General features: G+C 46.2%; 2 protein-coding genes, 1 long non-coding RNA gene and 1 pseudogene across 10 annotated transcripts; all 4 read left to right on the forward strand.

Annotated features, from left to right (window-relative positions):
• The first annotated feature begins 30,203 nt into the window (after positions 1-30,203).
• Positions 30,204-32,243, forward strand: LOC147991249 (uncharacterized; annotated as a pseudogene).
• Positions 32,244-32,449: 206 nt separating this feature from the next.
• Positions 32,450-36,245, forward strand: LOC147991250 (uncharacterized). The gene is made up of 4 exons (XR_015612425.1): positions 32,450-33,891; positions 33,985-34,066; positions 34,174-35,056; positions 35,875-36,245. It is a non-coding gene; the product is annotated as an uncharacterized LOC147991250 (long non-coding RNA).
• Positions 36,246-71,704: 35,459 nt separating this feature from the next.
• On the forward strand, positions 71,705-74,622 carry LOC125533473 (uncharacterized). 7 transcript variants are annotated; one of them, XM_087521474.1, is made up of 5 exons: positions 71,705-71,968; positions 72,196-72,294; positions 72,406-72,483; positions 73,376-73,675; positions 73,765-74,622. In XM_087521474.1, the coding sequence occupies exons 4-5, from the start codon at positions 73,568-73,570 to the stop codon at positions 74,287-74,289; spliced, it is 633 nt and encodes a 210-aa protein (XP_087377600.1). In that variant the 5' UTR covers positions 71,705-71,968; positions 72,196-72,294; positions 72,406-72,483; positions 73,376-73,567; the 3' UTR covers positions 74,290-74,622. The 7 variants fall into 7 exon arrangements, with proteins under 7 accessions (XP_087377600.1, XP_048552937.2, XP_087377605.1 ...); XM_048696980.2 differs by having other exon boundaries at positions 73,530-73,675; XM_087521479.1 differs by lacking the exon at positions 72,196-72,294.
• A 268,634-nt stretch (positions 74,623-343,256) lies between these two features.
• On the forward strand, positions 343,257-359,542 carry LOC125531489 (MADS-box transcription factor 56). 2 transcript variants are annotated; one of them, XM_087521500.1, is made up of 8 exons: positions 343,257-343,358; positions 343,462-343,709; positions 357,404-357,485; positions 358,170-358,231; positions 358,310-358,409; positions 358,513-358,554; positions 358,701-358,742; positions 358,897-359,542. In XM_087521500.1, exons 2-8 carry the CDS (start codon positions 343,525-343,527, stop codon positions 359,077-359,079), a joined length of 696 nt encoding a protein of 231 aa, XP_087377626.1. In that variant the 5' UTR covers positions 343,257-343,358; positions 343,462-343,524; the 3' UTR covers positions 359,080-359,542. The 2 variants fall into 2 exon arrangements, with proteins under 2 accessions (XP_087377626.1, XP_087377631.1); XM_087521505.1 differs by having other exon boundaries at positions 358,900-359,542.
• The last annotated feature ends 217,174 nt before the right edge of the window (positions 359,543-576,716 follow it).

Raw genomic sequence — 576,716 nt, forward strand, 5'->3', positions numbered from 1 at the left:
GCATAAGCGCAGCTAGTGATCGAGCGCTGAATCTGGGCCGGCTCGTTAACATCTAACAACACTTCCGGTTTTAGAACCTTTCAGAGATTCCCAGCCGGTTTTTATCGGTTTTGGAAACCTTCTAGAAGGTTCCTGAAACAATTTTTTTCCTTTTCTTTTTCTGTTTACATTTCTTTTTTCTGTTTTTTTTTCCTTTTTTGCAATTTCCTTTTTCCTGTATTTTCTGTTTGGAAATTTCACATATTTGTTGAAAGTTTTAAAAAAAAATCCGACTTAAATTTTTGTTCACAATTTTAAAAAAATGTTCATGTTTGAAAAAATCTTGAGGAATTTCAAATGAAATTCTCGTTTTCAAAATTTGTACGAAATTCAAAAAATGTTCTTGTTTTTAAATTTTGTTCATAATGTCAAAAATTGTACGTGTTTCGAAAAAGTTCAAGAATTTCAAAAAATGTTTATATTTTCAAATGTGTTCACATTTTTAAAATAATGTTAAATTTCAAAATATGTTCAGGACTTTTAAAAAGTGTTTTGTTTTCAAATTATTTTCACCATTTTAGAAAAATGTTCATGTTTAAAAAAATGTTCGCGGTTTCAACATTTTATTCGCAATTTCAATAAATGTTCCCATGTTTCAAATTTTTTTTGCATTTCCAAAAAAGCATACAGTACAAATTTTGTTTGCATTAAAAAAGTTCTGGTTTAACTCTTTTGTTCTGAATTTCAAAAATGTTCATGTTTTCCATTTTTTAGAACTTAAAATCTGTTCGTGATCTCAGAAAATATTTGGAAATTACAAAAAGGTTTCTGTTTTGAATAATTTGTCCGTTATTCCAAAAATGGTTACATTTTTTAAAAATTGTTCGGGATTTGCACCGGATTACCAAAAATCTTCACTTCTTAAAAAGAGGAATATAAAGAAATTGTGGCATTTCAAAACTGCTCGCAATTTTTAAGAAATGTTTTTCAAAATGTTTTCCAAATCTCAATGCTTTCTGTATGGTCTTATAATATTTTGCACCTTCATATTCGGCTGCTGCTGTCTAGTGTAGTGGCTAAGGGGTCGTTGACAGTTTACTACGGTGCGTGAGGTCGTGGGATCAAATCGCGTCACATTATTGTTGTTCAGCCTTTTTTGTGTTGCGCGATAGGAAACAGATTGGGTCGGCCCAGTCGTGCGTCACCTCTGTGCATCGAGCTCCTGTATGACGCAAAAATGCGTCGTATAGGAGGTCCCAACACTCGCTATAACCGAGATATAGCCTTCGCGCAAGTTACATACTATCTAGACATTCCGGCTGATGAGGGAAGCCCGACCAGGTAGGCCCATGATGATGTACGGCTCATCAAAAAGCCCGAGGGTCAGAAATGCGGGACCTCCTATACCACGCTTTCAGCGCCGCGGAAGAGAACTGGTGCCTGCAGCGGTGGCTGGATGGGCCGGCCCACGATCGCGCAAATGACCGGCAAAAGTACGTCTCGACTAGGAATCGAACTCGCTCACTCTCCGTTCCCGACGGACAGGCTAGCCACCGCACTGGTAAAAAGATACTGAATACTAACAGCGTGAAATCATTAAAGTATAGAAATCTAGACGCGCTATTTATTGGGCATTGCACTGTAGCATTATATTTTCCAATTATTTGAAAATATGTTCACATACTACAAATGGAGTTCATGAGCGTGCAAAAAAGTTCACGTATTCAAAAAGTAGTTCACCAAATTGAAAAAGTTCATGTATTCAAAAAACAGTTCACGAATTCAAAAGAAGTTCATAGATTTTCAAAAAAAAGTTCATAGATTTTGAAAAAAAGTTAGTCGATTTGAAAATAAGTTCATCCATTTTGAGAAATAGTTCATCGATTTTGAAAATAAGTTCATCGATTTTAAGAAAAAGTTCAGAAAATTGTAAAAAGTTCATCAAATTTGAAAAATAAGTTCCTCTATTTTGAAAAAGGTTCATCAATTTGAAAAAATTCATGAGTTTTGAAAAATCCAGTTCACGGATTTAGAGAAATAAGTTCATCTATTTAAAGAAAACAATTACGAATTTGTAAAAAAGGAAAGTTAAAAAGGATAGAGCAAAAATAAAAAGAAAAAGGAAAAGGAGGAATGAATAAATGGACGAAAACATGTATGCTTTCACATGTGATTAAGTGGACGAGTTGGTCCTACTCAAAAAAAAAAAGTGGACGAGTTGGTAATGCGTCGATAACTGATTATCCGCGTCTCAGGTTCGAATCATAGCTAGGGCGCCGTTTTTGCAGTTTATTATCTAGATTTAAGAAAACACATTTCCTATTTGGCGCTGCAGGCGCCCGTCAGCCACGTTTACTGGGCTCGGCCCATTTTCCGTTTTCAGACACGTAAAAAATGCAGGGGTAGAAGGAATCGAACCAGCGAGCCTTCCCTTCCGAGAGCTCCTATCTGCCGCTCTTTGCGGCAGAATGTCGACCGGACGCACAGGCGGGTCTCTCGACTGGGCCGGCCCATAGCGACCAGCACGGAACGAAAAAATGCAGCACTCGAGAAGAAATATGCTCTAAGCAGGGTTCGAACCTGAGACCAGACGCTTCAAAGATATACAGCTAGCCAGTTCAGCTAGAGAGATTACTGGTTTTAACGCAGCACAACATATTAAGAATAAAACCGAGTGCATATCCGAACGTCTTTTAAATTTTGTACGCAAAACGTTATTTTTGAGAAAAAGACGTGAAGGTTGTATGAAACAGCGAACACTTCTAGAAATTCTGAATAGAATTTGAAAAACTCATAAATTCAAAAAATCCAAACATTTTTTGAAAACAGGAACATTTTTGTAAAATCTCCCAAAAAGAGAAAACATGAAAGTTTTCTTTGAAAACCCGAACATTTTTCAAATTTTAAAATAGTTTTTGGATACTCGAACAATTTTTAAAATTGGGAACATTTTTCGAAACTCCTGAACAAAACTTCAACACATGAAAAGTTTTTAAAACTTGCCTACATTTTTTGAAACTTCCGAACAAAAATTGAAACATGAACATTTTTTCGAATTTGGGAACAATTCTCTAAACAGAAACATTTATGGAAACTCCCAACAAAATTTGAAAACATGAACATTTTTTGAAATTGTTGAACAAGTTTTGAAATTGGAAGATTGTTTGAAGCTCCCAAACATAATTTGAAAACATGAACATATTTTGAACTTACAGACATTTTTTGAAAAGCGAACATTTTATATAAGATGGGAACATTTTTTAGAAAATGAAGAACATTTTTTGAATTTGTAAACAAAAAATAATAACAAGTACATTTTTGAACTTCGGAGCATTCTTAGAATTTTGGAAAAGAATTTGAAATTCTTGAGAACAAAAAGAAATAAATAGAGAAGAAAAAGGAATTGAAAAATGAAATAAAGAAAAAGAAAAACAAATAAAGAAAAAGAAAAAGAAGAAAACAAACAGAAAAACCAGTGAAAACCCGGTTCAAGAACCTTCTAGAATGTTCCCAAAACCGTTAGGGAACCCACCAGAAGGTCCCAAAACCGGAAGCTGTAGCGCGTGCACTATTTCGTAATTGGGCTGGCCCGTCTTGATCGCTAGTTCGGTTACCTCTGTGCGAAGCTTCGACAATTTGACGCAGCGAGCGTCCGTTAGGAAATTCCTTCTCTTCCTTTAGTTATTTAGTTTTTAAGTTCCTTTTGTTCTTTTATCCTTTTCTGCTCATTTTTTGTTTTCTTTAATGCACGAATTTTTCTCAGATTTTGTGAACCTTTTTTTTCTAAATTGATGAACTTTTTAAATTAGATTGTTTTGAAAAAAGTTGATGAACTCTTTTTTACAAACTCGATGATTTTTTTCCAAATATGATGAATTTTCTTTAAATTTGATTAACTTGTTTCAAAATCGATGAACTATTTTTCAAATTTGATGAACTTTTTTCCAAATTTGATGATTTTTTTTTGAAATCAATGAACTACTTTAAAATTTGATGAACTTTTTTTCTAAGCGATGAACTTTTTTTCATTAAAAAATCGCCTGTTCCAAAAAATGAATAGTTTAAAAATACGTAATAAATAGCGTGGCTTTTATGGTTCTTTTTAATTTGCGTTTGCTATAAAGCACTAGTGTTCCGGTGGTGTAGTGGCTAACTGAGTAATGCTTTAGTTTACAGGCGTGTGTTGGAGTCCTCGGTCCGACGTGTTTTTGTCGTGAGACTTTTTCTGCTTTCTTTCGTTCGTGAGCCGGCCCACTAGCATTGCCAAAAGGCGCCGGTTTGCTTCCACGGTGCTGAACGCGTACGGAGCTCCCCTGTTGATCAGACATGATTCAACTGTCACACGGGATTCATCGGTCAGACGGGGCTCTTTGGTCGGCAGCCTCGCATCAGTCAAATCCAACGGCAGAAGAACATACAGGCATTAGGAGAGGCATCGCCCACAACCCCCACGGCACATTAAGTACACATGTTACCTATTGTGTTAATCACAACTAAGTAACATCCGGCCATCAATGAGCCATTACACGCAACAATTTTATCAGCCGTTGTAGCTATCCTTCATGGCACACTCTGCATAAGCCATGAAGGAGCATCAGGCTAAGTGTTCGCATTCTTTGTAATCATCTATATACAAGAGAGAGAAAGACCAACAGAAAGTAGGGTGTTACAACCATCTTAGAGGGCCTGAACCAGTATAAACCTTGTGTGTATATCCATTATCTTATGGACACTTCTATGACGATAATTGTGACAAAAATATGTATCATCATAGATGTGGTGGGCTCCTACTTATATGACAAAAGATTATTGGTGTGGTGGGCCGTAAACGCACCTGCATGACATTCTTTGGGCCGTCCATGACATAAAAAATCGTGGTAGAAGTGAGGGCAGGAAAAATTTCGAGGAATTCCCGGTTACAGTGGGTGGTCGGGGCCGAGTGATGCAGTGTGGTTGAGCGTTTCTCTTGTACGCGCGTGTGTGTGAGGCGTTCGCTAAGTGAACCTGAGCGAGGCGTTCACTTACTGAACCCGAGTGATCGCACTCGTACACACTGAAACCGATCAATCGATCCTTTCGCTGCTAACTGAACACGACCGATTCCTTCGTTATTGCTGCTGCTAAATGAACACGAGCGATCGATCGCTGCTGCTTCTTACTGAAGCCGATCGATCGAGTCTCCGTGCGAGACGTAGCTGATTGGGTTGCCTTTGGATGAACAGTGCATGTTGCTGCCGCACGTGCGATACGTAGAACGAGTCGAGATGTGTGGTGAATCCAGCCGGTTGGTTGGCTGTGAATGAACAGTTCCCGGTGGGGGTTGGATGAACAGGACCCTATGGTAGTTGTCAGTTGCCGCTGGATGAGTAGGACCCCGAGGAGGCCATGCTACGGTACGCCACACCCAGTTGGTTGCGCACGCACGAGCGCGCGGGGGGGGGGGGGGTGGGCAGGACCCCGTGGAGGCTGGAGAAAGTTGACGGTGGATGAACAATAGCTGATGCAGGCTGACAAAGTCGACGGTGGATGAGAAGTAGCCTGCGGAGTCCTATTTTACGGTACGCCACACCATCTGGATGAACAGAACCCCGTTTAGATTGTAGGCGCTCGAAGAGAAGTCCGTTTCCTACATTTTACAGTACCGTAGATCCCTTCCGATCAACAAGACTCCGTTTTGACTGTAGGAGGTTGAGTTTGTTTCCTCCGTTCTGCGGTACACCACACCAGACCTCGAGCTTGTGGGGGTCGATGAATAGGACCCCTTTTTGGTTGTTTCGTCCAGACCGGTTGGCTCCCGATGAACATGATGCATTCCGACCCAGTCGATTGCTTGCCGATGAACACGACGTTGTTTCTCTATTTCGACCCAACCGGTTGGATGCCGATGAACACAACGCTGTTGTTGCCGTCTGTTGCCTCTCCATGTACACGAGCCCCATCCGTACATTTGCGCGAGTATGCATTCAAGACCCCGCCGTATGTACGTACGTGGCCGTATGTTTTGAAGCATGGTTTAACTGCTACCGCTCCTTACTCGACCACGGTTTATCGTGGCAGAGAAACCGATTGACCAGTATGTACGTACACGTTCACGACCAGACATACAACGGTACGTACGCTTTGATCGAGTGGGTCCCAGCTGTCTGGGAGGATAAGGAGGCACTTCCTTGCGTGCAAAGATATCGCATGTCGGTCCTAGCTGTTAGGAGGACGAATCATTTTTTTGCCCGTAATAAGGAGGCACTTCCTTGCGTGCAAAGATGTAGCTGGTGGATCCTAGCTATCGGCCTTTCCATGTACTAGCTTGCTCTGATGGCCGTCGTTCGTTGTTCGCGTTGACGACATCGTATCGAGAGCATCAAGGCAGTTGATGACGATGAGGCTTAGGAAGGGAACGACCAAGAGCAGGGGAAGACACGACAGTGTTTGCCCACGCGGAGGGGAGTACAAGGGTTTAATGGTTCCACTGCGGCGTGAGGCTGCTATCGGTGAAGAATAACAAGATGTGTGCGTGAGTAGAGGGATGACATGGCCAAAGGTGGGAGTAGGGTGGGGTGGTGAGGCCTACATGGCAGCACAACCGACCACGGGAGGCAGGAGCAGGCGATCTCCCCGGCGTTGGTTTTGGCAGGTGGAGCAAGAAGATCAGAGATTGAAGAAGCAGCACGGTCGTTGGATTAACATCCAACAGTCACTGCTTCTAGAATCGTGAGTTGACTAAGATGACAAAGCCCTCCGTACGCGTCAAATTAGTAGGCCCACAAGTCAGCCTCCAAATCTGGTGACCCAATTGTCATTAGAAGAATCGTTATTTTTTCTTAATATGGAGGCACTTCATTTCGTGCGAAGATATAGCTGGTGGGTCCCAGCTGTCAGGGGGGAATCATTTTTTTCGCGTAATAAGGAGGCACTTACTCGCGTTCGGCCATGGACCATGTGGGTCCCTACTGTCAGCCTCTCCACGTACGTCCCTCTTCCGGTAGTTGTTGTTTGTTGACCATGTTGACCATTGATACGTCTCCATCGTATCTACTTTTCCTAATGCTTTTGCTCTTGTTCTGGACTCAAATTTGCATGATTTGAATGAAGGTAACCCGGACTGACGTTGTTTTCAGCAGAACTACCATGATGTTGTTTTTGTGCAGAAATAAAAGTTCTCGGATTTGAACAGAACTTTTTGGAGAATTATTTTGGAATAAATAAAAAATACAGGAATCAAGGCCCACTTGAGGGGGGCCCTAGTTGCCCATAAGACACCAGGGCGTGCCACCCCCTCTGGAGCGCCATAGTGGGTGGTGGGCCCACGAGGCCCCTTTGACCCTAATTCCCATGCTATAAAATCCTATTTTTCTAGAAAAAACAGGAGAGAAAGTTTCATCACATTTTACGATACAGAGCCGTCGACACCTCTTGTTCTTCATCGGGAGGCCAGATTTGGAGCCCGTTCGAGGCTCCGAAGAGGGGGATCTTTGGTCTTCGTCATCACCAACCATCCTTCATCACCAATTCCATGATGCTCCCCAAAGCGAGTGAGTAATTCCTTTGTAGGCTCGCTGGTCGGTGAGGAGTTGGGTGAGATTCATGATGTAATCGAGTTATTTTTGTTAGGGCTTGATCCCTAGTATCCACTATGTTCTGATATTGATGTCGCTATGACTTTGCTATGCTTAATGCTTGTCATTAGGGCCCGAGTGCCATGATTTCAAATCTGAACCGTTTATATTTTAACCATTATATCTATGTTCTTGATCCGATCTTACAAGTCATAGGCACCTATTATGTGTTATGATCCGTAAAACCCAAGGTGGGAACAATTGGGATACTTTCCGGTGATGACCGTAGTTTGAGGAGTTCATGTATTGCTACCTCTTGAGCACTGCGTTGGTTTTCCCTTGAAGAGGAAAGGGTGATGTAGCAAAGTAGCATAAGTATTTCCCTCAGTTTTTGAGAACCAAGGTATCAATCCAGTAGGAGGCCACGCACGAGTCCCTCGCACCTACACAAACAAATAAAATCCTCGCAACCAACGCAATAAAGGGGTTGTCAATCCCTTCACGGTCACTGACGAAAGTGAGATCTGATAGATATGATAAGATAATATTTTTGGAATTTTTATGATAAAGATGCAAAGTAAAGAAAGCAAAATAAACGAAAAAGGAAACAGCTTGTTTGACGGAAGATTAATATGATGGAAAATAGACCCGGGGGCCATAGGTTTCACTAGTGGCTTCTCTCGAGAGCATACGTATTACGGTGGGTAAACAAATTACCGTTGAGCAATTGATAGAATTGAGCATAGTTATGAGAATATCTAGGTATGATCATGTATATAGGCATCACGTCCGAGGGTGGAGAGCGCGCCTAGGGGGGGAGTAGGCGCGCCCCCTACCTCGTGCCTTCCTAGTTGATGTCTTGACATAGGGTCCAAGTCCTCTGGATCATGTTCGTTCCGAAAATCACGTTCCCAAAGGTTGCATTCAGTTTGGACTCCGTTTGATATTCTTTTTCTGCGAAACCCTAAAATAGACAAAAAACAGCAATTCTGGGCTGGGCCTCCGGTTAATAGGTTAGTCCCAAAAATAATATAAAAGTGTATAATAAAGCCCAATAATGTCCAAAACAGGATATAATATAGCATGGAACAATCAAAAATTATAGATACGTTGAAGACGTATCAAGTATCCCCAAGCTTAATTCCTGCTCGTCCTCGAGTAGGTAAATGATAAAAACAGAATTTTTGATGTGGAATGCTTCTTGGCATAATTTCAATGTAATTCTCTTAATTGTGGTATGAATATTCAGATCCGAAAGATTCAAGACAAAAGTTCAATATTGATATAGAAATAATAATACTTCAAGCATACTAACTAAGCAATTATGTCTTCTCAAAATAACATGGCCAAAGAAAGTTATCCCTACAAAATCATATAGTCTGGCTATGCTCTATCTTCACCACACAAAGTATTTAAATCATGCACAACCCCGATGACAAGCCAAGCAATTGTTTCATACTTTTGGTGTTCTCAAAAAATTTTAATCTTCACGCAATACATGAGCGTGAGCCATGGACATAGAACTATATGTGGAATAGGATGGTGGTTGTGGAGAAGACAAAAAGGGAGAAGATAGTCTCACATCAACTAGGCATATCAATGGGTTATGGAGATGCCCATTAATAGATATCAATGTGAGTGAGTAGGGATTGCCATGCAACGGATGCACTAGAGCTATAAGTATATGAAAGCTCAAACTAAAACTAAGTGGGTGTGCATCCAACTCGCTTGCTCACGAAGACCTAGGGCATTTTGAGGAAGCCCATCATTGGAATATACAAGCCAAGTTCTATAATGAAAAATTCCCACTAGTATATGAAAGTGATATCATAGGAGACTCTCTATCATGAAGATCATGGTGCTACTTTGAAGCACAAGTGTGGCAAAAGGATAATAGCATTGTCCCTTCTCTCTTTTCTCTCATTTTTTATTTATTTGGGCCTTTTCTCTTTTTATGGCCTTTTTTATGTATAGTCCGGAGTCTCATCCCGACTTGTGGGGGAATCATAGTCTCCATCATCCTTTCCTCACTTGGGACAATGCTCTAAAAATGATGATCATCACACTTTTATTTACTTACAACTCAACAATTACAACTCAATACTTAGAACAAAATATGACTCTATGTGAATGCCTCCGGCGGTGTACTGGGATATGCAATGAATCAAGAGTGACATGTATGAAAGAATTATGAATGGTGGCTTTGCCACAAATACAATATCAATTACATGATCATGCAAGCAATATGACAATGATGAAGCGTGTCATAGTAGATGGAACGGTGAAAAGTTGCATGGCAATATATCTCGGAATGGCTATGGAAATGCCATGATAGGTAGGTATTGTGGCTGTTTTGAGGAAGGTATATGGTGGGTGTATGATACCGGCGAAAAGTGTGTGGTATTAGAGAGGCTAGCAATGGTGGAAGGGTAAGAGTGCGTATAATCCATGGACTCAACATTAGTCATAAAGAACTCACATACTTATTGCAAAAATCTATTAGTTATCAAAACAAAGTATTACGCGCATGCTCCTAGGGGATAGATTGGTAGGAAAAGACCATCGCTCATCCCCGACCGCCACTCATAAGGAAGATAATCAGTAAATAAATCATGCTTCAATTTCATCACATAACGGTTCACCATACGTGCATGCTACGGGAATCACAAACTTCAACACAAGTATTTCTCAAATTCACAACTACTCAACTAGCATGACTCTAATATCACACACTCATAAGATTTTTTTTATTAATCTTGAATGCCTAACATAATTAAAGCAAATTACCACGCTGTTTTGTAGGACTCTCAAAATAATCTAAGTGAAGCATGAGATAACAATAGTTTCTATAAAACAAATCCACCATCCTGCTCTAAAAGATATAAGTGAAGCACTAGAGCAAAAACTATATAACTCAAAAGATATAAGTGAAGCACATAAAGTATTCTAAAAATTTCCGAATCATGTGTGTCTCTCTCAAAATGTGTGTAAAGCAAGGATGATTGTGTAAAACTAACAAATAAAGACTCAAATAATACAAGACGCTCCAAGAAAAACACATATAGCTCCAAGTAAAGTTACCGATGGAATTAGACGAAAGAGGGGATGCCTTCCGGGGCATCCCCAAGCTTGGCCTTTTAGGTGTCCTTATATTATCTTGGGGTGCCATGGGCATCCCCAAGATTAGGCTCTTGCCACTCCTTGTTCCATAATCCATCAAATCTTTCACCCAAAACTTGAAAACTTCACAACACAAAACTTAAAGTAGAAAATCACGTGAGCTCCGTTAGCGAAAGAAAAACAAAACACCACTTAAAGGTACTGTAATGAACTCATTATTTATTTATATTGGTTTTAAACCTACTGCATTCCAACTTCTCTATGGTTTATAAACTATTTTACTAGCCATAGATTCATCAAAATAAGCAAACAACACACGAAAAACAGAATCTGTCAAAAACAGAACAGTCTGTAGTAATCTGTAGCTAACGCAAGTTCTTGAACCCCAAAAATTCTAAAATAAATTTCTGGACGTGAGGAATTTATCTATTAATCATATTCAAAAATAATTAACTAAATATCACTTTCCAAATAAAAATGGCAGCAATTCTATTGAGCGCTAAAGTTTCTGTTTTTTACAGCAAGATTAAAAAGACTTTCCCTAAGCCTTCCCAACGGTTCTACTTGGCACAAACACTAATTAAACACAAAAAACACAACCAAAACAGAGGCTAGATAAATTATTTATTAATAAACAGGAGCAAAAAGCAACGAATAAAAATAAAATTGGGTTGCCTCCCAACAAGCTCTATCGTTTAACGCCCCTAGCTAGGCATAAAAGCAAGGATAGATCTAGGCATTGCCATCTTTGGTAGGCAATCCATAAGTGGCTCTCATGATAGATTCATATGGTAATTTAATTTTTTTTCTAGGGAAGTGTTCCATGCCTTTCCTTAATGTAAATTGGAATCTAATATTCCCTTCCTTCATATCAATAATTGCACCAATCGTTCTAAGGAAAGGTCTACCAAGAATAATAGGACATGAAGGATTGCAATCTATGTCAAGAACAATAAAATCTACGGGCACATAACTCCTATTTGCAACAATAAGAACATAATTAATTCTTCCCATAGGTTTCTTAATAGTTGAATCCGCAAGGTGCAAGTTTAAAGAGCAATCATCAAAATCACGGAAACCTAGCAAATCACACAAAGTTTTTGGAATCGTGAAAACACTAGCACCCAAATCACACAAAGCATAGCATTCATGATCTTTAATTTTAATTTTAATAGTAGGTTCCCACTCATCATAAAGTTTTCTACGGATAGAAACTTCCAACTCAAGTTTTTCTTCATAAGATTGCATCAAAGCATCAACGATATGTTTGTTAAAGGCTTTATTTTGACTATAAGCATGAGGAGAATTTAGCACAGATTGTAACAAGGAAATACAATCTATCTAAGAACAATTATCATAATTAAATTCCTTGAAATCCAAAATAGTGGGTTCATTGATATTTAAAGTTTTGACTTCTTCAATCCCACTTTTAACAATTTTAGCATCAAGATCTAAAGACTCCAAATTTTTGGAACGCCTTCTAGCTAGGTAAAGGTGGATCATATTCAGTCCCATCATTATCAAGATTCATATTTCAAAACAAATATTTAATAGGGGACACATCAATAACTTTTAGATCTTCATCTTTATTTTCATGGAAACTAGGAGAACACGTTTTAACAAAACAATCTTTCTTAGCACGCATCCTAGCGATTCTTTCTTTGCACTCATCAATGGAAATTCTCATGGTTTTGAGAGACTCATTGATATCATGCTTAGGTGGGATAGATCTAAGTTTCAAAGAATCAACATCAAGAGAAATTCTAGCAACGTTCCTAGCCAACTCATCAATCTTAAGCAATTTTTCTTCAATCAAAGCATTGAAATTCTTTTGCGAAGTAATAAATTCTTTAATATTAGATTCAAAATCAGAGGGTATCTTATTAAAATTTCCATAAGAATTGTTTTAGGAATTACCATAATTATTAGAGGAATTACTAGGATACGACATAGGATTAAAGTTACCTCTATACGCGTTGTTACCAAAATTATTCCTACCAACAAAATTCACATCCATAGATTCATTATTATTCTCAATCAAAGAAGACAAAGGCATATCATTAGGATCATAAGAAACACTTTTATTAGCAAATAATTTCATAAGTTCATCCATCTTTCCACTCAAAACATTAATTTCTTCTATCGCATGCACTTTCTTATTAGTAGATCTTTTAGTGTGCCATTGAGAATAATTAACCATAATATTATCTAGGAGTTTAGTAGCTTCTCCTAAAGTGATTTCCTTAAAAGTGCCTCCCACGGCCGAATCTAAAAGATTTCTAGAAGCAAAATTCAATCCGGCATAATTTTTTTGTATAATCATCCATAAATTCAGACCATGTGTAGGGCAATTACGTATCATTAATTTCATCCTCTCCCAAGCTTGTGCAACATGTTCATGATCAAGTTGCTTAAAATTCATGATATCGTTTCTAAGAGAGATGATCTTAGCAAGAGGAAAATACTTAGAGGTAAAAGCGTCTTCGCACTTATTCCACGAATCAATACTATTTTTAGGCAAAGATGAAAACCAAGCTTTAGCATGATCTCTAAGCGAAAAAAGAAATAGCTTCAATTTAACAATATCATTGTCCACATCTTTCTTCTTTTGCATATCACACAAATCAACAAAGTTGTTTAGATGGGTAGCGGCATCTTCACTAGAAAGGCCGGAAAACGGATCTTTCATGACAAGATTCAACAAAGCAGCATTAATTTCACAAGATTCAGCATCGGTAAGAGGAGCAATCGGAGTGCTAATAAAATCATTGTTATTGGTATTAGTAAAGTCACATGATTTGGTATTATCTTGGGCCATCATGACAAGCAAGCAATCCAACACACAAGTAAACAAGAGACGAGCAAAAAGAGGCAAATAGAGAAAGAGAAGGAGGACGGAGAGAGAGGGCGAATAAAACGGCAAGGGTGAAGTGGGGGAGAGGAAAACGAGAGGCAAATGGCAAATAATGTAATGCGGGAGATAAGGGTTTGTGATGGGTACTTGGTATTTTGACTTTTGCGTAGACTCCCCAGCAACGGCGCCAGAAATCCTTCTTGATACCTCTTGAGCACTGCGTTGGTTTTCCCTTGAAGAGGAAAGGGTGATGCAGCAAAGTAGCGTAAGTATTTCCCTCAGTTTTTTGAGAACCAAGGTATCAATCCAGTAGGAGGCCACGCACGAGTCCCTCGCACCTACACAAACAAATAAAATCCTCACAACCAACGCAATAAAGGGGTTGTCAATCCCTTCACGGTCACTTACAAAAGTGAGATCTGATAGATATGATAAGCTAATATTTTTGGTATTTTTGTGATAAAGATGCAAAGTAAAGAAAGCAAAATAAACGGAAAAGGAAATAGCTTGTTTGACGGAAGATTAATATGATGGAAAATAGACCCGAGGGCCATACGTTTCACTAGTGGCTTCTCTCGAGAGCATAAGTATTACGGTGGGTAAACAAATTACTGTTGAGCAATTGACAGAATTGAGCATGGTTATGAGAATATCTAGGTATGATCATGTATATAGGCATCACGTCCGAGACAAGTAGACCGACTCCTGCCTGCATCTACTACTATTACTCCACACATCGACCGCTATCCAGCATGCATCTAGAGTATTAAGTTCAGAAGAACAGAGTAACGCTTTAAGCAAGATGACATGATGTAGAGGGATAAACTCATGCAATATGATATAAACCCCATCTTGTTATCCTCGATGGCAACAATACAATACGTGCCTTGCTGCCCCTACTGTCACTGGGAAAGGACACCGCAAGATTGAACCCAAAGCTAAGCACTTCTCCCATTGCAAGAAAGATCAATCTAGTAGGCCAAACCAAACTGATAATTCGAAGAGACTTGCAAAGATAACCAATCATACATAAAAGAATTCAGAGAAGATTCAAATATTGTTCATAGATAAACTTGATCATAAACCCACAATTCATCGGTCTCAACAAACACACCGCAAAAGAAGATTACATCGAATAGATCTCCACAAGAGAGGGGGAGAACTTTGTATTGAGATCCAAAAAGAGAGAAGAAGCCATCTAGCTAAAACTATGGACACGAAGGTCTGAAGTAAACTACTCACACTTCATCGGAGAGGCTATGGTGTTGATGTAGAAGCCCTCCGTGATCGATGCCCCCTCCGGCGGAGCTCCGAAAAAGGCCCCAAGATGGGATCTCACGGATATAGAAAGTTACGGCGGTGGAATTAGGGTTTTGGCTCCGTATCTGGTAGTTTGGGGGTACGTAGGTATATATAGGAGGAAGAAGTACATCGGTGGAGCAACGTGGGCCCCACGAGGGTGGAGGGCGTGCCTGGGGGGGGGGGGGGGGTAGGCGCGCCCCCTACCTCGTGCCTTCCTGGTTGATGTCTTGACGTAGGGTCCAAGTCCTCTGGATTATGTTCGTTCCGAAAATCATGTTCCTGAAGGTTTCATTCCGTTTGGACTCCGTTTGATATTCTTTTTCTGCGAAACCCTAAAATAGGCAAAAAAACAGCAATTCTGGGCTGGGCCTCCGGTTAATAGGTTAGTCCCAAAAATAATATAAAAGTGTATAATAAAGCCCAATAATGTCCAAAACAGGATATAATATAGCATGGAACAATCAAAAATTATAGATACGTTGGAGACGTATCAGTATTCACTATGTGTTAATGCTTTGTTCGAGTTTTCTATTAAAAGGAGGCCTTAATATCCCTTAGTTTCCTTATGGACCCCGCTGCCATGGGAGAGTACGTAGGACAGAAGATGTCATGCAAGTTCTTTTTCATCAGCACGTATGACTATTTATGGAATACATGCATATGCCTACATTATATTTATGAACTGGAGCTAGTTCTGTGTCGCCCTAGGTTATAAATGATATATGATGAATATCATCCAAAGAATTCACCGATCCAATGCCTACGAGATTTTCAAATATTGTTCTTGCTAAGTTACTATTGTTATTGCTATTGTCGCAACTGCTACAAAACCGTTACTGCTGCTACTATTGCTATCACTATCAAACTATCATATTACTGTGCTACTCATCACTTTGCTGCAGATATTAAATCTCCAGGTGTGGTTAAATTGACAAATCAACCACTAATACCAGCAAATATTCTTTGGCTCCCCTTGTGTCGAATCAATAAATTTGGGTTGAGTACTCTACCCTCGAAAAGTGTTGTGATCACCAATACTTGTGGGTTATCAAGACCTTTTTCTGGCGTCGTTGCCAGGGAGCATAGCTATATTTTTTGAGTCACTTGGATTTATATTTATTGATCACTATGAAGAATCTTAAAGATACTAGAACCAAGAGTTTTCCCTCTAAGACGAGGAGAGGTAAGGAACTGCCATCTACTCTGTACTTGATTCACCTTCTGTTTTGAGTAAGCTTGCAACCCCACCACATGCTACTGATCCTGATATGTCACAAGTTATCGATGATGCTACTTCTGCTATGAATCATGCTTATGATGATGCTAGTACCTTGCTTGATGATAATGTGCCACTAGGTGAATTTCTTGATGAACAAATTGCTAGAGCTAAAGATATTGAGAATGCTGAAACTGATCAAATTACTAAAGCTGATGAAGTCCTTGAAACTGAAAGCTATGAAACACCTATTAGACCTAGCTCTACTAGATCTGAATTTCCTAAGATACTTGAGGGTTATGTTATGGATGGAGAGGTAGCTAGGGACTTTCTTGCTTGTAAGGATAACGAAGATCTTAATAAATTATTATGCAAGTTGAAAAAAATTGAATGCTAGAATGAAGTATGATCCTAAGTTTGCTATTTCACCTATCTTTATTACTGATAAGAATTATAAATTCTCTGTTGACCCAGAGTTAATTACTTTGACTGAATCTGATCCTTTCCATGGTTATCAAAGTGAAACTGTTGTGGCACATCTTACTAAATTAAATGATATAGCCACCCTATTTACTCATGATGAAAAAATTTGCTACTAGTATATTCTGAAGTTATTTCCGTTCTCATTAAAGTGTGATGCTAAGATATGGTACAATACTCTTGCTCCTATTTGTGTGCGTAGTCCCCAAGATATGATATATTACTTCTCTGAAAAATATTTCCCTACTCATAAGAAACAAGCTGCCTTACAGGAAATGTTTAACTTTGTGCAAATTGAAGAAGAGAATCTCCCACAAGCTTGGGTGAGGCTTCTACAATTACTTAATGCTTTGCCTGATCATCCTCTTAAGAAAAATGAAATACTTGATACCTTCTATAATGGACTAATCGATGCTTCTATGGACTTCCTAGATAGTTGTGCTAGTTGTGTTTTCAGGGAATGAATTGTTGAACAAGCCGAGGAATTATTGAATAATATATTGAAGAATTATGATGATTGGACACTTCCTTAACCTCCGCCTAAACCCAACTCCGAAGAAGATGGTTTTTCTATTTCTCAGTCCTGAAGATATGCAAGAGGCAAAGAAATATATGAAGGAAAAATGTATTAAAGCTAAAGATGTTAAGAGTTTACCACCTACTGAGGAAATACATGGACTTGACACACCACCACCACCGGTGGTAGAGGTAAATTCTTTATTAAAGTTTGATGAAGGTGACATCCCTTATAATAAACATCCTAGTCAATGCTTATATGAATTTGACAATTTTGTTATGAAGCAAAATCACTTCAATGCGAATGTTACGAAACAATTGAAACAAAACTCTGATATGATTGCTCGCTTGAGTGAATTGTTATTCAGAATCACTAATGATGTTAGCGGTGTAGGAAAACATGCCTCTATGGTTCAAACTCAGTTAGAATGAGTTGCTAAATATCAAATAGAATTGCTTAGTGAAATGAACAATAATATGAATGATCATGTTGTTAGAGTAATAACTAGAGGAGGTATAATGACTCAGGAACCTCTTTATCCTGAGGGATCGATGTTTGCTTGAACTACGTTGGTATTTCCTCAAAGAGGAAGGGATGATGCAGCACATCAATGGTAGGTATATCCCTCGGTGATGAGACCAAGGTTATCGAACCAGTAGGAGAACCATGCAACACTACATGAACGACACCTGCGCACAAATAACAAATACTAGCAACCCGACATATTAAAGGGGTTGTCAATCCCTTTAGGGTAACGACGCCAGAAATTGGCAAAAAGACGGGATACAAATATGATAGATTGGATAAATAGATCTCGCGGGAACGCGAGATAAAACAAATGAGAATAAATTGCAGCAAGGTATTTTTGTATTTTTGGTTTAATAGATCTGAAAATAAAAGCAAATAAAAATAGATCGCAAAGGCAAATATAATAAAGAAGAGACCCGGGGGCCGTAGATTTCACTAGTGGCTTCTCTCGAGAAAAATAGCAAACGATGGGTAAACGGATTACTGTTGGGCAATTGATAGAACTTCAAATAATCATGACGATATCCAGGCAATGATCATTATATAGGCATCATGTCCAAGATTAGTAGACCGACTCCTGCCTGCATCTACTACTATTACTCCACACATCGACCGCTATCCAGCATGCATCTAGTGTATTAAGTTCATGGAAAATGGAGTAATGCAATAAGAACGATGACATGATGTAGACAAGATCTATTTATGTAGAAATAGACCCCATCTTGTTATCCTTAATGGCAACGATACATACGTGTCGGTTCCCCTTCTGTCACTGGGATCAAACACTGTAAGATCGAACCCATCACAAAGCACCTCTTCCCATTTCAAGATAAACAGATCAATTTTGCCAAACGAAACCCAAATATCGGAGAAGAAATACGAGGCCATAAGCAATCATGCATATAAGAGATCAAAGAAGACTCAAATAACTTTCATAGATAAAAAGATAGATCTAATCATAAACTCAAAGTTTATCGTATCCCAACAAACACACCACAAAAAGAGTTATGTCATATGGATCTCTAAGAGACCATTGTATTGAGAATCAAAAGAGAGAGAGGAAGCCATCTAGCTACTAACTACGGACCCGTAGGTCTACAAAGAACTACTCACACATCATCGGAGAGTCACCAATGGACATGATGAACCCCTCTGTGATGGTGTCTAGATTGGATCTGGTGGTTCTGGAACTTGCGGCAGCTGGAATTGATTTTCGTCGACTCCCCTAGGGTTTCTGGAATATTGCGGTATTTGTAGAGCAAAGAGGTGGTTCGGGAGGCCACCGAGGTGGGCACAACCCACCAGGGCGCGCTTGGGCCTCCAGGCACGCCCTGGTGTCTTGTGCTCACCTTGAGCTCCCTCTTCGGTACTTCTTTGGCCCACTGGATGTCTTCTAGTCCAAAAAATCCACAAAAAGTTTCACTGCATTTGGACTCCGTTTGGTATTGATTTCCTACGATGTAAAAAACATGCAGAAAACAACAACTGGCACTTGGCACTATGTCAATAGGTTAGTACCAAACAATGATATAAAAATGACTATAAAATGATTGTAAAACATCCAAGAATGATAATATAACAGCATGAAACAATCAAAAATTATAGATACGTTGGAGACGTATCAGCATCCCTAAGCTTAATTCCTGCTCGTCCTTGAGTAGGTAAATGATAAAAACAGAATTTTTGATGTGGAATGCTGCCTAACATGCTCATCTCACATTCTTTTCTTTGTAGCATGGACATTTGGACTTTTATATGGTTCAAAGCAATAGTCTAGTTGTGACATGAGGACTTAAATACTCAGGCATATCAACAAGCAACCATGTCTTTCAAAATATCAACGCTAAAATAAGTTATCCCTAGACCATTATGCTCAATCATTGATCCATTCATGAAACACACTCGCATATTAGCTACACCCATGCTCAAGTACAATCATAGTGCCCCTCAGTTGGTGCTTTATAAGAGAAGATGGAGACTCAAATTAAAAAAATTCATAAAGTAAAAGAAAGGCCCTTCGTGGAGGGAAGTAGGGATTTGTAGAGGTGTCAGAGCTCAAAGCGAAAAAATAGAGATAAAAACATTTTGGGAGGCATGCTTTTCCTGTCAAAGAAAATGATCGAGTAGTTCCCAATACTTTCCATGCTAGATATATCATAGGTGGTTCCTAAATAGAAATTAAAAGTTTATTCCTTTTTCAACCATACTTCCACTTTCCATGGCTAGCTGTATCGACAGGTGCCTTCCATACCAACACTTTCCAAGGAATTTATTATTTGACAACATAAAGTAAATTCATTTTTCATTTCAGGACTAGGCATCCCTAATACCTTTTCCTTACTCTTGTGCAATGACAAGTGAATAAACACTCATCGTGATAATAACATATCTAGCATGGAAATATATTAGCCACCCCTACCATTTCATGAGCGGTACGAGCACACAAAAGAGAAATTTATTTTGAAAATTAGAGATGGCACATAAAAATTTGCTTTGAATGGCAAAAGAACGCATATAGGTAGCAGGTATGGTGGACTCATGTGGCAAAAGTGGTTTAAATGATTTTGGATGCACAAGTAGTGATCATACTTAGTGCAAAATGAAGGCTAGCAAAAGATTGAGAACCGACCAACCAAGAAACAAAAAATCTCATAAGCGAGCATTAAACATAATTAACACCGAATAATGCACCACAAGTAGGATGTAATTTCATTGCATAACTATTGACTTTAGTGCTTGCATAGGGAATCACAAACCTTAACACCAATATTCTTACTAAAGCATAATTACTCATCAATATGACTCACATATCACATCACCATATCTCAAAACTATTACAAAGAATCAAGTTTATTTTGTCCAATGATCTTCATGAAAGTTTTTATTATATCCTTCTTGTAAATCTATCACTTTGGAACTAATTTTCATGTGTTGCTTTTGATAAGCTCAAACAAATATAAGTGAAGAGCATGAGCATAATATTTATTTCTCTCAAATTAATTTAAGTGAAGCAAGAGAGAGTTTCTTAAAAAAATTACTAACTCTCAAATAAATCTAAGTGAAGCATGAGAGCATTTCTTCAAAAAATAACAAAGCACACCGTGCTCAAAAAGATATAAGTGAAGCACTAGAGAAATTCCATGGCTCATAAAGATTTAAGTGAAGCATAGAGAGCAATTCTAACAAGTCATGGCATAATTTTGGCTCTCTCAAGTAGGTGTGTCCAGCAAGGATTCAAGACTTAAAACAAAAATCAAAACAAGCAAAGACTCATATTATACAAGACGCTCCAAGCAGAACTCATAGTATGTGACAAATAAAAATATAGTTCCGAGTAAAATAACAATGGTCGTTAGAAGAAAGAGGGGATGCCACTCGGGCATCCCCAAGCTTAGTTGCATGATTCTCTTTGGATAATAGCTTGGGATGCCATGGGCATCCCCAAGCTTAGGCTCTTACTCTTTATTCTTTCATCTATCGTAATATCACTCAAAACTTGAAAACTTCAATCACACTAAACTCAACAAAACCTTCGTGAGATCCGTTAGTATAAGAAAACAAATCACTACTATAAGTGCTATTGCAAACCCATTCATATTTTATTATTGCATTATATCTACTATATTACAACTTTTCTATGGCAAAAGCTCTTCAAAGGAAACCATAGAATCATCAAAACAAGCACACAACACAAAGAAAACATAATTTGTCTAAAACAGAACAGTCTGTAGCAATCTGGATATTTAGAATACTTATGTAACTCCAAAAATTCTGAAAAATTAGGACCACGTGAGAAATTTGTATATTAATCTTCTGCAAAAAGAGTTGGTATCTTATCAAGCTTCTGTTAAAACTGATAATTATTTTCATGAGCGCAAAAGTTTCTATTTTTCAGCAATTCAAAACAACTATCACCCAACAAGATCCTAAAAGCTTTACTTGGCACAAACACTAATTAAAAGACAAAAACCACAATCATAACAGTAGCATAATTGTGCAAACACTAAAAACCATAAAGAAAATGGCAAAAATAAATTTTATTCATTGGGTTGCCTCCCAACAAGCGCTGTCGTTTTATGCCCTTAGCTAGGCATAAAGCAAGGATCTAAGTATTGTCATCTTTGTTTCTTGATCCATAAGATGCCCTCATGATAGATTCATATGGTGGCATAATTCTTGTTCTAGGTAAGTTTTCCATACCCTTCCTTAGTGGAAATTGAAATTTAATATTGCCTTCTTTCATATCAATCACGGCACCAATAATGCGTAAAAAGGTCTACCAAGAATAATTGCACAAGACGGATTGCAATCAATATCAAGAACAATAAAATCTATGGGCACATAATTCCTATTTGCAAGAATAAGAACATCATTAATTTTTCCCATGGTCTTTTTAATAGTAGAATCCACCAAGAGGAAATTCAAAGAACACTCGTCAATATCGGTAAGACTAAGCACATCACATAAAGATTTCGGAATTGTAGAAACACTAGCACCCAAGTCACATAAAGCATAGCACTCATAATTTTTAATCTTGACTTTTATAGTAGTTTCCCATTCATCATGTAATTTTCTAGGAATTTAAACTTCTAATTCCAATTTTTCTTCCAAAGCTTTTATCAAAGCATCAACAATATGTTTAGTAAATGCTTTATTTTGTTCATAGGCATGGGGTGAATTTATCATGGATTGCAACAAAGAAATACAATAAATCAAAGAGCAACTATCATAATTAAAGTCTTTGTAATCCAAAAGAGTGGGAACATCACTAGTTAAAGTTTTAACCTCTTCAAACCCACATTTATCAATTATCTCAACAAGATTTTCACCCTCCGAATTATCGGGATGCCTTATAGCTAAAGTTGACTCTTCTCCAGTCCCCTTTTAATCAATCTTAATTTTACTAAACAAGGAATCAATGGAAGAAACACCAATCATTTTAAGATCTTCATCATTTTTATGAAAGCAATCACTAGAAAACGCTTTTTCTGAAAAATCTCTTCTAGCTCTAAGCATAGCGGTTCTTTTCTTACTTTCATCCATCGAAACATAAAGAGCTTTAATTGATTCCTCAACTTTAGGCACAAAAATTTTCATCTTGAGATTTTCTACATCATGAGAAATTCTATCAACACTTCTAGACAAATCATCAATCTTATTCAACTTTTCTTCCATTGTAGCATTCAAAACCTTTTGAGTGTTGATAAATTCTTTAATATTATTCTCAATATCAGAAGTGTTCTATTGTTATTATAAGAAGGATTACCATAATTATTAGAGGAATTACTAGGGAAATGCCTAGGATTAAAATTACCTCTATAAGCATTGTTATTGAAATTGTTTCGTGAGATAAAATTCACATATATAGCATCACTATTTTGCTCAATCAAAGTAGAGAAAGGCACATCATTAAAATCAATAGAAGCACTTTTATGAGCAACCAATTTCATAAGAGCATCAACTTTTTCACTCAAAGAAGAAATTTCTTCAACCGAATTAGCTTTTTTTACTAGTAGGAGCTCTTTCGGTATGCCATTGTGAATAATGCCATGATATTATCAAGCAATTTGGTGGCTTCACCCAAAGTAATTTCCATAAAAGTACCACCCTTGGTGGAATCTAAAAGATTACGAGAAACAAAATTCAATCCCACATAAAAATTTTGTATGATCATCCAAAGATTTAACCCATGAGTTGGGCAATTCCTTAGCATCATTTTCACGCTTTCCCAAGATTGTGCAACATGCTCATGTTCAGGTTGCTTGAAATTCATGATCTGGGTTCTAAGGGAAATAATTTTCGTAGGTAGAAAATATTTAGTAATAAAAGCATCTTTGCACTTATTCCAAGAATTGATACTATTGCGAGGCAACGAAGAAAACCAAATTTTTGCATGATCTCGCAAAGAAAACGGAAATAATTTCAACTTCACAACATCATTATCCACATCTTTTTTATTTTGCATATCACACAATTCCACGAATGTGTTAATATGGGACACACATCCGCATTAGGAGTATCAAAAACTTGATCTTTCATAACAAGTTCCACAAAGCGGTATTAATATCACAAGACTCCGCACTAGTGGCGGGAGGAGCAATCGGAGTGCAAATAAAATCATTGTTATTGGTATTGGAGAAATCACACAACTTGGTGTTCTCTTGAGTCAGTGTGACTACGCAACAAGATTGCACTCAAAAACAGATCCGGCAAGAAAATGGCGAACGAAAAAGAGGGTGAATAAAATGGCAAATTTTTGTGAAGTGGGGGAGAGGAAAATGGCAAATAATGTAAATTGAGAGGAGACGAGATTTGTGCTTAGGAACCTGGTAGATGTTGATGATGTCCCCCGAGCAACGGTGCCAGAAATTCCTTTTGATGCTTGCTTGAACTATGTTGGTATTTTCCCAAAGAGGAAGGGATGATGCAGCACAGCAACGGTAGGTATTTCCCTCAGTGATGAGATCAAGGTTATCGAACTAGTAGGAGAACCACGCAACACTACGTGAACGACACCTGCACACAAATAACAAATACTCGCAACCCGACGTATTAAAGGGGTTGTCAATCCCTTTCGGGTAACGGCAGAAGAAATTGGCAAAAAGACGGGATAAAAATATGATAAATTGGATACATAGATCTCGCGGGAATGCGAGATAAAATAAATGAGAATAAATTACAGCAAGGTATTTTTGGTTTAATAGATCTGAAAATAAAAGCAAATAAAAATAGATCACAAAGGCAAATATAATAAAGAAGAGACCCAGGGGCCGTAGATTCCACTAGTGGCTTCTCTCGAGAAAAATAGCAAACAGTGGGTAAATGAATTACTGTTAGGCAATTGATAGAACTTCAAATAATCATGACGATATCCAGGGAATGATCATTATATAGGCATCATGTCCAAGATTAGTAGACCGACTGCTGCCTGCATATACTACTATTACTCTACACATCGACTGCTATCCAGCATGCATCTAGTGTATTAAGTTCATGGAAAACGGAGTAATGCAATAAGAACGATGACATGATGTAGACAAGATCTATTTATGTAGAAATATACCCCATATTGTTATCCTTAATGGCAACGGTACGTACGTGTCGGTTCCCCTTCTTTCACTGGGATCAAGCACCGTAAGATCGAACCCATCACAAAGCACCTCTTCCCATTGCAAGATAAATAGATCAAGTTGGCCAAAAAAACCCAAATATCAGAGAAGAAATACGAGGCTATAAGCAATCATGCATATAAGAGATCAAAGAAGACTCAACTAACTTTCATGGATAAAAAGATAGATCTGATCATAAACTCAAAGTTCATCAGATCCCAACAAACACACCGCAAAAAGAGTTACATCATATGGATCTCCAAGAGACCATTGTATCGAGAATCAAAAGAGAGAGAGAGGAAGCCATCTAGCTACTAACTATGGACCCATAGGTCTACAAAGAACTACTCACGCATCATCGGAGAGGCACCAATGGACACGATGAACCCCTTTGTGATGGTTTCTAGATTGGATCTAGTGGTTCTGGAACTTGCGGCGGTTAGAATTGATTTTCGTCGACTCCCCTAGGGTTTCTGGAATATTAGGGTATTTATAGAGCAAAGAGGCGGTTTGGGAGGCCACCGAGGTGGGCACAACCCACCAGGGTGCGCCTTGGTGTCTTGTGCTCATATTAGGTTCCCTCTTCGGTACTTCTTTGGCTCACTGGATGTCTTCTGGTCCAAGAAAATCCACAAAAAGTTTGCTGTGTTTGGACTCCGTTTGGTATTGATTTCCTGCAATGTAAAAAACATGCAGAAAACAACAACTGACACTTGGCACTATGTCAATAGGTTAGTACCAAAAATGATATAAAAATGACTATAAAATGATTGTAAAACATCCAAGAATGATAATATAACAGCATGAAACAAAAAAATTATAGATATGTTGGAGACGTATCAGGGACCCCCTAAAAGAATTGAACAAGACTCTCAAAGAATTAACACTGATGCACCTAGTCCTTCTAAAAAATAAGAAGAAAAAGAAAAATGATAGGACTTTGCATACCTCTAGTGAACCTAAAATAGAAAAACCTCCTGAAAATAACAATGATGTCTCTATCTCAGATGCCGAAACTCAATCTGGTAATGAACATTCACCTAGTGATAATGAAAACCACAATGATGATGTTCATGAACATGCTCAACCAGATAATGACAAAGAACCAGATAATGATGTTGACATTGAACCTGCTATTGATCTTGATAACCCACAACCTAAAAATAAGCGATATGCCAAAAGAGACTTTGTTGATAGAAAACATGGTAAAGAAAGAGAATCATGGGTTCAGAAACCCATGCCCTTTCCACCTCAATCATCCAAGAAAAAAGATGATGAAGAATTTGAACGCTTTGCTAAAATGCTTAGGCAAGTCTTTTTGCGTACCTGTTTGACTGATATTTTAAAGATGGCCCCTTATGCTAAATATATGAAAGAATTTGTCACTAATAAAAGAAAAATACCTGAAGCTGAAATCTCCACCATGCTTGCTAATTATTATTTTAAGGATGGAGTATCTAAAAAACTTGGAGATCCAGGAATACCAACTATACCTTGTTCCATTAAAAGAAATTAGGTCAAAACTGCTTTATGTGATCTAGGAGCTGGTGTTAGTGTTATACCTTTCTCTTTATATAAAAGACTTGATTTGAATAAACTCACACCTACTGAGATATCATTGCAAATGGCTGACAAATCAACTGCCATACCTATCGGTATCTGTGAGGATGTGCCCGTTGTTGTTGTTGCAAATGTTACTATCTTAATAGACTTTGTTATACTTGAGATGCCCGAGGACAACATGCCGATTATCCTTGGTAGACCCTATTTGAATACTGCATGGGCTGTTATTGATTACAATAAAAGAAAAGTAACTTTTCATATCAATGGTAATGAGCATATGGTGCATTTTCCGAAGAAACAATTTCAAGTGAATGGTATTAATGTTATTAAAAAATCTCTGACAATCACTATTGGAAGTTTTCAACTCCCCTTACCTACTACCAAAAAGGAATATGAAATACTTATTGTAGGGGGATATGCCTATTCCCGTTGAGGTAACTTAGTGTTCTATGAAAGTTCTTCGGGTTGATGTTAATCGAAAGTGATTGTTAATAAAGCTTGATCAACCTTATAAATGAATTGTTTTCGAAAGACATGTGGTCAAGGAATTTACTAAGCACAACCTTCTGTCCCCACTTTTTGTTTTATGTTTTTCTTAGTTAAATAAATTAAAATGCCATGTCTATCCTATTTTCTTAGTTTTCCGTGCAATAAAAAGTGGTGAAAAATAAAAGTGTTCAAAATGACCTGAAAAATTAACATGATTTTTTCTGAATATTTAAGAATTTTTGGTGCAAATACCATCATTGGGGGGTGCCCCTGGTGCCCAGAAGACACCAGGGTGCGCCAGCCACCCCAGGCGCGTCCTGGTGGGTGGTGGGCCCCATGTGGCCCCCTCACTTATCCCTTTAGCCCAAGTCATCTCCTACCTCCAGAAAAATCACTCTTGCTCTCTCTCTCTCTCTCTCTCTCTCGTGTTCTTGCTCTCAAACCTGCAGATTTCGATCTCTTGGCCCGAAGCTCCATTTCCGAAACTGTTTTGGGGATTGCTACTTGGTATGTGATGGAAATATGCCCTAGAGGCAATAATAAAGTTGTTATTTATATTTCCTTATATCATTATAAATGTTTATTATTCATTCTAGAATTGTATTAACCGGAAACTTAGTACATGTGTGAATACATAGACAAACAGAGTGTCACTAGTATGCCTCTACTTGACTAGCTCGTTGAATCAAAGATGGTTAAGTTTCCTAGCCATAGACATGAGTTGTCAGTTGATTAACGGGATCACATCATTAGAGAATGATGTGATTGACTTGACCCATCTATTAGCTTAGCACGATGATCATTTAGTTTGTTGCTATTGCTTTCTCCATAACTTATACATGTTCCTATGACTATGAGATCATGCAACTCCCGAATACCGGAGGAACACTTTGTGTGCTACCAAATGTCACAACGTAACTGGGTGATTATAAAGGTGCTCTACAAGTGTCTCCGATGGTGTTTGTTGAGTTGGCATAGATCGAGATTAGGATTTGTCACTCCGATTGTCAGAGAGGTATCTCTGGGCCCTCTCGGTAATGTACATCACTATAAGCCTTGCAAGCAATGTAGCCAATGAGTTAATTACGGGATGTAGCATTACAGAACAAATAAAGAGACTTGCCGGTAACGAGATTGAAATAGGTATTGAGATACCGACGATCGAATCTCGGGCAAGTAACATACCGATGACAAAGGGAATAATGTATATCGTTATGCGGTTTGACCGATAAAGATCTTCGTAGAATATGTAGAGGACAATATGAACATCTAGGTTCCGCTATTGGTTATTGACTGGAGACGTGTCTTGGTCATGTCTACATAGTTCTCGAACCCGTAGGGTCCTCACGCTTAACGTTCGGTGACGGTCGGTATTATGAGTTTATGTGTTTTGATGTACCGAAGGTAGTTCGGAGTCCCAGATTTGATCACGGACATGACAAGGAGTCTCGAAATGGTCGAGATGTAAAGATCAATATATTGGAAGCCTATGTTTGGACATTGGAATGGTTCCGGATGAGTTCGAGCATTTTCCGAAGTACTGGGACGTTACCGGAACCCCCTGGGGAGTATATGGGCCTTATTGGGCTTTAGGGGAAAGAAAGAGGGGATACCTAGGGTAGGCCGCGCCCCCCAAGGCCTAGTCCGAATTGGACTAGAGGGAGGGGCGGCGCCCCCTCCTTCCTTCTCTTTTCTCTTTCCCTTCCTTCTCTCCTACTCCTACATGGAAACAGGGGAATCCTACTCCCAGTGGGAGTAGGACTCCCTAGGGCACGCCATAGTAGAGGGCCGGCCCTCCCCCTCCTTCACTCCTTTATATACAGGGGAGGGGGGCACCCCATAGACACACAAGTTGATCATTGATCTCTTAGTCGTGTGCGGTGCCCCCCTCCACCACAATCCACCTCGGTCATATCATAGCGGTGCTTAGGCGAAGCCCTGTTCCGGTAGCATCATCATCACCGTCATCACGCCGTCGTGCTGACGAAGCTCTCCATCGACACTCTGCTGGATCGTGAGTTCATGGGACGTCACCGAGCTGAACGTGTGCAGATCGCGGAGGTGCCGTACTTTCGGTACTAGGATCGGTCGATCGTGAAGACGTACGACTACATCAACCGCGTTCTCATAACGCTTCCGCTTACGGTCTACGAGGGTACGTGGACAACACTCTTCCCCTATCGTTTCTATGCATCACCATGATCTTGCGTGTGCGTAGGATTTTTTTTGAAATTACTGCGTTCCCCAACAGTGGCATCCGAGCCAGGTTTATGCATAGATGTTATATGCACGAGTAGAACACAATGGAGTTGTGGGCGTGGGTATATACATATTGCTTGCCGTCACTAGTTGATTCTTGATTCGCCGGTATTGTTGGATGAAGCGGACCAGACCGACATTACGCGTACGCTTACGCGAGACTGGTTCTACCGACGTGCTTCGCACACAGGTGGCCGGTGGGTGTCAGTTTCTCCAACTTTAGTTGAATCGGATTCAATGAACAAGGTTCTTTCTGAAGATCAAAAAGCAATCACTATACCGCGTTGTGGTTTTTGATGCGTAGGTAAGAACGGTTCTTTCTCAGCCTGTAGCAGCCACATAAAACTTGCAACAACAAAGTAGAGGACGTCTAACTTGTTTTTGTAGGGCATGTTGTCATGTGATATGGTCAAGACATGATGCTAAATTTTATTGTATGAGATGATCATGTTTTGTAACACAGTTATCGGCAACTGGCAGGAGCCATATGGTTGTCGCTTTATTGTATGAAATGCAATCGCATGTAATTGCTTTACTTTATCACTAAGCGATAGCGATAGTCGTAGAAGCAATAGTTGGTGAGACGACAATGATGCTTTAATGGAGATCAAGGTGTAAAGCCGGTGACGATGGTGATCATGACGGTGCTTTGGAGATGGAGATCAAAGGCACAAGATGATGATGGCCATATCATATCACTTATATTGATTGCATGTTATGTTTATCCTTTATGCATCTTATTTTTCTTAGTTCGGCGGTAGCATTATAAGATGATTATAAGATGATCTCTCACTAAATTTCAAGGTATAAGTGTTCTCCCTGAGTATGCACTGTTGCTACAGTTCGTCGTGCCGATACACCACCTGATGATTGGGTGTGATAAGCTCTACGTTCACATACAACGGGTGCAAGCCAGTTTTGCACACGCAGAATACTCGGGTTAAACTTGAAGAGCCTAGCATATGCAGATATGGCCTCGGAACAATGAGACCGAAAGGTCAAGTGTGAATGATATAGTAGATATGATCAACATAGTGATGTTCACCATTGAAAACTACTCCATCTCACGTGATGATCGGACATGGTTTAGTTGATATGGATCACGTGATCACTTAGATGATTAGAGAGATGTCTATCTAAGTGGGAGTTCTTAACTAATTTGATTAATTTAACTTTAATTTATCATGAACTTAGTACCTGATAGTATTTTGCATGCCTATGTTGTTGTAGATAGATGGCCCGTGCTGTTGTTCCGTTGAATTTTAATGCGTTCCTAGAGAAAGCTAAGTTGAAAGATGATGGTAGCAACTACACAGATTGGGTCCATAACTTGAGGATTATCCTCATTGCTGCATAGAAGAATTACGTCCTGGAAGCACCGCTAGGTGACAAACCCGCTGCAGGAGCAACGCCAAATGTTGTGAACTCCTGGCAGAGCAAAGCCGATGACTGCTCGATAGTTCAGTGTGCCATGCTTTATGGCTTAGAACCGGGACTTAAACGATGTTTTGAACATCATGGAGCATATGAGATGTTCCAGGAGTTGAAGTTAATATTTCAAGCAAATGCCTGGATTGAGAGATATGAAGTCTCCAATAAGTTCTACAGCTGCAAGATGGAGGAGAATAGTTCTGTCAGTGAACATATACTCGGAATGTCTGGGTACCACAACCACTTGACTCAACTAGGAGTTAGTCTTCCTGATGATAGTGTCATTGACAGAGTTCTTCAATCACTACCACCAAGCTACAAGAGCTTCGTGATGAACTATAATATGCAAGGGATGGATAAGACGATTCCTGAGCTCTTCGCAATGCTAAAGGCTGCGGAGGTAGAAATCAAGAAGGAGCATCAAGTGTTGATGGTCAACAAGACCACCAGTTTCAAGAAAAAGGGTAAAGGGAAGAAAGGGAACTTCAAGAAGAACAACAAGCCAGTAGCTGCTCAAGTGAAGAAACCCAAGTCTGGACCTAAGCCTGAGACTGAGTGCTTCGACTGCAAAGGGACTGGTCACTTGAAGCGGAACTGCCCCAAGAATTTGGCGGAGAAGAAGGATGGCAAAGTGAAAGGTATATTTGATATACATGTTATTGATGTGTACCTTACTAATGGTCGTAGTAGTACCTGGGTATTTGATACTGATTCAGTTGCTAACATTTGCAACTCGAAACAGGGGCTATGGATTAAGAGAAGATTGGCTAAGGACGAGGTGACGATGCACGTGGGAAATGGTTCCAAAGTCGATGGGATCGCCGTCGGCACGCTACCTCTACATCTACCTTTGGGATTAGTTTTAGACCAAAATAATTTTTATTTGGTGCTAGCGTTGAGCATGAACATTATATCTGGATCTTGTTTGATGCGAGACGGTTATTCATTTAAATTAGAGAATAATGGTTGTTCTATTTATATGAGTAATATCTTTTATGGTCATGCACCCTTGATGAGTGGTCTATTGTTACTAAATCTTGATAGTAGTGATACACATGTTCATAGCATTGAAGCCAAAAGATGCAGAGTTGATAATGTGTAACAGCCTGGATTTTGGCCCTTTTCTTTTTCTTCTGATTTAATTGGTTTTTGCTCTGTTTTTCTTTTTGGAGTGGTTATGTGGCCTTGTCACCTGGGAAATCATCTTAATTTCCTCTACCAAGTGTCTCATCATCCTAAAAACCTTGCCAAGACCATGTCACTCCATTTCTTGACCAAACCCTAATTTCTTTTTCTAGGAAATATATCTTTTTCTATTAAGGAATAACCCTGTCTGCCCTAGGTTGTGAAGCAACCCATATTTTTTCCCATCCAATAATCCCCAAATAATTCTTATAAATTTTTTGGGTCATATATTCCTCAAATATGGCCAAATATTTCATTGGCCATATTTCTCATCATGCTCAATAAATTCATTTCCTATTCTGTCCTAAATGGCACATTGTGAAGCAAGTGCTATTTATATTTTTCCCATTTGCCCCCAAACTTTTTGGGCATGATATATCATCCAAATAATTGACCTGTGCCAAAATGCAACTTTATTTGACTAGCAAAACTTCCTCAGTGATTTTTTAAAGTTCCTGTCTGAGGGAAGCCTTTGTGAAGGAAGTGCTAGCTAGAGTTATCCAAATGAGTTGAAATTTTGCATGCCTCTTCTTGTGCTCATATTATCTCACTCCTACAAATTTCAGCTCCATCCCTTGATCTATGTGAGCAAAACATCAAATCTTTGATTCTGTCAATATTTTCAGGTTGTGAAGCAAGTATATTTTATGTTGATTAATTTTGCCTGAAAATTTACTAGAGAATTCTCCTACCCAAATAAATTCTCTCCACCAAATTTGGCATCAATTATTAAAGACTATATTTCTCTAGAAGTTTTGCAAGTTTTTGGACAGAGGGAATAGCTGTGAAGGAAGTACCATTTTGGTAAAACCAATTGGTATGAAATTTTGACAGCAACTTTATCTGGCCAAATCACTAAGCCTTGCAAAATTTCATCTCCAGTGGTTACTCTATATGAGTGAACCATGATGATTTTGATTCTGGACCAATAATGGTAGTTACAAAGCAACCATATTAATTAATGGTCCATTTCCCCTCAAACTCTTCAGAATCATAGTCCTTAAGCTAATCATCTCAGACAAATCCATTTGGTCTAAGCACTTCCCTCTTGATCATCAGTGCACGGTCAAATTTACTGCAGTAAACTTCAGGCGGTGGTTACCATTTAACCATAGCAGTTTTAACCAAACTACCACCTCAGTTGCAACCTCCCCAGGAAGGACTAACTCCCAGACATCTCTTGGCATGGCTTGTGGCACTGTGTGCACCAGTGCACACGATAACCACCATTTTGGCACGCACCGGCCGCGTCCAGAGTGTCTTCTTGCTCGGGCTCCTTCTCTGCTCGGCGTCTCAGCGAGCACGGGCCTGTCCAGCGGGTTCCCCACGTTGTCGCTGTCCTCCTGGAGCCACTTCCCCCTCCGTAAGCCCTCCGCCAGCGCTTGTCGCTGCGCGCCCACGGGAGCACTGTGGCCGACCGAGCATTTATGGTGCCGCAACATCTTCCTCCTCTGCGCCCTCGGCCCCTCTTGCCCTGTGCACCGCTGTAGCTCGTCCGGTTCCTTCTCGTCGTGATCCCGCACCTCCCCGTGATCGCTGGCCGTTGCCAGAGCGTGGCCGGACGCGAGCGGCGACACCCAAGCCACGGCTACGCGTCCGTGGCCTCCCCTCGTCGCCCCGGCTATATATAGCCAGCCCCGAGACCTCCTGAGCACCTCACCAGCCTCCCCTCGCTCCACTAGCTCTCCCCAACCACTTGCCTGAGCTCCGGAGTCCCTCTCTGCCCTCCATGGCCGTCGTGCCCATCGTCGGCCTTGGCCTAAATTGGCTCAACCATGCCCTCCCTCTCCTTCTTTCCACCTCCAAGAGCCCCACCAAACTCCTGTGGACCTTCCCAGTTCCTCGTTTCGTCGCCGGAGCCACTGTGGCCGCGACCCCAAGACTTGGCCGCCGCCTCTGTCCTCGGACGCCGCGAACCCCGTCGCCCCGCTGCTCCTTCCCGGCCGCCATGCGTGGTCTGAACGGGAGCGGAGCATCTTCCCGCGGCCGCCGGTGGCCTTCCCCTGGCCTGAGACGGCCGGAGCTAGCCAGGCCCCGCCGGCGTCGCGCCCTCCCCTGGCTTCCTCTGCTTCTGGTCGGTGGGAAGCGAGGAAGAGGACGATGACCTGGTCAGCCCGCCCCCTGACCCCACCTGGCAGCGACCTAGGCGTCCGGTCCCGCCGCTGCGCGTTGACCCGGTCTGCCCAAGTGGATAAGTGACGGGCCCCACCCCGTGGGACCCGCACGTCAGCGACCCCACGCCCGGCCCCGCCACTGCCCACGTGGTTAAGAGGAAGCGTACTTCAGAAAGTACGTTTTCCCGCGAAGTAAGCGTATTTCGCCTCTGCTTTATTCCGGAATGCGCTTTCTCAGTTCTGAAGACGTATTTCCTAAAATGTGTTTTCTGTTTTCTCACTCAGGGGCCTGTTTGTAGGAATCTTTTCAGAGATAGGTCCATGGCAGAAAACACCTTATATCTTTTCAACCGTAGCTCCAAATCAGGTGATTCCAAAGCCCAGTTCTTCGTTTCGTCGAGTCCGTTCCGATGGAATCATTTCACCATGTTTTGACATTCTGAAAATGACCATTTTGCCCCTGCCCTTATTCAGCCCCCTCCGAGAGAGTACATTTTCCGGTGATTCTTTCCGCGAGCTTCTCGCAGTTCTTCTCGGTGATTTCTTCCACCCCAGGCAAGCCACACCCTCCATTTGCATGATTGCAATGCAGTGACATGGTTTATTTACTTGAACTTGTTTAAAATATTGCATTAGCTATGTATGATTTGTTCATGGCATTTCCCGGAGTATGGTTTTGATCTTGATATTGCCAGGCTATTGCTTGGAGTTTTAGGACTTATGATTATGTGGATGACATGTGCCTTTGGATTCTTAGTGGCTATTATGATTATTTTCATGATGGTATCTGGTATTATCTTGGAGTATTACTTTGGATATCATGTGCCTTTGGATTCTTAGTGGCTATTATGATGATGGTATCTGGTATTATTTTGCAGTATTACTTTGATATCATGTTGCCTTTGGATTATTAGTGGCTAGTGTTAGTTTCACCATGATGCTAGTTGATATTATGTTTTGGAGTATGATGATGGAGATGATGCTTGCATGTGGATCATAGCTGGATAGTTAGTTCTTGATAGTTGAGTAGTAGTCTTATCATTCTTGGATTCATCATGATAGTAGTGTTATGCTGCCCTCAGAGTATTTTGGAGATACGGTATTCAGCTTTGGATTATCTGTTGGATATTGGTATGACTTGGATTATAGGTAGATAGATGATATCGGAGCATCAGGCATTACTATTTTATTATGGGGATAAATTCCGTCATTAAGTTGGTCAGGTGCCACCGAACCGTGCTTTCTCCAGTGCAACCACATTTGCCTTTTAAGGGAAGGCCCTAATGCGGTCTATTGTCGTGCCTCTCGCCGGTGCCTCCAACGAGGGAAGGTTATGGGCGTGCGGTACCCTGGCCCGGTAAGCAGACATAACCTTGTGTGCCCATTATTGTTGTTATGTGCACGTGTCCCCGTTTGGGATGGTTTATTGTTTTGGCCACGACGGTGTCGTTGTGTTTTTGGTAGACACGGGGCCACCCATGACTTAGCCCAAAGGGGAGTGAGTCGGAGTGGCCGAGAAAGTGTCATGGCAGTAGATCGGTTTTGTCGGAATGCCGTTGGTCCACCCGAATGGGAGTGCGAGGCCATGGGTTCTGTGGTGTGGGTAAAGTGCGCTACCTCTACAGAGTGTATTTAAATCTATCGATAGCCGCGTCCTCGGTCATGGGCATGGGTTCGTGCTAGGTCACACCGTTCAATCAACACTCACATGACGGAATGACTTATAGGTGATATATATGTTTATATGTTGAGCAGTGCAGATTGGCAGGATGATGATGTTGGAGACCAAGTGTTAGTCATGGTAGTGATCGCTGGAAGGATCACCGTTTGAGACCAAGTGATGGTCATGGTAGTGATCGCCGGAAAGGTCACCATTTGAGACCAAGTGTTGGTCATGGTTGTGATCGCCGGAAAGATCACCGTTTGGTTTTGATCACGAGGTGATCGATATGGTATATTGCTTGGCCGGTTAGCCAAGAGAGATATGGTTATGGAGCTCTGAGATGGTGATTTATCAGTATTGTATTAGTTTCATACCATGCTTAGTAGTTGCTTCATCATGGTAGTTGTTAATTAATTAACCTGTTAATGCTATGCTATTGTCTTGCCTTGATGTTTATGGTTGTTGTGAGCTTGCAAGTACATTCAATGTACTGACCTGGTGTGTCATGCCAGATTGCAGGTGATGCCATGATTGCTTGATTGCTTGTCGATGGTTGCCGTGCGTGCGAGCTAGATCATGTCCCAGCCAGAGTCCCTACGGAGTGAAGTTCACCACCTTCGTCATTGTTCCGCTGCTAGAAGTATTCCGCTGCTTCGAGTTGTTCCGCTGCTAGCATAGAGCAAGTGTTGTATCGCAGGCGTAGTGTCGCCGTGCTGATGTGCTTCTTTGTAACATCAGACCCTTGTATTATTATTCTTGTAATAAGAGCTGATTTGTTCTATGTCAAGCAGTGTCGTATTCCAGAGACTTCTCCTCGATCTCTGGGCTGGAATACGGGGCGTTCCGGTTTTTTTGAGCCGGGGTGCCACATAATGATAGTGCAACAAATTTGTGGCACTACCGTTTGGGTCATAAAGGTGTAAAGCGCATGAAGAAACTCCATTCTGATGGACTTCTGGAATCACTTGGTACTTGCGAACCATGCCTCATGGGCAAGATGACTAAAACTCCGTTCTCCGGAACAATGGAGCGAGCAACAGAGTTATTGGAAATCATACATACTGATGGATGTGGTCCAATGAACATTGAAGCTCGCAGCGGATATCATTATTTTCTCACCTTCACAGATGATTTGAGCAGATATGGGTTTATCTACTTAATGAAAGATAAGTCTGAAACATTTGAAAAGTTCAAAGAATTTCAGAGTGAAGTGGAAAATCATCATAACAAGAAAATCAAGTTTTTGTGATCTGATCGTGGAGGAGAATATTTGAGTTATGAGTTTGGACTTCGTTTAAAACAATGCGGAATAGTTTCGCAACTCACGCCACCTGGAACACCACAACGTAATGGTGTGTCCGAACGTCGTAACCGCACTTTATTAGATATGGTGCGATCTATGATGTCTCTCACTGATTTACTGCTATCGTTTTGGGGTTATGCTTTAGAGATGGCTGCATTCATGTTAAATAGGGCACCATCTAAATCCGTTGAGATGACACCTTATGAACTGTGGTTTGGCAAGAAACCCAAGTTGTCGTTTCTTAAAGTTTGGGGCTGCGATGCTTATGTGAAAAAGCTTCAACCTGATAAGCTCGAACCCAAATCGAAGAAATGTGTCTTCATAGGATACCCAATGGAGACTGTTGGGTACACCTTCTATCACAGATCCGAAGGCAAGATATTCGTTGCTAAGAATGGATCCTTTCTAGAGAAGGAGTTTCTCTCGAAAGAAGTGAGTGCGGCGAAAGTAGAACTTGACGAGGTAATTGTACCTTCTCCCTTATTGGAAAGTAGTTCATCACTGAAATCAGTTCCAGTGATCCCTACACCAGTAAGTGAGGAAGCTAATGATTATGATCATGAAACTTCCGATCAAGTTACTACCGAACCTCGTAGGTCAACCAGAGTAATATCCGCACCAGAGTGGTACGGTAATCCTGGTCTGGAAGTCATGTTACTTGACCATGATGAACGTACAAACTATGAGGAAGCGATGATGAGCCCAGATTCCGCAAAATGGCTTGAGGCCAAGAAATCTGAGATGGGATCCATGTATGAGAACAAAGTGTGGACTTTGATTGACTTGCCCAATGATCGGCAGGCCATAGAGAATAAATGGATCTTCAAGAAGAAGACTGACGCTGACGGTAATGTTACTGTCTACAAAGTGCAAAAGGTTTTCGTCCAGTTCAAGGAGTTGACTATGATGAGACCTTCTCACCCGTAGTGATGCTTAAGTCTGTCCGAATCATGTTAGCAATTGCCGCATATTATGATTATGAAATTTGGCAAATGGATGTCAAAACTGCATTCCTTAATGGATATCTTAAAGAAGAGTTGTATATGATGCAACCAAAAGGTTTTGTCGATCCAAAAAGTGCTAAAAAGTGTGCAACCTCCAACGCTCCATTTATGGACTGGTGCAAGCCTCTCGGAGTTGGAATATACGCTTTGATAGTGTGATCAAAGCATATGGTTTTATACAGACTTTTGGAGAAGCCTGTATTTACAAGAAAGTGAGTGGGAGCTCTATAGCATTTCTGATATTATATGTAGATGACATATTGTTGATCGGAAATGATACTAAATTTCTAAATAGCATAAAAGAATACTTGAATAAGAATTTTTCAATGAAAGACCTCGGTGAAGCTGCTTATATATTGGGCATCAAGATCTAAAGAGATAGATCAAGACGCTTAATTGGACTTTCACAAAGCACATACCTTGATAAAGTTTTGAAGAAGTTCAAAATGGATCACGCAAAGAAAGGGTTCTTGCCTGTATTACAAGGTGTGAAGTTGATTCAGACTCAATGCCCGACCACTGCAGAAGATAGAGAGAAAATGAAAGGTGTTCGCTATGCTGCAGCCATAGGCTCTATCATGTATGCAATGATGTGTACCATACCTGATGTGTGCCTTGCTATCAGTTTAGCAGGGAGGTACCAAAGTAATCCAGGAGTGGATCACTGGACAGCGGTCAAGAACATCCTGAAATACCTGAAAAGGACTAAGGATATGTTTCTCATATATGGAGGTGACACAGAGCTCGTCAAAACGGTTACGTCAATGCAAGCTTTGACACTGATCCGGATGACTCTAAGTCACAAACCGGATACATATTTTTTATTAAATGGTGGAGCTGTCAGTTGGTGCAGTTCCATGCAGAGCGTTGTGGTGGGATCTACATGTGAAGCGGAGTACACAGCTGCTTCGGAAGCAGCAAATGAAGGAGTCTGGATGAAGGAGTTCATATCCGATCTAGGTGTCATACCTAGTGCATCAGGTCCAATGAAAATCTTTTGTGACAACACTGGTGCAATTGCCTTGGCAAAGGAATCCAGATTTCACAAGAGAACGAAGCACATCAAGAGACGCTTCAATTCCATCCGTGATCAAGTCAAGGAAGGAGACATAGAGATTTGCAAGATACATACGGATCTGAATGTTGCAGACCTGTTGACTAAGCCTCTCTCACGAGCAAAACATGATCAGCACCAAGACTCCATGGGTGTTAGAATCATTACCGTGTAATCTAGATTATTGACTCTAGTGCAAGTGGGAGACTGAAGGAAATATGCCCTAGAGGCAATAATAAAGTTGTTATTTGCATTTCCTTATATCATGATAAATGTTTATTATTCATGCTAGAATTGTATTAACCGGAAACTTAGTACATGTGTGAATACATAGAAAAACAAAGTGTCACTAGTATGCCTCTACTTAACTAGCTCGTTGAATCAAAGATGGTTAACTTTCCTAGCCATAGACATGAGTTGTCATTTGATTAACGGGATCACATCATTGGAGAATGATGTAATTGACTTGACCCATCCATTAGCTTAGCACGATGATCATTTAGTTTGTTGCTATTGCTTTCTCCATAACTTATACATGTTCCTATGACTATGAGATCATGCAACTCCCGAATACTGGAGGAACACTTAGTGTGCTACCAAACGTCACAACAGAACTTGGTGATTATAAAGGTGCTCTACAGGTGTCTCCGATGGTGTTTGTTGAGTTGGCATAGATCGAGATTAGGATTTGTCACTCCGATTGCAGAGAGGTATCTTTGGGCCCTCTCGGTAATGTACATCACTATAAGCCTTGCAAGCAATGTAGCTAATGAGTTAGTTACGTGATGTAGAATTACGGAACGAGTAAAGGGACTTGCCAGTAAAGAGATTGAACTAGGTATTGATATACTGACAATCGAATCTCGAGCAAGTAATATACCAATGACAAAGGGAATAACGTATATCGTTATGCGGTTTGACTAATAAAGATCTTCATAGAATATGTAGGATCCAATATGAAAATCCAGATTCCGCTATTGGTTATTGACCGGAGATGTGTCTTGGTCATGTCTATAGAGTTCTCAAACCCGTAGGGTCCACACGCTTAACGTTCGGTGACGATCGGTATTATGAGTTTATGTGTTTTGATGTACCGAAGGTAGTTTAGAGTCCCAGATTTGATCATGGAGATGAAGAGGAGTCTCTAAATGGTCGAGACGTAAAGATTGATATATTGGAAGCCTATGTTTGGACATAGGAACGGTTCCGGATGAGTTCGGGCATTTTTCGGAGTACCGGGAGGTTACCGGAACCCCTCGGGGAGTATATGGGCCTTATTGGGCTTCAGGGAAAAGAAAGAGGGGCTACCTATGGCAGGCCACGCCCCCAAGGCCTAGTCCGAATTGGACTAGGGGGAGGGGCGGCGCCCCCTCCTTCCTTCTCTTCTCTCTTTCCCTTCCTTCTCTCCTACTCCTACATGGAAAGGGGGGAATCCTACTCTCGGTGGGAGTAGGACTCCCTAGGGTGCGCCATAGTAGAGGGCCGGACCTCCCCCTCCTCCACTCCTTTATATACGGGGGAGGGGGCACCCCATAGACACACAAGTTGATCATTGATCTCTTAGCCGTGTGCGATGCCCCCCTCCACCGTAATCCACCTCGGTCATATCATAGTGGTGCTTAGGCGAAGCCCTATTCCGGTAGCATTATCATCACCGTCATCACGCCGTCGTGCTGACGAAGCTCTCCCTCGACACTCTGCTAGATCATGAGTTCGTGGGACATCACCGAGCTGAACGTGTGCAGATCACGGAGGTGTCGTACTTTCGGTACTAGGATCGGTCGATCGTGAAGACGTACGACTACACAACCGCGTTGTCATAACGCTTCTGCTTACGGTCTACGAGGGTACGTGGACAACACTCTTCCCCTATCGTTGCTATGCATCACCATGATCTTGCGTGCGCATAGGATTTTTTTTGAAACTACTGCGTTCCCCAACAGTATGTCACTCCATTGCTCCAATTAGTTTTTGTTCTAGTGATTTAATTTTTGAGTATTTAGCTACTCTTGGTGCTGCTGTAGATGAGCTTGCATGTTGAATTCTTAGAGTTCTAAGTAGTTTGAATGCTTAATATAGCCTCTAGGCACCCATGTGAGTAGTTGCTATCAATCTTATGAAGTTTTGTTGACAAAAAAATTTGTGGCCCAAATTTTTTCGAATTTTATTCATAAGAAAAGATGAGTATCTTCAGGAAGTTTTCCTCCAAAAAGAATGCCAAGGGAGTCATTGGGGAATCGCCGGAAAATGACCTCAACATTCTGAGAATGGTGGAACTGTGGCCATGCGAATGGCCACATAATGCCTTCATGGATGAGGCCGTGTTCCATCAAGAGTTTGCCCAACTCATTGCCAATGCTGGGCTAACTGACTTCCTCGTAGAGGGTCATGCCAGAGGACATCGTTGCCTACCGTTACACCCGGGTAGTGGCAGAGCAGGAGCCCTGGGAGTGGGACGCTCAGGTGCCACCACCACAACACTTTCACGTGGGACCAAATGGCTACTTCAGGTGGTGATTACCATGCTAGGACAAAAGCCTAAGCTTGGGGGAGTACGTATTTCCAACGACATTATATTCATGTTCGCACATTTCATTCAAGTTGTCGGTGTCCATAGTTTTTCATTTTATTATCCATGTTAGATTTATTTTCTCGCTTTCTTCTTGTGTGTTTGAAAACTTCGATAAAATCCAAAAAAAACTCTTGCTTCTTTTCGGTTTTTCTTTCTAGTTTAATTTAGTTGTAGTATTAAAAGAAAACCCAAAATATTTCTTGTTCCTTCTTTGGCTTGTTGGGAGCTTTCCCGTGTAAATAGTTTTTCTCGTCTTTCATTTTTTTTCTTTTGCTTTCTTTGAGAAAAATCAAAAACACAAAAAAACATTTCAGTGTGTTTCTCTGAAATCCTTTTATTTTCTTTTGTTGAGTCATACTGAGGAGAAGACCATGCCGAAAATGTTGAGTGGATCTCATATGCATTATTGTTGGTCTAACAAAGAGCCCATATTATTTTGTCTTCTCCTTTGAATAAAATGTTGCAGATTCTAGCTTAGTCCACGACACTCTTGCACTATTGTAATTTTCATATCGTTCGGTCGTGCAAGTGAAAGTCAATAATGACGATATTCGATGAAGTGAATGTGGCAGGGAAAAGCGGGTATGAACTCAACTTGTTTTTGTTTTTGTAAATATGTTTAACTTCGTATCCATGATTCAGCATATTATTATTAAGCATGTTTGCAATGACAATTAGAGATTATAGTTGCTCATGCCATGCTTAAGTAGCTAGGAGTGGATAATGATTTATCTTGGGTGTCAACATGCATTAAAATGATTGTGATGTAGTATGATGATATGGTATCCTCCTCTGAATGTTTCAAGTGGCTTGACTTGGCACATGTTCACACATGTAATTGAATCAAAACCAACATAGCCTCCACGATATTTATGTTCATGGTGTTTATATCCTACTCATGCTAGTATTCACTGTTGATTATTCATAATGCAGGTTTATGACCGTTTTCGCTCTCTAGCTGGTCGCTTCCCAACCTATTTGCTAGCCTTCACCTGCACTAAGCGGGAATACTGCTTGTGCATCAAAATCCTTAAACCAAAGTTATTCCAGATTGATACGTCCATTTTGCATCATGTTTTCTTACTGTTATTTATGATGTTTTTATGCATAATAATGATTTTTTGGAGTAATTCTAATGCCTTTTCTCTCATAATATGCAAGGTACACACAAAGAGGGTGGATTCCGGCAGCAGGAAATCTGGACCTGGAAAAGCTACGTCAGGCCACCTATTCTGCACAACTCCAAACAAGCTAAAATATTATGGAGATTTTTTTGGAATATATGAGAATATTGGATCCAATAAGTACCAGAGGGGTCCCACCAGGTGGGCACAACCCACCTGGGCGCGCCGGGGAGCCCAGGCGCGCCCTGGTGGGTTGCGCTCCCCTCAGCCCACCTCCGGTGCCCATCATCTAGTATATAAGTAATTTTGACCTACAAAACATAAAGAGAGGACTTCTGGAATGGAGCGCCGCAGTCTCGAGGCGGAACTTGGGCAGGATCACTTTTGCCCTCCGGTGGAGCGATTCCGCCGGGGGAACTTCCCTCCCGGAGGGGGAAACCATCGTCATCATCATCACCAACAACTCCCCCATCTTGGGGAGCGCAATCTCCATCAACATCTTCAACAACACCATCTCCTCTCAAACCCTAGTTCATCTCTTGTGTTCAATCTTTGTACCGGAACTATATATTGGTTCTTATGGGTGACTAGTAGTGTTGATTACATCTTGTAGTTGATTACTATATGGTTTATTTGGTGGAAGATTATATGTTCAAATCCATTATGCTATTTAATACCCCTCTGATCTTGAGCATGTTTATCACTTGTGAGTAGTTACTTTTGTTCTTGAGGTCACGGGAGAAATCATGTTGCAAGTAATCATGTGAACTTGATATGTGTTCGATATTTTGATAGTATGTATGTTGTGATTCCCTTAGTGGTGTCATGTGAACGTCGAGTACATGACACTTCACCATATTTGGGCCTAAGGGAATGCATTGTGGAGTAGTTATTAGATGATGGGTTGCGAGAGTGACAGAAGCTTAAACCCTAGTTTATGCGCTATTCCGTAAGGGACCGATTGGATCCAAAAGTTTATTGCTATGGTTAGAATTTATTCTTAAAACTTTTCTCGCAGTTGTGGATGCTTGCGAGGGGGTTAATAATAAGTAGGAGGTTTTTTCAAGTAATAACAACACCTAAGCACCGGTCCACCCACATATCAAATCATCAAAGTAGCGAACACGAATCGAATCAACATGATGAAAGTGACTAGATGAAATTCCCGTGTACCCTTAAGAACGCTTTGCTTATTATAAGAGACCGTTATGGACTGTCCTTTGCTTCCAAAGTATTGGGCTACCTTGCTGCACTTTTTTTATTATTATCATTACTTGCTCATTAAAAAATATCTTGCTATCAAACTACTCTGTTACTTACAATTTTAGCACTTGCACACGATATCTTGCTGAAAACCACTTGTCATTTCTTTCTGCTCCTTGTTGGGTTCGATACTCTTACTTATTGAAAAGGCTACAATTGATCCTCTATACTTGTGGGTCATCAAGGATATTTTCTGACGCCGTTGTCGGGGAGTGAAGCGCCTTTGGTAAGTGGAATTTGGTAAGGAAACATTTATATGGTGTGCTGAAATTTACTGTCACTTGTTACTATGGAAAACAATCCTTTGAGGGGTTTTTTCGGGGTATCTTCACCTCGACCGGAACCACAATTAGCTACCCCTCAACCTACTACACCTACTGAAAATATTGAATATGAAATTCGTTCGGGTATGATAGAACAACCGCTAGGTAATCCTTATGCAGGAGATGGAACTAAACATCCTGATATGCACTTGATATATGTGGAACAAATTTGTGGATTGTTTAAGCTTGCAGGTTTGCCTGGAGATGAGGTTAATAAGAAGGTTTTTCCTTTATATTTGAAGGGAAAACCATTGCATGGTATAGGCTATGCGATGATATTGGATCTTGGAATTGGAATCGATTGAAATTGGAGTTTCACCAAAAAAATTATCCTATGGATCTAGTTCATCGCGATTAGAATTATATATATAATTCTTGGCCTCGTGAAGGAGAAAGTATCGCTCTAGCTTGGGGGAGGCTTAAGTCAATGTTATATTCATGCCCCAATCATGAGCTCTCAAGAGAAATTATTATCCAAAAAATTTATGCTCAGTTTTCTCATAATGACCAGTCCATGCTTGATACTTCTTGTGATGGTTCTTTTATGAAGAAGACTATTGAATTTCGGTGGGATCTTTTAGAAAGAATTAAACACAACTCTGAATATTGGGAACTCGACGATGGTAAAGAGTCAGGTATTAACCTTAAGTATGATTGTGTTAAATCTTTCATGAATACCGATGCTTTTCAAAAGTTTAGCACTAAATATGGACTTGACTCTGAGATAGTAGCCTCCTTTTGTGAATCATTTGCTACTCATGTTGATCTCCCTAAGGAGAAGTGGTTTAAATATCACCCACCTATTAAAGAAGAAATTAAAGAACGGGTACTAGCTAAAAAGGAAACCATAATTTATAATGTTGACCCAGTTGTTCCTACTGCTTATATTGAGAAACCACCTTTTCCTATTAGGATAAAGGAACATGCTAAAGTTTCAACTGTGGTTAACAAAAGTTATATTAGAACACCTAAACCTGATGAAAAAATCAAAGTAGAACCTAGTGTTTCCATGGTTAAGGATCTCCTGGAAGAAAATATAGATGAGCATGTTATTTACTTCTGTAATGAAGCTACTAGAATTGCCAAACCTGATCAAAAGGATACACATGGACCCGTTGTTGGCATGCCTATGGTCTCAGTTAAAATAGGAGATCACTGTTATCATGGTTTATGTGACATAAGTGCTAGCGTGGGTGCTATTCCCTTTACCTTATATCAAGAAATTATGAATGACATAGCACATGCCGATATAGAAGAAATAGATGCTACTATTAAACTTGCTAATAGAGACACCATCACACCACTTGGGATTGTTAGAGATGTTGAAGTCTTGTGTGGGAAAATAAAATATCCTACTGATTTTTTTGTTCTTGGTTCCCCACAAGATGATTTTCTCCCATTATCTTTCGAGTACCTTTCTTGAACACTGTTAATGCTAAAATAGATTGTGAGAAACAAATTGTCGGTGTTAGCTTTGGTGACGAGTCTCATGAGTTTAATTTTTACAAGTTTAGTAGAAAGCTTCATGAAAAAGAATTTCCTAGTAAGGATGAAATAATTGGTCTTTCTTCTATTGTTGTGCCTCCTACTGATCCTCTAGAAAAATATCTGCTAGACCATGAAAATGATTTACATATGCATGAAAGAAATAAAATAGATAAGATTTTCTTTCAATAACATCCTCTGCTTAAACACAATTTGCCTATTGAAACTGGAGGTCCTCCTCCACCTAAAGGTGATCCCGTGTTTGAATTAAAACAATTGCCGGATACTTTGAAATATGCTTATCTTGATGAGAAGAAGCTATATCCTATTATTATTAGTGCTAACCTTTCAGAACATGAAGAAGAAAGATTATTGAAAGTGCTAAGGAAGCACCGAGATGCTATTGGATATACTCACTACAGGAATCATACACTTTGCCATCTGCCATGGCTGACGGCAACAGGTCCGGCTGAACAAGCTACGACAAAGGCCTCTTTGCCGTTTGCTGGCAGGCGGCAAAGATGAAACGGTCTTTGTCGTCCGCCAGCGGACGGCACATGTGGAAATTTAGGTCCGTTAGGGGGTTAACAGTGTGCTTTGTCGTCTGCTGGCAGACGACAAAGACCTTTACATCTTTGCCGTCTGCCAGCGGACGGCAAAGAGCCCATGTAGGCCAGCCCAGGTAGCTGACACGAGGCATGCTATGCCGTCAGCTGGCTGACGGCAAAGATGCAAAGGTCTTTGCCATCCGCCAGCGGATGGCAAAGCAACCATATAGGCCAGCCTAGTGCCCCCAGGTTGCACAGGTAGCTGACACGTGGCAGCTCTGCCATCCGCTGGCTAATGGCAAAGCTCTTTGCCGTCCGCTAGCAGATGGCAAAGAGCCTGTACAACCCATGTTTTTCTATTTTTTCTTAAATTCATTCAATTTGACAGAATTTCATATATATATATATATATAGACACACACACACATGAAGATACTTCCAACAAGCATAACAACACATATACATACCAAATCATATCCCTTCCATATGGATATGATCATCCAACACATATACATACCAATGAAAATTCCATATGCAACAGATCCAACAACAAGCATATAATGGTTTCATCCATACACACGTATATAGGTAGCAAGTTTCACACTGTTCATCCTACAAAATGAAAACAAAAAGGCAGAACAAAGAGAAGAGTACACTCCATCAACACAAGCTTCCTCATCGAAAGCAAATCTGCAAATCGGGAAAGAAGAAAGTTAGAAGAAGAAGAAGAAGAAGAAGAAGAAATTTTCTTCTCTTTATTTTTCTCCTCTCATCTTCTTTATCTTCTTCTTCTTATAAAAAAATTCCATTTTTATCCAACTTAGGTAATTATGCCATTAGGAGGAAAATAAGCTAAGTATGCATTTGTTAAGCGAAACACTAGAGAAAACTTACCCTCATCACAACAAATGCGATGAAGATCGCAACAAAGGTAACAATGGATCCAACAGCATAATGATATGAAGCCTCATTATCAATGGCATATTTCCTAATCTTCTTAAGCTTCAGGCGCATTGCATCCATCTTCAAGTGCATTGCATCCATCTTCATCTTGTGGTCATCGATGACATCAGAAACATAAAACTCCAATGTCATCTTCTATTCTTCAATTCTTTTAATTTTTTATTTCAAATACTCATTTTCTTTTTCAACAAAATTTAACTTCTCGACAAGAGGGTCGGTTTCAAATTCCGCTTCACATACCTCCTAGATTAGAATATCTCTATGTCAACTTGATGGCCATAATTGTCATAAATGCGAAATGCAACAAATAGTTATAAAAGAGAATTTACCACATCCGAATCATAAGGCGGGCGAGGGCCGACGGGGACGGAAATCAAGACCATGGCACTATGTATAAGAAACAATCATACAATGTAAGAAAATTATACAATTAACTATATAAATTATACAATCATACAAGTAACTATATAAATCAAGTACAACATAAAATATTGAATACCTAATAATAATCTGGATCATCGGGTTCAATAAATGCTCCGGGATAAATAAATGCATCATCATTATCATCACTATCAGTAATGATGTGCTCATCATCATCATCATTAATAAATGCATCATCATGTGGAATGCCACCTTTACGTAATTGGTCAAGCATTGCCAGGTCATCTGCAGCAGTAACCTCTTCTAGTTCAGGCTCTTCTTGTTCCGGCTCAGGGGTGATGTCAGGTTCACTGTTGATGTCTACTTCAATGTTTTGGGGTGAAGTAGAGCGGTTCTTGAAACGTTTTTTTGGAAAGACATGTTTCTTGGAAGAATTCTCCTTCATATGTGCATGGGTTAATGTGAGGTTCATAATCCTCTTCATTGGGGGAAGGTGGTCTAACATGTGGCGGCACTTCATAAACGACATCCCAACCATTGAGATTTGGATCACTTTGACAGGCCCACGGTAGATAGAAAACTTGGCTTGCCTGTTGAGCCATAATATAGACATCGGGAACATCCAAATGGGTGCTTTGTTTGATTTCCACTAGACCTCAGTGTTCATGAGTCCTTCTAGTCTCCTTCGGCTGGAACCAATAACATTTGAAGAGTATGACGTTTGGTGGGTTTGCACCATAGAATTTAAGTTCATAGATTGCTTCAACTCTTCCATAATACTCGTTATGTCCTTCGCTGATAGCAGAGACACAACAATTTGTAGACTTTCGGTCGGCAATAGATAGCTCTTTGCCATAGGTATGAAAGTGATACCCGTTGATGTCGTATTTGTCAAATGAACGGACCGTAAATTCAAAACCATTAGCGACTTCTCTCAATTCGGCGTCCATTAACTCTGAATTAGCCTACAAGTTTAATACGAAAGGGGTTGTTGCGTCAGCCACAAATTAGACGATGAAATGAAATGGTCTAATGGAAATTACCGTTTGTTTGAACCAAGAGATGGAACCGGGATAGCCGCCTCCATGCTTTGCAAGAAGCTCATACTCTTCGATGGAATCCTTTTGGATCACCGCTCCATACGAGAATTTGGCGACGTATCGACTGTATCAAATTTATCCAGGAATAAGAGCAGTTCAAAGGAATTAGAAGTTGCGAAACAATGTACTGAGAACTTACTCGATGTACGGCCGCACTTCTGTTAGGTCGGTGAAGATATACAATGAAATGATCTACCATTCTTTGAAATCCAACGTTAAGGAATTAGAAGCACCGGCTGGTGCGACACCCCCTTTGAATAGGCTGAGGTTGGATCCACCCTTTTTAGGGTCGTCAGCATTGTACCGAGGCTTTGGATTATGAAAATGACGATTTTTTGCTTCGTAGTGTGCTGTCAGGAAGTTTGCCGCCTCCTCAGTAATGAATGCCTCAGCCATCGATGCTTCAATTCTACGTTTTTTTTCATTTTGCTCATAGCGTCTTCTGCATCCTCTTAGTTGCGTAGCACCAACGGTTTGCACAGCCCCCCAATCTTGCCTCAGTTGGGAGATGCAAAATCAAGTGCTGCATTGGATTAAAGAACCCCGACGGAAAGATCTTCTCTAACTTGCAGATCAACTCCGGCGCCAACTCTTCCATTTCTTCTAGCAGGCCAGGTGATAGTTCTTTCACACAAAGAACACGGATGCCATTCATCCTCATGGATGAAGCCACGCAACATCACTGGCATTACCCAGTCATTCCATATGTGCCAATCATGACTCTTGAGACCAAATATCTTCAATTTATCAAGACTCGCTCCCCTCTTTAGATTCGCTGCATACCCATCGGGGAACATCAGCTGATGTTGAATGCACACGATAATTTCCCTCATAGCTGGCCTTCCAAGATTGAACCATGAAGGAAATATGCCCTAGAGGCAATAATAAAGTTATTATTTATTTCCTTATATCATGATAAATGTTTATTATTCATGCTAGAATTGTATTAACTGGAAACATAATACTTGTGTGAATACATAGACAAACAAAGTGTCACTAGTATGCCTCTACTTGACTAGCTCGTTAATCAAAGATGGTTATGTTTCCTAACCATAAACAAAAGAGTTGTTATTTGATTAACGGGATCACATCATTAGGAGAATGATGTGATTGACATGACCCATTCCATTAGCTTAGCACCCGATCGTTTAGTATGTTGCTATTGCTTTCTTCATGACTTATACATGTTCCTATGACTATGAGATTATGCAACTCCCGTTTGCCGGAGGAACACTTTATGTGCTACCAAACGTCACAACGTAACTGGGTGATTATAAAGGAGCTCTACAGGTGTCTCCAAAGGTACATGTTGGGTTGGCGTATTTCAAGATTAGGATTTGTCACTCCGATTGTCGGAGAGGTATCTCTGGGCCCTCTCGGTAATGCACATCACATAAGCCTTGCAAGCATTGCAACTAATGAGTTAGTTGCGATATGATGTATTACGGAACGAGTAAAGAGACTTGCCGGTAACGAGATTGAACTAGGTATTGAGATACCGATGATCGAATCTCGGACAAGTAACATACCGATGACAAAGGGAACAACGTATGTTGTTATGCGGTCTGACCGATAAAGATCTTCGTAGAATATGTAGGAGCCAATATGAGCATCCAGGTTCCGCTATTGGTTATTGACCGGAGACGTGTCTCGGTCATGTCTACATTGTTCTCGAACCCGTAGGGTCCGCACGCTTAAGGTTTCGATGACAGTTATATTATGAGTTTATGAGTTTTGATGTACCGAAGTTAGTTAGGAGTCTCGGATGTGATCACGGACAGACGAGGAGTCTCGAAATTGTCGAGACATAAAGATTGATATATTGGACGGCTATATTCGGACACCGGAAGTGTTCCGGGTGATTTCGGAGAAAACCGGAGTACCGGAGGGTTACCGGAACCCCCCCGGGAGAAGTAATGGGCCATATGGGCCTTAGTGGAGAAAGAGAAGGGCAGCCAGGGTGGGCCGCGCGCCTCCTCCCCCCTGGTCCGAATTGGACTAGGAGAGGGCGGTCGGCGCCCCCTTTCCTTCTCCTTCCCCACTTCCTTCCCCCTCCTAGTAGGAGTCCTACTCCTACTAGGAGGAGGACTCCTCCTTGGCGCGCCTATAGGGCCGGCCGGCCTCCTCCCCTTGCTCCTTTATATACGGGGGCAGGGGGCACCTCTAGGCACAAGTTGATCCACGTGATCATATTCTTAGCCGTGTGCGGTGCCCCCCTCCACCATAGTCCTCGATAATATTGTAGCGGTGCTTAGGCGAAGCCCTGCGACGGTAGTACATCAAGATCGTCACCACGCCGTCGTGCTGACGGAACTCTTCCCCGACACTTTGCTGGATCGGAGTCCAGGGATCGTCATCGAGCTGAACGTGTGCTAGAACTCGGAGGTGCCGTAGTTTCGGTGCTTGATCGGTCGGGCCGTGGAGACGTACGACTACATCAACCAAACGCTTCCGTTGTCGATCTACAAGGGTACGTAGATCACACTCTCCCCCTCTCGTTGCTATGCATCACCATGATCTTGCGTGTGCGTAGGAAAAATTTGAAATTACTACGTTCCCCAACAGTGGCATCCGAGCCTAGGTTTTATGTGTTGATGTTATATGCACGAGTAGAACACAAGTGAGTTGTGGGCGATATAAGTCATACTGCTTACCAGCATGTCATACTTTGGTTCGGCGGTATTGTTGGACGAAGCGGCCCGGACCGACATTACGCGTACGCTTACGCGAGACCGGTTCTCCCGACGTGCTTTGCACAAAGGTGGCTAGCGGGTGACAGTTTCTCCAACTTTAGTTGAACCGAGTGTGGCTACGCCTGGTCCTTGTGAAGGTTAAAACAGCACCAACTTGACAAACTATCGTTGTGGTTTTGATGCGTAGGTAAGATTGGTTCTTGCTTAAGCCCGTAGCAGCCACGTAAAACTTGCAACAACAAAGTAGAGGACGTCTAACTTGTTTTTGCAGGGCATGTTGTGATGTGATATGGTCAAGACATGATGCTAAATTTTATTGTATGAGATGATCATGTTTTGTAACCGAGTTATCGGCAACTGGCAGGAGCCATATGGTTGTCGCTTTATTGTATGCAATGCAATCGCGCTGTAATGCTTTACTTTATCACTAAGCGGTAGCGATAGTCGTGGAAGCATAAGATTGGCAAGACGACAACGATGCTACGATGGAGATCAAGGTGTCACGCCGATGACGATGGTGATCACGATGGTGCTTCGAAGATGGAGATCACAAGCACAAGATGATGATGTCCATATCATATCACTTATATTGATTGCATGTGATGTTTATCTTTTATGCATCTTATCTTGCTTAGATTGACGGTAGCATTATAAGATGATCTCTCACTAATTATCAAGAAGTGTTCTCCCTGAGTATGCACCGTTGCGAAAGTTCTTCGTGCTGAGACACCACGTGATGATTGGGTGTGATAAGCTCTACGTTCACATACAACGGGTGCAAGCCAGTTTTGCACACGCAGAATACTCGGGTTAAACTTGAAGAGCCTAGCATATGCAGATATGGCCTCGGAACACGGAGACCGAAAGGTCGAGCGTGAATCATATAGTAGATATGATCAACATAGTGATGTTCACCAATGAAACTACTCCATCTCACGTGATGATCGGACATGGTTTAGTTGATTTGGATCACGTAATCATTTAGAGGATTAGAGGGATGTCTATCGAAGTGGGAGTTCTTAAGTAATATGATTAATTTAACTTAAATTTATCATGAACTTAGTCCTGGTAGTATTTTGCAAATTATGTTGTAGATCAATAGCTCGTGTTGTTGCTTCCCTGTGTTTATTTTGATATGTTCCTAGAGAAAATTGTGTTGAAAGATGTTAGTAGCAATGATGCGGATTGGATCCGTGATCTGAGGTTTATCCTCATTGCTGCACAGAAGAATTATGTCCTTGATGCACCGCTAGGTGACGGACCTATTGCAGGAGCAGATGCAGACGTTATGAACGTTTGGCTAGCTCAATATGATGACTACTTGATAGTTTAGTGCACCATGCTTAATGGCTTAGAATCGGGACTTCAAAGATGTTTTGAACGTCATGGAGCATATGAGATGTTCCAGGAGTTGAAGTTAATATTTCAAGAAAATACCCGAGTTGAGAGATATGAAGTCTCCAACAAGTTCTATAGCTAAAAGATGGAGGAGAATCGCTCAACTAGTGAGCATGCGCTCAGATTGTCTGAGTACTACAATCGCTTGAATCAAGTGGGAGTTAATCTTCCAGATAAGATAGTGATTGACAGAATTCTCTAGTCACCATCACCAAGTTAGTAGAACTTCGTGATGAACTATGATATGCAAGGGATAACGGAAACGATTCCCAAGCTCTTTGTAATGCGGAAATTGATGAAGGTAGAAATCGAGAAAAACATCAAGTGTTGATGGTAGACAAGACCACTAGTTTCAAGAAAAGGGCAGAGGGAAGAAGGGGAACTTCAAGAAGAACAGCAAGCAAGTTGCTGCTCAAGTGAAGAAGCCCAAGTCTGGTCCTAAGCCTGATACTAAGTGTTTCTACTACAAAGGGACTGGTCACTGGAAGCGGAACTACCCCAAGTGATTGGCAGATAAGAAGGATGGCAAAGTGAACATAAGTATATTTGATATACATGTTATTGATGTGTACTTTACTAGTGTTTATAGCAACCCCTCAGTATTTGATACTAGTTCAGTTGCTAAGATTAGTAACTCGAAACGGGAGTTGCAGAATAAACAGAGACTAGTTAAGGGTGAAGTGACGATGTGTGTTGGAAGTGGTTCCAAGATTGATATGATCATCATCGCACACTCCCTGTACTTTCGGGATTAGTGTTGAACCTGAATAAGTGTTATTTGGTGTTTGCATTAAGCATGAATATGATTTGATCATGTTTATTGTAATACGGTTATTTATTTAAGTAAGAGAATAAATTGTTGTTCTGTTTACATGAATAAAACCTTATATGGTTACACACCCAATGAAAATAGTTCGTTGGATCTCGATCGTAGTGATACACATAATCATAATATTGAAACCAAAAGATGCAAAGTTAATAATGATAGTGCAACTTATTTGTAGCACTGTCGTTTAGGTCATATTGGTGTAAAGCGCATGAAGAAACTCCATGCTGATGGGATTTTGGAATCACTTGATTATGAATCACTTGATGCTTGCGAACCATGCCTCATGGGCAAGATGACTAAGACTCCGTTCTCCGGAGCGAGCAACTGACTTATTGGAAATAATACATACTGATGTATGCGGTCCGATGAGTGTTAAGGCTCACGTCAAGTATCGTTATTTTCTGAACTTCACAGATGATTTGAGCAGATATGGGTATATCTACTTGATGAAACATAAGTCTGAAACATTTGAAAAGTTCAAAGAATTTCAGAGTGAAGCGGAAAATCATCGTGACAAGAAAATAAAGTTTCTACGATCTGATCGCTGAGACAAATATTTGAGTTACGAGTTTGGTCTTCAATTAAAACAATGTGGAATAGTTTCACAAACTCATGCCACATGGAACACCACAGCATAATGGTGTGTCCGAATGTCATAACCGTACTTTATTGGATATAGTGCAATCTATGATGTCTCTTACCGATCTACCACTATCGTTTTGGGTTTATGCATTAGAGACAGCCGCATTCACGTTAAAAGGGCACCATCTAAATCTGTTGAGACGACACCGTATGAACTGTGGTTTGGCAAGAAACCAAAGTTGTCGTTTCTTAAAGTTTGGAGTTGCAATGCTTATGTGAAAAAGTTTCATCCTGATAAGCTCAAACCCAAATCGGAAAAGTGTGTCTTCATAGGATACCCAAAAAGTTACTGTTGGGTACACCTTCTATCACAGATCCAAAGGCAAGACATTCGTTGCTAAGAATGGATCCTTTCTAGAGAAGGAGGTTCTCTCGAAAGAAGTGAGTGGGAGGAAAGTAGAACTTGATAAGGTAATTGTACCTTCTCCCTTATTGGAAAGTAGTTCATCACAGAAATCTGTTCCTGTGACTACTACACCAATTAGTGAGGAAGCTAATGATGATGATCATGTAACTTCAGATCAAGTAACTACCGAATCTCGTAGGTAAACCAGAGTGAGATCCTCACCAGAGTGGTACAGTAATCCTGTTCTAGAAGTCATGTTACTAGACCATGACGAACTTGCGAACTATGAGGAAGCGATGATGAGCCCAGATTCCGCGAAATGGTTTGAGGCCATAAAATCTGAGATATGATCCATGTATGAGAACAAAGTATGGACTTTGATGGATTTGCCCGATGATCGGCAAGCCATAGAAAATAAATGGATCTTCAAGAGGAAGACAGACGCTGATCGTAGTGTTACTATCTACAAAGCTAGAATTGTCGCAAAAGGTTTTCGACAAGTTCAAGGTGTTGACTACGATGAGATTTTCTCACTCGTATATATGCTTAAGTCTGTCTGAATCATGTTAGCAATTGCCACATTTTATGAAATCTGGCAAATGGATAAACAAAACTGCATTCCTTAATGGATTTCTTAAAGAAGAGTTGTATATGATGCAACCAGAAGGTTTTGTCAATCCTAAAGGTGTTAACAAAATATGCAAGCTCCAAAGATCCATCTATGGACTGGTGCAAGCATCTCGGAGTTGGAATATACGCTTTGATAAGTTGATCAAAGCATATAGTTTTATACAGACTTACGGTGAAGCCTGTATTTACAAGAAAGTGAGTGGGAGCACTACAACATTTCTGATAAGTATATGTGAACAACATATTGTTGATCGGAAATAATGTATAATTTTCTGGAAAGCATAAAGGAATATTTGAAAGGAGTTTTTCAAAGAAAGACCTCGGTAAAACTGCTTACATATTGAGCATCAAGATCTATAGAGATAGATCAAGACGCTTGATAATTTTTTTCAATGAGTACATACCTTGACAAGATTTTGAAGTAGTTCAAAATGGAATAGTCAAAGAAAGGGTTCTTGCCTGTGTTGCAAGGTGTGAAATTGAGTAAGACTCAAAGCCCGACCACGACAGAAGATAGAAATAGAATGAAAGCCATTCCCTATGCCTCAGCCATAGGTTCTATAAAGTATGCCATGCGGTGTACCAGATCTATTGTATACCCTACACTGTGTTAAGCAAGGGAGTACAATAGTGATCTAAGAGTAGATCACTGGACAGCGGTCAAAATTATCCTTAGTGGAATAAGGAAATATTTCTCAATTATGGAGGTGACAAAAAGGTTCGTCGTAAAAAGTTACGTCGATGCAAGTTTTGACACAGATCTGGATGACTCTAAGTCTCGATCTAGATACATATTGAAAGTGGGAGCAATAAGCTAGAGTAGCTCCGTGCAGAGCATTGTTGACATAGAAATTCGCAAAATACTTACGGATCTGAATGTGACAAACCCGTTGACTAAAATTATCTCACAAGCAAAACATGATCACACCTTAGTACTCTTTGGGTGTTAATCACATAGCGATGTGAACTAGATTACTGACTCTAGTAAACCCTTTGGGTGTTGATCACATATCGATGTGAACTATGGGTGTTAATCACATGGTGATGTGAACTATTGCTGTTAAATCACATGGCGATGTGAACTAGATTATTGACTCTAGTGCAAGTGGGAGACTGGAGGAAATATGCCCTAGAGGCAATAATAAAGTTATTATTTATTTCCTTATATCATGATAAATGTTTATTATTCATGCTAGAATTGTATTAACCGGAAACATAATACTTGTGTGAATACATAGACAAACAAAGTGTCACTAGTATGCCTCTACTTGACTAGCTCGTTAATCGAAGATGGTTATGTTTCCTAACCATAAACAAAAGAGTTGTTATTTGATTAACGGGATCACATCATTAGGAGAATGATGTGATTGACATGACCCATTCCATTAGCTTAGCACCCGATCGTTTAGTATGTTGCTATTGCTTTCTTCATGACTTATACATGTTCCTATGACTATGAGATTATGCAACTCCCGTTTGCCGGAGGAACACTTTGTGTGCTACCAAACGTCACAATGTAACTGGGTGATTATAAAGGAGCTCTACAGGTGTCTCCAAAGGTACATGTTGGGTTGGCGTATTTCGAGATTAGGATTTGTCACTTCGATTGTCGGAGAGGTATCTCTGGGCCCTCTCGATAATGCACATCACATAAGCCTTGCAAGCATTGCAACTAATGAGTTAGTTGCGAGGTGATGTATTACGGAACGAGTAAAGAGACTTGCCGGTAACGAGATTGAACTAGGTATTGAGATACCAACAATCGAATCTCGGACAAGTAACATACCGATGACAAAGGGAACAACGTATGTTGTTATGCGGTCTGACCGATAAAGATCTTCGTAGAATATGTAGGAGCCAATATGAGCATCCAGGTTCCGCTATTGGTTATTGACCGGAGACGTGTCTCAGTCATGTCTACATTGTTCTCGAACCCGTAGGGTCCGCACACTTAAGGTTTCGATGACAGTTATATTATGAGTTTATGAGTTTTGATGTACTGAAGTTAGTTTGGAGTCCCGGATGTGATCACGGACATGACGAGGAGTCTCGAAATGGTCGAGACATAAAGATTGATATATTGGACGGCTATATTCGGACACCGGAAGTGTTCCGGGTGATTTCGGAGAAAACCGGAGTACCGGAGGGTTACCGGAACCCCTCCGAGAGAAGTAATGGGCCATATGGGCCTTAGTGGAGAAAGAGAAGGGAAGCCAGGGTGGGCCGCGCGCCTCCTCCCCCCTGGTCCGAATTGGACTAGGAGAGGGCGGGCGGCGCCCCCTTTCCTTCTCCTTCCCCACTTCCTCCCCCGTCCTAGTAGGAGTCCTACTCCTACTAGGAGGAGGACTCCTCCTTGGCGCGCCTATAGGGCCGGCCGGCCTCCTCCCCTTGCTCCTTTATATACGGGGGCAGGGGGCACCTCTAGACACAAGTTGATCCACGTGATCATATTCTTAGCCGTGTGCGGTGCCCCCCTCCACCATAGTCCTCGATAATATTGTAGCGGTGCTTAGGCGAAGCCCTGCGACGGTAGTACATCAAGATCGTCACCACGCCGTCGTGCTGACGGAACTCTTCCCCGACACTTTGCTGGATCGGAGTCCGGGGATCGTCATCGAGCTGAACGTGTGCTAGAACTCGGAGGTGCCGTAGTTTCGGTGCTTGATCGGTCGGGCCGTGGAGACGTACGACTACATCAACCAAACGCTTCCGTTGTCGATCTACAAGGGTACGTAGATCACACTCTCCCCCTCTCGTTGCTATGCATCACCATGATCTTGCGTGTGCGTAGGAAAATTTTGAAATTACTACGTTCCCCAACAAACCATGCCTTTGGCTTCATCCAATTCTGCTTTCCTTTCGGTTCTTTCGTGTTTTGTAACGGCCTATCACATAGCGCCTCCAGATCGACTCTAGTTGGCCTTAGTATTATCCTTTGACTTCCCATCTATGCTGAACAATGTACCAAAAAGTGCCTCGGCAATATTCTTCTCAGTGTGCATCATGTCGATGTTGTGTGGACAAAGGAGGTCTTTGAAGTAAGGCAGATCCCACAAGCATGTCTTGTGAGTCCAGGCATGTTTCGAATTATACCCCTTGAAATACACTGGACACTCTGGATCTGGCTCAAGAGCGTTAAACTGAGCCAGGGTCTCTTGGCCTGTAAACACAGGTGGTGCAGAGTTTTTGACAACTCTACCTCTGATGAAGTTCTTCTTGTCTTTCCTGAAGTTATGGCGAGGATCCAGGAACTGTGTATGCATGTCGAAGCAAGAAATCTTGCGACCGGACTGAAGCCAACGAAACTCAAGAGCTCCCTTGCATGTGGGGCACGGGAACCTTCCATGCACACACCAGCCAATGAATAGCGCATACATCGGCAAGTCATGCATCGAGTACATGTACCAAACACGCATTATGAAGTTCCGTTTGCTAAAGGTGTCGTATATCTTGAACCCATTATCCTAGGCTTCTTGCAATTCGTCCTTCAGCGGCTGCATGTACACATTCATATTCTTCCTCGGATAGTTGGGCCCTGGAATTATCAATGTCAGGAAAATGTTCTTTCTTTGCATAATATGTCTGGGGGGTGGGGGAGATTGAGTGGAAAGACAAATACGGGCCAACAAATCTATTGGGCTGCCATCAGACCAAACACACTGAACCCATCCGTGCTGATGCCGACTCGAGGATGCCTCGGATCTGCCGCTTTGTCATCATGTAATGCATCGAAGCTCTTCCATGCTTCACCGCCCGATGTGTGCACCATCATCAGCTTCCCATCTGCATCTAGTTGGGTTCTTTTGCCCATTTTGTGCCATGTCATCTGTCTGGCCGTCTCTTCGACCATGAAAAGACATTGAAGTCTTGGTACAATTGGCATATACCGAATAACATTAACGGGGATTTTGGTTTGTGTCTTCTCATCCATACCGTTGTCTACCACAACATACCTGGATGACTTGCAAATGGGACAATTGTTCAAGTCCGCATACTGCAGCCTAAATAAGGCACATCCTTTGTCACAGGCATGTATCTTCTCATAGGGCATCTTAAGAGCACGGAGGATTTAGTCTGATTGGTACAGGTTTGCAGGTAGTACATGGCCTTTGGGTAGAAAACGTCCAAATACTGTCATCATTGCGTTGTATAATTCTCTTCCCAAGTTGAATTGAGCCTTCAGAGCCATTATTTGTGAGATGGCATCCAGCTGACAAAGCTTAGTGTGCTTGTGGAGAGGATGTTTTGAAGTCTCCAACATTTCATTGAAGGTCTTTGCAGATTCCTCCATCTCATCGTCCGAGTCCCGAGCATCATCAAAGTCTTGCACAATGTCTTGCATCCCGGTACCACGCTCGTCGGTGCGACGACGAAGCACATCAGCTCTGGCACATTGGGAAGACTCGCCATGAAATGTCCACACTGTATAATCTGGCGTAAAACCCCTCTTCTGCATGTGTTTGCCCATTTCATCCTCTATCCTCTTGTGCCAATTGTTGCACCCGACACAGGGGCACCATGTTGTCCTCTAGCCATTTGCAAATGCAGCTTCCAGAAACCCCTTGGTTTTTGTTAACCATTCAATGGCCATGTCTTTTTGAGTAGTGTGACCGGTGTACATCCACACACGATCAATCATCTTGCCTAGCTACTGGACACATAATAAATATATATATATATATAAATCATCATGTATATATTCATTAGTTAATGGAGTTTGTCACTTTTATTACGTCCATGCAACCTAGATGCTAATAGGTAAAGATAGGTCCTAATCCCACCTGAGGATGTGTAGGTTGGGTTCGTTTTCCCATGCTCTGCTTCGGATCCGATGCAAAATATTGGTAGCACCTCCCCGCTATTCTCCTGATACACGTCTCGGCAATAAGCAGAGAGGATGTGTACCCGGAGAACAACAGGGAGGCACTCACGAAATTCTGCATCGGATCCGGAGTAGAGCATATGGGAAAACGAACCCAATCTACACATACTCGGGTTGTCCATGGGTAACATTGGACAATTCGAAACAATCACGGCTATAAATATGCAAATGAATGCATATTTATAGATGTAACCCTTTCGAACGGGAGACGCATAGTGGTCACGCATACTGATGATTGAAGACACCTATAGCTACCAAGTTTCATCGGCACGAAGACCGGAACAGAGCAAATGAAGGGGGGAGGAGAAGATGTCATTTGTGCTCACCCACGAACATAGGGGCGGAGCTCGTCGAACACTAGACCCACGCAACGATGAAAAAACTGCGCATTTAAATCGAAATATGAGTAACATAGCAGTTTTGTTTTTCCGTCAACCTAACTAAATATTTACAATAGGACGAGCGGGTTAGGGGGTTCCTCGGCGTCGATGGAACCCTAAATAGCAAGTATCATCGGTGTGAGATACATGTGGCGCTCGGCGTTGAACACTAGATCCACATCCCACAAGTGAAGCCGGCGCCCGGCATCCCGCAACAATAGTTCTGGTGGCCGATGACGGTAGAACAGCTTGGCGAATTTGTGTGGCAGCCTTTGCGATGAGGATTAAAGCCAATTTTTGAAATTTCAAACAACCAAACCAACTTGAGTCAGTTTGGGTGTTTCAAGTTTCAACACTTGGCTTTTAATCGTCATCACAGAGGCTGGAAGACAAATTCGCAATGGTGTTCAACCGCCATCGACGCTGAGAACTGTTGCTGTGGGACGCCGGACGCTGGCGTCACTTGTGGGATGTGGATGTAGAGTTCGACACCGACGGCCACATGTATCTCGCACCGACGATACTAGCTATTTAGGGTTCCATCGACACCGAGGAACCCCCTAACCCGCTCGACCCGGTTTCGTCATTGATGCGCCCCTTCTTCTTCTTCTTCTTCTTAAACCTAATAAACTTAACCTAAACTAAATCTAAACCTAAAAGACAAAAACAAAACCTAAACTAAACCAAGCCTAAATTAAACTAAACCTAATTAAACTAAATCTAAAAAAATAGAAGAAGAGGGATGTCTCACCTTCAGGCGCGGCAGGGGGTGCGTGGGATGGAGGAGGGGGCGCCGGAGCGGCGGGGCGGCCAGGGCAGCCTGGGCGGCGGTGTGGGGCGGCGAGGCGGCCAGGGAGGCTCTGGTCGGCGGGGTGGGGCACCAGGGCGGCTCGGGGTGGCGGGGTAGGGAGCCGGGGCGGTCGCTAGGCCGGGTCAGCGGGGCGGAGGGGCGGCGCGCCAGGTCAGGGCGGGGCGGCAAGGCGGGGCGGCTCGGGCACAGGGCGGCGGCGCGGGTGTGATGAGGGAGGGAGAGAGAGATGGACATCGGGTTGGCCGCTTTTAAGTTTAGGTCACAGCTCTTTGCCGTCTGCTAGCGGACGGCAAAGAGCCTAGCTAACAGACGTTAGCTGGCCACTTTCTTTGTCGTCTGCTAGCAGACGGCAAAGAAAGTGGCCGTTAGGCGGCCCTTGCTAGTACGCCACCCTCCCTCTTTGCCGTCTGCTAGAAGACGATAGAGATTCTATGCCATCAGCTAGCGGACGACAACGAGGTAGCTGACGGCAAACATTACCTTTGCCGTCAGCTTTTTCTTTGCCGCCAGTTTTCCTTAACCTGATGGCAAAGACCTTCTTTGCCATGAGCTAGTGGACGGCAAAGAGCTAGCTGACGGCAAAGATCCTAATTCTAGTATTGACTCTTGATGATTTAAAGGGCATTAGTTCCACTCTATGTCAGCACAAGATTAATATGAAACCTGATGCTAAACCCATTGTTCATCACTAACGTCGGTTAAATCCGAAGATGAAGGAAGTGGTAAGAATGGAAATATTAAAACTTATGGAAGCAGGTATAATCTATCCTATAGCTAATAGTAGATGGGTAAGTCTTGTTCATTGTGTCCCTAAGAAAGGAGGTATTACTGTTGTTCCTAATGATAAGAATGAACTTATTCCACAAAGAATTGTTATAGGATATAGAATGGTAACTGATTTTAGAAAATTAAACAAAGTAACTAGAAAAGATCATTACCCTCTGCCTTTTATTAATAAAATGCTAGAAAGATTATCTAAGCACACACATTTTTGCTTCCTTGATGGATACTCTGGTTTTTCACAAATACCCACTGGTACAATGACGTGCTAAACAAACGGTTTGTATCCCCTTTCCACGACGGCATTTGGAACCATCGCCAAGTGAGTGTGTGCGATAGGGTGTCCTTCCCACACGACCCAGAAATCATCGGGGATAGGTCCTCCTGGGACCCAGGCTGGGGCCGTGTGCGATCGGGCGAGTAATCGAAACCCAATCATTTCCGTAGGTATGTACATCCCACATGGTGAATCCCAGAAAAACATTTCCGTAGGTATGTATATCACACACAGTCAATACAAGGAATTTGTTTCTGTTCTTATGTACGTCCCACACAGTCAATCCAGGGAAAACATTTCCGTTCATATGTATATCACACACAGTTCTTTGTGTGGAAACATTTGTGCAAGGTGGCCTAACGCAAACAGTTCGCTGCCGGAAGCCGTGTGTGATTGTTAGTTTATCGAACACGCCTACTTTCTAGAAACCGTGCGGGTTGTTTGAGTTCATCGCCCACGATGTTGTCTGAGTAACCGTCTGCAATAGAAAACCCCAATAAACAGGGTAATTAGCCTATTATTGATAATCCATGTACTAATCAAACTGATATTTCTTATAAAACACGCCAGATATTTCATATTCGTATAAAAGCAACCAGGATTTCATAATCGAGTTACATCAGATAGCTTCGGCACTCAGTTACGCCATTACACAACAGCACCAAGTTTCACATGCACAATCAAAAACCTTTGGAAAGTAGCATCATACACGGTAAATAGACAAATGAATCTCATCTGGGAAACTGCAGAAGCGGAAGGCAAATATTGAGCCTTCATTGATGTTGAATGTCCTTGCAATTTAGGCCAGTGGCTATGGATAATTGCCCGCCCAACCTTCGTCCTCTTCAGCAAGACTTCAATATTGTACTGTGGGTGTTGAATGAATACCTTCCTCGCCTCTTGACCATGCAGGTGGTTTGAGAGGTAATCATCGGTGAACTACTTTGAAATGTACTTATGCATAAATCGCTGTTGTAAATTTTGAAATGGCGCAAGGGGTAGAAACAAGGTAAAAGAGTTGGTACCATCCTATAGTTGACTGATGTCTTCTTCATTGTGCAAAGAAAGATCTTGCTGTTATTCGTCGCAAGTTTCTTCATCCTAACAATCTTCCTGAGTTTCTCGACTTGACTGATATTCATGGACATCTCATTTCCCCATATGCAAAATGGGTCGAACAGTGGGTCTAAGCCTATGACAGCAGGACTTTTATGTGCAAGACCAAATTGTAAGAAACCTAAATATTAGAATGATTCCTGCAACTGTACAATAATGTGCTATTAGCCAAAGGACCGTGCTTGAACAAACGTCGATGGTAAACCGCAGTGTCTCCCATTGTTTCCCTACAACACACATAAGGAAGATCTTGATCAAGTTAACTGAGAGTTGCCATACTATTAGTAGAATATGTATTGAGTACAACCAAATTTGATTGGTGTCACATGCATAACAATAAAAAGTTGTACCCACAGCAAATGGAAATGAAATTGCAGAACTGAACCAAACAGTTAAATGGACAGCAGACCAAATGAACCAAAATAGTTAACTGAGCACGACATTGCAGAATAGAAACATCTACTAGAAGATAAGAAAGTTAACAAAACAAAGAATGCTTGAGAACAGTACTACGAAATGTAGCAATTGTTGGACCAAATTTTTAACTGAACATTGCATTTCAGAGGACCAAACTGTTAACTGCACATCAGATTGTATATTAACATTACAGAGGACAAATCGCTAGAAGGAACTGGTGGTCGCCTCGAGAAAACATCACGAACTGTATTTTAAAGTAGACAACCACGTGGTGGTGTCCACGGTGGCTCGAAGACGAGGTGCTCCTCCAAGATCTGGCGGTCAACATGCATGGCAGCCATAGTGACCTCGTTCGCGCATGCGGCCGCATGCTACTCAGCTCCACGTTATACTGTGTGTAAAATGGCTGTGGGCGGCGCTTAATTGGAGGAGGGGGCAATAATTTCGGCGGATGTTGTCGCTCCGTCGGTCGGGGCATGTGGGATGGGAAAGGAGGAGGATGGTGTGGGTGGGCTGTGGATTACCTAACCATATCGACGAGGCCGCGCAACAAGAAGAAGGGTCGGCGACAAGGAGGCCGCGTAGCAATAAGAAGGGTCGCCGACGAGGAGGCGGCGCTTCAAGAAGAAGGGTCACCGGCGAGGAGGCGGCGCTGCAAGAAGAAGGGTAGCCGGCGAGAAGGCGGCTCTGCAAGAAGAAGGGTCGCCGGCAAGGAGGCTGAGCTGCCAGTAAGCAGCAATGAAGGTTTGAACTTGGAAAGCAAGGAGGAATAGTGGAAATGTGGCTTTTGATAGGAGGGAGGGGGCGGCCCTGCCCATCGACCCTGGGACGACATGATGCAAAGTGAGAGCAGGATTTGTGCATCTCTTCAATGCAAATGGTTCTTTTGGATGACTCGTGTGCAAGCACTTACAAACAATTTGGTGCAATTTGCATCTGTCATAGGGTATGTTATCATTTGTCAAACTGGAAAGATTGACATTTGTTGATCTAGTAACATTCCCATTTGTCAACCTTGTAACACAGCTATTTGTCAAATATGAAGCTAAAAATCACTAGCAGTATCTAATTTTTGCAACTAAAATTCAGTAATTAAGCATAGATTTCATTCATAGATTAAGCAGACGTTCTTAATTTATACAAAAAATTCAACTCGACAGCTGAACTTACCAAACTTTTCCCCAATTGTTGCCAACCACATACTGAAATAGCTAGTTCAACTATATATACTTACTAATTTTAAGTATGTTGTACAGTTTCACCACATCTATAGTCAGATGAACTGAACAAAATAGCCCCTAAATACTACTAGTACTGCGGAGGGGCTTTGTACTACTTCTGGCTGCCTCTCCTCTGCCGAGCACGCTCAGTAAAAGGCGGAGGAGGAGGAGCCTACCAACGAGCTGGGCAACCGCAATACGGTTCCTGCTGCTGTTGCAGCTCCAGCGACGCTCACCTCGAACACCCTCTGCCGCTCCACATAGCCCCTCTCGAAGCGGTGGTTCTCCTCATAGATCTCCTGATTCCTCGCCTCTGAGGCGGCGTGTGCCGTGGCCACGGTGCGGTAAGGCTCTTTGCGAGGTGCTCCTCCTCCTCCTCCCGCGGGAACTCGGTGTAGCGCGCTAGGTCGCTGACGCACGTGCGGGCATCCACCTCCGTCTGCCACCTTCGGACGGCGGTGGCGGAGCGGGTGATGACCCCGGGGGTCGACGGTGGGCTGGCGGCCACGACCACCACCTCCCGCCTTTTGGCCGTGGTGGCGGAGCGGGTGATGGCCAAGGTGGCCGACAGTGGGGTGGCGGCCACGATGACCATGTCCCGCCTTCGGGCTACGGCGACGGAGCGGGCGATGGCCCTGGCTTTCGACGGTGGTGTGGCGGCAACGGCGGCCGGGAACAGCTGCCGACGGGCACCGGCGGCGGAGCATGTGGTGGGTGTTCCACGCACACCCAATAGGGACACCACGCGCACTACACTATGCCAGGGACTGCGCCGCCGCCGCGGTATAGCCTCCCAGCTGGAGCTGTCCTCTGATGATGGCGGAGTGGCTGAGCGACGACGACGTACCGGTGCCATTGGCGATTGTGAGAGAAGCAGGTAAGATAAGCTACAGGGAGGGAGGGGAAAATGCGAGGTAGGCTGTGAGGGTTTTTACAGCAGGCCGGTAAGCATTGGGATTTTGGGGGATTTCACCGAGTCGGGCGGGAAGCTTGTGCGGGAACCTGCGAGGTTGCGCGGGAACGGGCTCATCAATGATTCATTGGCGCCACCGTTTTGCCAAAAGAACACCCCCGCGCGCTGCACAAGCTTGCGCTGTAAGCCGTCTGCGGCAGCGGGGTGACAAGACGTGCGAGAGAAGGACGAAAGGCCACGTACACATACGGTTAATAAAAAAATGTTTGCGATTTATTTACCTACTATACCCCCATCCTACTTTATAAGTATGATTTAACTAATAAAATACGAATGCATGTCGCCAAAGATTATGTAGTTGGATTCGTGTTTGAACATAGTTTCCAATTCTATAATTTTTATAACATGCATTAACATTTTGTTGGTTAAATTTGAGGGCAAAGTATGGCACAGAATATAAAGGGGACTATAGACTAGACAGAGGTGGTAGCACACGGGCGCTCTCCACGCAGCGACACAACTGTCGTCTGGCTTGTAGGCGACCATTTCCTGCGTGTTCAACTGCTCTATGCGCGTGGTTGCTTGTGGTTCAGGCGGCCGCGGCGCGCTCTGATCGCGTCCCGCCGCGCGCGCTCTGCTCTCGCGTCCCTCCAGGTCCTCTGCCCTCGTCCCTCCATGCGCGTTGCCAGTGTTTGGGGCCGGTGCACGATCACGCATGTTCGTGTGCATGCGGTTGCGCCGGGCGCGGCGCGACGATGCAGTTACCTGCTGCAAAAACTGCCATGCGGACATGCCGAGAATCCATGCCGCCCGGCCCCCTTTTATTCCTGCGGCAATTTACCTTTATCTCTTGTCTCACACGACATAATAAGCACACCCACGAGGACACATACAGAGAGGACATCCAGCGGTTCCAATGGCGCTCCCCGTGCCTCCAATGGCGCTCCCAGTGGCCGCCGACGATAACGGCGGGCAGTTCACCACGCAACACGTCATGGACACCCACGTGAGGGGGAATGCTCTCTCGATGGTGTACACGAACGATCCGGTCTCGGTGGAGAGCTCCATCCAAACTATGGAGCAGTTCCTTGCCGAGGACAAGTACCAAGTGGTCGGCTTCGACCTCGAGTACACCATGGGTCGTGCCGAGCACGATCAGAAGGTTGCCATCGCCCAGTTGTGCATACGACATGACGTCCTCGTCTACCACTACCACCTGGCCACAACGCCTTGCGAGCGTTTCTCCAGGTTTATCAACAGCTCTGACTACAGTTTCGCTGCGGTGGACACCACCAAACGATCTAAAAACGCAAGGTTTCGGGCTTGAAATGCCCGAATCTTGTCAACATCCAGCGCCACTATAAGGTATGGGGCAGCGAAAAAAACAAACTGAACTCCTTGGTTGACCTCGCCCTAGCCATCATCGACCCCTACTACATGAAGATGAAGAATGAGAGCAATAAGGACAGGCACAGTGTGTGGCATGAGAGACTAGATGAACAACATGTCAAGTATGCAGCCATGGACGCGTACACAATCTACGAGATGTACAGGCAGATCGTTGACATCAGGGACTGTCTTCTTCCTGACCCAGACAAGGGATCGAGCCACATAGAAGTGGCGGGAGTGTCACAAGAAGTAGATGACTAGACGATCGTTTCTCCTACTTTAGAATGCATGCAATTGTTTATTAAGGTGTGTGCAAATGATCTGTATAGTCACTTATGTAATTGGATGTTTATTTCAGTGATATATATATACATGTTATTCTACTGTAGACAGAGCAAATCACACGGCTTAGTAGCAGCGATCGTCTATGTTATTATTGGACTTCGCACACATTTCTGATTACGAACCTGTTTGCCGCGTATCACACACATCTTGTTTAATTGAACTGTTTCCATTGTGTTGCCTAATCACACACAGTTCATCCTAGTGAACCGCATGATGTATATCGCACACACCTTCATCTGGCTGCCCATTTCTTTTGTTCCTCCTCATCCCAAACAGTTAATTGAACTGAACAGTATGCCCTTCATCTTACACGCAACTAAAGTCTGAACCGTGTTTGATGCATCCGTCATCGTGAATGTTTTGCACCTTTTTTGACGGTTTTTACTCCACCATTTGCGATTATGGCATCACACACAGTTTCGTCGAAGGGTCTCTGATCGTAGTGTCACGTTTGGACCATCCTGCAGTAGTGAGGGTGTTCTTTACCCCGGAGTGGGAGGCGCTATTCCCTCTCTGTTCCCTGGTGGCGGAGACGCGAATAAGCTCTGACCACCTCCCCCTCATCTTCTCATCCGGAGATGATTCAGTTTGGCAGAATAGTCGTTTCTACTTCGAAACGGCTTGGTTCAAAGTAGAGGGCTTCGAACCCATGGTGCAGGAGCATTGGGCGAGTATCACTTCGCAGATTGGGCCCCTATGGGGACCGGACGAATTCTGGACGGTGGCAGCCGTGGCCTTGTGCTCTTTCCTCAGGGGATGGGGTGCCAACCAGGGTAGTGAGGCCAAGAAAGAGAGGGCTAGATTGGTAGAGGAGATAGCGACTTTGGATGCACAAGCTGACACGAGGCCGATGGCAGAAAGCAAATGGGCACTTCGCTATGCCCTTGAAAACCAAGTACTAGCCATTTTAAGAGCCGAAGAATAGTATTGGCGTCGTAGGGGCAGCGTCAAATGGGTGACCAAGGGAGATGCGAACACTGGATACTTCCATGTGTTTGCTAACGGCGGGAAAAGAAAAAGTTTAATCCTTCGCCTCAACTCAGAGGATGGGTTGCTCCTCAATTAGGCGGACATTGCTAGGCATATTTATGAATTTTTCATTGGCTTGCTTGGGATGGCCGAGGAGAAAGTTGTGGGCCTCCAGGACGATTTTTGGGAGCCGGCCAGCAGGGTCTCCCAGGTGGAAAATGACAGGCTAGCCCTAGCCTCCCTAGCCTTCCTACATGTAGAGATTGATAAGGCTTTGGCCGGCATGAAAACTGACACGGCACCAGGGCCCGATGGATGGCCTGTGGCCTTCTTTAAAAGGTTTTGGCCGTGCTTTAAACATGTCTTCTAAGACTTAGTTAACGGGTTTGCTCTTGGATCGGTTGACTTGGCACGTATCAACTATGGTGCCATAAGTCTTATTCCTAAGCTGAAAGGAGCGGATAATATTAGACAGTTTAGGCCGATCACCTTGATTAATGTCCCGTTTAAGTTATGCGCAAAAGCTTACGCCACGCGCCTCACACCAGTGGCCCAACGCGTTATCCTCAAGAGCCAAACTACTTTTCTCAAAGGTCGCAACATTCTCGACGGCCCGATTGCGCTTGTAGAGATAGTGCACGAGCTTAAACGCACTAAGGGGAAAGGGGTCCTGCTTAAGTTAGCCTTTGAAAAAGCTTACGACCGAGTAAACTGGGAGTTTATTCGGGAGGTCTTCCTCAAGAAGGGTTTTGAGGCGGGTTTTGTTCACCGGATCATGCACCTCATTAGTTGTGGGCAAACGGCGATCACAATAAACGGAGAAATGGGGAAATTTTTCCGCAACAAAAGGGGACTCCGACAGAGGGACCCCGGTTCGCCACTGATTTTCAATTTTGTGGCGGACGCATTCTCGACAATGATTGACAAAGCCAGGGCAGCGGGTCACATCAAAGGTGTAGTGGCACACCTCATTCCCGATAGGGTTACAGACCTGCAATATGGCGACGACACGATGCTCCTTTTTGAGCCTGACTTACATAGTATCACGTCAATCAAGCTGTTGCTAATAACTTTCGAACTCCTCTTCGGGCTGAAAATAAATATCCTCAAGAGCGAGGTTATTACCATTGGGATGAGTCAACAGGAAAGTAGGCATGCGGCCAATCTTCTTAATTGTAAGCTTGGGGGCTTCCCAATTAAATATCTTGGCCTCCCGATTTCCCACCGGAAATTGTCGATTATGGAATGGGAGCCATTTTATGGTAAGGTGGCAAATCGGGTGAGCCCGTGGAGAGGGAGGTTCATGTCCTCGGCGGCTAGACTAATCCTGACAAATACTAGCCTATCCTCCCTGCCCCTCTTTACCATGGGTATGTTTCTCTTAGCGGATGGGGTTCACACGAAGATTGACACGCCTCGTTCCAAATTCTTTTGGGAATGGACTAGAATCAAAAAGAAATATCACCTAGTTAGGTGGGCGGCTATGTGTAGACCTAAAAAGTTTGGCGGCTTGGGGAACATCAACTCAAAGCTGATGAACGTGGCCCTCCTAACGAAGTGGTGGTGGCGTCCATTATTAAGTTTCCAACTCACATTTTATTAAAGTATCCATGGTAAAGTATCATCTGTCACCTAAGAGAAACATACCGATGGTATCCATGGTAAAGTATCATCTGTTTCCAACTCACATTTCCAACTCACCTACGAAGCTAGACCATTATTTAGCCCTAAGGATATCAGCCCAGAGCCCGGACTCTTTTTATTAAGTTTCCAACTCACATTTTATTAAAGTATCATCTCTCAAGATTATCCAACAACTGTAATGGTCTAGCTGCTCAAATTTGTCCATAACCGGGGACACGACTAATCATGATCAGTTTTAACACTCTGCAGAGGTTTGCACACTTTACCCACTAGACTCAACCCAAAGATTGAGATAAAGTCTTTCAGAAGTAGTCACCTCCACCCACCGGCAGCCGGTACACCTACACACATCTACATCTGCTAGCTTACCTGGGCGAGGATCCCACAACCTACTCAACTAAGCCAGAGCCCATTTAGCTAGTGGTTGCGCATGAAAGCTACTAGTCAGTAAGTCTGTCTGATCTTTTTGAGCCTGGGCGGCCGTCCACTTACATTCAGAGGGTATAAACCATGATGTTCTTGAAACCACCCATCAATACCAATTCCGCCCAAAGGTGAACTAAGTCCTTAATTACTAGTCAATTTGTTATATATATATATAGGAAAATGGTTGTGTACTCCTGGGAGTACGTACTCCCGCTTCTCATATACCATATAGATGAATCTTTTATACCACATTATTATTTTTAATATACTTCATTAGTAATTATTAGATACCCCAAAATGAGTTCCATGAAAAAATTCATGTGAGTCTACATATTTTTAAATGTTTACGTATATATTAATGTGTTTGTACGTGAAAAAGGTATATTACAAAAAGTACATCGCAGATGATATTTTTTCAACAAAACTCGTATTGGGGTATCTTAGAATATTTAATGAAGTATATTGAGAATAATAAAGAGGTATAATTAATGCGTATATGAGGTATATTGAGAATGAGAGTACATACTCCCAGGAGTACACGGCTGTGATATATTCTAAATATATTCTAAATATACTTCATATAGCAATGTGATATATTCTAAATATACTAAACCTGGCCAGGTTTAGTTTACCAGGTTTTTTTGAATTTTTCTTATCATACAAATTTGGACCAATGGGTGGGCGACAAGTGATTTAGTGGGGGATGTAGACAGGTACACGGCTGGGTGCGCATACCAACTGCTGGTGGAAACTATAAAAAATTGATGACCCACCCGTCCATTGGTTGCATGCTCTGGATTCATCTCAGTTTTGTATTGGTTGCATGCGGTGCGGACCGAATTGGCTGTGTCTTCTATTCTTTGTTTTTGTCTGAATCTGCATGGCCGTTGGCTCATTGCTTCGGATGCTTTTCTTTCCCACCACGTCGGCTGCACTGAAGTCGGTTTGCCACCCGCGTTTTCTGGAACCTCCAATTTGTCGGTTGCCGCTTTTGCACACACTTCCGATAGTCTCCGCAGCATGTGCAGTGGCCGGTTCCGATTTGTGCTTTTCCACTTCGCTGGCTGCTATAAATAGGGGTTGTGCGCTGCGGCCCTTTTCCATTCCAGCTGCGTCCTTCTTCGCTCCTTCTCTTCCAACTTCTGCTGCCATTTCTTCACTTGGCGATGGTTACTCCTGCTCGTTCTGGGCGCCGTCGTCGGGGTCGCCCTCCTGGGATTCGGGCCGCCGTTATTGCGCGTGTGCGCCGTGTCGGCATGCGTCTTCCTCCTGCCGACTCTTCGTCTGGGGTGGCAGCCGCTGGGCTGCGTGATCAGCTGGCTGAGGTCGACTCAGGGCGGATTCTCCACCCCGCCGGCCGCTCCGTTCCCGCCGGGCTGGTGGGTTTATTTTCTCTTCTCAACTTGCGTTTCTGTTTGGATTCTTCTTTTATTTGTTAGCTTGCTTTGTGGTCAGTTTATTTGGTTTCTTGGATCGTTGTTCTACTTGTTTGCTTCCTCTGTAGTCCTCTGTGGTCCTCTGTAGTCAGCTTATTTGGTCTCTTGGATTGTTCTTCTATTTGTTTGGTTTCTCTGTGGTCAGCTTATTTGGTTACTTCATTTTGTAGCCCGTCAGCGTTCTGACTTGGAGTAGTTTCGTTATGGAGAGCTTGATGCTCGCCGTCGGGAGATTTCGTTGGGGAAGCGAGTCGTTGACTGTACTGTTGGTGAGTGCGTTGAGTACTTGCTGCACGTATGGGAGTGTTTCTAATTGTTTTTGTGTGTTTCTTTTTGCTGTTTTGGATGATATGGGTAACTTACTGTTTTTTTCCCTGCAGGTTCGACCACTACTGTTGGTTCTTCTTCCGCGTCTGACGGCTTCGTGTCTGCTGGTCGGCCCTCTGCTCTGCGAACTGGTCAGTTCTTGTTTATTTTCTCTGCTTAATTTCTGTCCATGTTGTTGTCCTTTTTGGCTAGCGCTTCTGCGACCTTTTACTTGTTCTACGTGCCACTGTTGGCCTAATCGTTGTGCAGAAGACACTAGCATGTAGGCCTTAGGGCACGAGATGCCCGCATGTGCGATCAAACGATGAAGGTTAAGTCGAATGGAAACACATGGGGCATGCAGTGCATGCATGCACTGGAACGGCAATTCATCGATGCATGCAGTGTATGCCTGCAATCCGATGAATATACACCGCTGCATGCAGCGCACGCGTGCAACCCGATGAATATGCTCGACGCATGCAGCACACGCCTGCAGCCCGATGAATATGCTCGACGCATGCAGCACACGCCTGCAGCCCGATGAATATGCTTGCTGGCGTTCAATTGTGTGCCTCCTGTTTGGGTATACGACCACGTCCCAAGGACGGCCCGCTGGAGGATCATCTGAACATCAAGACTACTAGGCAGACGGCATCACCAGTTTAGCCTAATTCCATGTCTCTTTATTTTCTATTAAGTTTAGTACCCACTTTCAGAGAAGTGTTCTTCTTGTTTGTCTCCTAGAAAATAAAGCTTCTAAGCCCTTTATTTATCTGTTTCGCAGCAATATGTACCCCTTTTTTACTTAATACCAATAATATTTCCATTCCCGTATGTGCGCACTCTATGTCGTACGCTATGACATCCTTACAATTATTTTCATCATTTGCATGCATAGTACCGGAAAAAAATGAGTCATACGAGACCACCGCTTTGAACTAGCAGGGTTACAGTCTGACCCGGCTGCCTCCTGTAGTCATACGAGACCACCGCTTTGAACTAGCAGGGTTACAGTCTGACTCGGCTGCTTTCTGTACACAGCCTGGGCATGCAACCGTCCATCTTTCCCTCTATCTCCACGTAGAACCGAGTGTGCCACCTACTGGAATGGAGTGCAGAAAATGCTTGCCATTTGGCAACCTCAACGAAACATAACGATGACTCATTCATCTATACATGCTCTATATATTACCAGTTGGACACTCTTGACCAACATCAACTGAGTACACCACAATGGACGAAGCTTATCATTCCCAGAGAGCATCCTCCATGGCAAAGCAAGTTAGGAAGAAGGGTAAACATCCAGCACTGAATTTTAATCATGGAAGCGGAAGTACCTCGGTAAGCTCTTGGCCTCACCTAGCTTTTTCTCTCTCTTTGCTCCTTGCAAGTAAGCAACTTATTATATTATTACGAACTCTTTCATGCAGGATGAGAATTTTATAGTGTATATTCCAAGACGACCAATGCTTGAAACAGTGAGTGAGACAATTGGCTTAAAAGTACAAGGGTACACCTGTTGGTACGTTCATGAAGGTATGATACAAGCGTCCGTACTAATTGCTATTGGCTTAAAAGTACAAGGGTACACCTGTTGGTACGTTCATGAAGGTATGATACAAGTGTCTGTACTAATTGCTCTACCACGTCAAAAAGATAGCTTCAGAGAATCCTCCATTACATATGAAGGAGAAGCAGCTAATACAGAAGATGAAGCAATGGAAAAATCAGCTCAGGTGCCCTTAGAATGCATCTGTGCAGACTATAATATTTCTATCAATGATCATAATTACTATGCTCTTGAAGTCACAAAGGAAAGGTTGTTTACAGCAAGAGAGAAGGCTCAAACAAAGCAATGGCAATTCAATATGGCCCACCAGCAAGTAAACACACAGCAAAACGAGTTTGCAAGACAGACAATGATTTTGGCAAAGATATGCAATGGCTTCTTTTGATATATTACCAATTCGTATGTATCCCCAGCGCCCAGACAACGATAATCCCATTATCACATATATAGGCGCGCATCCTCCCGTCGGACATATGAAAGAACTTGCAAAGTCACTTTATCATTACATCACAGGCACCAATCCCGCAGGAGGATATACTAGGATGATCTAACCCACTAGCAGCTACTTCTAGCTTATCTATACAATGTGTTTGTGTCTTTGTATACAGTTCTCTGTCCGCAGCGAACTGTATGTAGTTTGAATAATTTGTTTGTCTCAAGAATGTGCCACTTTTAATTTGTATCTTTGTATCCCTGCATTTGCAAGATTTCAATATATTCGTATGCTCGATTTGTTTATTATCTCTATACGTCATTTTGACATCAAATGAGCATGCACTGTTCCACTTTTAGATCAATAGAGTGCACATCTGCGAGAGATCATTGAGCGCAGCGTGCCGCCGCGCGGGTTAGGCTAGTATAACTACATGCATAGAAAAAAATAGGTTGAATGATGATCAAGGTGTAACTTGCCTGGTACGTTTGGTGAAGATCGTCGCACTCACAATTCCTGGTAATTCTACTCGTCACGCTTGGAGCAATCTATCACAACCGAAAGAAAATAAACAACCATGGCATACGGAAGAATCAAAAGAACAACCAAGCAAATATGACAAGGTTGAACAAAATCAATATATATAGGCTTAAAGTATAATATAGGTTCTGACGGTAATATAAGCTGACAGGTAATGGAATGAACTCAAAAGAGTTAATTGATATAGAAAGATTGCTATATAAGATTACATTTTAGATAATATGGAATATGCTCAAAATTACATGGAAAACAACAGACATGTTGTTGAACAGAAAGCATATGACATAGGTGTTCATTTGTAGAAACAAATAATTGAATAGGAGCAATACAACTCTCGTTATAGTGAATTGAAATTTAAATTGAATTTGAATTCAAAATGGGTCAAAGAATACTTGAATTTGGCATCGATAGAATATAATCAGTAAGTCTATGACACATGTTTTCATGGGAAAAAGGAATCAATTGAAACTACGGTCTGGAAGATATCACCATATGAAAGTTTGAATTCAAATTCGACTCGCTCAAATTTGAAAAGTTTGAACAATTGAAATATTTACTCTACTGGATAGTAAAGGTCATTGTGAACATGTAGGAAAAAGAATCACTCGATTTGGATATACGGATCACCAGATATAGCTAAACGAAATTGGGTTAAAAATCTGTCAAAAATAGAGTTTGAGCTGCTGCGGCTACTGTAGATGTGGCCACGTATCAGGCTAGGATTGGCTGAAGGGGGTTTGCGCGCGCATGCTCACCGGAAGCAGGGGAACACGGCGGCGGGTTCTGGCGTGGGTGACGGCGCTCCTCCGGTGGTCCTCCAGAAGGAGAGGTGGCGGAAGGATGCGGTGTACGTCGGGGTGACAGTGGTGGCTTAAACGGCGATGAGACCGTCCTCTGTAGGCGGAAGACTGGCAGTGATGGCGTGAACTCTGGCGTCGTCGTGTTTGCTCGGGCTCCTCACTACACTGTGTTTCCAACCACGAAAATAAGTAAAGACGGTGCAGCGTTGAGAGGAGGATCGAAAGGAGCAAAGGGGAAGCTAGGTGTGCTCTTACGGCAACAAAACGAACCGACGGAAGCTTCAGGCAGTGGCGGGTTCCGGCGAGACCCAAGCTTGAGGCAACGGTGAGCTAGGGCACGGAAGAACTCCGTTTTTGCGAGAATCAAAAGAGGAGGCGGAGGGGATGCTCACAACGGGGTGGGGGTAGATCCAAGTTTCGAGCGGATTCGACCGGGGTTCGATTTGGTTTCGATCTGCAGAAATCGTGAGGAAGAAGGAGACTCGGGTGGGTCCCGTGAGTCAGAGACACAGGGGAGGGAGGGAGAGGCTGACGCGTGGGCCTCTGCTAGCGTCGGCGACAGTGAAGGAAGAGAAAAAAAAACGAAGCCAGCGGGTGGGCTGCTCGCTACGGAAATGGGCCGGCCTGCGCAGTTGCTACCTCGGCGCGTGGGCGGAGATAGGTAATGGGCCGACCGCTGTTGGGTTAGAATAGGTTAGAGCATCTCCAGCCGTTTGGCCCCTCACGGCACCGAAAAAGAGCAGCCTGGGGGTGCGTCGGTGATAAACTCGGCGCTGGGGCGGTTCGGCACCCAGCCGTCGCCCCCCAGGTTGCCCCGAGGTGCCGAATTCAGCCCACTTTCGGCCCAAAAACGGTCCAATATCTGCGTGAATTAACCCATATTCGGCGTGTTTCGGCATGAATTTTCACATACAAATAGAAATCAATTAGTTTGTCACATAGTTCGACGTGTTTCATCACATAGTTCGGCGTGTTTCGACGTGTTCAATAAATAGTTCACTACAAATTATATAGTTTAACAAATAAAAACTTAAGTTTCATCACACGTCATTTCCGGCCTCGCCCTTGAGCCTCCATAGGTGCTCCACCAGATCCTGCTGCAGCTGATGATGCACCTGTGGGTCTCGGATCTCCTGACGCATACTGAGGTAGTCAATCCAGGTTGCCGGTAGCTGGTGATCAACTTCGGCTAGAGGGCCCTGCCTATAGTATGGTTCAGTGTCAAACACTGGCTCTTCCTGCTCTCTCTCAATGATCATGTTGTGCAAGATGACATAGCAAGTCATGATCTCCCACATTTGATCTTTCGACCAGGTCTGAACGGGATACCGGACAACAGCAAATCAAGATTGGAGCATACCAAATGCCCGCTCGACATCCTTCCTGCAAGCCTCCTGAATCTTCGCAAACCAGGCGTTCTTGCCTCCTGGCACAGGGTTTGAGATGGTCTTCACAAATGTCGACCATCTCGGATAGATGCCATTAGCTAGATAGTACCCCTTGTTGTATTGCTGTCCATTGACCTCGAAATTCACCGGAGGAGAATGACCTTCAACAAGCTTGGCAAAAACCGGGGAGCACTGCAGGACGTTGATGTCATTGTGAGTTCCTGGCATCACAAAGAAAGAGTGCCAAATCTAGAGGTCATGTGTGGCCACTGCCTCAAGCACCACACTACAACCGCCTTTGTACAACCCCTGCCAAGAAAATGGGCAATTCTTTCATTTCCAATGCATGCAGTCGATGCTTCCGAGCATCCCAGGAAATCCTCTTGCTGCATTCTGTGCTAGGATCCGAGCAGTGTCTTCCGCATTGGGTGTTCTCAAGTATTGCGGTCCAAACACTACCACCACTGCCCGACAGAATTTGTGAAACACCCTATGCTGGTGGACTCGGCCATGCGCCCATAGTCGTCGAGTGAATCACCGGGAGCTCCGTATGCAAGCATCCTCATAGTTGTCGTGCACTTCTGGATGGAGGTGAATCCAAGTGTGCCGGTGCAATCCTTCTTGCACTTGAAGTAGCTGTCGAACTCCAGGATGGAATTCACAATCCGGAGGAAAAGCTTTCGGCTCATCTGATAACGACGCCGAAATGTTTTCTCACCATGCAATGGAGCGTCGGCGAAGTAGTCCGATTAGAGCATGCAGTAGCCTTCCAGATGATGCCGGTTCTTTGCTTTCACCCGCCCAAGCGTCGAGCCACCTCGCCGCGGCTTCTCACTGCTCGCGAGCAGGGTGGCGAGCACCATGAGATGCTCCTGCTCCTGGGTGTCGGCTTCGGCTTCCTCATCCAGCAACACCGTGAGCGCCTCCTCATCTTCGGAGTCCATCGTCGGGCCGAGCAATTCACCGAACACCTTGTGGGCAAGGTGGGTGCAAGCCCGCCGGTGTATAGGCCCTGCACGACCGGAGCGCCGGAAAAGGTGCCGGGGCGGTGGCGGAGAGGCTGCCTCGGCGAAACCCCTTCTTTTTCTCGGCGGGAGATAGTCTACCTAGCTGCGGCGGGCGGTGGTCGGCTCCGGGATCGGCAGGGTGGCGCAGGGTGGCGGCCGAGCGCGGGGGGTAGGAGGCGAATCTGGGCGGGTGGCTTGACTTTTCTCCTGTCAACGTGGCCCCAGGAACGCTTTTCCCTTGCGTCGGAGCCCTCGAGCGCCCCCTAGTGCATCGGGTATGGCCTGCGAGCGCCGGGCGCAAAAACGGGCCGAGCCGGCGGAATTCGGCATCCTGGGGCGCGATTGGGCGATTTTTTCGTCGCCGGCGCAAATAAACCGCCTGGGGAGGCCGTTCTGGGGGCACGGCTGGAGATGCTCTTAGGAATAGGTTTTCTTATATTTATAAAATTACAGAAATGACTTTGGCTCCATAAATGATCCAAATCATTTTATAAAAAATACCGGAACATCCACAAAAGCAAATATAGCTATATGGAGCCAAGTGAACATTTTTCCATCCCTAATATTTATATAATATACATATAATATTTTCATAAACTTTACTTTGACACTCATAAAATGTTCCACGAAATAATTTTGAACTCCTGAGAAAATGCAAATAAATTTAAAACATATCCAACTTATTAATATTGAAGGAGTCCTATTACCTTCTCTCTTATGATTTTTTTGTTGGAATTGTTTTAAATTCAAAAAATCCAACTTGAAGACTGTTTCATCACTTTCTAATTTAATTATTGAGTCATGTCATCCTCTCTCATATTTTAATTGGAAATATTCTGAATATTCTCAAACCCAAAATAATATCCAAATGAATTATTGGGAAAGTCCTTTTATTCCCTCTCGGTTAATATTCATTTAAACTCCAAAAGTTTCAAATTCCTAGTCAAAATTTACTAACAACAAGCATCACAAGCAAGTTTTAAATTAATTCTATTTAAATAATTAACATTCCAAAATTTAGAATTCTAGGATGTTACACAAATGCAAGGGATCGACGTTCTGGAATGGGATCCAGGCGGTTCGACCTGCCTTTGCGGTGGGAGCCCAGTTCGAGGTCCACAATGGACTGTCCACGAGGTTCTGGCTTGACTGCTGGATTGACTCGAGGCCACTTTGGCAGGTTTCCCCACCCTCTTTTAACTAGTGACGGATACTAATGTAATGGTTGGGGAGGCCCTTAGAGCGTCGCCACCAGCAATCTATTTTAAACGTCCCTTGACAGCGAGCGAAACGGGAAGTTGGAATGAGTTGCTATCTAAAATTGGGTCAGAGACGCTTAGCTTGGGAGCTGACGCGGTCTCGTGGGGCCTGATGGCCTCAAGAAAATTCTCGGTTAAGTCCTTGTATGCCAAGATGGCGGAAGGCAATACTTTGGACATTGCCAGAGGGCTTTGGAAGGCAGGAGTCCCACTCAAGATTAAAATTTTCCTATGGCAAATGTTCAAAAATCGCCTCCCAACTGCGGACAATGTAGCCAAGAGGAACAACCCTTCGAATGGCTCGTGTATCGTGTGTGCGAATCACAGGGACGTGAACCATGTCTTTTTCCAATGTGCGTTAGCAAGGTTTGCGTGGAGCGCGGTGAGGGAAGCGTTCATCAAAATTGGAGCCCTGCGTTGGGCTCTAATTTGCTTCAGATAGTGCAAAACCCAGAAGGGAACTAGTGGTCGGATTGTTTGGAGATGCGTAGGGGCACTATTGTGGGGTTTGTGGACTATTAGGAACAAAATGACAATGGAAAAAGCTCCCTTCTCACTCCGCTGATGTCATCTTCAAATGCCATGTCTTTTTATAGATGTGGACACCGTTGGGGAAGCACCGCGATGCCGAGCAGATGACCGAGGCCATGGAGAAGATCAGAAGCACTTTGACGATGGCGCGTCAACCTCCGTAGATGGTCTCTCATTTTGGTGGAGAGGTAGATGTAGGAAGCAGGGTGTGGGCTATGATGTTATTCGTGATGTACCCCATGCTCCTTTATGACTCTCCATACTTTCATGTTTGAGTACTTTTCGGTTTGTAAGACTATTGAACCTTGTGACGGTTACCTGGTGGCTTTATTAATTTAAAGTCGGACGCTTCTAGCGTCTTCGTTCCAAAACCCTGTAGCTGATAACTTGTCTAGGCTTGAAAATGTGCTTGATGACCCACTACCTATTGATGATAGTTTTCCTGATGAGCAGTTAGCTGCAGTAAATCATTGGTATGCGTCGGTGCTATAAGAACGGTTTTTAAACCCTTTTCGTGATGGCATTTGGAACCGTCGCCTAGTGAGTGACGGCGATAGGGGGTCCTTCCCACACGCCCCATAAACCATTGGGGATATGCCCTCCTAGCACACATGCTCGGCAAAATGAGGTCGTGTGCGACCGGCGAGCGCTCAAATACGAAAATATGTACAGTAGAGCTAAAAAAATACAATTATACAGGTGAAATTGTTTCCGGTCGCAAGTACATCCCACAGAGTCAGTCCCCGCTAAACGTTTTTGTTCGTATGTACATCCCACACAGTCGCTCCAAGGAAAACGTTTCGGTTCACAGGTACATCGCACAAAATTTTCCCCGTTAAATCGTTTGTGATAGCGTTCCCCATTGCATACGATATTAACAATTTTATCGTTTGCGTTATTGAATGCATCACACACGGTGCATAGAAGAAACTATGTGACAAAGGCTATTGATACGTCTCCAACGTATCTATAATTTTTGATTGTTCCATTCTATATTATATTCTGTTTTGGACATTATTGGGCTTTATTATACACTTTTATATTATTTTTTGGGACTAACCTATTAACCGGAGGCCCATCCCAGAATTGCTATTTTTTTTGCCTATTTTAGGGTTTTGCAGAAAAAGAATATCAAACGGAGTCCAAACGGAATAAAACCTTGGGGAACGTGATTTTCAGAACGAACATGATCCAGAGGACTTGGACCCTACGTCAAGCAATGAACGAGGAGGCCACGGGGTAGGGGGCGCGCCTACCCCCCCAGGCGCGCCCTCCACCCTCGTGGGCTCCCTGTTACTCCACCGACATACTCCTTCCTCCTATATATACCTACGTACCCCCAAACTACCAGACACGGAGCCAAAACCCTAATTCCACCACCGTAACTTTCTGTATCCACAAGATCCCATCTTGGGGCCTTTTCCGGAGCTCCGCCAGAGGGGGCATCGATCATGGAGGGCTTCTACATCAACACCATAGCCCTTCCGATGAAGTGTGAGTAGTTTACCTCAGACCTACGGGTCCATAGTTATTAGCTAGATGGCTTCTTCTCTCTTTTTGGATCTCAATACAAAGTTCTCGCCCTCTCTTGTGGAGATCTATTCAATGTAATCTTCTTTTGCGGTGTGTTTGTTGAGACCGATGAATTGTATTCATCGGTTTATGATCAAGTTTATCTATGAACAACATTTGAATCTTCTCTGAATTCTTTAATGTATGATTGGTTATCTTTGCAAGTCTCTTCGAATTATCAGTTTGGTTTGGCCTACTAGATTGATCTTTCTTGCAATGGGAGAAGTGCTTAGCTTTGGGTTCAATCTTGCGGTGTCCTTTCCAAGTGACAGTGCGGGCAGCAAGGCACGTATTGTATTGTTGCCATCGAGGATAACAAGATGGGGTTTCTATCATATTGCATGAGTTTATCCCTCTACATCATGTCATCTTGCTTAAAGCGTTACTTTGTTCTCTTGAACTTAATACTCTAGATGCATGCTGGATAGCGTTCGATGTGTGGAGTAATAGTAGTAGATGCAGGCAGGAGTCGGTCTACTTGTCTTGGACGTGATGCCTATATGCATGATCATACCTAGATATTCTCATAACTATGCTCAATTCTGTCAATTGCTCAACAATAATTTGTTTACCCACTGTGAATACTTATGCTCTTGAGAGAAGCCACTAGTGAAACCTATGGCCCCCAGGTCTATCTTCCATCATATTAATCTTCCAATACTTAGTTATTTCCTTTGCCTTTTATTTTACTTTGCATCTTTATCATAAAAATACCAAAAATATTATCTTATCATATCTATCAGATCTCACTCTCGTAAGTGACCGTGTAGGGATTGACAACCCCTTATCGCATTGCTTGCGAGGATTTATTTGTTTGTGTAGGTGCGAGGGACTCGTGCGTGGCCTCCTATTGGATTGATACCTTGGTTCTCAAAAACTGAGGGAAATACTTACGCTACTTTGCTGCATCACCCTTTCCTCTTCAAGGGAAAACCAACGCAAGTGCTCAAGAGGTAGCAGCTATCCATCACACACAGTTTTTATGTTGTAAATGTTTGTGCAAGGTGGCCTAACGCAAACAGTTTTCAAGAGAAGGTCGTGTGTGATTGTTCATTGATCCAACATGGTTTATTCCTAGAAACTGTGTGCATTGCCTGAGGTCATCGCCCATGGTATTTTCTGACTAACCGTTTGCAATAGCAAAACCCAATTAGCAGGCTAATTCACCATTATCAAGCTAATTGCCCTATTATTAATAATCCATTTATTAATCTAATTGACATTCATATTAAGCACATAATATATTTCATTTCCATATTAAGGAAGCAGGATTTCATTATTGAAATACATTAGAGTACAACATGAAATAGCTTCAGCACTCAACTACCCCATTACACAACTGCACCAGCACCAAGTTTCACATGCAACATGTAGAACCTTTCAAAATTAGCATCATGGACGGTATATAGACAGATGCGTCTCATTTGTAAAACTGCTGAAGCGGAAGGCAAATATTGAGCCTTCATTCATGTTGAAGTTCTTTGCAACTTTAGGCCAGTGCATGTGGATGATTGACTGCCCGTCCTTCGTTCTCTTCAGGACCACTTCAATATTGAACCATGGGTGTTGTATGAAAACCTTCCTCACCTCCTGACCATATAGGTGGTTTGAGAGGTAATCATCAGTGAACTGCTTTGGAAAGGCCTGAAAACAAGGATGTGCATATATATCTTCTCTATATTGGAAATGGGCAAAGGAATAAAGAAAGGCAAGGTATAATAGTTAGTACCATCTTGTAGTGAACTGATGTCTTCTTCATTGTGCAGACAAAGATCTTGTTGTTTTTTGTCGCTAATTTCTTTATCCTAACAATCTTTCTGAGTTTCTTGACTTGATTGATATTCATGGACAACTCATTTCCCCATATGCAAAAGGGTCGAACATTGGGTCAAAACCTATGACAGCAGGACCTACATGTGCAAGACCAAATTGTTAAAAACCTAAATATTAGAATGGTTCCTGCAGTTGCACAATAATGTGCTATTAGACAACGGACCATGCAGGTGCTATCCTCGATTGTAAACCTCAGTGCTTCCCATTGTTTCCCTGCAACACATATAAGGTAGTTAGTCATCATGTTAAGTAAGGGTTCGCATGCTATCAGTAAAATATGTTGATAAAAAATAAGCACATTGCAGACTCATCAGATTAATTCAAGCCACATGGAAAACCCATTTATCCAAACCAAGCATGATTAAGAACTAGGAAATATAGCACTTGTATATGTTTCTCATGTATTAAGTGTTGCGAAATTCGATTTATTCCTCACATGCACAACAATACAAAATTCTACCAACGACAATTGGACATTGCATTGCAGAATTGAACCAAGTATTTAACTAAACACCACAACAAACACTACAAAAAAAAGACACATCCGTGACATTTTGGGCCGAACGAATTTTTTTTCTGTCATACATATGACACTTCTATGACGATAATTGTGACAAAACCCGGTATCATCATAGATGTGGTGGGCTCCTACTGCTATGACAAAAAATCATGATAGAAACTGGGCTTTTCGTCCTGGACGGGCCGAAGACGCAGCTGCATGACATTCTTTGGGCCGTCCATGACAGAAAAAACCATGGTAGAAGCGAGGGCGAGGAAAATTTCGGGGAGTTCCCGGTTGCGGTGGGAGGTCAGGGGCCGAGCGATGCGCGTTTCTCTCGTACACGTACGCGCGTGTGTGCGAGCGTTGGCTCTAACTGAACCCGAGCGAGGCATTGGGCTATAACTGAACCCAAGCGATTGCACTGCAGGCTATGCTTTACTGAACCCGAGCGATCGATCGATGGCTGTTAACTGAACCCGATCGAGCGATTCCTTTGCTACTGCTGCTAACTGAAGCCGATCGATGGGATGAACAGTGAGCGTTGTGGGGGAGGGGGGGGGGTTGGATAAACAGTGAGCGGTGGCGTTGCCTCTGGATGAACAGTAGACGGTGGAGGGGTGCCCGTGGAGGGGTGGATGAACAGGACCCCGTGGTGTGGAGGGCTCGATGAACAGTAGACGGTGGAGGGGTGGTTGAATAGGACCCCATGGTGTGGAGGGCTGGATGAACAGTAGACGGTGGAGGGTTGCCCGTGGAGGGGTGGTTGAACAGGACCCTGTGGTGTGGAGGGCTGGATGAACAGTAGATGGTGGAGGGGTCGTTGAATAGTAGCCGGTGGAGTAGCGCGCGGTGGAGGCTGGATGAACAGGAGCCCGTGGAGGCTGGAGGAGGTCGACGGTGGAGATGAACAGTATCGCGTGGAGTCCCCTTTTGCGGTACGCCACACCCCTCCCGATGAATAGGACCCCCGTTTCGACCGTAGCGCTCCAACACAAGTCCGTTTCCTCCGTTTTGTGGTACGCCACACCCCTCCCGGTCAACAGGACCCCCGTTTCGACCGTAGGAGGTCCGTTTACTCCGTTTTGCGGTACGCCAGACCCCTCCCGATGAACAGGATCCCGTTTCGAACGTGGCCGGTCGAACACAAGGCCGTTTCCTCCGTTTTGCGGTACGCCAGGCCTCGTTTCCATCGCCTGTTCTGTCCAAGCCCTCCTGATGAACACGACGCATTCTGTTGCCTCCCCATGAACACGACGCATTCCGTTGCCTCCCCATGAACACAACGACGACGCTGTTTCTCCATTTCGACCCAGCCATGTACACGAGCCCTGGCCGTACGTATGCGTGAGTAGGCGTTCGAGACCCCCCCGTATGTACACATACATGGCCGTATTTTCTTTCTTGCACCCTGGCCGTTGTACGTATGTGTACATGCTACGTGTGCGCCTCTACTACGACATGTGCACGCCTCTACTATGACACGTGCGCGCCTCTACTACGACACGTGCGCGCCTCTACATCGACCAGTATGTACGTACACGTTCGTGACCAGAATGACAACGCTACGTACACTTCGACCAGGTGGGTCCCGACTGTCAGGCACTTCCTTGCCTGCGAAGATGTAGCTGGTCGGTCCCAGGAGTCAGGGGGCGAATCGTTTTGTTTTTTTTGCCCGGACACACTTCCTTGCATGAGAAGATGTAGCTGGTGGGTCCCAGCAGTCAGGGGGAAACGTTTTTTTCACGAAATACGGTGGCCCGTCCGGTGGGTCCCGCTGTCAGGTGGAGGAATAATTATTTTGCACGTAATAAGGAGGCACTTCCTTGCTGCGGCTGTGGACCCAGCTGTCAGCCTCTCCATGTACAGTCCACATCCGATGGAAGCCGTTCCTTGACCATGTTGACCACGCCGCGCTAAGAGCACCAGGGCGGTGGATGACGGTGAGGCCTAGGAAGGGGACGACGCGGAGCCAGGGAAGATGCGGCAGTGGATGCCCACGAGTAGAGGAGTACGAGGGTTCACTGGTTTGCTGCGGTGTGAGGCTGCCGTCGCCACAGAATAACAGGGGGTGTGGGTGAGTAGAGGGATGGCCTGGTCAGCGGTCAGAGTAGTAAGGGGCGGTGAGGCCTCCGCCGCATCGCAACCGACCACGGGAGGCAGGAGCACGAGGCACGACCGACGCTGGTTTGGGCGGCTGGAGCAAGAAGACCAGAGGTTGAAGAAGCACTACGGCCATTGGATGGACATCGTACGGTCACTAGAGCTAGAACCGTGCATATTGATTAAGTTGACAAAGCCCTCCATCCCCCTCAACTTACTAGGCCCACAAGTCAGCCTCCCACCAAGGTGGGTCCCAGCTAGCAGGGGGTATTCATTTTTTGAGCGTAATAAGGAGGCACTTTCTTGCGTGCGAAGATATAGCTGGTGGGTCTGAGCTGTCAGCGGTGGTAACATTTTTTTTGCAAAATACAGAGGCCCTTTTGGTGGGTCCCTGATGTCAGGTGAAGGAATCATTATTTTGCGCGTAATAAGGAGGCATTTCCTTGTGTGCGGCCATGGACCCAGCTGTCGGCCTCTCCACGTACAGTCCACTTCAGATGCATGTCGGTCGTTGACCACGTTGACCAGGCCGCGCCAAGAGCACCAGGGCGGTGGACGACGGCGAGGCCTAGGAAGGGAACAACACGGAGGCAGGGAAGACTCGGCAGTTGTTTCCCACGCGGAGGGGAGTATGACTGTACGAGGGTTTACTGGTTCGTCTGCCGTCGTCGGAGAATAACAGCAGGTGTGGGTGAGTTGAGGGATGGCTAGGCCAGCGATGGGAGTACGGTGGGGCGGTGAGGCTGCGCGGCAGCACAGCCGGCCGCGGGGAGGAGGGAGCAGGCAGTCCCGCCGGTGCTTATTTGAGCGGCTGGAGCAGGAAGAGCAGAGATTGAAGAAGCACGACGACCGTTCGATGGACATCCAACAGTCACTGCTTGTGCGTCAACCTTTTTTTTATGAAAACCTCAAATATGTGGAAAACAGCATACAACCCATCTGCCATTATTTCTAATAATTTACAGCGCATTTGCTAATTCTTAAGGTTTTTTTTGGAGCCCATATTCTTTTTGTTAGCATTACAACCCATATTGTGGCCACGGTTAAAAAATTAACGAAATTTTGCATATTTTGGTGCGGTCCGAACTGTTTTTAATCCCGAAATTTCGACTCACATTCAAACTGATTTTAAAAATAAATGTATATCAATATAAAATCCAACAAATTCTCCACGGATAAAAATTAATGTAATTTAAAATCTTGAAATAAAAAAAGATATTTTAAATTAATTGCCGGTTTGATGTGTTTTAAAAATGTACAGCCCATTTCTCATTACTGATGGGCCATTTTCTCGACCAGCCGAATGAAGCTCTCCTCGTCTTTAAAGATTTGCAGCCCAACAGCCCTGACAAAGCGACTTACTTGGCAAATCACAAAAAAACTGGGCTGTGGCCATGGACCCAGCTGTCAGCCTCTCCACGTACAGTACTCTTCCGATGGAAGTCGGTCGTTGACCACATTGACCACGCCGCGCCGAGAGCACCAAGGCGGTGGACGACGGCGAGGCCTAGGAAGGGGACGACGCGGAGCCGGGGAAGACACGATAGTGGGTGCCCACGCGGAGAGGAGTATGAGGGTTCATTGGTTCGGCTGCGGCGTGAGGCTGCCGTCGCCGCAAAATAACAGGGGGTGTGGGTGAGTAGAGGGATAGCATGGGCCAGCGATGGGAGTAGTAGGGGGCGGTGAGGCCTCCGCGGCATCACAGCCGGCCACGAGAGGCAGGAGCACGCGGCATGACCGGCGCAACTTTGGGAAACTGGAGCAAGAAGACCAGAGGTTGAAGAAGCACTACGGCCGTTGGATGGACATCGTACGGTCACTGGAGCTAGAATCGTTCATATTGACTAAGTTGACAAAGCCCTCCATCCTCGTCAACTTAGTAGGCCCACAAGTCAGCCTCCCACCAGGTTGGGTCCCAGCTAGCAGGGGGAGTATTCATTTTTCTGTGCGTAATAAGGAGGCACTTCTGGTGGGTCCAAGCTGACAGCGGGGGGGGGGAACGTTTTTTTCACGAAATATGGTGGTCCGTCTGGTGGGTCCCAGCAGTCAGGGGCAAACGTTTTTTTTGCGAAATACGGTGGCCCGTCCGGTGGGTCCCAGCAGTTAGGGGGGAAACGTTTTTTCCACGAAATAGTGGTGGCCCGTCCGGTGGGTCCCTGCTGTCAGGTGGAGGAATAATTATTTTGCACGTAATAAGGAGGCACTTCCTTGCGGCTGCCGTGGACCCAGCTGTCAGCCTCTCCACGTACAGTACTCTTCCGATGGAAGTCGGTCGTTGACCACATTGACCATGCCGCGCCGAGAGCACCACGGTGGTGGACGACGGCGAGGCCTAGGAAGGGGACGACGCGGAGCCGGGGAAGACGCGGCAGTGGATGCCTACGCGGAGAGGAGTACGAGGGTTCACTGGTTCGGCTGCGGTGTGAGGCTGCCGTCGCCGCAGAATAACAGGGGGAGTGGGTGAGTGGAGGGATGGCCTGGCCAGCGGTGGGAGTAGTATGGGGACGGTGAGGCCTCCGCGGCAGCACAACCAGCCACGGGAGTCAGGAGCATGTGGCACGACTGGCGCTGCTTTGAGCGGATGGGGCAAGAAGACCAGAGGTTGAAGAAGCACTACGGCCGTTGGATGGACATCGTTGACCACGCCGCGCCGAGAGCACCAGGGCGGTGGACGACGGCGAGGCCTACGAAGGGAATGACACGGAGCCGGGGAAAACATGGCAGTGGCTGCCCACACGGTGGAGGGTACGAGGGTTGACTGGTTCAGCTGCCGTCGCCAGAAAATGACAAGAGGTGTGGGTGAGTAGAGGGATAGACAGGCCAGGGATGCGAGTATGATGGGGCCGTGAGGCCTTCCCGGCAGCACTGCCGGTCATGGGAGGCGGGAGCAGGTGGTTCCGACGGCGCTGGTTTGGGCGGCTGGGGCAGGAAGATTAGAGACTGGAGAAGCACAATTGCTGTTAGATTGACATCTAATGATCTGATGCTGGTAGAGTCGATTGTTGACTAAGTTTCTTTTTTGAGAAAGCTTGTGTACGCATGAACTTAGTAGGCCCACAAGTCAGCCTCCAAATCTGTGGCAGACAACATAAAGCCCATTTGCTATTTTTTATAATTTGCAGCCCATTTGCTAATTCTTAAGTAATTTATTACAGCCCATTTTCTGCCCAGGACCACGGTCAAAAATTCCAACCTTATTTTGCATATTTCGGTGGAGTCCGGACTGTTGTAATCCCGAAATGATAAAATTTTTAAAGAACTTATTAATTTGCCAAAAAAATCATTTTGTTTTTGTAAGCAAATAAGATGTGGGACCAGCGCTGGGTGGGAAAAAACAACAAAAATAAGGATGTAAATATGAAAAGGGAATTTTATGTGTTTTCAATATAATGATACGTGTACATGAACTAGTAAAACTATAGGTAGAGATTAGAAAACGGATGTAGGACATGTGTTTCAAGAGGAAAATAGAACTGGGCTGTGTGTTTGATTTAGTAAAAAAACTGCCTGCGGATGTTGTAAGACAAAATATAACTAACGCCGGCGGGCTAGAGGCCAGTAGATACCTGTTGGATCTTTGTGCCCCGTTGTCGTCATGGGCTGGGCCTGTTAAAAACAAAACAACCCTGGGCAATCTACAACCTAGTTGAAACTTGCTCGACCTGAAAAAACAATATCATGCTCAATAAATGAGAGAATTCTGCAAGTACAGACTGATAACTGGGATGCAGCACAGATATTGTTTTTTTATCGTGATAATAAGTGCATGCACTTGTTTCAAAAAAATTGGAGAACTGGGAATTCGAACGGCGGGTGCTTATGCTACCCATCAAATAAAAATCAGGTGCCTGAAAATTCGTTTTGAAACAAATGATTCAGCTTTATATCCACGTCGACCCTCAGCATGATGGTTGGAAGCAAATGCAAGTTCATACCAAAAGATCGTTAACAACAATACCAACTTGCGGACGACAAGGTAGTACAACTACCAATACCAAACTAACTTATAATCTTTTTACTCCTGGCCCTAGTGTTCGTCTGGTAGAAAATCTTGCAGAGGACCAGCTCCCGCTCCTTATCTTGCTCCAGGTACCCGAGGTGGTACTGGTGCATCACCCAGTTGGTCATCTGCTGGTCGAAGTTCTTGTTGGTGTGCAGCACCAGAACCTTTTTTGCTGCCCGTCTGCCGGCCGTTGACCATCACCGGCAAGCTATTACCGGTCTTGTGCCACATCGCGTGCATGCCGCACTCCGACTGTATCTTGCAACGCGTCCACGCGCCCCTTTTGAACGCCCTGGAATTGCGCTGGAAGAAATACTTCCTTAGGCCACTCAGTGTGATACCTGCAGTATTGTGGAATACAGGTTTTAGTGTACCTAGTTGGCATTTTCATAACATCTTTGGCATGTTGCAGTCACTTGTTTCACTTTTTATTAACTGTCAAATTGTAATTGCTTCACCAAGTCTGTGTCTAAAAAGAAAAATAGAGCTATAAACAAAGGAATAAGTTTGTCCAAGTAGACGGCCGATTGGTGTCTTACCTGGAAGTTTCTCAGGTTGGGTGTAACATATGACGTGCTCGCTGTCGGTGGTTGGTATGAACAAATCGATGAGAGACTGAAATCTCGCGCTATCAGCACTCACTTTGGCCTCAAGGTGCTCGATCAGCTCCTGATCCGTGGGATCGAACTTGACGCCAGCCGGCAGCACAGGCTAATCCTTCTTCGACTTGCATCGGTAACTCCAGTTATATGGTACTCAATGTATGATCAATCGACTATTTTAAGTGAATGATGAAAGATTACGACAGATAAGTGGTACTCCAAATCTGAAGTCCAGAATACCCGAACACGCCGCCGGGATTCTTGTGTCACCTCATGCGCAGCGTGTTGTCACGTCAATTCAATGTGTGGACATGATGAATAATTTGACTGACGTATACTAGTACTGCTACTGTACTACTTACTAGTCGTATTTAGTGTCATGATTTATATATAGGTTTAACTAACAAGTACGCACTTGAAGCCTAACTGATATATATGGCTTCTGCACAGCATCTCCATCATCATTATCAGTACATCCTACGCAGGTGAGTTAGGATGCACTTGATCCCAGGAAGGTATCTATCCTTCAAACCAGAGGAGTGCTTCAAACTAACAACAATACATAATATCCAACAAAAGAGGGTCGTGCTACAGCAGCAGAATACATGGCTCAGTCTAGATATCATCACGAATCAAGTTGTGCATATTTGCTGTTGGCATGAACCACATCGCCGCATGTTGGGTTTGCAAAAGCCATCCATCGCATGGAAGCTTGATGCCTTTCACACACTGAAGATTATCTGGCAACAAGCTGTGTCGACGAATCTTTGGATATGGTGATTCATGAAACCCATGGTATGATGTGTAAACACAGGCCCCCTCACGAATGGAAGTTGCATAGCACAGTAATCATCGCCGATGATATGATCGATGATTGGTTGGATGATCGGATAATTGAGCCTGAGGAACAAGGAGTGGTTGCCGAGGCTGTAAACCCGCCTCCAGTTGAATACGCCTAGCCCAACGGAGCTGGGATCTTTCTCGAACATGAAGCAGCCATAGCCATCAATGTCATGAACGCCCCACGCATTGTACTGCATGTGGTTTGATGTAATTGTTTGGTCAATTTGGTATGTGCGAATGAGCATCAAATGACCGCCGTCAGCTGAACGAGCGATAAACCACCACCCATCGGCTGGTATGATTCCAGGTCCTGGAATCATGAAGGCCAGCGCATTTGCGTCTGCTGCAACAATTCAAATTGGAGACCAAAAGGACAAAAATAAACAATCATGTTCAGAGTATGTGTGGAATTAAGATTATTATAACAGTGACACATATCATAGACAGAGAATTGCAATGCCGTGGTCATAATCATACCCCAAGTTAAAAAATAAATAAGCCAATGGATTTCATATTCTAGCAATATGTCATGGTTCAAACATCATATAACAATGAGAGGAAAACAGCTATGACATCGCCTACTCATATTCTATCATAGCACTTACTACTACTGTTCTCATATCAACTCTAAGCAATAACATGCGTTGTAAGTGCTAGTGATCGACTAGGGGGGGGGGGTAAATAGGCGATTTTCATGGAAGTCTTCAAAACATGGAAGTTTCGAAGACAAATGATAGAAATAAACCTATTACCATGCAGCGGAAGGTAGACTACACTAAGCAAGCCATAGTCAAGTATTCAATGAAGTGAAAGCACAATGACTAATAGCAACTAGGCAGTATAGATCAGATAGGAAGATAGTGTGAAGCCAATCAGAACAAGCAGTCACTCAGTGAAGACAAAAGATAATGCAATCATACAATGACTTCATCAGGATCAACAGTAAGTAAAGGGATGGGAAGGATGAAACCAGTGACTTGTTGAAGACAATGATTTGTTGGAACAGTTCCAGTTGCTGTGGCAATTGTACGTCTGGTTAGGGAGGCTGAGATTTAACTCAGAAGACCGTGTCTTCACCTTATTCCCCTTGAGCTAAGGACACCTAGTCCTCGCCCAATCACTCTGGTAAGTCTTCAAGGTAGACTTCCAAACCTTCACAGACTTCGTTCACCGGCGATCCACAATGACTATTGGATGCTCAGAACGCGACGCCTAACCGGCTGGAGGATTCACAGTCCTCAAGTGTAATAAGTCTTCAGATCACACAGACAGGAAGACTTTAGTGATGCCTAACACTCTTTGGCTCTGGGTGTTTAGGGCTTTGTCCTCACAAGGAATTCTCTCTCAAAGGATTCGAGGTGGGTTGCTCTCAAACGACAAAAGCCGTACAGTAACTCTGAGCAGCCAACCGTTTATGGTTGTAGGGGGTGGGCTATTTATAGCCACTAGGCAACCCGACCTGATTTGTCCGAAATGACCCTGGGTCACTAAGGAACTGACACGTGTTCCAATGGTCAGATTTCAAACACACACGACAACTTTACTTGAGCTTCAAGCAAAGCTGACTCACCCAGCTCTGGATAAGATTTGCTCTCATTGTCTTTGCTCGAAGACATAGGATTTTGGTTAAGCATCACTTCTGTCATTCTGACTGGTTCACTTGGACCCCACTTAATAGTACGGTGGTTCCTATGACTCAACAAAGAAGAAAAAGAACGACGAAACAACTAAGTCTTCGCGCTCCATAGTCTTCACATGTTGTCTTCTCTTGTCATAGTCTTCAATGTGAATGTCTTCACATCCCACCTTTGACTTCAATGTCTTCATACTTTTTTAGGGGTCATCTCTGGTAGGAAAACCGAATCAATGAGGGACTTCTACCTGTGTTATCCTACAATTCCCACAAACACATTAGTCCCTCAACCAGGTTTGTCGTCAATACTCCAAAACCAACTAGGGGTGGCACTAGATGCACTTACAATCTCCCCCTTTTTGGTGATTGATGACAAACTGGTTGAAGTTTTCAACGGGGAATAAAATATGTGAAATTGTAAAGGATAGGGTATTGTCTTCATAAGTTGCAAAGGCTCCCCCTGAAGATGTGCATATAAGTAATTTGATCTTAGAATGCAAATGCACATGGCAAATTGTACTTGTGGAGATCCTCTTCAACCTATGATGACAATTCATCATGCATGATATGATGTAAAGAACATAATGACATGCATAATGAAAAATGGGCGTCTGCAAAATGATCTAAGTGCGGAATTTATCATCGCACACGCGGAATTTATCATCGCATCACAGAATAGAAAATAAGTAGCAGACGACCATCGAGTTTAAGTGTTACAACTCAAAGAACCAAATGAATCGAAAACGAGAGTTGTAAGAACTTGGAAAAAGTAGCAAAAAGTAAAGCAACCAAGCATATGGACCCGCTTGAAGACTATCAACTCATATGCTTCTCCACCTTTTGTCAGTAAGGACCAAAAAGGTTTGAAGATATAGAGCGCCTACTCGTTCCCATGAGGTGCAGGTGAGGCAGCAGGGTCGTCGTTGAGGTCCGGTGGTGCAGAAGAACTTGGTGCAGTGTCGACACGCGCTGAATTTGGAGGAAGTGAAGTTGCATCATCTTGGTCATCGATGACTCTGGCATTCACTGTCGCAGCTGAGGACGAGTAGTCAGAGTCTTCAAGGGAGGGAGTCTGACGCAAGTGAGCATTTCTGGGAGGAGTTGAGTCAAACTTGAACCGCTCGGTGAAGCCATCGTGTTGCAGATCAGCTTCAGCACTAAGTATGGTCAAACTCTTCCATGACCTCCGACAGGTTTCATGAGTGACAAAGGCATTCTTGGTGGCAAGATTGCGAATGTGGTTGACATCCACCAAGAGGCTTTGCATCTGACGCTTAAGCTAGTCGTGATGTTTGTCCTGTTTCTGATGCAGCGCGACGAGAAGCTCTCAGTCATTTAGGACACGAGACCGTCTTCGAGGCCTTTGCGCAATGGTGCTACCAGTGGCGTCAGTCTGAGCATGAGGGGAACGTGTGTTACCAGCAAGAGGGTAAACACGAGAAACTGCTAGAACTCCTTCAATAGGCTGGGTGAAGCATTGGTGATCAACATTGTGAATATAAATGGGATCCTTAGCCGGCTCTGGGTAAATAGCTTCAACTGACAGATTAACCTCTGGCAAGAATATGAGATGATTGTGCGCAGACGGCTGATAGTTGAAGGCGGAGTGACACTTGATAAGACGCATGACCCATGGAGCATAGAATTTCAACCCAAAAATGTCGGAGCCAGATGCAGCCAACTGCCTGATGAAGAAGTCTTGAGCATTGAAGCTGATGCCATTGAAGATATAGAAAACCAAAGGCTTCATTGCTCCTTCAAGCTTTCCTGCAGATGAATGTCCTTTGACAGGCCATAGAGTCTTCCTGATGATATGGTACATGGTGTGAGGCAGGTACTCTAGGTCTTCAACAAAGAACTCAGATGGGTGTTCAGCGTCGTGAGGCAGAGGCTTCATCATGCTCAACATTTGACTCATGTTGGGTTCTGGCTTCTGAAAGATGCTTTCCAAGGCATTTTGGTGTTGTTGACAACCTGGTTCATAGTATTCACCAGGAGTGGGCAGGCCTGTGAGCTCAATGATATCAAGAGCTTTAGCTTCATGATGGACATTGCCTGTCATCCACTCAAGGACCCAAGTCTTTGGATCCCTGTTGTAGCCTCGAATGTGGAGAGTTGCATAGAACTGTAGCAGAAGCTCTTCATTCCAGTGCTCCTTATCTGTGACAAACTGCAAAAGACCAGCATCTCTGAAGCAATCCAACGCTTCTTCAAAACAAGGCAGGCCATCTATAGCTTCAGAGTCGAGGCGCATATGTGGAAATATGCGCTCTTGATTGTATAGGACGCAGGAATAGTAGCTGCGCTGCTGATAGCTCCAGAACCGATCTGATGAAATGCGAGGTCTGGTATAAGGGTTCTTGGAGCTGTTGAAGAAGGTGTTATGTGCCACGAAGCCATTAACATTGAAGACCCCAGGTGAAGTGGCAGTGCCTGGGAATCGTGGAAGTCTTGGCTTGGGCTTTTGGACTTGAGGTCTGTGCTCGACATGATACTCAAATTGGGGACCTGCAGCAGGTGGAGGAACCGGAACGGGCCAGTGGACCATAACAGGCTGACCACGATCAAATGCCAGCTCAATTGTATGAGGTCTTGGAGGGGGAACAGGAGCATTGGCATTGTCTTCATGGGCTTCAGGGGCCACATTGGGTTTAGTTGCTTGTACGTCAGGTGCTTCAGTATTGACTTCGGGTGCAGCAGTGGCTTCAGATGCTTGGACTTCTGGCACCGCAGTAGCTTCAGGCACCGTATTAGCTTCAACCATGACGACGTCATTGGCTTCAGCAGTGATGTTGGTGGCCGCCTCAGGGTTGTTAACCTCCACTTCAGGAGCTGGAGGGTCGGACACGTTCTCCTTGAGAACAACATCTTGGTGGGACGGGGGTGTAGCAACTCTTTCAACTCTTGTTGCTTCTTCTTCATCGGCTGATGCAGCCGGAATATCTTCAGCCATTTTGGCTTCGGACTCAGACACGTGCATAGTGGGAGTGACTTGGGGCGTTGGTCCTTTGCGAAGCCTGCGTAATGCTGGCGACGCTTGTGGAGATGGAGTGCGCTGGGCCTCAAAGTCATCGTCCTCTTGCACTGGTGGGGTAGCTTGCGGTTGGGGAGAGCTTGGAGTGTCTTGTTGTTGTGGGTGATCAGCCCACGATGCATCCTGAGCAGTTGGCGTCAGAGGACGACCAATGCTGATGAGTTCGCTGTGCGTGAGCACAGGCGATGATACCAATTGGTGCTCGATCTGAGGAAGGACTTCATCATCTTCAACATTGTCGTGAGGACCAATGTCATCAGCTGCGGTGGGGTCAACAGCTGGATTGTCTTCAGCGTCAGGAGCCTCTGGAGAAGCAGGCTCATGAATTACCACTTGGCGTTCTTGATTTTCAGACGCAGGACGAGCCACTGAGAGTGGCTCGACCTCAAGGGGCTCTGTGGGAGCAGCCCAATCTCTCTTCTTGGTTTTGCGTTTCTTGGTTGGAGGAGCATCATCAGTAGTGCCCTTGGTTTTGCGTTTTCTGGCTTCAGCAGCCCTTGTTTTCTTCAGTTCAGAAGCCACTGTGGGGAGCTTAGGCTTCGAGCCTGTCATACTAGCTGGGAAGACAATTGGATGTACTTCCTGCCTTGGTGCTTCAGTTTCTGCCACAGCTGGCTTCTTCTTCTTCTTGGCCGCCATTCGGGGGTCGATCCCTGGTCACCCCAAGGCCTTGCACTTTTTAGCCTCATTGTATCCTTGGACACATTTAGCGGCAAGATCCTTCATGCGCTCACGAGAACCCTTGGCTTCTTCGCGTTTGGTTCGGAAAGCTTCCTTAAGCTCATGCATCATGGTCTGGAAGTTCTGAATGTCTTCAACGTTGAGCTTGGCCATGTGCTTCTTGAACTGAGCCTTTTCATAATCGATCTTATGCTTCAGTTCAACAATCTTCTGAGCTAGAGCCAGCTCAGCAGAAATGGCTCCGTGGAAGGCGACGCTTAGGCCAATCGGAAGCTGAAGATCATCAAAGCTGACATTTGGGCTGTCAAACCACTCATCAATGAATGTGTTGATGATTTCAACATCAAAGAGAGGAAGGTCATTGAAGATTTCTGCCTCTTGCTTGCTCTTTTATCAGCTGCTCAAGAGCATCATCTCCAAGATCGTCGTCGCTGGACAGATCAATGGCGTCATTGCATAGAATAGCAGCAGCGGTCAGTTCTTGGCTAGTGGGTTGCAAGGGCATCTTCACTCTGGAGGGCTTGGAGATGCGTGACAAATCTTCAGACTGCACACTGTGTTCAGGAGGTGCAGTGGCCAGAGGCTTCGCTCGTGAGGCCTTTGGTGCTGGGGAAGGCTTCGAAGCTTGAGGTTTCTTCAGCTTCTTTGGCTTCGGTGGTGCAGGCGCTTCATCAGTATCAGTGTCATCTACAGGCTCATCAACGGCTGTCCCTTGAACCATGATATGAGTGATGAGACCTTCTAGGTTGTAGAAGGGCCCAACAAGATTGGGTTCAGCTTCACGTGTGCCATCGACACGAGGAGCAGAGGGCCTGGATTGAAGTCTAGTCCCCGTGACTTCTTGTTTTCTTTGGCCGAATTCTTGGCAAATTGGAAGTTGTGCTTGAACAGATTATCGTCACGACACCACAATAATGAAGATGGGTCTGCATCTGCAGGCTGTGGTCCACGAACCATGCAATGATAGAAGCCTTGTTCAATGGCTTCAGCTCTGGACCTGGGTTGAAGATTTCTGTATAGAATGTCTCCCCATGGTCGTTTGATGGCATTCTTCTCAGCATACTCCTGGGTCACGAACCTGTACTTGAACCACTTTCTGCCCAATATCTTCGAATCCATTGGATTCGGTTTTTTCACTGATTGTAGTCCTCCTCTGGATCTGTCTTGTACAGCTCATAGAGGTCAGGAGGCAAATCTCTTGAGGTGTTACCACGACGCTGTCTGCCACCCTTCCTTGCATATTTCTCTGGTGCCATGAAGTTTAAACTGAAAGGCTTCAAAGCTGTCAAAGTCTTCCGTCTACTGGTTAGACAAGAACTGACTTCAGGAGAATTTATATGATGCTATAAGAATTCTGCAAATGAATGCAGACTATGAGAACCAAGGGATTCTCCCACGGACATGTACCTGTGACAACATTAAGGTGCGAGGGAAGGGGAAGAGGTCATATGCATTCTCAGAAGATTTTGAAGATAAATCAGTTTAGAAGACATTGACCTCATAGTGCAAAGACATTCACTCATAGATAGAGAGTTGGTTCCAGATTTGTACGAATCCATGAATAAGTACAAGTGAGGAATCTAACTACTTTGTGAAGCATAAGTGAACATACTAGGCATATTATGAGATGCAGTATGAAATAGATTCAACTTGTGTGAATAGAAACTGCTTGTGGTAGAAAATGATGAATCTATAGGATCAAAGGGGCCGTAAAAAGAAGGTTTTATTTACCACACGAAGAACTGCTAGACGGAGTGGAAGAGGAGGCCGAGCAGTTTGAATCTTCCATGCCCTAACTTGGCGACGGAGGACATCTACAGCGACGACGGAGAAGACGATGTCCGCGGCCGGCGTGAAGACGGCGTCGATGAGGTCGCGGCAGCGAAGCGCTTCGTCGCCGGCGTCGTCGAGGGCTAGCGGTGGCGCTAGGGTTTGTGCGAGAGTGGAAGAAAGGATAATGACTATGGTGAGGCGTGTATATATAGGGATAGGGACGACACAGTGTTATTACACAGGTGCCCCTGTCGATTCACATCTGAAAGACACATGGCTATCATGCAACCCATCGGAGGTTGTTCCACATTCCCACACACACCTGGATTGTCGGGTGGTCGTTCCCACTTCTCCGGGTTTCAGGTGAAAGGATTTAGCATTGAAAACGGATTAATGTTTGTCTCTGTGTCTTCTGCTGACAAGGATGCAGAGAAGACATTTTGACAGTGTCAATAGAATGCATATGATTTGGATAGATATACTTAGGAAAGAAGCATAGAGGGGTTAGGGTCTGATCACATGCACTTATTTCAAAAGATTCAGTAAGAAGCCATAGCTATAAGTGAATGCTGTAGAGGACGGAAACCAAATCAGTATGTTGAAGATAATCATGAGGACATTTTAACATTGAAGACAAACAAAATGAGAAGACTTTGCAAATGTAACGCCATTGAGAAAAACACTTCAAAGGGAAATTTTTTGGTGGTGGCATTACCCACCGTATAGGAAATATTAGACCCAGACACGGCGCACAATTATCGTGGCGCTCCGAAGTCAAATTCCACGTTAATATATTCACACTCAGAATGTAAGTCTTCATTGATTGAAGATATACTTTTCTTCATGTGTTGCACATCTAAGTCATCAACATGCTTAAGTGTTAGGATGTGTGCCTGATCATAGGACATTTGAGGATTCCAAGATATTTAGCTCACACCGTAACTTGCAAAACCTCTTCTCATCCAAGGGATTGGTGAAGATATCTGCCAATTGCTCTTCAATGTTGACGTGTATGATATCAATATCTTCCTTCATAACATGATCTCTGAGAAAGTGATGATGAATTTCAATGTGCTTTGTCTTCGAGTGCTGAACTGGGTTGTTGGCAATCTTGATGGCACTTTCGTTGCCGCAGTAGAGTGGCACTTGCTTCAGATGAATGCCATAGTATTTGAGTGTTTGCTTCATCCAGAGAAGCTGAGCGCAGCAAGATCCAGCAGCAATGTATTCAGATTCAGCAGTGGAGACAGATACACAGTTCTGCTTCTTTGAAGACCAACATACAAGTGATCGTCCCAGAAAATGACATGTGCCTGATGTATACTTGCGATCCACCTTGTCACCAGCATAATCAGCATCCGAGAATCCAACTAGATCAAATTCTGAGCCCTTTGGATACCATAATCCTAGTGTTGGGTTGTGAGCCAAATATCTGACAATTTGCTTCACAGCTAAGTGATGCGATTCCTTTGGTGCCGCTTGGAACCGGGCACACATGCAAACACTAAGCATGATATCTGGCCTAGATGCACATAAATAAAGCAAGGAACCAATCATGGAGCGGTATACCTTCTGATCGAACTCTTTACCATTGTCGTCGGGACCCAGATGGTGTTTGGCTGGCATTGGCGTCGTGTAGCCTTTGCAGTCTTGCATTCCAAATTTCTTCAGGCAATCTTTGAGGTATTTCTCTTGAGATATGAAGATGCCATTGCGTTGCTGTCTTATTTGAAGACCAAGGAAGAACTTCAACTCTCCCATCATAGACATCTGATATTGCTCTTGCATCATGTATCCAAACTCATCACTGTATTTCTGATTCATGCAGCCGAAGATAATGTCATCCACATATATTTGGCACACAAACAGTTCACCATCATAGGTCTTCGTGAAGAGTGTGGGATCTAGGGAACCAAGTTTGAAGCCTTTGCTCTTCAGGAAGTCTTTGAGTGTGTCATACCAAGCACGAGGGGCTTGTTTGAGACCATACAGTGCCTTGTTGAGCTTATACACCATGTCAGGATGTTTTGGATCTTCAAAGCCAGGCGGTTGTGCAACATACACTTCTTCTTCAATCTTGCCATTGAGAAAAGCACTCTTCACATCCATTTGATACAGAAGAATGTTATGATGACTTGCATAGGCCAGCAGTATGCGTATGGCTTCAAGCCTAGCCACAGGAGCAAATGTTTCATCGAAGTCAATCCCTTCAACTTGAGTGTATCCTTGAGCAACGAGACGAGCTTTGTTTTTGACAACTTGACCATGCTCATCTTGCTTGTTGCGATATATCCATTTAGTGCCTATTATATTGTGCTTACGAGGATCAGGACGCTTAACCAGTTCCCAAACATTATTCAGCTCAAACTGCTAGAGCTCTTCTTGCATGGCTTGAATCCATTCAGGTTCCATGAAGGCTTCATCAACTTTCTTGGGTTCAGATATTGAGACGAATGCGAAGTGCCCACAGAAGTTAGCTAGCTGTGTTGCCCTTGAACGAGTGAGTGGACCTGGTGCATTGATGCTATCAATTATCCTTTCAATCTGTACTTCATTTGCAACACGAGGATGGACATGACGAAGATTTTGCTCTTGCTGATCATTGTCATCGTTAGAAGGATTGTCTTCAGGCTGAGCACTGTCTTCAGGTTGATTAGGTGCAGAGATGATAAGTTCCTCTTCAGGCTGAGCTTCAGATGGTATGATTTCTCTAGTTCCCATAAGTTTGATTGATTCACTGGATGGAACTTCATCTAGCACATTTGGCAGGTTCTCTCTTTGCGAGCCTTTAGTCTCATCGAGCCGCACATCCACAGTTTCAACCACTTTATAGTGAAAGAGGTTGAAGACTCTATAGGAGTGCGAATCCTTTCCATATCCAAGAATAAAACCTTCATGTGCTTTCAGTGCAAATTTTGAAGTGTGATGTGGATCCTTGATCCAGAACCTGGCGCCAAATACTCTGAAGTAACTGACATTTGGCTTCTGGCCAGTAAGGAGCTCATAGGATGTCTTGTTCAAAATCTTGTGAAGATAAACACGGTTGATGATATGGCATGCAGTATCAATGGCTTCAGGCCAGAACTTTCTTGGAGTCTTGTATTCATCAAGCATCGTCCAGGCCATCTCAATAAGTGTTTTGTTCTTGCGTTCCACGACGGCATTCTGCTGCAGCATGTACGGAGCTGAGAATTCATGTGTGATGCCCAAAGTATCAAGATAAGTATCTAGGCCAGTGTTCTTGAATTCAGTGCCATTGTCACTTCTGATGTGCTTGATCTTGACACCATAGTTGTTCATGGCTCGATTGGCGAAGTGTCTGAAGACATCCTGCACTTCAGTCTTGTTGAAAGTGCGTTATATCGACTAGAGGGGGGGGTGAATAGGCGATTTTTATGAAATTCTTCACTAAGGAATTTGCTGGTGAGGAAATTCCTTAGCGAAGAACTACCAGCAGCGGAATGAGTACTCAAAAGTAAACATAACAGAATACAAGCATAGTCATCTTGATGAAATGAAGACAGGCACAGAGTACAGAAGCGTAAACACAGGATAACACAGGATGAAGACAAACAGACTGAAGAAATTGAACTGAGGAAATTGAGAAAGTCTTCAAACACAGATATGAACAAGCACACAACACAGTTATGAGGAAATGGAAGAGTTGAGGAAATAGAACCAGTAAGCTTGGTGAAGACAATGATTTGGTAGACCAGTTCCAACTGCTGTCTTAGTTGTACGTCTGGTTGGAGCGGCTGAGTATTTAAACTCGAGGACACACAGTCTCGGACACCCAGTCCTGAACACGTAGCTCAGGACACCCAGTCCTCACCGTATTCTCCTTGAACTAAGGTCACACAGACCTCGTCCAATCACTCGTGGTAAGTCTTCAGGTGACTTCCAAACCTTCACAAACTTGGTCACTCGGCGATCCACAATTCCTCTTGGATGCTCTAGACCATGACGCCTAACCATCTGGAAGAAGCACAGTCTTCAAAGGTAACAAGCGTCGGATCCATGCAGGATCAATCTCTTCAGTGATGCTCAATCACTTGGGGTTTGTAGGTGTTTGGGTTTTGGGTTTTTCCTCACTTGATGATTTTCGCTCAAAGTCCTTGGAGGATGGGTTGCTCTCAAATGACAAGTGTCAGTTTCTCTCGGAGCAGCCAACCAGCTAGTGGTTGTAGGGGGCAGCTATTTATAGCCTAGGGAGCAGCCCGACATGATAAGACATAAATGCCCTTCAATGATATGACCGTTAGGTGGATAGATATTTTGGGACAGCTGGCACATAGCACAGCAACGGTCGGAATTTTGAGTAGCAAAATCCTCAGGGCTATCATGTTCCTCACTGTGTAGGAAATCCGCACTGGCGAATATCTAACTCCTCAGTCAGAACAAATTCCTCAGAGACCAGAAGAACTTCGTCTCTGTCACTGAAGAATATGACTGGACTGTATGAGATTTCCAATGGCTTCACACGAAGGGATTGGTAGGTGTAGGATTTTGAGTTGAGCATCACATGGAAATTTTTCCTTAGTATTTCCTCGACCCCCTTTAACAGTACGGTGTTTCCTATGACTCAAGAAAGAGAAAATGAAACTATGAAAACAAAAGTCTTCACGCTTTATGTTCCTCGAATGAATACCAAGTCTTCAAGGTCACACCATTTTCTTCACTTTCAAAGTCTTCAGAAAGTGTTCAGAATACCAAAGTCTTCAGACGAACAACTTCATTTTTAGGGGTCGACTTTCTCTGTAAATATCAAACTCCTCATAGACTTATAGACCTGTGTACACTCATAAACACATTAGTCCCTTAACCTATAAGTCTTCAATACACCAAAATCACTAAGGGGCACTAGATGCACTTACAATCTCCCCCTTTTTGGTGATTGATGACAATATAGGTTAAGTTTTCAATGGGGATAAACATATGAAGTGTAACTACTAATATTGAGGAATTTGATTGCAAGATATAGAATAACTCCCCCTGAAGATGTGCATAGTGAGGAATTTGGTTTTGAAGCAATGCACACTTGAAGAGTTGAATCATGGAGATCTCCCCCTATATCTTGTAATTCATACACGCATTTGATATATAGCAGTGAAGAATTTGAAATGCATGATGCAATATGGTGATTGATGTAATTCAGCATGCGTGCAATAATATTAACGAGGAATAAGCATGCAAAAAAACGTATCAAGAGTATCAGAGCACCATCGGGTTTAAGTTTACAAATCGATCCAATAAAGCCGCAGAAGAACGAGAGTTGTAACTTAACAAAAAATGCCCATATAGAAAGACCCGCTTGAAGACTAACTCAAAATTCTCCCCCTTTGTCATCCAATGACCAAAAGGAACGAATATGAGGACTAACACCCCTGAAGAATATCAAGTTGATGAAGGAGCGCCAGCATTGTTGGGGTTGTTTGTTGTAGTAGGGCCTGCCGCAGTGTCGTCCAAGTCTTCATTTTCATCAGTGTCGCGTGATGAAGAATATGAGCTGGCCACCAGAGAAGGAACCTTGACCTTCTTGAATTTCTTCGGTGGAGGTGCAGACCAGTCAAAATCTTCTTTGAGACCCATGTTCTTCAGATCTTCTTCACCATACAGATGTGACAGGATTGCCCAGGTGCGAACGAAGACTTGATGGAGGTAGTAGTGGTTTTTCTTCACTGCATTATGTGTGGCAGTCATGTTGTGAAGAAGTGAACCAAACTGTCGCTTAACCTATTTGTGATTTCAACCCACCTTCTGGTGAAGACTAAGCAGAAGTTCACGGTTAGTCATCACGCGCGGAGCAGTGGCTTGAGGAGTGGACTTGGGTGCATTGGCAGAGTCATGTGTGGCAGAGTCATCATTGGTGGAATAAGATGCAGCTTTGCGAAACTGACCATCCAATGGACGAATGCCTTCATCTATTACGGCTGGTTCCTTTCCCTTTCCATCAACTGAGGAATATGTCTGCTTAAGGAGTTCAATTGGGGGCAAGTAGCTGAGGTGATTCTGGAAATCAGCTTTGTAGTTGAGTGAAGACCTTGTCCTGAGGAATCTCATAATCTAAGGTGCATAAGGCTTCAGCTCAAACGGAGACAGTGCAACATTGGCCATAGTCCTCATGAAGAAATCGTGATAATTGACAGGAATGCCATGAATGATGTTGAATACCAGATTCTTCATGATGCCAACAATTTCCTCATCAGATGAGTCGTGGCCTTTGATAGGACTGATTGTCCTCGTAAGAATACGATAGACAGCTCTGGGCACATACATCAATTCTTCACGAGGAATTTGGTTCTTGGTGCCTGACCTGGCTTCAAAGGTTTCATCAGCACCTGCATGTAATGATGTGTGAGCTTAGGTTCACTGTAGATGCAACGAGCTTCTTCAAGGGGAGGACTGAGTGGTAGAGCACAAAGCAATTCAGAGGCTGGTGCAGTGTAGTGAGTGTTTTCAGACATCCAGTCCAACACCCAGGAATTCACATCTTCAGCATCTCCAGTGATGTGCAGCGTTGCATAGAATTGAAGAATCAGTTCTTCATTCCAATCGCAGATGTCAGAGCAAAAGTTTAGCAGTCCAGCGCCGTGAAGAACACTGAGGACTGGTGCGAAGCACGGCAGAGATTCCGTATCCACGTGAGGAATATGCTCATGGTAGAAGATCTTCTCCTTGTTGAACAACACTGAAGAATAGAAATTGGCTTGACTAGCAGTCCAGAAACGCCTCTTCCTAATGCGAGCAGAGTTATATGGGTTGTAATCTTCGAAGAATACGTGCTCGCTGAAGAAATCATCAGCCTTGAACTTTTTCTTACGTGAGAATGGGTCCTTTGGCTTCGACAGAGGAGTGTCAGTGAGTTGCATCACGACCTCAGGAATCTCAATCGCAGGTTCTTCAGGCTGAGGAATTTCTGGTGCCTCCTCATGACAGTCTGCGTCGTTGGTTGTTCAGCAGCAGCAGTTTCTTCAGCGCTAGTGGCTGGAATTTCCTCATGCACAAATGCAGTGGGATGAGTTTCTTCAGAGCCCATATGTACAGTTTGTGTGGGGGACTGAGGAATTTGCTATAGAGGGGTGAACATTGTTGAGTTTGGATGCTGACTTTCCCATAATTCATCACTAATTACGGGTCTGGAGTAGCCAATGTCCACATCTTCATCTTCCATTTCTTCAACTCCAGCCTCTTCAGCTGTGAACTGAGGCATAGGCGAGGAGGTGATAGGTGTTGAAGGGATCGCATCCACTTCAATTTCTTCATCCAACGGTTCAAACGAAGCAGCAGAAGGAGTTTCTTCATCAGATCCGCTGGGGATCACATATTCTTCATCAAAAGGAACAAGGTCCTTTGATGGCCTGGTTGAGATGGGAACATCATCAATCGGATTTGCAAATGAACTTGTCATAGGCTTCATTTTCTTCGGAGCTGAAGAATCTGAAGTAGCTGATGCTTTCCTTTTCTTCGCTGCAGCACGCTCTACAGTCTTGGTCTTCTTCACATCCGATGCAGATGGAAGGATTGGAGTTGAAGTTGGTGCAGGAGCAGCTGAGGAATCTGGTTGATTTTCTTCAGGCACAACTGATGCAGTTGCCCTGAGTTCTTCAGTTTCTTCAGGCGGACCACTAGTGGGTGCCCTGGCAATTTCTTCAGTGGCCTGATTGTCATCAGCGGTGCTGGCAGTTTCTTTAGTAGGCTGAGCAGATGCTTCAGCCTGATGAATTTCTTGTTGCGTTGGGGCTGCAACATTGGAAGTGAAGTTATCCGCAAGTTTCACAAAATGAACCTTGGCTCCAAGCCAATCAGCACGATATGCGTCAAAGTCATCACTGAGTTTCTTAATCTCAGTCTGAATAGTGACAAGTTCTTCAGTTGTCATAGAGACAACGTTTTTCTTCAGATAGCGCTCTTTCTTGTTCTGCGCTTTCTTGATCTGCCTGGCCTTCTCAAATTTCCACTTTTCTTCTTGAATGAAGTGGGTCAGCATGTGACTCTGGCCAAGAGTCAGCTTGAAGTCAGGCAAGGGAGTGTTGGGGTCCTTGTGCCAGACATCAATGTAGTCGAGGATCAACTTGGGATCCAAAAGCGGTGGCACCTCTGATCCTTTGGCTCTAGCGGCTCTGACTTGCCTGTCTCTGATGATTTCTTCAAGTTCATCATCATCAGCTTCGTCTTCTTCAGACGGTACTTGGAAAGTGACTTGTTTCTTTTGAGGACTTGGGCGAGGACCTCGTCCAGCAGTGGCCTTTGTCTTCAGCAGTGAGGGGCCATCTGAGGAACTTGGTGCAGCTGAGGAACTAGCTGAGACACCTGAGGCAATGGAGATGCCTGCAGTCCTTTGGCACGAGGCGAGATGCACAGGTGCTGAGGATTTAGTCGGAATAGCTGAGGGCTTTGGCGGAGGAGCTGAGGACTTTGGAGGAACAGGAGCAGCATGAGGAATTGGCCATGAGGGCTTTGAGGATTCTGGCCGTGAGGGCATTGCTGAGGAACTTGGCCTTGAGGGCATTGTTGGTGAAGCACTTGGCTTGCGCACAGGCTTCTTTGACATAGCCTTCTTTGGCTTGACAGCAGAGGCCTCAGCAGAGGCAGCAGCAGCAGAGTCTTCATTGAATTTCCTCACTGCTTCTCTGGCTTGCTTAGCCAACTTGGCTTGGCACTTGGCCCATTCATCAGGATAGTCCTCACCACGCTTGAGGCTGGTGGGATCAGCGATTTTCCCAGGTGCCAATGGAGGTCTTGGGCATGGAGGATTGAGTGCGAATTTCTTCATGTACTTAGGAGTTACATATCTGTATTCCCTCCACTCTCTTGCCCATCTCCTCTCTATCTTCTGAATGCGCACTTTGCGCTCATTCTTGGTTTCCTCAGTAGGTGTGCAGTACCCAGCATATATTTCATCAGGGATCTCAAACGCTGTATTTACCTCAGGCCTCTTTCCTCCCTTCTGTGGCTTCTTACCATCATCCATTTTCTTCAGTTGAGGAATTTGAACAATTGAATTCTCTGAAGAAGTATGCAACTTTTCTTCGAGGAACACTGCAAATGAGTTAAGTTGATGAGAACCTAGTGATTCAGCAGCTGACATGTGTACCTGTGAACAGAGTATAGTTGCGAGGAATTTGGAGAGGTCATATGCGTTCTCAGAAGGTTTTGTAAAAAGAACAAGTTAGAGGAATTTGACCAGATGAGTCTTGAAGAATTTCACTAAGCGTTCTTTGTCTTAGGTTCCAGAGATGTGTAGATTAAAAGTCCACACATTTGAGGAATCTTGAAGAAAAACATGGCTTAGAGAAACGAATCAAGAACAGATGACCTGTCTGGTGTTTAGTGTGTGAATCTATGAAGAAAAAACACCTTTCAAGATTTTGAAGATAATCATTCAAATCAACGAGGGTAGTAAAAGTAACTTTTAATTACCCTGGACGAAGAACACGACGAACTGGAGTGAGGAGATGTGAAGTTCGTCTGTGTAGATCTTCCACGCCCTAACTTGGCGGAGGAAGACGGCTACGGCGGCGGCGGAGTGAAGATTTTCGCGGTCGGCGCGAGTACGTCGGCGACGAGGTCGAGGCAGTGAAGCTCTTCCTCACCGGCGGCGATGAAGTAGCGGCGGCGCTAGGGTTTGAGAAGCTCGAGCTGGAGAGAGATCGAGTGGAGTAAAAGAAGTGAGGAAGGGAAGGAGGGGTATTTATAGCCATGGTGAAAAACTGCTCGCCCGAAGAAATTTGACAAACGTGCCCCTGACCCTTCTCATTCGCATGACATGTGTCACCCACGTAGTGAGAGGTGGAGATCATGTTAGATCATGGGTGAGTGGATAAGTGTATCGTGGGATGCGGAACGGTTTGAGCGGCAAAGCCGAAAATTTTGATAAGATAGGTTTTAAAGTTCCGTTCGCAATTTCTTCAGCTGACAAGGACACAGTAAAGATTTTGAACGAGTTTCAAATAGAACGCACATGAAGAATTTGTGAACAGATTGGGTTGAGTATAGCATAGAGGGGAAGGGTCCGATCACATTCACTTAGCAGAAAACCAACTTGAAGAAATAGCAATAAGTGAATGATGTAGAGGACATAAACTCATATATATATATATATATATGTATATATATATATATATATAGCCAATGAAGAAAAACGACAGAACCAGTGAAGACTATGCAAAGTTGAAGAATATGAATAATTTGAGGAATTTCAACTTTTGGTGGTGGCGTGATCCACCGTATAAGAATGATGATTTCAGACACCGCGTACAATTACCGTAGGGTTCTGAGAATCAAATTCTTCATTAATTTCTTCACACTAAGAGTGTTATTCTTCATTGATTGAAGAAAAACGTTTCTTCATGTGTTGCACATCTAAGTCATCAATTTTGCATAAGTGTTAGGATGAGTGTCCTTTTCAAAGAACATTCGAAGACTCTAGGATATTTAGCTCACACCGCAACTTGCTAAATCTCTTCTCATCCAAGGGCTTTGTGAAGATATCGGCTAGCTGTTCTTCAGTCTTCACAAGCTCAATAGAAATGTCGCCCTTCAACACATGATCACGAAGAAAATGATGACGAATCTGAATGTGCTTTGTCTTCCAGTGCTGAACTGGGTTGTGAGCAATCTTGATGGCACTCTCATTGTCACAGAAGAGAGGCACATTCTTCATGTTGACGCCGTAGTCCTTGAGAGTTTGCTTCATCCATAGCAATTGGGCACAACAAGAACCGGCGGCAATGTACTCAGCTTCAGCAGTAGATAGTGATACGCAGTTCTGTTTCTTCGAGGACCAACAGACCAAAGATCGTCCGAGGAAATGACATGTACCAGATGTTGACTTGCGGTCCACACGATCACCAGCATAGTCAGAGTCAGAATATCCAATGAGATCAAAAGCAGAGCCCTTGGGGTACCATAATCCAAGTGTTGATGTGTGAGCTAGATATCGAAGAATATGCTTCACAGCCTTATGGTGTGATTCCTTCGGTGTAGCTTGAAATCGGGCACACATGCAAACACTAAGCATTATATCTGGCCTAGATGCACATAAGTACAATAAAGAACCTATCATGGAGCGGTATACCTTATGATCGAAGTCAATACCATTTTCATCAGTGCACAGATGGCCATTTGTGGGCATAGGAATTTTGACGCCTTTGCAATCTTGCATGCAGAATTTCCTCAGTACATCCTTGAGGTATTTCTCCTGAGATATGAATATGCCATTGCGTTGTTGACGAATTTGAAGACCTAAGAAGAATTTCAACTCTCCCATCATAGACATTTGATATTCTTCACTCATCATATAGGCAAATTCATCACTATAACGTTGGTCAGTATAACCAAAGATAAGATTCACCATCATAAGATTTAGTGAAAAGGGTAGGGTCGAGTGAACCAAGTTTGAAGCCTTTCGTCATGAGGAATTCTTTCAAAGTATCATACCAAACCCGTGGGGCCTGCTTGAGGCCATAGAGGGCCTTGTTGAGTCTGAAGACTTTGTCAGGATTCTTTGGATCTTCAAAATCTGGGGGTTGAGCAACAAATACTTCTTCCTCAAGCTTACCATTGAGGAATTCACTTTTCACATCCATTTGATATAAAGTGATATCATGATGGTTAGCATAAGCAAGTAATATGCGAATAGCCTCAAGTCTAGCAACAGGTGCAAAAGTTTCATCGAAATCAATTCCTTCAACCTGTGTGTAGCCTTGAGCTACAAGCCGTGCCTTATTCCTCACCACAAGGCCATTTTCATCTTGCTTGTTGCGGTAGATCCACTTTGTGCGGATGATATTGTGCTTGCGAGGATCTGGACGTTTGACCAGTTCCCAGACATTGTTGAGCTCGAACTGATGTAACTCTTCTTGCATGGCCTGAATCCACTCGGGCTCCAGATGTGATGCCCGGATAGTTACGCTACAGTAATTCCCTGCTAATGATGCCACGTCACCACAATACCGTTAATTAAACCCGTGTTGATTCAAACGGAATTCAAATTCAAATTTAAACTAAAGCCAAACACCGAAAGTTCTCAATCATTAAAACTAAAATGTTCTAAGTGTGAAAATAAATGCAAAGGCTTATTGGAAAAGGAATCAACTTATTATAAAATATTTAAATGCCCTTACTTAAATAAAACTACAGCTTAGAGAACTAAATAAATGCCCTTTTCAATTAATAAAATATTAACTAAGTTATTTAATTTCCCAAAACTATTGGGGTAGTGGCATGTTTATTAAAATTAAATTAGGTACAACTAAGGTATTTTACAAAACTATTATAAAATAAAAGAAACTACAAATAAAAACAGAAAAGAAAATATAAAATAGAACACCCACCCCCCTCGTTGGGCCACGGCCCAGATGGCCTCGGGGCCAATCGGGCCGGCCCAGCTGCACCTCTCCTGGCCTATATGGCCCCTCCCTCGTGACCTAACCCCCCACGACCGCACCCACCACCCACTCCCCCCCACTCTCTCTCTCGTTTCCCTCCCCCTCTCTTGCTAGATTGGATCGGGGAGGGCCCGATCTTGCCCCGAGCAGTTGCTCCCCCAAAGATCGCTGCCGGCGTCGAGCTTCGCCGCCCCCGGCCTCCTCCTCGCGGCTCCCTTCCTCCTGTGCCTCCCTCGTCAGCTCCCCCTGCGACTCCTCGTCCTACGCACGAAGGCCTCCCGCAACCCGCGCCTTGGCATCGCCCTCGCGCCTGCCGGCCCGTCCGGCTAGGCGACGCCTCGCCGTCCCAGCGGCATTCGCCGCTCCTCCCCTGCGTCACCATCGATCTGCCCCACCGTCGTCGTCGCCTCCCCGACTCCTCCTCGACCCCGCTGCCATTGAACCTGCCCCCTATGGTGAGGCCTCGGCAGCTCCTCCTCCTCCCCTGCTTGCAACGGCACCCTGCGCCCGACGCCGCCTCTGTCGGCGTGCTCGTCGCGCCCGCTCACGCCCGCCCGCTCCTCGACGCGCCCGGGGAGCGCCCCGCAACCGCCGCCCGCACGTCCAGCGGCCCCTGTTCGCTGATGTGCGGCCCTCCTCCCGCCTGCGCTACTGCCGCCATTCGCCGGCCGCGCCCAGCGCATGGCCTCGCTCCCCGGTCCCTGCAGCCACACGCGCCACTGCCTCCTCCCCTGGCTGCCGGCGAACCGCCGTGCCGGCCGCTTCCGCCGCTACCTCCCGCGACCCCAGCCCAGCGCACCTCGCCGCAGCCCCGGCGCCCCAGCGCCTCGTTTGGCTCGGGCAGGCGCCCAAACGAGCTGACGCCCGCAGCGCCCCTGCGCCCGAATCGCCCAGCGCTCATTTGGCCCTATGGGCCACTAAATAGGGGGTCCCACCCCCCCAAAACGTTTAAAAAAATAATATATAAAAAAATAAAAGAAATAAAAAATATATTATTTAATCAATTAATTAACTAAATAATTAACTTAATTAATTCTATTTAAATTAACTAATTAAGGTTAATTAACCTAATAACTAATTAACCTAACTAACTATTGTTAATTAACTAAACAGTCCCTGACAGGTGGGACCCACCTGTCAGGTTGACCAGGTCAACGGTCAATGTTGACTGCTGACGTCATGCTGACGTCAGCAAGCACTATTCTGGATAATGTTAATTTAATTAATAATTAATAAATTAGAAAATGATTTAAAACTTCAAAATTTAATATAAATTAAATCGTAGCTCAGATGAAAATACTTTCTACATGAAAGTTGCTTAGAACGACAAGACGAATCCGGATACGCAGCCCGTTCATCCGCCACGCATCCCTAGCATAGCAAACACGCAAATTTCCCCCTCCGGCTCCTCTGCCCGAAAACGTGAAACACCGGGGATACTTCCCGGATGTTTCCCCCCTTCACCGGTACCACCTCGTACCGCCTTAGGGCACACCTAGCATCACGCTTTGTCATGTCATGCATCGTCATGCATTTGTTTGCATTATATTTATTGTTTCTCCCCCCTCTTCTCTCGCTAGACACCGAGACCGACGCCGCTGCTACCCAGTACGACTACGGTGTTGACGACCCCTCTCTCTTGCCAGGGCAACCAGGCAAGCCCCCCCCTTGATCACCAGATATCGCCTACTCTCCTCTATACTGCTTGCATTAGAGTAGTGTGGCATGTTACTGCTTTCCGTTAATCCTATTCTGATGCGTAGCCTGTCATTGTTGCTCCAGCTGTTGATACCTTACCTGCAATCCTAAATGCTTAGTATAGGATGCTAGTTTACCATCAGTGGCCCTACATTCTTGTCTGTCTGCCATGCTATACTATCGGGCCGTGATCACTTGCGAGGTGGTCACGGGTATATACTTATACATAATATATGATACTTGTGGTGATTAAAGTCGGGTCGGCTCGTAGGAGTACCCGCGAGTGATTCCGATGTTGGGGGCTGAAGGGGCAAATGGCTCCATCCCGGTAGAGGTGGGTCTGAGTTCCCGAAGGCCCCCGACGGTTACTTTGTGGCGGAGCGATAGGGCAGGTTGAGACCACCTAGGAGAGAGGTGGGCCTGGCCCTGGTCGGCGTCCGTGGTTATTTCAGAATAACACACTTAACGAGATCTTGGTATTTGATCTGAGTCTGGCTACTGGCCTATACGCACTAACCATCTACGCGGGGACAGTTATGGGCACTCGACGTCGTGGTATCAGCCGAAGCCTTCGTGACGTCAACGACTGAGCGGCGCGCGCCGGGTTGGACTGGAACGCCTACTCTTGTATAAGGGAGGCTAGGCCTGCTCACCGGCCACGTACGCAACGTGCAAGTGTGCAATGGGCGATGGGCCCAGACCCCTGCGCCATAGGATTTAGACCGGCGTGCTGACCTCTCTGTTGTGCCTAGGTAGGGCTGCGATGTGTTGATCTTCTGAGGCCGGGCATGACCCAGGAAAGTGTGTCCGGCCAAATGGGATCGAGCGTGTTGGGTTATGTGGTGCACCCCTGCAGGGAAGTTAATCTATTCGAATAGCCGCGTCCCTCGGTAAAAGGACGACCCGGAGTTGTACCTTGACCTTATGACAACTAGAATCGGATACTTAATAAAACACACTCTTCCAAGTGCCAGATACAACCGGTGATCGCTCTCTCATAGGGCGACGAGGGGAGGATCATCGGTTAGGATTATGCTACACGATGCTACTTGGTGAACTTACCATCTACTCTCTTCTACTGCTGCAAGATGGAGGTTACCAGAAGCGTAGTATTCGATAGGACTAGCTATCCCCCTCTTATTCCGGCTTTCTGCAGTTCAGTCCACATATGATAGCCTTATTCCATTTGATACCAATGCATACATATGTAGTGTAGCTCCTTGCTTGCGAGTACTTTGGATGAGTACTCACAGTTGCTTGCTCCCCCTTTTTCCGCTTTGCTATACTCAATTGCTGCGACCAGATGTTGAATCCCAGGAGCCAGACACCACCGTTGACGACGACTACTACTACTCGGGAGGTGCCTACTACTACGTGCAGCCCGCTGACGACGGCCAGGAGTGGTTTAGGAGGATCCCAGGCAGGAGGCCTGCGCCTCTTTCGATTTGTATCCCAGTTTGTGCTAGCCTTCTTATGGCAACTTGTTTAACTTATGTCTGTACTCAGATTTTGTTGCTTCCGCTGACTCGTCTATGATCGAGCTCTTGTATTCGAGCCCTCGAGGCCCCTGGCTTGTAATATGATGCTTGTATGACTTATTTTATTTGTAGAGTTGTGTTGTGATATCTTCCCGTGAGTCCTTGATCTTGATCGTACACGTTTGTGTGTATGATTAGTGTACGGTCAAATCGGGGGCGTCACAAGTTGGTATCAGAGCCGACTGCCTGTAGGAATCCCCCTGCCACACTCCTTGGTTGAAGTCGAGTCTAGACATTGCAAAACTTTTACTAACATGGCTGTGTGTCTTACGGGCACACGTCGCCATTGGGTGATATTAGGATCTTTTACTTCTTTTCTATACTCTGGGACTCTGATATCTCTTCTATTCGGGTTAAATGATTTTGCTAAAATCTAACTTTAGGTTCTCGAAAATACTTCCTCCTGGAGAGCCTTTCAGGCCAGATGATCGCTTGCTGCACCAGAAGATTCGGAAGACACTCACGGATGCTTTCCCGAGACCCTTGTGCCCATCGCCGTTGCGATCCCTACCAATGATAAATCTTTATGGATGACTATATACTTTTGTCGTTCATACCTTCCTCCCCAGTTGCCCTTGTTATTACAAGGTGCCCTCAAATACTCTCCGATGTTCCAAGCATCCTTTATGCTTACTACCCCGCAGTTCCTTGCCGCATGAATATCCCTATGAACAATTCTTCACCCTTATCGAGGAACTGTTCATTACTAGTTGATCATATGATCCACAAGGTACATTGATATACTATCCGGTCTTTCGGTAATTCTCTGCCAACTGTTGATGTGCAAATACTTGTCTGCTTGCATTATGGTTGCGTTCCATATGTCTAGCAATATTCATTAGTATCCCTTGTCACTATCATTCTTGAGTCCATTGATTCAATAAGTTGTGAATGTACACAATCATCAGTCGAATCCTAGGATTATCCTTTCGACTCAGACGTCATTTGGATAGGAGCTGGTTCTCGACCAATCAATGCCTTGATCGGTTGTGCTTTTAAGTTTATTGAACTTATTCATTTTCGATCAGAACGATTGCTTCTGATCCCTTGATTTGGAAATCAAAAAGATATGTGCATTAAGTTTTGAATTAGTCAGTTGTTTCTATAATCTGATGCCTTGGCATTCCTTCTTCCTCTGATTGAGTTCCGGTACTCACATCAGCCCCGTTGTGGACCGCCATACCCACTGCCGGGTTATTATCCAACAGTGTCCTTGACGACCTAAATTCTTGTGATTCTTTACCTGATACATAATGTCTTTGGTAAATTGTATCCTCTATTTTTGACAACCATGCTCTACTTTTGAGTTTGTGTTATTTACTCCTGAAGTTCATTGTATATGTTCTAAGAAGCCCCGATGGGTTGAACCTATGCCTTCCTTAATATGTGTGAACTCGAAAGTTTTCATGAGTCATACTCTTTTGGTATTTTGCCAGATAAAATTTCAACACTACTACTTCATCGAATGCGAGAAGTGAATGAAAGGTTATGAATTGGAGAAGTGGGAGTCGACCTTGAACTTTGTGTTCATGCCCATGGACACAATGTAGATCCTATCATGGTAGCTTCTTGTAATAATAACTAATTCCTTGATATAATATCCTTTGGTATCGGTGAATTGATCCTTTGCAATCGTGGTTCCGACCATATGTTCTTCTTGGATCCCATTTCTCGGACAAGTTGAAGTACTTGTCTTCTGCAAAGCAATACCCCAGTCCAACCTCTACTTTGATCTGTCTTCGAGTATTACCCTCTGGTATCTCGAGATTATCTTGGAACTGCATAACTTCCTATGAGTTCTTCATCAAGTACTACATTCTCATTGATTACAATTTTTCATGGGCTCTGAGTTATTAAACACTCAAGGACACCGATAACTGAACTGAGTCCACACTTCGATTCAATAACTCTAAGCAATTTTCGTTGCTTACGAATTTAATAATCCTTCAAGTCATTCCTAACCTGACCGGCTATATCATTATTGTGCTAAAATTTTAACTGTGCTACCTGGTCCTTTTTCCCGGAGCACAAATTTCGACGGTGAGCTAATCTTATGTCGGTCTTCCTCGTCATATCATTTCTCCCTGAACAGCAAACTTGATTTCGAGTTTGTGTCATACCCATGGTTCCAATAACCTTTCGCTTCATCATTCCTTTGACTTGATGTCATCGCCGATTGATTACATCTTCATGGAGCCTCTCGACAAAATTTGCCGTGGTCGTCAAACAACATTTTGATTCCTTCCAGAATATCAACCAAATGGATGATGACAAGTAACCATCCTTGTCCCTTAATGATTTGTGTTTGATCGACAACATTATTGCTTTCCCTCCAACAAAAACTTGTTCGTGTTTGGTGTTATACCTGGAGACCCGTGCTATCCAGCAATTATTCTTCGATACCTTGGAGTATTACCATCTTTTATGTCAAGAATGTCGTGAGAATTTCACCACCTCCTAAGAATTCTTGATACAGGTAATACTTATCACCATCACCTTTCTTTCTTGGTCCCCGTGTTGGATCTAACCGGGATACCAACAGGTGAACGGTGATGATTGGATTCTGCCCTTCTAGCAACCCTATTACTTTGAAGTTAATGGTCGAACGTTCATTCTTAGACTATTGATCACTGAATCACCATTCTAACATTTGATCATGCTACCTAAGGCCCTACTTTGGGCACCCTTTTCCACTAATGTTTAATTGTTTATGTTTTTCCTTGAGCATACATCATTATATCATTTGATCCGACAAATCTTATCTCCTTGTTCACATAACTGTGGAAATCCATCTTTTTGGATACCTCGTTGTATTAGCGCTGAGTCCATCAGCCACCTCCTCATCCTCTCCTTGGCTTAATGATGAATCCCTTCGTGTATCCAGAGTCTGACCTTGCCTGAAGACCATGTCAATGCTATCTCGAAGCATATATATGTTACTCCAATTTTCAACAAGAACATTTAAAGCCTAATGTTAAATGTTTCCTGCTCAATGAACCAAACACCGCTATATGGGGAATGTCCTGAAATTTCTCTCCCCTTACCTAAAGAGTTTTCTACATTATATCCTGTCATGGATATCGTGCTCTGCTTGTCCTTGGGAAGGATATACCCTTGAAATATGTGTTTAAACACATTTTCCTTTCCATTGTTCTGTTTAATCGGATAATCATATTTTTCTCTCCATTGTTTGTTTTAACCTTTCTTGTGATCTATATGATCTAAGCAGTAATATTCTCCTGCTTATGTAAACACCTCATTGTACAATTATGTCAGCAAGACCCTGTTACTATTGTTGATGACATTTCGGTTGCCACCGATGGACGAGAACTTTGCCTATAGGTCCGCCTCGTTCAACAAGCAGGAAAATGGTTCTCTTCGTCCATCACCCTTGGTATTGATGTTGTTGCTGACATAAATGATAGGCTATCCTCTGACATACCTTGCTTACAAGATCATGCAAGACGTCATCGCTCTTCCTACTTTTAACCCAAATGGTGGGCCCATAACCCACAGGTCCCATGATCGAAACCTGACCCTCCTGTACACCCTGTTGTCGAGGTTATTCCTTGAGCCTGGCTACGTATGTAATTGACGGGTCACCTTTCTAGTGATTTAATCTGGTATCAGACGCAATACTTATTCTCGTGCCTTGAAACACTTTCACCTTCTAATTGGGCATCGAACGATTGCCTATCCGCTTGATACTTCTTACTGTACCTTCTTGCTTAGCTCTCGATGTGTTTCATTTGACCAACTCGAGAGATACCCTTGTGTTCATTCATGGGATAACCCCCGATGGTTAACCCTTATAGCATTCTATCATTGTCAAGCTGCCCCTTACCTATTCGTAAGTACGATGGAGTTCCCGAAGAAAGGATGCCGACTTCATCACGATGACCTGAAGAAGAGAAACAAAGACATCAACGAAGAGGACTGACTACTTCGGGAAGAGCAACCAAGGCCGAGCAGATTCATTAGAATTTCGTAACCAGACATTTCCCCCCTTAAAAAAAACCTCTTAAATCTCGGGACGAGATTTCTTGTAGTGGAGGAGAATTGTGACGCCCGGATAGTTACGCTACAGTAATTCCCTACTAATGATGCCATGTCACCACAATACCGTTAATTAAACCCGTGTTGATTCAAACGGAATTCAAATTCAAATTTAAACTAAAGCCAAACACCGAAAGTTCTCAATCATTAAAACTAAAATGTTCTAAGTGTGAAAATAAATGCAAAGGCTTATTGGCAAAGGAATCAACTTATTATAAAATATTTAAATGCCCTTACTTAAATAAAACTACAGCTTAGAGAACTAAATAAATGCCTTTTTCAATTAATAAAATATTAACTAAGTTATTTCATTTCCCAAAACTATTGGGGCAGTGGCATGTTTATTAAAATTAAATTAGGTACAACTAAGGTATTTTACAAAACTATAATAAAATAAAAGAAACTACAAATAAAAACAGAAAAGAAAATATAAAAGAGAACACCCCCCTCGTTGGGCCACGGCCCAGATGGCCTCGGGGCCAATCGGGTCGGCCCAGCCGCACCTCTCCTGGCCTATATGGCCCCTCCCTCGTGACCTAACCCCCCACGACCGCACCCACCACCCACTCCCCCCACTCTCTCTCTCTCTCTCTCGTTTCCCTCCCCCTCTCTTGCTAGATTGGATCGGGGAGGGCCCGATCTCCCCCCGAGCAGTTGCTCCCCCAAAGATCGCCGCCGGCGCCGAGCTTCGCCGCCCCCCGCCTCCTCCTCGCGGCTCCCTTCCTCCTGCGCCTCCCTCGTCAGCTCCCCCTGCGACTTCTCTTCCTCCGCATGAAGGCCTCCGGCAACCCGCGCCTCGGCATCGCCCTCGCGCCTGCCGGCCCGTTCGGCTAGCCGACGCCTCGCTGTCCCAGCGGCGTTTGCCGCTCCTCCCCTGCATCGCCATCGATCCGCCCCACCGTCGTCGTCGCCTCCCCGACTCCTCCTCGACCCCGCTGCCATTGACCCTGCCCCCCGTGGAGAGGCCCCGGCAGCTCCTCCTCCTCCCCTGCTCACAATGGCACCCGCGCCCGCCGCCGCCTCTGTCGGCGTGCTCGCCGCGCCCGCTCACGCCCGCCCGCTCCTCGACGCGCCCGGGGCGCGCCCCGCAACCGCCGCCCGCACGTCCCGCGGCCCCTGCTCGCTGCTGTGCGCCCCTCCTCCCGCCTGTGCTGCTGCCGCCGTTCGCCGGCCGCGCCCAGCGCATGGCCTCGCTCCCCGGTCCCTGCAGCCACACGCGCCGCTGCCTCCTCCCCTGGCTACCGGCGAACCGCCGTGCCGGCCGCTTCCGCCGCTACCTCCCACGACCCCAGCCCAGCGCACCTCGCGCAGACCCCGGCGCCCCAGCGCCTCCTTTGGCTCGGGCAGGCGCCCAAACAGGCTGACGCCTGCAGTGCCCCTGCGCCCGAATCGCCCAGCGCCCATTTGGCCCTATGGGCCACTAAATAGGGGGTCCCACCCCCCAAAACGTTTTAAAAAATAATATATAAAAAATTAAAAAATTATTTAATCAATTAATTAACTAAATAATTAACTTAATTAATTCTATTTAAATTAACTAATTAAGGTTAATTAATCTAATAACTAATTAACCTAACTAACTATTGTTAATTAACTAAACAGTCCCTGACAGGTGGGACCCACCTGTCAGGTTGACCAGGTCAACGGTCAATGTTGACTGCTGACGTCATGCTGACGTCAGCGAGCACTATTCTGGATAATGTTAATTTAATTAATAATTAATAAATTAGAGAATGATTTAAAACTTTAAAAATTAATATAAATTAAACCGTAGCTCAGATGAAAATACTTTCTACATGAAAGTTGCTCAGAACGACGAGACGAATCCGGATACGCAGCCCGTTCGTCCGCCACACATCCCTAGCATAGCAAACACGCAACTTTCCCCCTCCGGCTCCTCTGCCCGAAAACGCAAAACACCGGGGATACTTCCCGGATGTTTCCCCCCTTCACCGGTACCACCTCGTACCGCGATAGGGCACACCTAGCATCACGCTTTGTCATGTCATGCATCGTCATGCATTTGTTTGCATTATATTTATTGTTTCTCCCCCCTCTTCTCTCGCTAGACACCGAGACCGACGCCGCTGCTACCCAGTACGACTATGGTGTTGATGACCTCTCTCTCTTGCCAGAGCAACCAGGCAAGCCCCCCCCTTGATCACCAGATATCGCCTACTCTCCTCTATACTGCTTGCATTAGAGTAGTGTAGCATGTTACCGCTTTCTGTTAATCCTATTCTGATGAATAGCCTGTCATTGTTGCTCCAGCTGTTGATACCTTACCTGGAATCCTAAATGCTTAGTATAGGATGCTAGTTTACCATCAGTGGCCCTACATTCTTGCATGTCTTACATGCTATACTATCGGGCCGTGATCACTTGGGAGGTGGTCACGGGTATATACTTATACATAATATATGATACTTGTGGTGATTAAAGTCGGGTCGGCTCGTAGGAGTACCCGCGAGTGATTCCGATGTTGGGGGCTGAAGGGGCAGGTGGCTCCATCCCGGTAGAGGTGGGTCTGAGTTCCCGAAGGCTCCCGACGGTTACTTTGTGTCGGAGCAACAGGGCAGGTTGAGACCACCTAGGAGAGAGGTGGGCCTGGCCCTGGTCGGCGTCCGTGGTTATTTCAGAATAACACGCTTAACGAGATCTTGTTATTTGATCTGAGTCTGGCTACTGGCCTATACGCACTAACCATCTACGTGGGGACAGTTATGGGCAGTCGACGTCGTGGTATCAGCCGAAGCCTTCGTGACATCAGCGACTGAGCGGCGCGCGCCGGGTTGGACTGGAACGCCTACTCTTGTATAAGGGAGGCTAGGCCTGCTCACCGGCCACGTACGCAACGTGCAAGTGTGCAATGGGCGATGGGCCCAGACCCCTGCGCCATAGGATTTAGACCGGTGTGCTGACCTCTCTATTGTGCCTAGGTAGGGCTGCGACGTGTTGATCTTCCGAGGCCGGGCATGACCCAGGAAAGTGTGTCCGGCCAAATGGGATCGAGCGTGTTGGGTTATGTGGTGCACCCCTGCAGGGAAGTTAATCTATTCGAATAGTCGTGTCCCTCGGTAAAAGGACGACCCGGAGTTGTACCTTGACCTTATGACAACTAGAACTGGATACTTAATAAAACACACTCTTCCAAGTGCCAGATACAACCGTTGATCGCTCTCTCACAGGGCGACGAGGGGAGGATCATCGGTTAGGATTATGCTACACGATGCTACTTGGTGAACTTACCATCTTCTCTCTTCTACTGCTGCAAGATGGAGGTTACCAGAAGCGTAGTATTCGATAGGACTAGCTATCCCCCTCTTATTCCGGCTTTCTGCAGTTCAGTCCACATATGATAGCCTTATTCCAATTGATACCAATGCATACATATGTAGTGTAGCTCCTTGCTTGCGAGTACTTTGGATGAGTACACACGGTTGCTTGCTCCCCCTTTTTCCGCTTTGCTATACTCGATTGCTGCGACCAGACGTTGGAGCCCAGGAGCCAGACGCCACCGTCGACGACGACTACTACTACTCGGGAGGTGCCTACTACTACGTGCAGCCCACTGACGATGACCAGGAGTGGTTTAGGAGGATCCCAGGCAGGAGGCCTGCGCCTCTTTCGATCGGTATCCCAGTTTGTGCTAGTCATCTTATGGCAACTTGTTTAACTTATGTCTTTACTCAGATTTTGTTGCTTCCGCTGACTCGTCTATGATCGAGCTCTTGTATTCGAGCCCTCGAGGCCCCTGGCTTGTAATATGATGCTTGTATGACTTATTTTATTTGTAGAGTTGTGTTGTGATATCTTCCCGTGAGTCCTTGATCTTGATCGTACACGTTTGCGTGTATGATTAGTGTACGGTCAAATTGGGGGCGTCACACCAGAAATGCTTCATCTACCTTAGTGGGCTCTGTAATAGAGACAAAATCATAGTGCCCACAAAAGTTAGACAAATGTGAAGCTTTTGAGCGTGTGAGAGGACCTGGAGCTTTGATGTCATTGATGATCTTTTCAACTTGCACTTCTTTTGCAATGCGAGGATGAGCTGGTTGTCGTTGAAGAATTTGATCAGCGTTTTCTTCAACACCATTTTCTTCAGCATTTTCTTCAGGTGCATTAGCTCGACGTTCTTCATGTTCTGGAATGAATTCTTTAGCAGATTCTTCAGTAGGAATGACATCCTCAGTAGCCTTGAACTTGATAGTTTCCTCAGGTGCTGGTTCATCTATCACAGTAGGTAGGTGCTCTCTTTGCGAGCCATTAGTTTCATCGAACCGCACATCTATAGTTTCAACAACTTTGTGAAGAATGTTGTTGAAGACTCTGTAGGTGTGCGAGTCCTTTCCGTAACCAAGCATAAAACCTTCATGTGCTTTCAGTGCAAATTTTGAGTTGTGATGAGGATCTCTAATCCAACATTTAGCACCGAAGACTTTGAAATAACTTACATTGGGTTTCTTATCAGTGAGGAGTTTGTAGGCAGTCTTTTTGAAGAATTTGTGAAGATATACTCTGTTGATGATGTGGCACGCAGTATCAATTGCCTCAGTCCAGAAACGACGGGGCGTTTTGTATTCATCAAGCATATTGCGAGCCATCTCAGCAAGAGTCATGTTCTTGCGCTCCACGACGCCGTTCTGCTGAGGAGTATAAGGAGCAGATAACTCATGAGTAATACCAAATTCATCAAGATAGTCATCGAGACCATAATTCTTGAACTCAGTGCCATTGTCACTTCTGATGTGCTTGATCTTCACACCAAAGTTGGTTGAATCCCTCGAGGAAAATCGTTTGAAGACTTCCCGCACTTCATGTTTGTAAGTAACAAGGTGTACCCATGTGTAGCGAGAATAATCATCAACAATAACAAAGCCATATTGAGATGCTTCATTTGAAATAGCAGAATAATGATTAGGACCAAAGAGATCCATGTGAAGCAATTCAAATGGGCGAGTGGTGGTCATGATAGTATTCACTGGATGCTTGGCCTTGGTCATCTTCCCAGCTTCATAGGCTCCACATAGGTGATCCTTGAGGAATTTGACATTCTCGATGCCAATGAAATGCTTCTTCTTCGCAAGTGTGTGCAAATTCCTCATGCCTGCATGACCAAGTCGTCGATGCCAGAGCCAGCCTTCTGAAGCTTTTGCAAGTAAGCACACGGCTGGTTGTGGTCCTGTAGAGAAATCAACAATATACAGGTCTCCTCTCCTAAAGCCCTCGAAGAATTTGTTATTGTCAGCTTCCATAACCACAACAGAATGGTACTTTCCAAAGACAACAACCATATCAAGATCACAAAGCATTGAGACAGACATAAGGTTGTATCCTAAGGACTCAACAAGCATGACTTCATCCATGTGTCGATCCTTTGTAATCGCAACCTTACCTAGACCCAATACCTGACTTTTGCCTTTGTCAGCAAAGATGATATGCTTCAGATGCGACGGAGATAATGGAGCATCCATCAATAGATTCTTGTCACCAGTCATGTGGTTTGTACATCCACTATCGAGGACCCACTCAGTGGCTTTGGGTTGATCATCCTGTAGATGAATTAGTGCAGCTTACAAACTCATATACTTCATCAGTGAAGAATATGACATCAATTCATCAGATCAATTTCATCAAGTAAAAGAACTGATAAAGCAATATGAGGACGTGAGAAATGAAAGTTCATTTCTTCATGATTAGCCTGCGTCCTATCAGGCATACTTAGGTCTCCAGCAAATTCTTCAGACGATTACGTATGTCTGGAGACCTGACCCTACAGAGGAGATTAGTTCTTTTTCTTCACTACCCACATCTAAAGGGGTGGCAAAGAGTTCATCATTCTGGGAGCTCCATATGAGAAGGATGGCATAGAAGCCAGTCCATTTTGTTTCACATAAGAGGGGTTAGAGTAAGCATAAGAGTATGCAGAGAAATTCTTCGAGGAATTATGGACATAATGATTTGAAGAATAATGCACATATCCATAATCCTTAGATCTTCCCTGCGAAACAGACGGGTTAGCACGATGATGTTCATATGAGGACTTTGATCCATATGAGGAATTTGGTCCGTATGAGGACTTGAATCCATATGAAGAATTTGATCTGGGGTTCCTATTCTTCACAGGTGGCGTCATGATGACATTCACCTGAAGATTTTCAAGGCATCTTTTGGGAACCCAGATTTTCTTCATAGGGGAGCCGTTCCTGCAGTTAGTGCCAACATATCTAGCAAATACTTCACCATTCTGATTTTTGAACAGTTTATAGTTGGAGTCAATTGACTCATCATCAGAATGAGGAGATTCACATGCAAATCCAGATAAGTTAGATGGATCAACTGGAGGTCCCTTTGCAGCAACCCATGTAGTTTTGGGGTACTGCTCAGGCTTCCAATATGTACCATCAGCGTTGAGTTTCCTCTCAAAGGCGATACCCTCTTTCCTAGGGTTCCTGTTGAGGATCTGTTTTTTAAGCACATCACAAAGAGCCTGATGCCCTTTGAGGCTTTTGTACATGCCTGTCGTGTACAATTCCTTCAGCCCTGCATCGTCAGTGATACTAGCAATGTCCTCAGATGAGGAATTAGTGATAGCAGAGGCATGTGAAGAATTTGAAATATTAGCAGCATTTGAACATTCAGGTGAAGAATTAGCAGATTCACGTTCAATGCACTTCAAGCATGGAGGAACAAATTCTTCCTGAGAAGCGCTGATTTGTTTAGCAAGTAATGAATCGCACTCCTTCTGAAGATCTTCATAACTCACTCTTAGCTTCTCAAGGTCTTGCTTCTTTGAAGAAATTCATAAGAAAGCTTCTCATGATCGGATAAGAGAGTGTTATGATGACTTTGAAGATTGTCAAACCTAGTCTGAAATCTCTGAAGATTTTTAGTCAGGGCTTTAGTGCGATCCAATTCTTCACCCAACATATCATCACTTTTGTCTAGCATGTTTTGAACCTTTTCTAAAGCCCTTTGTTGTTTTACAGCAATCTTAGCAAGTTTAGAATAGCTGGGCTTAAGATTTTCATTAGATTCATTCTCACTTGATTCAGATGAGGTATATTTGAGTACCTTGGCACCCTTTGCCATGAAGCAGTAGGTGGGAGCGTAGTCATCATCCCCTTCATCAGCTTTGTTGGTGAGGTTATTTTCTTGAGTGTTGAAGATAGACTTGCTGACGAATGCAGTAGCGAGAGCTAGGCTCGCCACTCCGGATTCGGACTCCTTAGATGACTCCTCTTCCTCATTTTCTTAAGATTCATCCTCAGAGTCCATTTCCTTGCCAATGAATGCACTGGACTTCTTGGAGCTGCTCTTCTTGTGATATGAAGGCTTTGAGGATTTTGATGATGAGGATTTTGTGGATTTCTTCTTTTTCTTCGCATCATCAGAACTGTAATCCTTGTATTTCTTCTTCTTTGATTCCTTTTCCCATTGAGGACAATCTTGAATGTAATGTCTAGGCTTCTTGCATTTTTGGCAGAGCCTCCTCTTGTAGTCACTTGATGAGGAATCACTGCTCCTTGAGGGTCTCCCAAAGCGACCACGTCTTGAGAACTTTTGGAACTTCTTCACAAGCAGAGCCGGATCATGGCGTAGTTCTTCAGGATCACCAAGGCTGCTACCAGAGTCTTCATCTTCGGACTCAGATACGGCCTTGGCCTTCAATGCACGTGTTCTGCCATAGCTTGAACCATAGAGATCTCTCTTTTTAGCAAGTTGGAACTCATGAGTATTTAGCCTTTCGAGAATACCAGCGAGATCAAGTGACTTGTAATCAACACGTTCTTGTATCATCAATGTCAGAGTGTCAAATGAGGAATTAAGCGATCTTAGCAATTTCTTCACCACCTCATGGTCGGTGATGTCAGTGGCACCAAGTGCTTGAAGCTCATTTGAGATGTCAGTGAGGCGATCGAAGGTTTGTTGAACATTTTCATTCTTGAGTGTTTTGAAGCGGTTGAAGAGATTGCGAAGAACATCAACTCGAGAGTCACGCTGAGTTGAGACTCCTTCATTCACTTTGGACAACCTGTCCCAGATAAGCTTTGCTGTCTCCAAAGCACTCACTCTGCCATACTATCATTTGCTCAGATGGCCACATATGATATTCTTCGCTTGAGAGTCGAGTTGCTTGAATCTCTTCACATCAGTAGCATTCAAAGAAGGTGTGACTGAGAGAACACCATTTTCCACAACATACCAGAGATCGTTATCAATTGCTTCAAGATGCATTCGCATCTTATTATTCCAGTAGGGGTAGTCCGTCCCATCGAAGGTAGGACACCCAGCAGAGACCTTGATCATACCCGTGGTCAACATAACTAAAACTCTAGGCGGGTAAACCAAAATCACACAGAACAAGGGAGTACCTTGCTCTGATACCAATTGAAAGTGCGTTATATCGACTAGAGGGGGGGTGAATAGGCGATTTTTATGAAATTCTTCACTGAGGAATTTGCTGGTGAGGAAATTCCTTAGCGAAGAACTACCAGCAGCGGAATGAGTACTCAAAAGTAAACATAACAGAATACAAGCATAGTCATCATGATGAAATGAAGACAGGCACAGAGTACAGAAGCGTAAACACAGGATAACACAGGATGAAGACAAACAGACTGAAGAAATTGAACTGAGGAAATTGAGAAAGTCTACAGTCAAAGTCTCCAAACACAGATATGAACAAGCACACAACACAGTTATGAGGAAATGAAAGAGTTGACGAAATAGAACCAGTAAGCTTGGTGAAGAAAATGATTTGGTAGACCAGTTCCAACTGCTGTCTTAGTTGTACGTCTGGTAGGAGCGGCTGAGTATTTAAACTTGAGGACACACAGTCCCGGACACCCAGTCCTGAACACGCAGCTCAGGACACCCAGTCCTCACCGTATTCTCCTTGAACTAAGGTCACACAGACCTCGTCCAATCACTCGTGGTAAGTCTTCAGGTGACTTCCAAACCTTCACAAACTTGGTCACTCGGCGATCCACAATTCCTCTTGGATGCTCTAGACCATGACGCCTAACCGTCTGGAAGAAGCACAGTCTTCAAAGGTAACAAGCGTCGGATCCTTGCAGGATCAATCTCTTTAGTGATGCTCCATCACTTGGGGTTTGTAGGTGTTTGGGTTTTGGGTTTTTGGTTTTTCCTCACTTGATGATTTTCGCTCAAAGTCCTTGGAGGATGGGTTGCTCTCAAATGACAAGTATCAGTTTCTCTCGGAGCATCCAACTAGCTAGTGGTTGTAGGGGGCGGCTATTTATAGCCTAGGGAGCAGCCCGGCATGATAAGACATAAATGCCCTTCAATGATATGACCGTTAGGTGGATAGATATTTTGGGACAGCTGGCACATAGCACAGCAACGGTCGGAATTTTGAGTAGCAAAATCCTCAGGGCTATCATGTTCCTCACTGTGTAGGAAATCCGCACTGGCGAATATCTAACTCCTCAGTCAGAACAAATTCCTCAGAGACCAGAAGAACTTCGTCTCTGTCACTGAAGAATATGACTGGACTGTATGAGATTTCCAATGGCTTCACTCGAAGGGATTGGTAGGTGTAGGATTTTGAGTTGAGCATCACATGGAAATTTTTCCTTAGTATTTCCTCAACCCCCTTTAACAATACGGTGTTTCCTATGACTCAAGAAAGAGAAAATGAAACTATGAAAACAAAAGTCTTCACGCTTTATGTTCCTCGAATGAATACCAAGTCTTCAAGGTCACACCATTTTCTTCACTTTCAAAGTCTTCAGAAAGTCTTCAGACGAACAACTTCATTTTTAGGGGTCGACTTTCTCTGTAAATATCAAACTCCTCATAGACTCATAGACCTGTGTACACTCATAAAAACATTAGTCCCTTAACCTATAAGTCCTCAATACACCAAAATCACTAAGGGGCACTAGATGCACTTAGACTTGTAGAGGATTATATGCACCCAAGTATATCTTGAATAATCATCAACAATGACAAAGCCATGGAGACAAGCAGTAGTAGTAAGAGTTGATTAATGAGTGGGACCGAAAAGGTCCATGTGGAGCAGTTCGAAGGGTTGAGTCGTTGTCATGATTGTCTTCGAGGGATGCTTAGCCCTCGTCATCTTTCCTGCTTCACAGGCACCACATAAGTGATCCTTCTTGAACTTGACGCCCTCGATGCCTATGACATGCTTCTTCTTTGCAAGGGTGTGCAGGTTCCTCATGCCAGCATGCCCTAGCCTCCGATGCCAGAGCCAGCATTCAGAAGCTTTTGCTAGAAGACATACGGCAAGTTGTGGTCCTACTGAGAAGTCTACCACGTACAAATCATCTTTCCGATACCCTTCAAAGACTAGAGACTTGTCAGATTCCATTAGAACAAGGCAACGATATTTTCCAAACATCACAATCATGTTCAAATCGCAAAGCATTGAGACAGACATTAAGTTGAAACCAAGGGATTCAACAAGCATGACTTTATCCATGTGTTGATCCCTTGAGATTGCAACTCTACCTAGACCCAATACCTTGCTTTTACCAGTGTCAGCAAATGTGATGTGACTTTTGTCAGATGGACGTAAGGTTGAGTCCATGAGAAGACTTTGCTTGCCAGTCATGTGATTAGTACACCCACTATCAATAATCCATTCTGAAGCAGCTAGTGTCTTACCCTACAGTGCAGTTAGGGGGATAGGCTTCACGAAGAGAATTGTGAAGCATAAACATTTGACGAGCAAGTGGATTATGAAAGCTTAGATCGAGGTTAGGGTTGATAGGGCAAGCAGCAAGCAACTCAGGAACAAAATACATAATAATACCATTTGTGCATTTGATCTTGCGCCCTACAAGATGTTTAAGGTCCCCAGCAATAGCTTCAGATGAATTTGATTGTCGGCTGGAGACCTTTCCCTGCAAAAGAGAGTTAAGTTTTCTTAGCCACCCACATCTTCAAGGGTGGCTTTGAAGCAATGAGTCTAAGTGCAGCATTTGAGAATTTTGGCTTTGGAGCCCTAGCAAAAAGTCTTGCAGGTGGACAATAGTACTCATAAGAATAAGCAGAGTAGTTCTTGGTCTTATGAACAAGGCGGTTTGATGAAACGCGCTCATATTCATAGGCCTGAGTATTGCTTCCCTGCAAAACATTTGCATTAGTGCGACTCAGGTGAGTCCTTTGTCTGTATGAAGCCTTTGGACCATATGAAGCCTGTGGTCTAGGGTTTGTCTTCTTCACTTGTGGTGTCATGATGACATTCACAGGAAAATTCTCCAGCAACCTTTTCGACACCCAGACTTTCTTCACAGGTGGCCCATTCCTGCAGTTAGTACCAATATACCTGGCAAACACTTCACCATTCTGACTTTTAAACAGTTTATAGTTTGCATCAAAGGATTCATCAATAACAATGGGATTAGCACAATTGAAGCCTGACAGGGTGGATGGATCCACTTAGGGTTCCTTTGCAGCAACCCATGTGGTTTTGGGGTACTGCTCAGGTTTCCAGTAAGAGCCATCAGCATTCATTTTCCTTTTGAACCCAAGACCCTCTTTCCTAAGGTTTTGGTTCAAGATCTGCCTTTTGAGAACATCACATAGTGTCTGATGCCCTTTGAGACTTTTGTACATCCCTGTTTCAAGCAATGTCTTCAACCTTGAATTTTCATCAGCAATAGCAGTGGTATCCTCAGCAGAGGGGTTAGTTACCACATCAACAGTTGAAGATATTGCAATAGTAGCCGCAGTAGAACATCCAGCAATAGAAGTAGCGTTGTCACGCTGAATGCATTTAAGACATGGTGGTTCAAATCCTTCCTGAGCGGGACTGATCTGTTTGGCGCGAAGTGACTCGTTTTCCTTTTGAAGATCTTCATGAGCCGCTCTCAATTTCTCAAGATCTTGCTTCCTTTGAAGATAATCATAGGAAAGCTTTTCATGAGTTGTTGAGAGCGTTTCATGACGACTTTCAAGTTCCTCATACTTAACATGAAGATTTTTTATGTCTTCAATTAAGGACTGAGATCGAGTCATTTCAGCGTCTAACAAGTCATCGCTTTTGTCTAATAGTTTTTGAATATGTTCCATAGCTTTCTGTTGTTCAATTGCAATTTTAGCAAGTGTTTTGTAGCTGGGTTTGGAACCACAGTCAGAGTCATCTTCACTGGATGTTTGATAGTGAGTAGTGCGTGTGTTTACCTTGGCACCGCGTGCCATGAAGCAGTAGGTGGGAGCGGAGTAGTCCTTGTCATTTGCATCGGTGTCGGTGATGAAGTCATTGTCTTCAGTGTTGAAGATGGACTTGGCAACGTATGCTGTAGCCAGACTCGCAACGCCAGAATCGGACTCCTCCTCAGACTCCACCTCCGCCTCCTCAGAAGCGGACTCCTCCTCTGAATCCATTTCCTTGCCAACAAACGCACGAGCCTTGCCAGATGAGCTCTTCTTGTGTGATGAAGACTTTGAGGAAGACTTGGAAGAAGACTTTGAGTATTTCTTCTTCTTCTTCTTCTTGTCGTCAGAATCATACTCCTTGCTCTTCTTTTTCTTCTTGTTCTCATTGTCCCAATGCGGACACTCAGAGATGTAGTGGCCAGGTTTCTTGCACTTGTGGCATGTTCTCTTCCTGTAGTCATGAGAAGAAGCTTCATCATTCCTTGAGCTTCATCGTGAAGACTTTTTGAAGCCTTTCTTCTTGGTGAATTTTTGGAACTTCTTCACAAGCATAGCAAGCTCCTTTGCAATGTCTTCAGGATCATCAGAACTGCTGTCAGATTCTTCTTCAGATGAGGAGACAACTTTTGCCTTCAAGGCACGAGTTCGCCCATAGTTGGGACCGTAGATGTCTCTTTTCTCAGAAAGCTGAAACTCATGTGTGTTGAGCCTCTCAAGTATGTCAGACGGATCGAGTGTCTTGAAGTCAGGACATTCTTGAATCATCAGGGCTAGGGTGTCAAACGAGCTGTCAAGTGATCTCAGGAGTGTCTTGACGACTTCATGCTTGGTGATCTCAGTAGCGCCGAGGGCTTGAAGCTCATTTGTGATGTCAGTGAGTCGATCAAACGTGAGCTGGGCATTCTCATTGTCATTTCTCTTGAAGTGGTTGAAGAGGTTGCGAAGGACACTGATTCTCTGATCTCTCTGGGTTGAGACGCCTTCGTTGACCTTGGAGAGCCAGTCCCAGACTAGCTTAGATGTTTCCAAAGCACTCACATGGCCATACTGTCCTTTGGTCAGATGACCACAGATGATGTTCTTGGCAGTGGAGTCCAGTTGAACGAACTTCTTGACATCAGCAGCGGTGACACCTTCACCAGCCTTGGGAACGCCATTCTTGACGACATACCGTAGGTCGACATCAATGGCTTCAAGATGCATGTGCATCTTATTCTTCTAGTAGGGATATTCAGTTCCATCAAAGACTGGGCACGCAGCAGAGACTTTGATTATCCCTGTAGTCAACATAGCTAAAACTCCAGGTGGTTAGACCGAATCACACAGAACAAGAGAGTACCTTGCTCTGATACCAATTTAAAGTGCTAGTGATCGACTAGAGGGGGGGTGAATAGGCGATTTTTATGAAAGTCTTCAAAACATGGAAGTTTCGAAGACAAACGATAGAAATAAACCTATTACCATGCAGCGGAAGGTAGACTACACTAAGCAAGCCATAGTCAAGTATTCAATGAAGGGAAAGCACAATGACTAATAGCAACTAGGCAGTATAAATCAGATAGGAAGATAGTGTGAAGCCAATCAGAACAAGCAGTCACTCAGTGAAGACAAAAGATAATGCAATCATACAATGAGTTCATCAGGATCAACAGTAAGTAAAGGGATGGGAAGGATGAAACCAGTGACTTGTTGAAGACAATGATTTGTTGGACCAGTTCCAGTTGCTGTGACAACTATACGTCTGGTTAGGGAGGCTGAGATTTAACTCAGAAGACCGCGTCTTCACCTTATTCCCCTTGAGCTAAGGACAACCAGTCCTCGCCCAATCACTCTGGTAAGTCTTCAAGGCAGACTTCCAAACCTTCACAGACTTCGTTCACCGGCACAATGACTCTTGGATGCTCAGAACGCGACGCCTAACCGGCTGGAGGATTCACAGTCCTCAAGTGTAATAAGTCTTCAGATCACACAGACAGGAAGACTTCAGTCATGCCTAACACTCTTTGGCTCTGGGTGTTTAGGGCTTTGTCCTCGCAAGGAATTCTCTCTCAAAGGCTTCGAGGTGGGTTGCTCTCAAACGACAAAAGCCGTACACTAACTCTGAGCAGCCAACCGTTTATGGTTGTAGGGGGTGGGCTATTTATAGCCACTAGGCAACCCGACCTAAGTACTATTTGTCCGAAATGACCCTGGGTCACTAAGGAACTGACACGTGTTCCAACGGTTAGATTTCAAACACACACGGAAACTTTACTTAAGCTTCAAGCAAAGCTGACTCACCCAGCTCTGGATAAGATTTGCTCTCATTGTCTTCGCTCGAAGACATAGGATTTTGGTTAAGCATCACTTCTGTCATTCTGACTGGTTCACTTGGACCCCACTTAATAGTACGGTGGTTCCTATGACTCAACAAAGAAGAAAAAGAACGACGAAACAACTAAGTCTTCGCGCTCCATAGTCTTCACACTTGTCTTCTCTTGTCATAGTCTTCAATGTGAATGTCTTCACATCCCACCTTTGACTTCAATGTCTTCATACATTTTTAGGGGTCATCTCTGGTAGGAAAACCGAATCAATGAGGGACTTCTACCTGTGTTATCATGCAATTCCCACAAACACATTAGTCCCTCAACCAGGTTTGTCATCAATACTCCAAAACCAACTAGGGGTGGCACTAGATGCACTTACAGTTGTTATAAAAATCTTGTAAAAGAGAGTAACATATAGAAATCATGATGTTATGCTCATAATATGTATTCTAACAATCATTAGATGCCAATTGTTCTCATATCAACTCTAACAATAACATGTGTGGTCATAAAAATCTAGGAAATGGGAGGAACATATAGCAATGATGTGGTTATAGACATGCTATGCATTCTAAATTTGTAACAAATGAACAGGCAGTCGTATTCATAAGGTAAAGATGAGATGAGATAGAACAATTACACGACGATAGATTCCACCAATATAGGTAGCCAATCTTGTCGGATTTCAGGTTTCGGCATACCCTTAAGGTTTGAACTCTGGGGTGCGCGCGAAGATTACGTCTTCTACCTCTCCGTCTTGTAAGGATCTAGACTACTGAAAGAACTGCACAAGAGACACAAGGTTTATACTGGTTCGGGCCACCATTGTGGTGTAATACCCTACTCCAGTGTGTGGTGGGTGGATTGCCTCTTGGGGCTGATGAAGATGAACAATACAAGGAAGAACAGCCTCGCGAGGGTCTGCTCTTGGCTGGGGCTATGAACTGCTGGGAGGAGTTCAACCACCTTTCTCTCTCTCTATGCTTCCAACCTCTCTATCGAGCCTCCCCTTCCTTTGTTCCAACCCCTTGCTATGTGGGCGGCTGGTCCTATTTATAGAGGCCCTGGTCCTCTTCCCAAATATTGAGCGGGAAGGGAGCCAACAATGGCGGGCTAATTTGAAGGGGGACAACAAGTATCAGCTATCTTGACAAAAGTAGTCTTCGCCTGCACAAAGCTCTGGTGATGACGCCGTCTTGGGCTCCACGGTGACCTCCATCTCGTAGTCCTCCTGGTCTTGGTCTCGTTGCACCGAAATGGCAACCTTTGCCTGATGCCTCGGTACTCCGCGGCTGCGCTTGCTCCCTTTGCACCAAAGAGGAAAGGAGGACGCTGCGCGGGCTGGCACCCGCCTGGCGCCCTGAGTCATCATGGATTGCGTCACGGGCACCTCGCGAGGTACCCCGCCTTGATTTCTCCGCCTCCTCGTGAGCCAGCCTGACGAGGCCGCGCCTGAGGAAGCTCCACGTTGTCTGCCCCACGAGGCTTGGCCCCTCGCGAGGGTCTTGAGTCTTGTGTTGGTGAAGATGGGCCGTGCCGGGCCCCCTTTGAGCCACGCCGCAGGCCGCAGGCAGGCAAGTCTGGGGACCCCCATTCCCAGAATGCCGACAGTAGCCCCCGGGCCCAAGGCGCGCCCGGAGTTGGCCGTGCTGAGAGGCGAAAGGGCAAGGGCGAAGCGCCACGGGCCCTAACAGCCTGCGGCCTTGGGCGCCGCGTGGCGGTTGATTGGACGCAAGTGCTTCAGCAACCGCGCAGGTTGATAAAGGAGCGGCATCTGCCCAGACTTTGCCTTTTGCTTTCTCCGGTTGCTGCTCAGATCCCCTTTCTTGCGCCTCCCCTTTCTTCCTCCAAATTTCCAGATCTACTCCGGCCGCGTGACCTAGGAAGCCATGGCGCCTCGTCAGCCTCCGGCCGAAGCTTGGTACTCTCCTGCTCTGGACTTGCCGAGCGTGTCCGAGACGGGCCTCGCACGGCTGCGCCGGATGACGGCGGCGTAGGGCATCGACGGGGTGCAGGTGTTCAAGGCCGGCTCCGCCACTCCTGAGGGCCGAGGGAGCACCTTTTACCCTCTCTTTGTAAGCTCCATTGCTGCGGGCCTGGTGCCTCCCTTCTCCGAGTTTTTCTTCTCTGTCCTCCGCCATTACAACTTACAGGCTCTGCATCTCCACCCCAACTCCGTCCTTCTCCTGGCGATCTTCGCTTATTACTGCGAGGCTCACGTAGGGGTGCAGCCCTCAGTGGCCTTGCTGCGCCACTACTTCTCCCTCCGGGTCTCTCGCGGTTCTCCTTCAGCGTGCGCGAGCTTCGTTGCGTATGGCGGCACCATTGCCATCTCGAATCCCGGGAAGAGGATTGAGGGCTTCAGGAGCAAGTGGGTCTTGGTAGATGCCGGGCGCATCCACCCTCGGTTGATCTTGCCCGCGGAGCAGCCCGCGAGCTCCAGCGACTAGTGCCGAGCGGAGCTCACGGACCCCCGCGCGAAACTGGTGTTGGAGAAGATGGACGCGGACCTGAGGCCGGTCAGCACGGCAGCGGCAAAGTTGTCCGGTGCGTTGCTGCTGAGGGAGTTCCTGGAGCACCAGCTGGCTCCACTCCGGCAGTACTCACCTCCGATGTGGAGGCCTCATCTGAGCCCCGCGGCCTTGGGCGACGAAGATTTGGCTGCGGTCCTCCAATCTCTGGTCGGGGGCGAGCTGGCAAGGTTGGAGGGCGCTCCCAAGCCCTTGTTCCTTCGCGACGACTGGGAGCAGGTGGTGGAGTCCATGCCCGTTTTCAACGGGGACGGGCCCGTGCCCATGGCGGCTTCCGAGGGACTGGTGAACGTGTCCTCCGGCGACTCCAGCAAAGAGGAGGACGAGGAGGAGCGGGAAAAGGGGCCTGACTCCGAGGCGACCGACGGAGAGTCGAGGGCTCCCCTCCCCCGGCGCAGGCCCCGCGATCTCCGCCTTTCTTTGATCGACGATGACGAGGACGGAGACGAGCAGGTTGGCAGGAGCTTGCCCCTGATCCCGAAGAAGGACAGGACCGAGCTGATCTCCCGCGGGTCCGCCCCTGCCCCGAGGCAGTCTGCAGACGCGCCTTCTGCTTCCGAGGTTGACCCTTCCAGCCGGCTGTCAGGCTTCAAGTTTGGCCGGAGGCTGCCCGAGCTCACCGGCGATGACCCGTAAGTTCTTGACCCTTGTCTTTATTTCTTGTTCCGCTGCCGAGGCTTGACATTCGCATCTCTTGAATAGGCTGGCGCCCGCGGCGAAGAAGCCGAAGGGGGCTCTTGAGGCTCCATTCGCGGCAGCGCCTCCACCTATGGAGGGAGGTGACCGTGGCGTGCGGGCTTCTCCTGCCCGGTCGTCCTCGCGAGGCCTGGCCGAGCTGGCTGGGGCGAGCTCAGCCCCCATGGCCTAAGTGACTCCTGTGGTGCCTTTGCCCACTGCCGCCACCACAGCCGCTGGGGCGCAGCAGGATCCACCTCAGGACGCTGTGGTCTTGTCGTCGCCGCCTTCTTCCCCCGTTCCACCGACTGTTGTTTCTCCAACTCCTCCAGCCGTCCTGGAGCGTGCTATTGCTGGACTGGACTGGCTGCGGCAGGATCTTCTTGCCGACCCTCGCCTGGTGGCCGGGCGCTTGGAGCTAGCTTCAGGATGGATTCGCTCCGATGCCTCGATCCGGGCGGCGCTGGTTCAAGCCTTGACGGCCTGCGACGAGGAGAGGCAGGCCATCCTTGAGACGAAGGCTGCTCATGACGCAGCCCTGGGGGAGGTGGTTGGAGTCCGCGATCGTTGCAAGGCGCTGGAGGACGAGCTGCAAGGCCTGCGGGACCAGCTCGTGAAAGAGGTTCATCTTCGCCAGGAGCAAGAAGAAGGCATGAAGGCTCGCGAGGTGGCCATCGAGGGCCGGGAGGCCAAGCTCAAGAAGCGCTGCGACCGCCTGGGTGCGCTGGGGAAAGAGTTGGAGGCGACGAAGGTCGAGCTGGACAGCAAGGCCCAGGTTCTTGCCGAGGATCGCGTGGCCTTCGCAGACATGGAGAAGAAGGCTCGTGCTTCGCTGAAGATGCTCTACGCTAGTGGCCTGGAGAGCCCGCTGGCCGGCGCCGAGGACGGCCCTGCCAAGCTGCTTCCCTTCCTGGTTCGTGCTCTTGAGGATGTCACCCTTGGCCTTGGCCCCACGGCCGAGGCCGAGGCGCGTGTCCTGTCTTCTGCTGCGCTGACGCGGGTCTTCACCCACATCTACCTTCGTGACCCCAGCGCCGACCTCGATAGCCTGTTGGAGCCAGTAAGCGGCGAGGGTGCTGCCGCCGCTGCCGAGGCCGTGAAGGGTCGCACGGAGGCTCTGCTGGGGAAGTTCTGGGCCTTCAGTACCAAGTCGAAGCAGGATGCTGCCGGTCCTGCTGCTCCATGAGGCGGGGCCACCCGCGCTGCTCTACCGCCGCCGAGTGACTCCACTACTGCTCCTGTCCTGCTTTTAATTCCTGCACATGCATCATGCCTCGAGGAGGCGTTTAAACTCGCATTTGGTATTGAGACGACAGTATGGACTGTAATATTTTCTTTTAAATTCCTTGAATTTTATGCTTTTCTTCCCTACTTGCTTGTGTTCTACGCCGGCAGAGCCCGGCCCCGCACGTACCTCACCCAGCATTAGCCCCGACCGGAAACCAGGATGGGACCAAAGGAGTGAGGGGCTACGGAGACAGTTAGGCTCCTGAGTCGCGATGCTCAGGAGTCCCCCTTGGCGCACGAACAACAAGTAGGGAGGTGTGACATAGGTGGATCTTCCGTTTTACGTCTGCAGAGCCCGACTCCGCACGTACCTCACCCAGCATTAGCCCCGACCGAAAACCAGGACGGGACCAAAGGAGTGAGGGGCTACGAAGCCAGTTAGGCTCCTAAGTCGCGATGCTCAGGAGTCCCCCTTGACGCGCAAACAGCAAGTGATGAGGTGAGATGCAAGTGGGACCACCGTTCTACGTCTGCAGAGCCCGGCCCCGCGCGTGCCTCACCCAGCACTAGCCTTTTGGAACTAAGGAGTGAGGGGCTACGGGACCAGTTAGGCCCCTGAGTCGTGATGCTCAGGGGTCCCCCTTGATGCTCAAATGGCCTTCATACCTTGGCTCCGCTCGGGGAGAGACGCGCGGCGAACCAGGCCCGAGGGGCCTGGCTGGGTGGCGTACGTCTGGGTGTGACCCAGGTGCAGCTCCCGTGCCCAGCCCCCTCGCGCGGCGCTCCCGAGGGGAGGCGTTGCGATGAGGCTAGACACTGAGCTCTGGGCTCGCTGAGGTTGATACGGCCCGGGGGCCACCCTCAGTTGTTTATCACCAGCGCGGAGCATAGCGCTTCCGCATGTGTACGGGCATAGCCGCTCCTCGGCAGTGTCGTCAGCCAGCGCGGAGCATGGTGCTTCCACTGGTACGTGGGAGGGGGCTCCCCTCCGGGAGGAGCCCCCGGGGCGTGTACAGCCCCGCCCTGACACGTGGCCGGCATGGTAGGGCTAGGTGAGGTGTATCTGGGCACCCGTGAGCCAGCGCGGGACTCACGGGGCCCTACCTCTAGGCGGGTTGCGCCTGGCACTGGGCCTTATCTTGTGCTGTGTTCCTGCAAATTTGGTTAGATGCCGGCACTCTACATCCTCTGGTCCCGGCCCTCGAGCTTGTCTCAGCCGTCGCTGGTATGCCAGGTCGCGATGCCGTGGACATGGCCAGAGGGTGAGGGCTGGAGAGCCAGTAAGAGCCCTGAGTCGCGATGCTCAGGTACCCCCCCTTTAACGTGCAAGTGGTCGACATGGAGAAGAAGAGGTGCCGTGGATAGGCATCAAGTAATCAAGCATGACGGGAGAATGCATAGCCAGAAATAAACGCAAGGGAGATACATGCCGCTAGGCCTGGCCCGTGCGACTTGGGGATGATGCAGCCCGAGGGGCGCCCCCAACAAAGCAAGCTAACGACATGAAATAAAAGGGATACATACCGCAGGGACGGACCCACGCGGCCTGGGAACGATGCAGCCCTGGGAGGGCGCTCCCAGCTGGAAATGAAACTTGTAAGATGTCACCTGAAGGTGTCGAGGGCGAAGGGGTGTTGGTGCAGCAGACTCGGCGGGCTGCAGAAGCCGATCCTCATGAGCCCCCAGGCCCAGGGGCCTCGGGAGGCTCCGGAGGCACTGGTAGCTCTTCGCGAATCATCTCCATCTCCGCCAAGGCTGCGGAACGCCTGTCTTCTTGAGCCTCCATGATGCCCCTCATGAGGCGCTGGCACGTTGTAACCGCGCTCGGCAAGCCGTAAGGCATGCGAACGTAGCTGTGGGGCGGACCCCCGCAGCGCCCCACTCGCGAGGGCCAGAGGCGCTCCATCGTAGCGACTTGGTTGAGCCCTGGTACGTCGATGCAGACGCGCAGCCTACCATCCTCGCCTGGATGGGGAGCCACAGCCGGTAGACAGCGGCAAACCCTCATGATTTTTGATTCCTGTAGTTCTTGAATGGCCTTGTCGACGAACTCCTGCGGGTCTGACCTTCCTTGCCCTGCTCCTTCTTGAGGGAAACGTGCTTCGTAACATGCCTCCATGTGGTGCCCAAGCGCCTCCCTCGTGACCTTGGCCAGGTCGGTGGCCCTCCAGGGGAGAGCCCCCGAGCCCTGCCTGAGGAGGGCGCCGGGCGCGCTTTCCTATGCGATGGAAGGAGGTTCCCCCTGGGCAGATGCGGGCCCTGAGGGGCCCACCTCCCGAGGGGCTGGTCCGGACGATGTCTTCTTCTTCTTGGGGGTGGTCTCGGGAAGCATCATGCTTCCGCGATCCGGGTCTTCCAGTGATGCGGCCTGAAAGGCTCGCTCCAGGGAACACACTACATCCTTCTCTTCACAGGGCACCATGATGACTCCGCCACATCCTGGCATCTTGAGGACGTTGTAGCCATGGTGAGTTACGGCCATGAACTTGGCCAGCGCTGGGTACCCGAGGATGGCGTTGTACGGCAGGCGGATGTGGGCGACATCGAAGTCGATGAGCTCGGTGCGGTAGTTGTTGCGTGCCCCGAAGGTGACAGGGAGGCGGACCTACCCAATCGGGACCGTGGAGCCATCGGTGACTCCGGAGAAGGGCTTGGTTGGCTGAAGCTAGTCGTAGGGCACTTGGAGATTGTTGAACGTTTCCACGGAAAGGACGTTGAGCCCTGCCCCACCGTCGATGAGGGTCCTGGTGACCAGTACATTGCTGATAACTGGGGAGAAAAGCATCGGGAGGACCCCGGCTGTGGCCGCACACTTGAGTTGATCCGCTGAGCTGAATGTGATGGAGCAGGCCGACCACCTGAGAGGGCGCGTTGCTTCAAGCCTGGGGAGGACTGCATTCACTTCGCGGGCAAACTGCTTGAAGATGCGTTGTGAGGCTGGGGCTTGAGCTCCGCCCAGGATGCAGGCGATTGCGCGTGGCTCCTGGAAGCCCCCAGCCCCTTCGTCTCGATGGCGGTCCTCGTTTCTCCTTGGCTAAGGTGGCAGCGGAGGGAGGCCTGCGTTGCCCTGTGGGCGATCCTCACGAGGCTGATCCCTCCAGTCCCCCTCGTGAGGCAGGTCTCGCCAGCGATCCTCGCGAGGCTGATCGCGCCACCCTTGGCGCGGGCCGCGGTCTTCCCAGCATCCTGCGTTTCTTCCTCCTCCTCGGCCGTAGCCCCGATCGGCGCGTTCGGGATGACGGCCGATCCTTCCTTCTGGCACGGTGCGGAGTTCTTGGCATTCGTTGGTGCTGTGGGTGTGGAGGTCGTGGTACACACAGTACCAGCCGCCCCTGGAGGACTCAGGCAGATCTTTGCCTCGCTTGGTGTCTGGTTCTGCCGCGAGCACGGCAGCCCCCTTGCGCTTCACGTCCTTGGCCTTGGGCTTCTTCTCTTCAGGGTCTGCAGCAGGCAGCTCGAGGAGGGAGAGGCGTCCCTCCTCAGCCCTGGCGCACTTGGTTGCCAAGTTGAACAGCCCCAGGGAGGTGCACAGGTCTTCATGCATCGCCAGCTCCTCCTTCATCTTGACATCGCGCACACCATCAGAGAAGGCCGAGATGATGGCCTCCTCAGACACCTTGGGGATCTTGAGGCGCGCGCCGTTGAAGCGCTGGATGTACTTTTGCAGGGTCTCTCCGGGTTGTTGCTTGATGCGGCGCATGTCGCTCACGGCGGGTGGCCGGTCGCGAGTACCTTGGAAGTTGGCGATGAAGCGGGTGCGCATCTGGTCCCAGGAAGAGATCGTGCCTGGAGCCAGATTCAGGAGCCAGGTGAGAGCTCCTTCCTTGAGCGACATGGGGAACCAGTTCGCCATGACCTTCTCGTCCCCGCTGGCAGCTTCGATGCCCAGCTCATAGAGCAGGAGGAACTCTGCAGGGTCAGTCGTGCCGTCGTAACGAGGAGGCAGGTCTGGCTTGAACTTGCCGGGCCACGTGACGCTATGCAGCTCGGTGGTGTAGGCACGGCAGCCTGCGGTGGCCACGAAAGGCTTCGGCTGGTGGAGAGCTCGGTCTTGAGGGTCCCCACACGCTGCAGATAGGAGCAGCGCGGGGTGTTGGCGTGCCGGAGCTGGAGCAGGGTCACGGCATGCCGGAGCAGGGAGCGCCCGGGCAGCTCCTTGCGGGCGAGGGACTTCTTGGCAGCTCCGTTCTTGCTACGCTGGCACCTGACGGAGCGGGTTCCGCCCAGGGGCCACGCGCCTTGGAGCCATGGCGTCTTCTTGGAGAGGAGGCGGCTGGTACGCCCCCGGAGCTTCGTCGCCCGCGCGGGGCGGGGTGCGGCGCAGCGGAACGGACGACGTGGGAGAGCCCCCCGCGGCGCGGACGAGCTCGGCGACGCGGTCGAGCCACTCTTCGTAGACGTCGTCGATGGGACGGTTGCGCAGGAGCTCGTTTGCCGCGATGAGCGCAGCTTGAGCCTCCAAGGGTGCACGGAGCGCACGGGACGAAGAACCAGCTGGTGTGAGCGATGGAGTAGCGGTGCGGCCGTCTTGCCGCATGGATGGATGCTGAGACGACGCTTGCTGCTCGCCCCCCGCCGGGCCGGTGGCGGCGTTGATGGCAGGTGACGGGGAATGATGAGGACGTCCACCGACGGGCGCCGTCTGGGCGACGCGGGAAGCGATGGCGGCCCGGCGCTCGGCGCGGGCCCGACGAGCGTCGGACATGGACGCGACGGTCGGAGGAGAGCGGTGCGGTGGAAGACGAACTCCGGCGCACCCCTACCTGGCGCGCCAAATGTCGGATTTCGGGTTCCGGCAGACCCTTAAGGTTTGAACTCTGGGGTGCGTGCGAAGATTACGTCTTCTACCTCTCCGTCTCGCAAGGATCTAGACTACTGAAAGAACTGCACAAGAGACACAAGGTTTATACTGGTTCGGGCCACCATTGTGGTGTAATACCCTACTCCAGTGTGTGGTGGGTGGATTGCCTCTTGGGGCTGATGATGATGAACAATACAAGGAAGAACAGCCTCGCGAGGGTCTGCTCTTGGCTGGGGCTATGAACTGCTGGGAGGAGTTCAGCCACCTTTCTCTCTCTCTCTCTCTATGCTTCCAACCTCTCTATCGAGCCTCCCCTTCCTTTTTTCCAACCCCTTGCTCTGTGGGCGGCTGGTCCTATTTATAGAGGCCCTGGTCCTCTTCCCAAATATTGAGCGGGAAGGGAGCCAACAATGGCGGGCTAATTTGAAGGGGGACAGCAAGTATCAGCTATCCTGACAAAAGTAGTCTTCGCCTGCACAAAGCTCTGGTGATGACGCCGTCTTGGGCTCCACGATGACCTCCATCTCGTAGTCCTCCTGGTCTTGGTCTCGTTGCACCGAAATGGCAACCTTTGCCTGATGCCTCGGTACTCTGCGGCTGCGCTTGCTCCCTTTGCACCAAAGAGGAAAGGAGGACGCTGCGCGGGCTGGCACCCGCCTGGCGCCCTGAGTTGTCATGGCTTGCGTCACGGGCACCTCGCGAGGTACCCCGCCTTGATTTATCCGCCTCCTCGTGAGCCAGCCTAACGAGGCCGCGCCTGAGAAGCTCCACGTCGTCCGCCCCGCGAGGCTTGGCCCCTCGCGAGGGTCTTGAGTCTTGTGTTGGTGAAGATGGGCCGTGCCGGGCCCCCTTTGAGCCACGCCGCAGGCCGCAGGCAGGCAAGTCTGGGGACCCCCGTTCCCAGAACGCCGACAAATCTGTGCGTCGACCGCGTAAACGATGCCATCATGCACTATAGCATCAGACAGAAATGTTTCCTCAATAGGATTGATGACGAGCCATAACCATGTATGGCGACTGGATTCCAGATAGACTAATCCCTTGTTGAACAAGGCAATGAGCTTGTAATCCATGTAGTCTTCTGATGTTGTGGGCACTTTGCATATTACAACTTTCTGCAAACAGAGGTCGAGCCAAAAGCTTGACGCGTCTCGTGCGTAGTAGGCAGGAGTGTCCGGCGGGCTGCGAGGCTCGATGGCGGCGGTATCCAACGATGGAAGGGTGATCTCTCGCTGGGTGTAGATATCCACAAGATGCCACGGACTACCGGTGTGGTGGATGAGGATGATCCAGTTGGCCTTCATGCCGCCCAGTAGTGGCCGCGCATGAAGGACAGGTGGACGGGTAGTGGTAGCATGTCAAGGGGCACCACAGCAACCTCCGTAGGATCGTCAAATCGGTGTCTGGGCTACCTGCGAGGATCGGGCATCACCAAGCAGGGTGTCTTGAAAAGAGCCGGCCAGTTGCAGACGAGTAGACGGTACAAAGACACCGAGCATGCGGCCAGACGGACGGTGCTGAGTAGGTCCATACGACTACAGATCTGCTCCAGGAGAACATCGGGGAGGGAATTCCATTCGCGGCTCTGCGTGTCAGTCGGTTCTGCTATTGGGGTTTTTGGTGCCTGCGAGCCAACGGGTGATAACCCACAAGTATAGGGGATCACAACAACTTTCGAGGGTAGAGTATTCAACCCAAATTTATTGATTCGACACAAGGGGAGCCAAAGAATATTCTCAAGTATTAGCAGCTGAGTTGTCAATTCAACCACACCTGGAAACTTAGTATCTCCAGCAAAGTGTTTAGTAGCAAAGTAATATGATAGTGGTGGTAGCAGCAACAAAAGTAAAGACAGCAAAAGTAATGTTTTTGGTATTTTGTAGTGATTGTAACAGTAGCAGCGGGAAAGTAAATAAGCGTAAACCAGTATGTGGAAAACTCGTAGGCACCGGATCAGTGATGGATAATTATGCCGGATGCGGTTCATCATGTAACAGTCATAACATAGGGTGACACAGAACTAGCTCCAATTCATCAATGTAATCTAGGCATGTATTTCGTATATAGTCATACGTGCTTATGGAAAAGAACTTGCATGGCATCTTTTGTCCTACCCTCCCGTGGCAGCAGGGTCCATTTGGAAACTAAGGGATATTAAGGCCTCCTTTTAATAGAGAACCGGAACAAAGCATTAGCACATAGTGAATACATGAACTCCTCAAACTATGGTAATCACCGGGAGTGGTCCCGATTATTGTCACTTCGGGGTTGCCGGATCATAACACATAGTAGGTGACTATAGACTTGCAAGATAGGATCAAGAACTCACATATATTCATGAAAACATAATAGGTTCAGATCTGAAATCATGGCACTCAGGTCCTTGTGACGAGCATTAAGCATACCAAAGTCATAGCAACATCAATCTCAGAACATAATGGATACTAGGGATCAAACCCTAACAAAACTAACTTGATTACATGATAAATCTCATCCAACCCATCACCGTCCAGCAAGCCTATGATGCAATTACTCACGCACGGCGATGAGCATCATGAAATTGGTGAGGGAGGATGGTTGATGAAGACGACGGCGACAAATCGCCCTCTCCGGAGCCCCGAACGGACTCCAGATCCGCAATCCCGAGAGGTTTTAGGGCTTGGCGGCGGCTCCGTATTGTAAAACGCGATGATTTCTTCTCTCTGATTTTTTTCTCTCCGAAAGCAAGTATATAGAGTTGGAGGTGGCGTCGCAGGGTTTCCAGGGGCCCACGAGGTAGGGGGCGCGCCCTAGGGGGGGTCGCCCCTCACCCTCGTGAGAAGGGTGTGGGCCCCTGGTCTTCATCTTTGGCGAGGATTTTTTATTGTTTTTTCTAAGATGTTCCGTGGAGTTTCAGGTCATTCCGAGAATATTTGTTTTCTGCACATAAAACAACACCATGGTAATTCTGTTGAAAACAACGCCAGTCTGGGTTAGTTCCATTCAAATCATACAAATTAGAGTCCAAAACAAGGGAAAAAGTGTTTGGAAAAGTAGATACGACAGAGACATATCAACTCCCCCAAGCTTAAACCCTTGCTTGTCCTCAAGCAATTCAGTTGACAAACTGAAAGAAAGAAAGAAAAACTTTTACAAACTTTGTTTGCTCTTATTATTGTAACTATGTGAAGCCAGCATTCAAGTTTTCAGCATAGATCATAACTAACCACATTTGCAATAATTCTCAGGTCTCACAATTACTCATATCAATAGCATAATCAACTAGCAAGCCATAATAATAATAAATCTCAGATGACAACACTTTCTCAAAACAATCATAATATGATATAACAAGATGGTATCTCGCTAGCCCTCTCTGAGACCGCAAAACATAAATGCAGAGCACCTTTAAAGATCAAGGACTGACTAGACATTGTAATTCATGGTAAAAGAGATCCAATCATAGTCATACCCAATATAAATTAATAGTGATGAATGCAAATGACGGCTGTGCTCTCCAGCTAGTGCTTTTTAATAAGAGGGTGATGACTCAACATAAAAGTAAATGGATAGGCCCTTCATAGAGGGAAGCAGGGATTTGTAGAGGTGCCAGAGCTCGGTTTTGAAATAGAGATAAATTGTATTTTGAGCGGTATACTTTCATTGTCAACGTAACAACTAAGAGATGGCGATATCTTCCATGCTAAACACATTATAGGCGGTTCCCAAACAGAATGGTAAAATTTATACTCCCCCTCCACCAACAAACATCAATCCATGGCTTGCTCGAAACAACGAGTGCCTCCAACATACATCAGGTCCCAGGGGGAGTTTTGTTTGCAATTAATTTTGATTTAGTTTGCATAAAGCATGGGACTGAGCATCCCGGTGACCAGCCATTTTCTCGTGAGTGAGGAGCGGAGTCCACTCCTCTTGAGAATAACCCGCCTAACACGGAAGATAAGGACAGCCTTTGTTGATACATGAGCTATTCGAGCATACAAAACAGAATGTTTATTTGCAGGTTTAGAGTTTGGCACATACAAATTTACTTGGAACGGCAGGTAGATACAACATATAGGAAGGTATAGTGGACTCATCTGGAATAACTTTGGGGTTTAAGGGATTGGATGCACAAGCAGTGTTCCCGCTTAGTACAAGTGAAGGCTAGCAAAAGACTGGGAAGTGACCAACTAGAGAGCGACAACAACCATGTACATGCATTAAAATTAATAAACATTGGATGCAAGCATGAGTAGGATATAATCCACCATGAACATAAATATCGTGAAGGCTATGTTGATTTTGTTTCAACTACATGCGTGAACATGTGCCAAGTCAAGTCACTTAAATCATTCAGAAGAGGATACCACCCCATCATACCACATCATAATCATCTCAATAGCATGTTGGCACACAAGGTAAACAATTATAACTCATAGCTAATCAAGCATGGCACAAGCAACTATGATCTCTAATTGTCATTGCAAACATATTTATTCATAATAAGCTGAATCAAGAACGGGGGACTCATCATATTTACAAAAACAAAAGAGGTCGAGTTCATACCAGCTTTTCTCATCTCAGTCAGTCCATCATATATCATCATAATTGCCTTTCACTTGCACGACCGAACGGTGTGAATAATAATAAGAGTGTACGTGCATTGGACTAAGCTGGAATCTACGAGCATTCAATAAACAGGAGAAGACAAGGCAATATGGGCTCTTGGTTAAATCAACAATAATGCATATAAGAGCCACTTCAACAATTTAATTATGGTCTTCTCCTATTGGCCCCCAAATTAAAGAAAAGAAATAAAACTATTTACACAGGAAAGCTCCCAACAAGCAAAAGAACAATGGGAAATATTTTTGGGTTTTCTTTTTAATTATTACTACTACAGCAGAGAAATAAACTACTACTAATTTTTTTGTTTTTTCTTAAGGTTTAACAGACACACAAGAAGAAAGCAGGAAAAAGAAAATAAACTAGCATGGATATTACAGTGAAAAAGTATGAGCACCGACATCTAGCAATGAGTGTGTGTGAACATAAATGTAATGTCGGTGAGAAATACGTACTCCCCCAAGCTTAGGCTTTTGGCCTAAGTTGGTCTATGGCCACGGCTGGCCTGGCGGATATCCATAATAATAGTTGTTGGGGTCGTACTGTGATGAGGAAGAATAGTTGGGATCATACTGTGATGAAGAAGACTCTGACTACCACTGGCTGACAGTCATCTCTGGATCCCAAGAATAAACAGATTGTTGTGGAGGCTCATCTTGTGGCTCCTGTTCCAGGGCTGGTGCAGGATTCTTGTAAGCTTGGACGGCAACCCACGTAACGAGGTAGGGTCCTACAAAATTAAACAAAGAAGGAGCAGGCAGGGTAATAGTCTCAGGATGATGTTTGTTAAAGAACAATTGATATTTAAGCTCTCCTGCCCTATTCTTAACAATAAAATCATGTGCCACCATACTTTTATGATCTAGATAAACACGGGGAAGCACCTTTTCTTCCTTCTCAGCATGCCTAATAGGTATGTTAAAATGTGCAGCTAGGCGTGTGGCATAGACGCCTCCAAAGATGGGACCCTTAGTACGCTTCATACTTAACCGTGTAGCAATAATACCGCCGATACTAAAAGTGTTATCACTGTATAAACCGTGGTACAGAATAATTATATCAGGGATACTAAGGTTTCCAGTGTTTCCATGCCCAATTAAACAATGACTAGCAAATAATGCAAAATAACGTAAAACAGGAAAATGTATGCTAGTGATTCATGCATCGGAAACCTTTCTAGTTTCTCCTACAGTGATAGTATCAATAAACCCAGCCACATCATCATGATGTGGTTCTTCTGTCTTGCCCTCAAAAGGGATTAAACAAATCCGACAGAAATCATAAAGTGACATCTCCTTATGCTCATCATATAAATGAAACTCCACCGTAGGTGGTGAGTTCCTAGAATAAAAATGAAAGTTTTGCACAAAAGTATTTGTGAGTAAGAGATACTGATCGCATTGGTCGTGGAGGAAAGCGGTGAGGCCTGCATTGTGAGCCAATTCATGAAAATCTTTGTAGATACCGGCTGCTCTCAAGAAATCTTCAGAAGGCCATTCACACGCCCGAATCTCCGCGGTGCGCGGCAAATTATACTTAGGCTTCGGGGCCTTTTCCTTCGAGCTTTTGCTCGACGAGCCCCTCAAAAATCTCCTCATTATTTTTCTGAAACAATCTGAATTTTTTTAGTAACTTCAAACAAAAGTGAACCAACTTCAATAATATTGATAGTAACTACTCCTACAAGTGCCTAGAGCCTATATCAAGCATTAGAACTACTTGGAACCATATAAATTTGACATGCAAGCTCAAGAACATGGTCACCTATGCAGCACAAATTTGCAAAGAATAAAGCACTAGAACAAAAACTAATTGGACCAATGGAGGAGTCACATACCAAGGAACAATATCCCCAAGCAGTTTTGCGAGAGGTGCTTTGAGCAAGGAGATCGAAAATCACAGCAAAAGTGGCTGGAACTCGTGCTTGAGTTGGTTTTTTGGGTTTGTGTGAGATAGAGGAAGAAGATGGGTGCTGGGATAAGTGGAGGAGGGCCACCATGGGCCCACGAGGCAGGGGGCGCGCCCTATAGGGCGGGGGGGCGCCCACCACCCTCGTGGCCAGGTGGCAGCTCCTCCCGCGGTAATTTTTGCACAGTAAATCCTCAAATATTCCCGAAAAAATCATATTAAATTGGCATGTCATTCTAAGGACTTTTATTTTTGGGATATTTTTATATTGCACGGATAAGTCAAAAAACAGACAGAAAAATACTATTTTTACTTTATTTAATATAAATAACAGAAAGTATAGAGAGGGTACAGAAGTTTGTGCTTCTAGTTTCATCCATCTCATGCTCATAAAAAAGAATCCACTAACAAGGTTGATCAAGTCTTGTTAACAAACTCATTCCGATAATCATGAAACCGGAGAAATTTCGAATAGCACTAAGTTACCTCAACGGGGATATGCACATCCCCAATAATAAGTATATCATATTTCTTTTTGACAGTAGGAAGAGGAAATTCAAAACCTCCAAATATAATCGATGGAATTTTTCCAATAGAGTTGATACTATGAAGTTGAGGTTGTTTCCTCGGAAAGTGTACCGTATGCTCATTACCATTAACATGAAAAGTGACATTGCCTTTGTTGCAATCAATAACAGCCCCTGTAGTATTAAGAAAAGGTCTTCCAAGAATAATAGACATACTATCATCCTCGGGAATATCAAGTATAACAAAGTCTATTAAAATAGTAACGTTTGCAACCACAACATGCACATCCTCACAAATACCGACAGGTATAGCAGTTGATTTATCAGCCATTTGCAAAGATATTTCAGTAGGTGTCAGCTTATTCAAGTCAAGTCTACGATATAAAGAGAGAGGCATAACACTAACACCAGCTCCAAGATCACATAAAGCAATTTTAATATAATTTCTTTTAATGGAACAAGGTATAGTAGGTACTCCGGGGTCTCCAAGTTTCTTTGGTATTCCACCCTTAAAAGTATAATTAGCAAGCATAGTGGAAATTTCAGCTTTCGGTATCTTTCTTTTATTAGTAATGATATCCTTCATATATTTAGCATAAGGATTTGTTTTGAGCACATCAGTTAATCTCATACGCAAAAAGATAGGCCTAATCATTTCAGCAAAGCACTCAAAATCCTCATCATCCTTTTTCTTGGATGGTTTAGGAGGAAAAGGCATGGGTTTTTGAACCCAAGGTTCCCTTTCTTTACCATGTTTCCTAGCAACAAAGTCTCTTTTATCATAACGTTGATTCTTTGATTGTGGGTTATCAAGATCAACAACAGGTTCGATTTCTACATCATTGTCATTACTAGGTTGAGCATCATCATGAACATCATTATTGATATTTTTACTAGGTTCATGTTCATTACCAGATTGTGTTTCAGCATCAGACATAGAAATATAATTTGGATTATCAGGTGGTTCATCAATAGGTTCACTAGAAGTTTGCACAGTTCTATCATTTTTCTTCTTCTTCTTTTTAGAAGAACTAGGAACATCAATATTATTTCTTTGAGAATCTTGCTCGATTCTCTTAGGGTGGCCTTCAGGATACAAAGGTTCCTAAGTCATTCTACCAGTTCTAGTAGCCACTCTAACAGCATAATCATTTTTCTTACTATTCATTTCATCAAGCACTTCTTTTTGAGCCTTAAGTACTTGTTCTACTTGAGTGGTAACCATAGAAGCATGTTTGCTAACAAGTTTAAGTTCACCTTTAATATCAGCCATATAATCACCCAAGCGTCTAATCATATAAGCATTTTCTTTTAATTGTCTACCAAAATAAGCATTGAAGTCGTCTTGCTTAAACATAAAGTTATCAAACTCATCCAAGCACTGACTAGCAATTTTAGTAGGAGGAACTTCAGCTTTATCATATCTATAGAGAGAATTTACCTTTACTACCTGTGTTGGGATATCGTGATCAGGAGGTTCTTCAGTAAATAAAGAATTGAGATCATATGTTTCTTCAACAGGCGGTGAATTAAGACCATGTATTTCTTCAATAGGAGGTAAATTCTTAACGTCTTCAGCTTTAATACCTTTCTCTTTCATAGATTTTTTGCCTCTTGCATATCTTCAGGACTGAGGAATATAACACCTCTCTTCTTCGGAGTTGGTTTAAGAATAGACTCAGTAATTGGAGCAGGAGATGGCTCAGGAGGTGCCCAATTATTTTCATTTGTCAACATATTATTCAATAGAATTTCAGCTTCATCCGGTGTTCTTTCCCTGAAAAGAGAACCAACACAACTATCCAGGTAATCTCTGGAAGCATCGGTTAGTCCATTATAAAAGATATCAAGTATTTCAGGTTTCTTAAGAGGATGATCAGGCAAAGCTTTAAGTAACTTGAGAAGCCTCCCCAAGATTGTGGGAGACTCTCTTCTTTAATTTGCACGAAGTTGTATATTTCCCTCAAAGCAGCTTGTTTCTTATGAGCAGGGAAATATTTAGCAGAGAAGTAATAAATCATATCCTGGGGACTACGCACACAACCAGGATCAAGAGAATTAAACCATATCTTAGCATCACCCTTTAATGAGAACGGAAATATTTTGAGTATATAAAAGTAACGCGATCTCTCATCATTAGTGAACAGGGCAGCTATATCATTTAACTTAGTAAGATGTGCCACAACAGTTTCAGATTCATAGCCATAAAACGGATGAGATTCAACTAAAGTAATTATATCAGGATCAACAGAGAATTCATAATCCTTATTAGGAACGCATATAGGTGAAGTAGCAAAAGCAGGGTCAGGTCTCATTTTATCTCTAAGTGATTCTTTGTTCCATTTAATTAATAACCTCTTAAGCTCATATCTATCTTTGCAAGCAAAAATAGCGGCAGAAGATTCCATATCAAAAAGATAACCCTCAGGAATAACAGGCATATTTTCATCATCACTATCATCATCATATTCAGATTCAATAATTTCTTTTTCTCTAGACCTAGCAATTTGTTCATCAAGAAATTCACTAAGGGGAACAGTAGTATTAGGCATAGAAGCAGTTTCATCATAAGTATCATGCATAGCAGAAGTGGCATCATCAATAACATGCGACATATCAGAACGAATAGCAGAAGAAGGGGTAGGTGTCGCAAACTTACTCATAACAGAAGGTGAATCAAGTGCAGAGCTAGATGGCAGTTCCTTACCTCCCCTCGTACTTGAGGGATAGATCTTGGTTTTTGGATCTCTCAAGTTCTTCATAGTGTCCAGCAGATATAAATCCCAAGTGACTCAAAGAATAGAGCTATGCTCCCCGGTAACGGCGCTAGAAATTAGTCTTGATAACCCACAAGTATAGGGGATCGCAACAGCTTTCGAGGGTAGAGTATTCAACCCAAATTTATTGTTTCGACACAAGGGGATCCAAAGAATATTCTCAAGTATTAGCAGCTGAGTTGTCAATTCAACCACACCTGGAAACTTAGTATCTGCAGCAAAGTGTTTAGTAGCAAAGTAATATGATAGTGGTGGTAGCAGCAACAAAAGTAAAGACAGCAAAAGTAATGTTTTTGGTATTTTGTAGTGATTGTAACAGTAGCAGCGGGAAAGTAAATAAGCGTAAACCAGTATATGGAAAACTCGTAGGCACCGGATCAGTGATGGATAATTATGCCGGATGCGTTCATCATGTAACAGTCATAACATAGGGTGACACAGAACTAGCTCCAATTCATCAATGTAATGTAGGCATGTATTCCGTATATAGTCATACGTGCTTATGGAAAAGAACTTGCATGGCATCTTTTGTCCTACCCTCCCGTGGCAGCGGGGTCCATTTGGAAACTAAGGGATATTAAGGCCTCCTTTTAATAGAGAACCGGAACAAAGCATTAGCACATAGTGAATACATGAACTCCTCAAACTATGGTCATCACCAGGAATGGTCCCGATTATTGTCACTTCGGGGGTGCCGGATCATAACACATAGTAGGTGACTATAGACTTGCAAGATAGGATCAAGAACTCACATATGTTCATGAAAACATAATAGGTTCAGATCTGAAATCATGGCACTCGGGCCCTACTGACAAGCATTAAGCATAGCAAAGTCATAGCAACATCAATCTCAGAACATAATGGATACTAGGGATCAAACCCTAACAAAACTAACTCGATTACATGATAAATCTCAACCAACCCATCACCGTCCAGCAAGCCTACGATGCAATTACTCACGCACGGCGGTGAGCATCATGAAATTGGTGAGGGAGGATGGTTGATGATGACGACGGCGACGAATCCCCCTCTCCGGAGCCCCGAAAGGACTCTAGATCAGCCCTCCTGAGAGGTTTTAGGGCTTGGAGGTGGCTCCGTATCGTAAAACGCGATGATTTCTTCTCTCTGAATTTTTTCTCTCCGAAATCAAATATATAGAGTTGGAGTTGGCGTCGGAGGGTTTCCAGGGGGCCCACGAGGTAGGGGGCGCGCCCTAGGGGGGGTACCCTCGTGAGAAGGGTGTGGGCCCCCTGGTCTTCATCTTTGGCGTTTTTTCTAAGATGTTCCGTGGAGTTTCAGGTCATTCCGAGAATATTTGTTTTCTGCACATAAAACAACACCATGGTAATTCTGCTAAAAACAGCGTCAGTCTGGGTTAGTTCCATTCGAATCATACAAATTAGAGTCCAAAACAAGGGCAAAAGTGTTTGGAAAAGTAGGTACGACGGAGACGTATCAGCGGGGAAGTGGATTCGGGCGGGCGAGCGAAGAAGCTTCTCCTCGTGTGGCCGAGCAGTGAGTGGGGGGATATGGTAGGCGCGAGCTACCAAGGAACATGGCACGGGCGGGCGAGCAGTGAGCGGGGGTAAATGGTGTGCGGCCAACGATGGGGAAGAGAGGAGGAGGAAGAAGAGTGGAGGAAGAAGAGTGGAAGACGGGGAAGAAAGTGCATTCAATCTCAATTCTACTACTCCCTCCATCTAGGTGTGTAAGTCACCTTACGAAAACCAAATAATCCCAAAACACTTAGGCACCGTACATTAACTCCCTTCTTGTTTTTTGTTTTGTGGCATATCAACCAATAAGATATGTGGGATGTGCATGCTTTCAATGACTTGAGACTACCAAACATAACCGACTGATTTAGTAACACCAACACGCTGGTTCAGCTTATTAATTATGTGTCCCATCTGCTGCAGTGTGTATTGTCACTTCACTGCGAAGACTAGTTGAATAGTTCTCTCTGACCGAGATGGGGAATAAATGGATCGCGAGGACTTCCTTTCTACAGTATCCCTATGCCTCTACACTCACTTCACTCATTTTGCTCCGTACCTAGTCACTTGTTGATATCTATAGCCAAATGGACATGTCAATGGGAGGGAGTAAGCCCCATGCATGCATGCATGCAACATGCAACACTCACACGTACACATGGACGCAAGCAACACTCACGCACCCATGCGGCACACAGCACACGACGCAACACACACGCTCACACTCAAGTGCTCAACCTACTCCCTACGTCCGTGAAAGACTGTACATTTAGAGATTTACACATTGACCATGGCATAATTAACGCCCAAAAGTAGCAGACTTATGTGTGCATGCGACCATTGAGATAAGAAGATTAAATGAAGGCCGTTGCATGCTGTAATTAAGGATAGACATGTAGCCTATACCTACAACACAAGTTGGTGCATTAGTCAATCAATATCGATTTAGATTAAAGGCTAAACACATTGGAAGTGTAGATGTACATCATGTATTGCACTCTTTGTTGGAAGACCGAGGGAGGACACGTGCATGCACTCACATACACAGCCAGGGCGGTTCGCGCGCAAGGGTTGGACTCGTGTCGCGCTTGCGTAAAGTTTTGTTTAACTGATTTCTTTGCTCTGCCAACTGACAGGTGGGACCCAGAAACTAGGTGACAATTTAACCAGTCAACAAAGTGCCACGTCGACTATGTCGCCGGTCAGTAGGGTGCAATACGGTGCTCTACGATGAGCTAGTGATCGCATAATCGCCGCAAAACTATATATAGTGACCGTAAAGAGCGTACTGTTACATACGTTGACCGCCAGTGTATTTTTCTCGTTTCAAATTAAGCCATATTAATCGGAAAGGACGCATTATGGACTACTAATACTAGTACTAGTACTGCTTTGATGTGTCCTGTCAACTCGCCGAACGAGGAGAAGCTTGCTTACTACGCCTCTCCCTCGCCCACGCGCGCGGTGGTTCGCAGGACGAGGAGAGGGTTTTGACTACAGCGCCCTCTCCCTCTCCCTCTCCCTCTCCCTCTCCCTCGCCCTCGCCCTCGCGGTGGACGTGCAGCAGTTCAATCGGTGTCAGATTGCCAGAAGCATATTGTACTGTAGTATCATCATTGTTGGACCTTCCGAAGAGGCGAAGAGCCAAGTGCAAGGTTCACACGAGTACGAACTGTTGAACCTCCCAAAGAGGCAAAGTGCCAAGCGCAAGGTTTTATAGGGGTTGTCATCCTAGTAGGAGTGTACTAGTACAACTATAGCGAACGATGCTACTGTATGATGCCGCCACGTCACGTATATCCAAAGCTGTGCCACCTTTTTTCCTCAAAGAGCGTGTTGGAGCCCGTGCAACAACCACACAAGTTGCACGTACACATAACACATTTACTAGTAATAAATTCTAAAGGACAAATGCCAGTATGCCACACAAGTTCATCTCGAACTCATGTGATAAATTTGTGCACGACTAGTCTACATATATTCATAGCGCTACCGTTCACAATTATCGTACTCCACTTACACGCTATAGATGGGCTACATGTCCTCCTCCAGGTTCCAGTCCCAGGTGTTCTTCATGGATGGCACGATCCATAGCGGTGGGCAACGGGAATCATTGTCATAGCTTTCTAGTCCGGTTCCACACAATGGAGACTCATCCAAGCTGAAGCGGCATAAATCAGGGATAGCATGTCCTAGCATGTCGTTCATCCGGCGGTGCACACTGAGGACACAACCATGCTTCATGAATGGCAGGCCTTCCGTGTCGTGCACGGAAGGTGGCATCCGCTTCACAATGGGGTAACTATCCCCGATGAAAAGCTAGTACTCTCCAAGAGTGTTCCTCGGCACCCACGTAGCATCACGGGGGTCGAACTCGGCGCCGTTCATCTGGTACACGCGGCATCCCAGATCTGGACACATGGTGACGTACATAGTCAAGGTCCATGCATAATAATGTTGTGCTGAAATGTGGCGGTCAGTAATACTATGCAGCAAATAGTACTACTCCGGTATAGAGGAAGTAATATAACCGGCTTATTATATATAGCCACTCTTGGCTACATGGATGAGATAGTAAGACATGGAAAAACAAAAATGGTGGCAGCTAGTGGGTTCAAGTCTTCAAGGGCCTAGCTAGCTATACGCGTCCTCCAAGGTAAAAAGTACTCCTACTAGTACTACAAAGTATACTACTAGTACAACAATGAAAGAGAAGGCGAGAGGGTTAAAAAATGGAATACCTGGGTAGATGGTGACGGTCCGATCATGGTAGATTATGTGACCATGTTGCACATCAGTGGTACCATGGGTAACGACTGCTAAGATAGTTGATCCCAATATGCCAAAGTCAGCTACAAGGTTCCAGGTTAGACCGAATCGCGGATGCAAATGCACATCCAGGATCGGCGATCTTATTTTGATCAGGGGATGACTGGTCCCTGCAAAATAATGGAGTACCGTTAGGGATGCAAATGATGGTTTGTGCATTCCGTTTGTAATCTCCCGTACCGTAGGATGTCAACCAGATGAAACAAGTCCCCTGGCTTGTCACCGCGAAGATGCGGCCTAGATGGCGCACGTCGTCTTCGAACGTGTAGGGGTACAAATCTTCCGCCGCCAACATGCGCCAGCCTCTGACGTTACTGCCTCCTACATTGATGGAAATCCTTATGTCGAACACCGCGATGAGATAGTAATCTCCGAAGCCGCGTCGCTTTGTCGGCGGGTCCGCAATTGATATCTTCTTCTATCTCATGTAGGCATCATCATAGGTATTCTTGCCCAGCCAGTCCGGAAGGCCGATCCCCATGGTGGAGAAGGGGTCTACCGGAACGGCCGCACTGCTGTGGATGTTGTGCAAAATGATGGTGGTATCCGGCCGGAGGTATGCAAACCAATCTTCGTTGGCACCAACCCAGGCCTATATATAAGATGGTGGGCAGCGGAGAAATTATGGGATGGAAATGGAATAACTATGTACTACATGATCAAACTCCATTACTGACCTGCTCATCGGACAAAATCCGACTACCTCTCAACATCGGCAACTCTAGCAGAGTCAACGTGCAACCATGGCCAGGGAGCGGTGGACTGTTCGAAGTATTGTCCCATAGAAGAACCTTCTCCTCGAGGATGCATGGAAAACCAACAAGCATGGCCTGTTTAAGCAGCGTCTTGAAAAAGTTGGTGCAGGAAGCACCGAGTCTTGCGGCGGTGAGGACGTCGGAGCGGCGTGCGATTTCTCCCACAGGATCGTCGTCCAAGGTCTCCCAGCCCTGACGAGGAGGAGAACCGCCTGGCGAATCCATGGGAGCAGCGACGAACTGCCTTCTCTTCGGGGGGAGGGGAACTAGCGAGGAGGAGATAAGAGCGTAGTAACCGCAGGGCCTCGTCCCTTCCAATTGTAGATCGTTCCTCAGCGAAGGGGTCAGGCTATTATTTACTACTAGTACTCCCTCCGAATTTTTTTTACTCTGCGCATAAGAGCAGACCCGGATACCAAGGCAGGGGCTCGCTGCATGCTTTCTGGATGGAAATACCCCTGGCGCATGGATGGGAGGAGTTAGCAGCTATAAATGCCCCATGCAGCCCATTGGCTGTCCGCCCGCATTCTCCTCTCTCTGCATGCTGCATGGATGTCTTCCTGTCTCTCACATGACTGCATGCGGTGGCGCTGGCCTATGAGAAGCTCGCGTGGAGATAGCAATCTTCTCTCCAGAAGTGATTTTTTTGAAAGAAAGGGATTATGGAACGTTATGGGATTGCATTATACTGTAAATAATAGCACTAGTAAGAAATTTTTGGCACTAGGTAGTAGTTTTTGGCGTGGATTAAGAAATTTTGGGTATGTTTTTGCCATTTTTTGTACACGCCAACTAGTGTCAAAAAATGTCTTACATTATGTGACGGAGGAGTACGTACTTGTACTGTAGCAGTACTAGTATTACTTTTCTCAACTAGTAGTGTGATGTACTGTACTTCTAGTCTAGTCTAGTATAGTGCACCAGTTTTGAACTCTTGAATCTCAGGGCCAAGGAGCTACAGTTGGAAGTGGAGGGTACTACTGTTCTCTAGAACCATCATTGTACTATCAATGCAGGGGAAGTACACCTGCGTAGTGGCCTAGTGGGTACTCTCGGTGCTCTATTCAGCCGCTCCTCTCACGTAGCTGGCCTACTCAGCCACTCCTCTCACGCACACACTAGCAGCCTGTTTATCAGCGACGGTTACTGCGGGGGCAGAACATTTGAGTTATTTGATACAGCGAGACTAGGCTTTTCGCTTCCATTTGTGGAGGTGTAATGGATCTCGTCGAACTTTGTTAGTAGTTCCTTCTTTATGAATGAGATGAAGCAAAGCTTTTGCCTCTGTTTTAAAAAAAAACACGGCAAGAGGAATTTTTTTATAGTAGAGCCGATAGTGAAGTGAAGTCCATGCATGCAACGCCACAAGCTACAGAGTAGTAGTAGAGCACTTTACGTATAGAGCCATATTGCACAGTTCCCAATGCCCCGCCAGGCTTTTCCGGCTCTTCGGGCTTAATTGGGAGGTGCTAGTTTAAATATGCTACTAGCTGGAAGCTGCAAGCGTGGTGCGGCTAGGGCGAGCCAGCGAGCCACGGGATGCTGGGAAGGAAAACCCGTTCACGTGGCTAGGCTGTCTAGTGCACCTAGATTGTGGGGCCGCACGTCTGTTTGACTTCAAAACTCAAACTACCCATGTAAAATATTGGCTCGCAGCGAAGTGTAGTAGTACTATTTTTAAAAAAAGGCCGCCATGCATTCGGCCGGGATCGAACCCACAAAACGAGGTATACACTCCCGCGACCACTAGTAGTACTTGTTGGAGTACAACGCAACCTAGAATCGCCTTTTATCGCTAGTAGTACGTACATTGTTCCTTACAAGAAACCCCTAAGAGCATGGTTAATAGTATAGCCAGCTGCTGGCTATAAGCCAGTGCCATGTCATCTACAGCCCATCTTATAGCCAACATGTAGTAGTAGTTTATTTCTTATAGCACGCTGACTCAGCTCTATTGTACTTGCTCTAATAATGCAAGAAACCACTAGCCAAGAAACTACTACCACTTGCATACGTGGCAGACTTAAGATAAGACTACCTTATCAACCATTCTATATGCTCTTACCAACAAAAATCCTCGAGTGACCTCCTACCTCCAGCCCGTCCACCTAGTCATCCTCGGACATGGGACGCAGCTACCGCCGCCGGCAGAAAGCGAGGTAAAAACCGCCGGCGGTGCGGAGCCCATGTTGCGGCAGCCCGGATGCCAGCTCCGTCCGGTGCTTGCGGCCGCTAGCTAGCCAAGATAGCTCCGTCCAGCTGCTTGTCTGCAAGGTTTGCTAGCTAGATTGGCAAGGCAGCGCTGCGGCTTGCTCGCGCGCGCCGCACTAAGGCCAGCCATCTGGCTCGAGCGAAGGCCAGCGCGGTGGCTTGCTTGCTCGTGAGTCACGCTCGGGCCAGCCTGCCAACCCGTGTGGAGGCCAGTGCGGCGTCCGGCCCGTCCGGCGGAGTGGCGGCCAACTCGCTCATCACCGGCGCCACCGACGAACACGCATCAGTACTATTTGAAGTAATGTTCAGGAAAAATAATGATTTGAGGGGGAATAACAGGATAGAAGGTTAGATGTGGGTCCCTCGTGTCAACGATCAAACAAAATGTGTTGGTTTAAGCTGCCTCGTCAGCACGGACATGTGGGCCAACCCTGTCATAAATGGGTTTAAACGAACCTAATCGGTAGGAGTACTAGGTAGTTTTTGGCGTGGATTAAGAAATTTTGGGTATGTTTTTGCTATTTTTTGTACAATAGATTCCTCCTAGGGCTGGTTGAAAGTGGTAGTTTTTTGTTAAATACTCTACATATTGTAAGTAGGAGTGAATGTTAAGCTTTGGAAGCCAATAAGCAAGACTAGTTACATAGTGCATATGTGTACATGATTGAAAGTAAATATCAACCATGAGTGACTAATATCTTGATGGAAAACTCGAAACTATGGAATACTAGGAAAATAAATGCATGGTTGGAAATACTAGCAATGTTCATGTCCGTTGCAACGAATCATAATTAGAATAATACTTATTCACAAACTTGGTACAAAACACTCTAATTTTGATATACATATGTCACTAGAGATATATTATGTTTCAATTAGAATATATTCCTTGGGCTGTTTTGGTGAGGTCAGGGAGGGATGTGGTTGGTTTTAAGATACTAATTATGGGTTTTTCTGCAAATTGGTAGACAAGTGGGATGTTGGTGAGAAAAGGCAACAACTTACCTCACAATCGTTAGATGTAGATCTAATGGTCAGAAACGACGGATGGCAGACACACCAGCATCACCAACTTAGTCTTGTGTAGGAGTACTAGCAAGATCCGTGCATTGCACGGAACATCAAGATGCATTTTTTTATAAAACACTTGTTGTGATTGACCCTTGCGGGAGTAATTCCATGTGTAAAAACTAATGATATCTCGAGAAATATGAGATAAGGTGAAGAGGAGTGGGGTGTGGTGGTGGTTGGTGGTCGAACTGAGCGGAGGCATGGGGATTGACGACGCCGGCAGCGGCCACCAGGCCAGTTTGTTCAAGAGGCTTCCTTTCTTAATTGCTCAACAATGAGGTTTGTTGGAGATAAGGATGAACGAGGGAAGGCCTTGTCTGCAAATGTGGAGAGGGGTGCGGGTATCTTTTAGTTTAATTTCCATCCGTCAGATATAGATCGGACGGTCTATATTGCAAGATGGCACACGTACCATCATCACCAACTCAGTTTTTTATAAGAGAAGAAATATAAGTATGGAGATACAAATGTATTATCGATACTTGCTTCCGTAAACTAGCATCTACATTCTATTCAATGCCTCGGCATGTGGGCCCTTAGCACAATGACTTCTCGACTGTGTAAAACAAAGATTTTCCTGTCGCCGACAAGGAGGGGGTGACGGCGGCGCGCTTTTTGGCTTGCTCTAGTCCTAGTAGTCATACTAGGTGGTCTAAGCATGTGTAGATTTATTCTTTTTCACGTCTCGTGTTCGCCGTACTGCCACGACTATTCATGAATAGAAGGTAAGTTATTCACGGGGAAACCCTTGTTGAGTGTGTTTGCGAGAGAGAGAGACAGAGAGAGAGTGTGCCTGTGTGATATGTTAGAGACTGAGGCAATGATAACAGATTCTTTGTGTCTATGTGTGTGGAGGATAGAGAGACATGTACATGGGGCTTTGTGTTGTGTAACATGGAGACACATATACATAATTAGAGAGTGAGTGTGTGAGATACACATGCAGACATGAGGAGAGATGAGGATCCAGGTAAATGGATGTTTGTGCGTGTCTGTGTGTGTTTGTGCACGCGTTTGTGTGTGAGAGGGAGAGAGTGTATGTGGAGTAGAGAGACCAATGATGATGTAAACCTAGTATAAGGGAAGGGGGAATGGTGTGACATGTGTAGTAGCGAGATAGCACGGGTGCGGGCGGGGGGAGCAGACTATTTGGAAGAGACATCGAGTGTGTGGGGGGAGAGGGGTGTGAGAGCGAGAGAAAGAGAGAGCTAGCGCCGGAGAGAGAGAGAGAGAGAGGAAGAGAGGGGGTGAGAGGGGTCGTTTGTGTCCATAAATGGCATATAGATAGGGAGACAATGTTGATGTTGTCCGAAATTGGCCTATGAACGGAGACGCAAGGGAAGCGAGTCATCGTGTGTGTGATAGGGACTTCATGAGAGAGCTAGAATAGATGGTGTAGAGAACAATGTGCGAAATCGAGAACGATTATACATTAGGGAGCTATGCAAAGAGTCACGACATATATGTATACAGGGAAGAAGCTGGGGTGGGTCCGCATGTGGGAGAGATAGAAAGAGGAGAGTGGTCCACAAGGAGACAAAGTGTGCTTGTTTGCAGTGGGGGTGGTGTGTGAGGTGAGTGCGCGAGAACAACATAACTAGGGAGATAGACATTTGGGGGCGACGTTTTGTGTGTATACGAAATATACACTCTACATAGTGCGTGTGCTTGGGTAAGAGAGATAGCGGGAGACCTAGAGAGTGAGGGAAGAGATGTGTGCATGCCCGAGAGACAAAGTGATAGAGACCTATGTTGGGGTCTGGACTTTACAAGAGAGAGGGGTGTTAATGTGCTCGTGTGTTGGTGTTTGGGGGAGAGAACAACTTCTGTGTGTGTGTGGTGGGGGGGGGGGTGACTTCAGATAAAGAGTGAGGTGTCTATATTTGAGGGACTTTAGCGTAATTGAGATATTGTGCACTCATGGTTGATCAATTTGTTTCACAGTTTGTACTATGAGATAACGATATTTTTGAACATGCGTGATATACCTTGATGTACCAGAATTACAAACCTAAGATTGGAATTTTGGAATTCGACTCCATCATTAGCTTTTGCAATTCATTTAAACAGAGGTACATTTTTTAAGCCGGGATTTCGTGATTTCAAATTCATATATCAAACCTAGAGATATACACATACGGGCATGTTCAAACTTTATAATCATCCACTTTATTCATACACATACACATTTTTGCTTTTGTCATCATATTTAGGATAAACACATTTGGAATTTCATTTGAATTGGACCGTATGATGGTATTTGCTTGTAGTAGCTCAATGATCCATATTTGAATTGAATGGACAATCTAAGTTTCGAGTTGGAGACATTGATTTTCAGAACTTGCACATTTTTTGCGTGCAAAACAAACAAATTGTCGGCCATGATATCATAGTCGGTCGTACGAGAGCAGAATACTTATAATTTTAGGCGCCAAAAGCTTTCAAACTTCCCGCTCACATCGAAATATCACGCGCCCGAAAGTTTAGCCCTGCGATATTCCTGTTTTACCCCTGCGACATGAACGGAAAAGGGCTGCTTTGGTAACTCCATTGTTTTCCCCTCTTTGCCCCCAACATTCTTCCCCAGAGCCCCTCCCCGACCCCCCCAACCACGGCAAGCTGCCGAATCTAGTCCTCCGCCGCAGCGGTGGACCTCACACCCAGCCGGATCTACCTTCCGCACCTTGGAACCCCCGACTGCCAACTCACTACTTCACCGGAGCCGCTTCAGCGACTGGCTTGTCCACCACTCCAGATCTCCTTGACCGCCATCATGGTCCACCGCACCGGATCTGCTTAACCGGCGCCCTCATCCACCATAGCGTAGGCCCTTCACTGACTCCCTCGTCCGCCCCTCCGCTGGCCCTTCATACAAGCCCTCGTGCGCCGCAACAGATCCGCCTCACCGAAAGCATTGTACAACGTGCCCGCCGAAGCCTTTGTCCACTACACCGGACCCTCTCCACGGACGCCATATTCAACTCCACCGGCCCTGCTTTACCGACGCCGCAGCCTCATCAGGTTATTTCAATTTGTACTCCTTCAGTTTTTCTCTTTATCGTGCAACTGTTCACTTACCACAGATGAGCTTTCTTGTATGTCGACAGGCGCCGCAACCGTAGCACCGGAGTCGCTTCAGCGACGGCGACAGCCGGCCCAAACTCAACCGCAACACGAGCACCATCGACGATCCTTAGCTATCAAGTATGACAACGATACCCATACGCCGCCGAGAATCAGGTACTATTATCCAACGGTCGGCGCCTACGTTCACTTTCCTAGCATAAGCACCGCACCTTTGAATTTCTTCAGGGCATCACTCAGTTTTTCATGAGACGCGTTATTCTGCTTGCACCTGTAGGGCCATACTTCTGGCAGTGAACATGTTACATGTGCTAAATTACATACCAGTGCACATATAATTAATATGCTTTAGTTTTGTTCTGATGCCACCTGTTGGTTCCATCAGACTGCTTAATGTTCTCTATGCTTAATTACACATCAGCAAACTAGCATGTGGTTCCGCTGCTTTTTGTTCGTTTTACCCTACATTTTCTGATGCTAGCTATTACATCACTGCTCCGAGCCTCTGTTCATTACTTGTTTGTGTGTTCTTGATCTTCCCAAGTTGCATGACTAATTTGATGCTTCTATTAATTATGGAGCTGCCAACCCCATCAAGCAAAATATTTGTTCTTTTGGGGCTGGCACGTCGAACAAGCATAAAAATAGAGGGAAGCAGATATACTCCCTCCGATTCTATTTACTCTACCCATAACTCTTGACCCGCATACCAAGGAGGGCACTGGTTTAATTTTTCTAGACTAATTCGCCAATTAATTAGGGTAGAGGCGGATGGGGCGGGGCACAAAAGGAAACCAGCGCTAGGAATCGGCAACGCGTAGACTAATACGAGAAAACTGAGAAAAAGTTATACGCAAAGTAAAAAGAATCGGAGGGAGTATTGTCGTGTATGCACACACCCTTCTTTCATTAGTTTAGATGAACCATTGATGATCAATTCGGACCAGTGCATGCGATTAAAATTAATTTTACCTAAATAGATGGTGCAGAATAAACTACAACAACTAGATTTGCAACCACGGGATGCTGACGATATCATCAAAGAACATTGCAACAACAGCTAGGCTTCACAACAACATATGGTAAGCCAGTGTGTTTTAGTACATGTGAAATGTAATGCGGGTGGGATGCTTTCTTGGCTTGTGCCCTCAACGTGTAATCCTACCGAATTACAAATAGTTCAGTTGTCTGCTTTACTGTATTGCTTGATTCGAATGCTTATTTGTTGTTACGCCAATATGTCAGCAGTGCCTGTTGTACTATCGTAAAGAAATTCATGCCTATTTCATTTGAGTCCTTAAATTTTCCTCTCAACTTCATCACAAGACTGTCTTCGTAGTTTATATGAGGCCACAATGTTAAGTGCTTTCTCAGATTATTTCAACTGCTTAGATGCCTTGGCAACTTAAATATAATGGTTGTACACTCCCTTTCAACTAGGGATGTCAACTGGGTCCGGTTTAATCCCGATTAAAGTCCACTAGTGGTATGATAGTTCAAAAGAGTTTTTGTTTTTTTGAGGAAAATGAACTAGGGAGGTAGCAAAAACTAACTAGATGGGACTGGCGGATTTCGTTTATTTGCCACTTACATCCCTAGTTTCATCTTACCATTTTAATTTCTTTTCGGCTGATGCTGCTTCGAACCATTTAAATATAGTTTGCCATGCTTGGCAATAATTCGTCCGTCGTTTACCATATAAGCTTACTGCCTGGATCATACAATAACTATCTCTTACTGATGTCCAGCGGAAACCTTTCAGGATGCCGTTCACACTAGGACACAATGTACAACCCCAGAATCTATTTGTGGAAGCAGTGCACCATCCATGTTACCATATGGTAGCAGTTCAGAGGCAACACCGCCGGAGAGCAGTCTAAGCACAGATATTATAGTGCTTGAGGCTCTACTAGAGGCAGAAAGAGATGGTGTGGCTGCCATGAATGAGGTAATATTTATCTTGAGGCTGGAAATTACGGAATTAGCAGCACGCATTATGCAAGCAACCCAAGAATTGGAGGAAGTAAGAATGTTGCATTTGAAGACGGAGGAGGACCTGCTGTTTCTGCTATCTGAAGCCCAAGATAATCCCGGTTCTTCTTTAGATACCAGTTCAAATTTTCATTAGATTATTGTACTTGCATGTTGTGTCATGTCTCTGAATGGATTATGTTGCAAGACCCCCTATGTTGTCCATGTGTTGTAATGATCCGAATTTTTTAGGCGAGGTAATCCTCAGAAATTGTATGATTGACATAAGGTGATCTGTTTGTCGTGTGAGCATATTGTATTGGATGAAATAACTGTTTGACTCAGAGTGTATCCAACCTACTGAATGCGAAGATCACGACATTTCTAAATCATAATCATATATAAAGTTGGAATACATCTTTGTTGTGGTTGTGAAGAAATAAATAACAAAATGTATAATTATCTGTGGATATTCGTAATCGAATACAAATTGGATTTGAATTTAGTTTGCCAGGTCCCAGGGCAAACGTGAATGCTAATTCTCCCAAGTTTTAAACGAAGCGGCTAAACACCCACTATAATTTATGGGCTGCTCGAAGCAAGTGTTTGCAAGATGGAAATTACTATCTACCCCTGACACTTGACATCCTTATCGCAGGATTTACACTGCTGTCGATAGGGGTAGACAAGTAACTTCAATCAGACGTGACACGATGGCCTCTGAGCCCATTCAGACACAGTGGGCGCCAAACGTGGGTGGCAAAACACATTTGATTCAAGCTCTTCCGAAAGACATGTGTCTCTTCCTCCATTTCCCCATTCATACACGGTGGGCGGCAAAACAAACTCTCCTCGTCCGAAATCGACGTAGGCTTATATTTTAAATAGGGGCAGATGTGTAACTTCCATCAGACGTGACACAACCGCCCTACCTGTCAGCCCTGTTCATACACCATGGGCACCAACCGTGGGCAGCAAAACACCCTCTCCTCGCCCGAAATAGTTACCGGCAAATATTTGGGAGATGCGAGATTACCGTCCTATCCCTAACCGATGCGATGTCCGAAATTTTAAACGGGGGATAAGTTCGTAACTTTCCCCCATTTCAGAGAAGCGCGTCCCAAAGTTTGAGATCCCCCCTCCCCTCCATTTCCCCATTCATACATCGTCGGCGGCACGACAACCTCCGCACTGCGGCCAGCCTCCTCCGTCCGCCACCCCATCCTCCACCTTGCCGGAGCCGCTACCCCTACCCCGTCGTCCACTGCAAGAGATGGACGTCTCTCATCCACGGCGCTGGACCAACATCCTTTCATCGCCTCCTCTCACTTAATCGGTGCCGTCGTCCACCTTGTCGTTGCCGCTCCTACGACCACCTCGTCCACGGCAACATGATATATCCCCCGACCCGGCCGTCTGCCATATAGTCTTCTTCCCCGCCGCCGACAGCCATCGCACCCGCAGCACCCTCAATGTATCAGCATAGGCCTACACGGCGTCGCAAGAGAGGTGGTACTCTTCCATATGTGCTTAAGTTATTGATCTCACCCGGAAAATAGATCGTAATTTGTTTACTGTACTTTTCTTGTCCATACCAAATCGTAGTGGCTAGTTGAAAGCAAACATTGGTTGCGAAGTAGCTTTGTCCGGTTTGCACCTTCAGATCCGCCATGGCACGGGCACTATACAAGTAAAGCTTATGGTTTCCCCCCTTTATATTCACTACCATCATCGTAGGTGCTTCGTGTCGTGCTAGCACTCCTCCTCAAGACCTCAACCAAAAGCTTACGTGTTGAAATACGAATCTGATATGATGCTCATATCACTAAAACAGAGAACATTTAATTGGTCACCTAATGTTCCTATATTCGTTTTGAAAAGCATGTGCGCCACCCACTGGTCCAGCTAGTTCCACTTTCCTGATTTTTCTCTTGATGCTTAGGGTTTCCCCCTTTTATCTACTCTACTATGATCTGCGTAGGTGCTTTCTGTCGTACTAGCATTACTCCACCCTTCAAGCTAAACAACACAACACTCAGTATTCGAAAGCTTAGTTGTTCAAATATGATTGTGATATGATACTGATATTAGTTAACCGACACATTTAATTGGTTAGCTAAAGGTCCCACTTGAGTTTCCAAATGCATGTTGCGACATATAGAGAGACAGCATAATTGCATTTCTTTGTCACTTGTTGACCGTACTTTCTTGTCCATACCAAATCTTAGTTGTTATTTCAAAGCAAACATCGGTTGCTAACTACCCTTTACGTGGTTTGCAGCTTTAGATCTGCCATCCCACTGCCACGGTCAACATTGTACTCATCATGCTTATGTTTTCCCCATTTTATGATGACCACAATCAGCCTACAAGGTTCGTGTCGTAATAGCACTGCTCCACCCATCGAGCTAAACAAGCTTAGTTGTACAAATTCATATATGATATTATTGCTGATATTAGTAAAACTAAGAGATGTTTAATTGGTTAGCTAAATGTTCCTACTTTAGTTTCGAAATGCATGTGAGCCACATATGGAGAGACCGGAAAGAATAGTATTTCTCTGTGCTCTCTGGTTCATCATGGGTGGCCAACCGACATTGTATTAAAAGACTTGTAATATCTTCAATCTGCTTTCTCTTCTGCTCTTCTTTAAGATGATACTCTTCTCTTGCGGTCGACTGGTTAGGTCGAGTTGTTCTCCCTTAGTATATTTTGAATCTGTCAGGTCAGGTCGACTTGTTCTTCTTTACTATATGTTGAAGCTATCATCTGCGAAGTGTCATCACTTCTGGAGCTATCATATTTTGAGTAGTAGGCCACATTATATTAATGCACACAACAAATTACAGCATGCATGGCATCTTTTAAAAGAATTGCAGAGATAGCACAAAGGGATTTACAAGGAGGCAGTATTGGATTAGAATCACTTCTGCATTACAATGAAAATCTCATTTGTTTTTATGTTTTCATGCATGTCAGATATTGAACATTATCGAAATGAATATGAGAATGGGCGCACGAGAGGAATATTGTGGAATGATCCACTGCCTAACAAACTTGGCATGGTGGAGGATGGCCTATCTTATTCACCCATCAAGGTGCTTGCTCTAACTTTGCAAAGTTGTATTGGTCTCACATATTTTGCTTCTGACCTCTTGCATTACTTCTACTTTGTTACACCATCTGCTTAGTTTAAGCATCATATATGAGTATATGCCATACCTATCCATTTTCTATACCTATTCCATGTGTCGTCACACTATGTTTTTCCAGTCAAATGTTGTTCTTTCGTAATAGGTGTCCAAAAGGAAGAGGGTGAGTGCAGGTCGTCAAGGAGTACAAACTAGGTATTTGGAAAAGGTAGTGATACTTGTTAAATCGGATAGATCAGCAGCCACAGAAAACACAGGCCCAACTGTACCACACTTTACCCCTACTCCAGTGGCCAAACCCCTATTAGAACTGCTGGGAGCCCAGCGTCAGGTACTGTCTATGATATCAATTCAAAATTTGAACTCCTAAATTTCTGCTTGTGCCTTACCTACTCTCTTGTATGAAAACTAATTTCAGATGAATCTCCTTGCTCAAAGGATCATACGATCTCAAAACAATAATGGGCTCTGCATTGCTCTTGTCAGTACCTCTCTCCCTTTTGCCTTGTAACGCTGTACTTCATTAATTGCTATTTGATTATGTATCATCAGTCTGCACCTGAGCTTCATTATCCTCTGTTTCTTCCAATATTATTTGATCTATATTTACCGTTTGCAAAATGTAGAATAATGGCAATGCTTATAAATATTTTTCTTTGGGGAATTTATTGAATTATCCTTCCATCAACATGGAGAAGGGCTTTGTCCAGCCCATGTTAACATGTAATGTAAGTTCATCCTTCTCAAGCCTTCAAACTTTGTTCTAGTATAGATTTGGATAGGCATCATTTCCTCCACTGTTGTTTGCTTTGCTGTTTACATCTGATTGGATGTTTGCAACAACTACCAGTTTCAAATTGTAGTTGTAAAAACATGTTCCTTATGCAGAACAGGTCCATTTATTTGCTTATATAATTGTGAAACCTGTTACGTGTCTCCTTGTTTCTCTTTCAGACTCGTATCTCTTACGCCAGGCAGAACTTTAGGGAAGATAGTGAGCCAAACCATCTTGAGGACAGTGAGATGACCCCAAGGTCCTGTCTTGATGAAGACAGTGAGTTGAAGCTACTCACCAGCAGGTGTGAGACAACCTCTGTGCAGTCGCTGCCTCAATCAGTTCGACTTCTTCAGTCTCAACTTAAAGCGGAAAGGCTTGCTTCAGCTCAGCTCCGACTTGAAGTCAAAGATGCAATGAAGATGTCAGAGGACTGTCGTGCGCACCATCATGCCTTAAATCTAGTGTTGAGGCATCTATCATCGTTGACACAACTGAGGTCTACTCAGCTTCTTCAGCTGTTTGGGGGGGGGCCGACCTGGCCAGGCCTAGTGCCTTCTGAAGTGCTCTCAGTTTTGTATATTCTTTTGTCGGCGCGTTTATTTGCACTGGTGGCGAACTTTGATGCCCAGTGGATGTAATATGTGTGATAGCCGTGATAGCCTAGCGTAAGTTGCTTGCTTATTTATTTCCTTGTTGTCTTGTTTATTTGTTTGCTTCTAGTCATTCCAGTTCTTTTTTCGCGGTTTGCTAGTGGCTGCAATAACCTATTTTTTAAAACTAGGCCACAATAACCATGGGCTAATATTTACTGTAGTGACACTGGGCCTCCTACAGGTCGTAGAAACAGTGGGCCTTCTACGGGCTGTAGAAACAATGGGCCTTCTACGGGCCGTATCATCAATGGGCCTTATACGGGCAGTATGATCGATGGCCAAACATGGGCCAATAACAGGCCGCATTACGGCCGTAAACGTACTAGAGTTGGAATCGTCCGTTCATGGGCCGACCATAACGGGCCATCGTTAATAGGCCATATTTGATGACGCTATGAAAATGGCCCAACGCATTAACGGACCACAAACGGGCCGACTGTAACCACGGGCTGAATTTGGCCCACAAGCAGAACATGACAGTAATGGGCCGTAAGTAAACGAATGCTGGAAATGAGCCCAAGAATAAATGGGCTCTGAGAAGGCCGAAAGATAACAAGGGCTGGAAACGGCTGACGGTGTCCTGGACTAGGGGGTACTCACCATGTCGTCTCCCGATCTATTAGATTGGGCCGAGGACCCCCGTGGCCGTATACTCATGGGCCAGTTCGGACGGCTACCGCATACAAGGAAGAATCCACAAGACTTGGCGATCAAGACAAGGACTTCTCCCCACCGGCGTATTCGGCTAGGACTCTTGTTATCCTAGGCCTCCGGTGCATTATATAAACCGAGGCCAGGCTAGTCGATAGAATCAACTCCATACAATATGTACACAATCATACCATAGGCTAGCTTCTAGGGTTTAGCCTCCTTGATCTCGTGGTAGATCTACTCTTGTACTACCCATATCATCAATATTAATCAAGCAGGAGTAGGGTTTTACCTCCATCAAGAGGGCCCGAACCTGGGTAAAACAAAGTGTCCCCTGTCTCCTGTTACCATCCGGCCTAGACGCACAGTTCGGGACCCCCTACCCGAGATCCGCCGGTTTTGACACCGACATTGGTGCTTTCATTGAGAGTTCCGCTGTGTGATCGACAAAAGGATCGATGGCTCGCCTGCACATCAACTGCGACTTCGGCATCTTCGTCACCAGCTCGACTGGTCACCTTGGTTCGACCAAGAATTTCGCCCCATGTTCAGATCACCATGTCCGGACGCAGGCCTTCATCAAACATAAACTCCGATCTCTATCAAGATCACGGAGGAATCATCTATGGAGCTCGGGGGCTCAACGTCAACATTGCCCTCAAGCGACCGTGCTATTTTTCTGGACAGCGAACTCGTATCTGCCACCACCACCTCCTCGAGTATCGCTTTGACGATTGCTTTGGTGGAATTGTGCGGAATTGAGTCTACAACAACCCTGGAAAATTTCGTCGAGTTCCGATGGAGGAATCTCTGGCAATCCACGATATACTGGAGCCCTTTCAAATCTGGACGGGAATTTGGATGAGTTTAGGGCGTGGTGTCCAGCTTCTAGCTCGGACGTCCTTTGGAAGATCCAACCGTTGATCGGCTGCGAAATTCCTATATCTACAACCTCTCAAAATTTCGGCTCGATCCAACCGTCCAAACTCCGGAAACCTTCCGATTAGTGCATCACTTTTCGGATCTGTTTTTCTGCGTGAAAACGAATCCGACCCGAGTTCATCTTTTTTATGAACAGGATTTCAGACATCCCTTTTGAAGGAAGTTTTGTATGGGGTATTGTGTTTTGTTCCCGAACACATCCCACTAACTGTAAGATCTTTTGAACATGATCTTCAACATCATGCTTGTGTCAAACCAGTCCGGCAATATTACTCCACGGCTGCCAACCTGCGCTAGACACGGCGTCACTTTGTTGAGGCGAACTCAACTTCTCCGGATCATCATCTCGGCAAGGCGAACAAGAGTCCGGCATCGCGAAGGATAAATCATCACCAACATCGCCGCCCCACGGATTACACGGAGCGGGCATACCGGCATCACTGCACGGTCGCTTCATCAAGCTGGCATCGACCACGTCACGACCTGCATTGATAGGGCCGCACTATTGCTTCTTCAAGATGGTGTCCATCACGCCGACCTACTTCGACTCATCGGCTGACATCGAGGCTTCGACATCTCGGCTGGACCAGGGGCTTCGCCATCTCTTCATCAACCTACTCTGAACACTTTGGCGTCACTAGCCGACCAGCTCCGTCACGTTAGCTGGGCCGAGGGCTTTGCCTCGGCGAGCCAACCTTCGCCAGCATTGCCATGTCGTCGTTTTATCGCCCATCAGGCAATGGGTGTGCGGATCGAGTCCCAATTTTGGGAATCACCTTCCTTCGGATGGCTACAACAAATAAACCAGGTGCTATTAACCTGAATATGTTTTGCTTGTTTGGGTTCATTTTTTCCCAAGGAATTATTAGTCTGGTTCGTCCGTCATATGTACACAGGTCTATCAAACGGTGGCCGCATTAACGACGGTCACGTGGTGGTTCGATCAGTTTCCGTACATAGTCCGGCGAACGCCGCATCCGGAGCTCGGACCGACCTGTGAATTCAGGCTTTGCCACGCCTTTACTACATCACGCCGACGCCCTGCATCGACATTGACTTCGGCGCCAGGCCATATTTCTTCTATTCCTCACTTTGCATAAATTATTTATTATGCAACATTTTTTTAATTATCATTATTACTATTATCTCCAGTTTGCACTATTTTTTGTGCACAGGAAAATGATCTGGGGACTTCGGTGTCACTCTGCCGGTCTGCATTGACCGTGCTATGTCACCACTTCGGCGTGTCGAGCTCTCCGCTCCGCCACCTCGGGAACAGCTTGGGGGATGGAACCTTGCCCTGCATCAAGCTCGGACCGCGTCATCAATACCGAACACATTAACCAGCTAAGTCGCTTTCATGCTCAAAGCTTTAATTTCTAACTTGTGTCCGGTTCGACCAAGCATTATACTTTTTTGGAAAAAAGTTGCTTGTAAAACACTTTCTTGTCCAAACTTTATTTGTGACGCATAAATTCAAATACCCAATTCATTCGGGGGCTTCCTTCATGAAGCTTTTCCACTTGCATATGATTATACTTGTACGGCTTCGTTCCTTGTTCGTGTATTATGCCACAATATGCACCACATTGACTTAAGCGATTTGCAAGCTGGGTTGCCTCGCTCCTGTGTTTACCCCTACGTTCCCGATTGTTTGGCTAGGGAGTAAAGGGAGCACCTCTGCGATTGTCACGATCGGGTCACCCGAGCCGGACCTCAGACTGGGTGAAGCCGAAAGCTAGTGTTCTTATAGTTATTCAATGATGGTCGGCACACAACGGAACTCATGAGTACAAAAAATCTATTGCACAAGTCTCATAATAACAATGAGCACCGAAGAAAGGTATCGGTGGGGGTACTATTTTCTTCGAAGATGCTTTTTACACTTTGCAGTAATATAGCATAAGTTCCCTGAGCGCGCTTTGTCTGTTACAGCCTTATGGCCTGATTGCCTGGTTATTGGAAACACCGTCGATGTTCTCGACAGATGGAGTACATAACACTTTTCGGTCCTTGACTGAAGAGGGAGAAGCCGACGGTCGGTTAAGACGCGTTTAAAGTTCGGTTGAACATAGATATGATATAAGTACTTCGGTACATGGAACATTCTTTTACCCAAGTCACTTGGGGGCTCTTAAATTTATATGAGCCATTTTATAATAAGTGTTCTTGTTGTTAGTCGTTGCAAAGTTTTATTATTATTATTTATCACTCCTTTTTTCGACACGAGTGTGCGGTCACTAGCCGGGGAGCCTAATTTCTCTCTCAAAGCCGCTAGAGTTTAGTTTGCTAAACTGGCCTAATGAGAAGTACTCCGCCCTCGGGATAGGAGGTTGAAGCTGTAGGATGACCCGCTCGAAGTCTTGAGATAGGATGTGTCATGTTAAAGGACGACAGAAGCACTTCTTTTTTCTAAGACCAATTTTCGAATTGGCACCGAACACTTGATCTTGTTCGGACGTCATGTTTTTACTGACGTTTCTTGGTTTTCCAAGCTTTTTGGCACTTTTAAACTATTTGTGCTTTTCCAGCAATAGTCTCGCAGTGCAACGCCGGACACCTTTAGGGATTCGGCAAAAACATTCTCAGATATTGCTATATATGCATCGGTTTCGAATTGTGTCTTCGGTCAATAGTTGGGTTGCCCGGCTCCTGCACTTGCTTCCTACGTTCCGTTTTGTTCGGCTAGGCGTGCAAAGGGAGAACCACTGCGATTGTGCTTCCAGATCACATGGTTAAGCACCTTAGTGGAGAAAGCCGAAAACTGACTGTCACAATAAGAGTAAACTGGTCAGCGATCCAATGACTATGACGGGCCATTCATAACATTGGCCGAAGTGTTTACGGCTTGACCTCGACTGTCACCGAACACTACCGGGGGCTATTAACTGGCCTCCCAAACTAAATCCTTGATATTTTGCTCTTACATTCGAGCTGAGGTTTCATGATCATGCTTAGCATGACAACCCAAAGAAAGGAACCGATAGCGGGACTATTTTCTTTGGAATACATTTCTTCTCTTAAACAGTAATATAACATTTCTTCCTTTGTTTATAAAACCGTGTGGCCAGATTGCCTTGTTTTTCGTAAATCTTTGCCCTCATAAAGGCTTTATAAAGTAGGACAAACACTCCTCAGCTACTGGCCAAGGAGGTGGAAGCCGATGGTCGGTCAACAAAGTTTTTTACAATGCGGATCCGAGCATTAATGACGTAAAGTACTTGGATACATAGAGTCATTACACATAATTTGTGATTTTACTATGGATATTGATCCTTAATTCGGCCACCCGTGCCCGCATTAAGGCTTGGGGGCTACTGGGCTTCGGGCTTATTATTTACAAATATTAAAGGGGCACATCGATCCCCTGATCTGGTGTTGCCACCCGACCAGTGTCTCGGGGGCTACTGCATTGCTTGTCCAATGCAGAAAATTTTATGTGCAATATAGTTTCCGAGGAGATTTTGATCCTCAGGTTGGTCGGCCGCACCCAACCTGAGTCTTGAGGACTGAGCATGCCGCTTTTGTGTCTCGAAGTATTCTGCCGAGCTAGGACTTGATCCTCAGGCCGATTTTGCAAATCAACCTGAGTCTCAGCGGCTACTGGGATCAGCGGTCTTATGTCATCCTTCATGTGCATCTCGGGTTTTAGACCGATACACACCTTGAGGGATACTGGCTATATATCTCGGCAGAGAATAAATTGCACCAATAAAAAATATTGACAAAAAATCGGCCCATAGTCGGGGTGGTGCACCACCTCGGAAGCAGTCCGGCATAAAGCTCGGGCACTAGTGGCTGGCTCCATAGAGGGCATTTCCGGCATTAAGCTCGGCTAAACTCCTTCAACTTTTTTGAACCAAGGTGATATGACACCTCGGATATAGTCTGGCGTTGGAGCTGGGACACTGTCCGGCGTTGGAGCTCGGATATAGTCCGGCATTGGAGCTCGGATACAGTCCGGCGTTGGAGGTTGGACATAGTCCGGCGTTGGAGCTCGGATACATTCCGGCATTGGAGCTCGGAAGCGGTCCGGCATTGGTGCTTGGCCGCAAAAGATACCTCGAATGCAGTCCAGCGTTAGAGCTCGGACGCAAGAGGACACTGCCTCCCGGGAACAACTTCAAACCCGAGGTGTGGCATGAAAATAAACAAGGCATTGATAAAGGCCAGAAACTTAAAGGGGCTCCTCGGATACCCGACGTGTAAACTCGTCGAATACATTTCGGCGATCCTCAAGATCGAAGATAAAGAAGATTTGTTGAACCAGTTTTCATGACCGGCAACCGAAGATGAAGAACAGTTCGGAAGAATCGAGGAGCATCCCTAACTTGAAGACCGGTTCAGGGGGCTACTGACGGTGTCCTGGACTAGGGGGTACTCACCACGTCGTCTCCCGATCTATTAGATTGGGCCGAGGACCCCCGTGGCCGTATAATCATGGGCCAGTTTGGACGGCTACCGCATACAAGGAAGATTCCACAAGACTTGGCGATCAAGACAAGGACTTCTCCCCACCGGCGTATTCGGCTAGGACTCTTGTTATCCTAGGCCTCCGGTGCATTATATAAACCGAGGCCAGGCTAGTCGATAGAATCAACTCCATACAATATATACACAATCATACCATAGGCTAGCTTCTAGGGTTTAGCCTCCTTGATCTTGTGGTAGATCTACTCTTGTACTACCCATATCATCAATATTAATCAAGCAGGAGTAGGGTTTTACCTCCATCGAGAGGGCCCGAACCTGGGTAAAACAAAGTGTCCCCTGTCTCCTATTACCATCCGGCCTAGACGCACAGTTCGGGACCCCCTACCCGAGATCCACCGGTTTTGACACCGACAACGGCCCAACGGAATAACGGGCCATTAATGGGTATAAAGTGATACACTGTTCATTACGGGCCAGTTTCACCACGGGCCGTTAATGGGTGTAAAGTGATACACTGTTCATTACGGGCCAGTTTCACCACGGGCCGTTAGTAGGCCAAGAGTTACATAGGGCCTCATATGGGCCGAAAGACGTCATGGGCCATACGTGGGCCTGAAGTGAAAACGGGCTGGAATCATATTGGATGGCCCAGATGACGCTACTGGGCCTAATTCGGATAGGGCGTAACGGGCCTTGGGTTAGCGGGCTGTAAATGGGCTATATTCGAACAGGCCGTTAACAGGCTTTCCATGGGCCGGCCTGCCGGCTTTTGACCAAGTCAAACGGGCCGGCCTTTTCACAAGAATGGGCCTCTGTTGGGCCGTGCCACGTGTCGACGTATAATAGGCGCCTTCCGTCCAATGAGTGGTTTACATCTGTCCCAATGATGAGCCGACACGTGTTTCCTCCAGCCAATGATGATTTTACACGTGGAAAATCCCCATTGGTCTGGGCTGTTAACGGGTTATCGGATCCAAAACCTGACCCGATAGCTTAACAGCATTCCGTTATGGTGGATGCCACGTGTCGGTCACCCTTGACGAAAGCACTTCTGTGACGCGTGATTTATCGTCATGGAAGTGGACACTTCCGTGATGATAATTTTGGTAATGTCATGGAACACTTCTATGACAGCACAGGTATGACTATCTTGATTCTGTCATAAATTTGTCATGGATGTACATGCATGACAAAAAAGCGACCTACTGTGACAAACATGTATCATCACGGAAGTGTATTTTTTTGTAGTGAAATGAACCAAACATTGCACAATATAACATACTCCTAATAGAAGATCAAACAGTTAACCAAACCAATCATGCTTAACAACTTGGAAATATAACAATTGTATTTGTTTCTCATGTATTTACTTCAGCCAAATTCAATTTATTCCTCACGTGGTATACAATAACAGAATGCACCCACAACTATTGAACATCGCATTGCAGAATCGAACCAAACAGTTAAATAAACACCACAACTCAAATAAACCAAACGTTAACTGAGCACCACATTGCACAATGTATAACCAAACCAAGCATGCTTGACAACTTGGAAATATAGCAATTGTATTTGTTTCTCATGTATTTTGTAAAGATAAAATTGATTTATTTCTCACATGGAAGATAATACAAGATTGCAGCCTAAAGAATTGAACATCACATTTGCAGAATTGAACCAAATAGTTAATTGAAGACTATAATTAAAAAACAGTTCATAAGTGAGCACCACACTGCACGACATATAGAACATATACACTAGAGCAACAAATTGCATGGTAAAATTAGATAGCACAATTCACTAGAATTTGTGAAGAAAAGGTAGGAGCAGCACACGTAATGGGTAAACCGAGCATGCTTAACCGGCGTAGCTAGCAAATGGCAAGGTGCTCCTCCAAGATCTGGGGGTCGGCACGAATGGTAGCCATTGTGACCTCATCCGCGCGTGCGGCTGCGATTTGCTTCTCCGCTGCCAAATGCTCCTTGAGATCCTGGCTATACTACATGCACCATGGCTTAGGGCGGCACTTATTTGGTGCGGGGGTCAGTGATTTGGGCGGAAGGTGTCGTGCTGGCGGTCGGGGCATGTGGGATGTGGAACGAGGAGAAGGATGGGGGTCGGGTGTTGATTACCTGCTTGGATAGACGAGCCTGAGCAGCGTGAATGAGGGTTGTCGGCGAGGAGGCGGAGCTGCAAGCAAGGAGTGAAGGTTTCAACTTGGAAAGGAAGGCGGAAACAGGGGAAATGTGACTTTTGGTAAGGGGGAGGGGGCGGGGAGGTAGTTATTTCCGCGGAACCCGAAAATTTGGAATCGCTTCAGCGAAAAAACTGGCGCGCAAAGTGTCATCAAACACAGTCCCTTATTCGGAACTGTGTACGATATGTGAACATCACAAATGATTCATGTAGCTTAACCCATGTGTGATGAGTTTCAACATCAAAAATTTGAACACCACGCCACCGTGGCTCTCCGGCAAACGTCGATGTACTTGCTTTGTTAATTCCAGTAAATCCAAAATCCATCAATAATTCATGAACCTTGGCATGCTATCATGGAGCGGCATCAACATGTCATGATAAATTTTTTGTCCCATTTGGGGCAGGTTTGGGGATATGCTTCTCACAAACTAGAGCTTCTCACAACAAGCCTGATGCTTTCGGTAGGGAACGTTTCACCTTTCTGGACGAGACAATATCCATTGCCTCTTCTTGATTTCAATTCTTTTCCTAGTGTCAACATAGAACAACAGGAGTGTTGTGTCAATTTTTGGGATTTTTCGGGGTTCGTTTGGACATTTTTATGCATTAATTGAGTTTTCAATGCATTTATGTGCATAATTCAAATTTGAACTACATGCACATGCTCTAATGCATATAAATTGGTTGAAAATTCAAATCTGTATCCTTGGTTGCATGCTTAGGTTCCATGCAAGAAATGGGAAGGAATGTCAAACACCCTGCCACTGTCAATCGGCCGCAAACATTGAGATACCTTGTTTTTAAATTCTAGTAAATCCAAAACTCGTCTGAAATTCATGAAGCTTGGCATGCTACCATGGAGCGGCATCAACATGCTGTGGTAAAAGTTGTGTCCCATTTGGGACAGGTTAGGGTATATGCTTCTCACAAACCAGAGCTTTTCACAACAAGCATGATGGTTTCGGTAGGGAACGTCCCACCTTTGGGGACGAGACGATATCCATTGCCTCCTATTGCTTTCAAAAAATTTCTCGTGTCAATGTAAAACAATATTAGTGTTGTGTCAATTTTTGTGATTTTCCGGGGTTCGTTTGGATATTTTTATGCATCAATTGAGTTTTCAATGCACTCATGTGCATAATTCAAATTTGAACTACATGCACATGCTCTAATGCATATATATTGGTTGAAAATTCAAATTTGTGTCCTTGGTTGCATGCTTAGGTCCCATGCAAGAAATGGGAATGAGTGTCAAACACCTTGCCACCATCTCTCGGTCACAAACATTGAGATACCTGGTTTTTAAATTCTAGTAAATCCAAAACTTGTCTGAAATTCATGAAACTTGGCATGCTATCATGGAGCGGCATCAACACGCCGTGGTAACTTTTTTGTCCCATTTGGGGCAGGTTTGGGTATATGCTTCTCACAAACCAGAGCTTCTCACAACAAGAAAGATGGTTTCGGTAGGGAATGTCCCACCTTTGGGGACGAAACGATATCAATTGACTCTTATTGCTTTCAAAAATTTTCTCTTGTCAACATAGAACAACAGGAGCGTTGTGTCAGATTTTGTGATTTTCGGGGTTCGTTTGGACATTTTTATGCATTAACTGAGTTTTCAATGCATTTATGTGCATAATTCAAATTTGAACTACATGCACATGCTACAATGCATATAAATTGGTTGAAAAATCAAATCTTTGTCCTTGGGTGCATGCTTAGGTCCAATGCAAGAAATGGGAGTGAATTTCAAACACCAGGGCACCGTTGATTGTTGGCAAAATGTTGAGATACTTTGTTTTTAAATTCTAGTGAATCTAAAACTCGTCTGAAATTCATGAAACTTGGCATGCTATCATGGAATGGCACCCAACATGCTATGGTAGTTTTCGTGTCCATTTTGAGAGAAGGCGCACTCGAATAATAGCCAACAAAGGCATTTTGAAAAAATAACTGCCACTTCAATATCTCAAACGTTTGTATAATTCAAACCCTGTGCGTTCTGTTAACCATTCACGTGACGCCACGTGTCTTGGTTTTAATGGCTATAGGAGGTGCTGTGCGGACAACTGCTTGACCTTGACTGAACGGGAGGCGTGTGAGCGCAGTCCGGTGCACAGGCTGACCGAGAGGCGTGCAAGCTGTCCTCCAATGCGCAGGCTCATCGAGAAGCGTGCGAGCTGTATGCTTCGCAGGCTCACTAGGAAGCGAGCCCTTTGACTTCCGGCTGCCCACCTTCCTTTCCATTAATGGCGCTCGAGCCGCTGCTCAATACGGATGGACTTACTGTTCGCCTCCCATTCCCCTCCCTCCCGCAGACCTCCACCAACGCCATGGCGTAGAAGGATCATCTGCCACTAGTCTTCAAGTTTGGTGAAGTCGACTCTGAGCCGGAGGTGACAGAAAATAAGGAGGAATGAGGCCTCATGGACATGGCCCAGAACGAGCTGGCTGCAGCGGTTTCTACCCCCGCTCTCGTCCCAGCTGCCATCCCCGCGCTCGCGCCAGCGACCATCCCCCGTAGCATTGATGGGCTGGTCACCGAGCACTATCACAGAGCTAGAAGCCGCGGGCGTCAGCGAGGTCTCCACGGACCCGCGCGAGCTCGTGTACATGCCAGTGCTAACGCCCGTGCCCGTGCCTGCCCCTCCACCCACCGTAGCGCCGGTCCCCGTGCGTTTGGCTGCACCTGCCGCGCCCGTGCCCGTGCGCCCCCCCTCAGCGGCATGGGACGCCGCCGTCGACTGCTACCTCTCAGCGCCGCCAGCTACCGTCCTCCCGCGCCCCGCCCGTCGATCGCGCGATGACATGATGTTTGATTTACAAGTGAAGAACATTCTGTGCTGCATTGAAGACTTCAACAACGGCGTCCCGGAGGACAATAACGACAACGATGGCACGGCACGCCGCCTCTGCCGCCGCCGGAAATGGTTTTTTCTTGGGTTTAAAACTGTATCTCGATCATATGAATATAAATTCGCGGTATGACTAAATGAAAGATATGCTTTGAGCGAACTTGCCTTTTTCTCTCTTAATGTGCAGACTTATCAAACGATTTTCTTTTTAAAAAAATGTCAATGGTTTTTAAATATAAAACACTCATCGCAAACATTTTTGTTAGAACACTCGTATGCAAACCGACAACTTCCCTAGGAAGCCAAGGGAAAATGTGCCGAGCAGGATTTGTGCAGCACTTGATCGCAAATGTTTTAGATAGAACACCCATATGCAAAGTGAGAGCAGGATTTGTGCATTTCTTCAACGCAAATGGTTCTTTTGGATGACCCGTGTGCAACCACTTACAAACAATTCGGTAAGATTTGCATCTGTCATATTGGGTATGTTGCCATTTGCCAAACTGGAAAGATTGACATTTGTTGATCTAGTAACATTGCCATTTGTCAACCTTGTAACACTGCGGTTTGTCAAAATATGAAGCTAAAAATCAATAGTAGTATCTAATTTTTTTGCAACTAAAATTCGGTAATTAAGCATAGATTTCATTCATAGATTAAGTAGTCGTTCTTAATTTATGCAAACAGTTCAACTCAACAGCAGAACCGACAAACTTTTTGCCAATTGTTGTCAACCACATACTGAAATAGCTAGTTCAACTATATAAAGCTAGTTTTTTAGTACGCTGTACAGTTTCACCACATCTATAGTTAGATGAACTAAACAAAATAGCCCTTAAATACTACTATGGAGGGGCTTTGTACTACTTCCAGCTGCCTCTCCTTTGCCGAGCGCGCTCAGTAAGAAGCAGAGGAGGAGGAGCCTACCAACAAGCTGGGCAAACCACAATACGGGCCTACTGCTGCTACAGCTTCAATGACACTCACCTCGAACGCCCTCTGCTGCTCCAGACGACCCCTCTCAAAGCGGTGGTTCTCCTCGTAGATCTCTTGATTCCTCGCCTCTGAGGCGGCGTGTGTTGCGGCCACGACGACGGTAAGGCTCTTTGCGTGCTCGACGAGGCACTCCTCCTCCTCCCACAGGAACTCGGTGTAGAGTGCAAGGTTGTTGACGCACGTGCAGGCATGCACCTCCACCTCCTGCCTTCAGGCAGCGGTGGCGGAGTGGGTGAAGACCTCGGCGGTCGATAGTGGGCTGGCGGCCACTGCGGCCGATGATGGGGTGGTGGCCACGACCACCACCTCCCGCCTTCGGGCTGTGGTGGCGGAGCGGGTGATGGCCACGGTGGCCGACGGTGGGGTGGCGGCCTGATACGTCTCCAACGTATCTATAATTTTTAATTGTTCCATGCTATTATATTATCTGTTTTGGATGTTTAATGGGCTTTAATATGCACTTTTATATTATTTTTGGGACTAACCTATTAACCGAAGGCCCAGTGCAAATTGTTGTTTTCTTGCCTATTTTAGTGTTTCGCAGAAAAGGAATATCAAACGGAATCCAAAAGGAACGAAACCTTCGCGAGGATGTTTTTTTGGAATAAACGCAATCCAGGAGACTTGGAGTGGAGGTCAAGGAAGCAATGAGGTGGCCACGAGGTAGAGCGGCACGCCGAGGGGGGTAGGCGCGCCCCCACCATCATGGGCCCCTCGTAGCTCCACCGACCTACTTCTTTCACCTATATATACTCTTATACCCTGAAAACATCCAGGGGAGCCACGAAACCACTTTTCCACCGCTGCAACCTTCCGTACCCGTGAGATCCCATCTGGGGACCTTTTTCGGCGATCTGCCCGAGGGGGATTCGATCACGGAGTGCTTCTACATTAACACCATAGCCTCTCCGATGATGTGTGAGTAGTTTACCACAGACCTTTGGGTCCATAGTTATTAGCTAGATGGCTTCTTCTCTCTCTTTGGTTCTCAATACAAAGTTCTCCTCGATGTTCTTGTAGATCTATTCGATGTAATACTTTTTGCGGTGTGTTTGCCGAGATCCGATGAATTGTGGGTTTATGATCAAGATTATCTATGAACAATATTTGATTCTTCTCTGAATTCTTATATGCATGATTTGATATCTTTGCAAGTCCCTTCGAATTATCAGTTTGGTTTGGCCTACTAGATTGATCTTTCTTGCAATGGGAGAAGTGCTTAGCTTTGGGTTCAATCTTGCGGTGCTCGATCCAGTGACAGAAAGGGAACCGGCATGTATTGTATTGTTTCCATCGAGGATAAAAAGATGGGGTTTATATCATATTGCTTGAGTTTATCCCTCTACATCATGTCATCTTGCCTAATGCGTTACTCTGTTCTTATGAACTTAATACTCTAGATGCATGCTGGATAGCGGTCGATGTGTGGAGTAATAGTAGTAGATGCAGAATCGTTTCGGTCTACTTGACACGGACGTGATGCCTATGTTCATGATCATGCCTAGATATTCTCATAACTATGCACTTTTCTCTCAATTGCTCAGCAGTAATTTGTTCACCCATAGTAATATTTGCTATCTTAAGAGAAGCCACTAGTGAAACCTATTGCCCCCAGGTCTATTTTACATCATATTAGTTTCCCGTCAACTTGCCAATTTCTGTCGCCGTTTATTTTGCAATCTTTACTTTCCAATCTATACAACAAAAATACCAAAAATATTTATCTTATTATCTTTATCAGATCTCACTTTTGCAAGTGGCCATGAAGGGATTGACAACCCCTTTATCGCATTGGTTGCAAGGTTCTTATTTGTTTGTGCAGGTACTAGGCGACTTGCGTTTAGTCTCCTACTGGATTGATACCTTGGTTCTCAAATACTGAGGGAAATACTTACACTACTTTGTTGCATCATCCTTTTCTCTTCAAGGGAAAACCAACGCATGCTCAAAAGGTAAAAACAAGGATTTCTGGCGCCGTTGCCGGGGAGATCTACGCTCAAGTCAAGACATACCAAGTACCCATCACAAACTCTTACCCTCACATTACATTATTTGCCATTTGCCTCTCGTTTTCCTCTCCCCCACTTCACCTTTGCTGTTTTATTTGCCCTTTTTCCGTTCATCTCCTTTAGCTTGCCTCTTGTTTGCTTGTGTGTTGGATTGATTGTTTGTCACGGTGGCTCAAGATAATACTAAATTATGTGACTTTTCCGGTACCAACAATAATGATTTTATTAGCACTCCGATTGCTCCTACTACCGATGCTGAATCTTGTGAAATCAATACCGCTTTGTTGAATCTTGTTACGAAAGATCAATTTTCTGGCCTTCCTAGTGAAGATGCCGCTACCCATCTAAATAGCTTTGTTGATTTGTGTGATATGCGAAGGAAGACATGTGTGGATAATGATATTGTTAAATTGAAGCTATTTCCCTTTTCACTTCGAGATCGTGCTAAAACTTGGTTCTGTTCTTTGCCTAAAAGTAGTATTGATTCATGGAATATGTGCAAAGATGCTTTTATCTCTAAGTACTTTCCTCCCGCTATGATCATCTCTCTTAGAAACGATATTATGAATTTTAAGCAACTTGAGCATGAGCATGTTGCACAAGCTTGGGAGAGGATGAAATTAATGATACATAATTGCCCTACAGATGGTTTGAATTTATGGATGATTATACAAAAAAATTATGCTGGATTGAATTTTGCTTCTAGAAATCTTTTAGATTCGGCCACAAGAGGAACTTTTATGGAAATCACTTTAGGAGAAGCTACTAAACTCCTAGATAATATTATGGTTAATTATTCTCAATGGCATACCGAAAGATCCACTAGTAAAAAGGTTCATGCAATAGAAGAGATTAATGTTTTGAGTGGAAAGATGGATGAACTTATGAAATTGTTTGCTAATAAGAGTGTTTCTTCTGATCCTAATGATATGTCTTTGTTCACTTTGATTGAGAATAATAATGAATGTATGGATGTGATTTTTGTTGGTAGGAACAATTTTGGTAACAACGCTTATAGCGAGGAAACTTTAATTCTAGGCCGTTTCCTAGTAATCCCTCTAATAATTATGGTAATTCTTAAAAAAACTCTTATGCAAATTTTAATTATATGCCCTCTGATTTTGATACTAGTGTTAAAGATTTTATGAATTCGCAAAAGAATTTCAATGCTTTGCTTGAAGAAAATTGCTTAAGATTGATGAGTTGGCTAGGAACATGGATAGAATTTCTTTTGATGTTGATTCTTTGAAACTTAGATCTATTTCACCTAATCATGATACCAATGCGTCTCTCAAAGCCATGATAATATCCATTGATGAGTGCAAATAAAGAACCGCTAGGATGCGTGCTAAAACAGATTGCTTTGTGAAAGCGTGTTCTTCTACTTTTCATGATAATAATGAAGATCTAAAAGTGATTGGCGTGTCTCCTATTAAGTCTTTGTTTGCCAATATGAATCTTGATAAAGATGGGATTGGAGATTATTCAACTTTAGTTAGAAGGCGTCCCAATGATTCAGAGTTTTTAGATCTTGATGAAACAATTGGTAAAAGTGGGATTGAAGAGGTCAAAACTTTACATAGCAATGAACCCACTATTCTGGATTTCAAGGAATTTAATTATGATAACTGCTCTTTGATAAATTGTATTTCCTTGTTGCAATCCATGTTAAATTCTCCTCATGCTTATGACCAAAACAATGCTTTTACTAAACATATCTTGATGCTTTAATGCAATCCTATGAAGAAAAGCTTGAATTAGAAGTTTCTATCCCTAGAAAACTTTATGATGAGTGGGAACCTACTATTAAAATTAAGATTAAAGATCATGAATGCTATGCTTTATGTGATTTGGGTGCTCGTGTTTCCACGATTCCAAAAACTTTGTTTGATGTGTTAGGTTTCCGTGAAGTAGATGATTGTTCTTTAAATTTGCATCTTGCGGATTCCACCATTAAGAAACCTATGGGAAGGATTAATGATGTTATTATTGTTGCCAATAGGAATTATGTGCTTGTAGATTTCATTGTTCTTGATATAGATTGCAATCCTACTTGTCCTATTATTCTTGGTAGATCTTTCCTTAGAACGATTGGTGCAATTATTGACATGAAAGAAGGAAATATTAGATTCCAATTTCCATTAAGGAAAGGCATGAAACACTTTCCTAGAAAGAAAATTAAATTACCTTATGAATCTATTATGAGAGCCACTTATGGATTTCGTACCAAAGATGACAATACCTAGATCTATTGCTACCTTTATGCCTAGCTAGGGGTGTTAAACGATATCGCTTGTTGGGAGGCAACCCAATTTTATTTTGGTTCCTTGCCTTTTGTTCTGTTTAGTAATAAATAAATCATCTATCCCCTGTTATGATTGTGTTTTTTATGTTTTAATTAGTGTTTGTGCCAAGTAAGGCCTTTAGGATCTTCTTGGATGATTGTTATTTGATCTTGCTGAAAAAACAGAAAGTATGCGCTCATGAGAATAATTTTAATTTTTACCAGAGTGACAAAATACCAATTCAAACTGAAGTAGATCAATATAAAAATTATTTAGGACATCCTAATTTATCAGGATTTTTGGAGTTACAGAAGTATTTGAAACCTACAGATTACTACAGACTGTTCTGTTTTTGACAGATTCTGCTTTTCGTGTGTTGTTTGCTTATTTTGATGAATCTATGGCTAGTATCGGGGGGTATGAACCATATAGAAGTTGGAATACAGTAGGTTTAACACCAATATAAATAAATAATGAGTTCATTACAATATCTTAAAGTGGTGGTTTGTTTTCTTATACTAACGGAGCTCATGAGATTTTCTGTTGAGTTTTGTGTTGTGAAGTTTTCAAGTTTTTGGTTAAAGATTTGATGGATTTGGGAACAAGGAGTGGCAAGAGCCCAAGCTTGGGGATGCCCAAGGCACCCCAAGGTAAAATTCAAGGACAACCAAAAGCCTAAGCTTCGGGATGCCCCGGAAGGCATCCCCTCTTTTGTCTTCGTCTATCAGTAACTTTACTTGAGGCTATATTTTTATTCACCACATGATATGTGTTTTGCTTGGAGCGTCTTGTATGATTTAAGTCTTTGCTTTTTAGTTTACCACAATCATCCTTGCTGTACACACCTTTTGGGAGAGACACACATGAATCGGAATTTATTAGAATACTCTATGTGCTTCACTTATATCTTTTGAGCTAGATAAATTTTGCTCTAGTGCTTCACTTATATCTTTTTAGAGCATGGTGGTGGTTTTATTTTATAGAAATTATTGATATCTCATGCTTCACTTATATTATTTTGAGAGTCCTTTAGAACAGAATGGTAATTTGCTTTGGCTATAAAATTAGTCTTAATATGATAGGCATCCAAGATGGGTATAATAAAAAACTTTCATATAAAGTGCATTGAATACTATGAGAAGTTTGATTCTTAATGTTTGTTTTGAGATATGAGATGGTGATATTAGAGTCATGCTAGTTGAGTAGTTGTGAATTTGAGAGATACTTGTGTTAAAGTATGTGATTCCCGTACCATGCACGTATGGCGAACCATTATGTGATGAAGTTAGAGCATGATTTATTTTTTGATTGTCTTCCTTATGAGTGGCGGTCGGGGACGAGCGATGGTATTTTCCTACCAATATGTTGTAACACCCCGGATGTAACTTTCCCAATTTGTACTCCAACTCTTGCCGTTTCCGGCGTTAAGTTATTTTATTTTCTCGGGTCGAGGACGAGCGATGGTCTTTGTCTCCGTGTGTTGTTGTCGTTGTCATGCATCTCATATCATGTCATCATATTGCATTTGCATACGTGTTCGTCTCATGCATTCGAGCATTTTCCCCGTTGTCCGTTTTGCATTCCGGCGCTTCGTTCTCCTCCGGTGGTCATTTCTAGCTTTCTTTCGTGTGTGGGGATTAAACATTTTCGGATTGGACAGAGACTTGGCAAGCGGCCTTGGTCTACTACCGGTAGACCGCCTGTCAAGTTTCGTATCATTTGGGCTTCGTTTGATACTCCAACGGTTAACCGAGGGACCGAAAAGGCCTCGTGTGTTTTGCAGCCCAACACCCCTCCAATTTTACCCAAAACCCACCTAACTCTGCTCCATCATCTAGAGCGTTCGATCACGATCACGTGGCCGAAAACCGCACCTCATTTGGACTCTCCTAGCTCCCTCTATGGCTATAAATAGACCCCTCTCGAAAAAATCCGGATCCTCCTCCGTCCTAACCCTAAAATCCACCGCGCCGCACCGGACTTTGTCCACCCTGCGTCGGACACCGCCGCCGTCCTCTCCGCCGCCGCCACGTGTCCCGCGGGACCACTTCCCTGCCGCCTCACCCGCGTGGCCCGGGAGGCCCAGGAAGGGCCCCCGCGGCCCGTTCGCCGCCCGCGCCGCCTGGGAGCCCCGCTGCCCGAGCGCCGCCTCCCTCCTCGCAGCCGGCCACCTGGGGCCATTGGTGCCGCCACCCGCCATCGTCGCCGGCCGGCGCCTCGCGCCGCGACCCCGCCGTCCGCCGGCGCGCCCGCCGCCGCCCGACCCCGCCGCGGCCACCGCCGAGCGCCGCCACTGTCGTCCGACCACTCTGGCGACCGGATTCGGTCGGCCCCGGCGTCCTCCAACCTCCCCGGCGCCGCCCCGCGTCCCCCTCCGGCGAACTCCGGCCAGATCCCGGCGATCCTCGACTTCCGTGCCAAAGTCAACCCTAGATCCAGTGGTAAATTTCGTAACTTTGCATCCATAGCTCCGATTCATGCATATAGCATATCAAAATGTTCATCTCAGAGAGTACATCATTTCATTCCATTGCATCATTTTCATTTGAGATCATCTTGGTGCCCGAAATGCTGTTAGAAGAGGGCTACTTGAGATTATTGTCAGATCTGCTGCTCCATTTAGGTTTTTGTCATTTTTACTATGATTAATGTGTGCATGATATGCCCTGATGCTCTACATGTGTCTTGTTAATAGTTTTGTCATCTTTCCAGAGGTGCAACCTATATATTTTTGTGATGTGTGTGGTGACTAGTGCAAGCTTGCAAAGTGGTGCACTTGTTAATTCTGTTTTCAGGGATTAAGCAATTCCACTAAGTCGTTGACCTGTTTATCTCATATTGCCATATGTTCATGTTGTTTCCTAGTGATCCTTGCCGCTTTTGAGGATGATCAATAAGGATGTTTTGTTAATCTTGTAGTGCTATATCCATCCATGTCTTTGTTTTCAATTATGGAGCACCCGAGCTTGAGTCAATCGAGCTCTACTTTTGCTACTTCGTGAATCTGGGAAGATTGTCAACTTGCTTGGAATTTTGCCAATGATGTTGTAGTTGATCCGTGCATGCTATGCTATTGTTCTTGCCATGTCTAGCTTGAATTTTGTGCCTTCTTCATGGATGTATGCTTGTCTTGCCATGACATGCACCGTAGTGAGTGCATCGAGCTCATAAACATGCCTACTTGAGTTACATTTCAGCATGTGTCAGTTTTCACTAAGTCTGTGATCTCATTATGTTTTTGCTATGTTCACATGCTTGCAATTGTATTTTCTGATCCCTTTAGGCTCAAGGTCACTAAGGGACTTTTGTTAATATCTTTGAGTAGCTCCATGCCATGCTTTACTTTGCCATGTTCAGGTCATGTAGCATGTAGTTTTGTTGCTCCGAAGAGGGTTACCTAATCTGAAATTCCAGACAAGTGTTAATTTCACCGAGTCTGCGATATGTTTGTCATATGCATTTTTGCCATGCTTGTTTGAACCTGTTAGTGGATGAATTGGCCGTAGCTCAGTGCTAGACTTTTGTTCAGCATCTTGAATGCATCCCTGCCATGTATTTTTTTGTCATGTTTGGGTGCTGTAGTATGTTCATCTCATTGCATTTAGGTGGCTACTTGCTGTAAATCGCAGAACGGTGTCATTTTTGAATCGCTTGCCATTTCCAAACCGTAACTCCGATTCTGGCGTTCTTTATATCATTTTCAAGCGATTTCATCTCATCTTTCCAGTGGTACACTTGGAATTCCAAGTTGAGGCCAGGTTCATGCATTTCCTGTCATATCTTGCGTTTTGCATCCCGCATTGCATCATATTGCTTGATCCTTGCACGTGGTTGATTGTATCCTTGTTTCTTGTTTGTCTTGTTTGGGTAGGGCTGGGAGACGAGTTCGCTAACGAGGAGCCCGTTGATTTTGCTTTCGAGGATCCAGTCAACTCTGACACCTGTGCAGGCAAGATGATCATACCCTCGAAATCACTACTATCTTTGCTATGCTAGTTTGCTCACTCTTTTGCCATGCCATTGATACGATGCCTACCACTTGCTTGAAAGCCTCCCAAATTTCCATGTCAAACCTCTAACCCACCTTGTCCTAGCAAACCGTTGATTGGCTATGTTACCGCTTTGCTCAGCCCCTCTTATAGCGTTGCTAGTTGCAGGTGAAGATTGAAGGCCGTTCCTTGTTGGAACATTTATTTACTTGTTGGGATATCATTATATTGCTATGTTATCTTAATGCATCTATATACTTGGTAAAGGGTGGAAGGCTCGGCCTCTCGCCTAGTGTTTTGTTCCACTCTTGCCACCCTAGTTTCCGTCATATCGGTGTTATGTTCTGGGATTTTGCGTTCCTTACGCGGTTGGGTTATAATGGGAACCCCTTGATAGTTCGCCTTGTTTAAAGCTTTTCCAGCAATGCCCAACCTTGGTTTTACCATTTGCCACCTAGCCTTTTCTTTCCCTTGGGTTATGCAGACTCAAGGGTCATCATTATTTTAACCCCCCCGGGCCAGTGCTCCTCTGAGTGTTGGTCCAAACCGTCAGCCGCCGGTGGCTACCAGGGGCAACTCTGGGCTGGCCTACCGGAAGTTTGGACAATCTGAGTGTGCCCTGAGAAAGAGATATGTGCAGCTCCTATCGGGATTTGTCGGCACATTTGGGCGGTGTTGCTGGTCTTGTTTTAACCTGTCGAAGTGTCTTGAATTACCGAGATACCGAGTCTGATCGGAACGTCTTGGGAGGAGGTCTATTCCTTCATTGACCGTGAGAGCTTGTCATGGGCTAAGTTGGGAATTTTCGAAAGCCGTGCCCGCGGTTATGGGCAGATGGGAATTTGTTAATGTCCGGTTGTAGATAACTTTAACCTTAACTTAATTAAAATGAATCAACTGAGTGTGTTACCGTGATGGCCTCTTCTCGGCGGAGTCCGGGAAGTGGACATGGTGTTGGAGTAATGTTTGCGCAGGTTTCTCTCTAGTTTCTCGCTCGCGCTTTGCCTCCTCTTCTCGCTCTCTTTTGCGAATAAGTTAGCCACCATATCTTGCTAGTCGCTTGCTGCAGCTCCACTCATATTTACCTTGCCTTACCTATAAGCTTAAATAGTCTTGATCGCGAGGGTGCGAGATTGCTGAGTCCCTGTGGCTCACAGATTACTATTACACCAGATGCAGGGCCTGATGATTCCGCTCCAGGAGACGCGTTTGAGCTCAAGTGGGAGTTCGACGAGGACTCTCAACGTTACTATGTTTCCTTTCCCGATGATCAGTAGTGGTGCCCAGTTGGGGGTGAACGGGACCGTTGTCGCATGTTGGGTTCACTTTTATTTTGGCGCCGTAGTCGGGCCATGAGTGTTTGGATGATGTAATTTTATTTATGTACTTGATTGACGTGGCGAGTGTAAGCCAACTATGTTATCCCCCCTTTATGATTTATTTTACATGGGATGTTGTGAAGATTGCCTAACTTGCGACATATGCCGTCAATGCGATTATGCCTCTAAGTCGTGCCTCGACACATGGGAGATATAGTCGCATCGAGGGTGTTACAAGTTGGTAATCAGAGCCATCCCCGACCTTAGGAGCCCCATTGCTTGATCGTTTTTAGCGTCCGAGTTGTGTCTAGAAAAATGTTTTGAGTCTTTTAGGAATTATATATCAGAGAGTTTAGGAATTCTTTTTACTTCCCAGTCTCCTCATCGCTCTGGTAAGACATCCTAACGTAGAGTTTTGATTCTTCTCTTCTCAAATTTCACTAATTTTTTTTAGGATCACGCGGGTATCTTGGAATCGTTCCGATGGTTTTATGATGAGAACATTGTCTTGGTGCCTCCTGTCAGGGGTTTAGTGGAAGTGTCCCGGGGAGTTGAGCTCTGAGGTGTTGTCATCATAATTTTATCGTTGCAATTCTGGAATACCTGAGTTTAGTACGCCGACATCGAAAATCTCTTTTATGCAGTTCGTTGGTGAGATAACCTCGACGCCACCCAGTACTCGGGCGGGAGTTCAGGAGTATCGCCATAACTTGTATAACGGATACTTTTCGAAGGTTGAGGTAGATGGTTTCCGAAGGTTTCTTGGTTATGTGTTGAAGGATGGATACAGCTGGATGTAGGATTTGCTAGTTTGGGTGAGATATTATGCTTCCCCTGTATCCCCAACACCTGATTGCATAACCGGAAAGGTTCGGGAGTTTCATAGGTGGGAATTCTAGTAGCTCTAGTTCTTCTTCCACGGATATTGGTTTGAGATTGGGATTTCTTACCGATTATTTGTTCTTGATCCGTACCTTGTTGATTTATTTCTCTACCTTAATTCTACATGGCTTCTCAATTTATGGATATGTGACCATTTCAAGAGGAATGCATTCGTTCGTTCTGTTCGGATGTGAAGACTATATGTTGCAGTTTTCATTCCGTTGGATTCAGCTTCAATATTTGTCTATCATTGTGCTAATCGTGGTCAACCTCTTCAGGATGGCTCCTCCAACGCGCACGACTCCGAATCCTGATCCGCCACCACCTCCACCTCCTCCGGAGGCATGGCAAGTTATGATGGCCGCAACCAATGCAAACACACATTTGATCATGCAAATTCTTCAAGAGCGCAATCAAGGCAGCCAAGGGAATCAAGGCAGCAATCAGAATCACTTTGCTTCACTCAACCAGTTCCTTGCTAACGGGCCAAAGACTTTCAGCAATTGTGTTGAGGCAACCGATGCTGACGATTGGTAGTGGATCTGTGCAAGCATTTCGAGTGCAGTAATGTCAGGCCTGAGGACTTTGTCAAGTTCACTTCCTTCCAACTCAAAGATCAAGCTGCAGAATGGTTCCAGCAGTACAAGGATTCCCGAGGTGGATGTGTTATCACTTGGGATGATTTCCGTCGAGATTTCTGAGCTCATCATATTCCTCAAAGCGTGGTTGAAAGCAAGCGTGAGGAATTCCGCAATCTGAAGCAAGGCTCCTTGTCTGTCTATGACTACAACAAGTTGTTCCAGAAGCTCGCCCGCTTTGCCAAGCAGGACGTCCCTGATGAGAAGAGCATGATATACCAGTTCAGGGGTGGTCTCAGAGAAGAAATTCAGCTAACTCTTGTTCTCTTTGAGCCTTTGAGATACGATGAGTTCTACAACATGGCACTGAAGCAAGAGGCTGCTCAGTTGAGGTGTGCTGCTTCCAAGAAGCGAGTCAGAGACGTTACTCCTTCTTCCTCTACTCAAGTGGCCAAGCAGCAGAAGTATTGGCTTCCTCCTCCGTTCCGTCAGCCGTATCAGTAGAAGAGCAAAAGTGGCAGTGGTTCTTCCCACCCACCCAACCCTGGCTTTCAGAACAAGACTTCGTCTCAAGCTCCAAGATCGAGTGCTCCGTATCACCGTCCGCTTTCAGAGGTCACGTGCAACAAGTGCCAACAGAAGGGTCACTATGCCAACAAGTGTTTCAACCAGAGGCGTCTTCCTCCTCCTCCTCCTATCAGATCGGCAAGTACAGCTGTGGTCAAGCATAACCCCAAGCACGCCAAGATCAACTTGATGAATGCAGCCCAGGCAGAGGACTCGTCAGATGTGATTATGGGTAACCTTCCTGTTAACGACGTTCCTGCAAAAGTTCTTTTTGACACTGGTGCATCGCATTGCTTCATCTCGAAACCTTTTGCATCTAAGCATGAGTTAACTTCCCAAGTTATGCATAAACCGTTAGCAGTTGTCTCTCCGGGTAAATGTTTGCTCGCTAATCACGAGATTCCAGATGTTTCTATCATGATGGGTGATTTCAAGTTTTTGGCTTCTCCGATGGTTCTTGGTAACTCGGATATTGATCTTATACTCGGGATGGATTGGCTTTCTAAGCACAAGGCTCAGCTTGACTGTGCAGCCAGGCAGATTCAATTGACTCATTCGTCTGAAGATGTAATTGCCTTTGCCGCTCGGGATAATACCATCCGTCTGTTTTCTCTCAATGAGAAGAGTGAACTCGATGCCATCTCGCAAATTCCAGTCGTTTGCGAATATCAAGACGTCTTTCCAGAAGAGCTTCCAGGAATGCCTCTGCACCGGCCAGTTGAATTCGTTATTGATCTTGAGCCTGGCACGGAACCTGTGTGCAAACGTCCTTACAAGATCGGACCTGAAGAGTTGAAGGAGTTGAAGAAGCAACTCGATATTCAAGAGAAAATGGGTCTCATCCGGCCTAGTTCTTCTCCGTGGGGTTGTGGTGTTCTTTTTGTGAAGAAGAAGGATGGAACTGACCGACTTTGTGTTGACTACCGTCCAGTGAACGAGAAGACCATCAAGAACAAATACCCACGTCCCAACATCAATGAGCTGTTCGAACAACTCAAAGGTGCCCAAGTATTCTCCAAGCTTGATCTCCGTATGGGTTATCATCAGATTCGAATCCGTGAGCAAGATATTCCCAAGACGGCTTTCAGGACAAGTTTTGGTTCATATGAATACACTATCATGTCTTTTGGCCTCGTCAACGCTCCTCCGACGTTCTCTCGCATGATGAACTTCATCTTCAACGCCTACACCAATGACTTCGTTTTGGTCTATCTCGACGACATTCTGGTTTTCTCGAAGAACAAGGAAGATCATGCCAAGCACTTGCGTTTGGTTCTTGATAAGCTCAGGGAACATCAGTTCTACGCCAAGTTCTCCAAGTGTGAATTTCGGCTCGATGAGGTTCTCTATCTTGGTCATATCATCTCTGCCAAGGGCATTGCCGTGAATCCTGAGAAGGTGTCTGCAATTGTGAATTGGGAACCTCCTCAGAACGTGAAGCAACTCCGCAGCTTCGTCGGTCTCGCAAGCCATTGCCGAAGATTCGTTGAAAACTTTTCTAAGATCGCGAAGCCTCTCTCTAATCTTCTCTAGAAGCACGTCAAGTACGTTTGGTCTCCGGAGTGTGACATTGCTTTCAACACTTTGAAAGAGAAATTGATCACTGCTCCAGTTCTGACTCCACCTGATGAATCCAAGCCGTACGAGGTCTTTTGTGATGCCTCTCTCCTAGGTCTTGGCGCAGTATTGATGCAAGAGAAGAAAGTTGTTGCTTATACTTCTCGCCAGTTGAAGCCTAATGAGAAGAACTACCCCACTCATGATATCGAGTTGGCGGCAGTTGTGCATGCTCTTTTGACTTGGAGACATCTTCTATTGGGAAGAAAAGTGGACATTTTCACTGATCACAAGAGTCTCAAGTACATCTTCACTTAGCCTAATCTCAACCTCAGGCAAACTCGATGTGTCAAAATGATTCAAGAGTATAATCTGAGTATTGAGTATACTCCAGGAAAGGCTAATGTGATTGCTGAAGCTTTGAGCAGGAAAGCTTACTGCAACAGTCTGATTCTTAAGCCTTATCAACCCGAGCTTTGTGAAGCTTTCTGCAAACTTAATCTGCAAGTTGTTCCTCAAGGTTTCCTCGCTAACCTTCTAGTCTCTCCTACCTTGGAAGACCAGATTCGCCAAGCCCAGCTTCTTGATGCTATGGTGAAAAAGGTGAAGATTGGGATTGCCAAGAGTCAGTCCAAGTACAAGTGCTACCACCTTGATGACAAAGACACTCTCTTCTTCAAGGATCGTATTGTTGTACCCAAAGGTGACCTCCGTAAAGTGATCATGAACGAGGCTCAAAATTCTCTCCTCTCCATCCACCCTGGGAGCACGAAGATGTATCAGGACCTTAAGCAAGCTTATTGGTGGACTCGAATGAAGCGCGAGATTGCTCAATTCGTGAATGAATGTGATGTCTGCAGAAGAGTGAAGGCAGAACACAAAAGGCCAGCAGGTCTCCTCCAACCTCTTGCCATTCCAGAATGGAAGTTTGACCACATTGAAATGGACTTCGTGACTGGGTTTCCAAAGTCCAAGCGTGGCAATGATGCTATATTCGTTGTCATCAACAAACTCACCAAAGTGGCTCACTTTCTGCCTATCAAAGAGTCGATCACTGCAGCTCAATTGGCGGAACTCTATACCTCTCGTATTGTCTCTCTGCACGGTATTCCTCAAGTGATCTCTTCAGACTGTGGCAGCATCTTTACCTCGAAGTTTTGGGATTCTTTTCAGAAGGCCATGGGTACCAACATCCGCTTCAGCACAGCTTTCCATCCTCAAACTAGCGGTCAAGTCGAGCGTGTCAACCAGATTCTTGAAGATATGCTCAGGGCTTGTGTGATCTCCTTCGGCATGAAGTGGGAGGATTGTCTTCCTTATGCTGAATTCTCCTACAACAACAGTTTTCAGGCAAGTTCGGGCAAAGCCCCATTTGAAATTCTGTATGGCAGGAAGTGCCGTACCCCTCTCAACTGGTCTGAAACCGGTGAACGTCAGCTTTTGGGTAATGACTTAATCATAGAGGCAGAGGAAATGTGCAAAGTCATTCGTGATAACCTCAAAGCAGCCCAATCCCGCCAGAAGAGCTACTATGATAGTAAGCACCGTGATTTGGCTTTCGAGATCGGAGATCATGTTTACCTTCGAGTCTCTCCTATGAAAGGTACTCGTCGCTTCGGTATCAAAGGGATGCTTGCCCCCAGATACGTGGGACCTTTCAAGATTGTCAGCAAGAGAGGCGACCTCGCCTATCAACTCGAGCTTCCTTCAAACTTTGCAAATGTTCTTGACGTGTTCCATGTCTCTCAGCTTCGAAAGTGCTTCAAGACTCCTGACCGCACCGTCAACTTGGAGGACATTGAGCTCCAAGAAGATCTCTCTTATCGTGAGCACCCAGTTGGTATTCTTGAAGAGACTGAACGCAAGACTCGCAACAAGTCAATCAAATTTCTCAAAGTCAAGTGGTCACACCATTCCGACCGTGAAGCTACCCGGGAACGCGAGGATCACCTCCGTTCTGAGTACCCGGCGTTCTTTCAGTCCTAGATCTCGGGACGAGATCTTTTCGTAGTGGTGGAGTGTTGTAACACCCCGGATGTAACTTCCCCAATTTGTACTCCAACTCTTGCCGTTTCCGGCGTTAAGTTATTTTATTTTCTCAGGTTCGGGTCTTTGTCTCCGTGTGTTGTTGTCGTTGTCATGCATCTCATATCATGTCATCATGTGCATTGCATTTGCATATGTGTTCGTCTCATGCATTCGAGCATTTTCCCCGTTGTCCGTTTTGCATTCCGGCGCTTCGTTCTCCTCCGGTGGTCATTTCTAGCTTTATTTCGTGTGTGGGGATTAAAAATTTCCGGATTGGACCGAGACTTGCCTAGCGGCCTTGGTTTACTACCGGTAGACCGCCTGTCAAGTTTCGTATCATTTGGGCTTCGTTTGATACTCCAACGGTTAACCGAGGGACCAAAAAGGCCTCGTGTGTGTTGCAGCACAACACCCCTCCAATTTGACCCAAAACCCACCTAACTCTGCTCCATCATCTAGAGCGTTGTATCACGATCGCGTGGCCGAAAACCGCACCTCATTTGGACTCTCCTAGCTCCCTCTATGGCTATAAATAGACCCCTCTCGAAAAAAATCCGGATCCTCCTCCATCCTAACCCTAAAATCCACCGCGCCGCACCGGACTTTGTCCGCCCTGCGCCGGACACCGCCGCCGTCCTCTCCGCCGCCGCCACGTGTCCCGCGGGACCACTTCCCCGCCGCCTCGCCCGCGTGGCCCGGGAGGCGCAGGGAGGGCCCCCGCGGCCCGTTCGCCGCCCCGCGCCGCCTGGGCGCCCCGCTGCCCGAGCGCCGCCTCCCTCCTCGCGGCCGGCCACCTGGGGCCATCAGCGCCGCCACCCGCCATCGTCGCCGGCCGGCGCCTCGCGCCGCGACCCCGCCGTCCGCCGGCGCGCCCGCCGCCGCCCGACCCCGCCGCGGCCACCGCCGAGCGCCGCTACCGTCGTCCGGCCACTCCGGCGACCGGATTCGGTCGGCCCCGGCCTCCTCCGACCTCCCCGGCGCCGCCCCGCGTCCCCCTCCGGCGAACTCAGGCCAGATCCCGGCGATCCTCGACTTCCGTGCCAAAGTCAACCCTAGATCCGGTGGTAAATTTTGTCTAAGTCCCTAAGATTCCAGATCCATGTGCCCTTCTTCCTGGCCCCGTAACTTTGCATCCGTAGATCCGATTCATGCATATAGCATATCAAAATGTTCATCTCAGAGAGTACATCATTTCATTGCATTGCATCATTTTCATTTGAGTTCATCTTGATGCCCGAAATGCTGTTAGAAGAGGGCTACTTGAGATTATTGTCAGATCTGCTGCTCCATTTAGGTTTTTGTCATTTTTGCCATGATTAATGTGTGCATGATATGCCCTGATGCTCTACATGTGTTTTGTTAAGAGTTTTGTCATATTTCCAGAGGTGCAACCCATATATTTTTGTGATGTGTGTGGTGACTAGTGCAAGCTTGCAAAGTGGTGCACTTGTTAATTCTGTTTTCAGGGACTTAGCAATTCCACTAAGTCGTTGACCTGTTTATCTCATATTGCCATATGTTCATGTTGTTTCCTAGTGATCCGTGCCTCTGTTGAGGATGATCATTAAGGATGTTTTGTTAATATTGTAGTGCTATATCCATCCATGTCTTTTTTTGCAATTATGGAGCACACGAGCTTGAGTCAATCGAGCTCTACTTTTGCTACTTCGTGAATCTGGGCAGATTGTCAACTTGTTTGCAATTTTGCCGATGATGTTGTAGTTGATCCGTGCAGGCTATGCTATTGTTCTTGCAATGTCTAGCTTGAATTTTGTGCCTTCTTCATGTATGTATGCTTGTCTTGCCATGACTTGCACCGTAGTGAGTGCATCGAGCTCATAAACATGCCTACTTGAGTTACATTTCAGCATGTGTCAGTTTTCACTAAGTCTGTGATCTGATTATGTTTTTCCTATGTTCACATGCTTGCAATTGTATTTTATGATCCCTTTAGGCTCAAGGTCATTAAGGGACTTTTGTTAAGCTCTTTGAGTAGCTCCATGCCATGCTTTACTTTGCCATGTTCATGTCCTGTAGCATGTAGTTTTGTTGCTCCGAAGAGGGCTACCTGATCTGAAATTACAGACAAATGTTAATTTCACTAAGTCTGCGATATGTTTGTCATATGCATTTTTGCCATGCTTGTTTGAACCTGTTAATGGATGAATTGGCCGTAGCTCAGTGCTAGACTTTTGTTAAGCATCTTGAATGCATCCCTGCCATGTATTTTTTTGTCAAGTTTGGGTGCTGTAGCGTGTTGATCTCATTGCATTTAGGTAGCTACTTGCTGTAAATCGCAGACCGGTGTCATTTTTGAATCGCTTGCCATTTCCAAACCGTAACTCCGATTCCGGCATTCTTTATATCGTTTTCAAGCGATTTCATCTCATCTTTCCAGTGGCACACTTGGAATTCCAAGTTGAGGCCATGTTCATGCATTTCCTGTCATATCTTGCATTTTGCTTCCCGCATCGCATCCCGCATAGCATATCATCATCGCATCATATTGCTTGATCCTTGCACGTGGTTGATTGTATCCTTGTTGCTTGTTTGTCTTGTTTTGGTAGGTATGGGAGACGAGTTCGCTAACGAGGAGCCCGTTGAGTTTGCTTTCGAGGATCCAGTCAACTCTGACACCTGTGCAGGCAAGATGATCATACCCTCGAAATCACTACTATCTTTGCTATGCTAGTTTGCTCGCTCTTTTGCCATGCCATTGCTACGATGCCTACCACTTTCTTGCAAGCCTCCCAAATTGCCATGTCAAACCTCTAACCCACCTTGTCCTAGCAAACCGTTGATTGGCTATGTTACCGCTTTGCTCAGCCCCTCTTATAGCATTGCTAGTTGCAGGTGAAGATTGAAGGCCGTTCCTTGTTGGAACATTTATTTACTTGTTTGGATATCATTATATTGCTATGTTATCTTAATGCATCTATATACTTGGTAAAGGGTGGAAGGCTCGGCCTCTCGCCTAGTGTTTTGTTCCACTCTTGCCACCCTAGTTTCCGTCATATCGGGGTTATGTTCCCGGATTTTGCGTTCCTTGCGCGGTTGGGTTATAATGGGAACCCCTTGATAGTTCGCCTTGTTTAAAGCTTTTCCAGCAATGTCCAACCTTGGTTTTACCATTTGCCACCTAGCCTTTTCTTTCCCTTGGGTTCTGCAGACTCAAGGGTCATCATTATTTTAACCCCCCCGGGCCAGTGCTCCTCTGAGTGTTGGTCCAAACCGTCAGCTGCCGGTGGCTACCAGGGGCAACTCTGGGCTGGCCTATCGGAAGTTTGGACAATCTGAGTGTGCCTTGAGAAAGAGATATGTGCAGCTCCTATCGGGATTTGTCGGCACATTCGGGCGGTGTTGCTGGTCTTGTTTTAACCTGTCGAAGTGTCTTGAATTACCGAGATACCGAGTCTGATCGGAACGTCTTGGGAGGAGGTCTATTCCTTCATTGACCGTGAGAGCTTGTCATGGGCTAAGTTGGGACTCCCCTGCAGGGATTGAACTTTCGAAAGCCGTTCCTGCAGTTATGGGCAGATGGGAATTTGTTAATGTCCGGTTGTAGATAACTTTAACCTTAACTTAATTAAAATGAATCAACTGAGTGCGTTACCGTGATGGCCTCTTCTCGGCGGAGTCCGGGAAGTGGACACGGTGTTGGAGTAATGTTTGCGCAGGTTGCTCTCTAGTTTCTCGCTCGCGCTTTGCCTCCTCTTCTCTCTCTCTTTTGCGAATAAGTTAGCCACCATATCTTGCTAGTCGCTTGCTGCAGCTCCACTCATATTTACCTTGCCTTACCTATAAGCTTAAATAGTCTTGATCGCGAGGGTGCGAGATTGCTGAGTCCCTGTGGCTCACAGATTACTATTACACCAGATGCAGGGCCTGATGATTCCGCTCCAGGAGACGCATTTGAGCTCAAGTGGGAGTTCGACGAGGACTCTCAACGTTACTGTGTTTCCTTTCCCGATGATCAGTAGTGGTGCCCAGTTGGGGGTGAACGGGACCGTTGTCGCATGTTGGGTTCCCTTTTATTTTGGCGCCGTAGTCGGGCCATGAGTGTTTGGATGATGTAATGTTATTTATGTACTTTATTGACGTGGCGAGTGTAAGCCAACTATGTTATCCCCCCTTTATGATTTATTCTACATGGGATGTTGTGAAGATTGCCTAACTTGCGACATATGCCGTCAATGCGATTATGCCTCTAAGTCGTGCCTCGACACGTGGGAGATATAGTCGCATCGAGGGTGTTACATATATCCCCCTAGAAGCATGTGCCTAATACTTCGTTTTGATAACTAATATATTTTTGCAATAAGTATGTGAGTTCTTCATGACTAATGCTGAGTCCATGGATTATACGCACTCCCACCCTTCCACCTTTGCTAGCCTCTCTAGTACCACGCAACTTTTGCCGGTACCATGAACCCACCATTTACATTCCTCAAAACAGCCACCATACCTACCTATTATGGCATTTCCATAGCCATTCCGAGATATATTGCCATGCAACTTTCCACCATTTCGTTTATTATGACACTCCCCATCATTGTCATATTGCTTTGCATGATCATGTAGTTGACATCGTATTTGTGGCAAAGCCACCATTCATATTTTTCATACATGTCACTCTTGATTCATTGCACATCCCGGTACACCGCCGGAGGCATTCACATAGAGTCATATTTTGTTCTAAGTATCAAGTTGTAATTCTTGAGTTGTAAGTAAATAAAAGTGTGATGATCATCATTATTAGAGCATTTTCCCAGTGAGGAAAGGATGATGGAGACTATGATTCCCCCACAAGTCGGGATGAGACTCCGGACGAAAAATAAAGAAAGAAAAAAAGGAAAAGGCCCAAATAAAAAAATGAGAGAAAGGGCAATGCTACTATCCTTTTTCCACACTTGTGCTTCAAAGTAGCACCATGATCTTCAAGATAGAGAGTCTCTTATGTTGTCACTTTCTTATACTAGTGGGAATTTTTCATTATAGAACTTGGCTTGTATATTCCAATGATGGGCTTCCCCAAAATGCCCTAGGTCTTTGTGAGCAAGCAAGTTGGATGCACACCCACTTAGTTTCTTTTGTTGAGCTTTCACACACTTATAGCTCTAGCGCATCCGTTGCATGGTAATCCCTACTCACTCACATTAATATCTATTGATGGATATCTCCATAGCCCGTTGATATGCCTAGTTGATGTGAGACTATCTTCTCCATTTTGTCTTCTCCACAACCACCATTCTATTCCACCTACAGTGCTATATCCATGGCTCACGCTCATGTATTGTGTGAAGATTGAAAAAGTTTGAGAACATCAAAAGTATGAAACAATTTCTTGGCTTGTCATCGGGGTTGTGCATGATTTAAATATTTTGTGTGATGAAGATAGAGCGTAGACAGACTATATGATTTTGTAGGGATTGCTTTATTTGGCCATGTTATTTTGAGAAGACATAATTTCTTGTTTAGTATGCTTAAAGTATCATTGTTTTTATGTCAATATTAAACTTTTGTCTTGAATCTTTTGGATCTGAATATTCATGCCACAATAAGGAAAAATACATTGAAAATTATGTTAGGAAGCATTCCACATCAAAAATTCTGTTTTTATCATTTACCTACTCGAGGGAGCAAGAATTAAGCTTGGGGATGCTTGATACGTCTCCAATGTATCTATAATTTTTTATTGTTCCATGCTATTATATTACCTGTTTTGGATGTTTAATGGGCTTTAATATGCACTTTTATTTATTTTCTGGGACTAACCTATTAACCGAAGGCCCAGTGCAAATTGCTTTTTTCTTGCCTATTCCAGTGTTTCATACAAAAGGAATATCAAACGGAATCCAAACGGAATGAATCCTTCGCGAGGATCTTTTTTGGAATAAACGCAATCTAGGAGACTTGGAGTGGAGGCCAAGGAAGCAATGAGGCGGCCACGAGGTAGGGCGGCGCGCCCAGGGGGTAGGCGCGCCCCCCACCCTCATGGGCCCCTCGTAGCTCCACCGACCTACTTCTTTCACCTATATATACTCTTATACCCTGAAAACATCCAGGGGAGCCACGAAACCACTTTTCCACCGCCGCAACCTTCCGTACCCGTGAGATCCCATCTGGGGACCTTTTCCGGCGATCTGCCCGAGGGGGATTCGATCACGGAGTGCTTCTACATTAACACCATAGCCTCTTCGATGATGTGTGAGTAGTTTACCACAGACCTTTGGGTCCATAGTTATTAGCTAGATGGCTTCTTCTCTCTCTTTGGTTCTCAATACAAAGTTCTCCTCGATGTTCTTGGAGATCTATTCGATGTAATACTTTTTGCGGTGTGTTTGCCGAGATCCGATGAATTGTGGGTTTATGATCAAGATTATCTATGAACAATATTTGATTCTTCTCTGAATTCTTATATGCATGATTTGATATCTTTGCAAGTCTCTTCGAATTATCAGTTTGTTTTGGCCTACTAGATTGATCTTTCTTGCAATGGGAGAAGTGCTTAGCTTTGGGTTCAATCTTGCGGTGCTCGATCCAGTGACAGAAAGGGAACCGGCATGTATTGTATTGTTTCCATCGAGGATAAAAAGATGGGGTTTATATCATATTGCTTGAGTTTATCCCTCTACATCATGTTATCTTGCCTAATGCGTTACTCTGTTCTTATGAACTTAATACTCTAGATGCATGCTGGATAGCGGTCGATGTGTGGAGTAATAGTAGTAGATGCAGAATCATTTTGGTCTACTTGACATGGACGTGATGCCTATTTTCATGATCATGCCTAGATATTCTCATAACTATGCGCTTTTCTATCAGTTGCTCGGCAGTAATTTGTTCACCCACCGTAATATTTGCTATCTTGAGAGAAGCCACTAGTGAAACCTATGGCCCCCAGGTCTATTTTACATCATATTAGTTTCGCGTCAACTTGCCAATTTCTGTATCTTTACTTTCCAATCTATACAACAAAAATACCAAAAATATTTATCTTATTATCTTTATCAGATCTCACTTTTGCAAGTGGCCGTGAAGGGATTGACAACCCCTTTATCACGTTGGTTGCAAGGTTCTTATTTGTTTGTGCAGGTACTAGGCGACTTGCGTGTAGTATCCTACTAGATTGATACCTTGGTTCTCAAAAACTGAGGGAAATACTTATGCTACTTTGCTGCATCACCCTTTCCTCTTCAAGGCAGAACCAACGCAAGCTCAAGAGGTAGCACGGCCACGACGGTCACGTCCCGCCTATGGGCCACGGCGGTGGAGTGGGTGATGGCCCTGGCTTTCGATGGTGGTGTGGCGGCAATGGCGGTCGGCAATAGCTGCTGACGGACGACGGCGGCGAAGCGCGTGGTGGGTGTTCTGCGCACACCCAACAGGGACTCCACGCGCACTACACTACGCCGGGGATTGTGCCGCCGCCATAGTGTAGCCTCCCAGCTGGAGCTGTCCTTTGATGACGGCAGAGTGGCTGAGCGACAACGACGGACCGGTGCCATTGGCAATTATGGGAGAAGAAGATGAGATAAGCTACAGGGAGGGAGGGGGAAAATGCGACACAGGACTCGCCGGCCATGAGGGTTTATATAGCAGGCCGTAAGCATTGGGTTTTGGGGGATTTCACTGATTCAGGCGGGAAGCTTGCGTGGGAACCTACGAGGTTGTGCGGGAACGGGCTCAACGACGATTCGTTGGCACCACTGTTTGGCCAAAAGAACGCCCCCGCGCGCTGTGCAAGCTTTCACTGTAAGCCGTCTGTGGCAGCGGGGTGACAAGACGTGTGAGAGGAGGACGAAAGGCCACGTACACATACGGTTAATACAAAAAAATGTTTGCGGTTTAATTACCTACTATACCCCCATCCTTTTTATAAGTAGGATTTAACTAATAAAGTACAAATGCATGTCACCAAAGATTATATAGTTGGATTCGTATTTGAACATAGTTTTGAATTATATAATTTTTACAATATGCATTAACATTTTGTTGGTTAAATTTAAGGGCAAAGTATGGCACAAAATATAAAGGGGACTATAGACCAAGATGGAGGTAGTGACGGAAATATGCCCTAGAGGCAATAATAAAGTAGTTATTTATATTCCTTATATCATGATAAATGTTTATTATTAGTGCTAGAATTGTTTTAACCGGAAACTTAGTACATGTGTGAATACATAGACAAAACAGAGTGTCACTAGTAAGCCTCTACTTGACTAGCTCGTTAATAAAAGATGGTTAAAGTTTCCTAACCATAGACATGAGTTGTCATTTGATAAATGGGATCACATCATTAGAGAATGATGTGATGGACAAGACCCATCCGTTAGCTTAGCATAATGATCATTTAATTTTATTGCTATAGCTTTCTTCATGACTTATACATATTCCTCTGACTATGATATTATGCAACTCCCGAATACCGGAGGAACACCTTGTGTTCTATCAAACGTCACAACGTAATTGGGTGATTATAAAGATGCTCTACAGGTGTCTCCTAAGGTGTTTGTTGAGTTGGCATAGACCGAGATTAGGATTTGTCACTCAAAGTATCGAAGAGGTATCTCTGGGCCCTCTCGGTAATGCACATCACTATAAGCCTTGCAAGCAATGTGACTAATGAGTTAGTTGCGGGATGATGCATTACGGAACGAGTAAAGAGACTTTCCGGTAACAATATTGAACTAGGTATGATGATACCGACGATCGGATCTCGGGCAAGTAACACACCGATGACAAAGGGAATGACGTATGTTGTTATGCGGTTTGACCGATAAAGATCTTCAAAGAATATGTAGGAGCCAATATGAGCATCTAGGTTCCGCTATTGGTTATTGACCGGAGATGTGTCTCGGTCATGTCCACATATTTCTCGAACCCGTAGGGTACACACGCTTAACGTTTGATGACAATTAGTATTATGAGTTATGTGTTTTGGTGACTGAAGTTTGTTCGGAGTCCCGGGTGAGATCACGGACATGGAGAGGAGTCTCGAAATGGTCGAGAGGTATTCATATATTGGAAGGTTATTGACGGTGTCATGGACTAGGGGGTACTCACCACGTCGTCTCTCGATCTGTTAGATTGGGCCGAGGACCCCCATGGTCGTATACTCATGGGCCAGTTCGGACAGTTGCCGCATACATGGAAGATTCCACAAGACTTGGTGATCAAGACAAGGATTCCTCCCCACTGGCGTATTCGACTAGGACTTTTGTTATCCTAGGCCTCCGGTGCATTATATAAACCGAGGCCAGGCTAGTCGATAGAACATATACGACAATCATACCATAGGCTAGCTTCTAGGGTTTTAGCCTCTACGATCTCGTGGTAGATCAACTCTTGTAATACTCATATCATTAATATCAATCAAGCAGGACATAGGATATTACCTCCAACAAGAGGGCCCGAACCTGGGTAAGCATCGTGTCCCCTGCCTCCTGTTACCATCGATCCTAGACGCACAATTCGAGACCCCCTACCCGAGATCCGCCGGTTTTGACACCGACATTCGTGCTTTCATTGAGAGTTCCGCTGTGTGACCGGCAAAAGGATCGATGGCTCGTCTGCAGGTCAACTGCGATGCCGGCATCTTCGTCGCCGACTCGACTGGTCACCTTGGCTCGACCGAGGACCGTGCTCCATCTCCGATCGTCATGTTCAGACGAGGGCCTTCATCAACATCAACTCCGTTCTCTATCAAGATCATGGAGGAATCATCCATGGAGCTCGCGGGCTCAACGTCAACATTGCCCTCGGGCGACCGTGCTGTTTTTCCAAACAGCAAACTTGTATCCGCGGCCACCACCTCTTAGAGCATCACTTTGACGATCCATTTGGTGGAATTGTGTGGAATTGAGTCTACAACAACCATGCAAAATTTCATCGAGTTCCGATGGAGGAATCTCCGCCAATCTACGATATACCGGAGCCCTGTCAAATCTGAACGGGAATCTGTACGAGTTTAGGGCGTGGTCTCAAGAGCCCAGCTCGGAGGTCCTTTGGAAGATCCAACCGCCCATCCACTGTGGAATTCCCATATCTACCACCCCTCCAAATTTCAGCTCAATCCGACGGTTCAAACTCCGGGAACCTTCCGATGAGTGGACCAATTTTTTGATCTGTTTTCTGCGCGAATACGGATCCGACCCGAATTCATGTTTTTTTATGAACGTGATATTGGACAACATTTTTAGAGAAATTCTCTTCTAGAGTATTGTGCGTTGTTTTTAAACACGTGCCCGTAAATTTTTAAGCCTCCCCCGAGGTCATCTTCATCATCATGCTAGTGTCAAACCAGTCCGACAATATTGCTCCAAGGCTGCCGACCTGCGCTAGACACGGCGTCACTTTGTTGAGCCGAGCTCAACTTCTTCGGATCATCATCTCGGCAAGCCGAACAAGAGTTCGACATCACGAAGGATAAATCATCATCAATATCGCCACCCCACAGATTACACGGAGCGGGCATACCGGCATCGCCGCACGGTCACTTTATCAAGCCGGCATCAACCATGTCACGACCTGCATCGGCAGGGCCGCACTATTGCTTCTTCAAGCTGGTGTCCATCACGCCGACCTACTTCGAATCATCGGCTGACATCGAGGCTTCGACATCTCGGCTGGACCGGGGCTTCGCCATCTCTTTATCAACCTACTCCAGAGACTTCGGCGTCACTAGCCGACCAGCTCTGTCACATTAGCTGGGCTGAGGGCTTTGCCTCGGCAAGCCAACCTTTGCCAGCATCGCCATGCCATCGCTTTATCGCCCATCAGGCAATGGGTGTGCGGATCGAGTCCCAATTTTGGAATCACCTTTCTTCGGAGTGCTACAACAAATAAACCATGTGCTATTAATCCTAGTATTTTTTGCTTGTTTGGGCATATTTTTTCCAATGAATTATTACTCTGGTTTATCCATCATATGTACGCAGGTCTATCAAATGGTGGCTGCATTAACGAGGTCGCATGATGGTTCAGTCAGTTTCCGTATATAGTCCGGGGAACGCCGCATTCGGAACTCGAACCGACCTGTGAATTCAGGCTTTGCCACACCTTTACCGCATCACGCCGACGCCCGGCATCGACATTGACTTCGACGCCAGGCCATATTTCTTTTATTACTCACTTTGCATAAATTATTTATTATGCTACGATTTTTTTAATTATTATTATTACTATTATCTCCGGTTTGCACTATTTTTGTGCATAGGAAAATGATCTGGGGGCTTCGGCGTCACTCTGTCGTTCTGCATTGACAGTGCTATGTCACCACTTCGGCGTGTCGAGCTCTCCGCTCCGCCACCTCGGGACCGGCTTGGGGGATGGTACCTTGTCCCGCATCAATCTCGGACCGCGTCATCAATGCCGAACACATTAACCAGCTAAGTCGCTTTCATGCTCAAAGTTTTAATTTTTAACTTGTGTTGGGTTTGACCAAGCATTATACCTTTTTTGGGAAAAAGTTGCTTGTAAAAAATCTCCTTGTCAAAACTTTGTTTGTGGCATGCAAATTCAAATACCCCGTTTACTTGGGGGCTTCCTTCAGGTAGCTTTTTCCTCTTGCATATGATTATACTTGTACGGCTTCCTTCCTTGTTTGTGTATTACGCCACAATATGCACCATATTGACTTAAGCGATTTGCAAGCTGGGTGGCCTGGCTCCTGTGCTTACCCCTACGTTCCCGATTGTTCGGCTAGGGAGTAAAGGGAGCACCTCTGCGATTGTCACGACCGGGTCCTCTGAGCTCTGACCTCAGACTGGGTGAAGCCGAAAACTAGCACTCTTATTGTTTTCAATCATGGTCGGCACACAACGGAACTCATGAGTACAAAAAATCTATTGCACAAGTCTCATAGTAATAATGAGCACCGAAGAAAGGTATCAATGGGGGTACTATTTTCTTTGAAGATGCTTCTTACACTTCGTTAGTAATATAGCATAAGTTCCTTGAGCGCGCTTTGTCTGTTATAGCCTTATGGCCTGATTGCCTGGTCATCGGAAACACCGTCGATACTCTCAACAGGCGGAGTACATGACACTTTTCGGCCCTTGGCCGAAGAGGGAGAAGCCGACGGTCAGTTAAGACGCGCTTAAAGTTTGGGTGAACAGAAATATGATATAAGTACTTCGGTACATACACTCATTATACATAAAATTCTTACCCAAGTCATTTGGGGGCTTTTAAATTTATATATGGGCTGTAAATGTGTTTTCTTCTTGGTCGTTGTCAAAACACGACAGAAGCACAATCTTTTCTTTCTCTTCCAATTTTCGGATTGGCACCGAACACTTGATCTTGTTCGGACGTCATGTTTTTACTGACATTTTTTGGCTTTCCAAGCTTTTTGGCACTTTTAAACTATTTGTGTGTTTCCATCACAAGTCTCACAGTGCAATGCCGGACACCTTTAGAGATTCGGCAAAAAACATTCTCAGATATTGTTATATATGCATTGGTTTCGAATTGTGTCTTCGGTCAATAGTTGGGTTGCCCGGCTCCAGCACTTGCTTCCTACGTTCCGCTTTGTTCGGCTAGGCGTGCAAAGGGAGAACCACTGCGATTGTGCTTCCATCTCACATGGTTAAGCACCTCAGTGGAGAAAGCCGAAAACTGTCTGTCACAAATCCCGGTAAACTGATCAGCGATCCGATGACTGTGTTAAATGACGGGCCATTCATAAAAAATGGCCGAAGTGTTTACGGCTTGACCTCGACTGTCGCCGAACACTACCGGGGGCTATTAACTGGCCTCCCAAACTAAATCCTCGATATTTTGCTGTTACATTGGAGCTGAGGTTTCATGATCATGCTTAGCATGACAACCCAAAGAAAGGAACCGATAGCGGGACTATTTTCTTTGGAAGACATTTCTTATGTTAAACAGCAATATAACATATCTCTCTGCGTACCTTTGTTTATAAAACCGTATGGCCAGATTGCCTTGTTTGTCGTAAATCTTTGCCCTCATAAAGGCTTTATAAAGTAGGACAACCACTCCCCGGCTACTGACCGAGGAGGTGGAAGCCGATGGTCGGTCGACAAAGTTTTGTACAATGCGGATCCGAGCATTAATGATGTAAAGTACTTGGATACATAGAGTCATTACACATAATTTGTGATTTTACTATGGATATCGATCCTTAATTCAGCCACCCGTGCCTGCATTAAGGCTCGGGGGCTACTGGGCTGCGGGATTATTATTTACAAATATTAAAGGGGCACATCGATCCCCTGATCTGGTGTTTCCACCCGACCAGTGTCTCGGGGGCTACTGCATTGCCTGTTCAATGCAAAAAATTTGAAGTGCAATACAGTTTCCGACGAGATTTTGATCCTCAGGCTGGTCGGCCGCACCCAACCTGAGTCTCGAGGACTGAGCACGCCGCTCTTTGTGTCCCGAAGTATTCTGCCGAGCTAGGACCTGATCCTTAGGCCAATTTTGCAAATCAACCCGAGCCTCAGCGGCTACTGGGATCAGCGGTCTTACGTCATCCTTCAGGTGCATCTCGGGTTTTAGACCGATACACACCTTGAGGGCTACTGACTATATACCTCGGCAGAGAATAAATTGCACCAATCAAAAATATTGACAAAAAATCGGCCCACAGTCGGGGTGGTGCACCACCTCGGAAGCAGACCGGCATAAAGCTCGGGTGCTAGTAGCTGGCTCGATAGAGGGCATTTCCGGCATTAAGCTCGGCTAAACTCCTTCAACTCTTTTGGACCAAGATGATCTATGACATCTTGGATATAGTCCGACGTTGGAGCTTGGACATAGTCCGGCGTTGGAGCTCGGATATAGTCCGGCGTTGGAGCTCGGATACATTCCGGCATTGGACCTCAGAAGCGGTCCGGCGTTGGTGCTCATCTGCAAAAGATACCTCGAATGCAGTCCAGCGTTGGAGCTCGGACGCAGGAGGACACTGCCTCCTCGGAACAACTTCAAACCCGGGGTGTGGCATTAAAATAACAAGGCATTGATAAAGGCCGGAAACTTAAAGGGGCTCCTCGGATACCCGATGTGTAAACTCGTCGAATGCATTTCGGCAATCCTCAAGATCGAAGATGAGAAGATTTGTTGAACCAGTTTTCAAGACCGACAACCAAAGATGAAGAACAGTTTGGAAGAATGGAGGAGCGTCCCTAACTTGAAGACCGGTTCAGGGGGCTACTGACGGTGCCCTGGACTAGGGGGTACTCACCACGTCGTCTCCCGATCTGTTAGGTTGGGCCGTGGACCCCCATGGCCGTATACTCATGGGCCAGTTCGGACAGTTGCCGTATACATGGAAGATTCCACAAGACTTGGTGATCAAGACAAGGACTCCTCCCCACTGGGGTATTCGGCTAGGACTTTTGTTATCCTAGGCCTCCGGTGCATTATATAAACCGAGGCCAGGCTAGTCGATAGAACATATATGACAATCATACCATAGGCTAGCTTCTAGGGTTTTAGCCTCTATGATCTCGTGGTAGATCAACTCTTGTAATACTCATATCATCAATATCAATCAAGCAGGACGTAGGGTATTACCTCCATCAAGAGGGCCCGAACCTGGGTAAACATCGTGTCCCCTGCCTCCTGTTACCATCGATCCTAGACGCACAGTTCGGGATCCCCTACCCGAGATCCGCCGGTTTTGACACCGACAGTTATATTCGGACATCGGAATGGTTCCGAGTGATTCAGGTATTTTTTTCGGAGTAGTGAGGGGTTACCGGAAGCACCCGGGGAAGTGTTGGGCCAACATGGGCCTATGGGAGAGAGTGGAATACCCACGGGGGGTGGCCGGGCGCCCCCTCCTAGGGAGTCCGAATAGGACAAGGAGGAGGGGATGGCGCCCCCTTCCCTTTCCCTCTTCCTCTCCTTCCTATTCCCTCCAATTGAAAAAGGAAAAGGGGGTGCGAATCCTACTTGGACTGGGAGTTCAAGTAGGAATCCCCCCATGGCGCGCCCCTCCTGGCCGCCGGCCTCTCCCCCCCCCACTTTATATACATGAGCAGGGGGCACCCCAAAGGCACACTAATAGTTCTCTTAGCCGTGTGCAGTCCCCCCTCCACAGTTTATTCCCCCAGTCATACGTCATAGTGCTTTGGCGAAGCCCTGCGCGGATCACATCACCATCGCCGTCACCATGCCGTCGTGCTGATGAAACTCTCCCTCGACCCTCTACTGGATCAAGAGTTCAAGGGACGTCATCGAGATGAACATGTGCTGAACACGCAGGTGCCGTACGTTCGGTACTTTGATTGGTTGGATAGTGAAGACGTTCGAATACATTAACTGCGTTAACTTAATGCTTCCGCTTTCGGTCTACGAGGGTACGTGGACAGACTCTCCCCCTCTCGTTGCTATGCATCTTCTAGATAGATCTTGTGTGATCGTAGGATTTTTTTTTGAAATTGCATGCTATGTTCCCCAACAGTGGCATCCGAGCCAGGTCTATGCGTAGATGATATGCACGAGTAGAACACAAAGAGTTGTGGGCGATAATAGTCATACTGCTTACCACCAACATCTTACTTTGATTCGGCGGTATTGTTGGATGAAGCGGCCCGGACCACATTACATGACCGCGTTCATGAGACTGGTTCTACCGACGTGCTTTGCACACGGGTGGCTGGCGGGTGCTTGTTTCTCCAACTTTAGTTGAATCAAGTTTGACTACGGCCGGTCCTTGTTGAAGGTTAAAACAGCACACTTGATGAAAAATCGTTGTGGTTTTGATGCGTAGGTAAGAACGGTTCTTGCTAGAAGCCCGTAGCGGCCACGTAAACTTGCAACAACAAAGTAGAGGACGTCTAACTTATTTTTTGCAGGGCATGTTGTGATGTGATATGGTCAAGACGTGATGAGATATAAATTGTTGTATGAGATGATCATGTTTTGTAGAAGTTATCGGCAACTAGCAGGAGCCTTATGGTTGTCCCTTTATTGTATGAAATGCAATTGCCATGTAATTGATTTACTTTATCACTATGCGGTAGTGATAGTTGTAGAAGCAATAGTTGGTGAGACGACAATGACTCTACAATGGAGATCAAGGTGTCAAGCTGGTGACGATAGAGATCATGACGGTGCTTTGGAGATGGAGATCAAAGGTACAAGATGATGATGGCCATATCATGTCACATATTTTGATTGCATGTGATGTTTATCCTTTATGCATCTTATTTTGCTTTGTACGGCGGTAGCATTATAAGATGATCCCTCACTACATTTCAAGGTATAAGTGTTTTCCTTGTGTATGCACCGTTGCTACAAATCGTCATGCCGAGACACCACGTGATGATCGGGTGTGATAATCTCTACGTTCACATACAATGGGTGCAAGCCAGTTTTGCACATGCAAAATACTCGGGTTAAACTTGACGAGCCTAGCATATGAAGATATGGCCTCGGAACACTGAGACCGAAAGGTCGAACGTGAATAGTATAGTAGATATGATCAACATAGTGATGTTCACCATTGAAAACTAGTCCATCTCACGTGATGATCAGACATGGTTTAGTTGATATGGATCACGTGATCATTTAGATGACTAGAGGGGTGTCTATCTAAGTGGGAGTTCTTTAGTAATATGATTAATTGAACTTTAATTTATCGTGAACTTGGTACCTGATAGTTTTAGCATATCAATGTCATTGTAGATCAGTGGCCCGTGCTACCGTTCCCTTGAATTTTAATGCGTTCCTAGCGAAAGCTAAGTTGAAATATGATGGTAGCAACTACATGGATTGGGTCCGTAACTTGAGGATTATCCTCATTGCTGCACAGAAGAATTACATCCTAGATGCACCGCTAGGTGCAAGACCCGCTGCAGGAGCAACTCCCGATGTTATGAACGTCTGGCAGAGCAAAGCTGATGACTACTCGATAGTTCAGTGTGCCATGCTTTACGACTTAGAATCGGTACTTCAAAGACGTTTTGAACGTCATGGAGCTTACGAGATGTTCCAGGAGTTGAAGTTAATATTTCAAGCAAATGCCCGAGTTGAGAGATATGAAGTCTCCAACAAGTTCTACAGCTGCAAAATGGAGGAGAATAGTTCTGTTAGTGAACACATAATCAGAATGTCTGGGTACCATAACCACTTGACTCAGCTGGGAGTTAATCTTCTTGATGATAGTGTCATTGACAGAGTTCTTCAATCACTGCCACCAAGCTATAAAGCCTTCATGATGAACTATAATATGCAAGGGATGGAAAAAACAATTCCCGAGCTCTTCGCGATGCTAAAGGCTGTGGAGGTAGAAATCAAGAAGGAGCATCAAGTGTTGATGGTTAACAAGGCCACTGGTTTCAAGAAAAGGGCAAAGGCAAGAAGGGGAACTTCAAGAAGAACAACAAGAAAGTTGCTGCTCAAGGGAAGAAGCCCAGGTGTGGACCTAAGTCTGAGACTGAGTGCTTCTACTGTAAAGGGACTGGTCACTGGAAGGATGGCAAAGTGAAAGGTATATTTGATATACATGTTATTGATGTGTACCTTACTAATTCTCGTAGTAGCGCCTGGGTATTTGATACTGGTTCTGTTGCTCATATTTCCAACTCGAAACAAGGGCTACGGATTAAACAATGATTGGCTAAGGACGAGGTGACGACATGCGTCAAAAATGGTTCCAAGGTCGATGAGATCGCCGTTGGCACGCTACCTTTACATCTACCTTCGGGATTAGTTTTAGACCTGAATAATTGTTATTTGGTGCCAGCGTTGAGCATGAACATTATATCTGGATCTTGTTTGATGTGAGATGGTTATTCATTTAAATAAGAGAATAATGGTTGTTCTATTTATATGAGTAATACCTTTTATGGTCATGCACCTATGATGAGTGGTCTATTTTTCTTGAATCTCGATCATAGTGATACAGATATTCATAATATTGAAGCCAAAAGATGCAAAGTTAATAATGATAGTGCAACTTATTTGTGGCACTGCCGTTTAGGTCATATTGGTGTAAAGCGCATGAAGAAACTCCATGCTAATGGGCTTTTGGAATAACTTGATGCTTGCGAACCATGCCTCATGGGCAAGATGAATAAGACTTCGTTCTCCGGAACAATGGAGCGAGCCACTGACTTATTGGAAATAATACATACTGATGTATGCGGTCCGATGAGTGTTGAGGCTCGCGGCAGGTATCGTTATTTTCTGACCTTCACAGATGATTTGAGAAGATATGGGTATATCTACTTAATGAAACATAAGTCTGAAACATTTGAAAAGTTCAAAGAATTTCAGAGTGAAGTGGAAAATCATCGTAACAAGAAAATAAAGTTACTACGATATGATCCTGGAGGTGAATATTTGAGTTATGAGTCTGGTCTTCATTTGAAACAATGTGGAATAGTTTCGCAACTCACGCCACTTGGAACACCACTGCATAATGGTGTGTCTGAATGTCGTAACCGTACTTTATTAGATATGGTGTGATCTATGATGTCTCTTACCGATTTACCGCTATCATTTTGGGGTTATGCTTTAGAGACGGTTGCATTTACGTTAAATAGGGCACCATCTAAATCCGTCGAGATGACACCATATGAACTGTGGTTTAGCAAGAAACCTAAGCTGTCGTTTCTTAAAGTTTGGGGCTGCGGTGCTTATGTGAAAAAGCTTCAACCTGATAAGCTCGAACTCAAATCGGAGAAATGTGTCTTCATAAGATACCGAAAGGAGACTGTTGGGTACACCTTCTATCATAGATCCGAAGGCAAGATATTCGTTGCTAAGAATGGATCCTTTCTTGAGAAGGATTTTCCCTCGAAACAAGTGAGTGGGAGGAAAGTAGAACTTGATGAGGTAATTGTACCTTCTCCCGAATTGGAAAGTAGTTCATCACAGAAATCAGTTCCAGTGATTCCTACACCAATTAGTGAGGAAGCTCATGATGATGATCATGAAACTTCAGATCAAGTTACTACCGAACCTCGTAGGTCAACCAGAGTACAGTCCGCACCAGAGTGGTACTGTAATCCTGTTCTGGTGGTCATGTTACTTGACCATGACAAACCTACGAACTATGAGGAAGCGATGATGAGCCCAGATTCCATGAAATGGCTTGAAGCCATGAAATCTGAGATGGGATCCATGTATGAGAACAAAGTGTGGGCTTTGGTTGACTTGCCCGATGGTTGGCAAGCCATAGAGAATAAATGGATCTTCAAGAAGAAAACTGGCGTTAACGTTAATGTTACTGTCTACAAAGCTCGAATTATGGCGAAACGTTTTTGACAAGTTCAAGGAGTTGACTACGATGAGACCTTCTCACCCGTAGCGATGCTTAAGTTTGTCCGAATCATGCTAGCAATTGCCGCATTTTATGATTATGAAATTTGGCAAATGGATGTAAAAACTGCATTCCTTAATGGATATCTTAAAGAAGAATTGTATATTATGCAACCAGAAGGTTTTGTCGATCCTAAAGGTACTAACCAAGTGTGCAAGCTCCAGCGATCCATTTATGGACTGGTGGAAGCCTCTCGGAGTTGGAATATACGCTTTGATAGTGTGATCAAAGCATATCGTTTTATACATACTTTTGGAGAAGCCTGTATTTGCAAGAAAGTGAGTGGGAGCTCTGTAGCATTTCTAATATTATATGTGGATGACATATTGTTTATTGGAAATAATACAGAATTTCTGGATAGCATAAAAGGATACTTGAATAAGAATTTTTCAATGAAAGACCTTGGTGAAGCTGCTTATATATTGGGCATCAAGATTTATAGAGATAGATCAATGTCAGATTTCGGATTCTGGAAGACCCTTGAGGTTCGAACACTGGGGTGCGCGCGGAGATTTCGCCTCCTACCTACCTGAGTCCCTCCGCCTTGCTAGGATCTAAACTAAGGAAAGAACGACACAAGAGACACAGGGTTTATACTGGTTTGGGCCACCGTTGTGGTGTAATACCCTACTCCAGTGTGTGGTGTGGTGGATTGCCTCTTGGGCTGATGATGATGAACAATACAAGGAAGAACAACCTCGCGAGGGTCTGTTCTTGGCTGGGGCGATGAACTGCTGGGAGGAGCTCAGTCACCTTTCTCTCTCTCTCTCTTCCTGATCTTCTCTATCCTTCCAAAAACCCGTCCCCCTTGCTCTGTGGGTGGCTGGTCCTATTTATAGAGGCCCTGGTCCTCTTCCCAAATATCGAGCGGGAAGGGAGCCAACAATGGCAGGCTAATTTGAAGGGGGACAGCTAGTACTAGCTATCCTGACAAAAGTAGTCTTCGCCTGCACAAAGCTCTGGTGATGACGCCGTCTTAGGCTCCACGGTGACCTCCGTCTCGTAGTCCTCCTGGTCTTGGTCTCGTTGCACCGAAATGGCAACCTTTGCCTGATGCCTCGGTACTCCGCGGCTGAGCTTGCCCCTTTTGCACCAAAGAGGGAGGACACTGCGCGGGCTGGCACCCGCCTGGCGCCCTCGGTCGTCATGGCTTGCGTCACGGGCACCTCGTGAGGTACCCCGCCTTGATCTCTCTGCCTCCTCGTGAGCCAGCCTGACGAGGCCGTGCCTGAGGAAGCTCCACGTTGTCCGCCCCGCAAGGCTTGGCCCCTCGCGAGGGTCTTGGGTTTGTGTTGGTGAAGATGGGCCGCGCTGGGCCCCCTTTTGAGCCACGCCACAGGCTGCAGGCAGGCAAGTCTGGGGACCCCCGTTCCCAGAACGCCGACAGCAGCCCCCGGGCCCAAGGCGCGCCCGGACTTGGCCGTGCAGGGAGGCGGAAGGGCAAGAGCGAAGCGTCGTGGGCCCTAACAGTCTGCGGCCTTGGGTGCCGTGTGGCGGTTGATTGGACGTGGGCGCCTCCACTTCCCCATGGCGCCTTGGCAACTGCACGGATTGGACAAGTCCCTGCATGCAAAGTGGGTCATGATTACCTGCGATCGTGGAGGTAGGCGGTTGGGGGTGAGGAAGGCCATGCTGGACGACGAGGCCCTGGTTCTTGCCGAGGACCGCGTGGCCTTCACGGAGATGGAGGCGAAGGCTCGCTCCTCACTGAGGACGCTTTACGACAGCGGCCTGGAGAGCCCACTGGCTGGCGCCGAGAACGGCCCCGCCAAGCTGCTTCCCTTCCTGGTTCATGGTCTTGAAGATGTCGCCCTTGGCCTTGGCCCCACGGCCGAGGCCGAGGCGCGTGTCCTATCTTCTGCAGCACTGACGTGGGTCCTCACCCACATCTACCTTCGCGATCCCGGTGTCAACCTCGACAGCCTGCTAGAGCCAGTGAGCGGCGAGCATGCTGCTGCCGCTGCCGAGGCCGTGAAGGGTCACGCAGAGGCCCTGCTGGGGAAGTTCCGGGCCTTCAGCACCAAGCCGAAGCAAGGCGCTACCGACTCCACCACCCTGTGAGGCGTGCCCGACCTGCGCTGCTCCACCGCCGACAAGTGACTCTGTCGCGGCTCCTGTCCTGCTTTTAATTCCTGCACATGTATCATGCCTCGGGGAGGCGTTTAAACTTGCGTTTGGCATTGAGATAACAGTGTGGACTGTAATATTTGCTTTTGAATTCCTTGAAGTTTGCACCTTTCCTTCCTACTTGCTTATGTTCTACGTTGGCAGGGCCCGGCCCCGCGCATGCCTCACCCAGCGTTGGTGCCGACCGGAAACCAGGACGGGGCCAAGGAGTGAGGGGTCACGTGACAAGTTAGGCTCCTGAGTCGCGATGCTCAGGAGTCCCCCTTGGTGCACGAACAGCAAGTAGGGAGGTGTGATGCGGGTGGATCTACCGTTCTACGTCTGCAGAGCCCGGCCGCGCGCGTACCTCACCCAGCGCTGGTCCCGACCGGAAACCAGGACGGGGCCACGGAGTGAGGGGCTACGTGACCAGTTAGGCTCCTGAGTCGCGATGCTCAGGAGTCCCCCTTGACGCTCAAACAGCAAGTAGGGAAGTGTGATGCGGGTGGATCTACCGTTCTACGTCTGCAGAGCCCAGCCGCGCGCGTAGCTCACCCAGCGCTAGTCCCGACCAGAAACCAGGACGGGGCCACGGAGTGAGGGGCTACATGACCAGTTAGGCTCCTGAGTCGCGATGCTCAGGAGTCCCCTTGATGCTCAAACAGCAAGTAGGGTGGTGTGATGCGGGTGGATCTACCGTTCTACGTCTGCAGAGCCCGGCCGCGCGCGTACCTCACCCAGCGCTGGTCCCGACCGGAAACCAGGACGGGGCCACGGAGTGAGGGGCTACGTGACCAGTTAGGCTCCTGAGTTGCGATGCTCAGGAGTCCCCCTTGACGCTCAAACGGCCTTCGTACCTTGGCTCCGCTCGGGGAGAGACGCGCGACGAACCAGGCCCGGGGGGACCTGGCTGGGCGGCGTGCGTCTGGGTGTGACCCAGGCGCAGCCCCCATGCCCAGCCCCTCGCGCGGCACTCCCGAGGGGAGGCGTTGCAATGAGGCTAGACACTGAGCTCTGGGCTCCCTGAGGTTGATGCGGCCCGGGGGCCACCCTCAGTTGTTTATCACCAGCGCGGAGCATAGTGCTACCGTATGTGTACGGGCATAGCCACTCCTCGGCAGTGTCGTCAGCCAGCGCGGAGCATGGTGCTTCCACTGGTACGTGGGAGGGGGGCCCCTCCGGGAGGAGCCCCCGAGGCGTGTACAGCCCCGCCCTGACACGTGGCTGGCACGGTAGGGCCTGGCGAGGTGTATCTGGGCACCCGTGAGCCAGCGCGGGACTCACGGGGCCCTACCTCTAGGCGGGTTGCGCCCGGCACTGGGCCTTATCTTGTGATGCGTTCCTGCAAATTTGGTTAGATGTCGGCACTCTACGTCCTCGGGTCCCGGCCCTCGAGCTGGTCTTAGCCGTCGCTGGTATGCCAGGTCGCGATGCCATGGACAAGGCCAAAGGGTGAGGGATGGAGAGCCAGTAAGAGCCCTGAGTCGCGATGCTCAGGTACCCCCCCTTTAACGTGCAAGTGGTCGGCATGGAGAAGAAGAGGTGCCATGGACCGGCATCAAATAATCAAGCATGGTGGGTTTAACGCATAGTCGGAAATAAATGCAAATGGGATACATGCCACTGGGCCTGGCCCGAGCGGCTTGGGGATCATGCAGCCCGAGGGGCGCCCCCAACAAGGTAAGCTAACAACATGGAATAAAAAAGGGATACACGCCACAGGGACGGACCCACGCGGCCTGGGAATAATGCAGCCCTGGGGGGCGCTCCCAGCTGGAAGTAGAACTAGAAAGGTGTCACCTGATGATGTTGAGGACGAAGGAGCGTTGATGTAGCAGGCTCGGTGGGCTGCGGGAGCCGATCCTCACGAGCCCCCAGGCCCAAGGGCCTCGGGAGGCTCCGGAGGTGCTGGCGGCTCCTCACGGGGCATCTCCATCCCTGCAAGGGCAGCGGAACGCCTGACCTCTCGTGCCTCCGTGATGCTCCTCATGAGGCGCTGGTACGCGTCAGCCGCGCTCGGCAGGCCGTAAGGCATGCGAACGTAGCTGTGGGGTGGGCCTCCGCAGCGCCCCACCCACGAGGGCCAGAGGCGCTCCAGAGAGGCGACTCGGTTGAGCCCTGGTATGTCGATGCAGACGCGCAGCCCACCATCCTCGCCTGGATGGGGAGCCACTGCTAGTAGGCGGCGGCCGCCTTTCACGACTCTTGACTCCTGTAGCTCCTGAATGGTCTTGCTGATGAACTCCTGAGGGTCTGGATCTCCTTGCCTTGCTCCTTCTTGAGGGAAACGTGCTTCGAAACACGCCTCCATGTGGTGCCCAAGCGCCTCCCTCGTGACCCTAGCTAGGTCGGTGGCCCTCCAGGGGAGAGCCCCCGAGCCCTGCCTGAGGAGGGCGCCGGACGCGCTTTCCTATGCGATGGAAGGAGGCTCCCCCTGGGCAGGCGCGGGCCCAGAGGGGCCTGTCTCCTAAGTGGTCGGGCCGGACGATGTCTTCTTCTTCTTAGGGGCGGTCTCGGGAGGCCTCCTGCTTCCACGATCCGGGTCTTCCAGCGACGCGGCCTGAAAGGCTCGTTCCAGGGAACACACCGCGTCCTTCTCTTCACAGGGCACCGTGATGACTCCGCCACTTCCTGGCATCTTGACGACATTGTAGCCGTGGTGAGTTACGGCCATGAACTTGGCCAGCGCTGGGTACCCAAGGATGGCGTTGTACGGCAGGCGAATGTGAGCGACGTCGAAGTCGATGAGCTCGGTGCGGTAGTTGTCACGTGCCCCGAGGGTGACAGGGAGGCGGACCTGCCCAATTGGGACCGTGGAACCGTCGGTGATACCGGAGAAAGGCTTGGTTGGCTGAAGCTGGCTGTAGGGCACTTGGAGGTTGTTGAATGTTTCCACGGACAGGACGTTGAGCCCTGCCCCGCCGTCGATGAGGGTCTTGGTGACCACCACGTTGCTGATGATTGGGGAACAAAGCATCGGGAGAACTCCGGCTGTAGCTGCACACTTGAGCTGCTCTGCTGAGCTGAACGTGATGGCGCGTGCCGACCACCTAAGAGGGCGCGTGGCTTCGAGCCTGGGGAGGACTGCGTTCACTTCGCGGGCGAACTACTTGAAGATGCGCTGAGAGGCTGGGGCTTGCGCCCCGCCCAAGATGCAGGCGATCGCGCGTGGCTCCTGGAAGCCCCCAGCCCCCTCGTCCTGGTGGCAGTCTTCGTTTCTCCATGGCTGCGGCAGCAGCGGTGGGAGGCCTGCGTTGCCTTGCGGGCGATCCTCGCGGGGCTGATCCCTCCAGTCCCCCTCGCGAGGCTGGTCGCGCTAGCCTCCTTCACGAGGCGGGTCTTGCCAGCGATCCTCGCGAGGTTGGTCGCGCCACGCTTGGCGTGGGCCACGGTCTTTCCCAGGGTCCTGTGTTCCTTCCTCCTCCTCGGCCGTAGCCCCGGTCACTGCGGTCAGGGCGGCGGCCGATCCTTCCTTTTCGCACGGCTCGGAGCTCTTGACATTCGTTGGTGTTGTGGGTGTGGAGGTCGTGGTACACACAGTACCGGCCGCCCTTGGAAGATTCTGGCTGATCTCTGCCTCGCTTGGTGTCTGGTTCTGCCGCGAGCACGACAGCCCCCTTGCGCTTGACATCCTTGGCCTTGGGCTTCTTCTCTTCTGGGTCTGTGGCAGGCAGCTCGAGGAGGGAGAGATGCCCTTCCTCGGCCCTGGCGCACTTGGTCGCCAGGTTGAACAGCTCCAAGGAAGTGCACAGGTCCTCATGCATCGCCAGCTCCTCCTTCATCTTGACGTCGCGCATGCCATCGGAGAAGGCCGAGATGATGGCCTCCTCGGTCACCTTGGGAATCTTGAGGCGCGCGTTGTTGAAGCGCTAGATGTACTTCTGCAGGGTCTCCCCGGGCTGCTGCTTGATGCGGCACATGTCGCTCACGGCGGGTGGCCGGTCGCGAGTGCCTTGGAAGTTGGCGATGAAGCGGGTGCGCATCTCGTCCCAGGAGGAGATTGTGCCTGGAGCTAGGTTCAGGAGCCAGGTGCGGGCCCCGTCGTTGAGTGCCATGGGGAACCAATTCGGCATGACCTTCTCGTCTCCGTTGGCAGCTTCGATGCCCAGCTCGTAGAGCTGGAGGAACTCCGCAGGGTCAGCCGTGCCGTCGTAGCGAGGAGGCAAGTCCGGCTTGAACTTGCCGGGCCACGCGACGCTGCGTAGCTCGGCGGTGAAGGCGCGGCAGCCTGCTGTGGCCACGGGAGGTCTTGGATGCCGGGGAGCTTGGTCTTGGATATCCCCACGCGCTGCAGCTAGGAGCAACGCGGGGTCTTGACGCGCGGGAGCAGGAGCATGGTCGCGACGTGCTGGAGCAGGGAGCGCCCGGGCAGCTTCTTGCGGGCGAGGGACTTCTTGACAGCTCTGCTCTTGCAGCGCTGGCGCCTGACGGAGCGGGTTCCGCCCAGGGGCCACGCGCCTTGGATCCATGGCGCCTTCCTGAGGAGGAGGCGGTCGGGGCGCCGTCGGAGCTTCATTGCCTGCGCGGGGCGGGGTGCGGTGCAGCGGAATGGACGGCCCTGGAGAGCCCCCTGCGGCGCGGACGAGCTCGGCGACGCGGTCGAGCCATTCTTCATAGACGTCGTCGACGGGGCAGTAGCGTAGGAGCTCGTTCGCCGCGATGAGTGCAGCTCGAGCCTCCATGGGCGCGCGGAGCACGCGGGACGAAGAACCGGCTGGGGTGAGCGAGGGAGTTGCGGTGTGGCCGTCTTGCCGCACGGACGGATGCTGGGACGATGCTTGCCGCTCGTCCCCCGCCGGGCCGGTGGCGGCGTTGACGGCAGGTGACGGGGAACGGCGAGGACGCCCATCGACAGGGGCCGTCTGGGCGACGCAGGAAGCGAGCGCGGCCCGGCACTCGGCGCGGGCCCGACGAGCGTCAGACATGGGCGTGATGGTCGGAGGAGAACGGGTGGTTGAAGACGAATCCCGGCGCACCCCTACCTGGCGCGCCAAATGTCGGATTTCGGGTTCCGGCAGACCCTTGAGGTTCGAACACTGGGGTGCGCGCGGAGATTTCGCCTCCTACCTACCTGCACCCCTCCGCCATGCTAGGATCTAAAACTACGGAAAGAACAACACAAGAGACACAGGGTTTATACTGGTTCGGGCCACCGTTGTGGTGTAATACCCTACTCCAGTGTGTGGTGTGGTGGATTGCCTCTTGGGCTGATGATGATGAACTGCTCGGAGGGGTTCAGTCACCTCTCTCTCTCTCTCTCTCTCTGCTTCCTCCAACCGACTGAACCCCCTCTCTCCCGGGAGCCTTGATTTGTGGGTGGCTGGTCCTATTTATAGAGGCCCTGGTCCTCTTCCCAAATATCGAGCGGGAAGGGAGCCAACAATGGAGGGCTAATTTGAAGGGGGACAACAAGTATCAGCTATCCTGACAAAAGTGGTCTTCGCCTGCGCAAAGCTCTGGTGATGACGCCGTCTTGGGCTCCACGGTGACCTCCATCTCGTAGTCCTCCTGGTCTTGGTCTCGTTGCACCTAAATGGCAACCTTTGCCCGATGCCTCGGTACTCCGCGGCTGTGCTTGCCCCCTTTGCACCAAAGAGGAAAGGAGGACGCTGCAAGGGCTGGCACCCGCCTGGCGCCCTGAGTCGTCATGGCTTGCGTCACGGGTACCTCGTGAGGTACCCCGCCTTGATCTCTCCGCCTCCTCGTGAGCCAGCCTGACGAGGCCGTGCCTGAGAAAGCTCCGTGTCATCCGCCCCGCGAGGCTTGGCCCCTCGCGAGGGTCTTGGGTTTGTGTTGGTGAAGACAGGCCGTGCTGGGCCCCCCTTTGAGCCACGCCGCAGGCCGCAGGCAGGCAAGTCTGGGGACCCCCATTCCCAGAACGCTGACAGTAGCCCCTGGGCCCAAGGCACGCCCGGACTTGGCCGTGCAGGGAGGCGGAAGGGCAAGAGCGAAGCGCCGCGGGCCCAACAGCCTGCGGCCTTGGGCGCCGCGTGGCGGTTGATTGGACGTGGGCGTCTCCACTTCCTCATGACGCCTCGGCAACTGCACGGATTGGACAAGTCCCTGCATGCAAGGCAGGTCATGATTACCTGCGATCGTGGGGGTCGTCGGTTGGCCCTCGCCAACTATAAGTACTGATCGACGCACGCCCTTCCAGTTCATCTCCCCTTGCTTCTTCTTCTTCCCCATGGCCCCGTCGAGGAGGTTCTCAGCCGCGGAGAAGGGGAAGGCCTGCCAGGGTGAGCATGCCTCTCCTCCGCCCAAGCGCGGCCGAGGGCGCCCCCGCAAACATCCTGTGGCCACCACGGCAGCTCCCCGCGGCCGCGGGGATGCTTTTCAGCACGGCAGCGGGCGGACTACTGCGACCAGGGGGTGCGCTCCGGCTGCGCGTCCCCCCATGCCGCGCTTCCGCACTACCGAGGTGCTGTCAGAGTTTGTCGTGTGGTTGGCGGAGCCGACTAGCACCCGGCTTCCTCTTCCTCGCTTCCTCCTTGGCGAGATCCCGGCCGGCGCCCCGGGCGGCCTCTGGCTTCAGGCCGACGACTGCTGCAGCCGGGCCTCATGGGTTTCACTGGAGGTCTCCGCGGCCGGGAGCCTGGCCCTGGCCCGCGGTTGGCAGTCGTTTGCCCGCGCGCGCGGCCTGGGCCGTCGGTGTACCCTACACTTCAAGTTCGACGGTGATGCCACCCGCTACGTGAGGCTGTTTGGGGAAGATGGTCGCCGCGCAGGGTGTTGCCCCGAGGGTGACGACCGCGGCTGGGAACCCGGGTCCGGCGATGACAGAGAGGGCAGCGCTCAGGGTTCTTCAAGCTTCTCCGGCTCTTCTTTAGGCGGCGGCTCTTCTAGCAGCGACCGTGGTCAGCCCCCATGCCGTTGTATCTGCTTGGGAGGTGGCAGCGTGTCCGCCCACTGTCGCGCCCTGGTGAAGCGCGAGAGGGATTTCACCTGAGCTCCGGAGGCAGCTCAGGCTTCCCTGCGGGCCGGTGTGAGGCGAGCTGCACCAGATTTGTTCTTCCTTTTCCTTTTTCCTGCGTAAAAAGGACAGTAGCGTGGGGCCCCACGGGGGCGTGTATGGGTTATTGCTATTAATCATCGTTTTGCTTTCTTTATCGTACCTTCCGGCTACGTGCCCGCGCGTGGATGGTTCCCGGCCCCAGCCGCGGGGGCGACCGACCCAGGCCCTGTGTTTGTGTCACGGTGCCCGAGGGGCACGGACTGGAGGGCTGCTCCTGCAAGGGGCCCAGGTCGCGAACCCTTTGAATGACTAGGATAGGAACATTCGCGAGGGCGCTCGGCTGCCTCCCTCGCGAGGCCTTGCTCAAGGGAAATCGAGGCATGAGAATGAAAAGCCGAAGAACCACGAGCCAAAGACGGCAACCACTTCAATAAAACTTCGAATGAGAAGGAACAAGCCAACTGCGGAAAGCAAATGAAAAGCCGCGTCCGGCACCTAGTCTAGTCTTCGACGTCTTCTCACCAGTGCGGAGCTAAGTGCTGCCACTGGGCGTGGGAGGGAGCCCCAGGGCCTGAGGCCGGCGCTCCTGAGACTCCGGGGCGTGTACAGCCCCAACTCATTATTACGTGAGAGTGTCACGGGCGGCGAGCTTCACAGGCGTTGGCCTTCTTCACAGGCTCCGGGCCTTTTCCAAAACGCGATAGCTTCACAGGCACTCGCCTTGCTTCACAGGCTCCGGGCCTTTTCCAAAACGCGATAGCTTCACAGGCACTCGCCTTGCTTCACAGGCTCTGGGCCTTTTCCAAAACGCGATAGCTTCACAGGCTCTGGGCCTTTTCCAAAACGCGATAGCTTCACAGGCACTCGCTTTGCTTCACAGGCTCTGGGACTTTTCCAAAACGTGATAGCTTCATAGGCACTCGCCTTGCTTCATAGGCTCTGGGCCTTTTTAGGGGTAGAACCTCCGGAGGTGCTGGATGTTCCATGCATTCTAGACCGGCACTCCCTCCTGAGTCTCCAAGTGTGCGGAGCCGGGCCTGGAAACATGAACAACCTTGAACGGGCCCTCCCACATGGGAGAGAGCTTGTGCAGTCCCTCCCTGGAGAGAACCCACCTGAGCACGAGGTCTCCTACCTCAAGAGTCCTGGGGCGGATGTTGTGGCAGTGATATCGCCGCAGCGCTTGTTGGTACCTCGCCGGTCGCAGCGCGGCTTCTCGGCGACGTTCCTCCCCCAGCACGAGGTCCATCCCCTGCATGGCGTCCTGTTGCACCTCGTCGAACGCCAGGACCCGCACAGAGCGACGTCTCACCTCGTGAGGGAGGACCGCTTCCGCTCCGTAGACCAGGAAGAACGGGGTCTCTCCAGTCAGCTTGGTCGTGGTGGTGCGGATGGACCACAGCACGGACTGAAGCTCGTCGTACCAACCTCTGCCGCAGGCCTCCAGCTTCTTCTTGAACGTCCTGGTCTTGAGGCCCCTCAGGACCTCCGCGTTTGCCCGCTCGGCCTGGCCGTTGCTTCGGGGGTGCGCCACTGAAGCGTAGCATATCTGCGTTCCAAGGTTAGCACAGTATGTTTTGAACAGGTTACTGGTGAACTGCGAACCATTGTCCGTGATGATGCGATTCGGCACCCCGAACCGGCTCACGATGCCCTTGATGAACTTGACCGCGGAACCCGCGGGAATGGTGCGAACAGCCTCTACTTCAGCCCACTTGGTCAACTTGTCCACGGCAACGTAAAGGTAGCGGTAGCCCCCTGGCGCCCGAGGAAACGGGCCCAAGATGTCCAGCCCCCAGACTGCAAATGGCCACGAAAGGGGGATAGTCTGCAAGCCTCCTACTGGCTGATGGATCTGCTTGGCATGGAACTGGCAGGCTTCACAAGCTTTCACTAGTTCCACGGCGTCATTGAGCATGGTGGGCCAATAAAACCCACTGCGGAACACCTTGCCGACGAGGGTCCGTGATGATGAATGATGTCCGCAGTCTCTGCCGTTTATATCTTGTAGTAGTTCCTTCCCTTGCTCCCTGGAGATGCAGCACAGGGATACATTGTTTGGTCGCTTCCGGTAGAGCTCTCCATCTTTGGTGCAGTATGCCGTGGCCTGGCGTGCCACTCGCTCTGCTTCCTCCTCCTTCTCCGGCAGGGTCCCTTGCGTTAAGTAGCTCCGGAGCTCCGCGATCCAACATCCCTCCTGAGGTTCCATCGTCAGGAGCAGGCGTGCTCCCGAGGCTGGGCCACAGGTCGGAGCTCCTGAGGCAGGTGGCTGGGGGAGCTCCTCCCGGGGCTGAGCCGTGTTTGATAATGACGGCAGGGCTGAAGGCTTGAAGAGTCGCTCCTCGAAAACGCCAGGCTCCTGAGGTAACCGCCTGGATGCGCGTTTGGCGATGTCATCGGCTTCCTGATTGGTGCCACGGGGCACATGCTGCAACTCCAACCCCCAGAACTGCTTCTCCATCCTGCGGACCTCCACAAGGTAGGCTTCCATGTGCTCATCCTTCGGCTCATACACCTTGTTGGAGAAGTTGACAAGGAGCTGCGAATCACCCTTGATGGTGAGGCGTTTCACCCCCGGGGCAACCGCGGCCTTCAAGCCCGCTATTAAACCTTCATACTCCGGTATGTTGTTGGAGACCTTTTCACCTTGCTGGAAACAGAGCTGCACGGCGTAATAGAGCTTGTCCTGAGTGGGCGATATAAGCACCGCCCCAGCCCCAGCGCCGTGCCTGGAGAACGCCCCATCGAAGTACATGACCCAGCCTTCTGGCGCCTCGCTTTCCGGGGACAGGGACCGATCCTCGTCGGCCTTGAGGCCTGGCGCCTTCGTCCATTCTGCCACGAAATCCGCCAACGCTGCTCCCTTGATGACTCTGGTCGTGCTGAATTCGAGCTGAAATGCTTGCAGCTCTATGTTCCACTCAGCGACCCTCCTAGCTGAATTGGGGCTCCTGAGCACTCTCTCCAGGGGGTATGACGAGACGACCTTGATGGGGTGACCCTAAAAATAGTGCCGCAGCTTGCGCGAGGCCACCAGTAGCGCGAGGAGGAGTTTCTGAGGCATGGGGTACCGTGCCCTTGCATCCCGCAACACCGTGCTGACGAAGTACACTGGGTGCTCAACGAGGTGGAGTGCCTCAGTGCTGGTGGCTCCCTTTGGAGACCTTGGCGCCTCTTGAGGCAATGAGGACTCCTGAGACTGGCCATCTGGGAGTGGGGCCTCTTCCACTTCCGGTGCGCCCCTCTGCGACGGCTGATCCTCCTCAGCCGCTGTAGCGGTTTCTGTGGGCCTTCCCCGTTCCTGTTCCGCCTCGTCCCGGGCCGTTGCTGCGGTTTTGATTCGACGCTCCTCTCTGACTGCCACCAAGGCTGCGCTGGCGGAGTAGGGAGTGGCGGCGAGGTAAAGCACCAGGGCCTCTTGAGGGCGCGGAGCCACCATGACCGGTGGACTGGTCAGGTATCTCTTGAGATCCTGGAACGCCTTGTCGGCATCTTCAGTCCACTCGAAGGGCCCCTTTTTCTTCATTAGCTGGAAGAAAGGTAGCGCTCGCTCCCCCAACTTGGGAGATGAAGCGCCCTAGCGCGGTCACGCGCCCCGTGTGCTTCTGCATTTCTCTGAGGGTCTTTGGTGGGCTCATGTCTTCCACTGCCTTGACCTTCTCCGGGTTAGCCTCGATGCCTCGGTGGGACACGAGGAAACCCAAGAGCTTGCCCGAGGGGACTCCGAACACACACTTCTCTGGGTTGAGCCATAGGTTCACTGCGTTGAGGCTCGCGAAGGTTTCCTCCAGGTCTTGTATCAAGGTCCTGGCCTCCCGAGATTTTACCACGATGTCATCGACGTAAGCTTCAACATTCTTCCCAAGCTGCGGGCCCAAGGCGATGTGCATCAGCCGCTGAAAGGTCACCCCTACGTTACGCAGCCCGAATGGCATGCATGTGTAGCAGTACACCCCACACGGGGTTAGGAAGGCTGTCTTCTCGACGTCTTCTACCGCCATCTTGATATGGTGATACCCAGAGAAGGCATCCAGGAAGCATAACAGGTCGCACTCCGCAGTGGAATCGACGATTTGGTCGATGCGGGGGAGCGGAAACGGATCTTGCGGGCACGCTTTGTTGAGGTTGGTGAAGTCGACACACATGCGTTCCTTCCCTCCCTTCTTTGGCACAAGGACAGGGTTGGCCAACCAATCTGGGTATCGGACCTCGCGAATGACCCCAGCGGCCTCTAATTTGCGGGTCTCTTGGACGATGAAGTCCTGCTTTTCTATGGACTGCCGCCTGGCCTTCTGCTTCACAGGGCGCACGTTGGGGCACGCGTTGAGGTGATGCTCGATTACACTCCTGGGGATCCCTGCCAACTGGTCTGGCTCCCAAGCGAATACCTTCTTGTTTGCGCGCAGGAACCCCACCAGGGCCTCCTCCTGCTTGGGTTTGAGGTGGGCGCCTATGGTGAAAGTGGTGTTGGTGGACCTATCCTCATCGACGGGTATCTGCTTGGTTTCTGCCTTGTCTTGGGTGAACAACTATTTTTTCTTGACGGGGCAGCTCCCTTGGGCTCGGGGGCCTCCAAGTCGGCGGGCTGTGCCAACGCCGCCGTCTTGAAGGCGAGCTTGAGCACCCGCAGAGCGTCCGCGGTGTCCCCGTGCACGGTGAGGACACCGCTGCTCCCGGGCATCTTCATGAGGTTGTACGCCGGGTGCGTCGCTGCCATGAACTGGGCCAGCGCTGGGTAGCCGAGGATGGCGTTGTAGGGGAGGCCGATGGGGGCGATGTCAAAGTCGACCAGCTCCGTGCGGAAGTTGTCGTGGGTGCCGAAGGTTACTGGGAGCTGGATCTGTCCCAAGGAGCTGGACGATCCGCCCCCAACGCCTGAGAAGGGCCGGCTGGGTCGCAGCCGCTCCTGGGGTATGTAGAGGAGATTGAAGGCCTCGACCGAGAGCATGCTGAGGCCCGCGCCGCCATCAATGAGGGTTCTGGTGACGGCCACCTGGCAGATGGTGGGGGTGCAAAGCATGGGGAGCGCACCCGAGCAGGCCGAGTTGGAGGGGTGGTCCTCCGAGCTGAAGGTCAGGCCGGTCTCGGGCGCCGCCCGATCCAGGGGAGCCCCCTGCCGCGTGGAAGCGGCGCTGACCCGACGGATGAACGGTTTGACGTGGTGACTTGTGGGCGGCGCCTGCGAGCCGCCCAAGAGGGCCGCGACGACCAGGGGCGTTGATGCAGCGTGATAGACGGGGGAGAGGTTGCGGGGCTCCATGGGTGCGCGGAGTGCGCGGGGCGAAGAACCAGTTCGGGTGAGCGTGGGAGTTGCGGTGCGGCCGTCTTGCCGCACAGACAGATGCTGGGACGACTCTTGCTGCCCGTCCCCCGCCGGGCCGGTGGCGGCGTTGATGGCAGGTGACGGGGAACGGCGTGGATGCCCGCCGACAGGGGCCGTCTGGGTGACGCGGGAAGCGAGTGCGGCCCGGCGCTCGGCGCGGGCCCGACGAGCGTCAGACATGGGCGTGATGGTCGGAGGAGAACGGGGTGGTGGTAGACGAATTCCGGTGCACCCCTACCTGGCGCGCCAAATGTCGGATTTTGGGTTTCGGCAGACCCTTGAGGTTCGAACAATGGGGTGCGCACGGAGATTTCGCCTCCTACCTACCTGCACCTCTCCGCCATGCTAGGATCTAAAACTACGGAAAGAACAACACAAGAGACACAGGGTTTATACTGGTTCGTGCCACCATTGTGGTGTAATACCCTACTCCAGTGTGTGGTGTGGTGGATTGCCTCTTGGGCTGATGATGATGAACAATACAAGGAAGAACAGCCTCGCGAGGGTCTGTTCTTGGCTGGGGCGATGAAATGCTCGGAGGGGTTCAGTCACCTTTCTCTCTCTCTCTCTCTCTCTCTCTCTCTGCTTCCTCCAACCGACTGAACCCCCTCTCTCCCGGGAGCCTTGCTTTGTGGGTGGCTGGTCCTATTTATAGAGGCCCTGGTCCTCTTCCCAAATATCGAGCAGGAAGGGAGCCAACAATGGCGGGCTAATTTGAAGGGGGTAGCAATTATCAGCTATCCTAACAAAAGTGGTCTTCGCCTGCACAAAGCTCTAGTGATGACGCCGTCTTGGGCTCCATGGTGACCTCCGTCTCATAGTCCTCCTGGTCTTGGTCTCGTTGTACCGAAATGGCAACCTTTGCCTGATGCCTCGGTACTCCGCAGCTGCGCTTGCCCCCTTTGCAGCAAAGAGGAAAGGAGGACGCTGCGTGGGCTGGCACCCGCCTGGTGCCCTGAGTCGTCATGGCTTGCGTCACGGGCACCTCGTGAGGTACCCCGCCTTGATCTCTCCGCCTCCTCGTGAGCCAGCCTGATGAGGCCGTGCCTGAGGAAGCTCTGCGTCGTCCGCCCCGCGAGGCTTGGCCCCTCGCGAGGGTCTTGGGTTTGTGTTGGTGAAGACGGGCTGTGCTGGGCCCCCCTTTGAGCCACGCCGCAGGCCGCAGGCAGGCAAGTCTGGGGACCCCGTTCCCAGAACGCCGACAGCGGCCACCTTTTGAGGCTTTCTCTCCTTTCCCGTATGGCCCATTAAGGCCCAATATGAATTCCCGTAAATCTCTGGTACTCTGAAAAATACCTGAATCAGTCGGAACCTTTCCGATGTCCAAATATAGTCGTCCAATATATCGATCTTTACGTCTCGACCATTTCAAGACTCCTCGTCATGTCCGCGATCTCATCCGGGACTCCGAACTACCTTCGGTACATCAAATCACATAACTCATAATACAAATTGTCACCGAACCTAAAGTGTGCGGACCCTACGGGTTCGAGAACTATGTAGACATGACCGAGACACATCTCCAGTCAATAACCAATAGCGGAACCTGTATGCTCATATTGGCTCCCACATATTCTACGAAGATCTTTATCGGTCAAAGCGCATAACAACATATGTTGTTCCCTTTGTCATCAGTATGTTACTGATACGTCTCCGTCGTATCTACTTTTCCAAACACTTTTGCCCTTGTTTTGGACTCTAACTTGCATGATTTGAATGGAACTAACCCGGACTGACGCTATTTTCAGCAGAATTACCATGGTGTTATTTATGTGTACAAATAATAGTTCTCGGAATGACCTGAAACTTCACGGAACATCTTTTCAAAAATAAAAAAATCCTTGCAAAATATGAAGACCAGGGGGCCCACACCCTATCCACGAGGGTGGGGGCGCACCTGCCCCCTAGGGCGCGCTCCCTACCTCGTGGGCCCCCTGGAGCTCCTCCGACCTCGACTCCAACTCTATATATTTGCTTTCAGGGAGAAAAAAATAAGAGAGAAGGATTCATCGCGTTTTACGATACGGAGCCGCCGCCAAGCCCTAAAACCTCTCGGGAGGGCTGATCTGGAGTCCGTTCGGGGCTGCGGAGAGGGGAATCGTCATCATCAACCATCCTCCATCACCAATTTCATGATGCTCACCGCCGTGCGTGAGTAATTCCATCGTAGGCTTGCTGGACGGTGATGGGCTGGATGAGATTTATCATGTAATCGAGTTAGTTTTGTTAGGGTTTGATCCCTAGTATCCATTATGTTCTGAGATTGATGTTGCTATGACTTTGCTATGCTTAATGCTTGTCACTAGGGCCTGAGTGCCATGATTTCAGATCTGAACCTATTATGTTTTCATCAATATATGAGAGTTCTTGATCCTATCTTGCAAGTCTATAATCACCTATTATGTGTTATGATCCGTTGACCCCGAAGTGACAATAATCGGGATACTTACCGATGATGGCCGTAGTTTGAGGAGTTCATGTATTCACTATGTGTTAATGCTTTGGTCCGGTATTCTATTAAAAGGAGGCCTTAATATCCCTTAGTTTCCGCTAGGACCCCACTGCCACGGGAGGGCAGGACAAAATATGTCATGCAAGTTCTTTTCCATAAGCACGTATGACTATATTTGGAATACATGCCTACATTACATTGATGAATTGGATCTAGTTCTGTGTCACCCTAGGTTATGACTGTTACATGATGAACCACATCCGGCATAATTCTCCATCACTGATCCATTGCCTACGAGCTTTCCATATATTGTTCTTCGCTTATTTACTTTTCCGTTGCTATTGCTATCATCACTACAAAATACCAAAAACACTACTTTTGTTACTGTTACCTTTTGCTACGTTACCACTACTATCATATTACTTTGCTACTAAATACTTTGTTGTAGATATTAAGTTTCCAGGTGTGGTTGAATTGACAACTCAGCTGCCAATACTTGAGAATATTCTTTGGGTCCCCTTGAGTCGAATCAATAAATTTGGGTTGAATAATCTACCCTCAAAAACTGTTGCGATCCCCTATACTTGTGGGTTATCAAGACTATTTTCTGGCGCCGTTGCCGGGGAGCATAGCTCTATTCTTTGAGTCGCATGGGATTTATATCTACTTATCATTATGAAGAACTTGAGATATCCAAAAACCAAGATTTATCCCTCAACTACGAGGGGCGGTAAGGAACTGCCATCTAGCTCTGCACTTGATTCACCTTCTGTTTGAGTAAGCTTGCGACACCTAAACCTGCTTCTGCTATTCGTTCTGATATGCCGCATGTTATTGATGATGCCACTTATGCTATGCATGATACTTACGATGAAACTACTTCTATGCTTGATACTACTGTGCCACTTGGTGAATTTCTTGATGAACAACTTGCTAGGGTTAGAGAGAATGAAAATATTGAATCTGATAATATTGATGAAAGTGATGATGAAGACTCTCCCTCTAATGAATATGAATCACCTGTTATTCCTGAGGGTTATGTTTTTGAAAAAGAGGCTGCTCTAGCTATTTTAGCTTGCAAAGATAGATACAAACTCAAGAGGTTATTAGCTAAATGGAAGGTGCAATCTCTTAATGCTAGAATGAAACCTGACCCTGCTTTTGCTACTTCACCTATCTGTGTTACTCATAAGGATTATGAATTCTCTGTGGATCCTGATATAATTAATTTGGTTGAATCTGATCCTTTTCATGGCTATGAATCTGAAACTGTTGTGGCACATCTTACTAAATTAAATGATATAGCCACCCTATTCTCTAATGACGAGAGAACTCGCTACTTTTATATCCTTAAAATATTCCCGTTCTCATTAAAGGGTGATGCTAAGATATGGTTTAATTCTCTTGATCCTGGTTGTGTGCGTAGTCCCCAGGATATGATTTATTATCTCTCTACTAAATATTTCCCTGCTCATAAGAAACAAGCTGCTTTAAGGGATATATACAACTTTGTGCAAATTGAAGAAGAGAGTCTCCCACAAGCTTGGGGGGGGGGGCTTCTCCAATTACTTAATGCATTGCCTGATCATCCTCTCAAGAAAAATGAAATACTTCATATCTTTTATAATGGACTAACCGATGCTTCCAGAGATTACCTGGATAGTTGTGCTGGTTCTGTTTTCAGGGAAAGAACACCGGATGAAGCTGAAATTCTATTGAATAATATGTTGACAAATGAAAATAATTGGACACTTCCTGAGCCTATTCATAAACCAACTCCGAAGAAGAGAGGTGTTCTATTTGTCAGTCCTGAAGATATGCAAGAGGCAAAGAAATCTATGAAAGAAAAAGGTATCAAAGCCAAAGATGTTAAGAATTTTCCTCCTATTGAAGAAATACACAGTCTTAATTTACTGCCTCTTGAAGAAATATATGGTCTTAATCCATTACCTATTGAAGAAACTCATGGTCTTCATAACCCGACATAGGTAGTAAAGGTAAATTCTCTCTATAGATATGATAAAGCTGAAATCCCATTTAACAAGTTTGCTAGCCCATGCTTGGATGAGTTTGATAAATTTATGGTTAAGCAAGAAGACTTCAATGCTTATTTTGGTAGGCAATTGAAATACAATTCAAATATGCTTGAACACTTGGGTGATTATATGGCTAATGTCAAAGGTGAACTTAAACTTATTAGTAAACTTGCTTCTATGGTTACCACTCAAGTAGAACAAGTACTTAAGGCTCAAAATGATTTGCTCAACGAATTGAATAGTAAGGATAATGATAATGTTGTTAGAGTTATGACTAGAGGTGGTAAAATGACTCAGGAACCTTTGTATCCTGAAGGCCATCCTAAGAGAATTGAGCAAGATTCTCAGAGAAATAATATAGATGCACCTAGTCCTTCTAAAAGGAAGAAAAAGAAAAATGATAGGACATTGGATGCTTCTAGTGAACCTGTTATTGATAGACCTGAGAATCCAAATGATATTTCTATTTCTGATGTTGAAACACAATCTGGTAATGAACCTGAAACTAGTGATAATGTTAATGATAATGTTCATAATGATGCTCAACCTAGTAATGATAATGATATAGAAATTGAACCTGCTGTTGATCTTGATAACCCACAATCAAAGAAAGAGAACCAAGGGTTCAGAAACCCATGCCTTTCCCTCCCAAACCATGCAAGAAAAAGGATGATGAGGATTTTGAGCGCTTTGCTGAAATGATTAGACCTATCTTTTTGCGTATGTGTTTGACTGATATGCTTAAAATGAATCCCTATGCTAAGTACATGAAAGATATTGTTACTAATAAAAGAAAGATACCAGAAGCTGAAATTTCCACCATGCTTGCTAATTACACTTTTAAGGGTGGAATACCAAAGAAACTTGGAGATCCAGGAGTACCCACTATACCATGCTCCATTAAAAGAAACTATGTTAAAACTGCTTTTTGTGATCTTGGAGCCGGTGTTAGTGCTATGCCTCTCTCTTTATATATTAGACTTGATTTGAATAAGTTGACACCTACTGAAATATCTTTGCAAATGGCTGATAAATCAACTGCTATACCTGTCGGTATTTGTGAGGATGTGCCTGTTGTAGTTGCAAACGTGACTATTTTAACGGACTTTGTTATTCTTGATATTCCCGAGGACGATAATATGTCTATTATCCTCGGAAGACCCTTTTTGAATACTGCAGGGGTTGTTATTGATTGCACTAAAGGCAATGTCACTTTTCATGTTAATGGTAATGAGCATACTGTACACTTTCCGAGGAAACAACCTCAAGTTCATAGTATCAACTCTATTGGAAAAATTACATCGATTATATTTGGAGGTTTTGAATTTCCTCTTCCTACTGTCAAGAAGAAATATGATATTCTTATTATTGGTGATGTGCACATCCCCGTTGAGGTAACATAGTGTTATTCGAAATTTCTCTGGTTCCATGTTATTCGGAATGAGTTCGTTAACAAGACTTGATCAACCTTGTTAGTGGATTCCTTTTGATAAGCATGAGATGGATGAAACTAGAAGGCACAACCTTTTGTACCCTCCTTTTACTTTCTGTTATTTATATTAAATAAAATAGAAATAGTATTTCTCTGTCTGTTATTTGAATTATCCGTGCAATATAAAAATATCCCGAAAATAAAAGTTCTCCAAATGCCCTGAAATTTAAATATGATTTTTTTTCTGGAATATTTGAGAATATTTGGCACTGAGAACACAGCAGGAGGGGCATCCACCTGGACACGAGGTTGGAGGGCGCGCCCTACCCCCCTGGGCGCGCCCCCTACCTCATGGTCCCATGGTGGCCCTCCTCCACTTATTCCTGCACCCGCACACTTCTTCTTTCTCCCAAAAACATGAATATCCAGCTCAAGCACGAGTTCTATCTCATTTTGCTGCGATTTTCGATCTCCTTGCTCAAAGCACCTCTCACAAAACTGCTTGGGGAGATTGTTCCTTGGTATGTGACTCCTCCATTGGTCCAATTAGTTTTCGTTCTAGTGCTTTATTCATTGCAAATTTGTGCTGCCTAGGTCACCATCTTCTTGAGCTTGCATGTCAAATTTATATGGTCAAAAGTAGTTCTAATGCATGATATAGGCTCTAGGCACTTGTAGGAGTAGTTGCTATTAATATTGTTGAGTTTGGTTTACTTTTATTTTGAAGTTACTAAAAATTTCAGAAATTTTTCAAAGGAAGAAATATACTTAGGAAAATGTACCAAGGTGGTTCTTCAAGGAAGCAAGGTCCCAGGCTTGCAATGCGTGATGCTGATGAAGAACCACCAAGAGACGCTCTAGTGCGTCCTTGTGAATGGCCTTCGGAAAACTTTATGGATCGAGCGGGAATTAAGGAAGAATTTAACGCATATTTGCGTAACACTGATCTTATGAGCTTCGAGGAAGAAAAGTGCAGCCAGTATCACTATCTCACTAGTTCCTTTGTGAGGAGGTTTGAATTTTCATCTTCACGTAATTCTCCAACTGTCATGTTCGATCTTTATGAAAATTCTTACACTATGGACTGTGACGCCCCTGATTCAACTGTACACTAATCATACACGCAAACGTGTACGATCATGATCAGGGACTCACGGGAAGATATCACAACACAACTCTACAAATAAAATAAGTCATACAAGCATCATATTACAAGCCAGGGGCCTCAAGGGCTCGAATACAAGAACTCGATCATAGACGAGTCAGCGGAAGCAACAATATCTGAGTAGAAACATAAGTTAAACAAGTTTGCCTTAAGAAGGCTAGCACAAACTGCGATACAGATTGAAAGAGGCGCAGGCCTCCTGCCTGGGATCCTCCTAAACTACTCCTGGTCATCGTCAGCGGGTTGCACGTAGTAGTAGGCACCTCCCGAGTAGTAGTCATCGTCGACGGTGGCGTCTGGCTTCTGGGCTCCAACGTCTGGTCGCAGCAATCAGGTATAGAAAAGGGGAAAAGAGGGAGCAAAGCAACCATGAGTACTCATCCAAAGTACTCGCAAGCAAGGAGCTACACTACATATGTATGCATTGGTATCAAAAGGAATAAGGGTATCTTATGTGGGCTGAACTGCAGAATACCGGAATAAGAGGGGGATAGCTAGTCCTTTTGAAGACTACGCTTCTGGTAACCTCCATCTTGCAGCAGGAGAAGAGAGTAGATGGTAAGTTCACCAAGTAGCATCGTGTAGCATAAACCTAACCGGCGGTCCTCTCCTCGTCGCCCTATGAGAGAGAGACCACCGGTTGTATCTGGCACTTGGAAGGGTGTGTTTTATTATGTATCCGGTTCTAGTTGTCATAAGGTCAAGGTACAACTCCAAGTCGTCCTGTTACCGAACATCACGGCTATTCGAATAGATTAACTTCCTTGCAGGGGTGCACCACATTTCCCAACACGCTCGATCCCCTTTGTCCGTACACACTTTTCGGGGTCATGCCCGGCCTTGGAAGATCAACACGTCGCAGCCCTACCTAGGCACAACAGAGAGGTCAGCACGCCGGTCTAAATCCTATGGCGCAGGGGTCTGGGCCCATCGCCCATTGCACACCTGCACGTTGTGTACGTGGCCAGAGAGCAGACCTAGCAACCTCCATTACAAAGGAAGTTGCGTTACGCGGTCCAACCCGGCGTGCACCGCTCAGTCGCTGACATCACGAAGGCTTCGGCTGATACCACGACGTCGAGTGCCCATAACTGTCCCCGCGTAGATGGTTAGTGCGTATAGGCCAGTAGCTAGACTCAGATCAAATACCAAGATCTCGTTAAGCGTGTTATTTTGATATAACCACGGACGCCGACTAGGGCCAGGCCAACCTCTCTCCTAGGTGGTCTCAACCTGCCCTGTCGCCCACAAAGTAACAGTCGGGGGCCGTCGGGAACCCAGGCCCACCACTACCTGGGTGGAACCACCTGCCCCTTCAGCCCCCATCTCCGAACAGTATCACAGGTAATGTAACAGTGTAAAGTATATAGTATATGCCCGTGATCACCTCCCGAAGTGATCACGGCCCAGTAGTATAGCATGGCAGACGGACAAGAGTGTAGGGCCACTGATGGAACACTAGCATCCTATACTAAGCAGTAGGATAGTAGGTAAAGGTAACAACAGTAGTAGCAAGGATAGGCTATGCAGCAATATAGGATTAACTGAAAGCAGTAACATGCTACACTACTCTAATGCAAGCATTATAGAGAAGAATAGGCGATGTCTGGTGATCAAGGGGGGGAGGGGGGGCTTGCCTGGTTGCTCTGGCAAGGAGGGGCCATCAACACCATAGTCGTACTGGGGGTCTCCGGCAGTCTCGAGGTCTACCGGAAAGAAATAACGGAGGGGAACACAATAAATAACAGAGCAATCAATGTAACAAAAAGCAAGATGCGGCATTATGTTGTGCTAGGGGTGGCCTGACGCGGTACGAGGTGATACCGGTGAAGGGGGGAAACATCCGGGAAAATATCCCCGGTGTTTCGCATTTTCAGACAGATGAACCGGAGGGGAAAGTTGCATATTCGCTATGCTAGGGATGCGTGGAAGACGAACGGGCTGCGTATCCGAATTCGTCTCGGCGTTCTGAGCAACTTTCATGTAGAAAGTTTTCCCATCCGAGCTACGGTTTATTTTATATTTATTTTAAAAGGATTTTATCATTTTCTAGAATTAACAGAATTAATTTAATCCTAAAATGCATTTATGACGTCAGCATGATGTCAGCGGTCAAACGTGGACTTTGACTAGTCAACAGACCTCTGGGTCCCACATGTCATTTACACAGGTTAACTAAACCGGGTTAATTAGACTAACTAAGTGATTAGGCTAATTTATTTTAATTAGATTAGTTAAACATGATTAATCAACTTAATTAAATCATTAGTTAATTAATTAATAACTAATTAATTTTATTAATTCATTTTTATTATTTTTATTTAAAATCATTCTGGGGATGGGCCTTGTTTGTCATTGGCCCTGGGGGCCAGCCGGGGCGGGTGCGGTTTAGCGGGCGCGTGCGGGGCGAAGCCCGCCCGGGCGCAGGGGATGGCCGCGGGGTGAGGGCGGTCGCCAGCGGGGCGCAGGACGGCGGTGAGCCAGGTGCGGGGCGCGGCACCGCGGGGCAGAGGCCGAGCCCCGAGGAGCCGGTAGCGAAGCGGCGGAGGTGAAGCAGGGGCGGCCACGGCAGCTCGGCAATGGAGGCCGGGCGGTTGGGGGTGACGGCGGCGGAGAACGCCGGCAGGCGAGCAGCGGTAGGCGGCGGGGGAGGCGCGGTGGCGCGAGGGGCAACGGAACGGCGCGGGCGCGCGCTCTAGCAGCAGGGAGGCGGCGACGCGAGGCGCAGGGCCTCGGGGCAGGCACGCGCGGCCATGGCAGCCGGCACGAGCGGGAGAAGGCCGCGGCGGCGCGCTTGTGCGTGCGCAGCCGAGAGGCAGGCGGAGGAGCAGCATGGGGACCGGGCGCGGTGAGCGCGACGAGGCGCGCAGGCGCGAGGCGGGAGGCCGCGCATGGACGAGGCACGCAGGGGCCGATGTGGTGCCGGCCAGAGCGCGTGGGCATCGGCGGGCGGCCGTGGACGCGCAGCGACGGGCGTGGCGAGTGCGGGCGAAGGCGGCGAACGACAAAGAGGGGGGAACGGGGATCGAGAGGCGCGCTCACCCCCGTTGCGGGGGGACACCGGCGAGGCGCGAGGGAGTCCGTTGGGGAAGGAGCGAAGAGGCGGCGTCAAGGTGGTTCCAAGGACGGTGACCGGCGCCGGTGTTGGTGCGGATCCGACGAAGGTTAGTTGGCGGGGCGGCGCCGGTGATGCGTCGAGGAGGGGGAGGAGGACGAGCGGCGGAGTTGGGGAGACGGCGCCGACGACGGCAGGTAGCGGGGTAGCTCCGACGGGGGTTCCGGGCGGCGACGTAGCTACGGTGGCGACGAGTGGCGGTGTCTGGGTTGGTTACCCCCGATCCAGATCGGGGGGAAGGGAGGAGTGGACCGTGGGGGGGGGTGGGGATCGTGGGTTGGGGCTAGGTCACGGCGCGGGGGGGGGGGGGGGGATTAAGTAGGGGGGAGCCAGCTGGGCCGGCCTGGTCGATGGGGCCGACTGGGCCAAGAGGCCCAGTGGGGAAAGAAGGGTCGGCCTTGCCTTTCTATTTGTTTTTCTTCACTTCACTTTCTGTTTTCTAATTTTATTCCTTTTAGTTATTTCTATTTTATTTTAGTTCTTTAATAGTTATAGTTTTATATAATAAGTTAAAGCCCACACCTAAATTGGAATTGGAAAAAGTTCTTAGTGACTAAATAAACTAGTTTAATATTTGTTTAGTATTTAAAAGCATTTAAATAATTGTTTTGCCGTTGTTTTACCAACTATAGTGCATTTAAATATTTTACTTAATTATGGGTTCTTCACTGTAATTACCTATGCAATATTTGTCACAACCCGACCATTTTGGTTTTAACATTTGAAAACTTTTGTTCTGTCCTTTAATTAAATTTTGAATTTGTTTCGGTTTTGAACTATCGCTAGTTTATTATTAGTAAACAAGGTGACGTGGCAGCATTAGCGGGGGATCACTGTAGCTTGATTACCCGGGCGTCACAATTCTCCTCCACTACAAGAAATCTCGTCCCAAGATTTAAGAGGGGAGTAAGAGAAAGATGTGGCTAAGAAATTCTATCGAGTCTTCTCGGTCTTGGTTGCTCTTCTCGGAGAGGTCGATCCATTACATCGATGCCTTCATTCCTCTGCTTCAGGTCATCACGAGGAAGTCGTCATATTTTTCTTCGGGAACTCCAACGTACTTACGAATACACTACTAGGAAAAGGGCTACTAATGGCGCACCAGTTTTGCCTACTAATGGCGCATCACTGGTGCGCCATTAGTATCACGCCACTAGTATTTTTTACTAATGGCGCACCACTGGTGCGCCATTAGTATCTGGTATACTAATGGCGCACCACTGGTGCGCCATTAGTATAGGCCACGGTGCGCCATTAGTATAGGCCACTGGTGCGCCATTAGTATAGGCCACGGTGCGCCATTAGTATTTTTGAATTTTGAAGGCGGGAAAATAGTAGTGGCGCACCGTCTAACCCCCACCGTGCGCCATTGCTATTTTTGAATTTTGAATTTGGATCTGGATCGTGATTTTTTTGCCCATTTTTTGCTCGTTTTTTGCTCGTTTTTTGGCACGATATTATTTCAAATTTTGTTCCTGTTTTTGGATCTTGTACGTTCTTTTGCCGTGTTCTTTTGCCGGAGAGGAGTTCGCCGGAGAGGAGGAGGAGGAGGTCACTGGAGAGGCGCTCGCCTACATCGCCGGAGAGGAGGAGGAGGAGTTCGCCGGAGAGGAGGAGGAGGAGGTCGCCGGAGAGGAGTTCACCGGAGCATCGGAGAGGAGGAAGGAGAAACCATGAGGGGATGGGAGGAGAGGAGGGAGGAGGAGCTCACCGGAGAGGAGGGAGGAGGAGCTCACCGGAGAGGAGGGAGGAGAAACCGTGAGGGGAGGGGAGGGGAGGAGAGGAGGGAGGAGGAGGTCGCCGGAGAGGAGGAGGAGGAGGCCGCCGGAGAGGAGTAGGAGGAGGAGGAAGTCGCCGGAGAGGAGGAGGAGGAGGTCGCCGGAGAGGAGGAGGGTAGTATGATGGAGGAGAGAAGGGAGGATGGAGTGGAGGAGAGGAGGAGATGGAGTGGAGGGGAGGTGGAGTGGAGGAGAAGAATGAAGAGGTAAGGAGTGGAGGAGAGGAGGAGATGGAGTGGAGGAGGTGCGCCCAGCCATATATACGACATAGTAATGGCGCATCATGGGAAGGTGCGCCATTACTATCTTTTTTTTATTTTTTTTATTTTTTTGAATTTTGAAGGCGGGAAGATACTAATGGCGCACCATGGGCAGGTGCGCCATTAGTAACTTTTTATTTTTATTTTTTTGACTTATTTTGAATTTTGATGGCGGGAAGATACTAATGGCGCACCATGGGCAGGTGCACCATTAGTAAGTTTGAATTATTTTTTAATTTTTTTTGCCTCTCCAGATCTTAAAAGCCCCGTATCTTTTTTTCTGTTAGGTTTTTGAGGATTTTGAAAATGTTTAACGGGGTTCCCACAGTTAAATTCAGACGTAACTTTTCGAGTAGATGATTTTTCATATAAAAAACTTTTTCATCCGAGTTCGTACGCAAAAGTTATGCCCATTTTTACAAATTCTCGAGAGATTTTGCAAAAAAGTGAAAAATTCATGTTTGTAAATTTTGCTAACAACTAGACCACATATCACATGGGAATCTTATTTTCTTTTATTGTTTTGACATTTCTATCATTTTCTTTTATTTTTTTTGAAACTGAAAATGTAGTCCGGGGGGGGGGGGGGGAGGGGGGTGCATTCGGGCGAATGTTTGGGCCAAGTTGCTAATGGCGCACCATGGCATGGTGCGCCATTACTAGTTCAACTAGTAATGGCGTACCACTCCCACTGTGCGCCATTAGTAGTTTTGAAAAAAATTTAAATTTTTTTTACTAATGGCGCACCGTGGATGTGGTGAGCCATTACTAGTTCAACTAGTAATGGCGCACCACTCCCACGGTGCGCCATTAGTAGTTTTGAAAAAAAAAATTTACTAATGGCGCACCAACACATGGTGCGCCATTAGTATATAGTAATGGCGCATCACATGTCTGGTGCGCCATTAGTGTCAATTCCATCTATAGCCCTTTTCCTAGTAGTGATAGGTAGGGGCAGCTCGGCTACGACAGCATGCTTACGAGGGAAACAATCTGGGGTTAACCATGAATGAGCATAAGATTATCTCTCAAGTTGAACATATAATATACATCGAGAGTATGATACAAAGGTACAATGAGAGGGTCCAAGCGGATAGATAGCTGCTCAAAGTCGAAACCAAAGTGAGAAAGGGGTTCAGAGCGGCGAGAGTAAGCATTGCGTCTGATACCAGAATAGAGCAGTAGGAAGGTGGCTCGCGAATTACCTACGAAGCCAAGCATAAGGGATAACTTTGAAGCAGGGAAGTACAGGAGAGTCAGGTTTCGATCCTGTGGAACTGTGGGTTATGGGCCCACCATGTGGGTAAAGTAGGAGGGCACTGACATCTTGCACGGTCATGATAGAAAGGCATCATGATAGCCAGGCATGTCAGAGAAGAGACTATCGGTTATGTTGGCAACAACGTTGGTACCAACGGCGAGGGACGAAGAGAACCATTTTCCTGCTCGTTGTATGAGGCGGACCAATAGGCAAGGTCCTCGTCCATCGGTGGCTACCGAAATGTCATCAACAATACTAACAGGGTCTTGCTGACAGAATTGTACAACGAGGTGTTTACATAAGCAGGAGAATATTACTGCTTAGATCATATAGATCACAAGAAAGGTTAAACCAAACAATGGAAAGGGAAATATGATTATCAGATTAAACAGAACAATGGAAAGGAAAATGTTTTAAAACACATATTCCAGTGGTATATCATTCCCAAAGACAAACAGAGCATGATATCCATGACAGGATATAATGTAGAAACTCGTTAGGTAGGGGGGGAATTCTCATGACATTACCCATACAGCGGTGTTTGGATAATTGAGCAGGAAACATTTAGCATTGAGCTTCAAATGTTCCTGTTGAAAATCGGCGTACCATAGACATGCTTCGAGATAGCATTGACATGGTCAACAGGTGAAGATCAGACTTTGGAAACAAAAAGGATCCATCAGGAACAACATATAGAATAAGTCTTACAATTTCCTCTTGGAAGAATGGTTGACATTTCTGAAAGGAAGAACTATAACAATAGGCCCTCCAACCAGGTGTGCTAGGCATGACCTCACCTTACCGATATATAAGGACCAATGTAATAACTCTTGGAAATATGTTCCAACCATCATATCTGACCGAGATTCAGATCTTATTGGTGCCAGGATGCCTCAGACTCGGGATGCCTGAGAAGAAAAGGTTCAACACAATTGACGAGACGACATTGTAAGATTCTCGGGAAATGTACTATGGAAGCGAGTTCCAAAACAAGAGTTCATCATTAAAACCAAGGGGAGGATGAAGAGGTGGCTGATGAGCTCACCGACAATTCATTGAGATTTTCAAAAGATGGATTTCCACACTTATGTGAACAAGGAGATAACATTTGTCGGATCAAATGATATAAGGATGTATGCTCGAGGAAAACATACACAATTAAGCATTGGTTGAAAAGTGCCCCCAAAATATGGTTTTAGGTAGCATGATCAATGTTAGAAAGGTGATTCAACAACCCATAGTCTAAGAATGAAATATCGACCATTTACTTGAAAGCAATAGGATGCTAGAGACACGAACAAGTTTGTGTTGAACGGAAGGCAATAAAGTGGTCGATGATAACACAAATCATCGTGGTCAAGGAGGGTACTTCTCTTCATGAATTCAATTGATATCTTGGAAGGGGTCAAAATGTTGATGATGATCATGACACATTCGTCGAGAGGTTTCAATAAGATGTAACCGATCGGCGATGACATCAAGGCAACGGAATGATGAAGAAAAAGGTTACTGAAACCATGGGTACGACACAAACTTGAAATCAAGCTTGTCATTCAAGGACAATTGTTATGACGAGGAAGATCGACGTAAGATTAGCTCACCTCGAAATTTTTGCTCTAGAAAGAAGGACCAGATAGCACAGTTAAAATTGGCATGGCAAGGATATAGCCAAGCAGGCTAGGAATGACGTGATCGAGTTCAAACTCGTAAGTCACGAAGGTTACCAAGATTTGCTTAATCGCGATGCGTACTTCAGTCAGTTATCAGTGTCTTTGAGTGTTTAATAACTTAGAGCACGTGAAAAATTGGAATCAGTGAGAATGTAGCACTTGATGAAGAACTCATAAGAAGTAGTCAGTTCCATGATAATCTCGAGATACCAGGGGGTAATACTCAACGACAGATCATATTAGAGGTTGGACTAGGGTAATGCTCTGCAGAAGTCAAGTGCTCAAATTTGCGCGAGAAATGGAATCAAGGAGAAACATGGTCGGAACCATGTCCACAGATATAAGATGATCTTATAACAAGGGGATAATTATTTTAAGAGAAGCTTCCATGATAAGGTATACATCGTTTCCATGGGCATGAACACATGGTTCAAGGTTGACTCCCACTTCTCCAATGCATAACCTTTCATTCACTTCTCATTTTCGAAGGAGTTGCATTGTTGAAATTTTATCTGGCGAAGCACCAGAAGAGTATGACTCGTGAAAACTTTTGGGTTCACATGGTTTTAGAGAAGGTATAGGTTCAACCCATCGGGGCATGTTAGAAACATATACCACAAGCTTCAAGAGTAAATATCACCAGCTTGAAAGTAAAGCATGGTTGACAAAGTAGAGGATACAATTTACCAAAAGCATTATGTATACGAGGAAAGGCTCACAAGGTTATTGAATAAGGAGGACACTGTCGAATAATAATCCAATAAAGGATCTGACGGTCCATAGCGGAGCTGATGTGAGCATCGGCACACAATCAGTTCAAGAAAGGATGCAAGGGCATCAGATTATAGAACACCTGAATGATTTGATGCTTAGATATCAAAGGAATTATGATTTCCAAATAGAAGGATCAGAAGCAGACGCTCTGATCAAGGGTGGATAAGTTCAATAGAACTAAGGGTACAATTGACGGCAGACAGATTGGTCGAGAACAAGCTCATGTTCAAAAATGACGTCTGAGTTAGAAAGATAATTTGAAAGTATCAACTGATGATTGAGTGCATCCGCACTCATGCCAAATCAATAGGATCAAAATAATGGTGTCTAAGGATACTTACGAATATTGCCAGACATATGGAAAGCATCCATAATGCAAGCAGACAAGTATTGCAGAGCAATAAGCTACTAAGGATTTTTGGAGGATCGAATACTATTTCAAGACCATTGTGAAACACATGAACAACTGGGGGATAAGCGGATACTCGATAAGTGTGAGGATTATCCCTAGGGGTATTCAGGTGACAAAGAATAGCAAGGCAGTAAGCTTAAAGCATTATCGAAACAACGATGAGTATTTCGGGGTATCTTGGAATAACAAGACCAACTGGGATGAATGTAAGAATAACAACTGCAAGTAGTTACCCATAAGGGTTGACGGTGGAAGGGGAATTGCAAACACGATGAACACAAGTTCTCGGGTTTACAGCGGAGAGTATCTTCAGGGTCTTCACGTGCAGCAGACGATCATCAATAATAAGGGGATCTTTGGGTGAAAGTGATAACGAGATCCTAATGTTAGATTTAGCAAAATTCATTTAACCCGAATAGAAGAGAGTTCAGAGTCCCAGAGTAAGGATCGAGGAGTAAAAGACCCTAATACCACCCAGATGGCGACATGGGCCCGTAAGGCACACCGCCATGTTAGTATAAGTTTTTGAAATGTCTAGACTCAACTTCGGCCAAGGAGTATGGAAGGGGGATTCCTACAGGCACTCGGCTCTGATACCAACTTGTGACGCCCCTGATTCAACCATACACTAATCATACACGGAAACGTGTACGATCAAGATCAGGAACTCACGGGAAGATATCACAACACAACTCTACAAATAAAATAAGTCATACAAGCATCATATTAAAAGCCAGGGGCCTCGAGGGCTCGAATACAAGAACTCGATCATAGACGAGTCGGCGGAAGCAACAATATCTGAGTACAGACATAAGTTAAACAAGTTTGCCTTAAGAAGGCTAGCACAAACTGGGATACAGATCGAAAGAGGCGCAGGCCTCCTGCCTGGGATCATCCTAAACTACTCCTGGTCGTCGTCAGCGGGCTGCACGTAGTAGTAGGCACCTCCCGAGTAGTAGTAGTCGTCATCGACGGTGGCGTCTGGCTCCTGGTCTCCAACATCTGGTCACAGCAATCAGGTATAGAAAAGGGGAAAAGAGGGAGCAAAGCAACCGTGAGTACTCATCCAAAGTACTCGCAAGCAAGGAGCTACACTACATATGTATGCATTGGTATCAAAAGGAATAAGTGTATCTTATGTGGGCTGAACTGCAGAATGCTGGAATAAGAGGGGATAGCTAGTCCTTTCGAAGACTAGGCTTCTGGTAACCTCCATCTTTCAGCAGGAGAAGAGAGTAGATGGTAAGTTCACCAAGTAGCATCATGTAGCATAAACCTAACCGGCGGTCCTCTCCTCGTCGCCCTGTGAGAGAGTGACCACCGGTTGTATCTGGCACTTGGAAGGGTGTGTTTTATTAAGTATCCGGTTCTACTTGTCATTAGGTCAAGGTACAACTCCAAGTCGTCCTGTTACCGAAGATCACGGCTATTCGAATAGATTAACTTCCCTGCAGGGGTGCACCACATTTCCCAACACGCTCGATCCCCTTTGTCCGTACACACTTTTCGGGGTCATGCCCGGCCTCGGAAGATCAACACGTCGCAGCCCTACCTAGGCACAACAGAGAGGTCAGCACGCCGGTCTAAATCCTATGGCGCAGGGGTCTGTGCCCATCGCCCATTGCACACCTGCACGTTGCATACGCGGCCGGAGAGCAGACCTAGCAACCTCCATTACAAAGGAAGTTGCGTTACGCGGTCCAACCCGGCGCGCACCGCTCAGTCGCTGACATCACGAAGGCTTCGGCTGATACCACGACGTCGAGTGCCCATAACTGTCCCCGCGTAGATGGTTAGTGCGTATAGGCCAGTAGCCAGACTCAGATCAAATACCAAGATCTCGTTAAGCGTGTTATTTTGATATAACCATGGACACCGACGAGGGCCAGGCCCACCTCTCTCCTAGGTGGTCTCAACCTGCCCTGTCGCTCTGCCACAAAGTAACATTCGGGGGCCGTCGGGAACCCAGGCCCACCACTACCTGGGTGGAACCACCTGCCCCTTCAACCCCCATCTCCGAACAATATCATAGGTAATGTAACAGTGTAAAGTATATAGTATATGCCCGTGATCACCTCCCGAAGTGATCATGACCCAGTTGTATAGCATGGCAGACGGTCAAGAGTGTAGGGCCACTGATGGAACACTAGCATCCTATACTAAGCGGTAGGATAGTAGGTAAAGGTAACAACAGTAGTAGCAAGGATAGGCTATGCAGCAGTATAGGATTAACTGAAAGCAGTGACATGCTACACTACTCTAATGCAAGTAGTATAGAGAAGAATAGGCGATCTCTGGTGATCAAGGGGGGGGGCTTGCCTGGTTGCTCTGGCAAGGAGGGGCCATCAACACCGTAGTCGTACTGGGGGTCTCCGGCAGTCTCGAGGTCTACCGGAAAGAAGTAACGGAGGGGGAACACAATAAATAACAGAGCAATCAATGTAACAAAAAGCAAGATGCGGGATTACGTTGTGCTAGGGGTGGCCTGACGCGGTACGAGGTGATACCGGTGAAGGTGGAAACATCCGGGAAAATATCCCCGGTGTTTCGCATTTTCGGACAGATGAATCGGAGGGGGAAAGTTGCGTGTTCGCTATGCTAGGGATGCGTGGTGGACGAACGGGCTGCGTATCCGGATTCGTCTCGTCGTTCTGAGCAACTTTCATGTTGAAAGTTTTCCCATCCGAGCTACGGTTTATTTTATATTTATTTTAAAAGGATTTTATCATTTTCTAGAATTAACAGAATTAATTTAATCCTAAAATGCATTTATGACGTCAGCATGATGTCAGCATGACGTCAGCGGTCAAACGTGGACTTTGACTAGTCAACAGACCTCTGGGTCCCACATGTCATTTACACAGGTTAACTAAACCGAGTTAATTAGACTAACTAAGTGATTATGCTAATTTATTTTAATTACATTAGTTAAACATGATTAATTAACTTAATTAAATCATTAGTTAATTAATTAATAACTAATTAATTTTATTAATTCATTATTGTTATTTTTTATATAAACTCGTTCTGGGGTGGGCTCTGTTTGTCATTGGCCCTGGGGGCCAGCCGAGGCGGGTGCGGTTTAGCGGGCGTGTGCGGGGCGAAGCCCGCCCGGGCGCAGTGGATGGCCGCGGGGCGAGGGCGGTCGCCGGCGGGGCGCAGGACGGCGGCGAGCCAGGTGCGGGGCGCGGCACTGCGGGGCAGAGGCCGAGCCCTTGGGGAGCCGGTCGCGGAGCGGCGGAGGCGAAGCAGGGGCGGCCGCGGCAGCTCGGTAATGGAGGCGGGGTGGTTGGGGGTGACGGCGGCGGAGAACGTCGGCAGGCGAGCAGCGGTAGGCGGCGGGGGAGGCACGGTGGCACGGGGGGGCAACGGAACGGCGCGGGCGCGCACTCTAGCAGCAGGGAGGCAGCGACGTGAGCCGCAGGGCGTCGGGGCAGGCACGCGCGGCCATGGCAGCCGGCACGAGCGGGAGAAGGCCGCGGTGGCGCGCTTGTGCGTGCGCAGCCGAGAGGCAGGTGGAGGAGCAGCATGGGGACTGGGCGCGGTGAGCGCGACGAGGCGCGCAGGCGCGAGGCGGGAGGCCGTGCATGGACGAGGCACGCAGGGGCCGATGTGGTGCCGGCCAGAGTGCGTGCGCATCGGCGGGTGGCCGTGGACGCGCAGCGACGGGCGTGGCGAGTGCGGGCGAAGGCGATGAATGACAAAGAGGGGGGAACGGGGATCGAGAGGCGCGCTCACCCCCGTTGCAGGGGAACACCGGCGAGGCGCGAGGGATTCCGTCGGGGAAGGAGCGAAGAGGCGGCGTCAAGGTGGTTCCAAGGACGGCGAGCGGCGGCGGTGTTGGTGCGGATCCGACGAAGGTGCATCGGTGGGGCGGCGCCGGTGATGCGTCGAGGAGGGGGAGGAGGACGAGCGACGGAGTCGGGGAGACGGCGCCGACGACGGCAAGTAGCGGGGCGGCTCCGGCGGGGGTTCCGGGCGGCGACGTAGCTACGGGGGCGACGAGTGGCGGCGTCTGGGTTGGTTACCCCCGATCCAGATCGGGGGGAAGGGAGGAGTGGACCGTGGGGGGAGTGGGGATCGTGGGTTTGGGCTAGGTCACGGTGTGGGGGGGGGATTAAGCAGGGGGAGCCAGCTGGGCCGGCCTGGTCGATGGGGCCAACTAGGCCACGAGGCCCAGTGGGGAAAGAAGGGTCGGCCTTGCCTTTCTATTTGTTTTTCTTAACTTTACTTTCTGTTTTCTAATTTTATTCCTTTTAGTTATTTCTGTTTTATTTTAGTTCTTTAATAGTTATAGTTTTATATAATAAGTTAAAGCCCACACCTAAATTGGGATTGTAAAAAGTTCTTAGTGACTAAATAAACTAGTTTAATATTTGTTTAGTATTAAAAAGCATTTAAATAATTGTTTTGCCGTTGTTTTACCAACTACAGTGCATTTAAATATTTTACTTAATTATGGGTTCTTCACTGTAATTACCTACGAAATATTTGTCACAACCCGAACATTTTGGTTTTAACATTTGAAAACTTTTGTTCTGTCCTTTAATTAAATTTTGAATTTGTTTCGGTTTTGAACTATCGCTAGTTTATTATCACTAACAGAGGTGACGTGGCAGCATTAGCGGGGGATCACTGTAGCTTGATTACCCGGGCGTCACATGGACTTAGAGGATTTTACCACTGCTTGCAAACTTCCACAATGGGTAGTGTTAGGGAACCTCGCAAATCTGAATTTAGAGATTTTCTTGCTAGTATAACTGTGGGGGAATCTAGAGATATAACACAAGCTGCCATAGGGAGCATTCACTTTCCTGCTATACATTATTTTGCTCTCTGATACGTCTCCAACGTATCTATAATTTTTGATTGCTCCATGCTATATAATCTACTATTTTAGACATTATTGGGCTTTATTATCCACTTTTATTTTATTTTTGGGACTAACCTATTAACCGGAGGCCCAGCCCAGAATTGTTGTTTTTTGCCTGTTTTAGGGTTTCGAAGAAAAGGAATATCAAACGGAGTCCAAACGGAATGAAACCTTCGGGAACGTGATTTTCTCATCGAATACAACTCAGGAGACTTGGACCCTACGTCAAGACACGTAACAGGAGGCCACGACGGAGGGGGGCGAGCCTACCCCCCAGGCACGCCCTCCACCCTCGTGGGCCCCCTGTTGCTCCACCGACATACTTCTTCCTCCTATATATACCCACGTACCCCCAAACGATCAGATACGGAGCCAAAACCCTAATTCCACCGCCGCAACTTTCTGTATCCACGAGATCCCATCTTAGGGCCTATTCCGAAGCTCCATCGGAGGGGGCATCGATCACGGAGGGCTTCTACATCAACACCATAGCCTCTCCGATGAAGTGTGAGTAGTTTACCTCACACCTACGGGTCCATAGTTAGTAGCTAGATGGCTTCTTCTCTCTTCTTGGATCTCACTACAATGTTCTCCCCCTCTCTTGTGGAGATCTATTCGATGTAATCTTCTTTTTGCGGTGTGTTTGTTGAGATCGATGAATTGTGGGTTTATGATCAAGTCTATCTATGAATAATATTTGAATCTTCTCTGAATTCTTTTATGTATAATTGTTTATCTTTGCAAGTCTCTTCGAATTATCAGTTTGGTTTGGCCTACTAGATTGATCTTTCTTGAAATGGGAGAAGTGCTTAGCTTTGGGTTCAATCTTGCGGTGTCCTTTCCCGGTGACAGTAAGGGCAGCAAGGCACGTATTGTATTGTTGCCATCGAGGATAAAAAGATGGGGTTTTCTTCATATTGCATGAGTCTATCCCTCTACATCATGTCATCTTGCTTAAGGCGTTACTCTGTTTTTTACTTAATACTCTAGATGCATGCTGGATAGCGGTCGATGAGTGGAGTAATAGTAGTAGATGCAGTCAGGAGTCGGTCTACTTGTCTCGGACGTGATCCCTATATACATGATCATACCTAGATATTCTCATAACTATGATCAATTCTGTCAATTGCTCAACAGTAATTTGTTCACCCACCGTACAATACTTATGCTCTCGAGAGAAGCCACTAGTGAAACCTATGGCCCCCGGGTCTATCTTTATCATATCAATCTCCTACTACTTAGTTATTTACTTTGCCTTTACTTTACTTTGCATCTTTATCATAAAAATACCAAAAATATTATCTTATCATATCTATCAGATCTCACTCTCGTAAGTGGCCCTATAGGGATTGACAACCCCTATTTGCATTGGTTGTGAGGATTTATTTGTTTTGTGCAGGTGTGAGGGACTCGCGCGTAGCCTCCTACTGGATTGATACCTTGATTCTCAAAAATTGAGGGAAATACTTACGCTACTTTGCTGCATCATCCCTTCCTCTTTAGGGAAAACCAACACAATGCTAAAAGAGGTAGCAAGAAGGATTTCTGGCACCGTTGCTGGGGAGGTCTATGCAAAAGTCAACATACCAAGTACCCATCACATACCCTTATCTCCCGAATTACATTATTTTCCATTTGCCTCTCGTTTTCCTCTCCCCCCCACTTCACACTTGCCGTTTTATTTGCCCTCTCTCTCTATCCTCCCTCTCTTTCTCTATTTGCCTCTTTTTGCCCGCTTGCTTTTTGTTTGCTTGTGTGTTAGTTTGCTTGCTTGTCACGATGGCTCAATATAATACTAAATTGTGTGACTTCACCAATACCAACAACAATGATTTTATTAGCACTCCGATTGCTCCTCTTACCGATGCTGAATCTTGTGAAATTAATGCTGCTTTGCTGAATCTTGTCATGAAAGATCCATTCTCCGGCCTTCCTAGTGAAGATGCCGCTACCCATCTTAATAGCTTCGTTGATTTATGCGACATGCAAAAGAAGAAAGATGTGGATAATGATATTGTTAAATTGAAGCTATTTCCTTTTTCGCTTAGAGATCGTGCTAAAGCTTGGTTTTCGTCTTTTCCTAAAAATAGTATTAATTCATGGAACAAGTGCAAAGATGCTTTTATCTCTAAGTATTTTCCTCCCGCTAAGATCATCTCTCTTAGAAACGATATTATAAATTTTAAGCAACTTGATCATGAACATGTTGCACAAGCTTGGGAGAGAATCAAATTAATGATACGTAATTGCCCTACTCATGGTTTAAATTTATGGATGATTATACAAAAAATTTATGCCGGATTGAATTTTGCTTCTAGAAATCCTTTAGATTCGGCCGCGGGAGGCACTTTTATGGAAATCACTTTAGGAGAAGCTACTAAACTCCTAGATAATATTATGGTTAATTATTCTCAATGGCATACTGAAAGATCTACTAATAAAAAGGTGCATGCGATAGAACAAATTAATGTTTTGAGTGGGAAGATGGATGAACTTATGAAATTATTTGCTAATAAGAGTGTTTCTTCTGATCCTAAGGGTATGCCCTTGTCTACTTTGGTTGAGAATAATAATGATTCTATGGATGTGAATTTTGTTGGTAGGAACAATTTTGGTAATAACGCGTATAGAGGAAATTTCAATCCTAGGTCTTATCCTAGTAATCCCTATAATAATTATGGTAATTCCTACAACAATTCTTATGGAAATTATAATAAGATGCCCTTTGATTTTTATTCTAATATTAAAGAATTTATTACTTCGCAAAAGAATTTTAATGCTATGATTGAAGAAAAATTGCTTAAGATTGATGATTTGGCTAGGAACGTTGATAGAATTGCTCCTGATATTGATTCTTTGAAACTTAGATCTATTCCACATAAGCATGATATCAATGAGTCTCTCAAAGCCATGAGAATTTCTATTGATGAGTGCAAAGAAAGAACTGCTAGGATGCGTGCTAAGAAAGATGCCTTTATAAAAGCGTGTTCTTCTAGTTCCTATGAAAATAATGATGAAGATCTAAAAGTTATTGATGTGTCCCCTATTAAATCTTTGTTTTGCAATATGAATCTTGATAATGATGGGACTGAATATGATCCACCTTTACCTAGAAGGCGTTCCAAGAATTCTGAATCTTTTGATCTTGATGCTAAATTTTACAAAAGTGGGAGTGAAGAAATTAAAACCCTAGATGTTGCTAAACCCACTATTATGGATTTCAAGGAATTTAACTATGAAAATTTCTCTTTTATCGATTGTATTTGCTTGTTGCAATCCATGCTAAATTCTCCTCAAGCTTATAGTCAAAATAAAGTGTTTACTAAACATATCGTTGATGCCTTGATGCAATCTTATGAAGAAAAACTTGAATTGGAAGTTTCTATCCCTAGAAAACTTTATGATGAGTGGGAACCAACTATTAAAATAAAAATTAAAAATCATGAATGTTATGCTTTATGTGATTTGGGTGCTAGTGTTTCCACGATTCCAAAGACTTTGTGTGATTTGTTAGGTTTCTGTGATTCTGATGATTGCTCTCTAAACTTGCACCTTGCGGATTCCACCATTAAGAAACCTATGGGAAGAATTAATGATTTTCTTATTGTTGCAAATAGGAATTATGTGCCCGTAGATTTTATTGTTCTTGACATAGATTGCAATCCTTCATGTCCTATTATTCTTGGTAGACCTTTCCTTAGAACGATTGGTGCAATTATTGATATGAAGGAAGGAAATATTAGATTCCAATTTCCATTAAGGAAAGGCATGGAACACTTTCCTAGAAAGAAAATTAAATTACCATATGAATCTATTATGAGAGCCACTTATGGATTGCCTACCAAAGATGGCAATACCTAGATCTATTCTTGCTTGTTATGCCTATCTAGGGGCGTTAAACGATAACGCTTGTTGGGAGGCAACCCAATTTTATTTTTATTCCTTGATTTTTGCTCCTGTTTAGTAATAAATAAATTATCTAGCTTCTGATTTGGTTGTGTTTTTGTGTTTAATTAGTGTTTGTGCCAAGTAGAACCGTTGGGAAGACTTGGGGAAAGTCTTGTTGAACTTGCTGTAAAAAACAGAAACTTTAGCGCTCACGAGGACTGCTGTAATTTTTATTTGGGAAGTTCTATTTAGTTAATTCTTTTTGCAGATGATTAATAGATAAATTACTCACGGCCAGCAGTTTATTTTAGAATTTTTGGGGGTCCAGATCTTGCGCTAGCTACAGATTACTACAGAGTGTTCTGTTTTTGACAGATTCTGTTTTTCGTGTGTTGTTTGCTTATTTTGATGAATCTATGGCTAGTAAAATAGTTTATAAACCATAGAGAAGTTGGAATACAGTAGGTATAACACCCATATAAATAAAGAATGAGTTCATTACAGTACCTTGAAGTGGTCTTTTGTTTTCTTTCGCTAACGGAGCTCACGAGATTTTCTACTTTAAGTTTTGTGTTGTGAAGTTTTCAAGTTTTGGGTAAAGATTTGATGGATTATGGAACAAGGAGTGGAAAGAGCCTAAGCTTGGGGATGCCCATGGAACCCCCAAGATAATCTAAGGACACCTAAAAGCCAAAGCTTGGGGATGCCCCGGAAGGCATCCCCTCTTTCGCCTACTTCTATCGGTAACTTTACTTGGAGCTATATTTTTATTTACCACATGATATGTGTTTTGCTTGGAGCATCTTGTATGATTTGAGTCTTTGCTTTAAAGTTTACCACAATCATCCTTGCTGTAAACACCTTTTGAGAGATCCATACATGATTTGGAATTTGTTAGAATACTCTATGTGCTTCGCTTATATCTTTTGAGTTATATAATTTTGCTCTAGTGCTTCACTTATATCTTTTAGAGCACGGTGGTGGATTTGTTTTATAGAAACTATTGATCTCTCATGCTTCACTTAGATTATTTTGAGAGTCTTTATAGCATGGTAATTTGCTTAAAATCCTAATATGCTTGGTATGCAAGATTAATAATAAAACTTTCTTATGAGTGTGTTGAATACTATGATAAGTTTGATGCTTGAGATATGAAGATGGTGATATTAAAGTCATGCTAGTTGAGTAGTTGTGAATTTGAGAAATACTTGTGTTGAAGCTTGTGATTCCTGTAGCATGTACGTATGATGAACCGTTATGTGATGAAGTCGGAGCATGATTTAGTTTTTGATTGCCTTCCTTATGAGTGGCGGTCAGGCATGAGCAATGGCCTTTTCCTACCAGTCTACCCCCCTAGGAGCATGCGCGTAATACTTTGCTTTGATAACATGTAGATTTTTGCAATAAGTATATGAGTTCTTTATGACTAGTGTTGAGTCCATGGATTATACGCACTCTCACCCTTCCACCTTTGCTAGCCTCTCTAATACCGTGCACCTTTCACCGGTATCATACACCCACCATATACCTTCCTCAAAACAGCCACCATACCTACCTATTATGGCATTTCCATAGCCATTCCGAGATATATTGCCATGCAACTTTCCACCATTCCATTTATGACACACTCCATCATTGTCATATTGATTAGCATGATCATGTAGTTGACATAGTATTTGTGGCAAAGCCACCATTCATAATTCTTTCATACATGTCACTCATGAATCATTGCATATCGCGGTACACCACCGGAGGCATTCACATAGAGTCATATTTTGTTCTAAGTATCGAGTTGTAACTCTTGAGTTGTAAGAAAAATAAAAGTGTGATGATCATCATTATTAGAGCATTGCCCCAGTGAGGAAAGGATGATGGAGACTATGATTCCCCCACAAGTCGGGATGAGACTCCGGACGAAAAATAAAAAAGGAGAGAAAGAAAAGAGGCCATAAAAAAGTGAAACGGCCCAAATAAAAAATAAAAAAATTAGAGAAAAATAGAGAAGGGACAATGTTACTATCCTTTTACCACACTTGTGCTTCAAAGTAGCACCATGATCTTCATAGTAGAGAGTCTCTCATGTTATCACTTTCATATACTAGTGGGAATTTTTCATTATAGAACTTGGCTTGTATATTCCAATGATGGGCTTCCTCAAATTGCCCTAGGTCTTCATGAGCAAGCAAGTTGGATGCACACCCACTTAGTTTCTTTTTGAGCTTTCATATACTTATAGCTCTAGTGCATCCGTTGCATGGCAATCCCTGCTCACTCACATTGATATCTATTGATGGGCATCTCCATAGCCCGTTGATACGCCTAGTTGATGTGAGACTATCTTCTCCTTTTTATCTTCTCCACAACCACCACTCTATTCCACCTATAGTGCTATATCCATGGCTCACGCTCATGTATTGTGTGAAGATTGAAAAAGTTTTAAGAATGTCAAAAGTATGAAACAATTGCTTGGCTTGTCATCTGGGTTGTGCATGATTTAAATATTTTGTGTGGTGAAGATAGAGCATAGCCAGACTATATGATTTTGTAGGGATAACTTTCTTTAGCCATGTTATTTTGAGAAGACATAATTGCTTTGTTAGTATGCTTGAAGTATTATTATTTTTATGTCAATATGAACTTTTGTCTTGAATCTTTCGAATCTGAATATTCATACCACAATTAAGAAGAATTACATTAAAATTATGCCAAGTAGCACTCCACATCAAAAAATCTGTTTTATCATTTATGTACGCGAGGACGAGCAGGAATTAACCTTGGGGATGCTTGATACGTCTCCAACGTATCTATAATTTTTGATTGCTCCATGCTATATTATCTACTGTTTTAGACATTATTGGGCTTTATTATCCACTTTAATATTATTTTTGGGACTAACCTATTAACCAGAGGCCCAGCCCAGAATTGCTGTTTTTTCCTGTTTTAGGGTTTCGAAGAAAAGGAATATCAAACAGAGTTCAAACGGAATGAAACCTTCGGGAACGTGATTTTCTCATCGAATACAACCCAGGAGACTTAGACCCTACGTCAAGACACGTAACAGGAGGCCACGAGGTAGGGGGCGCGTCTACCCCCCCCCCCTAGGCGTGCCCTCCACCCTCGTGGGGCCCCTATTGCTCCACTGACATACTTCTTCCTCCTATATATACCCATGTACCCCCAAACGATCAGATACGAAGCCAAAACCCTAATTCCATCGCCGCAACTTTCTGTATCCACGAGATCCCATCTTGGGGCCTGTTCTGGAGCTCCGCCGGAGGGGGCATCGATCACGGGGGTCTTCTACATCAACACCATAGCCTCTCCGATGAAGTGTGAGTAGTTTACCTCAGACCTACGGGTCCATAGTTAGTAGCTAGATGGATTCTTCTCTCTTTTTGGATCTAAATACAATGTTCTCCCTGTCGGTGTAAAAACCGGCGGATCTCGGGTAGGGGGTCCCGAACTGTGTGTCTAAGGCGGATGGTAAGGGGAGGCAGGGGACACGATGTTTTACCCAGGTTCGGGCCCTCTTGATGGAGGTAATACCCTATGTCCTGCTTGATTTATTCTTGATGATATGAGTATTACAAGAGTTGATCTACCACGAGATCGGAGAGGCTAAACCCTAGAAGCTAGCCTATGGTATGATTGTATGTTGTCCTATGGACTAAAACCCTCCGGTTTATATAGACACCGGAGGGGGCTAGGGTTACACAAGGTCGGTTACAAAGGAGGAGATATACATATCCGTATTGCCTAGCTTGCCTTCCACGCCAAGTAGAGTCCCATCCGGACACGAGATGTAGTCTTCAATCTTGTATCTTCATAGTCCAACATTCCAGCCAAAGGATATAGTCCGGCTGCCCGGAGACCCCCTAATCCAGGACTCCCTCAGTAGCCTCTAAACCAGGCTTCAATGACGATGAGTCCGGCGCGCAGTATTGTCTTCGGCATTGCAAGGCGGGTTCCTCCTCCGAATACACCACGGAAGAATTTGAATACAAGGATAGTGTCCGACCCTGCAAAATAAGTTCCACATACCACCGTAGAGAGAATAATATTTCCACAAATCTAATCTGCTGACACGTTTTGGCAACATGACATTATGCCATGGCCCGGTGATTATTCGAACTATTTCCTTTAACTAGCCCCGCACATAACGCGAGGCAGTTTCTTGACACGTCTTGTCAAAGCAGAGATTGTGTCCACCTTATCACGGGATTCTCATCAATACGGGCTTGGGTAACCCAACCGCGCCATCGATTACGGCGCTTGGGGGATAAGCGAGTTTTACCAGGCTAGTGGGGGCGCATAGTTTCGGCCACCCTTATAAAGGGACAAGGTTTAACCTTTTTCTACCCACGCCTTCTTCCTCCTTGCTCATCCATACTTGCGCACTCGAGCTCCAACGCCCAAGTCCACATCCTTCCCCTCAACCTTCTCCAATCATGTCCGGAGCGGGAGGCAAATGGATGGCTTGCTCCGTTACGGAGGGACATATCAAGAAGCTGCGCGGAGCCGCATACTTAGCCGCGAATATCGCGCATCGGCTGCCCGCTGTGGGGCAGATCATTCCTACCCCTGAACCTCACAAGAGGGTAGTTTTCCTCCACCACTTCCTCCGCGGACTGGGGTTTCCCCTCCATCCATTCGTCTGTGGTCTCATGTTCTACTACGGGCTGGACTTCCATGATTTGGCCCCGAACTTCATCCTCAACATTTCGGCGTTCATCATCGTGTGTGAGGCTTACCTCCGCATCTGGCCCCACTTCGGCCTGTGGTTAAAGACCTTCAATATCAAGCTGAAGGTGGTGGGAGGCCAACAAGCAGAATGCGGCAGAGCCATGGTGGGCAAGATGCCCAATGTTATATGGCTTGAAGGCTCCTTCGTGGAGACCATAAAGGGGTGGCAATCGGCGTGGTTCTACATCACCGAGCCGCGCGACACCAACTGGGTGGCTGCCCCCGAGTTTCGATCCGGAATCCCCACGCGGCTCACCTCCTGGAAAGAGAAGGGCCTGTCCTGGGGTTCATCGGTGGAGCTGGACGGACTCCTGAAATGTATCCAGAATATGGCAGGCAAGAAGCTCAAGCTTGTCAACATAGTCCAGGTCGTGCTCATCCGCCGGATCCTCCCATGTCAACAACGGGATTTCAACTTGTGGGAGTTCGACCTGGCCCAGCACTAGACTCCGAGCGAGCTCTTCGACACGACGCACAAGGACGTCTGGAGGGTGTTGTTCAAGGGCGCTGAGGTCCCTCCCTCTCTCACCGAGGACCGCAGGCTAAGCGCGAAGCGCCTAGCGCATTCGGTGAGTTCTATACATCTGGTAGGATATTTATTTCCCCTAGCTTAACCATGTGCGGGGTCTGAGCTCCATGCCTTCGGCAGGACTGGGTGGAGACCTCGGGGCAGATTAACTGTCCGGCCCCTCTGCCCCAAGACACTTCGGACGTTCTCCTGACGGAGATGCTGACTCTGGCTCCTTACAAGGTGCCGGAGAAGACCAAGAAGGCCAAGGGAACCCGAAAGAGTTCCCGATGCCAGGTGTTATCGGACTCATCGTCCGATAACTCCGCGACGCACTCCTCCCCCGAAGACGAGGAGGAAGATGAAGATGCTCCCCCTCCAGTTGGGGGAGACAAGAAAAGGAAGGCCGCCCCAACTGGGGGGGGGGGGGCGAAGGGTACAAGAAGGGAAGGACTCTCCTTTCGGACTACTCCACCACCGCCACCGAAGGCGAAGACAAGTGGCTGCTCAGGGCCAAGCCCCTGGCGAAGTCGTAAGTATTAGGATGCCAGAGTAACTCATAGCATACCTTTGTCGCACTGCTTCTCCTAACGCCGAATTATGATTATGCAGACCGCCACGAGCCCGTATCGACGTATCTTCGTCGGACGGCTCCCTGGGCTCGTCGGATATGGATAGCGATCCACTTCCGACCGCCACCTCCCCTTGCCCTACGGACAACGCCGAGGTATTGTCTCAGGAGGCACCGGGTCGAGGGGAGACAGTCCCGGAGGCGCCTCAAGGCGGCCTTCCGGATTCCGGGAGCAGAGGGAGCAAGGCTCCCGAGGGCTTCGAGTTCGGCCCTCAGCCGAACACCGTGCCGGAACCTCCAGTGGTTCCGGACTCAGGCAGGCGGCCTCCTTCCAGAAGGGGCAAGACGCATGTGCCGGTGACCTCTGTCCATCCAGTGGCACCGGACAGTCTGCTGGGAGCGCTTTGCAGCGCTTCCATCGACGAAGAGCACCGCACTATTATGAGTGCGGTGATCCAGAAGGTTCAGTCCGCCAAGAGCGGACTGACTGAAGCCTGTGCCAGCCTTCTAACAGGCTTTGAGGTAAGTATTTGAAATATAGGAAAACTATTACCGCATAGACAGTAGCCCCTGATGCTTTGTTCGGTGTTCACAAAGAAAAGCCGAACAGAGGATCAAACAATATCGCAGGAGTTTAATATAAGTATGTCTATATGTGTATGCAGGCTTCGCTGCTGGCCTCTGCCGCACTGACTGCGAAGGTCGCCGCACTAAAGCAGGACCTCGAAGGGTCCAAGGAAGAGCTCGGCCTTGCCAAGAGGCAGCTCGAGGAGAACAAAGGTAAGTAATACCTAGTCAATGGATATATAAAAAAGAATGCGATTGCGAAATGACAGGATCAACGTAAATTTGCCAGGGGCCACGACCGAGGTGGCGACCCTGAAGCAAGCGCTATCCGAGGCCAAAAACAAAGCAGCCAAGGAGCGCACCGAGCGGGAAAGGCAGGAGGCACGGGTGGGCGAGGTGCAGCAAGAGCTCCACGCTCTCGTGACGAAGCACGAGGCGTTGGAGCTTGACTTGAAGACGCGAGAGTCCAAGCTTGCCGTGGCCCTCGAGAGCGCAAAGAATGCCAAGGCCGAAGCCCAAAAGGCCCTCCAGGAGATTGATGCAATGAAGAAAATAGCGGCGGGAAAGCATTCTATATGCAAAGCAAGCATGTGAAAGTAAATTACTTGTTACTTACCCGAATCCGGAGCTCTCCAGGAGCGTTCGCAGATTTGCCCCGCAGCGTGTCGTATGTCGCACATTTTTACCAGGCCGAGGAGGGAAGCGCAATGGAGAAGTTGTTCTGGTCTCAGTATACTGGGACCGAACACCCGATGCCTCTGAGCGACCAGCTGAAGCAACTGGTCGAGCTGCACAAGGCGGTCGAACAGGCCATGAAGGGCTTTATAGTATGGATGTGGCCTGGTGACGCCCTTCCCAACAGCTACTTCGGCCTGGTGAGGCGGCTTGTGGATGCCTTCCCATGGCCGGAAGTCATCAAGCGATCCGTCTGCATTGAAGGTGCACGCCAGGCTTTCGCTCGTGCGAAGGTGCACTGGGCCAAGATGGACGCCGTGAAGCTGGTGAAGGAAGGGCCGCCGCAGGGCAAGGAGCATCGCCACCCTGAGATGTATTATGAGGGTGTCCTGAAGGGTGCCCGTCTCGTAGCGGACGAGTGTACGAAAGATGTAATATTCGAGTAAACTAGCTCGTGTGATCCTGTATTATGAAAACTTGTTCATATGCGCTATGCAACGCTTGTCTGAATTTAAAATATTACCTTCTGTTCGGCTGTTTATCAAATCTGAGAGATGGCTAGTCGACGGCTTCTGCCCCCACGCCACGAGTGCTGGGGTGTTCGGGATAAACCTGAGCACTCTTGTTCCCATTGTTGGGTCCTTCGAGGGAGGTTCTCAGCACAACGAACAAGGCAATCGGACCATAATGCGTTATCACTCTCACTTAGCCATAGAATTCTATAATTTTAAATTTTGGCGAAGCCCCTAGTATTCGGAAGGCCGAATTTGGGGCGCGATACACGCCTTAAGCTGGACAGGGCTGACTCCTCGCTCTAAGCGGCATAAGTCTTTAGGGACTTGAAACCTCTCGAACAGCGATCAGTCTCTCGCCTTATCATGACAGTCAGTTTTAGCTTTCTCTACTGAGGTGCTTAGCCCAGCAGAACCGGGGCACAATCGCAGTAGTTCTCCCAGTGCTACCTTAGCCGATATAGCGGAACGTAAGGTACCAAAACATGGGAGCCGGGCAAACCCAACTATTGACCCAAGACATGATTCGGAGCTGATGCATATAATGTTATAAGTTCAGGGTGCCGCACTGTCGAAAGTGTTTGGACTTCTCACGTCGTATTATGGGGTATGCTTAAGCCCCTGGCGTATTGGCCGTACCAGAGTGTACGGGTGCTAGATGTCATGCATGAACATTTATATAAAAAGGAAGAATGCAATAATAGTCTTAATGCTATGCATTGTTTATTTAAAAAGGTGCATTAAAGCAGAATGATACAAGTAGTGCGATAAGCAAAAAGTAGGACTGTTTGACATGTCCCTTCCAAGGGCAAGCTGAGGGATAGTATTAAAGCAAATATTTCACTCATTATCGTAATCCACCTCGGAGTTCCGTGGTGTGATGTAGCTTTCGGCCTCCTTGGTTGCTGCATCATGTGTTCGGCAATCATGTTGCGGGACAGGGTTTCTAGAGATTAAAGTCCTGAAAGAGAAAAATAACAAAGCGGGAAGCCCCTAGTGCGGTTTAAGCCGCAACTTGGGGCATGCCGCAGTCGTGCCCCCCTCCCCGCCTATGCCCATGGTATTTTTAATGCGTAATTATGTACGCGTGGCACGGGTTTCGCTGTTTGGCTGGGACCGGGGTGGGGGCCACATTGCTATGCGAGCTCGGAACGTGCCAGGCGGTCCTGTTGCCGATTACTCTGGGCGCGCTTGAAGGTGTCCGGGTCCTTAATCGCCGAACTAGTGGATTGCCTTAAGAGGCTGCTTTGTGCTTCTGCTGCGAGGGCCGCAGTGTGCTCCTCCGTGCGGAGAGAGTGCTCTGTGTTTCCATTGACTGTGATGACCCCCCGAGGTCCTGGCATTTTGAGCTTGAGATATGCATAATGCGGTATCGCATTGAATCTTGCGAATGCGGTTCACCCGAGCAGTGCATGGTAGCCACTACGGAACGGGACTATGTCGAAGATTAACTCTTCGCTTCGGAAGTTATCCAGGGATCCGAAGACCACTTCCAGTCTGACTGAGCCTGTGCAATGGGCCTCTACACCTGGTATGATGCCTTTAAAGGTCGTTTTTGTGGGTTTGATCCTTGAGGGGTCGATACCCATTTTGCGCACTGTGTCCTGATAAAGCAGGTTCAGGCAGCTGCCACCATCCATAAGGACTCGAGTGAGGTGAAATCCGTCAATGATTGGGTCCAGGACCAATGCGGCAAATCCGCCATGACGGATACTAGTGGGGTGGTCCCTGCGGTCGAAGGTGATCGGACAGGAAGACCATGGGTTGAATTTTGGGGCGACTGGCTCCAACGCATATACGTCCCTAAGCGCACGCTTCCGTTCCCTCTTGGGGATGTGGGTTGCGTATATCATGCTCACCGTCCGCACTTGAGGGGGGAACCTCTTCTGTCCTCCGATGTTCGGCTGCCGGGGCTCCTCCTCGTCATCGCTATGTGACCCCTTGTCTTTATTTTCGGCATTTAACTTGCCGTCCTGCTTGAACACCCAACAATCCCTGTTGGTGTGGTTGGCTGGCTTGTCGGGGGTGCCGTGTATTTGACACGAGCGATCGAGTATACGGTCCAAACTGGACGGGCCCGGAGTGCTTCTTTTGAATGGCTTTTTCCGCTGACCGGGTTTAGAGGCTTTGAATCCAGCATTGACTGCCGTATCCTCGGTATTGTCGCTGTTAATGCGGCGCTTATGTTTGTTGCGACGTGACCTGCCATTGCCGTCCTTGGTATCCAAAGTACCATGGTTCTTTGATATGTTATTACTGCACGCTAGCCAGCTGTCTTCTCCCACACAAAAGCGGGTCATGAGTGTTGTGAGGGCTGCCATAGATTTCGGCTTTTCCTGACCAAGGTGCCGGGCTAGCCACTCGTCGTGGATGTTGTGCTTGAAAGCTGCTAGGGCCTCTACATCCAGACAGTCAGCGATTTGATTTTTCTTTGTTAGGAACCATGTCCAGAATTGCCTGCCCGATTCCTCTAGATGCTGAATTATGTGGCTCAAGTCATCGGTATCTGGTGGTTGCACGTAAGTGCCCTGAAAGTTGTCGAGGAATGCGGCTTCCAGATCTTCCCAACAGCCAATGGACTCTGCTAGCAAGTTGTTGAGCCAATGCCGAGCTGGTCCTTTGATTTTGAGTGGGAGGTATTTGATGGCGTGTAGGTCATCACCGCAGGCCATGTGGATGTGCAGGAGGAAATCCTTGATCCATAACGCAGGATCTGTTGTGCCGTCGTATGATTCTATATTTACGGGTTTGAAACCCTCTGGGATTTGATGATCCATTACTTCGTCTATGAAGCATAAGGGGTGTGCGGTGCCTCTGTACTGGGCTATATCGCGACGCAGCTCGAATGAGTCTTGCCCGCTGTGTTCGGCCTGGCCGGACTTACTTTTACTGTATCCGGCGTGACGATTATCGTCTCGCATAGTGGCGCGCCCTCGTGATCCGTAGATCGATCTTGCATGTTTTTCTTTCTCCTCCAATACGTCTCGCAGGTCTGGCGTATTTCCCCATGCCTTTTTATTTGAATGACGTCGGGGTGCGGGCTGAGCTTTTGGCTGGAATGTCTCTCTGTCGTGGCCACGAGGTGGCCGATCAGCCGCGTCATATGCCGGGGATGTAGGTTTCGGTGCTTCCTCCTCCAGTCGGGGTAGCAACCTGCACTTTGGGTAACTCTTGGAGGGGCGTTCGAGTTTATATTCCTCGGCCACTAGGACTTCAGTCCATCTATCAGCTAGCAAATCTTGATCAGCTTGAAGCTGCTACTGCTTTTTCTTGAGGCTATTTGTCATGGCTATAAGCCGGCACTTGAAGCGCTCTTGTTCGACGGGATCCTCTGGCATGACGAATTCGTCCTCATCGAGGCTTGCCTCGTCTTAGGAGGGAGGCATGTAATTATCATCCTCCGCCTCTCCATCTGCCGCTCTCCCAGGCAGGCTGGCTCCTTCATCCTCCTACTCTAAATCTTGCTGGAGGGGATTGTTGTTGTCTTCGGCACTATCCGGAGTGCTATTATCTCCGGTGCCGGTATCACCACTTTTGCCTTGGCGGAACTTAGAGTGGCGCCGCTGACGCCGGCGCTTGGGTTGCTTTTTGGAGGGGTCATCCTCCATTGTCTCGTCGCCATTGCCTTCTTTGGGTGTATCCACCATGTATATATCGTATGATGAGGTGGCTGTCTAGTGCCCTATGGGCAGTGGTTCCTCTTTGTTTCCCGCATCGTCATCCATGCCGTCTATGTCTTTGGAGTCGATGTCGAGCATGTCGGTTAAGTCGTCGACAGTGGCTACTAAGTGGGTGGTGGGTGGGCGGCAAATTTCTTCGTCATCCGCATCCCAATCCTGCCGGACGTAGTTCGGCCAGGCCTCTCCTGACAAGGAGAGAGACCTTAATGAGTTCAGTATGTCGCCAAAGGGCGAGTGCTGAAAAATATCTGCGGAGGTAAACTCCATGATCGGCGCCCAATCGGATTCGACAGGAACGAGCGCAGGCAGTTCGGAGTCCGTGGCCGGAGAAGGATCCGGCAGTTTGGCAACACGGCTCTCGTGAAGGGTAAGGTCGATATTCGGCTCGATCGCCGCTGAGGATACGACCTCTGTGACGGGGTCCATCCACCCGTCCATGCATGGCGCAACTAGCTCCGAATTGAGGCTCGGAGCGGCTGCCAGTGCGATCTCCTGAATACGGTCCGATGGTAGAGCTAAATCCTACTCATCATGACCGCGCGACGCACAAGGCAGGGGCTCGAATCCGTCAAAATCAAGTCTCCGCGGATACCGACCGTGTAGTTTAAGCTTCCAAACCTGACCTGGTGGCCAGGGGCGTAACTTTTGATCTGCTCCAGATGGCCAAGCGAGTTGGCCCGCAGTGCGAAGCCGCCGAACACAAAGACCTGTCCGGGGAGAAAAGTCTCACCCTGGACTACATCGCTATCTATGATAGTAGGAGCCATCAAGCCTAACGGTGACGACACAGAGGAACTCTCAATGAAAGCACCAATGTCGGTGTCAAAACCGGCTGATCTCGGGAAGGGGGTCCCGAACTGTGCGTCTACGGCGGATGGTAATAGGAGGTAGGGGACACGATGTTTTAACCAGGTTCGGGCCCTCTTGATGGAGGTAAAACCCTACGTCCTGCTTGATTTATTCTTGATGATATGAGTATTACAAGAGTTGATCTACCACGAGATCGGAGAGGCTAAACCCTAGAAGCTAGCCTATGGTACGATTGTATGTTGTACTACGGACTAAAACCCTCCGGTTTATATAGACACCAGAGGGGGCTAGGGTTACACAAGGTCGGTTACAAAGGAGGAGATATACATATCCGTATTGCCTAGCTTGCCTACCACGCCAAGTAGAGTCCCATCCGGACACGATACGAAGTCTTCAATCTTGTATCTTCATAGTCCAACTGTCCGGCCAAAGGATATAGTCCGGCTGTCCGGAGACCCCCTAATCCAGGACTCCCTCACCCCCCCTCTCTCGTGGACATCTATTCGATGTAATCTTATTTTTGCGGTGTGTTTGTTGAGACTGATGAATTGTGGGTTTATGATCAAGTCTATCTGTGAATAATATTTGAATCTTCTCTGAATTCTTTTATGTATGATTGGTTATCTTTGCAAGTCTCTTCGAATTATCAGTTTGGTTTGGCCTACTAGATTGATCTTTCTTGCAATAGGAGAAGTGCTTAGCTTTGGGTTCAATCTTGTGGTGTCCTTTCCCGGTGACAGTAAGGGCAGCAAGGCACGTATTGTATTGTTGCCATCGAGGATAACAAGATGGGGTTTTCTTCATATTGATGAGTCTATCCCTCTACATCATGTCATCTTGCTTAAGGCGTTACTCTGCTTTTACTTAATACTCTAGATGCATGATGGATAGTGGTCGATGAGTGGAGTAATAGTAGTAGATGCAGTCAGGAGTCGGTCTACTTGTATCGGACGTGATGCCTATATACATGATCATACCTAGATATTCTCATAACTATGCTCAATTCTATCAATTGCTCAACAGTAATTTCTTCACCCACCGTAGAATACTTATGCGCTCGAGAGAAGCCACTAGTGAAACCTATGGCCCCCGGGTCTATCTTTATCATATCAATCTCCTACTACTTAGTTATTTACTTTGCTATTTACTTTGCCTTTACTTTACTTTGCATCTTTATCATAAAAATACCAAAAATATTATCTTATCATATCTATCAGATCTCACTCTCGTAAGTGGCCCTATAGGGATTGACAACCCCTATTTGCATTGGTTGCGAGGATTTATTTGTTTTGTGCAGGTGCGAGGGACTCGCGCATAGCCTCCTACTAGATTGATACCTTGGTTCTCAAAAACTGAGGGAAATACTTACGCTACTTTGCTGCATCATCCCTTCCTCTTCGGGGAAACCAACGCAGTGCTAAAAGAGGTAGCACGCTCTTCTAGGTATATGCATTAATGGTAAAGATGAGGCATGTCACATGTGTGTGCCTGACCTCAGTATTCTTAGGAGTGCTGTGTTAGGAGATAAATATTATAATTTGGGAGCCATTGTTGCACGTAGGTTGCATCTTAATAGATTTAATGGATATTGCTTTGGTGGAATTTATGCAACCCGCATAGCTAATTCTCTTGGTATAGCCATACGTGAAGATGATATTGAGTTGCCCCCTGCTTATTTGGATTATGATGCTATGGTTCACCACCAGTTTGTTGAGAGGAATGAATCACCTCTCCAGTATCGCTTAATCTTTGACAGACGCCGTGCTGTCCGTATTACTCTCCCTGCTCCTGCCTTCTTTGATTATCGGGCAAAAGGAAGATATGTTATTACCAGAGAGGAGGCAGATGAGTACGAGAGGAGGGCGGAGGCCGCTCGTTGTCATGCTGCAGCTCAGGAGGCGATAGCCGCTGCATCTCAGTACGACCCCAACTATTATTATGGATATCCGCCAGGCCAGCCGTGGCCATAGACCAACTTAGGCCAAAAGCCTAAGCTTGGGGGAGTATGTATTTCCCACCGACATTACATTCATGTTCACACACTCATTGCTAGATGTCGGTGCTCATACTTTTTCATTGTATCATCCATGCTAGTTTATTTTCCTTTTTATGCTTTCTTCTTGTGTGTTTAATAAAACCTTAAGAAAAAAAAATTAGTTGTAGCTTTTAATTAGTTTACTTTCCATGCTTGTAGTAGTAAGTAAAAAGAAAACCCAAAACGATTTCCTGTTCTTCTTTTGCTTGTTGGGAGCTTTCCCGTGTAAATAGTTTTATTTCTTTTCTTTTCTTTGGGGGACGATAGGAGAAGACCATAATTAAATTGTTGAAGTAGCTCTTATATGCATTATTGTTGATCTGACAAAAGAGCCCATATTGCCTTGTCTTCTCCTGTTTATTGAATGCTTGCAGATTCCAGCTTAGTCCAATGCACGTGCACTATTATTATTATTACCCACATCGTTCGGTCGTGCAAGTGAAAGGCAATTATGACGATATATGATGGACTGACTGAGATGAGAAAAGCTGGTATGAACTCGACCTCTCTTGTTTTTGTAAATATGATTAGTTCAACGTTCCTGATTCAGCCTATTATGAATAAACATGTCTGCAATGACAACTAGAGATCATAGTTTCTTGTGCCATGCTTGATTAGCTAGGAGCTTATAATGGTTTACCTTGCATGCCAACATGCTATTAAAATGGTTGTGATGTGGTATGATAGGGTGGTATCCTCCTCTGAATGATTTAAGTGACTTGACTTGGCGCATGTTCACGCATGTAGTTGAAACAAAATAAACATAGCCTTCACGATATTTATGTTCATGGTGGATTATATCCTATTCATGCTTGCATTCGGTGTTGATTAATTTTAATGTATGCTCATGACTGTTGTCTCTCTCTAGTTGGTCGCTTCCCAGTCTTTTGCTAGCCTTCACCTGTACTAAGCGGGAATACTGCTTGTGCATCCAACTCCATAAACCCCAAAGTTGTTCCATATGAATCCACCATACCTACCTATATACGGTATCTACCTGCCGTTCCAAGTAAATGTGTATGTGCCAAACTCTAAACCTTCAAATAAATATCATGTTTTGTATGCTCGAATAGCTCATGTATCAACTAGGGTTATCCGTATCTTCCATGTTAGGCGGGTTATTCTCAAGAGGAGTGGACTCCGCTCCTCACTCATGAGAAAGTGGCTGGTCACTGGGATGCCCAGTCCCATGCTTTATGCAAACTAAATCAAAATAATTGCAAACAAAACTCCCCCTGGGACTCTTCTTAGTTGGAGGCACTTGTTGTTTCGAGCAAGCCATGGATTGATGCTTGTTGGTGGAGGGGAGTATGAACTTTACCATTCTGTTTGGGAACCGCCTATAATGTGTGTAGCATGGAAGATATCACCATCTCTTGGTTGTTATGTTGACAATGAAAGTATACGGCTCAAAATATTATTCACCTCTATTTGAAAACCGAGCTCTGGCACCTCTACAAATCCCTGCTTCCCTCTGCGAAGGGCCTATCTATTTACTTTCATGTTGAGTCATCATCCTCTTATTAAAAAGCACCAGTTGGAGAGCACCGCTGTCATTTGCATTCATTACTGTTAGTTTACATTGAGTATGACTTGACTGCATCTCTTTTACCATGAATTACAATGTCTAGTCAGTCCTTGATCTTTAAAGGTGCTCTGCATTTATGTTTTGCGGTCTTAGAAAGGGCTAGCGAGATACCATCTTGTTATATCATATTATGATTGTTTTAAGAAAGTGTTGTCATCCGAGATTTATTATTATTGCTCGCTAGCTGATTATGCCATTGATATGTGTAAACACGAGACCTATGCATTATTGTGAATATGGTTAGTTTATAATCTTTGCTGAAAACTTGAATGCTGGCTTTACATATTTACAACAACAAGAGCAAACAGAGTTTGTAAAAGTTTTTCTCTATCACTTTTAGTTTATCAACTGAATTGCTTGAGGACAAGCAAAGGTTTAAGCTTGGGGGAGTTGATAAGTCTCCGTCGTATCTACTTTTCCAAACACTTTTGCCCTTGTTTTGGACTCTAACTTGCATGATTTGAATGGAACTAACCCGGACTGACGTTGTTTTCAGCAGAATTACCATGGTGTTATTTATGTGCAGAAACAGAAGTTCTCGGAATGACCTGAAACTTCACGGAACATCTTTTCAGAAATAATAAAAACCTTGCAAAAGATGAAGAACAGGGGGCCCACACCCTAGCCACGAGGGTGGGGGCGTGCCTGCCCCCTTAGGGCGCACCCCCCTACCTCATGGGCCCCCTGGAGCTCCTCCGACCTCGACTCCAACTCTATATATTTGCTTTCAGGGAGAAAAAAATAAGAGAGAAGGATTCATCGTGTTTTACGATACGGAGCCGCCGCCAAGCCCTAAAACCTCTCGGGAGGGCTGATCTGGAGTCCGTTCGGGGCTCCGGAGAGGGGAATCCGTCGCCATCGTCATCATCAACCATCCTCCATCACCAATTTCATGATGCTCACCGCTGTGCGTGAGTAATTCCATCGTAGGCTTGCTGGACGGTGATGGGTTGGATGAGATTTATCATGTAATCGAGTTAGTTTTGTTAGGTTTTGATCCCTAGTGTCCACTATGTTCTAAGATTGATGTTTCTATGACTTTGTTATGTTTAATGCTTGTCACTAGGGCCCGAGTGCCATGATTTCAGATCTGACCCTATTATGTTTTCATCAATATATGAGAGTTCTTGATCCTATCTTGCAAGTCTATAGTCACCTACTATGTGTTATGATCCATTGACCCCGAAGTGACAATAATCGGGATACTTACTGGTGATGGCCGTAGTTTGAAGAGTTCATGTATTCACTATGTGTTAATGCTTTGGTCCGGTACTCTATTAAAAGGAGGTCTTAATATCCCTTAGTTTCCGCTAGGACCCCGCTGCCATGGGAAGGTAGGACAAAAGATGTGATGCAAGTTCTTTTCCATAAGCATGTATGACTATATTTGGAATACATGCCTACATTATATTGATGAATTGGAGCTAGTTCTGTGTCACCCTAGGTTATGAATGTTACATGATGAACCGCATCCGGCATAATTCTCCATCACTGATCCATTGCCTACGAGCTTTCCATATATTGTTCTTCGCTTATTTACTTTTCCGTTGCTATTACTATCATCGCTACAAAATACCAAAAACACTACTTTTGTTACTGTTACCTTTTGCTACCTTACCACTACTATCATATTACTTTGCTACTAAATACTTTGCTGCAGATATTAAGTTTCCAGGTGTGGTTGAATTGACAACTCAGCTGCTAATACTTGAGAATATACTTTGGTTCCCCTTTTGTCGAATCAATAAATTTGTGTTGAATACTCTACCCTCAAAAACGGTTGCGATCCCCTATACTTGTGGGTTATCAGTTACTTTCCCGAGATTCGATCGTCGGTATCTCAATACCTAGTTCAATCTCGTTACCGGCAAGTCTCTTTACTTGTTCCGTAATGCATCATCTCGCAACTAACTCATTAGTCACAATGCTTGCAAGGCTTATAGTGATGTGCATTACCGAGTGGGCCCAGAGATACGTCTTCGACAAAAGGAGTGACAAATCGTAATATCGAAATACGCCAACTCAACTAGTACCTTTGGAGACACCTGTAGAGCACCTTTACAATCACCCAGTTATGTTGTGACATTTTGTAGCACACAAGTGTTCCTCCGGTAAACGGGAGTTGCAAAATCTCATAGTCATAGGAACATGTATAAGTCATGAAGAAAGCAATAGCAACATACTAAACGATCAAGTGTTAAGCTAATGGAATGGGTCATGTCAAGCACATCATTCTCCTAATGATGTGATCCCGTTTATCAAATGACAACTCATGTCTATGGTTAGGAAACATAACCATCTTTGATCAATGAGCTAGTCAAGTAGAGGCATACTAGTGACACTCTGTTTGTCTATGTATTCACACATGTATCATGTTTCCGGTTAATACAATTCTAGCATGAATAATAAACATTTATCATGAAATAAGGAAATAAATAATAACTTTATTAATGCCTCTAGGGCATATTTCCTTCAGTCTCCCACTTGCACTAGAGTCGATAATCTAGTTCACATCGCCATGTGATTTAACACCAATAGTTCACATCACCATGTCATTAACACCCATAGTTCACATCATCATGTGACCAACACCCAAAGGGTTTACTAGAGTCAATAATCTAGTTCACATCGCTATGTGATTAACACCCAAAGAGTACTAAGGTGTGATCATGTTTTGCTTGTGAGAGAAGTTCAGTCTACAGGTCTGCCACATTCAGATCCATATGTATTTCGAAAATTTCTATGTCAACAATGCTTTGCACAGAGCTACTCTAGCTAATTGCTCCCACTTTCAAAATGTATCCAGATTGAGACTTAGAGTCATCTAGATCAGTGTCAAAATTTGCATCGACGTAACCCTTTACGATGAACCTTTTGCCACCTCCATAATCGAGAAACATATCCTTATTCCACTAAGGATAATTTTGACTACTGTCCAGTGATCTACTCTTAGATCACTAATGTACTCCCTTGCCTAAATCGGTGTAGGGTGTACAATAGATCTGGTACACAACATGGCATACTTTATAGAAACTATGGCTGAGGCATAGGGAATGACTTTCATTCTCTTTCTATCTTCTGCCGTGGTCGGGATTTGAGTCTTACTCAATTTCACACCTTGTAAACACAGGTAAGAACTCTTTCTTGACTGTTCCATTTCGAACTACTTCAAAATCTTGTCAAGGTATGTACTCATTGAAAATACTTATCAAGCGTCTTGATCTATCTCTATAGATCTTGATGCTCAATATGTAAGTAGCTTCACCGAGGTCTTATTTGAAAAATTCCTTTCAAATACTCCTTTATGCTTTCCAGAATTCTACATTATTTCCGATCAACAATATGTCATTCACATATATTTATCAGAAATGTTGTAGTGCTCCCACTCACTTTCTTGTAAATACAGGCTTCACCACCAGTTTGTATAAAACTATATGCTTTGATCAACTCATCAAAGCGTATATTCCAACTCTGAGATGCTTGCACCAGTCCATAGATGGATCGCTGGATCTTGCACATTTTGTTAGCACCTTTAGAATCAAAAAAACCTTCTGGTTGCATCATATGCAACTCTTCTTTAAGAAATCCATTAAGGAATGTAGTTTTGACATCCATTTTCTAGATTTCATAAAATGTGGCAATTTGCTAACATGATTCGGACAGACTTAAGCATCGCTACGAGTGAGAAAATCTCATCGTAGTCAACACCTTGAATTTTGTCAAAACCTTTTTCGACAAGTCTAGCTTTGTAGATAGTAACACTACTATCAGCGTCCGTCTTCCTCTTGAAGATCCATTTATTTTCTATGGCTTGCCAATCATCGGGCAAGTCAACCAAAGTCCACACTTTGTTCTCATACATGGATCCTATCTCAGATTTCATGGCCTCAAGCCATTTCACGGAATCTGGGCGCATCATCGCTTCCTCATAGTTCGTAGGTTCATCATGGTCTAGCAACATGACCTCCAGAACAGGATCACCGTACCACTCTGGTGCGGATCTTACTCTGGTTGACCTATGAGATTCGGTAGTAACTTGATCTGAAGTTTCATGATCATCATCATTGGCTTCCTCACTAATTGGTGTAGGTGTCACAGGAACCGGTTTCTGTGACGAACTACTTTCCAACAAGGGAGCAGGTACAGTTACCTCATCAAGTTCTACTTTCCTCCCACTCACTTCTTTCGAGAGAAACTCCTTCTCTAGAAAGGATGCATTCTTAGCAACAAATATCTTGCCTTCAGATCTGTGATAGAAGGTGTACCCAATAGTTACTTTTGGGTATCCTATGAAGACGCACTTCTCCGACTTGGGTTTCATCTTATCAAGATGAAACTTTTTCACATAAGCATCGCAACCCCAAACTTTAAGAAACGACAACTTTGGTTTCTTGCCAAACCAAAGTTCATATGGTGTTGTCTCAATGGATTTAGATGGTGCCCTATTTAACGTGAATGCAGCTGTCTCTAATGCATAATCCCAAAACGATAGCGGTAAATCAGTAAGAGACATCATAGATCGCACCATATCTAGTAAAGTACGATTACGACGTTCGGACACACCATTACATTGTGGTGTTCCGGGTGGCATGAGTTTGTGAAACTATTCCACATTGTTTTAATTGAAGACCAAACTCGTAACTCAAATATTCGTTTTTGTGATTAGATCATAGAAACTTTATTTCCTTCTTACGATGATTTTCCACTTCACTCTGAAATTTCTTTGAACTTTTCAAATGTTTCAGACTTAAGTTTCATCAAGTAGATATGCCCATATCCGCTCAAATCATCTGTGAAGGTCAAAAAATAATGATACCCCCGCGAGCCTCAACACTCATTGGACCGTATACATCAGTATGTATTATTTCCAACAAGTTTGTTGCTTGCTCCATTGTTCCGAAGAACGGAGTCTTAGTCATCTTGCCCATGAGGCATGGTTCCAAGCATCAAGTGATTCCAAAATCCCATCAGCATGGCGTTTCTTCATGCGCTTTACACCAATATGACCTAAACGGCAGTGCCACAAATAAGTTGCACTATCATTATTAACTTTGCATCTTTTGGTTTCAATATTATGAATATGTGTATTACTACAATCTAGATCCAACAAACCATTTTCATTGGGTGTATGACCATAGAAGGTTTTATTCATGTAAACAGAACAACAATTATTCTCTAACTTAAATGAATAACCGTATTGCAATAAACATGATCAAATCATATTCAAACTTAACGCAAACACCAAATAACATTTATTTAGGTTCAACACTAATCCCAAAAGTATAGGGAGTGTGCGATGATAATCATATCAATTTTGGAACCACTTCCAACACACATCGTCACTTCACCCTTAACTAGTCTCTGTTCATTCTGCAACTCATGTTTCAAGTTACTACTCTTAGCAACTGAACTAGTATCAAATACCGAGGGGTTGCTATAAACACTAGTAAATTACACATCAATAGCATGTATATCCAATATACCTTTGTTCACTTTGCCATCCTTCTTATCCGCCAAATACTTGGGGCAGTTCCGCTTCCAGTGACTAGTCCCTTTGCAGTAAAAGCACTTAGTCTCAGGCTTAGGTCCAGACTTGGGCTTTTTCACTTGAGCAGCAACTTGTTTGCTGCTCTTCTTGAAGTTACCCTTCTTCCCTTTGCCATTTTTCTTCAAACTAGTGGTCTTGTTAACCATCAACACTTGATGCTTTTCTTGATTTCTACCTTCGTCGATTTCAGCATCACGAAGAGCTTGGGAATCGTTTCCGTTATCATTTGCATATTATAGTTTATCACGAAGTTCTAGCAACTTGGTGATAGTGACTAGAGAACTCTGTCAATCACTATCTTATCTGGAAGATTAACTCCCACTTGATTCAAGTGATTGTAGTACTCAGACATTCTGAGCACATGCTCACATAGCTCAGCTATTATCCTCCATCTTGTAGGCAAAGTACTGTCAGAGGTCTCATACCTCTTGATACGGGCATGAGTATGAAATACCAATTTCAACTCTTAGAACATCTTATATGTTCCGTGGCGTTCAAAACATTTTTGAACTCACGGTTCTAAGCCGTAATGCATGGTGCACTAAACTATTAAGTAGTCATCATACCGAGCTTTGTCAAACGTTTATAACGTGTGCATCTGCTCCTGTAATAGGTCTGTCACCTAGCGGTGCATCAAGGTCATAATTCTTCTGTGCAGCAATGAGGATAATCCTCAGATCATGGATCCAATCCGCATCATTGCTACTAACATCTTTCAACTTTATTTTCTCTAGGAACATATCAAAAATAAATGGGGAGCTACATCGCAAGCTATTGATCTACAACATAGATATGCAAATACTATCAGGACTAAGTTCATGATAAATTCAAGTTCAATTAATCATATTACTTAAGAACTCCCACTTAGACAGACATCCCTCTAATGATCTAAGTGATCACGTGATCCAAATCAACTAAACCATGTCCAATCATCACATGAGATGGAGTAGTTTTCAATGGTGAACATCACTATGTTGATCATATCTTCTATATGATTCATGCTCGACCATTAAGTCTACAGTGTTCGAGGCCATATCTGCATATGCTAGGCTCGTCAAGTTTAACCCGAGTATTCTGCATGTGCAAAACTGGCTTGCACCCGTTGTATGTGAACGTAGAGCTTATCACACCCGATCATCACGTGGTGTCTCGGCATGACGAACTTTCGCAACAGTGCATACTCAGGGAGAACACTTGCACCTTGAAATTTAGTGAGAGATCATCTTATAATCCTACCGTTGATCTAAGCAAAATAAGATGCATAAAAGATAAACATCACATGCAATCAATATAAGTGATATGATATGGCCATTATCATGTTGTGCTTGTGATCTCCATCTCCGAAGCACTGTCATGATCACCATCATCACCGGCGCGACACCTTGATCTCCATCGTAGCATCGTTGTCGTCTCGCCATATATTGCTTCTACGACTATCTCTACCGCTTAGTGATAAAGTAAAGCCATTACAGGGCGATTGCATTGCATACAATAAAGCGACAACCATATGGCTCCTGCTAGTTGCCGATAACTCGGTTACAAAACATGATCATCTCATTCAATAAAATATAGCATCATGTCTTGACCATATCACATCACAACATGCCCTGCAAAAAAAGTTAGACGTCCTCTACTTTGTTGTTGCAAGTTTTACGTGGTTGCTACGGGCTGAGCAAGAACCATTCTTACCTACGGATCAAAACCACAATGATTGTTCATCAAGTTAGTGTTGTTTTAACCTTCTCAAGGACCGGGCGTAGCCACACTAGGTTCAACTAAAGTTGGAGAAAGTGACACCCGCCAGCCACCTGTGTGCAAAGCACGTCGGTAGAACCAGTCTCGCGTAAGCGTACGCATAATGTCGGTCCAGGCTGCTTCATCCAACAATACCGCCGAACCAAAGTGTGACATGGTGGTAAGCAGTATGACTTGTATCACCCACAACTCACTTGTGTTCTACTCGTGCATATAACATCTATGCATAAACCTGGCTCGAATGCCACTGTTGGGGAACGTAGTAATTTCAAAAAAAATCCTACGCACACGCAAGATCATGGTGATGCATAGCAACGCGAGGGGAGAGTGTTGTCCACGTACCCTCGTAGACCGTTAAACGGAAGCGTTATGACAACGCGGTTGATGTAGTCGTACGTCTTCAAGATCGACCGATCCTCAGTACCGAACGTACGGCACCTCCGCGTTCAGCACACGTTCAGCTCGGTGACGTCCCGCGAACTCATGATCCAGTAGAGCTCGGGGAAGAGTTTCGTCAGCACGACGGCGTGGTGACGATGTTGATGAAGCTGCTGTGGTAGGGCTTCGCCTAAGCACCGCTACAGTATGACCGAGGTGGATTATGGTGGAGGGGGCACCGCACACGGCTGGGAGAGATCTTGTGATCGACTTGTGCATTCTAGGGTGCCCCCTGTCCCCGTATATAAAGGAGCAAGGGGAGGCCGGCCGGCCCCTAGGGCGCACCAGAAGTGTGGAGTCCTACTAGGACTCCCTAGTCCTAGCAGGATTCCTTCTCCCACATGGAATAGGAAAAAGGGAAGGGAAAAGGAGAAGGAAGGAAGGGGGCGCCCCCCCTCCCTAGTCCAATTCGGACCAGACCATGAGGAGGGGTGCGGCCGCCTTTTGAGGCCTTTCTCTCCTTTCCCGTATGGCCCATTAAGGCCCAATACGAATTCCCGTAACTCTCCGGTACTTCGAAAAATACCCAAATCACTCGAAACCTTTCCGATGTCCGAATATAGTCGTCCAATATATAGATCTTTATGTCTCGACCATTTTGAGATTCCTCGTCATGTCCCCGATCTCATCCGGGAATCCGAACTACCTACGGTACATCAAATCACATAACTCATAATACAAATCGTCACCGAAAGTTAACCGTGCGGACCCTATGGGTTCGAGAACTATTTAGACATGACCGAGACACATCTCCGGTCAATAACCAATAGCTGAACCTGAATGCTCATATTGGCTCCTACATATTCTACAAAGATCTTTGTCGGTCAAACCGCATAACAACATACGCTGTTCCCTTTGTCATCGGTATGTTACTTGCCCGAGATTCGATCGTCGGTATCTCAATACCTAGTTCAATATCGTTACCGGCAAGTCTCTTTACTCGTTCCGTAATGCATCATCCCACAACTAAATCATTAGTCACAATGCTTGCAAGGATTATAGTGATGTGCATTACCAAGTGGGCCTAGAGATACCTCTCCACAATCGGAGTGACAAATCCTAATCTCGAAATACGCCAACTCAACAAGTACCTTTGGAGACACCTGTAGAGCACCTTTATAATCAACAAGTTATGTTGTGACGTTTGGTAGCACACAAAGTGTTCCTTCGGTAAACGGGAGTTGCATAATCCTATAGTCATAGGAACATGTATAAGTCATGAAGAAAGCAATAGCAACATACTAAACGATCAAGTGCTAAGCAAACAGAATGGGTCAAGTCATTCACATCATTCTCCTAATGATGTGATCCTGTTAATAAAATGACAACTCATGTCTATGGCTAGGAAACATAACCATCTTTGATCAACGAGCTTGTGACGCCCCCGATTCAATCGTACACTAATCATACACGCAAACGTGTACGATCAAGATCAGGGACTCACGGGAAGATATCACAACACAACTCTACAAATAAAATAAGTCATACAAGCATCATATTACAAGCCAGGGGCCTCGAGGGCTCAAATACAAGATCTCGATCATAGACAAGTCAACGGAAGCAACAATATCTGAGTACAAACATAAGTTAAACAAGTCTGCCTTAAGAAGGCTAGCACAAACTGGGATAGAAATCGAAAGAGGCACAGGCCTCCTGCCTGGGATCCTCCTAAACTACTCCTGGTCGTCGTCAGCGGGCTGCACGTAGTAGTAGGCACCTCCCGAGTAGTAGTAGTCGTCGTCGATGGTGGCGCCTGGATCTTGGGCTCCAACGTCTGGTCGCAGCAATCAGGTATAGAAAAGGGGAAAAAAGGAGCAAAGCAACTGTGATTACTCATCCAAAGTACTCGCAAGCAAGGAGCTACACTACATATGTATGCATTGGTATCAAATGGAATAAGGGTATCATATGTGGACTGAACTGCAGAATGCTGGAATAAGAGGGGGATAGCTAGTCCTTTTGAAGACTACGCTTCTGGCCACCTCCATCTTGTAGTAGGAGAAGAGAGTAGATGGTAAGTTCACCAAGTAGCATCGCATAGCATAATCCTAAACGATGATCCTCCCCTCATCGCCCTGTGAGAGAGCGATCACCGGTTGTAACTGGCACTTGGAAGGGTGTGTTTTATTAAGTATCTGGTTCTAGTTGTCATAAGGTCAAGGTACAACTCCGGTTCGTCCTTCTACCGAGGGACACGGCTATTCGAATAGATCAACTTCCCTGCAGGGGTGCACCACATAACCCAACACGCTCGATCCCATTTGGCCAGACACACTTTCCAGGGTCATGCTCGGCCTCGGAAGATCGACACATCGCAGCCCTACCTAGGCACAACAGAGAGGTCAGCACGCCGGTCTAAATCCTATGGCGCAGGGGTCTGGGCCCATCGCCCATTGCACACCTGCACGTTGCATACGTGGCTGGTGAGCAGACCTAGCAACCTCCATTACAAAGGAAGTTGCGTTACGCGGTCCAACCCGGCGCGCGCCGCTCAGTCGCTGATGTCACGAAGGCTTCGGCTGATACCACGACGTCGAGTGCCCATAACTGTCCCCGCGTAGATGGTTAGTGCGTATAGGCCAGTAGCCAGACTCAGATCAAATACCAAGATCTCGTTAAGCATGTTATTCTGAAATAACCACGGACGCCGACCAGGGCCAGGCCCACCTCTCTCCTAGGTGGTCTCAACCTGCCCTGTCGCTCCGCCACAAAGTAACAGTTGGGGGCCTTCGGGAACTCAGGCCCACCTCTACCGGGATGGAGCCACTTGCCCCTTCAGCCCCCAACATCGGAATCACTCGCGGGTACTCCTACGAGCCGGCCCGACTTTAATCACCACAAGTATCATATATTAAGTATAAATATATACCCGTGATCAACTCCCGAGTGATCACGGCCCGATAGTATAGCATGGCAGACGGACAAGAATGTATGGCCACTGATGATAAACTAGCATCCTATACTAAGCATTTAGGATTGCAGGTAAGGTATCAACAGTAGTAGCAAGGATAGGCTATGCATCAGAATAGGATTAACGGGAAGCAGTAACATGCTACACTACTCTAATGCAAGCAGTATAGACAAGAATAGGCGATATCTGGTGATCAAAGGGGGGGCTTGCCTGGTTGCTCTGGCAAGAGAGAGTGGTCGTCAACACCATAGTCGTACTAGGTAGCAGCGGCGTCGGTATCGGTGTCTAGCAAGAGAAGAGGGGCAAGAAACAATAAATATAATGCAAACAAATGCATGACGATGCATGACATGACAAAGTGTGATGCTAGGTGTGCCCTAACGCGGTACGAGGTGGTACCGGTGAAGGGGCGGAACATCCGGGAAATTACCCCCGGTGTTTCGCGTTTTCGAGCAGAGGAGCCGGAGGGGGAAAGTTGCGTGTTCGCTATGCTAGGGATGTGTGGCGGACGAACGGATTGCGTATCCGGATTCGTCTCGTCGTTCTGAGCAACTTTCATGTTGAAAATAATTTAATCCGAGTTACGGATTAAAAGATATGATTTTCTAAAGATTTTATTAATTTCTGGAATTTAATTAATTATTTAATTTAATTCAAAAATTGGATTTATGACATCATCATGATGTCATGCTGACGTCAGCAGTCAACAGAGTTGACTGGTCAACCTGACCAGTGGGTCCCACTGGTCAATGACACATTTTATTTAAACAGTTTAATTAATCTAATCACAATTAATTAGGGGTGGGCCCCACTATCATTGAGTGATTAACTAATTAACAGTGGTTAGTTTAATTAGTTATTAGATTAATCTAATTATGATTAATTAGTTTAATTAATTGTTTATATTAAATTAATCAAAATTAATTAAGTTAATTAATTCTTCAATTCATTAATTAAGTAATTATTTAATTATTTTTATTATTTATTTATTTCTTTTTTTAACCGTTCTGGGGCGTGGGCCCCTAGTGTCAGTGGCACAGGGGCCATAGCGGGTTACGGGGCGGGTCGGGCATTGCGGCGCCTGACTGGGCGTTCGCCCAGATCGCCGGGGCGATGAGGCCCGGGCAGTTTGCAGGCGCGGGTGCAGGCGAGGCCACGGCGGGGCGGGGCCGTGGCGAAGAGGGCGGCCACCGGAGGAGGACGCCGGGGCCGTGGAGGAGTGCGGCCGAACCACCACGGGGCGAGGAGGGAGCGGCGCGGCGGCATCTAGGGCGAGGCCACACGGGCTGTGGTGCGGGCGCGAGAGCGCGAGGGGAGGAGAGGCCAGGGGCGGAGCGCGGCAGGGAGCGGCGGGGCTGCAGCGGAGCTCGGTGGCGCGCGGCGCGCTGCTGCGCCGGCAAACGGCGGGGCGGCGAGTGGCACGGCCGCAGCTCGAGGAGCCAGTGGGGCGCGGGCAGCCGAGGCGCGGCAGGGCGCCGGCGCGCGGGCGGGCGTGGTTGCCGCACGCACGGGGACGTGCAGGGGAGGCGCGGAGCGGGGCTGGCGAGGGCATGGGGCGGCCGACGTGGTGCGGCACCGTGAGGCCAAGCGGGGACGCGGTCGGGCGAGGGAGAGAGAGGAGGGGCGCGTGCTCACATCGAGGAGTAGGGCAATGGCAGCGAGGGTCGAGGGGGGTGACGAGGACGAGGCGGCAAGGGGGAGCCAGGCCGGCGAGGGGGAGGGTCCGGCGAGGCGACGAGGCTCCGGGCGGCGGCGTCGTTCTCCTCCCGATCCAATCGTGGGAGAGGGGGAGAGGGAGATATTTTGAGAGAGGGGGGAGTGGGAGTGTCGGTGGGAGCTGGGGGAGTGGGGGTGGTTATGGGTGCGGGGTGGCTCGGTCCGAGTGGGCCGGCCAGTTGGGCCGAGGCCCAGGTGGGCCAAGGGGGCCTTTTATTTTTTTTGTTTTGTTTTCTCTTTTGTATTTCTTTTCTTTTACTTATTTACTTTTCTGTTTTATTCCATTTTAAATCATTTAGGCATTTTCTAAAAATATGTTTGCTGCATTATAATCACCCTCTTAATATTCGGCATCCACCGAGCATTTTTGTTTCAACTTTTAAAAACTTTTGTTGTTTGCCATTTTTTTGAATTGATTTTGAATCGGTTTGAACTAATGAAAGTTTAGCAATAGTAATCGTGTTGACGTGGCACCATTAGCGTGGAATTACTGTAGCTTGATTACCCGGGCGTTACAAAACTCCTCCAGTGCAAGAAATCTCATCCTGAGATTTTAGGAGGTAGAAGGAAACAGTGCAGGGTATTCATCACGCAGGCGGTCCTCGCGTTCCCAAGTGGCTTCGTCTTCAGAGTGATTCGACCACTGGACTTTGAGGAACTTGATCGCCTTCTGACGTGTGCGGCGTTCAGCTTGGTCGAGAATGCGGATCGGATGCTCTTTATAGGAGAGATCCTGTTGCAATTCGAGCACTTCATGATCCACTGCTCGGATTGGATCCTTGAAGCAACGGCGGAGCTGTGACACGTGGAACACATCGTGAACCTGAGAAAGGTTCGGCGGAAGCTCCAGTTGATATGCCACTTTTCCATGCCTTTCGAGAATAGTGAAGGGACCGATATAGCGAGGAGCTAGCTTGCCCTTGATCCCGAAGTGGTGAGCACCCTTCATTGGTGTAACTCGAAGATAAGCCTTTTCACCAGGTTGATAGACCATGTCTTGGTGATGATGGTCATACTGACTTTTCTGACGTGACTGAGCAGTCTTGAGATTCTCGCGAATAATGCGAACTTGTTCTTCGGCCCGTTGGATAATATCCGGACCGAAGAGTGGACGTTCCCCAGTTTCTGACCAGTTCAGAGGGGTTCGACACTTTCGTCCATATAGCACTTCGAAGGGGACATCTTCAGACTAGGTTGATAGCTATTATTATAAGAGAACTCAGCATATGGAAGAGATTCCTCCCATTTCTTGCCGAAGGAAATTACACAAGCTCGAAGCATGTCTTCAAGAACTTGTTTGACACATTCAACATGTCCTTGCGACTGAGGATGAAACGCAGTACTGAACGACAGATGAGTCCCCATAGCTTCTTGGAAACTTGCCCAGAATCTTGAAGTGAATAAGCTGCCACGGTCTGAACTAATAACCAGAGGAATACCGTGAAGTGAAACAATTCTGGCCATGTAGAGAGTAGCAAGCTGACTAGCAGTGATTGTCTCTTTGACCGCCAGAAAATGGGCAACTTTGGAAAGCCGGTCAATGACGACAAGAATAGCATCATTACCTTTCTGCGATTTGGGAAATCCCGTGACGAAGTCCATTTCAACATGGTCCCATTTCCATTCAGGAATGGAGATAGGCTGCAGAGTTCCAGCAGGCCTTTGATGATCAGCTTTGATACGACGGCAAACGTCACACTCAGCAACATAACGAGCAATGTCCTGCTTCATATTAGACCACCAGAATCTTTGACGAATATCCTCGTACATCTTTGTACTACCAGGATGGATGGACAGAGGCGTAGCATGAGCTTCTTGCATAACCCTTTTAGTCTTATCCAGGTTTTTCTTCGAACATGGTACCACTAGGCGGCCTTTGAAGTACAAGGCGCCATCATCGGCGATAGTGAAGAATGAGGGCTTTCCTTTTGCTAGATGGTGTTTAATCTTATGGACTTCAGAGTCATAACCTTGAATAGTCTTTATACCAGTTACGAGATCTGGTACAACAGCCAGGGTATTTAGAGAACCCTTAGTAACAACAAGAAGATTCATCTTGCGGATCTCTGGGGGAGGGGGAGCGAGTGCTCCAGGAGGAACAATATGGAGGTTCAGCTTTCTAAATTCTTCGACAAGCGAGGGCTGAACTTTGTGAACCTGGAGGTGGTTGCAGTAAGACTTGCGGCTCAAGGCATCAGCCACTACATTAGCCTTGCCGGGGGTATAGGATATACCCATGTCAAAGTCTGCAACAGTCTCCATCCATCTTTGCTGACGGAGGTTCAGATCTGGCTGAGTAAACAGATACTTCAGACTTTGGTGGTCGGTGAAGATTTCGCAACGATTACCGAGAAGGTAATGTCGCCACTGCTTCAGTGCATGAATGACAGCAGCAAGCTCGAGGTCGTGAACTGGGTATTTTTCTTCGTGAGGGCGCAGTTGACGAGAGGCATAAGCAATCACTCTGCACTCTTGCATTAGGACCCAGCCTAATCCTTGACGGGAAGCGTCGCAGTAAATGACGAAGTCCTTCTTAGGATCAGGTGGAGCAAGCACTGGGGCAGAAGTTAACTTGTCTTTGAGCGCCTGGAAACTTTCCTGACACTTGTCTGTCCAGTCAAACTTGACACCCTTATGCAACAGATTAGTCAGGGGCCTGGCAATCTTGGAGAAGTTCTCGACGAATCGACGGCAATAGCTGGCGAGGCCGAGAAAACTTCGGACTTGCTTCACATTCTTCGGAGGAGTCCAATCGAGAATAGCCTGAACTCGTTCAGGGTTGACGGCAATACCATCCTTGGAGATGACATGCCCAAGATAGGTTACTTCGGGGAGCCAGAATTCACACTTGGAATACTTAGCATACAGTTGATGCTCTCGAAGCTTTTCCAGCACAAGACGAAGATGTTCAGCATGTTCTTCCTTGTTCTTGGAAAATACAAGGATATCGTCCAAATAAACCACGATGAACTTGTTGAGGTAATCCATGAATATATAGTTCATCAGACGAGAGAAGGTGGCTGGAGCATTCGTTAAGCTGAATGACATGATGGTGTACTCGTATGATCCATACCGAGTCACGAAGGCGGTTTTGGGGATGTCCTCTTCACGAACACGGATCTGGTGGTAACCCAACCTCAAGTCGAGTTTGGAGAACACTGATGAACCAGCCAGTTGATCATAAAGATCATTGATCCGAGGAAGAGGATATTTATTCTGAATGGTAGCTTGGTTTATAGGACGGTAGTCTTGGACTAATCGGTTTGTCCCATCCTTCTTCTTAACAAAGAGAGAAGGTGCTCCCCAAGGAGAGCAACTTGGGCGAATGAAACCTTTGACAAGAGATTTGTCGATTTCCTCCTTAAGCTTAATGAGTTCATGCGGCGGCATCTTATAGGGTCGTTTAGCTATAGAGGTGGTGCCGGGTTTCAAGTCGATGATGAATTCGACAGCTCTAGCAGGGGGAATCCCTGGAAGTTCTTCTAGGAAGACATCTTGGAATTCACGAACGACGGGAATGTTTTCAATGCCCTCGAGTGGTGCAGCATTCAACGCATTCAAGGCATAAAGCCGTGCCTCGGCGTTCTGAACTAGATGAGCTTGGTAAGCTATTATTTCGTCAGAAGGGTGTAGCAGATGGACGACCTTAGTGGCGCAAACTATAGAAGCAGTATGCGCTTTCAACCAATCCATTCCCAGAATGAGGTCGATGTTAGACGACTTCAGGATAATGGGAGAGGCATAGAATTCCAGCCCTTCGATTTCCACGGGGACATCGATGCCAACCAGTGAGGTTTGACATTGTCCCACGGGGGTTTTTACCAATACCGAAGTGTTCATCTCCTCACATTTAACGTCATGCTTGTATGCAAAATCTTCTGACATGAATGAATACGATGCTCCTGAATCGAATAAAACAGATGCAGGTATTGAGTTTACGAGGAGTGTACCCATCACGGTAGCAGGCTGGTCTAGAACTTCATTGAGATCAACGTGGTTGGCATGAACACGACCATAAGACTTGGCATTATTGTTGCGAGGCTGGTTGCTTCCACGGCCAGCTGGGGGAAGGGCCAGTTGATTCTGGTTCTGATTCTGATAGCAGTTCCTGGCAAGGTGACCAGGTTGGCCACACTTGTAGCATAGACCATTATTGGGAGTGGGAACAGGAGCTTGGGGTGGTGGAGCTGGAAGCCTTGGCTGCCTAGTTGGTGGAGCAGGTGGACGAGGTGCAGCATAGGACTGCCTTGGGGCAGGTGCAGTTCGCTGGTACATGCTGTTGGGAATCCATATCTTACGCTTCTGTGAGGACGGGCCCGAAGATGAGCCCGTGTCACGGTTGCACCTGTGAGAGCTCTGGTATTCCTGCAGACCAGTTTCAACATTGATGGCCTTGTTCACCAGGGTGGCAAAATCAGCAAAGTCATGCACTAGAAGTGCGAGCTTGATGTCAGCTTGAAGGCCATCATAGAACTTCTCATGTCTGCGTGCATCAGTTGCAATGTCTTCTTCAGCATAGCGGGATAGATCCAGAAACTCCTGCTGATGAGCTTCCATAGTTTTGTTGCCTTGGGTGAGGTTGCGGAACTCATCCTTCTTCCAGTCCATGACTCCCTGAGGAATGAAGCGAGCACGGAAGGCAGCTTGGAAGTCTGGCTAGGTGATGATTGTTCCAGCTGGCAGAGTACGCCTGTGGCTATCCCACCATTGAGCTGCGGGTCCTTTTAGGAAGAAAGAAGCAAAGGTGACATAGCTGGCAGGGGCTACATCAGCAGACTCCATCTCATAGGTGATGTCATGGAGCCAGTCATCAGCATCTAGAGGCTCAGTTGAGCTGCGGTACACGGTTGGGTTGAGGCACATGAAATCCTGCAGAGTCACTTGGGTTGGCTGCTAGTTCATATTGGGGCGAGGAAACTGAGCCATAATATTCTCCATGAACTGACGATTCAGCTCAAACTGTTGCATCATCCCAGCCATGTACTCAGGCAGTGGTGGGGCGTTGCCACCACGACCACGACCACCTGGTCTAACCATCCTGCTAATATATAACAGGGGTAGTTCAGCATTGAGAAAATTGCAAAGACAAGAATCATTCATGATGAAACATGCACAACGAAAGCAGCACGATAGATACTACATAGTAGTCGGCATATCTTACAAAAGAGATCATGCATAGAGTTCGGTACACAGAGTTTGGTACATAGACTAAGACATCATAGGCGGCACACAGGCTCGCGGCGAATGCATCTAACACTAAGAAGCAAGTCTACATCAGTCCCACGCGATACTGCGGAGGTAGGTGTAGCCCGACAGCTGGTAGTGGCGCGAAGGGAAGACCTCCACGCGAGTAGCCTGGGGTCCGCGGATACTCTGGTGCGGAACCCGATGCGCAGGTGGCAGGAGAGGACCAAGTGCAGGAGAGTAGCATCCCACATCTGGCCAGCCGATGCCCTGGGGCATCACGGTCCTGGCAGGGTAGATCGCAGAACACGACAGATCACCAGATCGGACAGAGGGGTGCATCCGCATCAGAGCACGATACAGGTGCTGACGGGTGGTGTACAACTCGTGGCGAAGAGCTCGGTTAGCTCTATCCAGCCCATCAGCATGCAGAACCAGGTTCTGATGGTAGAAGGGCTCTCGGGTGACAGTGGAGTAGGCCGCAGTGTAGTAACCCTCCGCACCAAAATCGGATGCGATAGCAATGTGCCTGAAGGGGGAGGTGTCCAGCTCCTGATACTCTCCACGAAGACGTGTCGATATCGATAGTCACTCCAACACCATGAGCAGTGTGCACCACGGTAGTGGAGTCATACTCCCGAGAGTAGAGGTGGACGATGGCACGGTATTGCTCCTGGTTGAAGTCCTGATACTCCTCATAGACGGTGTACCCAGGGTGCCAGCGATAACCCAGATAGGTCATCATCTCAACCAACACAGCAGGTGATCCTGAGGCACCAATGGCCATCGTGTGTCGCACGACCTGCCTCGTGGGTTCCATCTGAAAACAAAGATGTTTTCATAGGAGTCAAATGACAATGTGGATAATGTTCAAATACTACTCTAAAGAATAACTACGGCTTATCCAACTTTGGGGTGAACGTGGTCACGGGATCCTAGTGTTAGAGTTAGTAAAATCATTTAACCCGAGTAGGAGAGAGTTCAGAGTCCGAGAGTAAGGATCGAGGAGTAAAAGATCCTAATACCACCCAGATGGCGACGTGGGCCCGTAAGGCACACAGCCATGTTAGTAAAAGTTTTTGTAATGTCTAGACTCAACTTCGGCCAAGGAGTGTGGAAGGGGGATTCCTACAGGCAGTCGGCTCTGATACCTACTTTTGACGCCCCCGATTCAATCGTACACTGATCATACACGCAAATGTGTACGATCAAGATCAGGGACTCACGGGAAGATATCACAACACAACTCTACAAATAAAATAAGTCATAGAAGCATCATATTACAAGCCAGGGGCCTCGAGGGCTCGAATACAAGAGCTCGATCCTCCTAAACTACTCCTGGTTGTCATCAGCGGGCTGCACGTAGTAGTAGGCACCTCCCGAGTAGTAGTAGTCGTCATCGATGGTGGCATCTGGCTCCTGGGCTCCAACGTTTGGTCGCAGCAATCAGGTATAGAAAAGGGGAAAAGAGGGAGCAAAGCAACCGTGAGTACTCATCCAAAGTACTCGCAAGCAAGGAGCTACACTACATATGTATGCATTGGTATCAAAAGGAATAAGTGTATCTTATGTGGGCTGAACTGCAGAATGCTGGAATAAGAGGGGATAGCTAGTCCTTTCGAAGACTAGGCTTCTGGTAACCTCCATCTTTCAGCAGGAGAAGAGAGTAGATGGTAAGTTCACCAAGTAGCATCGTGTAGCATAAACCTAACCGGCGGTCCTCTCCTCGTCGCCCTATGAGAGAGCGACCACCGGTTGTAACTGGCACTTGGAAGGGTGTGTTTTATTAAGTATCCGGTTCTAGTTGTCATAAGGTCAAGGTACAACTCCGGGTCGTCCTTTTACCGAGGGAGACGGCTATTCGAATAGATCAACTTCCCTGCAGGGGTGCACCATATAACCCAACACGCTCGATCTCGTTTGGCCGGACACACTTTCCTGGGTCATGCCCGGCCTCGGAAGATCAACACGTCACAGCCCTACCTAGGCACAACAGAGAGGTCAGCACGTCGGTCTAAATCCTATGGTGCAGGGGTCTGGGCCCATTGCACACCTGCACGTTGCGTACGCGGCCGGTGAGCAGACCTCGCAACCTCCATTACAAAGGAAGTTGCGTTACGCGGTCCAACCCGGCGCGCGCCGCTCAGTCGCCGACGTCACGAAGGCTTCGGCTGATACCACGACATCGAGTTCCCATAACTGTTCCCGCATAGATGGTTAGTGCGTATAGGCCAGTAGCCAGACTCAGATCAAATACCAAGATCTCGTTAAGCGTGTTATTCTGTAATAACCACGGACGCCGACCAGGGCCAGGCCCACCTCTCTCCTAGGTGGTCTCAACCTGCCCTGTCGCTCCGCCACAAAGTAACAGTCGGGGGCCTTCAGGAACTCAGGCCCACCTCTACCGGGATGGAGCCACCTGCCCCTTCAGCCCCCAACATCGGAATCACTCGCGGGTAGTCCTACGAGCCGACCCGACTTTAATCACCACAAGTATCATATATTAAGTATAAGTATATACCCGTGATCAACTCCCGAGTGATCACGGCCCGATAGTATAGCATGGCACACGGACAAGAATGTATGGCCACTGATGATAAACTAGCATCCTATACTAAGCATTTAGGATTGCAGGTAAGGTATCAACAATAGTAGCAAGGATAGGCTATGCATCAGAATAGGATTAACGGGAAGTAGTAACATGCTACACTACTCTAATGCAAGCAGTATAGAGAAGAGTAGGTGATATCGGGTGATCAAAGGGGGGGCTTGCCTGGCTGCTCTGGCAAGAGAGAGTGGTCGTCTACACCGTAGTCGTACTGGGTAGCAGCGGCGTCGGTCTCGGTGTCTAGCGAGAGAAGAGGGGGAAGAAACAATAAATATAATGCAAACAAATGCATGACGATGCATGACATGACAAAGCGTGATGCTAGGTGTGCCCTAACACGGTACGAGGTGGTACCAGTGAAGGCGGGAACATCCGGGAAATTACCCCTGGTGTTTCGCGTTTTCGGGCAGAGGAGCCGGAGGGGGAAAGTTGCGTGTTCGCTATGCTAGGGATGCGTGGCGGACGAACGGGCTACGTATCCGGATTCGTCTCGTCGTTCTGAGCAACTTTCATGTTGAAAATAATTTAATCCGAGTTACGGATTAAAAGATATGATTTTCTAAAGATTTTATTAATTTCTGGAATTTAATTAATTATTTAATTTAATTTGATTTGGATTTATGACATCAGCATGATGTCATGCTACCGTCAGCAGTCAACAGAGTTGACTAGTCAACCTGACCAGTGGGTCCCACTGGTCAGTGACACATTTTATTTAAACAGTTTAATTAATCTAATCACAATTAATTAGGGATGGGCCCCACTATCATTGAGTGATTAACTAATTAACAGTGGTTAGTTTAATTAGTTATTAGATTAATCTAATTATGATTAATTAGTTTAATTAATTGTTTATATTAAATTAATCAAAATTAATTAAGTTAATAAATTCTTTAATTCTTTAATTAATTAAGTAAGTAATTATTTAATTATTTTTATTATTTATTTATTTCTTTTTTTAACCGTTCTGGGGCGTGTGCCCCTAGTGTCAGTGGCACAGGGGCCGTAGCGGGTTACGGGGCGGGTCGGGCGTTGCGGCGCCCGACTGGGCGTTCGCCCAGATCGCCGGGGCGAGGAGGCCCGGGCAGTTTGCAGGCGCGGGTGCCGGCGAGGCCACGGCGGGGCGGGGCCGTGGCGAAGCGGGCGGCCACCAGAGGAGGACGCCGGGGCCGTGGAAGGGTGCGGCCGGACCACCACGGGGCGAGGAGGGAGCGGCGCGGCGGCATCCAGGGCGAGGCCATACGGGCTGCGGTGCGGGCGCGAGAACGCGAGGGGAGGAGAGGCCAGGGGCGGAGCGCGGCAGGGAGTGGCGGGGCTGCAGCGGAGCTCGGTGGCGCGCGGCGCGCTGCTGCGCCGGCAATCGGCGGGGCGGCGAGCGGCACAGCCTCAGCTCGAGGAGCCAGTGGGGCGCGGGCAGCCGAGGCGTGGCAAGGCGCCGGCGCGCGGGCGGGCATGGTTGCCGCGCGCACGGGGACGTGCAGGGGAGGCGCGGAGCAGGGCTGGCGAGGGCACGGGGCGGCCGGCGTGGTGCGGCGCCGTGAGGCCAAGCGGGGACGCGGCCGGGCGAGGGAGAGAGAGGAGGGGCGCATGCTCACGTCGAGGAGCAGGGCAATGGCAGCGAGTGTCGAGGGGGGTGGCGAGGACGAGGCGACAAGGGGGAGGCTGGCCGGCGAGGGGGGGGGGGGTCCGGCGAGGCGACGGGGCTCCGGGCGGCGGCAGCATTCTCCTCCCGATCCAATCGGGGGAGAGGGGGATAGGGAGATATTTTGAGAGAGGGGAGTGGGGAGTGTCGGTGGGAGCTGGGGGAGTGGGGGTGGTTATGGGTGCGGGGTGGCTCGGTCCGAGTGGGCCGGCCAGTTGGGCCGAGGCCCAGGTGGGCCAAGGGGGCCTTTTATTTTTTTGTTTTTTTTCTCTTTTGTATTTATTTTCTTTTACTTATTTACTTTTCTGTTTTATTCCGTTTTAAATCATTTAGGCATTTTCTAAAAATATGTTTGCTGCACTATAATCACACTCGTAATATTCGGCATCCACCGAGCACTTTTGTTTCAACTTTTAAAAACTTTTGTTGTTTGCCATTTTTTTGAATTGATTTTGAATCGGTTTGAACTAACGAAAGTTTAGCAATAGTAATCGTGTTGACGTGGCACCATTAGCGTGGAATTACTGTAGCTTGATTACCCGGGCGTTACAGAGCTAGTCAAGTAGAGGCATACTAGTGACACTCCGTTTGTTTATGTATTCAGACATGTATCATGTTTCCGGTTAATACAATTCTAGCATGAATAATAAACATTTATCATGAAATAAGGAAATAAATAATAACTTTATTATTGCCTCTAGGGCATATTTCCTTCAGTTATTTGATAAAGGGGATCACATCATTAGAGAATGATGTGATGGACAAGACCCATCCGTTAGCCTAGCATAATGATCGTTTAGTTTTATTGCTATTGCCTTCTTCATGGCTTATACATATTCCTCTGACTATGAGATTATGAAACTCCTGAATACCGGAGGAACACCTTGTGTGCTATCAAACATCACAACGTAACTGGGTGATTATAAAGATGCACTAGAGGTGTCTTCGAAGGTCTTTCTTGAGTTGGCATAGATCGATATTTGGATTTGTCACTCCAAGTATCGGAGAGGTATCTCTGGGCCCTCTCGGTAATGCACATCACTATAAGCCTTGCAAGAAATGTGACTAGTGAGTTAGTTGCGGGATGATGCATTACAGAACGAGTAAAGAGACTTGCCGGTAACGAGATTGAACTAGGTATGATGATACCGACAATCGAATCTCGGGCAAGTAACATACCGATGACAAAGGGAATGGCGTATGTTCTTATGCGGTTTGATGGATAAAGATCTTCGAAGAATATGTTGGAGCAAATATGAGCATCCAGGTTCCGCTATTTGTTATTGACCGGAGATGTGTCTCGATAATGTCTACATAGTTCTCGAACCCGTAGGGTCCGCACGCTTAATGTTCGATGACGATTTGTATTATGAGTTATGTGTTTTGGTGACCAAAGTTAGTTCGGAGTCTCGGATGAGATCATGGAAATGACGATGAGTCTCAAAATGGTCGAGAGGTAAAGATTCATATATTGGAAGGTTATATTTGGACATCGGAATGGTTTCGATTGATTCGGGTATTTTTTCGGAGTAGCGAGGGGTTACCGGAACCCCCCGGGAAAGTGTTGGGCCAACATGGGCCTAAGGAGAGAGAGGGAAGCCCGCGGGGGGTGGCCGCGCACCCCCCTCCTAGGGAATCCGAATAGGACAAGGAGGAGGGGGTGGCGCCCCCCTTCCCTTTCCCTCTCCCTCTCCTTCCTATTCCCTCTGGTTGAAAAAGGAAAAGGGGGGGGCGAATCCTACTTGGACTGGGAGTCCAAGTAGGACTCCCCCCATGGCGCGCACCTCCTGGCCTCCGGCCTCTCTCCCCCCTCCTTTATATACGTGGGCAGGGGCACCCCAAAGGCACACCAATAGTTCTCTTACCCGTGTGCGGTGCCCCCCTCCATAGTTTACTCCTCCGGTCATAGCATCGTAGTGCTTAGGCGAGGCCCTGCGCGGATCACATCATCATCGCCACGCCATCGTCCTGATGAAACTCACCCTCGACCCTCTACTGGGTCAAGAGTTCGAGGGACATCATCGAGATGAACATGTGCTGAACAAAGAGGTGTCGTGCGTTCGGTACTTGGATCGGTTGGATCGTGAAGACGTTCGACTACATCAACCGCGTTAACATAACGCTTCCGCTTTCGGTCTAAGAGGGTATGTGGACACACTCTCCCCTTCTCATCGCTATGCATCTCCTAGATAGATCTTGCGTGATCGTAGGATTTGTTTTGAAATTGCATGCTACGTTCCCCAACAGGTAGTAGCACACGGCCGCTCTCTACGCAGCAACGCAACTGTCGGCCGACTTGCGATTGAGGCGGCTGCGACACGCTCTGCTCGCGTCCCGCCGCGCGCGCTCTACTCTCCCCGCATCCCTCCAGGTGCTCTGCCCTTGTCCCTCCACGCGCGCTGCCAGTGTTTGGGGCCGGCGCATGATCACGCATGTTCGTGTGCATGCGGTTGCGCCGGGTGCGGCGCGACTATGCAGTTACCCGCTGCAAAAACTGCCATGTGGACGCATAGAGAATCCAGGCCGCCTGCCCCCTTTTATTCCCGCGGCCATTTACCTTCATCTCTCACGTCACGCGACACAATAAGCACACCCACGAGGACACATACCAGCAGTTCCAATGGCGCTCCCCGTGGCTCCAATGGCCCTCCCAGCGGCCGACGACGACAACGGCGGGCAGTTCACCATGCAACACGTCGTGGACACCCATGTGAGGGGGACGACTCTCTCGGTGGTGTACATGAACGATCCGGTCTCGGTAGAGAGCTCCATCCAAACTATGGAGCGGTTCCTTGCTGAGGACAAGTACCAAGTGGTCGGCTTCGACCACAAGTACACCATGGGTCGTGCCGGGCATGATCAGAAGGTTGTCGTCGCCTAGTTGTGTGTGAGACATGACGTCCTCCTCTACCACTACCACCTTGCCACAAGGCCTTGCGAGCGTTTCTCCTGGTTTATCAATAGCTCCGACTACAGTTTTTCTACAGTGGACACCACCAATGATCAAAAAGCGCTCCAGGTTTCGGGCTTGAAATGCCCGAATCTTGTCAAGATCCAGCACCACTACAAGGTCTGGGGGAGCGACAACAACAAACTGAACTCCCTAGTTGACCTCGCCTCGGCCATCATCGACCCCTACTATGCGAAGATGAAGGAAGACAGCAAGAAGGACAAGAACGCCTGGCATAGTGTTTGGCATGAGAGACTAGATGAACAACACGTCAAGTATGCGGCCAAGGACGCGTACACAAGCTACGAGATGTACAGGCGGATCGTTGGCATGAGGAACTGTCTTCTTCCTACCCTAGACGAGGGATCGAGCCACATAGCAGTGGCGAGAGCGTCACAAGAAGTAGATGACTAGACGATCGTTTCTCCTACTTTAGAATGCATGCAATTGTTTATTGAGGTGTGTGCGAATGATCTGTATAGTCACTTATGTAATTGAATGTTTATTTTAGTTATATATATACATGTTATTCTTCAGTAAACAGAGCAAATCACACGGCTTATTAGCAGCAATCGTCTGTGTTATTATTGGTCTTCGCACGCATTTCTGATTATGGACATGTTTGCCGCGTATCACACACATCTTGTTCAGTTGAACCATTTCCATTGTGTAGCCTAATCACACACAGTTCATCCTAGTGAACTGTATGTTGTATATCGCACACACCTTCATCTGGCTGCCCGTTTCTTTTGTTCCTCCTCATCCCAAACAGTTAATTGAACTAAACCATATGCCCCGCATCGCACACGCAACTAAAATATGAATCGTGTTTGATGCATCCGTCATCGCAAACATTTTGCACCCTTTTGACGGGTTTTTTACACCACCGTTTGCGATTATGGCATCGCACACAGTTTTGTCAATGGGCCTCTGATCGTAGTGTCGCGTTTGGACCATCCTGCAGGAGTGAATGTTTCTCATAACACTCCTTGGTATGATGACTATGTTAATTACGTTGTTGCTAAATATTTACCACCTAGCTTTACATACCAACAAAAGAAAAAAATTCTTCTATGATTTAAGAAATTACTTTTGGGATGACCCACATATTTATAAAGGAGTAGATGGTATTATTAGATGTTGTGTACCTTAGCATGAACAGGGACAAATCCTATGGAAATGTCACTCGGAAGCTTATGGAGGGCATCATGCGGGAGATAGAACTACTCACAAGGTATTGCAATCTGTGTTTTATTGGCCTACTCTCTTCAAGGATGGCCGTAAGTTCGTCTTATCTTGTGATGAATGTCAAAGAATAGGTAATATCGGTAAGCGTCAAGAAATGCCTATGAATTATTCACTTTCTGTTGAACCATTTTCTGTTTGGGGATTTGATTACATGGGACCTTTTCCTTCGTCTAATGGGTATACACATATTTTGGTTGCTGTTAATTATGTAACTAAGTGGGTAGAAGCTATTCCAACCAGTAGTGATGATCACAACACCTCTATTAAAATGCTCAAGGAAGTTATTTTCCCAAGGTTTGGAGTCCCTAGATATTTAATGACTGATGGTGGTTCACACTTTATTCATGGTGCTTTCCGTAAAATGCTTGCCAAGTATGATGTTAACCATAGAATTGCATTACCTTATCATCCTCAGTCTTGTGGTAAAGTTGAACTTAGCAATAAAGAAATAAAATTAATTTTGCAAAAGACTGTCAATAGGTCCCGGAAGAATTGGTCTAAGAAATTAGATGATGCACTTTGGGCTTATAGAACATCATATAAAAATCCTGTGGGTATGTCTCCTTATACAATTGCTTATGGAAAAGCTTGTCATTTGCCTCTTGAGTAAGAACATAAAGCATATTGGGCAATCAAAGAACTCAACTATGATTTCAAACTTGCTGGTGAAAAGAGGTTACTTGATATTATCTCATTAGATGAATGGAGAACCCAAGCTTATGAAAATGCCAAGTTATTTAAAGAAAAAGTTAAAAGATGGCATGATAAAAGAACCAAAAGCGTGTGTTCAAAGTTGGAGAATATGTTATTTTGTACAACTCTTGTTTCAGATTCTTTGTAGGAAAACTCCTCTCCAAATGGGAAGGACCCTATGTTATCGAGGAGGTTTATCAGTCTGGAGCTATCAAAATAAATAATGTCGAAGGTACTAACCCGAAGGTCGTTAATGGGAAACGAATAAAACATTATATCTTAGGTATGCCCATTAATGTTGAAAGTAATATTATTCAAACTATGACACCGGAAGAACACATAAAAGAGTCCTTCTGGAACACTCCAGAATCGTGAAAAAGAGTAGGTACGTGATGCGGTAAGTAAACGGACTCTGAAAAATCCGCAATTTTTTTTGTCAGTTTTGGAATATAACAAAAATTAGGAAAATAAGAAACAACCAGGAAGGTCACCCTGGTGGGCACAAGACACCGCCCAGGTGGGTTGTGCCCACCTGGGGTGCCTTCCGGACTCTGTTTTTCTACCGTTTGCTTGTTTCCCAAGAGAAAAAATCTTTATATACCCCCCGAACCTATTGACCACCGTATCATGGAGAAATCCTGTATTTTATTTTCCTTGCTATTTTCTTTTAGCTCCCATCTACCATGGACGCTTCAAGCTCCTCCAAGGACAAGTTCTTCAAGAACGTCATCAACCCATATTTGCGGGAGGTGGTGCAACACCCTCAAGTCATCCAGATGCATGAGGGGGTGCTACACATCCATGATGTGCAAGGTCCCAAGGGGACGGGAACCGTGGAGACCAGGCTTGAAGATATGGAGCAGGAGGTCTTCCGGTGCAAGGGGATCATGGAGCGTGGACTCAATGCCAATCACCTTATGATTACGGACTTCACCCATGATCTCAATGTGGACGGCAAATCCATGAAGGACATCGTCTTCACCCTCAACGAGGAAATAAACTTCCTCCAAAGCCAGATCTACGATATCCAAAACCAAGTCTTTGAATATGAGGCGAGGATTAAAGGTATCAGTTTCGATGATAGTTGCAGGACCCGTGAGATTCATTCTTCCTCCTATGATGGTGGAACTCTGCCATGGAAACCCGAGGACAAGATCTCCTCTACTTCATCACCACCACCTTCTTCATCACTAAAAGAAAATTGAGTATCGGGTATGGGCACTCCCCTTCGCTTCTGCCAAGCTTGGGGGAGGTGCCTCGGTATCGTATCACCCCCACTATCTTTGCCTTTACTTATTTTAGTTCGATATTTTGCCTTAGATGAATAAAAGTTTAGTTCGATCCTTTCTTTTCAAGAGTTTGCTTAGTGATCTATCCTTGTAATCATGTGCGAGATATATAGTAAAGTTTAGTTTGAGTTTTTGCTTTCTTTACTTTCATGTTCCAATAAAAAGAAAGGAAATAAATGAAAAAGATCATATGCTAATCTTATGGTAGGTGACGACACCACATAAGGAAAAGTATAAGTAGAAAATTTTATTAGAGATTGACAAACATAGCATTGGTCAATGATGTAACTCATGCAAGAATTAATAAGGGAAGATAAGATTCACATATAAATACAATATCCTGGAAATCTTTTCTGACTGTGAGCCCCCATCAAAATATTATACGCCAAAATTGTTGACGTTGGATAAGGAAGAAAACGTAATGATTTATGTTTGTTCATATTCACATAGAAGTTATATTGTCATAGACCCTTCAACATGTGGTGCTTTCCCCCCATCTTTGCTAGCCAAAAATTCCGCACTAAGTAGAGATACTACTTGTGCATCCAAAAACCCTTAAACCCAAATCTTATTTGCAAGTGTCAATGATACCTACCTAAGGATTAAGTCAGATCCTTCAAGTAAGTTTTCATCGGTGTAATAAGGCAATAAAAATTGCTTCTAAAATTGTAAGCTCATTTAGTGTAAGAGAAAATTGAGCGTTTTAAGAACTTGTGATGGTGGAGAATAAAATCGACAAACTGCATAATAAAGGTTGCCATCACAAGGGGCAATACAACGTGACGTTCTTTTGCACTAAGGGGTTGAGCATACAAACATATAAGCGCATGGCAACCTCCGATTCCCTCTGCGAAGGGCCTATCTTTCACTTTTATGTATTTACTTTTATGCACGAGTCAAAGTTTTTCTCTCTATTCCTTTTATTTTTCTCCTTTGGCAAGCATCATGTGGTGAGGAAAGATCTACGCACATATGTCCATTTCAATATGGGTAGCATGAGTTATTATTGTTGACATCACCCTTAAGGTGAATACGTTGGGAGGTGAAACAATAAGCCCCTATCTTTCTGTGTGTCCGGTTGAAATGTTTCGCTCGTGTGTATGCGGTGAGTGTTAGCAATCATAGAAGAATATATGGTGGTTGAGTATGTGGACTTGCCTAAAGGCTCTGATATGTGAACCTTCCTGAAAAGATGATGAATGATAGTTGCAAAGTTGAGTGAGAAGATAGTTTGTTGGTTTCTAATAGAGTTTATGATTTATACTTCGATAGTGTGATGAATTGTTACTTATTCATGAGAATTCTATGATAAAAGTTTTATGTTAAAGTATGTTGATGTTATAATAATCTACATGATGCTTCTATGTCCGTATTTTATTTTTATCGACACCTCTCTCTCTATAAGCATGTGGACATGTTTTTCGATTTCGGTTTTCGCTTGAGGACAAGCGAGGTCTAAGCTTGGGGAGTTGATATGTCCATTTTGAATCATGTTTTCCTACTGTTATTTATGATGCTTTTATGCATAATAATGCTTTTTGGAGTAATTCTAATGCCTTTTCTCTCATAATATGCAAGGTACATACAAAGAGGGAGAATTCCGGCAGCTGGAAATCTGGACCTGGAAAAGCTACGGCAGGCCACCTATTCTGTACAACTCCAAATGAGCTGAAACTTTATGGAGATTTTTATGGAATATATGAGGAATATTGGAGCCAATAAGTACTAGAGGGGGCCCATTAGGTGGGCACAACCCACTTGGGCGCGTCAAGAAGCCCAGGAGCGCCCTGGTGGGTTGTGCTCCCCTCGGCCCACCTCCAGTGCTCATCTTCTGGTATACAAGTCATTTTGACCTAGAAAAAATATGGAGAGGACTTTCGGGATGGAGTGCCGCTGTCTCGAGGCGTAACTTGGGCAGGAGCACTTTTGCCCTCCGGCGGAGCGAATCCGCCGGGGGAATTTCCCTCCCGGAGGGGGAAATCATCACCAACAACTCTCCCATCTTGGGGAGGGCAATCTCCATCAACATCTTCAACAACACCATCTCCTCTCAAACCCTAGTTCATCTCTTGTGTTCAATCTTTCTACCGGAACTATAGATTGGTGCATGTGGGTGACTAGTGGTGTTGATTACATCTTGTAGTTGATTACTATATGGTTTATTTGGTCGAAGATTATATGTTAAGATCCATTATGCTATTTAATACCCCTATGATCTTGAGCATTTTTATTACTTCTGAGTAGTTACTTTTGTTCTTGAGCTCACGGGAGAAATCATGTTGCAAGTAATCATGTGAACTTGATATGTGTTTGATATTTTGGTAGTATGTATGTTGTGATTCCCTTAGTGGTGCCATGTGAACGTCGACTACATGACACTTCACCATATTTGGGCCTAAGGGAATGCATTGTGGAGTAGTTATTAGATGATGGGTTGCGAGAGTGATAGAATCTTAAACCCTAGTTTATGCGCTATTCCGTAAGGGACCGATTGGATCCAAAAGTTTAATGCTATGTTTAGGATTTATACTTAATACTTTTCTCGTAGTTGTGAATGGTTATGAGGGGGTTAATCATAAGTAGGAGGTTTTTTCAAGTAATAACAACACCTAAGCACCGGTCCACCCACACATCAAATTATCAAAGTAGCGAACACGAATCGAATCAACATGATGAAAGTGACTTCATGGAATTCCTGTGTACCCTCAAGAACGCTTTGCTTACTATAAGAGACCGTTTGGCCTGTCCTTTGCTTCCAAAGGATTGGGCTACCTTGCTGCACTTCTGTTACTATTATCATTACTTGCTCATTACAAAATATCTTGCTAGCAAACTACTCTATTACTTACAATTTCAGCACTTGCAGACATTACCTTGCTGAAAACCACTTGTCATTTCCTTCTGCTCCTCGTTTGGTTCGACACTCTTACTTATCGAAAAGAGCTACAATTGTTCCCCTATACTTGTGGGTCATCGAGGCTATTTTCTGGTGCCATTGTCGGGGAGTGAAGCGCCTTTGGTAAGTGGGAATTGGTAAGGAAACATTTATATAGTATGCTGAAATTTACTGTCACTTGTTACTATGGAAAACAATCCTTTGAGGGGTTTGTTTGGGGTATCTTTTCACCTTGACCGAAACCACAATTAGCTACCCCTCAACCTACTGCACCTACTGAAAATATTCAATATGAAATTTCTTCGGGTATGATAGAACAACTGCTAGCTAATCCTTATGCAGGAGATGGAACCGAATATCCTAATATGCACTTAATATATGTGGAAGAAATTTGCGGATTGTTTGAGCTTGCAGGTTTACCTGGAGATGAAGTTAATGAGAAGCTTTTCCCTTTATCTTTGAAGGGAAAAGCATTGGCATGGTATAGGCCATGCGATGATATTGGATCTTGGAATTGGAATCGATTGAAATTGAAATTTCACCAAAAAAATTATCATATGCATCTAGTTCATCGTGATCGGAATTACATATATAATTTTTGGCCTCGTGAAGGAGAAAGTATCGCTCTAGCTTGGGGGAGGCTTAATTCAATGTTATATTCATTCCCCAATCATGATCTCTCAGGAGAAATTATTATTCAGAATTTTTATGCTCGGCTTTCTCGTGATGATCAATCCATGCTCGATACTTCTTGTACTAGTTCTTTTATGAAGAAGACTATTGAATTCCGGTGGGATCTTTTGGAAAGAATTAAACGCAACTCTGAAGATTGGGAACTCGATGAAGGTAAAGAGTCCGGTATTAAGCTTAAGTATGATTGTGTTAAATCTTTTTATGAATACCGATGCTTTTTAAAAGTTTAGCACTAAATATGGACTTGACTCTAAGATAGTAGCCTCCTTTTGTGAATCATTTTCTACTCATGTTGATCTCCCTAAAGAGAAGTGGTTTAAATATCACCCACCTATTAAAGAAGAAATTAAAGAACCGAAACTAGCTAAGGAGGAAACTATACTTTATAATGTTGATCCAGTTATTCCTCCTGCTTATATTGAGAAACCACCTTTCACTGTTAGGATAAAGTAACATGCTAAAGTTTCAACTGTGGTTAATAAAAGTTATATTAGAACACCCAAACCTGATGAACAAATCAAAATAGAACCTAGTGTTGCTATGGTTAAGGATCTCTTGGAAGAAAATGTAGATGCACATGTTATTTACTTCTGCAATGAAGCTACTAGAATTGTCAAACCCGATAGAACGGATAATCATAGACCCGTTGTTGGCATGCCCGTTGTCTCAGTTAAAATAGGACATCACTGTTATCATGGTTTATGTGACATAGGTGCTAGCATGAGTGCTATTCCCTATACCTTATATCAAGAAATTATGAATGCCATAGCACCCGCAGAGATAGAAGACATTGATGTTACTATTAAACTTGCTAATAGAGATACTATATCACCAATTGGGATTGTTAGAGATGTTGAAGTCTTGTGTGGGAAAATGAAAATACCCTACTGACTTTCTTGTTCTTGGTTCCCCACAAGATGACTTTTGTCCCATTATCTTTGGTAGACCTTTCTTGAATGCCTTTAATGCTAAAATTGATTGTGAGAAACAAACTGTCGGTATTAGCTTTGGTGATGAGTCTCATGAGTTTAATTTTTCCAAGTTTAGTAGAAAGCTTCATGAAAAAAGAATTGTCTAGTAAGGATGAAATAATTGGTCTTGCTTCTATTGTTGTGCCTCATACTGATCCTCTAGAACAATATCTGCTAGGCCATGAAAATGATTTACATATGCATGGAAGAAATGAAATAGATAAGATTTTCTTTGAACAACGTCCTCTACTTAAACACAATTTGCCTATTGAAACTCTAGGAGGTCCTCCTCCACCTAAAGGTGATCCTGTGTTTGAATTAAAACAATTGCCGAATACTTTCAAATATGCTTATCTTGATGAGAAGAAGATATATCTTGTTATTATTAGTGCTAACCTTTCAAAACATGAAGAAGAAAGATTACTGAAAGTTTTAAGGAAGCATCGAGGTGCTATTGGATATACTCTTGATGATTTAAAGGGCATTAGTCCCACTCTATGTCAGGACAAGATTAATATGGAACCTGATGCCAAACCCGTTGTTGATCACCAACGTCGGTTAAATCCAAAGATGAAGGAAGTGGTAAGAACGGAAATATTAAAACTTCTGGAAGCAGGTATAATCTATCCTATAGCTGATAGTAGATGGGTGAGTCTTGTTCGTTGTGTCCCTAAGAAAGGAGGTACCACTGTTGTTCCTAATGATAAGAATGAACTTATTCCACAAAGAATTTGTAACATCCCAAATTTTCAATTTGGAATGTTATACATTAGATCATCATTGCATATCATATTTTATTGCTTTTCTGGTTGATCCTAGAAATTCTATGCAACTCAAGGACCCTCGAAGAGAGTTGAGGATTTCGTTATTTTCATATTTGAGTTTTCTCAAATTTTGAAATAGGGATCATTTGATTTTATTTATTTTATCTTCAATTATTTCTATTATCAAAATATGAGAGAGGGAATAAAATGACTTTCCCAAAATAAAGAAATATTGAGGATTTAATAAAAAATCAAATAAGATTTTATTTTGGTTTTATTTTCTATTTTATTTGAATTTAGGAAAAATGGCACATTTTCAAAAATTGCATTTAGAGCCAAAAAATGTTAATCCTGTTCTAAATATTTTATTTAGACGGAGAAAATTTGTTTTGGCATTTTTAGATTTTTATTTATTTTTCTAGATTTTTTTAGGCGCAACGAAATTGTTAAAAAAAACCACGCCCGACTGGGCCAAGGGCCCAGCCGAGCAGGCCGGCCCAGCTAGCCGCCGCCGCCTCCAGCCGGATCGGGACCGGAGTCCCGATCGCCGCTGCCGCCGTGTCCGGGGAGGACACGCCTCCCGAGGCCGACCCCTCCCCCAAGTCGACCTCCCCCGCCCCCTTTATAACCGCCGCCACCCCCCTGCAACCCCACACCGCCGCCCCGCCGCCTGCGCCGCCACCGCCGCCCCGCCGCCTGCGCCGCCACCGCCGCCCCGCCGCCTGCGCCGCCACCGCCGCCCCGCCGCCGCCACGCCGCTTGCCGTAGCCTTGCCGCCCAGAGCCGCCGCCGCACCGCTTGCCGCGCCCGGAGACACCGCCCCGCCGCCTCGCGCCGCCCCGCCGGAGAGCCGCCGCCGCCGCCGTGGTAGCCGCCGGCCGGTTTTTGAGAAAAAAACCGATTCATTTTTTTTGAAAACCCTAGTTTCCTTTTTTTAAAATAAATAGATCGGTTTTTTCCGGTTTATTTATTTAGCGAGCGCCTGTTCGTCCGTTTGTTTTAACGAACGTGTTTTTCGTTTAGTTTCTGTTAACGAATGTTCGTTCGTTAACTGTTCGTCGTTTTTCTTTTTCTCGGATTAAATCCGCCGTTTTTCTGATCGCGATCTCTGATCCGATGTTCGTTCTAGTTTATCTTTTCGCTCGTTTATCGGAATCAGGCGATTCAAGCGCCTGTAGTTTCGTCTCGAAACCCTCTTTCCGTTTAACCAACTCAAACAAGTTTTTGCCACTGTAAAAATTGCCTTAGATCCAGAATAGTAAACGAAACTTGTTTCTTTTGCCGTTTGTCTTTCGTTGCTTCGTTCGTTTTGATTCTTTTTGCCAACCGGAGTTCTTAAGTTGAACTTTGTGGTTAGATCTTTTGTTCGAGTTTTACCTATGCATTAGTTGAGTACTTATTGTGTGCTTGTTTGTTTGCGATAGAGTACCCGGAGTGCGCCGCTTGCTACTTCGAATCGCTAAGTTTCCCGGATCATCAGCAAGGCAAGTAACACTTTGATCATACCTCCTACTACCCAGTTTTATTGCATTAGATCAATCCTCACACATTGCATGATTAGGATCTAATTAAATTGTGGGTTTGGGGAGTAGTTGAGGTAGAACCTATTACCTGTTTATTATGAAACCTTTGGGAGTTACTCTATGTTTGCTTATTATTGCTATGCTATGCTAGTAGACGTGGATTGGGTGAGTGTATCCATGACAGATGTGAGCTTTGTTAATTAATGGTTTATTTAAGGTGGCAACCTAAACACACATCTGGGTGGATTGAGGCACCTGGGTATTCCAGCGATTGCCTGTTTTCTTTTGGACCGCCACCCAGGCTCAAAGGGATCATGAGATTATTCATACTAGAAACTTCCGTGTGCAGCCACAAGCTACTATGGGCTCTAGCATAGTTGACTAAGTCGTGCGAACTCTTACAGTGGTAGACTAGCAGATGTAGGGGATGTAGGTTGGTACGGTCTACCCATTCGTAAGGTGCTAGCGCTTCTGAAAGACTATGTCTCGGTCATCCGTTTCTCAAACACCATGCAGTGCGAGAAAACCAATGGAGGAGATCGAGTCTTGTGGGGAAAAGTGCGCAAACCTCTGCAGAGTGTATAAACTAATCATGGTTAGCCGTGTCCCCGGTTATGGACAATCTTGAGTATCTAGTACCTGGATTATCATGTGAATCTCATCATGTTACTCTAAAGTTAATTGTTGGGTTTTCAATGATGATGCTTAATTGGGATTGAGAATGCTGTCAACCATTCTCAATGTTTAACAACTACCATGATAGTTAAATAAAATTTATTCCTTTGCAGTAGGGAAAAATTGGCTTTACGCAAAACTGTAACCATAGAGCCTTCCACCAGCCATATATGCATATAGAATAGCCATATTCTTGTATTACTCTCTATGTGTTACTTTGCTAGCATAAACCATGTGCTGACCCGTTTCGGGCTGCAACGTTAATGTGGCAGACTTTTTAGACGACGATTAAGGTGCCTTAGGTCGTGGTTCTATACTCAGTGATGCCGCTGGAGTTGATGGACTCACTTATCTTCCAAGCCTTCCACTGTTATCGTTATTAGATGGCCTTAAGCCATATTTATTGTAATAAGATCTCTTTTGAGACACTCGATGTAATAAGTGTGTGATTGCTAGTCTGTTATAAATCCTTCAAGTACTGTGTGGTGTCAGCATTACTGATCCAGGGATGACAGCGGAGCACAGAGATTGGACCGTTTGAGGTCTGGTCGCTACAGAATTGTTACAGGGTATAGAATGGTAATTGACTTTGGAAAATTAAACAAAGCAACTTGAAAAGATCATTACCCCCTGCCTTTTATTGATCAAATGCTAGAAATACTATCTAAGCACACACATTTTTGCTTCCTTCATGTATACTCTGGTTTTTCACAAATACATGTGTTCTCAACCTGATCAAGATAATACCACTTTTACTTGTCCCTTTGGAACTTATGCTTATAGACGTATGCCTTTTGGTTTATGCAATGCATCTGCTACCTTTCAAAGATGTATGACTGCTATATTCTCTGATTTTTGTGAAAAGATTGTTGAGGTTTTCATGGATGACTTCTCCGTTTATGGGAAGTCTTCTGATGATTGTTTAAGCAATCTTGATCGAGTTTTGCAGAGATGTGAACAAATAAGTCTTTTCTTGAATTGGGAGAAGTGCCACTTTATGGTTAATGAAGGTATTTTCTTGGGTCATCAAATTTCTGAAAGAGGTATTGAAGTGGACAAAGCTAAGGTTGATGCAATTTGAGAAAATGCCATGTCCTAAAGATATCAAAGGTATTTGTAGTTTCCTAGGTCATGCTGGTTTCTATAGGAGATTTATCAAAGACTTTTCTAAAATTTCTAGGCCTCTTACAAATCTTTTGCAAAAGGATGTTCCTTTTGTTTTTTATGATGATTGTTTAGAAGCCAACGAAACACTCAAGAAAGCCTTAATTTCCACACCTATTGTTCAACCACCTAATTGTAACTTGCCTTTTGAAATTATGTGTGATGCTAGTGATTATGCTATTGGTGCTGTTATAGGACAAAGAGTTGATAAGAAATTAAATGTTATTCATTATGCTAGTAAAACTCTAGACAATGTTCAAAGAAATTATGCTACTACTGAAAAAGAATTTCTAGCAGTGGTATTTGCTTGTGATAAATTTAGATCTTACATTGTTGATTCAGAAGTAATAGTTCACACCAATCATGTTGCTATTAAATATCTTATGGAAAAGAAAGATGCTAAACCTAGACTTATTCGATGGGTTCTCTTGCTACAAGAATTTGATTTGCACATCATTGATAGGAAAGGAGCAGAGAATCTCGTAGCTGATAATTTGTCTAGGCTTGAAAATGTGCTTGATGTCCCACTACTAATTGATGATAGTTTTCCTGATGAGCAGTTAGTTGTAGTAAATGTTTCTCATAAAATTCACTGGTATGTTGACTATGCTAATTAAATTATTGCTAAATATTTACCACCTAGCTTTACATACCAACAAAAGAAAAAAATCTTTTATGATTTAAGACATTACTATTGGGATGGCCCACATCTTTATAAAGAAGGAGTAGATGGTATTATTAGACGTTGTGTACCTGAGCATGAACAGGGACAAATCCTACGGAAATGTCACTCTGAAGCTTACGGTGGGCATCATGCGGGAGACAGAACTGCTCACAAGGTATTGCAATCTGAAATTTCACTACAAGAAATATGTCAACTTGTGACCTTCTGTTAGTGACCCTGGAAGAATTGGTCATAGATCTATGACCATTTCAGACCAATTGGTCAAAAGTTGTTCGGGGGCTCCAAAACCTAAACTATAACGACCATTTTGGTCAGAAAGGTCGTAATTTCCTTACACGAAATGGTCATAAAGAAGATAGCACTGGTCTGCTGCCTTATTTCTAGCTGATCATGACCAATATAGATGGTCATAACCTTGTAAATTGTGGTGGGTTTCTATGACTAGGCGCCACCTCATCAGTTTTGCCTATGTGTCATGTCCATGTGGCAGTTTTTGCCCTAGGTTGTGAAGCAACCTATATTTCTATCATTCCCAAAATTCCCAAAAAAAATCTCATAAATTCTTTGGGTCATATCTTCATCAAATATGTAAAAATCCTTCCTTGGCTAGTTCAAAACTAATTCAACAATATTCATTTTCCTATTCTGTTCACGACAGCACTTTATGAAGGAAGTGCTATTTATATATTCTTGATTGCCCTTGGAATTTTTGGGCACTCTTTCCTATCCAAATCATTACCGCATGACAAAATTCAGCTCCACTTGCCTAGCAAATCTTCCTCGGCAAATTTCCAAAGTTTTTGTCCACCTAGAAGCATTGTGAAGGAAGTACCTTTTTTATATATCGAAATGACATGAAATTTATACAGTTCCTTCATATGCCCAAATTATCACCCTCCTCCAAATTGCAGCTCAGTCAAATCACCTATGTGAGCCCAGGTTCAATTTATATTTTATGGCCAAATTGGCACGTTGCAAAGCAAGTGTTATCCAGACCCCTCCTATTACCCTCAAACTTTTCGGGCACTCTTCCATACCCAAATCATTGCCACATGATAATATTCAGCTCAATTTTCCTAGTAAATCTTTCTCAGGAAATTTTCAAAGTTTCTACCTCGAGAGAAGCTTTGTGAAGTAAGTACTAGCTAGGCTTACCCAAATGATCTGAAAATTTACCAGCGCATGACCATACCTATGTAACTTACCTACACCAATTTTTAGCTCATTTCATTCATCCAATCTCTCTCGCTAGTTTTCCCAAGTTTCTGTCCATAGAAGAGAATTGTGAAGGAAGTACCACTTTGGCATTTCCAAATAGTATCCATTTTCTACAGCGGTTTCCTATGCCCAAATAAGCATCCTCCACCTAATGCCAGCTCAATCCGTTCATTATTTTGAGCCGAGCTTCAACATTCGTAGTTATGTCTAGTGTGGTAGTTCGCAAAGCAAGTACCACCTAGGCTCCTCCTTTTGAGCTGAAAATTTGTGAATACGGTCTTCTTAGTAACTGATCATCCTCAGCCAAAACTCACGCCCATTAGCCATGTACATTTCCCGTACCGCTAATCAAACACTTGGTTGTTAATTCATGTTTGAGCATCGATCGGTCTCCTCGTGAGAATCTTATGTTGTAATTTTCTTCCAAGCACCAACCTGGAGAGTGCCCAACCCACTAGACATGCCTAGGCCGCCCAGAACGCATGGCAACGCCACGGTCACGCGGTGACCACGTGGCGGGCATGCGAGTTTACGCGCTCTAGAGTTGGGGCCCTCGGCCACTGCCCAAACCTCTACGTATCGCCACCAAACCATGTATTTATGATTAAATAGGTCCTTATGTAACTAGAAATGATTTTTGGAAAAAATAAATAGCAAATTATGAGGCAGCTGCAGTTCAAATTTGACCCGCTTCCTGCTGAATCGGTGGAAATTTGTCTTTTTCACGAGAGGTGGATCAAAAAAATTTACACCCAACCATTTTGTCAATTGTGCATTAAATATGACCTAGTATTTTATAAAAATGATTTGGTCCAATTTTGCAACAATTATTTGGTAGTTCCTTCACAAAAAAACCTCCTTTTGGGCACTCGAAAAATGGAAAATGGTTTTTTCGTCCAACGAAAATGAAAACTTCCTTAGGCAACATTGTTTGCCATTCCAATATGCACCCTTGTGCACAATATGAGATCATTTGAACAAACTATGCCATGAATGTGGCCATAAGATTGATCATTTGGCTTGAAAGCCGTTGACCTTCACACATGATAGCTCATTTCTGAGAACACTTTTTTAAAATAATTATCGTATTACAAGTTTATTATTTTTCCCGGAAACTTAATCACATATAATGAGACAATGCGAAGGTTTTCCAATTTTTTGATTTTTTTTTGAATTTTTTATGCCCGTTTCAAAATGTGGTCAAAACGGCGGGCTTGACCGTTCCTAGGTAGCGGTTGAATCTTGGAATTTTTTTTGGTGTTTCTCTGATTAAATAGATACTTATGTACCTATAAATGATTTTTGGAAAAAATAAAGAGCAAACTACGAGGTAGCTACAGTTCAAATTTGACCCGCTTCCAACTGAATCAGCGGGAATTTGTCTTTTTCACCAGAGGTGGATAAAAACTTTTTACAACCATCATTTTGTTAATTGTGCATTAAATATGGCCTAGTATTTTATAAAAATGATTTGGTCCAATTTTGCAACAAATATTTGGGAGGTCCTTCACAAAAAAACTCATTTCGGGCACTCGAAAAATGGAAAATAAATTTTCCGTGCAAAGAAAATGAAAACTCCCTTAGGCAACATTGTTTGGAATTCCAAGATGCACCCTTGTGCACAATATGAGATCATTTGAACAAACTATGCCATGAATGTGGCCATAAGATTGATCATTTGGCTTAAAAGCCATGAATCTTCACACTTGATAGCTGATTTCTGAGAACACTTTTTTAAAATAATTACTGTATTACAAGTTTATTATTTTTCCTGTAAACTTGGTCACCTATAATGACACAATGCGAAGGTTTTCCAATTTTTTTGATTTTTTTGAATTTTTTATGCCCGTTTCAAAATGCGGTCAAAACGGCGGGCTTGACCGTTCCTAGCTAGTGGTTGAATCTTGGAATTTTTTTGGTGTTTATCTGATTAAATAGATACTTATGTACCTAGAAATGATTTTTGGAAAAAATAAAGAGCAAGCTATGAGGCAGCTGCAATTCAAATTTGACCCGCTTCGAGCTGAATCAGCGGGAATTTGTCTTTTTCACCAGAAGTGGATCAAATATTTTGAAACCCAACCATTTGGTCAATTGTGCATTAAATATGGCCTAGTTTTTTATAAAAATGATTTGGTACAATTTTGCAACAAATATTTGGTAGGTCCTTCACAAATTAAACTCATTTCGGGCACTTGAAAAATGGAAAACGAATTTTCCGTGCAAATAAAATGAAAACTCCCTTAGGCAACATTGTTTGCCATTCCAATATGCACCCTTGTGCACAATATGAGATCATTTGAACAAACTATGCCATGAATGTGGCCATAAGATTGATCATCTAACTTGAAAGGCATTGATCTCCACACGTGATTGCTCGTTTCTGAGAACACTTTTTTTAAAATAATTGCCGTATTACAAGTTTATTATTTTTGCTGGTAACTTGGCCACATATAACGACACAATGCGAAGGTTTTCCAATTTTTTGATTTTTTTTGAATTTTTTATGCCCGTTTCAAAATGCGGTCGAAACGGCGGGCTTGACCGTTCTTACCTAGTGGTTGAATCTTGGAAAACTTTTGATGTTTCTATAATTAAATAGATACTTATTTACCTAGAAATGATTTTTGAAAAAAATAAAGAGCAAACTATGAGGCAGATGTAGTTCAAACTTGACCCGCTTCCAACTGAATCGGCGGAAATTTGTCTTTTTCACGAGTGGTGGATCAAAACTTTTGACGCCCAACTATTTGGTCTATTGTGCATTAAACATTGCCTAATATTTTAGAAAAATGATTTGGTCCAATTTTGTAATAGATGTATGGTAGGTCCTTCACAAAAAAATCATTTCGGGCACTCGAAAAATAGAAAACGGGTATTTTTTGGAATGAAAATGAAAACTCCCCAGATCAACATTGTTCGTCATCACAAGATACACACATGTGCACAATATTATTTCATTTTAACAAACTATAAGTGGTTAATATGTTGAATGTTTGCCCTAAATAAGAGGATAAAAACTATAAGAGAAACATAGGCTGAATTCTGATTGGTGGAATCCGTTGTGGCATGGATCGATGACGTGGCAAACATCCGTCCATCCATCCATCCATACATCAATCCATCCGTCGATCCAATCCAGTGCAGCCTCTCTCTCAAACGCGCGTGAACCCTAGCCGATCCAGATCCCTCCCCGCCCCCACTCCTCTCCCCGATCCAGATCCCTCCGCCGCCGCCCCGTCCTCCCCTTCCTTCCGCCGCCCACCTCTCCCCTCGCCTCTGCCACCCACCTCTCCCCTCGCCACCGGCCTGCACCCTCCCCTCCCCTCCCCTCCACTCCTCCCTCGCCTCCGGCCAGAATCATCGCTCCCGCCTTCCACCCCCCCGTGCCATTCACAGCACCACCGCCACCAACCGCCCCTGTCTCCCTCACCTCACCGCCGGCCCCCACCTTCTCTTCCCCGCCCTTCCACTCCCTCGCGTCGCAGCGACAGTTCCACTCCCTCGCCATGGGTAAATTGATCATCGAATTACTGCTGCTTCGTCTCCTGATCTGAGTGATGATTGTTTTTTGCTGATCAATTTTGCTCTTTCTATGTGGTCTAGAGGATCGAGAGGCTCGTCGCCAGGGTCTCCCTCCAGAGCGACGATGTCGAGCTCGTCGCCATCAACGACCCCTTCATCACCATCGAGTACATGGTATGCCCCTCGATCTACGGTTTTCACCCGCTCCGATAGCCAAATCTGGTGGTCTGAAAGGTTTTAGAGTGGTTTTACCTGTGATTTATTCTGTTAGCATACCTGATGCTTGTGTTGTTCTGCCAGCGTTCTATGAGGTATAAGAGTTCGCCTAATTTTGGAGTGGTCTCTAACTTTTTAAGAGTTCAGGCCTGATTTTGCTAGTAGTATTAGCCGGCTTGGAATTGATGGTGTTAGATAGCACTCCAGTGTTACCTGACTTTGAAATAGGTAGATGGTGGCTTGTATTGATTTCGTCCTTGCCTGCTGGACGAACTGGGATGTTCTGCAGCCAGCTGCATTTGGTGGTGCAGTGCACACACTGAAGATACTGAATTCAATGCTTGTTAACTGAATATAGCCTCTTGTTCTGCAACCTGCCTGACTAACTCACACTGTTAGGATTGACAGGACTGGCGTGGAGTTCCCGGGCTTACAAAAATAGAGTTCAGTGGTGAACTACCAATGGAAATTTCAGTAGTAAAAGCTAGGACTCTAAATTTCAAATTTCCATAGTACATCAGTAGGAACTTGGGTTCTGTATGTTCAGATAGCTATTATGCAAATGTGCACCCTTATTTCAAGTATTTCCGGACGTAGGGAGTGGGTGTTGGCGGCGCCTCGTCCCAGCTGATGCAACTCTCTTTTTGAGTCGCTCGACTCGTATATATCGACTAGTCCATCCACGGCTCGACTCGTAACTTCTATTTCTAGAGGCTTGTATATGTATGGTCCTGATTAATGTCACTCCAATTAAGGAAGCCTTATAGTACATATGTTTGCACTGAACAAGTGTATTTATGGTTCAGAATGGAAAACAATCAAACAAGTTATTGTTTTCCTCCTTAGCATGCATCTAGTCTTTGGGGAATATTTGTTCTGAAGTCATTACTGCACTATATTTAGCTATGCCATCCCAATGCTTGAGTCCTGATAACATCCAAGAACAGTATCTGGGACTAGCTTGCATTTATGCTTCTTAAAATGGAAAACTGTGCTACTTAACTTTTTACCTGATGTGACTAGCTTCCTACTTATCAGTTTTTGCCTTGTTAATAACTAGAAAACCTTTATGCTAATATATAGTAGGATTATTAATTAGCTCATGTTAGTTGGTATTGTTGTTGTACAAGCGGGGCCCTCTCTCCTAGAGATATAATTCTGGGTGCAGGTTCATCATAGTTTTAGTGCAAATATTTGCATCAGATGGATGCATGGAGTGTTCCTTTCTTCCTTATAAAGCTAGCCTACTATATTGAAATTAACACACTTTTGCATGCATGATGATGCAAATTGTAGGCACACCGAGGCTGCTGGCGGATGCTTCTTCAGGGGCAAAGAAGAAATCTTCAAGAAGAAGGTGCCCGAAGCTGATGCCGCGGCAAGTGACTGATGTTTACATGTTGGGTCACGATGAAAATCATTTGTTGTTGCAGAAAGTTATAGGTAAGCAGCCAACTTGTTTGTGCCATCCACTTTATAGCTGGACTATCCATTTAATTTATAAATGGTTACCTGTTGTTGCTGCTGTAGGAGCAACATTCCTGATGGCGACGGGTACGTGATGAAGTTCATAAACGTATGATAAGAACTGAGAACTCAGAGAACTTGAAGGACAAGATCAACAAGGTGACCGGTGTTATGGCGGCTGTGTACGGTGGTGACCCCAGCCGCAGGACTCCCCGGGCCATCTGCATCTGCCCTACCAGGGAGATTGCGTAGCAGGTCCCTCTCTCATCTCATCTAGTTACTGAATACTCCTCTGACTGCTATTTTTCACCTGTAATATGATTATTAATGTACCCAAATGTTAATTGGACCTCCTGTCTAGTATAGGACAAGTCAGTGAATGCTAGTATGTGTTTTACTAAATTCATCAGATAGTTAACTCACCGTGAGATGTCCACTCTTGTTTTGTTAATTCATCAGATAGCAGGAAATTCTGCCCTGCTTTGTTGAACTGTTTCTGACCATGCTTGCCCGCATTGCGTGTTCTGTGCAGGTGTTGATGCAGGCAGATATGTTCCTGACCAAGCTGACCAGCATGTGCAAGAGGAGCACGGAGAAGGGCTCTATGTGGGTCACCATGAAGCGATGTGAGAGACCCCCTACCCTTACAGCTGGTTCGTGTGGTGTGGGTTGTAGATTTGATGGGTTCAACAACTCTGATGTGATGAGTTGTTCGATGTGCGCAGTGTCGATGAAGTGTCAGGCTAGGTTGAATAAGATGGCGAGTAAGGGGGAGCCTGTTGAGTACCAGTGCCTGGTCTGCGCCACCGATGGCAAGAGGAACATCTCCACCTCGGTATTATTCACTTTCTTTCTGCTGCTGGTTCGGCATTATGTCTGCTGGATGTGTTTTTCCTTAATTCTGTGCCTGATGGTAATCAGGTTGCCGTTATTTAGCCCCCTTGTGTGCTATGATTTGAATTATAGATCAAACATTTGCATATTTCCTTCGTGTATCTGCTGTATGAACTGAAACAACTCCAGTTTGCACACATGCTAAATAGAATTTTTGTTGGTTGTTACTTCTAATTGAGGACTGTTTGTTGGTGTTGAGAAATCGATAGGTAGGTTGGTAAATATAATGGAAGAACTTATATTAGATTTTCGTTGGTTCCAGAATGTCTGTTTCATGGTCTTTTCTGATAATGGAAGAACTTATATTAATCTGCTGGTTGTTGGTTTCTATGTACTCCCTCCTTAATTCAAAGCCGAGACACTTATTTTTGATCGGAGGGAGTACATGCTTGTAATAGCCTTGAACTAGTAAGAACATTTTAGTCACTCCATGCTAGTTAGTGTTAGTCACTCCATGAACACATACTGGTTAGTGTTAGTCATACTATTTATGTACATCTCATTTGCTGTCAATTCTTGCTTATAAGTTATTGGATCCCTCATTGGCTACTGTTTGATGTTCTGTACAGATTCTTATTCTTATATGTTCATTCTTGTTTTTTGCACAGGTGAAGTGCAAATCCAAGTTCGAAGCTGTGAAGCATATCAACAAAGACTAGCATATTATGTGTTGCTAATGTAGGCAGTAGTAGGCTTATCTGGGCTGTAGTATACTGTAATGTTTTTAATAGACTAATGCCGTGTTGTTTTGGACGAATTTCATTTGCTATTTGGATTGTTTGAAATAATGATTGTGTATTGAATACCTGTCAAATGGAAACCTGACAAGGGGGTCCAAGTTATAATAGTTGTTTGACAGATTTTGAAATTTTTGATGTGTGGGATCAATTTTGTGATAAGCATGACAAGTGGGACCAATCTGATTGGTGGGACTAGTGGCAAAAAAGGACGAAAATAAAATATCAATAGACTATAAAAGGCTGCATCTTAGAAAAAAGGCCGAATTAATGGCCCAAGCCCATGTAGCTAGCAAAAATTAACAAGAAAAAAATAAAGTAAAAAGGCCGAATTGTTGGGCTAGGCCCATGTAGAAAATCGAATTGGACCGGGCTGAATCTTGTGCCACATCAGATTGCCACGCTGGATGCCTACGTGGCCTGGGGAGGTTGCTAGTGACCAAAACGCCACAGTAGACGTATTTTGGTCATAAACGTCTACGACCATTCCAGAAGAAAGGTCGCTATAGTCAGTTTATGACTGCCAGCTTTTGACCTTATGTTTTTGGTCACAAAAAGGTCACAAATTGAAAACAGTGACCATTCAGTGACCAATAGTGCTGGTCTCACAAGTTGACATATTTCTTGTAGTGTTTATTGGCCTACTCTCTTCAAGGATGCTCGTAAGTTCGTCTTATATTGTGATGAATGTCAAAGAATAGGTAATATTGGTAAGCGTCAAGAAATGCCTATGAATTAATCACTTGCTGCCGAATCATTTGATGTTTGGGGATTTGATTACATGGGACCTTTTCCATCCTCTAATCGGTATACACATATTTTGGTTGTTGTTGATTATGTTACTAAGTGGGTACAAGCTATTCCAACTAGTAGTGCTGATCACAACACCTCTATTAAAATGCTTATGGAAGTTATTTTCCCAAGGTTTGGAGTTCCTAGATATTTAATGACAGATGGAGGTTCACACTTTATTCATGGTGCTTTCCGTAAAATGCTTGCCAAGTATGATGTTAACCATAGAATTGCATCACCCTACCATCCTTAGTCTAGTGGTCAAGTTGAACTTAGCAATAGAGAAATAAAATTAATTTGGCGAAAGACAGTCAATAGGCCCCGGAAGAATTGGACTAAGAAATTAGATGATGCACTTTGGGCTTATAGAACAGCATATAAAAATCCTATGGGTATGTCTCCTTATAAATTGGTTTATGGAAAAGCTTGTCATTTGCCTCTTGAGTTAGAACATAAAGCATATTAGGAAGTTAAAGAGGTCAACTATGATTTCAAACTTGCCGGTGAAAAGAGGTTGTTTGACATTAGCTCTTTAGATGAATGGAGAACCCAAGCTTATGAAAATGCCAAGTTATTTAAAGAAAATGTTAAAAGATGGCATGATAAAATAATCCAAAAGCGTGAGTTTAAAGTTGGAGAATATGTTCTTTTGTACAACTCTCGTTTCAGATTCTTTGCAGGAAAACTCCTCTCTAAATGGGAAGGACCCAATGTTATCGAGGAGGTTTATCGGTCTGGAGCTATCAAAATAAATAATGCCGAAGGTACTAACCCGAATTTTGTTAATGGGCAACGAATAAAACATTATATCTCAGGTAATCCCATTAATGTTGAAAGTAATATTATCCAAACTATGACACCGGAAGAACACATAAAAGAGACCTTCCAGAACACTCCAGAATCGTTAAAAAGAGGAGGTACGTGATACGACAAGTAAACAGACTCTGAAAAATCCGCAAAAATATTTTCTGTCAATTTTGGAGTATAACAAAAATTAGGAAAATAAGGAACTTTCAGGAACTGCACCCTGGTGGGCACAAGACACTAGGGAAAGCCTTTCCAGACGCGCCCAGGTGGCTTGTGCCCACCTCGGGTACCTTCCGGACTCCATTTTTCTACAACTTTCTTGTTTCCCAAGATAAAAAAATCTTTATATACCCCCCCCCCCCCCCGAACCTATTGACCACCGTATTGCAGAGAAATCCTCTATTTTCTTCTCCTGCTGTTTTCCTGATAGATCTGAAAATATGTCATCCCAAGACTCTGAGGGTGAGAGCTATAACCCCAAGTCCTATGGGGATGTGGAGCATTATGGCTGGACCTCGGAGGAAGAGGGAGACTATTATCCTAGGGAGAAGGAGGAGACAAGCTTAGATGAGGATGAAACCTCGTTCCCTCAACCTGGGGACATGCATGTGGAATTCAAGAAGTTAAGCCTCCCCAACAAAGCAAAGAGGCCTAAGGTTCAGTTTATACCCTTCCGCCTTTTACAGGAAAATAAGCAAGATTTATGAAAAAGGTATTGGAGCTTGAGCAGGAGATCAGTGAACTGAAAGAGGAAAATTCCATCCTCAAGCGTAAGCTAAGGAAGAAGGACAAGATCTCTACTTCATACCACCACCTTCTTCATCACCAAAAGAAAATTGAGTATCGGGTATGGGCACTACCCTTGGCTTTAGCCAAGCTTGGGGGAGGTGCCCCGGTATCATATCACCCCCACTATATTTTGCATTTACTTACTTTAGTTTGATCCATAGTTATCATATGCTTTATATAAATAAAAGTTTAGTTTGATCCTTTCTTTTCGAGAGTTTGCTTAGTGATCTATCCTTGTAATCATGTGCGAGATACATAATAAATTTTTAGTTTGAGTTTTTTCTTTCTTTATTTTCATGTTCCAATAAAAATAAAGGAAATAAATGAATAAGATCATATGCTAATCTTATGGTCGATGATGACACCACATAAGGAAAAGTATAAGTAGAAAATTTTATTAGAGATTGACAAACATAGCATTGGTCAATGATGCAACTCATGAAAGAATTAATAAGGGAAGAGAACATTCACATATAAATACAGTATCCTGGAAATCTTTTGTTATTGTGAGCCCCCATCAAAATATTATATGCCAAAATTGTTGATATTGGACAAGGAAGACAACTTAATGATTTATGTTTGTTCATATTCACACAGAAGTTATATTGTCATAGATCCTTCAACATGTGGTGCTCGCCCCCCATCTTTGCTAGTAAAAAATTCTGCACTAAGTAGAGATACTACTTGTGCATCCAAAAACCCTTAAACCCAAATCTTATTTTCAAATGTCCACCATACCTACCTAAGTATTGAGTCAGATCCTTCAAGTAAGTTGTCATCGGTGCAATAAGGCAATAAAAATTGCTTCTAAAAGTGCGAGATCAGTTAGTGTAAGAGAAAATTGAGCATTGTACGAACTTGTGATGGTGAAGAAGAAAAGCGACATACTGCATAATAAAGGTTACCATCACAAAGGGCAATACAATGTGACATTCTTTTGCACTAAGGGGTTGAGCATACAAACAAATAAGCGCATGGTAACCTCTCCTTCCCTCTGCGAAGGGCCTATCTTTTACTTTTATGTATTTACTTTTATGCAAGAGTCAAAGTTTTTATCTCTATTCCTTTTTATTTTTCTCCTTTGGCAAGCATCATGTGTTGAGGAAAGATCTAGGCACATATGTCCAGTTGAATATGGGTGGCATAATTTATTATTGTTGACATCACCCTTGAGGCGAATACGTTGGGAGGCGAAACTATAAGCCCCTATCTTTCTATGTGTTCGGTTGAAACGTTTTTCTCATGTGTATGCAGTGAGTGTTACAAATTATAGAAGACTAAATGATGGTTGAGTATGTGGACTTTCCTAAAGGCTCTGATACATGACCCTTCCTGAGAAGATGATGAATTGTAGTTGCAAAGTTGACTGAGAATATAGTTTGTTGGTTTCTAATAGATTTTATGCTTTATCCTTCGATAGTGTGATGAATTGTTACTTATTCATGAGAGGTCTATGATAAAAGTTCTATGATAAATTTTTTATGTCAAAGTTTGTTGCTGTTATAATAATTCACATGATGCTTCTATGTCAGTATTTTCTTTTTATCTACACCCCTCTCTCTCTCTAAGCATGTGGATATGTTTTTCGATTTTGGTTTTCGCTTGAGGACAAGCAAGGTCTAAGCTTGGGGTAGTTGATACGTCCATTTTGCATCATGTTTTCCTACTATTATTTATGATGTATTTATGCATAATAATGCTTTTTGGATTAATTCTAATGCCTTTTCTCTCATAATATGCAAGGTACACACAAAGAGGGAGAATTCCGGCACCTGGAAATCTGGACCTGGAAAAGCTACGTCAGGCTACCTATTCTGCACAACTCCAAACAAGCTGAAACTTTACGGAAATTTTTTATGGAATATATGAGGAATATTGGAGCCAATAAGCACCAGAGGGCGCCCACCAGGTGGGCACAACCCACTTGGGCGTGCCAGGGAGCCCAATCGTGCCACGGTGGGTTGTGCTCACCCAGTCCCACCTCTGGTGCCCATCTTTTGGTATATAAGTCATTTTCACCTAGAAAAAATAAGGAGAGGACTTTTGGGATGGAGCGCCGCCGTCTCGAGGCGGAACTTGGGCATGAGCACTTTTTCCCTCCGGCAGAGCGATTCCGCTGGGGGAACTACCCTCCGAGAGGGGGAAATCGTCGTCATCATCATCACCAACAAATCTCCCATCTTGGGGAGGGCAATCTCCATCAACATCTTCAACCACACCATCTCATCTCAAACTCTAGTTCATCTCTTGTGTTCAATCTTTGTACCGGAACTATAGATTGGTGCTTGTGGGTGACTAGTAGTGTTGATGACATCTTGTAGTTGATTACTATATGGTTTATTTTGTGGAAGATTATATGTTCAGATCCATTATGCTATTTAATACCCCTCTGATCTTGAGCGTGTTTATTACTTGTGAGTAGTTACTTTTGTTCTTGAGTTCATGGGAGAAATCATGTTGCAAGTAATCATGTGATCTTGATATGTGTTCGATATTTTGATAGTATGTATGTTGTGATTCCCTTAGTGGTGTCATGTGAACGTTGACTACATGATACTTTACCATATTTGGGCCTGAGGGAGTGCATTGTGGAGTAGATATTAGATGATGGGTTGTGAGAGTGACAGAAGCTTAAACCCTAGTTTATGTGCTATTCCGTAAGGGAACGATTGGATCCAAAAGTTGAATGATATGGTTAGGATTTATCCTTAATACTTTTATTATAGTTGCGGATGCTTGCGAGGGGGTTAATCATATGTAGGAGGTTTGTTCAAGTAAGAACAACACCTAAGCACCGGTTCACCCACATATCAAATTATCAAAATAGCAAACACGAATTGAATCAACATGATGAAAGTGACTACATTAAATTCCTGTGTACCCGCAAGAACGCTTTGCTTAATATAAGAGACCATTTTGGCCCATCATTTGCCTCAAAAGGATTGGGCTACCTTGCTGCACTTTTGTTACTATTATCATTAGTTGCTCGTTACAAAATATCTTGCTATCAAACTACTCTGTACTTACAATTTCAGCACTTGCAGACATTACCTTGCTGAAAACCACTTGTCATTTCCTTCTACTCCTCGTTGGGTTCGACACTCTTACTTATCGAAAAGAGCTACAATTGATCCACTATACTTGTGGGTCATCATGTACCCCAGGGGCGCACGATGCTCGGTGTTGTCCGTCATGAGGACCTCAGCAGTTGACTCATCGCTCTCGCACTCGGACCTGTCAGAGGAGACGTCGAGGAGACCATCAGAGAGGTCGAGGGCGGGCTCATCGGACTTGAGAGCCGACACGTGGTCTGTCGTGGCATGAAGGCCACGGCATGCCTGATGCAGCACTGCAACCGTGAGCTTCCGGAGCTGAAGGTTGTTGGAGAAGGTGAGGGACCACTCGGTATGGACCTGAAGGCTGTCGGAGAAGGACTCCATACGATGATGTGCGGAAGTGTGATGCACCGCGGACGGGCAGTGCCTCCACGTCTAGCGGGGCCTCGAGAAGCCATGCTGAGTCATTGGCGATGAAGTTGAGCGTCCCGAAATGGATTTCGCTGCCGACTAACATGATGATGATGAAACTCCACCTGCGCCGTGAAACTTTGCTAGACGCCTGGCCCCAAGGTGGGTGTCAACTGTCGGGGTTACGATCCTGACAATGAGTACTGGGGGTACGAAAGAGGGGTGAAGCCTAGATACAACGTGGGTGTAACACTCGGTGTTTAGCGAGTTTAGACCCCTCTCGGAGGAGGTAATATCTCTACGTTTGTGCCCGGGGCTTGGTTTTCTTAAGGGGTATGATTACAGTGATTGCTTAACCCCACCACAGGAGGAGTGCGGCTTATATAGAGTGCGCTGCAACCTCCATCGCTCCCATGTCGTTGGGGCACTTAATGCTCATAACAACGATAGTTATAGGTGTAAAACGCTACAACTACAACAGTTACAGGTAATGGTAGCTATGAGTCTACTTTAAGGATTCATCTACCATTGCAGCTCCCACGTCGTCCCTTCACCTCCCTTGTCCGAATGATGGTGGTCATGTCGACTGAAAAGTGGTCGCCGAGTGACGTCGAGGTGTCCAAGTGGACCTCCTGGTATACGCATCCAAATGCGAGTGTGGTCTTGAAACCTACCAATGATGGTGTGGGCCCTAGGTGGACCCCATATGACGGGTCCTTGACCCTACCTATAGTAGCCGACCTAATCGGCCACCGCCATACGTCGACCTCACTGGGGATGATGACGATGTGTAGAACTATGGCTACAGAAGATGACGGCGGCCGCGACGGCGACATGCCTTATATAGTTTTTTTAAAGTTTTAGATTATATTAATGTGTTGAACTTGACTAGTGTGGATGTTTAATGTTTATATTAATGTTTTAAATTATTTGCAATATTTATTTGGTTTTTGGGGATAGAATTTCAAGTCCAAAAAACAGATAGTTTGAGATACGGCGGGCGCGTTGGGGGCATCGACGGCCGCATGACCACAAGCGGGCGAGCGTGTCTGATAACCCATAAGTATAGGGGATCGCAACAGTTTTCGAGGATAGAGTATTCAATCCAAATTTATTGATTCGACACAAGGGGAGCCAAACAATATTATCAAGTATTACTAGCTGAGTTGTCAATTCAACCACACCTAGAAACTTAATATATGCGGCAAAGTATTTAGTAGCAAAGTATAATATGATAGTAGTGGTAACGGTGACAAAAGTAACGGTAGCAGTTTTTGTTTTATAGTGATTGTAACAGTAGCAACGAAAAAGTAAATAAGCTAAGAACAATATATGAAAAGCTTGTAGGCCATGGATCAGTGATGAATAATTATGTCAGATGCGATTCCTCATGCAATAGTTATAACATTGGGTGACACAGAACTAGCTCCAGTTCATCAATGTAATGTAGGCATGTATTCCAAATATACTCATACGTGCTTATGGAAAAGAACTTGCATTACATCTTTTGTCCTACCCTCCCATGGCAGCAGGGTCCTATTGGAAACTAAGGGATATTAAGGCCTCCTTTTAATAGAGTACCAGACCAAAGCATTAACACATAGTGAATACATGAACTCCTCAAACTACGGTCATCACCGGTAAGTATCCCGATTATTGTCACTTTGGGGTAAACGGATCATAACACATAATAGGTGACTAGAATTGCAAGATAGGATCAAGAACTCACATATATTCATGAAAACATAATAGGTTCAGATCTGAAATCATGGCACTCGGGACCTAGTGACAAGCATTAAGCACAGCAAAGTCATAGCAACATCAATCTCAGAACATAATGGACACTAGGGATCAAACCCTAACAAAACTAACTCGATTACATGATAAATCTCATCCAACCCATCACCGTCCAACAAGCCTACGATGGAATTACTCACGCACGGCAATGAGTATCATGAAATTGGTGATGGAGGAAGGTTGATGATGACGATGGAGATGGATTCCCCTCTCCAGAGCCCCGAACGGACTCCAGATCAGCCCTCTAGAGAGAGTTTAGGGCTTGGCGGCGGCTCCATATCGTAAAACATGATGAATCCTTCTCTTTGATTTTTTCTCCCCGAACACGAATATATGGAGTTAGAGTTGAGGTCGGTGGAGCACCAGGGGGCCCATGAGGCAGGGGGCGCACCCAGGGGGGTAGGTGTGCCCTCACCCTCGTGGATAGGGTGTGGGCCCCCTGGCCTTGATTCTTTCGCCAGTATTTTTAATATATTCTAAAAATATTCTCCGTTGATTTTCAAGTCATTCCGAGAACTTTTATTTCTGCACAAAAATAACACCATGGCAATTCTGCTAAAAACAGCGTCAATCCGGGTTGGTTCCATTCAAATCATGCAAGTTAGAGTCCAAAACAAGGGCAAAAGTGTTTGGAAAAGTAGATACGTTGGAGACACTCCCCCAAGCTTAAACATTTACTTGTCCTCAAGCAATTCAGTTGACAAATTGAAAGCGATAAAGAAAAACTTTTACAAACTCTGTTTGCTCTTGTTGTTGTAAATATGTAAATCCAGCATTCAAGTTTTCAGCAAAGATTATGAACTAAACATATTCATGATAACATTTAGGTCTCATGTTTACTCATATCAATGGCATAATCAACTAGCGAGCAATAATAATAAATCTCAGATGACAACACTTTCTCAAAACAATCATAATATCATATAACAAGATGGTATCTCGCTAGCCCTTTATGAGACCGCAAAACATAAATGCAGAGCAGCCCTGAAGATCAAGGGCTGACTGGAAATTGTAATTCATGGTAAAAGAGATATAGTCACAGTCATACTCAATGTAAACTAATAGTAATGCATGCAAATGACAGCAGTGGTCTCCCAACTGGTGCTTTTTAATAAGAGGATGATGACTCGACATAAAAGTAAATGGATAGGCCCTTCGCAGAGGGAAGCAGGGATTTGTAGAGGTGCCAGAGCTCAGTTTTGAAATAGAGATGACTAATATTTTGAGCGGTATACTTTCATTGTCAACATAACAACCAAGAGATCTCGATATCTTCCATGCTACACACATTATAGGCGGTTCCCAAGCAGAATGGTAAAGTTTATACTCCCCCACCACCAACAAGCATCGATCCATGGCTTGCCCGAAACAACGGGTGCCTGCAACTAACAATAATCCTGGAGGAGTTTTGTTTGCAATTATTTTGATTTGATTTGAGCATGGGACTGGGCATCCCGGTGACCAGCCATATTCTCATGAGTGAGGAGCAGAGTCCACCCCTCTTGAGAACAACCCGCCTAGCATGGAAGATACAGACAGGCCTAGTTGATACATGAGCTATTCAAGCATACAAAATAGAATTTTATTTGAAGGTTTAGAGTTTGGCACATACAAATTTACTTGGAACGGCAGGTAGATACCGCATATAGGAAGGTATGGTGGACTCATATGGAACAACTTTTGGGGTTTATGGAGTTGGATGCACAAGCAGTATTCCCGCTTAGTACAAGTGAAGGCTAGAAAGAGACTGGGAAGCGGCCAGCTAGAGAGCGACAACAATCATGAACATGCATTAAAATTAATCAACACTGAATGCAAGCATGAGTAGGATATAATTCACCATGAACATAAATATTGTGGAGGCTATGTTGATTTTGTTTCAACTACATGCGTGAACATGTGCCAAGTTAAGCCACTCGAATCGTTCAAAGGAGGATACCACCCTATCATACCACATCACAACCATTTTAATAGCATGTTGGCACGCAAGGTAAACCATTATAAACTCCTAGATAATTAAGCATGGCATAAGCAACTATAATCTCTAATTGTCATTGCAAACATGTTTCATTCATAATAGGCTGAATCAGGAACGATGAACTAATCATATTTACAAAAACAAGAGAGGTCGAGTTCATACCAGCTTTTCTCATCTCAATCAGTTCATCATATATCGTCATTATTGCCTTTCACTTCCACGGCCAAACGGTGTGGATAATAATAATAGTGCACGTGCATTGGACTAAGATGGAATCTGCAAGCATTCAATTCAAGGGAGAAGACAAAGTAATATGGGCTCTCTGTTAGATCAACAATTATGCATAAGAGAGCCACTCAACATTTTCATCATGTTCTTCTCCTCTCGACCCCCAAAGAAAAGAAAGAAATAAAACTATTTACACGGGAAAGCTCCCAACAAGCAAAAGAAGAACAAGAAATCTTTTTGGGTTTTTCTTTTTAATTACTACTAGAGACATGGAAAGTAAACTAGCTAAAAGCTACAACTAATTTTTTGGGTTTTTATTAAGGTTTTTCAAACACACAAGAAGAAAGCTTAAAAAGAAAAGAAACTAGCATGGATGATACAATGAAAGAGTATGAGCACCGACAACTGGCATGAGTGTGTGAACATGAATGCAATGTCGGTGAGGAATACGTACTTCCCCAAGCTTAGGCTTTTCGCCTAAGTTGGTCTATGCCCATGGATGGCCTGGTGGATATCCGAAGTTGAAGCTGGGGTCGTACTGAGATGCATCAGCTACTACCTGAAGAGCTGCAGCTTGGAGGCGGGCTGCCTCCGTCCTCCTCTTGTACGTGTTCGCCTCCTCCCTGGTTATAACATATCTCCTTCTTGCCTGAAAGTCAAATAAAGTAGGAGCAAGGAGAGCAACATGGACGGTGCGCCGTCTGTCAAAGATTAGTCAGTACTCGGTACTGGAGGGACCGATCGTTCCTCTCAACAAACTGATGACGAACCATAGCATTATAATCTAGATAAGCAGGAGGCAACTCAATATCATCCCCACGTATGGGTATATCAAGAAAATCAGCTAAACAGGTTGCATAAATTCCATCAAACAAATCTCCATTAATACTATTATTATGCAACCTACGTGCAACAATGGACCCCAAGTTATATTGTCTATCTCCTAATACAGCACTTTTGAGAACACTAAGATCGGGAACGCACATGTGACATGCCTCGTCCTTACCGTTAATGCATCTACCTATAAAGAGAGCAAAATAATGTATGGCAGGAAAATGAATGCTCCCTATGGTGGCTTGCATGATTTCCCTAGATTCCCCCATAGTTATACTAGCAAGAAAGTCTTTATATTCAGATTTGCGAGGTTCACTAGCACTAACCCACTGCGGGAGTTTACAAGTAGTATTAAAATCCTCTAAATCCATGGTATAAGATTTATCATAAAGATCAAACAGGACCATGTGAGAATTGCGCGATGATGTGAATTTAAACCTTCTGACAAAGGAGTCGGTTAGGTAGTAATGTTGGGGGAACTTATCTGACATGAAGTCCTCGAGTTCAGCATTACGCACATATGCTTCAAATTCCTCCTTAATTCCTGCCTGAACCATGAAATTTTTTGACGGCCATTCACAAGGCCGCACTTGAGCTTCTCTTGGTAGTTCATGGTCCGACTCATGTATCCGGGCCTTGGTCCTTGCTTCCTTGAGGAACCACCTTGGTACATTTTCCTAAACATATTTCTTCCTCTAAAAAATTTCTGAAATTTTTTAGTGACTCAAAATAAAAGTGAACGAAACTCAGTAAGATTGATAGCAACTGCTCCTACAAGTGCCTAGAGGCCATATCATGCATTAAAACTACTTTTGACCACATAAATTTGACATGCAAGCTCAAGAATAGGGTCACCTAAGCAGCAAAAAAATTGCAACAAATAAAGCACTAGAACAAAAACTAATTGGACATTGGAGGAGTCACATACCGAAGAACAATCCCCCAACGCGGTTTTGTGAATGGAGCTTTGAGCAAGGAGATCGAAAATGGCAGCAAGATGAGCTAGAACACGGGTTTGAGCTAGGTGGGGATTTTTTTTCTGGAGCAAGACGAAGTGTGTGGGTGCAAGAATAAGTGGAGGGGACCCACGTGGGGTCCACGAGGCAAGGGGGCGCGCCCAGGGGGTAGGGCGCGCCCTCCACCCTCATGGGCACATGGTGGGTCCCCCTAATATGTTCTCAGTGCCAATAATTCTTAAATATTCTGGAAAAAATCATATTAAATTTCCAGGCAATTTGGAGAACTTTTATTTTCGGAGTATTTTGTATTGCAAGGATAATTCAGAAAACAGACAGAAAATACTATTTTTGCTTTATTTAATATAAATAATAGAAAGTAAAAAGAGGGTACAGAAGGTTGTGCTTTCTAACTTCATCTGTCTCATGCTCATCAAAAGGAATCCACTAACAAGGTTGATCAAATCTTGTTAACAAACTCATTCCGAATTGCATGAAACCGGAGAAATTTCGAATAACACTAGGTTACCTCAACGGGGATATGCATGTCCCCAACAATAAGAATATCATATTTCTTCTTAATAGTAGGAAGAGGAAATTCAAAACCTCCAATAGTAATTGTTGAAAATTTTCCAATAGAATTGATACTTTGGACTTGAGGTTGTTTCCTCGGAAAGTGTATCGTATGCTCATTACCATTAACATGAAAAGTGACATTGCCTTTGTTGCAATCAATAACAGCCCCTGCAGTAGTCAAAAAGGGTCTACCAAGGATAATGGACATACTATCGTACAAAGGAATATCAAGAATAACAAAGTCCGTTAAAATAGTAATGTTTGCAACCACAACAGGCACATCCTCACAAATACCGACAGGTATAGCAGTTGATTTATCAGCCATTTGCAAAGATATTTCAGTAGGTGTCAACTTATTCAAATCAAGTCTACGATATAAAGAGAGAGGCATAACACTAACACCGGCTCCAAGATCACATAAAGCAGTTTTAACATGGTTTCTTTTAATGGAGCAAGGTATAGTTGGTACTCCGGGATCTCCAAGTTTCTTTGGTATTCCACCCTTAAAAGTATAATTAGCAAGCATGGTGGAAATTTCAGCTTCCGGTATCTTTCTCTTATTTGTAACAATTTCTTTCGTATACTTAGCATAAGGATTCATTTTAAGCATATCAGTCAAACGCATACGCAAAAAGATAGGTCTAATCATTTCAGCAAAGCGCTCAAAATCCTCATCATGCTTTTTCTTGGATGGTTTAGGAGGAAAAGGCATGGGTTTCTGAACCCATGGTTCTCTTTTCTTACCGTGCTTCCTAGCAACAAAATCTCTCTTATCATAATGTTGATTCTTTGATTGTGGGTTATCAAGATCAACAGCAGGTTCAATCTGTACATCATTATTGTTGCTAGGTTGAGCATCAACATGAACATCATCATTAACATTATCACTTGGTTCATGTTCATTACCAGATTGTGTTTCAGCATCAGAAATAGAAATATAATTGGGATTCTCAGGTGAGGCAACAACTAGTTCCCTAGAAGCATGCAAAGTCCTATCATTTTTCTTTTTCTTCCTTTTATAAGGACTAGCTGCATCTACATCAGTTCTCTGAGAATCCTGCTCAATTCTCTTAGGATGGCCCTCAGGATACAAAGGTTCCTGAGTCATCTTACCCCCTCTAGTCATAACTCTAACAGCATTACATTTTTCTTATTATTGAATTCATTGAGCAAATCATTCTGAGCCTTAAGTACTTGTTCTACTTGAGTGATTACCATAGAAGCATGTTTACTAATAAGTTTAAGTTCACCTTTAACACTAGCCATATAATCACTCAAGTGTTCAATCATATAAGCATTACGTTTCAATTGTCTACCAACATAACCATTGAAGTCTTCTTGGTTAACCATAAAATTATCAAACTCATCTAAGCATTGACTAGCAAACTTAGTGGGCGGGATTTCAACTTTATCATATCTATAGAGAGAATTTACCTTTACTACCTATGTCGGGTTATCAACACCATGTATTTCTTCAATAGGTGGTAAATTCTTAACATCTTCAGCTTTAATACCTTGTTCTTTCATTGATTTCTTTGCCTCTTGCATATCTTCAGGACTGAGAAATAGAATACCCCTTTTCTTCGGAGTTGGCTTAGGAGTTGGTTTAGGAAGTGTCCAATTATTTTCATTAGTAAACATATTATTCAATAGCAATTCAGCTTGATCAACTGCTCTTTCCCTGAAAACACAACCAGCACAACTGTCCAGGTGGTCTCTGGAAGCATCGGTTAGTCCATTATAAAAGATATCAAGTATTTCATTTTTCTTGAGAGGATGATCAGGCAAAGCATTAGGTAATTGGAGAAGCCTCCCCCAAGCTTGTGGGAGACTCTCTTCTTCAATTTGCACAAAATTATATATTTCCCTTAAGGCAGCTTGTTTCTTATGAGATGGAAAATATTTAGCAGAGAAGTAATAAATCATATCCTGGGGACTACGCACACAACCAGGATCAAGAGAATTAAACCATGTTTTAGCATCACACTTTTATGAGAACGGAAACAACTTAAGGATATAATAATAGCGAGTTTTCTCATCATTAGTGAACAGGGTGGCTGTATCATTTAATTTAGTAAGGTGTGCCACAACAGTTTCAGATTCATAACCATAGAAAGGATCAGATTCAACCAAAGTAATTAAACTCAGGATCGACAGAGAAATCATAGTCCTTATCGGAAATAAAGATAGTTGAAGTAGCAAAAGCAAGGTCATATTTCATTCTAGCATTCAAAGACTTTTCTTTCAGCTTAGCTAATAATTTCTTAAGATCAGATATATCCTTGCAAGCTAAGAAGTCTCTAGCAGTTTCTTCATCCATAACATAACCCTCGGGCACAACAGGCAATTCATATCTAGGGGGAGAATCTTCATCATCACTTTCATCAATATTATCAGTTTCAATAATTTCATTCTCTCTAACCCTAGCAAGTTGTTCATCAAGAAATTCACCTAGTGGCACAGTATTATCAAGCATAGAAGTAGTTTCATCATAAGTATCATGCAAAGCAGAAGTGGCATCATCAATAACATGCGACATATCAGAATGAATAGCAGGAGTAGGAGTCGCAAGTTTACTCAAAACAGAAGGTGAATCAAGTGCAGAGCTAGATGGTAGTTCCTTACCTCCCCTCGTAGTTGAGGAAAAAATTGAAGGAAATATGCCCTAGAGGCAATAATAAAGTTATTATTTATTTCCTTATTTCATGATAAATGTTTATTATTCATGCTAGAATTGTATTAATCGGAAACATAATACATGTGTGAATACAAAGACAAACAGAGTGTCACTAGTATGCCTCTACTTGACTAGCTCGTTAATCAAAGATGGTTATGTTTCCTAACCATGAACAAAGTGTTGTTATTTGATTAACGAGGTCACATCATTAGTTGAATGATCTGATTGACATGACCCATTCCATTAGCTTAGCACCCGATCGTTTAGTATGTTGCTATTGCTTCCTTCATGACTTATACATGTTCCTATGACTATGAGATTATGCAACTCCCGTTTGCCGGAGGAACACTTTGGGTGCTACCAAACGTCACAACGTAACTGGGTGATTATAAAGGAGCATTACAGGTGTCTCCAAAGGTAGATGTTGGGTTGGCGTATTTCGAGATTAGGATTTGTCACTCCGATTGTCGGAGAGGTATCTCTGGGCCCTCTCGGTAATGCACATCACATAAGCCTTGCAAGCATTGCAACTAATGAGTTAGTTGCGAGATGATGTATTACGGAACGAGTAAAGAGACTTGCCGGTAACGAGATTGAACTAGGTATTGGATACCGACGATCGAATCTCGGGCAAGTAACATACCGATGACAAAGGGAACAACGTATGTTGTTATGCGGTCTGACCGATAAAGATCTTCGTAGAATATGTAGGAGCCAATATGGGCATCCAGGTCCCGCTATTGGTTATTGACCGGAGACGTGTCTCGGTCATGTCTACATTGTTCTCGAACCGTAGGGTCCGCATGCTTAAGGTTTCGATGACAGTTATATTATGAGTTTATGAGTTTTGATGTACCGAAGGAGTTCGGAGTCCCAGATGAGATCGGGGACATGATGAGGAGTCTCGAAATGGTCGAGACGTAAAAATCGATATATTGGACGACTATATTCGGACATCGGAAAGGTTCCGAGTGATCCGAGTATTTTTCGGAGTACCGGAGAGTTACGGGAATTCGCCGGGGAGTATATGGGCCTTATTGGGCTTTAGGGGAAACAGATAGGAGAGGTTGGGCGCCCCCCCAAGGCCTAGTCCGAATTGGACTAGGGGGAAGGGCTGCGCCCCCTCCTTCCTTCTCTCCTCTTTTCCCTTGCCTTGACTCCTACTCCTAATACATGGAAGGACTCCTAGTTGGACTAGGAAAGGGGGAATCCTACTCCCGGTGGGAGTAGGACTCCCCTAGGGCGCGCCATAGAGAGGGACGGCCCTCCCCTCCTCCACTCCTTTATATACGGGGGCAGGGGGCACCCAAAGACACACAAGTTGATCCTCGTGATCGTTCCTTAGCCGTGTGCGGTGCCCCCCTCCACCATATTCCACCTCGGTCATATTGTTGCAGTGCTTAGGCGAAGCCCTGCGACGGTAGAACATCAAGATCGTCACCACGCCGTCGTGCTGACGGAACTCCTCCCCGACGCTTTGCTGGATCGGAGCCCGGGGATCGTCATCGAGCTGTACGTGTGCTAAGAACTCGGAGGTGCCGGAGTAACGGTGCTTGGATCGGTCGGATCATGAAGACGTACGACTACTTCCTCTATGTCGTGTTAGCGCTTCCGCAGTCGGTCTGCGTTGGGTACGTAGACAACACTCTCCCCTCTCGTTGCTATGCATCACCATGATCTTGCATGTGCGTAGGAAATTTTTGAAATTACTACGTTCCCCAACAGTGGTATCAGAGCCTAGGTTTTATATGTTGATGTTATATGCACGAGTAGAACACAAGTGAGTTTTGGGCGATATAAGTCATGCTGCCTACCAGCATGTCATACTTTGGTTCGGCGGTATTGTTGGATGAAGCGGCCCGAACCGACATTACGCGTACGCTTACGCGAGACCGGTTCTCCCGACGTGCTTTGCACATAGGTGGCTTGCGGGTGACAGTTTCTCCAACTTTAGTTGAACCGAGTGTGGCTACACCCGGTCCTTGCGAAGGTTAAAACGGAGTCTATTTGACAAACTATCGTTGTGGTTTTGATGCGTAGGTAAGATTGGTTCTTGCTTAAGCCCGTAGAGGCCACGTAAAACATGCAACAACAAAGTAGAGGACGTCTAACTTGTTTTTGCAGGGCATGTTGTGATGTGATATGGTCAAAACGTGATGAGATATAAGTTATTGTATGAGATGATCATGTTTTGTTATCAGCAACTGGCAAAAGCCTTATGGTTGTCTCTATATTGCATAAGATGCAAGCGCCAAATAATTGCTTTACTTTATCGCTATGCGATAGCAATAGTTGCAAGAGCAATAGTTGGCGAGACGACCGTGTGACGACACATTGATATAGATCAAGATGATGGAGATCATGGTGTCATGCCGGTGACGATAGAGATCATGACAGTACTTTGGAGATGGAGATCAAAGAAGCAAGATGATGATGGCCATATCATGTCACATATTTTGATTGCATGTGATGTTTATCTTTTTTATGCATCTTATCTTGCTTTGATTGACGGTAGCATTATAAGATGATCTCTCACTAATTATCAAGAAGTGTTCTCCCTGAGTATGCACCGTTGCCAAAGTTCGTCGTGCCCAGACACCACGTGATGATCGGGTGTGATAAGCTCTACGTCCATCTACAACGGGTGCAAGCCAGTTTTGCACACGCAGAATACTCGGGTTATACTTGACGAGCCTAGCATATGCAGATATGGCCTCGGAACACGGAGACCGAAAGGTCGAGCGTGAATCATATAGTAGATATGATCAACATAATGATGTTCACCGATGAAACTACTCCATCTCACGTGATGATCGGACATGGTTTAGTTGATTTGGATCACGTGATCACTTAGAAGATTAGAGGGATGTCTATCTAAGTGGGAGTTCTTAAGTAATATGATTAATTGAACTTTAATTTATCATGAACTTAGTCCTGGTAGTATTAGCATATCTATGTTGTGGATCAATAGCTCGCATTGTTGCTTTCATGTGTTTATTTTGATATGTTCCTAGAGAAAATTGTGTTGAAAGATGTTAGTAGCAAAGATGCGGATTGGATCCGTGATCTGAGGTTTATCCTCATTGCTGCACAGAATAATTATGTCCTTGATGCACCGCTAGGTGACAGACCTATTGCAGGAGCAGATGTAGACGTTATGAACGTTTGGCTAGCTCAATATGATGACTACTTGATAGTTTAGTGCACCATGCTTAACGGCTTAGAATCGGGACTTCAAAGACGTTTTGAACGTCATGGACCATATGAGATGTTCCTGGAGTTGAAGTTAATATTTCAAGCAAATACCCGAGTTGAGAGATATGAAGTCTCCAACAAGTTCTATAGCTAAAAGATGGAGGAGAATCGCTCAACTAGTGAGCATGTGCCCAGATTGTCTGAGTACAACAATCGCTTGAATCAAGTGGGAGTTAATCTTCCAGATAAGATAGTGATTGACAGAATTCTCTAGTCACCATCACCAAGTTAGTAGAACTTCGTGATGAACTATAATATGCAAGGGATAACGGAAACAACTCCCAAGCTCTTCGTGATGCTGAAATCAACGAAGGTAGAAATCAAGAAAAACATCAAGTGTTTATGGTTGACAAGACCACTAGTTTCAAGAAAAGGGCAAAGGAAAGAAGGGGAACTTCAAGAAGAACAACAAGCAAGTTGCTACTCAAGTGAAGAAGCCCAAGTCTGGTCCTAAGCCTGAGACTAAGTGTTTCTACTGCAAAGGGACTGGTCACTGGAAGCGGAACTACCCCAAGTGATTGGCAGATAAGAAGGATGGCAAAGTGAACATAAGTATATTTGATATACATGTTATTGATGTGTACTTTACTAGTGTTTATAGCAACCCCTCAGTATTTGATACTAGTTCAGTTGCTAAGATTAGTAACTCGAAACGGGAGTTGCAGAATAAACAGAGACTAGTTAAGGGTGAAGTGACGATGTGTGTTGGAAGTGGTTCCAAGATTGATATGATCATCATCGCACACTCCCTATACTTTCGGGATTAGTGTTGAACCTGAATAAGTGTTATTTGGTGTTTGCGTTAAGCATGAATATGATTTGATCATGTTTATTGTAATACGGTTATTCATTTAAGTAAGAGAATAAATTGTTGTTCTGTTTACATGAATAAAACCTTATATGGTTACACACCCAATGAAAATAGTTCGTTGGATCTCGATCGTAGTGATACACATAATCATAATATTGAAACCAAAAGATGCAAAGTTAATAATGATAGTGCAACTTATTTGTAGCACTGCCGTTTAGGTCATATTGGAGTAAAGTGCATGAAGAAACTCCATGCTGATGGGATTTTGGAATCACTTGATTATGAATCAGTTGATGCTTGCGAACCATGCCTCATGGGCAAGATGACTAAAACGACGTTCTCCGGAACAATGAAGCAAGCAACAGATTTGTTGGAAATCATACATACTGATGTATGTGGTCCGATGAATATTGAGGCTCGCAATAGATATCATTATTTTCTAATCTTCACAGATGATTTGAGCAGATATGAGTATATCTACTTGATGAAACAAAGGTCTGAAACATTTGAAAAGTTCAAAGAATTTCAGAGTGAAGTGGAGAATCATCGTAACAAGAAAATAAAAGTTTGTACGATATGATCGCAGAGGTAAAATATTTGAGTTACGAGTTTGGCCTTCAGTTAAAACAATGTGAAATAGTTTCGCTACTCACGCCACCTGGAACACCACAATGTAATGGTGTGTCCGAACGTCATAACCGTACTTTATTAGATATGGTGCGATCTATGATGTCTCTTACCGATCTACCATTATCGTTTTGGGGTTATGCATTAGAGACAGCTGCATTCACGTTAAATAGGGCACCATCTAAGTCCGTTGAGACGACACAATCTGAACTGTGGTTTGGCAAGAAACCAAAGTTGTCATTTCTTAAAGTTTGGGGTTGTGATGCTTATATGAAAAAGTTTCATCCTAATAAGCTCAAACCCAAATCGGAGAAATATGTCTTCATAGGATACCCAAAGGAGACTGTTGGGTACACCTTCTATCACAAATCCGAAGGCAAGACTTTTGTTGCTAAATTCGGAGTTTTTCTAGAGAAGGAGTTTCTCTCGAAAGAAGTGAGTGGGAGGAAAGTAGAACTTGATGAGGTAACTGTACCTTCTCCCTTATTGGAAAGTAGTTCATCACAGAAATCTGTTCCTGTGACTACTACACCAATTAGTGAGGAAGCTAATGATGATGATCATGTAACTTCAGATCAAGTTACTACCAAATCTCGTAGGTAAGCCAGAGTGAGATCCGCACCAGAGTGGTACGGTAATCCTGTTCTGGAAGTCATGTTACTAGACCATGACAAACTTGCGAACTATGAGGAAGCGATGATGAGCCCAGATTCCGCGAGATGGTTTGAGGCCATGAAATCTGAGATATGATCCATGTATGAGAACAAAGTATGGACTTTGGTTGACTTGCCCGATGACCGGCAAGCCATAGAAAATAAATGGATCTTCAAGAGGAAGACGGACGCTGATAGTAGTGTTACTATCTACAAAGCTAGAATTGTCGCAAAAGGTTTTCGACAAGTTCAAGGTGTTGACTACGATGAGATTTTCTCACTCGTATCTATGCTTAAGTCTGTCCGAATCATGTTGGCAATTGCCGCATTTTATGAAATCTGGCAAATGGATAAACAAAACTGCATTCCTTAATGGATTTACTAAAGAAGAGTTGTATACGATGCAACTAGAAGGTTTTGTCGATCCTAAAGGTGTTAACTAAATATGCAAGCTCCAGCGATCCATCTATGGACTGGTGCAAGAATCTCGGAGTTGGAATATACGCTTTGATAAGTTGATCAAAGCATATAGTTTTATACAGACTTGCGGTGAAGCCTGTATTTACAAGAAAGTGAGTGGGAGCACTACATCATTTCTGATAAGTATATGTGTATGACATATTGTTGATCGAAAATAATGTAGAATTATTCTGCAAAGCATAAAGGAGTGTTTGAAAGGAGTTTTTCAAAGAAAGACCTCGGTAAAGCTCCTTACATATTGAGCTTCAAGATCTATAGAGATAGATCAAGACGCTTGATAAGTTTTTTCAATGAGTACATACCTTGACAAGATTTTGAAGTAGTTCAAAATGGAGCAGTCAAAGAAAGAGTTCTTGCCTGTATTACAAGGTGTGAAGTTGAGTAAGACTCAAAGCCCGACCACGGCAGAAGATAGAAAGAGAATGAAAGTCATTCCCTATGCCTTGGCCATAGGTTCTATAAAGTATGTCATGCTGTATACCAGATATATTGTATACCCTGCACTGATTTGGCAAGGGAGTACAATAGTGATCTAGGAGTAGATCACTGGACAGCGGTCAGAATTATCCTTAGTAAAATAAAGGATATGTTTCTTGATTATGGACGTGACAAAAAGGTTCGTCGTAAAGGGTTACGTCGATGCAAGTTTTTGACACTAATCCAGATGATTCTAAGTCTCAATCTGGATACATATTGAAAGTGGGAGCAATTAGCTAGAGTAGCTCCGTGCAGAGCATTGTAGACATAGAATTTTGCAAAATACATACGGATCTGAATTTGGCAGGCCCGCTGACTAAATTTCTCTCACAAGCAAAACATGATCACTCTTTGGGTGTTAATCACATAGCGATGTGAACTAGATTATTGAATCTAGTAAACCCTTTGGGTGTTAGTCACATGGAGATGTGAACCAATCACATAAAGATGTGAACTATTGGTGTTAATCACATAGCGATGTGAACTAGATTATTAACTCTAGTGCAAGTGGGAGACTGAAGGAAATATGCCCTAGAGGCAATAATAAAGTTATTATTTATTTCCTTATTTCATGATAAATGTTTATTATTCATGCTAGAATTGTATTAATCGGAAACATAATACATGTGTGAATACATAGACAAACAGAGTGTCACTAGTATGCCTCTACTTGACTAGCTCGTTAATCAAAGATGGTTATGTTTCCTAACCATGAACAAAGTGTTGTTATTTGATTAACGAGGTCACATCATTAGTTGAATGATCTGATTGACATGACCCATTCCATTAGCTTAGCACCCGATCGTTTAGTATGTTGCTATTGCTTCCTTCATGACTTATACATGTTCCTATGACTATGAGATTATGCAACTCCCGTTTGCCGGAGGAACACTTTGGGTGCTACCAAACGTCACAACGTAACTGGGTGATTATAAAGGAGCATTACAGGTGTCTCCAAAGGTAGATGTTGGGTTGGCGTATTTCGAGATTAGGATTTGTCACTCCGATTATCGGAGAGGTATCTCTGGGCCCTCTCGGTAATGCACATCACATAAGCCTTGCAAGCATTGCAACTAATGAGTTAGTTGCGAGATGATGTATTACGGAACGAGTAAAGAGACTTGCCGGTAACGAGATTGAACTAGGTATTGGATACCGACGATCGAATCTCGGGCAAGTAACATACCGATGACAAAGGGAACAACGTATGTTGTTATGCGGTCTGACCGATAAAGATCTTCGTAGAATATGTAGGAGCCAATATGGGCATCCAGGTCCCGCTATTGGTTATTGACCGGAGACGTGTCTCGGTCATGTCTACATTGTTCTCGAACCGTAGGGTCCGCACGCTTAAGGTTTCGATGACAGTTATATTATGAGTTTATGAGTTTTGATGTACCGAAGGAGTTCGGAGTCCCAGATGAGATCGGGGACATGACGAGGAGTCTCGAAATGGTCGAGACGTAAAAATCGATATATTGGACGACTATATTCGGACATCGGAAAGGTTCCGAGTGATCCGAGTATTTTTCGGAGTACCGGAGAGTTACGGGAATTCGCCGGGGAGTATATGGGCCTTATTGGGCTTTAGGGGAAAGAGATAGGAGAGGTTGGGCGCCCCCCCAAGGCCTAGTCCGAATTGGACTAGGGGGAAGAGCTGCGCCCCCTCCTTCCTTCTCTCCTCTTTTCCCTTGCCTTGACTCCTACTCCTAATACATGGAAGGACTCCTAGTTGGACTAGGAAAGGGGGAATCCTACTCCCGGTGGGAGTAGGACTCCCCTAGGGCACGCCATAGAGAGGGCCGGCCCTCCTCTCCTCCACTCCTTTATATACGGGGGCAGGGGGCACCCAAAGACACACAAGTTGATCCTCGTGATCGTTCCTTAGCCGTGTGCGGTGCCCCCCTCCACCATATTCCACCTCGGTCATATTGTTGCAGTGCTTAGGCGAAGCCCTGCGACGGTAGAACATCAAGATCGTCACCACGCCGTCGTGCTGACGGAACTCCTCCCCGACGCTTTGCTGGATCGGAGCCCGGGGATCGTCATCGAGCTGTACGTATGCTAAGAACTCGGAGGTGCCGGAGTAACGGTGCTTGGATCGGTCGGATCGTGAAGACGTACGACTACTTCCTCTATGTCGTGTCAGCGCTTCCGCAGTCGGTCTGCGTTGGGTACGTAGACAACACTCTCCCCTCTCGTTGCTATGCATCACCATGATCTTGCGTGTGCGTAGGAAATTTTTGAAATTACTACGTTCCCCAACAAAAATCTTGGTTCTTTTATCTTTCAAGTTCTTCATAGTGAAAAGCAGATATAAATCCCAAGTGACTCAAAGAATAGAGCTATGCTCCCCGGCAACGGCGCCAGAAAATAGTCTTGATAACCCACAAGTATAGGGGATCGCAACAGTTTTCGAGGGTAGAGTATTCAACCCAAATTTATTGATTTGACACAAGGGGAGCCAAAGAATATTATCAAGTATTAGCAGCTGAGTTGTCAATTCAACCACACCTGGAAACTTAATATCTGCAGCAAAGTATTTAGTAGCAAAGTAATATGATAGTAGTGGTAATGGTGACAAAAGTAACGGTAGCAGTTTTGGTTTTATAATGATTGTAACAGTAGTAACGGAAAAGTAAATAAGCGAAGAATAATATATGAAAAGCTCGTAGGCCATGGATCAGTGATGAATAATTATGTCGGATGCGATTCCTCATGCAATAGTTATAATATAGGGTGACACAGAACTAGCTCCAGTTCATCAATGTAATGTAGGCATGTATTCCGAATATAGTCATATGTGCTTATGGAAAAGAACTTGCATGACATCTTTTGTCCTACCCTCCCGTGGCAGCGGGGTCCTATTGGAAACTAAGGGATATTAAGGCCTCCTTTTAATTGAGTTTCGGACCAAAGCATTAACACATAGTGAATACATGAACTCCTCAAACTACGGTCATCACCGGTAAGTATCTCGATTATTGTCACTTCGGGGTTAACGGATCATAACACATAATAGGTGACTATAGACTTGCAAGATAGGATCAAGAACTCAGATATATTCATAAAAATATAATAGGTTCAGATCTGAAATCATGGCACTCGGGCCCTAGTGACAAGCATTAAGCATAGCAAAGTCATAGCAACATCAATCTCAGAACATAATGGATACTAGGGATCAAACCCTAACAAAACTAACTCAATTACATGATAAATCTCATCCAACTCATCACCGTCCAGCAAGCCTACGATGGAATTACTCACGCACGGCGGTGAACATCATGAAATTGGTGATGGAGGATGGTTGATGATGACGATGGCGACGGATTCCCCTCTCCGGAGCCCCGAACGGACTCCAGATCAGCCCTCCCGAGAGAGTTTAGGGCTTGGCAGCGGCTCCGTATCGTAAAACGCGATGAATCCTTCTCTTTGATTTTTTCTCCCCGAGCACGAATATATGGAGTTGAAGTTAAGGTCGGTGGAGCACCAGGGGGCCCACGAGGCAGGGGGTGCACCCAGGGGGAGGCACGCCCCCACCCTCGTGGACAGGGTGTGGGCCCCTGGCCTTGATTCTTTCGCCAGTATTTTTTATATATTCCAAAAATATTCTCCGTTGATTTTCAGGTCATTCCGAGAACTTTTATTTCTGCACAAAAATAACACCATGGCAATTCTGCTGAAAACAGCGTCAGTCCGGGTTAGCTCCATTCAAATCATGCAAGTTAGAGTCCAAAACAAGGGCAAAAGTGTTTGGAAAAATAGATACGTCGAAGACGTACCAGTGTCCGTTTTGCCGAACCAAACGGATGAATCTTGACAAAACGGACGTTCGTTTAGGTTGCGCATTGGAGTTGGCCTTACTCCCCACTATAAAGATAGTAGCATACTCCCCACTATGAGTAGTAACATATGCATGTTACTGGTCTAAATTACTCCCCACACTATGGGCAGTCTTAGAGCATCTCCAGCCGTTTGGTTCCCCAGCGCACCCGACGAAGGGTTTTTGGCGTTTGTGCTGGCGATATTTTGGCCTTGGGGGCGATCGAGTTCCCAGCCGCGCCCCCAGGTTTCGGCCCCAAACGCATACAAATTCAAAGTTCACTTTTCCGGCTACCAAAAACGACACTGTTCGGCGATCATCATACCACAGGTCAGTGATCATCATAGTCAAAATCTGGCGATCAAATGGTAGGAACAATAGACATGGAGCTCATCAAACAACAGGCTTCTCTGCCGCAGGGCAGGCCAAGGTCGGCGTCGGCGTCAACGACGGCGCAGCTTCAGCAGTGCTCGAGCTCGGGGTCAGCATGGGCGCAGCTTCAGTGTCGGGCTCGGGGTCGGCGTGGGCACAGCTTCAGTGTTCGGGATCGGCGTCTGCGTGGGCGTAGGAGCGATGGTTGCCGCCGGTCCCTACATCTGGTTCAAGATGAGGCCGCGCTCCGCCAGGTACCACGCCTTCACCTGCTTGTCCATCGTCGACGTGTCTCCCCCCATCAAGAACACTAGGTCGGTGTTCCTCTTCTTTGCGGCGACGTTGGTCCTGAGAAGGTCGAGCTTGGCGTCCTGCTTCGTCATCAATGCCGACCACCTCGCATCGGATTTCTCCTCCCTCCTGGCGGCGTTGCTCTTGGTGTCGGTGATGCACTGCTCGATCGAGGATTGCAGCCGTTCGGCGGAGGGTGCCGCGTCCCTCGCTGCCTTGGCTTGTTTGTTGCCATCAGGGCGCCCTTCTGCCGCTGTCGGGGCAGGCGCGTCCGGGTTGTAGGTGCCCTTCGCCTTGGCAAGAGCGAGCCGGACCTCCATCCATTTCTCGCACGACTCGATCCTGGTGAACACATGAAGGAACTTGAACTCTTGGCCGTCGTTGTAGCTAGGCGAGGAGCCGCATATTTGTTCGGCGGCATGGCGAGCGGATCCGGGAGAGAATGGCGGGAGCGGCGGGGAAGAAGGGGGGACAATGGGGAAATGAAGGGAAAGCGGGAAGAAAACGTCGGGAAATCGGCCGGTGTCGCCGACAGTGCAGGCCCATGCCCCCGGTGCGCCGGGTTTGGCTTGAGTTCACACGTTGTACTTTCGGTCTAAACCAGCGATAAACGAGGATCTGAGGCGAGCTGAGCCGTTTTTTCGTCGCCCATACTAAAAAAGACGCCCTGGGGCATGTTGAGGGGCCGAGTGGAGATGCTCTTATAAATCCAGTGCACACTAGCCGCACCCACCTCACACCACGCCCTTTCCTCTCCGGGCTACGCGACGCGGGCAGGGACCAGAAAGGGCAGTCGCGGCCGCGCGGTCCCTCCTTCTCCTCGCTTAGCCATTTCTGGTGAGTGCACTGCCCTCTCAGATCTATCAACTTTGGTCGCTTTTGATCTCCTCTGGCTCGAATTTACTCACTTAATTCCTTCGTTTTTCACCGCGCTGTGTAGTTGTTGATTGGTCTGTTTTCGGGAGGAGAGGGGATCGATCGAGCTCCGCCACAGGCAGGAAGGATGGTGCGGGGGAAGACGGAGATGAAGCGGATAGAGAACGAGACGAGCCGGCAGGTGACCTTCTCCAAGCGCAGGAACGGGCTGCTCAAGAAGGCCTTCGAGCTCTCCGTGCTCTGCGACGTCGAGGTCGCGCTCGCCGTCTTCTGCCCTCGTGGCAGGCTCTACGAGTTCTCCAGCGCCACCAGGTAACCCCACGCGAATGGCAAATCTTTAAATCTAGTTTCCCTGCTGCTGCTGCTGCTACTGCTGCTTGAAATCTGGTTACTGCTTGGGTATTTGGGTTCATGGGCGTTTGCAATGCTGTGGTTGCCATTTACTATTATTGGAGGTCGAGAACTCTTGTAGCTGCTGCCCATTCTACCCCAATGTATCCGTACGGACTCGATGCACACGGCTAATCGAAAAGCACATTCTTGCTAGCTTGCTCTTCCTTTTGTCTCCGTCTCTCACACACGCCACACACACCTTTTGGCCTTTGCTTTTTCTTTCCCCCTCGATTTCTCCAGTTCCCTCTCACTCCCCCCGCATTATCTCATGGAGCCTCGCTGCCTTCTCTCTTGCCTCTTCTCCGTTCTTTCCGTTCGATCAGAGGCGGTAGCGATTCAAAGAGGTCCTGAAAAATGAAGGACACACATAATAGCCAGCTGGTAGTACCTGGAGCCCAATGCCGAAATTAATGTGCAGGCGTGCCCAGCAATTACGGTGCGGCAGGGGAAGGAAGGCTACGGCTACAAATGGAGAAAAAATTTCATGTGATGTCCGGACTAGGACAGTGAGCTTCACCCATAAAAGCAAAGTACTCGTAATAATTTCTCTTGTGTGCACTTCGCAGTACCGCTGATTTGATATGCTTTCTCTTCCCCTCTCCAATCGCGTCTGTTCCGTTTTTTTTAATAGCATCAGTTCTGTTCGAGGTATGGCCTGTGATTCGGCTGTGTGACCCTTGTCAGTACAATAGCCACCGTACGTACGCAGATGTCTTGCTTGATTTTTATTAGGATCCGCACTCCTTGGTCACGCTTTGTGGTACATGCGATACTGTAGTTTCGACGAGCCTCCTGATTCGAGCGTCCTTCACATTTGACGAGTTTTAGTTTCATCGTGAGCAGGAAAACTGCATGTTTCTCCTGGGCCTGGAGGATTTTATGCGTTCATTCTCCTCAGCTGTTTTGGCTTCATTTAGGTGTACGATGTAGTGCTTACTTTAGTACAGCGTGGGCTAATCAACCTTGAACTTCTGTACGAAATCCTAGTATTATGTTTCGATCTTTACTATACTATATATTATGACAGGTTGATCGCATGTATCTCTATGTTTGGGCACAGTCGTTCAGTACATATGATCTAGTCATATTTGGTTAATTTTCTATTTCTATGTTGGTAGAATTTTTCTGTCAACGGGGTCAAACACATCACTTCTCCCCACCAAGTATGTAGGCATGTCTTAATGTTTGACTATAGTGTGAGTGAACCAAACTATGTAAAAACATACCAGACAGGCTTTCAGCCGATAGGTTCATCATATACAATTTGTTAATGCGATAATAACAGTGCATCCCTCTTGTTACTATTAACCTTGTCAGATACTTCCTCCGTCCCAAAATAAGTGTCGCTCATTTAGTACAAAGTTAGTATAACATTGTACTAACAAATTGTACATACTTTAGTACAATGTTGTACTAAATCAACGACACTTATTTGGGACAAAGGGGGTAGTTATATATGCATGCATGTTAGGAAATTAGCTAACAATGAATGTCGATCAGCTTGGAGACTAGGATTTTTCAAAAAGGTTTTTTTTAGAAGGCTTTGGAGACTGGGATGAGGGTAAGGATATTTTCTGCAGCCTTACCAGCGAAATAATATGTGCAAGTTAGGGGTATGTATGCATGCATTCAACATAGTTAGATGTTTCCTGTTGGTAAGAAAGAGTATTAGAAGTCAAGTTGAAGTGTGTATATCTTATCTATATGTGTATGTGTGAGTACTAGATAGAGAGAGAGAGAGAGAGAGAGAGAGAGATAGTAGATCCGACTGAATTGATTCTAGAGTCGTTCAACTTTGTCCGCACTTTTATTCGTTGGGAATTATAAGCACCATATGATGTACCTTCTTCTTTTTACCTTCCAAGATTCTTTAGTAGTACTTTGTAATCGATTATCACTCCGTTGTAACTAAGGAGCGATTTAAAATAACTCGTCAGTGTTTCAGAAATAAAAGAAGAAACTGTTGAGGAGGGGTGGGGGTGGAGGTTGGACAGCGATAGTTATCCTGTTATTGAGGTTCACAGCACATCTTGATAGCATGGAGTACATGTTGTTTATGACTGAGGTGGATATAGACGCAACCTCTAGGACCCCGCAAAAAAAAAGGGTCATATGTACTTTGTTTCCTCTTTCCTACTGTCGTGATTTTATTCTGTGCGGTAGAAATATTGTACTGCAAAAGAACAATCAGAAAGATACAACCAATTTATTAAAAATAGATGCCAGGAAAACAGACTGACTAACCCAATGAAATAAGTTGACAAGATAATCCAAGTACTCCTTTTGTTTTTTCCCCTCCACATATTAGGTTTGTCTGAAGTCAAATTCTTCAAAGTTTGACCAGGTTTATATAAAAAATTATACATTCGCAATACAATATCAATATCATTGGATCCATGAGGGAATGTACTTTCATATTATATTTATTAGATATTGTTGGTGTTGATAATTTTTAATATAAGTTTTGTCAATTTTGCAATGTTTGACTTCAGACAAATCTAACGGAGTTAAAAGAAACGGAAGGAGTACGGACATTGAGCTAATTAATATCCAAGAAATTTGAACTGATAAGTTGAGCAGAACGGGGACATTTTGATGCACTAAAATATTCCAAATAAGTCACTCCAAAATTCCTACTTGATGAAGAGGAAGAGCGCCTGCTGGTTATTTTTTAATCGCGTCAGTTCTGTTCGAGGTATGGCCTGTGATTCGGCTGTGTGACCTTTGTCACAGTAGATCTCTTGCTTGTTTTATTGGGGTCCGCACTGTTGGTCAGGTTGTGTGGTAGTACATGCGATACTGTTTCGGCGTGCTTTCTGATCAGGGCCGGGTGTCCTTCGCATTTGACGAGTTGTAGTTTAATCGTGAGCATGAAAACTGCATGTTTCTCCTGGGTTTGGAGAGATTTATGAGTTCACTCTCATCAGCTGTTTTGGTTTCATTTAGGTGTATGATTTAGTGCTTACTTTGGTACACTGTAGGCTAATCAACCTTAAACTTCTGTCTTGTGATTGGGCACAATCGTTCAGTACATATGATCTAGTCATATTTGGTTAACTTCCTGTCTCTATGTTGGTAGAATTTTTCTGTCAAGACGGTCAAACACATCACTTCTCACAACCAAGTATGTAGGCATGTCTTAATATTTGGCTATAGTGTGAGTGAACCAAACAATGTGTTCAAACATACCAGACAGGCTTTCAGATAGCTTCATACATATCCAATTTGTAAATGCGAGAATAACAGTGCATCCCTTTTGTTAGTAGTAAATTAGTAATCTTCTCGTATAGTTATATATGCATGCATGTTAGGAAATAGCTAGCAATAATGCATGTCGGCTTGGAGACTATGATGAGGGTAAGGATATTTTCTACAGCCTTACTAGCCAAATAGTATGTGCAAGTTAGGGATGTATGCACGCATTCGACATATAGTTAGATGTTTCATGTTGGTAAGAAAGAGTAGTAGATACCCGCACAAAAAAGAGTAGTAGAAGTAAATATGAAGTGTGTATGGACAAGCATATCTTTTCTATGTGTGTATGTGTTAGTAGTTAGTACTAGAGAGAGAGAGAGTAGAGCGGAGTGAATTGATTCTAGAGTTATTCAACTTTGTGGGCACTTTTATTCACTGAGGGTTATATGATATACTTTCTTTGTTTTCCTTAAGATTCATTAATTAGTACCACGTAATTGATTATCACTCCGTTGTAAATATGGAGTAATTTAAAATAACCCGTCGTTGTTAGAAATAAAAAAGCAACTGTTTTAACAACGAGATTCATTAATATGAAAAGTTCCATGGAAAACATGAAACTCCCTTTTTTATGCAGTTACTATTAATTCTCTAATTCTTGCTTTTCTTTAAATCTTATTAAAGATACCTCTCAAATTAATAACTCGATATATAGCAGGCAACCATGAAAAATATATATTCAAAGAACTAAGTAGTAATATTAGGGTTGTATATACATAAATCATTTGGCATGGCAAGTATAATTTCTAGACTGCGCAAGACGATCCGTCATAGGTTTCACACACATCGAAACAGACATGTTATCTGTTAGGCAACTCTACTGATAAATGAATCCAATAATATTACCCTAAAATTGAGTGTTGCCTATGTCTTGCTAAAATTTCATGTGATTGGACTATTCTTTTAATTCACAAATATAGTTTCAGATGTTTACTCACAGTAGTCTATGGACAAATTAGACTATATTTCGTAAGATCAAGTATTGATTTCCCTACAATATGCTTACCAATAAGTTAATGATAGGTCTTGAACAGTTACACACTGAATGAACTTACTTCACTATACTACGTTTTTTATTCAATATGGAAAATTATTAATGAAAATATTTATAAGAATATAAAATGTTTATTTCATATATTATTTTCTATTTTAATCAATATCACATTCAAAAATTAGTGTTCCTGTCCACTTTGAATGAAATTATATTGTGCCAATGGTACTATAGTATTGGACTAAACTTTGAGCATTAGTTATGATGATTATATATCCAAACGAAGTTATCTTTTTCATTGAATATGATTATTTGTTTCCTTAAATAATAATCATTTGTTCCTCATCTTATCTGGTCTTAGCTTGGTAGGCTAATATTTAATTTATTCTTATCAACATTTATATTCAAAAAAAAATGTAAGGTACATTGTAATAGTGGGTATTATTTAATAAATATTACCCCGCCTTTCCGATTTTCCTTGCACTGTTGGCAGATTGCTTGTCCTAACTGACGCCTAAATTATTCCCGTAAAAAACCATTATTAAATTACATTTCACAATCTAACACTATAATTTTCATGTAACTTTTTTTTCGGGGTAATTTTTATGTAACTTTGAACATGCAATTGAATATTCAGTGTTGTTGATAGTTTAACCAATCAAAGCTAGCTATGGCATTCATTCATGAAACTGGTTTGGCTTATAAATGTATTAATCTGGATTCATGCACACATATACTTGCTTCTATTCTGCTTCCTGTTTTGCTATGTCATTGCCTAAGCGAGTACAAACTAAGGAACGTTGCATGGGATTTCTCACGTGGTACTATTCATTATGGCAAAGTCAGCTTTGAGCTAAACAAGTCCTTATTTATTCTTGGATGTGTTACTTTGGCCATGCGATCTCACATGGTCACATTACTTTCGAATCTGCTTCATCAAATGATATACAACGGCTGAACTAAGTTAGCAAAATAACATCTAAAAATGGGTTTAAATTGATAAATCACCACTAAAGTAGTTTCATGCATCCATTGTAGTGATGCTTGTTGTACATCTTGTTCTCGGTGGAGGGCTCCGTCATCTTCGTAGCGATGCTTGTTGTACATCCGTTGTTCGCTTCGAGTTGGCTTAGCCGATCTCCGGCACCTTTGTATCTTGTTTTGTGTGTGTGTGTGTGTGTTTGGGGTGATGTGTTGTATGGTTCGGTTGTACGAGGGTCGATGCTTTATATATAAAGCAGGGCGAAAGCCTTTTTCGGTATTGTAATTTGAAGAACGGGCATACTACTAGCAAATTTTGGCCAACAAATGAACTTCTCTTTACTCAAGGAGGAATACACGGAAAAGTTACATCAATTCTCTAAATAATTTAAATTCTGGTAACCGTTCGGTAACCATTCAACTATAAGAAAATATGTTCTGATTAATTGTGCCAGCCGGAAAGTTAGGTAGTTCATTTTATTTTTCTTCGTAAGCCCATTTAACGAGGGGTTAGAAATGTGGGTGCTTGGCAATAATCAAAATTATCAACCGGCCTCGTCTACGATGTCATGTGGTGGGTGCAAGCAATACCGCCATCAACACAAAGTCCTGGAGCCAACTGAACCATTGTAGATAAATCCTGAGATTAGAGTTCTCATGGTTTTCAAGTCGTGTTAGTTTCGTTAGTTTGGATTGTGTTTGGGTACTCCGTCCTAGTTCGTAGCTATGCTTTAAAGCAAGGCAATCCTTGTGTAAACGGGCTTCAAAGAAATAAACAGAAAAGGGGAGGGTTTACCTCTAGATCGAATTTTTGGTGCCATGACGCCAAAACCCAAATAACCTCACCCCATCCTCCAACATCCCACGATTATCCCCTCTGTAATCTAGGTCGTGACTGCTTGAAGTACCTCCTCGATCAATGCTTATCCACCATCCCTCAACACCACCGTTTAGAAAACTCCTCGGTTATTATTTCTTTATTCAATGCATGGGAAAGTTAAACATTGTGGTTGGGGCCTTGTTCCGTTGGAAGGAACACCAAAGATTGTTGACAGCTTGTCTAGCATTTCCTTCATGTTCTTGTCACTTGTGCGCAACTATGATAATGTAACCGACACTTATTTGAGTGGCAACAATAGAAAGAGGCGGGTAACCTCAGGGATCCTTGGGATTGCATTGATGGCCTTCTAAGATATGGTGGACAATCTACATCCCGCCATCCTCTCCGCCATTCCCACCATATTTGGCTTGGCGCATGACACTGGCCATGAGTGTTCAATGTGCTATGGAGAACTTTGTGCATGCTTTCCCATTCTCCAACACAATAAATCTGAGTATATGCACCTAAGAAGCCTCTTACAGTCACTGCCAGACCAATACCATATATGGGTTGATATTTCTATGGATTTTGTGCATGGCCTTTCATGGGAGTGCGGAAAACTAGTCATTCTTTCAATGGTGGATCGTTTCTCAATGATGGCACACTTCATTCTTCTTGTTCATCCCCTACCAGACAGTAAAAGTCGCACATGCTTTCTTCACCGACATTGTTTGGCTTCATAACCTACCAGAGACGATAATATCTGATCGAGACCTTGTCTTTACAAGTCAATTTTGGTTAGAACGCTCCCGCCTCGCTATGGTTCAATTCCACACGAACTCTGCCTTCCATTTGTCAGTCTGGAGACCAAAAAATGTTTGTCAAACATGTAACTGCGATGTATCTACGTTTTATGATGAGCGATCATCCTCACACTTGGCTCGAATGGCTTCCTTTGGTAGAATTATGCTATACATCCTTTCATATTGCTCTAAGGCCTACTCCTTCAAGATTGTGTTTACGCATGCCCCCTAACTCTATGGTTCTATGATACTGGTGCAGCCTGCATACGAGTAGTTGATTTCTTAATTACTTCATGAATCGAGATGGGTTCATTGCTAATGCTCAAGATCGTCTTGCCCAGGCCCAACATCATGATCAGTAATATTATGATGCCAAGCATTGTGAACACTATCCTTGAATGTCGGTCAGTAGGTTGGCTTGGCCTATACACCATTCAGTGGTTTCTTTGATACATCATGGCAAGTTGTCGCCACATCCATATGGTACGCCAAAACTACATGTAGCTTGCATACCCCTAGAGATAGTTAGGGTATCTCCAATTGGGTCACCAAATCTTTCCACATATGTACGGACTGGACAATCCAGGCAGTTTTAGCCATCCAATGATATTCACCAAATATCTACGGATTGGTAAGAACGTCTGAAATCCCACAACCCATCCCAAAACTTGGGGCGGGGCAGGGGGTTAGGGTAGATCCGGATGGCCACGGACACCGCCAACTCAGTCTCGGACCCCACCACGAATCCACTTTTCCCTCTCCCTCCCTTCTCTTGGCCGCACACTGGCGAAGCACTGTCCTTGCCTCCAAGGAGTCAGTCAACATGTCCAATGGGATGCGCCCAAAGGCGGCACTAGCAGAGGGGAATGGGATGGCTCGCCAGGCTTGCACAACCAACATGGCTCTGGCTTCAACGGTTGGCCTTGTTAATGAAACTCCTGGAAGAGCTGAAAGGGCCTACGTCGCTCGGGGCATGACCGACTCCTGTGGTACTCTTGGCGCAAGTGGATCCCCGAAGGCTGGCTTATTATCCCTGGCCTCAGGGTCCGGATCTTCGTCTTCATCATCTCCCGTTGTAGAGCTGGCAGAAGGACCCTCAATCATGGCACCTACAATAGGCACCATGGCTGGTCGTTGGTCAGGAAGCCGAGGAACTGGATCTCCTCTGAGAAATCTGCAGTATCCCCTTAAACATCATCAAGATCATCTCGACTTCCCCTTGAAGTAGTTGTCCCGGAGGCTTCCAATGATGTCACCTTCATCGATGTGCATGTACATTAGGTGTTCCCTGGCCTTAAGTGGTTGGATGCCCCGCTCCATAACTGCCATCATCACTTCAACCATCGTCAAACCGTCCTTGGCGAGCTTTGGGCTCCAGGAGTTGTGTTGGATGGGTGGAACCGAGGTGAAGGCCTCGACGAAGCCGGTCTGTGGAGGATTTTCAACCTTGAGATCGGGGATGTAGACCCATCCCTCCTGCCACTTCTTGTTGGACTCCTCCTCGGGTCCTTTGAGTTACCTGGATCCAGACTTCTTTGTAATGGCAGCTCCGCCACACTCGCTGATCTCGATGATGTTGTTCTCGATCTTCACTTGGAAGTACCACTACGAGAGGACGAAATGGGCTCGATGCCATGGCAGCACTTGCAGAAAGCCATAAAGCGGGCAATGTGCAGGACGCTGTTCGGGGTGAGGTGGTGAAGCCGAAGAACCTAAAAATGTAGGAGTTGTCAGAAGAAATGATGTGCTGGAAAAACTGAGGCCACGGAGGAGGAATGGTATGAAGCATACCCACTCGTCCTCCTATGGATTTTGGGATAACTTCCTTGACCTCTCCCTAGGCAGTCATCAGCACCGATGAGCGGCAGTTAGCAACCCCTGACGGTGGCAGATACCCTTGCTCGAAGAGATGTTGGAGCTGCATGGTTATGGTGGTGGAGGCCATCCACTTCCCTTTGATGTTGGATATGACCTTCAAGTTCCCATTACCATTGGCAGTGGCCTCCTTGCCCACGGCTCCGCACTTTGTCGGTTGGACCTTGGTCAGCTTAGGAGCCATCAATTGTCGTTGGGATGGAGGGAGGGAGGGAGAGAGAGAGAGAGGGGGGGGGAGGGAGAACTTTGGAGAAGAACAATAGAGACTAGGGTGCGAGAAGAAGAAGATGGAGAGAAATGGGCCTATGTTGTGCTCCTCAGGATCTTTCCCTCATAAAGCTCTAACGAAGGGGAAACGGTAGTGGGCACACCATGTCATGCGGGAAGTTAACTCTACCCATTTCCCACTAACGCATGGTTAAGGCATGCAGGAATCAAGGTGTGTTGTCAATGACGCTAGCGCATGAGACATTCTGTCTGGTCAAGTTGTAATGACCGATGGGGCGTGGCCTTAATGGGGCCCATGGTCCTTTGCACGCCTGGTTGACCAATGGCCAGCGCTACCAAGGTTATCTATCTCAAGCAGCTAGACCAAAGCCTGATCTTGTCCTCCTCCTAGGCTGGACCTCCATTTGAAATGTTGGTAACCGTTCCTTGGGAAATTGACCGGTGCAAATCATCTTAGCGGGAAGAGATTTCCAAGGAGTTTGGTTGTCTACACCAACAATTCAACACAAGATTTGCCATCCATTCAGATGGGCTAGGATAGTTGGTAGAGAGAACCTAGAGATTATTCTCAATCCCTCAATCACCATTGTACACCTACATCAATCAATATACATGAGCAAGAAGTAGGGTTTTACCTCGACCTTGAGGGCCTGAACCTAGGTAACCCGTCTTTTGTTCCCCTCTAGTCTACTCGTCTAGCTGAGATACGTTGTTGAGGGATCTGCTGGAAATAACTCCGATGGTTAGAGTTGGCTCAGTGCCTTACAAATTGCAGCTGCCCTTATGGTCTGTCTTCACTACATGTTTCAAGTTACCTTGCTAAGGGCATCTCCAGCCGTTGGCCCCCCAGGGGGTGTCTAAAAGCGCCGCCTGGGGGTGAGCCGGCGCAAAAAATGGCCCTGGGGGCGAGTCGATCCCCAGCCGTCGGCCCCCAGGGCCGCCCCCAGGCACGTATTAAAAAAAAGAACCGTTCGGCGAAGTTATGATATAAACTAGTTAAATTTCGGCCAAACATGGCAAATTTCGGCGAAATTCGGCCAAACATTACATTAATCTAATCTAAAAAAAAGATGACGATGCCGGCGCTGCGAGTGCGCCGACCGAGCGGCGTCTCCGCCGCGGGCTCAGCCTTGACGCCGAGCAGCGCTGGAGAGCCGGAGGAGTGTGAAGAAGAGCGTGATGAGGAGGAAGAAGAGGAGGCGCCGAACCTCCTTGGCGCCCATGGCCCGGCGCGTCGGTGCTGCGTCGGGGCTGCCACCCTCGCCGGGGGGTACGCCAACGGTGGGTCGTTGCCGCCCTCGAGGTACGTGAGCACGCCCTCGAGTGTGCGGCCGGGGACGCCCCACCAGAGGTGGCGTCCCTCGCTGTTCTGCCGGCCGCCGACCACCGGCGCGCCGTTGGTGGACGCCAAGCGCTGCTGCTGGCGGCGCTCGAAATACGCTGCCCAGGCCGCGTGGTTGTCGGCGGCGTACTGGGGGAGGGAGAGTTCGGCGTCGGTGAGGGACGCGCGCACGACCTCGACCTCCTCGGCGAAGTACTTCGGCTTCGCCACGGCGTCGGGCAATAGGGGAATGGGCACTCCCCCGGCGCTGAGTCTCCACCCCGTTGGCCTGGCGCGCATGTCCGATGGCGCCGGGATGTTCGCCTGGAACAGGAGCCAGGACTCCTGTTCGCGGAGCGAACGGCGGCCGAAGCCGTTGGCCGCCGCCTCGTCTCCGGGGAAGCGTTCTGCCATGGCGACGGCGGGGCTGGGCGGGCTCGGGAGAGGTAGAGGGAGGGGCTGGGCGGCGGCGCTCGGGAGAGGTAGGGAGAGGAAGGGGCTGGACGGCGGCGAGGGGCGGGGCTGGTGTGGGCACAGGCGAGTGGAGGCCGCCGGCTTTTATAGCCGGGTCGCGCCCGTGTGTACGCGTGCGAGGGAGGGGAGGCGTCGGCGCGCCGTCCCGTGACGCGCCGCCCGTGAGGAATCAATGGCAAGGCTGACCGGCGGCAGCCTTGCCATTGATTCCCTGCGGGAACCGAGGCCGTTGGGGGAAGACGAGGCGCCGAGTCGCTGACGCGGCTGGCCCGCGTGTTTTTCGCGCCAAAACAGCTCGCCCCGGCGCCCCCGGGCGCTCCCCAGCGTGCCGGATTCGGCCTGGGTCCGCCGGCGCTGTTTTCGGCCCAAGCCGGCGAAAATCGGGCTTCTGGGGCGCGACCGGGCCGTTTTTTCGGCGCCGGCACGAAAAAATCGCCTGGGGAGGCCTTCCTGGGGGCGGGGCTGAAGATGCCCTAAAGGTTTACCATGGTGAATCACAACCTGTACCTCCTCGACCCGTGATAGATCATGGAAGGGTCATTCCATCACCTCCTAGTCATTCGGAAGGAGCTGCTGCTTCTGAAGCTTCTTGGGAAAACATGGTAGAATTTCAATGTTGATCGCTTTCAAGCTTGAGGACGAGCTACTTGTTGAAGGGAGGAGTAGTGCCATGTGCGGGCAAGCAGTATCGCGGTAGTTACCAGATTCATGATTCGCTCTATTCACGATTCGAGCTCGTGGTTCGTAATTCGCTACCTCATACAAATGGGATTTCTTAGGGGTTATACATCTCTGATTTGCGAATAAGAGATTAGGTTGGCGATTTCACGGTTTTCGATTGGCAACACGGTTATAGCTATATAGAACACATAGTTAACAACAATGGAAGATCCTAAACTCGATAAAAGGAAAATCATATGCCTAAATTTTTTGAGGGGAGCGGGACAGACTCTATGTCTAAATCGTACTACTATCCCCATCCTGATTTATCTGTCTCTTTCGTATTTTATACTAAATTTTGATCATAGATTTAACTAACAAAATTTTAGTGCATGTCACAAAAATTACCGTATTTGAATATAGTTTTCAATGATATCATTTTTTAGATATGCATTAACATTTTGTTAGTTAAATCTAATATTAAAGTTTGGCACAAATTACTAAGAGAACCAATAAATCAAAGACCAAGGTAGTACATATGTTTTCTTAGACTACTCATAGTGGGAGTAACTTCAATAGTAACATCGAGTCCAACTCAGCAAATTTGCTTATGTGGCAATGAGTTAATGAGGAAAGAGTAGTAGTAGTAACTTAGCTAGTTACTATAACATCACATGTCTCAATGCAATATAAGTTTATAACATAATAAATGGAGATTTGCATGTTACCACATTTATGTTACTATCCACTATGAAGGTAGTAATATAGTTTAAGGATATGTGTATGTTATTAGTATATGTTACTCTCCATTATGGCTAGTCTTACGGAGGGAGTATCAAAAAATGGGGAAAGTGAGATTTAACCCCTGCACTCTCGCTACGCGCAGTTACAGCGCCATGGCCGCCACCATGACACAAACATCCGTCTCCCGTTTTCCGCCACCTCTTCCTCCAACTTCAAGTTCCTGGCCACCCCTCACTCCGCGAGAACCACCGGACGTACCTACCCATCTGTGCGCAGGTCTCCAGCACCGATGCTTCAGCCGCTGCCTCGCGCCGGCCAACGAGTATCCCCCGCCCCATCGCGTGTTCCTCGTACACCGATGGGCAGAGGAGTGAGCGCTCTATTTCGAATCGATTGTGGATTCGGCGAATCGGCGAGCGAGCACAGGACGGTCGGGGCGAATTCGAACCCCGATCTGGATAGGTCGATGGGGATCGGAGATTCGGAGTTCGACGCCTCTTCTAATCCGGTAACTATATCACTACCACCACTACAAAGTCCAGGACCTGCCAAACCATCATCAAGAGCTAAATCCTAAGATTAATGTTATCTAGAGCTTCAAGTCTTGTTAATTTGGTTAGTTTGGATTCTGTTAGGGTCGTTCCTTTTTCTTTACTAGATTGGATCGTTCCTTCCTACATACTGTAGTTGCGAGCAGCTATGCCAAGTAATCTGGTATCTACTCGCTCCGTTTGGAATTACTTGTCACACAAATGGATGTATCTACAACTAAAATATATCTAGATACATTCATTTCTTGGACGAGTAATTCGGAACGGAGGGAGTAAGAAATAAGCCAGAGCCCAAACAGCCTCTCCCCCCGCCCTCCAACATCCCACGATTATCCCCACCGTAATCTAGGTTGTGACAATCACCAACACCATTTTGAGAGTTAGCATGTACTCTCTCTGTTCCGAATTACTTGTCGCAGGTATGGATGTATCTAGATGTATTTTAGTTCTAGATACATCCATTTCTGCGACGAGTAATTTGGAACGGAGGGAGTACCAGCGTTGATTATGGAGTAATTTGTATGGCTTAAAACATCAACATGAAAGTGACACACGTCATAAGAAGGATAGCTTAAGCCAGATGTTACACTCTTTAGCATCTCATTATTGACCTTATTTTTTCTTGAAAACTAAATATCATTTCCAATATTGTTTGCATATCTTGATGTTCATGAACTCTCTGACAAGACACTGCATTCTTGGCGTTTTATATTCAATATCTCATTATCGTTTTTATTTGTCCTTCAGAAGTATTTATCATTTCCAACATATATCTTGATGTCCTTGATCCCTCTGACAAAAGATTGCATTCTTGGCGCTCAAGAAAATATGTGTAACATCTTTATTTCTTTTGTCAGAAAAATAATTTTTAAGTTCTAACTTTAGTTTTCTTATTATATGTGTGATTCAGCTTGCAGAAATCGATTGACCGCTATAAGGCTTATAGGAAGGATAATAATGTTAATAACAAGACAGTACAGCCAGATATACAGGTGAAGATCCTAATATGTCAACTTTTTTGTTGATTAAGACTTGAATAATCCATTACAATCATGTGAATATCTGGCAAGTGATATCAAGTTATAGTACATCTCCATTTTGTATATATTAAGGCCTTCTTTTTCAGAATATAGCCATAACACAGTATAGCAGTGATGCAATTTGCTTGTATCTTACATCAGTATATTAATTTGTCAATGACCTGCGTGACAACTAAATATATTGATACACGCCACTGTATATTCAATTGATACGTAATAGCTAAATTAAAACCTGCACGACCCTTATAATGTAGGAACATGATCACAATATGCTCTCTTTAATACTGTATTTGTCATGTTGACCAATGACTGGATACTCTTCTACACCTTCAATGAATACAGCAAAACAAATGTTAATAGAATGGTCGTGCATCTAAACCCTCAAAGATTGTGCAATTCTTCATTTAACCAATTAAAAATCAGGAGCTATAGCTTTGTTGCAACTAACTTATGCCAGCTCACTATTGCAATATCACATGGACACATGCTAATAGCAAAAACATGATATGTAGTTATATACTGCCCATTAGTTTTCAGTATAATAAGGACTTAAATGTTAGCTCTGGGCATTATAGTATGGCATGTGATGTGACGACACACATTCTTATGCTGAATCATCTGGATTCTGAACTGTAGCAAGTCAAAGCCGATACTGTAAGCTTGGCAAAGAAACTTGAAGCTCTTGAAGTTTCGAGGCTGTAAGCAATCTTGTCACTTTCTGAAGCCTAGATTATACGTAAACAGCCAAAAATAATGCTTAATTATATGAGGTGCAGAAAGATCTTGGGTGAGAATTTAGGAGGGTGCTCTGCTGAAGAACTGAACTGTCTGGAAGTAAATATTGAGAAGAGTCTCCGCATCATCAGAGGAAAGAAGGTTGGCTAGTCAAAAACTCTTGAATTGCTATAAAACAGGTGAGCTGCTCAATTTTACACAAACTAACCTGAATCTGTGTATGTGTTGACTCCACTGCCATCAGACCCAGGTGCTCGAACAGCAGATAGCTAACCTGAAAGAAAAGGTATACCCCCAAGGCTCCAACTGATGCATAACCCCAAAGGCCAGACTAACTTATGGCCTTTTTCTTTTCTTACAGCAGCCTATATACATAAATAACTCACAGTACACACGCCAACTAATTCTGCATGCTTCTTGTACTATGTTCAGGAGAGGACGCTTCTCAAAGACAACGAAGACTTGCGTGGAAAGGTGATGACTTCTTATACTTTGTTTGCAAGTAAAACTGCAGAGTACCTGATATCTTATATGCAAGAGACAGAGAACATAGCAAATTAGTCTCGCACCCATCATGTATTATGTATGGAATTCTACCAAGTCACTGACGTCGATCTTGTCGCTGCAGCAGCGCGATCTTGAGGCTTCGCTGGTGGTTCCTGCCCTGAACTGCGTCACGCCCCTGCAACCACGTGGCCAGCTGGCACCAGAGCAGGAACCGGTACCGAGCGACGAGGACGTGGAGACGGAGCTCTACATTGGGTTGCCCGGGGTTCGCTGCTCCAACCGGCGGTCAGGTCAAGCCAAATAGCTAATCAGCCGGAAGGTTGAGCCTCACACAAATAAACTCTCTACAGATGCATGAAGTGGCCAATCAGTAGTCCACCATTTCTGTTATTCTCTATATTTAGACAGAATCTATAATCTCTTGCAAAGCTAAATTAGCGGCTGCGACGATGACAAACCTGCAGAGAACCTCTGACGACTGAAGGTGAAACGCCAGTACACCAATTGTTTCTTGCGCAACGGCCGGCAAATGGAACTAGGGGAGGCATTCTTGTTAAAAATAATTCTGTAATTAGGGTAAAATCTCCCCTTGCCCAAAACCGTCGTTGCAGTTTGTCCCGCAACCGATGTCTCCCTTCGATCTCCTGGAACCGACGCCTCCTCGAGGAATCGTCGTGTCTCTTCGGGACATATAAAAGGGGGCCTGTAACCATCGATCAAAGGATTCGATCATTCTGATTCAAAATACGTTATCAGCATGATGGTCACATGTGTGTCTTCTATCCACACGTCTGGACCTTTCCGGTATTTCATGGTTCTGATTGACGCATCTACACGATGGTCACATGTGTGTCTTCTATCCACACGAAACCATGCATTTGCCAAGATAATGAGGCAAGTCATTAAGTTGCAAGCCCATTATCCTGAAAGTCGAATTAAGTCAATTCGAATGGACAATGCTGCAGAATTCTCTTCACGTGCTTTCAATGATTATTGCATGGCTTTGGGGATTGAAGTTCAACACTCTGTTCTATATGTCCATACACAAAATGGTTTGGCTGAAGCATTGATTAAGAGGATCAAACTCATTGCAAGACCTTTGTTGACGAATTGCAACTTGCCAATCTCTTGTTGGGGTCACGCTGTTTTGCACGCTGCTGACTTGATACAATTGAGGCCAACTGCATATCACAGTTCTTTCCCTCTGGAATTGGTACGTGGAAATCCTTCAAGCATTTCCCATCTGCGTAAGTTCGGATGTGCTGCATACATCCCGATCTCACCACCACAGCGGACATCTATGGGCCCACACAGGAAGTTGGGGATCTATGTGGGGTACAAATCGCCGTCGATTATTAAGTACCTGGAACCCCTGATTGGGGATATGTTCACAACCCGTCATGCTGATTGCATATTTAATGAGGAACATTTTCCGGCATTAGGGGGAGATTTCAAGTACCAGAAAGAATGCCCGGAAATTGATTGGAATGCTCATTCCATTTCATCCTCTGATCCACGTACCCATGAGACCGAACTTCAAGTTCGAAAGATCATTAATTTGCAACATCTTGCAAATAATCTGCCAGATTCATTTACTGATTTGAAAGGTGTTACAAAATCCTTAAACCCGGCCAGAAACGTGCCAGAAAGAGTGGAGGTACCAATAAAAACCATTCAACTCTCTATCCCTAAAAAGAGGGGGAGTAGTACGGCCTCTGACCCGGAGCATGTTTCTAGCAAGCAGCAAAGGAAATCGAGGAGAAAAATCTCGGAGTCAGTAAATGCAGGTCAACTCAACGTTGACAAACACCTGATGGGAAGTATACACCCAGTGGAAGGGCAACCTCCACAACCCAGTTCCAGTGTGCAAAAACTGACTGGGACATCGGAACACCCAGACTCGATCGTATTGGGAAATCACGAAGAGTCACTAGGGGTGCAGGAAATTTCCATCAACTATGTTGATTCTGGAGAATCATTTGACCATAAGACTACGACTGTCGACATATATTTTGCTGAAAAGATTGCAGATACCCTTCTCACTGATCATGATCCAAGGTCTATCGTTGAGTGCCAAAAGCGCTCCGACTGGCCTAAATGGAAGGATGCAATCCAAGCAGAAATTGCCTCGCTTAACAAAAGAAAGGTATTCACTGAAGCAATACCTACACCTCCCAGTGTTTTCCCTGTGGGATTCAAATGGGTTTTTCTCCGGAAACGGAATGAGAACAATGAGGTGGTGAGATATAAAGCAAGGCTCGTAGCACATGGTTTCACGCAGAAACCCGACATTGATTTCACTGAAACATATTCTCCAGTAATGAGTGCAACCACTTTCCGATATCTTATAGCTTTGGCAGTGCAAAATCGTCTATCTATGCAGTTGATGGACGTCGTGACCGCATATCTTTATGGGTCACTAGATTCGGACATATATATAAAGGTTCCTGATGGAATCTCTGTCCCGAATAAAAATGCAAAACGCAACATGTATTGTGTAAAGCTAAATAAGTCACTATATGGCTTAAGGCAGTCGAGACGGATGTGGTACAACCGACTCAGCGAGTTCCTTCTTCGGAAAGGTTACTCCAATAGTGCTGATTGCCCATGTGTTTTCATCAAGAAGTCCTCTACAGGATTTTGCATCATTTCTGTGTATGTTGATGATCTCAACATCATTGGCAGCACACCAGACATTGATGAAGCATGCAATCAACTAAAGATGGAATTTGAGATGAAGGATTTGGGTAAAACCAAATTTTGCTTAGGTATTCAACTTGAGCATCTTCCCTCAGGAATCATGGTACACCAATCTTCCTATATCCAGAAAATATTGGAGAAATTCAATATGGACAAATCCTATCCATCTAAAACTCCCATGGTGGTTCGATCTCTAGACGTAGAGAAAGATCCGTTCAGACCAAGGGATGATGGAGAAGAGGTGTTGGGACCTGAAGTTCCATACCTTAGTGCTGTTGGAGCGCTTATGTATCTTGCAAATTGCACAAGACCTGATATTGCATTTGCAGTGAATCTACTTGCTAGACATAGCACAGCTCCCACCAAACGTCATTGGTCTGGAGTGAAGAATATCTTTCGATATCTCCAAGGCACAAAGGATCTTGGCCTATTTTTCCAGTTCTAGAAAAATCAGGACTCTGATGTGATTGGATATGCAGATGCCGGCTATTTGTCTGATCCCCATAATGCCAGATCTCAGACCGGCTTCGTTTTCCTACATGGTGGCACTGCTATATCATGGAAGTCTTCGAAACAGACTCTGGTGGCAACATCTACCAATCATTCTGAAATAATTTCATTATTTGAAGCAACATGCGAATGTGTATGGCTTCGCAGAATGATAAACCACATACAACAGTCATGTGGAATGGGTTCGATAAAATCACCTACCATTATCTACGAAGATAATGCGGCCTGTGTTGCGCAGATGCAAACAGGATACATCAAGAGTAATATCACAAAGCATATTTCTCCTAAATGGTTTCTCCCCATAATCTTCAAAAAAGCGGGGAAATAAGCATTCTGCAAGTCAAATCATGCGACAACCTTGCTGATTTATTTACCAAGTCTCTACCAAATTCTACATTCCAGAAATGTGTTCATGGAATTGGTATGCAAAGACTTAGGGACTTGCAGGTGTCAGGGGGAGTCTCTTCTTGAGATATCCTCGTTTTAATGACATCACATTATGCTATCTTTCTTTGTGAGTATGTTTCAGGATCTCATCAAAGATTTTATGAAGAACTTTTGAAGGAGAATCTTTTAAGATGATAGAGCTTCCCGGACAATCGTGAAGATGATCTACATGGTCAAGCATAGATTAGGGGGAGTGTTAAAAATAATTCTGTAATTAGGGGAAAATCTCCCCTTGACCAAAACCGTCGTTGTGGTTTGTCCCGCAACCGACGTCTCCCTTCGATCTCCTGGAACCGACGCCTCCTCGAGGGATCGTCGTGTCTCTTCGGGACATATAAAAGGGGGCCTGTAACCATCGATCAAAGGATTCGATCATTCTGATTCAAAACAATTCTTATGCTATGGGACGCAAACCTCCTGGATGTGAAGAACGTTGTCGCCTTGACCTACTGTCCCTCAGCCATGGTTCGGATCCACAAAACAAATGTCTGCTTTAAGGTCACATCTATGGACTTACCGTCTCTACTTGTAAAGATGCCTTCTTTGCCCAGTTGATTAGCCATAAACCGCTGCGTGGGGTGGCTTGGTTGGCCTCCGGAGACTTCAACCAGATCTATCGGGCTAGGGACAAGAACAAAAGAAACATCAACCGGAGCAGAATTAACCGGTTCCGTGCCGCTTTGCAGTCCTTCAAAATAGATGTTTCACCTGGAGTAATGAGAGGGTGAACCCGACTCTATGCAAGCTAGACTTCTTTTGTAATGTTGAATGGGATACAACATCCGATACACATGTTCTACATGCCTTGTCGTCATTCTGACCACTGCCCTCTCTTGCTCGTCGATGACAAGGGGCCGCGGTCTTTCAAGTTTGAGAACTTCTGGGTCTCATTGCCTGGGTTTATTGACGTGGCGCGGAAGGCGTGGAATGAGCGAGCGAACCATTCAGAGCCCTTTCAAGTCTTGCACCACAAGTTGAAGAAAACCGTGCTCCGTCTCACCGAGTGGAGTAAGAAGCTCTTCTCGAAGGCAAAAGTTCACCTTCATGCGGCTCTGCTCGTCATTCTTTGCCATGACGCCGAGTGGAGCAAGAAGCTCTTCTCGAAGGCAAAAGTTCATCTTCATGCGGCTCTGCTCGTCATTCTTTGCCTTGACATTGCGTAAGAATTGCGTCCACTCTCCCCCGACGAGATTGACCTCCGCTCCCGCCTTAAGTGGAGAGTGGTCAGCATGGTGTTGCTAGAAAGGGCTAGGAAAAGCCGATGTGTGAGGATTGCAAAGTTGAAAGATGGCGACGTAGACACAAAAAAATTCCGCCGCCGCATCAATGCATGGAGAAGAAAAAAAATCACATTCATAGGATCAAGCATGGGCATGGTTGGATAACCGAACACGGGAAAAAGAGAAGATTATACTTCACCACTTCACCGAGGTTATGGGAAGAGGGGCCTTGAGCAACAAGGATTTTAATTGGGATGAGCTCCCTTGTGAGCAACATGACTTACATGACCTTGATGCGCCCATCACCGAGGACGAGGTTTGGAACACAATTAAGGAAATGCCTAGTGACAAGGCTCTCGGACCGGATGGCTTCACTGTCATCTTTTTCAGGAAGTGTTGGGGTTTTATCAAGCGTGATATCATGAGGGCCATCCAGGGTTTTGACTCCCTCAACAGCTCCAATCTTCAATGGCTAAACTCCACCAATGTCGTGCTATTACCAAAAAAGGAGGGTGCGGAAGGCATTTCCGACTACATGCCCATTAGCCTCAGTCGCGTCGTCGCCAAAATCATTGCGAAGGTCCTCTCTTTAAGGCTTGCCCCTCACATGGATGCGCTTGTTTCCAACACCCAGAGTGCATTCATAAAAAGGAGAAGCATTCATGACAACTTTGTGTATGTTTGGAACTTTGCCCGCCGGCTTCACAAATGCAAGACCCACGCCTTACTCTTCAAGCTCGACATCAAAAAGGCTTTGACTCGGTCAAGTGGGAATATGTCCTTGATCTGTTGCAACGTAAGGGATTCCCAAACAAGTTCCGAATGTGGGCGACAGCGTGTTTTCCTCATCATCCTCGTGCATTCTTCTCAATGGGTTACCTGGCCTTCCCATCAAACATGGACGGGGCTTTCGACAAAGGGATCTGATGCCTCCCCTACTTTTCGTCCTTGTGATTGACCCCCTTCAACATGTCCTCGACCTGGCCACCCGTAAAGGCATCCTTCACAAGATTCGTGGCCGGGGTGCCACGATGAGAACCTCACTCTATGCGGATGATGCGGCAGTATTCCTGGCCCCTATTAAAAGGGATATTATAAACTTCTATGTCATCCTCAAGGGCTTCGGAGAGGTCACTGGCCTGTGTACAAACTTCTGTCAGAGCTCGGTGGCGCCCATTCGATGCAATCATCTCAACCTGGGACACATCCTTCATGGCATGCCGACAACTAGAGCTTCATTCCCTATGAAATATTTGGGTCTCCCACTCTCTGTGTGGCAACTTAAGAAGGTTGACTTCCAATACCTTGAAGAAAAAGTGGCGGGCAAATTGGTCACTTGGGAGGGGCAAAACATCACCACTATCAGGCACACAGCTCTCGTTAAATCAGTCATCTTCTCTCAAGCAGTGTACTCCATCATGCCTCTCATCGTTCCACCGAGCTCTTTGCAAAACCTCAACAAGATTGAGAGGGCTTTTCCTTGGTCTGGATCAGACAAAAAGACCGGTGCCAAGTGCAAGGCCAATTGGGAGACAGTGTGTCGACCACGCGAATACCATGGTCTTGGGTGCTTAACACCGATAAGTTTGCAGGGGCGTTGCGGCTAAGATGGCCTTGGTACGAGTGGAAAGAGCCAAACAAACTTTGGGTAGGGCTTGGTAACCCATGCACCGAGGAGGACCTCGATTTCATCTATTCCTCCACCACAATCACCATTGGGAATGGCGCCAAAACTCCTTTCTAGGATGCCCCCTAGTTGCTTGGGTGCAAACCCAAGGACATCGCCCCACTAATTCATGAAGCATCAAGGAGAAAAAATTGGAAGGTGCGGGAGGCCTTCTATGGGAGTGCTTGGATCCTTAAGATCAATCTCCCAACCATCATCACTGGCGCCCACATCAAGGGAATTCTTCACTCTCTAGATGCTCGTTCATGACTTCCGCCTTGAGGCACATATTGAGGATGAAATTGTTTGGAAGCACTCGAATGATGGGATCTACTCGGCGAACACTACTTACAAGGATCAGTTCCTTGGGTTGACTCCCCCCATGGATTTCATGGTCTGGAAGGTTTGGGCGCCCCCCAAAAATCAAATTCTTTGCATGGTTAGCTTTGCAAGATCGGATTTGGACCGTGATGGCTTGTGTCCGCGTTAGTATTTCCCCGAAGAGGAAGGGATGATGCAACACAACTACGGTAGGTATTTCCCTCAGTTATGAAATCAAGGTTATAGAACCAGTAGGAGAACCAAGCAACACTATGTAAACGGTATCTATACACAAAGAACAAATACTTGCAAACCCGACGCGTAAGAGGGGTTGTCAATCCCTCTCGGGTAAAAGATAGATTGGTTTGTATGATTTTGGATAAATAGATCTTGCGATAAAACAAAATAAAATAAATAAAGAAAAAAGTGCAGCAAGGTATTTTTGGGTTTATAGAATAATAAATCTGAAAACAAAAGCAAATAAAAATAGATCTCAAAGCAAATATGATAAAGATTAGACCCGGGGGCCGTAGATTTCACTAGTGGCTTCTCTCGAGAAAAATAGCATACGACGGGTAAACAAATTACTGTTCGGCAATTGATACAACTTCAAATAATTATGACGATATCTAGGCAATGATCATTATATAGACATCACGTCCAAGATTAGTAGACCGACTCCTTCCTGCATCTAATACTATTACTCCACACATTGACCGCTATCCAGCATGCATATAGTGTATTAAATTCATGGAGAAACGGAGTAAATGCAATAAGAACGATGACATGATGTAGACAAGATCTATTCATGTAGGAATAGACACCATCTTGTTATCCTTAATAGCAACGATCAATACGTGTCTTGCTGCCCCTTCTGTCACTAGGAAAGAACACTGCACGACCGAACCCATCACAAAGCACCTCTTCCCATGGCAAGAAAAATCGATTTAGTTGGCCTAACTAAACCAAAGATTCGAAGAAGAAATATGAGGCTATAAGTAATCATGCATATAAGAGATCAAAGAAACTCAAATAACTTTCATGGATAAATAGATCTGATCATCAACTCAAAGTTCATCGGATCCCCACAAACACACCGCAAAAAGAGTTATATCAAATAGATCTCCAAGAACAATTGTATTGAGAATCAAAAGATAGAGATGAAGCTGCTACTAACTACGGACCCGTAGGTCTACAATGAACTATTCACACATCATCGGAGAGGCACCAATGAGGATGATGAACCCCTCCGTGATCACTACAAAAAAGACACTTCCGTGATGATACGTGTTTGTCACAGTAGGCCACGTTTTTTGTCATGCATGTAAATCCATGACAATTTTATGAAAGAATCAAGATAGTCATACCTGTGTTGTCGTAGAAGTGTTCCATGACATTACCAAAATTATCATCACGGAAGTGTCAACTTCCATGACGATAAATCGCGCGTCATAGAAGTGCTTTCGTCAAGGGTGACCAACACGTGGCATCCACCGTAACGGGTCGCCATTACGCTATCAGGTCCGGTTTTTGATCCAATAACTCGTTAACAGCCCGGATCAATCAGGATTTTCCACGTGTAAAATTGTCATTGGCTAGAGGAAACACGTGTTGGCTCACCGTTGGGACATATGTCATCCATTCATTGGACAGGAGGCACCTATGATACATCGACACGTGGCACGACCCAATAGAGGCCCATTTCGGTGCAAAGGCCGATCCGTTTGACTTGCTCAAAAGGTAATGGGCCGGCCCAGGGAAAGCCTGTTAACGGCATGTTCGTATATCGCCCATTTACGGCTCGCTATTTCCCGGCCCTTTACGACCTATCGGAATTAAGCCCAGTAGCTTCATCTGGGCCGTCCAATATGATTCCAGCACGTTGTTACTTCCGTCCCATGTATGGCCCATGATGTCTTTCGGCCCATATGAGGCCCTTCGTAACTATGGGCCCAATGAAGGCCCGAGATGAAACTGGTCCATAATGAACAGTGTATCACTTTATACCCATTAACGGCCCATTATTCCGTTAGCCCTTTCCAGCCCGTGTTAACTTTCGGCCTTCTAAGGGCCCATTTATTCTTGGGCTCATTTCTAGAATTTGGTCAGTTATGGTCCGTTACTGGCCTGTTCCGTTTGTGGGCCAAATTCAGCCCGTGTTTACATTGGGCCCGTTTGTGGCCCGTTAACCCGTTGGGCTGTTTTCATAGCATTATCAAATATGGCCTATTATCGGCCCGTTATGGTCCACGAATAGTACGACCCATGTTTGGCGAAATGATTATACGCCCTGTAGAAGACCAATGGGCCCTACGCCCCGTAGAAGGCCCATGGATCATAAGGCTCGTAGAAAGTCCATGGATCCTACGGCCCGTAGAAGGCCCATGGATCCTACGGCCTGCAGGAGGCCCATGATTACAACAGTCCGTGTGTTGCCATGATTGTTGTGGCCTAGTTACCAAAAATAGGTTATTGTGGCCACTAGAAAAACAAAGAAAAAGAACTGCAGTGACTACAAGCAAACAACTAAACAAGACAATAAGGAAATAAATAAGCAAGCAACTAACGCTAGCCTATTACAGCTATTACACATATTACATCCACTGGGCATCAAAGTTCGCCACCAGTGCAAATATAGGGAACAAAACAGCATATTACATACACTGGCCGTCAAAATTGGCCACCAGTGCAAATAAACGCGGAAGCAAAACAAGTACATAACTGAAACAACTTCAGAAGAGCTCAAGAAACGTTATCCTGGGTATCCACCATGCTGGCAATAAGCTTAGCAAGCTTATTAGCTTTGTCCTGTTTGGCGCTGTAACGCCCGGGTAATTAAGCTACAGTAATCCCACGCTAATGGAGCCACGTTACCTACGTTACTGTTGCTAATCGGTCGTTAGATCAAAACCGGACCAAGATTCAAATTCAAACTTTGGTAAATAATAAAAGTTTTCAAACATTGCAATAAAAATGTTCGGTTTGTACTAAATATTACATAGATAATTGTGGTGTAGGAGCCCCAGTTTTATAAAATGCATAAATATTTTAAACTGAATTGAGACACAAGAGAAAATAAATAAAAGAAAGAAAATACGAAAAGGGTCAAGGCAATAAAAAAAAAGAGAAGAAGAGAAAAGCCCCCCCCTCCCTGGGCCGTGGCCCAACTGAGCCAAGCCCACCTGGCCCAGCCGGCCAGCCCCTGGCCCGGCCCACCCCCTCACTCCCATAACCCCCCCGGTCGGCGGAAACCCTAGCCGACCCCCATTCCCCCCCGATCCCCTTCTCCTCCCTCCCCCGCCGATCTGGATCGGGATCCGCCCGATCCCGTCGCCCCCGACGCCGGCGCCCCACCCCACCGGCGCTCGTCCTCCTCCCCTCCTCCCCGACCGGCCGCGCAGGACGCCCGAACCCCCCCCCCCCTCGTCGCCTCGGGACCGTCCCCGACTCCCACCTCGCCGGATCCGCATCGCCGGACGGCCGCCGCCTCGACCTCCTCCCCGCCGGACGCCGCCGACCGCCCCGAGCCCGTTTCCGAGACCCCACGCGTCCCCCCCCATGAGCTCTTCCCTCCCCTGCTTCGCTCTGTAGCCGTAGGGGTCGACCCCCGCGCTCGGTCGCCATGGCCGGAGCTCGCTCCGGCGCCGCGCTCGTCGCGCTCCGGCTCGCGCCGGCTCACCGCGCCCCACGTACCCCCCTCCCCTCGCGCCTCCTCCGCTCGGTCAAGGCCCCCCCTCCTCTTCCCCCTCGTTCCCCTCCGTACCCGAGCGCCCCCGTCGCGGATCTCGTCGCCGGCGCCCTTCCGGTGACCAAATGGTCACGGGGCCGAGCCCCTGGTGCTCAGCGCGTCGCGCAGCCCCCCTGGCCTTCCCGTTAGCCCCGTAGCGCGATCCCGACGCGGTCCCGAATCCCACCGCCGCCTCCGCCGCTCGCCGGCGTCGTTTCCGGCCAAGTCCGGCCGTGCCTCTGCCACCGTTGGACGCGGCATCCCCTCCACGTTCGAACGCACCCGCCCGCGGCCATTTTTGCCGCCGGACGGCGAATCCCGGCGAGGTCCGGCGCCCCTCCGCCGCGGGAACGCTCCCCGGAGCTCCCCAACGCCGGTCGCCGACGTGGCCGACCTGGGGCCACCCCTGGGTCACTAACCCGTGGGCCCTAGGGGCCCGGCCGGCCTGTTGACCCGGTCAGCCTTGCTGACTGGACCGGCCATGCCACTGACCGCAGGCCCCCCCCAGAACGTTAAAAATAAAAATAAATGATAATTAAAATATTAATTAATTAATTAAGTAAATACTTAAATTAATTAATCCTGATTAATTAACCTAATGGCTAATTAACCTAATTAACTATTGTTACTTAACTAACAGAGTATGACGAACGGGACCCACCTGTCAGGTTGACCAAGTCAACCCTGTTGACTGCTGACGTCAGCATGACATCATGCTGACGTCATAAATTCATTTTTCGAATTAAATAATTAATTAATTAAATTCCAGAAATTAATAAAATCTTTAGAAAATCATATCTTTTAATCCGTAACTCGGATTAAAATATTTTCAACATGAAAGTTGCTCAGAACGACGAGACGAATCCGGTTTCGCAGTCCGTTCGTCCGCCACACACCCCTAACCTATCGAACCCGCAACTTTCCCCCTCCGGCTCCTCTGCCCGAAATCACGAAACACCGGGAATACTTTCCCGGATGTTTTCCCCCTTAACCGGTACCACCTCATACCACGTTAGGGCACGCCTAGCATCGTTACTTGTCATGTCATGCTTCACTATGCATATGCTTGCATTATATTTATTGTTTCTTCCCCCTCTTCTCTCTCTAGACACCGAGACCGACGCCGCTGCTACCCCGTACGACTACGGTGTTGACGACCCCTCTCTCTTGCCAGAGCAACCAGGCAAGCCCCCCCCTTTGATCACCAGATATCGCCTACTCTTCTCTATACTGCTTGCATTAGAGTAGTGTAGCATGTTACTGCTTCCCGTTAATCCTATACTGATGCATAGCCTGTCCTTGCTACTACTGTTGTTACCTTTACCTGCAATCCTAATGCTTAGCATAGGATGCTAGTATTTTCATCAGTGGCCCTACATCCTTGTCCGTCTGCCATGCTATACTATCGGGCCGTGATCACTCGGGAGTTGATCACGGGTATATACTATATGCTTTATACATGATACATGTGGTGACTAAAGACGGGTCGGCTTGTGGAGCACCCGCGAGTGATTCACGGATTGGGGGCTGAAAGGACCTTTGTCCCAACGGCCCTCTGTGTGGATCTTTGAGGCGGAGCGACAGGGCAGGTTCCGACCACCTAGGAGAGAGGTGGGCCTGGCCCTGGTCGGCGTTCGCGGATACTTAACACGCTTAACGAGATCTGGGTATTTGATCTGAGTCTGGCCATTTGGTTTATACGCACTAACCATCTACGCGGGAGTAGTTATGGGTATCCCGGCGTCGTGGTATCAGCCGAAGCCTTCTTGACGTCAGCGACGGAGCGGCGCGCGCTGGATTGGACTGGAACGCCACTGGCTAGGTCTGCTTCCGGCCGCCCACGCAACGTGCAGGTGTGCTAAGGGCGATGGGCCCAGACCCCTGGGCGCTTAGGTTTAGACCGGCGTGCTGACCTCTCTGTTGGTCTAGGTGGGGCTGCGACGTGTTGATCTTCCGAGGCCGGGCATGACCCAGGAAAGTGTGTCCGGCCAAATGGGATCGAGCGTGTTGGGGTATGTGGTGCACCCCTGCAGGGAAGTTAATCTATTCGAATAGCCGTGATCTTCGGTAACAGGACGATTTGGAGTTGTACCTTGACCTTATGACAACTAGAACCGGATACTTAATAAAACACACCCTTCCAAGTGCCAGATACAACCGGTGGTCGCTCTCTCACAGGGCGACGAGGGGAGGATCATCGGTTAGGATTATGCTATGCGATGCTACTTGGAGGACTTCAGTCTACTCTCTTCTACATGCTGCAAGACGGAGGCTGCCAGAAGCGTAGTCTTCGATAGGACTAGCTATCCCCCTCTTATTCCAGCATTCTGCAGTCCAGTCCACATATGATACCCTTACTCCATTTGATACCCATGCATATGTAGTGTAGCTTCTTGCTTGCGAGTACTTTGGATGAGTACTCACGGTTGCTTTCTCCTTCTTTTCCCTCTATCCCTTCTACCTGGTTGTCGCAACCAGATGTTGGAGCCCAGGAGCCAGACGCCACCGTCGACGACGACCCCTACACCGGAGGTGCCTACTACTACGTGATGCCCGCTGACGACGACCAGGAGTAGTTAGGAGGATCCCAGGCAGGAGGCCTGCGCCTCTTTCGATCCGTATCCCAGTTTGTGCTAGCCTTCTTAAGGCAACCTTGTTTAACTTATGTCTGTACTCAGATATTGTTGCTTCCGCTGACTCGTCTATGATCGAGCTCTTGTATTCGAGCCCCCGAGGCCCCTGGCTTGTAATATGATGCTTGTATGACTTATTTTTATTTGTAGAGTTGTGTTGTGATATCTTCCCGTGAGTCCCTGATCTTGATCGTACACGTTTGCGTGTATGATTAGTGTACGATTGAATCGGGGGCGTCACAAGTTGGTATCAGAGCCGACTGCCTGTAGGAACTCCCCTTCCACACTCCTTGGCCGAAGTCGAGTCTAGACATTGTAAAAACTTTTACTAACTTGGCTGTGTGCCTTACGGGCCCACGTCGCCATCGGGTGGTACTAGGATCTTTTACTCCTCGACCTTTACTCTGGGACTCTGAACTCTCTTCTACTCGGGTTAAACGAATTTACTAACTCTGACACTAGGATCCCGTTACGACATTCACCCCAAAGTTGGATAAGCCCTAGTTATTCTTTAGGAATGTATTTGAACATTATCCACATTGTCATTTGACTCCAGTGAAAAAATCTGTGTTTTCAGATGGAACCCACGAGGCAGGTCGTGCGCCACACGACGGCCATTGGTGCCTCAGGATCACCTGCTGTGTTGGCTGAGATGATGACCTATCTGGGTTATCGCTGGCACCCTGAGTACACCGTCTATGAGGAGTACCAGGACTTCAACCAGGAGCAGTACCGTGCCATCGTCCACCTCTACTCTCGAGAGTATGACTCCACTACCGTGCTGCACACTGCTCATGGTGTTGGAGTGACTATCGATATGGCGGTCCACGATGCTGCTTATGCTGCTCTGACACGTCTCCGTGGCGAGTATCAGGAGTTGGACACCTCCCCCTTCAGGCACATTGCTATCGCATCCGATGATGGTGCGGAGGGATACTACACTGCTGCCTACTCCACTGTCACCCGAGAGCCCTTCTACCATCAGAACCTGGTTCTGCATGCTGATGGGCTGGATAGAGCTAACCGAGCTCTTCGCCACGAGTTGTACACCACTCGTCAGCACCTCTACCGTGCTCTGACACTGTTGCACCCCTCTGTCCGATCTGGTGATTTATCGCGCTCTGCGATCTACCCTGCCCGGACCGTGATGCCCCAGGGCGTCGGCTGGCCAGATGTGGGAGGCTACTCTCCTGCATTGGGCCCTCTCCTGCCACCTGCGCAACGGGTTCCGCACCAGAGTATCCGTGGACCCCAGGCTACTCGCGTGGAGGTCTTCCCTTCGCGTCACTACCAGCTGTCGGGCTACACCTACCTCCGCAGTACCGCATGGGACTGACGTAGACTTGCTTATTAGTGTTAGATGCATTCGCCGCGAGCCTGTGTGCCGCCTATGATGTCTTAGTCTATGTACTGAACACTGTGTAACGAACTCTATGCATGATCTCTTTTGTAAGATATGCCGACTACTATGTGGTATCTATCGTGCTGCTTTCGTTGTGCATGGTTCATCATGAATGATTCTTGTTTTTACAATTCCTCAATGCTGAACTACCCCTGTTAAATATTAGCAGGATGGTTAGACCAGGTGGTCGTGGTCGTGGTGGCAACGCCCCACCACCGCCTGAGTACATGGCTGGTATGATCCAACAGCTTGAGATGAATCGCCAGTTCATGGAGAATATGATGGCTCAGTTTCCTCGCCCCAATATGAACCAGCAGCCAACCCCAGTGACTCTGTAGGATTTCATGCGCCTGAACCCAACTGTGTACCGCAGCTCAACTCAGCCTCTGGATGCTGATGACTGGCTCCGTGACATCACCTATGAGATGGAGTCTGCTGATGTAGCCCCTGCCAGCTATGTCACCTTTGCTTCCTTCTTCCTGAAAGGACCCGCAGCTCAATGGTGGGACAGCCACAGGCGTACACTGCCAGTTGGAACAATCATCACTTGGCCAGACTTCCAAGCTGCCTTCCGTGCTCGCTTCATTCCTCAGGGAGTCATGGACCGGAAGAAGCGTGAGTTCCGCAACCTCACCCAAGGCAACAAAACTGTGGAAGCTTATCAGCGGGAGTTTCTTGACTTGTCCCGCTATGCTGAAGAGGACATTGCAACTGATGCACGCAGACAGGAGAAGTTCCGGGATGGCCTTCAAGCTGACATCAAACTCGCACTTCTAGTGCATGATTTTGCTGATTTCGCCACTCTGGTGAACAAAGCCATCAATGTCGAAACTGGTCTGCAGGAATACCAGAGCTCTCACAGGCGCAACCGTGACACGGGCTCATCTTCGGGCCCGTCCTCGCAGAAGCGCAAGATATGGATTCCCAATAGCTTGTACCAACCGGATGCACCTACCCCAAGGCAGACCTATGCTGCACCTCGTCTGCCTACTCCTCCGACTAGGCGGCCAAGACTCCCAGCTCCACCACCACAAGCTCCTGTTCCCACTCCCAATAATGGATTGTGCTTCAGGTGTGGACAACCAGGGCATCGTGCTAGGGAATGCAACCAGAACCCGAATCAACTGGCCCTTCCAGCAACTGGCCGTGGAAGCAACCAGCCCCGCAGCAACAATGCCAAGTCTTATGGTCGTGTTCATGCCAACCACGTTGATCTGAGCGAAGCTCAAGACCAGCCTGCTACTGTGATGGGTACCCTCCTCGTAAATTCAGTACCAGCATCCGTTTTATTTGATACAGGTGCATCGCATTCATTCATGTCAGGAGGTTTTGCATGCTTGCACGACATTAAATGTGAGAACATGGATGCTTCACTATTAGTACACACCCCTGCGGGCCAATGTCGAACCTCCATGATTTGCAACGACGTCCCTGTAGAAATCGAAGGACTGGAATTCCTTGTCTCTCCCATCGTACTGAAGTCCTGTAGCATTGATCTCATTCTGGGAATGAATTGGTTAAAAGCGCATACTGCTTCTATAGTTTGCGCCACTAAGGTCGTTCATTTGCTACACCCTTCTGATGAAATAATAGCTTATCAAGCTCATCTAGTTCAGAACGCCGAGGCACGACTTTATGCCTTGAACGCGTTGAACGCTGCACCACTCGAGGGCATTGAAAACGTTCCCGTCGTTCGTGAATTCCAAGATGTATTCCCTGAAGAACTTCCAGGGATTCCCCCTGCTAGAGCTGTCGAATTCATCATCGACTTGAAACCCGGCACTACCCCTATAGCTAAGCGACCCTACAAGATGCCGCCGCATGAACTCCTTGAGCTTAAGGAGGAAATCGACAAATCTCTTGTCAAAGGTTTCATTCGCCCAAGTTGCTCTCCTTGGGGAGCACCTTCTCTCTTTGTTAGGAAGAAGGATGGAACAAACCGATTGGTCCAAGACTACCGTCCTATAAACCAAGCTACCATTCAGAATAAATACCCTCTTCCTCGGATCAATGATCTTTATGATCAACTGGCTGGTTCATCAGTGTTCTCCAAACTCGACTTGAGGTTGGGTTACCACCAGATCCGTGTTCGTGAAGAGGACATCCCAAAAACCGCCTTCGTGACTCGGTATGGATCATATGAGTACACAGTCATGTCATTCGGCTTAACGAATGCTCCCGCCACCTTCTCTCGTCTGATGAATTATATATTCATGGATTACCTCGACAAGTTCGTCGTGGTTTATCTGGACGATATCCTTGTATTTTCCAAGAACGAGGAAGAACATGCTGGACATCTGCGTCTTGTGCTAGAGAAGCTTCGAGAACATCAACTGTATGCTAAGTATTCCAAGTGTGAATTCTGGCTCCCCAAAGTAACCTATCTTGGGCATGTCATCTCCAAGGATGGTATTGCCGTCAACCCTGAACGAGTTCAAGCTATTCTCGATTGGACTCCTCCGAAGAACGTCAAGCAAGTCCGAAGTTTCCTCGGTCTCGCCAGCTACTGCCGTCGATTCGTCGAGAACTTCTCCAAGATTGCCAGGCCCCTGACTAATCTGTTGCATAAGGGTGTCAAGTTTGACTGGACAGACAAGTGTCAGGAAAGTTTCCAGGCGCTCAAAGACAAGTTGACTTCTGCCTCCGTGCTTGCACCACCTGATACTAAGAAGGACTTCGTCATTTACTGCGACGCTTCCCGCCAAGGATTAGGCTGTGTCCTAATGCAGGAGCGCAGAGTGATTGCTTATGCCTCTCGTCAATTGCGCCCTCACGAAGAAAACTACCCGGTTCACGACCTCGAGCTTGCTGCTGTCATTCATGCACTGAAGCAGTGGCGACATTACCTTCTCGGTAATCGTTGCGAGATCTTCACCGACCATCAAAGTCTGAAGTATCTGTTTACTCAGCCAGATTTGAATCTACGTCAGCAAAGATGGATGGAGACTGTTGCAGACTTTGACGTGGATATATCATATACCCCCGGCAAGGCTAATGTAATGGCTGATGCCCTGAGCCGCAAGTCTTACTGCAACCACCTCCAGGTCCACAAAGTTCAGCCCTCGCTTACCGAAGAATTTAGAAGGCTGAACCTCCATATTGTTCCTCCGGGATCACTCGCTCCCCCTCCCGAAGGTTTCCCCAAACAGAACCTCCATGTTGTTTCCAAGGGTTCTCTCAATACCCTGGTTGTGAAACCAGATCTTGTGGACACCATCAAATGGATACAGAAATGTGACGATGAAGTCCTCAAGATTAAGCGCGACCTCAAAAGGGGAAAGCCCTCATTCTTCACGATCGCCGACGATGGCGCCTTGTATTTCAAAGGCCGCTTAGTGGTACCATGTTCGAAGAAAACCCTAGATAAGACTAAAAGGGTTATGCAAGAAGCTCATGATACGCCTCTGTCCATCCATCCTGGTAGTACAAAGATGTATCAGGATATTCGTCAAAGATTCTGGTGGTCTAATATGAAGCAGGACATTGCTCGTTATGTTGCTGAGTGTGACATTTGTCGCCGAATCAAAGCAGAGCATCAAAGGCCTGCTGGGACTCTGCAACCTATCTCTATTCCTGAATGGAAATGGGACCATGTTGAAATGGACTTCGTCACTGGATTTCCCAAATCGCAGAAAGGTAATGATGCTATTCTTGTCGTCATTGACCGGCTTTCCAAAGTTGCCCATTTTCTGGCGGTCAAAGAGACAATCACTGCTAGTCAGCTTGCTACTCTCTACATGGCCAGAATTGTTTCACTTCACGGTATTCCACTGGTTATCAGTTCAGACCGTGGCAGTTTATTCACTTCAAGGTTTTGGGCGAGTTTCCAAGAAGCTATGGGGACTCATCTGTCGTTCAGTACTGCGTTCCATCCTCAATCGCAAGGGCAAGTTGAACGTGTCAACCAAGTTCTCGAAGACATGCTTCGAGCTTGTGTAATCTCATTCGGCAAGAAATGGGAGGAATCTCTTCCATATGCCGAGTTCTCTTATAATAATAGCTATCAAGCTAGTCTGAAGATGTCCCCCTTCGAAGTGCTATATGGACGAAAGTGTCGAACCCCTCTGAACTGGTCAGAAACTGGGGAACGCCCATTCTTCGGTCCGGATATTATCCAACAGGCCGAAGAACAAGTTCGCATTATTCGCGAGAATCTCAAGACTGCTCAGTCACGTCAGAAAAGTCAGTATGACCGTCATCACCAAGACATGGTCTATCAACCTGGCGAAAAGGCTTATCTTCGAGTTACCCCAATGAAGGGTGCTCACCGCTTCGGGATCAAGGGCAAGCTAGCTCCTCGCTATATCGGTCCCTTCACTATTCTCGAAAGGCGTGGAAAGGTGGCATATCAACTGGAGCTTCCGCCGAACCTTTCTCAGGTTCACGATGTGTTCCATGTGTCACAACTCCGCCGTTGCTTCAAGGATCCAATCCGAGCGGTGGATCATGAAGTGCTCGAATTGCAGCAGGACCTCTCCTATAAAGAGCATCCGGTCCGCATTCTCGACCAAGCTGAACGCCGCACACGTCAGAAGGCGATCAAGTTCCTCAAAGTCCAGTGGTCGAATCACTCTGAAGACGAAGCCACTTGGGAACGCGAGGATCGCCTGCGTGAAGAATACCCCGCGTTGTTTCCTTCTACCTCCTAAATCTCGGGACGAGATTTCTTGTAGTGGAGGAGATTTGTAACGCCCGGGTAATTAAGCTACAGTAATCCCACGCTAATGGAGCCACGTTACCTACGTTACTGTTGCTAATCGGTCGTTAGATCAAAACCGGACCAAGATTCAAATTCAAACTTTGGTAAATAATAAAAGTTTTCAAACATTGCAATAAAAATGTTCGGTTTGTACTAAATATTACATAGATAATTGTGGTGTAGGAGCCCCAGTTTTATAAAATGCATAAATATTTTAAACTGAATTGAGACACAAGAGAAAATAAATAAAAGAAAGAAAATACGAAAAGGGTCAAGGCAACAAAAAAAAGAGAAGAAGAGAAAAGCCCCCCCCTCCCTGGGCCGTGGCCCAACTGAGCCAAGCCCACCTGGCCCAGCCGGCCAGCCCCTGGCCCGGCCCACCCCCTCACTCCCATAACCCCCCCGGTCGGCGGAAACCCTAGCCGACCCCCATTCCCCCCCCGATCCCCTTCTCCTCCCTCCCCCGCCGATCTGGATCGGGATCCGCCCGATCCCGTCGCCCCCGACGCCGGTGCCCCACCCCACCGGCGCTCGTCCTCCTCCCCTCCTCCCCGACCGGCCGCGCAGGACGCCCGAACCCCCCCCCTCGTCGCCTCGGGACCGTCCCCGACTCCCACCTCGCCGGATCCGCATCGCCGGACGACCGCCGCCTCGACCTCCTCCCCGCCGGACGCCCCCGACCGCCCCGAGCCCGTTTCCGAGCCCCCACGCGTCCCCCCCGTGAGCTCTTCCCTCCCCTGCTTCGCTCTGTAGCCGTAGGGGTCGACCCCCGCGCTCGGTCGCCATGGCCGGAGCTCGCTCCGGCGCCGCGCTCGTCGCGCTCCGGCTCGCGCCGGCTCACCGCGCCCCACGTACCCCCCTCCCCTCGCGCCTCCTCCGCTCGGTCAAGGCCCCCCCTCCTCTTCCCCCTCGTTCCCCTCCGTACCCGAGCGCCCCCGTCGCGGATCTCGTCGCCGGCGCCCTTCCGGTGACCAAATGGTCACGGGGCCGAGCCCCTGGTGCTCAGCGCGTCGCGCAGCCCCCCTGGCCTTCCCGTTAGCCCCGTAGCGCGATCCCGACGCGGTCTCGAATCCCACCGCCGCCTCCGCCGCTCGCCGGCGTCGTTTCCGGCCAAGTCCGGCCGTGCCTCTGCCACCGTTGGACGCGGCATCCCCTCCACGTTCGAACGCACCCGCCCGCGGCCATTTTTGCCGCCGGACGGCGAATCCCGGCGAGGTCCGGCGCCCCTCCGCCGCGGGAACGCTCCCCGGAGCTCCCCAACGCCGGCCGCCGACGTGGCCGACCTGGGGCCACCCCTGGGTCACTAACCCGTGGGCCCTAGGGGCCCGGCCGGCCTGTTGACCCGGTCAGCCTTGCTGACTGGACCGGCCATGCCACTGACCGCAGGCCCCCCCCAGAACGTTAAAAATAAAAATAAATGATAATTAAAATATTAATTAATTAATTAAGTAAATACTTAAATTAATTAATCCTGATTAATTAACCTAATGGCTAATTAACCTAATTAACTATTGTTACTTAACTAACAGAGTATGACGAACGGGACCCACCTGTCAGGTTGACCAAGTCAACCCTGTTGACTGCTGACGTCAGCATGACATCATGCTGACGTCATAAATTCATTTTTCGAATTAAATAATTAATTAATTAAATTCCAGAAATTAATAAAATCTTTAGAAAATCATATCTTTTAATCCGTAACTCGGATTAAAATATTTTCAACATGAAAGTTGCTCAGAACGACGAGACGAATCCGGTTTCGCAGTCCGTTCGTTCGCCACACACCCCTAACCTATCGAACCCGCAACTTTCCCCCTCCGGCTCCTCTGCCCGAAATCACGAAACACCGGGAATACTTTCCCGGATGTTTTCCCCCTTAACCGGTACCACCTCATACCACGTTAGGGCACGCCTAGCATCGTTACTTGTCATGTCATGCTTCACTATGCATATGCTTGCATTATATTTATTGTTTCTTCCCCCTCTTCTCTCTCTAGACACCGAGACCGACGCCGCTGCTACCCCGTACGACTACGGTGTTGACGACCCCTCTCTCTTGCCAGAGCAACCAGGCAAGCCCCCCCCTTTGATCACCAGATATCGCCTACTCTTCTCTATACTGCTTGCATTAGAGTAGTGTAGCATGTTACTGCTTCCCGTTAATCCTATACTGATGCATAGCCTGTCCTTGCTACTACTGTTGTTACCTTTACCTGCAATCCTAATGCTTAGCATAGGATGCTAGTATTTTCATCAGTGGCCCTACATCCTTGTCCGTCTGCCATGCTATACTATCGGGCCGTGATCACTCGGGAGTTGATCACGGGTATATACTATATGCTTTATACATGATACATGTGGTGACTAAAGACGGGTCGGCTTGTGGAGCACCCGCGAGTGATTCACGGATTGGGGGCTGAAAGGACCTTTGTCCCAACGGCCCTCTGTGTGGATCTTTGAGGCGGAGCGACAGGGCAGGTTCCGACCACCTAGGAGAGAGGTGGGCCTGGCCCTGGTCGGCGTTCGCGGATACTTAACACGCTTAACGAGATCTGGGTATTTGATCTGAGTCTGGCCATTTGGTCTATACGCACTAACCATCTACGCGGGAGTAGTTATGGGTATCCCGGCGTCGTGGTATCAGCCGAAGCCTTCTTGACGTCAGCGACGGAGCGGCGCGCGCTGGATTGGACTGGAACGCCACTGGCTAGGTCTGCTTCCGGCCGCCCACGCAACGTGCAGGTGTGCTAAGGGCGATGGGCCCAGACCCCTGGGCGCTTAGGTTTAGACCGGCGTGCTGACCTCTCTGTTGGTCTAGGTGGGGCTGCGACGTGTTGATCTTCCGAGGCCGGGCATGACCCAGGAAAGTGTGTCCGGCCAAATGGGATCGAGCGTGTTGGGGTATGTGGTGCACCCCTGCAGGGAAGTTAATCTATTCGAATAGCCGTGATCTTCGGTAACAGGACGATTTGGAGTTGTACCTTGACCTTATGACAACTAGAACCGGATACTTAATAAAACACACCCTTCCAAGTGCCAGATACAACCGGTGGTCGCTCTCTCACAGGGCGACGAGGGGAGGATCATCGGTTAGGATTATGCTATGCGATGCTACTTGGAGGACTTCAGTCTACTCTCTTCTACATGCTGCAAGACGGAGGCTGCCAGAAGCGTAGTCTTCGATAGGACTAGCTATCCCCCTCTTATTCCAGCATTCTGCAGTCCAGTCCACATATGATACCCTTACTCCATTTGATACCCATGCATATGTAGTGTAGCTTCTTGCTTGCGAGTACTTTGGATGAGTACTCACGGTTGCTTTCTCCTTCTTTTCCCTCTATCCCTTCTACCTGGTTGTCGCAACCAGATGTTGGAGCCCAGGAGCCAGACGCCACCGTCGACGACGACCCCTACACCGGAGGTGCCTACTACTACGTGATGCCCGCTGACGACGACCAGGAGTAGTTAGGAGGATCCCAGGCAGGAGGCCTGCGCCTCTTTCGATCCGTATCCCAGTTTGTGCTAGCCTTCTTAAGGCAACCTTGTTTAACTTATGTCTGTACTCAGATATTGTTGCTTCCGCTGACTCGTCTATGATCGAGCTCTTGTATTCGAGCCCCCGAGGCCCCTGGCTTGTAATATGATGCTTGTATGACTTATTTTTATTTGTAGAGTTGTGTTGTGATATCTTCCCGTGAGTCCCTGATCTTGATCGTACACGTTTGCGTGTATGATTAGTGTACGATTGAATCGGGGGCGTCACAGGCGCTAAAATCCTCCAACGCTTGCTGTTGCACCAAAAAGTATGCATCTGAATGCTCCAGGGACTTCCGTGGTCCTTTTGCTTCTTGTCGCAGCATAGCTGATCAATGTCTTTCATCTTGTAGTTGAGACTCAAGAAACCGAACTGATTCAGACAGTGAGTTTGAATAGCTTGTGCAAGCGGTAGTGGCCAGTAACTCAAACAGTAAACCAAGACAAGACTTTGGGGTTGCCTCACTGTCTTCAAGATAGTTTTCCTTAGCTGTTTTATCAGCTTTTTTGGAGACCAACAAGGATGTCTCACGATCCTGAACCTTATCTGCATTACTTCCGTTATCATTGCTTAATAAGGCACTCTTCCCCAATATTTTGTCAGCATTCTAAAAGAAGAAACAAGCAGACACATAACAGGTTTAGCATGTACTAGTATATGAAACTCATTTCGGTGAACCCGTTCATTAGTAAGGTGGACAAGGTTAAACTACCAAGTCTTCTATTGCCAAGTAGTACATTATAAAAGCATCAAACAAACATATATCTATGTCCTATGGTCACTGCATTGTCTTGCCAAATCAAAATAGAGACACGGTTCAAATCATACCAGTTCAAAAGAAAGCAGCACTAAAAGAATACAAAGCGTGGGAAACTAAACGACACAACAAGATTTCAGATGGGTACCACGAGTCTACATGTACAACAACACTATTGGCCCTGTTATGATGCTAGTAATGTGCATGATATGAGAAGTCAACTGTATACACAATTGAAATTGAAATCAACATAGCTATTTATAAGAGCAAACCTGTTAAAGAAACATGCGTAAATATGCCTGTTGTGCCATTGGAGTTTCCATTGGAAAGTTCAATTTAAAAATAAGTTTGTATGAGTAAATACAGTGATACAAGAGCAAAGCAGTATGCACGATAGCAATGAAATCTTAAATGAGAACAGTTGTTCTTCAGGTTTAAGCACTTGTTCTACATGAACAGAGTACAATAAGACGCAAGCATATAGTACCTAAAATAAAATAAGCTCATAGACCTTACCACATTCTTGGTTCGGGACCAGCAAAAAACAAGGCGTTCCCGGTCATCGTCCAATAAATGTGTCTCAGGAGAACGTAAGGGAATTTGATGAGTTTCTTTGCCAATGAAGTGCGTTTTCTTCAGGTAATTCCGATACTACCACCAAGCATTCTTGAAGATAGAAGAGGTATTAGCACAGGTTACCTCATCCTGAGTTTCCAAATTGGTCCTAATCTATAGAGAAAAATGGGAAAATTTACTGTATTATAACCATCATGGAGGTAGAATGTATGGGACAAAGCAAAGTAATGGCCATGAATAACATTACTTACACATAACTCCTGGACAAACACCTGCAACTGGCATTTTCCTTCATCTTCAGTATAATATTTCCATGATGGGAAGATACGCACATAGGATTTAACAGCATCAAATGCGATAGATGCTAAACTATGAATGGCTGGTTGTGCAACCTCCACAGGAATAGGTGTACTAACTGGTGGAGTTGGGGTTCACTGTGGTAGTACTGGCGCTTTGGGCACTAGAGATGCCTTAGTAACTGCTCTTGTTTGGGAGCTCTGTGATGGAGATGGTGTTGTGTCAACAGGAGCTGGATTACTATCTGCTAGGGTTGGGGTTAGATTGGGTGAAGCTGGTTCTCTGTCTGTCGGGGGTTGGGTGCGACATATGCCAAAGGATGGCTTATCATGGTGGGGGCGAGTAGAACGTCGCCGGTGCCTAGAAACGGGATGAGGCGAAGACATGCACGCCGGCGAATCTTACCCAGCTTCAGGGCTCTCCGGGGAGATAATACCCCTACTGCTGCTCTGCGGGGTCTCCGCATGATCACTATGGCAAAGTGTTTACACGATTGCTCCTTGAGCTGTTTCCTGGAGGTAGGAGAGGGCAAGGCTAGCTCTCTCCCTCCTATATGATCTGGTCTAGAGCTAATGGGTTCCAACCCCTTGCATGGGTGCCCTGGGGGGTTTATATAGGCCTACCCCCCAGGGGTACAATGGTAATCCGGTTGGACGCGGGCCCAGCTGCCAGCGCCTCTGGCCTCCGTCTTCTTCGCCGACTGCTAGGGCCCGCCGATTGGTGGGCCCCGCCGACTGGTGGGCCCCGCCGACTGGCCTGGTGTGGAGCCGACAGGCCGCGCCCGCCGCGGGCGGGTCTTGCCGGCTGCTGATTACTGTAGCCGTACTTCTGATGATGCGGGCTTGATCATGGGGTTGTGGCAACAGCCCCGCCGCCTGGCGGGTGATCACTATTGCCACTCTCCATCACATCTTGATTAATGGTGTGTGGGCCCCGGGGGAGGGCTCGGCCGACTCCCGACGGGTCCGACTGGTGGTCCTCTTGCTGTCTCCTGGGGTCTCACTGACTGGTGGGACCCGCTGCCTCTGGGCTGTATAGACAAGCCATCGTGGGTACAGGATTCGATCCTGTGGTGTTGATGTCAGGGCCAGTATGGCAACAGTGCCACGCCGCACGGAGATCTTCCGGGGTACGGCGTGCTGTGGCCATGCCCGCCCTTGGTAAGGGGCGGGAGTGGGCTTCATTGTAGCCACTCCCCTGCCCCATCCCTCTTGATGAGGTCATGGGGTTTGTTGGAGTCGCAGGCCGACTCCCCAAAGCAGGCTTCTCTGGAAGTCGCCAGTCAGGAGTTGGCTTACCCTGCAATCGTCCCTTGGACTCGGCCGCGAGTGGTCAGTCGGCCGTCTTGTCGTCGGCTCCTTAGAAGGCGGCTCTTCGTCTTGGGGTCTTGAGGGGCGCAGCCTGCCCCGATGTCTTGAAAGGTTCTGGGCCTCGGGTCGGCCTACCCGTGGCCCATTACTCCGACAGTAGTCCCCGAAGCTGGTGAGGCATCGCGGACGCTCGGCCGAGAAGCCTCAGCAGTTTCTCTCTCCGGCTGCTCAACACATGGCTCTTGGTTGACTCCCGCCGGGCCGGCTAGAAGGAGTCGGACTCACCCAACTCTGACTCGCATAATATTTCGAACATCGCGGCGGGATCCAAGTAGCGTGCTTGCTAAGCCTCCGGGCCGCCGCCCGTTCTAGGCCTGTCATGCGATGACACGTGGCTGGGTCATTCTGTCAGCCTACACGTGCGACGGGACAGGCCCATAGGCGGGGCCCGCCACTACCGTGCCTCGGCGCCCGAGCGGATCCACCGCGGCCCCGACGGATGATTGGGATTCCCGTGGAGTTACTGCACGCAGTAACTTTATCGTGGAACGTGGGGGTCGTGGGGCCGTGGGCGCAGTAAATCCCACGACTGCCCCCTCGGCTTCACAGCCCACGAGGCTATAAGTAGTGGAAAGATGGGGGCACGCGCGCTCCTCCTTCCCACCACTCCTCGCTCTCCTCCTTCTCACTGCTCCTCGCTCTCCTCCTCCTCCTCCTCCTCCTTCTTCTTCTTCTTCGCGCCGCCGCGCGCCCAAGCTTCGGCGAACGCCACGGCGATCAGCTCGCGATGAGCTCTTCCTCTGCTGCCGCGCCTCCCCCGGTGCACTCCGGCACCTGGGACGGCTCCGAAGTTCACGACGACCACATCGAGTTCCTCCGCCGGACTCGTCGGCTCCCCGGCGAGGATCACGTGCGGGTGCGTCTCGCGCCGAAGGGGGAGATTTCCCCCGCGCCGCAGGAGGGCAAGCGGGTCATCTTCCGCTCGCACTGCTTGCGCGGGTTGGGGCTGCCGGCAAGCAGTTTCTTCTGATCCTTCCTGGAGTTCTACGGCCTCCAGCCGCACCACCTCACCCCCAACACCATGGGGCTGCTGTCCGCCTTCGTGGCCTTGTGCGAAGGCTTCCTCGGAGTCCTCCCCACCCTCGAGCTCTAGGGGGAGTTCTTCTTCTCCAAGCTCGGCACCCAGGCTGCAGGCGTGCCGGCTCAATGCGGCGCTTTCATCGCCGTGCGAAGGTCAGGGGCCGACAACCCCTTCCCCCCCATCTTGCTGATAAAGTCGGTGAAGATGTGGCAGAGATCGTACTTCTACGTCAGGAGCGTCTCCACGAGGGGCGACTGGGTCAACCTGCCGGCTTTCGAAGCCGGCCCGCCAGCTGGGAGACTGCCCAACTGGTCGTACCGGGCCAAGTCACTGACGCCTGCGGGAGCCGGCGCCATCGCGCGACTCCGAGTGCTGACGCAGTCGGAGGGCTTGACTGGTCCAGACCTGCTGGCCGCCTTCGTGGCGCGCCGAGTTCTCCCGCTCCAAGGCCGCCCCCATATGATATGCCAAATGAGCGGGCACCGCGACCCGAGTCGGATGTGCACCAAGGACATGCCTCACGAGGAGGTGGCCTTCATGGTGAACTACCTCTCGGACAGCAAGCTCCTGGAGGATTGGCAGTTCGGCAAGGAGCCGTACTCCCGCGCCAACCCCCCGCCCGTGGTGAGTTGCCTTTCCTTTCTTTCTTTGGATTGTCTTCTTTCTTGCCGAGTTTGTTTTGACCAGTCGGCTTTGGTTAGAATCCCCTCCTCCACCCGCCAGCCGGCACCTCGGGGCCGGCCCGCGATTTCCTCGCTGACCGGGCGGAGAGCGACGTCGACGACCCCGATCTGGGGGCGGCGGCTCTGGAGGACGACACCGAGGGAGGAGGAGGAGCAGGCGACTTCAGGCCTTCAGCCACTTTCGCCGACTTGCCTGACGACGCCGCCGAGGGAGAAGTTGCCCCCCGCCATCGGCCAGGAGCCAGCCAGCCTCGCGCGGGCTCTTCTGCCGCGCCGGGTGCTCCAGGCGGTGGGAAGAAGCGCAGGGCCGTGCCGACCTTGTTCGGCAGTCGGCCGAAGAAGCCCAAGGATTCGGCTGCGGCGACCCGGCGGGACGAGGCGGCTGCGAAGGCCATCCACTTCCGTAAGGAAGTGAAGAAGCCGCCATTGGTCTCCGCGTGAGTATTCTGTCTCAATGCTTTATTCTTTCTTTGTGGCTTTGCCTGAGTCTTTTGCTTGCTTCCCTTCTTCAGGGCTCCCCTCACTCTTGAGAGGGTCACCGCTGCCTTCGTCATGGGGTCAGCGGAGACGTCCGCCACCACTCGGCGGATTGACCCCGCTGCTGACCTCCGGGAGGCGACAGAGCGGAATGCGCAGGAGAAGCGCAACGAAGAGGAAGCCGTTCGCCTGGAGAAGGCGGAGGCCGATAGGGCGGAGGCCTCCGCCAAGAAAAAACTGGCGGAGGCCGAAGCCGCCGCGACGAAGCGGCAGGCAGAGGAAGCCGGCGGTGTTCGGCGGTGTTCGTCACCCCGCTGAACTCCACGCCGCCGCCTCCGGAGTTCACGGGGCAGACTGGGGAAGCCGGCGGCGAGAACCCCGTCGTGGGGAGGGAAGGCGGCGACCCCTCTATGCCGGACCTGATCGTTCTGCCGCCGCCTCCGCCGCCATCTGAGAGTGCGCAAGGCAAGCAGCCAGCGGACCCTCTGGTGCCGCCGACTGAAGACGAGGCCGTGGCGAGGTTACTCCTCCAAGTCGGCTCACCAACGCGCCGCTGTCTGGAGAAGGCGACTTCAGCACCCCGCCCCTTGGAGGCCGGCACCGCCAGCTCGGCGGTCCCATACACCGAAGCGATGAGCGCCGCGCCCATTGGGTTGGTGCGAGGAGGCGGCACGGGGCCGCTGAACCAGGCGCTTCTGGACGTCTAGGCGAAGCTTCATGCTGAGGGCGACGCTCTCCAGAATTGCACCAAGGCGTACCTGGCATCGCGGGCAGCCGTCCGGGTATGTTTTTTCCTTTGGTCCTTGTTTCCTTGTTCCTCTTTATGGGGGCGCGCCAGCGCACCCACTGGGTGTAGTCCCCGAGTTTTGGGCTGGCTGCTGAGCAGGCGGCCCGGAACTCCAATTGATGAACTCTGGGTATTGACTTTTTGTCTAAAACGCTTGATGCAGGATTACCACAACCTCCGCGTCACTGCCTTCAACCGTAACATTGAAGAGCTGGGCAAGCGGACCGCCGATTTGTCAGAGAGCCGGAGTAAGTCCTTTTTCTTCTTTGCGGGGGTGCGCTGGCGCACCCGCGGGCTGTAGTCCCCGAGATTCGGGCCGACTGCTGTGCAGTCGGGCCGGATCTCTCCGGCGATCTTCTTTATTGATGACTTAACGCCTTCTTTCTTCCTTCTTTTCAGGAGCCAACGCTGCTCTTCAACAGCAGCTGAGCGAAGCCAACTCCGCATTGCGCGCCAAAGGGAAGGAGTGCAGCAAGCTCGCCACGGAGCGCGATCTGCTGGCCACTCTATTGGTAGAGCAGAAGGAGCTGCTTGTGAAGACGCAGAGGGAGGTGGAAGAGACGGAGACCGCCCTCCTGGCCGAGTTCGCGAGCGAGCGCTCCTCCTGGCCTGACAAGGAGGCAATGCTGGCCTCCGGCTTCCATGAGATTGAAGACATCGTTGATGGTGAGTTTCTTTACTTTCTTTCTTAGAGCTGCTGATTATAAGTCGTGCCGACTCCTGGTTTTTGACTTGCTTCTTTGTTTCTTCCGTCTTGGCAGACTTCTTTCCTGGGCACTCGCAGGCCGCCATCCAAGCCATCGAGGCTGATCGTGAAGGTCGGAGGGCGGAAGGCGCAGAGATCGCCGCCGACGCCCCCGAACCCTTGACGAGCACATCCTGAGCATCGAGGCTCGCCTTCGGCCGACTCACCGGATGCTGCGCAGGCTTCAACGTGTCGGTGCCTAGGCGATGGCCGCCCTGTGGCTGGATATGCAGGCTCCGCGCACCCCCAGCCTGACGGCCGACTGGCTAGAGGTCGCGGCTGGTCGTCTTGAGGCCTGGAAGGGTTCTTCCGCCTGAGCTGGAGCGCGCCAGGCCTTGGAGTTCGTCAAGGCATGGTATCCGGGGCTGGATCTAGACCGGCTGGCCACACTTCGGTCGGAGGCCCAGCCGGAGCTGGCAGCTGCGGAAGACGCCCTCGTCAACCGTGCTGCGGCGATCGCCGAGTACACCGACACCAGCATCTTCGTCCCCGAGCGGTCTGAAGACGGCGAGGAGGTACCGCCGGAGTGGTTTGGGATGAACCCAGACTACGGCGAGGACTCGGCGGAGGTGATTGGCTCCAGCGTCGAGGAGGAAGGCGAGGCGGAGGACGGAGGCGAGACGGAGGCACCAGAAGACGGAGCAGACGGCCAGCCTCAGCTCGACCGCGCCTCCAGCAACGAGCCGCGTGCGACCGACCCGACTGCCGCCGGAGGCGATCAAGCCAAGACTACCCAGCCGGCCGCCCCGACGCCTGATGCTGTCGCCTCCTCCGACCCTCCGAATCCGTCTGCTGCTTCCTAAGCTGCCGCTTTACCTTTATTTTATCTGCTTCAGTAGTCTTTGAAGAACTTGTTAATTCGCACAATTCCACCCGCGGGGTGTATTTTGAACTTCTGCTCGAAGATTCGGCCAAGGGCCTATGCTATGTAAATATATTTATCCGAGTTCTATCTTTTCTTGCTCATTGCTCTTTTGGCTTTTTTCCTTTGCCGCTTTCTCTTAGTTGCCTGCCTTGCCAATCGGACAGCCGCTCTGCGGACTGCCGCTAGATCAAATGCTTGGCTACTTTGGGAAGGCAAGTACTTAGCCATTTTTAAGAGTTTTTGAGCAAGTTGAATAGAAGGTGGTAATCCGACTACTTGAGGGTCGGTTTGCAAAAAGGCTGGAAGCCGTCTTGAACTATGCTTTATGCTTTGAGTCCTTAGCCATTTTTCATGCGAATGCCCATTCTACCTTACTTCTTCCCACCGTACAGTCGCGCTGCGAGCTGTGGCTTCTGACAGGAGACGGTCTAGGCGTTTACACACTACTTGTCCGACTGTAGGAAGCATTTCATAGTGCAAGGCGGCAAGTCCCCGGGCCGACTTGTCGAGCCCGGTGCCAAACGGCATAAAAAGAGTAACATACTTGTAGGCATAATTTTTATCATACAGATAAAAGAGGGCAGTCCCCAAGCTCGTCTCGGGGGGCCCGAAGTCTTGGTACTTTAATACAAAAGGTAGCATGGTACATACTGCATCAACTGTAAAATCTTCGGAGGAGATTTGCATTTCATGGCTGCTCTGTCTCCTTGCCGGAGTCATCCCTCTTGCGTGCTCGGGGCTTCTGGGCGTCAATCAGGTAGTAGGAGTCATTGCCCAGTACTTTGCTGATGATGAAAGGGCCTTCCCAAGGCGCCGACAGGTTGTGCTGGCCGGCTGTTCGCTGGATCAGCCCTAGCACAAGGTCGCCTTCTTGGAAAGATCTTGACCTGACCTTCCTGTTGTGGTATCGGCGCAGGCTCTACTGGTAGATGCTGGACCGGCTGAGTGCCAACAGCCGGCCCTCTTCCAGCAGATCGACACCATCTTGTCGTGCTTCTTCTGCTTCCTCCTTGGTGTACATGGTGACTCGTGGGGAGTCGAACTCTATGTCTGTTGGGATGACCGCTTCCGCACCGTAGATGAGGAAGAAAGGCGTGAAGCCGGTTGACTTGTTTGGAGTCATGCGCAGACTCTAGAGGACGGCTGGTAGCTCGTCGAGCCAGCAGCCAGCCTAGCGCTCCAGAGGCTCGATCAGCCGGGGTTTGATGCCGGATAGGATGAGGCCGTTTGCCCGCTCCACCTGGCCGTTTGACTGTGGATGGGCGACGGATGCTAGGTCCAGTCGGATGCCCTGTGTTGCGCAAAAACGGGCCAAGGCGCCTTTGGAAAAATTTGTGCCATTGTCGGTGATGATGCTGTGTGGTATGCCGTACCGAGTTGTGATATCGGCGATGAAAGTCATGGTAGTCGGACCATTCAGTTTCTTGATTGGCTTCGCTTCTATCCACTTGGTGAACTTGTCCACTGCGACAAGTAAGTGAGTTAAGCCACCTCGTGCTGTCTTGAATGGTCCCACCATGTCTAGACCCCAAACTGCGAAAGGCCAGGCAATGGGGATGGTCTTGAGTGCAGAAGCCGGCTGGTGCGGCTTGGAGCTGAACTTCTGAGACCCTTTGCATTTTTGGACCAATTCCTTGGCCTCTTCTAAGGCAGTCGGCCAGAAGAAACCGTGTCGAAAGGCTTTTGCGACGAGTGCTCTTGAAGCCGCATGGTGGCCGCGCTCGCCTTGATGGATGTCTTTGAGAATTGCTTGGCCTTGCTCTGGCTCTACGCAACGCTGGTAGACACCAGTGATGCTGCGCCTGACCAGCTCTCTGTTGACTATGGTGTAGGCTGCCGCCCGGCGTTGTACTTGCCGAGCCGAGGTCTTATCAGTCGGCAGCTCTTTGCTTACCAGGAATTTGAGGATGGGCTGGGCCCATGAGGGTGCTGCTATTTCTTCGACTGCCAGAACTGCGATTTGGATGAGGGTGGTTGGGCTGGGAGGCGGCGGGTTGGAGTCAACAACCGCTTGCTGGGCTGATGAAGTCCCCAGGCCGACTGGCGCGGCCCTTGGGTCGAGTTCTGGAGTCTTCAAGTCCGCCGCCGCAGTCCCCGGGCCGGGTTCGACTGTGGCGGCTTTGGAGCCATCTGCCAAAATCCCCGTACCGACTGCCGGGGCTCTGGAGTCGGATCCGACGTCTTTGGGAGGAGCCGGCACAAAAATGGAGTCTGATTCTGGTGAAGGTTTGACAGACGGCTTGAGGAGGCGTTGAAGGGCGACGCCGGATGGTATTGCTTGGCGGGTAGAGCCGATTCGTGCCAAGGCGTCTGCTTGGTCGTTGTCGTTTCTTGGCACATGGAGGAACCCGCACCCTTCGAAATACCCACTGAGTTGCTGCACGAGGAAACGGTAACTCACCATGTTTGCATCTTTCGCATCCCAATCGCCAGATGATTGCTGGACCACTAAGTCCGAGTCGCCATAACACAAGATCCGGCGGATGCCAAGTTCTTTGGCAAGCCGGAGCCCGTGAATGAGCGCCTCGTACTCAGTGACGTTGTTGGAGGCGGCAAAATGAATTTGCAGTGCGTATTTGAGCTTGTCGCCTTTAGGAGAGGTGAGGACAACGCCGGCTCCCAAGCCGGTGCGCATCTTGGAGCCGTCGAAATGCATCCGCCAATGGGTGGAGTCAGGCACTGGAGGTAGGTACTGGGTCTCGGCCCAGTCGACGAGGAAGTCGGCCAGTGCTTGTGACTTGATAGCGGTGCGGGGCTGGTAGTGGATAGTGTAGGGAGCCAGCTCTATGGCCCACTTGGCCACTCGGCCAGAATCATCTCGGCTACCAATGATCTCGGCAAGCGGGGCCGTGCAGACCATCGTGATTGGATGCTCTTGAAAGTAAGGCTTCAATTTCTTGGCAGTAAAGTGTACGCCATAGCACATCTTCTGGTAGTGGGGGTAGTTCTGCTTGGAGGTCGACAGTACTTCGCTCAGGTAATATACCGGTCTCTGGATAGGTAGTGCCTTGCCTTCCTCCTTGCATTCCACTACAATGACCATGCTGACTACCCGGCTGGTGGCGGCGATGTACAGGAGCATAGGTTCCTTGGGAGTCGGAGCCGCCAGGACGGGTGGAGTAGTCAGCATCTTCTTCAACTGGAGAAAAGCTTCGTCTGCCTTATGGTTCCACTCGAAAAAAGTGGTCTTCTTCATGAGTTGGTATAAGGGGAGAGCTTTCTCGCCCAGCCGACTGATGAATCGGCTGATGGACGCCAAGCAGCCGGTGAACTTTTGCACATCCAGCAGTCGGCTGGGTACCTCCATTCTCTCAATGGCCTTGATCTTTACTGGGTTGCATTCTATGCCGCGTTCAGGGACTAGGAAGCCAAGGAGCTGGCCGGCTGGTACTCCGAAGACACACTTCTCGGGATTGAGCTTGATCTGGAATCGGCGCAGGTTCTCAAAGGTCTCCTTGAGGTCTTCCAGCAGTGTTCCACGCTTTTCCGTCTTCACTACCACGTCGTCCACGTAGACGTGGGCGTTCCTGCCGAGCTGCTTGAGGAGGCACTTCTCATGCAGCACTGAAAGGTGGCACCGGCGTTCCTTAAGCCGAACGTCATGGTGAGGTAGCAGAAGGCTCCAAACGGCGTGATGAAGGCGGTCTTCAGTCTGTCCGCCGGGTTCAGCTTGATCTGGTGGTATCCTGAGTATGCATCCAAAAAACTCAACAGCTCGCATCCGGTTGTGGAGTCTGTCACCTGATCAATTCTCGGTAGAGCAAACGGGTCCTTGGGGCAGGCCTTGTTGAGGCTCATGTAGTCAATACACATTCGCACTGCTTGTTCTTCTTCAGTACCAGGACCGGATTTGCTAGCCATTCTGGAAAGAACACTTCCATAATAAAGCCGACTGCTAGGAGTCGGGCTATCTCTTCTCCAACAACTCTTCTCTTCTCTTCTGATAGGCGGCGCAGGGGCTGCCTGACCGGCTTTGCATCAGATCGGACATGTAACTTGTGCTCGGCGAATTCCATCGGTACACCTGGCATGTCTTTGGGGGACCATGCGAAGATGTCCCGATTCTCACGGAGGAAATCGACGAGCTCGCCTTCCTATTTACTGTCGAGGTTTGCACCTATGAGAGCGTACCTCTCTGGGTGCTCCGGATCCAAGGGTATCTTCTTTGTCTCTTTGGCCGGTTTGAACGAACCTTCAGCCTCCGACTCCTTCGGGTTGGGTGATACCTTTGGCTGCTTGCCGGCCATTGCCACAACTCGCTCAAGGAGCCGCTTCTCGGCCGCGATAACCAGGGACTCGGCCAGCCGACTGCTCTCAGCCGCGCAGGTAGACGACTTCCGGTAGTCGCCGGCCACAGTCAGAATTCCCCTAGAACTGGGCATCTTTATCTTGAGGTAGGCGTAGTGGGGGACCGCCATGAACTTGGCCAAAGCAGGTCGGTCGAGTAGCGCATGGTATGGGCTCTCGAGGTCCACCACCTCAAACCAAACGGACTCTCGGCGGAAGTGATCTTTGTCTCCAAAGAGGACGTCCATCAGGATCTTGCCGATTGGTGAGCAGGAAAGCCCAGGAACAATGCCGTGGAACATAGTCCGGCTATTCTGAAGCTGTCTTTGCTTGATTCCTAACTTCTCCATGGTGTCCTTGTACAGGATATTGATGCTGTTGCCTCCGTCTATCAGAACTCGCGAGAAATGCGCGGCTCGTCTATCCGTAGCAAAGGTGGCGTCCAAGACCAAGGCATAGGAGCCCGGACTTGGCATCACCTCTGGGTGGTCAGCCCTGCTCCAGCTGATGGGCTTCTCGGACCAGTGCATGAACTCTGGCGTCTCTGATGCTACCGCATTCACCTCGTGTCGCTGCAGCTGCCTGCTGCGTCGATCATCAGCCATACTGGTAAACACCACGTAGGCTCCATGTTCTTCAGGGTATTCGTCTTGTACTGCGCCGACTGGCCTGACAGCCGGCTGCTGGGGCGGAGGCGGAGGCGGCTGCCCAGCAGGCGGGGGAGGTAGGAGGCCATCTCCTTTGGCGATCCTGGTGAGCCAGTGGCACTTTCGGGTGGTGTGGTTCGACGGCTTCGCGCCGCTATGGAACTTGCAAGGTCCATCCAGAGTCTGCTCGTAGGAGAAGGCCGGCAACCAGTTGGGCTTGCCGCCTTTCTGTCGCTTGGGCGGAGGCTGCCCGTCCGGCTACTGGGCTTCGACGGTCGCGACCTGCCGGCTGCTGGAAGCCGGCAGCGGGGCCTTGCGCTTGTGGTCGCCCTGCTGTTGTCGCCGATTGGCGTCTCCCGCCGGAGTCCTTGGAGCTTGAGGAGCCACTTTGCCAGTTGTGCTGATTTGACTCTCCGCCTTCATGGAGGAGTCGGCCGTGGCGTACTTGTCCGCTATGATTAGCAGCTCGTCGAGGGTTTCTGGCTCGTCGTAGAGGAGCTTGTGCTTGAGGAGGGTGCCTTCTCTGCACTCGGCTGTGAAGACCTCGTGCACGCCCTCACAGGAGTTCCGAAGCTCGGCCCAACGCGTGAGGTAATCGCGAGTCGACTCGTCGGGGCCTTGCACGCACAAGGAGAGCAGACGAGGCTTGGGAGGATGCTTGTACGTGCTGGTGAAGTTGCGGACGAACGCTTCGGTGAAGTCGACCCAGCTGTTGATGCTGCGGGGCTTCAGGCTATTCAGCCATGTCCGGGCCGTGCCCTGGAGCATGAGCGGAACGTACTTTATAGCGACACGCTTGTTGCCATTTGCTATGCTGACAGCCGTGGATTAGTCGACTAGCCAGTCTTCCGGCTTCATGGAGCCGGTATACTTGGGCGTGTCTCTTGGGAGCGTGAACCCTCTGGGAAAGGGCTTGTCTCGAATGCGGGGCCCGAAACAAGGCGGACCCAGCTCGTATTCTTCTTCCAGTGCTAGGGATCGGTTAAGGCGGTCGATCCGGTGGCGGGCGTCATTTTATCCAACTCCCTCTCGGCGGCCAAGGCGGTCGCCGAGAGTCGGATGGTCAACAGGCGGTGGGGAGACTCGCCTCTCCTTGCGAGGAGGGGGAGGCGGACAGTCGTCCCATCATTCCACTTCTCTCAGGCGGCCGTCTCGGTCGCGCTCTATGGTAATGTGAGTCCGACTGTGGCTGACAGCTGGATCCTTGTCTCTTCTTCCTCGGGCGCCGCCAGTCGGCGTCCGAGACGTCGCGCCTTGATCTCGGCGAAGGTCATCGTTTTGCCGCTGCGGCACCTCCGTGCGGCAGCCGGCCTCGTTCTGCACTGTAGCCGCGTCGAGGAGCCGCTGGACTCCCTCCATCATCAGGCGACGTTCTTCGCCCTCGAAATTGTCCAGCTCGTCCGCCGCCGCCTGGGCGGCTCGGATGTTCTCCGCTCGTGTAGCGTACACAGGGCGGCCGGCCCCGAACAGGTTGGCGATGGCTATGCCGCGTTGCTGGACCGCGCCAAGGCGGCTGGGCCATGCCGGGGCCGGCGAGCCGCCAACGGCGCGATCCATCTCCCGCTGGTAGGCTTCTGACAAGCATCTCATGCTGGCCAGCTTCTTCACGCCTTCGACGAGCTGAAGGCGGCGCGCCTCCAACGTCTCTGCGTCAGTGTCTTCCGGAATGGGCGTAGTTAGGTCTTGTAGCGCCGCGCCGAGTGAGTCGTGCGCTCCTCCACCGGGGAGCTCGTCATGACTGATGACGAGCACCTCGGTGACGGTGCTTCCGTCGCTCTCCGCGCGAGGGAGAGGTTCGTCGTAGACCACCACATTAGTGGGGAACGCATCGAGCGACGCGGTGTCGGAGTCGACCAGCATCGGGTCGGTGGAGCCTACAGACTCCAAGTCTACGCAGGCTCGCCGGAAACATGGAGTTGATCGAGGAGGCCCGCGAGGAGGCTCTCGGAGCCGCCTGTGCCTGCGTTGGATGCAGGTTCGTCGGAGAGGCGAACCTCGCCGACAAGTTTGGCCAGGCAGCTGGCTGCGCAGGCGATCTCAACGCCGCACAGCGCGTCGGCGCAAACTCCGTCTGGCGTGCTTGGCTGGCTGTGCTTGCCAGGGAGAAAAAGGGTTCCCGTCCAGAACAGGTCTCCGGAGGGCGGTGCACCAGGCCCCGCGGTGGGCGCCAAATGTCGGGGGTTGGGTGCGACATATGCCAAAGGATGGCTTATCATGGTGGGGGCGAGTAGAACGTCGCCGGTGCCTGGAAACGGGATGAGGCGAAGACATGCACGCCGGCGAATCTTACCCAGCTTCAGGGCTCTCCGGGGAGATAATACCCCTACCGCTGCTCTACGGGGTCTCCGCATGATCACTATGGCAAAGTGTTTACACGATTGCTCCTTGAGCTATTTCCTGGAGGTAGGAGAGGGCAAGGCTAGCTCTCTCCCTCCTATATGATCTGGTCTAGAGCTAATGGGTTCCAACCCTTTGCATGGGTGCCCTGGGGGGTTTATATAGGCCTACCCCCAGGGGTACAATGGTAATCCGACTGGACGCGGGCCCAGCTGCCAGCGCCTCTGGCCTCCGTCTTCTCCGCCGACTGCTGGGGCCCGCCGATTGGTGGGCCCCGCCGACTGGCCTGGTGCGGAGCCGACAAGCCGCGCCCGCCACGGGCGGGTCTTGCCGGCTGCTGATTACTGTAGCCGTGCTTCTGATGACGCGGGCTTGATCATGGGGTCATGGCAACAGCCCCACCGCCTGGTGGGCGATCACTATTGCCACTCTCCATCACATCTTGATTAATGGTGCGTGGGCCCTGGGGGAGGGCTCGGCCGACTCCCCAGGGCCGACTCCCGACGGGTCCGACTGGTGGTCCTCTTGCCGTCTCCTGGGGTCTCACTGACTGGTGGGACCCGCTGCCTCTGGGCCGTTCAGACAAGCCGTCATGGGTACAGGATTCGATCCCATGGTGCTGATGTCAGAGCCGGTATGGCAACAGTGCCACGTCGCACGGAGATCTTCTGGGGTACGGCGTGCTGTGGCCATGCCCGCCCTTGGTAAGGGGCGGGAGTGGGCTTCACTGTAGCCACTCCCCTGCCCCGTCCCTCTTGATGAGGTCATGGGGTTTGTTGGAGTCGCAGGCCGACTCCCCAAAGCTGGCTTCTCTGGAAGTCGCCAGTCAGGAGTCGGCTTACCCTGCACTCGTCCCTGGGACTCGACCGCGAGTGGTCAGTCGGCCGTCTTGCCATCGGCTCCTTAGAAGGCGGCTCTTCGTCTTGGGGTCTTGAGGGGCGCAGCCTGCCCCGATGTCTTGAAAGGTTCTGGGTCTCGGGTCGGCCTACCCGTGGCCCATTACTCCGACACTGTCCATCGCAGTAGGGGTAAAACCTACGAGAGTCTGGATTATGTGTGGTAGGGCTGGTTCTCATGCATGTACAACCGGGGTGCTATCTCCACCAAGAGGTAGCACTGTTTTATTTGAAGACCGTGTTTTTACTCCGCTAGATACTGCCATCACCCGCTCTAATTCAAATGGCTGATAAACAGGAAACATTGTTGAATATACATGCATTGTATGAGAGATAGATGCAATAGATAGTGTGGAAAAAAGAGGGCATTAAATAACTGACATGTATATTGTTTAACTAAAATGGATAGCATGACATAATTTCACATATATGATGTCTATCTAAACTGGATAGCATAGCATAACATAATTCAAAGATATGATGACTAACTAAACAGGATCGCATGACATAATTCACATACATGTTATCCAAGTAACCAAGATCGCATGATTTAATTCACATATGTGATTTATATGCTAAGCAGAGGGCATTCGCATATATGATGTCTGAACTAAGAACATGGTGTTGAATATTATGTATATGATGTCTAAACTATGCAATGCAAGACACCATATGCATGATATGAGCAGTAGAACCGTGCCAAGTTAGAGCACAGACCTCGGTGGGGGAATAGGACTGGTCATCTGTCTCTGAATCCACCTCCGAGGAGCTATCGGGACCCAACAAGAGATCTGCTTCGACAGGTAGCACTGCCTGCTCTGAAGGCTTTGTTTTCACTCCAGATTTTTCCGTCACCCACTCAAATGGCTGATTCACAAGAAGAGTAGTTTAATGTACAAACATTGTTGACAAATGGAAATTTAATGAAGAAAAGGATGGGCTAGATATCATTCAAATATATGATGCCTGGTTAAATAGGATGGCATTGCACATTTCACATATAGTATAGCTGGCTAAAAGACATGAGACTGCATAATTCTCATATATGATATTGGAACTAAACATGTGGCATTACAGAACATGTCTAAACAAAGTAGATGACATATATGATGTCAAAAGTAGGCACTTAAAGGCAACATATGCATGATATGACTAACATCATCATGCCAAGTTAGAGCAAACACCTTGGGGGGTAAATAGGAGTGGTCAGCTGCGTCTGAATCCGCCTCAGAACATATATCTTCCTCTGGATTACAATCTGGAGAGGGGGGGAGGGTTTGCCATTGAACCCACCATGGAGCGATGTCTGCATGACATTGTATTACCGTGCAAAACTCTTCTCTTTTTCTCTACATATTCAGCATGAGTGTGTGACATGCATACAAAAAAAATAGTGAGATTATGTAAGGAGAGCATGCAGAAATCTAGAGTAATGGTAACAACCAGTGGATGGATCCAAAAATAATGATAGCAAGCTGATGATTGCTTTAATTTAATAAAAAAATAGATGATGATTACTTTACTATTTGTTTCCCACCCAAGATGAACAATATAGGCATACCCTAGGTGAACCAGATATTAGACAGAGATACTATTCATTGCTGCCTCGGTATGTGCCCCACAACTAATTTAGAACTCAAGTTTGAACATCACTTTGGACCTAACTTGGAGTCTAAGAGGTGAACAAGACAATAAAGTAGCAGGTAATATTAAGCAATGCATAACATAAGAAGAAACAAAAGAGTGCGACCTCTCTTCTGGACCCGTGTACTCCTTAGGTTCATCTGCCGAGTCGATGATGGTGATGTTGTTACGGTGGATGCCGGCGACAGGGAAGGAGATCTGAGGCGGCGAAAGACGGTCAGGAGTCGTGATGTCTGGTTTGGTGGATGCTTCTGTCGATGGAGCAGCTCAGGTGAGGTGGACGACGTCGCGGCAGGAGCAGGACAAACCACACAAAGTTTTCTTCGACACCTACTTGTAACTGAAGTAACTCTATAAGGGCTCATTTGGCTTGCATGATTCTAAAAACGTAGGGATAGGAGGAAAAACACCAGAATAGGATAGGAATGCACATGGGAAACAGAGCATTTGTGAACACAGGATTTCTGTCAACTTGGGCGTTTGGTTCACAGGAATTGGAGGAGCAGAGGAATGCAAAGAAACATGGCCAAAATAAAGTGAAACCATATGACAACGTGTATAGTTAGAATGTTATTCTGCCACTAATGCACTTGGACTTGTTTTCATGCATAGGATTGGTCGCTGAAGAAGTTGAGGCAGAGGTGGCTCTGAACTTGACATGAATGTAGAGTAATAAGTGATGCGACAAGTGTACAACCTCTTTGCCGTAGCCGTGTCGACCTCAGCATCATTGGGTTGGTTGCTGAAGAAGTTGAGGCATAGGTGGCTGTCGGAGGTGTGGAGGAAGGTCTATGGAATCTGTAGACGGCGTCCAGGGCACTGCTCTGTTGTGATGGATCGTTCCGTCGTTGGAGCAGCTCCGGTGAGCCATAAGACGTCAAGGTTGAAGCAGCACAAGACAGACATTGTTAATCTCAAGTGAGATTCTAATAGCATCTTGTAAGTTCATCTAGTGCCCCTTAGTGATTTTGGTGTATTGAAGACTTATAGGTTAAAGGACTAATGCGTTTGTGAGTGTACACAGGACTATAAGTCTATGAGGAGTTTGATATTTACAGAGAAAGTCGACCCCTAAAAATGAAGTTCTTCGACTGAAGACTTCGGATCTCGGAAGACTTTCTGAAGACTTTGAAAGTGAAGAAATTGGTGTGGTCGGACCCTTCCCCCTCTATGCTATACTCAACCCAATCTATTCAAAAATTCTTCATGTGCGTTCTATTTGAAACTCATTCAAAATCTTCACTGTGTCCTTGTCAGCTGAAGAAATTGCGAACGGAACTTTAAAACCTATCTTATCGAAATTTTCGGCTTTGCCGCTCAAACCGTTCCGCATACCACGTTATACTTATCCACTCACCCACGATCTAACACGATCTCCACCTCTCAGTACGTGGGTTACACATGTCAAGCGAATGAGAAGGGTCAGGGGCACGTTCTGTCAATTTCTTCGGGCGAGCAGTTTTTCACCATGGCTATAAATACCCCTCTGTCCCTTCCTCACTTCTTTTACTCCGCTCGATCTCTCTCTCCAGCTCGAGCTTCTCAAACCCTAGCGCCGCCGCTACTACATCGCCGCCGGTGAGGAAGAGCTTCACTGCATCGACCTCGTCGCCGACGTACTCGCGCCGACCGCGGAAATGTTCACTCCGCCGCCGTTGTAGCCGTCATCCTCCGCCAAGTTAGGGCGTGGAAGATCTGCACAGACGAACTTCACATCTCCTCACTCCAGTTCGTCGCGTTCTTCGTCCAGGGTAATTAAAAGTTACTTTTACTGCCCTCGTTGATTCGAATGATTATCTTTAAAATCTTCAAAGGTGTTTTTCTTCATAGCTTCACACACTAAACACCTCACAAGTCATCTGTTCTTGATTCTTTTCTCTAAGCATCATTTTTCTTCAAGATTCCTCAATTGTGTGGATCTTCGATTTATACAACTCTGGAACCTAAGACAAAGAACACTTAGTGAAATTCTTCAAGACTCATCTGGCCAAATTCCTCAAACTTGTTCTTTTTGAAAAACCCTCTGAGAACGCATATGACCTCTCCAAATTCCTCGCAACTATACTCTGTTCACAGGTACACATGTCAGCTGCTGAATCACTAGGTTCTCATCAACTTAACTCATTTGCAGCGTTCCTCGAAGAAAAGTTGCATACTTCTTCAGAGAATTCAATTGTCCAAATTCCTCAACTGAAGAAAATGGCTGACGGTAAGAAGCCACAGAAGGGAGGAAAGAGGCCTGAGGTCAATACAGCGTTTGAGATCCCTGATGAAATATATGTTGGGTACTGCACACCTACTGAGGAAACTAAGAATGAGCGCAAGGTGCGCATTCAGAAAATAGAAAGGAGATGGGCAAGAGAGTGGAGAGAGTACAGGTATGTAACTCCAAAGTACATGAAGAAATTCGCACTCAATCCTCCATGCCCAAGAGCTCCATTGGCACCTGGCCAAATCGCTGATCCCACAAGCCTCAAGCGCGGTGAGGACTATCCTGATGAATGGGCCAAGCGCCGAGCCAAGTTGGCTAAGCAAGCCAAAGAAGCAGTGAGGAAATTCAATGAAGACTCTGCTGCTGCTGCTGCCTCTGCTGAGGCCTTTGCTGTCAAGCCAAAGAAGGCTATGTCAAAGAAGCCTGCGCGCAAGCCAAGTGCTTCACCAACAATGCCCTCAAGGCCAAGTTCCTCAGCAATGTCCTCACGGCTAAAATCCTCAAAGCCCTCACGGCCAATTCCTCATGCTGCTCCTGCTCCTCCAAAGTCCTCAGCTCCTCCGCCAAAGCCCTCAGCTGTTCCGACTAAATCCTCAGCACCTGTGCATCTCGCCTCGTGCCAAAAGACTGCAGGCATCTCCATTGCCTTAGGTGTCTCAGCTAGTTCCTCAGCTGCACCAAGTTCCTCAGCTGGCCCCTCACTGCTGAAGACAAAGGCCACTGCTGGACGAGGTCCTCGCCCAAGTCCTCAGAAGAAACAAGTCGCTTTTCCAAGTGCCGTCTGAAGAAGACGAAGCTGATGATGATGAACTTGCAGAAATCATCAGAGATAGGCAAGTCAGGGCCGCTAGAGCCAAAGGAACAGGGGTGCCACTGCTTTTGGATCCCAAGTTGATCCTTGACTACATTGATGTTTGGCACAAGGACCCCAACACTCCCATGCCTGACTTCAAGCTGACTCCTGGCCAAAGTCACATGCTGACCCACTTCATTCAAGAAGAAAAGTGGAAATTTGAGAAGGCCAGGCAGATCAAGAAAGCACAGTACAAGAAAGAGCGCTATCTGAAGAAAAACGTTGTCTCTATGACAACTAAAGAACTTGTCACTATTCAGACTGAGATCAAGAAACTCAGTGATGACTTTGACGCATATCGCGCTGATTGGCTTGGAGCCAAGGTTCGTTTTGTGAAACTTGCGGATAACTTCACTTCCAATGTTGCAGCTCCAACGCAACAGGAAATTCCTCAGGCTAAAGCATCTGCTCAGCCTACTGAAGAAAATGCCAACACCGCTGATGACAATCAGGCTGCTGAAGAAAATGTGAGTTCCAGTGCTGATGACTGCATTCCAGCCGCTGAAGAAATTGCCAGGGCACCCACTAGTGGTGCGCCTGAAGAAAATGAAGAACTCAGGGCAACTGCATCAGTTGTGCCTGAAGAAAATCAACCAGATTCCTCAGCTGCTCCTGCACCAACTTCAACTCCAATCCTTCCATTTGCATCATATGTGAAGAAGACCAAGGCTGCAGAGCGTGCTGCGGTGAAGAAAAGGAAAGCATCAGCTGCTTCAGATTGTTCAGCTCCGAAGAAAATTAAGCCTATGACAAGTTCATTTGCAAATCCGATTGATGCTGTTCCCATCTCAACCAGGCCATCAAAGGACCTTGTTCCTTTTGATGAATAATATGTGATCCCCAGCGGATCTGATGAAGAAACTCCTTCTACTGCTTCGTCTGAGCCGTTGGATGAAGAAATTGAAGTGGATGCGATCCCTTCAACACCTATCATCTCCTCGCCCATGCCTCAGTTCATAGCTGAAGAGGCTGGCATTGAAGAAATGGAAGATGAAGATGTGGACGTTGGCTGCTCCACACCCGTAATCAGTGATGAATTCTGGGACAGTCAACATCAAAACTCTCCAATGTTCACACCGCTGCAGCAAATACCTCAGTCGCCTGCACCAACTGTTCAAATGGGCTCTGAAGAAACTCATCCCACTGCATCTGTCCATGAGGAAATTCCAGCCACTAGCGCTGAAGAAACTGGTGCTGCTGAACAACCAACGACGCAGACTGCCACTGAGGAGGAACTAGAAATTCCTCAGCCTGAAGAACCTGCGATTGAGATTCCTGAGGTCGTGATGTAACTCACTGACACTCCTCTACCGAAGCCAAAGGATCCATTCTCACGTAAGCAAAAGTTCAAGGCTGATGATTTCTTCGGCGAGCACGTATTCTTCAAAGATTACAACCCATATAACTCTGCTCGCATTAGGAAGAGGCGTTTCTGGACTGCTAGTCAAGCCAATTTCTATTCCTCAGTGCTGTTCAACAAGGAGAGAATCTTCTACCATGAGCATATTCCTCACGTGGATATGGAATCTCTGCCATGCTCCGCACCAGTCCTCAGTGTTCTTCACGATGCTGGACTGCTAAACTTTTGCTCTGACATCTGCGATTGGAATGAAGAACTGATTCTTCAATTCTATGCAATGCTGCACATCACCAGAGATGCTGAAGATGTGAATTCATGGGTGTTGGATTGGATGTCTGAAAACACTCACTACACTGCACCAGCCTCTGAATTGCTTCGTGCTCTACCACTCAGTCCTCCCCTTGAAGAAGCTTGCTACATCTACAGTGAACCTGAGCTCACACATCATTACATGTAGGTGCTGATGAAACCTTTGAAGCCAGGTCAAGCACCAAGAACTAAATTCCTCGTGAAGGAATTGCTGTACGTGCCCAGAACTGTCTATCGCATTCTTACGAGGACAATAAGTCCTATCAAAGGCCATGACTTATCTAATGAGGAAATTGTTGGCATCATGAAGAATCTGGTATTCAACATCGTTCATGGCATTCCTGTCAATTATCACGATTTCTTCATGAGGACTATGGCAAATGTTGCACTATCTCCATTTGAGCTGAAGCCTTCTGCACCTTGGATTATGAGATTCCTCAGGACAAGGTCTTCACTCAACTACAAAGCTGATTTCCAGAATCACCTCAGCTACTTGCCCCCAATTGAAGTCCTCAAGCAGACATATTCCTTAGTTGATGGAAAGGGCAAGGCACCAGCTGTAATAGATGAAGGCATTCGTCCATTGGATGGTCAGTTTCGCAAAGCTGCATCTTATTCCACGAATGATGACTCTGCCACACATGACTCTGCCAATGCACCCAAGTCCACTCCTCAAGCCACTGCTCCGCGCGTGATGACTGACCGTGAACTTCTCCTTAGTCTTCACCAGAAGATGGATCGAAATCACGAATGGGTTAAGCGTCAGTTTGGTTCACTTCTTCACAACATGACTGCCACACACAATGCAGTGAAGAAAAACCATTACTACCTCCATCAAGTCTTCGGTCGCACCTGGGCAATCCTGTCACATCTGTATGGTGAAGACGATCTGAAGAAAATGGGTCTCAAAGAAGATTTTGACTGGTCTGCACCTCCACCGAAGAAATTCAAGAAGGTTAAGGTGAAGACGATCTGAATAAAATGGGTCTCAAAGAATATTTTGACTGGTCTGCACCTCCACCGAAGAAATTCAAGAAGGTTAAGGTTCCTTCTCTGGTGGCCAACTCATATTCTTCATCGCGCGACACTGATGAACATGAAGACTTGGACGACACTGCGGCAGGCCTTACTACAACAAACGACCCCAACAACGCTGGCGCTCCTTCATCAACTTGAATTTCTTCAAGGGCGTTAGTCCTCATATTCGATCCTTTTGGTCATTTGATGACAAAGGGGGAGAATTTTGAGTTAGTCTTCAAGCGGGTCTTTCTACATGGGCGTTTTTTTGTTAAGTTACAACTCTTGTTCTTCTAAGACTTTATTGGGTCGAGTTGTAATCTTAAACCCGATGGTGCTTTGATACTTTTGAGACGTTTTTGTGCATGCTTATTCCTCGTTAAATATTATTGCATGCATGCTGAATTACATCAGTCACCATATTTCATCATGCATTTCAAATTCTTCACTGTTATATGTCAAAAGCGTGTATGAATTACAAGATATAGGGGGAGATCTACATGATTCAATTCTTCAAGTGTGCATTGCTTCAAAAGCAAATTCCTCACTATGCACATCCTCAGGGGGAGTTCTTCTATATCTTGCAATCAAATTCCTCAATAACAGTACTAACACTTCATATGTTTATCCCCTTTGAAAACTTAACCTGCATTGTCATCAATCACCAAAAAGGGGGAGATTGTAAGTGCATCTAGTGCCCCTTAGTGATTTTGGTGTATTGAAGACTTATAGGTTAAAGGACTAATGCGTTTGTGAGCGTACACATGACTATAAGTCTATGAGGAGTTTGATATTTACAGAGAAAGTCGACCCCTAAAAATGAAGTTCTTCGACTGAAGACTTTGGATCTCTGAAGACTTTCTGAAGACTTTGAAAGTGAAGAAATTGGTGTGACCGTGAAGACTTGGTATTCATTCGAGGAACATGAAGCGTGAAGACTTTTGTTTTTGTAGTTTCATTTTCTCTTTCTTGAGTCATAGGAAACACCGTACTGTTAAAGGGGGTCGAGGAAATACTAAGGAAAAATTTCCATGTGATGCTCAACTCAAAATCCTACACCCCCTTCGAGTGAAGCCATTGGAAATCTCATACAGTTCAGTCAATTTCTTCAGTGACAGAGACGAAGTTCTTCTGGTCTCTGAGGAATTTGTCCTAACTGAGGAGTTAGGAATTCGCCAGTGCGGATTTCCTACACAGTGAGGAACATGATAGCCCTGAGGATTTTGCTACTCAAAATTCTGACCGTTGTTGTGCTATGTGCCAGCTGTCCCAAAATATCTATCCACCTAACGGTCATATCATTGAAGAGCATTTATGTCATATCATGTCGGGCTGCTCCCTAGGCTATAAATAGCCGCCCCCTACAACCACTAGTCGGTTGGCTGCTCCGAGAGAAACTGACACTTGTCATTTGAGAGCAACCCATCCTCCGAGGACTTTGAGTGAAAATCATCAAGTGAGGAAAAACCCAAAACCCAAACACCTACAAACCCCAAGTGATTGAGCATCACTGAAGAGATTGATCTTGCGTGGATCCGACGCTTGTTACCTTTGAAGACTGTGCTTCTTCCAGACGGTTAGGCGTCATGGTCTAGAGCATCCAAGAGGAATTATGGATCGCCGAGTGACCAAGTTTGTGAAGGTTTGGAAGTCACCTGAAGACTTACCACGAGTGATTGGACGAGGTCTGTGTGACCTTAGTTCAAGGAGAATACAGTGAGGACTGGGTGTCCTGAGCTGCGTGTTCAAGACTCGGTGTCCGGGACCGTGTGTCCTTGAGTTTAAATACTCAGCCGCTCCAACCAGACGTACAACTGAGACATCAGTTGGAACTGGTCTACCAATTCATTGTCTTCACCAAGCTTACTGGTTCCATTTCCTCAACTCTTCCATTTCCTCATAATTGAGTTGTATACTTGTTCATATCTGTGTTTGAAGACTTTGACTGAAGACTTTCTCAATTTCCTCAGTTCAATTTCTTCAGTTTGTTTGTCTTCATGCCGTGTTATCCCGTGCTTAGGCTTCCTATACTCTGTGCCTGTCTTCATTTCATCATGATGACTATGCTTGTATTCTGTTGTGTTTACTGTTGAGTACTTATTCCACTGCTAGTAGTTCTTCGCTAAGGAATTTCATCACCGGCAAATTCCTCAGTGAAGAATTTCATAAAAATCGCCTATTCACCCCCCTCTAGTCGATATAACGCACTTTCACACTCCAATAGATGATGTAAAATGCATTACCAAAAAGTGATATATGTAAAATTTATATCACGAAAAACCACTTGACTACAACAGATGAGGTAAAAACTATTGACTCTGAACTTAACTGTCGAAACTGAAATTTACTGTGGAATCTGAATGTTACTATCGAAACTGAATGCAATGGTAGCAGAGAGGAACTTCACATGGGATAGTTTAGGGAGGGCCTGCAGTTCGTCTTCAACCTGCAACCCCCTGAGCCGCCAGCCACCACCGGCCGAACCCCACGCTCCTCGCCGCCCTGAAACAACTCCCCACCGCCGGTCCGCCACCGCCCCGAAACAACTCCCCACCACCGGTCTGCCGCCGCCCTGGCCAGCTCTCTAGCCCCCCCGCGCCAAGCTCTTTCTCTGGCGATCCCCACGCCACCGCCCCACCACCGCGCCCCACCGCCGGCGAGCAGCACCCCGCCCAGAACCCTAAGATAGATAGTGGGGTACCTCTCCGGCGATCCCCCTCCCCGATGCGGGTGGTTCTTCCTTAACTCCGGCTAGACCCCCCACCCCCTGAAAATCGATTGACCCAAAAGTTGATTCAGTCAACTGAAGTGTAGCTAAATTGGAGCAGAGCAGCAGCAACAGCGCGAGCGAGCGAGCAAGAGCTGGAGCAGCAACAGCTGGGCGAGCGAGCGAGAGCCCGAGCAGCAGCAGCACAAACAACCGAGCGAGAGCCAGAGCAACAACAGCAGATCCACCTAGTATGGACGCCGCCACCGAAGGGGCCTCACACTGGGGAGAGCCGCCGTGGATATGTCACCTGCGGCGCCAGCTTCGAGGTAGCCACTCCATGGGGGTGCGGGATGGAGCACCGTCGGTGCCGGTAGGTCGAGTTAAGGAGAAGGTGCGATGCGATGAGTGTACAACCTCTTTGGTGGCGTCGAGTAGGCCTCGGCTTCGTCCGAGGAGTCGGTGAGGATGCTGCGGTTCCGGTGGAGTAGGTTAAGGTGGCGCTGTGGGCATGGAGCAGCCGTGATAGACGAGGCGATCGTCAGAGCAGCTCCTTGGAGGTGGAGGACGGGACGGCTGAACCGGCGGGACGGCGGGATGGACGACGGATCCTCATCCGGGGAGGCGGATGAGGGACGTCGACCTGTTGTGGTGGACGACGTCGTCGGGGAAGAGGCTCCGGCTAGGCAGCGATGAGGTGGCGGACGGAGGAGGGTGGGGTTTCGCGGCTGGAGCGGAGAGGTTATGGCGGCCAGATTTCGAATGGCGAAAAGGAAGCAATGGGAGGGGGGAACCATGACTTAGGGATGCACTTGTCCAAAATGTTGGATGTGTTACAAAAGTACCCCCATCGATTTGATCTAGCGGCCCTTTCGGCTCAGGGTTAGTAGAGGGATTTCGCGTGTCAGGATTTGGCAGCTGGAGGGAGTTTTCACGCGCGTTGTAATTTTGGGATAGCAAGGCGCGGGTTGTGAAGGCGCCAGTTTTGGGAGCACGATATCTGAATTTTCGGGATATAACAAAGCGCGGGTTGAATTTTAGGGACAAGCCTAACGTGTAATATTGTACGTGTAGTACGTACAAAATCAATTCGCACTTCCCTCAACGAAAAAATGAAAAAATAAAACTATTCACACCACACAAAGAGAGAGTCTTGTCCCGTTTTACTATACAAATGATATTCAAAGCTACTCCCTTCTTCCATCTATATAGGGCCTAATGCATTTTTCGAGGCTAAATTTGACCAACCAAATATTAGAGCAATAATATATAACATGCAACTTACACAAAGCACACCGTTAAATTCATGTGTGAAAGGAGCTTTCAATATATAATTTTCACATTGTGCATGTCATGTACTTTTAATCTTGTCAATAGTCAAAGGCGGTCTTAAAAAACACATTAGGTCCTATATAGATGGAAGGAGGGAGTATGGATCCATGTTATGTCCAATTAAATTTTTTCGCTGGCTGTATAATGCATGTAACCTACTCGTGCCAATATTTTAGTGCATTCCAAAGGTCTATACTACCGCTGCAATTTGAACTAAATTTGAATTCGTTTCTCTATTTTAATAATAATCTACAATCATGATTGTTGCCAACTTCAACCATCATTCGTGTATTACCTTAACAACACACCACGTGATTACTATAGAGATAGATATGAACTATGTGTACTATATGAACTCGAATTCAATTTTTTGTATACACTTCATGTTGATTCCCAATAATAGTACATTTGATGTACTAACTAGATATTCATAATCTAAACCATGTTCCATACGTACACCGTGTTTATCACATAAAGTATAGTGCCCTGCCCCTTACATTATGACAAATATTTAGCCATGAGCTGCAAAAGCCACACATTAGACCAAATTATAATCAATGTTCTACATTATGATATCTTCTTCAAGTATCCATATCCACTTTTTTTTATAATGAATTATGATCTATGTTCGTCTTTAACACCTTCACAATCCTCTTCTCTTTGTAGCTAGCTAGTGTTAATTTTCTATCGTGCATGCACACGCCCGCCCCCTCTCACCCTCCCTCAGCGTCCCGTCCATTGCGCACATTCGTTATTTCTCTTTAGGTCATTCACCCACGATGTGTGTAGGCCCCCCGACTCCTTCTTTTTGGCACACACCGGTCGATATACCTCTCTATCCAAGTGTGCCTACCACAAACACATACTTCCCCTCTTCTCTTCTCACCGTCCATGCCCCCTATGCCCAATACGGTTCCATGTAGGTGCACACTCCCGCCCCTCTTTTCATCGATCTCATACTCGCACACTCCTCCCCCCTCGACATAGTAGGCCTCTCACACCACCTCCTAGCCGCACCCCTCTCCCCCTGTTTGTCTCTCCAGACCTTATTTGCTTCTAACACATGCATGCATGTATACGTACTGATCTCCCTACATATAGTTAGGTCGACTATAATTCATTTTCCCCACACACCGATAGACTTGCCTCACTAGTTATGTCTCTCCCTTTTCCGGACACACGACGGTTGATCTTCCTATGTAGTTACGTATGCTTACCACAACCATATCATCTCCCTTATAATCCTTGCATACCTCCCAACCCGTCTCTCACACGGACGTGCATATATAGACAGACAGACATCCCACCCTCTCTTATTGATATTGCACTCGTACCCTCCGTTTGTCTAGTAGGCCTCTCCCACCATTTATGAGACGCCACTCCACCACCAACCCTCCGACACTCTACCTTTGTCTTTCTCCCAACCTTATTCCTATGCTACACATATCCATGGATGCCGATTGATCTTCCTCTATACATAGCCAGGTCTCTCTCCTTCTCCACACATATACTAGTCGATCTACCTCTCTATAGTTAGGTCTCTGCGCCCTCCCCCCCACCGATAGTCGAACGTTGTAGGTAGGTATCCATGCCACAGAGAAAAACTGCACCTCTGCCCTCTCAAATTCCAGTAGGCCAGCATCCCTGTATCTTTGACGTGGGCAAACAAAAATTCGATGGCACTCTTTATCGATCGCGCAGCCACACACTTCATCCCTGTTTTTGATTCTATCAATATCTCACGCCGATGATCCCTCCACTCTCTTCTCATGGATTGCTCCCTCTATATATGATATATCCATGACTCTGTTTCACACACATTGCATATGTTACATTTTTTGTTTGAGATATCATCGACACATTGCCTTGGTTTCGCACAAACCATCTCTCTCACACCTACCCACATACATACCTACACCTAAAGAAGAGGTGCACGTAGGACGCACATACTCACGTCTCGTTCCCGGCCACACCCGCACGGGTACACGGTGGAGTTCGTTTCTGTACGAAAAGGTAGCCCATGTGATAATTTGATGCATGTAGCAGTTGTTTACTCGAAGGAGGGTCGGGTACCACGCCTAGACGGAACAAAGTTCGACTTGACGTGTTAGTATTAAATAAAGTTATATATTCCTCCTCAATGGCGCGTAGTACAGAATATAAAACGATTGCCGTGGGGAAAATGGAAAAATCGGCTCCACTATATACAACGGAGCCTGCCTGCCGGGGTTTGTCTCTCGTCACACCATCTCACACAAGGCACCGGTGGCCTCTCTCTCTCACCGTTGGTCAGTGATCCAGCCGCATCCCATTTGCCGGCAGAAAGGGAGGATATGCATTGTTTCTCCGTTCGAGGGCGTTGAGGCAGCACGTCCCGATCTGCGGTACCCACTGTTCTCTCTGAAAAAGCTCCGGCACGGTAGGGCCTTTGCCACTTGCTCGCTGCCGCAGTATGGGCAGATCACGGCCGCCGGCGCCGTCCTAGTAACATCACGACGACCCTCAGGTACAACTTCCTCCGGCCTTGCTCCACTAGCCATCTTCCCACGTTGCTGCATGTGGATCTTCTTTAGTTGTTTGCTTAAAACGTATCTCGGTCGGCGTACTTTCCATCTTGCAATCTCGTCCTCTAACTATTTTTGATAAACCACCATGTTGTTATCTTTCCCTTATTACATGGAATATGCTTATTTTTTGTCGACGTATGTGTCTTCAACTCGTGTTATTCGCCAGTAATTGTTTCCTTTCTACCTCTTTTTTGCAAACAGGGCTATCCATTTCACCTCGTTGCTATTGCGACCTTTTGGTGAACTGCACATATCACTTTTTTTTTCTTAAGAGTGTTTTGTGCAGTTCCGCCAAAATGTCACACGGGCAACGTTTTTACATTTCTATGGGACTGCAGAAAGGGAGATTGGTTTTGCTACCCTCCTCATCCAACTCCGTGCCTAATCTTCTCCAACAAGTAGTTAGTCCTAAAGAGAGATCGCAGAGGTGATCGGCTTCTATTTGTGTGTGTTATGTTTCATCATCTAGTTCCACTATTATTGTAATCACACTGACTGGATATATTTGCAAACAGGGATGGTCAACTCGATTTTAGTGGAGCTACACAAAATGATCGGATTGTGGTGTCCTCTGTACCCCCCCTTTTGGCTACAACGCTGGGTGAAACTAGCTGCCAAGCAATGAACACTGTGCCCAGGAAATGGACCCATGCCTACGAACATCATCGATCAATTATATATTTTTCTTTATTTGTACACCTTCTCACAACTTTGTCTTCAGTTGTGATGTGAATATTGGCGCTGATCTATGAACCATTGAGATGCATTAGCAGCCATGGTAGTTTCATTTGTATTCGATGGAATGTTGTAACGAGATAATCTTGAGGCAAGATGGCACATGAATCCTAAGTTGGAACCTTTTTTTCCTGCGGGAACCAAAGTTGAAACCTTCATACCATCACAGTACAATTTCATTAAAATTATGCGTACATATAAACAAATCCTGAAGGATTGATAGCAATGCCAGAAACAATTCAACTTCATTTCGCCGACATGTGGGACATCCTTCATCCGGCTCCACCTGCCGTGCAACAATATTGAGTGCACAACTGCAGGGAAAGATTCACCCTGGTCGTTCCGCCGCATTAGTAATGACTAGTGAGCAGTTAAATCACAGAGCCCCACCTTCGCCACAGTAAGTTGCTCGAACGAAGCAACCATCATTTCTCTGTTCCTTGAATTCGCTGGTACTCCCATATTCCCAGAGTAATAAGTTGCTTGGGAGAAGCAACCATCACTTCACCTTTCCCATAGTAAGTACCTCCTTGGGCCCACTAAAAAATCACTTTTCTCTACCCATCAAGTGCATTTATTGTCAATCTAACCCTGTCATCGAAACACCTCTTTGGCTACCGTTAGTTCAGGGTAAGTCATGAGTTAGTCTAACCTCTAGCTAAGTTAGAGTATCCAAACAGGAGCAGTATAGGACATGCAAGTTGCTCAAAGCATACAGGAAAATTCGTACGTGAAAGGATCTTTTTTATTTTTGAAAATGGAACGTGAAAGGATCTTCGAATGATATAATTTTCAAATTATATATAATCTTATCAATAGTCAAAGGCATCCTCGAAGAATACATTAGGCCCTACTCCCTCCGTCTAGGTGTATAAGTCACCTTACGAAAACCAAATAATCCCAAAATACTTAGGCGCGGTGCATTAACTCCCACCTTGTTTCTTATTTCTTGACATATCCACCAATAAGAGATGCGGGGCGTGCATGTTTTCAATGACTTAGACTACCAAACACGAAATGCAATGGTTAGTTCATTGCATGCAATGCTATTAATTAGCAAATAAATATTAATTTCTCTCGTTTCCCCCTCTTCCTTGGTCACGGCGCACAATCTAAGATGACTTATTCACTAGACGGAGGGAGTATATAAAATCTTACCAATAGTAAAAACCAAGTGTTACTACTACACCAAACAAGTTCAAAATGAGAAACCGGACCCACTCACGGCACAACATGCCTGTCTCGTTTGGTCCGTCGGTCAAAGTGCTTCCTCTTCTTGGCATAACAATAGAGTACAATAATTTTTTTTAGAATGGTCTTGGCATGTCGCTAACATGTGATGAGTTAACCGACCTCAATAGACGGCAAAAACCCCAGCCCACCACACTTTGAGAGAGACGAGGAACGAGAAGCGATACGGGCTGGTGGATTACTAGAGCTAGGTGTCGCATGGAGGCCAAGAAATATGGTGATAGCGTGGGTTGGCCACGTACAGTATGATGTAACTACACTGGGCTACCGTGTTTCCTACTCTTTCGGTCTACTGTGGAGATGATTGGTTGATTTTATATTGCTAAATAATATAAAATATTATGAGTGCAAACGCTCCACCACGAGGTTCCTTGCTCCTTCTCGGTCATCGGGAATCTATGTTCTTCCACTATTTTTTTGACATGAGCTTTGTTCATCCTTTTGCCAACACGCGGGACATCTAGCATCAAGGTGCATGTGTCATGCAAGAAAATGGAGATAAGCAGTGCGTAAGTAAGTCGTTGCTACCTCTTGAGCACTGCGTTGGATTTCCTTGAAGAGGAAAGGATGATGTAGCAAAGTAGCGTAAGTATTTCCCTCCATTTTTGAGAACTAAGGTATCAATACAGTAGGAGGCTACGTGCGAGTCCCTTGTACCTGCACAAAACAAATAACTCCTTCCAACCAACGCGATAAGGGGTTGTTAATCCCTTCACGGTCACTTACGAGAGTGAGATCTGATAGATATGATAAGATAATATTTTTGGTATTTTTGTGATAAAGATGAAAAGTAAAATAAAAGAAAAGTAAAAAATCAAAGGAAATAACGAAGTATTGGAAGATTAATATGATGAAGATAGACCCGAGAGCCATAGGTTTCACTAGTGGCTTCTCTCAAGAGCATAAGTATTTTGCGGTGGATGAACGAATTACTGTTGAGCAATTGACAGAATTGAGCATAGTTATGAGAATACCTAGGTATGATCATGTATATAGGCATCACGTCCGAGACAAGTAGACCGACTCCTGCCTGCATCTACTACTATTACTCCACTCATCGACCGCTATCCAGCATGCATCTAGAGTATTAAGTTCATGAAAACAGAGTAACGCCTTAAGCAAGATGACATGATGTAGAGGGATAAATTCATGCAATATGATAAAAAAACCCATCTTGTTATCCTCGATGGCAACAATACAATACGTGCCTTGCTGCCCCTACTGTCACTGGTAAAGGACACCGCAATATTGAACCCAAAGCTAAGCACTTCTCCCATTGCAAGAAAAATCAATCTAGTAGGCCAAACCAAACTGATAATTCGAAGAGACTTGCAAAGATAACCAATCATACATAAAAGAATTCAGAGAAGATTCAAATATTGTTCATAGACAATCTTGATCATAAACCCGCAATTCATCGGTCTCAACAAACACACCGCAAAAAGAAGATTACATCGAATAGATCTCCACAAGAGAGGGGGAGAACATTGTGTTGAGATCCAAAAAGAGAGAAGAAGCCATCTAGCTAATAACTATGGACTCGAAGGTTTGAGGTAAACTACTCACACTTCATCGGAGAGGCTATGGGGTTGATGTAGAAGCCCTCCGTGATGGATGCCCCCTCCGGCGGAGCTCCGGAACAAGCCCCACGATGGGATCTCGTGCATACAGAAGGTTGCGGTGGTGGAATTAGGTTTTTGGCTCCGTATCTGATCGTTTGGGGGTACATAAGTATATATAGGAGGAAGGAGTACATTGGTGGAGCAACAGGGGGCCCACGAGGGTGGAGGGCGCACCTGGGGGGGGGGGGTAGGCGCGCCCCCTACTTCGTGGCTTCCTCCTTTATTTCTTGACGTAGGGTCCAAGTCTCCTAGATTATGTTCGTTCCGAAAATCACGTCCCGAAGGTTTCATTCCGTTTGGACTCCGTTTGATATTCCTTTTCTGTGAAACTCTGAAATAGGCAAAACAACAATTCCGGGCTGGGCCTCCGGTTAATAGGTTAGTCCCAAAAATAATATAAAAGTGGATAATAAAGCCCAATAATGTCCAAAACAGTAGATAATATAGCATGGAGCAATAAAAAAGTATAGATACGTTGGAGACGTATCAAGCATCCCCAAGCTTAATTCCTGCTCGTCGTCGAGTAGGTAAATGATAAAAAGATAATTTTGATGCGGAGTGCTACTTGGCATAATTTTAATGTAATCCTTCTTAATTGTGGTATGAATATTCAGATCCGAAAGATTCAAGATAAAAGTTCATATTGACATAAAAATAATAATATTTCAAGCATACTAACTAAGCAATTATGTCTTCTCAAAATAACATGGCCAAAGAAAGTTCATCCCTACAAAATCATATAGTTTAGTCATGCTCCATTTTTGTCACACAAGAATGCTCTCATGATGCACAACCCCGATGACAAGCCAAGCAATTGTTTCATACTTTAGTAATCTCAAACCTATAAACTTTCACGCAATATATGAGCGCAAGCCATGGACATAGCACTATGGGTGGAATAGAATATGATGATGGGGGTTATGTGGAGAAGACAAAAAAGGAGAAAGTCTCACATCAACGAGGCTAATCAATGGGCTATGGAGATGCCCATCGATTGATGTTAATGCAAGGAGTAGGGATTGCCATGCAACGAATGCACTAGAGCTATAAATGTATGAAAGCTCAACAAAAGAAACTAAGTGGGTGTGCATCCAACTTGCTTGCTCACGAAGACCTAGGGCACTTAAGGAGGCCCATTGTTGGAATATACAAGCTAAGTTCTATAATGAAAATTCCCACTAGTATATGAAAGTGACAAAACAAAAGACTCTCTATCATGAAGATTATGGTGCTACTTTGAAGCACAAGTGTGGCAAAGGATAGTAGCATTGTCCCTTCTCCATTTTCTCTCTTTTTGGGGCATTCTCTTCTTTTTTTATGGCCTTGTTAGTTGCCCAAGCGCTCCCTAGGAGGGCAGTCTACCACAAGATAGAGTTTGAGCCTGGAGCCAAAGCCCCAACCCCTCCATTTTAGGTTTTTATCTGGAAAGAATTTCAGGAAGTCATATCGGCCAGATAAGCCTCTGACGGCTCCATATTGATTTTTCCCCTGTTTTCTTTCAGAAGAAGCGGGAGCCATTTTGCATTGAAACTCGGCGATAATGTCATCCCCTTTCCTTAGATATAAAAGAATCATTCTGAGCGAGTCCATAAGAAGCGACCCCTCTCCCTTTTTTTAATTCCTCACTTGGGACAATGCTCTAGAAAATGATGATCATCACACTTCTATTTATTTACAACTCAATTATTACAACTCGATGCTAAAACAAAAGATGACTCTATATGAATGCCTCCGGCGGTGTACCGGGATATGAAATGAACCAAGAGTGACATGTATGAAAGAATTATGAACGGTGGCTTTGCCACAAATACTATGTCAACTACATGATCATGCTAAGCAATATGACAATGATGAATGTGTCATGATAAACGGAATGGTGGAAAGTTGCATGGCAATATATCTCGGAATGGCTATGGAAATGCCATAATAGGTAGGTATGGTGGCTGTTTTGAGGAAGGTATAAGGAGGTTTATGTGTGAAAGAGCGTATCATATCACGGGGTTTGGATGCACCGGCGAAGTTTGCACCAACTCTTAATGTGAGAAAGGGCAATGCACGGTATCGAAGAGGCTAGCAATGATGGAAGGGTGAGAGTGCGTATAATCCATGGACTCAACATTAGTCATAAAGAACTCACATACTTATTGCAAAAATCTACAAGTCATCAAAAAGCAAGCACTACGTGCATTCTCCTAGGGGGATAGATTGGTAGGAAAAGACCATCGCTCGTCCCCGACCGCCACTCATAAGGAGGACAATCAAAGAACACCTCATGTTTCAAATTTGTTACATAACGTTTACCATACGTGCATGCTACGGGACTTGCAAACTTCAACACAAGCATTTCCCAAATTCACAACTACTAAACTAGCACGACTTTGATATTATTACCTCCATATCTCAAAACAATCATCAAGCATCAAACTTCTCTTAGTATTCAAAACACTCATAAGATTTTTTTACTAATCTTGAATACCTAGCATATTAGGATTATTTAAGCAAATTACCATGCTATTTAAGACTCTCAAAATAATATAAGTGAAGCATGAGAGATCAATAGTTTCTACAAAACAAATCCACCACCATGCTCTAAAAGATATAAGTGAAGTACTAGAGCAAAACTATATAACTCGAAAGATATAAGTGAAGCACATAGAGTATTCTAACAAATTCCAAATCATGTATGGCTCTCTCAAAAGGTGTGTACAGAAAGGATGATTGTGGTAAACTAAAAAGCAAAGACTCAAATCATACAAGACGCTCCAAGCAAAACACATATCATGTGGTGAATAAAAATATAGCTCCAAGTAAAGTTGCCGATGGAAGTAGACGAAAGAGGGGATGCCTTCCGGGGCATCCCCAAGCTTTGGATTTTAGGTGTCCTTAGATTATCTTGGGTGTGTCATGGACACCCCCAAGCTTAGTCTCTTGCCAATCCTTGTTCCATAATCCATCAAATCTTTACCCAAAACTTGAAAACTTCACAACACAAAACTTAAAGTAGAAAATCTCATGAGCTCCGTTAGCGAAAGAAAACAATAGACCACTTCAAGGTACTGTAATGAACTCATTATTTATTTATATTGGTGTTAAAACTACTGTATTCCAACTTCTCTATGGTTTATAAACTATTTTACTAGCCATAGATTCATCAAAATAAGCAAACAACACACGAAAAAAACAGAATCTGTCAAAAACAGAACAGTCTGTAGTAACCTGTAACAAGAGAAAGATATGGAACCCCAAAAATTCTAAAATAAATTTCTGGACATGAGGAATTTATCTATTAATCATCTCCAAAAATAATTAACTCAATAGAACTTTACAAATAAGAATGGCAGCAGTTCTCGTGAGCGCTAAAGTTTCTGTTTTTTTACAGCAAGATATCAAGACTTTCCCCAAGTCTTCCCAACGGTTCTACTTGGCACAAACACTAATTAAACACAAAAAAACACAACGAAAACAAAGGCTAGGTAAATTATTTATTACTAAACAGGAGCCAAAAGCAAGGAATAAAAATAAAATTGGTTTGCCTCCCAACAAGCGCTATCGTTTAACGCCCCTAGCTAGGCATAAAAAGCAAGGATAGATCTAGGTATTGCCATCTTTGGTAGGCAATCCATAAGTGGCTCTCATAATAGATTAATAAGGTAATTTAATTTTATTTCTAGGAAAGTGTTCCATGTGTTTCCTTAACAGAAATTGGAATCTAATATTTCCTTCCTTCATATCAATAATTGCACCAATCGTTCTAAGGAAAGGTCTACCAAGGATAATAGGACATGAAGGATTGCAATCTATGTCAAGAAAAATAAAATCTATGGGCACATAATTCCTATTTGCGACAATAAGAACATCATTGATTCTTCCCATTGGTTTCTTAATAGTGGAATCCACAAGGTGCAATTTTAAAGAGCAATCATCAAAATCACGGAAACCTAACAAATCACACAAAGTCTTTGGAATCGTGGAAACACTAGCACCCAAATCACATAAAGCATAGAACTCATGATCTTTAATCTTAATTTTAATATTTGGTTCCCACTCATCATAAAGTTTTCTAGGGATAGAAACTTCCAACTCAAGTTTTTCTTCATAAGATTGCATCAAGGCATCAACGATATGTTTAGTAAACGCTTTATTTTGACTATAAGCATGAGGAGAATTTAGCACGGATTGCAACAAGGAAATACAATCAATAAAAGAGCAATTTTCATAATTAAATTCCTTGAAATCCAAAATAGTGGGTTTAGCAACATCTAGGGTTTTAATTTATTCAATCCCACTTTCATCAAATTTAGCATCAAGATCTAAAAACTCCGAATTTTTGGAACGCCTCCTAGGTAAAGGTGGATCATATTCAGTCCCATCATTATCAAGATTCATATTGCAAAACAAAGATTTAATAGGGGACACATCAATAACTTTTAGATCTTCATCTTTATTTTCATTGGAACTAGAAGAACACGCTCTTATAAAGGCATCTTTCTTAGCACGCATCCTAGCGGTTCTTTCTTTGCACTCATCAATGGAAATTCTCATGGCTTTGAGAGACTCACTTATATCATGCTTAGGAGGAATAGATCTAAGCTTTAAAGAATCCACATCAAGAGAAATTCTATCAACGTTCCTAGCCAAATCATCAACTTTAAGCAATTTCTCTTCAAGCAAAGCATTGAAATTCTTTTGTGAATTCATAAATTCCTTAACACTATTCTCAAATTCAGAGGACATCTTATTGAAATTTCCATAAGAGTTGTTGTAGGAATTTCCATAATTATTAGAGGGATTACTAGGATAAAGCCTAGGATTAAAGTCTCCTCTATACGCGTTGTTACCAAAATTATTCCTACCAACAACATTCACATCCATAGATTCATTATTGTTCTCAATCAAGGTAGACAAGGGCATATCATTAGGATCAGAAGAAACACTCTTACTATCAAATAATTTCATAAGTTCATCCATCTTTCCACTCAAAACATTAATTTCTTCTACCGCATGCACCTTTTTATTAGTAGATCTTTTAGTATGCCATTGAGAATAATTAATCATAATATTATCTAGGAGTTTAGTAGCTTCTCCTAAAGTGATTTCCATAAAAGTGCCTCCCGCGGCCGAATCTAAAAGATTTCTAGAAGCAAAATTCAATCCGGCATAAAAAAATTGTATAATCATCCACAAATTCAAACCATGAGTAGGGCAATTACGTATCATTAATTTCATCCTATCCCAAGCTTGTGCAACATGTTCATGATCAAGTTGCTTAAAAGTCATAATATCGTTTCTAAGGGAGATGATCTTAGCGGGAGGAAAGTACTTAGAGATAAAAGCATCTTTGCACTTGTTCCAAGAATCAATACTATTTTTAGGCAAAGACGAAAACCAAGCTTTAGCATGATCTCTAAGCGAAAAAGGAAATAGCTTCAACTTAACAATATCGTTGTCCACATCTTTCTTCTTTTGCATATCACACAAATCAACGAAGCTATTTAGATGGGTAGCGGCATCTTCACTAGGAAGGCCGGAAAACGGATCTTTCATGACAATATTCAGCAAAGCGGCATTAATTTCACAAGATTCAGCATCGGTAAGAGGAGCAATCGGAGTGCTAATAAAATCATTGTTGTTGGTATTGGTAAAGTCACACAATTTAGTGTTATCTTGAGCCATCATGACAAGCAAGCAATCCAACACACAACCAAACAAAAAGCAAGCAGGCAAAAAGAGGCAAATATAGAAAGAGAGGGAGGATAGAAAGAGAGAGGGCGAATAAAACGACAAGGGTGAAGTGGGGGAGAGGAAAACAAGAGGCAAATGGCAAATAATGTAATGCGGGAGATAAGGGTTGTGATGGGTACTTGGTATGTTGACTTTTGCGTAGACTCCCCAGCAACGGCACCAGAAATATTCTTGCTACCTCTTGAGCATTGCGTTGGATTTCCTTGAAGAGGAAAGGATGATGCAACAAAGTAGCGTAAGTATTTCCCTCAGTTTTTGAGAACCAAGGTATCAATCCAGTAGGAGGCTACGCGCGAGTCCCTCGTACCTGCACAAAACAAATAACTCCTCGCAACCAACGCGATAAGGGGTTGTCAATCCCTTCACGGTCACTTACGAGAGTGAGATCTGATAGATTTGATAAGATAATAATTTTGGCATTTTTGTGATAAAGATGCAAAGTAAAATAAAAGCAAAGTAAAAAAGCAAAGGAGATAACTAAGTATTGGAAGATTAATATGATGAAGATAGACCCGGGAGCCATAGGTTTCACTAGTGGCTTCTCTCAAGAGCATAAGTATTTGACGGTGGATGAACGAATTACTGTTGAGCAATTGATAGAATTGAGCATAGTTATGAGAATATCTAGGTATGATCATGTATATAGGCATCACGTCCGAGATAAGTAGACCAACTCCTGCGTGCATCTACTACTATTACTCCACTCATCGACTGCTATCCAACATGCATCTAGAGTATTAAGTTCATGAAAACAGAATAACTCCTTAAGCAAGATGACATGATGTAGAGGAATAAATTCATGCAATATGATAAAAAAACCCATCTTGTTATCCTCGATGGCAACAATACAATACGTGCCTTGCTGCCCCTACTGTCACTGGGAAAGGACACCGCAAGATTGAACCCAAAGCTAAGCACTTCTCCCATTGCAAGAAAAATCAATCTAGTAGGCCAAACCAAACTGATAATTCGAAGAGACTTGCAAAGATAACCAATCATACATAAAAGAATTCAGAGAAGATTCAAATATTGTTCATAGATAATCTTGATCATAAACCCACAATTCATCGGTCTCAACAAACACACCGCAAAAAGAAGATTACATCGAATAGATCTCCACAAGAGAGGGGGAGAACATTGTATTGAGATCCAAAAAGAGAGAAGAAGCCATCTAGCTAATAACTATGGACCCGAAGGTCTGAGGTAAACTACTCACACTTCATCGGAGAGGCTATGGTGTTGATGTATAAGCCCTCCGTGATGGATGCCCCCTCCGGCGGAGCTCCGGAACAGGCCCCAAGATGGGATCTCGTGGATACAGAAGGTTGCGGTAGTGGAATTAGGATTTTTGCTCCGTATCTGATCGTTTGGGGGTACGTAGGTATATATGGGAGGAAGGAGTACGTCGGTGGAGCAACAGGGGGCCCACAAGGGTGGAGGGCGCGCCTGGGGGTGGGGGGGTAGGCGCGCCCCCTACCTCATGGCTTCTTCCTTTATTTGTTGACATAGGGTCCAAGTCTCCTGGATCATGTTCGTTCCAAAAATCATGTTCCTGAAGGTTTCATTCCGTTTGGACTCCGTTTGATATTCCTTTTCTGCGGAACTCTAAAATAGGCAAAAAACAACAATTCTGAGTTGGGCCTCCGGTTAATAGGTTAGTCCCAAAAATAATATAAAAGTGGATAATAAAGCCCAATAATGTCCAAAATAGTAGATAATATAGCATAGAGCAATCAAAAATTATAGATACATTGGAGACGTATCAGTCGTGCACTACGATGGCACCTAGTACTACGTAATATTTTTCCTCCTTGACGGCACGTGAATAGTGCACATACTCAATGACGGAGCACAGGATGGTAGCCATGGACATGGTCGGCCCTTTTTGGAGAGAGTACTAAATACGTATTAAATTTGATGTGTCCCGTCATCTCGCAGAACGACGGGAAGCACACACTGAATGACGGAGCACGGGATGGTAGCCATGGACACGGTCAACCCTTTTTGAAGACTACTTTTTATGTGTCCGATCTACTCGCAAACGAGGAGAAGCTTTGCTTAGTACACTATCGACTATAGTACCATCATCATTCTTCGACTTTCGGAAGAGGCGAAGAGCCAAGCGCGCGGTCACCTACTCACAGTATAACCGGCCGTGTTTGCACTAAATTTTTAACGTAGTACCTGAGTGTATTGCTCCAGTGGTCATCACACGTGAGCCAATCGATTCGCACCCTTCCACGCTCCATTTTGTCTTGTGTTCCTTCCTCTGTCCATCACACTGACAAGTGGGCCCAATGCTCATGTATGCCAACGTGGTAGTTAATTAGTTTGCTAGAGTCAGCTATCACACCCTTTCGATGCCACATCAATGTACCCACTAGAAACAAGTTATACTTGTTCGGTTCAACCACCTCCCTAGGTGTTTGGAGAGGAATTGGCCTACGCCGCCTGCCCACCTATAGAACCGCCTCACACTTAATGTTTATTTGCTAATTAATAGCATTGCATGCAATGAACTAACCATTGCATGTCATTTTTGCTAGTCTCAAGTCATTAAAAGCATGCGCACCCACATCTCTTATTGGTTGATATGTCAAGAAACAAGAAACGAGGTAGAAGTTAATGCACCGCGCCTAAGTATTTTGGGATTATTTGGTTTTCGTAAGATGACACCTAGATGGAGGGAGTATTATACTTGAAGGCTACAAGGTTGGCTATAGATGATGTGGCAGTGTCATGTAGCCACCAGCTGGTTATACTATTAACCATGCTCGTATAATACTCCTATATTTAGGAACGGAGGGAGTAGTTGGCATGCATGATACTACCTATAATATCCCCATTACAACCAGCCTGGTAGAATTAAAATACCTAATCTAAATGGCCGCCGCCCGATCTCTTGTCCTCCTCCAGCATCCGGCAGAAGAAGAATCGAGCAAGACACCGGCTGTATTCGCCGGCATTGCCTCGGTGGTGGCCTTCATGGGATACAATCGGCGGCGGCCTCCCGTGTTTTACTTTTCCTCGATGATGGCGGCGGGTGGGGACATGTTGTCCATCACCTCATCCACATCTGCGTAGCCGCATCACCTCGTCGACATCCGCAGCGGCTTCTTTCTCTGCCTGCATGTCGCGGTTACGCGCATGTTGACGATGAATGGCGCAGTGGCAGACACTGGAGGCGCTGTACGACGCGGTGGGGTCGAGGGCAGCGATGATGCCCGTGCCGCCGTGCTCCCCGACAAGCCGACGTGGAGCAAGTCGGCACTCTTCCTCGAGCTGTATTGGAGAGGCCAGCTGCGGAACCACGCGTTGGCTTAGTGTGGCAACTGCCTCCGACGGGCTAGGCGAGGTAGGTGGAGAAGCAAGCTGCCGGGCTCGGCGGGCCACCCAGACGACTTTTATGCCGTAGAACTGCTCTTCCTACTTGTCGGATGCCGCCGAAAGAGTGGACAAAATGGTGGAAGGAGGAGCTTAGCCGGCGTCCTGCTCCTGAACGGACGTGTGTGGCCGGAGTTGGTTTCTCACATTCCACCCGGGCTTCTATATCTATACTATCTTCTTCTTCTTCTATTCTTCTATTTCTATCTATATATAGTGTACCAATTTTAAGTAGGACTAAGAACATCAATCATAACTGTTGGGGATATTACTACTGGGCGTAAACCGACCTATCTGGGCTGGGTTAACTTCGTTAGTAGTTAAGTAAGTTAAAGCCCAAGAAGACAGAGGAGGGCTCAAGGCCCATGGTCGGCTCAAAGCCTGCAGCCGTAAACCGGTGTTAGTAGTTAACCTGTATTGTAAGTTAGGAATAAGAAGAGACCAAACCGGACACATCTATAAGCTGGTATTGGGACTCCGTAAGCCGACGAGAGTCACTCGTGTATATAAGGGGACGACCCGGCGGCGGTTCAAGGACAACAGACAACAACTCGAGACATAGGCGAAGCTTGTTTGCTCCCTAGTCATCGAAACCCCATCAATTCCATCACAACTAGACGTAGGCTTTTACCTTCATCGAAGGGGCCCAACTAGTATAAACTCTCTTGCGTCCTTGTGTCCGCTTTAACCCCTTCAAGCTAACCAGTCGCGATGGCTCCACGACTAAGTCCTTTCTCTAGGACATCTACTGTGACAAAACCATGACAGTTGGCGCCCACCGTGGGGCTATCGCACGATGGTTTCCGGTTCTTGGAGGGGCGCTTTGAAGGACTCAAGGGCTACGCTATAGGCCGGATGACTAAGAGTCGTCGCGGCAAGCTCTACATCGACGACGCAGGCTGGGGCCCCGAGGCCGACTCAATTGAGTACAGGTACCGGGTCCCCTTTGGTAGCATTCACGTTTTCATTGGCAAGATCGGTGAACCGGGCCCTGAGCTAGACATCTGCACTGACCTCGTCGAGACGGCTCAGCGTGCGCAATCTGCCCGGGTTAAACCGGCCATGAAGCGTGCCTTCGTGGGAGTCATCCATGGAGGAAGTTATGAGGACGGATCGGAGTTTCGCGGGGCGACTGTCGTTTGTTCCGGTGACGAATCTTCGACCAGAGAAACCGAGTCTCTTTATAAACTACAAGATGGCCGGATTGGGAGCTGTTCTGATGGCGACAGTATTCCGGACCCCTCTGATCTGCCCAACCGGGTTGGAATATTCATGACCGGAACACAAGCAGCGCTTCATTCTTCGACAGCCGCAACAACGATCTTTGGTTCAGCAGCGGCGACGGCTGCCGGGGCAGGAGGCCCTATGCGCCCGCCGGCTCAGGTTCTATCAGAACTATTTGATGTGTTGGCTGTGCTTATGGCAGAAGTTAATCCGCCAGATCAGGATGTTCACAACACGGAGATTGCAAAGGTAAAGGAACAGATCACCCAGGCTAAGGCGGATCTGGCGGTTGAGGACACCAGGATGGCCGCAGAGCGGGCCGCTTTAGACGCACAGGCCTACAGGCTTATGTTGGACCAGAGCGCGTCGCATGAAGTCATGAGGAGGAAGCACCGATCCCGCTTACCTCCGGTTTTCGAGGCCAGAGACCTTTTCAACACTCCAGGACCAAGAGCCGGCAATCCGCTGGAGGGGAACCGGGCAGAAGCCCCTGGGACCGGAGCACCGGTTCAGCCTCGTCAGATGGACCCGCCTCGTCAAAACACCGTTATACCTCAGGATGCTTTAACACCTCCGGGTCACTACTCCAACCCAATGGACAATCTTGTTGCCGCTGCTGCACGGCTGGAGGCCATTCCAATTGAAGGTGAATCGCCGCAGGCAGTAGAGACGCGGCGGGTCAAGGAACTTCTGAGGACTGCTTTGGCCCAACAGGAAGCATACTCGTACAGCCGCGACTGGATCCACTCGACCCCCCATCCAAGCCGGAGCTATAGCAGACATATGGATGAACCAGCAGTGTCGAGTAATGAACGACGTGGAGCACCCCTGGCAACAACCCGACGGGTGGTGTTGATGACGCTCAGGAAGTGGTGAACCAGGCCCGAGCGCGCAGGGAGGCCGAGTTAGCCGCACAGCATCAGGCTCGGCAGCTCATGCCGGTTCGTCCAACCATCTCGATCGAACCTGGTGTTACTTCTAGTTCTTTGGGGGTGCGTTGCCTTATCCCCGCTTTACGCAACGTGCGCCTGCCCAAGGATTTCAAAGGCCCGCGCAAGGTACCAAATTACACGGCGGATCAACCTCCAGAGACATGGGTGGAGAGCTATGAGATGGCCATGGAGATGCTTGATGTGGATGACACGGCGTGTGCGAAATACTTCACCATGATGCTTGAAGGAATGGCCCGTACTTGGTTAAAAAGCTTGCCAGCTAATTCTATTAGTTCATGGGCCCAATTACGAGCCCGGTTTATCAGCAATTTCAAGGATACCTGTAAACAGCCTATGTCGATAGTGGACTTAGCTGCATGCGTCCAGGAGGAAGGAGAATCAACGACTCATTGGGTGCACCGGGTTTCACAAGTGTTGCACTCCTCAGACCGCATCAAAGCTGACACCGCAGTATTAACCCTAGAAGGCAACTGCCGGTTTGGGCCCCTGAAGTTGAAATTGGGACGGATGAAGCGTCATTGCACCGACATGGGGACCCTCATGGCCGCTTTGGTGAAATATGCTGATTCTGATAGTACCAAGGATCCCAAATCTGATGATGACAAGACAGGGAAAGGGAAGAAGAACAGCAGCTCCAAAGGTCAGCAGCATCACTGGGTAGGCAATGGCAGAGGAGGCAAGTGTAAAGCGGATGGTAACATGGACTTTGTGGCTAATACCAACGCACAGGACAATGGGCAGCGACGCAAGGGTAGGCCGAAAAATCGTAATGGAGCACCCAACCCTAACCCAAACCGCCTAAACTATCTGCTAAGCCAGCCCTGTCCAAGACATGGGACGAAGGAGGAGCCAGCAAACCACCTTTGGAAGGATTGCTTTATTATGCAGGAGTTCAAGAATTCTAATAATTTTCGGTATGATCACGAATCTGGTGGTGGCTCAGGGTCCGGGCCGGGTTACGGTGGAGGAAGTTCCGGTTCAGGATTTAATGGTAATCCGGGCGGACATAATGGTCAAAATAGTCAGAATAACCAGAGTGGTTACAACCAACAGCAGCAACAGTCAGGTTAACAGAGCAACCCAAAGCAGTTGAGTAGTGGGCAGTACCATGTCTTTACCACTAGCTTGGACAAGCGAGACCGGAAGGTTCAGAGGCGGGCAGTCAACTCTGTTGAACCGGCCATACCCCATTATCTATGTTGGTATGAACAACCAATCATATGGAGCAGAGGGGATCACCCACCCCAGGTCGATAATCCGGGTCAGTTGGCTCTGGTGGTGGCGCCTCAGGTGGGATGTTATAAGTTCACCAAGGTGCTCATGGATGGAGGGAGCAGCATTAACATCCTGTACTACGAGACTTTCCGTCGTATGGGACTAACAGATAAGAATCTCAAACCATCTAATACAGTATTCCACGGTGTAGTGCCTGGCAGATCAGCATATCCCGTTGGTAAGATAGCTCTGGAGGTGGCCTTTGGGGATGATCATGATTCCAGGTCGGAGACATTGACGTTTGAAGTGGTGAAAATCCAAAGTCCATATCATGCCCTGTTTGGGCGACCGGCATACGCCAAGCTTATGGCTCGGCCCTGTTATGTGTATTTGCAGCTCAAGATGCCGGGTCACAAGGGGACAATAACGGTTCACGGAAGCCGCAAAATCGCTTTGGAATGCGAGGAAGGAGATGCGGCTTATGCAGAATCGGTTTGTGCCACCGAGGAGTTGAAGTACTATAAAGACAATGTTGATCCGGCGGACATGAATCTATTGAAGAAGCCAACTACGGAGCATGATCCGGCCCTGAAGTTCAAATCGGCAGCAGAAACTAAGCTTGTTGACTTCGTACCTGGCAATTCGTCTAAGCAGTTCAGCATCAGTGGCAACTTGGATCCGAAATAGGAAAGCGCGCTCATCGAGTTCATCTGTGAGAATCGGGACATTTTTGCATGGAAGCCCTCCGACATGCCAGGTGTACCGAGGCAACTCTCTGAGCACACACTTAATGTGGATCCTAAATATAAACCGGTGAAACAGTTCCTCCGCCGGTTTAACGAAGAAAGACGCAAGGCGATTGGAGAAGAGGTAGCCAGGCTCTTAGCAGCTGGCTTTATTGTTGAAGTTTTTCACCCCGAGTGGCTTGCCAATCCGGTGCTGGTCCTCAAGAAAAATGGCACCTGCCACATGTGTGTGGATTACACATATCTTAATAAAGCTTGTCCATCATATCCTTTTGCCCTCCCCCGTATTGATCAAATTATTGATGCTACGGCGGGTTGTGAGCGTTTAAGTTTTTTGGATGCGTATTCTGGCTATCATCAGATCAAAATGGCAGTTAAGGACCAGGGGAAGACAACATTCATAACTCCCTTTGGAGCCTTCTGCTATGTGTCTATGCCCTTCGGGCTCAAGAGTGCCCAGGCAACTTACCAACGATGTGTACAAAATTGTCTTCACAAGCAGATTGGCCGTAATGTACATGCTTACGTGGATGATATCGTGGTTAAATCCAGGGAGAAGGAGACTCTGATTGATGATTTGAAGGAAACCTTTGATAACCTGAGAACATACAAGATGATGCTTAATCCGGACAAGTGTGTCTTTGGTGTACCGATGGGCAAGCTATTGGGTTTTCTAGTGTCCAACAGGGGAATTGAGGATAATCCGGAGAAGATCACGGCTATCACCTCCCTGGCTAAACCGAAGTGTATCAACGATGTTCAATGCCTGGCAGGCCGGATTGCTGCACTAAGCCGGTTTATCAGTCGCCTGGGTGAGAAGGCAATCCCTTTGTATCAGATGTTGAAAAAGACGGATCAGTTTGTTTGGAGTTCTGCTGCTGAGGAAGCATTTGAGGACTTAAAGCGGCAATTGGCCAATCCGCCTGTGCTCGCCGCTCCCGTTGACAAGGAGCCGTTACTGCTATATGTTGCTGCTAATGTTCGGGCGATCAGCGTAGCTATTGTGGTGGAGCGAAAGGAGGCAGGTAAGGAGCATCCGGTTCAACGTCCGGTCTATTATATCAGCGAGGTGCTCATTGAGTCCAAGCAAAGGTATCCGCATTGGCAGAAGCTGGTGTATGGAGTTTTTATGGCAAGCCGGAAGCTTAAACAATATTTCCAAGGGCACTCAATTACGGTGGTCAGTTCTGCTCCTTTGGGAGATATCATCCAGAACCGGGAAGCAACTGGCCGGATTGCAAAGTGGGCCATAGAGCTGGGGCCGTACGGTTTGAAGTATGTGCCTCGGACAGCGGTTAAGTCTCAAGCACTTGTTGATTTCATCAATGATTGGACGGAAATGCAAGCACCTGAAGAAAAGCCGGATCATACGTATTGGACCATCCATTTTGACGGATCCAGGCAGTTGGAAGGCTCGGGGGCTGGAGTCGTATTAACTTCCCCACGAGGTGATAAGTTTTGTTATGTTCTCCGTTTAATGTTCCCTTGTACTAACAATGCAGCTGAGTATGAAGCCTTGCTCCATGGTCTCCGGATGGCTAAGGAGATGAATCTAAGTCGAGTTAAGCGCTTCGGTGACTCGGACCTTGTGGCTCAGCAAGTGTCTGGCACTTGGGACTCCAAGGACCCACTCATGGCAGTATATCGTCGTGAGGTGGATACTGTCGCAGGTTATTTCAAAGGCTATCAGGTGGACCACGTGGACCGGCGGAAAAATGAAGCGGCAGACGCTTTAAGCCGGCTGGGCTCTCAGCGCAAACCGGTCCCACCCAATGTTTTTCTGGATGTGCTGCACAACCCGTCGGTCAAGATCCCTGGTGAAGAGGATTTGGCTATTCCTAATCCGGAGGCTCAATTGGTGGCGGCTCTTCATGTTATTCCAGATTGGACGCTTCCTTACCTGGCGTACAAGAACCGGGGTGAGTTGTCAGAGGATGAGATTCTAGCCCGGCAGATAATCCGGCTATCCAAGTCCATGGCTATCATCAACGGCGAGTTGCATCATTGCAGTATATCAGGAGCTTTTCAACGCTGCGTGTCTCCTGAATAAGGCCGTGAAATTTTGCGTGAGATCCATGAAGGAGATTGTGGTCACCACGCCGTTTCAAAGTCTCTAGTCGCTAAAGCGTTTCGCCATGGTTTTTATTGGTTAACTGCTCATGCTGATGCGGAGGATCTGGTCAGACGATGTGATGGTTGCCAAAGGTTTTCAAGGCGTGCTCATGTACCGGCTCAAGAATTGAGAATGATTCCAATTACTTGGCCGTTTGCGACTTGGGGGATGGATATGGTTGGGCCTTTCAAAAGGTCCAAAGATAAGAAGACCCACCTCCTGGTGGCGGTTGACAAGTTTGCAAAGTGGGTGGAGGAAGAACCTGTTAGCAAGTGTGATGCGGCCACGGCGGTTTAGTTCATCAAAAAGGTGATTTTCCGGTTTGGCTTTCCGCACAGTATTATCACAGATAATGGTACCAATTTGTCCAAAGGTGCTATGAAGGAGTTCTGTGAACGGGAGCACATCCGGCTCGACGTTTCATCAGTGGCACATCCACAGTCCAATGGTCAAGCAGAAAGAGCTAATCAAGAGATCTTGAGAGGCATCAAGCCCCGGCTCATGGTTCCTTTGCAGAGAACGCCGGGTTGTTGGGTAGAAGAATTACCATCTGTGTTATGGAGCATCAATACAACACCCAACAGATCAACAGGATACACACCGTTCTTCATGGTTTATGGAGCGGAGGCGGTTCTCCCCAGTGATATCTGTCATGATTCACCTCGTGTCACGGCTTATATTGAAGCGGACAACGAGACAGCACGGCAAGATGCTTTGGACCGGTTGGATGAAGAGCGTGACATCGCAGCCACCCGATCGGTGATTTACCAGCAGGATCTTCATCGTTATCACAGTCGCCGGGTCAGAACCAGAACCTTTCAGGAAGGAGATTTGGTGCTTCAGCTCATCCAAGATCAGACTGATATGCATAAGCTATCCCCACCTTGGGAGGGGCCTTTCGTGGTCAGCAAGAATCTGCACAACGGGTCGTACTATCTCATCGATATTCAAGAGCATAAGGACTCACGTACATCAGAGGAGGAGACTAACAGGCCGTGGAATATAGCTCATCTTCGGCCTTACTATACCTGAGCCATTGGCTATACTTATGTACATATTACGACAATGTATATATTATGATTAAATATAGTAAACCGGAACCTCAGCTAAAGCGGGGTATCTGTTCTTTTACATCATGTGAGGTTACACGGAGTTGCTCTAAAGCGGCCTCCGGTTTACCCCTTGAGTTCGCTTTGCTAAAAGCATCATGTTATATCATTTGGAGGATTGGTCGTGTCCGAACCAATACCATGCCTCTTGATAGGCGAGAGCCACCAGATCACTTGGGGACTTGGTCATGTCTGAACCAGTCATGCCTCTTGATCGGCCTAAGGCCACAAAATCACTTGGGGGCTTGGTCGAACCCGAACCATGACCATGCCATTTGGTCGGCATAAATGCCACGGTTTCATTTGGGGACCTGGCTGACTAGAACCATAGTTACACCTAACGGGAGCTTGGTCGTGTTTGGCCATGGTAACGCCATTTGATCAGCTTAAATAAACCTTTTTTGCTTTTGCTTCACACTTTTCTTTGAAGGGGGGTTTTTGCTTTTGATTGTTTTTTTAAACCGACAAAGTTTTTTAACCAATCAATTGATGGAACACAATTCACGTCAATCCGGAGACTATTTGTCCGGTTTGATCCTTGTTGTTAACATCCTCTTATGGAGTAACACGGTGTTTATTATAACCCGGCACGGTTTACATGGTAAACCAGCGTCATATATATATATACAGGAGCTGTTATCTCCTCCAACAGTGTGGGTTTGCAAAACTCCGCTTCAAGGTTGGCCAAGCCAACTTCACACTCAACGATGGCAGGTATTATGTATCTCAAAAATTTGATCATATACTTAAAATTTTGTTTTGGATGTTTTGATTTCATATATACAGACATCATATTCCGCCTGACGGTACAACCGCGGTGGCACTTGACGAATTTCTTATTTCAGAAGGTGTTTTGGAAAGTTCATTACCACAGGAAGAACAAGTTATGCACGAAGGCATATCAACATCAAAGGTATCAGCTAGCCTATTACAAGGCAACATGGTGCCCATAATAATATAATTGTTTTTCACAAAGGAGAGGCAGTTTTAAAAATGGCTTCCGGTTCAAGCTTGGCCACCAGCCTGGCCTGATGGTTGTGGGTCATCCTGCGCCGCTTCAGCTTCTGTTTCTCTACCCAGTGGCTGGAAATCCACAGTTGTCCAGTCGATTCCCATTAATGCTTGAAAAACAGCTTCATCATGGATCAGCAATGACGGGTCAATATCGGGAGCGTAAGTATGCTTACGGATTGGAGGGATCAGATTTTCCGATTCATGGATTGGTGCAGCTATTCGCTTGTTCTGACTGTCATATTGGGCTTGATAATGAGACAAGTCTGCTTCCTCAGCCAGTTGACAGCCTAGCGGACGTACCTCCCGGTTTATTGCTCGCAGATCCGCTTCGCCAAATTCTGACCCATCTTCCTTCAAGCTGGGATAGCCCCGAGCCGCTTCAATAGCATCAAAATCTGGCACCCAGGCTTTTGCCCGGATTAAGGCATTGACTGCACCGGTTCGAGCAGCAGATTTCTTCAGCTCTTCAACCCGGGCAGGAAGCACCGACAGTTTCATCAGAGTATCTTGAATCAAAGTGGGCGCCGGTTTGTTATGATATGCAGTACAAATGATCCGCTGGGCACCAGTATACAATTGTTCAACCAATGTATAGGCGGCTTTTAGTTTCTTCCGCACATCTGACCCCAAGTGACCAATGCGTGTCCCTGAAATACCATAAAGGGTCAATAAACCGGCGATTCTGTCAGAAGGCAGAGCCAATTCAGAAGGCAAACTGGCTTACCAAAGATAGCAGTAGTCATGGTATGCACATGCCGCTTTATGCTGCTCAGTTCATCCGCCACTGGTTTTAGTGCAGCCTCGGCATCCTCTGCTCGTTTGATCAAAGCAGACTTTTTAGTGGCCCAATCCGCCCACTTCTTCTTGAAGCTCTCCTTAAGCTGTTCCATGGCGCTTAAAGCGCTGGCCAATTCCTCTTTTGCTTTGGAGGTTTCAGCCTGTTGGGTTTTTAGGTTGTCTTGGAGATCGGTGACTTAGTTTTCTTTCGTCTTCAGCTCCGCCTGCATGCATACAGATATATGCTTCAACAAATCGGTATAAGGATTCAAGTACCAATCACATAACAAGTTATGCACCTAGCACTTGGGGGCTAATGCATATTCGGTCTTCATCTTTCAATTGCTTACAAAGTCGCAAGATCAATACAAGTATTCAACTTGGCACTTGGGGGCTAATGGCTATTTGCTCGTATATATTCTGATGCGGCAATTTCAATTACTTAAAGTACCGGTTTAACTACGTTAAGTTGAACCGGCCCTTGGGGGCTACATCAGCGAACTTCAAAGCATCAAGATTTATATTGGTAAGTCCCGGTTTGAAAGAATATTACAAACCGGCCCTTGGGGGCTAGGAGAGTCAGCAAGAATGGAAGCATACAAGCAGGAAGGAGCATATGGAAGTTACCTCATATTTCTCTTTCATCATATTAACCAGACCGGCTTCATAGTCGCGACTGGTATACAACCGGTTCAGATAGCCGGAATGGATATCTTGGGCGTTCAGAGCAGCATAAGTCGTCAGATCAGCGTTCTACTTGCCTTTGCCAAAGGCAGCAAATTCTTCCTTGGCAGAATGTTTGGATAAAGCGACAGGATTGCTTGGCTCGGTATGGCCAGTGCCAGTAATGACAACCTCATCATCCTGGGTACCGCCGGTTTGCACTGGGGCTGTTGGCTTGTTAGTAGGTTTTGCTGGACCGGTGGAACTTTCAATCCGGATGGAACCTGTGGGCTGATTGACAGGACCTAAGGCATCAGTAGGTCTCTCATCAGCAATAAGATCATCATCCTGCTGCGATGGATCGTTGGGTATATCCTCAGGAATAGCCGCTTCAAGATTGGGTGTCTTGTCTGGTTCAAGAATGACATCTTCTTCGGCCGCTTTGTCTAGGCGGGCCTTCTTGCTTGGCCTAGGTTTGGCCCTGAGAAGAATAACAAAATCAAATACAACATATGTTCTAAGGCAATGTACTGCAAACATCACAATAAGTATAGCTTACCCAAGCACTGTTTTGAGCGGTGGGAGCTGAGTAGCCGATGACTCGCCAAAAGATGAGTGGGAAGTAACCTGGTAATCGGAGTCAGACGGACTAAGAGGTTGACGAAAGTAGCTCTCTTTAGGACAAGCACTGACAAGCAAATTAGAGACCTCGGAATGGCGTTTCCGAACCGGACTGTTTGGTAAACCGGCAGAGGTAACTACCTGGCCGCTGTGCCGGGTGGTGCGGCGAGCTTCGTGTTGTTGGGTCTTCATAAGAAGTTTAGGATCCAAATAAGCAAGAGGATGAGAAAATTTAACTTTCCGGTTTGCCTGACGGATTTTTTGTGAAGGCAAAGTTTCTGAATCGGAAGAGAGAATAATTACCTCTGCAACATCCGCGTGGCTGGCTTCAGCATCATCCTGACAAATATCATCATGAATAAGACGCGTGAAAAATAAACCAAGTGAGTCAAGCTCTACCTCAAAGTCCGGATTATCCACCTCATCATCAGGGGCTGGATTAGAAGATGCAGTGGTTCTTTTCCTGTGGGCAGTCTTCTTCACAACTTTAGTCTTTTGCCGGGTTGCTCTTTCCGGTTTGTCTGGTTTTTCTGGTTTCTCCTGCGGCAGTTTTTTGCTCCAAAACGGATCATCGCCCTGATTATGCAGACACTAATATTAAAAACAATGACCAGACATATCAATAACAGATTCAGCAAAGAGAAAAATCAAAATCTTACAGCTGGCGGTTTGTTGGTGGCACAGAAGGGAAGCAGGCCGGTTCTAGCGCAGATGTGTTCCGGTTCATTCAGTATCTTATGCACAGCCTCTGTGATTTCTTCACCGGAGAGCTGGAGTTTTGAATGTCGCAGTGGGTCATCAACACTGTCAGTATACTCGCACATCAAACCGGAGCGCTGACTAAGGGGCAGTATGCTCCATGATATCCAACAGCGAGCGAGATCAACCCCTGTTAAACCGTTGGCCATATAGGCTCTGAGCTTTGACAGCCGGGGAGCATATTTGCTTCTCTCCTGGGCAGTCAATCTTTGAGGAAAAGGGTGTGTATTGCTGAGCCACTCCGGACGAAAGCCAGGCAATGGATTCTCACCAGCAGGGGAGGTGTCTTTGTAGTAGAACCATGTCTGATTCCACTCCTTGGGGTGACCGTGCAGCTTGGCATGAGGGTATGTGATCTCTTTCCTTTTCTGAATCGCCATGCCACCCAACTCCGTATTAGAGCCATCAGTAAACTCAGTACGGCGGTTTAGATGGAAAAGATCTCTAAACAATTCCACTGTGGGCTCCTCTTGAAGGAACACCTCACAGAGCACTTGGAAGTGGCACATATTTGTAACAGAGTTGGGGCCAGTGTCTTGCGGATGGAGTTGGAAATCGGCTAAAACATCCCGGTAAAATTTAGAACCGGGTGGCTTAAAGCCCCGGGCTAAGTGATCTACGAAAACAACAACCTCTCGTTCTCGAGGTGTGGGAGGGCATTCTTTGCCAGGAGCCCTCCAATGGATGGTATCTTTGCTGCCTAAAGCGCCAATCAGGACTAAATCGTCCAATTGATCCTCTGTGACGCGAGAAGGAACCCAATTGCACTCATATACTTGCTTGGCCATGATGGAATCTACAAGGTAGAAGATCCCGGTTCAAAAATGCATTTGATCAAGGTACGTTGGTATGGGCACTGTTAAACCGGAGACAGAACTATCTGAACCGGAGTTTCATGAAGCAACCAACATCTGGCGGTTCAACAAGGGGACTAATGGCACATACCGGTTTGGAAAATTTTCTATAAGGTTAAACCGCCTGATCTAAGCATTGAAAAGCTGAGATTGCAGATGGACAAGTACGCACAAACAGGTTTCACAAGACTTCTTTACAGCATTGGATCTGAAGCAAGTTCAGAGAAGAGATAAATACTTAGAGGTTCAAAGGAGCAGTACCGAACCAATGAGCAAAACGTTCATATAGACCCATGGTTTGAGATGCATAAGTAAAGGCGAAGGTCAAACAACTATCATTGCACAGAATAAAGATTTGCGAATTCATCTAAAGATCTATTGTATGAGCAAGAGGCAGACGATGAACACTGAAGAACTGCGAAACCCTAGGCCAGATCCGCGGGGGAAAAGATAGAAGATTTACCGGAGCTGAGGAAGATGCGGAAGGTTGCCGCGATGTTCTGATGCGCTCAGGTTGATGCAGCGGCCAAGGATGAGGCAGAGGTCGACGGCGGCGGCGGAGCTCCGAGGCTGGTGACGCGAGGAAGATGAAGAAGGCACAGAAGGAGAAAAGAAATGACCCTTCGGACCTATTTATAAGGCGAAAGAACATGAGTCAGGCGCGACAATCAAGGGGCCACAAAACGGAGCTGTCGCCTCGATTTCCACCGATCTATTAAACATAGAAGCATAATGGATAGCTTCATTATGACAGGTGACGTCACTCCGGTTTACAACAATCAGAGAAGATGACATCATGGCGGTTTACCAATTTATAAGAAGATGTTGAAGATGAAGCTTTTATTAAAGGATTGACATGAACCCGTTCAAATCAATCTGGGGCCTAATGTTGGGGATATTACTACTGGGCGTAAACTGACCTATTTGGGCTGGGTTAACTTCGCCAGTAGTTAAGTAAGTTAAAGCCCAAGAAGACAGAGGAGGGCTCAAGGCCCATGGTCAGCTCAAAGCCTGCAGCCGTAAATCGGCGTTAGTAGTTAACCTGTATTATAAGTTAGGAATAAGAAGAGACCAAACCTGACACATCTATAAGCCGGTATTGGGACTCCGTAAGCCGATGAGAGTCACCCGTGTATATAAGGGGATGACCCGGCGGCGGTTCAAGGACAACAGACAACAACTCGAGACATAGGCGAAGCTTGTTTGCTCCCTAGTCATCGAAACCCCATCAATTCCATCACAACTAGACGTAGGCTTTTACCTTCATCGAAGGGGCCGAACTAGTATAAACTCTCTTGCGTCCTTGTGTCCGCTTTAACCCCTTCAAGCTAACCAGTCGCGATGGCTCCACGACTAAGTCCTTTCTCTAGGACATCTGCTGTGACAAAACCATGACAATAACCGTTCATCTTCTAGATCCAACGGCCAATATCAGTAGGATTCGCATGAATAGTACACTGCTGCTACCTCACCTGTGTTCTAGAACAATCATGTACCCTTTCTATAAAAAAGAAGCTCATAACTAGCTCCAATGGGCCGTGTTGCCACATGACCACCAGATGGTTTGATTGTGCCCAATCGAGATGGTTTAGTAGGAGAATGTGGATATTTCTCAAAAAAAGAACACGTGGAAAAAGTGAAGCAACGTGCAGTTCTTGTTAAATGAACGTACAATTTCATGGCATGAATATTACTTCCTGCTTTTACAATATTGAACTAATATCAGCATTTATACATCACTATAATTTATTTTTCTTTGAATCTATTAGCACATATATTACTTCTTTTCCCTTTTACCAAAACCACTATGTTATATTAAGACGTGCCTTGCATGTGTATACATACTAGTCTATATATAGTGTACCAATTTTAAGTAGGACTAAGAACATCAATCATAACTTCGTACGTTCACCGTGATGCAAGAGGTGCGAGCCGAGGAACACTGTTGGAGACCCCCCCCCCCATAATTTTCCTCGTCATCATCTCAGTCCTAGAAGATCTCACACACATCATCATTAGGCATGCAACCGCCTTCATAGACAACGTGCGCAGAAGGAGTAGAGGCGACTGGGGACGCACCACGTCGTGGGCACTCCGTACGTGCTCGTGTGCATGCAGCGTGTGTGCTTTTCCATCGGTGCTAGCTCTAAGGCCGAGGCTGCGGTCGTCTTCGTCTCTGGCTAGTCGTTGAGCAACGACGACAAAGAGGTGATGCAAGAGATGCGTAGGCACCATTGTGTGCGAGCTTCGCCGTAGCACGATGAACCGGACATCGTCGTAGATGGCACACGCCTCCATGCAGCCGCGTGTGTGTGCATGCATGTGTTATTCACGTGCATTCTGCGGCCGAGTGTGTGTGCATGCATGTGTTGTGTACGTGCATTGTGTGCTCCATGCTGTGCGCGTTTGTGCATGAGTTGGATCGGCATGAGTTAGTGTGTCGGTGTGTGTACATGCATGGCTGCATGTGTCCTGTACATGCGTGACTTCTTGCGTGGTTATCAATACTTCCTCCATCTCGGTTTATAAGACATGCGCGTCGTTCTAGGTTGACAATTTAGATAGCTAAATATGTATCATATTGGATGAAAAATATATGTTTAGAAACTACATCCACTTAAGAATCTAATGATATACTTTTGGTGACATATAACTCATATTTAGTTAGTCAAATCGATGACCTAGAACTACGTGCACGCCATAAAAACCGAGACAGAGGAAGTATAAACTAATAAAATATCTTGAACTTAGCATCCTGATGTATCGTCTCTAGTTGTTAGCGAAGAGTTCATGTTCTTTTATTTGTTTATAGGTGGGCAGGCGGCAAAAAACAGGGGAAAACACGCAATGTTGTAACATCCCAAATTTTCAATTTGGAATGTTATACATAGTCATCCATGCATATCATATTTTATTTGCATTTTGTCTCGCGATCCTCGAAATCCTAAGCAACTCAAGGACCCTCGGAGAGAGTTGGGGATTTTCCCGGTTTTCAAATTTGATTCTATCAAATTTTGAAACGAGGATTTTGGTTTTAATTATTTTCCTCTCCGAAAATATTTCATATTAAAATATATGAGAGGAGATAATATGACGTCTCCCAGATAATTGAAATATTGGAGAAAAAATATTAAAATCAAATATTTGTTTTATTTGGATTTTGTTGCAATTTTTGTTTGCATTAGAAAAATTGCATGTTTTTCAAAGTTGCATTTTAGGCTAAGAAAATGTTCATCTCCTTCTAAATATTTTATTTAGACGGTGAAAATTTGTTTTGGCATTTTTAGATTTTATTTATTTTTCTAGGATTTTAATTCTGTCGGCGGAATTATTAAAAAAAAGTTCCCGCGCCCGACTCGGCCTAAGGCCCAACCGAGCCAGGCCGGCCCGCCGCCGCCGGTCGGACTAGGAGTCCAAGTCGGACTCTGCCGCCGTCGCTTACCCCCTCCTCCAAGCAAGCCGCCCCCTCCTTATAAGCCGCCACCCCCGCTGCCCCAAACCACCACCACCGTCGCCCCGCGCCAACCCCGCCGCCCACGCAAGTTGCCGCCGCCGCCCGCGCTAAGTCGCCGCCGCCCGCGCTAAACCGCCGCCGCCGCTTGCCGCGCCAAGCCGCCGCCGCCACTTGTCGCACCGCGCGCCACCGCTTGCCGCCGCCGCCCCACAAGCCGCCGCCCCGCCACCTCGCCTCGCCGGAGGTAGCCGTCAGATCCGAGCCGCCGTTTTTTTAAGAACCGTTCGGTTTTTTTAGGAAACCCTAGATTCGTTTTTTTCGGATCGTCACTTTTTCTCGGTTCTTCTAGTTAGCGGACGTTCGTCCGTACGTTCGTTTTAACAACCGGTTTTCGCCCGTTAGTTACAGCTAACGAACGTTCGTTCGTTAGTCTGTTCGTCATTTTTCTTTTATCGGATTTATTCCGCGATTTTTCTGATCGCGATTTCTGATCCGATCTTAGTTCTTGTTTATCTTTTCGCTCGTTAGTCGGAATCAGGCGATTCAAGCGCCTAGAGTTTCGTCTCGAAACCCTCTTTCCGTTTAACCAACTTCAATAAGTTTTTGCTACTGTAAAATTTGACCTAGGTTCAAAATAGTAAACGAAGTTTCTCTTTTTCGCCGTTTGAGTTTCGTTGCTCCGTTTGATTTGATTCTTTTTGCGAACCAGAGTTCTTAAGTTGAACCTTCTGGTCAACCTCTTCTATTTGAGTTTTTGCTTGTGCATCTTGCTTGTTGCTTATGTATGTTATTGTTTGTTTGCGATAGAACACCCAAAGTGCGAAGCGTGCTACTACGAGTCCCTAGGTTTTACAGACCGTCTGCAAGGCAAGTAACACTTTGATCATATCCCTTTTATCACCCAGTTTTTATGCATTAGTTCCATCCTCAAACATTGCATGATTAGGATGTCATTAATATGTGGGTTGGGAAGTAGTTTATGTGGTAGAACCCATTACCCTGTTACATTCAAACCCTTGGGAGTTACTTCTACGCGTTGCTTATATTGTTATGCTATGCTATGCTCGTAGACGTGGTTTGGGTTTGAGTAAAATCCATGACAGATGTGAGATTGTTAATTAATGGTTCAACTTAAGGTGGCAACTTAAATTAACATCTGGGTGGATTGAGGCACCTGGAGTACCCAGTGTTGCCTGTATTTTTTTTAGAAATCCCGGAGTACCCGTGTGATCTTCCTATGGACCGCCACCTAGGCTCAAAGGGAACTGAGATGATTCATGCTAGAAACTTCCGTGTGCAGCCACAAGCTATTATGGGCTCTACCATAGTTGAGTAAGTTACGTGAAGCTCTTGAAGAGGCAGATCAGCAGGTAGTGGGATGTAGGTTTGGTATGGTCTGTCCGGAGTAGAGAGTTAATGTTTCTGAAAGACCGTGCCTCGGTCATCCGTTTCTCAAACACCTTGTAGTGTGAGAAATCCAACGGAGGCGATCGAGTCTTGTGGGGAAAAGTGCGCAAACCTCTGCAGAGTGTATAATCGAATCATGGTTAGCCGTGTCCCCAGTTATGGACAATTCTTGAGTATCTAGTACTTGGGTTATCACATGTATCTCATCACTCTTAATTAATACTGTTGGGTTGTTAATCACTTCAATTGGGATTGAGTTGGAGGAACCTTCTCAATGATGTTTCAACTACCATGATAGTTAAATTAAAATCTATTCCTTTGTTGTAGGGAAAAATTGGCTTTTCGCAAAAACTATAACCATAGAGCTTTCCACCAGCCAAATATGCATGTAGTGATAGCATTATTCAGTTCTTGCTCTACTGTGTTATTTTGCCAGCATATTCCATGTGCTGACCCATTTTTGGGCTGCAACGTATTATGTTGCAGACTTTTCAGATGAGGAGTAAGGTTCGTTAGGTCATTGCCGTGCAGCTCAGCTATGCCATTGGAGTTAATGGACTCACTTTATCTTCCAAGCCTTCCGCTATTATCGTATTAGATGGCCTTAAGCCATGCATATTATTGTAATAAGTTCTCTTTTGAGACATTCAATGTAATAAGTGTGTGATTGCCACTCTGTTATAAATCCTTCGAGTACTATATGTGTTAGCATTACCGATCCAGGGATGACACTGAAGCATAGAGACTTGACCATCTGAGGTCGGGTCGCTACAAATGTTCTTCACTAGGTCCAGGAAGGACGTTCTCGCCAACTTCTAAACCCATAGAATTTTCTTTTGAAGCACCCACCTGGAGTCTAGGTAAGAGCATGGCAGCCCACATTACCATGGGATGCATTCGAGAAGTCCACAACAGGGAACTCAAGGACACTATCTACCAGATATGTGGGCGCCGAGACGAGCAATGGGAAGTAATCAGCACCAAAAAGGATAGATCCATTGCAGCTTTCATCCAGGAGTTAAACCAGCACATTCGACGACAGGAGAATCAGATGTGCGCGGATATGATGGACTTGAAGAAGGCGAAGACTAGGATCATCGAGCTGGAGGAAGAACTCAAGTTTACACGCGATGGATATGAGGAGGAAACCAAGACACTACTGGAGAAGAATGACGACCTAGTTAAGAAGATTGGAGTATTCATGGGAGGTCCAGCACCGGGAGTAGAAGACGACGATTCCACTTGCCCGGACAACTATATCATCATCGACGACACCGATTCCGAACCTAGTGATAATGACTTTGAAGACGAAGCTGGAGCAGACATCATGGAGTCTTCCAGTGATCAAAATTTTTAGATGACCACCATATATTAGTAGAATTTCCCCATGTAATTAGTAGTAGATGAGCACTTTGCGATAGTCCTAGACCGTTTTTATGCCCTTGCTTGATTGATTGAGTGAAATGTTTGTGTTTGTCTCATGTGCATATGGGTAGTGTTTTCTCATTAGACCCCTTTTCTATTCTAATCTCTTCCATCTAAACCCATCAGATGCCTCCGAGACGTGACACCGGTTTTGCTTTCCCACCGGAGTTCACCCAGTTGATCCAGCAGCAGAATACTTTGATGCAATTGCTAGTTCAGAACCAGGGAACAACAACAACAATAACAACAAAAACAACCCGCCGCCAGTGGACAACCTAGCCCGTTTTCTAAGGTTACAACCGCCGGTGTTTTCCAGTAGCACCGAGCCAATAGTTGCTGATGATTGGCTACACCGCATTGGAAGGGAGTTAACCATTGCCGGTTGCACGGATGCTGAGAGGGTGCGCTTTGCCGCACATCAATTGGATGGACATGCAGCCTCATGGTGGGAGAATTACAAAGCCACCTTTCCTATAGCCAACGTCACTTGGGACCAGTTTCAGCAAGCTTTCCGCACGACCCATGTCTCAACTGGAGCTATGCAGATGAAGAAGCGGGAGTTCCGCAACCTACGCCAGGGGAACCATACTGTGGCTTAGTACGTGGATGATTTTAGCAAGTTATCCTGCTATGCCCCTGATGATGTGGCCACAGATGCCGCGAAGCAGGAGAAGTTTATGGAAGGGATGAATGATGAGATGAGCATGCAGTTGATGGTAGCAACCTTCAACAACTACCAGGAGTTGGTAGATAAGGCTCTTATGATTGAAGGGAAGCAGCAGCAGATTGAGAGCCGCAAGAGGAAGTATGGACAAGGGAAGTATAACTCAGGAGCTCAGCAGAAGCCTCGCCTAACCCCGAACTTGGAAGGACTTGTTCATAACCATGGAGGTCACCACCACACCGGAGGAGGTTCGCATAACCACAATGGTTCTAAGAATGGGAATGGGAATGAAACCAACAATAACCAGAACCGCCCCAATCCAGCCACACCCACCAAAAGAGACCTAAGTCATGTTACTTGCTTCAAGTGTGGGAAGACTGGACACTACGCCACGGAGTGCCCTGAAGGAAAGAATGGAAATGGAAATGGGAGCGCTGGGAAGAAGCCTAATCCATTCAACAAAGGACAAGTGAACCACGTTAATGTGGAGGAGGTTGAAGAGCAGCCGGACACGGTAATAGGTAAGTTTTTGGTAAGTCATTTACCGCTCTTGTTCTTTTCGATACTGGTGCATCGCATTCATACATATCAAGGGGATTTGTGGATAAGTTTAAACTACCAACCCAAACCCTTAGGACCCCTCTGTTAGTAAGCTCACCCAGAGCAGAATACATGGCTAGCTGATGGTGCGACTAGGTACCCTTAACCATTGGCATACATGTTTTCCCATCCGACCTAATTATCTTGGAGTCACAAGGATTGGATGTGATATTAGGTATGGACTGGATGTCAAAGTTTGGAGGGAGTATTGATTGTGCTAGTAAGTCGATTTATCTTACCACCCCAGAGGGAAAAAGGATTAAGTATGTGTCTAGGCATGTGCCTAGGAGGAGCCAAGTGAATGCCCTTACGAGAGTTGTTCAGGAGGAAGTGCCTGTAGTGAAGGATTATCTGGATGTTTTTCCAAAAGAGTTACCAGGCATGCTACCAGATAGAGACATTGAGTTTTTGATAGAGCTGTTGCCAGGAACAGGACCAATATCCAAGAGACCCTATCGGATGCCCGCAAATGATCTGTAGGAAATTAAGAAACAGATCATGGAGTTACTGTAGAAAGGATACATTCAAAGAAGTTCATCACCTTGGGGAGCCCCTATGCTTTTGGTCGAGAAGAAGGACAAATCCCTAAGGATGGTTGTTGATTATCGAGCCTTGAATGAGGTGATGATTAAGAACAAGTACCCACTGCCGATGATCAACGATCTGTTTGATCAGTTGCAAGGAGCTAAGGTGTTTTCGAAGATCGATCTGCGATCAGGATACCATCAGTTGAAGATACGTGCGAAGGATATACCAAAGACAGCGTTCACGACGCGGTATGGATTATATGAGTACACGGTCATGTCATTTGGACTAACTAATGCCCCTGCTTATTTCATGAGCATGATGAACAAGGTATTCATGGAGTATTTGGACAAGTTTGTTGTGGTGTTTATTGATGATATTATGGTATACTCGAAGAACGAGGAGGAGCACAAGGAGCATTTGTGCTTAGTTCTCGAGAAACTCAGGGAACACCAGTTGTATGCTAAGTTTAGCAAATGCGAGTTTTGGTTGAAGGAAGTCGGGTTCCTTGGACATGTTATATCGGGAGAAGGTATAGGCGTAGACCCCAGCAAAATTCAGTCAGTCACTGAATGGTTGGCACCCACCTTAGTTAGCGAGATCCGCAGTTTCCTTGGACTCGCAGGTTACTATCGGAGATTCGCTGAGAACTTTTCCAAGATTGCGAAGCCAATGACTGAACTGTTAAAGAAGGATACTAAGTTTAAATGGACAGAAGATTGCGAGGCAAGTTTCCAGGAGTTGAAGAATCGTTTGACTACAACACCAGTGCTAACACTGCCGGATATACATAAGGAATTCCAAGTGTATTGCAACGCCTCTCGCTTAGGACTTGGATGTGTACTTATGCAGGATGGAAGAGTTGTTTCGTATGCCTCACAACAACTAAAACCTCATGAGTTGAACTATGCCACGCATGATTTGGAGTTAGCAGCCGTAGTGCATGCATTGAAGACCTGGAGGCATTACCATATTGGAAACCGATCTGATGTATACACAGACCATAAGAGTTTGAAGTACATCTTCACCCAAAAGGAACTGAACCTTAGACAGAGGAGATGGTTGGAGCTTATAAAGGATTATGATATGAAGCTACACTATCACCCAGGAAAGGCCAATGTTGTAGTAGACGCTTTGAGCAGGAAGAGTTATGCTAATATCCTTGAAAGTAAGGGATTGCCGAAAGAGTTAGCAGAGAATATCATGGAAACTTCGATTGGAGATTGTTCCTAGAGGATCCGTTGCAACAATGGAGGTCCAGTCGACATTGCTGGACAAGATTCGGGAAGCTCAGAAGGATGACAAGGAGATTGCCGAGATAAAGGAGAAGATGAGCAAAGGAAAGGTCAAAGGTTTTCGTGAAGATGAGAATGATACCCTATGGTTTGAGGACCGAGTCTATGTGCCCAATAACCAAGAGATCAGGAAGTTAATACTTCAAGAGGCTCATGACTCACCATACTCGATACACCCCGGAAACACCAAGATGTATCTAGATTTGAAGGAATGTTTCTGGTGGACCAGTATGAAGAAGGATATTGCCGAGTATGTAGCCGTATGTGATGTATGTCAGTGAGTGAAGGCAAAACATCAGAAGCCAGCAGGATTATTATAGCCTATGCCGATACCCGAATGGAAGTGGGTGTAGCGACCCGACCCGAATGGATCAAGTCTCTGTGCTTAAGTGTCATCCCTGGATCGGTATGCTGACACACACAGTACTCGAGGATTTATAACAGAGGTAAATCACATGTATAAAGTAACATAAATACTATTACCTCATCCAAATAGCGGAAGTAACAAGGTTGTGGATTCCCATCAACACCAACGACAAAGTTGAGTGTAGAAATCGTAACCCTAACGTATCACTTACTCGTCGTAAGATTCCTGCAACATGAGACGTTGCAGCCACAAAGGGCCAGTACATTGAATGTACTGGCAAATTCACACCATAGAGAGAAATGATGAACAATGGCTAACACTACATGCATATATGGCTGGTGGAAAAGCTCTATGGTTATAAGGTTTTTGCGAAATGCCAATTTTTCCCTACTGCAAAGGAATAAATTTTATTTAACTATCATGGTGGTTGTTGAACATTGAGAATGGTTGACAGCATTCTCAATCCCAATTAAGTAACATCATTAAACCCAACAACTTAATTTAAAGTAACATGATGAGATTCCCATGATAATCCAAGTACTAGATACTCAAAACATCCATAACCGGGGACACGACTAATCATGATTAGTTTATACACTCTGCAGAGGTTTGCGCACTTTTCCCCACAAGACTCGATCTCCTCCGTTGGATTTCTCGCACTACATGGTGTTTGAGAAACGGATGACCGACACATAGTCTTTCAGAAGCGTTTGCACCTTACGATGGGTAGACCGTACCACCTACAACCCCTACATCTACTAGTCTACCACTGTAAGAGTTCACACGACTTAATCAACTATGCTAGAGCCCATAATAGCTTGTGGCTGCACACGGAAGTTTCTAGTATGAATAATCTCATGATCCCTTTGAGCCTGGGTGGCAGTCCATAAAAAACAGGCAATCCTGGAATACCCAGGTGCCTAGACAGGCAAGCGCTGGAATACCCAAGTGCCTCAATCCACTCAGATGTGTGTTAGAGTTGCCACCTTAAGTAAACCATTAATTAACAATCTCACATCTGTCATGAAATACTCTCAAGCCCAATCCACGTCTACGAGCATAGCATGGCAATATAAGCATAACGTAATAGTAACTCCCAAGGTTTGAATACATGGAAATAGGTTCCTACCTCATCAACTACTTCCCAATACCCACATGTTATCAATCCTACTCATGCAATGTTTGAGGTTGAAACTAATGCATAAAAAATGGGTGATAAAGGGGTATGATCAAAGTCTGAACTTGCCTGAAATGTTGATGAAGATGATTTGCACTCAAAGCTCTTGATAGTTCTACTCGTCACACTCCGGTCAATCTATCGTAAGCAAGCAATAGTAACCACACATAAGCAATCACTCAAAGATCGGAGAGAATAAAGAAAACAATTCGGAAAACGTCAAAACCAAGAAAATAACTCTTGCAACATAAAACAATTTCTAACAGTACCAAAATTAAGTGAATTTGGCCTTATCAGAAAGTTTAGGTCAAGAGCTTCGATTTGCAAAAAGAATCAACTAAATCGGAGTTACGAAACTCAAGTTATGATCAAATGAAGTTTGAATCTAAATCTGTTCTAGTTCAAATTTTAAAGTTTCCAAAAACCTGTTTGAGTTGGATTACTGGATAGAGGAGTTCATAACAAAGAAGTGAGTGTTGGTTTCGTTGGATTTGGACAAACGAGTAAAAAGATGTGGTCGATTGAAACAGAGGGACTAAACTGCAAATAAAGCATCTACAAAGAGGTCCCTGTCTAAAACTAACAGAAAAAGAAAAAGGCTAAAAAGCGAACGTTCACTTTCTAAACATATCATGCGAATGCTCTCTAAAAAACCTAATAAAAAAAAATAGAACCGGCTAAACCAAAGAAAACCTAAAGAATAAATCGACCGGGCAGTTTTATACCGGTTCACATCGGTTCGTACGAAACCAGCGGCGGCTTGGTGGGGAAAACCGGCGACGGCGGTTCGGCAAGGCGGTGGACTCCGGCTAGCTCGGCGTGGCAGCGACAGCAGTGGCGGGCGGCGTCGGAGGCGCGGGGCGGGGCCGTGGGCGGCGGGCGAGGGCGGCGAGCGGCGCAGCGCAAGCAGGCGGCGCAGGCGGCGGTGGTAAAGCAGCGGCGACAGCGAGATCTACGGCGGCGGCGCGACTTTGCAGAGGGAGGCGGCGGCGAGGAGAGGAACGGGCCCGGGGTGGCGCCCTTTATAAGAGGAGGCGAGGCGGTGGATGTAAGTGCATCTAGTGCCACCCCTAGTTGGTTTTGGAGTATTGACGACAAACCTAGTTGAGGGACTAATGTGTTTGTGAGAATTGCAGGATAACATAGGTAGAAGTCCCTCATTGATTCGGTTTTAGTACCAGAGATGACCCCTAAAAATGTATGAAGACATTGAAGCCAAAGGTGGTATATGAAGATATTCACATTGAAGACTATGACAAAAGAAGACACGTTATGAAGCCTATGGAGCTCGAAGACTTAGATCTTTCATAGTTCCTTTTCTTTTGTGTTGAGTCATAGGAACCACCGTACTGTTAAGTGGGGTCTAGGAGAACTAGTCAGAATGACTGAAGTGATGCCTAAACCAAAAACCTATGTCTTCGAGTGAAGACAATGAGAGCGAATCTTGTCCAGAGCCGGACAAGTCATCTTTGCTTGTAGCCCAAGTAAAGTTGCCATGAGAGTTTGAAATCTGACCATTGAGACACGTGTCAGTTCCTTAGTGACCCAGGGTCATTTCGGACAAATCAGGTCGGGTTGCCCAGTGGCTATAAATAGCCCACCCCCTACAACCATAAACGGTTGGCTGCTCAGATTTCAGTGCACGGCTTTTGTCGTTTGAGGGCAACCCACCTTGAAGCCTTTGAGAGAAAATTCCTAGAGAGGAGAAAAGCCCTAACCACCCAGAGCCAGAGAACATTGGGCATCACTTAAGTCTTCTTGTCTGTGTGATCTGAAGACTTATTACACTTGAGGATTGTGAATCCTCCAGACGGTTAGGCGTCGCGTTCAGAGCATCCAAGAGACATTGTGGATTGCCAGTGAATGAAGTCTGTGAAGGTTTGGGAGTCTACCTTGAAGACTTACCAGAGTGATTGGGCGAGGACTATGTGACCTTAGCTCAAGGAGAATACGGTGAGGACTTGGTGTCCTGAGCTGCGTGTTCAGGACTGGGTGTCCGGGACTGTGTGTCCTAAGGTTTAAATACCTAGCCGCTCCAACCAGACGTACAGTTGTCACAGCAACTGGAACTGGTCCAACACATCATTGTCTTCAATGAGTCACCGGTTTCATCTTCACTTCCTTTTTCTTACTGTTACTCATTGTGAAGCCATTGCATGCTTGCTCTATCTTTTGTCTTCACAACGTGAATGTATGATCTGTTTGGCTTCATAACTTCTTCCTACCTGATCCTTATTTCACTACAGATGTTTGTCTTTGTGCTTTCACTCTATTGAATACTTGACCATGGCTTGCCTAGTGTAATCTAACTTCCGCTGCATAGTAATAGGCAAAATCTTTGCTGTTTGTCTTCATAACTCCCACGTTTTGAAGACTTTCATAAAAATCGCCTATTCACCCCCCCTCTAGTCGATATAACGCACTTTCAATTGGTATCAGAGCAAGGTGCTCCCTTGTTCTGTGTGATTCGGTTTAACCACCTGGAGTTTTAGCTATGTCGACTGCAGGGATAATCAAAGTCTCTGCTGCGTGCCCCGTCTTTGATGGAACTGAATATCCCTACTAGAAGAATAAGATGCGCATGCATCTTGAAGCCATTGACGTCGACCTATGGTATGTCGTCGAGAACGGCGTTCCCAAGGCTGGAGAAGGTGTCACTGCTGCTGATGTCAAGAAGTTCAATCAACTGGACTCTACTGCCAAAAATATCATCTGTGGTCATCTGACAAAAGGACAGTATGGCCGTGTGAGTGCCTTGAAGACATCCAAGCTGGTCTGGGACTGGCTCTCCAAGGTCAATGAAGGCATCTCAACCCAGAGAGATCAGAGAATCAGTGTTCTTCGCAACCTCTTCAACTGCTTCAAGCGAAATGACAATGAGAATGTCCAGCACACATTTGACCGACTCACTGACATCACAAATGAACTTCAAGCCCTCGGCGCCACTGAGATCACCATACATGAAATCGTCAAGACGCTGCTGAGATCACTTGATAGTTCGTTTGACATCCTAGCCCTGATGATTCAAGAACGTCCTGATTTCAAGACACTCGATCCATCTGACATACTTGAGAGGCTCAACACACATGAGTTCCAGTTTTCTGAGAAAAGAGATATCTACGGTCCAAACTATGGGCGAACTCGTGCCTTGAAGGCAAAAGCTGTTTCCTCATCTGAAGAAGAATCTTACAGCAGTTCTGATGATCCTGAAGACATTGGAAGGGAACTTGCAATGCTAGTGAAGAAGTTCCAAAAATTCACCAAGAAGAAAGGCTTCAGAAAATCTTCACGATCAAGCTCAAGGAATGATGAAGCTTCTGCTCATGACTACAAAAAGAAAACATGTCACAAGTGCAAGAAAACTGGACACTTCATCTCAGAGTGTCCACAGTGGGACAATGAGAACAGAAGGAAGAAGAAGAGCAAGGAATATGATTCTGACGACAAGACGAAGAAGAAATACTCAAAGTCTTCTTCCAAGTCTTCCTCAAAGTCTTCATCAGACAAGAAGAGCTCATCTGGCAAGGCACGTGCGTTGGTTGGCAAGGAAATGGATTCAAAGGAGGAGTCCGCTTCTGAGGAGGGAGAGGTGGAATCTGAGGAGGAGTCCGATTCTAGCATTGCGAGTCTGGCTCAACATACGTCGCCAAGTCCATCTTCAACACTGATGACAATGACTTCATCACCGACACTGATGCAAATGACAAGAACGACTCCACTCCTACCTACTGCTTCATGGCACGCGGTGCCAAGGTAAACACACGCACTACTCGCTATCAAACATCTAGTGACGATGACTCTGACTGTGATTCAAAACCCAGCTACAAAACACTTGCTAAAATTGGAACTGAACAACAGAAAGCTATGGAACATATTCAAAAACTGTTAGACGGAAGCGATGATCTGTTGGGTGCTGAAATGACTCGATCTGAATCCTTAATTGAAGACATAAAAAATCTTCGTGTTAAGTATCAGGAACTTGAAGATCGTCTTGATACTCTCTCAACAACTCATGAAAAGCTTTCCTATGATTATCTTCAAAGGAAGCAAGAACTTGAGAAATTGAGAGCGGCTCATGAAGATCTTCAAAAGAAAAACGAATCACTTCGCGCCGAACAGATCAGTTCCGCTCAGGAAGGATTTGAACCACCATGTCTTAAATGCATTGAGCGTGATAATGCTAGTTCTCTTGCTGAATGTTCCACTGCTACTGCTGTTGCAATATCTTCAGCTGTTGATGTGGTAACTAACCCCTCTGCTGAGGATACCACTGCTATTGCTGATGAGAATGCTAGGTTGAAGACATTGCTTGAAACAGGGATGTACAAAAGTCTTAAAGGACATGAGACATTATGTGATGTCCTCAAGAAGCAGATTCTGAACCGAAACCCTAGGAAAGAGGGTGTTGGGTTTGTAAGGAAAATAAATGCAGATGGCTCTTACTGGAAACCTGAGCAGTACCCCAAAACCACATGGGTTGCTGCAAAGGAACCTTCAGCAGATCCATCCAATTTATCTGGATGCACATGTGCTAACCCCATTATTATTAATGAATCCTTGGATGCAAACTATAAACTGTTTAAGAATCAGAATGGTGAAGTGTTTGCCAGGTACATTGGTACTAACTGCAGGAATGGACCGCCTATGAAGAAGATCTGGTTTCCGAAAAAGTGTCTGGAAAATCTTCCTATGAATGTCTTCATGACACCTCACTTGAAGAAGACAAACCTCAGACCAAAGGCTTCATACGGTCCAAAGGCTTCATACAAACAGAGGACTCACCTGAGTCACACTAACACAAATGTTTTGCAGGGAAACCATACTCAGGCATATGAATATGAGAGCGGTTCATCGAACCATCATGTTCATATGACCAAAAATTATTCTGCTTATTCCTATGAGTATTATTATCCACCTGCAAGACTGTTTGCTAAGGCTTCAAAGCCAAAATTCTCAGATGCTGCACTTAGACTTATTGCTTCTAAGCCACCCTTGAAGATGTGGGTGGTTAAGAAAGCTTAACTCTCTTTTGCAGGGAAAGGTCTCCAGCAGAAAAACAAAATCTTCTGACGCTATTGCTGGGGACCTTAAAAATCTTGTAGGGCGCAAGATAAAATGCCTGAATGGCATCATTATGTACTTTGTTCCCAAATCGCATGCTACTCTCCCTATTAGTCCTAATCTGGATCTAAGTTTTCATAACCCACTGGTTCGTCAAATGTTTTTGCTTCACAATTCTCTTCGTGAAGCCTATCCCCCTAACTGCACTATAGGGTACGACACCAGCGTCTTCAAAGTCTTCAGAATGGATTATTGACAGTGGGTGTACAAATCACATGACTGGCAAAAGAAGCCTTCTTATGGACTCAACCTTATGTCCATCCGACAAGAGCCACATCACATTTGCTGACACTGGTAAAAGTAAGGTATTGGGTCTAGGTAGAGTTGCAATCTCAAAGGATCAACACATGGATAAAGTCATGCTTGTTGAATCCCTTGGCTTCAATTTAATGTCTGTCTCAATGCTTTGCGATTTGAACATGATCGTAATGTTTGGAAAATATCGTTGCCTAGTACTAATGGAATCTGACAAGTCTCTAGTGTTTGAAGGGTATCGAAAAGATGATCTGTACGTGGTAGATTTCTCAGCAGGGCCACAACTTGCAGTATGTCTTCTTGCAAAAGCTTCAGAATGCTGGCTTTGGCATCGGAGGCTTGGGCATGCTGGCATGAGGAACCTCCACACCCTTGCGAAGAAGAAGCATGTCATAGGCATCGAGGGCGTCAAGTTCAAGAAAGATCACTTATGCGGTGCCTGTGAAGCAGGGAAGATGACAAGGGCAAAACATCCTTTGAAGAAAATCATGACTACTACTCAACCCTTCGAACTGCTCCACATGGATCTTTTCGGCCCCACTCACTACTCAACTTTTAATACTACTGCTTGCCTCTATGGCTTCGTCATTGTTGATGATTACTCTAGATATATTTGGGTGCACATAATCCTTTGCAAGACTAAAGTGCAGGATGTCTTCAGACGCTTCGCCAATCGTGCTATGAACAATTTTGGCGCCAAGATAAAACACATCAGAAGTGACAATGGCACTGAATTCAAGAGCACTAGCCTTGATACATACCTTGATACCTTGGTCATCACACATGAATTCTCAGCTCCGTACACGCCACAGCAGAATGGCGTCGTCAAACGCAAGAACAGAACACTCATTGAGATGGCCAGAACAATGCTAGATGAATACAAGACTCCAAGAAAATTCTGGACTGAAGCCATTGACACTGCATGCCATACAATCAATCGTGTTTATCTTCACAAGCTTCTGAATAAGACATCTTATGAACTCCTAACTGGCAAGAAGCCAAATGTCAGTTACTTTAGAGTATTTGGCGCAAGGTGCTGGATCAAGGACCCACACCACACCTCAAAGTTTGCACCAAAAGCACATGAGGGCTTTATGCTTGGATATGGAAAGGATTCGCACTCCTACAGAGTCTTCAATCTCTTTCATTACAAAGTGGTTGAAATAGTGGATGTGCGGTTCGATGAGACAAATGGTTCACAAAGAGAGCAACTGCCAAATGTGCTAGATGAGATTCCAGCTAGTGAATCAATCAAGCTAATGGGAACTGGAGAGATTATACCTTCTGAAGCTCATCCTGAAGAAGAACTTATCATCTCAGCACCTGATCAACATGAAGACAATGCTCAGCCTGAAGACATTCCTCCCAACAACAACACAGATCAGCAAGAGCAAAGTCTTCGCCCTATACATCCTCGTGTTGCCAATGAAGTGTAGATTGATAGAATAATTGACAGCATCAATGCACCTGGTCCACTCACTCGTTCAAGGGCAACTTAGCTAGCAAATTTCTGTGGGCACTTCGCACTCGTCTCAATATCAGAACCCAAGAAAGTTCAAGAAGCCTTCATGGAACCTGAATGGATTCAAGCTATGCAAGAAGAGCTTCAACAGTTTGAGCTGAATAATGTATGGGAACTGGTTAAGCGTCCTGATCCATGGAAACACAACATAATAGGCACCAAATGGATATACCGCAACAAAAAAGATGAGCATGGTCAAGTTGTCAGAAACAAAGCTCGTCTCGTTGCTCAAGGATATACTCAAGTGGAAGGCATTGACTTCGATGAAACATTTGCTCCCGTGGCTAGGCTTGAAGCCATACGCATTCTGCTGGCCTAAGCAAATCATCATAACATACTACTATATCAAATGGATGTGAAAAGTGCCTTTCTCAATGGCAAGATTGAAGAAGAAGTGTATGTTGCACAACCGCCTGGCTTTGAAAATCCAAAACATCCTGACATGGTATACAAGCTCAACAAGGCATTGTATGGCCTCAAACAAGCCCCTAGGGCCTGGTATGACACACTCAAATACTTCCTGAAGAGCAAAGGCTTCATACCTGGTTCCCTGGATCCCACTCTTTTCACGAAGACATATGATGGTGAACTCTTTGTCTGCCAAATATATGTGGATGACATTATCTTCGGCTGCACCAATCAGAAGTACAGTGAAGAGTTTGGGTATATGATGCAAGAGCAATATCAGATGTCCATGATGGGGGAGCTGAAGTTCTTCCTTGGTCTTCAAATACGACAACAACGCAATGGCATCTTCATATCTCAAGAGAAGTATCTCAAAGATTGCCTGAAGAAGTTCGGTATGCAAGACTGCAAAGGCTTCACAACACCAATGCCAGCCAAACATCATCTAGGTCCTGACGACAATGGTAAAGAGTTCGATCAAAAGGTATACCGCTCCATGATTGGTTCTTTGCTTTATTTATGTGCATCTAGGCCAGATATTATGCTTAGTGTTTGCATGTGTGCTCGATTTCAAGCGGCACCAAAGGAGTCGCATCACTTAGCTATGAAGCGAATTCTTCGATATTTGGCTCACACCCCAACTCTAGGATTATGGTATCCAAAGGGCTCAGAGTTTGATTTGGTTGGATTTTAGGATGCTGATTATGCTGGTGACAAAGTTGATCGCAAGTCTACATCAGGCACATGTCACTTTCTGGGACGATCACTTGTATGTTGGTCTTCAAAGAAGCAGAACTGTGTATCTCTCTCCACTGCTGAATCTGAATACATTGCTGCTGGATCTTGCTGCGCTTAGCTTCTGTGGATGAAGCAAACACTCAAGGATTATGCCATTCATCTGAAGCAAGTACCACTTTACTGCGACAACGAAAGTGCCATCAAGATTGCCAACAACCCAGTTCAGCACTCGAAGACAAAGCACATTGAAATTCGTCATCACTTTCTCAGAGATCATGTTGTGAAGGAAGACATTGATATCATACACGTCAACACTGAAGAACAACTGGCAGATATCTTCACCAAGCCCTTGGATGAGAAGAGATTTTGCAGGTTACGGTGTGAGCTAAATATCCTGGAATCCTCAAATGTCCTGTGATCAGGCACACATCCTAACACTTATGCATATGATGACTTAGATGTGCAACGCACAAAGTAAAGTATATCTTCAATCAATGAAGACATACATTCTAAGTGTGAATATATTAATGTGGAATTTGACTTCGGAGCGCCACGATAATTGTGCGCCGTGTCTGGGTCTAATACTTCCTATACGGTGGGTAACGCCACCACCAAACATTCTATTTTGAAGTGTTTCACTCATGGCGTTACCTTGCAATATCTTCACATTTGGTTTGGCTTCGAACTCAACATGTCTTCATGATTATCTTCACTACGTTGATTATATAGATGTATACATACTAGTGTTCTGTCCTCTACAGCATTCACTTATAGCTATGTCTTCTTGGTTGAATCTTTTGAACTAAGTGAATGTGATCGGACCCTAATCTCTCTATGCTTTTTATCTCAAATTCTATCTCTCCAAGTCATATGCAATCTATTGAAACTGTCGAATGTCTTCACTGCGTCCTTGTCAGCAGAAGATATAGAGACAACCATAAAGTCCGTTTTCAATGCTCATTCCTCCACAAAATCCGGAGAAACAGGAACGACCGCCCGACAATCCAGGCGTGCGTGGGACGTGGAACAAACCCCAAACTTCCGCAAATAGGCCACGCATTCCTCAGATGCGAATCGCCAGGGGCACCTGTGTAATAGCACAGTGCCGCCCCTGTGCCTATAAATTCACACTTACCGCGGTCATTATCTCCTTCTTCCACCCTCGCACGAACCCTAGCGCCACCGCTAGCTCTCGACGACGCCGGAGACGAAGCGCTTCGCTGCCGCAACCTCTCCGACGCCGTCCTCACGCTGACCGCGGACATCGTTCTCTCCGCCGTCGCCGTAGGTGTCTTCCGTCGCCAAGTTAGGGCACGTAGGACTGAACTGCTCGGCATCATCTCCCACTTCCGTCTAGCAGTTCCAAGTGTGGTAAATAAAACTTCTTTTTACAGCCCCTTTTGATCTCATGGTTCTGTCACTTTCTACCATAAGAAGTTTATCTTCACACAAGTTAGATCTCTCAATCTGCATCTCATAACATGCCTAGTATATTCACTTGTGCTTCATGAAGTAGTTAGATTCCTCACTTGTACTGATCTGTGGGTTCGTACAAATATGGAACCAACTTCTTATCTATGAGTGAATGTCTTCGCACGATGAGGTCAATGTCTTCTAAACTGATTAATCTTCAAAACCTTCTGAGAATGCATACGACCTCTTCCCCTTCCCTCGCACCTTAATGCTGTCACAGGTACATGTCCATGGGAGAATCCTTCGGTTCTCATAGTCTGCATTCATTTGCAGAATTCCTACAGCATCACATAAATTCTCCTGAAGCCAGTTCCTGTTGGTCCAGCAAAAGAAAGCCTTTGAAGCCTTTGAAAGTTTTGAAGCCTTTCAAGTTAAAGTTTATGGCTTCAGAAGCAGCAGCAAGGAAGGGGGGCAGACAGCGACGTGAAGGAACTTCCAAAGATCTGCCTAAAGACCTGGCAGAAATGTATAAAACAGATCCTGAAGAGAATTATGGGCAGCGCAAGACCCGAATCCAATGGATTCGACGCTATTGGGCTGAACAATGGTTCAAATACCGCTTCACAACCCAAGAGTATGCTGAGAAAAGTTCAATCAAAAGACCGTGGGGAGACATCTTATACAAAAACATTATACCCTGGTCCAGAGATGAAGCTATTGCCCAAAGCTTCTATCCATGCATGGTTCGTGGGCCACAGCCTCATGATGCACATCCGTCGTCACTACTCTGGTGTCGTGACGACAATCTATTCAAGCGCAACTTCCAGTTTGCCCAACAATCAGCGAAGCAGAACAAGAAGTTGGGGTTAGACTTCAACCCTGGTCCCTCAGCACCAAGGGCAGATGGCACACGCTACGCAGAACCCAATGTCATCGGTCCGTATGCCAATCTTGAGGGCCTCATCACCCGCATCTTAGTCCAAGGGACTGCCGTGAATGACCCTCCAGCTGACTCTGAGTCTGATGAAGCTCCTACTGTACCGAAGCCAAAGCAGTCGAAGAAGCCAAAAGCTTCAAAGCCAGCCCCTTCATAAAAAATCTCAAGGGCGAAGCCATTGGCAACTACACCTCCTGAAGACAGTGTGCAGTCTGAAGACGTATCCCGCGTCTCCAAGCCCCAGAAGGCCAAGGTGCCTCAGCCACACACCGGCAAAGAGCTCACAGCTGCTGCCATTCTGCGCAGCGAAGCCATTGATCTGTCAAGTGATGAAGATCTTGGAGATGACGCTCTAGAGCAGCTCATCAAGAGCAAAGAAGAAGCTGAAATCTTCAACAATTTGCCTCTCTTTGGTGTCGCCATCATCCACAACTTCATCGACGAATGGTTTGCCACACCAAACATCAGCTTCGAAGATCTGCAGCTGCCTGTCGGCCTCAGCGTCGCCTTCCAAGGCGCAATTGCTTCAGAACATGCCATTGCCCAGCGCATTGTTGAACTGAAGCAGAAAATTGATCATGAAAAGGCTCAGTTCAAGAAGAATATGGCCAAGCTCAGCGTGCAAGAAGTGAAGAGCTTCAAGACCATGTTGCATGAGCTCAAGGAAAATTTTCTGAAGAAGCGTGCAGAAGCTCAGGGCTCACGTGAGCGGATGAAGTCTCTAGCTGAAAGATGTGTACAAGCCTACAATGAGGCTGAGAAGCGCAAGGCACTTGGGCGTCCTGGCATCGACCCCAAGATGGCCGCGAAGAAGAAGAAGAAGCCTGCTATGGCTGAACCAGAGGCACCTAGGCAAGAAGCAATTCCAATTGTCTTCCCAACTACAACGACTGGCTCGAAGCCAAAGAGCCGGTCAACAGCTTCAGAGCTCAAGAAGACAAGAACTGCTGAGGCTGAAGCCAGGAAGAGGAAAAGCTCTGAAGCCTCTCCTACTGCCCCCAGCAAGAAGAAGCAAAAGATCAAGAAATCTCGGGTTGCTCCCACAGAGCCCTTGATAGTTGAACCTATCTGTATGGTTCACCCCAACGCAGAACGACAACTAACAGTTCATGAGCCTGCTTCCACAGAGGCTCCTGAAGCTGAAGACATACCAGCAGCCGACCCCATTGCTGCTGAAGACATTGGTCGTCAGGACAATGTATAAGATGATGCAGCCCTTCCTCAGTATGAACAAAGCGAGCTCATTAGCATTGGTCGTCCTCTGACGCCAATTGCACAAGATGCGTCATGGGCGGATCGCCCTCAAGAGGAAGAAGACAATGAGGCCCAGTCCACTCCAACCCCATAGGCGTCGTCTGCATTCCGCAGGCTTCGCAAAGGTCCAAGGCCTCAAGTCTATGCTGAAGACATTCCGGCTGCATCAGCCGCAGAAGACGCACCACAAGAGCCTACTCCTATGCTCCACCAAGAAGCAGTTCTCCAGGAGAACGTGCTTGTGACTGACCCTCCAGCTAGTCAAGCGGAGGCTGAAAATGTTGAGGCTGCCACAACCAACACTGAAGCCAATGTGGAGCCCTCCCCACCAAAAGCTTCAGCAGACAGCGAAGCTACTGATCCAGACACTTCTGTTCCTGAGTCTGCTGCAGGTCCTCAATTTGATTACCATGTTGAGCACAGGCCTCATGTCCAGAAGCCAGTCCCAAGGCTACCAAGGTTCCCAGGTCCTGCATCAACACCTGGCTCCTTTGACATCAATAGCTTCAAGGCAGACAATACGTTCTTCAACAGCTCCAAGAACCCCTATTCAAGGGAAAGGATTTCATCAGATAGGTTCTGGAGCTATCCTCAGCGCAGCTACTATTCATGCATCCTATACAACCAAGGTCGCATCTTCCTGCACAAGCGCCTTGATGTTGAAGCCATTGCTGGTCTGCCCTGCTTAGAGGAAGCGCTGGATTGCTTCAAGCAAGTAGGTCTGCTGCAGTTTATAACTGATGAAGAGCACTGGAATGAAGAGCTTCTGTTGCAATTCTATGCCACCCTACACATCAAAGGATACAATAGAGATCCGAAGACTTGGGCCCTGGAGTGGATGACCGGCAATGTCCATCACGAAGCCAATGCATTCGATATCACTGAGCTCACCGGCCTGCCCACTCCTGGCGAACTCTTCGAAGAAGGGTGTCCACTACACACTGAAGCTCTTGAGAGAATATTCCAGAGGCCTGAACCAAATATGAGTCAGATTCTCTCCATGATGAAGCCATTGCCCCACGATGCTCCTTATCCAACAGAGTTCTTCGTTGAAGACTTTGAGTACCTGCCCAGAACCATCTATCACATTATCCGGCGGACTCTCTGGCCTATTAAAGGGCACTCTCCAAATGCCAAGATCGAGGGTGCAATGAAGACTCTGATATTCTGTATCCTTCATGGCAAATGCTTCAACGCACAGGATTTCTTCATACACCAACTTGCTGCATCAGGCTCAGATCTGTTTGGTTTAAAGTTCTATGCTCCTTGGGTAATGAGACTGATCAAGCTTCACTCTGCGATCTCATATCAGCCCTCAGCCCGCAACCATCGGATCTTCTTGCCAGATGTGGATACCTCTGCTGAAGCTATATATCCTGAGCCTGCCAAGCAACCTTTGAGTCTTCAGAATGCAGAACACCAGAGCTTCACTCAAAACGATGAAGGTGTTGAAGCCATCTCTAGGGTGTATCCTTTGGCTGGCACTACACGTGCGCCACACCCTGCTTCAACTAAAGCCACTGATAGTGCAACTGCTTCCAGACCCAAGAAGTGCGCTCGTGTTCTCAATAACCAAGAGCTTCTTGTGGCCCTTCATCAAAAACAAGATAGGCATGACGACTGGCTAAAGTCAGATGAAAAGCCTCTTGGTGGATGTTAATCGTCTTCGAAATCTTGCCACCAAGAATGCTTTCGTCATTGATGAAACCTGTCGTCGTACATGGAAAGGGCTATCAATGATGTGTACTGAAGCTGAACTTGAAGAGGATGGCTTCACTGAGCGATTCAAGTTTGACACCACACCTCCTAGAAGGGCTGTGATGCGCAACGCACCATCACTTGAAGACTCTGAGTTTTCTTCATCTGCTGCCACAGTCACTGCCAGAATCATTGATGAAGAAGACAATGCTACATCACCGCCACCTGCTTCAGCACCTCCAAGCTCTTCTGCACCGCCAAACACCTCCAATGACCTTGCTGCTCCTGGGAACGAGTAGACACTCTATGTCTTCAAACCTTTTTGGTCCTTGCTGACAAAAGGGGGAGAAGCATATGGGTTGATAGTCTTCAAGCAGGTCCATATGGGCGGGTGCTTTATGTTTTTCTATATTTTGCTTCGTGCTTACAACTCTCGTTTTTGCTTCATTTGGTTCTTTGAGTTGTAACACTAAAACTCGATGGTCGTCTGCTACTTGTTTGCCACCCTGTTTGCGAAGATAAATTCCGCATGTGCGACAATAAATTCCGCACTTATCTCATTCTGCAGACGTCCATTTTCCATTATGCATGTCATTATCTTCATATACTTTCACATGCATAGTGGATTGTCATATAAGCTGAATTGGATCTCCACAAGTACAACCTGCCATGTGCATTTGCATTCCAAAAGCAAATTAACTTATATGCACATCTTCAGGGGGAGCCCTTGAAACTTATGAAGACAATTCCTTATCCTTTACAATTTCACAGACTATATTCCCCGTTGAAAACTTCAACTAGTTTGTCATCAATCACCAAAAAGGGGGAGATTGTAAGTGCATCTAGTGCTACCCCTAGTTGGTTTTGGAGTATTGACGACAAACCTAGTTGAGGGACTAATGTGTTTGTGAGAATTGCAGGATAACACAGGTAGAAGTCCCTCATTGATTAGGTTTTACTACCAGGGATGACCCCTAAAAATGTATGAAGACATTGAAGCCAAAGGTGGTATATGAAGATATTCACATTGAAGACTATGACAAAAGAAGACACGTTATGAAGCCTATGGAGCTCGAAGACTTAGATCTTTCGTAGTTCCTTTTCTTTTGTGTTGAGTCATAGGAACCACCGTACTGTTAAGTGGGGTCCAGGAGAACCAGTCAGAATGACTGAAGTGATGCCTAAACCAAAAACCTATGTCTTCGAGTGAAGACAATGAGAGCGAATCTTGCCTAGAGCCGGACAAGTCAGCTTTGCTTGTAGCCCAAGTAAAGTTGCCATGAGAGTTTGAAATCTGACCGTTGAGACACGTGTCAGTTCCTTAGTGACCCAGGGTCATTTCGGACAAATCAGGTCGGGTTGCCAAGTGGCTATAAATAGCCCACCCCCTACAACCATAAACGGTTGGCTGCTCAGATTTCAGTGCACGGCTTTTGTCGTTTGAGAGCAACCCACCTCGAAGCCTTTGAGAGAAAATTCCTAGCGAGGAGAAAAGCCCTAACCACCCAGAGCCAGAGAACATTGGGCATCACTTAAGTCTTCTTGTCTGTGTGATCTGAAGACTTATTACACTTGAGGATTGTGAATCCTCCAGACGGTTAGGCGTCGCGTTCAGAGCATCCAAGAGACATTGTGGATTGCTAGTGAACGAAGTCTGTGTAGGTTTGGGAGTCTACCTTGAAGACTTACCAGAGTGATTGGGCGAGGACTATGTGACCTTAGCTCAAGGAGAATACGGTGAGGACTTGGTGTCCTGAGCTGCGTGTTCAGGACTGGGTGTCCGGGACTGTGTGTCCTAAGGTTTAAATACCTAGCCGCTCCAACCAGACGTACAGTTGTCACAGCAACTGGAACTGGTCCAACACATCATTGTCTTCAATGAGTCACCGGTTTCATCTTCACTTCCTTTTTCTTACTGTTACTCATTGTGAAGCCATTGCATGCTTGCTCTATCTTTTGTCTTCACAACGTGAATGTATGATCTGTTTGGCTTCATAACTTCTTCCTACCTGATCCTTATTACACTGCAGCTGTTTGTCTTTGTGCTTTCACTCTATTGAATACTTGACCATGGCTTGCCTAGTGTAATCTAACTTCCGCTGCATAGTAATAGGCAAAATCTTCGTTGTTTGTCTTCATAACTCCCATGTTTTGAAGACTTTCATAAAAATCGCCTATTCACACCCCCCTCTAGTCGATATAACGCACTTTCAGTGGACTTGGCGTGCGCGAGGGGCGGGCGAGGAGACCGGGGCGTAGACGGCGGCGCCGGCGGTGTCGGGCGGGAGCTGGACTCCCGCTGGAGGTCGGGTACGAGCGCCGGCGCGCTGGGCCACGGCCTGGCTCGGGCGCGGGGCCGGCCCAGTCAGCGAGGAGAATTAAAAAAAAACATTTTCTTGACAAATAAAATAATAACGGCAAAAATAAAAATATTATATAGGCATATAATATATCAAATTTTTTAGAAAAAGATTCTCTACGACATGAACATTTTTATAATGCCAAATAAAATCCACCCAAATTCAGATAATTCAAAGAGTGCTACTGGTCTAATAAAATCCAATAAAAACCATTCTAAAAATACCAAAATGATTTCAAATAAATTTTTCTCCAATTTTCTATTGTAGGGAATCTTGTTACCCTATTTTCCATGTATTTTGTTTTTGGAGAAAAATAATTTGAATACAACTCAAATAACCCAAATTGAAAAATAATTATTTCAAATGGATTTTAAATTTGAGTTTCTTTGAAACTCCCAACTCATATTTCATAAGTTTTGAAGAAGTCATTTTATCTTCGCTCTTGAAAAAAATCATTGAGTTGTTTAAAGTTTCTGAATTGGAACTATTTTCCAAATGAAATTCAAATATTTTCAACACCCCTGGTCATGTAAATAAATGGAAGAAGTCATGTCATCTTCTCTCCAGGGTTTTGTGATGAAAAGAATTTGAATTCACGGGGATCAAAAAAGAAAAAGGTGAAAGTTTGGGAAAGTCCTTTTATTCCCTCTCATTTAACTTTCAAAAAGTTTCGAATTTCACTCAATCAATCACACAACAATCAAACAATCAATCAATCTATCTATTTATTATAACATTCCGAAATTTAGAATTTTGGGATGTTACAAACCTACCACCCTTAAAATGAATCTCGTCCTCGAGATTCAGAGAGGCTAGAAAGAAATAGGTTAGGTTTGGGGTCTTCTCAAAATCCATCGATCATCACAAGGGGTCTGGGGTGCTACCACCCTTAGAAGCATGGTTGCGGTTCCATCAAAACTCATATACTCCACCCTTATTGTTAACAGTGTCGGTCTTCTCAGATCTTCAGGATAATTTGTTATCTGGGCTCTTTCGGTAGTGGCATAACCTTTTCCTCAATTCTTGTGTCTTTCATCTAGGTAAGGTTCTTCTGTTACTGGGCCTTCTTAGCTGACGAGTCTGGCGCCAATACTAAACAACTATCGATATCTCATGGTGGTCAACCATTCATGGTTTCTCCTGCAGGAAATGGGTCTGGTTGATCTTCACCGTATAACCTACGGTTGGCAAAAGCTGCCTTGTACAAGGGAAAAATTTCTTATACCATTCTAAGGTTTAAACAGGGTTTTGATCGTCGTCTCTCTACTATGGGTAAGTCACTCAGATTTACCATCCCGTATATCAATGCGAACAATAAGAGTAAGTCGGTATGGTGATCAATCCATCCCGCACCCAAATCATTACCTTGTATACGGTTTAGCGAATCTCGCATTCTAACACTCGGTCATCCTCACAAGCATTGCAGAATTTCTCTTGTCGACGAACCAAGGTTCTAATAGATCCATTGATTCTGTAAACCAAACAAACATCTATCGTTCCTTCACAACTCTTAGGTTTTGCGTTACTCCTATAAAATCGTATATCGATAAGGGCATATCCTCTTCCAGGGTTTTTTTTCCTTCAGCAAGAATGTGCTTGCTTCTTGGCAGGTCCTGGGGCCTGTGGGTTATGGCCCATCTCATCACTTGTAGTCCTTGAACTTATCATCGGGCAACTGATCATTATTCCAACTTCCAACTTCCTAGTATTCTTAAATCCATCCAATTGTATTGTCTTTCTTCCTTCTATTGGCACCAAACTAGGACATGATTACTCAGACTCATCATGGAGTTTCCATTGATCCATATTTCTGACATCATGCCTCCTTTATATCCAATAGTAATTTATCTCTTTATCCCCGTGGGATATCCCTCATACCGAGATAAGAACTTATACTTGTGGAGTCCATATTCCACTTCGTGGAACATCATTATCCTTTCCAGGGTCAAGCGTCCATACAAAGGAATATTGGCCATCTCTGCATGACACTTCTTCAACTGGGAAACGTGAAACACATCATGAACTCCTAACGGTCCTTCAGGTGACTCCAACGTGTTGGCCAGTTCTCCCATACGCTCCAAAACTCGGTATGGTCCTTCAAATCTCGGGAGCTAACTTTCCCTTAACTCCAATTCATTTAAATCCTCGTAGAGGGGGCACACGAAGACATGCTCTGTCTCCAATTTCATAGACTACCTCCTTGCATTTTTTTAGTCTGCATAACTCTTCTGCCTGGACTGAGCTACCTTCAGTCTATCTCAAATCAACTTAACATTCTCTTCTGACTCCTTGATCACATTTGGTCCAAACAACTGACGGTCTCCAACTTCATCCCACATACTTTTGGGGTATCACACATATCGAGACAAAACTCGTATTCATTTTGTCTGAAATCCACTCAGTGGAGTATCCTTATCTTTTCCATGGGTCAACGGTTCTTACAGGGTACTACCACCCTTAAAATGCACAAAACTTCCATAGACCATATTCCTCATATCCTAAAAAATGGTCAAAATCCTTATTCATAGAGTAACAACTCATAAAATCCATATCAGTACCAACGATGCTAACTTTATTCATTCTCAAGTGATTACAATCTCTCGCTTTTCCATTACATGTCTCAACTCAACACCTCAATATAAAAGAAAATGTTCTCACTTCTACTACTCCATTTCCTTTGTTGCAAACTCAACTATCTAGCACAAGTTTCCTTCTCCTTGGGGCATTCTCTGGCAAAGTGCCCTGCTCCATTACAACTAAAACATATTACTTCTGACAAGTCTCGAGGTTTCCTTTTTGGGCAACTATTGAGGTAGTGCCCTGACTCCTTGCACCTGCAACAGGTGATATGACTCAGGTCCCTCCGAGGCTCCAATCGGTTTCTCTTCCTGGACTTTTCCATTCCACTCAGGGCTTCTATTTCCTGTGGGTCATATTCTACTTCCTCTATCGGGAATTCTACTGGATCCCCATACAAACAATTTTGGGAGATGTGTCCTTCTTCTCCACATGAATAGCAAGACTTAGTGCAGGGTTTACTCGGGTCTTCTTTAGGTGTGTCCTCCATCCCTTCCTTCATCACAACTTCTTCTAAAATTTCCATGAGGGCTCCTTTCATTACTTCTTTCTTCTGCTAGATGGTTCGTTGTACCATGGGGTAAATGTGACACTAAGCAGGATAGTGGGTAGTCCCTTCACACAAGAAACAAGTAATCTGCCTAATTGGGCATTCTTCAACTGGGTGACTTCCTTCACAATTAGGGCATTCATCCTTGTGTTCTTTATGGGTGTGTCCTATTTCTCCACAAATCTTGCATGCACAAGGTTTCTTCATATCCTTTCCATAAGGCTTCAACTTCTGGGACACAAGCCGAGACTTTGGCAGAGTCAACTTAAATTCTTTGCAAGTGGTTACTCCTTGCCATCCATTGATGGTTTGGTACATCCTCCACCAAGTAGCAGCACCTCTTTCAAAGCACTGAAGAGCATGCTGGGTCATATCCTTTCCGACTATAGGGTTATTCTCCATGTGATCCTCCATGTTCTAAATCCATCGGTCTGTCTCCAACTGACTCATCGGTCCAGAAAATACAAGCTCATCTGTATTCATCCTCTATTGGGTCCATGGATTTGGGGTGAGATAAGAGAGATAGAGAGGGATACACACAATACAAACAAAAGTTTTGAAAAGATCGATTTTATTTGTGGCTGTCGGGAAAAACATCAAACAAATGACAACTCACAAAACTGGCATCTAACGTAGGTATATAACAGGGGTTTGGTCTTCTAAAGGTCAATAAACCTTCAACATCTCCAAACTCTTCAAGCCTTGTTCATGCCTCCAATGGCTTCTTCCGATCATGCTTGTCTTCTCAAGTTCTTTTGCCAGATCATCTCTGTTGACGTGAAATCTCTCGTGACATCCTTTAATATTCCGGAGTTGCATTTCAAACTTCTGGTTTCAACATCCTTCACATGAACCATGGTCATACTGTCCTTCAGTTCCTGACAAATCTCCAGTATCTCGAGGTTGTACCTCCTCCAGCTTGGCTACTTTCAGCTTTTGGTTCCTGAGTTCTTCACGAAATGCTTCCTTGTCTAATACGGCTTCATGGAGCTCCACCTTAAACTTCTTGATGTACTACTCCAGATCCTAGTGATACACCGGCTAAGGTAAAAACTTCATCTTGCTGATAGGGGCTCCATCAGCCTTCTACCATCCAATCCTTCCATGCATATGCATGCTTAACTCAGCACGGTGACAATAGCATCAACGAGTGGTATCATCAGGGATGGACGTGTTTCTGCCCTTGTCATTTCCATGAGCTATCTCTCCATAGTTGATATCTCCTGCCTTAGGGTTTTCCTTGACAGAACTTTAAGTTTTTAACTCTCCATGCTCCGGTCTTTCTCCGATACACCCTGATCTCGGGCATTGACAACTTTCATAATCTGTCAAGTTCCATAAGGGTAGCCTTCCTAGGTCATACAAATCTAGGAATTCTTCAGAGCCTTCAAATTCTACTTGTCTTCGGTCTTCAACCGTTGTAGTTTCCATTATTCAGATGCATGGAAAATACTCTTCATTCCGAAGTGGTCTTAGTTGTCCGATATCTTGTACTTCTTGGAGTGGTCTCATCAGTCGAATCTTCATGTGGTCAAAAGGGGAAAGGCGTATGGTCTCACTAAAGGGAATTTTTGAATAAGCTCAGAAGAGAAGAGAGGTAAAAGATCTTTTTGAAAGGGAAAGTTGTAGAGAAAAATCTTTCATATGGGCTTGCCAGTTTCTAGGGTCACGTCCTACAGTCAACATGTGCTCTGATACCATCTTGTAGCGACCCGACCCGAATGGATCAAGTCTCTGTGCTTAAGTGTCATCCCTGGATCGGTATGCTGACACACACAGTACTCGAGGATTTATAACAGAGGTAATCACATGTATAAAGTAACATAAATACTATTACCTTATCCAAATAGCGGAAGTAACAAGGTTGTGGATTCCCATCAACACCAACGGCAAAGTTGAGTGTAGAAATCGTAACCCTAACGTATCACTTACTCATCGTAAGATTCCTGCAACATGAGACGTTGCAGCCACAAAGGGTCAGTACATTGAATGTACTGGCAAATTCACACCATAGAGAGAAATGATGAACAATGGCTAACACTACATGCATATATGGCTGGTGGAAAAGCTCTATGGTTATAAGGTTTTTGCGAAAAGACAATTTTTCCCTACTGCAAAGGAATAAATTTTATTTAACTATCATGGTGGTTGTTGAACATTGAGAATGGTTGACAGCATTCTCAATCCCAATTAAGTAACATCATTAAACCCAACAACTTAATTTAAAGTAACATGATGAGATTCCCATGATAATCCAAGTACTAGATACTCAAAACGTCCATAACCGGGGACACGGCTAATCATGATTAGTTTATACACTCTGCAGAGGTTTGCGCACTTTTCCCCACAAGACTCGATCTCCTCCGTTGCATTTCTCGCACTACATGGTGTTTGAGAAACGGATGCCCGAGACATAGTCTTTCAGAAGCGTTTGCACCTTACGATGGGTAGACCGTACCACCTACATCCCCTACATCTGCTAGTCTACCACTGTAAGAGTTCACACGACTTAATCAACTATGCTAGAGCCCATAATAGCTTGTGGCTGCACACGGAAGTTTCTAGTATGAATAATCTCATGATCCCTTTGAGCCTGGGTGGCAGTCCATAAAAAACAGGCAATCCTGGAATACCCAGGTGCCTAGACAGGCAATCGCTGGAATACCCAAGTGCCTCAATCCACTCAGATGTGTGTTAGAGTTGCCACCTTAAGTAAACCATTAATTAACAATCTCACATCTGTCATGAAATACTCTCAAGCCCAATCCACGTCTACGAGCATAGCATGGAAATATAAGCATAATGTAATAGTAACTCCCAAGGTTTGAATACAGGGCAATAGGTTCCTACCTCATCAACTACTTCCCAATACCCACATGTTATCAATCCTACTCATGCAATGTTTGAGATTGAAACTAATGCATAAAAACTGGGTGATAAAGGGGTATGATCAAAGTGTGAACTTGCCTGAAATGTTGATGAAGATGATTCACACTCAAAACTCTTGATAGTTCTACTCATCGCACTCCGGTCAATCTATCATAAGCAAGCAATAGTAACCACACATAAGCAATCACTCAAAGATCGGAGAGAATAAAGAAAACAATTCGGAAAATGTCAAAACCAAGCAAATAACTCTTGCAACATAAAAGAATTTCTAACAGTACCAAAATTAAGTGAATTTGGCTTTATCAGAAAGTTTAGGTCAAGAGCTTCGATTTGCAAAAAGAATCAACTAAATCGGAGTTACGAAACTCAAGTTATGATCAAATGAAGTTTGAATCTAAATCTGTTCTAATTCAAATTTTAAATTTTCCAAAAACCTATTTGAGTTGGATTACTGGATAGAGGAGTTCATAACGAAGAAGATAGTGTTGGTTTCGTTGGATTTGGACAAACGAGTAAAAAGATGTGGTCGATTGAAATAGAGGGACTAAACTGCAAATAAAGCATCTACAAAGAGGTCCCTATCTAAAACTAACAAAAAAAGAAAAAGGCTAAAAAGCGAGCGTTCGCTTTCTAAACCTATCCAGCGAATGCTCTCTAAAAAAACCTAACAAAAACAAAAAAATAGAACCGGCTAAACCGAAGAAAACCTAAAGAATAAATCGACTGGGCGGTTTTATACCGGTTCACGTCGGTTCGTACGAAACCAGCGGTGGCTCGATGGGGAAAACGGCGACGGCGGTTCGGCGAGGCGGTGGATTCCGGCGAGCTCGGCGTGGCAGCGACAGCAGTGGCGGGCGGCGTCGGAGGCGCGGGGCGGGGCCGTGGGCGGCGGGCGAGGGCGGCGAGCGGCGCAGCGCAAGCAGGTGGCAGCGGCGGCGGCGCAGGCAGCGGCGGTGAAGCAGCAGCGACGGCGAGATCTGCGGCGGCGGCGCGACTTTGCAGAGGGAGGCGGCGGTGAGGAGAGGAACGGGCCTGGGGCGGCGCCCTTTATAAGAGGAGGAGAGGCGGTGGACTTGGCGTGCGCGAGGGGCAGGCGAGGAGACCGGGGCGAAGACGGCGGCGTCGGCGGTGTCGGGCGGGAGCTGGACTCCCGCTGGAGGTCGGGGACGAGCGCGGGCGCGCTGGGCCACGGCCTGGCTCGGGCGCTGGGCCGGCCCAGTCAGCGAGGAGAATTAAAAAAACATTTTCCAGACAAATAAAATAATAACGGCAAAAATAAAAATATTATATAGGCATATAATATATCAATTTTTTTAGAAAAAGATTCTCTACGACATGAACATTTTTATAATGCCAAATAAAATCCACCCAAATTCAGATAATTCAAAGAGTGCTACTGGTCTAATAAAATCCAATAAAAATCATTTTAAAAATACCAAAATGATTTCAAATAAATTTTTCTCCAATTTTCTATTGTAGGGAATCATGTTACCCTATTTTCCATGTATTTTGTTTTTGGAGAAAAATAATTTGAATAAAACTCAAATAACCCAAATTGAAAAATAATTATTTCAAATGGATTTTAAATTTGAGTTTCTTTGAAACTCCCAACTCATATTTCATAAGTTTTGAAGAAGTCATTTTATCTTCGCTCTTGAAAATCATTGAGTTGTTTAAAGTTTCTGAATTGGAACTATTTTCCAAATGAAATTCAAATATTTTCAACACCCCTTGTCATTTAAATAAATGGAAGAAGTCATGTCATCTTCTCTCCGGGGTTTTGTGATGAAAAGAATTTGAATTCACGGGGATCAAAAAAGAAAAAGGTGAAAGTTTGGGAAAGTCCTTTTATTCCCTCTCATTTAACTTTCAAAAAGTTTTGAATTTCACTCAGTCAATCACACAACAATCAAACAATCAACCAATCTATCTATTTATTATAACATTCCGAAATTTAGAATTTTGGGATGTTACAATGGGATAAGCTTGGCATGGACTTTATCACCAGATTGCCCAGGACTAAAGCAGGGTATGATTCTATATGGGTAGTAGTTGATCGCTTGACCAAAGTGGCTCATTTCATCGCAGTGAAAACCACTTATACCAGTGCGAAGTTGGCCAAGATTTATATGTCCAGGATCACATGTCTGCATGGAGTTCCGAGGACCATCGTATCAGATAGAGGACACACAGTTTACTTCAAAGTTTTGGCATCAATTACACGAGACTTTGGGGACTAGGTTGGAGTTCAGTACAACTTTTCACCCACAAACAGATGGACAGACCGAGAGAGTGAACCAAATTTTGGTGGACATGTTGAGAGCCTGTGCACTAGATTATGGATCTAGTTGGGATGACAATTTGCCTTACGCAGAATTCTCGTACAACAATAGCTACCAAGCCAGTTTGAAGATGGCACCGTTTGAAGCCCTGTATGGATGCAGGTGCAGAACACCTTTGATGTGGGACGAGGTAGGAGACCGACAGTTGTTTGGACCAGACTTGATCAAAGAGTCTGAGGAGAAGGTTAAATTGATTCGTGATAGATTGAAGATTGCTCAGTCCAGGCAGAAGAGTTATGCAGACTCAAAACGCAAAGAGATAACCTATGAAATTGGAGACATAGTATATCTGCGAGTATCTCCCTTGCGAGGAGTGAAACGTTTTGGAGTTAAGGGGAAATTAGCTCCGAGATTTGTAGGACCGTATCGTGTTTTGGAATGGATGGGAGAAGTTGCCTACAAGTTGGAGTTACCCGAGGGATTGTCAGGAGTTCATGATGTGTTTCACGTTTCACAGCTGAAGAAGTGTCATGCTGAGATGGCCGATATACCATTAAGAGATACAGTACCCTCGGAGGCAATTCAGTTGGACAGTGATTTGACTTACGAGGAGAAGCCAGTAAAGATTCTTGAGTTTGCCAGCAGAGTCACTCGCAGTAAGGTTATCAAGTTTTGCAAAGTTCAGTGGAGCCACCATACCAAGGATGAAGCCACCTGGGAACGAGAGGATGATATTCGCAAAGACCACCCACACCTATTTTCTAGCCAACCCGAATCTCGAGGGCGAGATTCATCCTAAGGGGGGTAGGTTTGTAACATCCCAAATTTTCAATTTGGAATGTTATACATAGTCATCCATGCATATCATATTTTATTTGCATTTCGTCTCGCGATCCTCGAAATCGTAAGCAACTCAAGGACCCTCGGAGAGAGTTGGGGATTTTTCCCGGTTTTCAAATTTGATTCTATCAAATTTTGAAACGAGGATTTTAGTTTTAATTATTTTTCTCTCCGAAAATATTTCATATTAAAATATATGAGAGGAGATAATATGACTTCTCCCAGATAATTGAAATATTGGAGAAAAAATATTAAAATCAAATATTTGTTTTATTTGGATTTTATTGCAATTTTTGTTTGCATTAGAAAAATTGCACGTTTTTCAAAGCTGCATTTTAGGCCAAGAAAATGTTCATCTCATTCTAAATATTTTATTTAGACGGTGAAAATTTGTTTTGGCATTCTTAGATTTTATTTATTTTTCTAGGATTTTATTTCTCTCGGCGTAATTATTTTAAAAAAAAGTTCCCGCGCCCGACTGGGCCTAAGGCCCAGCCGAGCCAGGCCGGCCCGCAGCCGCCGCCGCCTCCCCGCGCGCGCACCGCCTCGCCGCCGCCGCTCGGACTAGGAGTCCGAGCCGGACTCTGCCGCCGCCACTTGCCCCCTCCTCCAAGCAAGCCCCCCTCCTTATAAGCCGCCACCCCCGCCGCCCCAAACCACCACCACCGCCGCCCCGCGCCAACCCCGCCGCCCGCGCAAGTCGCCACCGCCGCCCGCGCTAAGTCGTCGCCGCCGCCCGTGCTAAGCCGCCGCCGCCACCGCTTGCCGCCGCCGCCCGCCACCTCGCCTCGCCGGAGCCCCTCGCCGGAGGTAGCCGCCGGATCTGAGCCGCCGGTTTTTTTAAGAACCGTTCGGTTTTTTAGGAAACCCTAGATTCATTTTTTTCGGATCGTCGGTTTTTCTCGGTTCTTCTACTTAGCGGACGTTCGTCCGTACGTTCGTTTTAACGAACGGTTTTGGCCCATTAGTTACAGCTAACGAACGCTAGTTCGTTAGTCTGTTCGTCAGTTTTCTTTTATCGGATTTATTCTGTGATTTTTCTGATCGCGATTTCTGATCCGATCTTAGTTTCTGTTTATCCTTTCGCTCGTTAGTCGGAATCAGGCGATTCAAGCGCCTAGAGTTTCATCTCAAAACCCTCTTTCCATTTAACCAACTTAAATAAGTTTTTTGTAGTGTAAAATTTGACCTAGGTTCAGATTAGTAAACGAAGCTTCTCTTTTTCGCCGTTTGAGTTTCGTTGCTCCGTTTGATTTGATTCTTTTTGTGAACCGGAGTTCTTAAGTTGAACGTTCTGGTCAACCTCTTCTATTTGAGTTTTTGCTTGTGCATCTTGCTTGTTGCTTATGTATGTTATTGTTTGTTTGCGATAGAACACCCGGAGTGCGAAGCGTGCTGCTACGAGTCCCTAGGTTTCGCAGACCGTCAGCAAGGCAAGTAACACTTTGATCATATCCCTTTTATCACCCAGTTTTTATGCATTAGTTCCATCCTCAAACATTGCATGATTAGGGTGTCATTAATATGTGGGTTGGGAAGTAGTTGATGAGGTAGAACCCATTACCCCGTTACATTCAAACCCTTGGGAGTTACTTCTACGCGTTGCTTATATTGTTATGCTATGCTATGCTCGTAGACGTGGTTTGGGTTTGAGTGAAATCCATGACATATGTGAGATTGTTAATTAATGGTTCAACTTAAGGTGGCAACTTAAATTAACATCTGGGTGGATTGAGGCACCTGGAGTACCCAGTGTTGCCTGTATTTTTTTGGAAATCCCGGAGTACCCGTGTGATCTTCCTATGGACCGCCACCCAGGCTCAAAGGGAACTGAGATGATTCATGCTAGAAACTTCTGTGTGCAGCCACAAGCTATTATGGGCTCTAGCATAGTTGAGTAAGTTATGTGAAGCTCTTGAAGAGGCAGATCAGCAGGTAGTGGGATGTAGGTTTGGTATGGTCTGTCCGGAGTAGAGAGTTAATGTTTCTGAAAGACTGTGTCTCGGTCATCCGTTTCTCAAACACCTTGTAGTGCGAGAAATCCAATGGAGGCGATCGAGCCTTGTGGGGAAAAGTGTGCAAACCTCTGCAGAGTGTATAATCTAATCATGGTTAGCCGTGTCCCCAGTTATGAACAATTCTTGAGTATCTAGTACTTGGGTTATCACATGTATCTCATCACTCTTAATTAATATTGTTGGGTTGTTAATCACTTTAATTGGGATTGAGTTGGAGGAACCTTCTCAATGATGTTTCAACTACCATGATAGTTAAATTAAAATCTATTCCTTTGTTGTAGGGAAAAATTGGCTTTTCGCAAAAACTATAACCATAGAGCTTTCCACCAGCCAAATATGCATGTAGTGATATCATTATTCAGTTCTTGCTCTACTGTGTTATTTTGCTAGCATATTCCATGTGCTGACCCGTTTTCGGGCTGCAACGTATTATGTTGCAGACTTTTCAGACGAGGAGTAAGGTTCGTTAGGTCGTTGCCGTGCAGCTCAGCTATGCCGTTGGAGTTAATGGACTCACTTTATCTTCCAAGCCTTCCGCTGTTACCGTATTAGATGGCCTTAAGCCATATTATTGTAATAAGTTCTCTTTTGAGACATTCGATGTAATAACTGTGTGATTGCCACTCTGTTATAAATCCTTCGAGTACTGTGTGTGTCAGCATTACCGATCCAGGGATGACACTGAAGCACAGAGACTTGACCATCTGAGGTCGGGTCGCTACAAATGTTCCTTGCAGACGCTCCACCGCGAGGTTCCTTGCTCCTTCTCGGTCGTCGGGAGTCTATGTTCTTCCACTCTCTTTTTTACGTGAGCTTTGTTCATCCTTTTGCCAACACACGAGACATCTAGCATCAAGGTGCACGTGTCATGCAAGAAAATTGAGATAATCAGATAAGCAGTGCATAAGTGAGTCGTGCACTTCGATGGCACCTACTCCTACTATGCAATATTTTTTCTCCTTGATGGCACATGAATAGTGCACGTACTCACACTGGTAGAAAAAGGGCCTATAGTCCCGGTTCGTAAGGGCCTTTAGTCCCGGTTCAGGAACCGGGACTAAAGTGTCGGTACTAATACCTCCACCCTTTAGTCCCGGTTCAATCCAGAACCGGGACTAAAGGCCCTCCATGTGGGCAGTGCGCAGAGCCCAGTCAGGAGACCCTTTGGTCCCGGTTGGTGGCACCAACCGGGACCAAAGGGTCTCCTGACTGGGCTCTGCGCACTGCCCACATGGAGACCCTTTGGTCCCGGTTGGTGGCACCAACCGGGACCAATAGGCATCCACGCGTCAGCACTTCTGTGGCTGGGGTTTTTGTTTTTTTTTGAAAGGGGGGGGGGGGTTGGGGGTTTTAGGGGGTTAATTTAGGTGTTTCATATATTGTGTTAGCTAGTTATAATTAATAGAGAGAAGTGTCCTCTGTTATGTCTGTGCTTGGTCGACGCTACGTACTATACATACGTATATAGAGAGGACTAGACACGCTAGCTAGTTAGTAAGCAAACGAAGGAAACATAAGATCGTCATGAACATATATGCATATATATATACAGAGAGAAGTGATATCGACCACCTCTCCTTCTCCGAGAGATTGGTCGAACAACAAGTTCTCGTATATCTATCTGACACTACCGGCTACATATATACAGTAATTATCTCTTACAAATATAATCATACGGACTCAGGGTTAACATAGAATTCTCCGTCTTCAGGGATCACGTGGTCAAGAAAGAATGCCGCCAATTCCTCTTGAATTCCTCGCATGCGAGCTGGTGCTAGGAGTTCATCCCGCTTCCGAAACATCTAATTTAAAGAAGGGGGTCAATACATATATATATGAATGAATGAAACTCAACACAAATGATGGTAATAAAATAAAATTGTGAATGTTGTTATTTACGTACTTCATATTGTTCGTCAGTGTAGCCCCGCTCACAGGTCGTGTGGCGGATGGACTGGCAAACATAGTAACCACAGAAATCATTCCCTTGTTGCTGCCACAACCACTTTACAAGAAATAGAGGTTAATCAAACTGATAAGCAAGAATGCCAAATGGTATTGATGAAACTAGCGCTTGAATGACTAGTAGATGCGCTTAAAATGCTACTATAGCTAGTACTTACTTTCGGGTGTCTAAATTGCAGCTCCTTCGGCAGTCCCGGAGCTTTTCTGGTGAATTTTCTCCAAACCCTGCCGGACAAAGAAAACAATTACTTGATATATCAGGAAATGAACAAAGTTGCTGATATGGTGGATAATGATCGATTTAACTTACTTCTCGAGTATTTGAGTCATGTCTGCATAGTCCGTGGGATCTTTTCGTCTTGAGTTTAAGACGGTTACTAGTCCCTGCTCAAGCTTAATATGTAGGAGAATATAGTGGAAACTGCACACGCATGCATAACTCATCAATTACATTACTATAACCTTGACTAATATATAAGGGAAACCGAATACGCACAAGACAATAACACTCACTTGAAGTTGTAAGGAAAGAGTATTATATCTTTGTTTTGATTTATTATCAATGATTCTAGCATGCTGGCCTCGGTTTCTGCGGCATGAAATTTAACCTGAGTTGCATCTATGAGATTTGTGTTAATGAACCAAATATCACCGACTTGTCTTTTCTTCAATTCGATGATCTTCAATCTGCATAATATAGTGAGGATGATTATAAATACATGCAATGAAAGAGCTAAGCTATATAGAGAAACTTAATGATAGAAGTAGTACTACTTACAGACAGTAGCAGGTGACAGTTGCTTTATCGAGGGCCAATTGATTGAAGAACTGATAGAACTCCTCAAATGGAACAGGCAATAGATCAATTCCAACGAGGTCATGCTCCGGTTTAACTCTCGCATACAAAGTACTCCTCCCCCCAGAGTCTCTGCAGATTTTCAAGTACCAATCATGCAATCTTCGCATCATCGTTGATAGAGATCTTTCATCTTTGACGAGAGGCTTCCCGTACTCGTATCTTTGTATCTGCACGTCCATGGGGTCATAATGTACTTCGTCGGGCAGGTAATCTGCAGGATTGCTATAACCGGGCACCATCCTCGGATCATTATCGACGTTGTGGCTAGGCACCTTGAGCGGGGGGCACGATTGCTTCGCTTGTTCGCCGAGCTGGGCAATTTGTTTCCCAGCTTGTCGTTGTTTCAGCCTTTGATCACTGACAGTACTTCCCGACCGCTCCGCTTCGGCAAATTCCTTTCCAATAATGCGGTCATAGTTTCCTTTCGGCGAATCAGACTTCGGTGTTTTTGTCAGGGCAGCCAGAGTGCGCTTCACTTTCACCCGATCTACCTTCTCCTCCGGAGGTGGATGTTTCTTTGCTTTCACCCCTTCAAAGAATTTCTTCACTTCTTCTCGCGCGATCTCGGCGTTCTCCTCTTGGGTCCTCTCGTATGGTAACTTCTCTGGAGTCTTCAGAGAAGGACCGAATCTGTATGTCCTCCCGCCTCTGGTTGTACTGCTAGACGCCGACCGAGCAGACGTAGCGGTTGTCTTCTTTACTTGCTTAAGCGGCGGAGGAGAAGGACTACGACGCGCCGGAGCAGCTGGAGCAGCGGCAGGTCTCTTCCGCCCTTGCTGACGAGGCGGAGAAGGAGGAGGCGGGCTGCTCGGGCGCGTCGACGCAGGCGGAGAAGGAGGCGGAGTGCCGCCGCGCGCCGGAGAAGGAGCCGGCCGAGGGCCCTGATCGTCACTCACCGGAGGAGGAGGAGGCGGTGGAGGCGGAGTGCCCTGACTCGCCGGAGGAGGAGGAGGAGGCAGTGGCGTCCAGTTCGGAAGGTTGATGAGGTCCTTCCGCCATAGGCATGGAGTCTTCAGAGCAGACCCCAGCCGAGTCTCCCCTTCACCGGTAGGGTGGTCAAGCTGGAGGTCCTCAAATCCCTCCGTTATCTCATCCACCATCACCCTAGCATATCCTTCTGGAATCGGCCGGCAGTGAAAAGTTGCGCCGGGTTTAGTAGGATAAACAGAGCCAACAGCCGCCTTGACCTTCAAATTCATCCATTGCGTCATAAGGTGGCAATTTTGAGACTCCGTGATAGCATCCACGGGATAGCTGGCAGGAGCCGTCAAGGCATGCTCTAGCTGAAGCAGCATAGCTGGCAGGAGCCGTCAAGGCATGCTCTAGCTGAAGCAGCTCGGTGGAAGCCATGCTGCTTCTGCGCTGAGATGGCGGGGTAGCTTCGGGGGAGGCTTCGGCAGTACGTTTGCTGCGATTTGCTTCTCGTTCCTCTATCGCGTCCACCCTTGCTTGCAGCGCATGCATTTGGGTCTGCTGCACTTTTTTCCTCCTCTCATGGGATTTGTAACCGCCTGCGTCCGGAAACCCAACCTTCCACGGAACGGAGCCTGGCGTGCCTCGTGTCCGTCCAGAGTGCTCAGGATTCCCGAGGGACATTGTGAGCTCGTCGTTCTCTCTGTCTGGAAAGAACGTCCCTTCCTGCGCTGCTTCGATATACTGCTTAAGCTTACTGACTGGTATGTCCATTTGATCGTTCATCCAAATGCACTTCCCTGTTTCAGGGTCCAGGGTTCCGCCAGCCCCGAAGAACCAAGTCCGGCAACGGTCTGGCCAGTTAATTGTCTCTGGTTCGATCCCTTTATGAACCAGATCATTCTCAGTCTTGGACCACTTAGGCCGGGCTACGAGGTAGCCACCTGACCCCGTGCGATGGTGAAGCTTCTTCTTCGCAGCATTTTGCTTGTTTGTCGCCGACATCTTCTTACTCTTTTCCGATGTCTTGTGGGCCACAAATGCGGGCCAGTGATCTCTGATATTCTCATATCTGCCCTTGAATTCTGGTGTCTCATTATTTTCGACAAACTTATTCAGCTCTTTCTTCCACCTCCTGAATAGTTCTGCCATCCTCTTCAGAGCAAAAGACTTGATTAATTTCTCTTTAACTGGGTTCTCTGGATTATCCTCAGGCGGTAGGGTGAAATTTGACTTCAGCTCAGTCCAAAGATCATTTTTCTGCATATCATTGACATAAGAGACCTCAGGGTCTTCTGTAGCCGGCTTAAACCATTGCTGGATGCTTATCGGGATCTTGTCCCTAACCAGAACCCCGCACTGAGCAACAAATGCGCTCTTTGTCCGGAGAAGTTCAATAGGTTGGCCGTCGGGCGCGATTGCTATGATCTCAAACTTTTCATCCGAGCTCAACTTTTTCTTCGGGCCTCGTCTCTTTACCGAAGTTGTGCTCGATCCGGAGGGCTAGAAAAAAGAACAAAGACTTAATTAATATGTGTACATACCAAAACAATGAATGCATCAATCAGCTAGTCAGCATAGGCTTAACTAATATATATACCTGGCCGGACTCGGTTCGGTCACCGGAGCCGTCCTCATGTTCTTCTTCTTGCACCGGCATTAGGTCACCGTAGCCAGCTTGTTCACCCTGTCCTTCCAGACCATCGGTTTCGTTGAGAAACAACGAGATGGCATCACTTCCTTCTGCGATTATGTCCCTCAACAATGCTTCTTTTGTTGCTTCGTCTAGGGCGGTGTCCATAGTTTCTACAAATATTTACAACATGGCAATTATTATTCAAACATGATAGATGGATATATTAGTGCCAAACGTAGAACTAGCTACCTAATCATTGTAAGATATCGGGAGGGGGTATATATCGACAACGACGACACTACATCTATGTCCCTCGACGACCCTCGTTCCCGATAAAAAAAAGAGGAAGAAGAAGAAAAATAAGAGGAGAAGAAAGAATAGAGGAGAAGATCTCCTCTATTCTTTCTTCTCCTCTTTTTTTCTTCTTCCTCTTCTTTTTTTATCCTCTTCTTCCTCTCATGTTCGATAGGATCGCCGAGGGGTCGGGAGGTTGCGTAGTGTCTCAGGATTCAACAAAACCATGTCTTCATCATTAGGCGAAAGTAATATGTGCATGATGGTACGAAGCTCTTCAAAGTTGTTCTGGAACAGAGTCCCAGATAGGATAATTCGCTTTTTGGTACAAAGTTCAGCAAGAGCCTTCCGAATATCGCTATTTGGAAGGCCTTTGCTGAATTCGTACCAAAAAGCGGATTATTCTATCTGGGACTCCATTCCAGAATAAATTTGCAGAACTTCGTACCAACATGCCCTGGTTACTTCCGGCTAATGATGAAGGCATGGATTTCTTCAATACTTTGACACTAGGAAACCTCTCTCTTCTTCTCCACTATTCCTTTCTTCTTCTCCTCTTCTTTTTCTTCTTTTTTCTTCTTCTTATTTATTTCTCCTCGTCTTCCTCTCCCCTCTCGGCGACCCTAGACCCCCTCTCGACCCTCAACCCCTAGGCGACCGTCGACCCCTCTCTTTTTTTTCTTTCTCTTCTATTTTATCCTCTTCTTCCTCTACCGCTCGGCGACCCTCGACGACCCTCGTTCCCGATAAAAAAAAGAGGAAGAAGAAGAAAAAAAGAGGAGAAGAAAGAATAGAGGAGAAGATCTTCTCCTCTTTTCTTTCTTCTCCTCTTTTTTCTTTTCTTATTCCTCTTCATTTTTTATCCTCTTCCTCCTCTCATGTTCGACGAACCTCGACCCCCTCTTCTTCTCCCTCTTCTAATTCAATTGTTCATATGAATATACAAACATTTTCATATTTACAATAATTAATATCACCAAAAAAAATCTATGAACAGAAAAAAATCCTAATTTTTCTAATCCTGATCTTTTGCATATATAACATAGCTAGATATATATATACACAGAGAACATATGTATACATATATATAAAAAATCCTAATATTCTTCTCCCTCTTCTAATCCTAATCTTTTGCATATATACATGAACATAGATATATACACAGAGAACATATGTATACATATATATAAAAAACAAGCATATATATATGAAAAACAAGCATATATATATGAAAAAAATCTAGGGCGCCGGCCGGACCAGAGGAGGACCGCGGAGTCGGCGGCGAGGATGGCGACGGGGCAATGGGCGCGCGCTTGGGGTAGGAGACGCGGGCGACGGCAACGGCGGGCCGGGGCGGCGGGCGTCGGGCAAGGGGCCGGCCGGCGCGGCGACGGGGGCAGGGACGAGGGCGACAGCGACGGGGGCGCGGCAACGGGGGCAGGGATGAGGGAGACGGCGACGGGGGCGGGCTGGGGCGGCGCGCGTCGCGGGCGACGGCGACGATGGGCGCGGGTGACGGCGACGATGGGGGCGGGCGGCGTCGGGGCAGCCTGGCAGCGTCGGCAACTGCAACTGCAAGATGAGAATGAAAAATTCCAAAGTGTGGCCTTATATAGCAGAGGCTTTAGTCCCGGTTCGTGGCAGCAACCGGGACTAAAGGTGGGCATTAGTCCCGGTTGCTGCCACGAACCGGGACCAATGACCTCTTTTCGGCAGCCCAAAGGGCGGGAAGCGAAGCCCATTGGTCCCGGTTGGTGGCACCAACCGGGACTAAAGGGGGGCATTGGTCACGGTTGGTGCCACGAACCGTGACCAATGCCCCCCTTTAGTCCCGGTTGGTGCCACCAAACGGGACCAATGCCCTTGTGCTGCCCGCGCCCATAAGTTTAGTCCCACATCGCTAGTTGAGAGCGCCCGGCACTGGTTTATAAGCTCTGCTGCCTCCTCCCTCTCGAACTCCTCTGAATATTAGGCCTATGGGCCTAATTTGACACTGCTTTGCCTGTGGGCCTATTGGGCCTTCTGCGGGCCTGAATCCTGGCCCATGTAGGGTTTCTAGTCGTATTCAGGCCGTGGAGGCCCAGTTGGTGGCATTTTTTTGGTTTTTTCTTTTTTATTTCTATATTTTTTTGGTTTTTTATTTTTTTATTTCTACTTAAAACTAAATACTTACAGTTTTTTAGTGATTTCTTTTTGCTTTTAGGTCACAAAAATTATAAACTTTCTGTTAGTGCCATTAGTTTTAAATTTTAAATAGTTTAAATTTGAATTTTTAAAAATTTGTGTGAATCACTAGTTTATGAATAACTTTACTATAAAATTAGAATTTTTTTCTTCTTTGCTATTTATTTTTTATTTATACTTACAATTAAATACTTATAGTTTGATTTTAGGTCACACAAATTATATTCTTTTTGCTATTGAAGAATATTATAGTTTTATTTTAGTTGATCATAACATAATATTTTAATTGATTGTTTTTATTTTCATAAAAGTTTTGTAGTTCATTCTGTTTGCTATTAATTCATTCTTTGAGCTAAATGACTCTGAAATTGGAAAGCATTTCAAAATGAACTCTGAAAAGGTTGAAAGTTGGCATGGTATCATCATTTCACCCACATAGCATGTTCCAAAAAGTAGAGAGGGTTACGAGAAAAACTTGATGCACTTCGTGTACAAAATGGACAATCACTTTCGAAGTATCAAAGTTTCGAACCATAAGACATGAAAGCATTTCAAATGAACTCTGAAAAAGTTGAAAGTTGGGATGGTATCATAATTTCACCCACATAGCATTTGCTTATTGCGGGAGAAAGTCTTCACTTTTTCTTTGCTTGTGTCATTTGCTTATTGCGCCGTAACCATGGATAATCTTCATTGTTTATCAGGATGCTTGGGTCAGCCTTGACATTGAAGGGAGGAATTTCATGAAACTTTTCATAATCTTCAGACATGTCTGTCTTGCCGTCCACTCCCAGGATGTCCCTTTTTCCTGAAAGAACTATGTGGCGCTTTGGCTCATCGTATGATGTATTCGCTTCCTTATCTTTTCTTTTTCTCGGTTTGGTAGACATGTCCTTCACATAGATAACCTGTGCCACATCATTGGCTAGGACGAACGGTTCGTCAGTGTACCCAAGATTTTTCAGATCCACTGTTGTCATTCCGTACTGTGGGTCTACCTGTACCCCGCCGCCTAACAGATTGACCCATTTGCACTTAAACAAAGGGACCTTAAAATTAGGTCCGTAGTCAAGTTCCCATATGTCCACTATGTAACCATAATATGTGTCCTTTCCGCTCTCGGTTGCTGCATCAAAGCGGACACCGCTGTTTTGGTTGGTGCTCTTTTGATCTTGGGTGATCGTGTAAAATGTATTCCCATTTATCTCGTATCCTTTGTAAGTCAATACAGTCAAAGATGGTCCCCTGGACAACAAGTACAACTCATCACAAACAGTGTTGTCACCTCTGAGACGTGTTTCCAACCAACTGCTGAAAGTCCTGATGTGTTCACATGTAATCCAGTCGTCGCACTGCTCCGGGTGTTTGGAGCGCAGACTGTTCTTGTGTTCATCGACATACGGGGTCACCAAGGTAGAGTTCTGTAGAACTGTGTAGTGTGCTTGAGACCAAGAATATCCGTCCCTGCATATTATTGAGTCTCTTCCCAGAGTGCCTTTTCCAGTCAGTCTCCCCTCATACCGCGATTTAGGGAGACCTATCTTGTTAAGGCCAGGAATGAAGTCAACACAAAACCCGATAACATCCTCTGTTTGATGGCCCATGGAGATGCTTCCTTCTGGCCTAGCGCGGTTACGGACATATTTCTTTAGGACTCCCATGAACCTCTCAAAGGGGAACATATTGTGTAGAAATACGGGCCCCAGGATGACAATCTCGTCGACTAGATGAACTAGGACGTGCGTCATGATATTGAAGAAGGATGGTGGGAACACCAGCTCGAAACTGACAAGACATTGCGCCACATCACTCCTTAGCCTTGGTACGATTTCTGGATCGATCACCTTCTGAGAGATTGTATTGAGGAATGCACATAGCTTCACAATGGCTAATCGGATGTTTTCCGGTAGAAGCCCCCTCAATGCAACCGGAAGCAGTTGCGTCATAATCACGTGGCAGTCATGAGACTTTAGGTTCTGAAACTTTTTCTATGGCATATTTATTATTCCCTTTATATTCGATGAGAAGCCAGTCATGACCTTCAACTGAGCAGGCATTCAAAGAAGATTTCTTTCTCTTCTTTCGTAAGAGCGTAGCTGGCAGGACCTTTATACTGCTTCGGAGGCATGCCGTCTCTTTCATGCAAACGTTGCAGGTCCTCTCGTGCCTCAGGTGTATCTTTTGTCTTCCCATGCACGCCCAAGAAGCCTAGCAGGTTCATGCAAAGGTTCTTCGTCACGTGCATCACGTCGATTGAGGAGCGGACCTCTAGGTCTTTCCAGTAGGGTAGGTCCCAAAATATAGATTTCTTCTTCCACATGGGTGCGTGTCCCTCAGCGTCATTCGGAACAGCTAGTCCACCGGGACCCTTTCCAAAGATTACGTAGTGTAAATCATTGACCATAGCAAGCACGTGATCACCGGTGCGCATGGCGGGCTTCTTCCGGTGATCTGCCTCGCCTTTGAAATGCTTGACTTTCTTTCGACATTGATGGTTGGTCGGAAGAAATCGACGATGGCCCAGGTACACATTCTTCCTGCATTTGTCCAGGTATATACTTTCAGTGTCATCTAAACAGTGCGTGCATGCGTGGTATCCTTTGTTTGTCTGTCCTGAAAGGTTACTGAGAGCGGGCCAATCGTTGATGGTCACGAACAGCAACGCCTTAAGGTTAAATTCCTCCTGTCTGTGCTCATCCCACGTACGTACACCGTTTCCATTCCACAGCTATAAAAGTTCTTCAACTAATGGCCTTAGGTACACATCAATTTCGTTGCCGGGTTGCTTAGGGCCTTGGATGAGAACTGGCATCATAATGAACTTCCGCTTCATGCACATCCAAGGAGGAAGGTTATACATACATAGAGTCACGGGCCAGGTGCTGTGATTGCTGCTCTGCTCCCCGAAAGGATTAATGCCATCCACGCTTAAAGCAAACCATACATTCCTTGGGTCCTTTGCAAACTCATCCCAGTACTTTCTCTCGATTTTTCTCCACTGCGACCCGTCAGCGGGTGCTCTCAACTTCCCATCTTTCTTTCGGTTCTCACTGTGCCATCGCATCAACTTGGCATGCTCTTCATTTCTGAACAGACGTTTCAACCGTGGTATTATAGGAGCATACCACATCACCTTCGCAGGAACCCTCTTCCTGAGGGGCTCGCCGTCAACATCACCAGGGTCATCTCGTCTGATCTTATACCGCAACGCACCGCATACCGGGCATTCGTTCAGATCCTTGTAGGCACCGCGGTAGAGGATGCAGTCATTAGGGCATGCATGTATCTTCTCCACCTCCAATCCTAGAGGGCATACGACCTTCTTTGCTGCGTATGTACTGTCAGGCAATTCGTTATCGTTTGGAAGCTTCTTCTTCAATATTTTCAGTAGCTTCTCAAATCCTTTGTCAGCCACAGCATTCTCTACCTTCCACTGCAGCAATTCCAGTACGGTACCGAGCTTTGTGTTGCCATCTTCGCAATTGGGGTATAACCCTTTTTTGTGATCCTCTAACATGCGATCGAACTTCAGCTTCTCCTTTTGACTAATGCATTGCGTCCTTGCATCGACAATGACCCGGCGGAGATCATCATCATCGGGCACATCGTCTGGTTCCTCTTTATCTTCAGCAGCTTCACCCGTGGCAGCATCATTGGGCACATCGTCTGGTTCCTCTTGATCTTCACTAGCTCCCCCCGTTGCAGCATCACCATATTCAGGGGGCACATAGTTGTCATCGTACTCTTCTTCTTCGCCATCTTCCATCATAACCCCTATTTCTCCGTGCCTCGTCCAAACATTATAGTGTGGCATGAAACCCTTGTAAAGCAGGTGGGAGTGAAGGATTTTCCGGTTAGAGTAAGACCTCGTATTCCCACATTCAGTGCATGGACAACACATAAAACCATTCTGCTTGTTTGCCTCAGCCGCATCGAGAAACTCATGCACGCCCTTAATGTACTCGCGGGTGTGTCTGTCACCGTACATCCATTGCCGGTTCATCTGCGTGCATTATATATAATTAAGTGTCCAAATTAATAGAAGTTCATCATCACATTAAAACCAAAGTGCATACATAGTTCTCATCTAACAACATATAGCTCTCCGGAGCATCTAATTAATTAAACTATACATTGAAACTATGTAAAACATTTCAATGCGAAAACAAATGCGATCATAATCGCAACCAAGGTAACAATTGATCCAACGGCATAATGATACCAAGCCTCGGTATGAATGGCATATTTTCTAATCTTTCTAATCTTCAAGCGCATTGCATCCATCTTGATCTTGTGATCATCGACGACATCCGCAACATGCAACTCCAATATCATCTTCTCCTCCTCAATTTTTTTTATTTTTTCCTTCAACAAATTGTTTTCTTCTTCAACTAAATTTAACCTCTCGACAATAGGGTCGGTTGGCATTTCCGATTCACATACATCCTAGATAAATAAAATCTATGTCATGTTGGTCGGCATAATTTTCATAAACAATAAATGAACCAATAGTTATGAAGATAATATACATACCAAATCCGAATCATAGACAGGACGAGGGCCGACGGGGGCGGATACCAAAACCATCGCACTATATAAGATGCAATAATAAATGTAAGAAAATGATACAAGTATCTATCTAAACAGACAAGTAAGAATATTTTTCCTTTCAGAAAGAAGATAAGAACAAGAGGCTCACCACGGTGGTGTCGGTGATGAGATCAGCGCGGGTGATCGACGGCGGTGAAGACGGGGACGGGGCGTGACGGACCGCTAAATCTAGACAAATCTCGAGGAAAATGGAGCTTGGAGGTCGAGCTTCGAGAGGAGAAAGTTTAAGTAGTGTGGCTCGGGCATTCCATCGAACACCTCATGTGCATAGGAGGTGAGCTAGAGCACCACAAACCCCTCCCCTCGCCGACCAGAGAAAAACAGAGCACTGGAGTGCTCTGCTCGCGGGCGAGGGTATATATAGGCACCTCATTGGTCCCGGTTTGTGGCAAGAACCGAGACTAAAGGGGAGCCTTTGGTCCCGGTTCAGGCCACCAACCGGGACTAATGGTGGTGGGCCAGGAGCGAGGCCCATTGGTCCCGGTTCGTCCCACCAACCGGGACCAAAAGGTCCAGACGAACCGGGACCAATGGCCCACGTGGTACGGCCGGCCCCCTGGGCTCACGAACCGGGACCAATGCCCACATTAGTCCCGGTTCTACACTGAACCGGGACTAATGGGCTGAGCCGGCCTGGACCATAGCCCTGTTTTCTACTAGTGTCAACGACGGAGCATGGGATTGTAGCCATGACATGGTCAGCCCTTTTTTTGGAGAGAGTACGTTCTAAATAATTTTGATGTGTCCCGTCAACTCATAGAATGACGACAAACTTGCTTACTACACCTTCTCCCTCGCCAACGCGTGCGCGGTGGCTTGCAGCATGAGGAGAAACTTTTTCTTACAAGCGGTGGACGCGCATCAGTTCATTTGGTGTTAGATTGCCAGAAGTACTACTATAGTACCACCATTGTTGTTCGACTTCCGGAAGAGGCGAAGAGCCAAGCGCAAGGCTAGCCATAGTGGGAGTAACATAAGTAGGAGAACCTCCTTTTTTATTCTAGAAACAACCACACGCGAATATTGGACGGTAGCAGCACAACAACTGAATCAAAAATCAAAACCTTCCCACCCGGCGCTAGCCGAGCCCGCCGCTCCATATTGATGGCAAGTCAGGGGACGTGACCTCTCACTGCTTTCGCTGTTGAAGCGGCGCACCGACCGAGGGCACCGCCTGCTGCACGCCCGACATTTCAGACTACACATACTTTGTCAGACAAAAGGTGGGGCCATTATTAATGATATAGTATTATACTAAAGGGACTAACTATTGTATGCATGCTACATCTAATACTGATGATGTGTCAACTTCATATAGCCGGATGTTGGCTATACTATTAACCATGCTCTAAGTGTGGTGTGAGTCGGGAAATTTATTAAGTCATTAATTAATAATTAACAGACGCCTTAATTACTCAGCCGTTTCTACTTCTTTTGGATAGTGCGACTATTATTGACTTGGACGTGGGGTTTGGGCCAAAGGCCTACTATTATTTAGTACTTGGTCTTACTCGCACGATCGACCTGACAGGCTCTACCCTAGCTGTCGCCGTATCATATGATTTCCCACCATTCTAGATCTTAGCGCCGCCACGCAATTCTTCTCCATCCCTCCTTCCGGCGTGCACCGCAAGAAGGGATAGCAGTCCTCCGAACCCCACCATCCTGTATGAAAGAGGGGCGATCAGGTTTTTGGGGAGCACACTCCTGTGACTGCTGCTAGCGACAACTTCCTCAACGACAACCTTCTTCACTGACCTCGGTAACCTCTTCATCAACGACATGAGTGACAACATCAACCACATGTGATTCCATCCTCCTATTTTAGTCCGCATCATTACTTTGATCTTTGCAATTGTCGTCATGATCTATTTACCGTTGATTCGGATTACATCTCATAGTAAATTGCTGATATATTCAACAATCCAATCCAAAAACCTGATTATAGGCAATTTACTCCGAGTGGTTTTGCTGTGCTTTTGAAGCCGCCTACTTTTAAGGGGGTGCAATATAAAATGTGGCGCACAAGAGCAGTATATTGGTCTCAGATCATGTACTAGTATGACACCACTAACGGTAAGCCTGAGGGCGATCTTAATCCTACATAGCAGGAAGCTTTTGAGAACATGCATACCCTCTTCAAAGCAGCCCTGCTGAGTGTTCTTGACGATTCCATTTGACAGCGGCAAAGACATGTCATTTGACAGCGGCAAAGACATGTTGGCTGCGCTCGAGGCCACATTTGGGGCCTCGGGCGCTGGCAGTGAGTTGTACATCATGGAGCAATTCCGTGACTACAAGATGACTGATGAGTGTTCTGTTGTTCAGCACACTCATGAGGTACAGTCACTCGCTAAGGAACTTGAGTACTTCAAGTGTGTGTTGCCGGACAAATTTGTTGCTGGGACCATCATTGACAAGTTTCCACCTTCGTGGAACGATTTTTCTACTTATCTGAAAAACAAGAGACATAAGTTTTCCATTTCAGATCTCATTAGCACTCTTCAGTTTGAAGAGAAGGCGAGAGCAAAAGACACACGTGCTTGGGTCGCTGAGGGAAATTCTAGTGCCCACATGGTACACGAGAAGAATTTCTAGCCCAACTAGCCCCAAAACAACAAGAAAAAATCTCAGGGGAAAGGCAAGTTTGATGCAAAGAACAAGCCGTCACATTCTACCAACTTTGAGAAAAATTCTCATAACGGGAAGGGATACAAACCTCAATTTTGGTAGCACCGCACAAAACTTATATGGCTGTGAAAGTTCTAGTGATCGACTAGAGGGGGGGGGGGTGAATAGGCGATTTTTATGAAAGTCTTCAAAACATGGAAGTTTCGAAGACAAACGATAGAAATAAACCTATTACTATGCAGCGGAAGGTAGACTACACTAAGCAAGCCATAGTCAAGTATTCAATGAAGTGAAAGCACATTGACTAATAGCAGCTAGGCAGTATAGATCAAGTAGGAAGATAGTGTGAAGCCAATCAGAACAATCAGTTACTCAGTGAAGACAAAAGATAATGAAGTCATACAATGACTTCACCAGGGCCAACAGTAAGTAAAGGAATGGGAAGGACGAAACCAGTGACTCGTTGAAGACAATGATTTGTTGGACTAGTTCCAGTTGCTGTGACAACTGTACGTCTGGTTAGGGAGGCTGAGATTCAACTCAGAAGACCACGTCTTCACCTTATTCCCCTTGAGCTAAGGACACCTAGTCCTCGCCCAATCACTCTGGTAAGTCTTCAAGGTAGACTCCCAAACCTTCACAGACTTCGTTCACCGGTGATCCACAATGACTCTTGGATGCTAAGAACGCGACGCCTAACCGGCTGGAGGATTCACAGTCCTCAAGTGTAATAAGTCTTCAGATCACACAGACAGGAAGACTTCAGTGATGCCTAACACTCTTTGGCTCTGGGTGGTTAGGGCTTTATCCTCGCAAGGAATTCTCTCTCAAAGGCTTCGAGGTGGGTTGCTCTCAAACGACAAAAGCCGTACACTAACTCTGAGCAGCCAATCGTTTATGGTTGTAGGGGGTGGGCTATTTATTGCCACTAGGAAACTAGACCTGATTTGTCCGAAATGACCCTAGGTCACTAAGGAACTGCCACGTGTTCCAACGGTCAGATTTCAAACACACGCGGGAACTTTACTTGGGCTACAAGCAAAGCTGACTCATCCAGCTCTGGATAAGATTTTCTCTCATTGTCTTCGCTTGAAGACATAGGATTTTGGTTGAGCATCACTTCAGTCACTCTGACTTTGTTCACTTGGACCCCACTTAACAGTACGGTGGTTCCTATGACTCAACAAAGAAGAAAAGGAGACAACGAAACAGCTAAGTCTTCGCGTCCCATAGTCTTCACGCAATGTCTTCTCTTGTCATAGTATTCAATGTGAATATCTTCACATACCACCATTGTCTTCAATGTCTTGATACATTTTTAGGGGTCATCTCCGGTAGATAAACCGAATCAATGAGGGACTACTACCTGTGTTATCCTGCAATTCTCACAAACACATTAGTCCCTCAACCAGGTTTGTCGTCAATACTCCAAAACCAACTAGGGGTGGCACTAGATGCACTTACAATCTCCCCCTTTTTGGTGATTGATGACAAACTGGTTGAAGTTTTCAACGGGGATAAAAGTATGTGAAATGTAAAGGATTTAGGTATTGTCTTCATAAGTGGCAAAGGCTCCCCCTGAAGATGTGCATATAAGTAATTTGCTTTTGGAATGCAAATGCACATGGCAGGTTGTACTTGTGGAGATCCTCTTCAACTTATGACGACAATTCATCATGCATGAAAAGTATGTGAAGATAATGACATGCATAATGAAAAATGGACGTCTGCAGAATGACCTAAGTGCGGAATTTATCATCGCATCATAGAATAGCAAATAAGTAGCAGACGACCATCGAGTTTAAGTGTTACAACTCAAAGAACCAAATGTATCAAAATGCGAGAGTTGTAAAAACTAGGCAAAATATAAAACCACCGCCCATATGGACCCGCTTGAAGACTATCAAACTCATATGCTTCTCCCCCTTTTGTTAGTAAGGACCAAAAAGGTTTGAAGACATAGAGCACCTACTCGTTCCCATGAGGAGTTGGTCAAGCAGCAGAGTCGTCAGTGTTGGTTGGCGGTGCAGACGAACTTGGTGCAGTGTTGATTCGCGCTGAAGGTGGTGAAGTAGCATCGTCTTCATCATCGATGACATGTGCATTCACTATTGTAGCAGAGGAGGAGAACTCAGAGTCTTCAAGAGACGGAGTACGCCGCAGCACAGTCCTTCTCGGAGGCGTTGAGTCAAACTTGAAGCGTTAAGAGAAGCCATCATCTTGAAGATCATATTCAGAACACATAAGCGTCAGCCCTTTCCATGTATGCCGACAAGTTTGATGGGCGACAAAGGCATTCTTGGTGGCAAGGTTGTGAATCCTGTTTACGTCCACCAAGAGGCTTTGCATTTGGCGCTTCAGCCAGTCATGATGCTTATCCTGTTTCTGATGAAGGGCAACCAGAAGCTCTCAGTCATTGAGAACACGAGATCGCTTCTTAGGCCATTGTGCAATGGTGCTTTCAGTGGCTTCAGTGAGGGCACGATGAGGTGCACGGGTAGTACCAGCCATAGGATAAACACGAGTGTCTGCTGGGACTCCTTCAATGTGTTGTGAGAAGCTTTGAGTATCAGCATTTTGAAGAGTAAGGGGCTCCCTGGCAGGCTCTGGATAGATGGCTTCAACTGACATATCGACGTCAGGAAGAAAAATCAGATGATTGCAAGCAGAGGGATGATAGGTGACAGCTGAGTGTAGTTTGATCAGATGCATAATCCATGGAGTGTAAAACATCAAGCCAAAGAGATCAGATCCTGATGCAGCAAGTTGGCGGATGAAGAAGGCTTGAGCATTGAAGCTTTTGCCGTGAAGAATATGGAAGACCAAAGTCTTCATTGCACCTTCAAGCTTTGCATGTGGAGAATGCCCTTTGATGGGCCAGAGAGTTCGCCTTATAATGTGATAGATAGTACGTGGCAGATACTCAAGGTCTTCAACAAAGAACTCCTTAGGATATTCAACATCGAGAGGCAAAGGCTTCATCATGCTAAGCATCTGACTCATGTTGGGTTCAGGCTTGTGAAAAATGCTTTCCATAGCTGCACGGTGAAGCTGTCAACCAGGTTCATAAAGATCACCTACAGTGGGCAGGCCAGTGTGCTCAATGACATCAAAGGCTTTGGCTTCATGATGAACATTGTCTGTCATCCACTCAAGGACCCAAGTCTTCGAATCCCTGTTGTAGCCACGAATATGAAGAGTGGCATAGAATTGGAGCAGCAATTCTTCGTTCCAGTGCTCCTTGTCAGTGATGAACTGCAACAAGCCAGACTCTCTGAAGCAATCCATCGCTTCTTCCAAACAGGGCAGACCAGTTATGGCTTCAGTGTCAGGACGCATATGTGGAAAAATGCGACCTTGATTGTATAAGATGCATGAGTAATAACTGCGCTGCTGATAGCTCCAGAACTGATCAGAAGATATTCTTGCCTTAGAGTAGGGGTTCTTGGCACTATTAAAGAAGGTGTTGTGTGCTTTGAAGCCATTGATATTGAATGATCCGGGTGCAGATGCAGTGCCTGGAAACCTAGGCAGCCTTGGCATTGGCTTCTGAACCTGAGGCCTGCGCTCGACGTGATAGTCAAATTGGGGACCAGCAGTAGGTGGAGGAACAAGAGGAGGCCATTTGACAGCGATAATCTGGCCATAGTTGTATGCTTGCTCGATAGTATGTGGCCTTGGTGGCGGAACAGGAGCAGTGGTATCAACAGAGGCGTCAGGCTGCACATCTATTGCAGGTGCATCATTGGCTTCTTGTAAGTGCATCTAGTGCCACCCCTAGTTGGTTTTGGAGTATTGACGACAAACCTAGTTGAGGGACTAATGTGTTTGTGAGAATTGCAGGATAACACAGGTAGAAGTCCCTCATTGATTCAGGTTTCCTACCAGAGATGACCCCTAAAAATGTATGAAGACATTGAAGTCAGAGGTGGTATGTGAAGACATTCACATTGAAGACTATGATAAGAGAAGACATCGCGTGAAGACTATGGAGTGCAAAGACATAGCAGTTTCATCGTTTTGTGTTTTTCTTTGTTGAGTCATAGGAACCACCATACTGTTAAGTGGGGTCCAAGAGAACCAGTCAGAATGACTGAAGTGATGCTTAACCAAAATCCTATGTCTTCGAGTGAAGACTATGAGAGCAAATCTTATCCAGAGTTGGATAAGTCAGCTTTGCTTGTAGCCCAAGTAAAGTTGCCGTGTGTGTTTGAAATCTGACCGTTGGAACAGGTGTCAGTTCCTTAGTGACCAAGGGTCATTTCGGACAAACCAGGTCGGGTTGCCAAGGGGCTATAAATAGCCCACCCCCTACAACCATAAATGGTTGGCTGCTCAGAGTTAGAGTACGGCTTTTGTCGTTTGAGAGCAACCCACCTCGAAGCCTTTGAGAGAGAATTCCTTGCGAGGATAAATCCCTAAACACCCAGAGCCAAAGAGTGTTAGGCATCACTTAAGTCTTCCTGTCTGTGTGATCTGAAGACTTATTACACGTGAGGACTGTGAATCCTCCAGCCGGTTAGGCGTCGCGTTTTGAGCATCCAAGAGTCATTGTTGATCGCCGGTGAACGAAGTCTGTGAAGGTTTGGAAGTCTACCTTGAAGACTTACCAGAGTGATTGGGCGAGGACTGGGTGTCCTTAGCTCAAGGGGAATAAGGTGAAGACGAGGTCTTGTGAGTTGAATCTCAGCCTCCCTAACCAGACGTACAGTTGTCACAGCAACTGGAACTGGTCCAAGAAATAATTGTCTTCAACGAGTCACTGGATTCATCCTTCCCTTCCCTTTACTTACTGTTGGTCCTTGTGAAGTCATTGTATGATTGCATTATCTTTTTTCTTCACTGAGTGACTGCTTGTTCTGATTGGCTTCACAATATCTTCCTACCTGATCTTTACTGCATTGTTGCTATTAGTCAGTGTGCTTTCACTTCATTGAATACTTGACTATGGTTTGCCTAGTGTAGTCTACCCTCCGCTGCATGGTAATAGGTTTATTTCTATCGTTTGTCTTCGAAACTTCCATGTTTTGAAGACTTTCATAAAAATCGCCTATTCACCCCCCTCTAGTCGATCACTAGCACTTTCAATTGGTATCAGAGCAAAGTACTCCCTTGTTCTGTGTGATTCGGTTTAACCACCTTGAGTTTTAGCTATGTCGACTGCAGGGATAATTAAAGTCTCCGCTGCATGCCCCGTCTTCGATGGAACTGAATATCCCTACTGGAAGAATAAGATGCGCATGCATCTTGAAGCCATTGATGTCGACCTATGGTATGTCGTCAAGAATGGCGTTCCCAAGGCTGGTGAAGGTGTCACCGCTGCTGATGTCAAGAAGTTCGTTCAACTGGACTCCACTGCCAAGAACATCATCTATGGTCATCTGACCAAAGGACAGTATGGCCGCGTGAGTGCTTTGGAAACATCTAAGCTAGTCTGGGACTGGCTCTCCAAGGTCAATGAAGGCTTCTCAACCCAGAGAGATCAGAGAATCAGTGTCCTTCGCAACCTCTTCAACCGCTTCAAGAGAAATGACAATGAGAATGTCCAGCTCACGTTTGATCGACTCACTGACATCACAAATGAGCTTCAAGCTCTCGGCGCCATTGAGATCACCAAGCATGAAGTCGTCAAGACACTCCTGAGATCACTTGACAGCTCGTTTGACACCCTAGCCCTGATGATTCAAGAACGTCCTGACTTCAAGGCACTCGATCCGTCTGACATACTTGAGAGGCTCAACACACACGAGTTTCAGCTCTCTGAGAAAAGAGACATCTACGGTCCCAACTATGGGCGAACTCGTGCCATGAAGGAAAAAGCTATCTCCTCATCTGAAGAAGAATCTGACAGTAGTTCTGATGGATCCTGAAGACATTGGAAAGGAGCTTGCTATGCTTGTGAAGAAGTTCCAAAAATTCACCAAGAAGAAAGGCTTCAGAAAGTCTTCACGATCAAGCTCAAGGAATGATGAAGCTTCTGCTCATGACTACAAGAAGAGAACATGCCACAAGTGCAAGAAACCTGGCCATTACATCTCTGAGTGTCCACAGTGGGACAATGAGAACAACAAGAAGAAGAAGAGCAAGGAGTATGACTCTGACGACAACAAGAAGAAGAAATACTCAAAGTCTTCTTCCAAGTCTTCCTCAAAGTCTTCATCACACAAGAAGAGCTCATCTGGCAAGGCACGTGCGTTTGTTGGCAAGGAAATGGACTCAGAGGAGGAGTCCGCTTCTGAGGAGGCGGAGGTGGAGTCTGAGGAGGAGTCCGATTCTGGCGTTGCGAGTCTAGGTACAGCATACGTTGCCAAGTCCATCTTCAACACTGAAGACAATGACTTCATCACCGACACCGATGCAAATGACATGGACTACTCCGCTCCTACCTACTGCTTCATGGCACACGGTGTCAAGGTAAACAGACGCACTACTCACTATCAAACATCTAGTGAAGATGACTCTGATTGTGGTTCCAAACCCAGCTACAAAACACTTGCTAAAAATTGGAACTGAACAACAGAAAGCTATGGAACATATTCAAAAACTGTTAGACAAAAGTGATGATCTGTTAGATGCTGAAATGACTCGATCTCAGTCCTTAATTGAAGACATAAAAAATCTTCACGTTAAGTATGAGGAACTTGAAAGTCGTCATGAAACGCTCTCAACAACTCATGAAAAGCTTTCCTATGATTATCTTCAAAGGAAGCAAGATCTTGAGAAATTGAGAGCGGCTCATGAAGATCTTCAAAAGGAAAACGAGTCACTTCGTGCCAAACAGATTAGTTCAGCTCAGGAAGGATTCGAACCACCATGTCTTAAATGCATCGAGCGTGACAACACTACTTATGTTGCTGGGTGTTCTACTGTTGCTACTATTGCAATATCTTCAACTGTTAATGTGGTAACTAACCCCTCTGCTGAGGATACCACTGCTATTGCTGATGAGAATGCTAGGTTGAAGACATTGCTTGAAACAGGGATGTACAAAAGTCTCAAAGGGCATCAGACACTATGTGATGTCCTCAAAAGGCAGATCCTGAACCGAAACCCTAGGAAAGAGGGTGTTGGGTTCGAAAGGAAAATGAATGCTGATGGCTCTTACTGGAAACCTGAGCAGTACCCCAAAACCACATGGGTTGCTGCAAAGGAACCATTAGCAGATCCATCCACCCTATCTGGCTTCACTTGTGCTAATCCCATTGTTATTGATGAATCCTTTGATGCAAACTATAAACTGTTTTAGAATTAGAATGGTGAAGTGTTTGCCAGGTATATTGGTAGTAACTGCAGGAATGGGCCGCCTATGAAGAAAGTCTGGGTGCCGAAAAGGTGTTTGGAGAATCTTCCTGTGAATGTCGTCATGACACCACTAGTGAAGAAGACAAACCCCAGACCACAGGCTTCATATGGTCCAAAGGCTTCATACAGACAGAGGACTCACCTGAGTCGCACTAACGCAAATGTTTTGCAGGGAAACCTTACTCGGGCCTATAAATATGAGCGCGTTTCATCAAACCGCCATGTTCATAAGACCAAAAACTATTCTGCTTATCCTTATGAGTACTATTGTCCACCTGCAAGACCTTTTGCTAGGGCTCCAAAGCCAAAGTTCTCAGATGCTACACTTAGACTCATTGCTTCGAAGCCACCCTTGAAGATGTGGGTGGCTAAGAAAGCTTAACTCTCTTTTGCAGGGAAAGGTCTCCAGCCGAAAACCAAAATCGTCTGAAGCCATTGCTGGGGACCTTAAACTTCTTGTAGGGCGCAAGATCAAATGCCCAAATGGTCTTATTATGTATTTTGTTCCTGAGTCGCTTGCTACTTGCCCAATCAGTCCTACCCTTGATCTAAGCTTTCATAATCCACTTGCTCGTCAAATGTTTATGCTTCAAAATTCTCTTCGTGAAGCCTATCCCCCTAACTGCACTGTAGGGTACGACACCAGCTGCTTCAGAATGGATTATTGATAGTGGGTGTACTAATCACATGACTGGCAAGCGAAGCCTTCTCATGGACTCAACCTTACGTCCATCTGACAAAAGTCACATCACATTTGCCGACACTGGTAAAAGCAAGGTATTGGGTCTAGGTAGAGTTGCAATCTCAAAGGATCAACACATGGATAAAGTCATGCTTGTTGAATCCCTTGGTTTCAACTTAATGTCTGTCTCAATGCTTTGCAATTTAAACATGATTGTGATGTTTGGAAAATATCGTTGCCTTGTTCTAATGGAATCTGACAAGTCTCTAGTGTTTGAAGGGTATCAGAAAGATGAGTTGTACGTGGTAGATTTCTCAGCAGGACCACAACTTGCCGTATGTATTCTAGCAAAAGCTTCTGAATGCTGGCTCTGGCATCGGAGGCTAGGGCATGCTGGCATGAGGAACCTCCACACCCTTGCAAGGAAGAAGCATGTCATAGGCATCGAGAGCGTCAAGTTCAAGAAAGATCACTTATGCGGTGCCTGTGAAGAAGGAAAGATGACGAGGGCCAAGCATCCCTCGAAGACAATCATGACAATGACTCAACCCTTCGAACTGCTCCACATGGACCTTTTCGGTCCCACTCATTACTCAACTCTTACTACTACTGCTTGTCTCTATGGCTTTGTCATTGTTGTTGATCATTCAAGATATACTTGGGTGCATATAATCCTCTACAAGACTGAAGTGCAGGATGTCTTCAGACGCTTCGCCAATCGAGCCATGAACAACTATGGCGTCAAGACAATGGCACTGAATTCAAGAACACTAGTCTAGACACTTATCTTGATACTTTGGGCATTACACATGAATTCTCAGCTCCGTACACACCGCAGCAGAATGGTGTCGTGGAACGCAAGAACAGAACACTCATTGAGATGGCCCGGACAATGCTTGATGAATACAAGACTCCAAGAAAGTTCTGGCCTGAAGCCATTGATACTGCATGCCATATCATCAACCGTGTTTATCTTCACAAGCTTCTCAACAAGACATCCTATGAGCTCCTTACTGGCAAGAAGCCAAATGTCAGCTACTTCAGATTATTTGGTGCCAGGTGCAGGATCAAGGATCCACATCACACTTCAAAATTTGCACCAAAAGCACATGAAGGTTTTATGCTTGGATATGGAAAGGATTCGCACTGCTACAGAGTCTTCAACCTTTTTCACTATAAAGTGGTTGAAACGGTGGATGTGCGGTTCGATGAGACTAACGGCTCACAAAGAGAGCACCTGCCAAACGTGCTAGATGAAGTTCCATCCAGTGAATCAATCAAACTTATGGGAACTGGAGAAATCATACCATCTGAATCTCAACCTGAAGAGGAACTTATCATCTCCGCACCTGATCAAACTGAAGACAATGCGCAGCCTGAAGACAATCCTTCTAATGATGACAATGATCAGCAAGAGCAAAATCTTCGTCCTATACATCCTCGTGTTGCAAATGAAGTACAAATTGAGAGAATAATTGATAGCATCAATGCACCAGGTCCACTCACTTGTTCAAGGGCAACACAACTAGCAAATTTCTGTGGGCACTTCGCATTCGTCTCAATATCTGAACCCAAGAAAGTTGAAGACTCCTTCATGGAACCTGAATGGATTCAAGCTATGCAAGAAGAGCTTCAATAGTTTGAGCAGAATAATGTATGGGAACTGGTTAAGCGTCCTGATCCTCGCAAGCACAATATAATAGGCACCAAATGGATATATCACAACAATCAAGATGAGCATGGTCAAGTTGTTAGAAACAAAGCTCGTCTCGTTGCTCAAGGGTACACTCAAGTTGAAGGGATTGACTTCGATGAAACATTTGCTCCTGTGGCTAGACTTGAAGCCATACGCATACTACTGGCCTATGCAAATCATCATAACATTCTTCTGTATCAAATGGATGTGAAGAGCGCTTTTCTCAATGGCAAGATTGAAGAAGAAGTGTATGTTGCACAACCGCCTGGCTTTGAAGATCCAAAACGTCCTGACATGGTGTACAAGCTCAACAAGGCACTGTAAGGCCTCAAGCAAGCCCCTCGAGCTTGGTATGACACACTCAAAGACTTCCTGAAGAGCAAAGGCTTCAAACCTGGTTCCCTCGACCCCACTCTCTTCACGAACACATATGATGGTGAATTGTTTATGTGCCAAATATATGTGGATGACATTATCTTCGGCTGCACCAATCAGAAATACAGTGACGAGTTTGGATATATGATGCAAGAGCAATATGAGATGTCCATGATGGGTGAGCTGAAGTTCTTCCTTTGTCTTCAAATACGTCAGCAACGCAACGGCATCTTCATATCTCAAGAGAAGTACCTCAAAGATTGCCTGAAGAAATTTGGAATGCAAGATTGCAAAGGCTACACGACGCCAATGCCAGCCAAACATCATTTGGGTCCCGACGACAATGGTAAAGAGTTCAATCAAAATGTATACCACTCCATGATTGGTTCTTTACTTTATCTATGTGCATCTAGGCCAGATATTATGCTTAGTGTTTGCATGTGTGCTCGATTCCAAGCAGCACCAAAGGAATCGCATCACTTAGCTGTGAAGCGAATTCTTCGATATTTGGCTTACACCCCAACATTAGGATTATGGTATCCAAAGGGCTCAGAGTTTGATCTGGTTGGATTCTCGGATGCTGATTATGCTGGTGACAAGGTGGATCGCAAGTCTACATCAGGCATATGTCATTTTCTGGGACGATCACTTGTATGTTGGTCTTCAAAGAAGCAGAACTGTCTATCTCTCTCCACTGCTGAATCTGAATACATTGCTGCTGGATCTTGCTGCGCTCAGCTTCTATGGATGAAGCAAACACTCAAAGACTATGGCATTCATCTCAAGCAAGTGCCACTCTACTACGACAACGAAAGCGCCATCAAGATTGCCAACAACCCAGTTCAGCACTCGAAGACAAAGCACATTGAAATTCGTCATCACTTTCTCAGAGATCATGTTGTGAAGGAAGATATTGATATCATACACATCAACACTGAAGAGCAATTGGCAGATATCTTCACCAAGCCCTTGGATGAGAAGAGGTTTTGGAAGTTACGGTGTGAGCTAAATATCTTGGAATCCTCAAATGTCCTGTGATCAAGCACACATCCAAACACTTATGCATGTTGATGACTTAGATGTGCAACACACGAAGTAAAGTATATCTTTAATCAATGAAGACTTACATTCTAAGTGTGAATACATTAATGTGGAATTTGACTTCGGAGCGCCACGATAATTGTGCGTCATGTCTGGGTCTAATACTTCCTATACGGTGGGTAACGCCACCACCAAATTTTTCTGTTTGAAGTGTTTCACTCATGGCGTTACGTTTGGTATGTCTTCACATATGTTTGGCTTCAATCTCAACTTGTCTTCATGATTATCTTCACTATGTTGATTTGATTGTCTTTCTCATATATATATACACACACACACACACACACACACATATATATATACTAGTGTTCTGTCCTCTACAGCATTCACTTATAGCTATGTCTTCTTGTTGAATCTTTTGAACTAAGTGAATGTGATCGGACCCTAACCTCTCTATGCTTTCTATCTCAAACTCTATCTCTCCAAATCATATGCATTCTATTGAAACTGTCGAATATCTTCTCGGCGTCCTTGTCAGCAGAAGATACAGAGACAAACATTAAGTCTGTTTTCAATGCTAAATCCTTTCACCTGAAACCCGAAGAAGTGGGAACGACCACCCGACAATCCAGGGGTGTGTGGGAACGTGGAACAACCTCCGATATGTTGCATGATAGCCATGTGCCCTTCAGATGTGAATCGCCAGGGGCACCTGTGTAATAACACTGTGACGTCCCTGTCCCTATAAATACACGCCTCACCATAGTCATTATCCTTTCTTCCACTCTCGCACAAACCCTAGCGCCACCGCAAGCCCTCAAAGATGCCGGTGACGAAGCGCTTAGCTGCCGCGACCTCACCGACGCCGCCTTCACGCCGGCCGCGGACATCGTCTTCTCCGCCGCCGCCGTAGGTGTCCTCCGTCGCCAAGTTAGGGCATGGACGATTGAACTGCTCGGCCTCCTCTCCCACTCCGTCTAGCAGTTTTTCGTGTGGTAAATAAAACTTCCTTTTTACGGCCCCTTTGATCCTATATATTCATAACTTTCTACCACAAGCAGTTTCTGTTCACACAAGTTGGATCTATTTCATACTGCATCTCATAATATGCCTAGTATGTTCACTTATGCTTCACAAAGTAGTTAGATTCCTCACTTGTACTTATTCGTGGATTCGTACAAATCTGGAACCAACTCTCTATCTATGAGTGAATGTCTTCGCACTATGAGGTCAATGTCTTCTAAACTGATTTATCTTCAAAATCTTCTGAGAATGCATATGACCTCTTCCCCTTCCCTCGCACCTTAATGCTATCACAGGTACATGTCCGTGGGAGAATCCCTTGGTTCTCATAGTCTGCATTCATTTGCAGAATTCTTACATCATCATATAAATTCTCCCGAAGCTAGTTCCTGTTTGACCAGCAAGCAGAAGCCTTTGAAACCTTTGAACGTGTTGAAGCCATTCAGTTTGAAATTCATGGCTACAGAGAAATCAGCAAGGAAGGATGGCAGACAACGTCGAGGGGGAACATCAAGAGATCTGCCTGATGACCTCTTAGAGCTATACAAGACAGATCCAGAAGAGGATTAAAATCAGCGCAAGACACGAATCCAATGGATTCGAAGATACTGGGCCGAGCAATGGTTCAAGTACAGGTTTGTGACCCAAGAATATGCTGAGAAGAATGCCATCAAGCGACCATGGGGAGACATCCTATACAGAAATCTTCAACCCAGGTCCAGAGATGAAGCCATTGAACAAGGCTTCTATCCCTGCATGGTCCGTGGACCACAGCCTGCGGATGCAGACCCATCGTCATTGCTATGGTGTCGTGCCGACAATCTGTTCAAGCGCAACTTCCAGTTTGCCAAGAATTCAGCTAAGCAAAACAAGAAGTCAGTAGGACTAGACTTGAACCCTGGTCCTTCTGCTCCCCGTGCCGATGGCACCCGCGAAGCTGAACCCAATCTTGTTAGGCCCTTCTACAACCTGGAAGGTCTCATCACTCATATCATGGTTCAAGGGACAGCTGTGGATGAGCCTGCAGATGATGCTGAATCTGATGAAGCGCCTGCACCGCCGAAGCCAAAGGAGCTGAAGAAGCCTAATGCTTCAAAGTCTGCCTCAGCACCAAAAATCTTACGGGCGAAGCCACTGGCTACTGCACCACCTGAAGATAGTGTGCAGTCTGAAGATCTATCACGTATCTCCAAGAAGACTGAGATGAGAAAGAATACTGATCAGGCACTGACTGCTGCTGCTATTCTGCGCAATGACGCCATTGATCTGTCCAGCGATGAAGATCTTGCAGATGACGCTCTTGAGCAACTAATTAAGAGCAAGGAAGAAGCAGAAATCTTCAATGATTTGCCTCTCTTTGACGTGGCAATCATCCACAACTTCATTGATGAGTGGTTTGAAACCCCCAATCTCATCTTTGAAGATCTATAACTTCCAATTGGCCTCAGTATCGCCTTCACTGGCACCATTGCTTCTGAGCTATCTCTAGCTCAGCGCATCGTTGAACTAAAGCAAAAGATCGACTATGAGAAAGCTCATTTCAAGAAGCACATGGACAAGCTCAGCGTGCAAGATGTCAAAATTTCAAGATCATGCTGCACGAGCTCAAAGAAGCCTTTCTCAAGAAGCGTGAAGAAGCTAAAGGTTCTCGTGAGCGCATGAAGAGCCTGGCTGACAAGTGTGTGCAAGCCTACAATGAGGCTGAGAAGCGCAAGGCTCTTGGTCGTCCTGGCATCCACCCCAGAATGGCTGCAAAGAAGAAAAAGCCCTCAACTGACCAATATGCACCTTCAAGGCAGAAAGAACCTCGCATAGTCTTCCCAAGCAGCATGACTGGCTCGAAGCCAAAGGTCACTTCCACCGCTTCAGACCTGAAGAAGACAAGGGCAGCCGAGGCTGAAGCCAGAAAGAGGAAACATCCTGAAGCTTCTGATGTCGCTCCCTCCAAGAAGAAGCGCAGAACCAAGAAAGATCAGGCTGCTCCCACAGAGCCCCTTGTTGTAGAACACATCTCTGTTGCTCGCCCTGATTCCTCGCTTCAAGAACGACGGATAGTACTTCATGAGCCTGCTTCCATAGAGGCTCCTGAAGCTGAAGACATTCCAGCAGTTGACCCCACCGCTGCTGAAGACATTGGTCACCATGATAATGTTGAAGATGATGAAGTCCTTCCTCAGATCGAGCACCAACTGGTATCATCGCCTGTGCTCACGCACAGCAAACTTATCAGCATTGGTTGTCCTCTGACGCCAACTGCTCAGGATGCATCATGGGCTGATCACCCACAAAGACAAGACACTCCAAGCTCTCCCCAACCGCAAGCAACCCCATCAGTGCAAGAAGAGGATGACTTTGAGGCCCAGCCAACTCCATCTCCACAGGCGTCGCCAGTGCTACGCAGGCTTCGCAAAGGACCAAGGCCTCAAGTCCCCCTTTCGAGCGTTCCAGAAGGAGAAGTGCCCCAATCTGTTGCACGTCAAGTGTTCCCAGAAGCCACTCCGACTATGAATGTCTTCGTGTCTGAAGCCAAAGGTGCTGAAGACAATCCGACTGCATCAGCCGATGACAAACAAGAAGAAGATCATGTCCCTACACCCCCAATCTCTGAAGAAGCTGTTCCTGAAGTGAACGTGTCTGTGCCCGACCCTCCAGCTCATCAAGTGGAGGTTGAGAATCTTGAAGCTGCCACCACTAACACAAATGAAGCCAATGACCTAGTCATGGCTGAAGCAAATGTAAAGCCTGCACCAACCAATGTGCTAGAGGCCAATGAAGCCAATGATGCACCTGCAACAGATGTGCAGCCTGACGCCTCTGTTGATGCCACTGCTCCTGTTCCACCACCAAGGCCACACACTATCGAGCAAGCATTCAACCATAGCCAACTTATCACTGTCAAATGGCCTTTTCTGACTCCTCCGCCTGCTGCTGGTCCTCAGTTTGACTATCACGTTGAGCACAGGCCTCAGGTTCAGAAGCCAATGCCAAGGTTTCCCAAGTTTCCAGGTACTGCATCTGCACCCGGATCTTTTAATATCAATGGCTTCAAGGCACACAACACCTTTTTTGATAGCGCTAAGAACCCCTACACCAAGGCAAGAATATCTTCTGATCGATTCTGGAGCTATCAGCAGCGCAGTTATTACTCATGCATCTTATACAATCAAGGTTGCATTTTCCCACATATGCGTCTTCACACTGAAGCCATAACTGGACTGCCCTTTTTGGAAGAAGCTCTGGATTGCTTTAGAGAGTCTGGCTTGCTGCAGTTCGTCACTGATAAGGAGCACTGGAATGAAGAATTGCTGCTCCAATTCTATGCCACTCTTCATATCCGTGGCTACAACAGGGATCCAAAGACTTGGGTCCTTGAGTGGATGACAGGCAATGTTCATCATGAAGCCAAAGCCTTTGATATCATTGAGCTTACTGGCCTGCCCACTCCAGGAGATCTGTATGAACCTGGTTGTCAGCTTCACAGTGCTGCTATGGAAAGCATCTTCCACAAGCCTGATCCCAATATGAGTCAGATGCTTAGCATGATGAAGCCTTTGCCTCCATATGCTGAATATCCTAAGGAGTTCTTTGTTGAAGACCTTGAGTATCTGCCACGTACTATCTATCACATCATAAGACGAACTCTCTGGCCCATCAAAGGACATTCTCCACATGCCAAGCTAGAAGGCGCAATGAAGACATTGGTCTTTCATATTCTTCATGGCAAAAGCTTCAATGCACAAGACTTATTTATTCGCCAACTTGCTGCATCAGGATCTAACATTTTTGGTCTGAAGTTCTATGCTCCCTGGATTATGCGGCTGATCAAACTACACTCAGTTGTCACCTATCAGCCCTCTGCTCGTAATCATCGGATCTTTCTGCCTGACGTCGATATGTCAGTTGAAGCCATCTATCCAGAGCCTGCCAAGGAGCTCCTTAGTCTTCAAAATGCTGAGAATCAAAGCTTCTCTCAAAACATTGAAGGAGTTCAAGCAGTCACTCGTGTTTATCCTCTGGCTGGTACTACCCGTGCACCTCATCGTGCCCTCACTGAAGCCACTGAAAGCACCATTGCACAATGGCCCAAGAAGTGATCCCGTGTTCTCAATGACCGAGAGCTTCTGGTTGCCCTTCATCAGAAACAGGATAAGCATCATGACTGGCTGAAGCGCCAAATGCAAAGCCTCTTGGTGGACGTAAACAGGATTCGCAACCTTGCCACCAAGAATGCCTTTGTTGCCCATGAAACTTGTCGGCGTACATGGAAAGGGATGACGCTTATGTGTTCTGAAGATGATCTTCAAGAGGATGGCTTCTCTGAACGCTTCAAGTTTGACTCAACACCTCCAAGAAGGACTGTGCTACGACGAACTCCGTCTCTTGAAGACTCTAAGTTCTCCTCCTCTGCTGCAACTGTGAATGCCAGAGTGATCGATGATGAAGACGATGCTACTTCACCGCCCCCTACTTCTGCACGCATCGACACTGCCCCGAGTTCGTCTGCACCGCCTAACAACACCGACAACCCTGCTGCTTCACCTACTCCTCATGGGAACGAGTAGATGCTCTATGTCTTCAAACCTTTTTGGTCCTTACTGACAAAATGGGGAGAAGCATATGAGTTTGATAGTCTTCAAGAGGGTCCATATGGGCGGTTGCTTTATATTTTGCCTAGTGTTTACAACTCTCGTTTTGATACATTTGGTTCTTTGAGTTGTAACACTTAAACTCGATGGTCGTCTGCTACTTATTTGCTTTTCTGTGATGCGATGATAAATTGCGCATGTGCGACGATAAATTCCGCACTTAGATCATTTTGCAGACGTCCATTTTTCATTATGCATGTCATTATCTTCACATACTTTTCATGCATGATGAATTTTCATCATAAGTTTTAGAGGGTCTCCACAAGTACAACCTGCCATGTGCATTTGCATACCAAAAGCAAATTACTTATATGCACATCTTTAGGGGGAGCGTTTGCCACTTATGAAGACAATCCCCTATCCTTTACAATTTCACATATTATATTCCCCGTTGAAAACTTCAACTAGTTTGTCATCAATCACCAAAAAGGGGGAGATTGTAAGTGCATCTAGTGCCACCCCTAGTTGGTTTTGGAGTATTGACGACAAACCTAGTTGAGGGACTAATGTGTTTGTGAGAATTGCAGGATAACACAGGTAGAAGTCCCCCATTGATTCGATTTTCCTACCAGAGATGACCCCTAAAAATGTATGAAGACATTGAAGTCAGAGGTGGTATGTGAAGACATTCACATTGAAGACTATGATAAGAGAAGACATCGCGTGAAGACTATGGAGCGCGAAGACTTAGCAGTTTCGTCGTTCTGTGTTTTTCTTTGTTGAGTCATAGGAACCACTGTACTGTTAAGTGGGGTCCAAGAGAACTAGTCAGAATGACCGAAGTGATGCTTAAGCAAAATCCTATGTCTTCGAGTGAAGACTATGAGAGCAAATCTTATCCAGAGTTGGATAAGTCAGCTTTTCTTGTAGCCCAAGTAAAGTTGCCGTGTGTTTTTGAAATCTGACCGTTGGAACATGTGTCAGTTCCTTAGTGACCAAGGGTCATTTCGGACAAACCAGGTCGGGTTGCCAAGGGGCTATAAATAGCCCACCCCCTACAACCATAAACGGTTGGATGCTCAGAGTTAGAGTACGGCTTTTGTCGTTTGAGAGCAACCCACCTTGAAGCCTTTGAGAGAGAATTCCTTGCAAGGATAAAGCCCTAAACACCCAGAGCCAAAGAGTGTTAGGCATCACTTAAGTCTTCCTGTCTGTGTGATCTGAAGACTTATTACACGTGAGGACTGTGAATCCTCCATCCGGTTAGGCGTCGCGTTCTGAGCATCCAAGAGTCATTGTGGATCGCCGGTGAACGAAGTCTGTGAAGGTTTGGAAGTCTACCTTGAAGACTTACCAGAGTGATTGGGCGAGGATTGGGTTTCCTTAGCTCAAGGGGAATAAGGTGAAGACGAGGTCTTCTGAGTTGAATCTCAGCCTCCCTAACCAGACGTACAGTTGTCACAGCAATTGGAACTGGTCCAACAAATCATTGTCTTCAACGAGTCACTGGTTTCATCCTTCCCTTCCCTTTACTTACTGTTGGTCCTTGTGAAGTCATTGTATGATTGCATTATCTATTGTCTTCACTGAGTGGCTGCTTGTTCTGATTGGCTTCACAATATCTTCCTACCTGACCTTTACTGCCTAGCTACTATTAGTCAGTGTGCTTTCACTTCATTGAATACTTGACTATGGTTTGCCTAGTGTACTCTACCTTCCGCTGCATGGTAATAGGATTATTTCTATCGTATGTCTTCGAAATTTCCATGTTTTGAAGACTTTCATAAAAATTGCCTATTCACCCCCCCACTCTAGTCTATCACTAGCACTTTCACTTCTGGCACAGTGTTTGGTGCAGGCTCCACATTATCTTCAGCCATGACCACGTCATTGGCTTCAGTGGTGTTAGTGGTGGTAGCCTCAGGATTCTCAACCTCCACTTGAGGAGCTGGAGGGTCGGGCACCGACACATTCACTTCAGGAACAACTTGTTCAGTAATGGGGGGAGTAGGGACATGTTCTTCTGCTTGTTTTTCTTCGGCTGATGCAGCCGGATTGTCTTCAGCAACTTTAGCTTCAGACTCGGAGACATTCACAATAGGAGTGGCTTCTGGGAACACCTGACGTGCAACAGATTGGTGGTGCACTTCTCCTTCTGGAACGCACGAAAGAGGGACTTGGGGCCTTGGTCCTTTGCGAAGCCTGCGTAATGCTGGCGACGCCTGTGGAGATGGAGTTAGCTGGGCCTCGAAGTCATCTTCTTCTTCTTGCACTGGTGGGGTGACTTGTTGTTGGGGAGTACTCGGGGTGTCTTGTTGTTGTGGGTGATCGGCCCATGATGCATCCTGAGCAATTGGCGTCAGAGGACGACCAATGCTGATGAGTTCGCTGTTCGTGAGAACAGGCGATGATACCAAGTTGTGCTCGATCTGAGGAAGAACTACATCATCTTCAACATTGTCATGGTGACCAATGTCTTCAGCAGTGGTGGGGTCAACTGCTGGAATGTCTTCAGCTTCAGGAGCCTCTGTGGAAGCAGGCTCATGAACTACCATCCGTCGTTCTTGATGCGAAGAGTCAGGACGAGCAACCGAGATGGGCTCGACAATAAGGGGCTCTGTGGGAGCAGCCCGATCTTTCTTGGTTTTGCGCTTCTTCTTGGAGGGAGCGACATCAGAAGCTTTAGGATTTTTCCTTTTTCTGGCTTCAGCCTCGTCAGCCCTTGTCTTCTTCAGTTCTGAAACGATTGACTTGACCTTTGGCTTCGAGCCGGACATGCTGCTTGGGAAGACAATGCGAGGTTCTTCCCACCTTGAAGGTGCAGATTTGTCAGTCGATGGCTTCTTCTTCTTTGCAGCCATTCTGGGGTCGATGCCAGGACGCCCAAGAGCCTTGCGCTTCTCATCTTCATTGTAGGCTTGCACACACTTGTCAGCCAGACTCTTCATGTGCTCACGAGAACCTTTAGCTTCTTCTCGTTTCTTGAGAAAAGCTTCCTTGAGCTCGTGCAGCATAACCTTGAAGTTTTTGACATCTTGCACACTAAGCTTTGCCATGTGCTTCTTGAACTGATCTTTCTCATAGTCGATCTTGTGCTTCAGTTCAACGATGCGCTGAGCTAGAGCTAGCTCAGAAGCAATGGTGCCAGTGAAAGAGACGCTGAGGCCAATTGGAAGTTGCAGATATTCAAAGCTGAGATTGGGGGTTTCAAAACACTCATCAATGAAGTTGTGGATGATTGCCACGTCAAAGAGAGGCAAATCATTGAAGATTTCTGCTTCTTCCTTCCTCTTAATCAGTTGCTTAAGAGCGTCATATGCAAGATCTTCATCACTGGACAGATCAATGTGTTCGTCTCGCAGAATGGCAGCAGGGGTCAATGCCTGATCAGTATTCTTTTTCATCTCCGTCTTCTTGGAGATACGTGATAGATCTTCAGACTGCACACTGTCTTTAGGAGGTGCAGCAGCTAGTGGCTTCGCACGTGAAGCTTTTGGAGGAGCAGCTGACTTTGAAGCTTTAGCCTTCTTTTGCTTCTGCGGCTTTGGAGTGGGAGCTGGGGCTTCATCAGTGTCGGCATCATCATCAGAATGATCCACTTTGGCACATTGAACAGAAATGTGAGTGATAAGGCCATCAAGGTTGTAGAAAGGTCCGATGATATTGGGTTCAACATCGCGTGTGCCGTCAGCCCGGGGAGCAGAAGGACCAGGGTTGAAGTCTAGTCCCAATGACTTCTTGTTTTCCTTGGCCGATGCCTTTGCGTGCTGGAAGTTGCGCTTGAAGAAATTATCGTCACGACACCAGAGCAGTGATGATGGGTCGGCATTTTTAGGCTGTGGTCCACGGACCATACAGGGATAGAAACCCTGAGCAATAGCTTCAGCTCTGGTCTTGGGTGGAAGGCTTCGGAATAGAATGTCACCCCAAGGACTCTTGATGGCATTCTTCTCAGCATACTCCTGGGTCACAAACTTGTATTTAAACCATTGTTCGGCCCAATATCTTCGAATCCATTGGGTTCGTGTCTTGCGCTGATTGTAATCCTCTTCTGGATCTGTCTTGTACAGCTCCGAGAGGTCATCAGGCAGATCGCTTGATGTTCCCCCTCGACGCTGTCTGCCACCCTTCCTTGCTGATTTCTCTGTAGCCATGAACTTCAAACTGAATGGCTTCAACATGTTCATAGGCTTCAAAGGCTTCCGCTTGCTGGTCAAACAGGAACTGGCTTCGGGAGAGTTAATGTGATGCTGTAAGAATTCTGCAAACGAGTGCAAACTATGAGAACCAAGGGATTCTCCCACGGACATGTACCTGTGACAGCATTACAGATGCGAGGGAAGGGGAGAGGTCATATGCATTCTCAGAAGAATTTGAAGATAAATCAGTTTGAAGACATTGACCTCATGGTGCGAAGACATTCACTTATGTGTTTGAAGTTGGTTCCAGATTTGTACGAATCCAGGAATAGGTACAAGTGAGGAATCTAACTCTTTATGAAGCTTAAGTGAATATACTAGGCATTATATGAGATGCAGACAAGATAGATCTAACATTGAGTAGGCAGAAACCACTTTCGGTAAACAGGATGAATCTCTTAGGATCAAAAAGATGGTAAAAAGAGAGTTTTATTTACCACACGATGAACTGCTAGATGGGAAGAGTAGGAGACCGAGCAGTTCAATCCACCATGCCCTAACTTGGCGATGGAGGACACCTACGGCGGCGACGGAGAGGACGATGACCGCGGCCGGCGTGAGGACGGCATCGGTGAAGTCGCGGCAGCTAAGCGCTTCATCGCCGGCGGCGTCGAGAGCTAGCGGTGGCGCTAGGGTTTTGATGAGGTGGAGAGGTGGAAGAAGGTTTTCTTGACCGCAGGGGACATGTATTTACAAGGAAGTATGTGGCACAGCGTAATTACGTAGGTGCCCCTGGCGGTTCACATCTGAGGGACACGTGGCAAGCATGCAACATACTCGGAGTTGTCCCACGTTCCCACGCCCGCCCAAACTGTCGGATGGTCGTTCCGGCTTCTTCGGATTTTAGGCAATAAGGATAGAGCATTTAAAACAAACTTAATGTTTGTCTCTGTATCTTCTGCTGACAACGACGCAGAGAAGACATTCGACAGTTTCAATAGAATGCATATGATTTGGACAGATAGAGTTTGAGATAGAAAGCATAGAGAGATTAGGGTCCGATCACATTCACTTAGTTCAAAAGATTCAACAAGGAAGACGTAGCTATAAGTGAATGATGTAGAGGACAGAACACTAATATGTATATATCAGAAGACAATCAAATCAACATAGTGAAGATAATCATGAAGACAAGTTGAAATTGAAGACAAACCAAATGTGAAGACATAGCAAATGTAACGCCATGAGTAAAACACTTCAAACAGAAGAATTTGGTGGTGGCGTTACCCACCGTATAGGAAGTATTAGACCCAGAAACGGCGCAAATTATCGTGGCGCTCCCACGTTAATGTATTCACACTCAGAATGTCAGTCTTCATTGATTGAAGATATACTTTACTTCGTGTGTTTCACATCTATGTCATCAACATGCTTAAGTGTTAGGATGTGTGCCTGATCACAGGACATTTGAGGATTCCAAGATATTTAGCTCACACCGTAACTTGCAAAACCTCTTCTCATCCAAGGGCTTGGTGAAGATATCTGCCAATTGCTATTCAGTGTTGACATGTATGATATCAATATCTTCCTTCATAACATGATCTCTGAGAAAGTGATGACGAATTTCAATGTGCTTTTTCTTCGAGTGCTGAACCGGGTTGTTGGCAATCTTGATGGCGCTCTCATTGTCGCAATAGAGTGGCACTTGCTTCAGATGAATGCCATAGTCTTTGAGTGTTTGCTTCATCCATAGAAGCTGAGCGCAGCAAGATCCAACAGCAATGTATTCATATTCAGCAATGGAGAGAGATACACAGTTCTGCTTCTTTGAAGACCAACATACAAGTGATCGTCCCAGAAAATGACATGTGCTTGATGTAGACTTGTGATCCACCTTGTCACCAGCATAATCAGCATCCGAGAATCCAACTAGATCAAACTTAAACAAAACTCCTCCGAGGGAAAAGATGACTCCCACCCACCCGCCGCCCCCTAACCCTAGCCACCCACCACCGCCGGCGATCTCCACGTCCCACCGTGGGTGTTGCCATCTGATCGGGCCATTCTCTCCGGCGTCTCCTCCCCTCTCTGCTGGTTATTTTCTTCCTCATGGCGGTCCATGCGGCGATCTCCATGGGCTTGGACTTCACCCCAGGTATGAAGTTGTCCCAAGAGATCCAACGCACCTTCGGCAGATCAGTCCACCCATCGAAGAACACGGGGCACTTCATCATGGTGGTCTCCTTTGCCAGGCATTCTTTTTGTCTGGATGAGGAGAATGTTGGTTTGGCGCTGGAGTCTGCTCTTGGAGGTTATTGTTCTCAGCTCAAGGTATCTTTCCTTAGCAATGGTGTTTTCTCTTTCAATGTGTCATGCAAAGAGGTGGGCTTTTTTATTCTGCATCAATGAAGCTTTGTTTGCCCTCAATTCAAATGCTATTTTCACCTTTGGGGCCATGGGGGTCCGGATTGGGAGAAAGAGTTTAGATCTTGGCAGTTTGAGTGCCAGCAGGAATGGATCCTAGTGAGCCCCTCCAAACGTAGGGCTGCCATGGGTATGGAGGCTATGCATCATCGTCCTAGTAAATCTTCCCTCCGTTCTGGCCACCCATCCAGTCCCAAGAAGAGGTTGAGTTTTGCGACGTTCATTAATTATCCAGCCTGAAAAGGTTATAGTTATAATCCTACACGCATTGATGTCCAGACGATCCGTGAAGCTGGTTATGTTGTTGGATCACATGAGGCTGGTTCGCTTAGCCCTCCACTGTCAACCTCCGCCTCGCCGGAAAGTTCATCGGCGACGGCGGCGAGCCCTCTGATTCAGTTTGGGTCGATCCCGTCATCTCCGGATAGGATCACTTCTGTTGGCGGCAACTCCGGATCCTCAGGAACCTTCAAATTTGTTGGACCGGATTTTGGGGAATCGTCTCCCTCGGCCCAAGCCAGCCCGATACCACCGCCTCGGCAAATGGGCTCCCTTTTAAGGCCCATTGTTCTTTCGGGTGATGAGACCGACGCGTCCCCTCTGGATTTTTTTGAGTCGCCCTCTCCACAGAATATTACCAAAGGTTTACAGAGTTTTGATGAGATGATTGAAGACATGGCTGCAAGCTACTGGGATTGTCAGAATTGTTTGGGCATGGGCCACAAATCAGAGACTTGCAAGAACAGGGTGAGGTGCAGGTTATGTTTTCGTTCTGGTCACGTTAAAAAGAATTGCTCCGGTCAGCCGCCTGACACATCCATCTGGGTCCCCCAAATCCCATCGAGCGGCTTTGGAGCTCGTGCCAACAGGGAGGACTCGCTTGCCTCTTCAGTTTCCAATACAACTACAACACCGCAGCCAAAACCCCATTCGTCTCCCTGTCCCTCACCGCAACCCAGCTCCGCTCCGCCCCAATCTGACGCTCCGTCGCCTGCATCACCTCCCACCACCTCGCCGCTTCAGGATAAGCAACCAGCTTCCCCAATGGCGGTGTATTCCATTGACCCTCATCGCTTCCTCCCTGCGGGCTTTGATGTGGTGGATGGTGGGGAGGACAGGCTGCCACGCACCTACTACTCGCCTGCGGTCCCGCCACCACGGCGGCACGAGCAGTTCATGGTGGCGATCGTCGAGCCCCTCCCTCCGACTCACTTGGTGGCAATCCGACGAGAGCAGGTTCTAAACTTTCTGACACAAAACATACAAGTGCCTATCCTATCTGCTCAGACTTGGTTCCAGGGGGTGGGTTTATTTGAGATGGAAGATCCTGTGGTGCGTGCCTCCTTCATGCAGCATCCACCTTTTCCACTGGGCCTGGATGCAGAAGGGAATGAGTTTTTCGTCAGATTTATTCCGCACAATCAGGGGGAAGGATTTCGAGCTATCCAGGGTCATAGGACTGGCTGGTTGATGTTCATTGGAGTGCCATTGGATTATAGGAATACCACTAACCTAGCGGAGATTGTTGGCACATTTGGACAATTTCATTACCGGAACGACACTGATCGTCGCAAGGTCCGGTCTGTGGTCAGATGCTCTTTCCCTGACAATGCCCTCGTCCAACGCTCGGTCGTCTTCAGAGACTTTGCAACTTGGGGAGGGGCTGTAGTTTCTTGGACTGCTAGCTGTTATATTTTAACTGGGGAGTTTGCAGAGGCAATTATACCTGCGGATGAGGACCCAATGCCGCTGGATGGAAATCCCCATCCCATGCCAGGGGTAAATCCATCGCAACCTTTTTGGGCGATGCCACCTTACCCTGCTCTGGGCTGGAACGCAGTGCCCCACAATCATCCGCAACCTTTTGATGGAAATATCAATGGAGGACACGCAGAGCAGGCGGATGGCTGGGGTGCTAGGGAACAGCCTGAGGAGCCGCAGCAACAGGCTCAGGTGAATGAGCAAGTCCAAGATCAGAACTCTATGGTCCTCCACCCATCTTTGGACTCTGATGATGATGCAGCGGATATGGAGGAAGTGCAGCAGCCCCACCCAGTTATGCCAATCGATCCAATTCATCTAGGAATTGTCAGAATTGTGTATGGCCCCGTCCTGCCACCCGAGATGATCTGGGCAAGATCATTTTCGTCCCTTATGCTAGATTTCCTCATCAAGAAGGTACCATCTGCTCTACCAGGATTTTTCTTGCCGCCGTCAGTTATTTCTCTGGGCCAGTTGCAGCCTGATCAAGAGAAGCGGATGTCCCTCCTCCTTCAAGGGCCGCCTATGCCAGCAAGTAGATCTTCGGTCAGTATTCAGGAAATATCGAATGCTGATTCATCCTTGCTCACTCCAAGTCTACCTGACACAGTTTCATCTCAAGACAGCAGGATTGCAGACTCTGATTTTCTGTTCTCAGCCACTAAACCACCTGCAGAATCTGTGCTTGGGAAGAGGCAACATGGGGTGAAGCGTGCTCGCTGTGTCGCGCCTATTTCTGCTACTCCAGATTTCTCCACGAGGAGAATGACTAGGAGCTGCGCTAAATCTTCAGGGCTCAAACCTATCTCTGCAATCTTGGTTAAACCATCACCCAAGAGGAGACCACGAGGGAAGAAGGTGAAGACATCTGAAGAGGAGCCCACGGAGCAGGCTCAGATGCCACCGGAAACCCCAATTCCGGTTATGCAGGCGGTTGGCCATGCTCTGGGCATCCCAGCTGTTGATCTGACAGAGGAGAAGCTTATGGCTCCCTCTAAGAAGTCTGATGAAGATGCAGTTTCCAATGATGAGTGATTATCAGTACTTCTCTATGATGTGGTGGTGGTCTATTGTGGGCCTATTTGACTTTGCATTTTGTGGCCCACGGTTATCTCTTTTCTGTTTTTAATATCCAAGCACTGCCAGCAGTTTATGGGTTTATCGTGTATGGATGTTTTGAACCTTGTGGTTTTTGGAGCTGCACTGTTAAGGAGTGGGCTGGATTATCCCCACTATATAGTTTTTAATGGCTAGTACATCATATCGTAACTGGCGTGTTTTGTGCTGGAATGTCCATGGTCTCAATTCTGCGGACAGACCGAGAGATGTTCGATCAAAAATTGAAGAGAGTCAGTGCTCAATTGTGTGCCTTCAGGAAACCAAATGCGAGGAGTTTGATATTAGGACGATTAGAACCTTCTTCCCGCGACGGTTTGATCGTTTTTCTTTTGCTCCCTCAGTTGGTGCATCTGGTGGTATTCTTGTCATCTGGAATTCTGGTGACTTCACTGGCACACTCATTGAGATTCAGCGATTCGGTGTTGTGGTCTCTTTTACTTTGGTGCACAATGCTGAGACCTGGACCCTAGTGTCCGTTTATGGGCCTTGTGATGGGCCTCTTCGCGATGATTTTGTTCATTGGCTTTACCATCTGACTATCCCTCCTAGTGAACACTGGCTTCTCCTAGGGGATTTCAATTTTATAAGATCCATGGATAATAGAAACCTGCCGGGGGGAAATGTTAACGACATCTTCCTTTTTAATGAGATCATTGGTCATTTGGGTCTCTAGGAGTTTCCCTTGAAAGGGAGAAGTTACACATGGTCAAATATGCAGGAAAACCCTCTGCTCGAGCAGCTTGATTGGTTCTTCACAACTTCAGCTTGGATTTCCATTTATCCAAATATTGTAGTATTTCCATTAGCGAAAACTTCGTCTGACCATGTGCCATGTGTGGTTTCCATTGACACCACCATTCCAAAGGCCAGGGTTTTTTGTTTTGAGAATTACTGGGTTGACATGCCAGGTTTTATGGAGTGTGTTAAGAGGTCTTGGGAGGCGCTGGTTTTTTCTGATCTGTTTGCGGCTGCAATTATCTCCCGAAAGTTCAAACGACTGCGAATGGACCTCAAAGTGTGGAGCAAAAGCATCTCCCACATTAAAAGGCTGACTTTGAATTGTGCCAAGGTCATCCTGCATTTTGATGGGCTTGAGGAATGGAGGCCACTCACAACTCCGGAGTTTAACTTCAGAAACATAGTCAAGTTGCACCATGAGAACTTGCTGCGTATCCATTACATTTATTGGAAACAGCGGTGTACAATCAGATATATCAAGGTGGGGGAGTAGAATTCAAAGTTCTTTCATGCAATGGCTTCAGAAAGATTGAGGAAAAATGCAATCGCTAGTCTTAGGGTTGATGGGAATGATCCAGTCTCTGATCATACACAAATGGCTGGAATTTTGTGGTCCTTCTTTAAGAATAGGATGGGTCATGCTCAGGGCATTAACATGGGATTTGATCTCCCATAGTTGATCCAACCAGTGGAAGGGCTTGAAGTACTCTCTGCTCCCTTCTCACAGGAGGAAATAAACAAGGTTTTAGCGGAGCTACCCGCTGATAGAGCACCTGGACCGGATGGCTTTAATGGCATGTTTATCAAGAAATGCTGGCCTATGATCGAACAGGATTTTTTGCACCTCATAAAGGCTTTTTATGATGGACAGATATCTCTGGAGAACATCAATGACTCTCTCATCACCCTCATTCCTAAGATGATTTCTCCTCAAGGGCCTGATGATTTCAGGCCCATTTCCCTTACAAACACCTGTCTGAAGTTCCTCACCAAACTGTTGGCAAACAGATTACAGAAAGTAATTTTGTAATGTATTCATAAGAACTAGTATGGATTTTTGAAAAGTAGGTCCATTCAGGATTGCCTTGCATGGGCATTTGAGTATATACATCAATGCAAGCAGTCAAAGCGACCAATCATAATCCTGAAGCTGGACTTTGCCAAGGCTTTTGATACAGTGGAACATGAGGTAATTTTACAAGTCCTTCATCATAAAGGTTTTGATAGCAAGTGGATTGCTTGGGTTAGAGAGATTTTGTCGTCTGGGACATCTTCGGTATTACTTAATGGCATTCCAGGGAAGCAATTTAAATGTAAGTGTGGGGTCAAACAGGGTGATCCTTTGTCACCCCTCCTTTTTGTTATTGCTGCTGATCTGTTGCAGTCTGTGGTCAACCAAATGATGGCTCAAGGGTCTCTGACACTCCCAATCCCATCCCATGATCCTAACTACCCAATTATCCAGTATGCAGATGACACAATCATCATCTTGCCAGCTTTGGATGAGCAACTGGTGGCTCTTAAGAATATGTTGGCTGTGTTCCAGCAGTCTACTAGTCTCAAGGTGAATTTTGCCAAGTCCTCTATGATACCTTTGAATATATCTAATGAGGAGGCTCTCAGGTTGGCTACTCTTCTGGGTTGTAAGTTAGGAGAACTCCCTTTCACTTATCTTGGTCTACCCCTTGGTACCACCAGACCCAGAATTGTGGATCTCCTCCCCCTTGTGGATAATATTGAAAGAAGGCTATCTGCTAGTTCTGCCATGCTAAACCAGGGCTCTAGGTTGCAGCTGTTGACTTCAGTCTTAACTTCCATGCCAATCTATTTCCTCTACACCTTGCATATACCTCTTGGCATCATTAAGCAGTTGGATAGGATCTTCAGGAAGTGTCTTTGGAGAGGGAATACAGATACACCTAAACAATCTCTGGCAGCTTGGGATCTGGTTTGCAGACCTAAAGATAAGGGTGGTCTGGGTATTCTCAATCTCAATATCAGAATCAGGGACTGCTCATGAAACATCTGCATAAATTCTTCAATAAGCATGATGTTCCTTGGGTCTCTTTAATATGGGATTCCTATTATGACAACATTGTCCCTCATGCAACTGTATTGACTGGCTCTTTCTGGTGGAGGGGTGTCTTCAAGCTGAACGATGCTTACAGGGCCATTGCTTCTGTTCATATTAACATGGGGGACACTGCTTTGTTCTGGCATGATGCATGGCATGTGGCTGATTCTTCCTTGCCCTTGGTAAGGAGGCTTCCTAGACTGTTCTCTTTCGTGATTGATGACAAGGTCTCAGTCAGGGATGTGCTTCAGACCCAGGACCTTTTTTCCATGTTTTACCTACCCATCTCACGAGAAGCTGCTGCAGAGTTAACAATTCTAGAAGGTTGGCTGCTAAACTTGCAAAGAGATCCTCTACTTCCTGACCAGTGGGTGTGGCCTTCCAAATCTGGGTCCTTTTCGGCCAAAGGGTTCTGTACCATCATGCACTCCCATATGCCCACTATTATGCCCTGCAAATGGTTATGGAAGAGCAGATGCACCATGAAGATTAAAGTTTTTGGTTGGTTATTGTTCTTTGATAGACTCAACACCAAAGACATGCTGGTTCGAAGACACTGGAGGTCCCAAGCTGAGGATAATCTTTGTGTTATATGTAATGCTTATGTCCATGAGGACAGATCTCATTTTTTCTTCCAGTGCAATTTCAGCTCAAGAGTGTGGAACTACCTCCAGATTGATTGGTCCCAGGGGTCTAATACCCAGGAGTGTGTTGCCCATGCCAGATCAAGTTTTAGTCAATTTTTTTTCTTTAAGGTGATGCTCACTGCAGCATGGAATATTTGGATTCTCAGGAATGGGAGGATCTTCAGGGGAGAGCAGGCTCGTTTTGCCACCTGGAGGTGCAATTTTGTACATGATATTCTTCTTTTGTCTCACAGAATTAACAGTAGTCTTAGAACTCAATTGTTAGCTTGGGTTAATGCCCTTTTGTAAATTTAGGATAACTTCAGTTGAACTTGGGTCTTCTAGCTCTAGGTAAGTTGTAGATAGGTCTCCTTTTGCTTTGGCACTATCTCAGTGCTTTGTATTTTGCTGGACCTTTTCTTTTTTAATAAAATGGGCTGTGGGGTTTTACCCCATAGTAAATATTCAAAAAAAAACTATATCAAACTTTGAGCCCTTTGGATACCATAATCCTAGTGTTGGGGTGTGAGCCGAATATCTGAGAATTCGCTTCGCAGCTAAGTGATGCGATTCCTTTGGTGCCGCTTGGAACCGGGCACACATGCAAACACTAAGCATGATATCTGGCCCAGATGCACATAGATAAAGCAAGGAACCAATCATGGAGCGGTATACCTTTTGATCGAACTCTTTACCATTGTCGTCGGGACCCAGATGATGTTTGGCTGGCATTGGCGTCGTGAAGCCTTTGCAATCTTGCATCCCAATTTTCTTCAGGCAATCTTTGAGGTATTTCTCTTGAGATATAAAGATGCCGCTGCGTTGCTGACGTATATGAAGACCAAGGAAGAACTTCAGCTCACCCATCATGGACATCTCATATTGCTCTTGCATCATATATCCAAACTCGTCACTGTATTTCTGATTGGTGTAGCCGAAGATAATGTCATCCACATATATTTGGCACATAAACAATTCACCATCATATGTGTTCGTGAAGAGAGTGGGGTCGAGGGAACCAGGTTTGAAGCCTTTGCTCTTCAGGAAGTCTTTGAGTGTGTCATACCAAGCTCGAGGGGCTTGTTTGAGGCCTTACAGTGCCTTGTTGAGCTTGTACACCATGTCAGGACGTTTTGGGTCTTCAAAGCCAGGCGGTTGTGCAACATACACTTCTTCTTCAATCTTGCCATTGAGAAAAGCACTCTTCACATCCATTTGATACATAAGAATGTTATGATGATTTGCATAGGCCAGCAGTATGCGTATGGCTTGAAGCCTAGCCACAGGAGCAAATGTTTCATCGAAGTCAATCCCTTCAACTTGAGTGTATCCTTGAGCAATGAGACAAGCTTTGTTTCTGACAACTTGACCATGCTCATCTTGCTTGTTGCGATATATCCATTTAGTTCCTATTATATTGTGCTTACGAGGATCAGGACGCCTAACCAGTTCCCATACATTATTCAGCTCAAACTGTTGAAGCTCTTCTTGCATAGCTTGAATCCATTCAGGTTCCATGAAGGCTTCATCAACTTTCTTGGGTTCAGATATTGAGACGAATGCGAAGTTCCCACAGAAATTTGCTAGCTGTGTTGCCCTTGAACGAGTGAGTGGACCTGGTGCATTGACGCTATCAATTATTCTCTCAATCTGTACTTCATTTGCAACACGAGGATGTACAGGACGAAGATTTTGCTCTTGCTGATGATTGTCATCATTAGAAGGATTGTCTTCAGGCTGAGCATTGTCTTCAGGTTGATCAGGTGCGGAGATGATAAGTTCCTCTTCAGGCTGAGCTTCAGATGGTATGATTTCTCCAGTTCCCATAAGTTTGATTGATTCACTGGATGGAACTTCATCTAGCACATTTGGCAGGTGATCTCTTTGCGAGGCGTTAGTCTCATCGAACCGCACATCCACAGTTTCAACCACTTTATAGTGAAAGAGGTTGAAGACTCTGTAGGAGTGCGAATCCTTTCCATATCCAAGCATAAAACCTTCATGTGCTTTCGGTGCAAATTTTGAAGTGTGATGTGGATCCTTGATCCAGTACCTGGCACCAAATACTCTGAAGTAACTGACATTTGGCTTCTTGCCAGTAAGGAGCTCATAGGATGTCTTGTTGAGAAGCTTGTGAAGATAAACACAGTTGATGATATGGCATGCAGTATCAATGGCTTCAGGCCAGAATTTGCTTGGAGTCTTGTATTCATCAAGCATCGTCCGGGCCATCTCAATAAGTGTTCTGTTCTTGCGTTCCACGACGGCATTCTGCTGCGGCATGTATGGAGCTGAGAATTTTTGTGTGATGCCCAAAGTATCGAGATACATATCTAGGCCAGTTTTGTTGAATTCAGTGCCATTGTCACTTCCGATGTGCTTTATCTTGACGCCATAGTTGTTCATGGCTCAATTGGCGAAGCGTTTGAAGACATCCTGCACTTCAGTCTTGTAGAGGATTATATGCACCCAAGTATATCTTGAATAATCATCAACAATGACAAAGCCATAGAGACAAGCAGTAGTAGTAAGAGTTGAGTAATGAGTGGGACCGAAAAGGTCCATGTGGAGCAGTTCGAAGGGTTGAGTCGTTTTCATGATTGTCTTTGAGGGATGCTTGGCCCTCGTCATCTTTCCTGCTTCACAGGCACCGCATAAGTGATCCTTCTTGAACTTGACGCCCTCGATGCCTATGATATGCTTCTTTCTTGCAAGAGTGTGCAAGTTCCTCATGCCAGCATGCCCTAGCCTCCGATGCTAGAGCCAGCATTCTGAAGCTTTTGCTAGAAGACATACGGCAAGTTGTGGTCCTGCTGAGAAATCTACCATGTACAAATCATCTTTCCGATACCCTTCAAAAACTAGAGACTTGTCAGATTCCATTAGAACAAGGCAACGATATTTTCCAAACATCACAATCATGTTTAAATTTCAAAGCATTGAGACAGACATTAAGTTGGAACCAAGGGATTCAACAAGCATGACTTTATCCATGTGTTGATCCCTTGAGATTGCAACTCTACCTAGACCTAATACCTTGCTTTTACCAGTGTCAGCAAATGTGATGTGAATTTTGTCAGATGGATGTAAGGTTGAGTCCATAAGAAGACTTCGCTTGCCAGTCATGTGATTAGTACACCCACTGTCAATAATCCATTCCGAAGCAGCTGGTGTCATACCCTATAGTGCAGTTAGGGGATAGGCTTCACGAAGAGAATTGTGAAGCATAAACATTTGACGAGCAAGTGGATTATGAAAAGCTTAGATCAAGGTTAGGACTGATAGGGCAACTAGCAAGCGACTCGGGAACAAAATACATAATAAGACCATTTGGGCATTTGATCTTGCGCTCTACAAGATGTTTAAGGTCCCCAGCAATAGCTTCAGACGATTTTGGTTTTTGGCTGGAGACCTTTCCCTGCAAAAAGAGAGTTAAGCTTTCTTAGCCACCCACATCTTCAAGGGTGGCTTCGAAGCAATGAGTCTAAGTGCAGCATCGGAGAACTTTGGCTTTGGAGCCCTAGCAAAAAGTCTTGCAGGTGGACAATAGTACTCATAAGAATAAGCAGTGTAGTTCTTGGTCTTATGAACATGGCGGTTTGATGAAACGCGCTCATATTCATAGGCCTGAGTAAGGTTTCCCTGCAAAACATTTGCGTTAGTGCGACTCAGGTGAGTCCTCTGTCTGTATGAAGCCTTTGGACCGTATGAAGCCTGTGGTCTGGGGTTTGTCTTCTTTATGTGTGGTGTCATGATGACATTCACAGGAAGATTCTCCAAACATCTTCTTGGCACCCAGACTTTCTTCATAGGCGGCCCATTCCTACAGTTTGTACCAATATACCTGGCAAACACTTCACCATTCTGATTCTTAAACAGTTTATAGTTTGCATCAAAGGATTCATCAATAACAATGGGATTAGCACAAGTGAAGCCAGATAGGGTGGACGATCCGTTGAAGGTTCCTTTGCAGCAACCCATGTGGTTTTGGGGTATTACTCAGGTTTCCAGTAAGAGCCATCAGCATTCATTTTCCTTTCGAACCCAACACCCTCTTTCCTAGGGTTCCGGTTTAGGATCTGCCTTTTGTGGACATCACATAGTGTCTGATGCCCTTTGAGACTTTTGAACATCCCTATTTCAAGCAATGTCTTCAACTTAGCATTCTCATGAGCAATAGCAGTGGCATCCTCAGCAGAGGGGTTAGTTACCACATTAGTAGTTGAAGATATTGCAACAGTAGCAGCAGTAGAACATTCAGCAACAGAAGTAGCATTATCACGCTCAATGCATTTAATACATGGTGGTTGAAATCCTTCCTGAGTGGAACTCATCTATTTGGCGCGAAGTGACTCGTTTTCCTTTTGAAGATCTTCATGAGCCGCTCTCAATTTCTCAAGATCTTGCTTCCTTTGAAGATAATCATAGGAAAGCTTTTCATAAGTTGTTGAGAGCGTTTCATGACGACTTTCAAGTTCCTCATACTTAACATGAAGATTTTTTATGTCTTCAATTAAGGACTGAGATCGAGTCATTTCAGCGTCTAACAGGTCATCGCTTTTGTCTAATAGTTTTTGAATATGTTCCATAGCTTTCTGCTGTTCAGTTGCAATTTTAGCAAGTGTTTTGTAGCTGGGTTTGGAACCACAATCAGAGTCATCTTCACTTGATGTTTGATAGTGAGTGGCGCGTGATTTTACCTTGGCACCGCGTGCCATGAAGCAGTAGGTGGGAGTGGAGTTGTCCTTGTCATTAGCATCGGCGTTGGTGACGGAATCATTGTCTTCAGTGTTGAAGATGGACTTGGCAACATAGGCTGTAGCCAGACTTGCAACACTAGAATCGGACTCCTGCTCAGACTCCACCTCTGCCTCCTCAGAAGCAGACTCCTCCTCTGAATCCATTTCCTTGCCGACAAAGCACGGGCCTTGCCAGATGAGCTCTTCTTGTGTGATGAAGACTTTGAGGAAGACTTGGAAGAAGACTTTGAGTATTTCTTCTTCTTCTTGTCATCAGAATCATACTCCTTGCTCTTCTTCTTCTTCTTCTTGTTCTCATTGTCCCACTACGGACACTCAGAGATGTAGTGACCAGGTTTCTTGCACTTGTGGCATGTTCTCTTCTTGTAGTCATGAGCAGAAGCTTCATCATTTCTTGAGCTGGATCGTGAAGACTTTCTGAAGTCTTTCTTCTTGGTTAATCTCTGGAACTTCTTCACAAGCATAGCAAGCTCCCTTCCAATGTCTTCAGGATCATCAGAACTGCAGTCAGATTCTTCATTAGATGAGGAAACAGCTTTTGCCTTCAAGGCGCGAGTTCGCCCATAGTTGGGACCGTAGATGTCTCTTTTCTCAGAAAGCTGAAACTCATGTGTGTTGAGCCTTTCAAGTATGTCAGACGGATCGAGTGTCTTGAAGTCAGGATGTTCTTGAATCATCAGGGCTAGGGTGTCAAACGAGGTGTCAAGTGATCTTAGGAGTGTCTTGACGATTTCATGCTTGGTGATCTCAGTAGCGCCGAGAGCTCGAAGCTCATTTGTCATGTCAGTGAGGCGGTCAAATGTGAGCTGGACATTGTCATTGTCGTTTATCTTGAAGCGGTTGAAGAGGTTGCGAAGGACACTGATTCTTTGATCTCTCTGGGTTGAGACGCCTTCGTTGACCTTGGAGAGCCAGTCCCAGACTTGCTTGGATGTTTCCAGAGCACTCACACGGCCATACTGTCCTTTGGTCAGATGACCACAGATGATGTTCTTGGCAGTGGAATCCAGTTGAACGAACTTCTTGACATCAGCAGCGGTGATACCTTCACCAGCCTTGGGAACGCCATTCTTGACGACATACCAGAGGTCGACATCAATGGCTTCAAGATGCATGCGCATCTTATTCTTCCAGTAGGGATATTCAGTTCCATCGAAGACGGGGGACGCAGCGGAGACTTTAGTTATCCCTGCAGTCGACATAGCTAAAACTCCAGGTGGTTAAACCGAATCACACAGAACAAGGGAGTACCTTGCTCTGGTACCAATTGAAAGTGCTAGTGATCGACTAAAGGGGGGGTGAATAGGCAATTTTTATGAAAGTCTTCAAAACATGGAAGTTTCGAAGACAAACGATAGAAATAAACCTATTACCATGCAGCGGAAGGTAGACTACACTAAGCAAGCCATAGTCAAGTATTCAATGAAGTGAAAGCACAATGACTAATAGCAGCTAGGACGTATAGATCAGGTAGGAAGATAGTGTGAAGCCAATCAGAACAATCAGTTACTTAGTGAAGACAAAAGATAATGCAATCATACAATGACTTCACCAGGGCCAATAGTAAGTAAAGGAATGGGAAGGACGAAACCAGTGACTCGTTGAAGACAATGATTTGTTGGACCAGTTCCAGTTACTATGACAACTGTACGTCTGGTTAGGGAGGCTGAGATTCAACTCAGAAGACCGCGTCTTCACCTTATTCCCCTTGAGCTAAGGACACCTAGTCCTCGCCCAATCACTCTGGTAAGTCTTCAAGGTAGACTCCCAAACCTTCACAGACTTCGTTCACCGGCGATCCACAATGACTCTGCTCAGAACGCGACGCCTAACCGGCTGGAGGATTCACAGTCCTCAAGTGTAATAAGTCTTCAGATCACACAGATAGGAAGACTTCAGTGATGCCTAACACTCTTTGGCTCTGGGTGGTTAGGGCTTTATCCTCGCAAGGAATTCTCTCTCAAAGGCTTCGAGGTGGGTTGCTCTCAAACGTCAAAAGCCGTACACTAACTCTTAGAAGCCAACCGTTTCTGGTTGTAGGGGGTGGGATTTTTATAGCCACTAGGCAACCTAACCTGATTTGTCCGAAATGACCCTGGGTCACTAAGGAACTGACACGTGTTCCAACGGTTAGATTTCAAACACACGCGGCAACTTTACTTGGGCTACAAGCAAAGCTGACTCATCTAGCTCTCGATAAGATTTGCTCTCATTGTCTTCGCTCGAAGACATAGGATTTTGGTTGAGCATCACTTCAATCACTCTGACTTTGTTCACTTGGACCCACTTAACAGTACAGTGGTTCCTATGACTCAACAAAGAAGAAAAGGAGACAACGAAACAACTAAGTGTTCGCGTCCCATAGCCTTCATGCAATGTCTTCTCTTGTCATAGTCTTCGATGTGAATGTCTTCACATACCACCATTGTCTTCAATGTCTTCATACATTTTTAGGGGTCATCTCCGGTAGATAAACCGAATCAATGAGGGACTACTACCTGTGTTATCCTGCAATTCTCACAAACACATTAGTCCCTCAACTAGGTTTGTCGTCAATACTCCAAAACCAACTAGGGGTGGCACTAGATGCACTTATGAAAGTGCATTATATTGACTAGAGGGGGGGGGGTGAATAGGCAATTTTTATGGAAGTCTTCAAAACGTGGAAGTTATGAAGACAAACGATAGAAATAAACCTATTACCCTGCAGCGGAAGGTAGACTACACTAGGCAAGCCATAGTCAAGTATTCAATAGAGTGAAAGCACAATGACTAATAGCACCAATGTAGTAAGGATCAGGTAGGAAGATATTGTGAAGCCACACAGAACACGTAGTCACTCAGTGAAGAAAAAAAATAGTGCGAACATACAATGACTTCACAGGGAGTAACAGTAAGTAAAGGGAAGGGAAGATGAAACCAGTGACTCGCTGAAGACAATGATTTGTTGGACCAGTTCCAGTTGCTGTGACAACTGTACGTCTGGTTAGGGCGGCTAGGTATTTAAACCTTAGGACACACAGTCCCGGACACCCAGTCCTGAACACGCAGCTCAGGACACCCAATCCTCACCGTATTCCCCTTGAGCTAAGGTCACACAGACCTCGCCCAATCACTCTGGTAAGTCTTCAAGGTAGACTCCCAAACCTTCACAAACTTCGTTCACCGGAAATCCACAATGTCTCTTGGATGCTCAGAACGCAACACCTAACCGGCTGGAGGATGCATAGTCCTCAAGTGTAATAAGTCTTCAGATCACACAGACAAGAAGACTTAAGTGATGCCTAATTCTCTTTGGCTCTGGGTGGTTGGGGCTTTATCCTCGCAAGGAATTCCCTCTCAAAGGCTTCGAGGTGGGTTGCTATCAAACGACAAAAGCCGTACTCTGAATCTGAGCAGCCAACCATTTATGGTTGTAGGGGGTGGGCTATTTATAGCCACTTGGCAATCCGACCTGATTTGTCCGAAATGACCCTGGGTCACTAAGGAACTGACACGTGTTCCAACGGTCAGATTTCAAACTCACACGGCAACTTTACTTGGGCTTCAAGCAAAGCTGACTTGCCCGACTCTGGACAAGATTTGCTCTCAAAAGTCTTCACTCGAAGACATATCACTTCAGTCATTCTGACTGGTTCTCTTGGACCCCACTTACCAGTACGGTGGTTCCTATGACTCAATACAGAAGAAAGAGAACTACAAAAGATCTAAGTCTTCGAGCTCCATAGGCTTCATGTGGTGTCTTCTCTTGTCATAGTCTTCAATGTGAATATCTTCATATACCACCTTTGACTTCAATGTCTTCATACATTTTTAGGGGTCATCTTTGGTAGGAAAACCGAATCAATGAGGGACTTCTACCTGTGTTATCCTGCAATTCTCACAAACACATTAGTCCCTCAACTAGGTTTGTCGTCAATACTCCAAAACCAAGTAGGGGTGGCACTAGATGCACTTACAATCTCCCCCTTTTTGGTGATTGATGACAAACTAGTTGAAGTTTTCAACGGGGAATATAATCTGTGAAATTGTAAAGGATAAGGAATTGTATTCGTAAGTTGCAAGGGCTCCCCCTGAAGATGTGCATATAAGTAATTTGCTTTTGGAATGCAAATGCACAAGGCAGGTTGTACTTGTGGAGATCCACTTCAACTTATGATGACAATCCACTATGCATGTGAAAGTATATGAAGATAATGCCATGCATAATGGAAAATGGACGTCTGCAGAATGATCTAAGTGCGGAATTTATCATCGCAACACAAGGTGGCAGATAAGTAGCAGACGACCATCGAGTTTAAGTGTTACAACTCAAAGAACCAAATGTAGCAAAACGAGAGTTGTAAGCACGAAGCAAAATATAAAGCACCCGCCCATATGGACCTGCTTGAAGACTATCAACCTCATATGCTTCTCCCCCTTTTGTCAGTAAGGACCAAAAAGGTTTGAAGACATAGAGCATCTACTCGTTCCCATGAGGAGTAGGTGAAGCAGCAGGGTCGTTGGTGGTGTTTGGCGGTGCTGAAGAGCTTGGAGCAGAGTCGAAGCGTGCTGAAGGAGGTGGCGGTGAAGTAGCATCGTCTTCATCCTCGATCACTCTGGCATTCACAGTTGCAGCAGAGGAAGAGAACTCAGAGTCTTCAAGGGATGGAGTTCGTCGCAGCACTGCCCTTCGAGGAGGTGTGGAGTCAAACTTGAATCGCTCAGTGAAGACATCCTCTTGAAGTTCATCTTCAGAACACATCAGCGTTAGCCCTTTCCATGTGCGGCGAGAGGTTTCATGGGCAACAAAAGCATTCTTGGTGGCAAGATTGCGAATGCGATTAACATCCACCAAGAGGCTTTGCATCTGACGCTTTAGCCAGTCATGATGCCTATCCTATTTCTGATGAAGAGCCACAAGAAGCTCTCGGTCCTTGAGAACACGAGTGCGCTTCTTGGGTCGTGGAGCAGTTGTACTATCAGTGGCTTCAGTGAGAGCAGGATGCGGTGCACGTGTAGTGCCAGCCAAAGGATACACACGAGTTACGGCTTCCACGCCTTAAACATTCTGAGTGAAACTTTGATGTTGTGCATTCTGAAGACTGAGAGGTTCCTTGGTAGGCTCAGGATAGATGGCTTCAATAGACATATCCACATCAGGCAAAAAGATCCGATGGTTGCGGGCCGAGGGCTGATATGAGATAGCGGAGTGAAGTTTGATCAGCCGCATCACCCAAGGGGCATAGAACTTCAAACCAAACAGATCAGAGCCAGATGTAGCAAGTTGGCGGAAGAAATCCTGTGCATTGAAGCATTTTCCATGAAGAATGTAGAAGACCAAAGTCTTCATTGCACCTTCCAGCTTGGCATGGGGAGAATGTCCTTTGATTGGCCAGAGAGTTCGCCTTATGATGTGATAAATGGTTCTTGGCAGATACTCAAGGTCTTCAACGAAGAACTCCATGGGATAAGCAGCATCTTGGGGCAATGGCTTCATCATACTAAGCATCTGACTCATATTAGGTTCAGTCTTCTGAAAGATGCTCTCAATAGCTTCACTATGAAGTTGACAGCCATGCTCGTAGAGATCGCCAGGAGTGGGCAAACCAATGAGCTCAATGATGTCAAAGGCTTTGGCTTCGTGATGAACGTTTCCTGTCATCCACTCCAGGACCCAAGTCTTCGGATCTCTGCTATACCCGCGGATGTGAAGTGTGGCATAGAATTGGAGCAGCAACTCTTCATTCCAATGCTCTTGGTCAGTGACGAACGGCAGCAGTCCAAGCTCTTTGAAGCAATCCAGAGCTTCTTCCAGATAGGGCAGACCAGCTATTGCTTCAATGTCAAGGCGCTTGTGTGGGAAGATGCGACCTTGGTTGTAAAGAACGCATGAGTAATAGCTTCGCTGCGGATAACTCCAGAACCGATCAGATGATATTCTTTCCCTGGAGTAGGGGTTCCTGGAGCTGTTGAAGAATGTGCTGTCTGCTCTGAAGCCATTGATATTGAAGGAGCCAGGTGCTGATGCAGGACCTGGGAACCTTGGCAATCTTGGGATTGGCTTCTGTACCTGAGGCCTGTGCTCAACATGATAGTCGAACTGGGGACCGGCAGCAGACTCAGGAACAGAAGTGGCGGGATTAGTGGCTTCACTGACTTCTAGTGCTTTTGTTGGTGAGGGCTCAACATTAGCTTCAGCCATGACATCGTCAGTGGCTTCAGTGGTGTTGGTGGTGGCAGCCTCAAGATGTTCAACCTCCACTTGACGAGCTGGAGGGTCGGTCACAATCACGTTCTCCTTGAGAACCGCTTCTTGGTGGGACAGGGGAGTAGCAGCTTGTGGGACTTCTTCTTCATCGGCTGATGCAGCTGGAATGTCTTCAGCAGTTTCAGCTTCAGACGCAGAGACTGGAGGCCTAGGTCCTTTGCGAAGCCTACGCAACGCAGGCGACGCCTGTGTAGTTGGAGTTGGCTGGGCCTCAAAGTCTTCTTCCTCTTGTGGGCGATCAGCCCATGAAGCATCCTGAGCGATTGGCGTTAGAGGACGACCAATGCTGATGAGTTCGCTGTTCTCGAGCTGAGGAAGGACTGCACCATCTTCTACATGGTCATGTTGACCAATGTCTTCAGCAGCGATGGGATCAGCTACTGGAAAGTCTTCAGCTTCATGAGCCTCTGTGAAAGCAGGCTCATGGATTGTCAGTTGGCATTCAGCGTCAGGACGAACCATGGAAATAGGTTCAACTCTCAAAGGCTCTGTGGGAGCAGCCCAATCTTTCTTGGTCTTCCTCTTCTTCATGGAGGGGGCAATAGGAGAGGCTTCAGGATGTTTCCTCTTCCTGGCTTCAGCCTCAGCAGTCCTCGTCTTCTTGAGCTCTGAAGCGGTTGACCAGCTTTTTGGCTTCGAGCCAGTCATTCTAGTTGGGAAGACAATGGGATCTGCTTCCTGCCTTGGTGCGTCAGGTTCAGCCGTAGAGGGCTTCTTCATCTTCTTTGCTGCCATCCTGGGGTCGATGCCAGGACGCCCAAGGGCCTTGCGCTTCTCAGCCTCATTGTAGGCCTGCACACATTTGTCAGCCAGAACCTTCATGCGCTCACGAGAACCTTGAGCTTCTGCACGTTTCTTGAGAAAGGCTTCCTTGAGCTCGTGCAGCATAATCTTGAAGTTCTTCACCTCTTGCACGCCGAGCTTGGCCATATGCTTCTTGAACTGAGCCTTTTCATAGTCAATCTTTTGCTTCAGTTCAACAATGCGCTGGGCGATAGCTAACTCTGAAGCAATGGCGCCATGGAAGGCGACACTGAGGCCAATGGGTAGTTGCAGATCTTCGAAGCTGATGTTTGGCGTGTCAAACCATTCATCAATGAAGTTGTGGATGATTGTTACATCAAAGAGAGGCAGATCATTGAAGATTTCTGCTTCTTCTTTGCTCTAGATGAGTTGCTCAAGAGCGTCATCTGCAAGATCTTCATCACTTGACAGATCAATGGCATCATTGCGCAGAATGGCAGCAGCTGTTAGCTCTTGGCCGGTGTGTGGCAGAGGCATCTTGACCTTCTGGGGCTTGGAGATGCGTGATAAATCTTTGGACTGCACACTGTCTTCAGGAGGTGCAGTTGCCAGTGGCTTCGCCCATGAGATTTTTGGTGAAGGGGCAGGCTTTGAAGCTTTAGGCTTCTTCAACTTCTTTGGCTTCGGCGCTGCAGGCGCTTCATCTGATTCAGCGTCAGCTGCAGGCTCATTCACTACAGTCCCTTGAACCAAGATATGGGTGATGAGGCCTGCAAGGTTGTAGAAAGGACCGACGACATTGGGTTCTGCATCTCGTGTGCCATCAGCCCTTGGAGCTGAGGGACCAGGGTTGAAGTCTAGTCCCAATGTCTTCTTGTTTTGCTTCGCTGAGTTCTGGGCAAACTGGAAGTTGCGCTTGAACAGAATGTCATCACGACACCATAGTAGTGACGATGGGTGTGCATCAAGAGGCTGTGGCCCACAGACCATGCAGGGATAGAAGCCTTGTTCAATGGCTTCATCTCTGGACCTGGGTTGAAGATTCTTGTATAGGATGTCTCCCCACAGTCTCTTGATGGCATTTTTCTCAGCATATTCCTGGGTTACAAATCGGTATTTGAACCATTGTTCTGCCCAATATCTTCGAATCCATTGGATTTGGGTCTTGCGCTGATTGTAATCCTCTTCAGGATCTATCTTGTACAGTTCTGAGAGATCATCTGGCAGATCTCTAGATGCTTCTCCATGACGCTTTCTGCCACCCTTCCTTGCTGATTTCTCTGAAGCCATGAACTTTAAACTGAAAGGCTTCAACATGTTCAAAGGCTTCAAAGATTTTCGCTTGCTGGACAAACAGGAACTTGCTTCGGGAGAATTTATATGATGTTGTAAGAATTCTGCAAATGAATGCAGACTATGAGAACCAAGGGATTCTCCCACGGACATGTACCTATGACAGCATTAAGGTGCGAGGGAAGGGGAAGAGGTCATATGCATTCTCAGAAGATTTTGAATATAAATCAGTTTAGAAGACATTGACCTCATCGTGCGAAGACATTCACTCATAGATAAGGAGTTGGTTCCAGATTTGTACGAATCCAGAGATCAGTACAAGTGAGGAATCTAACTACTTTGTGAAGCATAAGTGAATATACTAGGCATGTTATGAGATGCAGTATGAGAGAGATCTAACTTGTGTGAATAGAAGCTGCTTGTGGTAGAAAGTGACAAAGCCATAGGATCAATGGTGCCATAAAAAGGAAGTTTTATTTACCACACTAAGAACTGCTAGACGGAGTGGAAGATGAGGCCGAGCAGTTCGATATTCCGTGCCCTAACTTGGCGACGGAGGACACCTATGGCGACGGCGGAGAGGACGATGTCCGCGGTCGGCGTGAAGACGGCGTCGGAGAGGTTGCGGCAGTGAAGCGCTTCGTCGCCGGTGTCGTCGAGGGCTAGCGGTGGCGCTAGGGTTCGTGCGAGAGTGGAAGAAGAGATAATGACCGCCGTGAAGTGTGTATTTATAGGTACAGGAGCAGCACTACGTTATTACACAGGTGCCCTGGCGATTCGCATCTGAGGAACACGTGGCCATTATGCAGAATTTTGGGGTTTGTTCCACGTCCCATGCACGCCTGGATTGTCGGGTGGTCGTTCCTACTTCTCCGGGTTTCATGTGGAGGAATGAGCATTGAAAGTGGACTTAAGGTTTGTCTTTGTATCTTCTGCTGACAAGGACGCAGAGAAGACATTCGATAGTTTCAATACAATGCATATGATTTGGAGAGATAGAGTTTGAGATAGATAGCATAGAGAGGTTAGGGTCCGATCACATTCACTTAGTTCAAAAGATTCAACGGGAAGACATAGCTATAAGTGAATGCTGTAGAGGACAGAACACTAGTATATATATATATATAATCAACATAGTGAAGATAATCATGAAGACATGTTGAGATTGAAGCCAAACCAAATGTGAAGACATAGCAAGGTAACGCCATGAGTGAAACACTTCAAAATAGAACATTTGGTGGTGGCGTTACCCACCGTATAGGAAGTATTAGACCTAGACACGGCACACAATTATCGTGGCGCTCCGAAGTCAAATTCCACATTAATGTATTCACACTTAGAATGTATGTCTTCATTGATTGAAGATATACTTTACTTCGTGTGTTGCACATCTAAGTCATCAATATACATAAGGGTTAGGATGTGTGCCTGATCATAGTACATTTGAGGATTCCAGGATATTTAGCTCACACCATAACTTGCAAAATATCTTCTCATCCAAGGGCTTGGTGAAGATATCTGCCAATTGCTCTTTAGTGTTGACGTGTATGATATCAATATCTTCCTTCACAACATGATCTCTGAGAAAGTGATGATGAATTTCAATGTGCTTTGTCTTCGAGTGCTGAACTGGGTTGTTGGCAATCTTGATGGCGCTTTCGTTGTCGCAGTAGAGTGGCACTTGCTTCAAATGAATGCCATAGTCTTTGAGCGTTTGCTTCATCCACAGAAGCTGAGCGCAGCAAGATCTAGCAGCAATGTATTTACATTCAGCAGTGGAGACAGATACACAGTTCTGCTTCTTTGAAGACCAACATACAAGTGATCGTCCCAGAAAGTGACATGTGCGTGATGTAGACTTGCGATCAACTTTGTCACCAGCATAATCAGCATCTGAGAATCCAACCAGATCAAACTCTGAGCCCTTTGGATACCATAATCCTAGAGTTGGGGTGTGAGCCAAATATCAAAGAATTCGCTTCACAGCTAAGTGATGCGACTCCTTTGGTGCCGCTTGAAATCGAGCACACATGAAAACACTAAGCATAATACCTGGCCTAGATGCGGTATACCTTTTGATCGAACTCTTTACCATTGTCGTCAGGACCCAGATGATGCTTGGATGGCATTGGCATCGTGAAGCCTTTGCAGTCTTGCATACCGAACTTCTTCAGGCGATCTTTGAGATACTTCTCTTGAGATATGAAGATGTCGTTGTGTTGCTGTCGTATTTTAAGACCGAGAAAGAACTTCAGCTCTCCCATCATAGACATTTGATATTGCTCTTGCATCATATATCCAAACTCCTCACTGTACTTATGATTGGTGCAGCCGAAGATAATGTCATCCACATATATTTGGCACACAAACAGTTCACCATCATATGTCTTCGTGAAGAGAGTGGGGTCGAGAGAACCAGGTATGAAGCCTTTGCTCTTCAGGAAGTATTTGAGTTTGTCATACCAGGCCCGAGGGGCTTTTTTGTGGCCATACAGTGCCTTGTTGAGCTTGTATACCATGTCAGGATGTTTTGGATCTTCAAAGCAAGGAGGTTGTGCAACATACACTTCTTCGTCAATCATGCCATTGAGGAAGGCACTCTTCACATCCACTTGATAAAGAAGTATGTTGTGATGATTTGCATAGGCCAGCAGTATGCATATGGCTTCAAGTCTAGCCACAGGAGCAAATGTTTCATCGAAGTCAATGCCTTCCACTTGAGTATATCCTTGAGCAACGAGACGAGCTTTGTTTCTGACAACTTGAACATTCTCATCTTGCTTGTTGCGGTATATCCATTTGGTGCCTATTATGTTGTGCTTCCGAGGATCGAGACGCTTGACCAGTTCCCATACATTATTCAGCTCAAACTGTTGAAGCTCGTCTTGCATAGCTTGAATCCATTCAGGTTCCATGAAGGCTTCTTCAACTTTCTTGGGTTCTGTTATTGAGACGAATGCGAAGTGCCCATAGAAATTTGCTAGCTGAGTTGCCCTTGAACGAGTGAGTGGACCGGGTGCATTGATGCTATCAATTATTCTTTCAATCTGCACTTCATTGGCAACGTGAGGATGTACAGGGCGAAGATTTTGCTCTTGCTGATCATTGTCGTTGTTAGAAGGAATGTCTTCAGGATGAGCATTGTCTTCATGTTGATAAGGTGCTGAGATGATAAGTTCTTCTTCCGGATGAGCTTCAGAAGGTATAATTTCTCCAGTTCCCATTAGCTTGATTGATTCACTAGATGGAACTTCATCTAGCACATTTGGTAGTTGCTCTCTTTGTGAACCGTTGGTCTCATCGAACCGCACATCCACTATTTCAACCACTTTGTAATGAAAGAGATTAAAGACTCTGTAGGAGTGCAAATCCTTTCCATATCCAAGCATAAAACCCTCATGTGCTTTTGGTGCAAACTTTGAGGTTTGATGTGGGTCCTTGATCCAGCACCTGGCGCCAAATACTCTGAAGTAACTGACATTTGGCTTCTTGCCAGTAAGGAGCTCATAGGATGTCTTGTTCAGAATCTTGTGAAGATAAACACGATTGATTGTATGGCATGCAGTATCAATGGCTTTAGGCCAGAATTTTCTTGGAGTCTTGTCTTCATCTAGCATCGTTCTGGCCATCTCAATGAGTGTCTGTTCTTGCGTTCGACGACCCCATTCTGCTGTGGCGTGTACGGGGCTGAGAATGCATGTGTGATGCCCAAGGTATCAAGATATGTATCAAGGCCAATGTTCTTGAATTCAGTGCCATTGTCATTTCTGATATGCTTTATCTTGGCGCCATAGTTGTTCATTGCTCGATTGGCGAAGCGTCTGAAGACATCCTGCACTTCAGTCTTGTAAAGGATTATGTGCACCCATGTATATCTAGAATAATCATCAACAATGACAAAGCCATAGAGATAAGCAGTAGTAGTAAGAGTTGAGTAATGAGTGGGACCGAAAAGATCCATGTGAAGCAGTTCGAAGGGTCGAGTAGTGGTCATGATTGTCCTCAAGGGATGTTTGGCCCTCGTCATCTTTCCTGCCTAACAGGCACCGCATAAGTGATCTTTCTTGAACTTGACGCCCTCGATGCCTATGACATGCTTCTTCTTTGCCAGGGAGTGGAGGTTCCTCATGCCAGCATGCCCAAGCCTCCGATGCCAGAGCCAGCATTCTGAAGCTTTTGCTAGAAGACATACGGCAAGCTGTGGTCCTACTGAGAAATCTACCATGTACAAATCATCTTTTCGATACCCTTCAAATACTAGAGACTTGTCAGATTCCATTAGAACAAGGCAACGATATTTTCCAAATATTATGATCATGTTTAAATCACAAAGCATTGAGACAGACATTAAGTTGAAGCCAAGGGATTCAACAAGCATGACTTTATCCATGTGTTGATCCCTTGAGATTGCAACTCTACCTAGACCCAATACCTTACTTTTACTAGTGTCAGCAAATGTGATGTGGCTCTTGTAGGATGGACGTAAGGTTGAGTCCATAAGAAGGCTTCTTTTGCCAGTCATGTGATTTGTACACCCACTATCAATAATCTATTCTGAAGACGCTGGTGTCGTACCCTACAGTGCAGTTAGGGGGATAGGCTTCACGAAGAGCATTGTGAAGCAAAAACTGTCACACCCTGCATTTTGTAACACTTCATTTGCATTAATAAAGAATGAAAATTTGGACCAACAAAAACTTTTGCATCATTTGGCTTTTTATTTTGGAGTTGGTTTTTCTCTCTGTGATTTTCAAGTGCTCTACAAAGTCAACAATTTCACCTTCTATACTTCATCTCCTTGCCCCAAACTTCTGCCCAATGATCATGCCATGTGTATAGAGCAATATAGTATTTTCTTACAAAAATAATTTGGCCAAAAAGTATTTTTCAAAAATTAGTTTTCCAAAAACCCCTGGATTGAGGTTTGCACTGCAAGTACCTGATTTGGGGTATGAAAAATATTTCAAAAGGTATATTTGAAACCTATTAGATATAGGATTCTCATAAAACCCAAAAATATAATTTTAAAAGTTATTTTCCTATTTTATTTAAAGGCTTTTTCTTAAGGCCAGAAATGGTCTTTAATAGGGAAAAATTATTTTATTGATTCAAAAATATTTGACAAAAATCAGGGAAACTCAGTGGGCATATATTTCCCATGTATAAGAGTTTCAACACATGGTCATGTTCAAAATATTGGACAAAACCTCCCAAAACCATTCTGCCCAATTCAAGGATTTGAAATATTTCTACAGGAAATATTTTCATAAAAATCCAAGAAACATCCAGCAAGTCACAAATGCATATTGTGATGATCTTGCAAAGCCTCACTTCAATCAAGGTCATTTTGGTCCACCAAAATGCCCCATAACCCTTTCTGTTCAGAACCTAATTTGAGCAAGTTTGTACTACCAACTTTATCTCCTTGACCTCAACTTTTGTGAGCATGTTCAAATCCCCAAATGATGACACTACACCATGTGGTGCATCAAGGAGAATGGATTTGCATGACTAGATCTTGGAAAACCCATTTCTGTTGATTTCTAGGGTTTACCAAAGTTACACTGGCAACTTTTCCCAAATGAGCTCAAATTTGGTGGCACACCCTATTTCTAAGTGTCATTCCATCCTGTTAAGTATCATGGCTATTGGAGTTCATTTTCTTTCCCAAACCAACAACAAACACCCTCTGCCATTTTTCCAAAAACACCATTTTGACCACTAAAACTATTCTCCTTGAGCTCAACTTTTTACCACAGCCCCTCCTAGACCTCCTCTACCTCCGGTAGCAATGGCTGCACCTCAGCTCAATGATGGAGGGGTGAAACCACTTCATTTACCCCTCTGGACAGCCCCTGTACCCCTCTTCCTCACCTCCCTCCTCACTCCAGTGGCCATCCATGGCATCCAATGCTTCCTCCCCTTTCTTTACTACTCCCTAGCACTACTGGACACAAGTGGCCGCGCCCACTCCCCTTTTTTTTATGCCATGGCATGCCATTTGCGCGCTCTGGAGCACGCTACAGTGCGCTCCCGCACTGTAGCCGCCCCCTTCCAATCGCCTCCGGCCACCTCGGGCCTCCCCAGCGCGCCCGACGATGCGCCTCGACGTCTGCAACACGCCATGGCGCTGTTCCCTTCCTCTCTCCTCCTCCCCGCGCCTCCGCTCTAGCAAACAGAGGCTGCCCAAGCGCGCCAATGGTGCGGCTCACACGCGCGCGTCTCTGACCCCTCCCCGCTCTCTCCCTTAGCTCCCCTCGGTGTAGTTCATGCCCAGGAACACCCCAGACACGGCGCCAGCTCCTCCCGAGCCCTGTGGCAACGAGCAGGACCTCGCTGGCGCACGGGTCTATAGTGAGCCGTGGCTCGCCTACTTAAAGGCCTCCCCGAGCCCCCCTTTCCTCACCACTCGCTCTCTCACTCCCCTAAACACCCCCTACACCACCCACCCCTCTCCAGACGAGCCCGAGCTCGAGATCGAGCTCGAGCTCGAGCTCCGCCGCCTCGGGTCGCCGTCGATCCCACGGTACAGGCCTCCCCTGCTCCTCCTCTGCCTCGGTCTGGAACCCCCGAGCACCCCTGACCATTTCCCCCTTCTTCCCCGCCTCTTTTGCAGCCGGAAACGGCCGGAGCCGTTGACGCCCGAAGCTCCTCCGCCGCGAACCTCGTCGCCGGCGAACCAGGCCACCCCGGCGACCACCTCGACCTCCATCCGAACGGCGGATCCTCCCTGAGCACAACGGTACCACCCACGCACCCTCCCGTGCCCTGTATCGACGCCAGCGAGCTCGCCGTCGCCCCTGTACATAGGTAGACGACGACGGCCATGGGCCCTGACCGTCAGTCTCACGCCCTGACGGGTGGGACCCACCCGTCAGGTTTAAACACGCACGCACGCACCGGTTCGCTGCGTCGGCTGAAGGCGTATTTCGCCTTTACGCCTTCGACGTGGCAGCCTCGCGTAGGCTGAAACCCATCTGGGCCTGCTGCACTGTGGCCCTTCTGGCCCAGTTGCACAGTGCTGCTTCTCCTTTTTCTTTTTCTGGATACTTATAAAAATTCCACAGGATTAAATATTAACCCAAATGCAACAATTCCAGTTCCTGAAATCTTGTAAAAATCCCACCTATTTAATGGTGCAACTTTCATTCAAATCCAACCCACTTTTATGTACTGTTCAAATTTAAATTCAAATTTGAGCATTTTAATCTCTGTTTGGAAATCCATATCCCCTCTTATACAACTCCAAATCCAAAACTAGGAATTTTCCCCTTCTTAGTTTTCAACCTAGTATTTAACAAAAATAAGTTGACATTTTTCTGAGCACTTTGGTTTTTCTGTTTTATTATTGCCTTATTTTTCTCGTTATTATTTTGCGACGATAGATTGCGTTGCTGACGAAGGAGTTGGACCAGAAGACTTTGAAGACCCTGAAGACTTTGTTGAGCCAGGCAAGCAGCCCTTTGACCATGATGAACCATTTTTTTCATCATAATAGCATTTTCATTGTTTCATCGAGTGCATGATATATATCTTGAATGGCAACCTTGCTAGGCTTGCCTCCGTTGCATACTCCATTGATACTTGCATTGTTCATGACTCTACCCTTGCTTAGAGTTGTGTTGGTGGGTTGTAGAATACGCTATAGTAGATGGCTATGCAAAGTGGGTCAGGGTTATGCATGGAAAGAAACAAGTGTGGGTTGACATACTTGCAAACAGCCCAGTGGGTGCCACTAATGCCCCTGGGAGATGATGATGAACTAGGTCACTACTTGGTGGAGAGGTAGTGTACCGAGGCTTGATAAAAGTGTTGTTTACAGAGACGGATTAGATTTAAGATTTGTCGACTGTCCCAACCTTACATGCGCAACCACTCTACCCTTGTATGGGAAAGGGCATTATTGATTACCTAGGCCGATACTAGCTTGGAGCCTGCATTACTAGTGATGGGAGAGTTGTTGGTGCGCTCTCTCGGGACGGGGTTGTGCCAGTTAGGGCGGCCATGACTGTTTTCACAGGGCACCGGATACACCGTTGTGTCCCCTCTCGGATGTTACGATCTCGAGTGAGTCTCGTATGATGTACATCGGGAGGATACGGAACAACGAGTGGACTCCTTGTTAGTGTCGTCTAGGGAAAGATAGTGATCGGGTGCTTACCCCGGGTACTTGAGGTACCGCGGGTCGTGGATGACACGGAAGTTCCCCGGATCTTGTGGGTAAAGTGTGCAACCTCTGCAGAGTGTAAAACTATTCGAATAGCCGTGTCCATGGTCAAGGACAGTTGGGTGGTGCTGCTTAGACTACGTCCATATGTTTCTGACAAACAACACGGTTTGGTAAATCTGTTGACGTGATTCGTGAGGAAGTCACGATGAGCTTGAGTATGAGTTCTTCACAACTCTATCCCGATGTTGATGTCTGTAACCTCCTGATACTTGTTGCAGACGCATTCATATCCTTGATAAATGTTGATCATACTTGCGTGAGAAAAACTAGCTTTCCGCAAAAATGCCAAATTAGCAGTAGTGCCTTGCATAATTATTCTGTTATCACCCTTGGGTTGCTTTTGAGTACATTCAAAGTACTCATTGGCTTGCCACTGGTTATTTTATTGGCCAGGCATGAAAGAACATAATATGAAGAAGAGTACCTCGGTGACGAACATGCGAGCTAGGACGCTTCCCAGTCAGAATGCCTGTAGGGTTAAGGCAGATGGCATGGGTCCAAGTTATCGACGAAGATTTCCGCTGCGATGTTACACTCAAGACTTGACCATAATGGTCCTACTTGTGTAATATGGTATGTATGGATGTAAGACTCTTGTTATTCAGCTTCTGTGTGTTCAGTGAGCATTGATCGCTGGGATCACTATACACGTGCATTCGGTGATCACGACTTATGAGTCGGGGTCCCCACAAAAACATTTGACGAACCAGTGGGTTATGAAAGCTTAGATCCAGATTAGGACTAATAGGGAGAGTAGCAAGCGATTCAGGAACGAAGTACATAGTAAGACCATTCGGGCATTTGAGCTTGCACCCTACAAGATGTTTAAGGTCCCCAGCAATAGTGTCAGACGATTTTGGTTTTCTGCTGGAGACCTTTCCCTGCAAAAGAGAGTTAAGCTTTCTTAGCCACCCACATCTTCAAGGGTGGCTTAGAAGCAATAAGTCTAAGTGCAGCATATGAGAACTTTGGCTTTGGAGCCCTAGCAAATAGTCTTGCAGGCGGACAATAGTACTCATAAGAATAAGCAGAATAGTTCTTGGCCTTATGAACATGGCGGTTTGATGAACCGCTCTCATATTCATATGCCTGAGTATGGTTTCCCTGCAAAACATTTGCGTTAGTGTGACTCAGGTGAGTCCTCTGTCTGTATGAAGCCTTTGGACCGTATGAAGCCTTTGGTCTGAGGTTTGTCTTCTTCATGTGAGGTGTCATGATGACATTCACAGGAAGATTCTCCAGACACCTTTTCGGAACCCAGATCTTCTTCATAGGCGGTCCATTCCTGGAGTTAGTACCAATGTACCTGGCAAACACTTCACCATTCTGATTCTTAAACAGTTTATAGTTTGCATCAAGGGATTCATCAATGATAATGGGGTTAGCACAAGTGAAGCCAGATAGATTGGATGGATCTGCTGAAGGTTCCTTTGCAGCAACCCACGTGGTTTTGGGGTACTGCTCAGGTTTCCAGTAAGAGCCATCAGCATTCATTTTCCTTACGAACCCAACACCCTCTTTCCTCGGGTTTCGGTTTAGAGTCTGCTTTTTGAGGACATCACATAGTGTCTGATGCCCTTTAAGACTTTTGTACATCCCTGTTTCAAGCAATGTCTTCAACCTAGCATTCTCATCAGCAATAGCAGTGGTATCCTCAGCAGAGGGGTTAGTTACCACATCAACAGTTGAAGATATTGCAACGGTAGTAGCAGTAGAACATTCAGCAACAGAAGTAGCATTATCACACTCAATGCATTTAAGACATGGTGGTTCAAATCCTTCCTGAGCGGAACTGATCTGTTTGGCGCGAAGTGACTCGTTTTCCTTTTGAAGATCTTCATGAGCCGCTCTCAATTTCTCAAGATCTTGCTTCCTTTGAAGATAATCATAGGAAAGCTTTTCATGAGTTGTTGAGAGAGTTTCATGACGACTTTCAAGTTCCTCATACTTAACGTGAAGATTTTTTATGTCTTCAATTAAGGATTCAGATCGAGTCATTTCAGCACCTAACAGATCATCACTTCTGTCTAACAGTTTTTGAATATGTTCCATAGCTTTCTGTTGTTTAGTTGCAATTTTAGCAAGTGTTTTGTAGCTGGGTTTTGAACCACAATCAGAGTCATCGTCACTAGATGTTTGATAGTGAGTAGTGCGTGTGTTTACCTTGGCACCGCGTGCCATGAAGCAGTATGTAGAAGCGGAGTAGTCCTTATCATTTGCATTGGTGTTGGTGATGAAGTCATTGTCTTCAGTGTTGAAGATGGACTTGGCAACGTATGCTGTAGCCAGACTTGCGACGCCTGAATCGGACTCCTGCTCAGACTCCACCTCCGCCTCCTCAGAAGCGGACTCCTCCTCTGAATCCATTTCCTTGACAACAAACGCACGTGCCTTGCCAGATGAGCTCTTCTTGTGTGATGAAGACTTTGAGGAAGACTTGGAAGAAGATTTGAGTATTTCTTCTTCTTCTTGTCGTCAGAGTCATATTCCTTGCTCTTCCTCTTCTTTTTTTTCTCATTGTCCCACTGTGGACACTTAGAGATGAAGTGGCCAGGTTTCTTGCACTTGTGACATGTTTTCTTCTTGTAGTCGTGAGCAGAAGCTTCATCATTCCTTGAGCTTGATCCGGAAGACTTTTTGAAACCTTTCTTCTTGGTGAATTTTTGGAACTTCTTCACAAGCATAGCAAGTTCCCTTCCAATATCTTCAGGATCATCCGAACTGCTGTCAGATTCTTCTTCAGATGAGGAGACAGCTTTTGCCTTCAAGGCACGAGTTCGCCCATAGTTTGGACCGTAGATATCTCTTTTCTCAGAAAGCTGAAACTCATGTGTGTTGAGCCTCTCAAGTATGTCAGACGGATCGAGTGTCTTGAAATTAGGACGTTCTTGAATCATCAGGGCTAGGGTGTCAAACGAACTATCATGTGATCTCAGTACTGTCTTGACGACTTCATGTTTGGTAATCTCAGTAGCGCCGAGGGCTTGAAGCTCATTTGTGATGTCAGTGAGTCGGTCAAATGTGAGCTGGACATTCTCATTGTCATTTCGCTTGAAGCGGTTGAAGAGGTTGCGAAGGACACTGATTATCTGATCTCTCTGGGTTGAGACGCCTTCATTGACCTTGGAGAGCCAGTCCCAGACCAGCTTAGATGTTTCCAAAGCACTCACACGGCCATATTATCCTTTGGTCAGATGACCACAGATGATATTCTTGGCAGTAGAGTCTAGTTGAACGAACTTCTTGACATCAGCAGAAGTGACACCTTCTCCAGCCTTGGGAACGCCGTTCTTGACGACATACCATAGGTCGATGTCAATGGCTTCAAGATGCATGCGCATCTTATTCTTCCAGTAGGGATATTCAGTTCCATCAAAGACGGGGCACGCAGCGAAGACTTCAATTATCCCTGCAGTCGACATAGCTAAAACTCCAGGTGGTTAAACCGAATCACACAGAACAAGGGAGCACCTTGCTCTGATACCAATTGAAAGTGCGTTATATCGACTAGAGGGGGGTGAATAGGCGATTTTTATGTAAGTCTTCAAAACGTGGAAGTTATGAAGACAAACGATAGAAATAAATCTATTACCCTGCAGCGGAAGGTAGACTACACTAGGCAAGCCATAGTCAAGTATTCAATAGAGTGAAAGCACAATGACTAATAGCAGCAATGTAGTAAGGATCAGGTAGGAAGATATTTTGAAGCCACACAGAACACACGGTCACTCAGTGAAGACAAAAAATAGTGCGAACATACAATGACTTCACAGGGAGTAACAGTAAGTAAAGGGAAGGGAAGATGAAACCAGTGACTCGCTGAAGACAATGATTTGTTGGACCAGTTCCGGTTGCTGTGACAACTGTACGTCTGGTTAGGGCGGCTAGGTATTTAAACCTTAGGACACACAGTCCCGGACACCCATTCCTGAACACGCAGCTCAGGACACCTAGTCCTCACCGTATTCCCCTTGAGCTAAGGTCACACAGACCTCGCCCAATCACTCTGGTAAGTCTTCAAGGTAGACTCCCAAACCTTCTCAGACTTCGTTCACCGGCAATCCACAATGTCTCTTGGATGCTCAGAACGCGACGCCTAACCGGCTGGAGGATGCACAGTCCTCAAGTGTAATAAGTCTTCAGATCACACAGACAAGAAGACTTAAGTGATGCCTAATTCTCTTTGGCTCTGGGTGGTTAGGCTTTATCCTCGCAAGGAATTCTCTCTCAAAGGCTTCGAGGTGGGTTGCTCTCAAACGACAAAAGCCGTACTCTGAATCTGAGCAGCCAACTGTTTATGGTTGTAGGGGGTGGGCTATTTATAGCCACTTGGCAATCCGACCTGATTTTTCCGAAATGACCCTGGGTTACTAAGGAACTGACACGTGTTCCAATGGTCAGATTTCAAACTCACACGGCAACAATACTTGGGCTTCAAGCAAAGCTGACTTGCCCGACTCTCGACAAGATTCGCTCTCAAAGTCTTCACTCGAAGACATAGGTTTTGTTTAAGCATCACTTCAGTCATTCTGACTGGTTTTCTTAGACCCCACTTAACAGTACGGTGGTTCCCATGACTCAATACAGAAGAAAGAGAACTACGAAAGATCTAAGTCTTCGAGCTCCATAGGCTTCATGTGGTGTCTTCTCTTGTCATAGTCTTCAATGTGAATATCTTCATATACCACCTTTGACTTCAATGTCTTCATACATTTTTAGGGGTCATCTCTGGTAGTAAAACAAAATCAATGAGGGACTTCTACCTGTGTTATCCTGCAATTCTCACAAACACATTAGTCCCTCAACTAGGTTTGTCGTCAATACTCCAAAACCAACTAGGGGTGGCACTAGATGCACTTACAACTTACAGGCCGCATCTACCTGCTGTCAGCTAACCTCATGGTGCTCTAGGTATTCCTACATTCATAACTAGGTACAATCACCACCGCAAGATGAAATAAGCTTTTTCGTATGTTGACTTGCTGAGCAGCGCAGAACGATCCTGTCATGTGTGGAGTAGCAAACAAGTAGGGCAGCCGAAGGTGGAAATCAACCAAGGACTTATGAAATTATATATAATCTTCCTCAGGCAGGTCAGTATCCCCTTCATCCAGATGGTCATGTTTTGTCATGCCGAGCTATTGATATGTGCTACTGTTTTGCAACACCATTTAAATATAGTTATTGTTTTCCTATATTTTTAGATTCAGGGCAATGAAGATGATTTCACGGGAACTGCACAATATGGACTCATGTTGAGTCATCTCTATTGCCTCATGTGTTTGTTGCAAATGTGTCAGCATCAATTGCAAGATGAGGCAGCTAGCTAGTAGTGGAGTTGCCAACATGCTCATAGTTCTCGCAACACTGAGAAGAAACAAGCATGCCCAGGAAATTAATGCGTGCGCAGGGAGGCCCTTTGCTCAGAGAAGCATCAACCGATTTTCTTTATTTCCACACCTTCTCACAGCTTTGTACTCCCTCTGGTCCTTTTTACTTCGCGTATTAGGTTCGGGTCAAGTCAAACTTTGCAAAGTTTGACCAAATATATATTAAAAAATATCAACACCCACAATACCAAATATATACTCAATGAAACTACATTTCATAATGAATCTAGCAATATTGATTTGTCATTGTAAATATTGATACCTTTTTCTACAAGTTTGGTCAAAGTAAAGATGCTTTGACTTCAGACAAAACTTATATGCAGACTAAAAAGGACCGGAGGGAGTATTGGTTATAGTATGGTGAATCATCGAGATGCATAAACATGCTAAACTTTTGTTCTTCTGAATGTTAGTATGCATATCGTATCTTCTGAAGCTTAGTTTAATGTAAATGTTGACTAGCCTGTGAACCTTCACAAACTAGTAATTATATTGTAGGCCTGTTATTTGACACCTCACTTTGCCGTGCTACGCGATGAGTGTGAGTGTCTGCATCCAGTACATCATCCTCCAATTTGGTGGATGCCAAGTTGAAAAGGTTACCGATGAGTAGGCATAAGCTGGAGGCGTCTCTTTTTTTCATTCGAATGGGCAATAAGCTGGAGAGTGTCTCGGGCTGCCTCTAGCACAAGGCCCTCCAGTTTGAATCACGGGCAGCCGACTGAGCCGATACAAAAGCCTATCCATCTTAAAGCCCATTTGTTTTTATTTTTTGCGAGGAGAAGCCCATATTTCTTGAAGAGGGGGCGATCCCAGGAAAACCCTCCTTCCTCCTTGCTTCCACTTACGCTTCCGTCTCGCCCCAATTCCCCCCGCTCCCCATCTTCCTCAATCTTCCAAAAAAAACCGCTCAACTTCTTCCTCACTTATACAGAAAACGCTTGCTCCTCTTCTTCCACTCCTACAGAAAACCCCATCCCTCCTTCTTCCCCACTCGCACTGCCACTAGGTTCGTCTCTGGCTACTTTGCTCAAACCCGTGAGCTCGGCGCGACACCCACAAAGAAAATGGAGTCAGCCGGCCCCAGTGCCAAGAAGATGAGGCTTCCGCCAGCGGCGACGCCTGTTGTAGATCCCGCACCCGGCATCGCGGGGAGAAGCAGCGAGCCCCCTGTTGGGGAACGCAGTAATTTCAAAAAAATTCCTACGCACATGCAAGATCATGGTGATGCATAGCAACGAGAGGGGAGAGTGTTGTCCACGTACCCTCGTACCCTCGTAGACCATAAGCGGAAGCGTTATGACAACGCGGTTGATGTACTCGTACGTCTTCACGATCGAGTGATCCTAGTACCGAAAGTACGACACCTCCGCGATCTGCACACGTTCGGCTCGGTGATGTCCCACGAACTCACCATCCAGCAGAGTGTCGAGGGAGAGCTTCTCCAGCATGACGGCATGATGACGGTGATGATGATGCAACTGGAACAGGGCTTCGCCTAAGCACGGCTACGATATGACCGAGGTGGATTACGGTGGAGGGGGGCACCGCACACGGCTAAGGGATCAATGATCAACTTGTGTGTCTATGGGGTGCCCCCTCCCCGTATATAAAGGAGTGGAGGAGGGGAGGGTCGGCCCTCTACTATGGTGCGCCCTGGGGAGTCCTACTCCCACCGGGAGTAGGATTCCCCCCTTTCCATGCAGTAGGAGTAGGAGAGTAGGAAAGGGAAGAGAGAAGAGAAGGAAGGAGGGGGCGCCGCCCCTCCCCCCTAGTCCAATTCGTACTAGGCCCTGGGGGGCATGCGGCCTGCCCTAGGCAGCCCCTCCCTCTCTGCCCTAAAGCCCATTAGGGCCCATATACTCCCCGGGGGGTTCCGGTAACCCCCCGGTACTCAGTTTAATGTCCGAACTCACTCGGAACCATTCCGATGTCCAAACATAGTCATCCAATATATCGATCTTTATGTCTTAACCATTTCGAGACTCCTCGTCATGCCTGTGATCACATCCGGGACTCCGAACAACCTTCAGTTCATCAAAACACATAAACTCATAATACCGATCGTCACCGAACGTTAAGCGTGCGGACCCTACGGGTTCGAGAACTATGTAGACATGACCGAGACATGTCTCCGGTCATTAACCAATAGCGGAACTTGGATGTTCATATTTCCTCCCACATATTCTACGAAGATCTTTATCGGTCAAACCGCATAACGATATACGTTGTTCCCTTTGTCATCGGTATGTTACTTTCCCGAGATTCGATCGTCGGTATCTCAATACCTAGTTCAATATCGTTACCGGCAAGTCTCTTTACTCGTTCCATAATGCATCATCCCGTAACTAACTCATTAGTCACATGTCTTGCAAGGCTTATATTGATGTGCATTACCGAGAGGGCCCAGAGATACCTCTCAGACAATCAGAGTGACAAATCCTAATCTCGATCTATGCCAACTGAACAAAAACCATTGGAGACACCTTTAGAGCACCTTTATAACCACCCAGTTACGTTGTGACGTTTGGTAGCACACTAAGTGTTCCTCCGGTATTCGGGAGTTGCATAATCTCATAGTTATAGGAACATGTATAAGTTATGAAGAAAGCAATAGCAACAAACTAAACGATCATAGTGCTAAGCTAACGGATGGGTCTTTTACATCACATCATTCTCTAATGATGTGACCCCATTCATCAAATTACAACACATGTCTATGGTCAGGAAACATAACCATCTTTGATTAACGAGCTAGTCAAGTAGAGGCATACTAGGGACACTTTGTTTGTCTATGTATTCACACATGTACTAAGTTTCCGGTTAGTACAATTCTAGCATGATTAATAAACATTTATCATGATATAAGGAAATATAAATAACAACTTTATTATTGCCTCTAGGGCATATTTCCTTCAGTCTCCCACTTGCACTAGAGTCAATAATCTAGTTCACATTGTCATGTGATTAGTTGACATCTTCATGTGACTAATACCCAAAGGGTTTACTAGAGTCAATAATCTAGTTCACATCGCTATGTGATTAACACCCAAAGAGGGATCATGTTTTGCTTGTGAGAGAAGTTTAGTCTACGGGTCTACAACATTCAGATCCGTATGTATTTAGCAAATTTCTATGTCTGCAATACTCTGCACGGAGCTACTCTAGCTAATCGCTCCCACTTTCAATATGTATCTAGATCGAGACTTAGAGTCATCCAGATCGGTGTCAAAGCTTGCATCGACGTAACTCTTTACGACGAACACTTTGTCACCTCCATAACTGAGAAACATTCCCTTACTCCACTAAGGATAATTTTGACCGTTGTCCAGTGATCCACTCCTGGATCAATATCGTACCCCCTTTACAAACTCTTGGTCAGGTACACAATAGGTATGGTACACAACATAGGATACTTTATAGAACCTATGGCTGAGGCATAGGGAATGCCTTTTCATTCTCTTTCTATTTTCTGTCGTGGTCGGCTTTTGAGTCTTTACTCAACTTCACACCTTGCAACACAGGCAAGAAGTCCTTCTTTGATTGTTCCATTTTGAACTACTTCAAAATCTTGTCAAGGTATGTACTCATTGAAAAATATATCAAGTGGCTTGATCTATCTCTATAGATCTTGATGCTCAATATGCAAGTAGCTTCACCGAGGTCTTTCTTTGAAAAAACTCCTTTATGCTTTCTAGAAAATTCTACATCATTTTCGATCAACAATATGTCATTCACATATACTTATCATAAAGGTTGTAGTGCTCCCACTCACTTTCTTGTAAATACATGCTTCACAACAAGTCTATATAAAATTATATTCTTTGATCAACTTATCAAAGCGTATATTCCAACTCCGAGATGCTTGCACCAGTCCATAAAAGGATCGCTGGAGCTTGCATGCTCTATTAGCATCTTTAGGATTGAAAAAACCTTCTGGTTGCATCATATACAACTCTTCTGTAATAAATCCATTAAGGAATGTAGTTTTGATATACATTTGCCAGATTTCATAAAATGCGGCAACTACTAACATGATTCAAACAGACTTTTAAGCATCGATACGAGTGAGAAAATCTCATCGTAGTCAACACCTTGAATTTGTCAAAAACCTTTTGCAACAATTCGAGCTTTGTAGATAGTAACACTACTATCAGCGTTTGTCTTCCTCTTGAAGATCCATTTATTCTGAATGGCTCACCGATCATCGGGCAAGTCAATCAAAGTCCATACTTTGTTCTAATACATGGATCCCATCTCAGATTTCATGGCTTCAAGCCATTTCGCGGAATCTGGGCTCATCATCGTTTCCTCATAGTTTGTAGGTTCGTCCTGGTCAAGTAACATGACCTCCAGAACAGGATTACCATACCACTCTGGTGCGAAACGTATTCTGGTTGACCTACAAGGTTCGGTAGTAACTTGATCTGAAGTTTCTTGATCATCATCATTAACTTCCTCACTAATTGGTGTAGGAATCACTAGAACTGATTTCTGTGTTGAACTACTTTCCAATTCGGAAGAAGGTACAATTACCTCATCAAGTTTTACATTCCTCCCACTCACTTCTTTCGAGAGAAACTTCTTCTCTAGAAAGGATCCATCCTTAGCAACAAGTACCTTGGCTTCGGATCTGTGATAGAAGGTGTACCCAACAGTTTCCTTTGGGTATCCTATGAAGACGCATTTCTCCGATTTGGGTTCGAGCTTATCAGGTTGAAACTTTTTCATATAAGCATCATAGCCCCAAACTTTAAGAAACGACAGCTTAGGTTTCTTGCTAAACCACATTTCATATGGTGTCGTCTCAACGGATTTAGATGGTGCCATATTTAATGTGAATGAGCTGTCTCTAATGCATAACACCAAAACGATAGTGATAAATCAGTAAGAGACATCATAGATCGCACCATATCCAATAAAGTACGGTTATGACGTTCGGACACACCATTACGTTGCGGTGTTCTAGGTGGCATGAGTTGAAAAACTATTCCGCATTGTTTCAAATGAAGACCAAACTCGTAACTCAAATATTCTCCTCCACGATCAGATCGTAGAAACTTTATTTTCTGGTTACGATGATTTTCCACTTCACTTTGAAATTCTTTGAACTTTTCAAATGTTTCAGACTTATGTTTCATCAAGTATATATACCCATATCTGCTCAAATCATTTGCGAAGGTCAGAAAATAACAATACCCGCCGCGAGCCTCAACACTCATCGGATTGCATACATCAGTATGTATTATTTCCAATAAGTCAGTTGCTTGCTCCATTGTTTTGGAGAATGGAGTTTTAGTCATCTTGCCCATGAGGCATGGTTTGCAAGCATCAAATGATTCATTATCAAGTGATTCCAAAAGCCCATCAGCATGGAGTTTCTTCATGCGCTTTACACCAATATGACCTAAACGGCAGTGCCACATATAAGTTGCACTATCATTATTAACTTTGCATCTTTTGGCTTCAATATTATGAATATGTGTATCACTACGATCGATATTCAATAAACCATTCACCTTGGGTGTATGACCTCAGAAGGTGTTATTCATGTAAACAAAATAACAATTACTCTTTGACTTAAATGAATAACTATATTGCAATAAACATGATCCAATCATATTATGCTCAACGCAAACACCAAATAACATTTATTTTAGATTCAACACTAATCCCGAAGGTAAAGGGAGTGTGAGATGGTGATCTTATCAACCTTGGAATCACTTCCAACTCACATCATCACCTCGCACTTAACTAGTCTCTGTTTATTTTGCAACTCCCCTTTCGAGTTACTACTCTTAGCAACTGAACCAGTATCAAATACTGAGGGGTTGCTATAAACACTAGTAAAGTACACATCAATAACATGTATATCAAATATACTTTTGTTCACATTGCCATCCTTCTTATCCACCAAGTATCTAGGGCAGTTCCACTTCTAGTGACCATTTCCTTTGAAGTAGAAGCAATCAGTTCCAGGCTTGGGTTTAGCTTTGGGGTTCTTCATGGGAGCAGCAACTTGCTTGCTATTCTTCTTTGAAGTTCCTCTTTCTTTCCCTTTGCCCTTTTCTTGAAACTAGTGGTCGTGTTAACCATCAACACTTGATGCTATTTCTTGATTTCTACCTTCGTCGATTTCAGCATCGTGAAGAGCTTGGGAATTACTTTCGTCATCCCTTGCATATTGTAGTTCATCACTAAGTTCTAGTAGTGACTAGAGAACTTTGTCAATTACTATCTTATCTGGAAGATTAACTCCCACTTGATTCAAGCAATTGTAGTACCCAGACAATCTGAGAACATGCTCACTGGTTGAGCTATTCTCCTCCATCTTGTAGGCAAAGTACTGTCAGAGGTCTCCTACCTCTTGACACGGGCATGAGTATGAAATACCAATTTCATTTATTAGAACATCTTATATGCTCTATAGTGTTCAAAAACATTTTTGAAGTCCCAGTTCTAAGCTGTAAAGTATGGTGCACTAAACTAGCAAGTAGTTATCATACCGAGCTTGCCAAACGTTCATAACATCTACATCTGCTCCTGCAATAGGTCCGTCACCTAACAGTGCATCAAGGACATAATTCTTCTATGCAGCAATGAGGATAACTGTGGCACCCCGGCTCAGAGAAACTGGAATGCCCCATATTCCAGCCAAGAGATCAAGGAGAAGTCTCTGGAATACGACACTGCTTGACATAGAACAAATCAGCTCTTATTACAAGAATAATAATACAAGGGTCTGATGTTACAAAGAAGCACATCAGCATGGCGACACTACGCCTACGATACTACACTTGATCTATGCTAGCAGCGAAACAACTCGTAGCAGCGGAATACTTCTAGCAGCGGAACAACGACGAAGGTGGTCAACTCCACTCCGTAGGGACTCTGGCTGGGACACGATCTAGCTCGCACGCATGGCAACCATCGACAAGCAATCAAGCAATCATGGAATCACCTACAATCTGGCATGACACGCCAGGTCAGTACATTGAATGTACTTGCAAGCTCACAAGAACCATAAACGTCAAGGCAAGACAATAACATAGCATTTAACAAGTTAATTAAATTAACCACTATTATGATGAAACAACTACTAAGCATGGTATGAAACTGATACAATACTAATAAATCACCATCTCAGATCTCCATAACCATATCACTCTTGGCCAACCGGCCAAGCAATATACCATCTCGATCACCTCGTGATCAAAACCAAACGGTGATCATTCCGGCGATCACAACCATGACCAACACTTGGTCCCAAACAGTGATCTTTCCGGCGATCACTACCACGACCAACACTTGGTCTCAAACGGTGATCCTTTCGGTGATCACTACCATGACCAACACTTGGTCTCAAATGGTGATCCTTCCGGCAATCACTACCATGACCAACACTTGGTCTCCAACATCATCATCAACATCCTGCCAATTTGTACTGCTCAACATATCAACATATAAATGACCTATAAGTCATTCCGTCATGTGAGTGTTGATCGAACGGTGTGACCTAGTACGAACTTGTGCCCATTGACCGAGGACGCGACTATCGATAGATTAAACACACACACACACACACACACACACACACACACACACTGTAGAGGTAGCGCACTTTACCCAGACCATGAAATCCATGGCCTCGCACTCCCATTCGGCTGGACCAACGGCATTCCGACAAAACTGATCTACTGCGATGACACTCTCCCGGCCACTCCGACCAACTCCCCTTTGGGCCAGGTCATGGGTGGCCCCATGTCTACCAAAGACACAACGACCACCATCCTGGCCAAAACATAAATGTCCCAAACGGGGACAAAAAGGCGCCTAACAACAACTACGGGCACACAAGGTTATGTTTGCTTACCGGGCCAGGGTACCGCATGCCCATAACCTTCCCTCGTTGGAGGCACTAGCGAGAGGCATGACAATAGACCGCATTAGGGCCTTCCCATAAAGGCAAATGTGGTTGCACTAGAAAAAGCCCGGTTCGGTGGCACCTGACCAACATAATGACGGAATTTATCCCCAAAATATAATAGTAATGATTGCTACTCCGATATCATCTATCTACCTATAATCCAAATCATAGCAATATCCAACAAATAATCCAAAGCTGAATGCCACCATATCAAAATACTCCGAGGACAGTATAACACTACTATCATGATGAATCCAAGAATGATAAGACTACTACTCAAATATCCAGAACTAACTATCCAACTATGATCCATATGCAAGCATCATCTACAAGATCATACTTCAAAACATAATATCAACTAGCATCATGATGAAACTAACACTAGCCACTAATAATCCAAAGAAAACATGATATCCAAAGTAATACTCCAAAATAATACCAGCTACCATCATGAAAATAATCATAATAGCCACTTAGAATCCAAAGGCAGCATGATATCCAAAGTAATACTCCAAAATAATACCAGATACCATCATGGAAATAATCATAATAGCTACTAAGAATCCAAAGGCAGCATGATATCCAAAGTAATACTCCAAAATAATACCGGATACCATCATCATAATAGCCACTAAGATTCCAAAGGCACATGTCATCTCCAAAATCAACAAAGTGTAAGTCCTAGAACTCCAAGCAATATCATGGCAATATCAAGATCAGAACAATACCCCGAGACATGCCATGAACAAATCATACATAGCTAATGCAATACTCTAAACAAGTTCAAATAACTTAAACCATGCTACTGCATTGCAATCATGCTAATGGAGGGTGTGGCTTGCCTGGGGTGGAAGAAATCACCGAGAAGAAGTGCGAGAAGCTCGCGGAAAGAATCGCCGGAAAACGTACTCTCTCGAAGGGGGGTGAATAAGGGAAGGGGCAAAATGGTCATTTTTAGAATGGAAAAACATGGTGAAAATGATTCCATCGGAACGGGCTTTACAAAATGAAGAAGTGGGCTTTGGATTCACCTCATTTGGAGTTGTGGTTGAGAAGTTATGAGTGTTTGATTGCCAGCGCCGGCCCGGCCAACTCCGGCCACCTCCCGCCAGAGTGAAGACACCGGCGAGAGCGGGGAGAAGTGCCGCATCCTCCTAGACCCCGCAGCAGCGCCAGGATGGAGTGGGACGAGGGCAGCTAGCTGCGACCGAGGACGAAGGCAGCGGCCAAGACTTGGGCGCGTGGCCACGGCAGCTCCGGCAAGGAAATAGGAGAGGGAGAGGTTCGCCGGGGTCTAGGTGTGCTTCTGGTGGTGGAGAGGTGGAGGGAGAGGCGTCGACTCGCTCGAATTTGAGCGGAGCCGAACGGCGGCCATGGTGGCAATGGAGGTCGTGGAGGGGCTCTGGTGCTCGGGGAAGAGGCTCGAGGGAAATAGGGGAGAGGAGTCAGGCTGCTGGTGTGGTCGAGGGAGCTCGGGGTTGGCTTGTATAGCCGCGAGACGAGGTGGCGAGCTGGCGTCGCCGCGGACGCGTGGCCGGCACTGCAGATGCGTGTGCGCGTGCATGAGCTCGGGGGTAGACGACAGGGAGGAGCAGCGGGAAGACTCACGGGACGGAGGAAGCCAAGAGGGACAGGAGGAAACGGCCGGGACGAGGGAGGCCGAGGCTGCGTGCTACCGCTCGAGCTCGGCCAACTCTCTAGTGAGCTTAGCGAGCACAGGAGATCACGGGGAACACGATGAGGGCTCGCTAGCAAAGATCACGGGGAGGTAGGCGACGCCGGGCAGAAGAGGAAACGACTGAAACAAGCTTGAAGCCAAACGGGGCACAGTGCTCCCGTGGGCGTGCATCGGCGAGCGTCGACCAGGAGGTTTCTGGAGGGAGAGATGGCTCTAGGGGAGCGGCGACGACGAGATGCAGCCACTGGACAAGCTCACGAGCTCTAAGACGACGAGAGGGAGAGGTGCCAAAGCACAAACGATGCTCTGGACACACCACAGCGCACAGAGCGTGTAAGTGTGCATGCCAGCTGTGTGGTCACCACATGCACTGGCATGTAGCAGGGGAGAGGGGCTTGAACATGTTGTCTAGTGCGTAGTTCATCTAGGGGAGGTCCCAACTACGGTGGTAGTTTGGTGAAAAAGGCTCTGGTTAAATGGTAATCACCATCTGAAGTTTACTATAGTAAACTTGGTCGTGCACTGGTGATTCACAGGGATTTTACTGGCGCCAAAGAGTTTTCTGGGGGGATTAACTACGGAAGGACTATGATCCTGGAGGTTTGGGGGCATAATGGAGCACAAACTAATATAGTTGCTTTGTAACTCACATTATGGGTCCAGAATCAAAATCATGATGGTTCACTCACATAGAGTAACCACTTGAGATGAAATTTGGCAGGGCTTGGTGATTTGGCAAGATAAAGGTGCTGTAAAAATTTCATACCAATTGTTTTACCAAAATGGTACTTCCTTCACAGCTATTCCCTCTGTCCAGAAACTTGCAAACATTCTAGAGGAATATTGGCTTTAAGAATTGATGCCAGATTTTGTGGAGAGAAGTTATTTGGGTAGGAGAATGCTCTGGTAAATTTTCAGGCAAAATGAAGCAATATAAAATATACTTGCTTCACAACCTAAAAATATTGACAGAATCAAAGATTTGATGTTGTGCTCTCATAGATCAAGGGGTGGAGCTGAAATTCGTAGGAATGAGATAATATGAGCACAAGAAGAGGCATGAAAAATTTCAACTCATTTGGATAACCCTAGCTAGCACTTCCTTCACAAAGGCTTCCCTCAAACAGGAACTTTGAAAAATCACTGAGGAAGTTTGGCTAGTAAAATAAAGTTGAATTTTGGCACAGGTCAATTATTTGGATGATATATCATGCCCAAAAAGTTTAGGGGCAAATGGGCAAAGATAAATAGCACTTGCTTCACAATGTGCCATTTAGGACAGAATAGGAAATGAATTTATTGAGCATGATTAGAAATATGGCCAATGAAATATTTTTCCATATTTGTGTAAGATATGGCCCAAACAATTTATAAGAATTATTTGGGGATTTTTGGATGGGCAAAAATATAGGTTGCTTCACAACCAAGAGCAGACAGGGTTATTTCTTTAATAGAAAAGGGAATATTTCCTAGAAAAAAAGAAATCAGGGTTTGGTCAAGCAGTGGAGTGACATGGTATTGACAAGGTTTTTAGGATGATGAGCCACTTGGGAGAGGAAATGAAGATGATTTCCTAGGTGACAAGGCCACAGAACCACTCCAAAAAGAAAAAAACAGAGCAAAAACCAATAAATCAAAAGAAAAAGAAAAGGGCCAAAATCCAGGCTGTTACAAGTCTTACCCCCTTAAAGAAATCTCTTCCTCGAGATTTAGTTGCTCAGGGAACAAGTATGGCTTGAGGACACCGTTTCCAGCTCGGGTGTCCTTTTTCCTTTAGTTATTGTTCCCCCAAGAATTTTATATGATTTGATTATCTTTGCTCAGGGGTGGTTTGCTTCACCTTTCCCCAAATTCTGACGGGCTTTTGCTCATATACAACTTCCTTTTTCTGATGTGAATTTTCTCATATCTGCGGTGATATCCAATGGATCTGAGCATAAAATTTTCCTTTGGTCAGACAAACCTTTTTAGTTCTGTCACGGGGTTGCTTCAAATAAATGCAAGCCTTCTGGGTTCAATAAATGCTTAGAATTAATCATGGCCATCTTCTGACGGGATCTGACTGCTCAAAGGTGGTATTGATTTTGATTTATTTCTTTGGCTCGAGCGTGAGATCTGTACCAAAGATCTGACTGCCTTTTGTCAGGAGCAATATAACGGTGTATGGAGTTATAGCTGTGTCGGATTCGATCAATCATGCAATAGTTATAACATAGGGTGACACAGAACTAGCTCGAGTTCATCAATGTAATGTAGGCATGTATTCCGAATATAGTCATACGTGCTTATGGAAAAGAACTTGCATGACATCTTTTGTCATACCCTCCCGTGGCAATGGGGTCCTACTGGGAATTAAGGGATATTAAGGCCTCCTTTTAATAGAGTACCGGACCAAAGCATTAACACATAGTGAATATATGAACTCCTCAAACTACGGTCATCACCGGTAAGTATCCCGATTATTGTCACTTCGGGGTTAACGGATCATAACACATAATAGGTGACTATAGACTTGCAAGATAGGATCAAGAACTCTCATATATTCATGAAAACATAATAGGTTCAGATCTGAAATCATGGCACTCAGGCCCTAGTGACAAGCATTAAGCATAGCAAAGTCATAGCAACATCAATCTCAGAACATAGTGGATACTAGGGATCAAACCCTAACAAAACTAACTCGATTACATGATAAATCTCATCCAACCCATCACCGTCTAGTAAGCCTACGATGGAATTACTCACGCACGGCGGTGAGCATCATGAAATTGGTGATGGAGGAAGGTTGATGATGATGATGGCGACGGATTCCCCTCTCCGGAGCCCCGAACGAACTCCAGATCAACCCTCCCGATAAAGTTTGGGGCTTGGCGGCGGCTCCGTATCGTAAAACACGATGAATCCTTCTCTCTAATTTTTTTCTCCTCGAACACGAATATATGAAGTTGGAGTTGAGGTCGGTGGAGCGTCAGGGGGCCCACGAGGCAGGGGGCACGCCCAGGGGGGTAGGCGTGCCCCCACCATTGTGGACAGGGTGTAGGCCCCCTGATGTGGATTCTTCTCCCAGTATTTTTATATATTCCAAAAATAATCTCCGTTGATTTTCAGGTCATTCCGAGAACTTTTATTTCTGCACAAAAATAACACCATGGCAATTCTGCTGAAAACATCGTTAGTCCGGGTTAGTTCCATTCAAATCATGCAAGTTAGAGTCCAAAAAAGGGCAAAAGTGTTTGGAAAAGTAGATACGACGGAGACGTATCAATACGTACAGCTAGGGATCGTGTACATGGATGTGGCTGGGCCGGAATGGAGAAACTGCGTCGTCGTCGTATTCATTGGGAGGCAACGGAATGCGTCGTGTTCATCGGGAGGCAACAGAACGTGTGCTGTTCATCGGGAGCCAACCGGCTTGGACGGAACAGCCGATGGAAACGAGGCCTGGTGTACCGCAGAACGGAGGAAACAGCCTTGTGTTCGACCGGCCACGGTCGAAACGGGATCCTGTTCATCGAGAGGGGTCTGGCATACCGCAAAACGGAGGAAACAGACCACCTACAGTTGAAACGAGGTCCAATTGATCGGGAGGGGTGTGGCGCACCACAAAACGGAGGAAACAGACTTGTGTTGGAGCGCTACGGTCGAAATGGGGGTCCTGTTCATCGGGAGGGGTGTGGCATACCGCAAAACGGGACTCCACGGGACACTGTTCATCTCCACCGTTGACCTCCTCTAGCCTCCACGGGCTCCTATTCATCCACCGTCGAGCTCCTTCAGCCTCCACCTGCGACTGTTCATCCACGGGATCCTATTCATCCAACCTCCACCGCTTCTCCACCGGCTACTATTCGGCCAGCCCTCTCCACGGGGTCCTGTTCAACCACCCCTCCACGGGCTACTGTTCATCCAGCCCTCCACCGGCTAATGTTCAACCAACCCTCCACCGGCTACTGTTCAACCAGCCCTCCACGGGGTCCTATTCATCCAGCTCTCCACAGGGTCCTGTTCATCCACCTGCTCGGTCGATCGGGGTACTGTTCATCCAGCGGCAACGGCCTCTAATACCACGAGGCCTATTCATCCAACCCCCACCAGGAACTGTTCATCCAAACCCCCTATTGTTCATCAAGGGAAGGAGGCAACAGTGTTCGATCGGCTTCAGTTAGCAGCATTAGCGAAGGAATCACTCGGGTTCAGTTAACAGCAAGGGATCGATCGACCGCTCGGGTTTGGTAACACATAGCCTGCAGTGCACTCGCTCGGGTTCAGTTAGAGCCCAACGCCTCGCTCGGGTTTTGTTAGAGCCCAACGCCTCACACACACATGCGTACGCATGAGCGAAACGCGCATCGCTCGGCCCCCGGCCATCCACCGTAACCGGTCACTCCCTGATATTTTCCTCGCCGTCGCTTCTACCATGGTTTTTTCTGTCATGTACGGCCCAAAGAATGTCATGCAGCTACGTCTCCGGCCCTCCCAAGATGAAAACCCATTTCTATCATGATTTTTTGTCATAGAAGTAGGAGCCCACCACATCTATGATGATACCGGTTTTTGTCACAATTATCGTCATAGAAGTGTCATAAGTACAGAAAAAATATTCATTCGGCCCAAAATGTCACGGATGTGTCTTCTTTTTGTAGTGTATGGTGTCTAGATTGGATCTGGTGGTTCTGGAACTTGCGGCGGCTGGAATTGTGTTTCGTCAACTCCCCTAGGGTTTTTGGATTTTTGGGGTGTCGTGGTTCTAAGTCTGACAGTAGAATATGGGGGTAGGAATGGAGAGGCAAGATCTTAGCTATGGAGGAGTTGTACACACAAGGTTTATGAGTTCAGGCCCTTCTCGGAGGAAGTAACATCCCTACGTCTCGGAGCCCAGAGGCGGTCGACTAGATTATACGCGTGTGATTTACAAGGGGTGTGAACCCTTGTCCCAGAGGAGGGAGGTGGCTCATATAGAGTGTGCCAGGACTCCAGATCCCCTCCGTTACACAGAGTTCAATGCTCATAAAGGAAAGGCGTTACTGGTAACGTGTACAGTAAATGTCATAAATGCTCATAATGCTATGATTTAAGTCCTAACCGTTGCAGAGTGGAGGGCTCCTCATCTTCTGGTGGTCGAGTGTCTTCAAGGTGGTCGAGTGAGCGCATCTCCACGGTCGAGTGGATGATGATTTCTCTTCGACTGCTTCTGATTCTTTGTAAAGATGTCCTTGGGGAGGGTATGCTGGACAGGTCCATGACCCTACCCTAGGTACATAGCTTCATCATGGGGTATTTATATAGCAAAAAGGCGGTGCGGGAGGCGGCTGTTGGGAACACAGTATTTGAAAAAAATTCCTACGATCACGCAAGATCTATCTAGGAGATGCATAGAAACGAGAGGGTAGAGTGTGTCTACGTACCCTCGTAGCCCGAAAGCGGAAGCGTTTAGTAACGCGGTTGATGTAGTCGAACGTCTTCGCAATCCAACCGATCCAAGTACCGAACGTACGGCACCTCCACGATCAACACACGTTCAGCTCGATGACGTACCTCAAACTCTTGATCCAGTTGAGGCCGGGGGAGAGTTCCTCCAGCACGACGGCATGGAGACGGTGATGATGAAGTTTACCAGCGCAGGGGTTCGCCTAAGCACTACAACGATATGACCGAGGTGTGTAACTATGGAGGGTGCACCGCACACGGCTAAGAGAAACTTTGGTGTGTCTTTGGGGTGCCCCCCTCCCACATATATAAAGGGGGAGGAGAGGTCGCCGGACCTAGGAGGGGGCGCGCCATGGGGGGGTCCTACTTGGACTCCAAGTCCAAGTAGGATTCGGTCCCCCCTGCTGGGGAACGCAATATTTCAAAAAAATTACCTACGATCACGCAAGATCTATCTATGAGATGCATAGCAACGAGAGGAGAGAGTATGTCTATGTACCCTCGTAGACCGAAAGCGGAAGCATTTAGTAACACAGTTGATGTAGTCGAACGTCTTCGGGATCCAACTGATCAAGTACCGAACGCACGACACCTCTGCGATCTGCACATGTTTAGCTCGGTGACGTCCCTCGAACTCTTGATCCTATTGAGGCCGAGGGAGAGTTTTGTCAGCACGACGGCGTGGTGACAGTGATGATGAAGTTACCGACGTAGGGCTTCTCCTAAGCACTACGACAATATGACCGAGGTGTAAAACTATGGAGGGGGGCACCGCATACGACCAAAGCTCAACTTGTGTCCCCCTCCCCCGTATATAAAGGAGGGGAAGAGGAGGCCGGCCGGCCGTAGGGGGCGCGCCCAAGGGGGGAGTCCTACTCCAAGTAGGAATCGGCTCCCCCTTTCCTAGTCCAAGTAGGAGAAGAAGGAAGGAGATGGAGAGGGAGAGGGAAAGAGGGGCCGCGCCCTCCTCCCCTAGTCCTATTCGGACTCCCCTTGGGGGGGGGGGAACCTCCTGGCTGCTGCCCTGTCTCTCCCCTAAGGCCCACTAAGGCCCATTACTTCCCCGGGGGGTTCCGGTAACCCTTTCGGCACTCTGGTTTTATCTGAAACAATCCAGAACACTTCCGGTCGTCCAGCTTGTCCACGACAGAGTGACCGGGATGGATCTGCTGGAGGTCTTTCTCGGTCGACGCATCCAACCTCTTCAGGCGCGTGATCATCCAATGTGGAAGTACTCTGGGCTCGAGGATACCACTCGGATCCACCCGGAGGAGGTTAGCAAGGATATCTTGGAGATTTGGTTGAGGGGAATCACTGGCAACAAAGACAACCCTCAGGGATCCAGGAGGGTGATTCCATTCGACAACTCACGCCAGCCGGAGCAGGTATATTTCTGTTTTATCAAGTATCTTTCTGATTCACCACGTGATGTCCTGTTTGTGGTCGACTGAATGTCTTTTGATTGTTATCCTTTCAGGCCCTCATTGAAATGTACTCGATGCCCAACGGAGTGCAGGACCCCGGCGCTGAAGAAGAAGGGAGCGGGGGCGAGAGCGGCGAGGAGCATTCGAAAGACGAGGAGGATGAGGAGAGCGATGAGTCGACCGATGATGAAGAATTCGACTCGCCTCCTCGCAGGGAGAGGAGGTCCAAGCACACTCATGACCCGGCACGCGCTCCGGACTTGGTGGCTGCGCCGATCGGGCAATCCTCGAAGCGCCCCAGGACGTCTTCCCCGATGCCGACTGAGAAGCCTCCAAAGCAGTCCAAGGTTGCGCTGCTTCCAGCGCCGAAAGTGCCGAAAGCCATCTCTTCCAAGCCGCCCAAAGCTTTGCCTCGGATCAAAGTGACCGTTCCTACTATCTCCGGGTAACCATCTGACTTGTCCTTTATGTGGATTCGATTAACTGGGTGTAACCGATTGAATGCGGGCCTTTGCAGTGCTACTACGTCAGGGACCTCTTCATACTAGTACCGGGACGAGGAAATGGAGGATGCGGTAACCTCTAACCCAGGTATGAACTCTTGCGATTTTGATTCTTGATCCTTCTAGGGTCGAGTGGTTCACTTGGGGTCGAATGTTCTGTCTTGCAGCTCCACCCAACATCATTGACCTTCCGGACGACGACAAAGATGTGGCTCCTAAGCCTATGAAGAGCAAGAAGGTAACAGCTCGCAGGGTGGCTCGGCAAGAACCAACTGCAACGCCTCCCGTCTGTCAAGCTGAAGATGCGGGCATGGCCACTGTGACGTTCACTGCACCCTTGCCGAGTGGGCATCCCACGCGGTCAACCGCGCATGTGGTTCCTTCAACTATCCAACTCCACACCATGGAGCCTCAAGCAGCCGCACCTGGGTTGTCTGCACATTTTTTCACCAGCTACCCCGTCCCAGACAACCAGTCGGAAGCGGCTGCGGAGCCATCAGACAGGCTGATATGATGATGGAGCGGGTGAAGATAGTGCACGAGAGCAGTCAGGCTGCCTACGATGCTAGTGCCGCTCTTCGGGCCAACGTCCAGGTGACTAGACTTTCCGACTGTTTTTGTTCTCAAACAATCTTCTTCTGCACAATCTCCTGTTGTTCGCGTTGAATTAGAGCATCCACTCGGTGTTTGTCGGTGTTCTGGGAACGGGGGTCCCCAGACTTGCCTGCCTGCGGCCTGCGGTGTGGCTCGAGGAGGGGCCCAGCATGGCCCATCTTCATCAAAACAGACCCAAGACCCTCGCGAGGGGTCAAGCCTCGTGGGGCGGATGACACGGAGCTTGCTCAGGCACGGCCTCATCAGGCTGGCTCGCGAGGAGGCGGAGAGATCAAGGCGGGGTACCTCACGAGGTGCCCGTGACGCAAGCCATGACGACCAAGGGTGCCAGGTGGGCGCCAGCCCGCGTAGTGTCCTCCTTTCCTCTTTGGTGCAAAGGGAGCAAGCGCAGGCGAGAGCATCAAGCAAAGGCACCCGTTTCGGTGCAACGAGACCAAGACCGGCCCAACGGTAGGAAGGAAGTCATTGTGGAGCCCAAGCCAGCGTCACCGCCAGAGCCTTTGGCATGCGAGGACCAGCTTTAGTCAGGATAAGTGTACCAGATGTTCCCCTTCAAAATGACCAATTGTTGGCACCCTTCCCGCTCAATTTTTGGGAAGAGGCCCAGGGCCTTTGCCTATAAATAGGACTAGCCACCCACAGGGTAGAGGAGATCGGATCGAAATCGGAGAGAGAATCGAGAAGAGAGAGAGAGAGAGAAGGGTGATTGAACTCCTCCCAGCAGTTCATCGCCCCAGCCAAGAACAGACCCTCGCGAGGCTGTTCTTCCTTGTATTGCTCATCATCATCAGCCCAAGAGGCAATCCACCACACCACACACTGGAGAAGGGTATTACACCACAACGGCGGGCCGAACCAGTATAAACTTCGTGTCTCTTGTGTTTTTCTTTCCATAGCTTAGATCTTAGCGCGGCGGTGGGGCGCAGGTAGGTAGAAGGCGAAATCTCCGCGCGCACCCCAGTGTTCGAACCTCAAGGGTCTGCCGGAACCCGAAATCCGACATTTCGCGCGCCAGGTAGGGGTGCACCGGAGTTTTCCCTTCCGCCACCGCCATGACGTGCCTCGCGATGAGTAGCGCGTCGCCCGCTCCGGCCGCCGGAGCCAGCACGGGGGCCGGGCGGCTCCGAGCCCTGGCCCCAGCCCTGCAACGGGTACGGTGGCCGGACAAGTTCAAGCCAACGACGCCGCCGTGCTACGGCGGCGCGACTGATCCGCTGGCCTTCTTGCTGGCGTACGAGGAGGCCATCCTCGAAGCTGGAGGTGATGATAGGGTCATGGCCAACTGGCTCCCCATGGCCCTCACCGGCGCTCCGCGCGCATGGCTGCTCCACCTGCCGGCAGCCTCCGTGGCCTCTTGGGAAGAGCTCTGCAGCCTCTTCCCCGCCCACCACGCTACACCAACACCCCCGGTCATCGCGGCCCTCCTGGGCGGCTCGCAGGCGCCGCCTACAAGTCACCACGTCAAGCTGTTCATCCGCCGGGTCAGCGCCGCTTCCACGTGGCAGGGGGCTCTCCTGGACCGGGCGGCGCCCAAGGCCGGCCTGACCTTCAGCTTGGAGGACCACCCCTCCAACTCGGCCTGCTCGGGTGCGCTCCCCAAGCTGTGCACCCCCACCATCTGCCAGGTGGCCGTCACCAGAACTCTCATCGATGGCGGTGCGGGCCTCAGCGTGCTCTCGGTTGAGACCTTCAACCTCCTCTGCATACCCCTGGAACGGTTGCAACCCAGCCGGCCCTTCTCAGGCGTTGGGGGCGGATCACCCAGCTCCTTGGGACAGATCCGGCTCCCGGTAACCTTCGGCACCTACAACAACTTCTGCACGGAGCTGGTCGACTTCGACATCGCCCCCATCGGCCTCCCCTACAACGCCATCCTCGGCTACCCAGCGCTGGCCCAGTTCATGGCCGCGACGCACCCGGCGTACAACCTCATGAAGATGCCCGGGAGCAGCGGTGTCCTCACCATGCACGGGGACACCGAAGACGCGCTGCGAGTGCTCAAGCTCGCCTTCAAGACGGCGGCGTCGGCACAGCCCGCCGACTCGGAGACCCCCGAGCCCAAGGGGGCTGCACCCGCCAATAAGAAACAGTTGTTCACCCAAGACAAGGCAGAAACCAAGCAGATACCCGTCGATGAGGACGGGTCCACCAACGCCACTTTCACCATAGGAGCCAACCTCGAGCCCAAGCAGGAGGAGGCCCTGGTCAGGTTCCTGCGCGCAAACAAGAAGGTATGCGCTTGGGAGCCTGACCAGTTGGCGGGGATCCCTAGGAGCGTAATCGAGCATCACCTCAACGTGTGCCCCAACGTGCGCCCTATGAAGCAGAAGGCAAGGCGGCAGTCCACAGAAAAGCAGGCCTTCATCGTCCAAGAGACCCGCAAACTAGAAGCCGCTGGGGTCATTCGCGAGGTCCGATACCCGGATTGGTTGGCCAACCCTGTCGTTGTGCCAAAGAAGGGAGGGAAGGAGTGCATGTGTGTCGACTTCACCAACCTCAACAAGGCATGCCCGCAAGATCTGTTCCCGCTCCCCCGCATCGACCAGATCGTCGATTCCACCGCAGAATGCGACCTGCTATGCTTCTTGGATGCCTTCTCTGGGTATCACCAGATCAAGATGGCGGTAGAAGACGTCAAAAAGACAGCCTTCCTAACCCCATGTGGGGTGTACTGCTACACATGCATGCCATTCGGGCTACGTAACGCAGGGGCGACCTTTCAGCGGCTGATGCACATCACCTTGGGCCCGCAGCTCGGGAAGAATGTTGAGGCTTACGTCGATGACATTGCGGTGAAGTCCCGGGAGGCCAGGACCCTGATACAAGACCTGGAGGAACCTTCGCGAGCCTCAACGCAGTGAACCTGCGGCTCAACCCAGAGAAGTGTGTGTTCGGAGTCCCCTCGGGCAAGCTCTTGGGTTTCCTCATGTCCCACCGAGGCATCGAGACTAACCCGAAAAAGGTCAAGGTGGTCGAGGACATGAGCCCGCCAAAGACCCTCAGAGAAATGCAGAAGCTCACTGGATGCGTGACTGCGCTAGGGCGCTTCATCTCCAAGTTGGGGGAGCGAGCGCTGCCCTTCTTCCAGCTAATGAAGAAAAAGGGGCCCTTTGAATAGACTGAAGAGGCCGACAAGGCGTTCCAGGATCTCAAGAGATACCTGACCAGCCCTCCGGTCATGGTGGCTCCGCGCCCTCAAGAGCCCCTGGTGCTTTACCTCACCGCCACTCCCTACTCCGCTAGCGCAGCCCTGGTGGCGGTTAGGGAGGAGCGTCGAATCAAAACCACAGCAGCAGCCCGGGACAAGGCAAAACAGGAACAAGGAAGGCCCACAGAAACCGCCACTGCGGCTAAGGAGGATCAGCCGCCGCAGAGGAGTGCACCGGAGGCGGAAGAGGCCCCTCTCCCAGATGGCCAGCCTCAGGAGGCCTCATCACCTCAGGAGGTGCCATGGTCTCCGGAGGGCGCCACCAGCACTGACGCACCCAACCTTGTTGAGCACCCAGTGTACTTCGTCAGCACGGTGTTGCGGGACGCGAGGGCACGGTACCCCCTGCCTCAGAAGCTCCTCCTCGCGCTACTGGTGGCCTCGCGCAAGCTGCAGCACTATTTTCAGGGTCACCCCATCAAGGTCATCTCGTCATACCCCCTGGAGAGAGTGCTCAGGAGCCCTAACTCAGCTGGAAGGGTCACTGAGTGGAACATAGAACTGCAAGCATTTCAGCTCGAATTCAGCACGACCAGAGTCATCAAGGGAGCAGCATTAGCGGATTTTGTGGCAGAATGGACGGAGGCATCAGGCCTCAAGGCCGACGAGGATCGGTCCCTCTCCCCGGGAAGCAAGGCGCCAGAAGGCTGGGTCATGTACTTCGATGGGGCGTTCTCCAGGCATGGCGCTGGGGCTGGGGCGGTGCTTATATCGCCCACTCAGGACAAGCTCTACTACGTTGTACAGCTCTGTTTCCAGCAAGGTGAAAAGGTCTCCAACAACATAGCGGAGTATGAAGGTTTAATAGCGGGCTTGAAGGCCGCAGCTGCCCGGGGGGTGAAACGCCTCACCATCAAGGGCGATTCGTAGCTCCTTGTCAATTTTTCCAACAAGGTGTACGAGCCGAAAGATGAGCACATGGAAGCCTACCTTGCGGAGGTCCGCAGGATGGAGAAGCAGTTCTGGGGGTTGGAGTTGCAGCATGTGCCCCGTGGCACCAATCAGGAGGCCGACGACATCGCCAAACGGGCGTCCACGCAGTTACCTCAGGAGCCTGGCATCTTCGAGGAGCGGCTCTTCAAGCCCTCAGCCCTGCCTTCATTGTCAAACACGGCTCAGCCTCGGGAGGAGCTCCCCCCAGCCACCTGCCTCAGGAGCCCCAGTCTGTGGCCCGGCCTCAGGAGCACGCCTGCTCCTGACGATGGAACCTCAGGAGGGGTGCTGGATCACGGAGCTCCGGAGTTACTTAACACAAGGGACCCTGCTGGAGAAGGAGGAGGAAGCAGAGCGTGTGGCACGGCAGGCCACGGCATACTGCATCAAGGATGGAGAGCTCTACCGGAAGTGACCAAACGATGTATCCCTGCACTGCATCTCCAGGGAGCAAGGAAAGGAACTGCTGGAAGATATACACAGCGGAGACTGTGGACATCATTCATCATCACGGACCCTCGTCGGCAAGGCGTTCCGTAGTGGGTTTTATTGGTCCACCGCACTCAATGACACCGTCGAACTGGTGAAAGCTTGTGAGGCCTGCCAGTTCCACGCCAAGCAGATCCATCAGCCGGCAGGATGCCTGTAGACTATACCCCTTTCGCGGCCATTCGCAGTCTGGGGGCTGGACATCCTGGGCCCGTTTCCTTGGGCGCCAGGGGGCTACCGCTACCTCTACGTCGCCGCGGACAAGTTCACCAAGTGGGCTGAAGTAGAGGCCGTCCGCACCATCCCCGCGGTTTCCGCGGTCAAGTTCATCAGGGGCATCGTGAGCCGGTTCGGGGTGCCGAACCGCGTCATCACAGACAATGGTTCGTAGTTCACCAGTAACCTCTTCAAAACATACTGTGCTAACCTTGGAACGCAGATATGCTACGCTTCGGTGGGGCACCCCTGAAGCAACGGCTAGGCCGAGCGAGCCAACACAGAGGTCCTGAGGGGCCTCAAGACCAGGACGTTCAAGAAGAAGCTGGAGGCCTGTGGCAGAGGTTGGTACGACGAGCTTCAGTCCGTGTTGTGGTCCATCCGCACAACCGCGACCAAGCCGACTGGAGAGACCCTGTTCTTCCTGGTCTACGGAGCCGAAGTGGTCCTCCCTCACGAGGTCAGATGTCGCTCCGTGCGGGTCCTGGCGTTCGACGAGGCGCAGCAGGACGCCATGCGGGGGATGGACCTCGTGCTAGGGGAGGAACATCGCCGAGAAGCCGCGCTGCGAGCGGCGAGGTACCAACAAGCGCTGCGACGATATCACTGCCGCAACATCCGCCCCAGAACTCTCGAGGTAGGAGACCTCGTGCTCAGGCGGGTTCTTGCCAGGGAGGGACTGCACGAGCTCTCTCCCTTATGGGAGGGCCCGTTCAAGGTTGTTCATGTTTCCAGGCCCGGCTCCACGCGCTTGGAGACTCAGGAGGGGGTGCCGGTCCAGAACGCATGGAACATCCAACACCTCCGGAGGTTCTACCCCTAAAAAGGCCCAGAGCCTGTGAAGAAGGCGAATGCCTATGAAGATTATCCTTTTTGGAAAAGGCCCAGAGCCTGTGAAGAAGGCGAATTCCTGTGAAGCTGTCGCGTTTTGGAAAAGGCCCAGAGCCTGTGAAGAAGGAGAATGCCTGTGAAGCTGTCGCGTTTTGGAAAAGGCCCAGAGCCTGTGAAGAAGGCGAATACCTGTGAAGCTGTCGCGTTTTGGAAAAGGCCCAGAGCCTATGAAGAAGGCGAATGCATGTGAAGCTGTCACATTTTGGAAAAGGCCCAGACCCTGTGAAGAAGGCGAATGCCTGTGAAGCTGTCGCATTTTGGAAAAGGCCCAGAGCCTGTGAAGAAGGCGAATGCCTGTGAAGCTGTCGCGTTTTGGAAAGGGCCCGGAGCCTGTGAAGAGGCCAAATGCCCGTGAAGCCTGCTTCCCCCAAGAAAGGCCTGGAGCCTGTGAAGAAGGCCAACGCCTGTGAAGCTCGCCGCCCGTGACACTCTCACGTAATAATGAGTTGGGGCTGTACACGCCCCGGAGTCTCAAGAGCGCCGGCCTTAGGCCCTGGGGCTCCCTCCCACGCAAAGTGGCAGCACTTAGCTCCACGCTGGTGAGAAGACGTCGAAGACTAGATTAGGTGCCAGACGCGGCTTTTTCGTCTGCTTTCCGTAGTTGGCTTGTTCATTCTCATTCGAAGTTTTACTGAAGTTGTTGCCGTCTTTGGCTTGTGGTTCTTCGACTTTTCACTCTCCTGCCTCGATTTCTCTGATGCAAGGCCTCGCAAGGGGGGCATCTGAGAACCCTCGTGGGTGTTCCTGTCCTAGTCGTTCAAAGGTTTCGCGACCTGGGTGCATTACAGGAGCAACCCTCCAGTCCGTGCCCCACGGGCACCGTGACACAAACACAGGGCCTGGGTCGGTCGCCTCCCCACGGCTGGGGCCGGGAACTATCCACGCGCGGGCACGTAGCCGGAAGGCACGATAACGGAAGCAAAGCGATGATTAACAGCAATAACCCAAACACGCCCCCGCGGGGCTCCACGCTACTGTGTTTTTACGCAGGAAAAAGGAAAAGAAAGATCAAATCAGGCGCAGCTCGCCTCACACCGTCCTACAGGGAAGACTCGAGCTGCCTCCGGGGCTCAGGCAGACTCCCTCTCGCGCTTCACCAAGGCGCGACGGCGGGCAGACACGCTACCACCTCCCAAGCAGGTACGATGGCGTGGAGGCTGACCGTGGCCACCGCTAGAAGAGTCGCCGCCTGAAGAAGAACCGGTGAAGCTTGGGGAACCCTGAGTGCCGCCAATCACACGAGCGCTGTCCTCTCCATCATCGCCGGGGCTGGGTTCCCGGCCCCGGTCATCGTCCTCAGGGAAGCACCCTGCGCAGCGACCATCTTCCCCAAACACCCTCACGTAGAGGGTGGCATCGCCGTCAAACTTGAAGAGCAGGGTGCACCGACGACTCAGGCCACGCGCGCGGGCAAACGTCTGCCAACCGCCGGTCAAGGCCAGGCTCCCGGCTGCGGAGACCTCCAGTGAAGCCCATGAGGCCCGGCTGCAGCAGCCGTCTTCCTGAAGCCAGAGGCCGCCCGGGGCGCCGGCGGGGAGCTCGCCGAGGAGGAAGCGAGGAAGTTGAAGCCGGGTGCTAGTCGGCTCCGCCGACCACACAACGAACTCCGGCAGCACCTCCGCAGCGCGAAAGCGCGGCCTAGGGGAACGCGCGACCGAAGCGCGCCCCCCGGCTGCAGCAGTCTGCCCAGTCACTGTGCTGGAAATCGTCTCCACGGCCGCGGGGAGCTGCCGTGGTGGCCACATGATGTTTGCGAGGGCGCCCTCGGCCGCGCTTGGGCGGGGGAGAGGCAGGCTCAACCTTGTGAGCCTTCCCCTTCTCTACGGCCGAGAACCTCCTCGACGGGGCCATGAAGAAGAAGGAGAAGCGAGGGGGGATCAACTGGAAGGGCGCGCGCCGACCCGTACTTATAGCCGGCGAGGGCCAACCATCGTCCCCCACGATCGCAGGTAATCATGACCCGCTTTGCATGCAGGGACTTGTCCAATCCGCGCAGTTGCTGAGGCGCCGTGGGGAAGTGGAGACGCCCACATCCAATCAACCTCCACGCGGCGCCCAAGTCCGCAGGCTGTTAGGGCCCGCGGCGCTTCGCTCTTTCCCTTCCGCCTCCTTGCACGGCCAAGTCCGGGCGTGCCTTGGGCCCGGGGGCTACTGTCGGCGTTCTGGGAACGGGGGTCCCCAGACTTGCCTGCATGCGGCCTGCGGCGTGGCTCGAGGAGGGGCCCAGCACGGCCCATCTTCATCAACACAGACCCAAGACCCTCGCGAGGGGTCAAGCCTCGCGGGGCGGACGACACGGAGCTTCCTTAGGCACGACCTCATCAGGCTGGCTCGCGAGGAGGCAGAGAGATCAAGGCGAGGTACCTCACGAGGTGCTCATGACGCAAGCCATGACGACCAAGGGTGCCAGGTGGGCGCCAGCCTGCGCAGTGTCCTCCTTTCCTCTTTGGTGCAAAGGGAGCAAGCGCAGGTGAGAGCATCAAGCAAAGGCACCCGTTTCGGTGCAATGAGACCAAGACCGGCCCAACGGCAGGAAGGAAGTCATTGTGGAGCCCAAGCCAGCGTCACCGCCAGAGCCTTTGGCAGGCGAGGACCAGCTTTAGTCAGGATAAGTGTACCAGATGTTCCCCTTCAAAATGGCCAATTGTTGGCGCCCTTCCCGCTCAATTTTTGGGAAGAGGACCAGGGCCTTTGCCTATAAATAGGACTAGCCACCCACAGGGTAGAGGAGATCGGATCGAAATCGGAGAGAGAATCGAGAAGAGAGAGAGAGAAAGAGAGAGAGAAGGGTGATTGAACTCCTCCCAGCAGTTCATCGCCCTAGCCAAGAACAGACCCTCGCGTGGTTGTTCTTCCTTGTATTGCTCATCATCATCAGCCCAACAGGCAATCCACCACACCACACACTAGAGTAGGGTATTACACCACAACGGTGGCCCGAACCAATATAAACTCTGTGTCTCTTGTGCTATTCTTTCCATAGCTTAGATCTTAACGCGGCGGTGGGGCGCAGGTAGGTAGAAGGCAAAATCTCCACGCGCACCCCAGTGTTCGAACCTCAAGGGTCTGCCGGAACCCGAAATCCGACAGTGTTGCTATCGTTTTTGGTAGTTTCTCTCTTCCACTCGGTCTGGGCGAGTGGGATCAGAACCGGTGGGGGCACGCCAAGTGCACCCACTGGGTGTAGTCCCCGAGACCGCGGTCGACTACTGGCAGTCGACTGTGGTCTGAGTTCTTCTTTTCTTGACGGCACAATTGTTCTTTCTCTCTTTTTTTACTCCTTGCACTCGACTCCGGCGGGCTGGGCGAGTGGGATCAGAACCGGTGGGGGCACGCCAAGTGCACCCACTGGGTGTAGTCCCCGAGACCGCGGTCGACTGCTGGCAGTCGATTGGGGTCTGAACAGCTTGTTGTCCACTTCTTTAGGTTTTATTCACTCAAAAATGAACTGCCTTCGAACCTATCGATTGATCTGTCTCTTGCTTCCTGCAGAAGTCTTGTACACTTATCTCCAAGTTTGCCGAACTCGAAGAGAAGCAGAGGCAACTCAACTTAGACTTGGAATTGGCTTAGCAAAATCTGAAAAAAGCTCAAGACGAGGCCGCTGGTATGGAAGGTAACTGATTGCCGACTGAATTTCAATATATCTCTTTGATCTCTTTTTTGATTCGATTATTTCTTTTGCAGAGAACATGAAGTTGGCTTTGGACAAGAAGGACTCGGACCTCGCCGCCGCGCAAAAAGCAGCCCAAGACAAAACCGCTCTCGCAGACAAGAAGCTTGCTTCAGTCCGAATGCTTGAAGGAGAGGTGACTAGACTGACATCTTGTCTTAATGAAGCTAACCACGAAGTGACTAGCCTGAAGAAGGATAAGGTCGTCCTGAACGAAAAGTTGGAGTCTGCGATCCGCAAGAGGAACGACACAGAAGCTTATCTGAGGACCCTCGCCAAGAAGCTTTATCTCGTGCTAGGAGGTATTTCTTTTAATCCGACTATGTTGATGCTTGCAATCGGATTTTGCTCGGTTGATGAACTGACTTTTGGCTGCAGAACTCTGTCAAGACTTCGACGAAGAAGCTAGAAGGGTTGAGATGGGTCTGGACCCTATCGCTTCCCCGGTCTGCGACGAAACTGCGATGAACGTGCTCCGACTTGAGTCCCGTATCGCGAGCTCCACAAGCTACCTCACGTGCCTGAAGGAGGTTGTCTCTCGAATCGACTCGACGCTTTGGCCGGGGGAGATGCTTCAGAATGATCCGGAATCTCTGATGACTGGACTGAACAAGACCCCTGACCAAGTGCAAGAATGGAAGAAATCCTCCGCCCGGTGTGGTGCTGATGTGGCGCTGTCCCTGGTGCGAGTCCATTGCAAGGAGGCTCGTGAAGACAAGATGGTTGCGATCAAAGTTGCTACCACCAAAAAGCACGACTTCCAGTCCTTCATGGAGACTTTCATTGCTGCCGCCACTCGGATCGCTGATGGGATCGATCTGGACTCATTCGTGGAGCCTGCCAGTCCTCCTTCGGCCGAGTGAACAATCTTATGAAACTTGGATACGCTTTAAATTTGCCTCGGAATGCCGAGTGGTTTCTGTAACCGTTAAAGTCCTTCGGGCTTGGTGCCCAAGTACCTTTGATTAGCTGCTTGGAACCTTTTAGTATTTATCTGAATTTGGTTTATCTCCGAATGTTCTTGTGTTTTCCTTCGGATGGACTTTGCTTGCTGCACCTCTTCGTCCTTGCGGATAGGGAAGGATCGGATGTTGTATTTGTGCTGCAGCACCGAAGGAGAAGGTGGCAGTCGACCTTGCGGATAGGGATGGAGCGGACGTTGTATTTGTGCCGCAGCTCCAAAGGAGAAGGTTGCAGTCGACCTGCACCTCGTCGTCCTTGCGGATAGGGATGGAGCGGACGTTGTATTTGTGCCGCAGCTCCGAAGGAGAAGGTTGCAGTCGACCTGCACCTCGTCGTCCTTGCGGATAGGGATGGAGCGGACGTTGTATTTGTGCCGCAGCTCCGAAGGAGAAGGTTGCAGTCGACCTACACCTTGTCGTCCTTGCGGATAGGGATGGGTCTCAAACTTAGGCGAGTACTGGACTGCAGCTAAGCCCCCGAGTGGGAGGATTGCTCTCCACTCGGTAGGATTTTCCAAACTTAGGCGAGTGCTGGACTGCCGTTAAGCCTCTTAGTGAGAGAACTTAGGCGAGTGCTCGACTGCAGCTAAGCCCCCGAGTGGGAGGACTTCTCTCCACTCGGTAGGATTTTTTCAAACTTAGGAGAGTGCTGGACAGCCGTTAAGCCTCTTAGTGAGAGAACTTAGGCGAGTACTCGACTGCAGCTAAGCCCTCGAGTGGGAGGACTTCTCTCCACTCAGTAGGATTTTTTCAAACTTAGGCGAGTGTTGGACTGCCGTTAAGCCTCTTAGTGAGAGAACTTAGGCGAGTGCTCGACTGCAGCTAAACCCACGAGTGGGAGGACTACTCTCCACTCGGTAGGATTTTTTCAAACTTAGGCGAGTGCTGGACTGCCGTTAAGTCTCTTAGTGAGAGAACTTAGGCGAGTGCTCGACTGCAGCTAAGCCCCCGAGTGGGAGGACTGCTCTTCACTCGGTAGGATTTTTTCAAACTTAGGCGAGTGCTAGACTGCCGTTAAGCCTCTTAGTAGAGAACTTAGGCGAGTGCTCGACAGCAGCTAAGCCTCCGAGTGGGAGGGCTGCTCTCCACTCGGTAGGATTTTTTCAAACTTAGGCGAGTGCTGGACTGCCGTTAAGCCTCTTAGTGAGAGAACTTAGGCGAGTGCTCGACTGCAGCTAAGCCCCCGAGTGGGAGGGTTGCTGTCCACTCGGTAGGATTTTTTCAAACTTAGGCGAGTGCTGGACTGCCGTTAAGCCTCTTAGTGAGAGAACTTAGGCGAGTGCTCGACTGCAGCTAAGCCCCCGAGTGGGAGGATTGCTCTCCACTCGGTAGGATTTTTTCGAACTTAGGCGGAACGGATTCGCGACTAAGCCCACCCACTGGGGGATTTTAGGAGTAAATAAGAACAACACAATTGAATGAGAGAACCATAAGCTCTTTTCTTTGATAAACAAATTACAAAAGGTGTTGCTTATTACATTTTATTCGAACGAGTGTTTAAGTATAAAAGGGGTGGAGGAGCTCCGCGTTCCAAGCCCGTGGCTCGCCTTTCTGATGCTCGATACTGTAAAGATGGTATGCTCCGTTGTGGAGAACTTTGGTAACGATGAAGGGGCCTTCCCAAGTTGGAGCGAGCTTGTGTGGTTTCTGCTGATCCACTCGAAGAACCAAGTCTCCTTCTTGAAAGGCCCGACCCCTCACATTCCTGGCATGGAATCGACGCAAATCTTGCTGATAAATGGTCGAGCGGATCAAGGCCATCTCTCTTTCCTCCTATAAGAGATCGACTGAATCTTGCCGGGCCTGCTCTGCTTCTGCTTCGGAGAAGAGTTCGACTCGGGGTGTGTTGTGGAGCAAGTCACTTGGCAGAACAGCTTCGGCTCCATAGACTAAGAAGAAAGGAGTTCTTCCAGTCGACCGATTAGGAGTTGTCCTTAAACCCCACAGAACTGACGGAAGTTCATCAACCCAAGCGCCTGCTGCATGTTTGAGATCAAGCATCAGTCGGGGCTTCAGTCCTTTGAGAATTAGGCCATTGGCTCTTTCTGCTTGTCCGTTCGACTGCGGGTGAGCAACAGAAGCATAGTCGACTCGAGTGCCCTGAGAGGCACAGAAAGTTCTGAACTCATCGGAATCAAAGTTCGATCCGTTGTCCGTGATGATGATGTGTGGCACTCCATATCTGAATGTCAATTCTCTGATAAAACTGACAGCGGTGCTAGCATCAAGGTTCTTGATAGGTTTGGCTTCGATCCATTTGGTAAACTTGTCGACTGCAACGAGCACGTGAGTGAAGCCGCTTCTGCCGGTCCTCAGCGGTCCACCCATATCCAGTCCCCAAACAGCAAAGGGCCAGACGAGGGAAATGGTCTTCAGGGCTGACGCTGGCTTGTGAGACATATCGGAGTAAAATTGACAGCCTTCACATCTGTCGACTATATCTTTCACCATCTCATTTTCTCGTGGCCAATAGAATCCAGCTCGGTATGCTTTAGCCACGATGGTCCGAGAGGACGCATGGTGGCCACAGGTCCCTGAGTGCATGTCATTGAGAATCATTCGACCTTCTTCTGGTGTTATGCACCTCTGACCGACTCCAGTCACACTTTCTCTGAACAGCTGCCCTCTTATCACAGTAAAAGCTTTGGATCGGCGGACGATCTGTCGAGCTTCTTCTTCATCCTCGGGGAGCTCTTTCCTAAGGATGTACGCAATGTAGGGCACCGTCCAGTCGGGGGTAATGGCCAGAACCTCCCTGATTAGGTCGACCACAGCTGGGACCTCGACTTCAGTCGGATCAGTGGCGCTCTTGGGTTGTGGGGGCTCTTCGGTGAAAGGTTCTTCCTGAACTGTCGGTGTGTGAATATGCTCCAAGAACACATTGCTGGGAATGGCTTCTCTCTTGGAACCTATCTTTGCCATTTCATCGGCTGCTTGATTTTTCAATCGGGGGATGTGGTGGAGTTCTAACCCCTCGAACTTCTTCTCAAGCTTTCTCACCGCGTTGCAGTAACCAGTCATGGCTGGGCTTCTGATGTCCCACTCCTTCATCACTTGATTAACTACCAAATCTGAATCGCCATAGACCATGAGGCAACGGACGGCGAGTGAGATGGCCATGCGCAACCCATACAGGAGTGCTTCATACTCTGCTTCATTGTTGTAGGAATCAAAGTGAATCTAGAGGACAAATCTAAGCTTGTCTCCTCGGGGGGATACCAGAACTACTCCAGCACCAGAACTGTTCAACATCTTGGATCCGTCAAAGAACATGGTCCAGTGCTCAGAGTGAACTTGAGTCGGCAGTTGCTGTTCGATCCACTCGGCGAGGAAATCTGCTATTGCTTGGGACTTGATAGCTTTCTTTGCCTCAAACTTGATATCCAAGGGAAGGAGTTCAATCGCCCATTTTGCCACTCGACCAGTTGCATCCCTGTTGTGCAGAATCTCTGACAATGGAGTGTCGCTGATGACTGTAATAGAGTGATC

The sequence above is a fragment of the Triticum urartu genome, chromosome 1A (assembly GCF_056163025.1).
Source record: "Triticum urartu cultivar PI428250 chromosome 1A, HENAU_Tu73, whole genome shotgun sequence".
In the NCBI taxonomy this organism is placed as follows: Eukaryota; Viridiplantae; Streptophyta; class Magnoliopsida; order Poales; family Poaceae; genus Triticum; species Triticum urartu.

What these genes read in the sequence shown, in the direction of transcription:
- LOC125533473 (XM_087521474.1), top strand. Translation starts at nt 73,568, where the DNA reads ATGGACGAAGCTTATCATTCCCAGAGAGCATCCTCCATGGCAAAGCAA. An exon ending in ATGGAAGCGGAAGTACCTCG is followed by an intron (nt 73,676 to 73,764) that starts GTAAGCTCTTGG and finishes TCTTTCATGCAG; the next exon opens with GATGAGAATTTTATAGTGTA.
- LOC125531489 (XM_087521500.1), top strand. Translation starts at nt 343,525, where the DNA reads ATGGTGCGGGGGAAGACGGAGATGAAGCGGATAGAGAACGAGACGAGC. An exon ending in GCTCTTGAAGTTTCGAGGCT is followed by an intron (nt 358,232 to 358,309) that starts GTAAGCAATCTT and finishes TATGAGGTGCAG; the next exon opens with AAAGATCTTGGGTGAGAATT. An exon ending in GCATCATCAGAGGAAAGAAG is followed by an intron (nt 358,410 to 358,512) that starts GTTGGCTAGTCA and finishes CACTGCCATCAG; the next exon opens with ACCCAGGTGCTCGAACAGCA.